General features: G+C 34.6%; 5 protein-coding genes and 1 non-coding gene across 16 annotated transcripts; 5 read left to right on the forward strand and 1 right to left on the reverse strand.

Annotated features, from left to right (window-relative positions):
- Positions 1-12,418: 12,418 nt before the first annotated feature.
- LOC111058504 lies at positions 12,419-31,234 on the reverse strand. Its single transcript, XM_022346040.2, has 6 exons — positions 29,968-31,234; positions 29,428-29,579; positions 28,480-28,616; positions 15,382-15,487; positions 14,595-14,791; positions 12,419-13,158 (listed from the first exon to the last, which is right to left on the reverse strand). Exons 1-6 carry the CDS (start codon positions 30,473-30,475, stop codon positions 12,639-12,641), a joined length of 1,620 nt encoding a protein of 539 aa, XP_022201732.2. The 5' UTR covers positions 30,476-31,234; the 3' UTR covers positions 12,419-12,638.
- Positions 31,235-36,407: 5,173 nt separating this feature from the next.
- LOC111058505 (negative elongation factor D) lies at positions 36,408-84,423 on the forward strand. The gene is made up of 10 exons (XM_039430737.1): positions 36,408-36,615; positions 37,045-37,127; positions 40,885-41,000; positions 41,899-42,008; positions 51,785-52,152; positions 53,952-54,200; positions 56,392-56,696; positions 80,295-80,505; positions 81,431-81,571; positions 82,394-84,423. Exons 2-10 carry the CDS (start codon positions 37,071-37,073, stop codon positions 82,556-82,558), a joined length of 1,722 nt encoding a protein of 573 aa, XP_039286671.1. The 5' UTR covers positions 36,408-36,615; positions 37,045-37,070; the 3' UTR covers positions 82,559-84,423.
- Positions 66,677-74,779, forward strand: LOC111058507 (beta-1,3-galactosyltransferase 5-like). Its single transcript, XM_022346043.2, has 2 exons — positions 66,677-67,135; positions 73,572-74,779. The coding sequence occupies exons 1-2, from the start codon at positions 67,102-67,104 to the stop codon at positions 74,501-74,503; spliced, it is 966 nt and encodes a 321-aa protein (XP_022201735.2). The 5' UTR covers positions 66,677-67,101; the 3' UTR covers positions 74,504-74,779.
- A 60,136-nt stretch (positions 84,424-144,559) lies between the features above and the next one.
- LOC111043535 (WD repeat-containing protein 47) lies at positions 144,560-393,048 on the forward strand. 7 transcript variants are annotated; one of them, XM_039430732.1, is made up of 8 exons: positions 144,560-144,636; positions 165,302-166,825; positions 215,832-215,946; positions 379,178-379,383; positions 381,531-381,871; positions 384,422-384,558; positions 387,915-388,134; positions 389,388-393,048. In XM_039430732.1, exons 1-8 carry the CDS (start codon positions 144,575-144,577, stop codon positions 389,531-389,533), a joined length of 2,751 nt encoding a protein of 916 aa, XP_039286666.1. In that variant the 5' UTR covers positions 144,560-144,574; the 3' UTR covers positions 389,534-393,048. The 7 variants fall into 7 exon arrangements, with proteins under 7 accessions (XP_039286666.1, XP_039286667.1, XP_039286670.1 ...); XM_039430733.1 differs by lacking the exon at positions 144,560-144,636 and adding an exon at positions 151,559-151,879; XM_039430736.1 differs by lacking the exons at positions 144,560-144,636; positions 165,302-166,825 and adding exons at positions 201,837-202,129; positions 213,137-213,365.
- Positions 305,909-305,990, forward strand: Trnal-aag. Its single transcript has one exon. It is a non-coding gene; the product is annotated as a tRNA-Leu (tRNA).
- Positions 393,049-398,736: 5,688 nt separating the features above from the next.
- LOC111043538 (virulence factor-related M protein) lies at positions 398,737-425,317 on the forward strand. Of its 5 annotated transcripts, none has more exons than XM_039430751.1 (6): positions 398,737-399,038; positions 410,947-411,121; positions 412,952-413,205; positions 415,273-415,412; positions 417,531-417,635; positions 424,395-425,317. In XM_039430751.1, the coding sequence occupies exons 2-6, from the start codon at positions 410,961-410,963 to the stop codon at positions 424,695-424,697; spliced, it is 963 nt and encodes a 320-aa protein (XP_039286685.1). In that variant the 5' UTR covers positions 398,737-399,038; positions 410,947-410,960; the 3' UTR covers positions 424,698-425,317. The 5 variants fall into 5 exon arrangements, with proteins under 5 accessions (XP_039286685.1, XP_039286686.1, XP_039286683.1 ...); XM_039430749.1 differs by lacking the exon at positions 398,737-399,038 and adding an exon at positions 402,485-402,684; XM_039430753.1 differs by lacking the exons at positions 398,737-399,038; positions 424,395-425,317 and adding exons at positions 402,485-402,684; positions 421,643-421,946.
- The last annotated feature ends 311 nt before the right edge of the window (positions 425,318-425,628 follow it).

Genomic DNA, 425,628 nt, shown 5'->3' on the forward strand with positions numbered 1-425,628 from the left:
CCAAGTTGTATAGGGTGAAAGTGGTGAGTTTGCATAATTTTGAAAACCCCTTAAAAAATACATTTTTTTTAAATTCGTAGCTCCGGAACCAAAAACGGTAGAGTTCTGAACGAGCACTCAATCTATTAGAAATTCTATTTTCTTTAATTTTGTCGAGAATTATTTTTCTTGAGAAACAAGGTTTTCGAGATTGAATGAGAAATTCGAAAAAAGTCCGAAATTTTGGTGGTTTTGGGGGTGAAGCCGCCCTCTGGCGTGTCAGAAAATTTCGGATTCGAATTCAGCGCCCCAAAATACATATAGAATTGTCGTGAAAAATTCTTTCGGGGCTGTTTCCTGAAAAACGACTGTTTGACTGGACTATTCCGCTCCTTCATTGGGAGCAGAATTATTGGAAACCATTCATCTATAATCTATAATATTGTAAAGGGAAGAATCTTCTTATACATGTACGGGATAGGAAATAAACAAATGACGCATCATCACGTCTGAACTACTGAACTGATTGAAATTTTGAGTAAAGATTCTTAATTTACCGAGGATGGTTATAGGCCTATTTTCAGTTCGTCAAGCTTCCAGTTTGTTATACTTTGCTTGAGAGTGGTCAAAGCCTACAATAGTGTATTTAACGGTTTTATCTTCTATTTTTATCGTTTTCTTCTTCTTTTATATTTACACTATATTATATAGAGGAAGGAATTGGCTTATACAGAGTGATTCTTAATTGTGGTAAAATAATTTAATACGTGATAGTAGAGGTAAAAATAAGAAAAAAAGTTCTTGGTCAAAGTGTCTTCCGTTGTTCTGAATGCATATGTTCAGACGTCTTCTCCGATACTCCGATTGATACCATTGAAGAACTCTGATTAAGGATTTTGAACGGAATAGGAATGATAAAGCAGACTCCTGGAATATTTGAACGGATCCAAGAATCGATGAGAAGACGTCTGAACATATGCATTCAGAACAACGGAAGTCACTTTGACCATCGTCTTTAGTCTTTTGGTATAAGTTTAATGTCATTTAGATATGTTACTTTCATATAAAAATAAAACTTTTCATAAAAAAACGAATATTTTATTTGCAATCAACTACAACCTATAAGTTATTAGTTCTCTCCTCATAAAACAACAAATTTTTGTGGTGTAATGTACTACATAAGAATACATTTTATTCAACTTTTATTCAAATTTAGTTTACACAGCTTACATAATTCTTTTCAGAATTAAATTCTCTACAATTTTTATTGCGAAAAATTATTTTTTCACTGGTCATTAAAGAAAGTTATTGAGCATCAAACGTAGAAGTCTATGTTTTTCTACTTGGATTTTTTGCATATTTCAACTTTTTTTCAAAAACTACTCACACTACAGCTTCCAGACTAGTTTTATTCAATTTTTCAGATATTTTTCTATATGAATCCAGCATAAGGTTTTCAAAAACTAGTCCCCAAACAATTCAGCATCGGTGTATTTCACCAGAGGAAACGGAATATGGGCTATTGGAATATGGGTATTGGAATATAGGCTTTAGTACACTCAACAATAAATTTTTCACTTTTCGACCGAATTTACTTATGATGCATGATTTTGGACCGCCTTGACGAGCAGAGAAGAATGAAATGTAGTACGATGAAATCTGAGCATTGTGTCAGAAGTTATAAGTGTTTGAAATTTTGATCCTTGAGGTGTCCTTAAGCGCGCCTCTCCACTAGGAAATACTGAAATGAAGTGCATTTAATGGGTGATTCTCATAGAACATAATCTTATGAACTTATGTCATTGTGCGAAATATCAATGTGAAGACTATGTAGGTAGTTGGTGATGATGGTTGAAGCTGAAAATTAGGTGTTTTTCACAATATAAGGAGCATTGTTGTCAGGTGTACCCGGAAATCTATATGAGATAGAGCGCTCTACCTGATCTCTGATTGTAGAGCACAAAAATACGCCCAGAAGAATGGTAACAATCGGAAGATATTGTTGATCAAAATCTAAAATTCATCAAAAATTGATTTTCTCTTCAAATTTCACTCATTTTTGAAAAATCATAACTCAGTACTCATTGGAGATAGAGAGTTCCGAATGACCTCATTTTATTTAGAATTTCATATTCTAGAAAAAAGGCGAGAGCAAATTTTCTGACCGATTACGAGATTTGGCAGAAATAGCTGAAAACTGGAAAATGAGTCGAAAATACGAGGTTTTTGGGCCACCCTGTATCTAGCACAAGGAAATTTTGCATGAAGAAATTGGTTCTGGACTTCTCTTACATACCCAAATATTATTAAAAAATCAGAACTACAATATAAATTGCAAGCACACCCCCTTTTTTATGTCTATATTGACTGGACTATTTATATAATCACGACAAAAACACTAATTTCATTCAAGCCCCAGGGGGCTTTTAGCATACAAATGATGCTCTTTATTCATTTATTTATTCCATAAAACTTAGTAAGGCTCACAGACAAAGTACGAGCCTTAATGACATATTTGATAGCATAACATTAGCCCACTTTAATTGTGAAAACAAAATATAATAGTATCGCACTTCATTAAATATTCACAGCGATTCAGTAAATGAATAATCTCTTGAAGAATCTTGATCTTCCAGAACTCTTGTTTACTAGCTTTCAAGTTTTTAGCTAAGGTACAGTACGGAACTTCATGGGCATTTTTGTTTCCGGTTTTTGCTTGTAATTTCTGTACCTCAGAGCTAGAGTCCATTTTTGACAATATGATGTTTTTAGTGAGTCTTGTTCAGTTTCTCGAAATCTATAGATTCATGATAACGAAAGTCCTCTGCAGTTGATTGTTTTGAAGATAGCCAGAGCTGAAAGAGCGTAAGTCCAGTAAGCATTAAAACTGAAACAACAGGAGTCCAATAATTCACAAGTAAGTGTAATGCTGATTCGACGCTCTTTTAGCCTCGGCTGGGAGTATAATACTTTTTGGGCTCTCCTGTAAAATCAGCAGTTTGAGACTTACGCCCCTCTAACTCTGAGGTACAGATTTGAGAATTTATAATTTGTGTAATTTATTATCATAATAATAATATTATATATATATATATATATATATATATATATATATATATATAAATTAAAACAGGAGACACGATATAAATAGATTGAAAACACTTAAAAACTTACATTAGAAATGGGGGGAAATTTTCGGAGACTGTGTCTCCTTTCTCAACCGAGAAGACTGCAGTTTTGAATCCAACGGTCGTGTGACCACAGAGTATGCACGGAGACTTAATTGTAGCAGCAGAGTCCACAGATTACGCGGTGCAGACGGATGGAGAGAAAAAAGGATACAGAATCAGGGGACATTATGGGGTATTTAGGGGGCGGTTACAAACGGGATATTTAAGATTTGAGTGAGTTATGAATAAGGAAAGGTGTAGCTTATAAATTGATAGAAAAGAGGAGATTTAAAATTAGAAATCAAAAAAGAATTAGACTAAAATTGGAGGAAGGAATTGTAGAATTGAACTTGAATGGAATTTATTCTCCATTTTTATTGAACATTTAATATATATATATATATATATATATATATATATATATATATATATATATATATATATATTTGATAGCTGTGACATTTATTATGATGAAATTTATTTCAATTTAATTAAACAGTTGGTAGCTATGGTACTATTGCTGTCTGTTGAGACTAGGACTGGAAGCAGCTCCAAGCACCCAAATAAAAGCCAATTCTTTCGTCTTGACATCTATGGAGGGGGCTGTGGGAGGGAGGGTGGCAAGGACTTTGACTTTGAAGCATTGGTCAAAGTTCTTGTTGTGCTCAGAGCCATGGGTAGGGATGGGTAGGGAAGTATTATTTTTGAAGGAAGCCCTGTGATTGTTGATCCGGAGGTTTAGGGCAGTGGTGGTTTCATCTATGTAGAAGGCAGGACAGAAGTTGCAGGAAAGGAGGTAGCTGCAATTTTTGGATTGATGGATTTGGTGGGTGTAGTTGGTGATAGGACTATTTGGGTGCTTGGAGCTGCTTCGAGTCCTGGTCTCAACAGACAGCAATAGTACAATAGCTACCAACTGTTTAATTAAATTGAAATAAATTTCATCATAATAAATTTCACAGCTATCAAATATAAGTTAAGATTGCGATTAATCAAATAGTCTTTTTAAAAAATGAATTTATTTGTTAACCACATATTACAATAATTTTATATCTCGCGATAGAGCTCCGTCCGCTATGTCCGCTAGCTTGGAACTGACTACTAAATACAATGTTACCTTCCACTACAACTATGCTACATCAACAATAATGGAATGAGGAGTGCTGACTATATAATTAATTAGCTATATAACTCCTCCATCCCTAAAAAGAACTTCGGGGGTAGGGTTGTTAACAATGTTTACATTGGGTGAAACTTTTCTACTTAGATAACGATACAATAGAACAATTGACATTAGAATAAAAATTACATACAAAATAATTGTCCAAAAACTTATGTTTGTAGTGAAAATACTTTCTTCCCTTATGGGGGTGTACTTGTTAACAGCAATCGGATTAAAATTAAGATGTTCTAAATTAATTGTAAATTCTGGTTCTTGGTCTTCATTCATACTATTGATAACGTTGTCTAGGTTCAATAACTTAGGTCGATATTTCGATTCAGACAAATGATTAAGTATTTTACCATTATAATAATATGTATTGTTGTTGCTATTAATTAAATAAACTCCTTTTACAGATTTTGTTATCGTTTCTGCTTGCTTGTCAATTTTTATGTTTTCTCCATTTGGAAAGATACACAAATAGCTATTCAATTCTGGAATCCATTTTACAATACTATTACCTATTTTCATCTTACTATATTTACAGTTTGATGTAGTTCCTGATTCAATAATTTCTTTTTCACATTTCAATTTGTCATTACATAAACTTTCTACAGAACAAATAAAATTTGAACTTGTTTTTCTAGAGTATTCACTAGTTAGACCTTCAATTGATATTTCTTTCTTATTATAATTATCGTTTGACTTGAGTAAGTATCTGACCTTAGGAATAATAGTTACATATCCATTTTGAAACATACTAGGTACAGAAAACAACTTGTATAAGTTATAATTTGATTCATCTACGATTGGTAAGTTCAAAAAGTAAATGATTTCTTTAGACGTTAGTTTACAGTTTACATTTATCAAATTTTCGAATTCCCACATATTTTTCAATTCAGGTTTCAATGGTAATTTATTCTGATAGTAACCAGCAATCTTGGTTATCTGATAAAACAATTCTTTAGTTGAAATAATGCTAGGATGTAAAACTTTCAATTTGCAAAATGTTAAAGAGTTTTCAATGTCTTGGATCAAACTTAATACAATGTTATATAAAATATTCAACTGGTTCAGCAAATCTCTAAATTTCTCTAGTTCTACATAGTCGCTAAGTTTATCATTTACAAATTTAAATTTATTCTCCAACTCATTAAAATTATAATTAACAATGTTCAACGTCTGATTAAATACAGCAATAAGTTCTGAACTCAATGAATATTGGGCTGATATTTGATCAAACTGTTTTGATTAGTTTTCAAATGTTCAAGTAAATAATCGTATCTTTCACCATCATACGAGTCCAAATTTCCAGTAATAAATTTTATTGCGGCTCCTATGCCATTCAGTAGTCCTCTCTTAGATATCTTATCATTAGTCACACTTATGATATCTAACTTATCTTCTATTACATTCCTAGTATGATTAATAAATTTCAAATAGTTTACTATGTCTCTTGCTTTACTACCATTATCAGTTATATATTCTACATTTTCCATTATTGGAATCTTATTTCTAATATTTTCAAATACCTTATCATAATACATATTCAAATTATCAACATGATCAAAAATACTTTCTAGTTCATAATAGTGGATGAAAGTGTGTTTTGAAATCTCTAACTTTGCAGAGCCTAAATCTGCTGCAATTATTCCTAGATTACTACTTATATTCCTGAATTCTTCAGCTTTAGAAGAATGATTCGCCATACTCATTAGGCAGAGGAGGAACCTGGAAGAACAGGATTTGAATTAGGATCGGTTGTTACTTGTTCAGTTCTCTCATTAGTTTGATCTTTGTTCAGTTTCTTAAACTTTCTAGGTCTTTTTATCTTGGATAAATGAGTTTTCTCTCTAGTGTTATGATGTCGGGGATTTATTTTGGCAGTTTTAAGTTCTCGATTCACTGATAGGAGAGTTTCTTTGTTGAATTTATTTTTAGTTTTACTTTGTTTTTGTACATTCCTCACATAAACTTCTTTTGGAATTTCTGGTAGTTCTTCTCGATCTTTGTTCCTTTCGTTGATGACATGTTCTTTTCTATTTCGGTTTATTTCCTGTATATGGTCAAATAGTCGTTTAGTTTTTTCTTTGTGATTATTAACATATTCGTTAATAAATCTGTTCTGAATGTCAATTTCGAGAATGGGATTAGATTCTATGTGTCCGTATAAAACTTCCAAAGGTGTCAGTTTTGTTACCGAGTGAATGCTATTGTTATAAGCAATTACGGCGTACTTTACTTTACTTTCAATTGTTTCTGTTTTGAACTCGTCGCGATTATTGAATATTCTGATGTGCTCAATTATCGTAGAATGAAAACGTTCGGCTAAGCCATTTAAAGGCGGATGTTGAGTACTTATCCAGTGCATTTTGATTTTGTGCAATTCTGTCAATTCCTTTACTAAGACATTCACATCCATTGTCGGCAACTATAGTTTGAGGGATACCATGGTGGGAAAAGAAACTAAGCAGTTTGTCTGCTACCTCAACACTGTTACAACTTGTTATTGGATAGCATTGTGCGTATCTTGAAAAACTATCAATGATCGTGAGAAATTTCTTTTTCTCAAATGTTATACTGTCCATGTGAATGATTTGAAACGGCCTTGTAGCTGTCGGTGTCAAGTTCATTTCTAAATTAAGTGGATTTCGTTTGTACTTTGTTTTGAGACATATCTCACATTTGTTAATAAAATTTTGAATATAATTTTTCATGTTGGGCCAATAGTATTTTCTTCTTATCTTATCGTACGTTTCTTGTATACCTCTGTGATTCGTTTTTCCAATATGATAATTATCAATAGTTTCTATTCTGTCATCTTCATGTGTTACATCAAGTACTTTAACTTTACATCGTACAAGTATGAGTTTTGAAAATTTAAAATTTTTGGCAATCACTGAAGCAAATCTTTCATAGAATTCATTTTCAAAATACAAGCTATATCTAACATTAGGCACTAAATATTCTTTCACGAAGTCAATCACATTTTTATCGAAATTATTCTCAGATATCTCTACTATCATTCTTGTTTTACTATCAAATATTTTATGAATAGTGACTTTCTTTGGGTTATTGCTCAAAAGCTTCAATATGACTTGGTTTTTAGCATAGTTAACTGGGTCATCTGAAACTGGTATTTCTACTGATGTGTTACTTTCGTAATTAGAATGTTGCGTATGAGAATTATTTTCTATGAACTCATCTTCAGCAGGACCTATGAAATCTGGTTCATCATTTTCGAATCCTTGAAAAAGGGTTTCGTTTTCGAATCCTCGAAAAGGGGTTTCGTTTTCAAATCCTCTAAATGGAGCTTCATTTTCTAATCTTTGAAATAACGTTTCGTTATCATCCACGTTAGCTATCATAGATTGTGCATCCTCGTTAGGTATGATATTCACTACATTTTCAATGGCTTCATTTATAATCGCATCAATATCACTGAATAATCTGGGTGAGTTATGGTTGTGTGTGTTATTATTATTCAACTGAATTCGGGAAAGGCATCTGCGTTTTGATTTGCTGTTCCTTTTTTATAACATATGTCATAATCAAATTCTTCTAATTTCAGTCTCCATCTTAATAATTTTGAATTCGGTTCTTTCATAGAAAATAACCATTGTAGGGATTTGTGGTCAGTGAATATTTTGAATTTTCTACCATAGAGATAGGGGCGGAAGTACTTGGTAGCCCAAACTATCGCTAAAAGTTCTTTTTCAATAGTTGAATAGTTCATTTCAGTTTTGTTGAGGGTTCTACTTGCATATGCACAAGGCAAATCAGCACTGTCTTTGTTCTGACTAAGAACTGCCCCAATAGCTATATTGCTAGCATCTGTTGTAAGGTTGAATTGTTTTTCAAAATCAGGATACTGAAGGATTGGTTCGTTAGTAAGGATATTCTTACAAGTTTCAAAACACTTAATGTACTCTGGGTCCTGTATATCTATTTTAGCATTTCTTTTCAAACATTTAATTAGAGGTTTTGTTAAATGAGCAAAGTTGTTAATGAATTTTCGATAGTATCCTAGAAGTCCAAGAAATCCTTTTATCTCTTCCGTTGTTTTAGGGATAGGATATCTTTTTATCGCTTCGACTTTGTCAGGATTTGGTTTAACTCCGTTTGGTGTCACTAAGTGTCCGAGAAAACTAACTTCTTTACGTAAAAATTCTGTTTTATCAAGTTGTACTTTGAAGTTGGATTGTCTTAACCTTTCAAATACTTGTCTTAGTCGATCAATGTGTTCTTCTAAACTAGTTGAATAAATAATAATGTCATCTAAATATACTAAACACAATTCATTTTGGAGTCCTCTTAGTATGCTATTCATAGCTTTTTGGAAAGTGGGTGGACCGTTTTTGAGACCGAAGGGCATTCGTAAAAATTCGTAATGACCCGTGTCTGTAGAGAATGCAGTTTTTTCAATACTGATAGGATCCATTTCTATCTGATGGAAACCATAGAATAAGTCTAGGGTAGTGAAATACTGTGCTCTTCCTAATTTATCTAGAATATCCGTTATATTAGGAAGTGGGAATTTATCGTCTACAGTCTTAGAATTCAAACCGCGATAATCAATTACAACTCTTTTTACCAGAAGCATCTTGTTTCTTTGGAATGACCCATATTGGTGAATTCCAAGGTGAATTGGAGGGTTGAATTATTTTTTGTTCCAACATTTCATCAATCTGTCGATTTACTTCAGTTCTATAGATTTCAGGGTAGCGATAACTTCTTGTATAGACCGGGATTTCGTCGGTGGTTCTTATGATATGCTTTATTTCATTTGTGAAAGTCAAAGGATTTCCATCAATGTGAAATATATCTGAGTAATCTTTAATCACCTGTAGAATAGCTTGCTCTTCTTCGGCATTCATATGATTGGTTCTAATTTTTGATAGATCGATTTTGTTAGTTTTGTGATTGAGTAGATTCAAATTATTGCATGCATTATGATTACGTAACTCACTTGGATTAATACAATTATAGTTTTCAAGCGATTCGACTGACATTGGTTTGTGAATGGTAAATTTCTTGTCTGACGTAGTGGGGTTCAAAATAGAACAATAGGCTTTGTTTTCTTTCACTTTCACTAGACACTGAGGAATTCCAAGTCCGGAAATGTTTTTGTATGATACTATAGCTTCACCTTCATTCATATTTTCAATTGGAATTTCTATAATGGATTGAGTTCTAGCTTGTATCAGAAATGATTTTATTAGTGTCATTTGATTTTTGGTAGGGTTCGTTGACTTCACTTTTGAATAATTTTCTTCAGCGTTAAAATAATAAATAGGTAGTTTCATTCCATAGAAATCAATACTGTCATTAATAAAATCCAAATTTATTTTGAGTTTTTTCATATTGTCAAGTCCGAGAAGAAGGTCAAAGTTTTTATGAAAATCAAAAAGATAGAACGTGTGTTTCGAATTCCCTAATAAATAAATCTTTGTACTGTATTTCTCTTGTGAAATACCATGCGCTGTTGCTACTTCAAAAGGGTCTTCTATCAAGTTTTCTTTGTAACATTCCATACCTATGAAGTTATTCACGAATGACCTAGTGCTTCCTGTGTCCATTAGAACTCTAAATCTTGTTTTAGGATCAATGAAGTAGGGAAGTTCATTTTTGTCATCTTGTAAGTTCATAATTTAAAATTTCTTTCGAGGATCGTATCCTATAAAAAACACTCTGATTCGGTTTGTTCGGCTGGCTGGAAATACGTTTCATTTTCGTTTTCAACGGAGAGCTGTTTGAATTCGTCTGATAATTCTTTCTGAGCGGTTTCTCCGAAATTATTATCAAACTCATCATTTTGCATTTCGTCAATTGGTCGACCTGTCATTTGAAACAGTCTTGGTCTTTTTTGGGGACGATTGTTGATTGAGGAAATGCTCATTGGCGTTGGTTGATACGAATTTTTGGGTCTTGGTTGGTTGTAGTTTGGATTTTGAGCTCTTGGCTGAATTTGTGTTGAAATACTGTGGTTTGGGTTGATTGTTTTGAAAATGTTGTTGAGGTCTGTTCATGTGTTGATTTTTGTTTTGAAAGAATTGACCTTTCTGATTTTGAGTGTGATAGAACTGTTGTCTCTGAGGATAGTTTTGCATTTGATAGCTGGGATTACTTTTGTGTTGGATTTGAGTGTTAGGCTTTTTCAAATTAGAGTGGTCTTGAAAGAAACCAAATTTGAACTGAAAGTCGTTGTTTAGAGCACTGTCCAACGAACTGGGATTTTTGGTTCTCATGAGAGACCCGAGAGGCTCTCTTAATCCTCTTAGCAATACTCTTAAGTGCTAATCCATTTACATACTGACACATGACTTCTGATATTGTAGGTTGTTTGTTTCGGAAATACGAGATCTGTAAATTCAGAGGTTTTTGGATTCGTTCATAGAATGAAAAGGGTGATTCACCTGATTCTTGTTTTAGTTCAGCCATTTCAAGATTGAGAGTAAAGCAATCTCTCTTGTCCATGTAACTATTGATCAAAACTTTTCTTACGTCAGGCCATGCATAAGTGTTAGAACTTGTAACAATGTGAAGGGCTGGGCTTTTAATACGGGCAAGAATAGTAGAATACAAGTATTCGTTTTGGAAATCATCTGGATTGGCAGTTACGTAAAATTTTGCTACAAGTTTGTCACAAATTGAAATAAAACGATTTAGCATAGTAGGCTCTCCTGAATAATCAGGGATCATGTCCAAGAATTCTTTCTTAAGGGTAGGTACAGTTTGGGGATTGGTTGCTTTATCATTGTTGGAATTCATGGCCCTTAGTTATAGATAAAATTACAAGAAAAAGAAATACGAAAATAGTAAGTAAAATTAATATTATCCAAGTTTGTAAATCACAAAAGTTTGTTACTCACAATACTAAAATCGAGTTCATCTTGTCACAGTCCCGGGTTGAAAGTCTCCAAAGATGGAAGTCCTTAGAAGTTGAAGTCCGTAGTAGTCCTTAGAAGTTGAAGTCCGTAGTAGTCCTTAGAAGTTGAAGTCCGTGGTAGTCCTTAGAAGTTGAAAGTCTGTTGCTTTTTCTTGATTCAATTTGTAGATGAAATACGGTATTGTTAACACTTTACTATACTGTTCACTTATTTTATAACTTTTCACACTTGTCCCGATATTAGGTGACTGAGTAGGAATATAATTTTGCAAATAACACTCACGAATTTTAATAATATAATAGTTCACCAACTTATTCAATTTGATACGAAGTTATTTTGATGATTGTTCACTTATTTAAGTCCCGATGTTAGGTGACTGATACAACTTTTTTGTAAGTTCATGAACACTTCATTAACGGTTAAAACCGAAAAACCAAATTCTCGTTTTTGAAGTGTCCTACCGACTGCGCCAGTTAAGATTGCGATTAATCAAATAGTCTTTTTAAAAAATGAATTTATTTGTTAACCACATATTACAATAATTTTATATCTCGCGATAGAGCTCCATCCGCTATGGCCGCTAGCTTGGAACTGACTACTAAATACAATGTTACCTTCCACTACAACTATGCTACATCAACAATAATGGAATGAGGAGTGCTGACTATATAAGTAATCAGCTATATAACTTATATATATATATTAAATGTTCAATAAAAATGGAGAATAAATTCCATTCAAGTTCAATTCTACAATTCCTTTCTCCAATTTTAGTCTAATTCTTTTTTGATTTCTAATTTTAAATCTCCTCTTTTCTATCAATTTATAAGCTACACCTTTCCTTATTCATAACTCACTCAAATCTTGAATATCCCGTTTGTAACCGCCCCCTAAATACCCCATAATGTCCCCTGATTCTGTATCCTTTTTTCTCTCCATCCGTCTGCACCGCGTAATCTGTGGTCTCTGCTGCTACAATTAAGTCTCCTTGCATACTCTGTGGTCACACGACCGTTGGATTCAAATCTGCAGTCTTCTCGGTTGAGAAAGGAGACACAGTCTCCGAAAATTTTCCCCATTTCTAATGTAAGTTTTCAAGTGTTTTCAATCTATTTATATTGTGTCTCCTGTTTTAATTTATATTACAAACTTTAAAGTGTATTCTGTTATGTGCTATATATTATATATTATATATAATTATAATAAAAATCAAAGCATTCTATTACAAACATACAATTTTAATCAGAATTATCAAAAATATACATAAATAATAACCAATAAAATTTTCAGGTACAAATTTCACGTTCAACGATTATATATCACATTATGTAAGGCCACATGCTAATACGTTCACCTTTCAATTTTGTTCAAAAATGTTATTAGATTATTAGAGATTTGTTTCAACATATAAGGCTGCTATTATCATAGACATTTTTACTAATTTGATTCAGTGTCCGTGAGTGTAAGCATATTCGAAGAATTGATATCAAAGTTGATCTTATCAAACCAATTGTTGGCAGACTTATCATCGGCTACAGGTAAGTTGATCCAATTGTTAGCACACTTATCATCGGTTGTGGGTAGGTTTTGCGTGGACAGCGACAAACGCAATTTGCTCTGTTTACGCATCTCTTCGAAAAGGTTTTTGACACTTTTCTTGATGCCGTCGGTTTTGACGTCGACCGGATGTAGATGGCTGATTCGCCGCCAGGATTCGTCGTCTTCGGCGGCTGGAGAGATGCTGGTCACGGGCGAAGAACACCTGGCCACTTTCTTGAGGTCACGATTCGCGCGATCCGCCACCAGGCAACCCTCGTCACTCCACGTCAACACTGAAATATCGTTGAGCATGTCAACCGGTTTCAGGGTCTTGTTTTGGTCAACAGCTATGCACACGTCATTCATTTCCTCGCGTTGGAAAGTCCTCAGTTGGCTTTTGATCAGGGTTTTGATTTCTCTGAAAAACATAGAAAGCAAGAAGCATTACTTCTAATTTCTATGCTATAGTGAAACTGATATCACGTAATGTGGAGCTCTACACTTCATACTGAAATTAAGGTTTCTTGACTTCATTATGCATCATATAAAATCATCGATAACTCATTTATTCCCTTAATTCACAATAACCCTACTGTAAAATCATTGTTTCCATAAGGATTTACTTCAAATCAACGAATCTCCATTGTTCTGTAATTAAAGTAAACTTGAGAATTGATGTTGAGAGTAGTTACAGAAATTTCATTTTTATTATTCAAGTGTCGGTAGTATTGAATTCATCATAGAGAAGGTTTATTTCATAACATTGAAATAGTAAAAGTGAGTATGATAATACGGTTGGGGAATAATCTCACCTTGCAGCAGGTCACACCAATACAAAAAATCAATTATGCATTTTCCCAAATACCACTTACACATTCTAATATCAACGAAATATGATCAAAACTTGGAAAATAAAAGTCATATAACTTAACTACAATACTACACTGGATCGACTAGGACCTGCTATTCAGTAAAATAAAAAAGCCAAATATTTGTTTTTCCAAATACTGGAGAATACAAACTTTTCATTAAAATTAAACCTTCATTGTAATTTCTTGAGCGGGGTTCATACCGGCGCGTTATTTTCCCAGGCGATATGTTGCCGACGAAATATCGACAACAAGATAAAACGCACGTGGGTTCATACAGCAAGCAATAAAAATTAGGAATGTGGAGGGAGCAGTGAGTCATTAGTTTTGAATTCTGAACATGTTTGCGACTTCAGTCACAAGTATGAACTCAAGTCAGCATTCGCTTAATGAGGAGCATGGATGTTATTAATAGAGCATGCTAACAGTTTATATTAACCTCAAAAAATCGCAAGGACAAAATCACTAGGACCGACGGCAAGCAGCACTCGACGCGATTTATCCTGTTCGTTCTGAGAAACTTAAAATCGCGCCGGTGTGAACCATTTTTATCGCCATCATTTACATTTCAAGTATTTGTCTGTGCATATCACGCGGGTGATATCGCCTGAGAAAATATTGTGCCGGTTTGAACCCCGTCTTATAATTCAGTTTAAAACTAGTAATTAGATGTCTAAGAACTTGTCAATAGAAATCTTATAACTTGAATTAGAAGCGATAGCAAGAACTGAGAAGGGACGGTGAATATTTTAATTCATTATTGTTAAAATAATTCATGCAACCCAACAAAATTATTTGCGAATAATGGTTGCGATCTAAAAAGAATGTATAGTTCATCACCTATTTTTATTTTTATTGATAGAAAAATATTGTTGAACGCTTTCATTAATAAACTTGAGAAGCCTGCCACAATTCAAATAATCAATCTATATGTTTTACAATACTAATCCAACCAAGTAATACTGTGATAGGAATATTTACTCACTCTAAGCTGGCTCTCAATTTGTCAATTTCCTTGTCCTTAACCTTCATTAGCACACTATTCTTTTCTTTTTCAAGAAACAAGTACTTCACTTCTTTCTGCAATTTCTTGTTCTCGTCTTTAACTTCCAGTAGTTGCTCGTTCAGTACTGTATTCAATGAGGAGAATTTGACTTTCATGTCATGAATCTTGCGTTTGACCTACAAAATTGATATTTTCGATGGAAAATAATAACATTAAAAACAAAGTTTATCAGAAAATTAGCAATTTCAAAGAATATTTGCCTGGAGGATAAGAGAATGTAAATTGTACCAGAAAATTATTTTAGCTTGATACTGTTAAGATTCAAAGTAATTTTAAGAAATGTACTGTATATCAATCTAGAGCTTTAGAACAAACTAAACAACTACAGTATATTATACACCAGCATATGAATTTGAACGAAGATTTATTACGTACAATGAATTATTGGAATGTATATCGGTAAAATTTCATTACAAGACTATACTGCTCTGTTGATGACTCCAGGTGATGAATGGGTTATCTCAATAGAGTAATACATTTGTTAGTTTGTGAGTTGTTTGCAAAGGATTCTGACATTAAGCAAGGATTAATGACATTAAAATAAATTGATGGTTATGGAAGTTTATTAATTTTCAAACAAACAATACAGTACATTTACTCAAAAAATCAGATATAGTGGTATTGACAACATCAACGTCTTATTCTTTCAAAACAATTCTAGAAATTTACGATGGATGCTTTTTATTTTAAAGAAACTGTCTCTTACCTCTTCATTTTTCTGCTTCTCTTCTTTCAATTCGGCGTCAAGTTTTCCCAGCCTCTTAATTTCTTTTTCAGCTGCAGCTAGGCTTTCCTTAGTTTTGGCCAATTCACTGAATAAATTACATAATTTTTGTGATTTGAAAAAAATATTAATAATAATAGCTTACATTGAAATGTATTAAATAGTTGACTGGACAGTTTTTAAACATGTTAAGAAATTGTACAGGAGCTATAAGAAGGCAATAATAATCTAGAATTGTTTGCAATTTATTTTTCTCTAACCTTTGTAGAACTTATTCAGGTTACTCCTTGGCTCAAGTGCAAGAAAAGTATTTACTTTTAGGTGTTTAGGTGAATAAAATTTCAATATTTTGTATTCCTATCACTTGTTCAGTATTTACTTGACCTGATCAGTATATACTGATAACTCAACTAATTTACTATACTCGTATTTCTCAAGTATTTACTGAAAATTAGGTACATAACATTTCCTTTTACTGAACGTTTTAAGTAAATACTGACGTTTTTCAAGTTTGTTCGGACCAGACTTGATAAAGAATTACTACTTATCATGGCAGCCTTCATGAATGTTCGAGAATTAAAAAACTACTCAGAAAGACGCAGTATCAGCCCTTGTAGATATAGATAACGTCTTTGATTTGAAGAAATACTACCATCCCCCCCAAAGAAGAAATAATATTTTTTAAACGTGATAATTTTTCCTGGAATTAATTTCCTTTGCCATATGCAAGTCAGTAAATGCATCAAATTGGTAAGACTTTGAATAAAATATTTATTTTATAACATAAAAAGTTACATTTTCTATTCTGATTGTAGAGGGAGCTCGAAAACCGAATACATTGGCTATATTGATTATTATTTTCAATTTCAATTTATTATTCACAATACAAGATATAGCCTACTAAAAACAAATTTGTGAATATTTTCCCCACATAGACGAATCTGTGTGTGTGGGGTTGATATTATCATACCTATTCGGGAAGTCTTAACCTGTATTTATCTGATGTAGATAATTCAAGTTTGATCATTTTTAACATCATTTCGATAAAGCTGAAAAGCCAGCGAATTAGAAGAAAAATTTCAAATTTATGGCAAGATTTGAGGAAAAATTTAAAATTTTCATAAAACAGTCTCGTAGATCTTTATTTGAACTTGTCATTCTAGAACAAAAGAAAACGCGACAAAAAATGAATCTTACAAATCACCCGTCTTACTCTTTCAAATTTTCCCCAAAATCTGAAAATTTATGAGCGTATATATATAAAAATGAAATACGTTTTTAATTTTTACAAATTAGTAGACAAGCCATGTTTAGTAATTCCATTGCAACTAGTAAGTCGATTGAACATTCAATGTTTCTCCTCAAGAGTTCATTCTAGTAAAGCATATAAAATCATAAACAATCGTTAATTATGTGTCTTGTATAGTCCAGTCAAGGAAAGATTATAGAGGGAAAAGTTGGGAAGACAATTTTTGACCCCGCAGTTCTGCTAAGGTAGTAAGGAGGTAAACATATCAAAAGTCCCAACCTCTACCCACTGTGCTAAGGAGGTAGGGGTGGTTTAAAGGTACCATTCTTTGGTTTCTCGCATAAAACTAAAACTATGTATCCTAAGGACTAGACTGTCATTTAACAAATTGAAGCTTACATAATTTCCTACAATATTCATTTGACAACTTTCTCATATCTCTTCTAGTTTTCGAGATATCCGCTCTTGAAGGTATGACATTTTTGAAAAAAACACGTTTGCCACCAATTTTTTTCTATTTTTGTTCTTATAACTTTTTGAAAATCGATGGGAAAAATCCATGTTGATTATGAGCTTATAGAACATTAAATTCTCTTCAATTTGATGTATAATTTTACACTTACGAATTTCCCTACACCTTTTGCAGCAGCTTTAGTGTTGAGTGTGAAATGTCCATTTTCACAACAATAGACCAATTGACAAAGGAATTTTGAGAGAATGTTTTAAACATAATTTTTGACTTTGCAACTTTGTTGAGACTAGTTAGGAGGAGAACATATCAAGAGTCCCCATTCCTAACTCATGTGCTAAGGGGATGAAGGTGGTTTAAATATTGAATTTTTCAGCGTTATGCTTCCACGCTCATATCTTGAAAACAATGCGTTCAACCGACATAACTAACTATTTAAAAATGAAGCATGATAAATTCTCTACACTTTTTGTTTAGTATAATTTTGTGATATTATCAACAGTTCTCGAGATATTCGCTCTTGAAGGTGTGTAATTGTTAAAATAACAGGTTTTCATCCAATGTTTTGTTCTTTCAGTGCTTATAACTCTCCAACAATGCATCATGTAAACTGATGCTTATCGTAGGTTTGTAGAGCATTGAATTCTCTTTGAAATGGTGTAATTATTTCACTTTCACAAGTTTTCCTTTCATTGTTATAGCAGCTTCAATGTAGGGGGTGAATGTTTCATTGCTGCAACAAGTGTCAACTCAGCGGTTCCACACCTTCAACAGAGGGGCTCACTTTCGCTATGTTCACCTACTAACTAGTCCAAATTAAGCTGCAAAGTCAAAAACTGGGTCACAGACACCTCCTTCAGATGTCATTGTCAAACGATCAATTGTTGCAGCAATGAAAATTTCTCCCCCTACATTGTAGCTGCTATAACAATGAAAGGAAAGTGAAATAATACATCATTTCAAATAGAATTCAATGCTCTACACACCTACGATGAGCATCAGTTTACATGGTGCATTGTTGGAGAGTTATAAGCACTGAAAGAGCAAAACATTGGATAAAAACCTGTTATTTTAACAATTACACACCTTCAAGACCGAATATCTCGAGAACTGTTTATAATATCACAAAATTATACTAAACAAAAAGTGTAGAGAATTTATCAAGCTTCATTTTTAAATAGTTAGTTATGTCGGTTGAACGCATTGTTTTCAAGATATGAGCGTGGAAGCATAACGCTGGAAAATTCAATATTTAAACCACCTTCATCACCTGAGCACATGAGTTAGGAATGGGGACTTTTGATATGTTCTCCACCTAACTAATCTCAACAAAGCTGCAAAGTCAAAAATTATGTTTAAAACATTCTCTCAAAATTCCTTTGTCAATTGGTCTATTGTTGTGAAAATGGACATTTCACACTCAACACTAAAGCTGCTGCAAAAGGTGTAGGGAAATTCGTAAGTGTGAAATTATACATCAAATTGAAGAGAATTTAATGTTCTATAAGCTCCCAATTAACGGAATGACTTGAAATTTGGAACTTAAGGTCCTTCCCCTATAAGGAACCGACACGAACAATTTCGATCAAATTCAATTAAAGATGGCGGCTAAAATGCCAAAAACAGGGTTTTTCGCGATTTTCTCAAAAACGGCTCCAACGATTTTGATCAAATTTATACCTAAAATAGTCATTGATAAGCTCTATCAACTCCCACAAGTCTCATATCGTTAAAAATTCCAAGAGCTTCGCCTCATCTATGCAAAGTTTGATTTTAGATTTTCAATTATCAGGCTTCAGATAAAATTTAATCAAAAAATTCTAAGTGGAGAAGATTAAGCATGAAAATCTCTACAATTAATGTTCAGTAACATTTTCATCTACAATTTAAAATAAGCTCGAAATTCGAGAAAATGTTATTATTTCAATTGCAAACTGTTGGCAACTGTGGATTCTATTGAATCATTCACTATGAAGAGATAGCAGACTTCGTGTGTCTCCAGTGTTATTGTCTTGTCACCAGCTGTCTTGGATCTTTGAATAGTAGAGTTGAGATGCGCGTGAACACTAGCGTCAGGTGATAAATTTTCATAACGGCAAGGAAAGTTGTGTGAGTGTGCCACACCAGATTTTTATTTTAGAAGAATAAGTGTAAAGTATCATATACTGTACATTATATCATTTCCACTTTATACTAATAAAAATCTATTCATCCATCGTTTCTGACATGTCTTTTGAGTATTTATTCATTCAAAATTATTTTATCATTCTTATCATCCATTAAAAAAGTAATATTATTAGTTCAACTTCATTCTCTTCACAAAATTTGGACAAAAGAAGAATACCGTCTTAATTTATTTTATACTAAACAAAAATATTCAAATCTATTAAACAATATTTTAGAACATTGGATTTTTTTTATATTCGATTAAATATCAATCTCCGTTGCTAAACGTCAAGTCTGATTACCTACAACTATAAACAATTTATAAACTTTCAGTTTGGCTGCTGCTAATCAATAATAATCCTTTATTGTTAACTACTTTTCAACAGCTCTGTCACTTTCTTTAAAATGTACATAAAAAAGGAAACTGATTTCACTATCTGAGTTACTCTAAAGGTGCGTACAGATATACGCGCCGCGAACATAAGCAATTCACTTTTAATCAGCTGATGCCAAGCTTTTTATAATATAATAATAATAAATTCATTTATTCTTCCAATTTATACATTACACATAATCAGAAATTATGAATAGTACAGTTGATATATCACAACAACAATCTTGCACATTATAAAAATAAAGATAATAAAATAATACAATTACACATTGTACGAAGAAATCACAATAACTCATTTACATCAAAAGAAGAATAAATAATTTCAAGTACCCCGAGGACTAAAAGTCCTGTTTGGGGCACCATCATATTTTTAATTAAGAAAAAAAAGCAATGAATTATTTTGCCGAGTCGGAACTTGCATAATATCACAGGGTGAGGAATTTTAGTTTAGATAATACATGTATATTACTATTTTAATCTACTTTCCCTTCATTTGGAAAGAATAACCAACAATCAATGCACATTCCAAGCAATTAGCAGACTCATAAATTTTATTTTATAAATTTCCGTCCATAATAAATTATCAACATTATAGGAAAATAACTCATGTAGCTTGAATATTATCTTCACACAATTTCCAAGAGAGAAAGAAGACATTCATCCAATGAAACCCGCAAATTCATATCTATTCTACTCTTGAAAATAAACTCTCCACATAATTTTGTAATAGAAGCCAAGCTTTTACTTCATTTTAAAAATGTTTTTTATTATTGATTTGCTTCCAATTCAAACATTACACATAATCAGAAATTATGAATAGTACAGTTGATATATCACAACAACAATCTTCTTTTCTGTAAAATCTTCGTTTCTGTAAAAATACAGATATAGTCAGCTGATTAAAAGTGAATTGCTCATGTTCGCGGCGCGTATATCTGTACGCACCATAAGGATATAATAGTCTTCGTAGTATCATCCGTAAAATGTACGGTGATGCATCGATGTTTACCTTTACCGTTCGATGTTTTTCACTTATCGATGTTAAGGTGAAAAAAACATCGATGTTTTGTCTTTCGATACCCATACCTAATATAATATACTATGATAAATAAATACAATTTTAATAGCTGTAATAGAAAAAAATGGATGAAATACCCCTACAAAGACTATAAATCTGTGTGAAGGGGTCAGTTCCGATCAGCCTATCGAGGCCTATAGTTTGTGTAAAATAAGTTGAGACTTGGCCCTCCATCCGAAAAAATTACAGGGTTGCCAAATCGTGTAAAATTGCAACTTTCTAAAATTTTCAATTAAACGTCAGAATTGGATGTAGAATATCATCCCCGATATCCTAGTAGTCCCAAAAAAGTTTCAGGGTTGAAGGATTAAAAGGAAATTTTACTTTTATGATTAAATCGGAAACATCGCGAAGATTTGTTTTTCTTTTGAATATTACTTCTCTCAGAATCATAGGGCGTCGTAATGCATAATAATTTCATATCAAAATAGCGGGGAGAATGTCTCCTTTCTTTTGATGTCTGGATCATTTTTATCCGACTTATAGTTATTTTTTAATTAATGATTATGTTCGTCAATGTCGAGACATTTCGAGCAGAAAATATGAAATTTTCGAAATGCTAGAAACCTTTTTGTTTCAAAAGATAAGTAGGTGGTGGAAGCGAGAAAGTTTCTCACAAATAATTGAAATTATTTTTCCAATAGTCAAAAGTAGTTGGAAGATCGTATATTGGTCTCCAAGGAATTTTAAAGTTAGGAGAGCGGCTGCATGGTATGCATTGTGTACCAAATTGTATGCTGAAGGCTGGCAATTTACTAGATATTTGACTGAATTATTTCAAACGCAAGCAGCTGATTGCCTCTAGAAGGGCTGCAATGAAACACTGCTTGGATTATTCGAGGCGAGGTTGTCATTTTTACTTTCCTTGCCCTATTACCATAGGTAAGGAAAGTATTGCTTTCCGAAAAAAATTAGGTACCCAAATTTCTATACGTTTCAAGGTCCCCTGAGTCCAAAAAAGTGTTTTTTGGGTATTGGTCTGTATATATATATATATATATAATATATATATATATATATATATATAATATATATATATATATATGTGTGTGTGTGTGTGTGTGTGTGTGTGTGTGTGTATATGAGTGTATGTGCGTCTTTGTACACGATATCTCATCTCCCAATTAACGGAATGACTTGAAATTTGGAACGTAAGGTCCTTACAATATAAGGATCTGACACGAACAATTTTCGATCAAATGCGATACAAGATGGCGGCTAAAATGGCGAAAATGTTGTAAAAACAGGGGTTTTCGGGATTTTCTCGAAAACGGCTCCAACGATTTTGATTAAAGTTATACCTGAAATAGTCATTGATAATTTCTATCAACTGCCACCAATCCCATATCTGTAAAAATTTCAGGAGCTCCGCCCCATCTATGCAAAGTTTGATTTTAGATTCTCAATTATCAGGCTTCAGATACAATTTAAACAGGACATTTCGAGTGGAATAGATTGAGCATGAGAATCTCTACAATTAATGTTCAGTAACATTTTCACCTAAAATTGAGAATAAGCTCGAAATTCGAGAAAATGTGATTATCCAATTGCAAACTGTTGGCAACTGTTGATTCTATTAAATGATTCACTATGAAGAGATTGCAGACCTCGTGGGTCTCCAGCGTTATTGCCCTGTCATCAGCTGGATCAAATCTTTGAACAGTAGACTTAAGCGTAAGTAGACACTAGCGTAAGGTGATCAATTTTCATAACGGCAAGGAAAGTTGTGTGAGTGCGCCACACCAGATTTTTACTATTTATAATCATGTATGTGGCTTGCAGTTGCTGAATTTTTCAATCGTTCTGTATTTTTTTGTTTTTGTTGATCCCAGCTATTGATAGCATATGGTGGCACACCATTCAGCCGCTATCCTTTACTTTGAAACTCCTGAGAGGCCAAAATAGTAGAGGCGCTCTTCCGACTACTTTTGACTATTGGAAAAATAATTTCAATTATTTGTGACAAACTTTCTCGCTTTCACCACATACTTATCTTTTGAAACAAAAAAGTTTCTAGCATGTCGAGAATTTTACGTTTTCTGCTCAAAATGTCTCGACATTGACGAACATAATCATTAATTAAAAAATAACTTTATGTCGGATGAAAATGATCCAGACACCAAAAGAAAGGAGACATTCTCCCCGTTAATTTGATATAAAATTATAACGCATTACGACGCCCCATGATTCTGAGAGAAGTGATATTTAAAATAAAAACAAATCTTCGCGATGTTTCCTATTTTATCATAAAAGTTAAATTTCCTTTTAATCCTTTAACCCTGAAACTTTTTTAGTACTACCAGGATATCGGGGATGATATTCTACATCCAATTCTGACGTTGAATTGGAAATTTTAGAGAGTTGCAATTTTACACGATTTGTCAACCCTGTAATTTCTTCGGATGGAGGGCCAAGTCTCAACTTATTTTACACAAGCTATAAATATTTTTACAGAATAAGCAATACAGATCAACTAAACGCTACTAGCTATACCGGTACTCTAAATAAAGATCTACGCATAACAAACTAAAATAAATAAAATTTTGGAATTAGCTTAAACTAGTATAGGTTCTAACTAGAATAGCATTTTAATGCAGAGAGTTTATGCAGAAACAATAAATGCCACTCAGTTGAAAAATCCAACATTCAAGTTTGGGAACATGTTGTTCCCTCATCCATACATCACTATTTTATTGAGTATCTTTTTAAACAGCTACAAACATACTCAACAAGAATTTATAGCTCAGTCAATAAAGGTTTATTCGATCCGAAAATTAAATAAAAGCTGAATCTCTCACCATCGATAGAACCCTCCCAGAGGGTCATTCTCCGAAAAGTCCCAAGAAATCCCCCTGGAGCTTTCACCCCTAACCACCCTCAAAGTTGAAAAATGCAGGTAATCACGGAAAATCAATTATCTCTGTAACCATTGATCGGAAACAGTTCTATTATACGTCATTCGATTTCTTACATTATGGACTACAATATTATTTATATTCATTTTTTTTTTTCAATAAAATTAACAGTTTTCTTGATAAAATAATATATATATATGAAAATTCAGGGAGTTTGCGATTTGATTTTTCTGTTTTCTTCGATTAACTTCGAAGAAAGTAATTTTAAAGAAAAATGAGCCAAATAATAAATGTAGCCACTCTCATTTCGAACCCATTGACGTATATTGTTATGTATTTGCGATTCGATTTGACGCCGTGGAAGGGGAAACAGCCGACGCGGTACGGCGCCGCTGACTCTCTTCGCCATAGTAAACAGTGAACAGGAAATCAATTATCTCTGTAACCATTGATCGAAAAAAAATCTATCATACGTCATTCGATTCGTTACTTAATGGACTACAATACTATTTGTATTCATTTTCTCGATAAAACAAACAGTTTTCTTAATAAAATAGCATATATGTAAAAATTTAGGGATTTTTCGATTTGATTTTTTTTTTGTTTTCTCCGATTAACTTCGAAGCAAGTAATCTTAAAGAAAATGAGGCAGATAATTAATGTAGCTACTTCCATTGCAAATCCATTGATGTATATTGCTATTCATTTGCGATTCAATTTGACGCTATGGAAGGGGAAACAGCCGACGTGGCTGACTCCCTTCACCATAGTAAACAGAATAGTAATGCTTTCTACATTGCATCTCATTTACACTATGGCGCTCGAAACAATTAATTTTATCTATTTTTTTGACATGCGCTGAATCTAGATTCTCACTTTTCAATACTCAAAATTATCATAATTTTCTCGATTTAACCACGCTGATGATAAAAACCAGGATTTCGTTGTCCGCTCACAGAATTTATTATATTAATTTGAAGTGTGCCTTGTCAATACGAGTCAGAGGTATCACAATATTATTTGATAACTCTTGTTTCGGATATTTATGTTTTTCAATGAAGTTTGATGATATATTACCGTATGTGTCCAACTCCTTCATCTTATCCTTATTTTGCGAAAAAAATTTAAACACTTGATAATGAATGGAATAAATATCATCAGATCATGTGAGCAAAGAAAATAAAAGGGTAGGCCTACCTGTGATACTATATGATAACACTGTATTCCTGATAAGTTGAAAATTTTCAAGCTGAAAGTTGATTAATTTTCTGCTCATTTGGTTTAAATATTAACAAATGTTACCAATATTATCACATACAGTGTGAACAAATTATTCTGAAGCTTTCTATTCTCACTGAACATGAAGAGGCAATACCAAGCCAGAATTCCAGTTCCGTTCACAATCATTATTATCAGAGCATTCAAATTGATGCTATTTAAATTCAACTATGGGATTATCCTCATCTCACAATTTCCCTATTTATCCTTATCATGATTTAGAATAAAGTAGTTTATGTCTATAATCACAAAAATGAATGTACAGTACCTATAATAAATATTACAAATAACAAAATTTCTAGTAATAAAGCAACTTTTTCTAGGTACGAATTTCAAGGCTCTCAAAATGACTTTTTCTCAATCAAAGGCAGAAATTCCAATGATTATCATAATAGTAATTCAATGAAAATTGATTATATTGTACATTGTTCAACTTAAGGTAAACTACATCCTTAAGGTAATCAACTAATTTAGGATTATCATGTTTATGAATTAAAGCGAGACTGAGATAAGAGATTAATCAAAATGAAATATAAAAATTATATGCAATGCATATTTCTGATCTACTCAAATTAAAAATGATAGTATCAAGCCGAAATGAATTGAGTAACTGAATCCCAAAGTGACTATCCACTGTTCAAATTGCACTGAGATTTCCTTTTGCTTCCAAATGGATTAAATTGCTCGACTCTTCAATGTAACAATTATTGTTAAAGACCAATGGAATGTGAACGTTATCCAGATAGCATTTAAATTTGAATTGTCAGATCATGAAATTCATAACAAACTAATTCTTGAGAGAATAGTGATGAATTGCAAACAGTGGTGCATGTAACATTGATACAAAGCGATACAATGAAAAACAACATCGATTAATTAATACTGGACTTATCCAATTCATATTACCGTACCTTTAAAGCTTATAAAATGTAAAACCGAAATTAATTTTCTCTACTGTAGCAAAACATCGATAGAAAATAAAGAAGAGCCCATTATAACCACAAAATACTTGTAATAGAATTCACCTGAACTAACTCACTTCAACCCTTCAACGATCACAATGAACTAGAATGGTATAAAACTATAAAATTGATTATCAGGTACATTTTTCAAATAACTTCACCCAACTTGATCTATGAATGCCAAGTCATGAGAAATAATGTTCAATACTTCAATAGATTTAATTTGAATGCTTCAACATATAAATAGAAATTGATATATTCGTTTGTGCCCGAATCAAAATTAATATCAATCACCATTAATCGACATCAAGAAAAGCTTCTGCCAACCTTGTAACTCCAGTATGATTCTGCTCATGCTTCATTTCGATTTATAAAGTTCTCATTAAGGCCCTTAATGCGAGTGGAGTTGAAGAATCGATGTGTTAACAAATGATAGAAGATGATGAATCATCTTTCAATTCATCTTATACGGTAGGATACTTTGTACTTGGTTCATGATTATTTACGAATTTTCCATCTCCAATGGACCGTACATCTGGTTTTCAATATTGAATATTCAATATTTTCTATCCTACTTGATCAACTTGTGATTACGAGGGCAGAATGTAAAACACTTTCATGATTTCCCTACTTTTTATGCGTGCTTACTCTTCCTTAATTTGTATGATTGCATGGCTTTCATCTTTAGAATCTACTGAATTTTCATATTGGACTGTTTAGATAATGTACATTCAACTAGTAAGAACGGAAGATGAGCTACTTTACCGAGAGAATCATAGAAAGTTTCAACTCAACAAGCCCAATGTATAATTTTTTGATGCCTCAGCCGTCATATATATTTTCCTTAACTGTAGGTATATCATCAACTTGGATGGAGAATATTAACTGTGTAAAACAGCAAACACTGCACGCTATGATTTTTCAGGAAATTATCAGTGTTAACATTATTGTAATCTATGATTCATCTCAGTTTTTGCCGTTCATAACTTATGATAAATTATAGCATAGAATTATGATCATAAACATATATACATTTATTATATTGTGTATAAGTATGAATATCTTATCGGTTGCAAACAATATCTCTGTCATAGAATGCATGATTAAGCACATATATAACAACAAAATGATGAGTTTATCATCACATTTCATTCAAAACATAGAGAGCAAGATGATGACGACCGTATTGTAATAATGGCTTTATAATTAATTCACGTAGAAAAATATTGATTTCCTGAACTGGCAATGAAAGCTGAATAAATTTGCTGTTATCTAATTGGTAAATCTCAAACATTTTAATATATAAAATTTAGATAACTAAAAAGTGTAAATTTAGTTTCAGCGCAGGTCAAAACAATAGACAAAATTGATTGTTTCGAGCGCAAATTGTGAATAAGTTGCTACTTAGAAAGCAGTACTATTTTACTGTTTACTATGGTGAAGAAGTCAGCCGCGCCGTACCGCTTCGGCTGTTTCCCCCCTTCCACAGCGTCAAATCGAATCGCAAATACATAACATGATACATCAATGGATTCGCAATGAAAGTGGCTACATTAATATTATTTGACTCATTCTTTAAAATTACTCTTAATTTATTACTTTATTGATTAAGTTAATCGGAGAAAACAAAAAAAAATCAAATCGAAAAAACCCCTAAATTTTTACATATAATATATTATTTTATCAAGGAAACTGTTTGTTTTATCGAGAAAATGAATACGACTAATATTTTAGTCCATAATGTAACGAATCGAATGACATATGAAAGATTTTTTCCGATTAATGGTTACAGAGATAATTGATTTCCAGTTTGCTGTTTACTATGGCTAAGAGTCAGCCGCGCCGTTCCGCGTCGACTGTTTCCCCTTCCACAGCGTCAAATCGAGTCGCAAATACATAACAATATACATCAATGGATTTGCAATAACAGTGGCTACATGAATTATTTGGCTCATTTTCCTTTAAAACTAGTTGTTTCGGAGTTAATCGAAGAAAACAAAAAAATCAAATCACAAACCCCCTAAATTTTTACATATATATTATTTTATCAAGAAAACTGATCATTTTATTAAAAAATGAATAGGACTAATATTGTAGTCCATAATTTAAGGGGAATTGAATGACGTATAATAGAACTGTTTTCCGATCGATGGTTACAGAGATAATTGATTTACCGTGATTACCTGCATTTTTCATGTTTTAAGTGGCTGGGGGGGGGGGAAGCTCCAAGGGGATTTCTTGGGACTTTTGGGAGAATGACCCTCTCGGAGGGTTCTATCAATGGTGGGAAATTCAGCTTTTATTTTATTTTCGGATCGAAACTGCTTTTTTGGGAAATTCAGCTTTTATTTTATTTTCGGATCGAAACTGCTTTTTTGACCTTCATTGACTGGGCTATTACTTGAAATAAACTATAAAGTGTACTTTTTAGAAACACTTTTTAAAGCTTAATCTAGCTTAACTCAAATACTGATTCCCATCAATATTTAATAAGTAAAAGTAAAAGGTTCTGTACGCATTTTCTAGTACCTTACTTGACTTATAAAACATTTACTGTATAAATGTTCATTTTACTTATAAACTGAATCAGTATTTACTTATCAGTAATCATCACAGTTGATGCATTTACCTCAATAAATTTTGTTTTTCTTCTTTCTGCTTCGTAATAGCAGTTTTCTCCATCACTCGGCACATGTCTTCTAGTTTATTACAAGCTTCTTCCAGTTTCTTCTGCAGTTCCTGACTTCCCTTATCAATGTCCATGTCCTGATAAAAAAAACATAATTGAATAAAATTGAGAACACAGTCATAATGAATAACAAAAATTTCATTGGATGCAGCAGGTCTTGACAAATTTGGCACCATAAAATAAAGCAAAATAAAGAAACAGTAGGTTATGCTTTTGCTCTTATATCTTATTCTTCATCCATTACCCACACTTGTGGGATCGATGGCGTCATTTCACAATAAAAGTCAAAAACACTCATTTATCAACTCTAATTTCTCTATGTTTGGACAACCCGAGATCAACTTTTTGATAGCAATACAGTATTAGTTCCAGTTGATGGAATCCCAACAGAACTGAATTCTTTGGTTCAGAGCCATACGCCTATATAATTGTCGAAATGATTAAACAGTATTAGTGTCAACAAGTGTCGGCCAGGTTGGTCCAGTGGTGAGGAGCGTCACAAACTTCGGTCTGCTAGCACCGCCTGGTTTGTGGGTTCGAATCCCGCCGATGGCATGGACGTTTGATAATCTCATCAATTCACCAACGCACTTTCCATTACCCACGCACAAAAAAAGCTAATGCGGGCATAATTCGCAATAGAGAAGAAATTTTTCAAATTACGTAAAACAATTAATCCCAGAGAAGTATTTATTATTGCTCTAATTTATGGCTGAAAGTTGACTTTGAAATAATTTTTCTTTTTTATGGTACTAAGAATAAGAACTCTTATATTGACTAATTTTAGAGTCTAGATTTTTTATTCATGATATCAAAGATGCTAAGAAAAATAATTCTTATGAACTTTGATGGTAATGCATTAGTGTGAGATGTAATGAATTAAATTACCTTTTCAGTTCGCTGCAGGATATTAAGGAAGAATTTCAAATCCTCCTTGCTTATTAAAGAATTGGAAGTATCTTTAGTGCCATTACTTTTAGATAATCGCCCAGCGGTATTTTCCATGTCACTGATAATTCTGGCCAAGTTTTCATCTTGAGCTGTAAAAAAAGGTGAAACCTTTTAAAAGATGAGTTTTTTACTTGAACTTTTGTCACAATATAAGTTATTTCTATCTTTGGAAAATTTGATTTAAACAAAGAGATCGTCTAATGAAACTATTCTCTATTTTTTTTTTTTAATAAGTTTTGTCTATAGAATGTTTCTATAGGCATAGACAAAAGGCAGACATATTAGTCTTGAGGTATTGCAATAAAACAAATTTTATTAAAAAGTGCTATTGGGAATAATAAAAACTAAATTATTTCAGATCAAATAAAACGAGTCAAGAAAGTCTTTCAAGATTTTAATATTTCCATTGTTGATTAACTAATTTTAATAAGTAAGTTAATAATATGGAAATGTTCCGAATTATTAAGGTCTACTTACTTGACTCAGATATTTTTCCTCTTAACTCTCTGATCAGAAAGTTGAGAGTTCTGACAGGATTCAAAAAAGCTAATCCATTTTCTCCTCCATTATTAATTTCATCCATAGTTAGAGGGTCCAGATTCTCCAAGTTGGTTGTAGAGTATTGCACACCACGTTCAACGAGTTCTATGGATTCACCACCAACTGACAAATCTGAGTTGGAAGATAAATATTCTTTCTTTTTACTAACTGCGAAAGAATGACCTGAATTGGTTTTTCTAACATCTCTGGCATCTCTTGTTACTGGTTTATTTGTCATCGGTCTGATATTTCTGCTCTGTTGGACACTTTTTGTTTGAGATAGCATTTGTGGAGGGTGTGCTCTGTTTGGAGTTGTCTGAGTCTTTTGTTTTGGGGTGCTCAATGGTAGTCTTCTCTGCTCTGGTTTAGGAAGATTCTGATCTTTCAAAATTTTACCCCAATTCTGCTCAGATTTTACGGAGGTAGGAGGCTTGGATCTTTTCATTTTGAAAACTGTATTTGGTACAGATTATGCCTCTATTTTCTTAAAAAATTTTCAAATTACACCAAAATTTTTCAATTCGATATAATTAAATTGTAGGTATATTTGTAGATATTAGTTAATGAAGTATTTTACTAGGTTACAGATTCTACTTTCTGAAATGGTCAAGCAGTCTTTGGTAAGTTACTTAATCTAATTTAGTTAGTCTAGTTCAATTGTAGTATTTCGTAGTTATTACTTAATTTTAACAGTTTAATTTACAACAAATCTATGCTATTTGATTATTCATAAAACGCAATAAATAATTGAAATTCAATCAGAAATATGAACCAGCATAACCTAAAAAGTTACACCTTGATATTGGCTCTTTATCCAGTTATCAACAAATGAGCAAATAATATAAAAATTAATTATGATGAGCCGGTTACTAGGTTTTAAAAACCATTTTGAAACTAACAATTTTACAGAAAATAAATATTTTACACAAATCAATTTTCTGCATTCCAACAATGATGATCTTGTTTACAATTTGAAAACACACACTTTGTCCACCGCCAACAAGATAACATTATTTTTTAGGAACGTTAATTATATTTATCAAAATTGAATGATTGAAGCTATAAATCACCTCCAAAAAATTTGAATTTTCTACTAAAAACGTGAAAATTATCAAATATTTATAAAGTATGAAAAATTATTTCAATTACGTCGGACGTCGGATTGATTGATTGATTGAGGTTAATTTTCGTCTGTGTCTATCAGTGAACTCTAATTTAACTGGAATGGACTAGCAACACAAAAAAAGTGAGGCAGCTGGTAAAGATAGGCAACCCGCATTGCTGTGGGATTCGTTCATTTTGTTACGCATTTGCTCTTATGGGAGAATGCATTGCACAGTCTCAATTTCTATTTTATTTCTATATTGTATGTCTTATTCCACGGAAGCATTATTTTTCCTTTATTAAGCAGTTCATTGTTAACTTTTTGAGAGCAAAAATAATGAAATAGGTTGAATATTAATAAAGAAAAGAATTTTTTTATTTGTGACTGCAGTAGTTTTAGTATTGTCAACTTTTCACAAGCATGGGAATGACTTTGGGCCAGATTTAAGAGAAGCGTATTATTTATTTATTTTTATTTATTTAACAAGGACAAATATAAACTGTCATGAAATGATTGGGAATAAAAAAACAGGCTCATAGTCCAATCTCATATTTTTCACAATAAAAATAGGTAAATAAAATAAATTATGATGATTCAATAACACAGGATTATTAAATTATGTAATGATAGCAATATACTAGGTATTCTGATAACATTTCAAATCAGTGTGGGAGTTTCAGAAATGATGCAAAGAAATCTATGAAGAAACATTATATCAATTGTATTATAATTATGACCATATGATAAGCAAACAGTAAAATATGCTAAATAATAATTATTTTATAATTATAAATTATATAAACAATAATACACATATAATAATAATAATAATAATAATAATGAGTTTCTGTTCATGGCGTAGTCATAAGTATGGCCACAAGTGAACAAGTCAAGAACATAAAAAACTGTCATAAGACAGGTCAAGAACAAAAATACACATCAAACACAAAAAGCAGCAAGCAGAAGTGGCAGCAAGACTAATGCAAGAAGTATCTACTTACAGTCTGAGGATCACAATCATAGAACTCCCTCATAGAATAGAAGGGGTTCTCCTGAAGGAAAGCCCTCAGTCTCCTCTTCAAGACTGTCTCTGGCAGAGTCCTGGCTGAAACTGGCAGCTTGTTCAAAATTTTAGCTGGCTGGTAGATGAGGCTGCTCTGGGTCCTCCCCAATCTACAATATGGCAGGTCCAGCCTCAGCCTGCCTCTGGTGCCATGATCATGCACATCACCCCTGGTAGGCAAAGTACGGACACTGTGGAATGCCTTTATAGCTGACCTGTAAATGTAAAAATTGAATACAGTGAGAATCTTTTCACTCACAAAAAGAGGCTTACAATGTGCTAAAAATTCTGCTCCACAAAAAATCCGGATGGCCTTCTTCTGCACCAGCAGTACATCTTTTACCTCAGAGGCACCGCCCCACAAGGTGATGCCATAGGCCATCACACTCTGAAAGAAGGCAAAGTAACACATGCGGAGATGGGCCTCTGGTACACATCTTCTCAGGCTCATGAGCAAAAACAGCACCCTGCTCAACCTGCCACAGACTACCTGAATGTGCCCGCCCCAGGAAAGCTTGCGGTCCAGAGTGAAGCCAAGGATCTTCACTGGAGGGAAATCATAATGTACTCCATTCCTGAGGCCAAACACAATTCTCTGGGTCTTCTCACTATTGAGAAGGAAGAGATTTGCCCGAAACCAGTCTGCAACAGCCCTCTCAGAAGCACACATCCTTCTGCCCAGGTCAGTCATGTCACCACTGATATCCAGCATTGAGGTGTCATCAGCATATAATTATACACATAAAATTATTTTATAATTGTAAATTGAACGATTATTAAATTTATTTGAAATGGGAAGATTTCAAAAATTAATTACAATTCAGCTGATAGCAATATCATATTTTTCAAAATAAAAGTAGGTACCTAAAATAAATTATGTCATCTCATGATGATAACACAGAATTATTAATCATTATTGTAAAGCTGTGTTCATTACAAACAAAATTCATTAAATGTTCATTTTTTCGTACTTATAGATTCTATTAGATTATAGTATTATACTATCAGATTCTATTAGTATTATATGCTGCTACTTACACTAAATTTATATAATACATTATACATAAAATGTATGATACGCCTACTGTACCTACATAATATACTGTATACAAATATTATGATAAATATACTATATTTATTATATGCTGATGCTTAACACCAAATTTATATCCATAAATTACATCATACATAGAATGTGTGATAGAATGAATGATAGTCTTTGTAGGGAAACATTCACAATTTCTGCATCAGATATTATTTATTCTTTTTTTGAATAAGGATTAATTTGTTCTTCAACTATGTTTTTCATTCTAGATGCTATAAAATAGGCCGAAATTTTCAATAAACATAGAAACTATCACAGTACGGTATAACTTACTAGGAATATAACCAAATTTGTTGTTTTATTTTTGGTCAAATAAACTGATCAATATAGAAAGAAGTATTGGAAATGTATGTAAAACAAAAAGATTTCTTCAAATCAATTAACAGAATAAAAATGTTTGACTTACCTGTGAAATGGTATTTCATTTCCTTTAACATGCCCATTCTTGCATCCAAATGCAATATTTTTATTCAATTCTACGCATTTCACTACAAATACATCACAATATTTAAGAGAAAAGGTTGTGATCTAATACTAATAGCCCTAATACTCATTCATATCCGTTTTTAAACTTTAAAAATGAAAAATCATACTCAAGAGCTGCAACAGCCTGCTTGAATGTATGAGTACGAGTGAGAAGGGAATCCCACACGGTAAGCCTGTCTCACTCACTCCGCCTTACACACTTTTGGTTGTAGCTAAGCATTGGACAGCCCGTTCCAGTTAGAGTTCACTGGTGTCAGTACTGTAGGCACTGAACTCCAAAGACCTTAAAGAGATATGCATCTTTAAGGTCTTTGCTGAACTCTGAACTCTCTAACTGGAATGGACGGCATAGCGCCAAACTGGGTCGACGTTAAAGTGGGTCATTTTTCCGACCGCATTTGTCGCCTCATGAAACGACAAATGCGGTCACCTCAGGAATGTGACCCACTCTGTCGCTGACCGCATTTGTTGGGAGGTGCAAAAATGAAAATTGACCGTATTTGTCGCCTTATGACACGACAATTGCGGTCAGCTCAGGAATGTGACCCACTCTGTCGCTGACCGCATTTGTCGGGAGGTGCAGGAATGAAAATCGACCGCATTTGTCGCCTCTTGACACGACAAATGCGGTCACCTCAGGAATGTGACCCACTCTGTCGCTGACCGCATTTGTCGTTTGCCCAGTTTGTCATCGGTCTCAAATGTGTATCGACCCACTTTTGTAGGATCCCGGACTAGCAACACAAAGAAAGTGAGGCAGCTGGTAAAGATAGGTTACCCGCATTGCTGTGGGATTCGTCATTTTGTAACACATTGGCTCTTATGGGAAAATGCATTGCACAGTTTCAATTTCTATTTTATTTCTATATTGTTGTCTTATTCCATGGAAGCGTTATTTTTCCTCTATTAAGCAGTTCATTGTTAACTTTTTGAGAGCAAAAATAATGAAATAGGTTGAATATGAATAAAAGATTTTTTTCATTTGTGACTGCAGTAGTTTTAGTATTGTCAACATTTCACAAGCAAGGGAATAACTTTGGGCCAGATTTCAGAGAAGCGTATCATTTATTAATTTTTATTTATTTAACAAGGACAAATATAAACTGTCATGATATGATTGGGAATGAAAAAACAGGCTCATAGTCCTTATTAATCCAATCCCGAATTTTGTTCATACACAGTCCAAAGGAGGGCTGTATTTAATTGAAACTAATAAACACAGTCTTATGTTTATTTTGATAGAATATACTATTGTTTTTTGGATTATATGATTTATTGTTATTGTTAAAGGAAAGATTTATGATTTATTGTTTAAGGAAATATCTCAATTTAATAATATAGGCCTACTTACAGCAGACTATGAATGTAGAATATTATGTAGGTGTGCATTGGTGTAATTTCAAATCATATAAGAGTGGGAGTTTCAGAAATGAAGCAAATAACGAAGAAACATTTTATTATATTATATGACTATGATAAGCAAACAGTAAAATATGCTACATAATTACCAGAGTAAAATGAACAATTTGAAATTAGAAGGTTTCAAAAATAATTACAATTCAGCTGATAACAATCTCATATTTTATACAATAAAAGTAGGCAAATAAAATGAATTATGTAGACTCATGATGATTCAATAACACAGGATTATTGAATATGTAATGATAGCAATATACTAGGTATTCTGATAACATTTCAAATCATGTGAGTGTGGGAGTTACAGACATGATGCAAAGAAATCTATGAAGAAACATTTATATTAATAATTAATTAATTAATTATTATTAATTAATTAATATTATTATTAACAATTATTGTATTATAATTATGACCATATGATAAGCAAACAGTAAAATATGCTAAATAATTATTATAATATTGTAAATTGAACAATTATTCATTTGAAATGGAAAGGTTTCAAAAATTAATCACAATTCAGCTGATAGCAATATCATTTCTCAAAATAAAAGTAGATACCTAAAATAAATTATGTCATCTCTTGATGATAACACAGAATTATTAATCATTTTTTTTTTGAATAAGGATTAATTTGTTCTTCAACCATGTTTTTTATTTTAGATGCTATAAAGTAGGTCTAAATTTTCAATTAGCAAAGAAACTATCACCGTATACTAGGAATATATAACCAAATTTGTTGTTTTATTTTTGGTCAAATAAACTGATCAATATAGAAAAAAGTATTGGAAATGTATTTAGAACAAAAAGGTTCCTTCAAATTGATTAATAGACTAAAAATGTTTGACTTAGGCCTACCTGTGAAATGGTATTTCATTTTCTATAACATGCTCATTCTTGCATCCAAATGCAACACAATACATCACCATTTCTCGGTCGTATTTTTATTCAATTCTACGAATTTTACGACAAATACATCACAATATTCAAGAGAAGAGATTGTGATCTAATACTGATAGTCTTAATACTCATTCAAATCCTTTTTTTAACTTTAAAAATGAAAAATCGTACTCAAGAGCTGCAACAACCTGCTTAAATGTATGAGTACGAGAGAGAAGGAGATCCCACACGGTAGGCCTGTCTCACTCACTCCGCCTTACACACTTTTGGCTGTAGCTTAGCATTGGAAAGCCCGTTCCAGTTAGTATAGAGTTCACTGACTGTAGGTAAACAAAAGTGAAACAAAACACAAAACAAAGTTTTTGTAAACAAAGTAAAAATAATTATTTATTTTCTTACTTAATTTGCAGTTTCGTAATCTAAGTTAGTTATTTTATTTTTTTCAAACTCACAAGAATATTCCATAATTATTTCGATTAATATCAATTATATTGATAAGTAAACCTTTTGGTAAGTTTTCAAACTCTACTATTGTTACAATGTAGACTATACATTGTTTATTGAATAGCTAATAATAACAAGCTAAAATATATTTGATAGTATTACTTTGTTACAATAATGTGTTCTAATTCACATATAATATTTTTCTAAGAAATATTTCAAATTCATTACTTCCTAACCTAACAAATGCCAATGGCTACCGTCTTGACTTTTAGATACAAATACCTAATTTCAATAAAATTTTCATAGTAACGCAAGTGAAAATTTATTTATGTTTTTCAAATAGGTTTTTATTATATTTGAGTCTAGTTAAATTTTTCCAATATTTTAGGATTTATTAAAACGACTAGTAGGCTACCTGTTAACAATCTTTTAAATTTACAAATGCATTTTTAAATCGTAGAATTTTCTAATATATAACATTAATCTTATTTCCAGATAAGGGTGTTTTCCAGATCTCAGTCATGGATGACGATCATGACGATGAAATGGGCTGGGATCCCGAAATGGCAGATGGTGATGTAAGATAATATCATAATACGTAATATTTCAAATCGTGTATTCACACTTATACTCCCATTTTTATCAATAGAAAATTACTTTTAAATTGTATCATATAAAAGTATAATATAATCTGTAAATATAAAAAGACACCATTACACAGTCATATGGATCCAATATTGTCCATTTTTCTCAATAGAAAATTTCTTCCAAATTGAATCATATAAAAATATAATATAATTTGTAAATATAAAAAGACATTGTTACACAGTCATATGGATCCAATATTGTCTGTAAACGACCATTTAACAACGTCTTGGAAATTTGGCCAACTTCTATCAAAGATGTCATTGATTCCCTATTAACCTGAGTCAAGTTGGGCGTATAGCTAAGGGGGAAGATGCGGGGAAAGAAATGGGTGAAGGTATGAAGAAAATGTCTGTATCACCTAACTAGAAATTTAAATCTCGATACATTTTTCCCTGACACTCCAGAGCACAGACTAGAGACAATGGCTGTAATAATTAGTGTGACTGTCGCATCCAGGGCAGTGTCTTGAGTGTAAGTCAGTGGGTGCGGGTGTGTGTGTGTGAGTGAAGTGTCCTTGAATGTGGCAATGAGGGAATAGTCTTGAGTAGTCATCCAGCAATATCAAACATTTTGATTTTTAAAAGCAGCTTTTCAGTAGCTGTCTAATCACCCATACCCACACCTTCTAGTCATACGCTTCCTGATAAGAGACAACGAATTTGAGTCTGTTTGTTTTCTTATTAACCCACATCTTCCCCCACACCTCTTTGACATACAAGCACCTTTAAGGAGCAACTCCTTATGGGGCGTTTACATTAGTCAAGCTTATTTGAATTCGATATTTGTATAAGATTGATGTATTTTGCAAACTTGAAGTCAAGAACAGAAACTTGAATCCACTAAACCAATACAGACCCTTCTTCAAGTTCTATTAATTCAATTAATTCTATTAATTTTGAACATGTTTGACTTTTCGATTCAACTTGAATCTTTTAAGGTAGCCTACAATTCAATCTAAAAGGGGCAAAATAAGACGAAAGCAGTTGTCAGTCAATCCAAAAATATCCAATATCATGATCAAAGACTAGGCTTCCCCTATATTAAGTAAAATATTTAAAAACAATTCACATATCGATGGCGTCATCACAGACCAGCAAAGTCATAATAAAAAATCTTCTAAACAATAGAAGCTCCTCCCAATGAGCTTGAACACCTTGATAGGGTGTTTCTGAATAAGGTGAGCGCCCTCTCACTGAGTGTGGCAGGCAGGCAGTTGAACATCCTGATTACCAGCACTGAAGAACAATCCTTGACCCTAGGCAAACGACGGCGTGGCACATCCAAGTTGATTCTCCCTCAAGTGTCATGAGTGTGCACTTCCTCTCTTCTTGAAAACTGAGACAAGTGTTTTTTGACAAGGAGTAGTGATGCTAATATGTACAGTCCGTACACAGTATGAATGCCCAACCGTTAGAATATGGGCTGGCAATGAGCATCAAACTTGCTAAACGTCATCACATGGAGTGCTTCCTTTTGGAGTAGGAGAATGTCCTTTGATTGAGTCGAATGTCCCACACTAGTATTCTATACTGGATGTGACAGTTGAACACCGTGTGAAACAGCATCAACAGTCGTTGGGCACTCAGAAGTCCTCTCATTTTAAGAAGTAAACAGATTACTCGTGACAGCTTTTTGCAAACTCCAACAATGTGAGGCTCCCAAGACAATTTGGTGTCCACGCTGAATCCAAGTGAAGAGAAAGGAGCTGCACTAACATCGGCTGATCTGGAAAAATATATTATCTGGCAATATAATATCTCCTGATTTTTGCTCTCATTCAATTCCCTCTCACTTATTTGCGCAGAACCAACTCTTGGCTTCTTCGAAAATGTCATGGGCGTCTGCTTGGCTGCCTGGGTTCCTTGCCCTGTCCCATGATGGTGGTGTCGTCGGCATAAAGCAGGCAGGAGTTGTTCAGATGCAGGGTTTTAATCATTATCAAGAATAACAATGATCCAAGCACCGAGCCCTGGGGTACTCCATGTGGTACACATGCCTTACAAGAGGTAGCACCCATGATGGATACAACCTGCTGTCTGCCTCTGAGGTAATCAGCAACCATGCCCCATGCTCTGCCTGGAAACCCGTATCTGCCCAACTTCCTAAGCAAGATATCAATGTTGAATGTATAAAAACAACTAAATAGAAAAGTCTAATGCAAGAAAAGTTAGAAGAAAACTTTCGTCTTTCAACTTTAATATTGGTGAATTATGATCGTAGCGAAAAAACTGATGATAAAATTGTTCTAAAACCGAGATAGTATCCACCTAAATGGTTTTTAGTAACTTTTAGGTAACGACAATACTTCGATCATATAATATAAAAAACGTTATTGAATACTTCATAAAATATGAATCCCATTTTCCTCGCACTTCAAACTCAATATTGTCAATAATGATAATTTGAGACCCACTACAGATATATTACATAATAGTAATCAATGTTCAAGTTAGGCAGTTGATAAGTACTAAAATAATAAACCTTACCCCGGACCACTTCTTCACAGACTCTGCAATTAGTAGAAAAATTAAACTAGTTATAAAAAAAACTGGAACTACAGTAACTTTTTCTTCCATATCGACGTATGAGGCTCAATTTTTCTGCTCAAACTACTGAATGCAAGGTAATTTCCTTGGCCTATATTTGTTAGAAGTTAACTCGCTTACAAATTCTGCTTGTCTTCTCTCTCTTTTTCTAATTCTTCATTCCTTAATTTTATACTCTTTGGTCATAATCACTGTTCGTCAGCGTAGCTATTTAGTAATTATATATTCATTTTTCACAAATGAAAAGAACTTTATCCACTGTGAATACTTATGTAGGTACTTAATTGTTACTTGTAGTTTTCCTCCCATCAGGCTGATGGCTGAGTCGACAAATTTCTTCCTTATCGATAAGGGTCACGTCCTATGTCTATATGTATTATTTTTCAATTCGGATGATACCTACATGAGCTTTTAGCTTGTGCTTGGGTAATGGAGAGTGTGTGCGTGATTTGATGATATGATCAAAGTCCATGCCTTCCGTCGGGATTCGAACCCACGACATGGTAGCGCTCGCAGACTGAAGACTGAAGGGTGCAACGTCTTAGTCGTCTAGGCTAACCTGGCTAGCTGGTTCTAATAATGTGTAATACGAATTGACTGTTGAGTATTTTTTTAGGTCCCTAGCAAAGCAAATACCACATGATCTGGCATGTCCTTGAGGCTGCCTGGCAGCAGGTTAAACAGGCAAAATCTGCATCTGTTGACGAGCAGCTGAATTATTTCAGTCTGTGTTGAGGAAGGACTACATTTTTATATTCTTGTTGTTTCTTAAGCTCTATTCATACTTTTCACATCTGACATTTCATGATGGGCCGGGTCTATCTGACTATAATTATGATGTACAATTCGATCACTAAGGATTTTACTGGGATTTTCACCCACCCACTGTGATGCCGAGCTTCAGGCAACAATACTACTATTATATAGTGTATATCTCACTGCAAAGAGTAAGTGGTATACAATTAACAAAATGTTTTTCCCTTAGCTGAATCTATCCTGGGGGAAGCACATCGAGCTACTGTGCAAAAATATTTACTGTAGTAGGCTATGGTTTCAGTTATCATTCATATAGATTATTTTAATCATGTTGATTTGATAATGAATTAATTGCCTGTTTATTACATTCATCTATTTTTTTCAGTCCGATGGAGGGGAGGAAAGTATGGAAAATCCCCAAGAAGTTTTGAAGGAATGTTTGGAAAAATTTAGTACACCCGATTACATTATGGAGCCTGGAATCTTCTCTCAATTGAAAAAGTAATGCGGTTTTCTTGATAATTGCAATTTTATCAAAACTTGAATTGAATTGATTTGGAAAAATTATTAATGCTTTTTTCGTTTTTATATATATCTATATTTTATATGTTTCGAAATGTGCTAATTGCCAAGTCCGACACTAATTTTCTTGAAAACAAGACTAGACTTTGGTGATCTGGTTTTAATGGCGCGTATCATTGAATAATTCATTTTATTGTAAGAAATATATTAATTTGCTTGTTATCTAGTATCAAACATGCTTTGTATGTGTAAAAGAAAACTCATTTAATAGTCCCTGTAAAAGTCTTGAAAAGCAAATGCTTTATTATGTTTATTTAGTCCAGTCAATGAAGGGTTATAGAGGGAAAAGTTTGGAAGGCAATTTTTAAGCCAGCAGTTCTGTTTTCTAACCTCTGTGCTAAGGATGTGGGGACTTTTGGTATGTTTACCTCCTTACTACCCTAAAAAGAACTGCGGGGTCAAAAATTGTCTTTCAAACTTTTTCTTCCATACCCTTTTTTGAGCATTCATTGCCTGGACTAATTAGCAAATGTTTACTATGGAGAACAGGATATTATAACAGCATGAAAAGATTGTCATCAAGATACATTGATGATGGGGGGGGCGGAGTGCCCCATCGTATCCACAATTTACAATATTTTATTACTTTTAGAAAAGACGAAATTTGATTCTATACATTGGATTATTAACTAATAGCAAGAGAAGGACTAAGCATGATAGTCCCTTGAATTGATGATCATATTCTCCGAAAAAATATAAAATCTAATATTCAACCCATTAATTATCACGTTCCCATAAATATAATTTAAAGAGTATTCTATTATTCATTTAAATATTATTAAGTCTTGTTCTAATAATTGTTATGATCTTTTTCCAGATATTTCCAAGCTGGAGGAAACCCAGAACAGGTTATAGAACTGCTGTCTGACAACTACAAAGCTGTAGCACAGATGGCTAATCTGGTTGCCGAATGGTTAATTCTTGGTGGTGAGTAGAATTTACTGTCAAATGAGGGTTTTTCATAAACAAGTTACACTTTTTACTTCAAGTCTTTCAATTTAAAATGGATAAATGATTATTTATTGCTTATGAACTCCAATGTAATTGTAACCGCCCTTGATGGGGGTTGAAGATATCTTATTACTACTTCAAGGGAGTCATTGGAACTGGATAGACAACAACATTGTATTACCTAAAGAATTTCTCATTTATTAGGCTATGTCAATTACTTGAAATTTAAAGAATGAAATATGCAGTACATTTTATCCAAATATTATTCCTACAAAAACTACCTTCCAATAAGATTCTGGTAACTAGAAATTTACTACAACAATGATTTTATTAATTAGGGTCTCGGCCGGGTGAAAATGTTTTATAAGGAGCTAGAAATTTTGGCACTTACCCACAGCTATCACTCCCACCGTAATCCCAAACCACAGGACACTCACGTATATCATAATGCCGGAAAAATAACTTAAGTTTTTGCAATACGGTTTGGATTTTTATCCGCTCGATACCTCGGTTGTTTAACGATTGGAGGTTTTCCGTCCGGAAAACTTCCCCCTCTCCACGTCAGTGTGCCAGAAGGCCTAACTGCTGCTATTGGAAGAGTCGGTTCTCACGAGATTCGGCAAGCGGGTACTTGCCAGGTCTGCAGTATTCCTCTGTGAAAATATCTACAGGCTACCAAACATCCGCCTTGTCCTTGCCTCATGGAGCCGCCTCATCCGTGAGAACTAGCAAATATCCCTGAATTTGCTGGTTCCCAGAGTCGTTTAGACATAAGTTAGCAGAATCTTATTGTCGCTGCAAAAATACTACTTACTCACTAAATTATATATTTTCTCACTAAAGTCCAACTACGGAAATTATTATTCTAATATCAGAGTCTTTTCTCCTGAAAAAAATCTTAAATCTAAAACACGAAAAAAAACAATCAATAAATAAGTAATCAAATACTACCCATGTCACACTACCCCCTTCTTCGCAAAAGGGTGACTATCCCTCCCGATTGCTTCTCACTTCATACTTTTGATTGCTTTTCACTTCACACTTGCCACAATAACACTTTGCTGTACTGCACTGGTTGAGCGGTGTCGACCAAAGGGATGGAGTTGCTTGCTGGTGGAATCGCAGTTGGGGGCGCTGAGTTGAGCGGCTTGGCTACTACAGGTACTGTTGCCGGTTCCGGGCGTGCTGGACAGAGCACGCGCTTCCATCGTAGTAGTGAAGTTGGCGTGCGACCACACACCTGGAAGTAGCACCTCTCGTACAAGCAGTAGGCTCCCAACAGCCCCAGAAAAAGTCAGTCCTCCACAGATGAACTTCATGGTGTTGTCCTCGGCCGACGTCGGTTGCAGCTTCTTAGTCTGCTGCACAGCATACATGAGATTGGAGATAGCTATCTCATCTACGCCGATCGGTCCAGGGGAGAGTTGGCCTCCTTGTTATCGCTCTTATATGCTCGTTGTCGTTTCCTTGTAACTCTGGTGTTCGCCGAAGAGTAGAAAGCTGAGACACGATGTCTGTGGCTGATCGGGCACAGAGTGATTGTCCCCGGCTCACATCTCTGTAGCATCTCGGAAGAGAAGGTAGCGTAGCGGTTTCGATCCTGGAAGATGAGTAGCAAAAGATGACTCAGCTCATAACGCACTGAAGAATGGCTGCTTTAGTCTCGCACTGGTAGTGTAGTGAGTGGTCTGGTACACTTTTTACCCTCACCTAAAAGTCTGGTGTAACAGTCAGTAAAGTTCTATCTCAACAGTCACAGTTATCACACAGACACGGGAAGTGCCAGTCCCAGATAATTGTTCGTTTCTAGCTCTCTGGGGGAAAGGATAACCGACCGAGCCCTTCACAATTTTTACTGATCTAACATTAACAAATCTATACCTAATCATTTATCCAATTAAACTCAAATATAAACTCAAACTCCAATATAAGCTCAATCCTAGAATAATTATCATTTCAAACAAAATCTATATTTAAGTACTAATAGCCTAATTCATTTCCAAAGTCCTATTCAACCTTTATGTAATAGCAATATCATTTTCAACTCCAATACTTAAGTTCTATAAAAATTTCTCTCAAGTACTTCTGCACCTAATTAACAATAAGAACACATAATTATCTATTAACTATCATCTATAATAAATTCCATTCAATCAAGTAAATAACGTCAATATTTTTCTTCTTACAGTATCAAACAATAGTATCAAAGCATCTTACTCATAATTCATTCAAACTATTTTACAAGAACAATAGTCTAATTTTTGTACACATCTGCTTTTTAACATCTCATCGATTATACAGTTAATAGCTTCATCTTCATCATACTGGGCTGAATCATAACAATAACGTAGAACGGTCATCACCCTTCACCGGGTCAACTTTGTTTACAATCTGGGTTACTACTGTTTATATTATTTTCTTCTTTCTATTCTTCTTCTTTGTCAATAGTTGTGGTAGGTAGAGTCTTTCCATACAATTTCTGTAAATCCAAAGTCCATTGTCATTCATCCTATAAGTTCGTCACAGATGTTTTTCTGATGACGAAGGATTGCATTGTCTCGCGGCAAGTAGCAACGTTTTACTTCTCTCTCTATCTCTTTTGAAGGCTGATCTTCCGTCCTTGTCGAAAATCTTTTCATTCATCTAATATAATATAACTACATAATTCTATTCTAATTCATCATCTGGCCAATGCCTAAAGGTTATTTCATCACTCTCATTCAACTCATTTATAAAATAACACATAATTATCACACAATTATTCCACTGATATTTCTCTTATACTCAATTACTCAGATCACTCTTTCTCCATTTCACTTTTCTTCACATTCAGCTAGCTGAATTCTTAAATTAAAGCAGTTTAGAGTCTCGCTGCAGACAATTTCCTTTCATGTTTTATCAATTCAAATCAATAGTTCATTTCTGAAATCTATTTCATTATGATGATGAGCAGTTTAACGCCTTACTCGGGGCATTTTTTTGTTTACTAATTATCCTGACTCCGCAATAATAAGAACAGTCTACTCGATCCAACTGTCCAATAATTATCAAGCTGTCATAACATAATTAGTTTGAACTTCTAATGCAAATTTCTACGTCCATCGAAAGCATTACTCCTAGCTTGACTTCTAGTGAAATAAGGACCTGGAGGGTAGAGTGGGTCTTCTCTCTCATCCAACACGGGGCTAGCGAGATTTTCTTCTTCTTCCTCCTCGACATTTTCTTCAATATTTTCTACCACCTCTTCTCGTTCAATCTCTTCGGCTTCAACAAGTTCGTCATCCTCATCCTTGGGTGCACGATAATCGATGAACTCCTCATTCCTCCTATGATCGAGATCCTCATCATTCCCAGCTATGTCTTTATCTGACAACGGTTCATTTTCTTGTTCAAAAACCTCCATTTTCTTATAACATGGTTTCATCCTATTAATATGTACTATTACTCTTTTTCCATCCGATAAATTTATCATATAAATTACATCGGATAGCTTCTTACTAACAAACCTCCCAAGGAAGGTGGAATTTCGCTGAGTTTCCTGGTTTAACAGCTGGCTCTAACAGATACACTAAATCTCCTTCCTCAAAACTCCGAAGTTTTCTACTGAGATTGGCTTGCTTCATTCGTTTTTGCGCCGCTTGCATAGATCGTTCATTTGCTATTTTGTATGCTTCTGAGAATCTTTCCTTCAACTCTTTCAGATGAAACTCAGTAGTTTTTCCGCGAACCTCATCTGGTATGACACACGATCCTGGAAGTACTATTTCTCGTCCATATAGCATGAAATGAGGAGAATGACCGATAGATGCATGAGGTGTGGATCTGTATGCTATCAGGGCATATGGCAACCAGGTGTCCCAATCAGTACCGCCTCTTTTTACGAAATGTGCTATGGACTCGTTCAGGGTACGATGTAATCGCTCAATTCTACCATTACATTCCGGATGATACGCTGTCGTTCTGATTTTGTCAATACCCAGCATTTTACAAGTTTCCACAAATAAGCTGGATAAAAAGTTTCGGCCTTGATCACTCAGTAGACGGTTGGGTACACCGTGTCGAGTTATAATGTTGGTGATGAAGACTTTAGCTATTGTTTCGGCTGTTTGATTGACGATGGGAATGACCTCCGCATAACGCGTAAAATGATCGATAAAACTAACATAGTATTTGTTTCCATTCCTTGTTGTTGGAAGTGGGCCGACTACGTCCATCGATACAAGGTCAAAAGGATAACTCGGCTCTTCAGCGGGTTGGACAGGGGCTTTCAAAGACACGGGAGTTTTTCGACGAGCACATTCATGACATTCTGCTACAAACTTTCTCACATCTTCTCCTAGTGCGGGCCAATAGTATCTCTGTTTCACACGACTAGTGGTTCTCTCTTGTCCTGAGTGTCCCGCCCAAGGGGTGCTGTGATTCAGTTTCAACACAGTTGTTCTTAGTGTTTTAGGGACAGCTAATTTCCAGTGAGACGGATCGTCGTTTATGTTGGTCCACCATACTAATCCATTCTCTATTTGACCCAAATTTGATTCCAACAATTTATTGCACCAATCATCATGCAGCTGTTCGGCTGCAACACAATCTTATACATAATCCTTCTATTTGTACTCCATTTACGGCGCGACTGAGAGCATCTGCATTGGAGTGTCTTTTACCCGGCTTATGAACCACGTCGTACTGAAACTCAGCCAATCTCAGAGCCCACCTGGTTAGTCTGGATGAAGGGTCGCGCAGACTTAGCATCCATTTCAGAGCTGCATGGTCGGTGACTAGCGTGAACTTCCTTCCTAAAAGATAGCATCGAAACTGTTTTGTTGCATACATAACAGCCAGCAGCTCACGTTCTGTAGTACTATAATTTTTCTCGGCGTCATTCAATTGTCGACTGGCGAATGCTACAGGCCTCTCTCCGTTATCCGTTTGCTGTGAAAGTATCGCGCCAATCGATGTGCTCGACGCGTCTGTTGCAACAATAAATTCGCGATTAAAGTCAGGGAATATAAGAACATTCTCCGAACACAATAATTTCTTCAATTTTTCGAATGATTCCATCTGTTGTGGCCCCCATACAAAGTCTCCTCCTTTCTTTGTTAATTGTGTTAGGGGTTGAGCTATTAAGGCAAATCCATCGATAAAACGTCGATAATAGCCAAACAAAGCCAACTCCTGACTTCTCGCACGTTCTTCGGCTCAGGGTATTGTTTAACCGCCGATGTCACCAGGTGAACCAGATAACGAACACAACTTTTCACAAAATTGTAATTTTCGAGATTTACTTTCAAATTAGCATTCTCGAATATCGCTAACACGTGAGCTAGACGTTCTGCATGTTGGTTGATTGTTTGACTGTGAACTATTACATCGTCTAAATAAACAAAACACTCTGTTCCTAAAATTTCGGCCAGGAGGGAGTCCATCAATTTTTGGAATGTATGAGGGGCACCTGTCAATCCAAAAGCCATTCTCTTATACTCAAAATGCCCACCGACGGTTGTGAAAGCAGTCTTTTCTTGGTCCTCTTCTGCTATTTTTATTTGGTGGTACCCACTTTGCAAATCCAAAGTTGAGAAATATTTACTATTGCCTAGTCCTTCAAGTGTCTCATTTATAAGCGGTAATGGATATGCATTTGCTTTAGTAACTGAATTTAAAAGCCTGAAATCTGAACAGAAACTATATTTGAGGCTTCCATCGGTTGTTTTCTTTCTTACAAGTACAATCGGTGCACTCCAAGGACTGTTTGACGGTACAATTATACCTTTATTCAGCATTTCGGCTATATGCTCTTCCACTACTGGGCGCATGTGGTAAGGTACTCTATAGGGTCTTTTCGCAATCGGTCATTCTTCAAATGTGGGGATATGATGTTCAACGGGTACATTACATCCCTCTAATCCTGGCTCTTCAAATGTTGTGATATAGCGCTTTAATACTTTACTTATTAACGCAGCTTCTTCAGTCTTTAGATGTGATAAAGTCTCATCAATTTGTTTTTCTAATTTTGAATTATTTTCATCCATTGATACAGATGCTATCTGTAAAGAGGGTTCAGTAAACCTCACAGGCTCTGCAATACCCATACATTTATTTTTTAAAAGCTGTACTGGATACGGATTAAGGTTTATAACTTTAACAAATGAGATTGAATTGTTGACATGCTGAACACTACGAGCAACCCTTATTCCAGGCAGTGGATCTAATGGGGGTTCAATGAATATAAGCCCTTCCTTGATTACATCTCTCAGAGTAACATCGATCAAAATTTCAGAATGAGCAGGGATAAAAGTGCTTTGTGCGGTATATACTGTAGCCGGTCTCACTTGATCATTTAAACAATGGGTCTTTCTTGGCATTCCGCGATCTTTGAACTCAGACCTCCTCCAGTCATGGAGTGGATGGGTGGGGTCGGACGGGGCATTACAGCTTATAGTTTTCCTACTTTCATTTTCACTAACACAATCACAAAAATATGACGTTTCAATATTATTGTATGACTCATTTTGAACTTCACCTATTTTCTCACCTCCAAATGTTATTGAATTATTACCTACATCGATAACTGCGTACAATTTGGATAACAAATCCCAACCAAGCAAACCATCCTCTTTAATCTCAACATTGGCGATAAGAAATCTATGTTCAAACTTGAACTTTAAGACATTTATTTGTAAAACTTGTGCTCCTATCACTGCTAAATTCATGCCGGTCACACCCTTAGCAACAGCTTTCTCCTCTATTAGTTTTACACCTGAAATAGCCTCTTTCAAAATAGATATCTGCGCGCCGGTGTCAACTGAAAATGTTTTGCACTGACCTTCAATCTCGATGGTAACGTGACTTCCTCTACCGCGAGTTGATACTCTTGGAACTATATTGCAATGCCCCTCTCCATGATTAGGCTGAGTAGTTGGGCGACTCCCAGCCAATCTTAGTTTTCCGAGTGCTGTGGTTTTTGGGCACTAATGTTTTCATTTTTCACAGGAGCAGCGCGTTTAGCGCAATTATACGCTGTATGAGACGATTCTCCACAAACAAAACAGTATCTCACAAATTTATTGTAGAATTTACGCGGTTGTGACTCAGAAAAATTTCTCTGCTGATTTGGGGAATGGTCTGTTCCCGTGTTGGTACATTCCCTAGCAAAGTGACCCATCCTACCACATGCAAAGCAAGGTCCCTTCTTATCAGACTGTCTGAACTGTGTATTTGGATTGCTCTTAAAATATCCTTATGATTTCACATTCTGATCCTTCTTAAATGAAAGAGCGAACACGTTGTCTTGATTTGCTGCGGCTACGACTACCGCCTCTTCCAAGGTTTTTGGGGGATGAACTTGTAGGGTTATGGACGCGGAACCAAATAATCTTCGAATGAAAGCTGTCAAAACCGTTCTATCTAGTTGGAGGCGAGCGTATTTAGCTTCTGCAGGATGATCGTTGGGGATTGGTATTGCCTTTAAGCCTAATTCTCGACAGCGATCCGCATACGCGCGTATTGGCTCATTCCGGTGTTGTTCAATCGCACTCAACGCGAATAAATGACTTTCAGGTTCTCGTAACTCTTTGAATCTTTCTAGAAGAACTTTTTCATACTTGACAAAAGTTGCTCCCTCGGATAATAATTCGGGATGAGTGTTCAAACAGACAGACGCAGCCCCAGATGTTTTTAATTTACATATGAGCTTTTTATCGTTATTAGACCAATTACCAGACTGTGCTACAAATTTTAAATTTTGAATAAACTCCTCTACTTTTTGTCCACCTTCTTCACCTGAAAATGTTCTTACAAGTGATTGTAAACCTAAATCCTTACGTACAAAGGTTGTTGGTCGAACCTGTTGACTGTTTGAAGCATTAACAGTGTCTAACTCTTGCTGTAATCTAGCTTTTTCTAAGTGTTCACGTTCCGATTGTGCCCTAAGTTGTCTCAATTGCTCTTGTAAACACTCTATTTCTGATCTATCTACATTCTGAACTGGTAGATCAGGTTGTACTTCATTCATCTTGAAGGGTTGACTTGAAATCTTAAATTTTGAATGGTTTCTCTGAAAAATCTTATTTCTATTAATCTAACAATTCTATTTCCATCTAAGATCTGATTATAATAAAGTAATCAACATTCACTTTCTCAATTAAATCTATTTTTCAATTCAAATTTTCTATTATTTTCTCGTTTCTAACAGTGAATTTTCTGTCCCATGACTCCGAACTGGTTCGATAGACATTTTTGCAGTCTATCCCACCGCACGCCACCAGTTTTGTAACCGCCCTTGATGGGGGTTGAAGATATCTTATTACTACTTCAAGGGAGTCATGGGAACTGGATAGACAACAACATTGTATTACCTAAAGAATTTCTCATTTATTAGGCTATGTCAATTACTTGAAATTTAAAGAATGAAATATGCAGTACATTTTATCCAAATATTATTCCTACAAAAACTACCTTCCAATAAGATTCTGGTAACTAGAAATTTACTACAACAATGATTTTATTAATTAGGGTCTCGGCCGGGTGAAAATGTTTTATAAGGAGCTAGAAATTTTGGCACTTACCCACAGCTATCACTCCCACCGTAATCCCAAACCACAGGACACTCACGTATATCATAATGCCGGAAAAATAACTTAAGTTTTTGCAATACGGTTTGGATTTTTATCCGCTCGATACCTCGGTTGTTTAACGATTGGAGGTTTTCCGTCCGGAAAACTTCCCCCTCTCCACGTCAGTGTGCCAGAAGGCCTAACTGCTGCTATTGGAAGAGTCGGTTCTCACGAGATTCGGCAAGCGAGTACTTGCCAGGTCTGCAGTATTCCTCTGTGAAAATATCTACAGGCTACCAAACATCCGCCTTGTCCTTGCCTCGTGGAGCCGCCTCATCCGTGAGAACTAGCAAATATCCCTGAATTTGCTGGTTCCCAGAGTCGTTTAGACATAAGTTAGCAGAATCTTATTGTCGCTGCAAAAATACTACTTACTCACTAAATTATATATTTTCTCACTAAAGTCCAACTACGGAAATTATTATTCTAATATCAGAGTCTTTTCTCCTGAAAAAAATCTTAAATCTAAAACACGAAAAAAACAATCAATAAATAAGTAATCAAATACTACCCATGTCACATAATAAATACGGTAAAGTTCACTAAAGATTGATGATGATAATAATGGGGCAACAACCAAAACTAATTTCTCGTTCCACTAGTATACGAGTGGTTCAAAGATAAATAATATTTTTATTAAATATCGACTCACTCTGCCACAATAATTAATAGATAATTAATCCACCATAATTATTATATAAATATTTTTTCGTCACACTCAATGGTATACAACCGATATTATTTAATAGTTTTTTTTTAAATAAAAACGAATTGGATAATTATTTATTCGGAATTACACAGAAAATATTTATTTAAGTAATCCAGAATTACACAACTTTCAGTACTGCAGGCTCATACCCAAAATGGTTCCAATTCTAATATGTAGTTTCTTTATTCAATATCTTCGGTCCACTATAATCAACCTCTAGTAAACGAATGTTTTAATAGAACGTCACTAGTTTCGTATTACGGTAATATAATAAACAAGTTGTTTTGACGGTTTCATCAAACTTATAGCATTATAAAAATATCCAATGAACTCAGTGTTGTAATAACAGTAAGTAGCTATTGTCATCCGATTGAATGAAAATTTAATTATTGAAATTGAAAATGATTAATTAATTGGGGCAATCTATTGTTCAGGTGTGAAAGTAGCAGACGTGCAAGCGATGGTAGAAAACCATCTCAAGGACATGATCCTCAAAACGTTTGATCCGAAAAAAGCCGACACAATTTTCAGCGAGGAAGGAGAGACGCCCGCCTGGCTGACGGAGATGATCGAACATCCAACATGGCGGTCGCTGATCTACAGACTGGCTGAGGAGTATCCCGACTGCCTCATGCTGAACTTCACCATCAAACTGATCTCCGACGCCGGATTCCAGGGCGAAATCACCAGCATATCGACGGCTGCTCAGCAGATCGAGGTGTTCTCAAGGGTGCTCAAGACGGCCATTTCCGGATTCCTTCAGTGCACTGACGACTGGCAGCAAAGTATTGATGAGTGTGCGGTCAGTGTTCGCATCGCCTAATTAATAACAATTTTCAATCAATCGCATTATATTAATCAACCTATTATATCAAGCGAGCAATTTCTATATATATTTATGTATGTCCAACGGATCTCGAAAATGGCTCAAACGATTTCCACGATATTTGGAACATTTTAGGTCTATGATATAAAAAATCGATTGCACTAGGTCTCATCCCTGGGAAAACTCGCTGAAGGACAATAGTTATCCATCCTTGGAAAAACAGCGGATAATTTCGTCGTTTGGAAGTGGAAGCAAATCAATAAAAGAGAAAAAAATCAAGACAACAAAAAACTCAAACTCCCAGGAGTATACAAGCTAAAATGCTCTGAATGTGATAAATTCTATATCGGACAGACAGGCCGTTCTTTCAATCAAAGATACAAGGAACTAAGGAACTATTCAGGGACTAAAAACAACAACAGAATCTGCATTCGCCGACCACCTAATTCAAGAAAATCACAAACACACAAACATAAATACTGATCTACAAATCATACACATAAAAAACAAAGGACCAGAATTAGACACAATAGAACAATTTGAAATATACACCCAATTTAAAAGCAATAGACAATGTATATTAAATGAACAAACCAACTTCAAATCCCACATCCTCTTTGATTACCTTCTTAGCCACAACAAACCCAATAGACACCAATAGACACCAACAGCACCAACAGACACTAATCCAATAGACACCAACAGCACACTAAAAATTGCCATCCTATCCTTCTACTTGTCTATGAGTACAACCAAGAAGATGGCGGAACTGCCGAAAGATCTCGTTGTCCAGTGAGTGATTTATTCATTTATTGTAAAATATTTGACTGCTATTCGTTTTTCCAAAAGCAAAAAGTGATTTAATAATAAGCAGTTCGTGATGGAAAACAACATTGAAGAATAGAATATGCCATGACGAAGGTCAGGCTGTTATCAATCATCTCAACACAATGAATAGATTCTATCTTAGAAACTCAATGATATTCTTTAGATGTTTGAAATAATATTTGTAGTTTTTCTAACTAAACTTTTTCTAAAAAAATAGAAACGCAAGTCTTGATTTGAATGAAATAATCCAGAGGTTATTGACTTCTTATGATATTGAGAATGTCTCTTCCAATTTATTGAGTTAATATTGGGGAGAACCACATAGGTTTGAATTCATATTGAAACTTATATTAGAATCAAATTGCAATATTTAAATTGAAGTTTATATAGATGAAAATGAATAAGAAATTGCTAATGAATATGAAATAATTATTAAACGAAGTTCCCAATTAAATTCTTTTAACCACCCCGAAGACTTCTGCTACTTCAAATATTACTGACAGTGTGTATTGACTGGTTCTGAAAATATTACTAATACTACTGCAAATATATTGACAACTTGGTGAACAGCTGGAAGGAAGTTCGTTAGATACTATCAAAAAATTGGTCAGTTTTCAATATTTGCAATAGCAGAGGTTTTCCGGTTGACAGCATTTAATTTAGAACGAGATTTAATAATAATTTAATATTCCTTAGCATTTGAACAAATTCAATTGCTCATTTATTTGCATGTGTAGACTGGCTGGCAGTTATGAAATAAGCGCTGCTATCCAGAGATTGTGAGTTTGGTTGAATTGGCAAATTTATTTATTCGTATGGCTTTTATTGGAGAGAGATCCTTTAAAATGTTCTGCATTGCAGTATTGCCAATGTTATTTCCTATTCACATTCAAGTTTTATCAGTAAAATGTTACACTTTGACTTCCTTTTGGTTGTTGCATGAACAGAAGATGGTGTGTCACGGACAGCACACGTACGTGTTCGGCCTGGTGCTGCTGCAGGTGCTGTCGCTGGAGCCGAAGGGCGGCTCCTGCATGAAGCGGCTGGCGCAGGAGATCACACGATGCGCCCAGCGCAGTCGGCATGACGTCACACCCATCACCATGGCGCTCAACGGCGCCGCCAAGTACCCGCACGCCTGTCAGGCGCTGCTCAGCATGATGGCCCGCAACTCGCTCAATCCTGCCGATATTTCCGTCAGTACACCTTCTTTTAAACACCGTTAGTTTTTTTTTAAATGGTAGAATTTTCTTAGAACTGTCAGAATTGGTTGAATGGAAAGTCTTATGTTCCCAATTGATTAGTCTACTGGACAGTTTAAATTGAAACTTATATCATACGAGGGTAGGCTGATACATAATGCACACATGCTTGTAGAGCAGAAGCCAAATAACCCCCAGAATCGAGCCTGATGGCATGTGGAAGTTCTATTGATCCTCTAAACGGCTATGTAGTTTGAAGGCGTTGTGTTCATCAAGTTTGGTTTGGCTATTGGAAGAATGTTCTGGTGTTATGTATTCTTTCCCTGACTAAACCAAACTGGATGAAAGAAACGCCTTCAAACTACGCAGCCGTGTAGAGAATAAATAAAACTTGCACATGCCACCAGGCTCGCTTCTGAGGGTTATTGGGTTTGTGCTCTACAAGCATGTGTGTCTTACTTATCAGCCTACCCTCGTACATGACATGATCTATGTATTTTTTCAATACTATAGGTTGTATGACGCCCGGAGTAAAATCATAATATTGTCTTTATTCTCAGCTAATGAACATGATAAAACACGATCATAACTTACTTGTTCAAAATTAATTTCGTCCTTTTAAATGATATGTGATTTTTCATCATTACTCTATAACACTCCATGTTGTATAAGTTGTATAGAGTGAAAGTAGTGAGTTTCCAGAATTTTCAAAAAACCTTGAAAAATACCCCTTTTTTCAAAATCTGTAGCTCCAAAACCACAAATCGTAGAATCCTACGCGTCCTCTCAAATCATTGGAAATTTACTGTCTATAATTTTGTAGTGAATGCTTTTTTCGAAAAACACGAGATTTTCGAAATAAAATGGAAATATTGAAAAAGGTCCAAAATTTGTGGTTTTTTGGGGGTTTTTAGGGGTAAAGCCGCACTCTGGCGTGTCAGCAAATTTCAGGTTCGAATTCAGCGCCCCAAATTACATATGAAGCCGACGAGAAAAATTCTTTCAGGGCTGTTGTCCTGAAAAATTACCATTTGACTGGACTATAGGCCTATTATAACAAGTCATATACAAGTCCTATCTTTTTCACTAATATTATAACTTAACCTCACTATAGAAGAATTAACTGATGTTGAATAGATTTATCAATTTATGAGAAAAATAAATCGCATAGATTATCAAGATAAACAAATCTCATACCAAATTACTAACAAATGACCTAGAGGTGAAGAACAAGAAGGATGAGTTCTCTTCTCTCATCTTGTAATACAATACACTCTTCTTTTTTCTTTATGTTTCTCTCTGTTCAACTTGAATGCTGCTATTATTATTTGGCACATTTATTTCGTCTTTCATTCGTCTTCATTTACTTATTTACTTATTCATGTTCTTACTTATAATTGTTGAATTTTTTTTTCTCAGTATATAATTATTATATTAAGCTCTCTTTATTTTCTTTAGCGATTAGAGTACTATTCAGCTGTAAGTCTACTTCCCTCCACACAAGAACAAATCATTCAAGCAAGGATTCTATTCATATCAGATGTATTAATGTACTTTTGTTCTTTATTGAGTGATGAAAATAATTTGAATTTGATTGGGAGTAATGGGTGAAAAAGGAAGGAGGAAACTTATTTTTAAACAGAATAAGATTCTGTTCCTCTTGTTCTTCCTTCTCCCTTACATTTAACATAACACACAACCTAGCTACATTTGGACTGTCGTATATATTATTAATGCATTTTTAAGTGTAAGTTATCATTGTTTCGTCTTTCTGATCAACTCAGATACAAAATGTTCACTTTAATGTATATTTGAAATGTAAATTTTTGTGATTATTATAAGAAGAGTTTACAAAACCTTATTCAGATTATTTTTATAAAAAATTGGGAGAGATCAACAGTTTTTGCTTTATCCTGTTGATTTTCTCCCAATCATTACTTTGATGTTGTAATTGTAAAATGAAATTTATAAATTAGAATTGGAACTGTTTTGGGCTGAAGCCTGTAGTAATTTTTTAGAAGTTGTATCATGTTAAACTATTGATTTACATTTCAGTAATGGGGGACAAATTACAATGTTTAATTCAAATTCGATTAAACTAATTAGTTCTACATGCATTATTGTTATGGTTTTAATGCAATAAATAAATGAATGATGTGAAGAGAAGAGGTGGTATGGTTTGTAGGTGTTGTATCGAAACTACAACGCGATGGAGCCACCTCCCATTGACCTGATTCGCACGCCACAACTGCTGGAGCTGCTGGTTGACTCGCTGTTTAAGCCAGGCGTCAAGCTGAACCCCGAGCACAAGTCCAAGTACATCTACCTGCTGGCCTACGCTGCCTCGGTCAGCGAGCTGGGCCGCAACATCAACAAGGACGAGCTGAAGGTCACTGTGCAGGCTGTCGAGAAGGTGCACACCATCTGCACCACCATCAAGGGCTCCTCCGAACTCATTGCCGAGCTGTCGGCGCTCTATCACTGTATAAGGTCCGTCCAATGTCATCTTGTCCACTTTAACCTTTCTTGTTCTGAACTCTGCTACACTCGAAAATCAGTCCACTGTGCGACCTTATGTTTGAAATACTATAAGGCTGGCCTCTAACGGTTGAACATGCATGATAAACACTCCACTATGCGATCCTATAAATAAATAACATTGTATTGCCATGGAACAATCAAGTTATAAGCAAACGTCAATACGTTGATATTAATCACAGAGTAGTCCTAAAACATACAATAAACAAAAATCATGCAGTAAATTAATACATCCAATATGTTTTAGAGTTCAATTGTCGGTAAATTCACTTAAGCAATAATATGGCCTTAGAACTAGCCAGTCATATAATTCTTTTTTCCATATTTGAAAGACTATAAGGCTGGCCTCTAACGGTTGAACATGCATGATAAACACTCCAAAATCTGTCGACTGTGCAACCCTATGTTTGAAATACTATAAGACTGGCCACTAACGGTTTAATATGCATGCTACACATTCGTCTTACATGGTTGTGTCATCACAGCTGTGACCACAGCGGAACGCTTCGAACAAAATTTTTGAGGTTAGGTTTTCGTCTCCAATTTTTGTTGTTTATTCTTCGCTGCTCTATTTGAGGTTAAATTATTTTTCTATCATCATAATATTTGAAATTTTCCAGTGATTTATTTATTGTTATTGGTTGTTTATTTTATGTTGGAATCCTCTCACGGATGATGAACATGTGTATGTATGTATATGTAAACATGACATGCATGTTTTACCGTCAATAATAATTATTATTAACTCCACTTGCACGAGTGACAGGTTGGATTCAAAATAATCTTCAAGTATTCAATAATTGAGTTTGTGCTGTTTAATGTTTTTTTTTTCTTTCACTAATCGAATCTGATTTTATAATAGTGTATATCTTGGTGTTCGTGTATCACATTAAAAGCAGAGATCAAAGCTGTTGAATTTTCTCATTTTGTGAAAAAGTTTTGAGTTGCTCCGACTGTAAACAACACAGTTTGTGAAAGACATAAATAGATTGAATTATAGTTTTTACTTTCCTTGCCCTATTACCATAGGTAAGGAAAGTATTGCTTTCCGAAAAAATCTGGTGTGGTACACTCACACAACTTTCCTTGCTCATTAAACTACAAACCTCATTCTTAAACGAGAATAATTTAGGGGAATAACAGAATGACGATTGGCGGCAACATATTTGAAACTACGATCAGACTACTGTATATCTTCTTCTATTCTTATAAAATTCTTATCTCACTGACTCACTGATCACGATTTCTGGAAAACTACTGGACGGATTGCAACAAAACTTGAAATATAGCTCCCTTATAAGTCCTAGGTGCTCACTAAGAAATCTTTTGGCAATATTTTAACTCTAAGGGTGGTTTTTAAGGGTTTAAAGTTCGTCTTTTAGCATGTATATTCTTCTTTTTCCAATCTCTTAATTATAATTGAAATGTCCATACCATAATGTTAATATAGAACTATAATCTAAAGAGAGTACCACTTCGAAACAGTTGTTAACTGGTAACCAAATTAATAATTTTGTCAGGGTGGCATTAAGTTGAGTTAACTTTGTTAGTTTGGCACCAATTGAAGATTAAAATAATGCATTATTTATCGCGGAAAAATTGATTGGGCACTGCTACTTCAATCAGAGCTATTCCTGAGAATATTATATTATTTATTTTCAAATCACTTGATAATGACATTATTTATAGCCGAAACATGTCGTGTTGAATAATTTTAAAAAGTATCATTAGATTTATGAATATTAGGATATAAATAAGAATGAATATTTTTATTTCTATTCCTGGGTGTATAGATAATTTTTATGTTTCATAAACAAACTTTTATGACGGGAGTTCTATCAATTGATCCTATTCTATCAAGACTAATTTTGTTTGTATATCTGACAGATCGCGTGAACAGCTTAAACAATTTTGATGAAATTTTAATTATTCAGTACGATGAATGGAGGGTATTTTTGAAACTTCAGAAAGTGTCCGTTGTGGAATCTGTGTGCAAAGAATGAGGAAATTCGGCCAGAATTTAACTTGACGGAAGAAAGGGGTTATTTATTAAAACGGCCAAATAGCTGTTGTTGCTTTTCCTAATGTAAAAATATCTTTCATAGAAGTAAGGTGCTTTTCCCATGAATCAATTATTCCCAAACATTAGTTGTGTTACCAAAGAAAATAGAAGGTAGCTTTCAATAAAAATATTGGAGAATATGCATAACAGTTCGTTGATATTCACTTGAAACTGTCAGTATACCTCATTAATAGCATCAATGCTCCCCATTCAAATAATGCTAACACAATGATGTGAATCTTACTATAATTTGTTTACATTAGATCAGATGGAGATAAGATGATAGATACTGTTTCGATTTCAAAATTATGATTGCCATTTTATCTTTTTATGCCAGCTGTTATTAGTTACGATTTCAATTATGTTTGACATTTCCGCTTTTTATACCCGTTGTTATTATTGTGTGAAATAAGCTCTCATTAAATGAAATCATAATCATTGAAGCCAATTATACTAAGCGAACAATTTCTGTGTTTGCGGATATGTATGTATGTATGTCTGACGGATCTCGAAAACGCCTCTAACATTTTTTTATTAAATCAGGAATAGAGTACGTTTGCGATAAAAAAATATTTTGGAACAGGTCTCAACTCTGGGAAAAGTCGCTGAAGAAGCTCTTTCAGAAAGTATTATTAATCTATCAAGTAGCAGCTGATCAAAAAAAGTTTCCATACTCTGTTGAAAACGTGAGAAAGAAAGTGTGAGCAAGTGAAAAAGATTATAATAGCTGATCTTATTTTAAAACATTGCAGTATTCATGGAACATCTGGAAGAATAGGTACAGAAAGTGACCGGATGATAGCAAAATAAATTTAAAATCGATCTCTTGAAACATAATATGGTAGTTGAATTGAAATTTATTGTGAGGTGAAAGAAATGCGACTAATTTCTTCAGCTTATGTTGTATTGGTTCCTCTGTTGCTCTATGTTTCTACGCAGCCATGGCCTAGAGAGAGCCAGTTGTCCTGTCTGTTAATTCCTAATCCGGACTGAATACCACGAGAACCAATCAGAGAAGCCTTCTATTGAAAAAACCTCTGCTCTGCTTAGTTCTCATGGAATTTAATCATGATTGAAATTGAACAGGCTTTTGAGCTACTGGACCTGATATTTCCATGTTCCAAAATCAGCTAAAAACTATATTGAAAAAAGCATAATATTCCATCAGCTGGTCCTATTTCCGTTCATCCCATACTATTTCTGTTTATATGTTTAGATGTTTGGATGTTAAGATATTTAGATGTTTGTATTTCACCGGATCTTGAAAACGGCTCTAACGATTCTCACGAAGTTCAAAACATAGTAGGTTTATAATATAAAAATTCGATTGCACTAGGTCTCATCCCTGGGAAAACTCGCTGAAGGACATTAAAAGGATAATTATTATTCATCCTTGGAAAAACAGCTGATAATAATTATTTCGTTGTCTGTTGATGATGGTAGTGAGTGAGCGAGTTCATGTGTGTGGGACTGTGTCAAAATTATGACTCAGCTGTTGAACTTTTGTAATCATTCAATCAGGTACTCAGTGCTGGTTGCAAAAAAGCCGGATTATCTTCAATCCTTATAAATTCCAGTAGATCCATCTTTTTGAAATGGTCTTCACTGATTTGGTTCACGTGAAATTAATCAGGATTAAAATTCAACCGGCTTTTGTGCAACCGGGCCTTTGTGAGGGAAATTTTTGCATTCCTCTGGGAATTAATCTCAATTTACTGTGATAGAACATTCCTGTATGAACTATGAATGATATTATAATTTCTTCTTTCGTAATAAATTTTTTATGCTTTTGTACTCCAGAGCGAAGCTCGGTCCCCGATATTGATGTCATTACATGACACAAGACAAACCTATTGATATTTATAATTATGAATCACAAGTAAATACTAAAGTTCTCAATTTAGATAGAAATTAAATTAAGTTACATGTTAATTTACTTTCAAATTTTCATCCCTAAGCTTTTGGTTTCAAGCTAAGATTAAAGAAAGAAACCATTATAATAGTAGTCAATAATCAAAGTGATTGAATAAACTCCATTCAGAATTATTCAAATTAACATTAAAAAGTCCACTTAGAAATTCCCACTTTAATATTTATGGTAGTAAAGTTTAGGACATGAGAAAGCAGTCACATTAAATGTTAGACTAATCATTATGAATGGACTCTTATTTATTATATTTATTATGGATTCTTATTATTATATTTATATGGACTCTTATATATAAATGGATTTCCATGGAAGAAAGAATCAGTGGATTGGCTGCTTTTAGACTTTTGAATAAGTGAAACTAAGAGTAAAGCTGCGTTTACACCAAAGTTATTAACAAAATGTAAAAATTTGATGAACATATGTGTTAGTCAAGTTCCGTTCAATCCAATAGAATCCATAAGGATTAAGTTATAAACATTTTGTCAATAACTTCGGTGTAAACCAGCTTAAGCGATAGGCTATGCCAGGAATTCCAGAGTAAGCAAGAGATCCATGGATACCAGAGTCAACCAATTCCAAATAAACTTAATTTGGAATTCTATTTTTAATTGCATCAAGCAAAAGCAAAAATAACATGATCACTGCTAATTTGATAACTGTCAACGAGATAATAATTGCCAATTGATAAAGTCGAGGTCGACTCTTAAGCCCCGCCCAATATTCCACAAAATTCGTTGCAATTAGTCTACTATTCTACAGAGCACTTCCAACAATTCAAATGATTAGACTCAATAATTTTTATGCCAAGCTGTGGCCTAATTTCTTTATTTGTTACCGATAGAGGGCAGATCATAAGATGCTCCTAGCAAATAGTAGGTCCGTGATACACAAAAATTTGAGCTGAGTCTCATCTCTGAGATAACTTGAGAGGAAAAATTTATCATCCAAGTGGCAGCTTATTGAAACATAAATTTCCATCGTTTGTTGAAAACTAAAGAGAGGAAGAGAGAAAATTAACAGCTGTGGTTATAACATTTAGCAATATAATTTGAAAACATTGCATGATTCAATAAAAATATTCCCTGATGTCAAGATGAGTGCATAAGAGCAACTGGGTGACACCATAAGGCATCGCTAACTTTTGATTGCTTTTTAAAATACGCAGTTGAATGTTTATTTCAACAGAGTTGAATATGTTGTTCAAACTAAGGTGATAGCAACGCAACTAATCATCACACTTATTGACAACGATTTTTGGGTAACTAAGTATTATAGAAATGTATTTGAATGAAACTTGAAACGGTCCTATATATAATAACATTTTCATCAAGGGAGAGCACCTTCTCGGATACAAAATACTATGACAGTGACGAGACTATATTAATTTATTATTCAAGTTATATTCAGCAAGCAATTTTTGTTTGTATGATGGATCTCAAAAAAGATTATAACGGCTTTGGTAGAATTCAGGTTATAAATATTTTACAAAAATAATCTGATCATTCAATTCCCGTAGCGAAACACGGGTACCCTGCTAGTGTGTATATATAATAATTGTTTTCAGAGTACTTTTTTCTTTGTGTAAATAATTATTGTGAAATTCGATGAGTTTTTAAAAGTCGTCAAAACAGCTGTCCTACAGATGAAATATCTCGACTATGACTATTGTGTTCTTTTTATAAACTGCTCTACCTAACTACCTCATGCACGAGAGGGAGTTTACAAAGTCCATTTCTCAAGGATGGGGTGGACTCCATCAGTTTCCCAGAAAAACGACTCATGCCAGTTGATAGAGCTGATAAATAAGTATAGAGGGTACGAATTTGAAATAAATCGTTAGTGCCGTTTTCGAGAAAACCGTGAAAAACATGTTTTTTTAGAAATTATCCGCCATTTTTCTCAAGAATATTATGGAGCTCCTGCAATTTCCCCAGAAATGAGACTCATGTCAGTTGATAGGGCTTATAAATAGCTATCCATGCTATAAATTTGAAGAAAATCGTTAGAGCAGTTTTTGAGAAAATCGTGAAAAACATGGTTTTTTAGTAATTATCCGCCATTTTTTCCGCCATCTTGAATTTAATTTTATTGAATTTCTTATTGTCGGGTCCTCATGGTATAAGGACCTTAAGTTCAAAATTTCAAGTCAATCGGTCAATTAGGAATGGAGTTATCGTGTTCACAGACATACAGAGACACACAGAGACCAACACCCAAAAATCATGTTTTTGGACTCAGGGGACCTTGAAACGTGTAGAAAACTTGAAATTGGGGTACCTTAATTTTTTTTGGAAATCAATACTTTCCTTACATATGGTAGTAGGGCAAGGAAAGTAAAAATTAAGGTACCCCAATTTCTAAATTTCTATACGTTTCAAGGTCCCCTGAGTCCAAAAAGTGGTTTTTGGGTAGTGGTCTGTATTTGTGTCTGTATACTATAAGGATTCGACACGAACAATTTCGATCAAATGCGATTCAAGATGGCGACTAAAATGGCGAAAATTATTTCAAAAACAGGTTTTTTCGCGATTTTCTCAAAAACGGCACCAACGATTTTGATCAAACTCATACCCAAAACAGTCATTGATAAGCTCTATAAACTGCCACAAGTCCCATATCTGTGAAAATTTCAGGAGCTTTGCCCCATCTATGCAAAGTTTGATTTTAGATTTTCAATTATCAGGCTTCAGATACAATTTAAACGAAAAATTTCAAGTGTAAAAGATTGAGCATGAAAATCTCTACAATTAATGTACAGTAACATTTCCACCTAAAATTGAAAATAAGCTCGATATTCGTGAAAATGTGATTATTCAATCGCAAACTGTTGGCAAGTGTTGATTCTAGTAAAACATTCACAATAAAGAGTTAGCAGACCTCGTGTGTCTTCAGCGTTATTGTCCTATTACCAGCTGGCTTAGATCTTTGAATAGTAGACTTTTCATGTTTTCTCGCTTCGCTCGCCATTTCCGTCTAGACAGGGGGCTCCGCCCCCTGGACCCCCGACTGGATCGTCCGAAAATGAGATCAGCGGGCTCGCTTCGCTCGCCTGCATGTAGACCTCAGCGGGACCTCTGTACCTTATTTGAACGTATTATGTCAATTTGATCTCGAAAAATACCTGTTACTATATCGGCGTATCTTTGGCGAACAAAATTCTTCCACCTCAGCTAAACCTGTGTACTGAATTTTTTAAATATATTCCTATCAATTATTGAAAAAGCAGAGAAGCTGGGAAACGCTAATTTTGGCTAACTGGATAAATTGGTATTTAGGAGGTCCTGGATAAATGCATTTCAATCTTCAACTTGGTGCCAACCTAACAAAGTCAACTCAACTTAATGCCAAACTGACAAAATTTTTAATTTAGTTACAAGAACAACTGTTTCGAAGAGTTACTCTCTCTAGATTATAGTTCTATATTAACATATGGTATGGACATTTCAATTATAATTGTAAGATATTGGAATAAGAAGAATATACATGCTAAAAAACGAACTTCAAACCCTTAAAAACCACCCTTAGAGTTAAAATATCGCCAAAAGATTTCTTAGTGCGCCTCTAAAGGGCCAACTGAAAATACCTACCAAATTTGAACGTTTTTGGTCCGGTCGATTTTTAGTTCTGCGAGTGAGTCAGTCAGTCAGTGAGTGAGTGCCATTTCGATTTTATATAATATAGATTCACAATGAAGAGTTAGCAGACCTCGTGTGTCTCCAGCGTTATTGTCCTATTACCAGCTGGCTTAGATCTTTGAATAGTAGACTTGAGATGCGCGTGAACACTAGCGTCAGGTGATCAATTTTTATAACGGCAAGTTGTGTGAGTGCGCCACACCAGATTTTTTATTCCCATGATACAATTAAAAGTATTATCTTGTGAATTTTACTAGACAACAATAGAAAAATTATTTAAAAATAGAGTAACTATTTATTATTCTGTTAAAATTACGTGGATTTTCTTCATTGAAGTTGAAGATAAAAATTTTCAGTAAAAAAAATATTTCTAGACCAGAACCCGCAACCTTTCATTCATAAGTCTGACGAGCTACCATTTGTTTTTATTCACTTGTATTATTTAGGCCTAGTTATCTTTTGGTTATTTGACATCCTGTGGACCGGACTGCCCAAATGCTCCCTTTGCTTTTGCAATTTGCTCCACTAATGTACTCGGATTAGGGGCATGTTTGGTTTTTATCATTAGGTAGAGTTTGAATTACAAATTGAAGAAAATGTTATTAATTATTGAATATTTAAAATTAATTGATCATTAAAAATGAAAATATGCCTATAACCATCCTTTGGAAATTCAGAATCTTAAAGCAGAATTTCAAGTTAATCAGTCCAGTCATTATTGTCAATACATAGTATTGTATTGTACGTCTTCACATTTATCGCGTGTTCCCTCCCCTTTCGAACAATGGAACCCTTCAACAGTTACAGGTAGGCAGTCTCGCAGTGGACGACATCATTCCAACATGTAATCATATTTTGGGGCGGTTATTCTTTCTCATTTACTCCTCGTGTACAACTTGAAAATATATAAACTTATAATACCGGATATTTCAGAACGAATAACCTGAATTTAATCAGTTTATTATAGGAAAAAAACTAGAATAATACAAACTATGCATAAAATACTTATAATTTTTTTACAACTGGAATAAAACAAACTTTAAATAGAAATACAAAAGTACCGTGTGATTCAAAAAGGACTTTACAACTTTGAAAATGCATATAAGTCTTATTAAACAAGGTACAGAGCTGGTTTTGGTGTTATTTTAAAGGAAAACACTTCAAGTTCTTTTACCTTAAACTAAAGTCTTTCTATATGACTTCCGTTGGTTATCCTGCAGACATCCCATAGATAGTCGATTTCTTCCCAGACTCGCACTAGCATTTCAGGTGCAACTTGCTCAATAGCAGTGCAAATCCTTGCTCTGTTCAGGTAGAGTGGCTGGCAAAGGAGGTTCATACACCATATTTTTCATGAAACCTCACAAGAAAAAATCCAGTGGTGTTAGTCTGGGGAACGAGGGGGCCATGCAATTGGCGCATTACTGCCAATACACTGATTTGGAAAGCGGCCAAAGCGGAAAATCCCGGACGTCAGTCAGATAGTGTAATGGTGCGCCATCTTGCATAAAGAAAAAATTTCGTTCTCGGATCCTGATTAGATCCTCATCGATTTGTAATATTAAAAAAATTGCAACAAGGTACACTATGCCGACTTTCAAACCAATACACACAGCTAGCACGCTCGGGTCCAGTGAAGGCAGCCATCTTTGACATAATTGCCGCTAGCGCCTGTGCTGCGCGACCAGGCACTAGCGGACTACGCGAGTCAAAACTTGGAGTAATTTACTTTAAAACAACACCAAAACCAGCTCTGTACCTTGTTTAATAAGATTTATATGAATTTTCAAAGTTGTTAAGTCCTTTTTGAATCACTCGGTATAGGTAAACCAGTATGGTACTTACACAGTTAGCTTCACTGATCTCAAGAATCAAAACTATACCTATAGCGCTGTACTAGAACTCAATGTGAAAGCATAGTGTTTCAATAAATGTTTTCACCCGCCAATAACCCACAATGTTTTCAGCAGCCACTTATAGTCAGCGATTGACCGAACTCAACAATAGCCACAATGCGCTATCCTTTTCCAGCTTTGCAGTGTTGCCAGATCGTTTTTACAATGTAAAAATATTAATGATTAACAAAATATTTTATAAATATTTTATATCAATAATGAATGTTTATTATTTAAACATTGAAGAGTATATTTTTTCAACTAATAGAATATAATTGATTATTTTAAACAAGAGTGAACAGTTTATATCACACCAGATTATACTAGTACTAACTATTATAGAAGGCAGTGGCAAGGCAGAGAATCGGCAACACTGGTCTCCTATGTTTCTCCACTGCCATTATAACGTGAACCTCACTATAGCCATGATTCATTCTGATACCATCTTGTTGTAAGCTTACTTTTCTAGAAAATATTGAATGGATATGAGAGACGTATTACTGCATCTTATCTGATATTTTTTCGTTTACAAAAATTGGAAAATCCCATTTCCTGTTATCAATATTCATCTCTTATCTCTTTTCCACTGTTTAGTTGCTCACTTTTGTATGGCGTATGTTTTTACTCACTTTTGTATGGTTCAGCTGTTTTACAAAACTTGATAAATGAAAACAGTTCATTTCGCCTTCCATTTAACTCAATATTTTAAATGAGTATAACCAGGCTAACTAGTTATACTTATAAAACGGGTTCATTACTTAAAAATTGCTAATTATTTTAAATTCCATTTTGACCCAAAAAAGTATTTTTATCAAAAAGATTGTGGAGACTTACAATGATTAAGACAGATGAGTCTCAACCTTTTGGAGGTTAGTATACAAATTGCTTAGTTTATATTGAATTTAGACTCTACATAATTTTTCTCTCAAACAACATTTAAAAAATAATTTTGTAAATTTAATTTTTAATTTGCTGGCTAAGCTCTAGCCGGTGTGCTCCCCCTGTTATCTCAGTTATTATTGAAGATATCGACTCAAATTTTTTTTAAATGAAAGAGGAAGACAAAACAAAGCGCGCTAGCCTATTTTTATACAATTTAGTTAGATTTTAATATTAGAAATAGCTGTTTCAAAACTAACCTTATTTTGAAGAAAGGATGATTCTAAATATATTATAATCTCAACTATTTTTGAAGGTATCAACTCAATTTTTTTTATGAAAGAAGAAGGAAAATAGGTGTTGCTTCTATGAATTTTATTTTGAAAAACTAATTAAAACATTAAAAAAAACAGTTTGAATTTCTGAAGTTAGACTGAAGTTAGATTCAAGAGTTAAGATAAAGAGATTTTTCAAAAGTAGAGACTCTTGGAGTATGGAAAGAACTTTAATGTTAAGAACTAGGAGTTGAAGAAGTGGTGAACAATGTACAAACCTTTACTTTTGATCACATTTTTTTATGACAATGATAAATTTTAATTGAATGAACTTGTTATATATATATTTGAACTACCGCCTATACAGAGTAGTCAACATAAAATATTGCACAGAAATGAAGAAAACACTGATTCAATTTATTACCAACAACATTTATTATAAATGAATATGATATGAATATTACAAACATATGCATTATAATATAAATTATTATCTATTGTACATTTCTACACTACAACATTCAAAAAGATCAGACAGGCATTGAGTTTGAAACACAAAGACAAAGACATTCATAAGGCGCTGTTCACCTGTTCTAGTATTTTCTATTCTGTATCGTATTCGATTTAACAATATAAAGTGTTCAATAAAGATCATTGAAATAATTCTACTGAGAGTTCTTATTCTTTCAAAAATACACAACAGAACTCTTAAATCAAGTCAAATATTTACTAACCTGAACAAGTATGACCAAAGCTTACTGAGCCTGGGCCAAGACCAAATCTCTCCTAAACTAAGCTTTTTCTAATCTGAGTTTTTCCTAACCTAAGCTTTTCCTAAAATTAGCTTCACCTAACTTGAGTTTTTCCTAACATAAAGCTTTTCCTAACCTGAGCTTTCACTAACCAAAGCTTTCCCTAACCAAAGCTTTTCCTAACATAAGCTTTACCTAACCTTAGCTTCTCCTAACCTTTGCTTCTCCTAACCTCAGTTTCTCCCAACTCAAAGCTTTCCCTAACCTAAAGCTTTTCCTAACCTAAGCTTTCACTAACCAAAGCTTTCCCTAACCCAAGCTTTTCCTAACCTAAGCTTTACCTAACGTTAGCTTCTCCTAACCTAAGTTTTACCTAACCCAAGCTTTAACTAACCTTAACTTTTCCCAACCAAAGCTTTTCCCAACCTGAGCTTTTCCCAACCTAAGCTTTTCCTAACCTTAGCTTCTCCTAACCTAAGTTTCTCCTAACTTAAAGGTTTTCCTCAACTAAGCCTTCACTAACCAAAGCTTTTTCCCTAACCAAAGCTTTTCCCAACCTAAGCTTCTACAAACCAAAGCTTTCCCTAACAAAAGCTTTTCCTAACCTAAGCTTTCTCTAACCTAATCTTTTCCTAACCCAACAGTTTCTTAACCTAAGTTTCTCCTAACCCAAGCTTATCCTAACCTAAGTTTCTCCTAACTCAAAGCTTTTCATAACCTAAGCTTTCACTAACCAAAGCTTTCCCTAATCAAAGCTTTTCCTAACCTAAAGCTTTTCCTAACCTGAGCTTTCACTAACCAAAGCTTTTTCTAACCTAAGCTTTACCTAACCTTAGATTCTCCTAACCTAAGCTTCTCCTAACCTAAGCTTTCCATAATTTTAACTTTTCCTAACCAAAGCTTTTCCTAACCCATGCTTTTCCCAACCTAAGCTTTTCCTAACCTAAGCTTTTCCTAACCTTAGCTTCACCTAACCCAAGTTTCTCCTAACTAAAAGCTTTTCCTCACCTAAGCTTTCACCAACCAAAGCTTTTCCTAACCTAAGCTTTACTCAACCTTAGATTCTCCCAACCTTAGCTTCTCCTAACCTAAACTTCCCTAACCAAAGCTTTTCCCAACCAAAGCTTATTCCTCACCCAAGCTTTTCTCAACCTAAGCTTTTCCTAACCAAAGCTTTTCCTAACCTTAGCTTCTCCTAACCTGAGCTTTTCCTAACCTTATCTTTTCCTAACATAGGCTTTCCCTAACCTTAGATTTTCCCAACATAGGCTTTCCCTAACCTTAGATTTTCTCCAACCTAAGCTTTTCCTAACTTGTGCTTTTTTTAACCTAAGCATTTCCTAATCGAAGCTTTCCCCAACCAAAGCTTTTCCTAACCTAAGCTTTCACAAACCAAAGCTTTCCCTAACCAAAGCTTTTTCTAACCTAATTTTCTCCCAACCCAACAGTTTCCTAACCTAAGTTTCTCCTAACCTAAGATTTTCCCAACCTAAGATTTTCTCAACCTAAGTGTTTCTATGCTAAGACTTCCTAACCAAATCCTTCTATGCAAAATCTTTCCAACCTAACCTCCCCTAACCAAAACTCTCCTAACCTAACCTTTTTCAACCCAAACCTTTGTAACCTGATTTTTTTATTATCCCCAACCCAACAAAGTCCAACTCAAACTAACAAATGCAGTCCAGCCCAATCATTGAGCTCCCCTCTAACCAAGCATTTTCCAACCTAATATAACAAAGCCTTACCAGATAAAGACTGAGCAACCCTCAGTCTTCATCACTTAAGGTTTGATAGTCACATCAAACTTTGGTAGGTAGGGTTTCATCAATATCGTTAGATACAGGAGAAAATGTGGTCAGCAGTAATGGTTAGCTCCATTTAAAAAAATTCTCAACATTTTTCAGGCAAACAACCAGCACATTTTTGATATTTTCCAGATTTCCTATCAACTTCATCAATAGCATTAAATACAGGAGAAAATGTGGTCAGCAGTAATGGTTAGCTCTTTGATGAAATTAGAATAATTTTTTTCAAATTTGATACATTTAAGTTCTAATTCAAAATGATTTTTTTCCCAAAATTGGATTTTTTTTTAAATAATCGAAGATAGTGAAAATAACTGGAACCGTTTTAAGCATAAGTTAGCCTGTGGTACTTTTCTGTTAGTTGTAAAATTCTGAATGATTGAATAAATAAATAAACTTTAATTATTAATACCTAAATGAGACTTCACAAATTTAGTACCCATTGGGGTTAACAATTTTTTCAAAAAAAGTATTCCAATTATGGGAAAAAATGTAAATCAAATTATAATTTAAATATATCAAATTGAAGTTTGTAAAACAATAAAATAAATATTGAACTCTTGAATCATTAATCGAACAAGTTGAAATCGGAATCTTTCTTATCGAGCAATTTCAAAAACCGATGCCAACTCTATTTAGCATGCTTCAAGTTTGTGACCTTTAGAGAATAGAGCAGCAACTCTATAACTCTACAACTCTATGGTGCTAGTAAAAACATGATAGGATTATTAATAGGTTGGACAAAATTCAAAATGTGCTGTTAATATTAATAACATTAAATTTCATTGATTAGAATTGTTATTCAGTTACTGACACGTATTTTTTCTTCTTCTTTCATTAAAAAAATTGAGTCCCATAATATCTTTAATAATAGTTGATACAAATTATTATAATTTAGAATCGTCCTTTCTTAAAAATAAGGTTAGTATTGAAACAGCTATTTCTAATATTAAAATTGAATCAAATAGTATAAAAATATGCTAGCGCGCTTTGTTTTGTCTTCCTCTTTCATTAAAAAAAAAATTGAGTCGATATCTTCAATAATAACTGAGATAACAGGGGGAGCACACCGGCTAAAGCTTGGCCAATTTGCTTTTGTATAAATTTTATAAATTAAATTAATTTTTAACTTATAAACTGCAAAAAAAAAGTTGGTTTCAAACAAAAAAAAAATCATCTTTCAAATGAGATACTATCAAAAATACATCAGCTCATAATATTATTATAAATATATATAAGCTATTATAATTATTTCAACTTATTATCAAAAATACATCAGCTCATAATTATTATAAATATATATAAGCTATTATAATTATTATTTCAACTTCCAAAATGTCAATCTAAAAATTGTCTAAGGAGTGCAGTTACACTTTATATTTTTATTTTATGTGAGAGAGGTTATAAAATAAGATTATTTGTGGGCTCCAAGTATATATAAGCCACGGATTCCAGCATTTAGACCTACATAATTATTATATTGATTGAGGAGTTTAATACAAGTTCAACCATGTATTACATTGTAATTAATTTCAAAGTATTTGCAGAACATAATATGGCAAACAATTTTTTTTTTCAATTTGTTTTACTAGCATATAACCCGTGCTTTGCACTTGTGTAAAATATTGGTGTTGTAAAATGTAATTATTTATTATTATGGCGTAACTCTTGTTCCAGTGCCATAATACCTGTCATCAATTTTTTTGTTGGGATTGATTTATTATGTTATTTTGATTACAAAACCCCTTAACCTACCTTTCACCTTCAAACATAACTCAACCTGATCCCTAACCGGCGTAATTCTAGGTCCATAGGTGTGTGAAAAGAAGTGTGCGTAATTAGAGGTGTGTGAAAAGTCTTGAACAAAGTGAGGTTAGTAGGTACTACTAAATTTTTTTTTAGTATATATGATGAGTGCCCGCCGTTCAATTTATGTGTTTTTGTAATGAAAATAACATACTAAATCGATCTCAACCAAACATTTGATGACAGGTATAACAGCTGTGGACCTGGACTTTAGCTATTATGTGTATCTATATATATAAATGCGAAATGGCACTCACTCACTGACTGACTGACTGACTGACTCACTCACTCACTCACTCACTCACTCACTCACTCGCATAACTAAAAATCTACCGGACCAAAAACGTTCAAATTTGGTAGGTATATTCAGTTGGCCCTTTAGAGGCGCACTAAGGAATCTTTTGGCAATATTTTAACTCTAAGGGTTGTTTTTAAGGGTTCAAAGATCGTCTTTTAGCATTTATATTCTTCTTCTTCCAATCACTTAATTTTAATTGAAATTTCCATATCATATGTTACTATAGAACTATAATCTAGATAGAGTACCTCTTCGAAACAGTTGTTAACTGGCAACTAAATTAATAATTTTGTCAGGTTGGCATTAAGTTGAGTTGACTTTGTTAGGTTGGCACCAAGTTGAAGATTTAAATGCATTTATCGCGGAAAAATTGATTGGGCACTGCTACTTCAATCCTGGGAATATATATTACTAGCCGTCAGGCTCGCTTCGCTCGCCATATCCGTTTAGCCAGACGTTTAGTCTGGACCCCCGACTGGATTGTCCTAACATATGATAAAAATGCTCAAATGAAAAATGCAGGCGAGCGAAGCGAGCCTGCTGATATCATTTTATGACGATCCAGTCGGGGGTCCAGGGGGCGGAGCCCCCTGGCTAGACGGATATGGCGAGCGAAGCGAGCCTGACGGCTAGTTATTTTTATAAGATTTGATAATCTCCAGCAAGAAAATAGGTTTGATATTTCTCGAACCCGCAATTATTTATTTATTAACCGGGTAAGGACTTTTAATTCATGTTTCCCTTCTAGCTAGTCAGTTCAAAGCTGCAAAGTCAAAAATTGTGTTCAAAACACTCCCTTTAAATTATTTTGTCAATTGGTCTATTGTTGCAAAGCTGCTGACTTCACACTTAACACTAAATCTGCTGCAACAATCGTAGGGGAAAGCGTAAAAGTGGAAAATTATACATCAAATTATAGAAAATTCAATGCTCTGTAAGCTCATAATTAGCATCGATTTTTTGATCCATATTCCCATCAATTTTTTAAAAGTTACAAGAGCAAAAATAGCAGACATTGGTGGCAAACGTGTGTTTTTAAAAATGTCACACATTCAAGAGCGGATATCTCGAAATCTATAGAAGATATGGAAAAAGTTGTGGGATGAATATTGTAGAAAATTATGTAAGCTTTGATCAAGCTCGTATAATGCATAGTTATTTATTTATATACGAGAACACATAAACTTAAACCTTTGAACCACCCTCACCCCCTTTGCACAGGGGGTAGGGAGGGGGCTTTTTATATGTTTACCTCCTCACTACACAAAATAGAACTGCGGGGTCAAGAATTGTCTTTCAAACTTTTCCCTCTATAACCTTTTTCGAGCATTCATTGCATGGACTATATAATAAGTATTAAAATAACTATCGATATATTCATGAAAAATTTGGTTCAAGTTATGAACATCAATATTCATTGAAAGTGAAAAGAATCGTAAAAGATTTTTGATGAACTATCCTTTAACAACTGAATTTATATTTTTCCACAGGGTTTGCTATTCCAAAGAGGTACAAGCAAAATTTTGCTCTATGTGTGATATCCTTATGGTTTCTTGGAAAATCTTGGCAAATAATCTACTCATTATTGGCTGAGAGAGAGTGGCATTACCTTGACGCACCAATGGTGGGCTCTTATTATCATCCAATGAATGAGTTGGATTTAAACTCAACCTATTACATGGGATCTGTCAGTGAAATTGGCGACCGAAATCAGTTGATTGATCTGATGGATTTTGATTTTCTAATCAACGATGCTGCTACAAAATTGAATTCCAGTGACATATTTTTGTTGGCTATGGTTCATTCTTCACCAAACCATGTAAATCAACGAATAATGATCAGAAATTCATGGGGAGAACACATAAAAGTTATTTTTCTTGTTGGACTAACTAATGAGGAGTGCCAAACTCAGTTAGAGAATGAAAACTTACTATTCCAGGACATAGTACAAGGGAGATTTATAGATTCCTACGAGAATTTGACCTACAAGAATGTAATGGGCTTAAAATGGATCACTTACTACCGTCCACCATCTCTAAAATACGTGTTGAAAACGGATGACGATGTAATGGTTAATACCAAGAACCTATTCGACTTTATGGACGTGAGATTATCAAAATTTGGTACCCAACGTCTGGTGGTGTGCAGTCTCAACTTGCATCCTTCTGTGAAACGGACTTACCGATCCAAGTGGAGAATTTCACCCAAACTTTATTCAAAACGATATTTTCCTAACTATTGTAAAGGATATGCAGTCCTGTATTCAATTGATGTTGTCATTCTACTGTACCGTAAGGCTCAGTCTTCTTTTTACTTATGGATTGATGATGTGCTTGTGACAGGAATATTACTTGAAAAACTCAATATAACTCAAGTAGATTTCCTAGCCCATAAATCCCTTTGGGAACTGTTAACACCTTGATTATACCTGTACTTTATCTATCTAATAATAAAATAAAACATTTCTCACATTTTAAATGAATTGAAATTCCATTTAAATGCATTGTAAAATTTTTCAAATTAAAGTATGGCAAACAAATTGGATTGGTGCATGGCCTTATATGCACATCTAATCTAACTTGTAAATCACTAGTTCTAAAACTTATAAATGCGTTATTTCAATTGAATCTTCTGATCAAATATATGCAATATCCCTTCAAAAAAAGCTAGTTTTGATAGTTATTCGCACAAAATAGAATATTAATTAATAATCCCAAACAATTTATAGTTGATAAAATTCAAAATTTTCTTCAGTTAAAAGTTAAATAAGAAAACATGAAATCATAATTGCGTCTCCCACATTTGATTAAAGAACTTGTTATATTATCAGACAATTCACTTGAATATTTCATAAAAAATTGTTGAGTAAACTGGATATTTATAATATTGTAAATTATAAATTCTCAACATTTGATTCATTTGTGGACTGTTTTGTACTGTTAGAAACTCTATAATCACTCTTTGAAACTGTCCATTTCACTCATCTATAGATGAGTTTTCTAGAGTTAAAAACATACAAACTTTCCATACGGTATACATTTTTCAATGGCATCATACTATTTTACAACATTATCCTTGGATTTTAACCATTTCAATTTTCAAGTTGGAAATTTTTCCTAGTGTTCGTATCGATATTTAAGCCAACTTTACCATTTGCTTCGTTATTGGTGGATGATGTTCTATTCTTCTTCTAATTTGTTTTCTCTATTATTTTATTTTTTCTTAGTTTTAGAAGGCTCCTCGGCCGGTCGGCCTGACTGAAGGCTGATCTCTAAATCATGCTGGTCTCCAATAAAGGTGGACCAAATCATGAGATAACACAGAAATAGCCTATAATAGCAAATTATATTTAGCCTTGAAATCGGTCTTCAGTCTGGTATATATGACAGCCGGCAATAAGCTGGACCGGAGCCCGAAAATGTGAAATGTGTTATTATATATTTGTCTCATCGTTTGGTGCACACGTGACACGTGAGACCGGTCAGACCGTAGGTCGATTTCTACGTGTAGAGTAGTCTTTACTTTTTCACTTCATGTCTTGAGTCATCTTAAAATAATTATGTATTCATTTATTTACGAATTTTAAAAGTTCTGTGTGTGTCTTATTATAGTTGAAAGAATAAGGGCCGTCTTCTTCTTCTTCACGTGCCTGCTCCGTTTCGGATGTTGGCGATCATAATGGCCATCCTGATTTTGTCGATGGCGCTACGGAACAGCTCTGCAGATGACTGGTGAAACCATAGCCTCAGATTTGCCAGCCATGAAATTCTCCTTCTGCCAGGTCCCCTTTTTCCGTTGATTTTTCCTTGAAGGATCTCTTGCAGAAGTCTGTATCTTGAGCTATTCCTCATAATGTGGCCGAGGTATTGGAGTTTTCTACTTTCAATGGTATTCAGGTGCTCCGGTTCTTTATTCATTCTCCTGAGAACCTCTTGATTAGTAACTTTTTGCGTCCAGGATATTTTCAGCATTCTTCTGTACAACCAGAGTTCAAAAGCTTCAATCTTTACCATTGTTTCTTTTGTGAGGGTCCATGCTTCTACCCCATACAACAGAACGGAGAACACATAGCAACGCAATAGTCTCAATTTAGTTAATAGAGTAAGGTCGTGACTCTTGTACACCTTACTCAATTTATTGAAGACAACTCTTGCTTTTTCTATGCGGCATCTTTTTTCTTGTGTGTTATTCCATTTCTTATTGATGATGGTACCCAGGTAGTTATAGTGTGAGACTCTTCCTATTGCATTTTGATTAATAAACAATTGTACTCCACCTACATTCTCCTTGCTTATTAACATGAGCTTTGTCTTATTAGTGTTGATTTCTAAACCATATTGCGAACTCTTTTCCACCACTCTGCCATCAACTGTTGCAGACCTTCAATGGAGTCAGCAAACACAATAGTGTCATCTGCATACCGTATGTTGTTCAATCTTTTGCCATTCACTGATATTCCTTCATCTTGATCTTCCAGTGCCTCTCCAAATATACGCTCCGAATACAGATTGAAAGGATGGGTGACAAGATACAATAAGGGCCATATGCACCATCAACGTTGACGGCTAACCACAGCACTTGTAGATGTAAGCGGTGGAGGTATTTTTAACCCTACCCCACACCTGACACCATTATGTAATCGGTGATGGTATTTTTAACCCTACACCACTCCTGACATCATTTCTGTAACCGGTGACATATTTGTCTCTATTTAGTTAATCTTCTAAAATATGAAATATATAAGAATACATGTGGTTTGATAGACATTCTTGCAGTCTATACCACCGCTGCGCACCAATGTAAACGGAGGGGGGGGGTTGTTTCTTCTCTTCTATAATATTTACCAAAATTATGCTATCAAATCTCTATTTGAATCCTTGATTGGTTGGGAGCTTTTAGTGGATACGTTCATTCAAATGCACAGATTATCATCATTAATTAATTGTCACCTATTCTAGCAGCTAGCAACTACGAGTCAGGAACTTCAATGAAAAATACTAGTAAAATTTAACTTCAGGTTTATTGAACTCTAAGTAAATAGAACGAATCAATAAGAGTCAGGTAACATGTCGAATTTTCAAACAGAACAAAGTGATTCAGCAATTGATTCACAAAAAAAAATATATTCAAAACCAATCTACACTTTTTGGGAACCTGCTAACTTGCTGCATTTAAATTTGGGCCTCGGTCATTCTATGTTACTAAATTTTGAGCTATAATACGAAAACAACAAATGTTTGGCACTCACCATTTTTAAAATTAAAATTTCGACTCTTCAGAATCACACACATAAGATTAAGAAAACTCACTATACTGGAACTCACACGCACAAATAATTTCCTGATTCTACTCCCACTAACTCTATTAAATTTGGTTTCCTATTCAACTAGATAAAAATTACTGATAACTGAAAACATAACAATTTGTCCCTCTGAATGGGAAATGGGTCCATTCAGAGGACCGAGGCTCGCAAACCGTTACATGTTTTTCCGTTCACGTCTCAATACGAACTGTCGCATTTTCACTGAAAATTGTTCCCCCTCCACGAGCATTGAGCATAAATTCCAGTGGAAAAGCCAAAGCTGCAAAAAGGTCAATGCTCATACAATTTTCAAATACAGTGGCTTTTTCGACATGAAATTGAAACTGCACTTGGAAAATGCACGAAAATTGCTTTAATTTTGACAACTAAGCAACAAGTTAGCAAATTGAAACAAGACAGAGTCAATTCTCACACTAAAACCGCAGGGTTCAACAAACAGTAAAATCAAAGTTCATTCCAGTTCAAAAACCTGAAAAACAATATAAGAAACACAAAAACAACTACAATAATACCCTCTCAATATCACACTATTACATAGATATCATTAGATATGCTTGCATTTATCATAATGTGTTTCATAAGGGGTTTAAACGAACAGCTGGCATTTTCCCGCTTAATCCGAGTATTTGCATACTGGCCTAAGACAATGGTTGAGTTCAAAGCCACTGATCAATTCCATCGGGTTTTTTTACGTTCAGTAAAAAATCTGATCACAGATGAACCACAGAATGGAAAGTCGGCTAGTATCCTGACGCCATGATCCGCCATCTTGAAAGAAAGTGTAGCATTGTAATACAGCAGTAGTTTTAATTTCTAACAAGATGATGCAGTCATGTGTCGTGGTCTTGGTGCACTCAATCTTGGTTAGATTGATACCTTCCATTTTGTGTGTATTCTGTGGCTGAACGGTTGCTCATGAGTCATGACTGACAGATGTTTCCTCTGTTGATCATATTTTGTAAACAAAACTAGAATTTAACCTATTTCATTGTAATCAATTAAAATGGAAAACCATCAGGTGATTGGAAATGCTTTGTAAAATATTTTAAATGTTATTGAATTTATGTAATCATACATTTCTCTGCTCCCAAGTACATTATAATGGAGTCCATTATTTGTAAACAACCTAGTATTCAGCCATGTCTGTTTACGTTCAGCTCCTCTATTTACGTTCTTTTCCATCGTTGGAAAAGTACGATTAACTGATCAGTGAACGAACCGGATATGACGTATTTTTTTCTTATCAGTTAGACCAAAGACCTTGAAGAGGTATAAACGCACAATATCTATGCCTTCCCAATGAAATTAAAGGTTCCATTGAGGTATTTTGGCGCGAGATATTATATAATATATATTTTTTTATAATATTATAATCACAAAAATCTTCAAGATCTTTAGTATGTAATAATCTTCCAGGCTGTCCCCTTAATGGCCGATTCCAATTCCAAATAATCTAGCGCTGCATGTGAGTCTATGCATCTTTCAACGACAAAACAGTACTTCGTTCAGAGCCACGTTCACTCACCGATCAGTGGCTTTGAACTCAACCAATGATCTTGTCAATACCACTGATATGATAATCATATGTCATAAAACAGTTGTTTGAATTATTCTAAATCATCAGAAAGTTTGTCATCATCAACTAGAAATAAGTACATCCTCACTATTGTGGATGAATATTCGAGATTTCCCTTTGCCTATCCCTGTCGAGACATGTCATCAGAAACAGTAATTCAAAATCTCAATGATTTATTCACCACATACGGCTATCCTTCATACATACACACTGATAGAGGGACCAGTTTTCTATCAAAATATGTCAAAGATTACTTAATGTCCAAGGGTGTAGCTACCAGTTCCACAATACCTTACAACCCTCAAGGTAATGGACAAGTGGAACGCTACAATGGAATAATTTGGAAGACAATCCGTTTAGCCCTACGGTCCAGGAACATGGATACTTCTCACTGGGAAAAGGTACTCTTAGAATCACTAAGCAGCATTCGCTTGCTTCTCTGCACGACCATCAATTGCACACCTCACGAGCGAATGTTCATTCATCCTCGTAATCCCACATCTATGACAAACTTGCCATCCTGGCTGATCAACGCCAAGGAGGCATGGATGAAGACCTTTGTAAGACGCAGTAAGCATGATCCTGAAGTTGAAAAGGTAAAAATTATTCATTTGAACCCTCATGTCCCTCAAGTAAGACTTTCTGATGGAAGACAAGTTTCTGTCAACATTCGTAGATTGGCCCCGGTAAGTTCCACTACTGGGAGGGAAGAATAATATGATAATCATATGTCATAAATCAGTTGTTTGAATTATTCTAAATCATCAGAAAGTTTGTTATTTTATCTCAGTTTATTTTAGTCAATAAAAGCCATTATTCTAGCTCTTCAATGGTCTCTATTTACTACAACCACTAAATTTTATTAGTTGGCTTATAGTCAAAGTCGCGGACTTTAAGTTTCTAACCTAAAAAAATATACAGTGAAAATCCGTAGTATACGGCTCCCGTGCTCGAGGCTTACAAAGAATTTATTTTTTTGAATGTTATTTTTAGAGGTGAATGAATGTATATTATAACATGTCTAAGGCTATGCAATTTCCTGTGAATTTCTTGCTTTAAAAAGCTGATTTGTAAATAGTAAGTGGATAGTGGATCTGCTTTATTTTATGATTTCATTTAACAATGTTATTGAAATGTTCTGGTATATATGACAACATTATTCATGTAGTTACCGTATACTGAATAATGGAACCTGATTCCCAACTTCCTAGTGACCACAAAAAAGTGTTAACTCATGTGACGTTTCTGTAGTGACTATTTCAATCAAAAATAGGTAGTGTCCCACTTGTAGCTGACCGATTGTGACTTGCACAGGTACCCAGTGGTGTCAGTGGGCGTGGTGCGATGGGTGGAGTGCACGGTGACTGAGCCGAGCTACTTTAAGCTGTGCACCGAACACACTCCCATCCACTTGGCCGTGCTCGACGAGGTTGTCACCTGCCACCACCTCCTCCATCACAGGGTCCTCCAGCTCTTCATCAACCTCTTCGAATCCAAGCAGGACGAGCTGGAGATTCTGGTTCAGGTAAGTCACACTTTCACCTGCTTAGTCAATTAGAACTACCACCGATTTATCGAAACAAGAGATTGATAAGGGTGTAACAACCAAAACTAGTATCTAAATTGGTTTAATAACTCAATGGTATTGACAATGTATGTAGTGGGGCCCACGTTATAATGGCAGTGGAGAAAGATAGGACAACATGTGCCGATTTTCACTGCCTTCTTTAGAGGATAGCACTGATAGCGGGCAATTCATTCTTGTTTAAAATAATCGATTATATCTTATGCGTTAAAATATTTTTTCATTCTTGTTTAAAATAATCGATTATATCTTATGCGTTAAAATATATTTTTCAATAATTAAATAATACATTTTTATGCTTGAGATTAAATATGTTAATTAATTATATTTCTACATAGTTAAAACACGATTTGGCAACGTTGCAGAGCTAGAAGGATAGCGTTACTTTTTGATAGAATGTTGTTTTCATCAAAATATTGATAAATAAATAATTGATTGAAGCTGTGAGAATGATGACAAGAGTTGAATGCTAGATAATTAAAAAATGCTTACAATTAGATTAGACTTATTGATTGATGCAGAATACGATAGTAGAGCAGTAGAGGTAAGCAGTACAGCAGTAAGCAGTAGAGGTTCGTTTGAAGAAAATCAGTCGCTAAAATTTCAAGATCAAATTATGCTGATAGTTTTTTCTAATATCAAATTAGTGCAACTCAAAGCCCGATTTTTATCTCTTCTAAACTAATAAATCATTGAAAAAAATGTGGTTTTGCAGTTGATTTTACAAAGAAAGCACTGAAGTATTAAAAATTAAACGTTAAATTTTGGGACCTCTCTATGAACCGAAAACCCGTATACAGCACAAGATAAATTCTCTATTGAATCTGACTTTACAAATAATTTTTGTATTATTTATCTGCTGCAGCTTGAAATGCGAAAAATGCTGCTGGATCGTATGGTGAACCTTCTGAGCAGAGGCTGTGTTGTTCCTGTAGTGAAATACATCAAGCAGTGCTGGGATCGAGGCGACACTGACATATCTCTAATAAGATATTTCGTCACCGAGGTAATAGCTTTAATTTTGATCATTTAGCAGTCAAATTTGTATACAATATCATAGAGAAACAATAGCCCAAGTAGATATCCCATGGTATAGGGCGTTTATGTTGCAACTTTTACTGTTATCTCAAGCCGATAGTCCATGTAGTTCTTTCCCGTGAAGCTTTATGATGCTGGTATTCTCTCATATTGTGCCGTTCATACACTCTTACCCGGTCAAAACAGTAAAAATCGACAATAATCGATAGTAATCGGCTTGAGATAACAGTAAAAGTTGCGACATAAACGCCCTATACCATGGGATATCTATTTATGCTATTGTTTCTCCATGATAATATCTACTAAATACGATTTGGCAAAAGCGCGGAGCTAGGAAAGTAATAGGAACGATTACTCTCGTAGTGAGCCTTACATTAGGTTATTAAGTAATATCTGTGTCTAGTCTTATATATGTATGCACATTGTCATTCATCATAAACTTATTTATATTATTTCTCACTTATAAATTATGATAAATAAAGAGACATGCCACTGTTTAGTCTTGGGAATTAAATTGTACATGATACATCATTATCTATATTACAGAGTATTCTCACATCTCTGTTCTACAAAATAAAAACTTTTTTCGTCGTGCTAGAGTTACCCCATACTCGAACACCGAATCACAGATGAACATGGAAGAAACCAAATTACTGTATGTAGTACAGTAATACCTCATTATTTAAACTATATTTCAATTTTCTTAAAATGAAAATAACCCTAGACAGCCCTGATAACCCTGGAGTATCTAATCGCATTAATAACCATTTTCATTTGTAATATTCTTCAGGTACTAGAAGCAATTGCTCCACCTTATACTCCTGAATTTGTGCAGCTGTTTCTGCCGATTGTGGAGAACGAAGAGATCACCGGAACCATGCGAGGAGATGGAGAGAACGACCCAGTCTCCGAGTTCATAGTTCACTGCAAGGCTCACTACATGGTCATACATTGATAAATGCCGCCATACTAGGTCTAACTAGAGCTGTCAGTGTACATCAAAAAACTAATGCTATCAATAATATTTATGTTTAAACTCATTCATACTGAATGTTTGAAAAAATGTGAAACCTAGCTACATTTGGACTGTCGTATAAATTAGAATTGGACCCGTTATAGCCTTAGGCCTTTGGAACTTCTCTGGAAGTTGTATTGCTAAATGATTGCTTGTTTGAATACATACTGAAAACATCCACTTCCTATTAAAATTATAGTGTTTTTGTGTTACAAAAAGAACTGATTATCAATAATTTTATATATATATATAATCTTCTTAGTATTCATCAAGCATGAATTATAGGTGTAAATTATTGCGTTTAGTTTTATAAAATTGTTTTTAATGTTCGCTGGAACTATTTTTGATGCTCTTTTGCTGTTGTTATAAACGGCCACTGACATTTCTTTAATTTTTAAGATGTTTTATAAATACTTTGAGTTTCTTGCTCTGCAATAATTGAACAAGATTTCAAGGAAAATTATTATATTATGACATATTAATTTGATTTGGATAGATTATTAGAAATTAAACTATCCATTTTCAAAAATCTATCAATAATTTCAGTTTAAACTCATTCATACTGAATGTTTGAAAAAATGTGAAACCTAGCTACATTTGGACTGTCCTATAAATTAGAATTGGAACCGTTATAGCCTTAGGCCTTTGGAACTTTTCTGGAAGTTGTAATGCTAAATGATTGCTTGTTTGAATACATACTGAAAACATCCACTTCCTATTAAAATGATAGTGTTTTGTATTACAAAAAGAACTGGTTATCAATAATTTGATATATATATATATAATCTTCTTACTATTCATCAAGAATGAATTATAGATGTAAATTATTGCGTTTAGTTTTATAATAGTTATTTGTATATCTAGAGTGAAAAGTACAGTTTGTACTTTTCCCTGAGGGAAAAGTTTGAAGCCCGAGGCGAAGCCGAGGGCAACAATTTTCCTGAGGGAGAAAAAACATTTTTTACTCGTGATGTACACAACATTTTTCCTCCACCTACATTTTTTTAAAAACTGCAAATAAAATAATTTTTGAAAACTTTCGTGACCAGTAAAATGTGTTACAACATAACTTAAAAATTAAACAGCTGGCTTGTAATCACACAGTTTACCGCCGACAGCGCTATCTTGTAACAACAATGGCCGCCGACTCGACTACAACACTATGATGAAGTTCCCGTTTCAAATTTGATTAGTTAATGAAGAATATTCGTTGGTTGGTATTCTGAATAACATGGAATATAAAAAAATATTTATACATTTTTATAGTATACTGATATGAAGTTTGTAATAATTTTAGCATGAAACATATATTTCATATATTGATCAAATGTTTGGTTGAGGTAATGACTACTTAAAATTTAGTTGGTTTAATGACTACTCTAAGTGCTTCCTCATCTGAGCTTAGACCTTCTAACCTATTTCAAATGAAAGTTTTAAAAATAGAGATGCTTCCCATGCTATTTAAATGGAGTCACTTTTACGCTCTAGGGAGTTTCTCTGTTTTTCCTCCCGAGAGCGAAAAAGTGACACTTTAGTATTATGTTTCAGGGAGTAAAGTAGGCTCTTCAGACAGTAGGTAGAGGAAAAATTGATTTTAATGTTCGCTGGAACTATTGTTGATGCTGTTTTGCTGTTGTTATAAACGACCACTGACATTTCTTCAATTTTTAAGATGTTTTATAAATACTTTGAGTTTCTTGCTCTGCAATAATAATTGAACAAGATTTCAAGGAAAATTATTATATTATGACATATTAATTTGATTTGGATAGATTATTAGAAATTAAACTATCCATTTTCAAAAATCTTGTGTTTTATTTAAAGGATTTTATTACCCATATTTCGTTAATCATAACACAGAAATAATATTATACTCATCACTCAGAACTACTTGATCAATTCGGGGTTAAAAGAGTCTTCGAGGATCGGCGTGTGCACATTAGAGGTTTTAACATGAAAACGAAAAATCTGTTCACCAATTTCATTTGGTGCGATCGCGCTGAGGTCACTTCTGATTTTGGACGATCCGATGGTAGAGCAGCATTCACAAATGAATGAATTAATGGCTGGTGAGCAGGGGTCCGGATCCCTAGAGGAAAATACTTGAAGTAAGTCACAACCTGATTATAATCACCAACTACTGGATGTATCAATTACTGTTCTTACCATATATTTATTAGTTAAAAGCACTGAGAATGAACATCATTTTTCGAAACGTGCTTACATAGTAATTGATTACAATATAATAGAATTTATTAATTCAGTATGAAGTTACAAACGTTACAATATTGGGATGCAACAGCAGGCGATTGTCCAAACCAAAGTATTACAAATATTATAAAATGATTTTCAAATGACTTTATAAAATATTTTGTTTACTTATGCTTTTCCATATTCATAATAAAGTTTGCGAGCGTTGATAAAAATAATATTAAGTAATGTAGGGATATTTTGATACTTGTATCGCCTTCAAAAATTAATTTTTTTTTTTAATATTAACGTTTGTTCTAAAATTAAACCTATAAGACAAATTTTGCGTCAATAATTTTCTAGGTGAATTTTAGATAAATTAATAATTTGTTTGAATAATGAGTTTAAAATAATTTAAAACTTGAAAAAATATTTTTAGCTAATGGAGACCTGTGCAGAAAAAAAATTCTAATAATTATGCATTTATTTGAATCCATTGATGGGTGTTGATGAGAATTTATCGATAGATTGAGTTTGAGATTACTTCCACTATTACTTATTACTTCCGGTGTCTTCCTCATGGTCCTAGGATCAGGGAATCGTCAAAAGTTTTAATCTCCTCTATTGGGGTCGTCATCAGGTCTATAGAGTATTCTATACTGGTATTCTATATTGGTATGTGTGGTCATCAGTAAACTCTCTTGTCGTGTAGTATGGTCTTGCAACTTGATATTTCTTGAGCTTTTGTGCGAAGATGCCAAAATTGGTCTTAAATTTCTTTTAATTCTTTTGGTTACAAGTTGAAGAGGCGGGCTCCTGAGTATGCCGGTGAATCACTGTACTTCTTGAGCCTGTGGTCTATGCTGTTGCTGTTTCTTGTGTTGTACTCGTGTCGCTCACCTCTCCGGGTCGGGCTTGTCTTTTTAGCCAGGGTTAATACCTCGAGGACATACAATGAGATGACAGATGCTCCATTAATTACTTTCCTTGCCCTATTACCATAGGTAAGGAAAGTATTGCTTTCCGAAAAAATTAAGGTACCCCAATTTTTAAATTTCTATACGTTTCAAGGTCCCCTGAGTCCAAAAAAGTGGTTTTTGGGTATTGGTCTGTATGTGTGTGTGTGTGAGTGTATGTGCGTCTGTGTACACGATATCTCATCTCCCAATTAACGGAATGACTTGAAATTTGGAACTTAAGATCCTTACAATATAAAGATCCGACACGAACAATTTCGACCAAATGCAATTCAAGATGGCGGCTAAAATTTTGTCAAACGGCTCCAACGATTTTGATAAAATTCATGCCTAAAAAGGTCATTGATAAGCTCTATCAACTGCCACAAGTCCCATATCTGTAAAAATGTCAGGAGCTCCGCCCCATCTATGCAAAGTTTGATTTTAGATTCCCAATATTATCAGGCTTCAGATACAATTTAAACAAGAAATTTCAAGTGGAAAAGATTGAGCATAAATTCTCTACATATTAATGTTCACTATCATTTCCACCTAAAATTGAAAATAAGCTCGAAGTTCGAGAAAATAAGATTATTCAATTTGCAAACTTTGGCAAGTGTTAATTCTATTAAATCACTAGCCGTCAGGCTCGCTTCGCTCACCATATCCGTCTAGCCAGGGGGCTACGCCCCCTGGACCGCGACTGGATCGTCCAAGAATAAGATCAGCAGGCTCGCTTAAAATATAATGAACCTTTTAAAATATAAAAACATTTCAATTATAATAAGAGATTGGGAGAAGAAGAATATACATACTAAAAGACAAACTTTAAACCCTTAAAAACAACCCTTAGAGTTAAAATATTGCCAAAAGATTTCTTAGTGCGCCTCTGGCCAACTGAACATACCTACCAAATTTGAACGTTTTGGTCCGGGAGATTTTTAGTTCTGCGAGTGAGTGAGTGAGTGAGTCAGTCAGTCAGTGAATGAGTGAGTGCCATTTCGTTTTACATTTATATAGATTCACTATGAAGAGATAGCAGACTTCATGTGTCTCCAGCGTTATTGTTCTGTCACCAGCGACACCAGCTGGCTTTGGATAGCGTCAGTTGATCAATTTTCATAACGGCAAGGAAAGTTGTGTGAGTGCGCCCAATACCTACTATTACTTCAGGCAATACCTTCTATTACTTCAGGCCCCACAACTAATTAATGACGTTATAACATGTAGATTAATTCTTACTAGATCATAGTAGTTTCTACTAGCTTATCAATGTAACTTTTGTTACTGTATCGATTTTTTATTGGATGGAATACTATCTAAATTTCAGATTGAAGACATTTGTATTGAATGAATAGAAATTCTATTGAAATAAAAACACTTTATTCCACAAGTGAAATAATTTATCCATACTTTCAGCTTGATAGACATAGGCCTACTCGATTCAGTGATAGAGCTATTGATAAATTCATCTCAACCAAAAATACTTTATCGTAGCCTGTATCATAATCGAAGAAGTGAATCAAAGATAAACCAAATTTGATGTAACTCTTTTTTAAGAAAAAGGCTCCCACCCTCCCACAAACTTGATCACAATAAATCTGTGGTACAAAGAAACCCATCAGGATACTGTTTCTCAGTTAGGTAAAACCTTTAATATTATGATGTCATGGACAGTTCCAACACTTTGCATTTACTTCTTAATTTATTAATTCAAAAGTTCTTTCACACACTTTATTTACACTGTTATTCTACACTCTAATTACACTACTGTTATTTCATATTTTATTTACAATGTTCTTTCACACTTTAATTAAATTTTCCACTCACACTTTATATTTACACTGTTCTTCTACACTTCATGTAAACTGTTGTTTTGTAGAATTGAAGTTCTTTGAAGAATTTGTAATTCCAATTTTGTTGATTACCATATCAGATGTTATAACAAGCATCAGCAGTCTTATTTTGCTTGCTTACCGCCAGTAGATCATCGATCTACATGTGATGACGTCATAGTTTATTAGAGATCAGTTGTGACTCTTTCTTAAAATAGAGTTACATCTAATTTGGTTTATTTTTTTTTACCTCTCCTTCGATTCTGATACAGGCTATTATTACGTATTTTTGGTTGAGATGAATTTATTAATAGCTCTATCAATGAATCGAGTAGACCTATGTATATAAAGCTGAAAGTATGGATAAATTATTGCATTTGTGGAATAAAGTGTTTTTATTTCAATAAAATTTCTATTTAATAAAATACAAATGTATCTAATCTGAAATTTAGATAGTATTCAATTCAATTAAAAATTGATACAGTAACAAAAGTTATTGATGAGCTAGTAGAAACTAGGTACTATGATCTAGGAAGAATCAATCTACATGTTATGATGTCATTAATATTAGAGTGGGGCCTGAAGTAATAGTAGGTATTGCCTGAAGTAATAATAGGTATTTGTGCGCCACACCAGATTTTCTCAATTGTAAAGATTTGGAAATGTGTCAGGTCTGAACTGTTAACTATCACTTCAAACGTTTCCTATTTATTTGGGCTAAAGTGCACGTCCAGTGCCAACATACCTGTCATCAAATTTTTGGTTGGGATCAATTTAGTATGTTATTTTGAGCACAAAAATTTAACGACGCTCACTACTGTTTTTAAAATAAACTATGTTCAAAGTAGCAGAACTTTACATGCATTTAACCTATAAGTAGCAACCATAAGTAGCTAAGGTTAGGAAAAGCTGTAGGTTAGGAAAAGCTTTAGGTTAGGAAAAGCTTAGGTTAGGTTAGGAAAAGCTTTGGGTTAGGAAAACTCAGATTAGGAATATCATAATTTGATGATTTCAATAATCAAAATGGCTGCTACTCATAGGTTAAATGCATGTAAAATTGTGCTACTTTGAACTTAGTTTATTTAAAAAACAATAGTGAGCGCCGTTTAATTTTTGTGATTTTGTGCTCAAAATAACATACTAAATCGATCCCAACCAAAACTTTGATAATAGGTATATTGGCACTGGACGTGCACTTACACCATTATTTGTATTATTTATTTAATTTAAAACGAAATATTATGTAACTTGACGTAGAATTCCAGTTTTAGAACGTATCAATCATATTAACGCAACAGAGCATGAGAGCAATGCGTGGCAATGTTTTCCGTTCAGCGCAGCTTCCTTTCTATAATCATGAGCGAGACGCGTGAGCACTCTTGCTGTTATTTTTTGTATACTGTAACTGAATAGTTCGTGTTGTCGTTGCTTGTAGGCTGGACGTCGCTAGTATCGCAATCCGTTTTGATATCGTTCGTGAATTATTTACTGTTTTGTTATTTGGTTAAGTCCGGTTGTTTTGTGTTTGATTATTTAAAAATTGTAATTAGACTAGGAATAACTGTTAATGTGATTGTGCGTCAATTGCTCAAGTTATTTGTGATTAGTGATATGGATGGTTAGAATACCATGCCGTTCTGTTATTAGTTGTTTTATCAATCCTGACTGAGAGGTAAGTTACTAATCTTCAAAAACAATTTAATTAATATAATCATGTAAAATATTTCTGTAATAGATCCTCTTATACTTTTTTAGCACAATAGTATTTTACCTAGGTACGGTACTATTTTTTGATCAATTAGCATTTGTTTCTCTGTTGGGTAACATAATGTTTATGCTATATTGTTCAATTATTATTTTTAAATATATTAAAGTTTCAATAAAAAGTTTGTTTTTTAAATATACTTCAACAAAATATTGCTACATGACTAATCAATTCCGTAATTTGAAAAATTAATGGTTATGATTCCCTTAACCTCTGTAATGGGCGTTGATAAATAATTGATTTACATGAACCAATAATATGTTATTTAAATAAATTTTAGTTCAAATCAATCTGTTGAAAAGCTAGTCTAGTTTATTCAACAAGAGGTATTTAAAATACATAACATTTAGATAGATTTAGAATTTTTAAGTTTGTCAAGGTAGTTATTGTGGTGAAAGTGAAATTTTAGGTTATGTTTATTATATCTTTTACTGTTAGGGCTTCAACTTACCCTAATCTACACCGCTACCCGGTCAATTAATTGCTAATTTATTTTATTTCTAGTTGCTGATTAGTACTATATTTGTAAAAATATTAGTAGGCCTACAACAGTAGAAGTATTATTGCAACTTATGCAAAATTGGGTGTTTATAAATTCATTGTTTTCTCTTTAATAAAATTCAATTCTTGGGTGCGACTATAAGTTGATTAAATTACAAATGGAGTCTGTGTTTTTAATTGTTTTACAATACTACAGCGTATAGACTGTTATATTTTTTCTTCATCTTTTAAACCCTAATAAAGAGGAATCCTAAATTACAACCTAAATTTTGTCTATATCATTACCTCTGCAAAACAATGGCTTGTGAGAAAGTTAAATTGTAGGCTTGCAGCTTGCAAGGTTGATGTAATGCCAGTTTAGCTGATTAAATTCAAATTCTATAAAAGCAGACACAAATAATAATTTACTCTATGAAAGAAGAAACTACTTATTGTTATACAGCTATTTGTTAGAATTGTTATATACAGTTATATAATCGTTATTTATTGTTACAACTTATACAGCTACACATCAGAAACAAGTAATATCTTTACTTAGTGATGGAATCTAATTTTATTGCTATTAACTTACATTATTTAGTATCAATTTATATTGTAAAGACAAACCCGTAATTATACCAGGCTATATTGATTATGTCAAGGCTATATTGATTATTCTTATTTGTTGAGTAGACATTGATTATGCTATTCAAAATTTTTTGTTGCATTCCAACATAAAGTGTAAAGTCTAGGTAATCATAGAATATTTTTCTCTTCGCTTAAGATTATGAAAAAATCTAACTAAATAATTTAATAACTTGAAGACTACCGTAGGCTATTCTTTTCTGCAATTTAAAATTTTCCCAGAACTTAGCCAGAATTTATGTTTGGGGTGGGGTGGGGGAAGTCAAGAAGTAAAATATTGAATATTCAAATAGCAGCTATGATAAGCAACAATACATCGAGCCTGATAAATAGTATTCACCAAATTCAGTAGATATTACTGATAGAAACTAATTTAGAAAACGTCATTTCTTCCATTCAGCGGCGTAACATTTCCCTACTGGCAAAATTTCCCGTGCGGTAAAAGCTCTGGATCTCTCTCGCTCTCTCTCTCTCCAGCCACCCCCTTATACTCCCATAAAATTTTCAACATGCTTGAAGCTTTTTTTAAGAAGATGAGTAAGTGGTGAGAGCAATTAAGTTTCTCAGAAATCAATTTCCAATAACTGTCAAATGTGGTCGGAAGACCGTATTTTGGTCTCTCAGGAGTTTCAAAGTCAAGGAGAACAACTGAATCGAGTGGCACTATTATGGTATCAATAGCTGGGACCAACAAAAACGTGAGTAAGAACGCTTGAAAAATTCAGCATACCATATAATTTCGTTCACAATGCTTAGCATGCAGATGCTCTCCTAACTTTAAAATTTCTTACAGACCAAAGTATGATCTTCCGACAACTTTTGGCTATTGGAAAAATTTCAACTATTTCTGAGAAACTTTCTCGCTACCCAGTTTTTAGCATGTCGAAAATGTCATGTTTTCTGCTGGAAATGTATGGATATCGACAAACATAATCATTAGCCTAATTGAAAAATAACTATAGCTAGGTCGGATAAAGTTGATTTAGATACCAATAGAAAGCGGTCATTCTCCCCGTTATTTTGATATAAAATTCTTACTAATATTATTAGAGGCTGTAAATTATAATCAATATTTTTGTATTATGAGAAAAAATTATTGCAATTATGAACTTTTTAATGTAATGGTGACTGACATTATTGTCAACTTTATTACATTTGATCAATAATCAATTTGATTGAAGGGTATCAAATTCTGCACAATCGACTTTGACGAAAAATATAAAAAAAATATTATAGTTCACAGGTAAACTAGAGTATCAAATGAATCAATATTGCACATTGTGTGCAATTCATTCAACCAGATTTGATAAAAAATAGTATAGTTTCATTTCTAGTATGCTTCAAACTGAGCATAAGGATGAAACCAGTAAAAATGAGAGAGAATCATACTATCATTTAACTTGAGTTGTCAATATTACATGAAATGCTATATAATTGTAGTACATAATTTCTTCAGATAACATACTGAGTAAAAATTGACGTTCTCTTTAATAATACTGATCACTCTATGTTTGATAAAGTAGTATTGTCTTTATCCTGTGATTATAATAGAATTTCCCTGCTAGTAATTGTCGCCGTAAATTTATGAGTCAAAACGCTGCTATCAAACATGATATAGTGGAAGTGCATACAATAGCGGTAACATTCTATTGTATATTTGAAATTTGCATAAATTGTTAGAGGTCGTCTGTTTGCTGTTGGAGCGGTCAAGGAAAATATCTATGGCACGCGTTCAAAGACCTTTTTCTCGAGTAATCTCTCTCGGACAGTATATTTATCTCTTATTATTTTCCTGCGAGATGTTGATCATATAGTTGGTTATACACCAACCGGAATTGATTACTCTTAACACGGTGCGCTGCGCGTTCAGTGCCTGTGCCTGTAAACAAGTTCTTGGTCTGTCAGGGTTTAGTTAACCTTGCCTTCACTCTTCTTATTCTTGTTATGACAGCAGAGTGTTTAACCTTTGGAATACACATTGATTTAGGGTAGGTCAGAACATAGTAAAATGTAAATGTTAAGGTACACTAACTTTGTAGCCTGTCTTTGGGGTAATATTTGAATGGGAATAATAGTGATGCTTGAGATATCAACTTTCTTTATGAGTAGGTTGAGCTCGATACTTACTATTGAATACCGCCCCCTCTTAAATCATGCTAAATACACTTAATGGAGACCGGCTTGTTATATCTTCTATTTTATCATGGTTATTTTCAAGATAAATTTCTCCTGTAATCTCTGAACTTCGTATCACTTGTCCATATAATAATATTTCAAATTTAAACTCAAATTCAATGCTTCAATGGATTTGTTCATTCTCAGTATGCTGCTTTCTCATCTCACTGATTATAAATAAATTACCTCATTTTCAGATTAAAAAAAACTTGTATACATTGCAATTATTGGGGTTTATAATCTTGAAATCCCAATTTAGAAATATCCACTACTACTTCAGCCTATTTTCATTGAATAAATTGAAATTGGTTCCATATTTTTATATTTTAAAAGGTTCATTATATTTTATAATTGCTCCGAATAACTCAATAAATTAATAGTATTAATAGGCCTGAGGTATGACATGTGGTGGTGGTGGAATATGCAAGAAAAATTTGGCAATATATATTATATATATATATATATATATATATATACAGGGTGTTTCAGAAGTAGTGTCGAGAATTTTAGGGTATTGTACCTGGATGCTAGGAGACTACAAATGTCATATTTGAAGTGTCCAAAACTCAGCGGTTATCCTTATAGCTGCCATTTTGTTTTTTTCACTTAAAAATTTTTATCTCAAGAACGAAATGTTGTATTGATCTGAAATTTGGCATGAATATTTATGCTATAAAGACTCAACTATAAAAAATAAAAAAAAAAATTTTTGTTGAAATTTTTCAAAATGGCGGCCATTTTAAATTTTTGATGGCGAATATCTCGAAAACCGTCCATTTTACAGAAAATTTACAAGAGACAAAAAAGTTAGCAAATTTTTTCACGATTCCAATGATACCTAATTTATTAAGATTGGTCGAAGAATAACAGAGAAATTAATTTTTTTCGTACTGCATGCATGACCACTTTTCACCATTTAAAGATCAATATTAATTTTTTTTATAATTTCATGAAAACCGTTCTTATTACAGAAATATACAAGAATAACTTTCCTCCAAATTTTATTTTACATTGAAAAATATTAATTTCACTCAAATCGGTTCACTGATACTAATGCAGCAATTGCTCAAAATGCCGTCCTTCAACTTGATTACACAGTCTGCACCTTTCAATCATGGACCGTCGAACTGCTATAAAAGCATTTTCATCATCTTGAATGGCACCTGCTGCAGCAACCACTCTTGCCACAAGGTCTTCTTCGTTTTCTACTGGCGTGCTGTAAACAAGGTCTTTCATATGGCCCCAGAAAAAAAAATCTAAAGGGTTGAGGTCAGGTGAACGTGCGGGCCACGGTACTGGTCCACCCCGCCCAATCCACCGCTGACGATAGGTCATGTTCAGAAAGTCCGTAACAACATTTCCGAAATGAGCAGGGGCACCATCATGTTGAAACCAAATATTATATCTGTTTGCAAGAGGCACATCTTCCAAAAGTTCTGGTAGTATGTCTCTTAAAAAAGTAATGTACGTGGGAGAATTCAGACGATTAGGAAGAATGTATGGTCCAATCACGCGATTACCTAAGATACCCGCCCAAACATTCAGCGAAAATCTATGCTGATAACCACGCACTTTGACCTCATGAGGATTGTCTAAGGCCCAGACGTGACTGTTGCGAGAGTTGAAGATTCCTTCTCTTGTAAAGCTGGACTCATCGGTAAATAACACATTTTCTAGAAAATTTGGTTGGATAATGTCTTGCTGAAGAAACCAACGGGCACAGTTTACTCTTGGCTCATAGTCGCGTTCAACCAATGAGTGAACTTTTTGAAAGCGGAAGGGGTGAAGTCTTTCCTTGTTTAGTACACGCCACACAGAAGAAGCACTTGAATTGATTTGCTTTGCAACTGCTCTCGTACTCGTTCTAGGATTGAAATCGAATTTCTGCAATACTTCCTCTTCAAAAGCAACATTTCGAACTGCTCGAGGCCTACCAGCAATTACCCTGTTCCGTTCAAATGAACCAACTTCTCTCAGCCGATTGTGAGTTCTTGTGAACACCTTGTCGGAAGGGAGACGGCGGTTTGGAAATGCAGCTGCATACATTCTTCTTGCTTCGGTCGCATTGCCAAGAGCTGCTCCATACATGAAGTGAATATCGGTGTACTCCAGCGAACTAAATTCCATTACAATAATTAATATTTGTGTAGAAGCAACGTAAGAAAATATTGAAACTGGAAATTTAAGATAGAAATAAGACCTAGGAAACGTGAGACTAAGAAATAGGAAGCACTACATCTGGTTCTTTACTTTTAATGAAACAACAATACTTTTACAAGACAAACATTATCATCTGAAAACCATTGTAAAATCATCTGTTTGCCCATATGGAGCCATACCGAGTTTCAAAGCTTCATCTTAAATACATCTGGAATTAAAAAATTAATATTGATCTTTAAATGGTGAAAAGTGGTCATGCATGCAGTACGAAAAAAATTAATTTCTCTGTTATTCTTCGACCAATCTTAATAAATTAGGTATCATTGGAATCGTGAAAAAATTTGCTAACTTTTTTGTCTCTTGTAAATTTTCTGTAAAATGGACGGTTTTCGAGATATTCGCCATCAAAAATTTAAAATGGCCGCCATTTTGAAAAATTTCAACGAAAATTTTTTTTTTATTTTTTATAGTTGAGTCTTTATAGCATAAATATTCATGCCAAATTTCAGATCAATACAACATTTCGTTCTTGAGATAAAAATTTTTAAGTGAAAAAAACAAAATGGCAGCTATAAGGATAACCGCTGAGTTTTGGACACTTCAAATATGACATTTGTAGTCTCCTAGCATCCAGGTACAATACCCTAAAATTCTCGACACTACTTCTGAAACACCCTGTATATATATATATATATATATATATATATTATATATATATATATATACAGGGTGTTTCAGAAGTAGTGTCGAGAATTTTAGGGTATTGTACCTGGATGCTAGGAGACTACAAATGTCATATTTGAAGTGTCCAAAACTCAGCGGTTATCCTTATAGCTGCCATTTTGTTTTTTTCACTTAAAATTTTTATCTCAAGAACGAAATGTTGTATTGATCTGAAATTTGGCATGAATATTTATGCTATAAAGACTCAACTATAAAAAATAAAAAAAAATTTTTTCGTTGAAATTTTTCAAAATGGCGGCCATTTTAAATTTTTGATGGCGAATATCTCGAAAACCGTCCATTTTACAGAAAATTTACAAGAGACAAAAAAGTTAGCAAATTTTTTCACGATTCCAATGATACCTAATTTATTAAGATTGGTCGAAGAATAACAGAGAAATTAATTTTTTTCGTACTGCATGCATGACCACTTTTCACCATTTAAAGATCAATATTAATTTTTTAATTCCAGATGTATTTAAGATGAAGCTTTGAAACTCGGTATGGCTCCATATGGGCAAACAGATGATTTTACAATGGTTTTCAGATGATAATGTTTGTCTTGTAAAAGTATTGTTGTTTCATTAAAAGTAAAGAACCAGATGTAGTGCTTCCTATTTCTTAGTCTCACGTTTCCTAGGTCTTATTTCTATCTTTAATTTCCAGTTTCAATATTTTCTTACGTTGCTTCTACACAAATATTTAATTATTGTAATGGAATTTAGTTCGCTGGAGTACACCGATATTCACTTCATGTATGGAGCAGCTCTTGGCAATGCGACCGAAGCAAGAAGAATGTATGCAGCTGCATTTCCAAACCGCCGTCTCCCTTCCGACAAGGTGTTCACAAGAACTCACAATCGGCTGAGAGAAGTTGGTTCATTTGAACGGAACAGGGTAATTGCTGGTAGGCCTCGAGCAGTTCGAAATGTTGCTTTTGAAGAGGAAGTATTGCAGAAATTCGATTTCAATCCTAGAACGAGTACGAGAGCAGTTGCAAAGCAAATCAATTCAAGTGCTTCTTCTGTGTGGCGTGTACTAAACAAGGAAAGACTTCACCCCTTCCGCTTTCAAAAAGTTCACTCATTGGTTGAACGCGACTATGAGCCAAGAGTAAACTGTGCCCGTTGGTTTCTTCAGCAAGACATTATCCAACCAAATTTTCTAGAAAATGTGTTATTTACCGATGAGTCCAGCTTTACAAGAGAAGGAATCTTCAACTCTCGCAACAGTCACGTCTGGGCCTTAGACAATCCTCATGAGGTCAAAGTGCGTGGTTATCAGCATAGATTTTCGCTGAATGTTTGGACGGGTATCTTAGGTAATCGCGTGATTGGACCATACATTCTTCCTAATCGTCTGAATTCTCCCACGTACATTACTTTTTTAAGAGACATACTACCAGAACTTTTGGAAGATGTGCCTCTTGCAAACAGATATAATATTTGGTTTCAACATGATGGTGCCCCTGCTCATTTCGGAAATGTTGTTACGGACTTTCTGAACATGACCTATCGTCAGCGGTGGATTGGGCGGGGTGGACCAGTACCGTGGCCCGCACGTTCACCTGACCTCAACCCTTTAGATTTTTTTTCTGGGGCCATATGAAAGACCTTGTTTACAGCACGCCAGTAGAAAACGAAGAAGACCTTGTGGCAAGAGTGGTTGCTGCAGCAGGTGCCATTCAAGATGATGAAAATGCTTTTATAGCAGTTCGACGGTCCATGATTGAAAGGTGCAGACTGTGTAATCAAGTTGAAGGACGGCATTTTGAGCAATTGCTGCATTAGTATCAGTGAACCGATTTGAGTGAAATTAATATTTTTCAATGTAAAATAAAATTTGGAGGAAAGTTATTCTTGTATATTTCTGTAATAAGAACGGTTTTCATGAAATTATAAAAAAAATTAATATTGATCTTTAAATGGTGAAAAGTGGTCATGCATGCAGTACGAAAAAAATAATTTCTCTGTTATTCTTCGACCAATCTTAATAAATTAGGTATCATTGGAATCGTGAAAAAATTTGCTAACTTTTTTGTCTCTTGTAAATTTTCTGTAAAATGGACGGTTTTCGAGATATTCGCCATCAAAAATTTAAAATGGCCGCCATTTTGAAAAATTTCAACGAAAAAATTTTTTTTATTTTTTATAGTTGAGTCTTTATAGCATAAATATTCATGCCAAATTTCAGATCAATACAACATTTCGTTCTTGAGATAAAAATTTTTAAGTGAAAAAAACAAGATGTCAAACATAAACCTACATTTATTTGTAGCACGGCCAGAAAAAGACAAACTTGAGTAGGTACTAGCCGTGAGTTCATTGAATATAACTCATATTTTCGTGTTAATATTCTGTGAACAAAAAGTACGAGTGGATGAGAGATGTGAGTAATTTCTTATATTTGATCTAAATGGTTATTCATATTGTAGTAGTCGGGGTTACTTCAATCAAAGTTTTTTATTCTGTAGCTAATAAATTTCATACGTATTGATTGTCCATAATGTATCCAGTGTCTATAATGTAAGTGATTGAACTACTCAAAATTAATGGCTTACTAGTCCTACATAGAATTTATAGTATTCCTGGTGATTGAGCCGTCTTTTTTCAGCATTGACTATTAATTTTAAAGCTTTATTTACAACTAGCTTACCTTGCGAACTTCATACCGCCAAAAAGTCAATGTATCTCATGTCACACTTTACTTTATTAGGTGAATCATGAAATTTATCTGACAATCAATATTTTCATTTACATCTAAATACGGAATTCCCATGTGCTTAGTCATGCAGCATTCATTATTCCCAAAACATATTCTTCTCAATCAATTGGTAATAATATCTAACAGTAAAGTGTGAATTGAAAAAAAATAGATAGGATAAATCAGTGTTTGAAGATGAATTCAATGTTTTCATAGTTGTTGATTGTCAATAGATGGTCCAGGAAATATGTGATGTACGATGAATCATCAGGAACTACATATTCTTTCCATCTTCCATTTTAGGATGAATATAAGCTAAGCTAAATTCAAAAACATTGTAAATTATTCTGACATTCTTCAGTACGGTAATAATAAATGCAATATGAACAACTCTCTTCCATGAGGTGAATAATTTTTTCCAACATTTTCCGGTTACTCAATGATAGGGGAATGATAATTATTTGTATAGGTCTTCTAAGGAACCATTATCTACAGCTGGTACCAATCAACTACACTTAACACTACATGATCATCTTTCTGTTCTTCGGTAGCCGCTAGGCCGACAATTTCGAAAACATAGGTCTGTAAAATGGATTAATAAATAATCATTATTAGCCACCCTATTAAAATTTCTGGTCAGAAACCATCCCCAATATTCACACAACATATTCCCAAAGTTTCATGCCGTTATGTCAAGTAATATTTTTCAAGTCATAGGGAACAAACACAAAAGCAGACATTCATTTTTATATATATAGAAGATAGAAGATTTCATTTGTCTCAAACAAAAGCCTCTCTCTAAATGGAGGTAGAATGATAAGGTTGACAACTTTCAGTTCTGTGTTTTAACTTTTTTTTCAAATCACTTTCAAAAAGTTTATGTTGTGTTTGAGCCACTTCTGGCGCTATCATAGTTTCACAACTATTCTGTTCCACACTCCTATCTCTTGCAGTCGTTAACCGTATCTATAAAAAAAGGAAAATTATGTTTGAAGCATCATCACGTCTGAACTACTGGACTGATTAACTTGAAATTTTGCATATAGGCTAGATTCTTAATTAACCAAGGATAGTTATAGGCCTATTTTAAATTCTTCAAAATTTCATTACGTCAAGTTTTCAGATTATCAAGTTTGAAAATAGATCCTTGCGAAGCACGGGCTCCTGCTAGTATATATATATATATTATATATATATATTATATATATATATATATATATATATATATATTATATATATATATATAGGGTCATTCAAATAGAGCGCCGGTTTTTAAACGGCTGGTAAATTTTCGTTTATCGGTTGGCAACAATGCGTGACCTCGATTCTATTTCTGGTAACATTCCGATTGTCAATTCTGATCGTATTTCTTTAGATCTTGCAGTCTGTGTCTAACCATGGAGAAGTTACTTGTGCGCAACGAGTGTTAATCGTCAAAACGTTCTATCAGAATGGAGAGAGTTATGCGGCTACTGTCAGGCTACTTCGCGGTACTCTAGGACGAAATGAAGCACCGAATGAATCAACAGTTTGCAGACTCATGAAAAAGTTCTTTGAGACGGGCTCAACAGTCGACCTTAAAAGTCCTGGACGTCGTCGTTCTGTCCGAACTGAGCAGAACATTGCGTTAGTTCGTGACAGTGTTGCTGTTAGCCCAGCGAAATCAATTCGTCGCCGTGCTCAGCAATTGAGATTGAAATGTTCTTCTGTACGGAGAATTCTTCGGTACGATCTCCAATGTCACCCCTACAAAATACAGTTGACGCAACATTTGAAAGTGACAGATCACCAGAAAAGACGACAGTTTGTCGACTGGGTATTGGGAAAACTGCAGGAGGATGACAGCTTCGCAAACAAAATCATCTTCAGTGATGAAGCGCACTTCCACTTGAACGGTTTCATTAATAAACAGAACTGCCGTATTTGGGGTTCAGAAAACCCTCGCATCATTTCAGAAAGAGAAATGCATGCACAGTGAGTGACAGTTTGGTGCGGCTTTTGGTCAGGTGGCGTCATCGGCCCTTATTTTTTCGAAGACCAGGAAGGTAAGCAGTGACAGTGAATGGAGACCGATACCGTTCGATGATTAGGGAGTTTTTATGGCCTCATTTGGATGGAATAGACATTGACGAGTTGTGGTTTCAGCAGGATGGTGCCACATGCCACGCTGCCCGCGAAACAATTGTGTTGCTCAATGAACGGTTTCAGGATCGCGTCATTTCTCGTAATTCCGATCATCATTGGCCACCAAGGTCGTGTGACTTGACGCCTTGTGACTTTTATCTTTGGGGTCATCTGAAGTCATTGGTGTATGCTAATAAACCCCGAAACATCAATGACTTGAAGGAGGAAATTCGACGGGTTATCGGCGAAATGGAAGTGGAAACTTGTCGTGCAGTAATAGGGAATTTCATGGACAGAGTTGATGCGTGCCAGCGCAGTAGAGGAGGACACATTCATGACATAATTTTTCATACATGAAATCGGAAGGTGAGATGAACATGTTGATGTATTTATTTTCAATTTTTCGTTTAAATTAACCTCTTAATTTGATATATTAAAACCGGCGCTCTTTTAGAATCACCCTATATATATACAGGGTGATTCGTAATTATGGTAAAATAATGCCAATAAAGTGAGTGACGAGATAAGACAGAGATTGATAGCTGGAAATCGTGCCTACTTTTCGAATATTAAATTGATTACCTCTCGTTCACTATCTAGAGCAACCAAGCTCAAAATTTACAAGACACTGGTAAGACCAATAATCACATACGGTTCAGAAACCTGGAATTTAACTGCAGTTGATACCACCAAACTGAGAGTTTTCGAAAGGAAGATTATTAGGCGCATATATGGAGGCATCAATGACAATGGAGTCTGGAGGAGACGGTCAAATGATGAAATAAATGGAATCCTAAAGGGTGAGGATGTGGTACGATTCATCAAATCGCAAAGATTGCGCTGGGCTGGTCATGTTGAGAGAATGGCGCACCAACGAATGCCAAAAGCAATGTATAAGGCCAGGATGGAGGGTAGAAGAAGACAAGGGAGGCCACGCAATCGATGGAGTGATGAAGTGGAGGATGATCTCCGGAGAATGGGAGTTGTGGCATGGAGACGAAAGGCATGTGACCGTGATTTGTGGAGGGCTCTAGTGCGAGAGGCTAAAGCTCACATCGAGCTGTAATGCCAGAAGAAGAAGAAGAATTTGATACGTGATAGTAGAGGTAAAAATAAGAAAAAAAGAGTTCTTATAAACATATATCCATAAAAGCTTCATTAGCGAGCTATACAGGATGAAAGATTTCGCCCGGAATTCAGTTCCTCTGGTGAAATACACTGATGCTGAATTGTTTGGGGACTAGTTTTTGAAAATCTTATGCTGGATCCATATGGAAAAATATCTGAAAAATTGAATAAAACTAGTCTGGAAGCTGTAGTGTGAGTAGTTTTTGATAAAAAAGTTGAAATATGCAAAAAATCTAAGTAGAAAAACACAGACTTCTACGTTTGATGCCCAATAACTTTCTTCAATGACCAATAAACAAATAATTTTTCGCAATAAAAATTGTAGAAAATTTAATTCTGAAAAGAATGATGTAAGCTGTGTAAACTAAATTCAAATAAAAGTTGAATAAAATGTATTCTTATGTAGTACATTACATCACAAAAATTTGCTGTTTTATGAGGAGAGAACTAATAACTCATAGGTTGTAGCTGATTGCAAATAGAACATGGATTTTAATAACAGCTGTTCCATAACAGCTGATTTATTTTGTTTTAATTAAGAAAATATTTAAAAGAAATCATCAGCTGGAAATTATTTTCAGAAATATTTTAGCTCACTGTTGAACAAAAAAACAAACTGTAAGTTAGGCCTACTGTAACCGCGCTGTGTTTTTTGTTTAATCTATTAACCAGCTATTTGTAACCATTTCACTTTGCTCTTGTGTTAAGTGTTAACTTTTTAAAAAATAGCAGGTAATTTTAGACATTATTCATACTCCAAATTAGCTGACATGCATTTAATGTATGGAATGGGACACTACTGTAATAGTACTGAAGATGTACTGAGACGTTTGTATGAAGAGAACTTTCCTAACCGAGTATGTCCAAGTTCAAGGTTTTTTGCCACTATTCATCAACTTCTGTCTGAAACAGATTGTTTGATATCCAAAGGGCACATTTATGCAGGCAGACCCCGATCTACCATGACTGTTGAGTTAGAAGAACAAGTTCTTAATGACATCTATGAACATCCAGAGAAGAGCACAAGAGAATTGTCCGTTAATATAGATAAGACCAAATACATGCCCATCACAACCCGTAACCAGCAAGATCCAGAGCCAAGAGACTTAATACTTCATTTGTGCAGAGATCCAACATCAACTGTCTGTAATTGCTCAAAACTAGAAAGAGTAAATAAGTACAAGTACTTAGGTATTATAGTTGATAGTGGTTTGAGTTGGGGTCCGCATATCCAGTATATATATATATATATATTATAAAATTCTTATCTCACTGATCACAATTTCTGGAAAACTACTGGATGGATTGCAACAAAACTTGGAATATAGCTTCCTCATACGTCCTAGGTGCTCACTAAGAAATCTTTTGGTGATATTTCAACTCTAAGGGTGGTTTTTAAGGGTGTAAAGTTCGTCTTTTAGCATGTATATTCTTCTTCTCCCAATCTCTTAATTATAATTGAAATGTCCATATCATAATGTTACTATAGAACTATAATCTAGAGAGAGTACCTCTTCAAAACAGTTGTTGACTACTGGCAACTAAATTAATAATTTTGTCAGGTTGGCATTAAGTTGAGATGACTTCATTAGGTTGGCACCGAGTTGAAGAACTAATTAAAATGCATTTATCGAGAACAAATTGATCGGGCACTGCTGCTTCAATCGGAGCTATAACCTATTCCTGGGAGTATAGATAATTTTAATTTTTCATAAAACAAACTTTTATGACTGGAGTTGCTTCAATCAATTCATCCTATTCTATCAAGACTAATTCTGTTTGTATATCTGACATCACAAAAACTGCTTGAACAGTTTTGATTAAATTTTAATAATACAGTATGATATATGGAGGGTATTTTTAAAACTTCAGAAGTGTCCGTTGTGGAATCTATTTGCAAAGAATGAGGGAATTTGGCCAAAATATAACTTGGGTGAAAGAAAGGGGTTATTTATTAGAACGGCCTAATAGCTGTTGTTGCTTTTCCTAATGTAAAAATATCTTTCATAGAAGTAAGGCGCTTTTCTCATGAATCAATTATTCCCAAACATTGATTGTTTGTTCTAAAAATATTAGAGAATATGCATAATAGTTCATTGACTGTCAGTATTCCTCATTAATAGCATCAATGCTCCCCTTTCAAACAATGCTGACTGTTTCAACATTGATGTGAATCTTACTATAATTTGGTTAATTTAGATCAGATGAAGATAATAATGTTGATGATTGCTACTGTTTCAATTTCAATCATGTTTGCTTTTGATGCCAGCTGTTATTATTATGTGAAATAAGCTCTCATTGAATGAAATCATAATCATTGAATATAATAAATATATTATCTTCTTTTCAAAAATAATAAAATAATCAACTGATAAATCATAAATCCTAAATAGCCTATAATAATATGTATAGATCTCAGTATATTTCTCAATATATATCTCTCAGGGCTTAAGGTTCAGCCTCTGGTGGAAGTAGATAAATTAATTTATCCAGTGAACAAGAGCTACATTTATATCTTTACAATTTGCTAATAAGATTAATGATTGAGTGAGCATTTATTCATTATATTATTAAATTTAAATATTTCTTCAATCTGTGTATCCTTAGACATATGCATTTGATATAATTCATTTAACTAGTAATATATGTTTCTTGTACCTTTTAAGACTTGCGCAAGTTTTATAATAATTTTCAATATTTATAACCTTTTGACAAGCTAGCTTTTTATATTTTTGTTTCACTCAAAGCACTGAGGGTGCCCTAAATTTATATTTTTCGATAATTTATCACTCACGTGCTGAATTTCACAAGATGTTGGTGGCGATCCGAATTTCCTGGTCGTCCTGGATTTTTTGGTGGCCGAAGTCATCTTCTCCAAGGGAATAAATAAATATCTAATGACTTACACTTTAATACAGCATCACTAAGTCTTATACAAATAAATTAATGAATTTAAACTTTAAGTCTTTCAAATGTACAATTCAACAAAAAGGACTTGTGCTCTATAAAATTTAGTGGCGGTCCATGGCAGCGTCTGGCAGGCAAGTGGGCAAGTCCTACCCTTATTTTCTACAATCCTACTTCCGACTTACAAATTTGCATACATTTAAATATTCAGTTACTATGCCAATAAAAAGATCAAATAGTCCGTGCCAATCTGCTTAATTATTACCTATATCTTAGGTATTATATTTTATAATTACTTGGACCATATCTGATACATAAACTGAGTAGTGATAACTTATCTTATCATTTATAAAAATATTTATAGATAAATTTGAATCAGCTTGCTATTGCCGCCCATCGATTACTGTAATTTGATTGGTTCATGCAAAATTCACAAATGTATCCATGTGCCTACTGAATATCCTTCTTCCTTAATATTTTTATTTATTTTTTGGTGTTTTATATATGTTCATTACAAATAATAAATATTTTTGAAATTTATAAGTTGTTTTTTTCCCTCTACAACAAGTTGCCATGTGCTTACCAAATCCTCTAGTTGAATACTATTTGTTTACAACAAAATTTGCCAAGGTGTCTGGCTAGATTTCAAATTACACGGCTTGGTCGATTATTAGGTTGCCGACCAGTAGGTATTATAGTCTAACCTCAAATTTCCAATATTCTATATAATATAATAAATAGCAAATAAAATTATTTTCTATTCGGCTGTTCTAATTTTAGCCATGGTACCCGTTATTATCTAATCTTTCACTTGTTGCTATCACACTTGGCGATAATAGAGTAGCTGTTTGCTCAAGACCTATAAAAATTCTTTCCATTAGCGATTTTGCTTGCTTATCAAATTTTAATATGTTACATACTTTATTAGATATTCATTAGAATTAGAGTAGCCATTCAAACTCCTTATTTACCATAATGTTCTAAAAGCTTATCAATTTTAATCAAAACCTTGGAAATATAGCCTAGAAGGTAGAATTAAAAGTAATTATATTTGATGTGGCTTGGAACATAATATTTTCAACTTTTGCTTGAGCTATTTTTCAAATTCAAAGAATTATTACCCCTTCAATGCAGTACATAAGTACTATTACTTAATTCTTAATGGAATACATAATAATTGTGATAGCCTACCCTATTTTATATCCTATTCAAGTCTATTATTTAACTACATGAGTTACCTATAGCATTTGCCAGTCAGCAATGTTAAATAATTTGATTATTTCCAAAAAAAAAACAGAAGCTATACAGAACCAATAAAATTGTTTATAAAGAGTTCGATGCTGTTGGGTTGAATATAGTTTTAAAATCCCTCAAGTATAAACCATCAAAACTAATTTTATTAGCTTCATGTCACTTGCAGTTTTCTTCAAAACTACCTGAATTGAAGCAGTTAGCAGGAGTGATCGCCCCCCCCCCCAAGAGGATATTATTATGAATAACATGAAATAAACACATCAAGATTTACTGAAAAAAAATATATATTTCTTAGATTAGTCCATCTCTTTCTTTTGTAGGCTACTACATCATACATGAATCATATCCATGGAATATTACTCATAGTTGATTTTCTTTGTCATCCTCTACTTCTGGCTGGAGTAGTACACCACTAGGCCTGAAATCAAAAAGTTATTGATAATTATTTATTATTCATTATAGAAAAAACTTTGCAAAGTGAATTCTGTTTGTAATCTGTATAAGTTTTCAATTATATTTCTTGGCAAGGAACCCCCCCCCCAAATAATGGAAAAGTAATTTTATATGAGAAATTCCAACAATCAGTTGAATTATTATTGGCATCAATCTCCATGCACGAATTGGGATTAATCAGTGTGCCCCAAGGTCAAAAGAACTTGTTGGTGAACAACATATTTTTGGATACCATAAACAATTCATTCATTTCTGTGGTCAGTAGGCCTACTTCTCGACCGTTTGGTTTACTTAACTCTTCCAAAATGCTGCATAAAGTAATTATTGGTTCTATATTTAGAGAAACAAGTTTAATGAAACAGATGGAAATATAATCAATTAATTGCTTAATCAGAAATTATGATTATCTACAACATTATAAGTAGAACTAAGTGATTTGGAAATAAATACGAAACTGTAAATACATGAATCTCAAAGTAATGCAGGTATTTCATCCATGAATTCAATCATAAATTTTAAAAGGTGGAATCTCTGTCATTTAAGCTATTATTAATTGTTTTCTACCAGCACTTGCTGAGTGCATTTTTGAAGACATCTATTCATAGTTCTAATGTATGGTCATTCATAAAGTTCAACATTCACTCAAGATCAAGATGGACAGTTGAGAAGATTGTTTTAAAAACAATGTATTCACTTATCATTCAGGGAATAGAGATGTTCATAATATCTGGGATTCCTTCCATAAAGAAATAATTTATGTAACAAAATCTAATAATGTGATAACATTTTAACATCTTATCACATTATTAGATTCTGTTACATTAATTATTTCTTTATGGAAGGAATCCCAAATATTATGATAAGTGAATACATTGTTTTTTAAACACTCTTCTCAACTGTCCATCTTGATCTCATGTGGTTTCACGTAGTTTCGAAATATTGTACTGTATACTGTAAGCTATTAATGATTTCAAAATTCAGTCAGTTTTTCAAATATTTTATTCACATAACATAGTCTTACTATTTGAATATCCAACATCAAATCGATAATAAAACATCGAAGTGGATGAACTTTTTGAAAAATGGGAAACTGTATAAAAAGACATCGCATATATAAAGTTTAAAAAATGAGTGGAATTTTATCTTACCTAACTAACTTATTCTAACTATGGGTTCCAAAGAATTTTTCCATCCTGGTCAACAAAAATAATTCATATGCATTTCCTTTGAGCACATTTTCTTCAGTATTTTGTTTGTGAATGGTACCTGAAAAAAGAAACATAATCTTTCAACATATCCATTTTGGAGATAAAGTGAAGTTAATCATCAATGATAAGACATAGTTGAGACTTTGAATGAAATAGAAGTGAACTGGGCCTCAATAAACTATTTACATTAGATATACATACTATAAGTATATACTTACATTTGTAGCACATAACAGAAAACACTAAAGTTTAATAATATAAATTAAAACAGGAGACACATGACATAGATAGATTAAAAACAATGAAAAACTTACATTACACTCTCTGCTCGGTCGAGAAAGGGGACACAGTTCCTCAAAAATTTCCGATTATAATGTAAGTTTTTCTGTGTTTTTAATTTAATCTATCTATGTTGTGTGTGTCTCCTGTTTTAATTTATACTATCTTCATTGATATACCTGGCATCACGCAATATATCGATCAATAGAGCATGAATAAGTTTTTCAAATACATTACTATTGTAGTTTTGAATGAGTTTGGTAGCAATGGTCAACCAGAAAAATAGTACCTATTCTATCTTTTTTCAATGGTAGTCTTTCAATATTCAATTACACTGACTGATCAAGTTATTACTATAACAATCTATGTGATTTTGTTTGCAAGTGAATATAAATTATAAATTAAAAGAAGATTAATTCATAGATAGGTACCAAAGACAAAGTAAATGTTCTAATAGTCAGGTTAGTTTTGTTATTGTATTGATAAACTATGGGTTTACAATATTTTGAGTTGAAACAAGGATAATTGAAGTTTAGGACTTGGAATGTAATGAAATACTTCAAAGTCAAATGATGATGTTATTCTCAATAAATCTGTTTGTGAAAACTACTAGCTGCATTATAAAAAATGTATTTTGTGATTAGGCCAACTCAATGAAAGTGTAAAAGATTGTTAGCATGAAATGCTGTCTTATCTTATCTTGAAATGCCAAATTTTATCTTGGTTGAATAATGTTTCGAATCTGATCATTTAATGTTAATCTAATCAATCAAGCTTGAATGAGTTTAAATCTAATTAGTTGATTAGATTTCTCTCTTTCTTGTGATAATTCTCCACCATACACAAACTAGCTAGTCTAGGCTTTACATTATTATTTATTTTATTATTTACTCTTATGGCTTTTATCGGCAGAGAGATCCTTTCGGATGTTCTGCCTTGCCATATTACCCAATGTCATTTCCTATCAACACTCAAGTTTATAGGTTATGTCTTGAGTTCTTCATTATTAAATATTAGAGATTATTATTATTCATTATTATTAAATACTAGAGATTAAACTTTAAATAAATAAATAAACTTTCATCAACTTCTAACTTTTTGAAAAATTAAAAAGACAGCAATTTAGACCTAGAGACTTGGTTATTAAAGGCCTACTACAGTAGGCTACCTGAATAATAATAATAAAAAGGATGCCGTAGTAACTCGAAAGAATGTAAGGAACAGTTAATAATTGATGCAGAAATCACCTCAAATGCTAAAAGAAAACACAGGAACTTATCATATGCCTACATAGACTATAAAAAAGCTTATGACAGCGTCCCGCACTCCTGGTTGCTACATGTACTGCAGGTGTACCGAGTGAGCCCACAAATTATAAAGTTTCTAAAAACTGTTATGGCAAAATGGACCACAATACTTAGCATGAATAAAAATAAAACGAAACCAATCAGAATAACACGAGGAATCTTCCAAGGAGATTCATTGAGCCCCCTATGGTTCTGTTTAGCCCTAAACCCTCTCTCCAATATGCTAAACAGAACGAAATATGGCTACAAATTGGAAGGAAACCAGCAAAATACTTACACCCTTTCCCACCTCTTCTATGTCGACGACCTCAAACTCTTTGCACCCAACAGACAGCAACTAGATTACCTCCTTAAAACTACAGAAAACTTCAGCCATGACATATGTATGCAGTTTGGATTAGAGAAATGCAAAATTAACAGCATCAGAAAAGGAAGGCAGGTCACGGAGCTACCCTACACAACAAACAGCAATGAGAAAATTGAACATATGGCCGAAGGGGACACTTACAAATACCTGGGATATCACCAAGGAATAGGCACAACACAAACCGAAATTAAATTGACTCTGAAGAGTAGATATATGAAACGCCTAAAAACTATTCTTAACACGCATCTATCAGCAAGAAATAAGGTTAAAGCAGTAAACACCTATGCCATCCCTATACTAACATACTCTTTTGGAATAATAGACTGGACCGAGACAGATCTAGAAGCCCTCAACACTCTAACTAGAACGAGTTTCAACAAATCTTGTGCTCACCACCTCCATTCGGCCACAGAAAGGTTCACACTCCCTAGAAGCAAAGGAGGAAGAGGAGTTATAGATATAAAGAATATGTGTAATGAACAAATCGATAGCCTCTGAAAATACTTCTATGCCAAAGCACAATCCCCTCCACAATACCCCTCCATTCAGCAATAACTCACCTACCAACATCCGGCACCCCATTGAAATTGAACAATCCAGATTTACAACCGCAAATCAACAACAATACAATAGAGAAAAAGAAAACTAGTTGGAAACAGAAAACCCTACATGGTAAGCACATCAATCACCTATTACAACCCCACATCGACCAAAAAGCATCAAACACCTGGCTCACAAAAGGTAACATTTTCATTGAGACAGAAGGATTCATGACAGCTATACAGGACCAAATAATCAACACTAGGAATTACAAAAAATATATTTTGAAGGACCCAACAACTCAGACCGACACATGTAGACTCTGCAATAGAACAACAGAAACAATAGACCATATCACAAGTGGATGTCCAGTACTAGCGCCAACTGATTACACAAGGAGACATGACAACGTGTGTAAAATACTACATCAGGAGCTGGCACTGAAGTACAAACTGGTCAACAATCATACCCCCTACTACAAATACCAGCCGAGCAATGTCCTTGAGAACAGTGAATTCAAAATCTACTGGAACAGAGATATAATCACCGATAGAACTGTCCCACACAATAGACCAGACATCACAGTAATAGACAAAGAAATGAAACACACCTACCTAATTGATGCCACAATTCCCAACACCGGCAACATCCAAAAGAAAACAACCGAGAAAATAGCAAAATATCAACTTCTGTGTGACGAAATAAAGCAGATGTGGCATCAGGAGCGAGTCTACATAGTTCCCATTGTAATATCATCAACAGCCGTAATTCCAAAATCACTTCACAAATCCATAGAGCAACTGAATCTTTCACCTGACCTGTACACTCAACTACCGAAGTCAGTTGTTTTAGACACCTGTTCAATAACAAGAAGGGTCCTGAACATCACAGAAAACAACAGTGAGGAAAACTAGTGACTATTACACAACACCATCATACCAACAAAGTGAAAAATAGTGGGACAAACAACTGCAACTAATACTTGTATAATATGAACTTTAATAATACATTAATATTGTCAATAGTCAACAAATTAGTCAACTGTAGGTATGTTATTGTTACATGTATACTACGAACTATATTCATCAGTCAACAAACTCAATAGTAAAGTGTGCTTACTTGACTTGGATCCGTAAGCACTCTAAAGACCAACCATCTGGTTGTGAAGAAGCATACCAGCAGAATAATAATAATAATGGTTTTTGTTCATAGCACAGACATGCCACCAGGGCATTTCCATAAGGAAACCCGTCAAGATAATAATAAAAACAAGTCCTTAGATGGACAGTCAGAATATAAAAATGTTACAGAAAGTGAAAAGAAAACAACCAAGCAGCGGGCAGATGCGCTATTGCAAGAAGTAGCTACTTACAGTTGCCGTGTCACATTCAAAAAATTCCCTTGAGGAGTAAAAGGGATTTTCATGCAGGAACGTCCTCAGTCTCCTCCTCAAGACCACCTCAGGCAAACCTCTGGCGGAAATGGGCAGCTTGTTGAGGATCCTCACCGGCTTGGGTAGGCCAAGCTGTTTTGAGTCCTCCCCAATCTACAGTAAGGGAGGTTCAGCCTGTGCCTGTTCCTGGTGTCATGCCGATGAAAGTCACCTCTGGTAGGCAAGGCAACAAGTCCCCGAAAAGCTGCAATGGCAGACCTGAAAATGTAGAGGTTGAAGACTGTCATTATGCGCTCCCTTACAAACATTGGCTTGCAATTTGCCAGATAATCAGCCCCACATAAAATTCGTATAGCTTTCTTCTACTCCAGCAATATCCTTTTTACCTCGGTGGCACCACCCCACAGTGTAATACCATAAGTCACCACACTATGAAAGAAGGCGAAGTAGCACATTCAATGATGGGCCCCCAGGATGCAACCTCTCAGACTCCTTAGCAGGAACAGCACTCTATTGAGCCTGCAACAGACACCCTGAATGTGATCTCCCCAAGCAAGCTTATGATCCATTGTAAAGCCCAAGAGCTTCACTGAGGGGAATTTGTACTGATCACCATTCCTGAGGCTGAACACAATGGACTGGGTCTTCTTGCTGTTAAGCAAAAATCTATTTGCTCGGAACCAGTCAGCCACGGTCCCCTCTGATATCTGCATCAGTTCACACAGGTCAGCCAAGTCCCCATTGATGTCCAATAATGAGGTATCATCAGCGTAGCATACCACTGTTCTGTGTCTGGAGAGAGCAATATCGTTTATCATGATCAGGAACAATAAGGGCCCCAGCACAGAGCCCCAGGGCACCCCACAGGTCACCAATCTCACCTGCGACCTCACACCATTTGCAGACAGCCTGCTGACGACCCTCCAGGTAGGAGCAGAGAAGCACCAGGGGACTGCCAACTATGCCATAGGCAGAGAGCCTAGACATTAAGATGTCATGGTCTAGGGTATCAAGAGCCTTGCTGAGATCACAGAGAGTCAACCCAGCAAGACCTCTCCCCTCCAAACTCTCAATTACTTTCAAGATTAGATATCCCACAGCCTCAACAGTGGACCTCCCCGCTCTGAATCCAAACTGTGTACCTGCAAATAAGCCATTAACTTCACAAAATTCATATAGCTGCTCTGCTATTACCATCTCAAATATCTTTGAGAGTATAGGTAATATAGATATTGGCCTGTAATTGTTGGGGTCACATCCATCACCCTTTTTAAAAACCGGAATCGTTTTTGCCAATTTAAGCTGGCTAGGAAAAGCAGACTGAGCTAAACATAGGTTTATACAGTATGTCATGGGAACGACAACCAGCTTAATAATACTTTTTACAAACCTACTAGACATATAATAAAAGTCTTTACTAGCAGAGCTCTTCATACTGGATGTGATCCTCAAGATGTCCTCTGGTGTGACACTGCGCCAAGTCAGGGTAGCCGCTAGTGGTTGCCTGGATTCTCTCAGCAGTTGTGTTGGTGATGCTGATGCCACTGGAGAAGCAGCAATCCTTTCCCTGATGTGATGGATAGAGTCGATCCAGTAGTTGTTCAGCTCCTCCAAAGAAAGTGGGACACTTGTTGGGGCAGATGCTTTTGTCTCCCTTTGGATCACATTCCAGGCTGCCAGACACTTATTTGAGGCCCCATTGATAATGGCAGCATTGTAGGAGAGCCTAGCCTGCCTGGTTTCAAGATGGTATCTGACCTTCAGTCTTTGATACATTGACTTCAATTCAGCTGAGGCATCCTGTCGAAACTTTTCATAGGCCATCAGGACCAAGTCTCTCAGATTAATAAGATCTTGGCTTATCCAAGGAGATGTTCGTCCTCTCCCAGCTTGCTTCAGCACTATGAGTGGGAAGGCTGAGTTGAACTCACCCAACAGCCGATTGAAGAATTCTGTAAATGTGGACTGAGCATCCAGAGAGTGCTGAAGCAGTAGAATCCAATCCACATGACCAATCAAACAGCAGAACCGCTCAAAAGAACTCCTAGAGATAATTCTAGTCACCATTGGTTGAAGTGGCAGGTTGTCTCCTGGTCGGAGATTAGAAGTTGAGGAGGGTACCACCCTACACCTTATCGCATCATGATCACCAAGAGCATAGTGCATAACCTCACACCAAATATTCACATCCACTTTCAGGTTAGTGGCAACATTATCTAGGCAAGCAGCCAGCCTAGTATGCTGATGTATTGTCAAGTATAAGCTCCTTGATCTCAATAAGTTTTCAAAATCAGTTGTTTTTTTTTGTCCTCAACAAGCACATTGATGTTAAAATCACCTCCCATCACAATGTCAAAGCCAGGAAAACGATGTTCAAGATGCCCAATCAAAGACTCCAATACATTAGAAAAGCTGTCAATATTTCCAGATGGTGGCCGGTGCACCATCTTGCTTCACAATACACAGTTTATCATTCAGTAATGCTATGCATGCAAATTCATGCTTACCCTCCATGCAGAAGCGATCTAGATCTACTGAGCATGCTTTTACACTCTTAGCAGCAAAAATTGCTACTCCACCATTGTGAAGCACTCTACGTGAGAAATCAGACATCAGTTCAAGGTCTCTTATTTTAATATGCTGCAAATCACACCCCCTCAGCCAGTGCTCAGAGAAGCATAAAATATCATATTCATCAAATTGATCAATTGCTTCAACTTGATAAACTTTATTACTCAAACACTGTATATTACAGAAAAGTATTTGTAGACTTGAATCCATTAGTCTTTCTCGCAAGCAGCCTGCTTTGGTTTGCCTAAAAAATCTTTTGGTTGATTTTTGTTTTTTACACTGGTTGGAGTAAATTTTTTAACTAAAGTACCCTCTGTCCAAAAATCAGCACTTAAGACAAGGTTATAAAACTTTTCAGCAAGCTTGAAAGAAGAGCATGTATCATACCTTGATTTCAGTTTGCAACAGTCAAATTCGGAGCTGGCTATACCAGACTGAGTCAAATATGTTTCAATATCCGAAACTTCCACCTCAGGTTGAAGCCTTGATATAAAAATAGAACTTCTCTTGTCCACGGTCTTCAGGGGTTGTACACTACCTGCAGTAGGCACTGGAACCACTTGTCACATATTCCATCACATTTTACACCTAAGTCATCATATTTAACAATTTCGGTACACTTGGAGCAAATATTAACGTCACATTCAGCCACTGCCATCATAATCCAATATAAATAAAAATAGTAAACATGCTGGTAGGCTACTTATAAATTTATATCAAATTGTGTATGGTAGATCTAGCCTACTTTATTATGAGAAATTTAAGTCTACTTACTTGAATCCTCTAACACATCAGCAATTTTCAACCATATTATATTTTTACTTTCCTTGCCCTATTACCATAGGTAAGGAAAGTATTGCTTTCCAAAAAAAATTAAGGTACCCCCATTTCTAAATTTCTATACGTTTCAAGGTCCCCTGAGTCCAAAAAAGTGGTCTTTGGGTATTGGTCTGTATATGTGTGTGTGTGTGTGTATGAGTGTATGTGTGTCTGTGTACACGATATCTCATCTCCCAATTAACAGAATGACTTGAAATTTGGAACGTAAGGTCCTTACAATATAAGGATCCGACACAAACAATTTCAATCAAATGTGATTCAAGATGGCGGCTAAAATGGCAAAAATGTTGTCAAAAATAGAGTTTTTTGCGATTGTCTCGAAAATGGCTCCAACAATTTTGATTAAAGTTATACCTAAAATAGTCATCGATAAGCTCTATCAGCTGCCACAAGTTCCATATCTGTGAAAATTTCAGGAGCTCCGCCCCATCTATGCAAAATTTGATTTAAGATTCTTAATTATCAGGCTTCAGATACAATTTGAACAAAAAATTTCGAGTGGAAAAGATTAAGCATGAGAATCTCTACAATTAATGTTCAGTAACATTTTCACCTAAAATTAAAAATAAGCTCGATATTCGAGTAAATGTAATTATCCAATTGCAAACTGTTGGCAACTGTTGATTCTATTAAATGATTCACTATGAAGAGAAAGCAGACCTCGTGTGCCTCCAGCGTTATTGCCCTGTCACCATCTGGCTCAAATCTTTGAATAGTAGACTAGAGATGTGTGGGAACACTAGCATCACGTGATCAATTTCCATAATGGCAATGAAAGTTGTGTGAGTGCGCCACACCAGATTTTTCAAATAGGTAATTCGTTGTGCAGGTCTGGAAAGTACAAAACTTTGAACTCAAATCAAATTTATAATAAATTTCATGCCTTTCTGTTGTAAATCCATTTTCAATGTCTCTTGTAAAAATTATAAGAATAGAGAAACCAATAGAAATATTTTATACCTCAATTTTCCACTGCAAATTAATTTCACAGTATAATAGTAGCAATCCAAAATCTGACAACCAACAGCAAAATAATATCAAAACAAACCATCCAACAATTAAAGATTGAGGTTAAAAAGAAGATGGCATCCGATCCAGAGAACAATTATTCTGCCGGTGTCACGTGATCAGAGCAGAAAAATAATTTGAAGCTGTCTGTTCCCATCGACAGAATCCCGAAATTAGTTCTTTTTCTACAAAACGGTTCACGAGCAGTGATCGGTCGAAGCAAAATAGCATTGTGTTGATAGGCCTTAAAAAGAAAGGCAAAATGAACGACAGTTCGTCTCTGATTTGAACAGTTCTTTTTTCTGCTCAACTTTCTGCCGATGGGTGAACACTCCCATAAGAACCAATGTTAATTTAAAGTGAATTCTGTCATCTGCCCATTACAAAAACACGGCTTTATAAATAGTTATCCATGGTATAAATTTGGAGAAAATCGTTAGAGCTGTTTTTGAGAAAACCATGAAAAACATGGTTTTCCAGTCATTATCCGCCATTTTTCTCAAGATTATTACGGAGCTCCTGCAATTTTCCCAGAAATGAGACTCATGTCAGTTGATAAGGCTTTTAAATAGCTATCTGTGGTATAAATTTGAAGAAAATCGTTAGAGCCGTTTTTGAGGAAAACGTGAAAAACATGGTTTTTTAGTAATTATCCGCCATCTTGAATTTAATTTTATTGAATTTCTCAGTGTCAGATCCTCGTCGTATAAGGACTATTAGTTTAAAATTTCTAGTCTATCGGTTAATTAGGAATGGAGTTATCACACACACACATACACACACAGACCAACACCAAAAAATCATGTTTTTTGGACTCAGGGGACCTTGAAATGCGTAGAAAACTTGAACTAAGGGTACCTTAGTTTTTTTGGGAAAGCAATACTTTACTTACCTATGGTAATAGGGCAAGGAAAGTAAAAATAGTGATTTTTTTGTAATTAATTGTTGTCAATTAATTAATGAATAAATAACCTAATTTGTACTTATGTAGGCCTATCAATAAACATTTATCAAAATTTCAATATTTTTGGAATGCACTAAGATAATCTTTACTCACCCAAAGCTATTATTAGATTTGCTGCTGGATCTCAATATCATTAGATATTTAGAAATCTGTATATCAATATCATTCATAATATGAAAAAAAGGAGGCTTCTTGTTTGCTCCACACCCTTTTAAGGCTGTTCGGTACACTTTTTTATATTCAAATTGGATAATCTTTCTCAATATATTTAAGATAATTATAAGAGTGAGAAAAAGTGGCCACTGAAATTTTTAAGTGGTCTAATAAGCCAATAATGGGTTGTTGAAGTTTTAACTTTCCAGATTCCGTTTTCTTTCCAGATCTTAAACGGTTTCGACTATATTAACAGAACTTCTCTTAAAAATTCAAAAAATATATCTTTCCAAACTAAAACATTTTATTCCCCATATCATTCATGAATAGGAAAGTAACATTTTTTCAAATTCAATAACTTGTTTATTTTGGCATTAATCACGAAAAATGTATATTAGAACAAAGTCAATGATATACTGAATGTATTTAAAAAAAACTCCAATGAAAAATTCGAAACCGTTTATGATCTAGAAAGAAAACAGAGTTAGCACTTTCAACATCCCATAACTCGCTTATTAGACCACTTAAAAATTTCAGTTAATTTCTTAAAAATTTTCACTCTTTATCACTCTTATAATAATCTTAACAATTATCAATTGTCATTTAGCCATTTACCATTGGAAAAACAGCACACCAGTCCAAGGATCCTGGAAAAGACAAAATTACACATAAAATTAACACAAATTGAAACAGTTTCAGAGCTGGCTCATTCTAGCTGTTATTAGATGTTTGACATACAGACTAGTAATTTTCCATTCCACTTCTCTCTTGATATTCTCTCTAAGATCCAATCTGGAACCAAAACGGCATAAATATCTTTCTGTTGTTCTTCTGTCCTCCACATGCATGCCACACCGATAGAGAGCATGGGCCACATTATCTTCCTGCCTCAAACACTGCTCACAACGAGAATCCTGCAGAGCATGAAACTTCTGCAAGTACACACCGAATTTCCCATGTCCAGTCAGCACCTGGGTTGAGTAATGATCCGTTTGCAACCAGTACCAATCTCTTCTTTCAATAACACCAAAGTGATACCAAACTTCAAACAGTGATCTTCAGACTGCCGAGTTTCGCCATCGTTCCTCCCAGGCCAGCCAAGTTGCATCCTCAATCTCCCTCTTCCTTCTTGATGTTAATCTGCCTTCTGCTTTTAACTCATACATTGTCTTCAACTCAATTGCCCTAAGGTCGGCTGGTAGGACTCCACACAATACACACAGTGCCTCTTGTGACACTCCTATAGCCCTCAGTAAACACCAGTAAAGCTAGTCTCTGGTATCTGTTCAATAACTTACCATATGTTGACAATCTCACTCTGTGCGCTCATGTTGAGGACGCATAGAAAAGAATTCCCTGAAAGATGCCTTATACATTAGGAGTCTATCTTTAAAAGCTAGATCCCAACTTGCTCTTGTTATTTGCTTTATTTTGGCAAAAGTTTCCACCACTTTCCTTCCAGTGCGCATTATGTGTCCTTTGAAACTCAGCTTCTCATCCAAGCAAAGTCCCAGGTACTGGGATAGGAAATCAGTTCTCCCTGTAAATGTATCCTCGGACCTCGGCCGCCGATATCTATTGAAATGTCCTTTAAGCATTAGTGCCTGTGTTTTGGCCACACTGATATTTATTTTGTGCATTCTACACCAATTTTCAATCAACTTCATTGACGCTCCTCCCCTTTCTTCTATCTGTACTCGTGATGATGCTCTGACAACCACAACCAAATCATCAGCATATGCCAGCACACAACACCCTTCTGGCATTCTTATCCTTAATAAAGAATCAAACTCAACTATCCACATAGTAGGCCCCAAAATACTCCCCTGTGGGCAACCACAAGTTAGATACTTTCGACCTTCCACAGCTCCAACTTTATTCACTACTTCTCTTTGGTCAAAATAACTTTTAATTGCAAGGTATTCCTGTTTATTTACCTCCCTCTCCTTCAGCTGATACGGGACTGAAGGCCACCACAATCTGTCAAATGCTCCAGCGATGTCAATGAAGATGACATATACATACTAGTCTGTCTCCTCTGCTTCTTCTGTTATTGACAAGAGCTTGTTTATAGTCATCTCTGTGCTTTTACCACTTCGAAATCCATATTGAGTATTCTGCAAGTTACCCTCAATTTTTGATGTTATTCTCTTGTTAAGCACTCTTTTGTACCACTTCCCAACAACAGACAATAATGTTAGTGGCCTATATGATGATGGACTGTCAAAGGGCTTACCCTGTCCCTCATGTATCAGCCTCAGATTTCCTTTCTTACATTCGGTCGGGAAATATCACGAGAAGTACAAACGGTTGAACAAACACAACACAACATCTTTAGTTTTTGAATAAACACTCTGTACAATCTCAACAGTGAGAACATCTTCACCTGGTGCCTTCTTTCTTGCCATACCATACAGGGCTGTTTTCACCTTGTCTTCCTCAATAGCCAAACCATCTTCTAGGTTTTCAAATATATCAACCTGTTCTCTCATTCTTCTGTGAAACCAATCTTCGTTACCAATCTCATCATCAGGCAGAAGATGATTAAACAGCCTGGAAACTACAAATCTTGGTTCTATCTCGATACCATTCTCAAACCTCATCGCTCTCAATGGTACATTGTCTTGATCTTTCCCATAACAACCCTATATGCCAGGCCCCAGGGGTCCTCATTCGACTCCTGGACAATAGATCTCCATGATGCTCTTTTACTTTCTCTTATTTTGGAAAAATATTCTTGCTCAAGAGCTTTATATTCAACCAGGATGAACTCTCTTCTCTCCAGATCAGGAATTGACTGTAACAGTCTCCTCTTCCTTCTTACAGTTCTTTTTAAGTTGGTTAATTCGTTGTTCCACCACCTTGTAGATTTATGCTTTAATCCTCTCTTTCCCAGCACTTGCTCACACACCGAGGTCAGACAATTCATGAAATTTGTCACAGCAGCATCTATTTCAACATCCAATTGCAATTCTCCAATCTGATGGGCAATCTCTCTCAATAGATGAGTCCAAGCAGCATTTCTTGTGTTAAACCGTTTTTCAGGTCTAACTCCATTCTGAGGTCTCTCTCCATCCATCTTCATACCAATTACGATCAACCAGTGATCACTGCTGCTTTCCTCAGTGACATTCCAATTCATGTCAAACTCCTCCAGGATTTTAGTCAAAGTGAGATCAATATTTGTTCCTTCAAACTGTCTTCTGAGATCAACATTTCCCCTATAGGTACTGAGTTGTCCGGGTTTATTTAAAATTTCCAGTTCTTTTACAATAATAAATGTTTCAACCTCCATACCTCTCGGGTCCACGACCGAACCAAACCACAGTGGTGACTTTGCAATTGAAGTCCCCTTCTATCAGGATCTTACCATTTCCAAGTATATCTACCACTCTCTCGAGCCTTATCAGATACATATCCACTGGGCCCCGAAACTGACAATACAAGCTTACAAAAGTAACATTCACATTATATTCTGATGACATCTCTCTAATCAATATTGAATCCATTTCTTCTGCCACCAAGATTGCAGTCTTCGGATCTTCCCCAAATGTATACTTCTTCCAGCCATGGAATCCTCTCATTTGTCCTTCAATTGTATAAATCTCTTGCAAAAGTAAAATTTTGAACCGGCTTTCTTCCACTAACCTCTCCAATTCTGATTGACAAACATAGGAACCCTGCAAGTTAAGTTGACACACATCAATCATTGTCAAGATTGATTCTCCTTCTTTCCATGTCCACTGCTCTCAGATAAACCGGGCATCTTCTAGCATTAACACTATGATTACCCGGTTTCTTTTCTCTCAGACAATTTACACAAGATACTTCCTTAGCACTCTTCTAACAATCTTTCACCAGATAATCCTGAACAATAATCTTGAACAATGAGTCCTGTCTTCTGAGCAGGACTTGGCCATGTGCCCATATCTTAGGCATTTATTACACCTCAATGGTCTTATGAAATCAGCAACTTGGTGTGATTCGTATACTCTGTAAAGCTGACCTTTGGTGAGGAACAGCTTTCTCACCGAAGGTGCGACCTCCACAACATAGTGTCTTCTTTCCTTATCCCTCTGTCCAGTCTTGAAAAGAACTCTCACATTCTCTTTAAAGTTCTCCTTCGAGAGTCTCGTATTCTGAGCTCTGAAGTCCTCCAGAACTACCTCTTCTCCTCTTTCTCCTTCCTTGCACCTTCTGTCAGGACATCCAAGGAGTTGCCCAGTTTCACAACATTCATTTTCATCTCTCTGATCCTCTTTGAGAGGTAATCAGATGATGTTTTAGACACATTTCGATTTCCAACCCTTGTGTAATTTGCCATTTCTCCTAGCAGCCTTTCAATGTCCAAGAAGCCTTTCAATGTCCAAGCAGCCTTTCAATGTCCAAGCAGCCTTTCAATGTCCAAGCTATCCATGGTATAAATTTGAAGAAAATCGTTGGAGCCGTTTTTGAGAAAACCGTGAAAAACATGGCTTTTTAGTAATTATCCATCATTTTTTCCGCCATCTTGAATTGAATTTCTTATTGTCGGATCCTCATGGTATAAGAACCTTAACTTTAAAATTTCAAGTCAATCGGTTAATTAGGAATGGAGTTATCGTGTTCACAGACATACACACATACACACACAGACCAACACCCAAAAATTATGTTTTTGGACTCAGGGGACCTTGAAACGTATAGAAAACTTGGAATTAGGGTACCTTAATTTTTTTTGGAAAGCAATACTTTCCTTACCTATGGTAATAATAGGGCAAGGAAAGTAATAATATTGAAAAGTTATTTCAGAATTAATCTATTGAAATTACTTATTTTTAAATGGGATTTCTATTTTTCTATTATTTTCAAAAGAAATTGGAATAGAATACCTACCAAATAACTTGATTTCTGTTGTTTTGAAATTCAAATTGTTGTATCACAGCTTTTTAAATTAGCCGCCATTTCAGGTTTGTATAAAAATAGAAATCTGTTCTCAGCTATGAGAGCAAATTTTTTAATCAAATTATGAAAAAATATATTTACTTGATCAATTTGACATTAAATTGATTATTTTATCAAGAAAATGATAATTATTATTAGATTAAATTTAATGGGATGAATTGAGTAACAGCTGTGTACAGTCAGTGGCAGAATGGAGAGACTTGGCAACGTTTTTCTCCTATCTTTCTTCACTGCTATTATAACGTGGACCTCACTGTAGCAATTACGTTTATGAATTGTCAATATTATACTATCAGAGTGTAGATTGTTGTATTATATTTTTCCTACAGTACCTTGAAAAGTGGCCATTCCTGGACTGATTACAGAACGCAAAGAACACTTTTCCGCTCTAGTGCAGGAAAAAATTTTTCTGCACTCCAGATTTGCAACATGGCAACACAAAATAGTTGGTGGGTTATATGGAGGATTAGTACACGAAAACAAAAATTAAGTTGGTAACAATGACTGTGGTTAGATTTAGATAAGAATCATTTCAATGGCTACCTTACCCTATATTTATGATAAAATCCCAATCTAGAAATCCAAAACAAGAATAATGTTTATCTAAATCATAATTAAATAATAACTTCTCATCATTTAATAATAAATAATGTTTTTTCTATTGACAGTAATAATTATTTCAACTTTAAGCAATGAGAAATGTAGCAAACACACATTTTGAAATTCAAATTTTCAGGTTAAATAATTACCGTTCGAAATCAATAAAATTAATAAAATAGCATTAGAATATACTACAATAAAATATTTTCTGTTGTCATTGTTATTTTATAAATATTTTTCAGTATACTTATGGTATTTTTCGGTAATTCTAGTTAATCAAAATTCTAAATATCTGAATACTGTTTTTAGCTGGATGAAACGAAGTTAGGTACGATTCTTCCCGCTAGGTCGCGCGCTTTTCGGTTCAGCCATTTTGCAGTCCAGCTGCTTGGCGTGTAGCCTATTATAAATGCGAATTTTTTGTTTTATCTGTATTTTTTCTGATTCTTGAATGAATAAAAATGAGAACTTTGGCTGAGAATTTCCAACTTCAATTGGATTATTAATTTTTAAATGAATTAAGGTTGTATATTAATACTGATAATGTTATTAAGTTGTTATTAATAACAGCATCACACACACAAACATTTGATGGACTTCAGCCATCATTTTATCCATAATTGCGGTAAACGTTATAATTGCTGTATTTGATTAACATTGGTGTTGCTATCCTTGTCCATCATTCAACAAGCAGATAGCACTATCCTCTTCTAGCTCCGCGACGTTTCCGTATCGTTTTCAACAATGTAAACATAATTTTAGTAATTGAGAAATATACTTTCTTGACGGATAAAATATAATTGATTATTTTTAATTATATAGAATATTCAATATACCGGTATCAGCTATATTTTATACAAGGCAGTGGCAAGGCAGAGAATTTGCAACGCTGTTCTTTTTTATCTTTCTTCACTGCCATTATAACGTGTGGACCTCACAATATAATAGAAATTTAACACCATCTACCTTACAATAGTCAGTCTATTTATTTACAATATTATATTTTGTAAAACAATATTGAAACTTGAAGTACCCTTTATTATTTAAAATAAGACAACTAGTTTCCAATAATAATAATAATAATAATAATAACGAATAATATTTTAAATAATAAAGGGTACTTCAAGTTTCAATAATGTTTTATTAATTTATAAAAGTAGCCCATTCAAGTGAAGTGTTTTTATTATATTTTGTGTTGTATGCTACTACCCAACTCTTAGTAAACTCCAAATCTTTCATCCGGCGGCTACATTTTTAACAAACATGAATATTCAATACCAACTACTATTTTCTAGTTGCTCTATGCTACTACTATTCCTCAAGAGTATCATTGGCAATCTACACAATTAGGTGGTTGGGGCGGTTACCAACTGGCAAATCACAACACATTATGACAGCCCCTTGGGTGACTACTTTCCACATTGATTTCCGTAGTGCTCAATTACAAATCTGCTGATATAAAAACTATCCGCTGATTCAGAGCCCTTATGAAACTCTTGGTCACCAACACCATCATCACCTCATCACCCTCGCACAAGTTTCAGGTCTGGTTGTCATTTCTCTGCAACAAAAACGCTCTCAACTACGGATCAATGTTGGTCTGAAAACTGAGATGAAATGAAGATTTATTGTTTGTGAAGTTGCAGATGAATGATGCGTGTTACGCTTCTCGTGTTCGAGTTGTTTTCATAACTTATGTCAGTTTCAGTGTGATCAGGAAAATTCCTACAAGCTGTTACGTGTGATTCCATTCAGACTATTATCGTTGTGAAAAATTATTCTGGAAACAAATTCCCATGTGGTGAATCTTATCATTTTCATCATGAAGAGATGGATAGATTTTATTCTACTAATTATTGAAAATATCTAACATGAGCTGATTTTAGAGTAGGTATTCGTGTCCCTACCTGCGGTAGGTATTTCCCTATCTGCGTTGATCGCATACTGATGCAGCAGTGTGCGGGAAGGAAGTCTTTGATCTGCAATCACACATCTAGTCTCAGTTACTCAGTCGTATGATCTTCTACAAATATTTTCTCAACTCTATTCCTTTAAAATCATACGGTCTCTAAAACTATAATATAAATAGATAAATAATATATGAACTAAATCGGCAAAATCGACCGTTAGTCCAGTCACTATAAACATTGGTGCAAGCAATTTATATTGTAGTTCTGATTCTTTAATATATTATTTGGGTACATTAGAGAAGTCCAGAACCAATTTCATCCTGCAAAATTTCCTTGTGCTAGATACAGGGTGGCCCAAAAACCTCGTATTTTCGGCTCATTTTCCAGTTTTCAGCTATTTCTGTCAAATCTCGTAATCGGACAGAAAACTTTACTCATAATTTTTTTCTAGATTATAAAATTCTGGATCAAATGAGATCATTTGGAACTCTCTATCTCCAATGAGTAGTGAGTTATGATTTTTCAAAAATGAGTGAAATTTGAAGAAAAAATCAATTTTGTTGAATTTTAGTTTTTGATCAACAATATCTTCCGATTGTTACCATTTTGATGTATAATTCAAAATCCCTCTGGGCGTATTTTTGTGTTCTACAATCTGAGATCAGGTAGAGCGCTCTATCTCATATAGATTTCCAGGTACACCTGACAACATTGCTCCTTGTATTGTGAAAAACACCTAATTTTCAGCTTGAACCATCATCATCAACTACATTGCCCTCACATTGATATTTCGCACAATGATATGAGTTCATGAGATTATTTTCTACAAGAGTCACCCGTTAGATACACTTCATTTCAGTATTTCCTAGTGAAGAGGCGCGCTTAAGGACACCTCAAGGATCAAAATTTCAAACCCTTTTATCTTTTGACAAAATGCTCAGATTTCATCGTTCTACACCTCATTCTTCTCGGCTCGTCAGGGCGGTTCAAAATCATGTATCATAAGTCAAATTCGGTCGAAAAATGGAAAATTTATTTTTGAGTGTACTTAAGCCCATATTCCAATACATAAAAAATGGTCAATTTCTATATCCAAAGCTATGTATCTCGGTCACCCCTTTTTATAAAAATCATAACTTGATCTTGAAAAGTACAATAGAATTTATTCTATCATCTGCAATGAATAATACTTTCGATTCCAATACGATTCAAAAGTTACATAAGATTTAAAAAATGGCGATTTCAGTTTTTACATATTTTTCGTGATTTTACTGTTGATCAAGAATTTCTAAAACGAGTCTGATACATCAATGAAACTCACGATCGATTCCAAATTGTAGATAAATTCATACTCTACGAGTTCAGTTGTCTAAAATCCATCTTGAATCACTTCTCGTTATCATAGAACTGCCAAAATCGTTGATATGAGAGAAATATCAACAATTTCCGGATTTTTTCAACAATCAAATCTCACTTTACAAACATATTATTCCATAAATCGTTTACAGCAGATGAACAAGTAAATTCTATTGTACATTTCAATATCAAGTTATGATTTTTATAATAAGGAGTACCGAGATACATAGCTTTGAATATAGAAATTGACCATTTTTTATGTATGGGCTTAAGTACACTCAAAAATAAATTTTCCATTTTTCGACCGAATTTGACTTATGATGCATGATTTTTTGGACCGCCTTGACGAGCCAAGAAGAATGAAGTGTAGTACGATGGAATCTAAGCATTGTGTCAAAATTATAAAATTCTGGATCAAATGAGATCATTTGGAACTCTCTATCTCCAATGAGTAGTGAGTTATGATTTTTCAAAAATGAGTGAAATTTGAAGAAAAAATCAATTTTGTTGAATTTTAGTTTTTGATCAACAATATCTTCCGATTGTTACCATTTTGATGTATAATTCAAAATCCCTCTGGGCGTATTTTTGTGTTCTACAATCTGAGATCAGGTAGAGCGCTCTATCTCATATAGATTTCCAGGTACACCTGACAACATTGCTCCTGTATTGTGAAAAACACCTAATTTTCAGCTTCAACCATCATCATCAACTACATTGCCCTCACATTGATATTTCGCACAATGATATGAGTTCATGAGATTATTTTCTACAAGAGTCACCCGTTGGATACACTTCATTTCAGTATTTCCCAGTGAAGAGGCGCGCTTAAGGACATCTCAAGGATCAAAATTTCAAACCCTTTTATCTTTTGACAAAATGCTCAGATTTCATCGTTCTACACCTCATTCTTCTCGGCTCGTCAGGGCGGTTCAAAATCATGTATCATAAGTCAAATTCGGTCGAAAAATGGAAAATTTTTTTTGAGTGTACTTTATCAACATTTTATCAACAATCTTATAATCTAAAAAAAAGGCGAGAGCAAATTTTTCTGTCCGATTACGAGATTTGACAGAAATAGCTGAAAACTGGAAAATGAGCCGAAAACACGAGGTTTTTGGGCCACTCTGTATCTAGCACAAGGTTATTTTGCATGAAGAAATTGGTTCTGGACTTCTCTTATGTACCCAAATAATATACTATTAAAAAATCAGAACTACAATATAAATTGCAAGCACACCCCCTCTTTTTATGTCTATATTGACTGGACTACTTGTAGAATTTCATTCCGTATGTTCAAATCTTTCTTTCTTCTATATTCTCTTATCTTTCACGTTTTTCTTCCTCACCAATGTTGATTAGTTTTGATAAAGATGTGAATAATATCATACAAGAATGATATTTTAATACAATAGAAATGTGTTTAATATATGAATGATAAGAGATCAATGTGTGAAGCAATCTATGAAAAATCCATGCTCCATTGCGGTCATGTCAGTGATGTCACAGCACTCTGCAACAAAGCAGCGGTGTTCAGTATTTTTTTCGCTCTGCGCCAAGTATTCACATATTATTAATTGCGGCAGATCTTAGTGTTCTCTTCTTATTGCTTTCAGCCACTTCCGCTATTATACGGTGACGGACACTGTCAAGAGAATCAGGTTCTCAAGAGAGAATGAAGACCTCTTTCTCTTTTGTTTCTTTCCCTTTCCCTTTTTCATCTTTCTACTCTTCTTATGTGATACAATATCTATCTGCTCCAACTTCTTCCTCATCTTTTTCTTTTCTCATTCTCGTTCTTTGGTACTGAATTTTCTCATTTTCATGCTCTTTCCTCATTCTCTTCCTTCATATAATTTGTTTTATTTTATTTAGCAAATTACACTTCTAAAGCTCCTCCTTGACAACTTTTTTCCTCTCTCCTTTTTTATGTCCTCTTATTCTCATTCACGTTCTGAAAAATTCTCATTTCCATCCTTCCGCTTACTCTCCTTCTTATACTTCTCTTTTGTTTCCTAGTCTTTCTTTTTTACCTCTTTTTCACTTCTCAGTTGCCTTCTCTGTCATAAGAATCTGTTTTCCATCTTTTTCTTCATCCCAGTCTCCTGTTTCTTTTCACTTCTTGTTTCCCTTTTTCCGTCATATTCCCCATCACTTCCTCCTTTGTGTGTCTCTATCTTCTTCTCCTTCTTCCGCTTTTTCTTTTTTTCACTTAACTATTTTACAATCTTTCTCCCTTTCCCTTCCATTCTCTTAGTCTACAAATTCTCCTCGGCTAAGTTTTGTAATCAACAAGACCATCTCTCCACGCTTTAGCGGATCAGAAACCTAACTCCATTCACCTCCCCTACCCTTTACTCTCTCTCCTACCATCGGTCAATACTTCTGCAAAAACAGTACTTATTCCCCCCCTCAAGGATTATTTGCCCTCTCATGCATCTATTTTATATCAGACATCTCTCCTCACTACTAGTCCTTTCTCCCTCCCCTTCTTCTTATACTTCTTCTTCTTCTTCGTCTTCTTCTTGTAGTTAACTCTCTACCTCATCCTACTTCCACGTATAGTGTTACTCTTCTTATCTTGCTATCCTCCCCTCCTCTCCCTCCTGTACCGCCACCTGTTACTGAGTTATCATACTCGCGAGATGTACTCCTGCCTTTCTCTTGCTCTTCTTCATCTTTTCCTCTTTCTGCTTCTTCGTCTTGTCCGGCAACCGTTCTCGCATTAACTTTATCATTTTTTTCATTCTTGTCCAGTTGGTAATGAGTCTGACCAGTTTCTTCCTGATCCGGAATACTCAAATGATGTGCGGCAGAGCGAGCGACTTGTTGCATGTTGCTGTTCTGTCGGTGTCTGTGTTCTGTTCACTGTTCAATGTGTTCCTCTACACAATTCGTTTCTGCAGTGAGTCTTTCGCGTGTTTTCCCATTAGGAATGTGAATTAGTGTGTGTTCAATTAGTGATATATTAGAAGAGAATAGTTGCGATTGATGCGTGAAAGTGGGTGGACTTTTTCAGTCATTACAAGCATATTTTCCTCCTTGAAACCATGTTAATCCAAATGTTTCCCAAATTATTGTGTATCGGATTATTATTTTTTCTTATTCTGAATTTGTATTTTGGTGAAATGAGACGTACAATCAACTGACCTGCTTGAAATACAAGCTATTAGATAGATAGATTTAATTAATTCTTGAGATTTAATTTATTAACTACCATATCTCAATAGAATTTTGGTGGGGGTCATGATTTCAACTGCTGAGAGAAAACTCTGTTCGGAAGCATTGTTGCAAATAATTTCATTTCGTTGGAGAACTGAACTAAAAATTAATTCAATTTCTTTCAATTGGCCTACTTTTCGGATCTTGTTAAGGAAAGTGGCAAAATACATATAATTCAATGATGAATCATATTACCATTCTTTACATTGATTAGTATGAAAAAGGAACAAAAGTTTTCTGAGTCTCCCTTTTCAGAGTTCCAATTAGATTAAATAGGTTATACTTGTACTTACAGTTTTTTTATAAATTTTTATCAGTGTATTTCTCAAATTCAAAAATAGCTGATCAATCAAATTTAAATACTTTATATTATCCAGATTGGATTCTTCAATATCGATGAATTAAAATTTCATTGACAAAATATTAGAATTACAGAAATTACATTCATAATATATTTTTACATTCAATTTTTGTTCATTAATAACTCGTATGAATTATTACGAGCTATGAAATACCAAGATAATGCTATGTATTGTTCATTTTCCATATTTATTGAGTGTTTTTTCAAGTTCAATATCATTCTTGAATGGGATCAAAATGTAGTCTCTGCTGTGGTAAATATCTTCCCAAATTTATGAGCTGCGTCTGTTCTCGATTTCTGTAGATAAGGGCTTCATCTTGTCTAGACACCGTTGTTTTATGACCTGACGAATTGAGTTAAAAATAATCCTGTCTCAACCAAATCCAAGTTGAGATCGAAATAACATGTGTATCTTTATGGCTTATTAGTGCAGTGTGTGGGAGAGTAGGTTTGAAGTGTTTCGAATCAGTTCCTGCGTTGATATTTTGGAAAGAAAGTTGTCTTTCTTTGAACTAGGATGATTTTATGGTGGCGTCAACCCATAGGTGGAAGTTCCAGTTATACCACGAATGAAGATGACTGATTTCTACTATCGGTTTCATGGGGAAATATTGGTTACTTGTGGTTTGATAGAACGCCTTCTTCGTATTTTATGTTCAGTTTTTAATAGTCTGTAATTCAAATATTCGAAAAAGTTTTAAAACATATTTTTTACCTGCTAGATAATATAGTTTTGTATAAGTTTGCTGCCCTCTTCGTTAGCCTCCCACTTGGCATTTATTCTTCTTGGAAGCTAGTTAAGTTGGTTCATTTATTTGAATCAATCTTCAAAAATTGTTCAAACTTGTTCGCCTACATTCTCATTTCTATAAAGGCATTAAGATTTTTAAATTTTCATCATTTTTTGGATAAATTACCTGATAAACATTTTCCACTAGGATGTATGAACTTGTATATGCATGAATATATTATGTATATTAGTTAAAATGGAATAGGTCCAATTTAAAGGATAATCATTTGTAGAATGAAATAATTATCTATAAAACTTCACTTTAAAGAAAGGTTTTTTAATATAACCTTTGCAATCCAAGCGATACTTAAATTATAGCTCAATTGTTAAATTACATGTATGTATTTATGTAGAAATATTGATCGGGTTTCCCTATTTTGCTCCTTTTGCTGAGTTTTATAGCCAGAAAATGTATTTTCCAATTGTCGAACTTTCATGAAGTTTGACAGTTCGTCAAACTCAAACATTTATCAGTACAAGATTATTGATGTTGATTCTTAATTAAATTGTTCTCGAAAACAAATACAATTATTTCATGCTATTTATGAGAGTATCTCCTCCAATACTACATAATAGTATTCTACGATTACTACAGTTGAATAGAATTCAAATGTAAATAGTTTAATGTGGGGAGTCATAAATAAATTATTTCCTTGTGAAACACAACTTTATAGATCGCTTGATCTGTTCGTTCAACTTTGTAGGAAATGTTTGCTTCCCTAATGATTTTTTATTCAATTTTTTTTTAGATTTATTGATTCCCAGTTGAATTTCAGATTTATTGTAGTTTATTGATTCCCCATTAAATTTTAGATTTATTGAAAGTAATGATTTCTAATTGAATTTCAAAAGTGTCCTATTGATTATTGAAAACTTGTTGTCATCAATTGAGTTTTAGATTTTATGTCGGAAAATGCGGAAAATGCAGTTAGTCTGTTGAGTCCTGTTACTAAGCCCGCGTACAGTAGAGTTGACACATAAAGAATTAGCTGTATAACTGTGTTTGCACTGATCAATTGCAGATATTACTGTACTGCACTGTACTGTGCTCAACTTGGTCTTTGCAATTTGCAGTAAGTACGGTAATGGGCCTCAAACGCAGTAAATTATCCGAGTGAAGCTTTTTACCGTTAAAGCGCGCCTTTTACTGACACAATATCTAGAGAAATTTATTGTCATTATCAACAGATTTGTATCTTCTGGCAGTTGTTCGAGGTATTTGCTGAAAAAATTGTCGGCAATATAATCGGTTATAGGAAGAGATGAGTTATTTGTAAAAAATCTAGAGATTCACATGTATTGTATTCAGTAATGTAATCGGTTGCAGGGAAAAAATGAATTTATTAATAAAAGATTTTCCATTACTTGAATGTGGATCGCTCGTGCAATTCATTTTTCAATGAACGAAAAAAATTCTATGTTGAAATATTGGGATAGTATTTTTTTTCAAATTTGAAAACGAAATTGCGATGTTCCATTGAAATTATAATTATCTAATCTGCTGAAGTTCTGTTTTTATTATTCGAATAGGATTCCCAATCATACCTATCTTCTGATTTCCCTTTTAAAATAAATTTAATGTTCAGCTGCTTCCATACAATAACTGGAAGCATGACAAATTGAAAACTTGACAAACTAGTTAATCAGTTAATCAGTCCAGTACTTCAGACGTGATGATGCGTCCAACATAATTTTCCTATACTTTACACGTGTATACGTGTATTATAGTATAGAAGATAATAGACGGATGGATGATCATTGTTATTTTACTAAAAGATAGAATAAGTTGAATAGTTTCCCTTTCAGAGGCAATTTTGACAACCCACAAAATTCATTTTTCATTTGAAGATATAACAAGAAGGTGCATTATGACCTTTTTTTTGCTCAGCTTGCCAAAATACCCCTCATTCCAATATTAAAATTTTCGACTGACTGTACAGTGAGTCAGTCATTCTATCAGGGCTTGAATAATTTTGAAATTTTAATTAAATAAAAATGGAAGAGAATAATTTATTTACATAAATAATATGTACATAATTATAATTATGTAACATATAATTATATCAACACCTTTATTCAAAGACATATTTACTGCATGTGTTTTCATATTGCCGATACAGCATTAATGAAACTGTAGACGTTTATTAAGCACTTTGTCTCAAAAAACTGTTCTAGCTCAAAAATTAATAATTCATGACACGTGTAGGCCTAAAGGTGCGTACAAGTATATGCGCCGCGAACATGAGCAATTCACTTTCAATCAGCTGATTATATCTGTTTTTTACAGAAACGGTAAGAAGCTTGGCATCACCTGATTAAAAGTGAATATTGCTCATGTTCGCGGCGCGTAAATCTGTACGTACCTTAAACATTGCATCAGGAAAACGAAGTTTCAAAACTATGTTTTTTTCTAAACAGATGTTTTTGAGATAATTTCTTTTCACATTCACCATATTATTATGTAGAGTTGGTGGAAATGAAAATTTTCATTAATTATCAAAACAATAATATTATTATTTATAATAAAAATATTATCATAATTATTGAAAATATTTATCAATTATCAAAACAATATTATTGAGGTTAAGTGGTATCAGGTGGAAAGCAATAATAGAAACAGATGTTCCTTTTTTAATTTCGACCATATGATCTGGTGATTTTTTATGAAATCGTATGTACCATTGATGAAATTTCAACATTGATTCAGAAAAATCTAGAAGGAAAATTGAAATTTGGGCTTCCAGGTGCACGAGATTGATATTTTTAGAATCTATGTGCAAAATTTGGAGATCTAAATCATTCCGGTTTTACCGGTATGCAATCCACAAGTTGACATGTTTTAATGCGAACAAACGAACAAACACAACCCTACTCTCTCTTATTATATAGATATTGAAAAAGTAATCAAGTCATTCCTCAACAAGAGTGAGTAATTTCACTTGAGGGGACATTTTTCTGTAAATTTATAGTTGATTTAAATTCTACTCAGAATATTTAATTTTACTTAGGTAGAGTTATTGCTCATAGTTACATAGCATAGCTCTGCACAAGATTTTCTTTGCAACATTCGTAATCAATTGATCAAATAACTCAAAAAATTTATTCCTCCAATATATAAGTTATTGGATGTGTGCTATCGACAATATATTCATTCACATCTCATATTTGAGTTGATTTTATTGCAACATGGAAAATAATGGGTTAATTATTGGTACAAGACTCCTCGGCCAGGAATTCAAGTTATAGTTCTGAATTGAGGTTTTAGTTGAAAAATAATCAATAATAGGAGTTAGACTTGGACTTCTAACCTTAAAAATTGAAACTAAATTTCAAAAAAGGATAAGTTGTTTTTTGTAGATATGCATTTGTTTTAAATAGGATAATGTATATCATCATGACCGGATTCAAAATTTCATTATAACTTTCATAATCCTTTATTTGTTCAAATAATTATTGTAGGCCTAAATACTAAATAATGTCAGCTATTAAATTTGCTGCATCTGCCCTCAATCGTAGGCCTATATTGTTTACTAAAAATATATCAAAATTCAAGTATCACTGATGCATTTTGCAAGGTTTATCATGATGCTCATTCATAATGTGTGTATATAATTTCCAGGCTTATAGCCATAAATAATACTGATAATTTGTCCAGTCCTATCAGCGTAGCATTGGCCATAAAGTACAATATTATGAAAGTTGTAAGAAGCTTTTGAGTTTCTAATCTGTTTCTAGCACTTCACTTTCCTTGATATCAAGAAGATTAGTCTGGATTAAATTTCAGTTTCTCACACAGTGAAAGTCAACAACTGAAATTTTGTTGTGTGTGTTTTATGAAAGTAGTTTTCAACCGTGTGCCAGTGTTACTTGATTCCAAAATAGATGCAAGTGTCTCTAGAAGTTTGGACGAATAAATCAGACTACTAATTAAGCTTTCCTATCCCATTGATTCGTTCCAAATATTCTGAATCGTTATTATGCATTTCATTGGATGCTTCTTGTTGATACATTTAGAAGTAGAAAGGCAATTTAGGATTGGTTGCGTGTTTGAGAGATATTATAGCACCTTGCCGAGTAGTCGATCTCCTGAAGACCAAGTAGATAAATCTATGTAAGCATATAATTGAAGTAAGCATTTATTGAAGCTGGTTTGTTCCATACAGAAATTACAGTATTAAGGATAATTTAGTTCACCCAACTTCTGGAAGATGTCTCAAACAGAACTTTTATTCAGTGAACATGCTTGAAATAGTTGGAGAAAATTCATGTTATTTTGAATGAGAATTTGAATCTTTTGATCAAATCCTTGGAATTAATTAGCCTTCTCAGTTCTGTAATTTACATTTTAATAAACCAGGGATACATTCTTATCAGGCTTTGTTATATATTTAAAAAAATGATAAATCAAATAAAGATCATCTTAACTACCAAGGGAATTCAAGCTTCTGAATTAATGCCTTTCTCACTCCTTTATTTCTATTCTAGATTTAGATTTGGGACTTCCTTCAGGAAGTTTTTCTTCTCTATTTAGTAAGTAATTCACATTCCTTTCTCCCAATCTATTCCCGTATCTTTTCTTGACTAATGTTTTCCGGAATACCTTACTGTCATTTTGGCTTTCCATTATGTAGCACTTGGACCACCTTGTTGATTGCAATCATTAATACACATCCATCACGTTTACGATCATGATTATCCAGAATGACTCATAACAATTTCAATCATCTCGTCTGCGACCTACTCTACTGTCCGATAATTTCAATGCGCTACCCGTAAAATAATTTTAATTCCATAAAGTGTTCCTGCCGAATACTTAGAATTCCCATTTCGTCGATGATGGGATATTATAAATATCAATCCTGTCTCGAAGCTTCTAACTTCTATAGAAGTCTGTTTTGTGCCTTTCATAAAATGATAGCAATTAGAACGTAAAGGAACCAGTTCTCTTCAGGATCCTTCCTTCCATCCTTCCTGTATATCTGTATAACTCATCCATCTATTTTTGTTGAGTTTTTTCTGCGTTTATATGTGTAGCAAGTGGGTCGTTCAATTATTTCTCTCTTCCACTCATTTTCTTATTCATTTTACCCTGTATTCTTACTGCTGTTTATCTTTTCAATTCGTGATAAATCCTGAATGCCAGTTGGCCAATTTATTTTGGTTAGTGCTTCGTTTTTCACTGGTTCTTGAATCCGGTATGGTCAAACCGCCTCATTGATTGATTGATTGAGATGTTTATCTCATAACGATCAGCACTTTGTTAGCAATCATACTAAAAAGTCAGAGTGGGTCTTCTACCCTCAATTATCAAAATATGATGACTTATATTTTTTATAAGTACTGTATTTCAATGAATTGTAATGAGTGCTTGAATTGTAATTGTAATGAGTGCTTTTGACTATTCAAAAATAATATATTTCTACTATAGCGGAAAGAATGCTTATAAATACTTACAAATACTGTAGGAATGTTTTTTTATCTCTGATCCTACATACTGTTGCATGAAAGTAAACATTAAGGGCCGGTTTCCGAGCTCGGCATTTAGCTAACTTCTAGACTTTAACTGGCTTTAAACTCTGGAGTCAGAAAACTGGCTTTCCGAGTCAGAGCGTTAACGTAGTTGAGGACTTAAATAGACTCTGGAGTTTAGAGATCATGTTAGACCCTGGAGTTTATAATTTCGCTTTCTGAGTAAATAAGGGCTTATAAGTCCAGGACTTAAAACAGCGTGATTTTAAACCCTCGACTGGGGTAGGGTTTAAATTCAAGTTCTGGACTTAACTGAGCAAACACAATTCAGTTATTGTTTTGAAGTAGATAAAAAGCCAAATAGATGTCATGGAATACCTCAATTATTTGGATTAGTCTATCTAAATTCATATTTTATAGTTTGCAAGTTCATTTTGGAATAAAATTGTATCAGAATTATGCGTAAAAAACTAACCTCATTTTACGACTGTGACATAACCTAAAAATGTTCAAGCAATATAATACAAGGATTGCCTTGGAATTTATATTCCAATCTGAATGTTATTAATCAATGTCATATTCAACATAATTAATAATAATAATAACAATAATAAATTATTATTCCAGTTTTTTTAAATAAATACGTTTTCAAACTCAATAGCCTAATTCAATTTTTATTCCAAAATCACTGGTTAGGATCAATGATCAATAATAGCATAACGTAAAATGAAATGTTTATTCATTCACCTTTCAAAGGTTTTGCTTTGAATAAGCCTACAAAGAAATCGAAAAGTATTTTTACAAAATAGTTTTTAGAGCATGCTCATTTGAATTGTACCGCTGTAATCAGTTGTTTCCGTTTTGCTATAATGCCAACAATACAGCTTTGAGTTTGTAACAGCTGTGCCTAGTTGAAAGTTGTGTGTATATTTTTGGCTTCAAAATTTTCTGAAATAACTTAATTTATTCAAAGTGCGGTGATATTAAGTGCAAAATTTGACTATAATTTGGTATTTTAATCATTCTAAATTCAAAATTTCTAGCTAATATATATTCTTGGACAGAACTTTGAACTTTAAATTTCCTCAGTAACCTATTTTTTCGGACATTTCATTATTTATAAAAATTTGGGAACAGAATAGTTTTGGGCTATGCCTGTTGTTCTATCCCGATCATATTCATATGATTTGTATATTATATCAACGAATAAATAAATAAATACAACAGCAAAATATTGTGAATTTCCCTCATGTTTACTGCGTTAAAGTCCTGGACTCAAATAAGTCGAGAACTTGATAGACTCCAGAGTTTAGAAGATAAAATCGTGAATCAGAAAGCCAATTTAAACCCGAGAGCTTATTTTAGCCGTGGACTCTTGAGGTCCAGAACTTATAGATGCCGAGCTCGGAAACCGGGCTTTAGTCTTTCTCAGCCAAAACATTGTGTTTATCTTCCTATCATTGCCATGCTTTTTGAATAAACAAATCGAACATGAATAAATTGGAGTAATTATAGAGAATATTACTTAATTCATATTGGATTAAAGTGATTTATTATTTTTAAAAATGTGTTATTCAATTATTACTATTATCGTTGATCAGTTCCTGCTACATTATTGAGTGGAAACACATTTTTGTTCTATGCGGATCGGTTGTCCCACATTTTTTTTCGTGTATTATTGAAAGTGATTAGTGATTTGTTAATTGTTGACAGCATAAATTTCAATTTTGATAGTGGACGGTTTTCATCATTCGATGACCATAATTTGTAAAGAATTATTATGCTGTAGGTCGACGATTTAATGGGATGCATTGGTGGCTGAATAGCCCGGGGCTTTGAGTGAGCCTAAACCACCTGGCCAGTCTTGTTCTGTCATAGCCTAAATCGTCACTTCCATTTCACGTTCCAAATATTGGTCTGCTAAAAATGCTTCATGTCCGTTATTTTGACTTAATAAGCAGAGCCCTCATTTGTTTTATTTTTAGCTCCAGTACAGTTTTGTAAATCGCTTGATTTTTAGGGATGGGCATCAAAAGACCAAACATCGATGTTTTTTTCACCTTAACATCGATAAGTGAAAAACATCAAACGGTAAACATTGATGCTTTTAAACATCGGTGTATCTGCCTACGTTTTTACGGATGATACCAAGGTACCTAGAATACAGGTATTCTAGGTGCATTGGATGAAGACTATAAGACTATTTATTTTCCACCTTAGAGTGACTCAGAAAGTGAAAATCATTTTCCTTCTTTATGTATATGTAAAAGAAAGGGACAAAACTTTTGAAAAGTAGTTAACAGTGAAGAAATATTATTTATTGGCAGCAGCCAAGCTGAAATTTTGTTTGTAGGTAATCAGACTAGACGTTTAGCAACAGAGATTGATATTTAATCAAATTTAAAAAAGAAAATATCATATTCTAAAAATGGTGATTTATGGATTTGAATAAAACAAATGGAGGTATTTTTTGTCCAAATTTTGTAAAGAGAATAAATTTGAACTAATAATATTACTTTTTCTATTAAATGGATGTTAAGAATGATCAAATAATTTTTAATGAATAAATACTCAAAAACATGTCGAAAACGATGGATTAATAGACTTTTATTAGTTTTAATATTGATCCAGTGAAAATGATATAATGTACAGTATATGATACTTTACACTTATTCTTTTAAAAATGATAGAACAGGGTGAAATCACTACTGTTAATAAGCTAATAGAGTGGGAAAAAATTTTTATTTTTGTATAGATTGGAACTCAATTATTTTGGAAGTTGATTGAGTTATTGGTATATATTTTTCATAAATTTGGAAATAGGTACTTGAACGTACAAAAAGAGCTTCTAAAGTGACTACAATGTATCTGGAGCTGTTGTTCCAATATTTTAACAGTCACTAACTGGAATTTCAGCAATTTTGGACTTGTGGTATTCAAGTAACAGTCTTTAGAATAATTGAAGTCAGGTTGTGACTAGAAAGATACATCAACTCTAGTTCACAATATTTGTCATCTTCATAGTTTAGTCAGAAAACTCTCGGGATATCCTCGAAGATTCTGTCTTGAAATTTCACCCTAAGCTAATTTTAGCAATCATTGATACTCATATCGTATTCATTCAATACCTGATCGATTTTTTTAGGAGATGAAAATGGATTAAGTTTTTTTTTAATAGGATATCTGCACTCTTACAATACGAGGACCTCTTTTCCAGAGCTAGATTAATTAGTGTTAAACGCATGTTGAGGAAATATATAATTGTAATAAGAAAAAACTCTTTCTTCCTAAGAAACGAAGAATCCAACCTCTTATTCAATTCTAAATAAGTATCTAACCTTGACACAGACCACAGAAGTAATGTGGACTACTTCAAGAGTATCCAACAGTCTCACATAAAAAAACAGAGAGCGTGATTGAAAAAAACAATCAGCAGGAAGTCAAAACTTATGCGAGATCTTTCACAAGAGTGATCTATACTCACGAAAAACACTAAGCAGAATACTACACTAAATATGACAAAGATAATGATTATATTCTGTTATTATTGCTCTATATTGTTACTATAAGATCTCAAGATAATCCTCTTCAAAAAAAAAAAACTCGAATCAAATTGAAAAATTAGAATTGTTTTTACTTTTTAGTTGGGAAAAACATCGGATGACCGATGTCTAGGTAAAACCATCGAACAGTAATCATCGATGTTTGATGTTGAAACATCGATGTATCGATACCCATCCCTACTTGATTTCTGGCTAGGCCAATTACTCTCACCTTTCTGACAAATAGTGTCAAATTAAGAAGAAGCATTCTTTCCATTTATGTAAAAAGACAAATATGCATATTGTGTTTCAGATGTGTTCATAAGTAGGCCCAAAGTCGATATAATTATACTTTGGACTTGGGATGACCAATTAAAAAGTAATTGTTGAAAAACGTTCAATTAAGTACTACTAAATTCACTCAAACTTTTCAACTATAAGAATAACTAATAACTATAACCTATACTGTCATTGTCTTCAACTGAGTAACATTTACACACCCCATATACTTTTTCATGGCATCGTAAATAATAATTGTAGGCTACTTAAGTGCTATCCCAAGTGGCACAATATATTAGCTCTACTTGAACCGTTAAAACAAATCTTCTTTACTGGAATACAGTACAAAAATATTACAGAAATTGCAATTATTAGGCATGAATAAAATTTCATCACAGATTCACTGTCAGACCGTTTCGCAATTATCCTTTTCGGAAAAACGAAGACTTCCAATAATTGACACTCTGATTTACTGCAGAAGCTATAAATCTTCACTATTTCAAGGAAACTGCAGATACCTAATAAAATACGAGTAGACTTAGTTACCTACCTTGATGAGCAGGAGAAGAATGCACGTTTCTTATCCAGTACGATTTTTCGTCCATCCTGTCCACATCTATTCAATTAAACAAAAATATCAAATATTATATTATGTTACATAAAACTGTATTCTATACAACATACCACCAACAGTGAAGTATTTCTACGATTCTGCCACTAGAGCAAAGCAGAGTAAATTAAAGCCCTCTGCAGAATTACTCTACTGAAGAGTAAAGAGACTGTATTGAATGCTTTGTGATTCATCAAGACAGCTCTAATAACATATCTCTTAAACTTCTCTAGGGTCTGCACTTAGAACAAATTAACAACAATACATTTATAGAACACTACTTATTTTACTGCTCTACTTCTATCTATATTTATTCTAGTAAAGAAGACTTGAAATTCATCTTATTTAGCTTTAATAACACACTTCTTCAGTTCCTTAATGTGCCTGTTTATTGTACAAATTCCTGCAGCGCTATTACAGGTGTTCATGAATTGATGTAACTAGCTTATTGTCGGACAAGATCGTCACTTATTGTTTGTTGAAATTGCTTTCTGTAGATCGTCTCATTAGAGTTACAAAGCATGAAGGCTTTCAGCTTCTCAATTGAGAATTGCTCAACTGTGCTCATAGCCACTTACATTCATGACTCATTTGAGAGGCGAGCAAAATACAAGCCTAATGATACAAACCCTTATTACAGTGTGTCGTAAATTAGTCGCTCACGATTCTATGATTGTTTACACGCCACAGACATACGGAAGGCGGCGGAAATTATTATGCTGGGCGTATAAGATTGCAGGTGATAATAGCGATTGCCCGCATGTTTCGGGTGCCGGGATATTTGTCAGAGATGGGATCGTGTTCGTGAAGCTGTGGACAATTGTTGGCAGCTGGGAGGAAAGCTGGAGGGTAGCAGCTAATTGAATTTTGGTGATTAGGTGAGGCTGTTTGGATCCTTCGTAGAGCCAAGGAAGCAAGGAGAGGATAAAAGGATGGTAGGTTGGAGAAATGATGAATATAAAGGAATAGTAAATAAGAACAAAGTTATAAGGAGGAAGGAAATGGAAGGGAGAACAGGGATAGAGTAAATGAATTGAAGTTAGGCAGCTTGTGTCATTATTATGTTTGGTTTTTTAGAGATTTCCAACAAATATGTTCCCTTGAAAATGACAGCTATAAATATTTTCTTGTTATTGAAAACATTGAAATAATTTCCTTCGATTGAGAATGGATATTATATCTATTGATTAACAAAAAAATTTCATTTGAAACTTCAATTTTGAACTCTCTAATTTTAACTTCTTGAAAGACTTGCTCCTATAACAATGTATAAATTCTTAATTCTCCCAAATACTTATTTCCAAGTATAATATTGAAAATATGAAACAATTCTAAAAATTTCAGAAATAAAAGTGAACTTTAACATTCTACTAATCCATTTTTATATGTCTACATCATTCTCAACGACATTCGATTTCCTCTAATTCAAATTCAAATTCATGTATTGCCAAAAATAATCACACAAACGTTTGGTATACTTCATGACATAGTGAGGTACGATTCGACCATTCAATATAATCTGAGCTAGGCCTACGTGATGGAAAATGATTTTATATTCGGAAGTTGACTCCGGACTGGCAGATTGGATTTTTTATTATGTAGAAACCTTTTCAAGTATTAATCTTGAATTTATTAGCATTACTAGTAAATGGCAACTAATCAATAAAATTTCTTCCTGAATTAATCAATTACAAGATTTGTCCCCTGCCCGCTGCCCCGCATGTAAGTGCATGTTTAAAGCGTGGAAGCACACTTTCATTATAATTACATGCAAGTTCATGGTTTTTATAATTTTCTCCATGCAATTTCTCTTTGAATCTAGTGAGCAATAGGTCATATGTGAGATTAATATTTTATGCTTTGGTACTAGAAACTGGTTTTCCAGTATTTGTATGATGCTATCGCCGGATATGTTAAACACTCTTTATCAGGTGTCCCTTTTATTTATCTTAATGGTATCTAGTGAATTCATTTGAAATGATTTAATTAAGTCGTATTCAGTTGGTTTTTGTTGGCGATTCCAACTCACCGTAATGATTTACCTTTTCACTTCCTGTTTGTGAACTTGACTACAATTATCAGAGTTTAAGTTTCAGAGCAATATAGATTTCCTCTTTCACACTACTTCATCCATTGTGGAGGATTAGGATTAGGACTAATCAGAACGTACTCGCAATTAATTGAAATGTTTCAGAATCTAGTTATAAAGTTTGAAATTGTTTTTATAATCATAGATATCATCTTCCATTTTGCTGTTTTTATATTATTACATATTTTTCCTATTCTTTCCCTCATTTTCTCAGTTTTTCACAATATTCTCTTTCATCTATAAAAAATAATAAGAGAGAGTAGGGTTGTGTTTGTTCGTTTGTTCGCATCAAAACATGTCAACTTGTGGATTGCATACCGGAAAAACGGAAATGATTTAGATCTCCAAATTTTTCACATAGATTCTAAAATATCAATCTCGTGTACCTCGAAGTCCAAATTTCAATTTTCCTTCTAGATTTTTCATAATGCAGCAGTTTTCATGCAGCAGTTTCTCACATTCACCATATTATTATACAGAGTTTGTGAAAATAAAAATATAATTATCAAAACTATACTATTATAATCTTAATAATAATAAAAATATTATTATTAAAAATATTTATCAATACAATTATCAAAACAATATTATTGAGGTTAAGTTGAATCAGGTAGAAAGCAATAATAGAACAGCAGTTTCTTTTTAATTTTATCATATGATTTGAATGTGAAATCGCCGTATGAAATCGTATGTCTCATAATTTGAACAAATTTGAACATTAATTATTAATTGAGAAATATTAATTGTTTCCTTGAGAAATGGACTTTGTAACCTCCTTATCGTGCATGAGGTAGGTAGAGCAATAAAAAGAACACATAGTCGAGATATTTCATCTGTAGAACAGCTGTTTCGACGACTTTGAAAAAAATCATCGAATTTCCCAATTTACACAAAGGAAAAATGACTCTGAAAACAATTATTATTATATACACATATACAGTAGTCTGATCGTAATTTCAAATTTGTTGACGCCAATCGTCATTATGTTATTCCCCCAAATTATTCTCCCCTTTAAGAATGAGGCTTACAGTTCAGTGAGCAAGGAAAGTTGTGTGAGTGTACCACACCAGATTTTTCTTATAAGAATTCCATTCTGAACCTTCCCCCTTCATCTCTTCCTCATTGATTATTCCCTTTATCTAATAAAGCTATTTCAATTTTCAACTTTAAATATTTTGTAGTGTCTATGATCTTTTTTTTACTTTTTAGTATGAGTAATTCAAGTTATAGCCATCGTAGTGGCCAAAAGCAGTTAAATATGTCTTTTACGCATTGCACCGTGCAATATACTCTTCTTATTTGTGTTGTCCATCCATTCTTATAGTTTTTATTACAATTCATTCTTTACTAAAGACCTGATATCTGTAAGTGGACGTTTTCTCCCATCCCTTGTTTGCCTATTACTCTCGCCGGTAGGGCTATTCACATATAGTTGTATAGTCTTCTCTTACTTTAAAATTGAGTTTAATTATTTTTCTGTCTTCTAAAACATTGAAAATATAATTTGAATAAAATAAATATGCGTTTTTCCTCACAAGGAACAAAATTAATGATCAGTTGGAAAAATTCGTTCTCTCGAGGAAAACCTACATGGAAGTTACCTTTGAAAAACTGTATCAGTGAAATGTAATGCCGCTTGAAGAAGATGTCCATTGATTAAAAAATACATTTTTAACATAGTGAACTGTTACTAGAGAATTAATGATGAAAATCTGAGGGCTAAATTGAGAATTAAACATTGAATTGAACAGAAATTGATTAGAAATACTGGATGAAATCCTTGCAATGTGTTTCTGATTTTAGAAGATTTCAGTACTTCAAATCTAAAAGTATATTTGCAACAATGATCAAAAACCTAGAACTACAGGAAATTCCAATATCATATTCTTATTTCCAATCTCAGTTCTCCAATCACTAATCCACTGTTATCAGATAATGATTTTCTAGCTTTTCAGTGAATATCTTATGATCAATAAAAAACGTTCTAGAGATTGAATTGTACAAGCTCCTAAAAACTTTTCAATAGTGTTCTGCTCGTTACACTGCACATAGATGCCTTTCTATTCGGAGCCTGACCGACTTTTAATTTCTTTTTACCCACATTCAGGTAACTGAAGCTACATCCCATCAATAAGTTATTACCCACTTATCTGATTATCTATTGTGCTCCAATAGCACTGCAACTTTCACCAAATCTACTAAAGTCTTTCAATTAACAAACGACAGACTGAGAGGAATATTGTAGTTTGTTAACAGTCTATCATGGCTCAAGACTGAATTATTGAAGTTTAAAAACGAACTCTAATCGTGAACGAAGTATTGATGTTTGCGAATGATTTATTGAAGTTTTAGAACAGTATATTGAAGTTTGTTAACGTATTATGAGATTCGTAAACAGATCTCACAGTTAGTGAAGTTTCCTAAGTTATCAACTATCAACGATTTTCTCAAGTTTATCAATGTTTTTCATGTATTTGTTAGTAATTTGAACTGACACTAAAAGTTTTGGATTATTTCGTATACTGTGTGGAGTTTCTTTGAAGTGAAAAGTGTACTTATAAGTTTCTATTTTGGTAAAGTTTGAATTGTTTTGGATCGAACATTAACATTCAAATGAAATGGACTGGATTTAGTTGTGAACTTATGGCACTGAGAAATGGTAGTTATTACCTGCCATAGGCATCTAGTTTCTGGAAAGGAAAAATTCACAATAAACAGGTTCGTAGCTTATTGTAATTTTTAATATTCATTGTTAGGTATTGTTAGATTTTATTGAATTTTTCCAATGGTGACTGTGACTATGGTTTGGGTTCAATAATATTATTATTAATCAATAGTGATTTCATTTATTATATTATTTTGATATGATATATTGTTGTATTCTTCTTTTGCTTGTATTTTTTTATAATTTATAATTTTATTTTTATTTTGAAACCGTTGATCCAGTTCAGGAGTAGTGAATCACTCGGATAGCTCAAGTGTGATGGGAGGGGAATAGTCAGAGGCTACCAATTGCTACGTTTGTGTGACGTATCACATCTTGTATCACATTAAGCATTTCTCTGAACTTCGGCATTAAAAATTCATCCTGCTTCTCTATCATCGGATTTTATGTATAATGTAGGGTATTAATATAAATAGGACTTGAGGTAAAATAAGATTCTTATCTGTGGTAGAATAATATTATAAAAAGACTATTTCTTATTACTTCACTCCAATTGATTCTCAACAGATACATCAAAACTAATCACTTATGAAAATTATCAAATCTCTACCTAAGGGAAATGTTAATAAAAATTATCAAATCTCTACCCACGGGAAATGTTAATAAAAATGATCAAATCGACCTAAAATGTTTATAAGAATTAAGAAAATTCAACCAAAAAACATTTTTGCGGTCAAGCCTTTTAAATTTCCATTTTAATCAACATTTAAGGTTAGGTTAATTTCTTTTTTTTTTTGTTTTAGGTTCAAATGTTTAATCAATTTTTGTCTCTATCTTCTCATGTCTGTCATTAGCAATTAGCACCCGATTGAAATTTGATACAAAGTCAGTTGAAATGGTATCTTGTTTTGTAACGGTATTGCACGTCCGGGCCAATTAAACGGGAAAAGGTTAATTGGCGAAACTGGGCTTGGTGAGTGTGTTGGTGTGAGTGCGCCCTGCTTATTACAAGGAGCGGATTATGAATTTGGTGAAGAGTAACGCCAAATTAGAGCTACAGCTTAGCGGTTATGTCTTCGTAACGAACGTTTGCTCGCTTGTTACTCTACCCACCACGTTGAATACTCACTGACCAGTCGATTTTATTTGAAAGGAAGGATTAAGGAAGCTTCTACTTCCCGCGACGTCCATTCATCTGGAAAGGTAGAATCTCAGATGTTTTCTTGTTATAGAATGGATAATAGATTTCAATATTGTAGTATTTCAATTAATTTCACTACTTAAGCCGGCTCCAGACATGCATCATTCGGCAAACACTGAGCAGCAACTCGCCGAATCGCTAGTAGTGTGGATGGATGTTTATCTATTCAGCAAGCAGCGAAAATTTGTGCTCGTTGTTTCACCCGGCACCAGACATGCGGCATTCGTCGAACACCTAGCATACTCGCCGAATCACGAGTAGTGTAGATGGATGTTTGGTATTCGGCAAGCAGTGAACATTCGTGCTCGTTGTTTTCCCGGTCGGTGTGGGACTTTTCAACACATCAAAGTGGACGAATGTTCATGTGAAATGTACATATCATATAAGTTGATATAGAACTATAATCTAGAGATACTACCTCTCGGAAACAGATGGTTAAAATTGGTAACTAAATTAATACCCAGTCCAATTTTGTCAGGTTGGCATTAAGTTGAGGAAGGCTTCCAAAGATTTGAGTTCTGTCACTCTATTATCATGGGCGTACAAGGAAAATGCACTAAGTGCAATTTTTCGAAACTTTGATTTTTCATTATTTTTTAATTAATTCTATAAATTATGAATATTAAATCATATCAAATCAAATGAAGAATATTTCATTTTTTGCTGTATTATTTTGTGAAAAATCACTATAAGGAAATTATGATTGATGTTAGAAATTGGAAATTGATTTCCTGAAAAATTTACTTTTATGGACTTAGTGGATTCTCCTTATATGCCCACGTATGTTAGTACCAAGTTGAAGAACTTATCTATATTATAATAAAGAAAAAAAGTGGCTTGTACACGTACGGGGGTAGGAAAATTATGTTTCATGCATCATCATGCCTAAACTAGTGGACTGAAATTAACTTGAAATTTTGCATATAATAAACCGAAGATGATTTCAGGCCTACTTTAAGCTCTTCAAGATTCTACTCGCACATGTTTTTAGTCAACTTTTAAAATAGACCCTTGCTGAGCACGGGTTACCTTCTAGTTAATGAATAATTTGAATCTTGATGAAAACTAGATAATAACCAGTCCCGTCCAGGTTACTGAATTATTTAAATATTTCTACAAATATTTTTTTTCAATTGAAGTTAAAATTCTAGGGCTTTTCATGTCCTATACAGGACCCGGGTACATAGGGTTAGTTTGGTTTATTTATAAAAGCAGAATAAGCATGAAGAGCATCTTCAATATCGAGATCCATGTTTATTTATTCATTTGGTTAGCACAAACAATACAATGATCGAGAAAGAAAAAACAGGCTATTGCCTAAAACTTTTCCAATTTCCCAATTTAGTTTCAAATTGTCCAAATCAGCGACCTAAAAGAGATCTTTGGTCCAAATATTATAAATAGGTTATGTCCATTTCAATTTCTACACCAAATCACAATCTGAGAATATAGATTTGAATAAAACAAACAATTTTAAATTTGGATAGATTGATAGTAAAACTTTTGTAAAAACATGAAACAAACTTTAAATTCACAAAAAAAATAAAACCACTTAAATTTTTAGCTCGAAAATATCACGTTCACCTTAGCTACATAACAGCTGTTTCATGTTGACGGTAGATGACATTCAGTTGACGAGTATTTGCTATTCCCAAAACGAGCAACTGCTCGGCAAACCACGCATGTGTGTAGATGTGTGCTCGTTAATCGTCAAATATCTAGACGAATAGTTCGCCGAACGCCGAACATTCTGCTTGCCGAATGACACATGTCTGGAGCCGGCTTAAGATGTTATAGAGTTATGCTATAGAATGAGAGGTTTCCTGTATTTTAATAGCTCAATCAATTTAACACAGTAATGAGATGTTGTAGAATCGTTCCACAATAAAATAAAAACTATCTACTTCTATCTAAAACTCTTCTTCTTCTTCTTCTTCTTCTTCTTCTTCTTCTCTTCTTCTCTTCTTCTTCTTCTTCTTTTTCTCCTTTTCCTTCTCCTTCTCCTTCTCCTTCTCGTTCTTCTTCTTCTTCTCCTTCTTCTCCTTCTCCTTCTACTTCTTCTTCTTCTTCTTCTTCTTCTCCTTCTTCGTCTTCTTCTCCTCCTCCTCCTCCTCCTCCTCCTCCTCATCTTTCTCCTTCTTCGTCTTCTTCTTCTTCTCCTCCTCCCCCTTTTTCTCCTTCTTCTTCTTCTGCTTTTCTTCTCCTTCATGTTCATCTTCTTCCTCCACCTCTCCTTCTTATTCTTCTATACTTTGTCTTTAGTATAATTTGCTTATCCCAAAACTCATGTTTTGAAATTCACGTTTTGTGGGAAAAGAATCATCCTATTAGAAAAAGACAAAATATCCTATTTTCATTTAATTCCATAATATTTATCTATTTTACCTCTATCAAAGTACTATAATGTAACTCTATAAAGTATTATAGTGTCATAGGGATTGGATTGCTGAAGAACTCATCATGACTATTCATATGATTACTATCTATACTATTTTTACAACAATTGGAACCTATCTTGTAATTGATAATTAATAATTTTATTAGTGAGTTTGGTTCCATACTTCATCTCCTATTGCACTTGGTAACAACAATGCATATTTGATGAGAGTTTGATCATTTTAGTCCCACTCCCACTCACAAGCATAACTTGGTTCTGAATCCTCCCGTCATCACGCCACTTCATCGCGCCACATCCTGGCGCATCTCATCTAGTCCAATATCTATGCAACATAACACCAACTCCCCGAAATTTCAATATAAGGTCTCTTATAACTGCAATGACATGTTCTGCAGTTACTCATGATTGGTTTTTGTCAGAGGATGGGTTATGATTTACATCAATCAAATTCACTTATTAATATTCAATAAACAAAAAACGACATTATTTTAGAATTTTCGATGTAGGATTTATGTAAAAAATTCATCCTCTTGTAAAAGATAATCGATTCTGATACACTTTCATAGTCATAAAATATCTTTTCTAGATATTATCAAGGTGGTTAGCTTTGGTTGCTAACCTATCTATTTTTATTTTGAATGATCATTTTAATATTTCGTAATGTTTTGGAAAGATTCTTACTTGTATGCAGCACCAGTAGACTCACAATAACAAATGCGTCTGTTCGGTGTTCTCATCCTCTACAGTCTACAACTCACCCTTCCCAACATACTCGTTCAATTGAGATATTATCTATGAATTTTCATTGACTCGATTTAAAGCCAAGAAAACCTTGTACATGTACTCTTAGCCTCTTTATGTCACTGTAAGGCGGTGCAACCGGCCTTAACGAACGGTTTTTATAATTCTTTACTCATGTCCTTACTTTGCAAATTCTTGATGCAACTTCTCTATCCACTTGTCTTTATCAATTTTCATCCTGTCCTTCCAGTTGTGAAAAGTCTATTTTCAAGTGACGTACTAACCAAATTATGAGTAGAATCAATATAAGCACGATAATACAACAATATTAACAAACAATTGAATGTGGCATGCAATGGTACTTGCCACATGCGACTTGACGCATGCCCGATGGTTTAGTTGAGAGTTGAACGTTCCAGTAAACAGAGTTGTGGGCTAAAACGGGCAATTCTCTCGTTGGAGCTTTCACTAGTGGGTTGTTCATCATGTCGACTGCAATAATTTCCACTTTTCGCCCACATTTTTCAGTCACTTATTGGCGGTCGTTTGACACCTTCTAAGTACAAATCTTGATCAAGGCCTAGCTAATTTTCAAGTTACTGTCTGATCCACTTTTACTACTGAATTCAACTCTCGATTGTGGAGTAGGCTATAAACATTCTTTTAATCATCTTTATGCCACTTCCCTTTAGAATTGTTATAGAATATACTAGAGTCTATGAAATTGCTACAGAATTATGGAACAGACTACTTCCTTTTCCCCCCTCCTCCTCCTTTTCGTCATTTATCTTTCCCCTCACCCTAACAATCCCCCATATCAATTTTTTGGCTCATTTGAGAAGTAAACACTTTTATTCTTTGTATATCTTATATTACAGGCACCTGTAGAAAAACCTTGCTTTTTTAGAGGGGTCATTTTATACTGGGTTTTTGTTATCAATGAATTTTAATTTGAATTTATATAAAAACAAAGGAATACCTTTGCGAACAGGTACATACTGGTAATATATATTGTATTGTATCTACATAAAGCAGCGCAGTTTAAGCAGATTTTTGGGAAAGGATACTTCTTAATTACTTCCGAATCACCTACTCTACTAAAATGGGGCAGAAAAGTCATTCAATTCATTTATGATCTAAAAAACTAGTTGAGTTTGACCAATTATTGTAATTATTGTGTATAGTGCCAAGTAAGTAAATCATCAACTACAGTGACAAGGAATACTTGGAAAATCTAGATATTATCAGCTAGAGTGCTTAATTTATCAGAGTTGCAGAATTTTCTTAGAGACGAGGTAGGCCCAAGTGCAGTCGATTATAATTTATAAGCTGTGATGGTCCGTAATACATCAAGACGGAGAAAGCTTTTTGGCAAATGAAAAGTTCCCCCCGGAACGATCACAAATAAATGACTGTTATTAATGACTAGTGAAATAAGTAGGGAGACCCTTGGGCCTACGCTCAAAACCCACATACTACAAAATAGTGGCTGCCGGCCGGCCGGCCTTCCTTATTTGCCAACAAAATGTGCGACGAGCTCCATCACTAGTACCAAACACAACTAATGCTATTAGTACCATTTAAGACTAGTACCATTGAGAGTATTAAGTGCTCCAGTTAAACATTCTGTGTCAATTCCCGTTCGATATTTTTGTGATTCTGGTTTGCAAATTTCAATTACTTTGACAGAGATGAAATAAACAGATTTCCTCTGATGTTCTCATCCTCATTTTTGAAGAGTTGCAATGTACAAGTCTCTGGGTCCATCTTGAGGGCATACCTACAAACACTGATATTGGCTACACTTCATATTCAGCTTAAAATACGAATTTACAATACATCAAATTACTGTTGTGAAGGTGAAAATTAGTCTGACAAAAAACAGTCCGAATAGGATATGGAAACTGTGAATTTTATCAATACATTCACATCGTACAGTAATTTATTTCTTGTCAATTACAGGTTTAAGATTAAGAAAATATCTTCACTACAACATTCTAGTATATTTTCCAATTTTATCGATTGTTGTTGATGAGATGTATTGAGAAAGTTCTCATGGAAAATTCTTTCCAAAGAAACTAATCTTACAAAACTAAAATTTTACAAGTGCTGTTCCAATTCCTCAGTCAGTTCCCGTGAATTTGTATACCAATTAGGTACTGAAAACTGCTCCTTGGAAGAAAGTAATGCCAGGTAATCGTCTCCCAAGTTTTTCTCACACCAACTGTATATAGCCTAACGAAAGCAAGGTATTCTGATATGCTAAACAGTATTCACCTGTTAATTGCCTATTTTCTCTGCATTAAATTGTTCTTCTTATCATCTAACGACCTTCCTTTGATTCTTTCCTTAGCATTTCCCACAATTCTCTTTTTATCAAGAATATCTCCACTTTCGTCTGTCTATTAAAAGATAGATAAGTGCCTACCTAATAGGTGCTATCGTTAAATTAAACACAGTATTAATAAGTTCTATGAACGTCCAAAAACTGTAACAATACTGTAGTTAGTATTCATTAGCTCATCAAAATAATGGCCAATGGGATGTTGGAGGGAACTTTTTAAAGGATGAGGGAAATTTGTTCTTCCCTGCCGGCGTACCAACACTGGCTTCGGATTTAGTATTTCAGTAGGCGGTTGAATGAGAGTGTGTTTCAAATACCCTTCATGTTGTTGCCAATGTGCGCGAATTATTGTGTTGATGTCACAGACAGAATATTATAAATTTTATGTTTTCTTCCTTGTGTGCTGTTGAAAAATCTATATATTTTTTTAAAAAATATGTTGAAAAATAATTTTTATTTAATCAGTGATAGTGACTCACTCGAACATAATCACAAAGTTTGGTGGTTTTGTTCTACAGAAAAAAAAGGTTGAAATGTATGTGTGAACTTCCCTAATTAACAGTTTAATATGAAATGTAAATAATTGGCCATTGGAATTTCCTTAAAAAACAGGTAAATGATCCTTGAATCATTTCTTTATTCTTCCTTTTGAGTATTTCAATTAATTTGTCATTATGAGCTCTAAATTTATTGAGAGGTTGTTTACTCATCAAAATTAATGATTCTCATGTTCATAATTCTACTAGTGTTCATTTTTAAATCACACATTAAATTACTGATAATACGTTACTTTGAGACAAATATATCAGGCTTCAATGGAATGGTAATTTTCAATTTCAGTATCTTGTTATTTCATTAAATTGCAAAACAAATTTTCAAAATCAGAATCTTGAAATTATTGCAATTTTCTGCCAGTTCCTCAAAGTTTCTGACTGATTCTGGGAATTGATTTTTGATCGAGCGAAGTGAGGTCTAAGACTCAAGTCGACGGTTTTGCATTCCTCTTTATGTTTAAATGTTTATATGTTGCGCATTTACGGCGAAACGCAGCAATAGATTTTCATGAAATTTGACAGGTATGTATCTCTTTTCTGTATAGGGCTACTTGTAATATAAATATAAAGAAATAAAAATCTCAGTACCCTTTTTTGAAATATTTTATCACAACATGTTTCGGACATTTATGCCATTCTCAAGTCAATTTTATGTCATCTTATTTCTTTATATTTTGACAGGTATGCTCCTTTTTAAATTGCGCGTCGACGTATATACACGGTTTTTTTTGGAAATTTTGAATTTCAATGATAATATAAAAGGAAAAGGAGCCTCCTTGATACGCCAATATTAGAGTAAAAATCAAACTATAGAATTATTCATCATAAATCAGCTGTCGAGTGGATTATCAATCGCATGCCATGACGCCTGCAATTCAATATCTCAATGTAACTTGGTGAAAAATCAGCTGCTGTGTGGACTATTAATTGCATGCCTCATTGAATGCAATTTTTATGCACTATTGATTGCATGCAATAACGCATGCAATTAATAACTAAAATAACATAGTATTGTCTCTCGACCTTTCTCTGCTTTGAACTCGGTCTGACCTGTTGCCAGTATGTCTTGAAGGAGATTAGCTTTTGATGTTTGCATTTTTGATACACCAACCCCAACAGCCATTAGCCGTTGACTACGACTGACTACTACGTTGACTACTACGTTGACTATTACGTTGACTACTACGTTGACTACTTCGTTGACAACGACTAGATGACTAGTAGTTCTGTGAACAGTAAACCTCGCACAGTTACACAGCCTCCTCTTATACTGTCCATCAGAGTAAATCCTGTCTGTATATCGTGTCGGCGTGATATCGGTGTGAAAACAGCTAATGGCTGTTGGGGTTGGTGTATCAAAAATGCAAACATCAAAAGCTAATCTCCTTCAAGACTTACTGGCAACAGGTCAGACCGAGTTCAAAGCAGAGAAAGGTCGAGAGACAATACTATGTTATTTTAGTTATTAATTGCATGCGTTATTGCATGCAATCAATAGTGCATAAAAATTGCATTCAATGAGGCATGCAATTAATAGTCCACACATCAGCTGATTTTTCACCAAGTTACACTAGTGATAGTGTTATGGTAGGGTTAATAAGAGAGTGTATATGAGGTCTGAAAAACTATCTTCAATCCGAAATGACATATGGAAGATTAGTTCTCCACCCCACCTAGGGATGAGTAATCTGCTAGATTTCCAGAGAAATTGCAAAGTAAAAAAATGCAATTAATACAATTCAATGTCCAATAATTGCCGAGTTTTGGGTTTTAGTAATTAGTATTCCAGGAAAAGAGAATCTGGGATGTATGTTAGAAACGCGTTTTGGAGAATGAATACCCAACTGATTAGAAACACACACGATTCTTATTGTAGACATTAATTATTTTCACCTCCTAATCGCCGAATATCCGCTACAAGAATTTCAGAACTGCTTTTTTAAAAGGGGATTTAAAAGCATCAATTTTATCGCATGACTACGAAACGTTTGTCATGTGAATGAGGAGTGAGATTGTTGTTGTTGTTGTTTGCTTTCTTTCAAGTTGGGATGGAATTTTCGACTAATAAGAAGTCTTCTAGTTTTGTTTTGGAGGAACTGTGTGGATGTTTGCTGTTGCTTTTTTCATCAGTGTCACTTCTCGTATGTAGGTTAGTTGTTGTAGGCGGTTAATTTTCAAGTTTTCACACACACACACACACACACACACACACCACACACACACACACACCACACACACACACACACACACCACACACACACACAATTACCAAAAACCTCTTTTTGGACTCAGGGGACCTTGAAACGTATAGAAATTTAGAAATTGGGGTACCTCAATTTTTTTCGGAAAGCAATACTTTCTTTACCTATGGTAATAGGGCAAGGAAAGTAAAAATTAATTATCATTCTATATTCAACTCTAATCTAATGCAACTAATGTAACTCACAAATTTAGTTTTTTTTTATAAAACTTTAATGAAGTCTTTCGTTTTTTACAACAGAAATATATTCATTTTTCCAATGTATTTAATCTGTCAGGTCATTTTCAATTGATGTTGCAAACAACCGTAGAATCCGCATTCACATACTGTGCAGTAGCACACACTCGAGTTGAGTGTAACGTACAGTTACAAGAAATGGCAGCAATAAGCAGGACAGGTCTCCAGTCCACTTAACATCAGCATTTTATATATTCACTTCAAATTGTCAGCATGATTTGAATGTGAAGCATTGCTATGCTGACAGGTAAAAGTGAATCTCACTATAGCCGCGGAGCCTGGAGGCAGTAATTTGTGTCCTACCGACCGGGTCGCAAATCTCCTATCATCTACATAATAATAAATAATTTGCATCACGGAAATTATGGATGGATTCCATGGATAGACATGGTGATGCATATGGATGATTCGTATAAGTCCTGTGCCTTGATCTACTTGTACATTCACCCGAAACAAATACTTCAGTATTCTTGGATTTGAGTTATTTGCCTGCAGTTCTTTTTGCGTTATCAGTGGTAATTCATTCTCCATGGTAACAGTTGTTAAAATAATTAGTTAGTTTCCAAGATAAGTAATCTTAACATTGTTTTGTTCTAAGTAATAGTCATCAGAAATTAGACTATTCATTTTTAGTTTACTCACAAATCACAAATGTGTACTATTTCAGTATTGCAGATCGATATAATCTGATTATAGCTGTATTCGTTTTTCTGTATAAACCCAATCTTTGTTATCCATTTAAATCTCGAAACAAATTCAAATATTTGATTCAACCAATAATTAATTCGCATACCAGGGCTCTATTTATTAAGATTCCAATAATACATCCTTGATTTAGTTGCACATGGGAATAAATGAGAGGAAATATGATATTTAAAGACTTAGTGGCCATGTTTTAAGGAATTGGAACATGCTATTTTAGGATTGAATATTTGCTAGAGGGAAGTTTTTACAACGGATGCATGATGTATCCTTATTAATTGTATTGGGGGAGCATGTATTCGAAGCAATGCATAAATAACTCTTCTGTTCAGAGATACAGTTCTCTTTCACTTTCAATTAGAGGAAAATATCGACTGAAAATATTAAATAACCATCATGCAAATAAAATGCTTGCAATCAAAGTGGCCAAAGTTCAAATCGTTCAGCGATGATAAATAAACTGAATGTGGTGCCGTTATCTGTTGAAAGAAACTCGAAAATGAATTTTCCTATTTCGTTTTGCATTTTAACATACGACAACAACTTCTAATCTGGCACAAAATTAGCATAAAGTCTACTGTGGGGATTCGTGATGAGTTACGGAAAAGTTTCCAGCATTTGATTCACGGACAGGTTTTAGCGAATAAAAAATAATATTAAAATAACAGAGAATGAAGGCTAACTAGGAGTAGTCAAACAAACCAGACACTTTCTCGTACAAAAGAGACAACCTGTTGGATCATTATGACTATGGGGTGTCATAAAAGGACAGGGCCGTTATTATAGAAGCATGATGGGCGATGGGCGATTTTGAGAAGCCGGAAAGTTGACACACATTCTGATAAGGCAGTGAGGTAGGAGAGGGGGGAGTTGCAACCTGCAGACAACTTTCGCTGTTTGATAGCAGTGGATCCAGCCAGAGCAAGCAAGCACCTTGACCTCTGATGAGCGTCGCGTGACCTTCGATCTCAGCTGTTAGCAAGGTCCCATGTGACTTTGTTCGATCGTGCGATCGTTCAACTCAAACGTTCACTTTTCATAATGTGTTATCACGAAAGTTGATTGTTGACAATATTAACAGTTGGAGATTTCATAAAAGAAATAATATCTAAATAGATAATGTATAAGTTTTCTCAATTTTTCATTACCAAAGAATCTATTGTTGGCAATGGTATAAATAAGAATTTGAAATTTATAAATTATTGATTCATTTCTAATATTGTTAGAAATGATGACATAATGTCAAGTTGAGTTACTTTACTTACCAATTCAATTCAATACCTCATCTATCTATGCAGTTCATACAAGTTTTGCTTTTCAATTTTTATTATTGTCATAGAATATTATAGATTTCGTTTACTCGGTTGAATGAATTAGTATTCGGTTGTATCAAAGAGAATACAACTGTAAATTCTGTAGATTAGTTATTTGTTCTCTAGTATTAGTGAATTATAGATTAAGTTTTTCTGTTGTTAAATCCTGATTATTTCTATTTTCAACGAATCTGTCGCCTTGATTCTATTCTCAATATAGATTTTATGGTTATTGTCATTGTAGTTATTTATTTTTACAAAATAGCACAGATCGGGAGAAAACTAAGAATGTCTTGTATCTTTTTTCCCCAAATTCAGAAACATTAAAAAGTCCGAAATAGGGTTATTGCTTCTTATATAGTTCAAGCTATTGCTGAAGTCTACCGATAGTTTATTGTCATCTAGGTCAAACTGCTGGAGATTGTCGTTTAGTTACTACTGGAGATTCAAGATATTGTTGTAAATTCAGTTGCATTCCTGCTATTATTGTTCTGGGAGACATTTTGCTCCATTTTTTTAAACAACTGGTTCTGATACTGATGAAAGATATGTTCAGTCTTTTTGTTGGTAGATTGTACTATTGAGTAGTGTAATGACATATTGAAAGAGAAAGCCACCTCAACGAATTAAATCTTCACTTTTCGGTTGTTCAACAGCCAGCTACCGTGAAAAAAATTTGCTGCTGCTCTTACGTTGTGATTTCAAAGTGCAATCTTGCGTTTCGTATCTAGTGTCATCTTCCGTCATCTATAAAATGGGGTTATAGGCTAGGAGTGCTGTCTTTTCTGTAGTTTTCAGTTGCAACAGTATTTTAAGATTGTGATCAAATTAAAAATATATATTAAAAGTGATTTTAGTTCAGGCAATGAATGCTCAAAAAAGGGTATAGGGGGAAAAGTTGGGAAGACAATTGTTGACCCCGTAGTTCTGTTTAGGGTAGTTAGGAGGTAAACATATCAAAAGTCCCACCCCCACCCCCCGTGCTAAGGGGGTGGGGGTGGTTTAAAGGTACCATTTTTTGGTTTCTCGCATAAAACTCAAAAAATATGTACAAAAGGTGTGTAATTGTCAAATAAATAACAAAATTGTAAATTGTTAATAAATAACAGGTTATTATCCAATGCTTTGCTCTTTCAGGTCTTATACCTCTCCAACAATGCATCATAAAATCTGATGCTTATCGTAGGTTTGTCGAGCATTGAATTCTCTTTGTAATGATGTATTATTTCACTATTCCAAGTTTTCCTCTCATTGTTATAGCAGCTTCAATGTAGAGGGTGAAATTTCCATTGCTGCAATAAGTGTTAACTCAGCGGCTCCACACCTTCAAAGAGGAGATAAAGATGCGCACTTTTAGTCCAAATTGAGCTGCAAAGTCAAAAATTGTGTCACTGACTCCCCCTTCAAAAGTCATGGTCAAACGATCAATTTTTTGCAGCAATTAATATTTCACCCCCTACATTGAAGCTGCTATAACAATGAGAGGAAAACTTGGAATAGTGAAATAATACATCATTACAAAGAGAATTCAATGCTCGACAAACCTACGATAAGCATCAGATTTTATGATGCATTGTTGGAGAGGTATAAGACCTGAAAGAGCAAAGCATTGGATAATAACCTGTTATTTATTAACAATTTACAATTTTGTTATTTATTTGACAATTACACACCTTCAAGAGCGAATATCTCGGGAACTGTTGCGCGGGAATATCACAGAATTCCACTCAACAAAAAGTATAGAGAATTTATCACGCTTCATTTTTGAATAGTTATTTCAGTCGGTTGAACGCATTGTTCTCTAGATATGAGCGTGGAAGCAAAACGCTGCAAAATGCAACTTTTAAACCACCCTTCATCCTCTTAGCACATGAGTTGGGAATGGGGACTTTTGATATGTTCTCCTCCTAACTAGTCTCAACAAAGCTGCAAAGTCAAAAATTTCGTTTAAAAGATTCCCACCAAATTCCTTTGTCAATTGGTCTATTGTTGCAAAAATTGAGATTTCACACTCAACACTAAAAATGCTATAAAAGGTGTAGGGAAATTCGTAAAAGCGTGAAATCATACATCAAATTGAAGAGAATTTAATGCCATATAAGCTTATAATCAGTATGGATTTTTTCCGTCGATTTTTAAAAAGTTATAACAGCAAAAATAGAAAAAAAATGGTGGCAAACGTGGTTTTTCTAAATAATGTCACACCTTCAAGAGCGGATATCTCGAAAACTAGTAGAGATATGAAAAAAGTTGTAGAATGAATATTGTGGGAAATTATGTAAGCTTTAATTTGTTATATGACAGTCAAGTTCCCGTTAGGAGACATATTTTTTGAGTTTTATGCGAGAAACAAAAAAATGGTACCTTTAAACCACCCCCACCCCCTTAGCACAATGGGTAGGGGAGGGAACTTTTGATATGTTTACCTCCTAACTACCCTAAACAGAACTGCGGGGTCAAAAAGTGTCTTCCCAACTTTTCTTTCTATAATCTTTCCTTGACTGGACTATTTCTACATTATGTTATTACTTTTTTAGTTCTGGAGTTCCTGTCATGAGAATTTGAAAGCATTGGTAAACGACAGCTGACAATAGAATATGCACACACTACACAATCATAGAACGGCGATCTCAAAGTGAAAATAATGCTAGAATTTTATTTATTTTCAATGTTAAATAGATTGCTCAGGTTGACTTTTATTTCAATAATTCACAAAGGTACTTTTTGAAAATTCATGGCATTTCTTGATGTGAATTTTAAAATTAGGTTTGAAAAAAAATTCGTGCTCTTGTAAAGTAGTTTCTACTGCTGCTTCCTAATTCAGCTGTGTGATCATTTAAAATCTGATAATTCCTGCTTCTCAATCTCTCATCTTCTATTGAATTCCCAAATCAGATGTTGGAGATTTGTTCAGAATAGTTCAACCAAAGTTGGTACAAAATTTTGGTTTTTGAGGTTAAATTAATTATTTACTCTTTATTGTGAATGAGAATTGGCATAACTTTGAATATTAAGAAAAAAGTCTAGTTAGTTTCTCAGTGTGCCTAATAATTCTAATTTCCGTTAACCAATTTGAGCTCAACATAGAAAACATGAAGTTGTCTGAGTTGCTTTTAAAGAAACGTGACGATTCTGGTAAAAATAAAAACAAGAAAATGTATGTAGACGATAGCGATGATGAGGTCTACGATCACTCAAAACCTAAAACAGTACCTAAAGAAGATACAGCTTCAAAAACCATTATTCCTGAAGATTCTAAAAAACTTCCTGAGGAAAATACAAATGTAAATCTTATGACATCAACTACTGAAGGAGATGAACATTCAAAAGTGTGTAAACCGTGTAGTGGAGCTGTTAGTGAGATTCCTGCTACAGAAGAGATTCAAGGTACTAGTGGAATTGAAGATAAAGAAGGTATTCAAGGTCCAAATGTGCCCCAGGATGATGGTATGCGGAAAATTTCGGAAAAGGTGGCCAATTACTGCTCGATGGTGATTCAACAGAAGCCAACTAGGATGCAAATGCGTGCTGCCGAGTCTCACTACTACTACCAACGTCCCTGTGGGGAGAATCCCATTCCCCGTCTTCCGGTCATTGACGGAGTCGCTAGCAAGTTGGGTCTGGGTCGAGGAAGCATTGCTAGACTCCGATACTCGTTGCCTTCGATTGCCGGTTGGTCGGCGGTAGCATTTGTCACTGGTGCCTACTTTTCTTTGCAGTTGATTGAAAACGGTTTACCCAAACATTAGACAATTATCCAAAACAACCGAAATATGTTTTATTCTTGACTATTGGTGTTTTGTGTGTTGGTTTATTTTCTTTTATGTTCTATTGTTGATTTACCTGAAATAATAATTCTGATTTAATGTAGTCATGTATTTTGTAATTTCAAAAACACTTATTTTCAAAGTACTAACTGAATCAATTTCAGTACCAATTGCTTGATTCATATTGACCACCACCAATCAAAATCAATTGTAGAATGGTTAGCATTCCTTGTATTAAACTCTATATAATCACCTTAATCAATATAATATTATTGTTCAAATAAATCCAGTTTTATAGTTTATTGAGGAATTGCAAGTTGAAGAATGAGATCAAAGACGACACAGTGTTATACATTTCCTTGCTAAAGGCTCAAGGTGGTCAGAGATCAAAATAATTAGAGTAGAGCACCGATTATCCGGACTGATGCATGTCATCGCAGTGTCCAGGTAACTGATAATCCGGATAATAGATTTTAGCTCTCAAGTGTAGATTTAATTAAAACTTTGAATTGTGGCCTACACTACTGAGTAGTATGTTATGCATGTAATATGACCTGTACACCCTTATCTTCAATTCACATTCTATTTAAAATAGAATAGTTATGTAATTTAATAAGGCACAGTAACATAAAGTCTTTCATTCATTAAAATATTATACTGAACTTTGATTGCGGTGAACCAATCAGCCGCTTAAAATACTGAATAAATTCTTTTTTTAGAAAATTCTAATTTTTATATCACTCAGTGGGCGTCCGGATAATCGGTGCTTACTGTATTGCAAATTGTCTCTATTTCTGTTGTACTGTACTTCAAATGACAATGAAATAGAATTTTGATTGAAACCTAAAAAAATCCACTTTCTAAAATTAGATTTCATCTCATGCAAATTAATTAGACACTATTTCATTCAATCATTTTGTATTTCAATTTTCAGTAATATTAGCTTTCCAATCAATATGATTGATTTCAAAAATAATATCTACAATGATACCAATATTTAGAAAGTCTAACTGAAACTGATCTAGAAGTTGGAACACATATTTATTTATTTCAAATTGTCACACTTCATCAAAGTTATACTCAATTCAATGGTGATACAACAACTTATAATTATTATCACACTTTACATTATATGGTTATTTATGTTTGGTGTAAACATTTTAGGAACTGCGGATCAACAAATTCAAGTAGGCTAAGATGTTCATATGATGGATATGCATGATACATGCTATCGATGCATGTTTGTCCACTTTCGATTTTCGTCCAACAATTGGGGGATTTTCCTCCTTCTGGGATCAGCAGTCTTCCTTTGCTAGGCTGTAGTTTCACTTTCACTAGACTTCTCTTCAAATACGCTCTTCACCAATTTTATTCTAATCACATGTCTTGTAGCCGGTTACTTCAAGTTGAGTTTAATGAACGTTGAGAGGCGTTGTTACAGTAGGAAACTACATGATTGCTTCGTTCATTACCGCCTTGATTTGTGCTGTAATTTAGTACTTTGAGACAAGTAATCCTCATTACAGTTTGCCTCTAGGATAACTAGAGTCTGTAATTTTTATTTGCTGTTTATTTCATCTCGAGTTTTGTTTGATGTTTTCAAAATCGGTATTAAAATTGGCGAAAAACCAAGGAAGGCTTCTCTGCCCATATTGAATGTATTTTCTCTTCTGTTCTTAGTATTTATGTAACACTATCTTATCATTCTAGTTTGCCATTTGAATGAATGGGGGAATATTATTGATCGAGAATTCTATTGATAAAGTTACACCAAAGTTATTTATTTCAATTTATTACTATTTGCCAATTTTGTTGAACCAATTTTTCAGACTGTTTTTAATTTTATCATATCTTTGACGTTTGTTTCAACACTTTGTGTTTTATGACAGTAAAGGATTATTGATTAATATATATATAAAAGCGAAATGGCACTCACTCACTGACTGACTCACTCCTCACTCGCAGAACTAAAAATCTACTGGACCAAAAACGTTCAAATTTGGTAGGTATGTTCAGTTGGCCCTTTAGAGGCGCACTAAGAAATCTTTTGGCGATATTTTAACTCTAAGAGTGGTTTTTAAGGGTTTAAAGTTCGTCTTTTAGCATGTATATTCTTCTTATTCCAATATCTTAAAATTATAATTGAAATGTCCATACCATATGTTAATATAGAACTATAATCTAGAGAGAGTACCTCTTCGGAACAGTTGTTCCGCTAACTAAATTAAAAATTTTGTCAGGTTGGCACTAAGTTGAGTTGACTTTGTTAGGTTGGCACCAAGTTGAAGATTGAAATGCATTTATCGCGGAAAAATTGATTGGGCACTGCTACTTCAATCAGAGCTATTCCTGGGAATATTATATTACTAGCCGTCAGGCTTGCTTCGCTCGCCATATCCGTTTAACCAGACGTTTAGTCTGGGCCCCCGACTGGATCGTCCTAACATATGATGAAAATGCTAGGCGAAAAATGTAGGCGAGCGAAGCGAGCCTGCTGATTTCATTCTTGGACGATCCAGTCGGGGGTCCAGGGGGCGTAGCCCCCTGGCTAGACGGATATGGCGAGCGAAGCGAGCCTGACGGCTAGTTGATTGATATAAATTTAATAATCTGAGATCATCTTAGATGCTAGGAAGTATTATTTAAGATAGTTGGTGCAGCTCAATAAAATAGTCTAGAAGAGGTTATGACCCTGTAATCCATCCTTACTGATGATTTTCAATTTAATTTTATTATTGAATTTAATATTCACAATAATTGTTCCTTTATTAAAAATATATTATTCAATGATATTCTATCAGTTATTTCCGAAGTTGTTGAAGATTCTAGTTGAAACTGATTTTGCTGATTCCAGTGATTATTGAAATAATATTGTAAATAAACTTTTACCCTTTGTGGTTTTATGATTGATCAAAGAATTTCCAATTAACAATATGTAATTTTATTCATAAGCACTACAATAATGTAACATTCACATAATTTTTCCTTTCTAAATATGGAGTGTATCAGTACGAATAAAATACATTTATTATCTCCCTCAGCATGTCATTCAACAGCATTCTTAAGCAAACAGTATTGTATTCAATGATCTGTAATATCACTTGTGTAACTGAATTTGTTATTTAAGTGTTGTCATTGAATAAAACTTGATTTTATTTGAGTTGTTAACAAATAAAGCTTTAAATAAAACTTGAAAGAAAGAAAACAGGAACTATCGATGATAAGATCACAAACCATATGACAATAAATTGTTATAATCCTTTCTGGAAGGTCTATTGCCCTTCAGAAATGTCACATCAAGTTTAGCAGAGCATTTTTAGTATCACGACCCCTCTGGAAAACGATTATTTTCAGTTGAAGTGGGAGAGTCTCTGAAAATAGCTTGCTACATACTGCACTTCCGTTACCTCTTGATCCCCTTGTCACTGGACCCCCAGTAGACGTATCTCAGTTGCTTGTCTATTTGGAGAGGTGTATTTCAGTTCCCACTCAAACGAACGCCACATCAAAAATAATCCTTCATTTGTGGCAGTCGTTCAAAGTGTCAACATTGATTATCTACCGGCACAGGAAAATACTAAAGTCAATATGTCTGCTACAGACAGCCAGAAAATTCTCTCTCCTTCATTCTTGTTTTGATCGGAAACCCTTTTTGTTTCGTGTTATTCCTTCTCGTACCGTATATTCTCTCCCTTCATTCTACAGTTTTACATATGGAAAAAAACATTGTATAGAACCAACTTTTTGCTCCATCTTTGAGTCTTATCGTTAGTGAGTACCCATCCTCCATCACTTAATTGGGCCGTAAATATATCTCAGAGACTTTTTTCCAGTTTATCACAAACTTGGGCAGTCACTCGACTAAAATGCAGGTCTTGATTCAAGTTCCAGATACATAACAATTAACAAGCGCTTTATCTTGTTTTCCAGAAAAACGCAATTAGTTTTTTTCGGAATGAGTGAATTCTTATTGAAGGCAACGAGTGAAGTTTATTTACATGCTTAGCAGAGCAAAACTTTTTGCATTCGAATAACGATTGGCGTAGGGTGATTTGTGTCTCTAGCCAGCCTTTTCACTCCCTTCCTCCTCCTCCTCCTCCTAATCCTATTCCATTTCGTCCACCTCTTACTACTTTTAGTTCATGCCACGTGTGCGCTCACGTGCTTATTTCACTGGAAAAGGCGTATCCTTCTGAAACCCTGAAACTCTCTCTGAATAGTATGGCTCAGACTTGTTGCTTCCATTGTTTTTCAGCTTCGATTTTCTATTATCCTTTTTTAATGGCAGTTTGAGTTTATTCATTGAGAAGGGGTGCTTTGAGAAAATTTATAAAATTTCCATACAATGCTGCACCATCATAATACCTGTCAACTCAAAAATATCTCAACTGTAGATTTCGTATTCCAAATTCTCTGTGTAATTCTACGAACGATTAACCTCTTACCTTCATATCACCGATATAAATTCACCAAATTTCACCTTCAATATGATCAAACTCTTCAATTTAATCCAATTCACCGCGGTATTTTTAAATAACAAAAATATTTTCTAATCTCATAGAAAAATATAGGTACTTCTTATTCTATAGCTATCCTCACTTGGACGTCCAAAATGATTGGTTTCTTGTACAGATGTGATGAGAGGCTGATGCCAAGTCGAATTATCATTTCCAGGAATTATTTCACCGTCATACTTGTTTAATTGGTGATAGTTAAAGATGAATGGACCTGAACCATCAGGGAGTGATTTTGCAGCTAATAACTATTCTTTAATCTGCTACTTTGTTCATAACTGAATATCTTCATTGCTCTGATTCATTAATTATTTATCTTTGTTTCTGAATTAATCTAACCTCATTCAATGAATCATACTGCAAAAAAGAAGAAAATAGTGTCAGTGTGACTCACACGGCTTTTTATTGTTCATCTGTGGATCCTCATATCTGATGTTCATTTTAACAATTTATAATTTCAAAATTTGTTCATTTACTTGTTTGTTATGTGAATCGTGTAACTCAAATTATAGCTTGAGGTAAATTTTAGACTGAGTTGTGTAAATTGGAATGGGAACAGTTTTGGGCTGCATCCTTCCTCTTTCTTTCCGCAAGTGTTGTGATTGCTCTCAACGTAAATAACACTCTAGTAATCAAATTGATTGTCACTGATCAACTAATGGGATGTGTATGTTTTGTGTGTCTTAGACTGCGCGTGAGTCAGGCAATGCCGTCGGCACACCTGACTCTACGTGAGGAGGACGTGGTGCGACTGGCGCTCGAGTTCCTGCACAATAGAGAGCTGCACATATCGCAGCTGTCCCTCGAGCGGGAGACTGGCGTCATCAATGGTGCCTATTCGGACGACATCCTGTTCCTGCGGCAGCTGGTGCTCGACGGCCAGTGGGACGACGTGCTCGAGTTCATCCAACCACTGGAGACCCTGGCCGCCTTCGACATGCGGCGGTTCAAGTACACCGTGTTGCGACACAAGTACATCGAGTTGTTGTGCATCAAGTCTGAAGCCAACCTCAGTGGAGGGGGTGTCGATAGTGCTGTCGAAGAAGTTGTCAAAGTGTTAGGGGAGCTGGAAAAAGTGGCACCCACCAAAGAAGACTACTCTAACTTCTGTCTGCTGCTGACCCTCCCCCGCCTTACCGACCACCTCCACTACAAGGACTGGAACCCGAGCAATGCCCGCGTCCAGTGTTTCCGCGATGTTTTCCCTCTAGTCGAAAAGTTCCTACCTGGAGACCGCAAGACGGACAAGGGTGTCACCATACCCATCAACCACACAGCCAAAAACGATCGGCTCGTTCAGCTCATCATCAAGGGCGTTCTGTATGAGTCGTGTGTCAACTACTGTCAAGCCAAAGCGACCGGTTCCAAAGAATCACACAACACTGAAATGAATTTTTCGCGTCTGCTGGATGGGTCGGCGGGGTTCAGTGATTCGGATTTAAGTTTACTATCGTGGTTGCAGAGCATACCTCCCGATACGTTCAGTGTGCCGTTCGAGCAGCGGACGCTGAACGTGGATGTGGAGAGGCTGGAGAGACCCAGTCTGGAGACATCGTGGACCGAGCATATGCTGGTGACTCCTATCAAACCAAAGACATTCCCTCACTCGGCAATGCCGTTCACGAGACCGCGATCAGCAGCTGATATAATGTCGAGATCGTTGTTGCCCACACTGGAAGGCAGTTCGTCGGCGCGTGTGTCGAAAGCCGCGCTGATGGCATTGTCCACCGGCGATATTCTACCAGATTCGGTCATGTCTCGGTCATCGTTCGCTAGTTTCCATCTTACGGGACACAAAAGTAACAAACTGATGAATACGTCGGTGGATAGGTTGTTTGATAACGATAACGATGTGTTTCTGAGCAGCAGTTTCACTGAGTTTCAACTTCCCTCAATTTCGGAAACACCGCCGACTAATGACAACCGGCCCAAAACACCTGACAAAAAACCTCCTCCTGTAGCTCACTCCACCCCTGTCGCTGCACCCCTGCCCTCGAACGCCTCCACCCCCGAACATCGGTCGGCCTCGGCGTCAAATTCGACAACGGCCCGTTCGTCGCGACGCGATTCACTATCGGAAAAGACGTCGGTTGTTTCGGCGTGTCCCACTCTGCTGCTCACTGATAACAGCTTTGATGGCGATCTGCTGAAGGAGTACCAGCGCCACAAGCAGCGGTTCAACGACAGTGCCGGTACAGACGACACCCACAGGTCAGTCACTCTTCTTTATAGCTACAGTAGTCAACTTTGCATCTTAAGTTTCCCTTTTCTCCAATTTTCAATTGTAGAACTTTGCAGCACAAGTAAGTTTTCACTTAATCATTCAAATACCTAGTTGATAATTTTTTTTGAAGGATAACTCTCACTTATTCTACTCTCATGCTTACTCTATTAACATAGAGTAACTCTATTAACAGATGGAATTAAATAGAGAATGAATTTATTCAAATGCTAATTGATATTATAATTATTATTTAACGAAAATCCCAAATAATTGCTGCAAATCACCCCGAAGACCTCTGCTACTGCAGACATTGACAACAGGGTTATCAGCTAGATGGAAATTCGATGAGAACTACTATCCAAAAATTAGTTGCCAGCCCGGGAATCGAACCCGGTACCTCCCAATTGCCAGTCAGGAATGCTTACCCTTACACCAAACTGACAATACCCTGCCACCAAACTGGCAGAGGTCTTCGGGGTGATTTGCAGCATTTATTTGGGATTTTCGTTTAATAATAATTATATATTAATTAGCATTTGAATAAATGCATTCTCTATTTAATTCCATCTGTAACTGGTCGGCCGCTGTGGCTTCGTATAAAATGAGCGCTGCTATCCAAGGATTGTCAGTTTGGTGTAAGGTAAGCATTCCTGACTGGCAATTGGGAGGTACCGGGTTCGATTCCCGGGCCTGGCAACTAATTTTTGGATAGTAGTTCTCATCGAATTTCCATCCAGCTGTTAACCCTGTTGTCAATGTCTGCAGTTTCAGAGGTCTTCGGGGTGATTTGCAGCATTTATTTGGGATTTTCGTTAAATAATAATTATAACTCTATTAACATTACTCATAGGCAAAACAGCAAGCATACCGTAATTATTTAACAACAAAGTTGTTATTTTGATGAATTTACATTGGATAGTACCACCACTTTAAAATGGAAAGGCATTATCATTATCATCGTGATAATATTATATTACATATTAATTACATTGATTAATACGGCCACGTTATGAATCTCTGCAAAATAGTAGTGGATAGATTTCAAACAAGTAAAATAGGAAAACACCCTAAAATTTATTTTTCAATAAAATTTATTAAATTTCTTTTCTCCATAGAGTGTAGGAAAGAACAACCATACATTGTGATTGGATCCTTCAATTCGGCATTAAATTGTCCAATACTCCAAAAAATATTGTTTAATTTTGAAACTACTCTCTGCGCTCTGATTACATTCAGCTTTATGCATTATTAATGATTTCCTGTGAAAGAAATCGGTTTTTAAATGTAAACTAAAACAATTAAAAGTCTTGTGTGGTTCTAGAATTCAATTTATTAAATAAAATATGATTCGATTAAATGAACTCGATTCATTCAGTCTGAAAATAACCTCATATTCTTGGACAAATTATTACATATTGAAGAACTAGAGTACATATAGTAATCAAGTTCATAAATTAGCACGAACTACCAATTTCGATCACAGAAGCATCAATATGCAAACATGCAAATTGGCTCTCATGAAAGGAAGCTTATTTTGTATCCTGAATGCATTTTCCAGAGCATTACAGGCTCTGTAGGCCGCTAATAATGAGTAAATAATGTTAGGATTTACCTCCAACTGTCACATCTCGCTGAAGATGCACTGTGCTCGTCATGCATAATGCAGGAAAAGTAGAGAGGAAAGCGAACAAGAAGAGGAAAACTAATAATAATGGCAAATTGGAAGTAGCAGACGATGGAATGAGTGAGGCAGAAGAGATGTAGAGACGAAAAAAGAAGAAGATGATGAAGAATAAGACGAGTCGAGAAGAGAAGAAAAGAAGAAAAAGTCGTTGACTCTGAAAAATAAAAGAATTGCGCACCTTTGAGGCTGGCTGCTTGATTATTTGTGTAGGTGTTTGGAAAAGAAGGTAAAGAGATTGAGTGGAGAGTTCGTTACAGAGAAAATATTGCAGTGGTGGGCGGTACATCACGTTGTACAAAACTTAGGCATGTATAAGAGAGCTGGTTAGTGAAGAGGCATCAGCTGTATGAGGAAAGGCGTTTAGTGACATATGGCTCTATGATAAAATAGTACTCATGCTCTATATGTGTGAAATATCGTGAACAATGTATGAATATACATTATACACATATACATAACAATGTTATGCACAATTTAAATTATGGTTCTAAATTTAATTTTATCAACATTTATATATTTGCAAATTCTTATTCCAGTTGGATACAAGTAGGAGGTTTTCGTCGAGTTCTGTTTAAAACTGTTTTATCAATATTTAAAAAATGTATTTTAAAAGTTCAAAAATTTAAAAAGCACTGCGTTCGGTCAATAATTACTATCAATTCGCAGCAAGTAGCTCATGTTGTTGAACTTGTCAAGAACTGAATTAAGAATTCAATCTTCCTCTTCCTAAATATTTACTGCCGTTACTTGAATATACTTCTGAACTTCCCAGTTCAATATAGACTTGAACCTACTCTGTTTATCCTGCTGTTAGGTGTGTGCCATACCATCTAATTAGTATTGACGTTGGCCAGGGAGTATCAGAGCATTAGATGCAGGCCAATTAAGGTAGCAATTAATGCAAGTTCGAACCAGAGCGAATCCACATGACGCATGCGCATGTCCCACTCACACACGCATGTGGTCAGTAATCAGGATTCAACTAAGAATTTCTACCACACTTATAACGTTATAACTATAGAATTGTTCGTGAGTGCTTATTCCTTGCCACTTGAACAGGCATGTGGGATGTACACTAGCTATATCTATAGCTAATAAGCCTGTATAGTTTCAGTAAGCAATAACTATTTTCAAGTTACTCACAGTATACTTGCTATAACTGTAGATATTTTTGACCATAAACTTGACAGAGATCTTGAGTGGGTGTAAAGTAGGGCAAACATTGATGTGGAACCTTACCGTGCAGAAGCTGTTGGATTTAAATTAGTTTTCTTAGATTAGGATATTTTTTTGGTGAAAAACAGTTTCACCAGTTTGTTAAGAGCTGGTTGTTCCGTTCTATTTCTAGGAATACCGGTTTTCCAGTTTGAAAATCAATTGAAATAACATTTTGGAAAATACAGTATTTTTGTTGATCAAATTACGAGTACTGCAGTGTATGTCTTACTCTGACATAAACATTCATTTCTCAAGAGAAGTAATCTATTTCTCAAGACAAGAGGGAAAATGTATTCCCGCTACACTGCATAGAAAACTTACAATTCCCGGTCAGTTTCAAGGTTGGAATGATACATTTTTACGAACAGTGCAGATAAAAAGAACTGATCTCAATATTTAATCCCGGAAAAGTCAAGGTCAGTCGCGATTCCCGTTCTGAAAGTGGTAATTTTATGATCACTTCCAATTTCCGAATATTTCAAATGGGACTAATAATTATGTAGATTTAGTGGGACTTTGGTCCAGTTTCAGTTTTCTCGCCTTGCGCTACCTAGAGATCACAGATAAAACAAGTAATATTTACTTCCTTTATGCTACAGATGAAGATGTCCGTCTGAAGTCAATTAATAATAAGTCTGTCTATCCACAGCATTTTGATTAATTCAGTCATTTGTTGATCATTTACATTTTAGTCCGGGCGCAAATGTCATGAATAAGGCACATCGTGGTCATTTTTGAGTAACAGCCGTGGAAGATGTCTCAATTTCTTCGTTAGGTCTAGCATAATAAGGATCGTGATGATGATAAGTCGAAATCACAGGCAAACACCTCGGAAACAAGATGGCCGCCAAAATTTTCAGGGTTTTGCTATATCGCTTGTATTTCAATAACCGTTCAAGATATTGGACCGTTTTCTCAGACTAAAATATTTTTAAAATCTTCCTCCACTATTTTTGTTTGATAAAATTTTCCTCTAAAACGCATAATTTTTTAGTTATAACCTTCAAAAGCCCAAAAAACTTTTTTTCTGATTTTTTAAAAATTTCATTCCATTATAACTTTTCTTGTGCAAGGGATACAGAGAAATTTTAAATTATGAAATTTAGTGCGTTTTTTCAACTTTGGAACGATGTATCCTCATGCACTGTACGTCAAAAAATGAGGTCTCCAGCGCCCTCCAAAGAAAAATCTGCATGATTTCTGAGGCGTTTTTACTTTCCTTGCCCTATTACCATAGGTAAGGAAAGTATAGCTTTCCAAAAAAATTATGGTACCCTAATTTCATGTTTTCTATACGTTTCAAGATCCCCTGAGTCCAAAAACATGATTTTTGGGTGTTGGTGTGTGTGTGTGTGTGTGTGTCTGTGAACGCGATAACTCCATTCCTAATTAACCGATTGACTTGAAATTTCAACTTTAAGGTCCTTATACCATGAGGATCCGACAATAAGAAATTCAATGAAATGCAATTCAAAATGGCGGATAATGGCTAAAAAACCATGTTTTTCACGGTCTTCTCGAAAACGGCTCTAACGATTTTCTTCAAATTTATACCCTAAATAGCTTATAAATTTATAAGCCCTATCAACTGACATGAGTCTCATTTCTGGGATAATTGCAGGAGCTCCGTAATATTCCTGAGAAGAATGAATTTTGTTAAATTCAATCATGATTTTCTCAAAAATGACTGGACAGATTTTTTTCAAATTCATACCCTGTATAGTTATATATCAGCTCTATTAACTGGCATGAGTCTCCTCCCTGAGAAACTAACAGGGGGTCCACCCCATCCTTGAGAAATTTACTTTGTAACCTCCTTCTCGTACGTGAGGTAGGTAGGTAGAGCAGTTTATTCAAAAGAACACATGTCGATATTTTATTTGTAGAACAGCTGTTTTGACAACTTTTGAAAAATCCTCAAATTTCATAATTCAAACAAAGGAAAATGTACTCTGAAAACAATAACAATAGTATAATCGTAGTTTTAATTATTTAGCCGCCAATCGGCATAATGTTATTCCCCTAAATTATCCTCGTTTAAGAATGAGGCTTATAGATTAATGAGCAAGGAAAGTTGTGTACCACACCAGATTTTTCCATATGCATGAGGTAACAATCGAGAACTATAAAATCGATTTTTTCATGACTAATTTAAAATAGAGACTAATGAAAATGACTAATTTAAATGAGAGAATCATCTCATTGCGACAACTCTTTCCATTATTTATTCAACTTGAAACATACATTTTTCGGGGTCAATATTTTACTTTCCGCTCTGTATATGTATTCGCAGTGGACAAATACTAGTATTATTGGCACAGTGTTGTAGAATATTTCCAAAGCTTCAAAATGACATCTGGTTGGGAGCTGCAAGTCCATATTTAATGGCTGGAGCGTCATCGGAAAAAGAGTGAAATGTACTGTTTGCAGCGGAAAACACGCTTTTTCCACCAAATGCCAATCCCAACAATTAGAAGACCGTGTAACTCATGACTCCTTGAAGGTACAGACTTGGGAATGGTATCAATCTCTTTGTAATGATGTGTAGAAAGAGAATATCCATGATGGCAATCTCAAAAATGTTTGTCATGAAAAAAACAAGATGGCGGAAAAAATATATCGATATATATATATTATCGATATATATTCAAAAAATCGTCTGTAATTCTAATAATGTCGAGGATATCGGATCAATTCAGCCTCTGGAAGCTCCAAAATAATCATAATACAATATCCGAAAGATTTATCCAATTCCACCAACTTTTACTAGCGCCACCGGCGCCGTGCCTAATCTCCTCTATCAATAGCTGAGAAATGTAGTTACGAGTCTTCTCATATATTACTTGCTCATATCTTGAGAAAAATGCTTTCAAGCGACATGACTAACTATTCAGAAATGAAGCTTGATAAATTCTCTACAATATCTGTTCTGTGGTGATATATCCAACAGTTTTCGAGATATACGCTCTTAAAAGTGTAAAATTGTGAAAATAACAGCTTTCAATCCATTTTTTTGATGTTTCAGGGCCTACAACTCTCCAACAATGCATCGTAAAAATGAATGCTCACCGTAGAGCTTTGTAGAGCTTTGTTTCCTCTTCAATTTTATGTATTATTTCACTACTCAATGTTTTCCTTCTAATGTTATAGCAATTCAATGTCGGGGGTGAAATTTTGATTTTGTAACAATTGATCAATGAAATTTGAGTCTGGAACATCTGGTACACAATTCTTGACTTTGTAGCTTATGAAGACTAGTAGTTGGGAGGTGAACATAGCAAAAATACGCATCTCTAGCCTGTCTATTGAGAGTGTGGAACTGCCAAGTTGACACTTGTTGCAGAGTTGAAAATTTCACCCCCCACATTGAATCTGCTATAGAAGGAAAACATTGAGTAGTGAAATAATACATCAAGTTTTTTTTTCTCATAAGATTGATTTCCACTAAATTGATAAATATCTGTATTGATGAGGTCTTAATAGTCTTGGAGAGTTTGAAGGTAAAATTTGATCTCATCGCCTTGACTAAGGCATGGATTGACAATAATAAAAATTTAAATCAATTAGAGGGTTATGATGTGTACAGTACTAATGCTGGGTGGAATAGGAGTGACGGTGTCGTTGTTTATGTTAACTCAGAATTGAATGGTAAAACAAATTGGGCGAGGCGACAGGCCTGAAAACTGAGTTCAAACTGAACAATAGAAACTACACTATCATTTCAATATATCGTAGTCCAGCTATGAACTGTGAAATTTTTCTCGATGATTTACAAGCACTCTATCAAGATACTAATAATAGAAACACATATTTGTTTTTAACCTGATAATAGAGTACGAAATGACAAAGACAGCTACTTAGATATTATGTACGCAGCTGGATTCACTGAAGGCATCTACTTACCAACACGAGTTACCGATTATTCTCAGACATGCATAGATCACATTTTTATAAAGCATTCAAACTATAATGCAGTCAGCGCGGGGGTTTTAAAATCTGATGTGACTGACCACTGGCCAGTCCTTTGCAAAATAGTCCAACCACAAGTTGAAATCAGGCCATTGCGTACCTTCCAAACCTACTTCAATAAGGTTTTATTTCGATCGATGCTTAGGGTACAGTCATGGGATCGGATCACAATGCAGCAGGACGTTAACGCATGTTGTGCACAGTTTTTAAAAGTAATTACTCAACTGAAGGAAAAATCTGAAAAGCCTGCTAAGCCAAGCACCTGCCATCGAAAACTCAAGTCTTGGATCACTATCGACTTGATTATGGAAATTAGAAATCGGGATAAAATGAGTAGACTTGTTAGAAACAACCCCCACGATCAGCAATTGCTTAATAACTTCCGCTCATTTAGGAATACTGTGACTCAGAAACTGAAATAGGCTAAAATTAATTATTACAAAAAAGAAATAACTGATAACGCAAATAACCCAAAAGCCTTTTGGAAAATAATAAACGAGTGCAATGGAAGTAAAGCTAAAAAACAAAAATTTCCCGTAAACCTTTTTCTTAATAATCCTGAAGATAACGGAGAGGAAAGAGTAGGAGAGGTGGCGGATGCTTTTAATGAATATTTTGCCAATGTTGGAAGTAAGTTGCCTCCCCCGTCATATGAACAACTCAATCAGGGTGAAAGTTTGGGTACAAATTTACAGTTTCAACTGCAGCCTGTCACAGAGGATCAACTCATAAAAATTGTTAAAGATATGCGCGGTGGCTCAGCCCCAGGTATTGACAACATCAATGCTAGCTTAATCAAAGACAATATAGATATTCTCTTGATCCCATTAACTCACCTTATAAATCTGAGCCTGACAACAGGGGTGTTTCCTGAGGATTTAAAAATTGCTAAGGTTATACCAATCCACAAGTCTAGCAGTAAAAGTGATATGAATAACTACAGGCCCATTTCCTTGTTATGTGTTGTATCAAAGATATTGAAGAAGTGTGTCAAATTGCAATTTCAGAGGTATTTGGAAGAAAACAACTTGCTTTCAAATCGTCAATTCGGCTTCCGGAAAAGCAAGAATACCTCGGATGCACTGTTTGCGATTAATAAGGCATTCATGGAGGCAATCAATCTAGACCAGAAGGTATTATCAGTTTTTGTTGACCTGGTCAAGGCTTTCGATTCGTTAGACAGAGACATACTCTTTGCTAAACTGGAGTTTATGGGGGTGAGAGGCTTGGCCTTGGCCTGGTTCAAGAGCTATCTTGGTAATAGAAGACAGGTGGTTTCCATCGGACCAAAAATGAGTGAAGTCAGTGAGGTGGAATATGGTGTGGTTCAGGGCAATACCCTTGGGCCAGTTTTATTCCTTGTTTACATTAATAACATTGATAAGCTGAACATTGAAGGCGAGCTCTTCCTATTTGCGGATGATACTGCTGTGATATTTAGGGGTGCAAGCTGGAATGAAACATTTTTGAAGGCTGAAATGGGAATGAAGAAGCTGAAGGCATGGTTTGATCAGAACATCATCACCATGAATGTAGGTAAGACAAAATGGCTGCCCATTGCACTCAGACCTTGTAGTGGGCCTCCAGATAATATAGTTTTGAAATTGCACTCCTGTGATGATACCTATGGCACTGTCTGCAACTGTCAGATCATGATAGGGTTAAGAGTTACAACTATCTGGGAGTTATAATAGATTCTAACCTTAGATATGAGAATCACATAATTAGTTTGCAACGTAAGCTTAGAAAAATGATTTATATTTTTCATCAGCTAAGCTTCATCCTGAACAGGAAATTAAGACAGTTTATTTTGCTCATGTTCAGTCGATCTTAAGTTATGGTGTTATTGCATGGAGAGGAGCAGTTAGAACTGCACTGGAGCCTTATTTATATGTAATACAGAAGCTTATAATCAAGGCCGGCTTGAAACTGGAGAGACAATATCCCACCGAGGCACTCTTTGAATATTCTCAATTATTGACGGTCAGGCAGATATATATGAAGAATGTACTTGTATTCACGTACAAAAACAGGGATTTTATGGTAACCGAGGTAGCACATAACTATAATACTAGAAGCTCTGCAAATGTAGGGCTACAGGTTCCCAGAATTGTCAAATCAATAAATGGCACTAACCCATTCTACGTCTCCAACATTTTATTGAGGAAAGCACCATCCAGAGAAATAATAGAGCCCACGGTAGGTTTGCTTGCTTACAAAAGAATCATCGATGGTTGGCTGCGTGCAACTGGTGCCAATAACTCAGAGAATTTGCTCGAACCCTTATACAGGTAGTTTACAATAATAATAAAAACATTAAAAAAATTAAAATGAAATAAAAGCTCTAGTATGGAATCCTAACTAACTCACTAATTCCTCAACTAACCCAAGGCCCTACATAAATCTTTCTCTTCTTATCTTGTATTGCCGTTTGTTCTTTGCTCTTCTTTCTAAATCTGTAAAGGTTATATTAATTTATTTCTCTAAACTTCTACTCAACTATTTTAGTCACAAAATATCACAGTATAATGATACTCGTCCCACACACAAGTATAAGACTCATGTGGGACTATTTCCTTTGTTGTGTCGGTGCAAGTTATATTTCGTACAGGCTAATGGGCTAGTTGTTTTGGGCCATCGGTTGGTGGCTGTGTCGTGGTTGTTTGTTATTGAATAATATACAGTATAGTGGGCATGTTTGCGATGCAGTCGTCGACCGATGGCTCGGAATTTTGAATAACAGAATTGCAAGTTTTGTTAATTTTTTTCAAGACTTGCAAACTTTTTATGGCTTAGCAATAATATCCAGGTCAATAATGCAATACATCTTTGTGAATTGATATTTATTCCTTTATATATCTATGTATTCTTGTGCACTGTATATGACAATAAAGAATAATTGAATTGAATTGAAATTGAAGGGGAAACAAAGCTCTACAAATCTACGGTGAGCATTCATTTTTACGATGCATTGTTGGAGAGTTGTAGGCCCTGAAACATAAAAAAATTGGATTGAAAGCTGTTATTTTCACAATTTTACACTTTTAAGAGCGTATATCTCGAAAACTGTTGGATATATCACAAATCACCACAGAACAGATATTGTAGAGAATTTATCAAGCTTCATTTCTGAATAGTTAGTCATGTCGGTTGAACGCATTTTTCTCAAGATATGAACAAGTAATCAAAACATTGAAAAATGCAACTTTTAAACCACCCTCATCCCTTAGCACAAGGGGTAGGGATGGGGACTTTTGATATGTTCAACCCCTAACTGGTCCCAACAAAACTGCGGAGTCGAAAATTGTGTTCAAACCATGCTCTCCAAATTCCTTTGTCAATCGGTCTATTTTTGCATAATTGAAGATCTCACACTCAACACTGAAGCTGCTGCAGCACTCGTGGGGATGTGCGTAAACTTGTGAAATTATACATTAAATTGAAGAGAATTTGATGCTCTATAAGCTCATGATCAGCATGGATTTTTCCTATCGATATTCAAAAAGTTATAAGAGCATAAATAGCAAAAAATTGAAGGAAAATGTGTTTTTTCAAAAATGTCACATCTTTTAGAGCGGATATCTCGAAAAGTGAAAGAGATATAGAAAATGTTATGGGATCAATATTTTATAGAATAGTCATGTCTGTACAATGCATAATTTTCGAGTTATATGCGAGAAACCAAAAAATGGTACCTTTGAACCACCACAACCCCTTAGAACAGGGGGTAGGGGTGGGGACTTTTGATATGTTTACCTCCTCACTACCCTAAACAGAATTGCGGGGTCAAAAATTGTCTTCCAAACTTTTCCCTCTATACTCTTTTTTGAGCATTCATTGCCTGGACTAGTACAGCGCACGAAGATAGATATATCGTTCAAAAGTTGAAAAAACGCTCTAAATTCCATAGATTCCAAATTTCTCCGTATCTCTTGCACAAAAAAAATTATAATCGAACAAAATTTGAAAAAAAAATTATAAAAAATTTAAAATTAAAAAAAATTTTTTTGGGCTTTTGAAGGTTATAACTAAGAAAATATGCAGTTTAGAGCAAAATTTTATCAAACAAACATTGTAGAGGAAGATTTTAAAAATATTTTCGTTCAAAAAAACGTTTGAATATCTTGAAATGTTATTGAAATACAGCGATATAGCAAAACCATGAAAACTTTGTCGGCCATCTTGTTTCCGAGGTGTTTGCCTGTGATTTCGACTTATCATCATCATCACGGTCCTTATTATGCTAGACCTAACAAGTAAATTGAGAAATCTTCCACGGCTGTTACCCAAAAATGACCACGGAGTGCCTTATTCATGACATTTGCGCCCGGACTATTAGGATAAGGCTGGAATGATTCCTGGCATGCACTAGTTGAACAAGTTTTAACAAGAATCCATGACTATAGTAAGTTTCAGAAGTAATAACTTTCAAGGTTCACAATTAATTGAAGATGTATCGAAAAGCCATAGTTTTTTTCAAGTTTACTGTTCCTTGCCGTTTCTTTTTATTGCCAGGGGTGATATTGTCCGACCTCATTGCCTGGTTTGACGTTGCATGCCGCAATACCCTAGAATTTTCCCCTTTCCTTTCCTCAAATCTGGGCAATGGTTTGTTGGCGGTGGTTTGAGGAGCAATGGAGTGGTGGGTGGTTTACATGACTCACCAGCGTCAGCGTCATGCTAACTGGCAGGCTGAACCCAGTTTCTGTTTGTTCTGTTTCTTTTGTCCAAGGCAGGGCAGAGCAATGCAGTGCAGTGCATGTTGTGCAACTGATGTTGTATTGTCGCAAAAAGTGGCCGCATTTTGGAACAACCTTTTCCTTCTCTTCCTCATGCTCTTCCTCCTCATTCTCAACCTCCTCTTGCTCCTTATCCTCTTCCTCCTCATCCTCATCCGCCTTCTGGACCTTATCCTCCTCTTCCTCATTCTCCTCCCACTCCTCCTCCGCCTCCTCCTCCGCCTCCTCCTCCTCCTCCTCCTTCTCCTCCTCCTCCTCCTCCTCCTCCTCCTCCTCCTTCACTTAATCAACCTCAGCTACCTCCTCTTCCACCACCTCATATTTTCCTCCTCCTCCTTTTTTCAATTTTTCCTGCTCTCCCTCATCCTCTTTCATATTATATCTATTCACAGTAGGCTATAGAGCTACCCCCTTCCCATCCTTCAAGTTCTCTTTATTCTGTCTGGCAGCGATTCTATTCCATTATCCTTATTTCTCATTCATATTATTCTTCTACGCCCGTTCTTTCTTATCACCTTGCACTTTATCGAACTTCTTCTTCTTCTTCTTCTTCTTCTTCTTCTTCTTCTTCTTCTTCTTCTTCTCCCTCTCCTTCTTCTTCTCCTTCCTTGCTCTTCTTATTCCTTCTTTCTTCTCTTCCCACTTCTCCTCTAACCTAACCTAACCTAACCTAACCATTTACATCCTTTTCAGTCTTCCGCCTCTTCTTCATTTTCCTTATCGCCCTATACATAATCTTCTTTCTCTGTCCAACCCTTCTTTGATCGATAACCTCTTTTTGGCTGTGGGTCTCATTCATATGCCCTGCTTCTGTAATACGAAAAAATGTCATGGTCACACAGTGCATTTTGTCGCGCGCGGTCCTTTCCCATTTTATAGTTTCGGAGCCTTATGTATTGACACGGCATATTTTTCTATAAAATGTATTCCGCCGTTAAAAACAAACTCTAACAACTAATAATGAGAGATGACCTAATGCTATTTCAAATTGACGCGCCGCTCTAGCCGTTCTGTAGCCGTTCTAGTAGGCCTATCCGCAAATTGAAACCTCGTGATTGCATTGATTCGTCTTCAACAACACAAAATATTCAGCATTACTATTGAAAAATCCTTATTAACTATCAATTCCCCATAATTACTCGAATTGATGTTTGATAAACATAATTATCCAGCGAGGTGCAACCGAAGTGGGTGGGGCTTCTACTGCAATGAAAGCAATCGGCATCAATACAGATGGAGGCTTGGAGTAAACATGTATTTAAAACTTGTTATTTACAACAAAAATATGCAGAGGCTAAGCTCTACAAAAGTTGGAGTGAGGCTCACGCGAGCGTTTGATTGTCCACAAACTTCTACAATTTTATTGTGTTTGAAATTGAGGGCCTCATCTTTCCGTTTAATAATTTGATTGGTGCGTGGAAGGTTGGTTCTCTACAGCATGATAATGATGCATTCACGATATGATGATGCTGTTGTCATGCTATCACTTGGTTATCACGAGAGCTGTAGTCCATGTTCTATTATTAGCATGCGATGATGAGTTTTCATTAACTTTTATCCTATTTTCAGAGGTAGAATGCAGTTCTCCTTTGAATTTCGGTTGAGATTGCATGTTTTTGGTTAGAATTTTCCGGAGAGAATAGGTGTAATCAAAAAAGACCTGAAACTGGAAGTACGTTTTTTTTAGTAATGATAAAATCTTACTTTTCATTTTCTAGTTTCAGTTGGAAAGCCACATTCAGAAAATGTTTGACAAACATTTCTATTGTAACATTTTGAGCCAATGATATTGTGTTTGGATATACAGTTGACACCATTTATCAACTTAGAGAGCAACATTTTGAATCGTTATTCCTTGAGTCCCCTTAATATGCTTGTCAAGTGTAAAATCAGCTTCAACATGTTGTTCGTTACCGCAAACCAACATTCTATATTTTTGTTCAATATGATTCAATCCATTGAAGATTTTAAAATATTGAATTCTTCATTTCAAACGATTAAATAGTTGAGTCAGTAACAATATTTGATAAGAAATTAAATCCATACTCCCCACTCTTTCAAAATTTGTTGAAAGGCTGTTGCTATTTTCAAGTAATAGTAGTTTGAATCTCTCGTTCAAAGCTAATAAAAAATAAATTATTGAATCTTTTTTCTCAGTTTGAAATAAATCCTTATATAAAAACCAAAATGTGTGTTATTTATGGAACAAATCAAATCTAACGAAGTATTCTTTATTGCTGTTATTAGGATGGCTGAAAGTTTTTCATTCTCTAGACCGCTAGAGGGGAAATCGTCCTGCATTTTTCCGATTGTTTTCTTTCCCTTTCAAAGTGTTGTCTCTACAAATTCATTTATCCAATTGTTTTGGCGCCGTTGCTGTAGTAGAAAAAGGACTGCCAATTTTAGTTCAAAAATCCGATCACATTGATTTTCCATTTTCTTCGAGATTCATCTCTCTTCTTTCTGTTATTTATCTTTCCTCATATCTAACCTACTGCAACAGAACAATTTTTATGTAAAAAGAATTACGAAGTTTGGAAAATCCAATGCTACTTTGAAATCTCCTTCTATTTTCAATTCTCCAACATATTATTTATCAAATAATGGAATATTTTTTTGTGTTTACTTTCTAATACAATGTAAACCAGATTCTACTCATCATGATTCGTAGCTTTTACTTGAGTTTTTATTAAAAAAAAAACAGGGTAGATTCATTCTAGTATTCCTATTCATACCATTCTAAGACTTGATCATTGATAAATACAGTAGTTGATACGATTTATAATTAAAAAATGTATTTATTGGTGAATAGTTTTTTTAGTGTAATTTTACGGTCAATTTGGACGATAATTCACTTTTAAAATCCAGGGATAAATATATTGTGGGCGATTGCCTTTTTCTCTTTTATGGTGTTTTTTTATACTAGACTTGTAAATATAAACAACTGTTCCTAATTTGTATTGCTATGCGGCATAATTATCATTTTATCAGATATTATCATACTGCTACGTTACAATTTAACTGAGATATTTTTTCACGTTTTAGTGTACTGTTGGATGGAGTTTTCGTACAGAATTTACAACACCTCTCTTATGGCAATTTCCCTGAAAGAGATATTTGACACGTAAATAGGGCAGCTGATGATAGTCTAGTCTCCACAATCCTCTTTTTTTGCAGAAAAACTTGCAGAACATGTAATGAACACCGAGAAGAATGACGTGAAGTATCTTAATTATTCTTTAAAACTCCATTCCAGCTTCTCTTGTGACCATGGAGCTCACATTCCAAAGTTTTATTACTTGAACTGGTGGTTTCCTATAGAGATTCCGGTAATATTGTAGTTTCCTTACTATTTGTACTTGACAATATTAGTTGAGTACTTTTCTTTGTCCTTTGTACCGACTAGATTTGGTACTATATAGTTTGATAGTTATACTAGTTTTACTATGAGTTTGGATTTTATTTGAACTTTCTTAAAAACATATCCAGTACATGATTATGTTGAAGAGTGTTTTTATTCAAGATTGCAACAGAACTCAGGATTATAGTAAAGACAACATAAAGAATAGAACTAAATTCTCATTCTATTCACTCTCAGTATCCAGAACATTATAGGATCTCCCAATGTATGGTTGTTTTGAAACGGTGTCAATATTGTGCCTAAGGGAGTAGATTTCTTAAGAAAGTCTAAAATGGTGTGTTATCACTCATGATTTTAGGCTCTCAGTACTCGTTCAAATGTCATTATTTACATTAATTTCTTACATATTCTCTTCTTTCATTTTATCAATTTAATCTGTCTCTCTCCAAAAGTGAATCCCCTTCCTTTTCTCATTCTGCAACACTCACAACACAACTGCTCTGCGGGTAGCATATTGGATCATTGAAGGCGTTCACTACTGCTGCTGTATCTGGGTGGCTGTCGCCATCTACCGTCAGTTTAGTGAAACTCGTGAACAGCTGAAGATTGTGAAGTGGAGTATGCCACAGCCTACTATAGATAGATCTATCTAAAGTAAGCCATGAGTATGCTCAATGTTGATCGATCTCTACATAAATACTGGGAAAAATTCCTTCTCCACATAAATTTACACTGGGAAAAACTCTTCTTAAAACCTTGCTTTATCATGCGACTCGGTGATTATTCACAATAGTAGATTATTTTTCTCTTGTATTGAGTCTTCCCTATTTTGTTGAAGCTATATTTTAGGTGTCAATGTATTCCACAATTTCATACAGCGTATTCAGAGTTAATTCTATATTCCCATGTAGAGGAGCTCAGCGTAGTCATCATAATTATTCTCATAGAATTAAATCGTATTTTGGAATCAATGTAGAAAGTGTGCCTATCAATGCTACTTAACATGAAGAGAAGATATTGTCGATTACCGGTTTTTATTGGTTTCCTTTCAGGAACCTTTAATTGTATTATTGTACAAAATACTGTTATTTTTAAGATGAAAATTATTCAGGAAAATCTATATGTTAAAGAGATGGCAAAAGAATTCATCGAAAAACAATACAAAAAATGATAATTTTTTCTTGTGAAGCATGATGAATAGTAATTTAATGAAAGCCTATAATTACATTCACGTTACTGTAACTCTAGCTTATGTCGTAATAATTTTGGTGACAATGCGTGACATGGTAAATATTTTTTTACCACATCCAGACATTGTTTCATGTTATTTCATTAAATAAGTATGCAATTCCTCATTCAACTTTGACCTTGTCCGATATACACACACCACTTGAAAAATGCAATCTCTCACTGTGCATTGGTGACATTTTGGAAGAAATTGAGATTGATGTCTGTTTAACCTTGACATTCGCTCGTTGGGTGTTGTATGGCAGAGGCAGCGAATCGATTGCAATCTCTACCATCAAATTGTTAGTAGGAAGGTAACCTGAATGGGGTGTGCCTTTATTCTGGGGTGTTGATGGACCCGCAGCTCAATGTTCAATGTTTCATCTTCATTTTCCTTATACCCATTTTTACCCGGTCCTTTATTACTATACTCTTACTTCCCTTCGTTCTACATTCATTGAATTCATCATCCCCTCTCTTCCTTCTTCATTCGTTGTATTTCATCATTTCCTTTCCTTTTCCTTGATCTTCATTCATTGTTCACTTTTTCATTTATTCAATGTTCTAATTGCATGTTTTCTTATTTTGCTTGATAATTTCATATTTATGATTCTTCCATTTGTTGCCCAATTATTATCTCGATAACCAGAATCCCGAATGCAAATTGTTAGTTCATATCATAACTGCATGAACGTTATCGGACAAAAGTCTTATTACTTTCATTTCCAGTAAATAATGTATCCATTATAGACTCTGCACTGCAAATTTCTTTGAAAATATCCTCGACTTTCATGCTATGATAATGGTGTGCAATGAAGTTTCTACTAAAAGACTTTAAATTCGAAATCAAATACTGCACTAACGTGTTGCTGGGCTATTTGCCCCGTGCTTCATGCATAAAATAACAGGGCAATGGCTACCCCCGTTTACGAAATGAGCTAACAATCGATCGATGGTCCACTTCTTTCATTGAGATGTGGTGCTCTACTATCCAAGTCCACTGTTACCTGCTTTCAGCTGGTCCATCACTATATACATTGTTTCATATAGTGTGTCAACACAATACATATGGTATTTTTATGTATTATATAGTCCCAAAAGTTTAAATATCTACTTCTAGTGTTTTGGTATATACAGAATTCCCTACCAATATTCTAGGGCTAGGGCATTGTTCCTGGATGAGAAACATATCTAAATATCACGTTCAAACTGTCCGATAGCTCGGACACTATCCGCGGACTCACACAGCCGCTATTTATATCAATTTATATTTTTTTCTTGACAAATAACCAAAATACCGCTGATTTAAAAACAATACTGGAATAACGTTTTTCAGTAAATTCAATTACAAGTCGATTGAAACCTCATTTTTCAAGATTGAACAGATATTAAGTGAGATGTGAGATATGGGATATGGCATTGATAGGTGACCACTGAATGAGAAGAACAGGTGGGTTATGTAACGTTTTATAATTTTTTAAATAATCTAAAATCGCTTACGAATAACATGCAAAGCAGAAGAAGATTTTTGAATTATTGAGGCAGACTTTTAAGCAGCATGGCTAATTTAATAGTAAGTACTCTTCAATCCTCCAGCAGTCACCTAGTAGTAAAGTTGCCATATCTGACCTTATATTCGTTCAATCTTGAAAAATGATGTGTCAATTGATTTGTGATTGAATTTACTAAAAAACATCACCTCTTTTTTATAGCAACGGTTTTTTGGTTATTTGAGAACTAACATTTTAATGAACGGCCGTCATTTTGTTTTATGAATTTGAAAATTTGTTATATTTTTCTGCTTTGTCTAGTTGTCATAAATGTTTCATTAAAGTTTCACTTGACGGTTTGAAAATAATATTCGGATATGTTTCATACCCAGGAACAATGACCTAGAAATTGTTGGGGAGTTCAGAAACACTCTGTATATAGATTGTTGACCGAACGTAGTGAGGTCTATGTTTTAAATCGGATTTTCTTCTGTCTGTCTGTATGTAACGTGATTATGGCCAAATGCGTTGATAGAATTCGATGAGTGTTGGCAGGAATATTCCTTCTTCAACTGCGCGTCGATGTATACACAAGGTTTTTTGAAATTTTGCATTTTAAGGATAATATGAAAAGAAAAGGAATTCCTTCATACTCTGATATCACCATGTCATCTACTCTGAAGATAGGATTAATCTATATCTATAGAAGGCTAAGCCCCGACAGACTGAAATCACACCACAGCCCAAACTACTGAGCCTCAAAACATCCACTAAGAAAGGATTTTCAGAAATTTCCCCCCTGAGGGAGCTGGGGCCCCCCAAAAATTTTGTACTTTTCAACCGCTCATTGCACAGCAAAGTTATGAGGAACTTTTTTGTTCAGCTACAAAAAAATAGATCTATGCAGTCTGAGTAGAATTTGGTCCACACCTCAGTTGGTCCAGACTCAGTCGGTGTCTGGGGTGGGCCGCAGCAGGGGGCGGGAGGCTTGGTGTGGTGTCCGTCAACCACCCTCGTTCGAGTCGGGGGTTGGAACAGGGCCTTGAATACCTTGTTGAAGTGACTCCCTCTTTCAGGAAAGAGGGGCCGTGCTTTTGCACTGCCTAACAGGGTTGGGCAGGGAGAGATAGGAGTAGGAACAATCTGGCGTCTTCTGTGAGTATGGTCTCTGGAATGGGGAAGCGTTCCAAATCGTCACTGGATGTCCTCTTGCTATTCCCGATGGAATTAGCTAGGTAGAAGAGCCCTGGAACCGGGCATAGCAGCTGGTCACCGGGTCCCTCACCCTGGGCACCGGCTGTTCCTGGCTATCAGGATTGGTGTCTCGGGGTCGAGAAAGGCCTTCTCAAGCCTTACTCGAGATCCTCTTTCTATTCCAGTTGGAACTAGCAAGATAGAAGAGCCCTAGAACCGGGCGTCACTGGCGGTCACAGAGTCCCACAGCTCGGTCACCAGCTGTCTCCTGCGGTCAGGATCGATGTCTCGGGGTCGAGAAAGGCCTTCCCAAGCCATACTCGAGGTCCTCTTGCTATTCCTGGTCCTCTTCGTGATGTTCCTGGGTCCAGTCAGGTTTTAGCCCAAAACCCAACTTGTTGCCACTGGTCAAATCAGGCAGGCTGGCTGCTAGAAGTCACAGAAGTTGTCTTACCAGACTTGCCTTCTTGCAAGTGTTGTATCTTGAAGCTTCCAGCGTCTTCTATTAACTCCAGTTAATAGAACGCACAATTTGAAGTAGTCAAAGGAGTAAGAGTAGATTCTGGTCACGAGCTGCACTCACACTCTGGCTGCGTCCTGCTTCCTTCAATAGTTCTCGACTGATTGTCTGTACTAGACTGGCTCTCCCTTCTACTCGGTGAGCCTCCCTTGGCAGCCGAGTGGGAGAAGATAAGGGTGCGCGGCATAGTTGAGCAGTAGCCCAGTGCCTGCACTGCTCGTTGTACAACAAGATCTTATAACAAGATTACCGAGTGTCGACAAAACTAGCTCTAAAATCAATTTCCCTCATTAGTTACGATATAAATTGTGACATACTTTTCCTACTAATGGAAGGGGGGGGGAAAGAAATGGGAAGGAAAGGGGGGTGGTGAGGATGAGAAGGATGCGCAATGGACATATGTCCCCAGGCACAGGGTACATACTGTTGCATCTCTGATGGTCATGTGATACCATACAATAGTCTGGGTGCCAGGTTGGGTCCTCACCAACAGGTGACAATGCAGCTGCATCGTCAAGGAGAATAGCAGTAGGATGTCCGGCCACGTTCCTGGCAACGTCCGCCGTGGCTCGATCCTATTAGAGTGGAACTGCTGAGTTGCGCTGTGCTCCTGCACTGTGTAAGTACACCATGCTTCCGCACTGCTAGGCACGAGGGTTTTTGCCTCACTCGGGAGCGCCGTGCTTTTGCACTGCTTAAGAACGCCGTGCTCTCGCACTGCTAGGTGCTAGGATTTTCACCCTGCTTGGGAGCGCCATGCTTCTGCACCACATAGGAATGCCTTGCTTCCGCACTGCTAGGTGTGAGGATTTTCGCCCCGAAACAAAAAAGGTGAAAAACACCTCTGACTGAGTTCTCACTCAAGCCATTGCAGTGTGTCCACAACCACTGATTAGCAGGAAACTAGCCCCTACTTAGACCTTAGGAAGCAGAACTTGCACTCTGCTGGTGGGCTGTGTTTGCACACAGCAAGGCGCAGGGATTTTCGCCCCACCCAGAAAAGATGTGCTCACGCACTGCAGAATATACAACATCAATTACACAAAATATTAGATAAATTACAATATTACATACAATAGTTAGTTACAAAAAAATTCTTATAATGTGTCCTCTACTTGTTTAGTTTTTTGTGTGTGGAAATTGACCTACTCCACTATGGCGTACCATGTTCTAGAGTAGGTTTTGTTGTTTTTTTGTGCGTATTATTAATTAGTTAGTGTTTAGTAAGTCATTAGGTGGTTAGTTGTTATTTGAAATAATGTTTTCTATGTTCTGTCTTCCTTTGCTCATCAACCAATTGTGTACTATTGTTTTGAACTTTCTAGGATGATTAATCTGCTTAAAGTTTGCAGGAAGTAGATTATATAATTTTGGTGCTAAATGATTGAAATGTCTCTGGTATAGTGCCTTCCTTGCAACACTAGTGATGAGAAGATTCCTGTATCTGGTGTTGTGGTTGTGGTTTCTGGTTTGAAATGTTGTTGGGTTCTTGTGTAATCTGCATAGTATCTCCTTGGAGTAAAGCTGTCTTGGATCCATCACGTCAAACTCATTGAATAGCTGGTCTGATGAATAGCGTGGAGGCTTCTGGTTGATGACCCTCATGATCAGCTTCTGTACCCTGAGGAGCGGTTCGATGTGCAAGAAGCTTGCACCTCCCCATCCCACAATCCCATACAGCATGAGGGACTGAGCTAGAGAGAAGTAGATAACTCTTAGACATCCCTTGTCGACCAGTGTCCTCAGAATCCTGAATCTGCAGATAGTCTTCCTCAGTCTCCCGCATAATTCATTGAGATGATGATCCCAGCGCAGAAAAGAGTCCATTGTAACTCCCAGGTATTTCTGTGACTGTTTCCTGCGAACTGTATATGAAGTGTTATTCCGTTGATTCTTGATTACTATCTCATCTCCTGTTGGCTGTCCATGTTGAGTCGCCGAAAAGGTCAGAAAGAAGGTTTTCTCGTGGTTCAATGTTAGCAGATTTTCACTCAACCAGCGAGACACCCTCTGAAGTCCAGTCTCGGCTTCTCTCCAGGTCATCTCCCAGGTCGGTTCAGAGAACAGTAGAACAGTATCATCTGCAAAGGTGGTGATTGATCCATTAATTTCCATGTTGCATAATGGGTTTATGTAGAGAAGAAAAAGAATTGGTCCTAGTACTGTTCCTTGTGGCACTCCAAACTTTACAGTCAGCTTGTTGCTTATACATCCATTGACTCTGACACATTGTGTTCGGTTTGATAGGTAGCTCTTGAAAAGATTCCATGCGACTCCTCTTATTCCATAGTTATCAAGCCTTGAAAGAAGAATGTCATGTGACACCGTATCAAAAGCCTTCTTTAAATCTAAGAATACTGCCAATGGTTTCTCTTCAGTGTTTATTTTATCGGCAATCTGAGTGGTCACATAGTGGATAGCATCATTTGTACTGCGACTAGATCTAAAACCATATTGGTTTGGCGATAGAAGATTATTTTTTTCAAGAAAGCTGATCAGTCTTGTTTTGATACTCTTTTCAAAAATTTTTGATAATGTACTTAGTAATGATATGGGTCTGTAGCAATTCATATCTTTCTTATCTCCTGTTTTGAAGATTGGACAAATGACAGCTTCCTTAAGACACTGTGGAAAAACACCTTCCTCAAAAATTTTGTTTGCAATATGTGTTAAAGGCTTGGCAAGTATCGTATTATTCTGTTTGAAAGTTTATCAGAATATGATCTATACATGAAGCGCTATTATTTCCAATACGAGTTGCCTGCTTTATACAATGTAGGAATCCATATTCACTGAGTAGATTATCATAGTCTTCCAGTTGCCTGTGCTGATTTGGTTCTTTTGTGTTGATGTTCAAATCTCCTAGAACGATGTGAAAATACTTTCCATTATCATTCAAAATCTGCCTCAGATCAATGAGAAATTCTGTTAAGTCCAAGTGTGATGGAGATCTATATAACGCTGTTATAACAAAAGTATCTTTCCCAATTTTTAAATGCATATTAAACAGTTGGCTTGCCTAACTGCAATTTCTTTTATTTCGACAAAATAGTCGGATTTGACATAAATTATTACTCCATCATTCTGTAGAATATTGTTTTCTGTTTTGTGGCAGGTATAATTATTAATTGATTTCAAGGAAACACCACCAGCAATCCAGCATTCCGTTAAGACTATCACGTCGAAATCCACGTTCAGGTCTTCCAGTTGAATAAGAAATTCTTCAAAATTTTTATTGTAGCTTCTGATGTTGAAATTGATGATTTTCAAGTTGAAAGGTTGGATATTATTGTTGACATCTTGTGAATTTGGAATCGAAAAGTCTTCAATGTCTAATAAATCCAAATCCTCCATCAAATCAGCCATTTTTGTTTTTGTGTTTATAATTATTTGTGTGCCAATTGTAGATATCCTTGTCCTCAACTGATTGTATTTTTTGAGTTAATGACAGCATGAGATCTTGCTCTCCAACTGTTAAATATCTGAATGAGTTGGTATGCCTACTAAGTGCTACTATTATGTGCTGAATGCTATTGTAAATCTTGAGTGGTTTAGTATTCTTCCTCACTAGGATAACATCTCTAAACGTTAAACCCTGAGCTTCATGTATAGTTAGTATTGTTAATGAGCCAGCGGGAGCCTTGTTTTTAACAGCTTCCAGTACCATTTGTTTTTCTGATTGCGTGAATGTGAGGATTAAAGTTTGTGGTTGTAGGTTGTGAGGTTCTCCGTTAGTTATTGTTGGTTCAATTGATCGAATAATTTTATTTGTAGTGCAGATATCATTGTAGTAGTTAGACAACAGACAGCACACATCCATTGGACACCTGTTGGTTACTGATTGGTAAGAATCCGGATCCGCGAAAACAGAAATATTTTTCCAGACTGCTGGTAAACCACTTCTCTCGATGTGAGATATTTGTTTTGAGTCTCCAACCAGTACTATCTCGTCTGCGCCTGTCAGCTCAGAGACGAATCCCACGAAGCCGGCGTGCATAAGGACAGCTTCATCGATGAATACGCGCTTATATTTTTTGTGGCAGCCATTAATTAGAAACGACGTCACGGTTCTGTAATTTGAATTGATGATTGAGTTGAATTCATTTCCGTGTTTCTCCTGTATAGTTGATCTTATTCCTTTGATTGCGGCTCTTGTTTGAGTTAGTATGAGGTCTTCCATTGGTCGATGTTTATCAACAATTAGATGTGTTTTTCCGCTCCCTGGAACTCCATCAATCCATCTGATTCTCGGTATCTTGCATCGAGATATATCAATTTTCGAAACAGCATCCAACAGTTCCTCATTAAGCATCACTTGAGTGTCTCGACTAACCATAATATATTTTTCATTGGTTCTAAATCTGCGAGAACTGTTGTCAAATGATATGTAAGCTCCGCCTCCCTCCATACTGAATCCCATTCTATATTTTGAAGTAGTTGGTAGAAGGAACATTTTTAATTCATTATCGTAAACATTCATACTCCTCAATTCAATTCTCTGAAGACCGATGATGAAGCATGAAGATTTTCGGTTCGAAGTGTTGAAAGAGCTTCTTTGAAAATATCTGCGTTTATTTTATCATATTGCTGTAAAAGATTTTTCAATTCAATCATGCAATTTAGAAAGTTATGATGCTTGCTATCTTCTGGTAGATAACCTCTTGGGCATACTTTTTCTTCTGGCCGATCTGGTTCTGGAATATTGAGAAAATTCATGCTGTTAGAGCCCCTATGATAAAATATATATTTCAAATGATTAGTTGATAAGATAAAACTGAGTAAATCAATTGAGGATAAATCTGCTAGCTGGCTGAATTCATCTATGCCTACGACAAGTGGATAATTCATTGATGCCCATTCATTTATTTCCAATAGCACTTTTTTAATTTCTTCTAGAGCATTATAATCATTTACGGGCAACAAGTAATTCCGAATTAATTGTTTACTGTCAGGCGTGTTGATTGTTTTCAGTAAGATCGCCGAGCATTTATTTTGTAGACTAATTGGCTCAAGGCTACCCCACTCCTCTAGCGTCAGCGATTTTGACTTTAGTACGTGCGAGAATCCATCTGAGACTCGAATCTTATTTTCTCCTACGTAAGCAAACGCTAAATTAATATCGGAATATTCACCGTAATTCTGAATTAATGATACTCTACTTTTTGACGTTTGTTTATTTACATGTAGCTTATTTATCTTTTTTAGAGATTTTTCAATAGTCGACGGCTCTCTTTTATTGATGCTAGGCTTAATTAGAGTTTCTTTTTTCAATATCCTATTTTTCATTTTTTTAAGCAATCCCATAGTTTGTTCTATCAATAACTTGTTGCAGTGCTCTTCTATAACATGGGCATTTTGCGTCATTGGCTTTATGATTAGCTGGCTTATTATTCTTTTTACAATTAACACAAGTTGGAATTTCCTTTTCGGAAGGGCAGTTTTTAGAATTATGTCCTATAACTGAACAGTGCCCGCAGACATCCTGTTCTTTTTTACAATGCTTCATCACGTGATTGAACCCATGGCACCGGAAGCATCTCTGAGCTACAGTATAGTCGCTTGCTTTGCAGCATGTAAAGTCGATAAACAGCTTTACCTTGTTAATTATTAGTTTCCTTATTTCAGGATCGCATTCAAACACCCAATGAAGGGTATCTTTATCTCTTGGGCCTAACTTGAATGATGGGACGCAGCCTTTGACAAAGTCTTCTTTTTGGATTCCCGAGTTATAGAAATTCTTTTCATAAATGATCTCTGACAGCTCCTCTTTATTTACATCTGATGGGACATCGTACAAGATTATCCTTGGCTTCTTGTTTGCAGGCTCCGTGATTTTTATCCCTCCTTTTTGTAAGCTTTTGTTTGTTAGTATTTTTTTCTTATCATCCAATGTATCCAGAACAATAAGAAGGCCGCCGCCTCGAACATTAACAGTTTTCTTTACTCTTATATTTTCTTTCTTTGGAATGTTTTCCTTCAGACTTTTCCTTATTTTTTCACTACTCTGCTTCTCATTATCTCCTACCAATTCCAATTTTGTTGGTTTTAGAAGAAGTACATGCTAAAGTGTTCAAGGCTTCACTCATTTGCAATGTCTGTCTTGCAAATGACTGATGGGTCACTTTCTTCACCATCAGCCTATCCCCAATATTATCCAGGGCAAGGCCCCAACCACTGTCGGTGGCTGTCAAGCAGATGGGCAGGGACAGAGGCACTTCCTCTTCCTCCTCCCTGGAAGAGACTAACATCACCTCCTGTGCCTCTGAAAGAGTCAAAGCTGGTCTGTTGACAAGCGGTTGAGGTGCATCACTGATGTTGGTGGAGTCGGCCGGGACCTCGGTGGCACCGCGTGTCTCTGCAGGAGCAGCTCCCCAAGCCTCAGTGAGACCCCTCTCTTGCACCCAAAGAGGGGTAGGACGAGCCGACAGAGATCGCTGCGGTGCAGTCAAAGATGGCACTGGGTGCTCCGCGACCTCCTCTGATGTCCCATATGCTGGTGAGATAGAGAAACCGCCTCCACCTTCCTCCAGGAGGACATCTTCATCCTCGGTCAGGACCTCTGGAATTTCCATCCTGGTAACTGACACAGCGGAGTTCGAGGGCATTGGCTCCTCTGCCCTGGTGGTGCTGGCTGGGGATCCAGGTGCTGTGAGGTTAGCTGTGGGCACCAGATCTCGGTCTCGGGCTGTCTTTAGGTTGGGGAACAAAGTGAAGAGTTCTCGTGAGGCCGCCTCCTCCATTGTGTCATCAGGTGGGGTCCGCTGTTGCAGCAACTGGAGCAGTTGATCGCCAATCAGTCTCTCACATTGCCAACACTTAAACCCCTCGCGGACGTGTCGGTAGTACCTCACTTCTCCCGCCAGGACGTAGTGCAGCCTTTTTACCTTACAATACTTCAAAGTCACTGCGTGGATGGCATCTACATCCTCGGGCATGGTCAGCTGCCCCGGGTCGAGGATGGTCGTCATACCCTCCTTCCAGTTGACTACTGCCAGAGCAATACCCCCTCGTCTCACTAGGGGTTTGCCTAGGAGGGTATCCCTCTTCATGTTCCTCAGGACGTCGCAGAGCTTCTCTGGGGTTCGTACCGCATGTCGAGTCCAGAGCGCTTGAAAGGGTAGGAACCTCCCCTTGTCGCTAAGGGAGAGGTGTTCCATCTTTCGAAGGACCTCGTCCGTGAATGAGGTTCTGTAGGCTGAGATCTAACAACAGACTGACTGAAGTGGGCTAGAAAAGTTTCAATAACCTGAAGGAAACAGGAATAATCTGGAATCTATCAACCTGAATATAATGAGCTGAAATGGTTGAGTTGCCACTCAGCTTAACTATAACTCTCTTTGATAAGAAAAATTACATGGAATGTGCTATTAGCTTCACTACCTTTATATAGGCCTATTATTGATGAATTTCTTTGGACAAGAAATAATTATTTCCATCTCCTAATATTTCCATTAATTTCGACTAGTGCCAATGCGAACAATTTACTCAAACCCCATAAATAAATGTCAGCTATAATTCCAAATAAATTCACTACAACTTCGAAACCCCACAAACAAATCTGAGCTATTAATTCCAAATAAATTCTCTTCAAATTTGATCTTATTTACCCCTTCTAACCTCTCATCTTATCAGTTATGGTAGACTCCCTTTCCTCGGTACTCCATCAGCCGAGTGGGCAGCATCACCCTGTTTACGTGATTCATCCTCCAATCTCCATCTTCCGCGGCACCAGCTCCTCCATCGTCGCCGACTCCTCCATCGTCGCCTTCCTCGTCCTCAGGAAAAGGTGGCAAAATCTTGATATCTTTCACGTGAACTGTCAGCTTCTTACCGGCAGCTCCCTTCAACATCACTACGGAAGCACTCAACATTTTCTCTACCTCATAGGGCCCAGAAAATTTTGGAGCTAACTTAGCCGCAAACTGGTTAACTCCGGATGAAAGGTGATAATCAGCCATTGCCTTGGGAGAGCCAGTTGCACTGTCTGTTAATTCATAATCCGGACTAAGTACCACGGGAACCAATCAGAGAAGCCTTATATTGAAAAAAACCCTGCTCTGATTAATTCTCATGAAATTTAATCCTGATTGAAATTGAACAGGCTTTTGTGCTACTGGGCCTGTTATTTTTATGTTTCAAAATCAGCTAAAAACTAAATCGAAAAAAAACATAATACTCCATCAGCTGCTCCTATTTCCTTTCGTGATGTCATTACATGACACAAGACAAACCTATTGATATTGATAGATCACAAGTAAATACTGAATTTGTCAATTTAGATAGAAATTAAATTGAATTACATGTTAGTTTACATCCATATTTTCATCCCTAAGCTTTTGGTTTCAAGCTAAGATCAAAGAAAGAAATCATATAATGGTAGTCAATAATCAAAGTGATTGAATAAACTCTATTCAGATTTATGAAATTCACATTAAAATGATCCCACTTTATTCTTTATGATAGTAAAGTTTAGGACATCAGAAATCAGCCACAATAGATAATATTATACTAACTATTATGAATGGACTCTTATGTATGAATGGAGTTCCATAGAAGAAAGAATCAGTGGATTGGCTGCTTTTACACTTTTGGATAAGTGAAACAAAAAGTAAGCGACATGCTATGCAAAAAAACCATAATAAGCAAGAGATCCATGGATACCAGAGTCATCAAATTCCGAATCAACCTTATTTGGAATTTAATCTTCAATTGCATGAAGCAAAAACAAAAATAACATGATCACTGCTAATTTGATAACTGTCAACGGAAAATATAAATTGCCAATGAATGAAGTCGAGGTCGACTCTTGAGCCCCGCCCAATATTCTACAAAATTCGCTGCAATTAGACTACTATTCTACAGAGCACTTTTAACACATCAATTAATTATTCGAATGATTTGAATCAATAATTTTCATGCCAAGTTGTGGCCTAATCTCACAAACGATTAAAACAATTTTGGTAGGATTTAGATTATAAATGTTTCACAAAAATAATTTTATCTTTTAATTCCCCTAGCGAAGCACGGGTGCCCTGCTAGTCAGACTATAGAATTATTCATAATCAATCAGCTGACAAGTGGATTACACAGATGTTCTGGAGAAGCCGTGTCTATTTCTATAAGGTTTATAGTTTCAATCAAAGACCTTGAAGAGTTATGCATCTTTAAGGTCTTCGGTTTCAATATTTTGTTTTGCAGTCATGGTATTATTATGCATACCCATCAGTATCAATATTCTCGCATTTGAAAAAGCTATTTTGATAGGTGATTAAAAATAATCAAATGAACTAAATAATGCTGAAAAAATTATAGTATTTTTTATTGTAAAAAAATTAATTTTCATCAGATGAAAAGATTATCACGGAACTGGATGAATTATCGTATGTAATACAAATTCAAACGTGAACTGAGTTTGTTAACATTTCAAACAGGTGACATCAGATACTTGTGGATGAGAAAACTGCGTGAGGTCTACTGTTCACAGAACTACTAGTATGTACTGTATATGTATTTAGAGCGCATTGTTGATAGCTTACAGTCAGCTGCTAGCTCCCTGCATCATTATGGCCCGGTCAACTATCTGCGACATGACGTTTTTCCCGACAGTAAAATTCATCGTCACCATGGATACGGTGCTCACCGTTCAACCTATTCTTTTATTCAACCCTGTACAACTTGTTATTCTCCTCCATCTTCACTACTTTTCATCTATTCTAATTTTTCTGGTTCTTGAACTTCTCAACGATTATTAGGTGTAACTTTTTCTTCTTATTCTGAGGCTCCTCATATTATTTATAAATTTTGTTCTAAGTATTTTTCTTCTCATATGTTGTATACATCTTCTGCTTTCTCTTTCACTACTTGTTTCTATTATGTATATATATTTTTGAAGATTTTTCGTATCTTTCTTTTCAGTTCTCTATTGTCACTTCATCGTGTTGGGTGCTCTGTGCGTTTCCATTTTCCGTTTTTATTCGTCTTATATACCCATATTCTATATCATTGGATTATCGAATCTATATTCTTTGCTCTTTCTTGTTTTATTGCAAGATTTGCATGAACATCATCAATTTGTTTCATTCTTCTTCATATTCTACTGAATTTGATAGATTTTCATCGTCGCTATTTCTTTCCCTGTCATTCACTCATTTTTATTCTCCAGACATCGGATTTTTTTAACTCTTTCCTCATCCTTTCTCGTTTTTTTCCCTTTATTTTATTTATCTATTTATTTATTTATTGTATAGAGTAAGCAATAAAGTAGTCCTTTCTTCATCTTCTACTATTTTTGATCTGCTTGAACATGCTCTTATGAGTTTCTCTTCTCTTCTCATTTTGTTTTGCTGCTCAAACTCACGACTAGCTTTTCGGTTGTAAATTTTGGGTCGTATAAGTAATTGAGATGTCTGAATTGATTTCCCTTCAAAGTTAACCGATAAAACAGACTGTAATCGTCTTCCACAGGCATTAATCTACGATTTGGTTTCTTTTCTTCGAAACTGGTTGTCACTCTTATTCCGTTCAAGTCTGCCGTTTAGGCCACTTTCTATTTTATTGGGAATTTGTCAATGTGTTCCGGTAAAGAGCTTTTTCTTCCAAGGATGAAACAAGGTTAAAATTTTTGATTTTATCGTACTTCTTAAAGTTGTTTGTTTTTACAAGAACATCTTGTTATTTGGGAAATGGTTATGTAGTAGGTTTTGCTATCAATATGTCGAAACTCAAAATCAAGTTTTAAATCATTCCTGCTTCATCCAATCCTTTCAATGACTTTCTTGAGAAAAAATACTTTCATTAAGTTGACAAGCATCCAATTCTTCAATGAATCCCTTCACATAATTCTTCATCAAGTTGCCAATCATTGAATGCTTGATCCGATTCAATTTTCTAGCTGTTTGAATATTCCCTATCATATTGTTGTATTTTTGCAATATTGTCAAATCATCATAGCATAACTTGATTATTACGGTTACTGCATAGTCTAAAACTAATAATCATTCATTTTCTTGATGAAATTCCCATAGATAGCACATATTCTAGCTCTTCTTTTTCTGAAAGTACTTTTAAATTATTCTTGGACACGAGTTTGTTCCTTGAACAAAAAAACCTCTATTCAAGAACTGTAGAGTGAGTTTTTCATATTCTTCCGAAGATTTGAATCTGGTCACTGAGATTCTTGTTAGATTAAAAAAAGGAAGCAGAGGTTTTTCAATTAAAAGGAAGTCAGAAGGTTGAGAGGAAATGAAATGTCTGACTAATGAAAATGCGGAGAAATAATGAACACAGATGAGTATTTCAATGAATGTTTTTCTCTTTTAGATTTACTTAAATTTTATACAAATTTCTCCCAAAACTCCAGTTATTTCTCCAATTCCATTTTATAGTATCATTAATCATTGAGTTGGCAATAAACAGTATTTGAATTGACAAAACAATAATAAAATGAGCTATGCATCTAGACCTACTGAATATTATTTTAGTGTTTTCTATTGCTAGAAATAATATTTGCGTTCAAGTTGGGCGTCATCGATCGTAGTCATTTATTTAACACTGTGTTTACATCTATGGTGTTATGCTAGTGGCTCACTTGATCAAACACAAGTACTGAAGAATTCAAGGCTGAATAACTAATGTTTGCACTGGTTGAATATGAATCTTGAAAGAATGTTAGCCTTGAAAGCATATGAATCTTCAAAGAAAGATATGAGGAATGATAAATATTGAAGTAAATATACAGAATAGAAAATGTTCCACTTTGCTTGATCTTAAACCTATATTCAGTCAGAAATTCCGAAGTGATATAAGCATTATTATTATTAATTATATTTATTTATTCATTTGTGGATAGAATAACAGATTATATTATTCATATGATTGGGATTGAACAACAGGCTTGGCCCAAAGCTATTCCACTCCCAAATTTTTATAACATGACAAAAAAAGGTTATGTTTTTACAACTGAAAGTTCAAGTCGAAATATTGTCCAACAATATTTATGAGCTAGAAATTTTGAATTATTAGTTTTGAAATTAATTGATTGATAAAAATGAAAATTGGCATATCAACAGCCTTGGTGAATAAAGAATCTTCATGCAAAGATTTTAAGTTGATCAGTTCGATAGTTCAGATGTGATGATGATCAAACAACTAATACTTATCTTTCCTGTACTAAATCCAGTCATTCTTCTATGTAGTAGAAACGAGAGTGGCTTTTTGTATTGCTCATAAAATTACCAGCTCTTTCCTCTTCAATTTTTTCTTTCAATTTTATAATACGAAAATTGATGCTTATTCGGTGTCCTGTTCAAAATTATGTGGAATAATGTAAATTGTCTTTTGTCTTGCCTCTACAACACACTCGCCATTATTCTTCGGTGCAATAATGATGAACAATAAAGTAGGAGAAGAATAGAATTTACTATCCAATTTCAAAAGATGGCAGTAGTGGTGTCGAAAGCGGCCTTTCTAGATGCTCTTGTCCATCAGCCAGACACAGGCAACTGTACCACAGCTAATCATAGGATTGAAGAGTTTGTAGGAGGTGATATTGCGATGTAGAGAGAAAGCGAAGTAGTAATTGAAGTAGAGAACTAGTAGAAGGATAAGATGAAGGAAGGAACAGTGGAAGAGGTTGCATAAAATGGAAAAAACGACAGTATAAGATGGGTTTAAAGGTGAAATGCGAAGTCTTAAGAGAAATATGTAAATTGTCAACGTGATGAACATAACCCACTTTAGATAATTTAATAAACTAAATTTAGAAAGAAGAGAAGACGTTTTTGTCTAGTGCAGCTTTTTCCAATATGTATCAGTTAGTAAAAATGTTTTTGACCTAACGAAAGAATATGAATTAGAATGAAGAATGATACGTACTCGGAGAAGAAATATCGATAAAGTGATGTGATGGAGTGGAGGAGTAGATGAAATATCTATTCTAGAATATGGAGGACCAAGAAGCTGAGACGAGAAGACAAGATTATACTAGGAAAAGAAAATCAAAATACACTTGTGGTGCTAAGAGGGAGTAGTTGGATTATTCATTCTCAAAGAAGCTGGACCAAGAAGAAGAAAATCGAATAGGATATGAAGTGAGTGATGGTGCATTATAAACGACAGACGTTATTTGTGCAGAGTGACCGTGTTGTGAACAATGCTCGTCTATAGCAGTGGCCGGTGCGGAGACTAGATTATAGTGGCATAGCGGTAATATAACAACAGATGGCTGTCGCAACATGAGAGATGGATGTGATTGCCTGAGGCGATTCAATGCTGACTGCTGAATCAATCTGGACAACCTCATTGTCGGTGGTGCGGAGAGAAGTTCACATCTCGGATGAATTTTTGTGATGGTACAGTAATTGTAAGTTTTTATTGAAATGAAGAGATAACATTATGCTTAGAAGAAGTCAATATGACACGTCCATTCATTCCTACTTCTGTATATTATCTCAGATCCAACATGCTTAGTTGGTCTGTGATCTATATATATATATATATATATATATATATTATATATATATATATATTATATATATATATATATATATATAAAAGCGAAATGGCACTCACTCACTGACTGACTGACTGACTCACTCACTCACTTGCAGAACTAAAAATCTACCGGACCAAAAACGTTCTAATTTGGTAGGTATGTTCAGTTGGCCCTTTAGAGGCGCACTAAGAACAAAATTTGAACATTTTCTGTTAATTTGTTCTCGATAAAGTTGAGAAAACGCTGGAAAAACGCAGATTTTGGTCGTATCTTTGAAAATTTTTCCAAATCCGCTCTTAGTGCGCCTCTTAAGGGCCAACTGAACGAACATACCTACCAAATTTGAAAATTTTTGTCCATTAGGTTTTTAGTTCTGCGAGTGAGTGAGTGAGTCAGTCAGTGAGTGCCATTTCGCTTTTATATATTATATAGATCACAGACCAACTAAGCATGTTAGATCTACATGATCTGTGGTCTGTGATCTATATATATATAGATTTCCAAAGATACGCCCAAAATCTGCGTTTTTCCAGCGTTTTTTAGCGTTTTCTCAGCTTAATCGAGAACAAATGAACAGAAAATGTTCAAATTTAGTAAAGAAGCTCAGCTAGGGTGTAATAATGTTGTGTTAGAAGGATTTGAAATAACGCCAAAGATACGCCCAAAATTAGCGTTTTTCCAATGTTTCCAACGCAGTTTTTCTGCGTCTTCTTACCTTTTTCAATAATTGATGGAAATATATTGAAATAAATCAGTACACAGGTTTAGCTGAGGTGGAAGAATTATTTTGTTCGCCAAAGATACGCAGATATAGTAACAGGTGTTTCTACCAGCGTTTTTCTATGTTTTCTCAAATTTTCGAGATCAATTTGACATAAAACGTTCAAATTCGGTACAGAGGTTCCACTGAGCTCTACATGGAGGCGAGCGAAGCGAGCCCGGTGATCTCATTTTTGGACTATCCAGTTGGGGGTCCAGGGGGTGCAGCCCCCTGGCTAGACGGATATGGTGAGCGAAGCGAGCCTGACGGCTAGTATCATATGAAAATGACTGTATTAAATTTAGTACACGAGAGATAGGGATATGCTGTTTTCAGATAGGAATAGTATATTTCACACCTAGGGTCGAAAATGTACGTTTTCCGGCTCGAGATCGCGGTTTTCAAGTTTGAGACGAAGTCGAGAACTTGAAGCGTTCAAGAGCCGGAAAAACATTTTTGCCCATGTTGCGAATGCTATTTTTCGCCACACCAAAAAACAATTTTCAGCATGTACTGAAAAACACTCATCATAGCGAGTTGATAATTGGCGGGGGAGCATGGCCAATATTGCGAGTAACTATCTCGTTAGTGCTCACTGGCAGGGTGATAATTAAAATTCCTTTTAATAAATAAAATTATGATTCTGATTGGTGCAATGTTATGATAATTGGAAACCAGAAATATCGAATGTCACAGTAGTGATTAGTATTCCAAGTCATGAGTTAATGAGTTTTGTGTTCCTTTGTGGGTACCAATGATTTCTATTATATTCTCTAAATTGGTCAGCTCCCTGTATCAGCCCGTTAACCTCATTTCAGGAAATAAAACTGGAACAATTTCTTATCATTCTTAGGCCCGGTCGCACAAAAGCCGGTTAAATTTTAACCATGATCAATTTCATGAGAACCAATCAGAGAAGGCTTTTCTGGTAAAGACGGCTTCGCTGATTGGTTCTCGTGGAATTGATCACGGTTAAAATTTAACAGGCTTTTGTTCAACCGACACTAAATAATTTTCTTGTTACTTTTCTTCTTTTTCTTCTTATAAAATTATCTCCTCTCCTATCTCATATTCCCCCCCCTCAATTATTCCAATTCCACCTCCAATAAAATATGAGTAATCTATTCATTGTTGATGACAAAATTTCCTCAAAAGCTCACTCCTACCACTCAACATGATCCATCCTGCCGGGCTGAAATGGATGCGAAATAGCTGTGACCTGGTGGCTGGCTAGTAGCGAGTAGAGGCGCCACTTCTCTCCACTAGGTCCGCTCTCCGCCCGCTGCTATCACTATCAGCAACCGACGTTGCCTTGCTCGCTCTTGCTCAGTTTCCTGTCAGTCTTCGATGCGGTTGCAATCGTGTCCTAACTTTGTCACCTTTCGGCTTCGTCAGTCGCGGCCCAAATTATTACGCAGTGTCCGCTAGTTTTTGTTTTATTTTCGATGCCGGTTTTCTGTGTTTTAGTGCGTGACTCCTGTTTGACACCTAGTTGTACTTTAGTTCATCTCCAGTTTAGTGTCTGTGTGTGTGTATTGGGTCGCGGAGTGTGTTGGAGATAGTACGTTTTTGTTGAATTTGTGTGGGAAATTGTAGTTTGCAAACATTTTATCAGGCTGGAGAAATTAGTTTTTTTGGTCGGATTAGAGTGTAAAATTACATTCATTTTAGATTTTAATAAGAGTGGATTGGGAATTTCTTTTTAAATTTATGTTAGCCCAAGCTTTCGTAGCTTTTGTAGAGAATTGTTTTATTTTAGTTGAACTAGTGTGAAAAATATTATCAGCGCTTTTAATTCTCTTAGTTTCATTAGTGAGACAAACGCATGATTTTTTATGACTTGGTATAAGAAATTTAGGCCATATTTCCTTAGTTTGATCAGGAACACATTATTTATGTTTTTGAATTAGTGTGTGATATTGAATTCAGATTCATTTTTCCATAAGAGTTCATTAATCATTATATTATTCAATTTCTAAATATGTTAAATAGTTTAATTCAGCAGTAGAGAAAATGCTCAATAGTTAGTAAAAATATGAAGGTGTTAATAATTGAGTTTGATCTGAATAATCTATTAATTTTAGCTTCTTCAAGTTTTCATTATAATAAAGATTGATTCAAAGTCGCGCAGTAGGCTATTACATTTTCTAATAAGAATATCAACTTCAAATATTAGTATATAATACAATTTAATATTTGTTTATATACAATCTATTCGCGGACAAAGTCCAGTAACATACTGTACTTTTTGTGAGTAGTATCTTGTTCACTTCTAACTTATCTTGTTATACGTTTGTTAATATTTTGTATGAATTTCGAGTGAATAAAATTTGATTTGAATACGACCACACGACGTACATAGTTTTGTTAAAATCTGGGTAAGAAATTCATGATTGCCCTTCCCACTAATATTTCATGGCGTTTATAAGTTCCAGTTATTCTGGGTCACCCGGTATATGAGATATCGTGGTATTGACATTCCACGTTTGATTCCTATTATTATTAATTTGAAGTGATAAAGATATTGTTTTTCTCATTAAATATACATTATGGCACGAACTAAACAATCTAATCTAGGCTCATTGCGTTCCGGTGCCAGAATCTAGAAGTGCTATCATAAACTGAGTCACTAACAAAGGAGCGTGAATTCCTTTAATCTCCTCAACCTATTATTTTTATATCCTTTATTGAGATCTCTATAGCCTGTAATCCTATATTCAAATCATATTTTACATATTCCTCTGTCGAAGTTACAGGACTTTGAAAATTTGTTTGTGTGACTATTGGATCAATCTTTATTCTTTTATAAGAATACTGATTGTAATTCTCCGATTCCAATTGCTCAGAAGCAACTCTGCAAAATAGTAGAAGATTATGTATACCGCTTGCCTTATGCTACACGTAAAGCCTCTCCAGCACCTCGAACCATGTTGGTAGAGTCACGATTGTTGCACTTTCATCAAAGTCCACTATTAAATTGCACTATTGTAAATCCCGCCAAGGCTAGCCACTGTCTATTTGGCTTTATTAGTAGGATTGGCTCACGATAGTCATCACTTATCCCCTTAAATGAGCATTCTAAAGTCACCAGTAACTCATCAGTTACCTAGCTAAAAGGTTGGACGTTTATTTTCTTGTGCAGGCATTGGTCGCGTCATGTCATAACGAGCCCAACCAACTAATGAAGTTAGGAGTTAAGAGTTGAGTACTTACTCTGTAATGAAGCATCGCGTTAGGAGTAGGCCTACTCAGCTTCTAATAAAGCATCGTTGTGCACTGCTTAAATTTTTCAGGGTAATGTAGTTCCTTGTTAAGGCTGTTCGCTACACTTTTTTCTATTCAAATTAGATAATATTTTTCAATATAATTGTTAAGATCATTATAAGAGTGAGAAAAAGTGGCAACTGAAATTTTTAAGTGGTCTAATAAGCGAGTTATGGGTCGTTAAAGTGCTAATTCCGTTTTCTTTTCAGATCATAAACGGTTTCGACTATATTATTAGAACTTCTATTAAGAATTCAAAAAACGTTTTTTTCCAAACTGAAACATTTTTTCCCCATAGGCCTTTGGTTCATAAATAAAAAAGTAACATTTTTTGTAATTTTGATAACTTGTTTATTTCGGCATGAATCGCGAGAAAAACGCATATTAGAACAAAGCCGATGATATACTAAAATGTATTAAAAAAAACTCAAATGGGAAATTCTAAACCGTTTATGATCTGGAAAGAAAACGGAATTAGCACTTTCAACATCCATAACTCGCTTATTAGATCACTTAAAAATTTCAGTTGCAATTTTTTCTCACTCTTATCTTAACAATTATATTGAAAACGATTATCCAATTAAAAAAAAGAAAAGTGTACGGAACAGCCTTAAGGCTGTGCAAAGGCTAGAAATAAACTTTCTACTCGTGTTATTTTTCTAAGTTTTTCGATTTGTATATCATCAAGCTATCAACATGATAAAGTTTTCTCAGGAAAACATTTTTTCCGATCATTACTTTTTACTTTCCTTGCCCTAATTACCATAGGTAAGGAAAGTATTGCTTTCCGAAAAAAATTAAGGTACCCCAATTTCTAAATTTCCATACGTTTCAAGGTCCCCTGGGTCCAAAACAGTGGTTTTTGGGTATTGGTCTGTGTGTGTGTGTGTGTGTGTGTGTGTGTGTGTGTTGTGTGTGTGTGTGTGTGTGTGTGTGTGTGTGTATGAGTGTATGTGCGTCTGTGTACACGATATCTCATCTCCCAATTAACGGAATGACTTGAAATTTGGAACTTAAGGTCCTTACACTATAAGGATCCGACACGAACATTTTCGATCAAATGCAATTCAAGATGGCGGCTAAAATGGCGAAAATGTTGTCGTGATTTTCTCGAAAACGGCTCCAACGATTTTGATCAAATTTATACCTAGAAAAGTCATTGATAAGCTCTATCAACTGCCACAAGTCTCATATCTGTAAAAATCTAGAAAAACCAAAATTCTCTGAAAATATCAATTTTTGAAAAAGTTATTCAATTTACCAAAAATAACTCAACTAAAAGTTATTTTTGGTTATTTTTAGTAAATTGAATAACTATCTTAGAAATTGTTATTTTCAGAAAATTTTTGTTCTACTAGATCAAAAATACCATGAAGGATCTATCCTCTAAATCTCATGGATTTATCTTTTACAGAATTTGAAATGTTCTGTCCCGAAAATTTAAATTCTAGGCGTTCATATCTCAAAAAGGAATGATCAGAAATGCTTTCCTGAGATAACCTTTTCATTTTGATAGCTTGATGATATACAAATCGAAAAATTTTGAAAAATATCACGAGTACAATAGTTATTTGTGCAACTAGTGCGCAAAGTGCCACTTTGCTGCACCAAAAGAAACGTTTACGCACGAGCCGTAGGCGAGTGCGGAATGACGGTTTCTTGAGTGCAGCAAAGAAACTTTGCACACGTATTGTACATTGAATTTTTCCCACAGTTACCATAAAATGTGAAAAGTCAGTAATAGATGGTGAACATGTCCTATACCAAATAAAATATTTGTTTGTGCAAATCTTTAGTATTTTTAATGCTGATAATAAATATTGCAACCATTCCACAACAGAATTATTCCAAATTCAGTCTAAATGACAATAGAATGAATATTATAAAGTTATATGAGATTCAATTATAATAATATTACTATTTAATTTTATTATGTCAATTTTTGTAAATGTTATCATAGGCAAGAGCCTAGTAACAATTGTCAATAAATATCTTATCTTATCTTAATAATACTTCATCTACAAGAAGTCATCAGCAAGTGTAGAAATGGCCATATCACTTGTCTGGATATGTTTTTGAGCCATCAATGAGCCTCACAAACGTTATACTTCACCCGTGACTAACAGTTTAATATTCTCCTATCCAAAAACACAAAAGTTTTGCAGCAAAACTTTGCTTATACTTATACGGTGCCCATTAATATGTTTTATTGATTAATTTGTCTATGCGATCAAAGCTGTAAGCTTATGTTTAATGTTTCTATTAATGTAAATAAATAAATAAGTTAATATGCCCAGGACTGATCAAGGATTAGGCTAGTGATCAGCCCTCAGGACAGACTTAAGTCTAACCTGACCATTCTATGAAATTTTCATAGAATTTATTCTAGTTCCAAACATCCTCAAGTTTGAGTCTGAATGATATATTATACACAATTAGTGTAAAAATATAGTTTTAGCTTGTTTTTTCTTGTAAATACATTAGTAAACGTGTCAATTTGGCCTTTCTGGCCAAGCGACCAGTAGCAGCGTGAAACGTAGGCTATAATTAAGATTATACTGCATTATTTAAAACGTGATTAAATTATATTATATAGACATTACATTCTCCTGAAATGATGAAATTCAATCATTCAAGTCACTGTTGAGTAAACGGGATGTAAATCCAGTGTTTTTGATTACGGTATTCAATAACATCCATTCTGTATTCTGTTTCTAATTCATAAACCGGCATTCATTAAAGTTGTTCTACGAAAATGTGAGTAGAGATGTTTCGGGGAGTTGAAGAACTGAATAACTTTTTTGAAGTGTAAATATTTATGTTTCAAACCTAATGGATGCATTATTGTTTTGAAAATATAACAATCACAGCCTTAGTATCAGAAACAAGAGTAACCTAACCACAAAAGTGAATAAAGATATAAAAGTACTTGATTCCTTGATCATAAAAATGGTCGATAAATGTTTTGGCCAATGTATTCTAGTTAAAAATATAGGCATCTCACACATAAAAAATCGTTCATGATAACGTGAATAGAAATTAAATACTGATATTGAATACTATTAAAACTTCTTGTTTATTTACTATTTGTTATTCAATATCTGGCAGTAATAATCAGCTGTTTTACAAAAATTTCCAGCCATTAACATTTTCAGGTTTACCAACATTTCTTTTACTTAGCCGCACTCTACTGTCATAAAGCATGTTAACTATTTTTCCTACAGCTACCTCGGAAAGTTGCTGTTCCTGTTCTGATTACAATACCCAAAGATTCACTTTTCTGCTCTAGTGCGGGAATAGTTATTTGTGCAACTAGTGCGTAAAGTGACACTTTGCTGCACCGAAAGAAACATTTAAGCATGAGCCGTAGGCGAGTGCAGAATAATGGTTTCTTGAGTGCAGCAAAGGAACTTTGCACACATATTTCACATTAAATTTTTTCTACAGTTACCATTGAATGTAAAAAATAGGTAATTAAAGGTAAAAATGTCTCATAATTTATCAACTTTTTTTGAGTGTTATATTGTGGCACTTGAATTGCTGATAATGAAGTATTGCAATCATTACATACAGAAATGTTCAGAAGTTAATGGAAATGACAATAGACATGTTATTTCAGAGTTATCCAGGAGTCAATTATTTGTATCTCATCTACAAAAAATCTTAAAATAGTACTATAATGAAGATTATAATAACAAAATAATATGATTGATGTTAGAAAATAATTCCTTTCTACATAGGTATGAAATAATATAGTTTTACTCATTTCGCTTTAGATCTAGTATTTACAGGGTTTTCTAACCTACCTTTTCCGGAGAGTAAAAGTGGAATTCAAATATTCTTCTTTCTTGTATGTTCATTGTTTTTCTTCAATTATTAGTCAATTTTATGAGCTACAGCTGCTGCCTACTGTGTCTCACTTCAACAATCACATTCAACACTATCCACATCCATTTTTTACACAAATTATTACGAAAATCAAATAAGAAACAACAAATTTGCATTCAAAATACGCGCCAATGGCTGATTTGAATGATGGAAGTATGAAGAACCGACAGGTGCGCGACCTAGCGGAAAAATTGTAACTACGTTCAATCCATCTTTCCAACTTTCTAAAAACAGTTTCCAGAAATTATTTTAGATTTACGATCTCAAATTACGAAAAAATGCTCAAAGTAGCCTAAAAATAACATGGACACCAGAGAATTTTGATTGTAGTTTTTTTATTCACATGGATATCAATGAACAGTAATTATTTAACCTCAAAATTCAAATTTCATAATGTTTATTTGCTAGAGTACATTTCTCATTGCTTGCAGCTGCAATAATAATTATCAATAGAAAAGAAACATTATTTATTATGAAATGATGAGAAGTAATAATTATTTAATTATGATTTACATGAACATTATTCTTATTTTGGATTTCTAGAATGAGATGTTATCATAAATGTAGCCATTGAAATGATTCTTATCCAAACACAGTCATTCTAACCAACTTAATTTTGGCTTTTGCGCACCATTCATCCTTATAACCCACTAACTATTTTGTGTTGCCATGTTGCAAATCTGGAGTACGCAAAGTAATCACTTCATGCACTATTGCGGGAAAGTGATTCTTTGCATTCTGTAAACAGTGCAGGAATGGTCACTTTTCAAGGTAACTGTAGGAAAAAATTTTTTCTGCACTCCAGATTTGCAACATGGCAACACAAAATAGTTGGTGGGTTATATGGAGGATTAGTGCATGAAAACAAAAATTAAGCTGGTAACAATGACTGTGGTTAGATTTAGATAAGAATCATTTCAATGGCTACCCTACATTTTTTTATGATGAAATCCCAATGTAGAAATCCAAAACAAGAATAATGTTCATCTAAATCATAATTAAATAATCATCATTTACGAATTCTCATAATTTAATAATAAATAATAGTTCTTTTCTATTGATAATTATTATTTCAACTGCAAGAAATGAGAAAAGTAGCAAATATACATTATAAAATTCGAATTTTGAGGTTAAATGATTACTGTTCGATATTCATATAAATAAAAATAATAAAAAACAAAACAATACTACAATACTACAATAAATATTCTCTGTTGTCTATGTTATTTTTATAAATATGTTTCAGTTTACTTTGGGCATTTTTCTCGGTAATTTAAGCAAAAGTCTAAATTTCTGAATTCTGTTTCAGTATTTTTTAGCTAGATGAAACAAACTTAGGTACGATTCTTCCCGCTAGGTCGCGCGCTTGTCGGTTCAGCCATCTTGCAGCCATCCCAATCAGCTGTTGGCAAGTATTTTGAATGTAAATTTTTTGTTCTATCAGTATTTTTTCCGCCATTTTGATTTCCCAGAATTTCAATATAAAAATTACATCTCTTTACAAATCACAAAATTACTATTGGGAAAATTACATTTTTCCACATTGTGTGTGTAGCATACTTCTCAAGAAAGTTTCTTCAATAGAACATATTGAAAACGCAACCTTTCATGAAGCTCGTGATTATCAAACCTTCCTTACAAAACCTAAACATTATCCAGGTAAATGGTTATTCATAGTAAATGACTACTAGCTTTTGAAAGACTGAAATAGCTGGGTGGCATCTGAATGAAGCTCTTTTGAAAGTAGAGATCTATTACACTGAACAATATGGTAAAGACGTCTGGCTCATTCATCTCAGATCTCTTCAAAACGGTTCATTTTCTAGATTCATCTATAATTTAGCAATCATTACCATGCGCACGTTCGGTTTTCTGGAGTCAATTTCCACTTTCTCCACATGAGTGGATATTAGATGTTTTCTTGTAGCTGCAACCATTGTATCTCATTTTTGTGATAAATTTTGTCTGGTACGCAATCTCACCATTTTTCATTCACTAATTAACCCAATAGAAATATGAATTTTGAAATGAGACACCAATCATTGATTACATTTTATAATTCATAGCTATAGACTTTATTCAATAACTTGATACCGCAAGATTCATCTACACTCTACAACAACTTGATAAGTGGTTGGTGAAATCCAGTCACTCAAGTCCAAGTGACAACTAGTCCTGCGGTGTCCTTTAGCTGCCTCAAAACTATTTTGTAGCTCTGCAGTCCTTGGAGGGTTGCTGCTGACTCATCCCTATGCTGTGCGTTGCACACGTAGCAATCAATGGGTCCCTCTGACTCACTCGTTGATCAATGAGTTCCTCTGACTCACTTTGACTCGTTGATCTAGTGTACTTAGATAAGCATTACAAGTGCTCACTTTATTCAATTCAATCTAGTTGATGGAATACCTAAGATGGCCATCAATACTGAGGTACACGTTATATTAGCAGTATTTGATTAACATTGGTGTTGCTATCCGTGTATATCATTCGACAAAGCAGATCCTTTTCAAAGTTGCCAGATCGTTTTTTAACAATGTAGAAATATACGTATTTAATAAAATATTTCATCTCAATTATAAAAATCTATTATTAAAAATATGTTTGATTAACATTTAATTGGTATTGCTATCCTTTTATATCATTTGACAAATCAGATAGTCATCCTTTTCAAAGTTGCCTGATCGGTTTTCAACAATGTAGAAATGTACAATATAAAATAAAATATTTTTCATCTCAATTATAAAAATCCTTTATTAAAAACATATTTTCTTGACGAAAATATGTTTCTAATAAAAAAACATATGTTTTTAATAAAAAACATTCTTGTTAATTTTTAACAAGAATGAACATTTAATATTCTATCAGATATCATCATTTTCATCTGGTGCCTACCCGTTACCGAATGTTGGCAATCATTCTGGCAATTATAACCTTGTTGACAGCCGCTCTAAAAAGTTCCGGGGTGGACACTGCAAACCATGTTTTCATGTTCTTCAACCAGGAAATTCGTCTCCTACCAACACCTCTCCTGCCAAGAACTTTACCCTGTAGTACACATTTCAACAACTGATATTTAGTTCCATTCCTCTTAATGTGTCCCAGATACTCCAATTTTCGTCTCTTGATTTTTCATTATTTCCGTCTTCTTATTGAGTTGTTGAAGAACCCTGTTGTTGGAAATATTGTCCATCTATGATATTTTCAGGATTCGTCTATAGGTCCACATCTCGGACGCTCCTAGTTTCTTTGTTGTAGTTTCAGTCAGGTCCAAGACTCAACTCCATATAACAAAATGGAAAATATATAACAACGGAGGAGTCTAATTTTCAGTTCAAGGGTCAAATTATGCGACTTGAATACTCTTGACATGATTTTGAATGCCGCTCTCGCCTTTTCAATCCGAGCCCTCACCTCCTGAGAATGGTCCCACTGCTCATTCAAAACTGTACCCAGGTAAATATAAGTTGGCACTCTCTCCACTACCCTACCATCAATAGTAAAATGCACATTGTCAACTTTTTCTTTACTAATTATCATTGTCTTTGTTTGTTAACCTATCAGATATACTGGTATCAATTAAATTCTATAGTAAACAGTGGCAAGGCAGAAAAATGGCAACTCTGTTATCCTATTTTTCTCGACTTACATTATAACGTGGACCTCACTATAGATATGTCATCTTTTCATGTAATTTGTGGAATCAAAAATAACATTTTTTTCGTTGAACTTCACTCTGATAGTTACGAATGCTAAAACCGAGTCTGTGCTCGGTTGAGAAAGGAGACACAGTCTCCGAAAATTTCCCCATTTCTAATGTAATTTTTTAAGAGTGTTTTCAATCTATTTATATCATGATCATGTCTCCTGTTTTAATTTATATTACAAACTTTAAAGTGTCTTCTGTTACGTGCTATATATATATATATATATATATATATATATATATATATATATATATATATATTCCAAACAGTGGCAAGAAATTATTCAGAAATAAGCTATAGTAAGGAAGGTACCATGGCATTGTGACTTGTCTGCAGATTCTATAGGCCTGCTGCAGTAAACCTCTTTATTTTGTGAAGTTGTATTGCACTTAATGCACCTTTAAAAGGTCACAATTTATTCTCCAGTGAAAGTAAGGCGTGCTATTCTCCCTCTATATTGTATAACTTCTATGCAGGAGAATGCCTTGAGCTCAGAACCTACAAATGCTTACAATCTTCGAGTCCTGTAGTCTTTATGAGTATTTATAATGTTCCAGTCTAAGATGTTGTATGTTAAAATCGTGAGTCATAAGTTTAAGTGCCAGAGCTAATTTTTATAAGTCATTCTGTAACATTAATTTTTGTGTGACAGAGCACATTCTATGAGTTATAAGATCAAAAAATCGATTTTTAATGAATAAATTTACTAAAAAAATTATTCTTTCATTATCAATGGTTGTTTTGATTATAGCATTTTAAGCGGCCGATATTTTGTTTCATAAATTTGAAAAAAAAATGTTTGTGTCTGTCTAGTTGTCATGAATGTTTGAGCAAAGTTTCACTTCTGCATGTTCAACCATTATTTAGGGAAAAAAACAAAATTGCTGCTAACAGATGAAAATAATTGGGATTTTCGTTTAATAATAGTTAAAATTGCGGCTGTGTAAATATAATTAAGTACTTTCGGACATTTTTAAAATGATATTTAGATAACTTTCGTTGTTAGGAACAATGTCATAGAATATTGGTAGGGGAGTTGGGAAATATCCTGTTTAATTTGCTTCATTGCACCCACATCCACAACGAATCCTACAAACTTTCCACCACAATTACTATACATTCTCATTTAAATTCCAAGTTTCAAAATAAGATATTCTAAAATCATTTTGAAATGTTCAACACTAATATAAAATAGAAAAATTTCATCTGTACACAATTTTTATTTATTTTATCCTTTATGTTATCTAATGAATTTTCAAAGATCAGTTGCGGTTCAGCTTATCATGCATTACTCAAAGAACTCTCATTCTGTTTCCTTTTAAATCATTTCACTTTCTAATAATCACATTTCAAATACTGAATTTTGTATGATTCATCACAGTCCATCAATTTTTGATAGAATCCAACGTGTTGCAGAATATGAAGGTAATTTTAAAACATGATAGAAATAGCCCTTTTTTCCTAAAATATGCCTCTGATTTCTCGTAGATTAAAAACATAAATCATGTCATTCAACAAAATGTAGACGTTAAAATTCAAAGTAGCACTCTACCTTGACCTAACAACATTGGCTTCATAAAATCTGAGTTTGTATTTGGTCAAAACAGGTCCATTTAGAATTCGGAGACTTGTAGCGTTAAAATAGTAATCTCCGACAACCTTGGAAGGGGTTCTAGCATCATCTAGTGTCAGCAAATACGAATACTCACTTGCCTCAGAATGGATCAGTTTACTTTCTACTCAGTTATGTGATGGTCTTAGACTGAATAGGTTTCTATTTTTTATCAGTGAGATTATTCAGGTGGAATACATTTAACAATATCCGATGAAATATTTGTGAGGAAGTTGTAGATAATAAATCTTGGATCACTAGAACTATGTTAAAAGTGTTTGACTAGAGAGTAGTTTTGTGAAAAGTGTATGATTCTATCGAAACAATGCCAAGAGACTTGTTGGCCAGTAGAAAAGTGACTTTGGCAGCTTGTTGTAAATGTGGTGGTCCATCCTCTGCTTCAGGGTGAGTTGTTTATAGTTGTTAGTTGTCAACTTTGGCATGAAAAAGTGGGTGTGCTTGCGAAATTTGTTCTGATTTTTAATATGTAGTTTAGATTCATGGAAGAAGTCCAGAACCATTATTTTCATGCTAAATGTCCTTGTACTTTTATACAGAGTGCCTCAAAAACCTCAAATTTTCTCATCCTTTCATAGTTTCAAAAATGTTTTCCACCAAAACCAGCCATCGGACAGAAAAGATCATTCTCACCTTTCTCTTGGATAATAACATTTTGAATGAAATGAGATTATTCCAAACTTTCTATCTTCAATGAGTCAACTGAGTTACATGCTTTTTTTTTAATGAGTGAAATTTTACGAAAAATAAATTTCAATGAATTTTTATTTTTAATCAACAAAATATTTAGATTGTTACAATTTAAATTTATAATTCAAAATCCCTCTGGGCGTAAAAATTGAAAAAAATTTCTTAAGTGTATTTAATCCTCATGTGAAATTGGAAATTCATTATTGAGTGGACTTAAACCGTATTTCTATACACAAAAAATGGCATATTTTCATATTCAAAGCTGTGTAACTCGGTATCCTGATAAGATAAATTCTCTTCGTCTTGAATTGTAAAACATAATCTTCTCTTTGATTTGCAGCGAATTCATGAGAAATAATGTTTATTTAGTTCGATTCGCTCGTTTCAATAAATTCAAGATATTGGCGATGCTTACCTCATTTTCACTGTCTTGGGCTTGGCAGTTTTCCATTGAAAAACACGCAATGCAAGATGAATTTGAGGCAACTGAGTTTCTGGAGCATGATATACTCTACAGGGGCCAATAGCAAGTTCCTATTGTGTAATCGTATAATCAACAAATTTTATAATTACTAGTAGTTCTGTGAACAGTAGACGTCGCGTAGTTATAAACCGCAGCCTCCTCTTATATTGTCCATCAGAGTAAATCCTGTCTGTATGTCGTGTCGGCGAGATATCGGTGTGAAAACGGCTAATGGCTGTTGGGGTTAGTGTATCAAAAATGCTAACATCAAAAGCTAATCTCCTCCAAGACATACTGGCAACAGGACAGCCCATGTTCAAAGCAGAGAAAGTTCGAGAGACAATACTGTTATTTTAGTTATTAATTGCATGCGTTATTGCACGCAATCAACAGTTCATTTATTCACAATGGAGACAACGGGTTCCCCCAAATATGTCTCCTCAACAATAAAAATTGTACAGAAAAAAGAATAATAATGATAAAAATAATACGAACTTATGCAATAATACAACAAAAAAAAAACAAAATACCAAACAACAAAAATACCACCTAATACAAACATGAAAAATACAAAGATTTCAAATACTTATGAAAAAAGTAAAAATAAAACAAATTGGGAATTCAAAATTTATAAAAATTAAAGAATATAATAACAAATAACTGAACGACGTCTCAAACCATAATTATGCACATCCACACTGATACACCAACTATTTATTTTATCAGATCATGCTTACACAAGATTTAATTATCATATAACCCTTCCGGTCAATAAACTACAGTAATTGTACAGAAACAACAGTCTTACTGGCCAAAACCTTTTCCCCGATGTTCAAAACTCTAGAGTAGAGCGATTCATTATTCTGAATTGAAAAGTGAACAGTAACAAACTAACAAGTATAGAGAGTTAATATAAAATATAATTTATGTCATTTCAAGTCGTTTTTTTATTATTTTATTTGAGTTTATATCCCATTTTAAGTATGATTCAATATCAAGAAAAGCAATGAAATGCTCATAAATTCCATTTACCCATAAAACTTGAGGAATGTGGAGTGGTTTCCGCGTTCCCCCAAATATAGTCTGCATCCAAAGTCAGGGTCATAGTATTTGAACCGTCATTTTCCAGCTTGCAAGAGGAGGGCAAAGCGAAGATTTGAATAGAGTTCATGCCCTAAAGAATGGCTCCCTTTTCCCTCATTTTACACTTAACTGTCCCTTTCACTTGACTTCTTCCTCTTATCTTCCCTCTTCTTCACATTGTCCTGTAATGTATTCAGTCTCACGTCAGAAGTTCTCACGTCAGTTCTCCCTCTTTTGTAGAACCAAGCTTCTACTTTATCCGAAAGCTGAGAATCGTTTTTTAATATAATGTCTCTTCAGAAGTCGATTATCTAGTAGCTTCCTCAATTTTTATCACCTTCCTTTTCTAAATGCCAGTGAATTATGTTTGTTTACTGGTTTCCTGGTCATGCAATCCAAGAAGGAGGAAATTGCAGGGTAGATTTCCAAATTTACAATTTGCTCTGTATACATTTGATAAAAAAGCCACTTCACATTGAGAATAATAATTGTGGAATAAAAATTAATTATACAATATTTTGAGACTAGCACTTTCCACATATAAGATTCAGTGTTTGATGATGTTACTGTATATTGTAGCCTTCATATAATTAACCGTTTCTTTATTTGTTTTTCAGTGTGAGAGGTGTGCAAATGGCTGTGAAGGCGGATGCTCCAAGGCATGCACTCACCAACGGATCGGCACCACCCATTGCTCCAGCAGTCGACACCTCACACTACGACACTGTCAAGGTAACAACTCTACATTAGTCATCGAAAGTGCTTCAATTTCAACCCTTTCTCAAAAAATCATTTGAACATATCACAGTAAAGTCGGGTTGATTACAATGAAATGGTTATTTGAAAAAATATTGACATTTTTATTGAGTTTTTCTCTATGGCAACTATTTAGGCAATTATTATCATTCGAATCATTAGACCTCTGTTAATGTACATGGATGTATAATGAGGTTTGTTGATTTTTGTTTTATTAACACTGTTAAATGGAGTAGAATTATTGAATGATTTACCTTGAGTTCGTTCTCTTTTCGATGAAATGTACAATTTTTAAAATTTCATATTCCATAAGAGTGCATAAAATCAAAATCAGCGTACTACAATCAGAGAGTATAGAATATATAATGTCAACATTCTATATAGGGTAGGCCTAGGCAATGTATAGCCTATATTCTCTGATCACATTAAGCCCGATCCAGACGCTCAAGTTTCGCTTCAGTCTTTTGCTCAAGTAAAAGTCGGAGCATGTAAGTCGTTGCGTCTGGACGGTAAAACGGATGCGTCTTCAAGCTAAGTCGTCAAACCTAAAATGTATCGGCCGGGAATCTTTTTCCATCAAACCGTCCGTCTTTCGCCTATCCACCAAAACCTAAATCGCGTAAAAATGGAAATAGAGAAATTGTGATTTCAGATTCGGATTCAGCGCCCTCAAATTAATAAAATGCCTCGCGAGTACTTGAAAATGAGCAAGTTTTTTTATCGATTATATAACGCCATTTAACCATTTTTTCTTCCTTGATTCTCATGATGCTCTCAGAATTTGATGTTGATATTATGATTTACTATAATGATATATTAAGATGTACTATATTGCTAATAAGAATACTATCTACAAAATTTCAAACCATTTACAATCACTGTGCCTCGAGATATGACGTGTAAACAAAGCCATTTAGCGATTAAGAGTAATATTTTTGTCATTATGTTGTTAAATATAGCATTATCCAGTTGAATCAGCGAAAAAATACGATAATTATAATAATTATTACTCATCTACCGGATATATGTCAACCGTGTACAATTCAGACTCAATGAACCATATCACAATTCATATTGATGTGACACATAACCTCTAGCTACTTTGGACTAACGGATTCACTAAAATTGAACTTCGAATGTTCAGTTTGAAAATAATTTTGAAAGATTGATGTATCAGTGGAACAATCGATGCCCCTCTCAAAATTGGCAACTGGTTCAAGTACTCTGGAAGTGAGTGATGAATTTAAGGACTTACATGCTAGTCTAGGTACTTTTCATGTTTTGCAACTGAGAAAAATGGTTTTTGAAGTCCTCTTATTAATAAAACAGACATGATAACTTCTAAAAAAAAAAAACAGACTGTTGTAAAAATTAGAATTGGAACCGTTTTGAGCGTAAGTTAGCCTGTGGTACTTTTCTGTAAGTTGTATGATTGAATAAATAAATAAATAAACATATCAAGAACTGAGCTTGTGAGCACAAAAATAGGAAAACGGACGACATAAGACGGATGCGTGTGGACGCTATTTTACATCATTCTTTTGCTTGATCCAAACGATCCATCTTTTGCTTGAGCAACTTGAGCGTCTGGACCCGGCTTAACATCATAGAGAAAGGATAAGCGTAAGGTTTGTCTCTGATAACATTTACAACAGATTTGTCTATAACTTGATTGGTTATGATAAAAACAATATGTAATTCAGTTAGAAACTATTATTCAAAGTTGATTCTCAAATACATCACATGTTGATTATTGAAAACAATATTATTATTGCCCCATCTCTTGAATGGAGCAATCAGTTTACTGCTTTTACTGCATCTGCTTCTACTAGCTGGTAGTAGTTTCGCTACTCCCTTGTAGATGGCGTATGGTACCTTTACAGTGACTTCGACTATAATACCTCCTGTAGTTTCCTTCACAGTGACTGCAGCCACAAAGAAAAGATAGCGTCTACTTCTTGATAGATACTGTCTCCTGCGGAGTGCCCGATGGCGTACCAGTAGTATTTACTAGTGTAATAATTATTTCAAAGTCTTTTGGAGTTCTGTTCTCATGAACAAACATGAATGAATTGTTCATATTATTTTCTGATATTTAATTTTTTTTCTGGAGAGACGTAAATACATATTATTTTGTGCGGTATCTTAATAAATTAAAATAAAATACAGTGTTTATTTCAACCATTCCGATAATTACTCACATACGGTACAAAAAGTATTTATTTTGCTTAGAAACTTCAAACTTATACATGATTTTGCTTATTGTTTCTCAGCATAAATTGAATTCTGCATTCAGTATTTGCATTGTGATAACTCACAATAATAAATAACCAGATAATTTCAGTATCTATGCGCCTCATCTTCCCTGAATATTAAAAATAATTATTTTCTCCATCAAGCCATCATTAAAATAACCATTGAAGTTGGGTGTATTCTCTCACTAAACTTTATAACGCTTGGACAGATTTTAATAACATTGGTGAATTTCATTCAGCTCAATCTAGGTGTGGACAATGGAAGCAAGAGACTAATATTTCTACTAGAATTTTAAAAAGTGTATATTATGAGATTAAAACTAGTCTAAATTTCATTCTAATAATAAATTGAAATGAAAACTAGTCTAAATTCTATTCTAATAATAAATTGAAATAAAATAGAATGTTCATTTATCAATTCCGATAATTGGTTGCAATAAATGATAACAATACTTTTTATTTTCTTTTTTCTATTTTAAAATCAATAGATAATTCAGCAATTCACTGTAATTCACTGATTCATTCAGCACTGTAATACAATTCAATCAAATAAAATAGCACAGGTTACCTTCAAAATCTCCCAAATATCAAAATATGATGGTAAGTATTTACACAGTGCATCAACGATTCAAACATGCATTTGGCGTTACATAAGCTATTGTATTATCTATCTCTATTGAGGCTTCAATCGTCTCACCATTGTCCCTAGATGTACAACCCTAAAAATGCATGGAAGATTATCAAATTATATTTGAGTCATGATGGAGAGCATGAAATAATTCAAGATTACATTTCGTGTAGTGTAGAAGTAGAAAAAACAATTCGAAGATGAAAATTGATGCTTTTTTTCAATAAAATAGATGTTTAATTCTATTCAAAAATGTGAAACTTTGAATGAATTTACCAGCGACCGCATGCATTTTTAATTGGCAACAGTTGACCTTGTCTTGTTTGTCTTCGCAGGTGATGATTTATTGTTTTCTTCATCATGATATCAATTTTTAACAACTGTCTATCATGTCGTGTTCCACAAGTTCTTAGAAGTTAGAAGTTGTCCATTGTTAGGGTTATCTCTATTGTTGTATTGCTCTGCTTCATTTTAAATTGCCGAGCTTGTTGCTGATTGGTTCTGGTTTAGAAAAATTGTACCATACGTTTGAAACTGCAATTTGAGTACATTGTTCTAGGATGATTTTAGATAATATTATTGACACTTTGAAGTCTCTCCGACTTGCATTGATGTCAAATTTTCTCATATTGTTCTTCATGGCTTGAAGCCGTATGTCATGATCTACTTTTCGAATAATTATAATTTCACTTGTAAATGTTGTCCTTGAATTTCTGCATGCACTCTTACTCATCGCGGGGAGAGTAAAATGGAATTCATCGGTAAATTCTATCGACCACATAATACAAATTTGTACTACAATGTGGTGGTCGCTGGTAAATTCAAAAAAAAAATTCTTATTTTTGAATAGAATTAAACATCTATTTTATTGAAAAATAGCATCAATTTTCATCTTCGAATTGTTTTTTCTACTTCTACACTACACGAAATGTAATCTTGAATTATTTCATGCTCTCCATCATGACTCAAATTTAATTTGGTAAACTTCCATGCATTTTTATGTTACTGGTACACATGCATAATCTCGTTTAATCATTACGAATTTCAATTACAAAATGAAAAGCTTTCGTAGTGATGTATACATCCAAGTTTTCCAATTCGCTTCTACTTTACCGAGAATCATTCGAGAGATAAGAAGAGTCTTCATAGATTCATGATGATGATGATCCATCTAACCATTCAACGTTGTTAGAAGTACATCACAAAATTTATAGAAAAAGATGAATAAGTTGTGTTGCAACCTTGAAGCCCTGATTAGCACTGTCTGTAACCATTGATCTAATTAGCCTAACTCCAATATTGCTGTACTTCCTATGCAACAACACTTACAAGTAATGCTACCCCTCTGCTCTCGTATCTCAGGTAGATAATACCAGCGGTGAATGTATGTAATGTTTGCAGGAAGATTTCATGAAAAAGAGATGAACAAGTACTTGAGATAGATGAGCCAGCTGCTAGTTGAAAAACAGGGACTTGACGTTGCTGCTTACTGCTAGGTGCTTGAGGCCATTTCTCTTGTTTCTGGGCTCTATTTCTCTTCAATCCTCAACGTGTGCTTGCTGCTGGCTAAATTATTCACCAACCTTTACTGTGGGCAATGTCTCAAGAGTCAGGTACTTTTTCTCATTCATCCTTATCCATTCTCCTTGTCAGTTTCTCATTTTCCTTCTCCTTTTATACTTTCTTTATCAGTTTCTTATTATTCTACCGTTAAACATGTTCTGGATGTATTTCAGTGTTTTATCAATTCATCTCAAGCATCAAGCTTCTCATCATTCCTCCAAGTTTTTCCTACACTATTCTATAAATTCCTTCTTATTAAATCTCTCCCCCAAAATCCGTTTATTCGTTCTGTAATGTCACTTTCATTAAATCTATTTTCTACATTTTTTTCACTCAATTCTTCAACATTTCCTCCATTTTTCTATTTTCTTATCATTCTCTCTCTCTTTCTCTACTGCTCGAGCTTTATTATTGGCATTCGACGGCCTTGTAGAATATTGTGTCATATATCATAGTGTCATATATAACATACTGTGCCATAGTGTCATATATAACATATTGTGCCATAGTGTCATATCTCAACATGATCATTACGATCAACTCAGAAGTTCATTCAATTTGTTCTAGGTGCTTCCTTCATGTTCTTGTGTCTATCTTCTGATAGCCACTCGTATTTCTCCATCTCTTCTAATCATTGATACACTGTATTTGTCTTCCCTTTTGTTTCCTCCATTGTACGCACACTCTCTCCTGTTCCTTTCCTTTCCTACCCCTTTTCTTCCACTAAATCCTTTCATCTGTCTCCCAATTATTGCTACAAGCTACCTCCAACTCCTTTCTTCTTTCAATCGATCCATATCCTAGTAACAAACAACACTGATGTAAAAAATTTATGGATAAAATACTAAGGCAGTCCTTGTGTTATTTTTTCTTCCAAATTCTTATTCAATCTTGTTTTAATTTCTCACTCCTATTCACCATTCTGCTACTTCTACTTCTCTGCTACCTGTGCTCTGTTCACCTTCTATGTGCTATTCCTTTTTCTCATTAAATAAAAAGACTAAGAAATTGTCAAAAACCACAGATTTTATTGTTTAAGAGATTTAAACCTGTTTTATCAGAGATTGACAATGGTGTAAAAACCGAAACCGGTCTTTCCAACTTTCAATAAAATCTGTGGTTTTTGACTATTTTTCAGTCTTTTTATTCAATACGAATAATTTCCACAATATCAACTTCTCAACTACACAAAAAGATTCCTTTTTCTCATTCTTCCCTCGTTCTTCGTTTCCACCATTCTTCTGCCATTCTGCTAGCCGCACCTCTCTCTCATGGGAGCTCTGTATTTGGAATGCTTGTGGGAGAGGAAGATAATTCGTTCGCTAGGTACATACTATACTAAGACATCTACAGTTATTGCATCGCGAAGTGGAAAGGAGAAAGATTGAAAAGAAATGGCTCACAAGCGCATGAGGAAGGAGAAAAAGATAGTTTGCTATCAAGCTATCAAGCTCAACAAAGGTAGACTGCATATTAATAGGGCTCAAATGGCGTAGGTATGAGGCGGTACCCAACTGGTTTTATATTAGGGTAGGGTAATGTTACTTTTCTCCCCCTTTATAACTGAAATACACTGAACTCATTATTGAATCTGATTTTATAGCACTGTTTCTCCTGCTCAGAGATTCCTTCTATTAATTCTATTAAATCGCAATTTTATAGTGTTACAATAAAATTGTGTTACTTGATACACTACTATACTTCTTTTATTCCATCATACTCCATCACAGGATGTACCACGGATAAAAGGATTATACTTCATTTTGAAAAAGCACTTAGTATTTGGTTACTTTGAGAATTTATGAAGATGTATCTCTGTATAGTTTTTCCCAAAATACATTATCTAGTCGACATTCTTCAGGTCTCAAACTCCCCTTAACTAGTCTGAACATTGTAAAACTTTTATGAAGATTTTTTCAAAATCCATGAATAATAATAGAATAAACCTAATAAATAGAACATTTTTTCTGGTAATGATTTGTTGGTGATTTGGATGATTTCCAGATGATTTGTTGGTATTTTCATGAATAAGTAAAAAATCTCCGTCCTGGAAGACTTCAAATCACTCCAAAAAATATTTTCCGGAGGGTAAATTGTAAGAAAACTGTTGGGACTCTGAGATTTGTTGCAGAAACGTGTCATTCACAAAATTGATTTCATAATTCATCGTATCACACCCAATCTAGAAGTTGCTTCACAACATGTCAAACTCAATCCACGCTCAAAGGCCATACTTTGGATGAAATATTCGTAATTCGTACTATAATACCCATACATTTAACGCTATAACATTTTCACAAAACAAAATCTGTTCTCTCTGTTGATGTATCATCATTCTCAAGTATGCAATTTCGATAATCTCTCCAAAAATAATTGCTATTTTTGTAAGCAGAGGATGAAGCGGTTTCTTTTTTGCATAGTTTGGGACAAGTAAGCGGGCGTGTTGTTGTGTTTTCAAGCTACTTTTTTCCTTCCTTCCTCTTATTTTCCTTACTCATTCATCTCTCAATATTTCTTCCACTCATTTCCTTCTCTATCAATAACAACTTCTTTTATTTATTTTCCTACTTATTCCCTCTTATTCTTCATTCTCGTTGAATTAATAATTAAATTTGGTTTCTGGAACACTTTCTCGTAATTTTTACATCTTTGTTATTTTTTCTTTCTATTGTCCTGCTTTTTCTCCTTTTGTCCTGCTCCTTATTCATCGCGAACGTTTCAGCAACGTTCCTCTTTCCTATTCTGTATCTTCTTATTTTTACTTATATTTTCTGAATTATGTTGTCTTGATGTCCACTTCAGTCTTTTTTCAATTCTAAATTCCAAATTTATTTGTGATTTTTCATAGTAACAACACTAAATATTGACAATAGTCATACATATAACAATATAACATACTTATTATAATGCATTCCTCTCTTCACTTATTCTATCGCTTTCTCAATATCTTGTATCGTGGCTTCTCCTTGTCTTATGCACTTGTGTCTTCAATTTTCTATTGAAAGAAGTGGAAATTTCATTTCTCTTTTTCATTGTCTTGTTTTTTGTAATCTTATTATTTTATTTTATCTTTCATTAGACGATGATAATTAATAATTAACAATTGGACAGTATAAGAATAATAAATAATTTGTTCCAAATTTTTTTACTAAGTTTCCGTTTCGGCTCTCTTCTCTCATTTATTCCGTCCCCCTCCTTGTTCTCTTCCTCCTCCTCCACCTCCTCCTCTTCATCATCATCCTCCACCACCTTCACTTCCTCCTCGTCTTCCTTCTTCTCTCATTCCGCCAATCAGTTTTCTTATTTTGTATCGTTTTCCATGAACACATCCAGTTTTGGATGAAGCTCCTACGCCCGAAAATCGAGTTGCCAAAATACCACAAGTGTTTTGCTAGCTGAACTCATATCAGGTCCCATGTTATGCACGCCTTTTGCATGTAATTTATGCTACACCTCCGTGCTCAGTGCTCAGTCGGGTCAACAATCATAACAACTCGTCATGGAAGAAAAATAAGGGGGAAACGAAGTAGAAGCAGGGGAATAATCTTTTAATAAAGAAAATAAAAAGTGAAGCTCTCGATTCTTCTGGCTCATGACTATGTATAGTGTGTGATGTGGATATCAAGTGCTCAAATTACTAATGAATCAAGACATCCGCCATTTAGGAATTTCACTTCAATGTCATTCGCTTCCATATCTCTAATAATGAGATGCTGAGCTTTTGGTGAATGCGATTCTTCATCGTAATGAGATACAATCTTTGCTGAAGTTTCGACGCTGTGAGCTCTGAGCTCTGAATATGAAAGTGGGCTTCATATTTGAAAGAGATTTGACAGTAATTATTGATTACAATGTTGGGGAAATCAATTCTAAATTTGCATCGAATAGGAGTATTCAATGTATCTTGTATCGATTGAGCCGATTCAATCGATTCCAATTGTATCAATAATGCGATATTATATTAATGTCAATGCGTACAGTTCATTGACACTGAATATAGAAATGAAATACATTGATGATCATATTAATAGAATATTATAAAAATATATATTTTGAAATTTAATCATGTTGATAGAAATCCATTCATATTATTAACAATATTTGCTCCAGCATAGACATATTAAAAAACAATCAATTTTGATAATCGATCATTGATAATATTTTGGCCAATTGAATTGGAATTGTTTATGCTATTATTGGAAGAAGCTGTATCAATTTTTTCTTGTTGAAAAATATAACGGAAAAAATACTTTGAAATCGTTATAATTAAAACAAAATGCTTATTAAAGGTTTAGATGAGATGATCTATTTATCTAATGATCTATTTAAGGATTGACTGATTCGAAACATGAATGTACCGAACCTATTATATTACGAATTCTGTAGAGTGTAAATTCTGTCTAATGATTGCTCATACACTCAATTTATACTTATTGAAATGAAATTGAATGAAAATACTCTTTATTAAGTGGGGCTTTAGACTTAAACGTCTTCCCTAGCATTCAACATTATCCACTCACTTTCCACTTTGAATCTCTTTTATTCATGAATGTTGAATACAATTGGGAAAGAATCAACAGGCATATTCCCGGAACTGGAGATACTATTTATAACTAGCTGACCTGGCGAACTTCGTACCGCCAAATAGTTAATGCGTCTCATGACAAACTTTAGCTGGATGCACACCTGAGGAGGCGCGATGCAGCATTCGACATGCAGGTGCTTCTTGCTTATTGGTTTGAATGAAAGAACACACACTGAATCGGGCATGGCGTGGAACGGTGTGATAAGGCAATCTCCATAAGATCAACACTCTGTATCACCAAGCCGCACCTCCTCGGGTGTGCTTAACCTTAGCTTAATTATGCACTATATTTCTATGAAAATTTTCCAACAATCAGTATTCACTTTTATATCTCAATATGGACTTCCTATGTGCTTAGTTAGTTGTGCAGCAGTTTGTATTATTAGTCATAGATGAATGCAGCTTGCTGGGAATTGAATGGTGTATCTCCTTGCTGCTGATTTTCCCGTGCATATTCTAAATTTACAGCATTTCGAGTTCTTCAATTCGTTCATTTCAATTCGTTTATTCCCACTTGGCATACAATACATGTACATATTTATATTTGAAATTCAACAAAATAAGAATCACATTTTTACAAAAACAGTACAAAGAACATATTGATTGAGTGGAATTCCCCCAGTAAGACTATGCGTCTGAGATTGGGGTACAGTTTCTGCAAGCAGTATTATTCAGTAGTTATATGGTATTATATTTACTATAAATTACAATATGTGTGATTAAAATTACAAAACTAAGATTCAGATAACAGTAGGTGAATAATAAGTTATAACATAATATAGAGTGTTGGGTAGCTTGATATCTAGAGTGGGAGAGCAAGAGGACCCAAAAACCGGAGGTAATTTATTGTTTTATAAGCCTCTATCATGTTTTGAAACTCTAAATACTTGAACGTGAGGTATGAGTGTATAAATGAATTTAGCATTTCGAAATATTAATGTATAAAGTTATTCCCCAATGCATATTCCCCGATAGACTATTGTGGTCAAACCAATTTTTAATTTTTGATAGGTCAGAACAGGCATTCTCATAGGCTTCTTCCCACTCTCTACCTGCTGAAATAACAATTGTATCATCAGCAAATAGGAGTACTTTGCTTCTTGTGTTCAGTTGGGAAATGTTGTTAATGTAAATCAGGAACAATATTGGGCCCAGGGTGCTGCCCTGAATGACATCGTATTCAACACTATCCCTCTCACTAAATTCCCCTTCAATCTGCACAAATTGTAAACGCTTGTCAAAGTAACTAATGAACCAATGGAGTGCAGAGTTTTTAATTCCCACAGCTTCAAGTTTTTTTCAATAGCTTTCCCCTATCGACCGAATCAAATGCTTTAGCCAAGTCAAGGAAAGAAATAATTACTTTATTTTTCGATTTTATTGATTATATTACGTATCTAGTTACCTCAAAAAGGGCTTCATTAGTATTTTTAGAATTTTGAAAGCCATATTGGTTCTTTGCTAGAATATCATTACTTGTCAAGTATTCCATCAATTGTACTTTGACACACTCCTCAATAATTTTTGAAACAGAAGCTAGAAGGGAAATCGGTCTGTAATTTGTGAGTTCGTTTTTGGGTCCGGATTTGTGGATTGGTATGATTTTTGCAATTTTCAGGTTCTCTGGAAACTGGCCCAAATGAAGGCTCAAATTAACAATGTGATGGATGGGATATATTAATGAATTTACGTTATCTTTAATGATTTTAGTTGGGATTAGGTAGTACCCAGGTGCACTCCTGCCTTTAAGACTATTTATTACATTTGCAACTTCTTCAAGTGTTACAATCTTTAACTCAAATACTGAATCAACTCCACAATCATTATAATTAATTTCCGGTTCTCCAATTGGGTTCAATGATGTGGCTAGTGAGGATCCAACTGAGGTAAAATATTTATTGAAATTTTTACAAATAACATTGATATTTTGGTGTAGGGTCGTTTCACTATCTCTGGGAAATGCATTGATTGGAAATGATTTCGCGCCTTTGTGACATTTAAAACATTACAATTCATATCACCAGCAAGAATTGTTATACACTTATCATTATTCGTATTCCTCTGATTGTTATAATACGAATCAATTGAGTCAATGAAAATGCCAAGCCTAGAATTGGGACTACGATAGCAGGCTAATAGTTCACATTGCACCCCGGCCCAGTCGAAGGTAAGGGAGAGACAAGTTGCAATACCGCCTAATTGAAGCTCGCGACAAGCAGCAGATATTTCACTATCTATATATATACTACTACTCCATCGCTTTGATTGATATTATTGAATGATCTGAACAAACTATAACCTGGGATTTCCATCAAATCACTCTCATCACCTAACCAAGCTTCAGTTAGAATTATACATGTAAAACGATAATTGAGGCTTTGTAATAATATGCTAAATTCATCAATATTTTTCTTATAACTCCTAATATTTTGTTGGATAACTGTAAACTTTTGATGGGTTGCACTCCCGGGTCCCCCGCTCTCAAGAAATTTACAATGGAAATTTTGAATATCTGTACACTACACAATCTATAGGTGCTGTATCTAATAATTCTACTGCATCTCTTATCATAATAAGAGAAAAAGAAGAAATAATAAAACGAACGACGTCAAGCCGTCCGACCAGCAGTGACAAGTAATTGACCGCATAAAGGAATATTCATATGAACATAGTGAGTACCTTTCAAATATGTAAGATAAATGAAAAACAAGAAAGGAAAGATAAATATTGAAACAAAGTTGACTTTGATACTATATTCCTTTGCTTTCACGCAGATTATGAACGTTTGCAATTGATTAGCGATAAGCTGCATGGGACTAGGTTTTAACGCTGAAGGCCTGTTTATCAAATTCCAACGATAAGAATTTGACCACCTTTTGTAGGCCTCTTTTTTAGTAAACCTTACCAGTGGAAGAGTAGGCTATATAAAAGTATATTATTTGCTCTCTGAGCAACAATCTTCTTCTTTCCTCACTCCATTCCTCAAATGCGTATAGTAGAAGCTGTTATTGAATGTTTTTAAGAATAGTATAAACTGCTTGAATTTTGTACACAAAAGAAAAGGCTAAATCTGATAGAATTAACAACAATACAGTGGCCTTTTATAGAAATTAAGAAGGATACATAATATTAGTCTCCATTCAGTAAGTTGGTACGGTATTGTAGATATGATAAGTTGATTCGAATATGAAATGGCATAATTATCTTTAGAGATTAATAATACTTGAATAAATGTAAAGAATGGGCTAGAATGTACTATGGAACAATGTAACTTTGTTTGATCTAGTTTATAATGATCATTATTGAAGATAATCAATTGTAGGTGTAAGGTGAGAATTTCATATCTATTTATTGTATAAAATAAATAGGCTTAACATAAAATTTCAAGTAATAGAAGGATAAACGAAATATCAACTTTTCATTTCATCAAAAATAATGAAGTAGAAATAGGACAATATTCACCGAGGCTAACTCTCCAAAACTTCTTACTCATCTACTATGTCAACAATAATTGGAAGCAGCCTTCAATAATAATGTACTCTTATGATTCAATAGAATAAGATCACAAATTCCTTGAATAATTAGACAGGAATGGAGTAGCGCAATAGTGATGGTAGATGTGGCAATTGAACAGTATAGAATGGGTTACTTTCTTGAAAGATAGAGTATTATCTAAGTGCCTCATCCTCTAGGGCTAGAACGTTGAGTCAGTGCTTCATTATCAGCATAGAATATTTTAAGTTAAAAGATATGCTAATTTTAATGCAGAGTGATCTTTCGACATATTTTATTCTTATCATTTCTATCTGAATACTACTTTTTTCTGTTGGTGATTTAATTGTAAGTAATCGCGCATTATTAACCATCAACTTGAGTTCTCAAACAGATTACCACATCCATCTTATTATGTGAGGCTCTAATGCCTAAATAGAATATATATATATATATATATATATATATATATATATATATATATACTAGCCGTCAGGCTCGCTTCGCTCGCCTTATCCGTCTAGCAAGGGGGCTCCGCCCCCTGGACCCCCGACTGAGACCCCCTCGACCAAGAATGAAATCAGCAGGCTCGCTTCGCTCGCCTGCATTTTTCATTTGAGCATTTTTATCATATGTTAGTCGAGGGCCAGACTGAACGTCTGGCTAAACGGATATGGCGAGCGAAGCGAGCCTGACGGCTAGTAATATAATATTCCCAGGATTGAAGTAGCAGTGCCCAATCAATTTTTCCGCGATAAATGCATTTAAATCTTCAACTTGGTGCCAACCTAACAATGTCAACTCAACTTAATGCCAACCTGACAAGATTATTAATTTAGTTGCCAGTTAACAACTGTTTCGAAGAGGTACTCTATCTAGATTATAGTTCTATAGTAACATATGATATGGAAATTTCAATTATAATTAAGAGATTGGGAGAAGAAGAATATACATGCTAAAAGACGAACTTTAAACCCTCAAAAACAACCCTTAGAGTTAAAATATTGCCAAAAGATTTCTTAGTGCGCCTCTAAAGGGCCAACTGAACATAGGTACCTACCAAATTTGAACGTTTTTGGTCCGGTAGATTTTTAGTACTGCGAGTGAGTGAGTGAGTGAGTGAGTGAGTGAGTGAGTCAGTCAGTCAGTCAGTGAGTGAGTGCCATTTCGCTTATATATATATATATATATATATATATATATATATATATATATATATATAATATATATATATATATATATATATATATATATATATATATATAGATATATACTACTGGAGTATATTTAAACAAAATACTATATTAATCGAATAAACTTCTACGAGTACAAAAAGAAAAGAATTACACCGAGAAAAAATAAATGAAATCATGAGCACAAGTCCGTACCAAGCTTTGTACCTTCGACCCAAATTTGGACGTCTTTCGCACCGTGGCATTAGTAAGAACTAGAACTTTGTGAATCATTAGAAATAAAATTGAAAAACAGATCTATCGACGGCTGTTGGATGACGCAAATGATTACAACAGCTGATTTTTATTTCTGTGTGTGGCGAGCTCACAAATCATATCCCATAAGGATTACATGTAAACTTTGAAGGACCGTAGGAAAGAGTCCTGAATTCTGATCATAAATTTGATAGGCTATAAACCTGCTCCTGAACATAACAAACACAACTAAAGAAAAATCATTCGGTGCACACATAAAAAAGTTATTGAATGTCAAAATTTGAGGCTCGATTTTTATTTATATAGATAATCAGTTCATCTATTGATAATATCAAATACAAAATTAATATTGGGGAAGAATCAACATGCATTTTCCCCAAAACTTTTTCGATCCGCTATTTGAAATGAATAGTTCAGAATGCATGATCTTATTCACTGATAATTTTAATTCATAAATAATTACAAATTTGTTTAATATTTGAGAGGCAGTGTAATTCGTTATTGATTAACAGATATATTCTTAAATTCATTTCATTTTAATCTTATTGATAAATTTATTCTATCTTTATAATTAATCTTATTATCATCTGTACAAAAAGATGATCATTTTGTACTCAAAATCATTTTTCTTCCAATTCTATTACCTTTCTATATTTTTAGGAAAATAAATAAATATTTTTGATTATGAAATGTCTCCAAGTCATGATCTCAAAGTCATAAACTATGAGAATCTATTATTTGGTAAAATTCAATATTATCCAATATTCGGTAAAATTTATGAATATATCATTTCCATTCAACTCTATGAATACTTTGAGAGCAACGGCCTGCTTACCACTGCACAGTTCGGTTTCAGAGCGGGTAGATCAACCATAGATGCAGTTGGCTCGATTGTAGACGACATATTAGACTGCTTCAATTCAAAGAACTATGCAGGTTTAGTCCTGTATGACCTGAGTCGAGCGTTCGATGTTGTCCAACATGAAATTTTATTGAAAAAATTGTATTATTTAGGTGTGCAAGGGAAAGCTCTTAAACTGTTGCAATCGTACCTGAGTGATCGTAGGCAGACTGTAAATGTTAATAACGAATTCTCCAAGTGTTGCATTGTACGTCATGGTGTACCACAAGGATCAATACTAGGACCCTTGCTATTTCTGATAATGATGAATGATATTGATTATTGTACCAAATCTAAAGTAGTTTGTTATGCTGACGACACATCTATGTTTTCTGTAGATACTGATATCCTGGCTCTAAAAGAAAAAATGTCCAACTGTCTGGATGAAATGAGCATATGGTTCAGGGCAAATAATCTACTTCTCAATAGCAATAAAACGCAACAAATAATTCTAGGGTTGAGGCAAATTGATAAAGATAATTTAAAATGTGTGAAGATTTTGGGGATATATCTAGATCAAGGATTGACATGGGGCGCACATATTGATCACGTTTGTTCCAAGCTGAGCCGAGTGTTATATCTTTTTCGCCACACTTGGATGTAATGAGCTGGTTTACGTGCGTCATATGGAGGCCGAAAGTGATTGTTTTCCGACCAGGCCGGTAAAACTTTACGGCCCTAGGGCTGTAAAATGACCTTGAATAACAGCTGATCGTGTCCGATCTCACAAAAATCATAGAGATAATCTCACAACGACTGTAATAATCTATATAGTTATGTATCGTGAATCGCGGTATCATGTCTATAATATATTTTATGAATTACTGTTTCATAATTTAATATTTATTATTGTGTTTTTGATATCAAACAATAGAATACGATGATATCTCCATAGCCTCAACAATATAATGTTGGCTGCATTGTCCATTGTCAGAAAGGTACGTATCGCAAGTATTTAAAAGTGAAGAATCGAATTTGAAATCAAAGTACAATAATTGTATCAATATTTAAAAGTGAGGTAGAGTAATAATTGTTTCTTTTTTATTATCGAATTCCACTTCTTAATGCAATACAATCAACAATAATAATAGGAAAATACAGCAGAGATCTAAAGTTTAAGGTAAGCCTACTGGTGAAACTCAGCCTTGACTGAAAAATTCCTAGTAATTTTTCCATAATTCATTATTAAAACTTTTAGATAATTTTTCTTCAATATCAAACCATATAGAGAAAACATTAGGCCCACTCAAGATTGAATCTTCGAATGTTTTCTCTATGATTTAACTATTTTCAGAGCAATATTTTGTTGTGAAAATGCCGGCAAACCGGCTTCAAGTTTGCCGCAATACACTATTACGAAGATTGAAAGAATATGTACCTCAACATTACCTCAAAATGACCTATTTTGCCTTCTTTCAAGGTACATTTGCATATGGTTTATCATTGTGGGGTTGTGCTACTGATGTACAAAAAATCTTGCTCCTCCAGAAGAAGGCTTGTTGGTAATGCAGACTACTTAGAACCTTGTAGGCCAATTTTTGTAGAACAGAAAATAATGACAATTTATAGCTTATTTGTCAACTAGCTATGGAAGTGAAAATGAATTTTAACTCTTTCCTACGTAGGGAGAATTTTCACCAGCATAATACAAGGTACAGACAGTGTATTGAAGTATCATATGCCAGGCTGAGGAGAACTCAGATCAGTTCAAGAGTAATTTCTATAAAAATATTCAATAAGCTTCCGTTTTTTGTAAGAGAAATATCTGTTGCTCAGTTTAAACGTCAAATAAGAACACTTTTGACAGAAAATCCGCTTTACTCATTGACTGAATTCCTCAACATGAGTAATGTAACTATTAGTAGCTACTTCTGATCAAATTTGAATTTAGAGTGAATCTTAAATAAGTGTGAACTATTATATAAACTTTCATGACTTGTATATTTTGATTGCCTATTATGTGATTATTATTGAATGTCTGTTAGATTTATTATCATTGTAAGATTATCATTGTAATGCATATAAGATTATGACGTTTCCGATTGTATAGTTTTTATACTTAAAGGAATAAAAATCTATTCTATTCTTTTCTATTCTATTAGATTATTCTATTTTTATTTGTAAATAATCTTAAAAAGGGAGTTTATTGGCAACGAGCCCTAGAGAACTAGCATGTCATTGCTTTCGTGTCAGTTGATTATTGTCAAGTTACCAATAAAAATCGATTACACACTATGAATACTAAAAAGCTTCTTCTATGGCCTGAATCATCGGATCACAATAATTAAAATGATTTTCCTCTTCCATTTCCTTTTGAATCGATGTTTGTTTTGTGTGAATTTTCTAATTTGCTTTGAATAACAAAATACTGGGTGCAGTTGAAAGTGGGATGCTGCAGCCGATTATAAGTGAAATCTTGACACCCACCAATCTCTTATTATAGTAATTTTCCGCGGCAATTTTCTTTTGCATCGCCTAGTCAACTGCGTTTCAATATCTTTTCATCTCACTAGTTATACTCTGGTTGAATAACATAAGCATTTTATATTGAGTGTTACAAAAAAATAGGATTCAATTACGTTTCTTAAGAAGACAATATGCAATAAAAACATTTTCTAGAATATGAAGGGGGCATACAGTAAAAATATATTGTAAAATAAATGAAGAGTGTGAGTAATGTGAAATTGCGCATTATGTTAAGATTGGTACTGATTTCGGATTGAAAAAAAAGATGGGATCCATTTTAATACAGATGATAATAAGATTAATTATTAAGATAGAATAAATTTATCAATAAGATTAAAATGAAATGAATTTAAGAACATATCTGTTAATCAATAACGAATTACACTGCCTCTCAAATATTAAACAAATTTGTAATTATTTATGAATTAAAATTATCAGTGAATAAGATCATGCATTCTGAAATATTCATTTTAAATGGCGGATCGAAAAAGTTTTGGGGAAAATGCCTGTTGATTCTTCCCCAATATTAATTTTGTATTTGATATTATCAATAGATGAACTGATCTTCTTCTCTATACTTATAAAAGGCTAAGCCCCGACAGACTGAAATCACACCACAGCCCAAACTACTGAGCCTAAAAACTTGAAATTTTGCACGATTGTTTATGGTAGCCTGAAAACATCCACTAAGTAAGGATTTTCAGAAATTTTCCCCCTGAGGGAGCAGGGGCCCCCCCAAAATTGTATACTTTTTAACCGCTCATTGCACAGCAAAGTCATGAGGAACTTTTTTGTTCAGCGACGAAAAGAAATTAGATCTATGCAGAAAAATTTCGATCAGGAGCACAGGGGAGTCCAGGAGAGGGCATTTTTCGAAAATTTTGATATAAAATCACACTACAGCTCAAACTAATTGTCCTACAGACTTGAAACTTTGCACAAATATTCTTCAAACATGCTAGACGCGCACTAAGAACGGATTTTGAGGTATTTTGCCTCTAAGGGTTTCAAAGGATGAAAAAGGATCCTATTAAGTAAGGTTATGAACATGGTAAGGTGAGTGCCATTTATGGAAATGAGATAATTTATTTATTGACATGTGATATTCTAACATATGTTCTAATCATTGGAAATAACAAAATAATATGATAGAAATTCAAAAAAGAACATCTGTTCTGTTATTGCTTTCTACCTGATTCCACTCAACCTCAATAATATTGTTCTGATAATTGATAAATATGTTTAATAATATTATTATTAATATAATAAAAGTATTGTTTTGATAATTGATTATTATCATTAATATAATAATAGTATTGTTTTGATAATCAATAAATATTTTTATTTTCTCAAACTCTGTATAATTTATAATGGTGGATGTGAAACAGCTGCATCAAAGAAATTATCTCAAAAACATATGTTTAGGAAAACCATAGTTTTGAACTTCGTTTTCCTGATGCAATGTATAAGCCTACACGTGGCATGTATTATTAATTTTTCAGCTAGAACAGTTTTTTGAGACTGCTAAATAAACGTCTACAGTTTTATCAATGCTGTATCGGCAATATGAAAACGCATGCAGTTTATATGTCTTTAAATAAAGGTGTTGATATCTACATGATAATTATTCTCTACCATTTTCATTTAATTAAAATTTCAAAATTATTCAAGCCTTGATAGAATGATTGACTCACTGTACAGTCAGTCGAAAATTTTAATATTGAAATGAGGGGTATTTTGGCAAGCTGAACAAAAAAGTAAGGTCCTATGCACCTTATTGATATTATTTCTTCAAATGAAAAATGAGTTTTGTGGGTTGTCAAAACTCCCCCTGAAAGAGAACTATTCATTTTATCCTATCTTTTAGTAAAATAACAATGATTTCTGCGTTGAATAACATCTTTCTTTCCAACAAGAATCGAACTTTTGTGAATTTAGATATGACCTACACTGGAGATTTATATAATTCTATTAATAAATTCATGGAAATTGAAGTATTTTTTTCAGTTAGTGATGAAATTGATTATCAATAGAGAAAATGATTATAATTTTATCAATACAGAAGTAGTTGAATGAATTGTCGATGTACTGAGTTCTTGGTCAACAATAATTCAATATTGGTATTTATCCAATCATTATTTTTTTCAGAAGTTATTTCATTTGAATTAGAGAATATTTATAAGCTCCTATCAATCTATCATTCGTAACAATGAATTCTTCAAAACATGAATTTAATGAAATAAAAAATTGCCCATACTTCTGTATTCATGTTCGCATGTTTTCCACTTGTGATGGATAGCCAAAATATTGAGGAGCGAGCTGCAAAGCGAATTGTAATCGAGGGCTCTGATTGGCTGAAAAGTTCAGCGTTCGGAGTGAGGTGAGGCGAGCAGTTATAACAGAGGCAAGCGGCACGGCGAATGGTTCGGAGTACGGTACGGTGAATGATTAACAGCTGATTTTTAACATTATGAAAAATATGCTCATGTTCTTTGAAAGGCAAGATGTTCGGAGGAATGCACGGTTTGCTGCGCGGTTCGAGGTTCGGTTCGGCATGTGTGGACGCACCTTTAGTTGTTACAGGACATTTATACAGATCACAGGCCAAAGCAACATAATAATCTTCTTCTTCTTATACTTCTACCTATATCTAGAAGGCTAAGCCCCGACAAACTGAAATCACACCACAGCCCAAACTACTTAGCCTAGAAACTTGAAATCTCGCACAATTGTTTATTGTAGCCTCAAAACATTCACTACTAAAGGATTTTCAGAAATCTGCCCCCCCCCCCCTGAGGGAGCTGGGCCCCCAAAATTTTCACTTTTTAACCGTTCATTGCACAGCAAAGTCATGAGGAACTTTTTCGTTCAGGTACGAAAAAAATCAGATCTATGCAGAAAAATTCCAATCAGGAGCACAGTGGGGTTCAGGAGAGGGCACTTTTCGAAAATTTTGATGTAAAATCACACTACAGCTCAAACTAATTGGCCTACAGACTTAAAACTCTGCACAAATATTCTTCAAACATGCTAGATGCGCACTAGGAACGGATTTTGAGATAGGATTTCAAAGGATGAAAAAGGATCCTATTAAGTAAGCATGTGGTAAGGTGAACTCCATATGAAACTGAGATAATTGACACATTATATTCTAACATATGTTGTGAAATTCAAATTTTATTGCCATCAAAAACCACATTGAAAACTTTTTTAATAGACAACAAGATTACAGAAACAAAATGTCAAACATATACCTACATTTATTTGTAGCACGGCCAGAAAAAGACAAAATTGAGTATTAGCCGTGAGTTTATTAAATATAACTTAATATATATATATTTTTTCGTTAATATTTTGTGAATAAAAATTACGAGTCTATGAGAGATGCGAGTAATTCCTTATATTTGATCCGAATGGTTATTCATAATACAGTAGTCGGGGTCACTGCAATCAAATTTTTTATTCTGTACGGTAGCTAATAAATTTCATACGTATTGATTGTCCATAATGGAAGTAATTGAACTACTCAAAATTAATGGCTTACTGGTCCCTCATAGATTTATAGTATTCCTGGTGATTGAGCCTGTCTTTTTCAGCGTTGTCTATCAATAATAAAGCTTAATTTACAACTAGCTTACCCAGCGAACTTCGTACCGCCAATGTATCTCAGCTGGTAACTTTAGATGCTAAATCATATTATCTCAATATGATCTTGAATCATGATCATCTTTTCGTTCTTCAGTAGCCGCTCGGCCGAAAATTTCGAAAACATATGTCTGTAAAATGGATTAATAAATAATTATTATCAGCCCCCCTATTAAAATTTCTGTTCAGAAACCATCCCCAATATTCACACAACATATTCCCAAAGTTTCATGCCGTTATGTCAAGTAGTTTTCAAGTCTACAGGGAACAAACAAACCCACAGACATTCATTTTTTTATAAATAGATTTCCATTCGGCTCAAACAAAAGCCTCTCTAAATGAAGGTAGAATGATAAGGATTCAGTTCTGTTGTTTTAACATTTTTTCAAATCACTTTCAAAAAGTTCATGTAGTACCTACTATTGTGTTTGAGACACTTCTGGCGCTATCATAGTTTCACCACTATTCTGTTCCACAGTCCTATCTCTTGCAGTCGTTAACTATTATCTATAATAATCATATAAAGTAAAGAGCTGGCTTATGCACGTACGGGATAGGAAAATAATGTTTGACGCATCATCACGTCTGAACTACTGAACTAATTAACTTGAAATTTTGCTTATAGATTCTTAATTAACCAAGGATGGTTATAGGCCTATTTTCAATTCTTCAAAATTTCATCACGTCAAGTTTTCATTTTGTCAAGTTTTAAAATAGATCCTTGCGAAGCATGGGTTCTTGCTAGTTATCTATATAAATAAAAATCGAGCCTCAAATTTTGACATTCAATAACTTTTTTATGTGTGCACCGAATGATTTTTCTTTAGTTGTGTTTGTTATGTTCAGGAGCAGGTTTATAGCCTATCAAATTTATGATCAGAATTCAGGACTCTTTCCTACGGTCCTTCAAAGTTTACATGTAATCCTTATGGGATATGATTTGTGAGCTCGCCACACACAGAAATAAAATCAGCTGTTGTAATCATTTGCGTCATTCAACAGCCGTCGATAGATCTGTTTTTCAATTTTATTTCTACTGATTCACAAAGTTCTAGTTCTTACTAATGCCACGGTGCGAATTACGTCCAAATTTGGGTCGAAGGTACAAAGCTTGGTACGGACTTGTGCTCATGATTTCATTTATTTTTTCTCGGTGTAATTCTTTTCTTTTTGTACTCAGATGATCTTTTGCATTTACATTTGATGGTATTACCATTGTATTCTCATTGAAGAAATTTAAAGAAGTGCAGTATTTAGTTGATAACTTATTTGTTATTGCAATAATTTGCAACATTATTATTTCCAATTCATGATATTGAAATATTTTAATGTAATTTCCAATGTCAACTGAGATACAGTGCAATATTAATATTATTTGTATACTATGAAAGATTTGGAATAGGTGTATAGAATATTGACAATGGTTTAAATGTAATTCTAAAAATTCTATTCATTATAATTATGGCTCTTAACTGCAATGCAAGGAAATGCTCAAAGAGAGCACTTTTCGCGTCTCAGTTTTTATCAGTCAATGAAGTTCCTATAAACTTATTCAACTTCTCAAAAAATGTTTTTTGTCAAGTGTGAAATTTCCAAATATAAATTCTCTAGCTGAACTAATCCCCAACTGATAACAGCTAAAATTCCATATTTTTAAACAATTTCTTACTCGAAATATTTTTTCCCACACCTCCTGTCTAAAGTGCTCACTTTACTCCCTGGAACATAATACTAAAGTGTCACTTTTTCGCTCTCGGGAGGAAAAAACAGGAAAACTCCCTAGAGCGTAAAAGTAACTCCATTTAAATAACATCGGAAGCATCTCTATTTTAAAAACTTACATTTGAAATAGGTTAGAAGGTCTAAGCTCAGATGAGGAAGCATATAGAGTAGTCATTAAACCAACTTAACTCAATACCTCAACCAGACATTTGATCAATAAATGAAATTTATGTTTGTTTGCTAAAATTATCACAAACTTCATATCACTATCCTAAAAAATTGTATAATTTTTTTTTCTATTCCATGTTATTCAAAATACCAGCCAACGAATATTCCTCATCAACTAATCAAATTTGAAACGGGAACTTCATCATAGCTGTAGTTGTGGCGGTCATTGTTGTTACAACTTTTGCCAACAGATAGCGCATTGCGCTGTCGGCGGAGAACTGTGATTACAAGCCTGCTGTTTCTGTTTACTTTTTAGATTATGTTGTAACACATTGTTTGGTCAAGTACGTTTTTAAAAATTATTTTATTTGCAGTTTTTATAAAAATGTAGGTGGAGGAAAAATGTTGTGTATATCATGAGTGAAAAATTATTTTTCTCCCTCAGGAAAATTGTTGCCCTCGGCTTCGCCTCCTGCTTCAAACTATTCCCTCAGGAAGAAAAATCAGTACTTTTCGCTCTAGATATACAAATAACTATTTAAAGTTTGATATTCTTTTTATAGTCCAGTCAAGGAAAGGTTACAGAGGGAAATGTTTGGAAGATAATTTTTGACCCCGCAGTTCTGTGTAGGGTATTAAGGAGGTAAACATATCAAAATTCCCCACTCCTACCCCCTGTGCTAAGGGTGTGGGGGTGATTTAAATGTACCATTTTTTGGTTTCTCGCATAAAACTCAAAAACTATGTATCCTAAGGACTAGACTTGCATATAACAAATTAAAGCTTACATAATTTCCTACAATATTCATTCTACAACTTTTTTCATATTTACTCTAGTTTTCGAGATATCCGCTCTTGAAGGTGTGACATTTTTGAAAAAAAAACACGTCTGCCACCAATTTTTTTCTATTTTTGCTCTTATAACTTTTTAAAAATCGATGGGAAAATCCAAGCTGATTATGAGTTTATAGAGCATTATATTCTCTTCAATTTGATGTATAATTTGACACCTTTACGAATTTCCCTAGACCTTTTGCAACAGCTTTAGTGTTGAGTGTGAAATCTCCATTTTTGCAACAATAGACCAATTGACAAAGGAACTTGGAGCGAATGTTTTAAACAAAATTTTTGACTATGCAGCTTTGTTGAGACTAGTTAGGAGGACAATATATCAAAAGTCACCATTTCCAACTCATGTGCTAAGGGGATGAGGGTGAATTAAAAGTTACATTTTCAGCGTTTTGCTTCCACGCTCATATCTTGAGAACAATGCGTTCAACCGACATAACTAACTATTCAAAAAAAAAGAGCTTGATAAGTTCTCTACTCTTTTTGTTCAGTGGAATTTTGTGATATTCCCAACAGTTCCCCAGATATTCGCTCTTGAAGGTGTGTAATTGTTAAAATAACATGTTTTTATGCAATGTTTTGCTCTTTCAGGGCTTATAAATCTCCAGCAATGCATCATAAAAACGTATGCTTATCGTAATTTTGTAGAGCATTGAATTCTCTTTGAAAATATGTATGATTTCAGTATTCCAAGTTTTCCTTCCATTGTTATACCAGCTTCAATGTAGGGGGTGAAATCTTCGTTGCTGCAACAAGTGTCAACTGAGCGGTTACACACCTTCAACAGAGGGGATAAAGATGTTCACCTACTAACTAGTCCAAATCAAGCTGCAGAGTCAAAAATTGTGTCACAGACACCCCCTTCAAATAAATGTCATTGTCAAACGTTCAATTGGTGCAGCAATGAAAATTTCACCCCCTACATTGAAGCTGCTATAACAATGGAAGGAAAACTTGGAATAGTGAAATAATATATCATTTCAAACAGAATTCAATGCTCTACAAACTTACGATAAGCATACGTTCTTATGATGCATTGTTGGAGAGATATAAGCCCTGAAAGAGCAAAACATTGGATAAAAACATGTTATTTTTACAATTACACACCTTCAAGAGTGAATATTGTATAGGGTGAAAATGGAGAGTTTGCATAATTTTGAAAAATCCTTAAAAAATACCCCTTTTTTGAAAATTCGTAGCTTCAGAATCAGAAACGGTAGAGTCCTGCGCGACCACTCAATTTATTGGAAATTCTATTTTATTTTATTTTGTCGAGAATGATTTCTCTTGAGAATCTCAAGGTTTTCGAGATTGAATGAGAAATTCGAAAAAAAGTCCGAAATTTTGGGGGTTTTGGGGGTGAAGCCGCCCTCTTGCGTGTCAGCAAATTTCGGATTTGAATTCAGCGCCCCAAAATACATATAGAACCGTCGAGAAAAATTCTTTCGGGGCTGTTTCCTGAAAAACGACCATTTGACTGGACTATCATTATCAAATCGTTTCCAGGTTATTTAGTTTATTGATATTAACCAATTCTCACATTTGAACTTCTACGATTTTGCATGATGCAGTAAGTATTTTGGCAATTCTTATCGACTTGTTCACATAATTTTGACAGTCTAACAACAACTTTACGCTAATTGTATCTACTTTTTGCGTATTTTCAAATCAGGTAGGTTTATCTGTCCATCCCACATGTATTTTCTTCCTTTTCATCATCTGTTGCTTTTAGTCATAGTTACGTTTCGAAGAAACAGATTGAATAATTTTGTCCTCGGCATAGTAATTGGTCACTCTATCAGTGGAATGTTTTTCTGTCCGTTATGGTATGGTGATGTTGGTGGTGGTCATAAGTTGTAGTGGGTGACGAAGGTTGTCAAGATTGTGCTTTACATATGTTTCTTCCTTCTGTCACTTTTCTCTGTCTTCCATTCCTTCTCTTGTTGAAGAGCCTACTCACTAGGCACTAGGGAGTGCCAGGTAGTCATCGTGTGTATCTTACTACGTTTTTCTCGTACTGTGTAATTTATTGACGCTTACTACCATAAACAACTGTAGGTCATTTTATTATGATATCCATCATTCCTGTTTATTTCCTATTCAAGCCTAGATAAAAATGTACAATAACTTTTACCTACTATTGTTATACCATTCATTTATAAAAAATCACGGAAACTTCTACTTGACATGAATTTGAAACATGACTTTCTGTTCAGTCTTTGACAATTGATTAGATTATACAAAATATATAAATGAAATCATTTTTCCAATGCATAAACATGTGAAACAGGATTGCTACCATTGTTTTATACAATATGCTTATTCATTTACTTGATTTTCAACGATTACAACAATTTTCAACTCAAGTACAATTCATTTTTTCAGTCGTACAATTATTTTCACAGTTATACGAGGAGGCACAACAGGCTTATGCCCAAAATAGAATAATGTGAAATGATACATAAAATAATAACGATACAATGATAAATATAAAAGTATGAGTGTTTGAAATTTTGATCCTTGAGGTGTACTTATGCCCGCCTCTCCACTAGGAAATACTGAAGTGAAGTGCACCCAATAGTTTATTCTGATAGAACATTGTTTCATGAACTTATATCATTGTGCGAGATCTCAATGTGAGGACAATGGAAGGTAGTGATGATGCTAAAAAATGGGTGTTTACGAAATACAAGGAGCATTTTTACTTTCCTTGCCCTATTACCATAGGTAAGGAAAGTATTGCTTTCCGAAAAAAATTAAGGTACCCCAATTTCTAAATTTCTATACGTTTCAAGGTCCCCTGAGTGGACCCCAAAAAAGTGGTTTTTGGGTATTGGTCTGTGTGTGTGTGTGTGTGTGTGTGTGTGTGGTGTGTGTGTGTGTGTGTGTGTGTATGAATCTCCTAATCAACGGAATGATTTGAAATTTGGAACTTAAGGTCCTTCCCCTATAAGGATCCGACACGAACAATTTCGATCAAATGCAATTCAAGATGGCGGCTAAAATGGCAAAAATGTTGTCAAAAACAGGGTTTTTCGCGATTTTCTCGAAAACAGCTCCAACGATTTTGATCAAATTTATACCTAGAATAGTCATTGATAAGCTCTATCAACTGTCACAAGTCTCATATCTGTAAAAATTTCAGGAGCTCCGCCCCATTTATGCAAAGTTTGATTTTAGATTCCCTATTATCAGGCTTCAGATACAACATAAACAAAAAATTTCAAGTGTATAAGATTGAGTATGAAAATCTCTACAATTAATGTTCAGTAACATTTTCACCTAAAATTGGAAATAAGCTCGAAATTTGATAAAATGTTATTATTCAATTGCAAACTGTTGGCAACTGTTGATTCTATTAAATCGTTCACTATGAAGAGATAGCAGACCACGTGTGTCTCCAGCGTTATTGTCCTGTCACCAGCTGGCTCAGATATTCGAATAGTAGACTTGAGATGCGCGGGAACACTAGCGTCAGGTGATAAATTTTCATAACGGCAAGGAAAGTTGTGTGAGTGCGCCACACCAGATTTTTTAAAAGCAGACTTTTCTCGAAAAACATTCTACCATTTGTAACATTGTTGAACGATTACTATGAAAGGTGTTGGTTTGTGCCGCTGCCGCCTAGCCGCCTGCCTGCTAGCCGTGTGTGAGGAAGGTTACGTCTGTTGTCAGGACCCGTGGTTGCGCGTGAGAGTGACGCGTTGGAAGTGTGTTGGTGCTACCAGCTCACAGTCAACCAACTCGCCGCCATGCCGCCAAGTCAGTCTTCAGTTCTGCTCCAACCGGTGCGGCTAGTTGTTGTGTACTTTCTGCTCCCATAGTATTTGAGACGGTTGTGGAATAGTATTCACGTGTTTATTTCATCCGTAATTAGTATTCGTGTATTAGTTACATTCTCAACAGAAGGCAATTTGACAGTTAAATTAATTCCATAGTCTACTTTCCACTATTTTAGACAGTGAAGGAGTGTTTTTTAAATCTACACTTGACTCTAGACGGTAGAAGAGCATTATCGATGAAATTTCATCCATGAAACCTATAATTATAACCTATAGTATTCTCAATTATTAAATTATTCTACAGTGAAATAAATGCCACTCTATACATTCTCAAATCTGGACAGTGGAAAAGTGTTGTTTCGATCATTTATCTAAATCCAATTCAAGAGGAGACTCAATTTACTAGCCATCAATATTATTCATCTTGACACAGTAAGGGAATACTGTTTGTCATTCATCCTAGACAGATTTACTGTTGTGAACAGTTGCACTAGTTGCTCTATACTGTCATTCAGTTGACAATTTGTGTAATCTAATGCTAAATCCAATTCCATATCCTGTAGAACAGTATATTGTTATTACTTGCGTACCTATTTGAATTTGAATTGTTGTGAGAGTGTGTGAGTAATGTCAGGCAGCGCGGCAGCCGTGCGTCGGTTGGAGGCATTATTCCGTGACGTCAGCCTCCAGCCGTCGCCGCCTCCGGGGGCGGCAGTTGACCGCAAGAACTCAATTGTTAAAACTGTTAAAATCGACAAGAAGTGCGAGGTTCATGGGGATAAGACTACGACGACGACAACGTTCCGTCGAGGATCGGTTGGTGACGTGATCCGTAACCGGCGCAACTCCTCGTCCGTAGGCCCTCGTCGGGAGTCGATGCCGGCTCTGCATCTCGTTCCACCGCCGTCGGCCTCACTCCGACGCCGGGACTCTCTGGTGCTCGGCTCTCCCTCGCGCACCTTGCATCACCCGTCGGGGTTCCCGTCCACGCTGCGCCGGGACTCGCTGGGTGCTTCTTTGGGCAATGTGAACGTGGCCCCCAGGAAGGACTCGCTGCGTCGTGATTCGCGACGCTTCTCGACGGATTCGCTGGATGGCAACCGACGCAACTCGTGGGATCCGTCCCGCAGGGGATCCTCCAGCTCGTCGGGCGGGTGGGATGACCCCATTTGGGAGGAGGGTGGTGCTACTAGGACTGTGCCCAACAATAAGGTACGCATCCTTCAATGTCCTCCAATTTACTAACCCCACTCTACTGAATTTCAAATCAGATTTACTGGATTCATTAGATGAGAAACTCAGAGCATTAGACTTCTCCAAGAATTCGTTCGATGACTCATTAACTCATAATAATCAACAAAGGGTCCCTTAAAATATTACTCATCAATTTGCATAAAGAATTACCTTTTTTTAAGTATCAAGCTACTTATTACCCCTAGAATATACAGTATCATAATAATTTATCCTCTACTGAACTGAATGTGCATCATCATTTTACACTGTACTTAATGATCGACTTCATTATGCAAGACTGATGTTGCATTTTCCCCCACCACATGAAATACTGTTGTTGGTTGTAGGTCACTGGTGGTTGATGGATTTGATCTTGATTCATCCGGCAGGCAATATATGCTACTATTAGCTGGGGATAAATTAGCTGCTGTGATATGGATACTAACTGATTATAATGTTTCAATTCCAAATTATTCGGACGCATGAATTAGGCTGTACTAGATATTACTTGAGACAGTTTTTATCTACTGTATCTTCATGCTAGATCTCGGCTACGGTACTGGTTAAAATTTTGAAAACCATTTTTTTAGTCAGTCTTGGAGACTTCTAGTCCTTATTCCACCAGAACGTGGTCAGTTCTGATTTCGCTTACTCAAGTAATAAAGATAATCAGAATTTTAAATCAGTCTATCTTAATCATCACTGTCTTGGTTTCACAATCTATATGAAATTGTGCCAAAGCTAAACCAGGAAACATAGCAAAGAATAGGTGCGACATCATCTTGCTATGTTGTAATGTAATAATACACTATAATGTTATGTGAAACTAAAACTACACAATTTATGAATGCTCATGTACAAATTTCGAACATATCTGAGAAATCGGTGGAGGATGATGTACTTTAACATATTCAGCTCTTTCAATAATAGACTTGTTTCAAATGATGGAGCTATCAATAATGATTATCCTCACAAATTGTGATTTAGCAATCATTTTTTTCATACAGTATTACCTGTATATCCTTATTCCAAGGAAACTCTTTCGAAGTACTAATTCAATCTCGCTAAAAATTGTCCATTCCACTCAGTGATGAGATCTAAATTCTCAATGTGTTCACTATTTATAGTTCCAATATCATATCGTACTCTGATACCTTCATCTCTGTTTTCCTCGTTAGTTGCCGTACGAAAAACGAATAATATATCTGTGATTGGTGAATAATAGCGTGCCTGTACATATTGCGTGCAATACGCGACTAGTGAAAGCTCAAGATATAGGATGATGCAGAATTGAACTTAGTAGCCTGCTTTATCAATGCAAATGTTTTCGCAATCTCATCTGTGCTTGTTGACTGTAGTAATCCTTCATGATTATCAGCATGACTTATTGTTTGGTTATGTTCTACTTCTCGTGTAGCTAATTGTAACATTGTTTGGATCTTCAGACAGCTAGAAACGTACACAGAGGGGGGAGTTCTGTAGATACCATAAGATTTATAAATAAGCGTCAACTAAGTTTTGAATCGGTCATAATTTTGATCCCTTTCTTCAAAATTGTTAAGGTTTTACTGTTGTTTGCTTTGATTTTTGTATGAAAAATTTAGAACAATTATGTCTGGCGATGTCAACCTTCAACCAGGTCCATTGACATTCAGTTCAAACCAGTTCATCTTGTTTCGGCCGTTTGTCTCTGTTTATAGGTCTGTAGGTAGATAAATCTTGCTCTTTTTTGGGTTTAATATTCTTCTCGTGTGCTCTCAGTTTCTCTCGATCATGTATTCTGGGGAAAGTAAACGACTTTTTATAGAATTTGATTTGGCGCACGCATTTGGTGTGTCGTTTTGTTTTTGATATGCTTGCTTTTGTCTATACCGATGATGTATGATGAATAATATGGATTTTTTATCAATTACCAACTGCAACAGCTTCTTAAGAAAGTATATGAAGTCGTATATGGACTTCTGATAAGATAGCATAGGAGGAAGTCATTAATACTTGCTACTTACCAGTTCCCGTTATCAGAACATTTACTCAATATCTACTTACTTAGTTCCAAGAATTCATTTAATTGTCGGTGTGTTTCATCACCACTTCATCTCGTTGAATGATGTGTCCTACACTCCTCTACTTGTCTCTATTATCATCATTTATGTCAGCTCATTGTCTCATCTTATTTGAATGGAAATTTAGGCTTTCACCTTCCATACACAATACAAATTACAATCTACTTTTATTGTTGACTTCGCGTTGTAAAAGAAGTGTAATTACCAGCTATAAACTCAGTTCTTGTCATTTGGAATAATTGAATCTCTGGTCCTATTATGAAAACAATTTCATGTTGTCTACATCACATTAACCATAATCAATATCAATATTCATTATTCAAATTCTCTATTAAAAAAAATGAATAACAATCAAATACATTCCAAAAAGCAAATACAATATTGTTTCCTAATTTCTAATGTGTTCCCTATAGGCTACCCTATGTGGGGACACTTGAATATATATAATAAAATATTAATATACAAATTTAAATATTATAACATGAAGAACATAATAATTGAATATGATATTATATTGAAATAATCAATATGTCAATTATAATCATTCTCGCACACACATTCACACATGCACACACACACATACATACACAAAACTTAAAATTATGTACGGAGTGGTTGCTGTTTCTTTTTCATATTTAGTTCAATTTAATTAATAGTTAACGTTTCGTTTTTTCAAAGTGCTGATGTAATTAGACCATAAATGAATACGCGTTTTTGAAGAAAGAGACAGTGATTGAAATTTAATACTGTCTTACTGTTTACGCATACCGGACGGGATTTGTGAGTTCAATGATCTTTAATTGTTGCAATGTTCATGTCGTGTAATGTGTAAATTATACTCAATTTATACCTATATTAATTTAGTGAAAAAATCATTCGCGTTGTCTACTTGTAATATGAATTTCTTGATTTCTTTTCTAAATAACTGACGTGACGTTATTTTCCTTGTTGTTACTGGAAGTGAATTGAATATTTTTATAGCTATGTATTTGAAGTGTCGTCTGGAATGTTCTAATCTTGGTTTTGGGAGGTTAATGTCCTGTGAATTCCTGAGTTTTATTCTTTCTTTCATTTATTGGATATCAAAATTATTTTCAGCTAAATCCAGCATTGCTTTGAATATGATAATATTCTACGATCAATACTGACATCTTAGATATTTATAATAGTCGAATGCAATTTATCCTTTAAATTAAACATAACAAAAATCTAACTTATTCATCATCATCATCATCATCATCATCATCATCATTATCTGACTTCCACGGTGTAGTCATGACTGTTCGTTCCGGTCTTTGAAATAGTTTTTTTTATATTGAGAATTGTCTTATCATCTCAATACCATGATTTATAGCATGCTCTTAGCATAAATAAACAAACATTCAAATGCAAGCTCTGTGATGGTTTTACAACCATCAATTGGCTTCCGTAGGATTCTTATGAAACCTACGTAAGGCAGTTTGGACAAAGTTTACTGAAGAAGTGGAAAAAACAGTATCCAGAATCCCTATCAACATACCAAACTATGGAAGGTTCAGTAGACTGCTTTTCATGGCTGCAAAGAGATCTATCTCAAGAGGCCATAGAAATAATTATATCCCATGTTGGAATGCAGAATGTGATGGTTTACTGGCTGAATATAGAGTTTCACCAGCTTGCCAATAGCCTGATAAAAAACTTGGATGAAGGAAGACGCAATCGTTGGATGGAAGCCATGCATAGTCTTGATTTCACTCACTCCAGCAGAAAATCATGGAGTTTACTCCGAAAGCTGAGTGGGGACACAAGATCCATAAAAAGAGCGGATGTGACTCCTGATCAAATAGCTGACATCTTTCAGGAAAATGGTGATATAGATGTGCCCCCAAAGCTGAAAGCTCAAATGAAGCGGAAACTACAGAAGGAGCTGAAAAACTTCATGCAACAATCCTTTTTGACTGAGTTGGTAAGTTCTGTAGAGATTACAGCTGCCATTAAAAAGATGAAAGGCAATAGAGCACCAGGAGTTGATGGAGTTCTGCCTGAGTTTATCAAGAATTTGGGACCAAAAGCTATAACGTGGCTCTTAAAGTATTTTTCTGAAGTAATGGTTAAAGCCAAGCCCCCCAAATCCTGGAAACAAACAAAGGTCGTAGCAGTATTGAAGCCAGGAAAAGATCAAAGAGACCCAAAAAGTTATAGACCAATAGCCCTGTTGTCAGTTGTGTACAAACTTTTTGAACGAGTCCTGCTGACAATAGTCGGGAGCAGAATGGATGAATGTTTGCCAGAGGAGCAGGCTGGTTTCAGGGAGGGTAGGAGTTGTGAGGAACAAGTATTGGGGCTCACAACTTACATTGAGCATGAGTTTGAGAGAAACCTCAAATCAGGAGCCGTATTTCTGGACCTTAGTGCAGCATATGACACAGTGTGGAGATCTGGTCTTCTTCTGAAGTTAGCAAGAATCCTGTCAATCCGTCAATCTCTTTGGAGCTATATTGAGAGACCGTACATGCAGAGTGTCTCTTTATGGTAAACTTAGCCTTATAAGAAGATTACAAAATGGTTTACCTCAAGGATCGGCTCTTTCACCAATTTTGTTCAATGTTTACACTGCAGACCTGCCTGTTACTCAATCACGCAAGTTTATTTATGCCGATGACATTGGGCTTGTTTCTCAAGGACGAAATTTTGAACAGCTCCAAATTGTGTTGAATGAGGGTTTAGAGATAATGGCAGAATACTTCCAGCAGTGGTTCTTGAAGCCTAACCCGTCCAAAATTGTCTCAACAATATTCCATCTCAGTAACCAGCAGGCAAAAAAGACAATTGATCTCAGGTTATGTGGCAAAAGAATATCTCATCAGGAAGCTCCCCGTTACCTAGGAGTCAGACTTGATAGATCCCTCACATATCGACAACATCTGCAGGGGTTGAGAGATAAACTGAAGACAAGGCTAAATATCATCAGCAAACTTGCGGGAACAACCTGAGGTTGTGGCATGAATGCCCTTCGAACATCAAGTCTTGCACCTCTGTACAGTACAGGGGAGTACTGCTCTTCTGTCTGGGCTCGCAGCAGACATGTTGAGAAAATTGATACAGTTTTCAATAAAACTATGAGGAAGATTAGTGGGACATTGAGACCAACAGAGACTGAGTGGTTGCCTGTGCTTAGTAACATCATGCCTCCAGATCTCAGAAGGTTGGAGAAGAAGAGTTCATTTTCCAGTTGCAACACATTCATGAGGATCTCCCAGTCTCTAGAGATTTGGCTAACCCTCCACCAAGGCGCCTCAAGTCAAGAAGATACTTGAGACTTGACGAGCAGGAGGAAATAAGAAGTGCGAGGGAGTTATGGAGACTGAGATGGTTGCAAGGAGAGGTCAGGAACAAAGGCCTTGTGGATGACCCTAATGACATTGTCCCTGGCACCCAGCTGAGACGTAGAGAGTGGTGTGGCCTCAACCGGTTCAGGACGCAGGTGGGAAGGTGTGCTGAGCTGATGACAGCATGGGGATACACCTCTGATCCTCTGAGCCAATGTGGATAAATTCAATCAATGAATCACCTAATATCTGAGTGTCCACAACACTCCTATCATGGAGGGCTGACAGAAGTTCATGATGCTGGAGAAGAGGCATGTCAGTGACTACAGAACTTACTAGATTCTATTAGTATTTAACATATTAAGTGTAAAATTACGTTTTTTCTAACTTTGGCCTATGAATGCATATATAATATAAATATAAACAGGATATACACGACACGGGATATACATTTAAACAGGAAGTTTGATTGACAAAGGGGACCCAGCTCCCGAAAATTCTCGTTTAAATGTACGTTTTTAAGTGTTTTTAATCTTTCCGTGTCGTGTGTATCCTGTTTATATTTATATTATAAAACTTTAAAGTGTTTTCTGCCAAGTGCTATATATATATATATATTATATATATATATATATATATATATATATATTATGAACCAATTTTTATTCTTGCGAGATTTGTGTTTGGACTTGTTTACACTGTGCTAATATTGTGTGAAATCATTACTCAAGGTGTAAGTATATGAGAAATAGATCGTATAAATAAGGCTTTCAACATAGTGAGGCTAGAGCAATACTGGATCTATTGTTGGTTACATTCTCCAAGCGTATTCTTCTGTATGTGTTTTTGTACAAACCGTCCAATTCCATGAGTGATGCTAGAAGATCGGCTTACAAGTGCTTTCTTACGCCAAATTAGTCCGGCTTATAGTGGTTTACTGTTTCAAGTATCGTCCCTAATCGCTCAGACCTAGACTATCCTCAACAATTATGGCATTTTAAAGGCTAGACCAGTTGTTTCCTGAAGTATAGAGTCTGACATGCATTGGAATAGTAGAGACAACATCACAGCCTAATGACCGAGTGCTCCTTGCTCTATGACTCTTCTTCCACCTTAGTTCAATTACTATACTATAACACACCACACCATGCTATAACTTACTATTCTATACTCTGAGCTTATATAGTGTTACACCGTTATTTCGTAATTGTTACCATGCGTTTTTTCTGGCATTTCAACTGTAGCGGTTTAAGGTTCAAATGACAATCCAGTCTCTATCTAAATTGCATCCAGTGAGTAACAGCTAGGTCGTAGAATGACAGGACGTGCGTGCAACTAGGATATAATCGTGTAATTCTGTCAAATTAGTGACATTTACGTCTCGGTTACTCTACAATTCATGTGTGATGGGCCCAAATAACTGGATTGATTACTGAACGTTTTTTCAGTACTAATATCCAATTGTTTTAATCGCGTCAACTTTCCGAAATGTATGGAATTGAATTCTGTAGATTATTATTCTCATTCAATATCAATAGATTGATTTGTTTGCATAATGAATTGTTGTGAGAATAAATCATTCGCCGGCCGGGCTGGTCTAGTGCAGTGGTCGCCAAACAGTCGATCGCGTGCTACCGGTAGCTCGTGGGCTGGTTTTTGGTAGCTCACAGAAATGCTTGGGTTGTCAACCATGCATTGAGAAACATGGCTACAAAATTTTGCATTTCTCACAGATATAACTCAGAAGTTGAATGATTCAAATTTGTAGTTTCAAGGAAAGATAAGGAGATGTAGGAAAAGAATGTCATCCAGTTAGAATATAAACACTTTTCCAGTCTGAAGAAAATCAATGACGAGAAAAATCCTTCACAGCACCTCAGCAATAACCAAGAATACGTTACAATTCAGACTTGAGACAACAGTTTGATCAACGATTTCAATATTTTAAAAGCATATCGAATATGGTACAATTCGTCAACTCTCCTTTTGTAGAGATCAATGCAGAAGATTTTGCAGCTTGTGTTGTAAAACATTTTGGTGGAGATCAGGCTTCAGTTGAAATGGAATTTGTGGATTTTTAAAATGATCTTGTCTCTCAGATCACTTGCTACAACTGGAAATATTTGGCCTCAAGTCCCCAAAGAAAAATATCTAATTATTATTCAAGTTGCATTGAGGTTGAAAGCTATGCTCAGCTCTACCTACTTGTGGAAATCATCTTTTTCAAGTATGAAATTCATAAAAAATCTATATAGGGACATGTTTAGGACAACTGCATCAGAATGGCGGCTACAAAGTCAGAAAAATACTTGATCGCCAAAAAGAGTTTCCACTGCTCTCATTAAAATGTAAATTTCAACTTTTGTTATACTTATTGCTATGAGATAAGTAGATTTCAACACTAGAAATTAATGTATCTTTATAGGCGATAAAAGATACTTTTTTTATTCTAATATTCCTTGGTAGCTCACTAGAAGATTTATAAATGCTATTCTAGCTCACGCCTCACAGGCTCATAAGTTTGGCGACCACTGGTCTAGTGTCTAGTGGTCAGGAGCGTTACAAACTTCGGTCTGCTAGTACCGTCTGGTTCGTGAGTTCAAATCCCTCCGATGGCATGGACGTTTGATCATCTCATCAATTCACAAATACACTTTCCATTACTCACGCATAAGCAATCATCCATGATGTGGGCATCATCCGCAATAAGAAAGTTTTGCAAATATTTTGTTACGCCGTATTAGTTTCAGACATACATTTGACATAATATGAGGAGGAGCTGTTTCTTGGATATCCAACAGCCTTCACTTTTAGGGCAAAAACGATATAAGTTACTCTAGACGTCTAGGTTATCAAGACTTGCGTAACTTATCAAATTCTATAACTGATATTTAAGTCACGAGTAAGAGCTCTGTTTCCATAAGGTGGCTGCAATCTCTGACTTCTTCCATAACTGAACCATCTATACATTGATCACCTTACAAATGCATGTCTTGTGTGAGGGAGCATCACAGGACTTAATTTTCATTCAACATCCCGCCCATACTGAAATTTATAATATCCAATTCTCTGAATACCATAAACGAGATGGTATCTATTGTTGAAATTGCCGTAAAAATAAGGCGCAAAGAGTAGGCATTCCGCTGGGCAATGCTTACTGTGGTATTCTACCCGATAGGGGTTGGTGCAGTTTGCATAACCTGCCCCTTCTTGTAGAAAGAGCGACATCTAGTTATCACTGTACTATATTGTTTCCTTGTCATGTAACTATGCATGATAGAATTTAATATGCAGACGTATAACACCTATTTCATAGAACTGCAAATTGTCTTCTCACATTCATTTTTATTCCTGTTCTCTTCATTTGTTTGTTCCATTTTAATAGTAATACTCGACCATTTTTATAATTATTACTATTTTGTTCAATGAAAGCACTGGAATGACGTTAATATGTTAACGATATTTGACAAATTGTATTGAAGTTATTTATATTCTATAATTCATAATACTGTAATTTATGCAACTTCCCAATAGCATTTGTGTTTCTTTTCAGCTAATAAACATTCAATTGAATAATGGATGAATTGATGAAGAATTTAGAATAAATTATTAAATACCAATACTATGTAATAACATATGGTTTTTTATCCGAAATAACGCTTTCTCACATTCTTATTGAATCAAAAGAACCCAATTTCTATCTTGAAACACTGTTCCGTTGTACAAGAATCAAATCAGTATCATCCTCAGCTTTATGATTCATTTACCAATTTCGGATAGCATTAATAACCAGAGGAATATGCACCTTTCGCTTCAGATCGGTTTCTTTGAAGTTGAAACTCTTCTTTCAACTTCCAACTGGAGGATTAAGTTCATTAAATTCACTAGAAACGTCCAATCAATCTCTGAGTTGCTGAGCAGTGACCAGAATACACCACTAAGCACTAACCCACATTTACATTCTGAAGACAGAGTGTATTCAAAAATAAAAGAATAAACTGTTGATTACATTATTGATATTGATACAGGTGAAGGTCGAATTCTTGACTTGAAGTGCAGTCGCCTGCTCAGTTGGCATTCAATGAAGTCGAAATTTATTGCCATTTACGGCAAAGCCGTATGACTGGTATTGCTCGTGCTTGTGCGTGGCTATGTGAGAAGGAACAGATGAGAAGATGAATAAGTTGTAGAAGAAGAAGAGAAGAATGAGAGGGCATTGATATCGACGAGTTCAACTTCTGCTCCAGACTGTTAGTATTCACCGAGCTGAGTCACTCGCCATTTCTTGTACAGACTACAATTTAGATAGCTAAGTACGGACTTATTAAAGCGCACATGTTTTGAGTTCATAAGTCTCTCTCTCTCTGACTATGGTAATCTGCTGTGGGTTTTAGGATTGCTGGTGAAACCCTCACTTTCCATTTTGGGATTGGAGAGCTTGAATATTGATGTTGCTGAATTTCTATTGATTAGATGGCTGTGATTTCTGAGAAGTGGAAATTCAAATATGAGGATATTATAATATTATTTGTTATGAATATTTCATTCCGTCGTATTAAATTCACATGATAGTTTTGATAAAAGTTCATATGGCATTTTTATGTGAGTATGCTCCAATCTATCTCAATACAAGTAAACTACAGTACATTGAAGTTGATTCTATTAATTTTTTTATTAGAAATTCAAAGAATTATATTGCTTATTATTATCTTCAACATTCATAAAATTGCGATTATTCTCATCACAAAATAATGTACACGTAAAATGTTCCAATAATTCTAAAATTCCTTTATTATCAAGCTATTTTCCTATCTGATTATAATTTGTTTATTCAAACTTCAAAGTAATGCATTTTGTGAAGATATTGTTGCTCTTTCCAGCCTTCCAACTTGATTCTTATTATCTCATTTCACTTGAAATAATATTTAATATGAATTTTCCTACAAATTATTTTCAACGAAAGTGTGTTGTATTTTCCCGATATGTCCAACGAGAGCCCACATTCTCTTGATGAGTGCATGATCATATTATATGCGAATTACAATTGAATTTATGGAGTTAATGAAGAAATCATATTGAAGCTATCATTTTATGGCCAAATTGACAGTAATTCACAAAACAGGGTTTTGTTAGATGTATGTACTTATTCAATAATTTAAAATTAGAAAAGACAACTCTCACATTGTTACAAACTAAGTTATTTGTGTAATGTAGTTTCACATGGGAAGTGAAAAATGCTCCATTGTGTTGAATGGTGTCATAACTGGTACGTATAGGTCATCCATTTTCTCTGTTTGAGGAAATTTTTTCCTATGTTACTCAACGAGTCCACACATTAAAAACAGCACAAAGAATTTTCTCATCTTCGCTCTTGCTTCTTATCATTGATGACTTAGTTAAAAACCAATGTTCCTCTGTCATCAAAGACTTGATCTCATTTCTGAATCACACATGATTTGGTCAAATAATAACAACTTTAGATCCTAAACTATCCCAATAATTATTTAGTTGATTCTTTGAAACTAAGGTCAGACCTGAGATAACCAGGGGGGCTCTACAACTTATTCTACTGCCTCCACTGAGCTTATTATTTCAGTGAATTTTAATTGTAATTTTTCCGGGTTATAGACTTATTATTTCCTTGAAGTAAGGCCCAGGTTCAGCAATTTTTCATGGAAATGTCGATTCTGTATATTCTAATAGTCATGGTTACCATTTGTCAGTCCTATTCGTTCATCATTAATCTTCATCAAATGATCGTGCGCTATTTTATTTGGAATGCATTGTTGATACAAGCAGCACATGTGCAACTGTGTGGTTGAACAGGACATGTCGTTGGTTAGCCGCGGGTATAAATTATTAATAATTTGCAATTAATGTTGCAATCATCAGGCCTTGCCTTGATGCTTTTTTAGCTGTTCTCGCTTTCTGGATAAATTTACATACATTTGCACTTTCCATCGGCGGTGGCTAGTGGTTATTAAGTAATTTAAATTTGGCGCTCATTTAAATTCTCATTTCAGGTCGTTCTTGGTTGGTCAACAGGATTTGCCATTTAAGTCTTGTGTGAGTTATTTTGCAAAATCAATCTTGCACTATGATTTTGTTTATCAAGTTTTCAATGAAAGTGAAATTTAATGGCTTATTGTGGGTGTTGAATTTATTGATGTTCTATAATTTAATTTGTATTTCGCTCCTTATTTGCCGGTAGAACGTAGTTCATAAAGCTCTTAGTCACAACCATACTCGATCATCCACTATTAAAGTAACTTGAATTTTCATAATTCACAGGCCAGTTGAAATCAACTAGTTTGCTCCATCCAAGCAAAGAAAATAGGAGTACAAAATACCTACCTCCCATTCTCTTTGGTCCAAGTTACTTGAACCCTAGAACCAGGAAATATAAGTTGTAAAGTGAATCTGTTAGTGGTGGCTCTTCACAACTTATATATATATATATATATTTAAAGTTTTATAAATTTCATCTAGTCAGTTCTTGACTAGTAGTTGAGTTTGAATCATATATTCGAGAATGATTTTGTTGATAACTGTTGAGTCTGTAGACGTGTACAGTGTGTTAGGGTGGTCACATAGTGGAGCGGCGAAGGTGTCTGCATGATTGAGAGTGTAATTAAATCAAAGAAAAGATAGAATAAGCTTATGCTTATACTAATGCTATCTTTTCTCGATGGTTGAATGCAATGTATTTAAATGGTGGCACACATGGTACGCCATTATTCGCCACCATCAAATTATTTGCATTTAAATGCAACATTCTTAATCTTGAAGCTACCTTCAACGTTCCATCATGTTTCTACCCTTTGACATGACGATTTAATTAATTAACTGATTAATTAATGACGATTAACTGAAAGTGATTCAATCATTAAGATTTAATAACACTTACAAAAGATTCTCAATATAAACTCATTTTAGAAGAATTAAGGCTTGTCTGATGAATAGAAAATTGTATTTTATTTAATGCATTACATTTCTGCAACTCACCAGCCCTCTTTCTTGAATCAACTGAACTTAAAACTTCCAAACACTTCAGATAAAGTCATCACATTAAGCACCACCAATTATCTCGTACGATTTAATTACACGTCGCATTGTCTCCGAATGTAAACAAATCGAATTAATTTAGTCGTTTGTTATTTGTTTGTTAGACTGCGCAACTGCTCACACACGGAAGCAGCACAGGCCTGCCTTTAACTATGCTAATTTAGGAACTATTCTATAACTATTTTATCGAACATGATTCAAGTCCTTCTCATCAATTAGATGACAAATTCAAGGTCGACTTGAGGCGCAGCAACTCTGTAATAGAACACTAATCGCCTTGACAGTGACAGTGACGCAACGCAACGCAACGCAGGGCGGGTCCATGCCCACTGACTGTAGCCACAATCACTTCACACTGGCAGCATTCTTTGAAAATAGCATCAATTCTCCCCATCCAATCAATGCTGACAGTTTAAAGTGAAATTTTGCTGTAGCTGACTCCATGCTGTAGGCTGCAAGCACATATTAGACTTGTGGCAGAAATAAATCTGTTGTGGTTTTGCAAGACAGACTGGTTGGAGCAGGAACTAGGCACTAGTGCACTAGTGTGATGGGCTCACTTCGTCACTATTTCTATTGTTGCTGATTCGATCTGGGTGACAGATCTGGTTGATTGGGAATTGTGTAAATATTGCAAGAAAATGTGGGCTGCGTTTGAAATTGGCATGTGAATTATGCAGTGATGATGGATCTAATGATTTTTAGGTGTATTGAGCTCATATTTCCAATATACGTTTCATTAATACATAAATACGTTTTCCTATGATAAGCCTATCCTACATGAGTCCAAGTCCTGTGCGTGGTAATTTGTGGAATGATGAGAAGAAATGTATAGGCCGACAGTTTTAGGTGATTTCGAATCTGTCGTTTGAAGCTGTTAAAATTTAAATTCCAGATTAAAATTCTTGTAAGTGTAGCCGGTCATAAGCATTATTGGTTGTCGTCTTTTTCAACGAGAATATTGAGAGAGTAATCTGAGAGATTAGTACTCTGGACAATTTTAATCATTGAGACAATCACAGTTTATAGAATCATACACAATTCCACTTTTTTACTTTCCTTGCCCTATTACCATAGGTAAGGAAAGTATTGCTTTCCAAAAAAATTAAGGTACCCTAATTTCAAGTTTTCTATACGTTTCAAGGTCCCCTGAGTCCAAAAACATGATTTTTGGGTGTTGGTCTGTGTGTGTGTATGTCTGTGAACACGATAACTCCATTCCTAATCAACCGATTGACTTGAAATTTTAAACTTAAGGTCCTTATACCATGAGGATCGGACAGTAAGAAATTCATTAAAATTTAATTCAAGATGGCTGAAAAAATGGCGGATAATTACTAAAAAACCATGTTTTTCACGGTTTTCTCGAAAACGGCTCGAACGATTTCCTTCAAATTTATACCATGGATAGCTATTTATGAGCCCTATCAACTGACATGAGTCTCATTTCTGGGAAAATTGCAGGAGCTCCGTAATATTCTTGAGAAAAATGGCGGATAATCACTAAAAAACCATGCTTTTCACGGTTTTCTCGAAAACGGCTCTAACGATTTTCTTCAAATTTATACCTTGGATAGCTATTTATGAGCCCTATCAACTGACATGAGTCTCATTTCTGGGAAAATTGCAGGAGCTCCGTAATATTCTTGAGAAAAATGGCGGATAATCACTAAAAAACCAGGTTTTTCACGATTTTCTCAAAAATGACTTGACCAATTTTTTTTCAAATTCATACCCTTTATTTATCAGCTCTATTGAGCTCTCCTTTCTGAGTCTCCTTTCTGGGAAACTAATGGGCGGTACACCCCATCCTTGAGAAATGGACTTTGTAACCTCCTTCTCGTGCATGGGGTAGGTAGGTAGAGCAGTTCATAAAAATAACACATAGTCGAGATATTTTATCTGTAGAAAGGCTGTTTTGACGACTCTTAAAAAGAATCATCGAATTACACAATTTACACAAAGGAAAAAAGTACTCTGAAAACAATTATATCTTCTCTATAAATAAATGTAGGTATATGTTCGACATTTTTTTTTTTTTTTTTGTAATCTTGTTGTCTATTGAGAAAGTTTTCAATGTGATTTTTGATGGCAATAGAATTTGAATTTAAAAAAAGAATTATCAACAAACTCCTAACCAAAGAAAACCTTATAGTGTCTTTTGAGAACCTAAATTCTCAGACAACTATAATTAAGTTTGGAAATCATGCTAGACCCCGATGGTGGAGGGGTTAGTGAAATTTCTAGTACTATTCTAGTGGTGAGGAATTCGAAATAAAAATCATTTGACGATTGATTGCCTCTATATTAAATATTTAAACTCAAACAACAGTTTACAATAAATACTTTCTTCAATTAAAGATTATCTTTGTCTTTAAGAGACCAAATTTAATTATTTTTACGTCTTTAAGAGACCAAAATCTAAGGGACACATTGAATTCTGGTGGGGAAAGATCAAGTACTCATCTTGTAGTTGTCGTCGCGATGTCCGGAGTCCCTGGCGGAGATGGATGAAGGGTGAAGATGATCAGTCGTCCTCCAGGAATGTTCAGGCGTCGCGGCGACAGATCCAAAAGGGAGTTAGTCTTGTTCTCTCCTCATCAGCGTTCAATGACGTACGATTCCATCCATGGTTGGAAGAAGTCGCCGGCCCTTTTACAATGGAAATTCTCAGCCCGATACAGAAACCTGATGACAAATTTACAACAGAATTAGAAACATAATAATTACCAATATCTAATAGGATTGTATTCAATTGATGATCTAGGTAGATCATCAAATAAATACAATTCACCGCTTCCTATGAGGAAATAAATAATATTATTAACATACATAAATCAAACACTTATAAATCACAATAATTGATAAATTATATTCAATGACAATAATAAAAATACTCACCCAAATGGGTATTGAAGATGCGAAGTATAGAGGGAATCAATCGTCATCCTAATTCATCCCATTAGTATATTCTATAAGGGGGACTTTACCTCTAAATATTATTCTTACATTAAATGTCCGATTTACTTGGACAATCAATTATTAAATTCTCCTGGAGAGAATGAGAATGTACCCCCAAACGAAAACATATTACTGGAAATTGTAAGAAAATCTCAAGAAACAGTCAACACTCTGACAGCTGGGATTAGAATGATTGCTCTCCTAGTTTTCAGAGGCTTCCAGACTGGTCAGTTCTACCATAAAACTTTAAAATATTTACCCGATCGCCTGTGAATTTCTCTTCGCCCACTCTCTTTCTCCTCAGTAAACAAGGAAGGTGATACGTTCAAGCAAGAAGGAAACTAGGCGAGAAAAGTTATTTCCCTTTTGCAAGTTTAGAACTATGGGATTGATTCAGCATACTTCTGGCGTCTAGATCGTCGTGAGAACAGATAATTCCAAGTGGGATCGTGGGAACCAAGGACTTTAATAAGATTCTGGTCATAATTATAACGATTTTAGAAATGCTGGCTAAGTTGCCAATGAACAAGAATAAATTTACTATCTTCATGGGAACTGAAAACTACTTACTTAAGATAGAATAAATTCCATTTAATAACTCAAAATTTTGGTACAGATTCTCCCCCCGTTAAAGGAAAGTTGGACGCCAATGAAAAAAAACTACCAAAATTTTGAATAGGTGAGCGCGTCAATTGAAAGGGTGTGGGGAGAATCCACAGCATTCGGAGTCAGTCGAAACGAAGAAAAGCGCGGGCCCAGCGCAATCTAGCGTCGTTGACTGGTTTTCCGAGCAAACACTTACTACTACCGCTACAAGTCATGAAGGTTGTGAGAGAGAGTGTGCGAGAGTAACTTACGTCGAATGCAGTCAGAGAAAATAGGATTGACTCTGTCTGGATCCTATTCTCTCTGAACGGAGCTAGCCGCTCGATGTCAACATTACACAAATTACTCATTTAACGATATCATAATATCAACAAAATTATCATGAAACCTTACTAGAACAATGAACTAGCCTACTCTGAAAATTATTGATATATCAAGCTTTTCATTCAATACTTAATTTAGTTACACATTAACACTACTAACCTATTTCTATATTGCCAATGAATACTATAGTACGTGAATAAAATACTACAACCTAACTGAATAATCCTACTTGAGTACACAATAATAAACTGATTATGCCTTATTCACAACGATATAGTTTAATTGATTATATATAAAAATTGATATTATATAAGATTATACTCCAATTACGATTATTATAATAATTCTACTTATTTATCCTATTTTACTCATATCTTCCTAATATTCTTATTACTATAATCATGGCCATGAACTTATATTACTACCTAGGAAATTTCTCTCTTGTTTATAGTCGACTTTCAATTATTACAACTTCAAAGACATGATACAACAGTCACGAAATTCAGATGCGTCCACCTGATTTCTTATGTGTCTCCTGTATTAATGCTCTTATCTAATTTCAATTGTGATACATGTGCACGTCGTATGAATGTATTTCCATCCATGGAAAATAACTTTACAGATACAGGTGAAATCCATTCTTTTATTATGAATGGGCCAGACCACCTTTGTGCTAACTTTGCCGAAATTTTATCAGCAGCTCTACTAATTGGATTAGCTTTTAGGAAAACTCTATCATTAGTTTTGAAAGGGATTCTACTTCTTTGTAAGTCAAATCTTTCCTTCGCTTTACTCTGCGATTTCAAGAGGTTTTCATGAGCTTGTTTCCACAATTTTCTCGTATTTTCACTGAATTTCTGGGGCAGTATTTCATCTATTACCCATATATTCGTGAGTGGGTGAGTTGGTTTATGCCTGAATATCAACTCATAAGGAGTATACTTACTACTTTCATGGAAGCTGCAATTAAATGCTAGAGGTAACCAACTGAGTGGTACATCCCATTTTGTGTGGTCATGAGAAGAGAATGCAATAAGTGCAGATTTCAAATTCCTATGTACTCTTTCAACAGCGTTGGATTGAGGGTGGTATGGAGTACACGTGACATGTAAAATGCCTCTTTGAAAACAGAACTTATTGAATATATTAGATTTGAATTGTGGTCCATTGTCTGACACTATTATTTTAGGTACACCGAAATTAGTGAAAATCCTTTGTAGTTCATTGCAAACGGTATTAGCATTGGCTTCTCTGACTGCAATCAGCCAGCAATACTTACTAAAAGCGTCGAGACAGCTAAAAATCATGCAATTACCTTTAGAAGATCTTGGGAGTTTTCCTACAAAATCTATAAATAATTTCTCCATTGGGTAAGAAGCAACACTGGAAGCCATATAGCCATAATTAGCCTTCTGTGCTGGTTTAGATAATGCACATATTTTACAGTTCTTAATAAATACTCCTACATCTTTAGATATTCCTTTCCAAGTGAAAACCTGTTTAATTTTATTCAAAGTTTTTGTATATCCTAGATGAGCGCCAAACAAAGATTCGTGGTAATACTTGCAAACCATGGGTTTTAGAACTTGGGGAAGTACTATTTTTGGTTCAGTTGAATTTCGAACATTGCATACTAGAATTCCCTTTTTTATTTGATACGGAAAAATATCATTACCAGCACTCGCTGATTGCATTATCTCCTTCACAAATTCGTCCTGCTTCTGATAGGTTGAAATATCAGTGAAACTGAGTGGGAAATCTACTAAATTTATACTACATAAATTCTGTTCTATTACTTCGGGAGGAGAGTCTTCAAACATACGGCTTAAGCAATCGGCGACCTTATTGTCAACGCCTTTCACATGCTCTGTAGTAAACTGAAAGGCAGATAACCTTAGAACCCATCTCCCTATCCTACCAAGTTGCTTTGGGTGGTTCAAGACAAATTGCAGTGCATTACAATCAGTTCTCAGAATGAATTTTGTATGTTCAAGGAAATATTTGAATTTCTCAACTCCATAAAGTGCAGCTAAAGTTTCCTTTTCATAGGTGGAATATTTTCGTTCTAATGGTGATAGGGTGCGTGATGCATAAGCGATTGGGGCAAAAGCTCCATCTTGCATCTGACCCAACACACATCCTATTGCAATTGAAGAAGCATCAGTGCTCAAAATAAACTTCTCATTGAAATCAGCCATTTTTAGAAGCGGAGGCTGTGACAGAATCTGTTTTAGTTTATCAAACGATTTTTGACATTCATCATTCCATATGAATTTCGCATTTTTCTTCCTCAATGCATTCAATGGGGCTGAAATCTGTGCTAAGTTGGGGATAAACTTAGAGAAAAACTGCACCATTCCCAAGAATCGTTCAATTCCTTTTACTTTAGTTGGAACAGGAAAATTAACAATTGGTTTTGTTCTTTCTGGGTCGATCGAAATACTATTATGAGAAACCAAATGACCTAGGAAATTGATTTTGTTAGCAGCAAAGTTACATTTCTGAGGGTTCACTGTCAGGTTTGATCGTTTTAATCTACAGAAAACTTCATCTAATAATTTCCAATGATTTTCGAGAGTGTCAGTATATATAATCAAATCATCCAAATAAAAAAATAGTCCCTTGAAACGCAAGTCACCAAACAATTTCTGCATTAAGTTGGTCAAAACAGCTGATCCACAACTGATTCCATATGGCAAACGCTTGAATTGATACAAGTTAAATGGTGTTATGAACGCTGTTAGATGCTTCGAATTTTCAGTCAAATGGATTTGGTTATAAGCGCTAGTCAAATCAATGCACGAAAACCACTTAGCATTTGAAAAATAATGAAAACATTCGTGAAGATTTCCTAATGGAGCTGACTGTAACTCTATTACCTTATTGAGGCGACGATAATCAATGCACAATCGATAAGAATTTGGAGTTGGTTTGGGCACCAATAAACAAGGTGACGAGTACTGCGATGTTGAGGGCTCAATTATATCTTCATCTAGTAGCTGTTGAATCTTTTTTCTTAGATATTCTAACTTGATTGGATTCATAGAATACGGTTGAGATCTGACAACCTTGTTGGATGTTAATTTAATATCATATTTTATTAGATCGGTTGATCCAATTTTCTCAGTCAGAACATCTGCGTGTTTACTGATCAATTTCTCTAGACTACTCCTATCAAAATAACTCAAATGCGATAAGTCCATTGGGGCCAGTCTCTCCATGATATTATGAACTTGAATTTCGGAATTGTTAGAAAAATCTTTATTGATTAAAGGAAATTTCAAGTGAGGACTGAAGTCAAAGAAAAAGTTTCTTCTTATTAAATTCACAAGGATCTGAGAGTGCTCTATGAAGTCACATCCCAAAATTATTTCAACTGGCAAGTTATCAGCAATTAAAAATCGGAATTTCCATGAGAATATTTCTATTTTAATTTTCAAAATGCACGACGTATTCATAACTAATTTAGAAGAGTTTGCAGTCGAACAAATAACTTGATCTTCAATGATCTCAATTTCTTTAAGTTTATTACTGCTAATTATTTCCTGAAGTGTGGAGGCTTTTATTATTGAAAACGCTGAACCAGAGTCAACTAGACATTGGAATGTAGTTTCACCATTATTGAAATTCGCTGGTACAAAGGGAAGAGCTTTGTTAGAATAAATCATCCCACACACTTTATTTTCAGATTTTCTTTGCAAATTTTGAATGAAACGTTTCTTAGAATTAGAAATTTTATTTTTCAATGATTTCAATTTTGATTGTTTTTCTACTTTATTTACTTTTGACACTAAGTTTTTTTTGTTGATGAGGCTAGGTTGAAGTTTAAATTCTTAGTGCAATTTCTTGCAATGTGATTGGGTCCATTGCATTTATAGCATACAAATCCCTGCCTGTATCCTCTGTTGGGATAGTTATTTATGGGTCTCTTTTCAAATTGAGGTGTATTGTTATTATCCTTATTAGTCCTATAGAAAGCATCTCTCTCGATGTCTGCAAAATGTAAATTTTGTGCCTGGATACAGATTTCATCTAATTGGGCTAGAGTTGTAGGTTTGTTCATGAAAATTAACCTTGACCTTTCGTGAGGACTCAGACCACTTAATATTGTAGATACGACTTCAGCTTCTGATTTTTCCAATCTCAATAGCAAAGCACTCTCTTTTATCGACACCACGTAAGCTGATATAGGCTCAACCGGCGCTTGCAGTCGATAAAATCGATCTTTGACTATTGTTGACATAAGTCTCTGTGGTACAAAATAGTTCAGAACCTCCTGGTGGAATTTATCAAAAGAGTGACTTGAATTGATCGCCATAGTGATTTTATCGCATAGAGGCCCAACTGTGAATGGCACTAATAGTTTTAGCATCTGGCCGTCATCTATTTGAGAAAATGACTGAATTTTTAGTGCAATAGTTAGAAACGATAACAAATCATGAATGTTCAGACCATCAGTAGGTTTCAAATTTTTAGTCAAAGATTCAATGGGGTTATGTATTTTTGAATACATTGAATGTTGTACCTGATTTTGATTTTGACTCAAAATTATATTATTGTCAGGGCCTGCAGCTGCATTCACCTCTCCAGTTGGCGAATTTATTATGTTCACAGAAGGTATATTCAATAGTTTACTTGTACCTGGTTGATTTGAAACTACAACATTTGATGTACTGGGAAATGAGAATGCACTAGGCGATTTCATATTAGCTGGAGAAGGAGGCCTACTCTTAACTTGTTTACTTTGCAAATCTACAGTACGAGCAATGATAGAAGGCAACATATTTATCATTTCATACAACAAGGTCAATGATTTTCCTTGTTTATCTGGTGTTATTGTTGGAAAGGCTTTCAAAGATTGTTCAATCACTGAAATGAAATGAAGAGTCTTCGATTCTAATTTCACAATTTCTTTCCTAGTCAGTTCCGACATGGATTCAAGTTCTTCCAATAAATATAGAATTCGAGAGCTAATTTCTTTTATTGTGCTATGAGATCTTAACGTTTCATAGGACACTTGTCTACGTTCAGTGAGGTCAGCGATCTTTTGTCTAAACAAAGTTCTCAGACAATCAACTGTCTGACTTTGCATTTCCGATCTATCTAAACCTAGGATTTCCAATTCGAACAGAAGTTCATCTTTTACTAATACATCTGGGTTAATTTTATGAGACAAAAATGAATTAATTACACGGTTACTTGTAAATGCCGTTTTCACTATCTCCAGTGTAACCGCCATGTTATCCTATTATAATCAAATCTACTAATTATTAATACTTATTACTTCTACACAATTGAAAAGCTTGATAATTCAATATCACTAAAATTTTTCCTACTTTAGATAAATTAATGGAACCTGATAGTCTGGAAACCGCTACTCATTAAATCACTTAAAAATTTCATTAATTTAATAATATTCCATCAGAATTCAATTTTCCCATTTCAAATTTAAATTTCCAATTCCAACACAAAATAGTACCAGAAAATTCACCAATTAACCGTACGTTCTGCTACCAATTTTATAGTGTCTTTTGAGAACCTAAATTCTCAGACAACTATAATTAAGTTTGGAAATCATGCTAGACCCCGATGGTGGAGGGGTTAGTGAAATTTCTAGTACTATTCTAGTGGTGAGGAATTCGAAATAAAAATCATTTGACGATTGATTGCCTCTATATTAAATATTTAAACTCAAACAACACTTTACAATAAATACTTTCTTCAATTAAAGATTATCTTTGTCTTTAAGAGACCAAATTTAATTATTTTTACGTCTTTAAGAGACCAAAATCTAAGGGACACATTGAATTCTGGTGGGGAAAGATCAAGTACTCATCTTGTAGTTGTCGTCGCGATGTCCGGAGTCCCTGGCGGAGATGGATGAAGGGTGAAGATGATCAGTCGTCCTCCAGGAATGTTCAGGCGTCGCGGCGACAGATCCAAAAGGGAGTTAGTCTTGTTCTCTCCTCATCAGCGTTCAATGACGTACGATTCCATCCATGGTTGGAAGAAGTCGCCGGCCCTTTTACAATGGAAATTCTCAGCCCGATACAGAAACCTGATGACAAATTTACAACAGAATTAGAAACATAATAATTACCAATATCTAATAGGATTGTATTCAATTGATGATCTAGGTAGATCATCAAATAAATACAATTCACCGCTTCCTATGAGGAAATAAATAATATTATTAACATACATAAATCAAACACTTATAAATCACAATAATTGATAAATTATATTCAATGACAATAATAAAAATACTCACCCAAAATGGGTATTGAAGATGCGCAGTATAGAGGGAATCAATCGTCATCCTAATTCATCCCATTAGTATATTCTATAAGGGGGACCTTACCTCTAAATATTATTCTTACATTAAATGTCCGATTTACTTGGACAATCAATTATTAAATTCTCCTGGAGAGAATGAGAATGTACCCCCAAACGAAAACATATTACTGGAAATTGTAAGAAAATCTCAAGAAACAGTCAACACTCTGACAGCTGGGATTAGAATGATTGCTCTCCTAGTTTTCAGAGGCTTCCAGACTGGTCAGTTCTACCATAAAACTTTAAAATATTTACCCGATCGCCTGTGAATTTCTCTTCGCCCACTCTCTTTCTCCTCAGTAAACAAGGAAGGTGATACGTTCAAGCAAGAAGGAAACTAGGCGAGAAAAGTTATTTCCCTTTTGCAAGTTTAGAACTATGGGATTGATTCAGCATACTTCTGGCGTCTAGATCGTCGTGAGAACAGATAATTCCAAGTGGGATCGTGGGAACCAAGGACTTTAATAAGATTCTGGTCGTAATTATAACGATTTTAGAAATGCTGGCTAAGTTGCCAATGAACAAGAATAAATTTACTATCTTCATGGGAACTGAAAACTACTTACTTAAGATAGAATAAATTCCATTTAATAACTCAAAATTTTGGTACAACCTCTGTGCTCTGTTCTTATCGGAATGTATGAGCACAGAATAGATATGTATACTGTGTTTAATAACATGTATATGTAATAATAATATGTATATTTAATATAATAATATGTATACTGTGGTATGAGTCTCCATATACAGCTGATAGAAGGCGCAAACCGAACTAGCCAAGAATACAACAATGAAACACACACGTGGCAATAAGCTCGCGCTCTCGATATACGAAAAATTAATTCGATCAGCTGATTAATAAGATTATTTTAAGCTTTCCAATGATTACAATATATGTTAGAATATGATGTGTCAATTATGTCAGTTTCATATGGCGTTGGAACACACACACACACACACACACACACACACACACACACACACACACACACACACACACACACACACATACATACATACATACATACATACATACAGACCAATACCCAAAAACCACTTTTTTGGACTCAGGGGACCTTGAAACGTATAGAAATTTGGAAATTGAGGTATCTTAATTTTTTTCGGAAAGCAATACTTTCCTTACGTAGTTGGATGCTGAATAGCAATTTATTTGCCGGATATGATGTTTGACACCGTATCATATCAAGTAATGTACTCACGGGACATATCAAACGGGAAGCCACACACAGAACGTATTTCAGAACAGATACATTTGAAAACTAGTTTCTGACGCTATGTGGTTACTCTGAAAAGGGCTTGACATCCCTAGATCTATTTAGGACAATATTTTACATTGTGTATATCTATGTACATTGTATACATTCTATTCAGTTTGTGGATTTGCATTGTAACATTGTAACTGTACAAATCAGTAGTCAAATCTGTGTATCGTAGTTGGAAAACAATGGGTCGTATCTCCACTTCCTGAACATAAATGTCAAGCAAATTCCGAAATGGGAATGACGACTTGGCTTGGATTCTAGTATCTGGAATATTGAGAAGAGTCAACTTGCACGTGTAGGGAATCATATATTCTCTGAAAATAATATGTTGAACTTTCGATGTAGCTTGAAATGAGTTAGTAGGCCTACCTAGTGGGTGGTCGACAGTTGTTATAATTTTTAATTAGGTATCAGGAAGTATATTCAGAACAGTTGATGATCTAGTTTGAATAAAATGTTGTATTATAGTTTCTCATTCCTAACTGCATTTAGTAGATGTCAGAGGTTGACACTAGACGCCATTCTCAGGATGTTATTCTCACGAGAGATTTATATCATTTTTTAATTATTTCTGCAATGTTGAATAGTTTTATATCTTTAGAATTTCTTCCAGGGTGTTTGAATTTGAAGTCATTACAAAACTAAAAAGCATTTCTTAATAGAAGGTACTGTATATTTTATTGTAAGATCTATAGTATTTTTACGAATATTCTTTGCTTATCGTTGGTGATTTTCATTATCAAATGAAAATCACAAGGAGTTTTAGTGTTTTTCAATGACACTACGAGTTTTTATCGGTTTTGCAGTTCATGGATTTCACGTGTTGCATAGAATTAATTGGCTTCTTTCTTTAGTCTTCTCTACTTTTAATTATTTTTTTTACAAACGCGTACAATCACGTACAAAATGTTATTACATTATTCTACCATTGTTCAATTACTTTGTAATTTTTATACTACATTGTCATCTGATTCTGACTGAAATCTTTCAATTTTTTCTTGTTTCAAGATTTTTATGGTAGGTTCTCTTATTAAAGATTTTTTCATAAATTCGCTCGTGCGAAATGAAAGGATTAGCAACGATGCAACTGAAAGTATAGAAAGAGAACGAATTTTGAAAAGAGATAGATGATAATCCAGAGATAAGATACGTTTGCAGTCGAACACCTTTCTCTAACCTCATTTTGTTTTCAACCTGCCGCTTCAGCCTCCTCTGTAGTTGTCTACAGTTGCCTACTTCCTCCTTCTCTGAGTTGTTCAGTACAGTCGTTGTTCTGTACTTGACTATTATGTTAACAACTTATTTATACAATAGCTATTGAGCTTGGAGCTATTGTATAATCGATTATAAAATAAGGGTATGATCACATTGGATGCATGTATGTGCAAGTGCATATCATCAGATCATGCTTGAGCCGAAAAATAAAATCTGGAAAGTCTATGTAAGACTGTGATTGTCTGTAGCTGCTTACACTGAACGCAACCAGCAAGTGCACGCGTTCAGTGTGAGTGTTCCCATTGCTCTTTCTAGATTTTGTTTCTCATCTGCGCACTTGGTCATGGATGACCACGCGTGCACTTGCACTTGCACCTATACGCATCGATGTGATCATACCCTAACTCTGACAATTGGAAACATAATTTCAATTATTTCTGAGAAACTTTCTCGCTTTTACCACCTACTTATCTATTGAATCAAAAAGTTTCCATAATGTCGAAAATTTCATGTTTTATGCTTGAAATGTCTCGACATTGACGAACATAATCATTAATTAAAAAATAACTATAGGTCGGATAAAAATTATCCAGACACCAATAGAAAGGAGACATTCTCCCCGCTAATTTGATATAAAATTATTACGCATTACGACGCCCCATGCTTCTGAGAGAAGTGATATTCAAAAGAAAAACAAATTCTCACGATGTTTCCAATTTTATTATAAATGTTAAATTCCCTTTTAATCCTTCAACCCTGAAACTTTTATAGCACCAGTAAGATATCGGGGATGATTTTCTACATCCGATTCTGACTGAATTGGGAATTTGAGAAATTTGCAATTTTACACGAATTGCCAACCTTGTAATTTCTCCGGATGGAGGGCCAAGTCTCAACTTATTTTACACAAACTATAGTATTGGATTCAACTTGTTGAAATTTATGTACATTTATTTACACTTATATAGCTTTTGTTCACCACAATATATATCAACATCTTATCTATCAAAAGTTTTGATACTGTAATCTTGCACTTGAAAAATTATCATCTTCACTTAGGTTCTATAATTTCGATGAAATTCTACTTTTATGAAAAGTTATTCGGTAGTAGATTCGATACATTACATAGATGACCTGTTATGCCTCATCCTAGTGGATAGTCCACAATAGATAAGGTCTTAGAAGTTACTAGAAATAATCTCAATCTATTTTTAATGCAAATTGCATTTGAAAGTTTTGTCTTGTGCCTTCTCTGTTTCTACTCATCATGCCATCAGGGTTGGTTTTCTCTAATCCTGGTTGTTTTGTCAGAGATTGTTGCAGTATCACTCATACATGTGCGGGCGCCAATGCATCCTCATTGGTCACCTGTAGGTCATGACCTTGACAGTGGAGCTGCCTGCCACTTTCCAATTACCAGCAGGTCAATGTCTGTGTTTGTGATTCGATGATTTACGAGATGATAAGTTACTAAGTATGAAGGATTAAGCTTTTACACCGTCTCCAGTATGTGCTAGAGTGGGAAATTGTTGACTGCATCCTAAACATTTATCATATGCATTTTGGCATAGGTTTACCGTACTCGAGAAGGTAGAATTTCTCTCTTACGTCCTGTTCGTTCCAGATTCAATGTTGTTGGGAAATGAGCGAATTTTGTGATGCTTCTTAAAATAGCCTGGTCGGTCGAGATGAGCTGATGTGAGCGGTCATGGGTCCTCCCTCGCATCATGTTTGCTCCAGATTATCTAATCATTTTTTTTGGACGATTTGTGAATCATTGATTTTGTATCATCAAGTATCTCAAGAAATGCTTTGTGACTGTGATTAGTGATGCATGTTATGCTTTGGTATTATGTTCATTAAGCTAATATGAGCATCTTTGATTAGCTTAAATTATCTGTATAGTTCATTGCATTCAATATGAGATCACAAAGTACCTCATAATCATATTGTGTTTTCTTATATGTTCGATCTTCTTCTATGACGTTTTAAGCCTTATTAATAAATTCATTAAAAAATTAATCATTTTTTATTAATCAATGAAATGGTCGATTTTAGCAATGGCTTGTGCAATTTGTAGAAAAATGGAATCTGTTTTTCTTTTTAATTTGATGGAAAAGATCACAATTAAGGCTCACGTATATTATAGGCAGTCAACAAAAATTGTATGCGAATCAGGCTTCAATTCTGTAGAAGAAGTACTGAAGTTGTAAGTTTTATAAATTGGATCCCGGACATACTATATAATTGTTATTTCCAACATTCTTTGCTACTCGCTATGCTAGTCGGTAACTATGGTTTGCAACATTAGTAATTGGTTTTTTGGCAATTTGAGGTGTGAAACACTCATATGTGTCGTGTGAAAAAGACATTCCGTGCCCATTCCTTTTAAATGTCTGCTCAATTATTGTTCTTAGCAGCCCATTTGCCCAAATTTGGCCTTGAAATGGCATCAACTGAACAGCAAATGTGGTTACTACCTGCAATTCCATTCCTTGAGAGAAAAAAAGAGGAGAAAGGAGCAAGAGAAATAAGGTATAAGAAATTGATATAATGAAAGGTGTAGGAAGAAGGAAGATTAGGAGCAGAAACAGGGAGGATGGAAACGAAAGATAGTTTCGTGAGAGGAATGAAGGCGGATTGTGATGAAAGCCAAGGTTCACCCCGGACTAGAGAGCTTAGAGAGGAGGAAACAGGAGACCAGGAAAGAAAGTGAGAAGGGGAAAAATAAGGATATAACATAGAAAAGAGAACGCATAAGATAGAAGAGAGATGAAGTAGGAGAAAAAATTGATAGATTATGAAGGAAGAAGGATATCCTTCTTGGATAACGTCCAAGAAGGGCGAAGACAAGAAAAGAATTAGTATGAGAAAAAGAGTACGGATAATTAAGAGAATAAAAAGATTGGAAGAAAGAGGATGGAGGATTAAAAAAAGAAAGATCAAGGAAATAAAGAATTTAAAAAAGGAGGGATAACAAATGAAGGTTAAGGACTAGGAAAAGGAGAGAAACAAGTTCGACAAAAAGAGGAAAGAAGAACAAGTACAAGAAGAAGAACCGGTGAAAGATGAACTATCATGTTCCAAATAATGTAACATGTAGCATGGTTTGTCCTATAACTGTCGATTACTGTAACCGTAACGTTTCGATGATTACCGCAGACGATTACTGAAGAACCTGTCAAGCGTGGCATCATTTCAGAAATGATCGAGGATCACTAATTGGCGTCGAAACAGACTTCGATCAAATCAATCAAATCTAAATTTCGACCATCAAAACTATTCGTACCTGTCTTGACTCGATTCGAATCTAGTTTCGGATGATTCAGCTTCCTGATCCTCACTAAAATAATTACTGGGCAGTTTTTTTTTCATCCGTGACTTGAATCCTGATGTGAACTTTGCAGTCCCTCAATCTGACATGTATTCTGTGAATATTCCGTCTTGTATCTGGAGGCTTAGATTGCTAGTTAGTTGTGGGGTGTATCAATTATTATGATGTTCTGAATTTTGATAGATGCTGATCATCATGCCATATTAGTTTGGAATGTTATGTTGTATCTACGTGTTATCTACGTAGCTCGATTTCATTTTTTTCGTGAAGGAGTTTATAATTTTCTGATGGGAGTTCATTGAGTACTGTCGTGCATGGGTGGTATTTTGATCAAGATATTGTGTTTATGGTGCTATTTTCTTTTTAATATTGATGTCTACCCATCCACACAGAATAATATATTCAACGGCAGTGCATGGAATATGTATTATATACCATAACATAATTATGTTTCAGTTGATTTATAATAGTTTGATACATTCAAGAAACTCGTTCGTTTTATGAGATTATTTCAGTTGAGGAATCATACACCTTCTGTAACTGGTTTTTGGCCACGTTATTTAATCAACTCACATTTGGCCTTGTATCATACTGAGACTTACATCTCATTCCATGACTTGATAAAGCTTAATTTTGAAATATTTGACACTGTAATTATATAGCAATAATGAAAGCTCGTAAAATACCTTGACATCTTACCTGGATTGAAGATGTCCCTGGTTCCATCTTATCTTCAGTGCAGGTATATTCTGCGTTGATAATTTGCAACAGAATGTGACACTTCCACCTTCCTTAAATGGAGTCGACATTGGGTCTATTGAGTTAATCTTGTTAGGCATTTACAGACAGGCCTCCACACAATCTAGTAGGTCTATTTTTGTGGTATTCTGTTACTGGTGGGCGATTATAATAGCTGCCGTGTTGTTCTTAAGGTAGAACCTCTATGTTCGGTACTACCTTCAAATTTACATTATATATTGAACAACTGAACAGGTCGGTTTTTATTGTTGTCTATTCTTAGAAAATAGTTTCATATAACTTCCTAGATAAACAGCGATTTTGTTTTGATCCTTGGTCTATTTTTAGTCCTCCAAAAATGTCCATTTTCAGTACCTATTGTAGATTTTGTTTTCGTATGTGTTTTGTCGCTTGTATGTCAATGTAACTGCCCACTTAATTCCCTCTATTTTCGAAATACTGTACTGTTCTCAATTCATGATTTCAACAGATCTGGAAAAAACTCTTTGAAAACTATCCCTGGTAATAATAAATTATATAAAAAATTTAATAAATTTGTCCAATCACTTCCACTATTTCAATGGGCTCCTCAGATTTTAATTTGGGTAAAATTTGAAAGTATACTTCTATCGTATGAGAGTCTACTCTATGTTATCGTTCTCTATTCGAGTGAGTATTCATTTTATTCTCATAAAGTAAATAAATATACAGGCCTATTGGTAGTTACTACTTATTATTGTTGGTAGCTTTATAGCTTATACATTCTGGCTTGGTGATTATTATTGGTTGATTGGAAACCTATTTCAAAAATAATTCCATTTCTAAATCTTATTGGACCGTCAAATAATTCATGTCTTCCATTGCAATGCAGTGACCAGACACCCTGGTTTCTCTTGGAGCTACTTACCGATTCGATTTCATTGAAGCGTTGAGCATATGAGGAACCATATGTGGCGAGTGACTAAGTGCAGAAGAAACCTCGTGTGTGTATCATGACAGTTGGCAAGATTACTTTCTCCTGCTAAGTAAGTGCATGCATGATGCCAACATGGTTTCCATTCTGATCAGCATATTATCGGTCCTATCGCTCACGGTGACCCCGTTCCCATGGCATCTAATACAGAATAACACTTAATAACACTACATAGAAGATAGAACTCTGTGTAATACAGTAATCTATGAAGCTTATCCGTGGGGCATCATAATTAGAGCTTAAAATACGAGGTGAGAGTTTCGATTGTCCATTTCGATCCTTTCCAATGCCGAGTTTCATTTTTCTGCGTGTAGCATATATGATATATAGACTATGCATTCATCTCTCAAGATGGTATTGAGATCATAGAATTGAATGTTCCGAATTGCAGGCAAAATGATTCAAATTCTTCGTGTTCCACAGTTGATCTTTTATTTTGCATCAGATTTGTGGTTTTTACGTTGTATCATTATAAACTTCAAGGTTTTTTTTCAATTTTCCTCTAAAATTAAGGTGAATTAAATCGTGGCTTCAATGTATTATGTTCTTCTTCGAACGTTGAAAACCTCAAAATCAATTTGAAAAGCACAAATCAATCAAATCATATTTCTGTTTTACAAAGTTCCTATAAAATCTCTGATTAAATTTCAATCCTAGTTTGAATGTATCTCTCCAATGTAGAAGCTTGAGGGGGGGGAAACCATGAATGGGGCCACCACTCAGTGGCGTTTAACGCTGTTTGGTACACTTTTTCCCAAATTGGATAATATTTTTCAATATTATTTTTAAGATCACTATAAGAGTGAGAAAAGTGGCAATTGAAATTTTTAAGTGATCTGATAAGCGAGTTATGGGTTGTTGAAAGTGCTAACTCAGTTTTCTTTCCAGATCATAAACGGTTTCGAATTTTCCATCCAAGTTTTTTTTAATACATTCAGTACATCATTGTCTTTGTTCTAATATGCGTTTTTTCGTGATTTATGCCAAAATAAACAAGTTATCGAATTTACAAAAAATGTTACTTTTTCATTTATGAACGATATGGGGAATAAAATGTTTTAGTTTGTGAATCAAGATAATTGTAACTCTAAATGTATAGATAAGTAATTTCTTATTAGTTTCAAGTGATATCGATTCTTATTTCTTCGGCTGAGTGAAAATGCACATCAATACAGAATACAAGTAACTTATTACTAAAATAACAATGTCGTATTTATTCGATTTTCTCAGTTTGTATGTGTACGCCAGAGTAGCCGGGGCAATGCAAATATGTTGAAACGAAAATCGATATCCACCACAATCAAGCTGAATACAACTGATATATATATACTCTTGGGCTAGTCTTCGGTTCAGCTATGTAATGTTATGGCAAAGTCGAATGTGGTTTGTATTTGCGTTGGTGTTGGATCTAGCAGCCTAGCCTTACCTTACCTTACCTTACCTTACCTTACCTCACCTTAGCTGTCCATAACCACAGACGCGTTCCAAATATGCACTCGCCTCACGCAAACTTCTCTTCCCCTCTGTCTTTATCATGCTTCCTTCTTGCCTTTCTCTCTTTTCATATCCATTACCATTTTTCACCAACACTAGTATATGACCATCTTAATTCTTAATTGCCTATATTCATGCTAAGAGATTTTCTTTCCTCATTCTTCATATCTTCAATATCACCACTTATTAATCAATCTCATCTCTTATATCACAATTTCGTATCTCTTATTTGTTAATATTGTTTTTATGCTCAATTACACCGTCGTATCAGTTTCCTTCTTTAACTTATTCTCTACCTTGTCTTCTCTTTTGTTCTCCTTTTCTCGAATTTTATCAACTTTCTCTATTCACTCCTTTTTATTTATCTTCATCGATGATTCATTTAGTCGATTGATTATTATCATTCTTCTTCTATTGACCACCATACAATTCCAAAACCTTAATTTCATTAAAGGTTCTCATTTCCTCTTTTCAACTTTATTACAATATTCTTTGTTTCAAAAGTATTTAAATTGATAATTTATTGCAAGCTTTTTCTCCAGGAAGATTCCAGAATTAATGCTTGCAAAATTCAACAAACTCATCAATTCCCAAGGACAGCAAATCATTTTATGAATAGTACCGTTCAAATTCTTTGTGGTTGATTGATCCCATCTTGATTGATTCTGTAGGAAAATGAAGTGGAAATCAAATTATCAATTATTTATGTCTTGAAACAATTTCAAAAAAATTAAAACAATTTTAAACAATTCAAAAAATTTAAAACAATTTTTTAAAAAAATTAAAAAATTGATCGTCTTGAACTGCTATGAACTTTCGGTTGATACGGCGTAAACACAATTCCTGGCTCGTACATTCTGTTGAACACCCCTTACTTCCCTCAATACCTCTACTTTTGTTTATACACATTTTTCATGTGTGTGTTCATGACTAAATCACATTTACCACATTTACCAACTCAATTTTCACTAGTTTCCTAACTTACTTCTCCTATCTACATCTCATCTTTCGATCATTTTGTCTTCTACTGCACCTTATCATCCGATCTGTTCCATCAGTGCATGGTTTTGCACTTTACAGTCATTAGATGTGTTTCGTTGATCCCATTATGAATGTGCAAGGCCAAATTGGTCGTTGAGTGTGAAAAGTGTGTATAAACTCGGATTGGCCGATCATCTGATGAACGATCCAATCACGGAACTGAACTCGGTGGCCAACTGCTTGCTCGGTTGCTCCGATTCAATTTCAGATCTTCATCAAATTTGGCGCGCAATATTTCGCGCCACTCCCTGTTAAACGGCAACACTGTGTTTATTGTTTTCTGCTGCTCCTTCCCATATCAAACTGTCAGCGTTGTTATGATAAGAAGCATCGATGTTAATTCTAAGGAATGCTGTCAGATTGAAGTGAATCCCAGTATGTGAATGTTTGCTCCTAATGTCTGCACAAATGAATGTAGGCTGGGCTGGGCTCTAATTGAAATTCTGTCGGGTGTTGTTGGAGTGATTGTATTGTGTGAAAAATTGGTTCATAATTTGTTCTGGTTGAGATTGTAGTTCAGCTACTGAATGAAAAATTAGCTCATAATATTGAAATCACTTAATTCTTCTCTCCAAATTTGTTTGTAGTTGTGGGTTTGTTCCACCAGCAAAAATAGAAAGATATTACGTTATTGACTACATTAATATTATAAATCGTAAGTTTATTTTGGTTCTCTGTAGGATTAATAATTAGCCATTGCAAGAATAATTTATTCCAAATTTCTTTATTGATGCTTATTCTACAATTATGGTATTTCGTAGAATTGGTATAATTAATATGAGTAGTTCATGAGAAATTAGTCTTAAATCTCGTAGCATAATGTATTAATTAATGTAGTACCAATTTTTTTTGGGGGCAATTATTTATTTCTTTGGGCTACTTTGTTGAATTTCTTGTTGGTTCTGTTGATCCCAATAATAAATTATGTACTGTGGAGATGTTTGGGAGTTGTAAAAGGGTTGTTGTAGAAACTTTTTAATATTTTGTTGGCCGCTATGATTCAAACAGCAAAGGATAAGCACTACATCTTGCTTTGTAGAGTAAAATATAGTGTAGAATGTGAAGATCTCCTGATGTGGACTGTATAGGCCACGATCACACCAACCGTAGGCCTACATGGTTTTAACAAAACATGAAATTTGTTACGGTGTAAAGACGCTCCTGGTCTGTCGAACAGATACTCACCTCCACTATAGAAGCCATGACTGTTGAACTATTGATGAGGCATAGTGACTTCCCAAAGCACTAGAAGAAGATTAGAGCATTCAATAAATTATACTAAATTATATGTTAGTAAAAAGCTGTTCGGGGTGATATACAAAATAAATGTATTATTATGGAATACAACTCTCGGTTTCTTATTCATTTCAAATTTGATACATTATATGGAATAGTTATTGATTAAATTATCCCAATACCGTACTATATTTATTTCAATTGGGGTTTTCTGGATTCTCTGTATTAAGATAATCTGGATTGATGCTTCAGATGATTTGTTATTCGCTATTTCATTCAAATGTGATTGAACAACATTCTAATCTCAATTAGCTAATATTACTTCACTTGAATTACCATCTAATATAATTAATCACTAGTGAATAATATCGGACGGTTATTATTATTATTATGTGTCTAATTTGCTGAAAGTTTTTCATCTATACTATTTTAATTGCAATTTAACTCAATTAATTATAAGTATATAGAATTCCTTTTACAGATTATTAATGTACGATTATTTTCTCTGTTGCAGGTATGACGATTTCTACTCAACATTTTACAAAACCTAAGAATCGATCGGTGAGTTACCTCTGGTTCCAAGTTCGCAGGATATTATATTTACAATATTTTGAATTCTACGTTTGTTTTTTCTAATCATGTTTTTGTATAATCTATGACTGTCGACAGGAAATATAGTCTATAAAAATGTGGAACGGGTTCGAAAATGTTGTCGATAAAAGCATTGGCCATCACCCATAACCAACCGATGAAAACAAAACGAGTTGAACCGTACACTCCTAATAGGGTGCAAACACCTAGGCCCAAGCCTCTAAGGTCAGCTTGGAGGTCATATCATACTCTATTATCATTGGGAGGCCTATTTTGGCGGCTTATTTGAAGTTGCATGTAGTATCGTTTGTGAAATGAGAACAGATTTAACCTGGTTGGATGTTGGCTGTTGGTTGTTGGTTTGCTGCGATCTGATGCATTGAACTCAACTACCTGTTGATGGAATGATCAGTATGTCAATCCTGCTCACATTGAACAGGGTTGGAGATTGGTATGATTCCCCTTAGCAGTTTTCTCTTCAATTGATAGAATTATTGAATGTTATAGGATTGCAGTTTTCCTTGATTTTATCATGTTATACACTATAAAGGATTGCAGGGTATTGTATGAATTGCATCCATTTGTTGAAACAAAGAAAAGCCGATTCTATTCTATATCAATTATCCCCTGATTGTGCACTCGAGTTTATTTTTTGCAGCACATAAGGCGAGGGAAACATAAACTTATTTATTTCGCTATTTTTCTGAAGATTACCTTTTGGCAAACCAATTCTTCATTAGTCCATGGATAAAAATTTTAGTTTAAAATAGAGAAGATATCTTGGTTGGTCTATGAAAGATTTTGGTTTTTTTAAATATAGCTTCAAATTCGCAAATTTATGGACTAAATTATCTAATACTATCGCCTTCTAGGTTTATATAATTACCATTTCTCCTTCAATGTCTCACAATTTTTCAAATTACTTCTTATTGTAATCTCAACAATATTGATATGTGTTTATGTCTCAAATTATTACTGCAAAATTAAATGAGAAATTTAATTTTGCTCATTTGCAGAGTTATAGAAGTCTCATTACTATCCTGCAACTCTTGTAAATTAATAAGTAATTCAAAAAATTTAATCAAAAATCTCATTTCATTCGATTTTTTCAAGAAATGATGAATATCATTACTAAAGAATGGTTGATTTGTAGACGGTAATTATTCAATTAATAGATGACTGAGAAAAATGTTGTTATTAATTTTTTTATTATTCAATCCAAGTTGAGACCCGAAAAAAGACTGTACCCCTATTCTCAGCTATAGATAGAAATAATATCTGGAATCTAGATGGAAATAAATAGATGGTTCTTGTAGAACTTCAAAATTGTATAATCAATGAGGTTAGCTAAGCTTGCAGTTTTGGTAATTGTTACTGATACAGTAGATAGTAGAACATCGATGAGGAAGCCTTTAGGAATGGCATTTATTGTACTAGAAATCGTGATGAGTGGCGGGGGGTGGATGGTCTGAGGATATTGCAAATAGGATTATGTAAGCCGTGGTTGCTGGGTGCTGGGTGTTGTGTTGGAAAGCAAATGCAATTCCGTGAGAGGCTGAACCGTGGCCAAGCTGAACAGTGAACACGCTCTCTGGCAGACGCAAGCCGGTCTAGTCACTGGTTATTTACTGTTCTGCTTTTGCAAAGTCTTTGAAATAAGTTATTTTCATTTTTTGTTCAATATGTATTTGTGCTTTACGTTGAGTCAGTGAAACCAGTGCTGTAAGTTTTTCTATAATTGGTTTCAGTCATGCTCGAGTTTTGTTTTGATATTTGTTAACTTGTGCTTTTCTTTGAGTCATGTGCCTATCAGAATGTGTTTGCAGTCTCAATGTCAGGAAGTTTAAGGTACGTCTATTATTGAGTTCATATTTCCCGGGCTGACAAATAATTTTTGAGTAGTAGCATTCATCGAATTTCCATCTAGCTGTTTACCCTGTTGTCGATATTTGCACTATCAGAAGTCTTCGGGGTGATTTACAGCATTTAATTTGGATTTCCGTTTAATAATAATTATTGTTGTCTTGTTTGCTATGAAATCACAGTAGAGATGTTTGGAGAAATCCATTAGAATATATCGTTTGCTCTATCCAATAAATAAATGATTATATCTGAGATTTATATATAGAGACATTTTATTACAGAGATAGGTAGAATTGGTTGGGCTGATGCAACCAAACTTGCAAATCTAGAGGTTGGTTTTTAAGTTTGAAATCAAACATTTGAGGGCATAATTTTCCACAAACACACTATTTGTTAGAACCTATGCTACTGTAATAATGCCTCATTGAAGAACATCTTTTTATCTCAAGTAGTAATACTAATTACGTTACTAACATTACTAATGATAGTTATGTCAGTTATAAAAAATATGAGAAATGAAAATTTACTCAAATATTGATCTCGTTAATCAATTTGAAAGCTAAACCATGCAATTAATAATATTGAAATTCTTATTGAACATTTCCAAGGTGTTGTTTCTTCATACTTTATATCATAACATGATATAAAGATAATATTTTATCATCTATAAAACGAGATAAATAGATGAATTTGAAGTGATTTTGAACTATTTGAATCAATGTATTTCTGATCGAATATAATGTAGCTATAGGAGAGAATGTTTTCTTTAGAAGAGAAAATAACATGAAACATTTCTGAAGAGTGTGATTCTTAACATTTGTCTTTTGTTATTCGCTTGTAGTTTACTCAAAGTGCATAAATAGAGATAGGTAGGCTATATCATTTCCATATTTCATTCTGAAGTTTACCAATTAGGCTTCTCATTAGGATACCAAAATAACTTCTTGAAAATGTTTCCCAAGTACATACCTATTATATCCAGTTTGAAGTTTATCGTATTCACAAATCTATCTTCAGAAAAATCAGTTGCTTCAAGTACAGTAATAAATACAATAAATATTGCTGTGAAACAGGAACAGAGTTATCAGTATCATACAAGTGTAATATCAAATTATTTTAATTGCTTGTTTGCAAAACCTGTATATACCTTACCTGTATAAAACCTGTATATCGTTTGATACAAATTCTTAATTCATGTAATCCAAAAGTGGAAGGTAAATAGAGTCCTAATATTTATAATACCATTAATATTGTGATTTCTCCATCATTTAGGCTCGAGTAAAATCAAACTCTTCTCAAACATTTCATTATAAAGTGAACATAATTTGAAGATTAATATCTCCATAGAACCACACGATTCCCAAGGACGACTTATTTTTGAACCAAGATGCTTCATTAATCAAAACTAATTTATTTTTTCTATATTGCCCTCTGTACAAGTACAAATCAGAAATGAATGAAATACTGTCTTGCTCTCCCCATGCTTTTTTAATCTTGAAGCCACAGTAAAACACAGTCTATTTATGAAATTCGTGACTCAATACTGATGCTTATAGTTTTTATCGTGCTGGAGCTTCTCCCTGGTCTTAACTACTATTAATGAAACACTAATGAAAACTGCTCTGTTTTGTTTCCCTTTCATCGTTACGCTCTGTTGTTTTCTTTGTGTTCTGTTCACACTTTGTCCTTAATTTATTGCCTCTGAACGTCTCTATTCTGTTCTGCTCCACTATTATCATGGAATTTATAATTTTCATCTATTCTTCCTGAATCAATTTTACTTTTACGTGTTGGAATTTGTTAAAAGCGTGATAAGTAAGGTGTCACGAATTCTAAAGCAATTTCTATTCTTTAATATTTGCTCAGATTATTGTTTCCCGATTTCTCAATGGTACACCATATTTATTTGAGAAAGTTTTTGTGATTATTATCCGATTTAAAACTGTGTAATTATAGGCTATTTTTATCGAAATTTCAATGGTTTATAATAAGGAATTTTATCGAGACTACTGTACCTATAAGGAATTTGACTACATATCCTACAAATTTTAACGATTTCACGTTTATCTCCTTGCCAGTCTCCTTGCCAGTCTCATTACCCATGCACAAGTCTAGAGCTCAAGTGGGCATCACCCTCAGAAAAAAAAATGTTGAAGTCAGGTTAGGGAAAGGTTTTGAATTATATTTAAGCTTTTAAACGGCACTATGCTAGTAGGATATTATAAAGAAGTCTTTATAATTTTTCAATTTCGAATTGGGAACTTTGTCATTGTAGTTGATAAAAAACACACTTGAAGCACTGATGTATGGAGTCAGCTTGCGATTCGGGTCGCGCTAGTGTGAGTTCATTGTTCATGAAACTATAAGTAGTATAATTCTGGGGAGTAATGGGTAATGGGAGTAATTCTGGGACAAAATGTGCTAGACTTCCCATGGGGGTCAAGGTCAAAGGTCAACATGTGCCAGACTTCTCATAGGGTCAAAGGTCAAAGTAAAAAAATCAATATTTTAATACTTTATCCAATTAATCACAGAAAAGATACTCATAAGATTGTACAACATGCATACAGTTACTATACAGAGTGAGTCGTATATATAGGAATTCGCATTCTTGATTTAAAAAGGCCTTTGAAATGATGTACCACACAATGGGTGTTTACATTTGAATATTCGAGTTATAACCCCTAAGTCCCTTAATCCCTTAAGAGGGATTGAAATTCAGTTGTACCTCAAAAGGTAGAATATTTGACCCATAACTTATCCTGAAAGTGACGGTATTATATATCTACAACAGTCTCCAATTAATTGAAGGGTTCCCATACATAAGACTCACTCTGTATTGTCTGACCAATGTATGTCAGTTATGATTCATCAATATTTTTTTTGGATGCTTAAAAGTAGTCCAGATCTATCTTTGCATCCAAAATTGGCGGTTCCAAGATGGCAGACAAAAATTTTGAAGAGACAGAAAAGTATTTTTTTACAAATAGGATTCCCAATGAAACATCAATCTTCTATACACATATAAAAGCGAAATGGCACTCACTCATTGACTAACTGACTCACTCACTCGCAGAACTAATAATCTACCAGACCGAAAACGTTCAAATTTGGTAGTTATGTTCAGTTGGCCCTTTAGAGACGCACTAAGAACGGATTTGGAAAAATTTCCCAAGATACGCCCAAAATCTGCATTTTTCCAGCGTTCTTTTGCTTTTTCTCAGATTTATCGAGAACAAATGAACAAAAAATGTTCAAATTCAGTACAGAAGCTCAGCTAGGGTGTAATAATGTCGTGTTAGAAGGAATTTGCAATAATATCAAAGATACGCACAAAATTAGCGTTTTTCCAGCGGTTTTTTGCTTTTTCTCAGATTTATCGAGAACAAATGAACAGAAATTGTTCAAATTTAGTACAGAAGCTCAGTTAGGGTGTAATAATGTTGTGTTAGAAGGAATTTGCAATAATGTCAATGATATGCCCAAAATTAGCGTTTTTCCAGCGTTTTTTTGCTTTTTCTCAGATTTATCGAGAACAAATGAACAGAAATTGTTCAAATTTAGTACAAAAGCTAAGCTAGGGTGTAATAATGTTGTGTTGGAGGGGATTTGAAATAATGCCAAAGATACGCCCAAAATCTGCGGTTTTCCACCGTTTTTTTGTGCTTTCTCAGCGTTATCAAGAACAAATGAACAGAAAATGTTCAAATTTACTACAGAAGCTCAGCAAATTTGACCGGTAGTAATATATATTGTCAAATTATCCTTTTAACAGAAATATTAAGCTATTTCCATACTTTTCACCAAATCTGTATAAAGGAAGGAATTAGCTCATACATGCACGGGATGTCAAATACATGTTTGACGCATCATCTCCTCTAAAATACAGAACTGATAAATTTTAAATTTTGCATAAATATTCTTAATTTGCCTAGGATTGATATAGGCCTTTCTGTCAATCAAATAATAATTAAAATATATTTATTCAATTTGAGATACAAAGTTTATGTAAGATAAAAGCAATCAAATCGTTTCTCCATTGTAAATTACAGTTACAGATGGAATTAAATAGAGAATGCATTTATTCAAATGCTAATTAATATATAATTATTATTTAACGAAAATCCTAAATAAATGCTGTAAATCACCCCGAAGACTTCTGCTACTGCAGACATTGACAACTAACAGGGTTAACAGCTAGATGGAAATTTGATGAGAACTACTATCCAAAAATTAGTTGCCAGTTTTAAATTTAGTTCGATTCCCGGGCTGGCAACTAATTTTTGGATAGTAGTTCTCATCGAATTTCCATCTAGCTGTTAACCCTGTTGTCAATGTCTGCAGTAGCAGAAGTCTTCGGGGTGATTTACAGCATTTATTTAGGATTTTCGTTAAATAATAATTATAAATTACAGTTGTTAACACTTTTAATATCAGCATGGAACTATAAAACTTAATTCAATCTATTTGAGATCTAATCAGACTCTTGCGGAGCGCATGTGGTATCTCGAAGTAAATGATGACATTTCGAATAAGATGAGATCAAAAAAATAATACAACTTTTCATCTTTTATGAGTACTGAGTAACAATTTTTCTACCAGTACAATTTTTGTACATCTACAGTATTATTGTGGAAGACGGCTCTTTGTGCACTACGTAATTCTCCAGTGAGGAGGATTGAGGTTATAAAGTGGGTGCAATTGATAGGAAGGCATTTATCCTTTTCCACCACTGTCTTCTGTAGTAGAATCATTAAGCTATTCTGATTTTATATTAATAGTTAATACTTGTTTATTATAATCAATTCTTATTAATCTCAAATATATTAATTTATACCCAAGAATATGTATTTTTTCATGATTCGATAATAAATTTTGAGATGGATTTCTTTTTATATATCTTTGGTAGTTCACATAGTCTAAAAATAATTTTCCAACAGTTAGTCCAGTCACTATATACATTGGTGCATGCAATTTATATTGTAGTTCTGATTCTTTAATATATTATTTAGGTACATAAGAGAAGTCCAGAACCAATTTCTTCATGCAAAATCTCCTTGTGCTAGATACAGAGTGGCCCAAAAACCTCGTATTTTCGGCTCATTTTCAAGTTTTCAAATATTTCTGCCAAATCTCGTGATCGGACAGGAAAATTTGCTCTCGCCTTTTTTCTAGTATATGAAATTCTGAATAAAATGAGATCATTCGGAACTCCGTATCTCCAATGAGTACTGTGTTATGATTTTTCAAAAATGAGTGAAATTTGAAGAAAAAATCAATTTTGATGAATTTTAGTTTTTGATCAACAATATCTTCGGATTGTTACCATTTAGATGTATAATTCAAAATCCCTCTGGGCGAATTTTTGTGCTCTACAATCTGAGATCAGGTAGAGCGCTCTATCTAATATAGATTTCCAGGTACACCTGACAACAATGCTCCTTGTATTGTGAAAAACACCTAATTTTCAGCTTCAACCATCTTCACCAACTACATAGTCTTCACATTGATATTTCACGCAATGACATAAGTTCATGAGATCATGTTCTATGAGGATCACCCGCTAGATGCACTTCATTTCAGTATTTCCTAGTGGAGAGGCGCGCTTAAGGACACCTCAAGGATCAAAATTTCAAACACTTATAACTTATGACAAAATGCTCAGATTCCATCGTGCTACACTTCATTCTTCTCGACTCGTCAAGGCAGTCCAAAATCATGCATCATAAGTCAAATTCGGTCGAAAAGTGGAAAATTTATTGTTGAGTGTACTAAAGCCCATATTCCAATACACAAAAAATGACCAATTTCTATATTCAAAGCTATGTATCTTGGTAACCCCTTATTTTAAAAATCATTTCTTGATTTTGAAATGTACAATATAATTTCCTCTTTCACCTGCTGTAAACGATGTATGGAAAAAGTATTTGGAGTGGAAATATCTCCTTTTTATATAAAAGGAGATTTGATTGTTGAAAAAAATCCGGAAATTGTAGATATTTTTCTTATATTAACGGTTTTGGCAGTACTACGATGAGGAAAAGTGACTCAAGATGGATTTTAGACATCTGAGCTCGTAGAGGATGAATTTATCTACAATTTGAAATCAATCGAGAGTTTCTATGATCTATCAGACTCGTTTTAGAAACTCTTGATCAACAGTAAAATCACGGAAAAAATGTAAAAACTGAAATCGCCATTTTTAAAATCTTCTGTAACTTTCGAATGGTATTGGAATTGAAAGTATTATTTATTGGAGTGGGTAGAGGAGGACAATTTTCACATCCTGACTGGATTTGGAAATTTTATCAGAAGTATTTCAAAAGACATGCAGTTTTGAATATAGAAATTGGCCATTTTTTGTGTATTGGAATATGTACACTCAACAATAAATCTTCCACTTTTCGACCGAATTTGACTTATGATGCATGATTTTGGACCGCCTTGACGTGACGAGCCGAGAAGAATGAAGTGTAGTACGATGAAATCTGAACATTGTGTCAGAAGTTATAAGTGTTTGAAATTTTGATCCTTGAGGTTTCCTTGAGCTTGCCTCTCCACTAGGAAATACTTATGAAGTGCATCTAACGGGTGATTCTCATAGAACATAATCTTATGAACTTATGTCATTGTGTGAAACATCAATGTGAAGACTATGCAGTTGGTGATGATGGTTGAAGCTGAAAATTAGGTGTTTTTCACAATACAAGGAGCATTGTTGGCAGGTGTACCTGGAAATCTATATTAGATAGAGCGCTCTACCTGATCTCAGATTGTAGAGCACAAAAATTCGCCCAGAGGGATTTTGAATTATACATCTAAATGGTAACAATCCGAAGATATTGTTTATCAAAAACCACTCATTTTTGAAAAATCATAACACAGTACTCATTGGAGATAGAGAGTTCCGAATGATCTCATTTCATTCAGAATCTCATATTCTAGAAAAAAGGCGAGAGCAAATTTTTCTGTCCGATTACAAGATTTGGCAGAAATATTTGAAAACTGGAAAATGAGCTGAAAATACGAGTTTTTTGGGCCACTCTGTATCTAGCACAAGGAAATTTTGCATGAAGAAATTGGTTCTGGACTTCTCTTATGTACCCAAATAATATATTAAAAATCAGAACGACAATATAAATTGCAAGCACACCCCCTTTTTATGTCTATATTGACTGGACTAAGTGCGGTGTTGGAAAAAGTTGGAACCATCGTCTATTCTGACTGATAGTTTAGCAAACCAATGCTGATGAGATTCTGAGTTGACTTTATATCCTGTAGCTCACTGTATTCTTTGTTCACATGCAAGTCTATAGGGAAACAGAAGTTGGCTGAAGCAACGTCTGTAAATACAGGCCATGACACGATCCCGTGATGCATTGCAAAATCACCATTTTGAGGGGTTCTAGTTCAACAATTTTCAAATTTATTTTCAGCTGTTATCATTGTAGATGGAACATAACATGATGTGTTATCAGTAATTGGAATTGTAAAAAAAAAACAGAATTATAGTAGGCCTATTATTTAGGAAAATACTAGAAACTGAATTCTTTCGACACACTAATAGTATTCAGATTCAAACTAGGAATAGAACTAAATTGATGATTTATTGATTTAATTGATTGGGAACTTTGAACTCTTCTTGAAGTTAGCCTCGCATTTTTCTGTTTTGTCCCAATGCCTTTTCAATCATAATCCATAGGTTACAAGAATGAGAACAATTTTTCAATAATAAATACTTGAATTATTGAACAATTTATTATTGAAATTTCATAAATAAAACAAAAATAAAACCTGAATTTACATATTATCTGAACCAGGATATTGTTTTTAAAATGCATGATTTTATGACGAGTGAGATGAATTAGATTGGATTTTCAAATGTACCACCATAAATCATCACCATCATCATCCACGGCTCTACAATCCAAAACGGATCTTGGCCTCCTCCAGCAATCGCCTCCATTCTATTCTGTCCATGACAGCTCGTCTCCAATTTCTTACACCAAGCCTCCTTGCATCTTCAGTTACTGATTCTATCCATCTCAGGCTTGGTCGACCAGGGCGTCTTCTTCCTTCCATGATGTAATTCATGATTCTTTTAGCTGGATATGAGTCATCAGCTCTTTCAACATGGCCTGCCCACCTGAGTCTCCCTACTATGATAATAGCCAGTGCATTGGTGTGGCCGTACATATATCATACAGATCGTAGAATCTTTCGTTCGAAAATGTTGATCATATTCACATCCTGTTTTGTTAGGGTCCATGCCTCACTCACCATCCAGTGATTGGACACATGCTCCCCAACAATCATATCCTTAATTCTCCTCCATTCCCAGCCTCAGTTGTGCACTCACTTTTTCCTGGAACTGTTGTACTGTGTTAGGATTATTAAGTAGTGCTACATCATATTAAGTAGTTGGAGACCCCTTTATTGTCCTTACTCTTGATATGCGTGCTCTCACTACTTCTCCAACAAGATAGTGGTCAGAATCAATGTTTGCTCCCCTGTAGGTACTTACATTGATTAAGCTGGAAAGGTGTCGCCCATCAATTAAGACATGATCGATCTGATTGAAAGTCTCTCCATTGGGAGAGACCCATGTAGCCTTGTAGATGTTTTTGCGAGGATGAAGTGTACTTCCTATAACCATCCTTCAAGATGCAGCAAAATTGATCAACCTTGTGCCATTCTCATTACTCTCTGTTATTAGAATGACCTATTCCACCCTCTAGGTTTTCTAATAATTGCGAAGTATTGCTACGACGCGGACTAGCTACAGCCGGGTATGGGTCGGGGTCGGTGACCGTATTGACTGGTGGAGATACTGGACCTACACTTCTCCCCCTGTCCTGATTCTTTACCCTCTGTCTTTGGCGGGAGGTATTTAATTTGAAGGGAAGTGTGTGTGCCCGTGCCGTTGTTGGCCGATTCGGCCCTCGGCTCTTGGAATTCAGGTTGGGTGTTAGGGAGAATTGAGGTAACCTTAACCAAGGATACGGATCCGGATATCAGATCCCCACAAATAATTATATTTGTAAAGGTAGTACGCAATCTGAACCAACTGCGAGTTGACGGCGAGCAAAGCTGTACCTGCAAGCCCGGAATAAAGGTTGTAGGTGGAGGAACTCGGGATGGAGTTTAACAAGGAATGATATAGAATTTTTGTTACGGTTTTCGCAATCTGAGACTGCGGGCTGTCGGTGTGCAGACTGAATCTGCGCGCCCGGTATTAGACCAATATGATTGGAGGGGCGTAAGAGGTATAAGGTACAGGATATGGTATACCGAGTTTGAGATATAGGGAATATTTTATCGGGCTTGGGAAATGGAGATTCGTTGATAGGATTGTTCCTTCCTGTAACTAATGGGGTTTTGTTCAATAACTCGCGATCTGTGAATCGCGATAAAGTTCTCAGCAAGCTGAACCTGCTAGCTAAATACAGTATATCAATTACAATTTTATGATAACTAAAGCTCAATGGATGAGGTTTCGGGTGTCGGATTTCTGAATCGCGAGCCTGCAGCTGCGAAAGGATTTTCAGCAATTCTGAAACTGCTAAACAGGATTTCCGCGCTGATCTGATGACAGCGCGCCGGTTATTAAGGGCCAATCTGTAACTGCCCTTAAGGGTATGGGAATCACTCTCAATCGTCCGAAACGCTTTTAAATTAATAGTCAGTATGTCGACTATTATGAGAGGATAGGGAAGGGCTTGCAAGGATTCTCCTAAGCTTCTCGCTGGTCTGAGGACCGCGACGGGAACGATCTCTAGTCTGGAACTGAGATCCTGCTCTACATAAGGTTTCCTACACCTCTCGCTGGTCTGAGGACCGCGACGGGAACGATCTCGAGTCTGGAACTGAGATCTCGCACTATACAGGGTAGGAAAAATTAAGAGGAAGGAAGAGAGAGGATGCCGCAGTCTGGGAACTTCGGCAAGGACGTTCTCAAACTGTACCTGAGAGCTAGAAGGATTATAGAATAGGGAAGGTGAAGAGAGAGTAAGAGGAAGGATGCCGCAGTCTGGGGACTTCGGCGAGGACGTTCTCAAGCTGTACCTGAGAGCGGGAAGCGTTGCAGTCTGTGACTTCAACAAGGACGTTCTCAAGCTGCACCTGAGAGCAGGAAGCGTCGCAGTCTGTGACTTCGACAAGGACGTTCTCAAGCTGCACCTGAGAGCAGGAGGCGTTGCAGTCTGTGACTTCAACAAGGACGTTCTCAAGCTGCACCTGAGAGCAGGAAGCGTCGCAGTCTGTGACTTCGACAAGGACGTTCTCAAGTTGTACCTGAGAGCGGGAGGCGTCGCAGTCTGTGACTTCGACAAGGACGTTCTCAAGCTGTACCTGAGAGCAGGAAGCGTCGCAGTCTGTGACTTCGACAAGGACGTTCTCAAGTTGTACCTGAGAGCGGGAGGAGTCGCAGTCTGTGACTTCGACAAGGACGTTCTCAAGCTGTACCTGAGAGCAGGAAGCGTCGCAGTCTGTGACTTCGACAAGGACGTTCTCAAGTTGTACCTGAGAGCGGGAAGCGTCGCAGTCTGTGACTTCGACAAGGACGTTCTCAAGCTGCACCTGAGAGCGGGAAGCGTCGCAGTCTGTGACTTCGACAAGGACGTTCTCAAGCTGCACCTGAGAGTGGGAAGCGTCGCAGTCTGTGACTTCGACAAGGACGTTCTCAAGTTGTACCTGAGAGCAGGAAGCGTTGCAGTCTGTGACTTCAACAAGGACGTTCTCAAGCTGCACCTGAGAGCGGGAAGCGTCGCAGTCTGTGACTTCGACAAGGACGTTCTCAAGCTGTACCTGAGAGCAGGAGGCGTCGCAGTCTGTGACTTCGACAAGGACGTTCTCAAGCTGTACCTGAGAGCAGGAAGCGTCGCAGTCTGTGACTTCGACAAGGACGTTCTCAAGCTGTACCTGAGAGCAGGAAGGATTTTAGAATAGGGAAAGTGAAGAGAAAGTAAGAGAAAGGATGCCGCAGTCTGGGGACTTCGGCGAGGACGTTCTCAAGCTGTACCTGAGAGCTAGAAGGACTATAGAATAGGGAAAGTGAAGAGAAAGTAAGAGAAAGGATGCCGCAGTCTGGGGACTTCGGCGAGGACGTTCTCAAGCTGTACCTGAGAGCTAGAAGGATTATAGAATAGGAAAAGTTAAGAGAGAGAAAGAGAAAGGTTGCCGCAGTCTAGAAACTTCGGCGAGGAAGTCCTCAAGCTGTACCTGAGAGCTAGAAGGATTAATGAATAGGAAAAGTTAAGAGAGAGAAAGAGAAAGGATGTCGCAGTCTAGAAACTTCGACGAGGACGAGCTCAAGCTGCACCTGAGTTCTCTAGGAAAAGGATTGGGCTTTTCCTACTTGGAATTACAGCAAGTCAGAAACTGCTAAGCGAATTTAAAATACAGGGCCACTCTATAGTATGAAAATTAATAAGGAAAATACACCCCTAAAAACTGAGATTACCTTATTACAGAAGAGGAAATGCACACAAGTGACCAGTCCTAACATACAGTTACCTGAATCACTGCAGAATTAAATACGGAGAATAGCAAACAAATTCCCGCACTAAACTTAAACGTCGTGAAGCGACAGAGTCGAGACTTAAGAATTAAGCCCTCAAAAATAATTTGCTTAAGAGCCTAGCTAAATTTCCCCACTCAACTGTTTGTAGCTCAAACTTGAGATCCCTTACAGGTTTCAAAACCAAGAATAACTCGTTCACCCCCAGTGATACGAATTCGGGAAAAAATAGCTGACAAGAAAGAAAAACCCACAAGGGAATTCTAACTCCGAGTTGTTCGGAACTCGACCTACAATATTCTACGTTAACACAAGATAGAATAATAATTAGTGTCGGTAACGTCGTAAGGAGAGGAGATTCGCGACCCGATCTCACGCTCAACCACCGAACAACTGACTCTCTCCCAGGTCTCCTTGAAGCCACACCGGGTCGCTGAAAGTTAGGAGGCCGGGGGAAAAGGGGCTTGCTGACCAATGGGAGTCTGAAAAGACGATCACGCCACTAGTCATGTGACAGGGTTTGAATCCACTAGTGCTGATGATAAGGGTGCAGCTAATGACGACACTGATACTAATTACTACACTAATTCAGGCCGGTAAACAATATTTCTATTCCAGAAATTTCATGAAGAGCGATACTGACCCGACTCGGTAGCCGCTTATCGTTTAGATGATACGAATGCTGCTAATTTAAAGGGGTTGACGGCGATAGTGATAATGTATACACAACTACAAATCTAACAAAATATATCTGGCAGACGATCCTATTCCTATTCTAAAATAGAATAATTTCGCTAATTTTATGCTGGACGACGGCTCTCTATCCGTCACAAAAATTCACTTTGTGACACCCCACTCCTACTAAGGAGGGGGGGGGATTGGCGTTGAACGTACAAGGCGACGTCGGGAATACCGGCTACAACCACACCACATCCTCCCTACTTTTCACATTACGTGAACACATTTCAGCGATGGATAAAAAGCGATCAAGTAGACCAAGACGAGGCGCCATACTGCTAAGAGAGTCGAAGCACTACTGAAGCAATAGAAAGACGACTAGATGGGCTTATACAAAAATATTCAGGTAACGACAGTGTAGAAAGACAAGATTATCATTATCGGGAACGCGATAAAAGCAACCCTACAATAAACAGATAACAAAAATATCCTGAAAGAAAAGGTTCGAACGTCTTATGCGATGCGACAACGAGAGAAGGAGCAAGAAACCAGTGAATCAACCCTGTCGCGGCATCTAACGGGAAACGTAATAACTAGTTGAATAAAGTGCTTCTCCCGTACCTTGCGCCGTCTAAGGCTAGTATAGGCAACCCGCACTTCACTCCACCAACGCAATTTGCGTTCGCCTGTTCTTCGGAGCTAGATTCCTCCTCCTCCTCCTCTACACATGGGGGCAACAACTTAATGTCTTTCACATGAACAGTCACTAATTTATTCTCTGCTACTTTAACCTTCACTACTGTAGGACTCAATATCTCAACTACCTTCCAGGGGCCTGAGAACTTTGGAGCGAGTTTCGCGGCAAACTGGTCAACTCCCGAAGATAAATAATGTTCTCTCTTATATATCAACTGACCTGGGGATAACTTAACATCTCGCCTCCGAAGATTATAATAACGGCTAGCATCCCTATATGCTTTATCCAAATTATCCACTACAATTTTCCTGGTTTGAATTAATACCTTAATATTTTTCTGTAGCGTGGCCTGACTACTTTCAAAACCCTGCGTACGTGGATCGTCTTGAGACTCGAATGCGGACTCACCTGGAGCCCTCAATTCCCTACCGAAGTTGAGATAAGCTGGAGTATATTGGGTGCCTTGATGAATAGTTGTATTCATCGCAAAACAAAATTCTCTTAAATATCGGTCCCAATCCGAGTGGTTCTCTCCTACAAAGATTTGTATCATAGTTTTGAGTACACGGTTCACTCTTTCAGTAGGATTACAACTAGGAGAATATGGGGGGGTGAAAAACACATTCACGCCATTATCCTCACAATACGAGCGAAAATACTTGCTAGTGTATTGGGTTCCATTGTCACAAATGAGCATCCTAGGTGCTCCATACCGTGTGACAATCAATTCACGGAAAGCTTTCGTGACTCCTGCGCTATCTGCCTTAGATAGGGCGGCCACTTCCGTCCACTTAGTGAACTGATCTTGAAACACGACTATGTAACGGTGTCCTAACTTGGAACGGGGTAACGGGCCGACTAAGTCAGTACTGACAGTCTCCCAAGGGTGAAACAATTTACGGGGATTTTTCATGCGACCATATGGGGTCCTCTGTTCTACCTTAATCTTAATGCAGTCATCACACCTCCGTACATAGTTGGCAACATCATTAAACAATCCAGGCCAATAATATAGGCGCGCTATCTTGTCATATGTACGATATATGCCAAAGTGACCCGCGGTTGGAGCATTATGATTTTGTTGTAAAACTTCAGAGCGACAGCTCACTGGGACACAAAGCTTCCACCCCTCAGCACTCTGCTCTTCCTGGAGCCGCCTCCTAGGCCAAATGTGTCTATACAACAACCCATCTCTAACTGTATAGTCGGGGAATTTCTCGGGGTCTGCAATCAGTAATGATTTAATTTTCTTTACCCAGCTATCGTCGTTCTCTCGACCAATAGCGATAGGGGCCACCCCACCCTCGGAGTTCGTTTCTCCCGAAGTGAGCTCCTCCTTACAGGGGGTGCGTGAGAGTACATCTGGAACTATGTTGAACTTCCCTTTCCTATATTTTATTTTCAAATTATATTGTTGCATTTCCATTACCCATCGTGCTAAACGACCAGTGGGATGGGGAATGGCATGCAACCACTTCAAGGACTGATGGTCGGTAATCACAGTAATTTCGTAACCTTCCACATATGACTTAAATTTTCTCAGGGCATATATCACAGCTAGACACTCTTTCTCGGTTGTGGTATATCGGACTTCGGGACCTCTTAAACCCCTACTCGCATAAGCAATAACTTTCTCCTCACCATTAATCTCCTGAGTCAAGACAGCTCCCAACCCTTCGTCGGAGGCATCGGTCTGAATCACAAAGGGCAACTCAAAATGAGGGTAGGTTAATACTGGGGCACAGGTTAAAGCATCTTTGATTTTCTGAAATGCCGTTTCCTCCTCTTCTCCCCACTGCCAATTCACCTTCAATTTTAACAAACGATGTAACGGATTTGCTAGCTCTGAAAAATTAGGGACGAACCTACGGTACCAGGAGGCTAACCCTAGGAAGCTCCTGAGAGATTTAACACGCTGCGGGGTAGGGAAATCTCTAACAGCCCTAATCGTTTCCGGGTCGGTACGGAGGCCTTGCTCTGTCACAATATGACCTAAGTATTTCAGCTCAGATTTCAGAAAATTGCACTTATCTTTATTTATAATTAGACCTGCGTCTCTCAACCTCTGGAAAACCTCTGCGAGATGTTCTCTATGGGATTCAAGAGTCTCCCCTAATACTACCACATCGTCTAAGTACGCGAACGCATACGGTTCGAGTTTAGGCCCTATCACCTGATCTAGCAAACGTTGAAAGGTAGCTCCAGCTGAGTGTAAGCCGAAAGGCATCACTTTAAATTGAAATAGACCTCTGCCCGGCACTATGAAAGCAGTCAATTCTTTACTCTCCTCATCTAACGGAACTTGCCAATAACCACTCTTCAGATCAATAGTAGATATATACTTAGCATCGCGAAGCCTGTCTAAAATACCAGTCATATTTGGGAGGGGGTAAGCATCTCTATGAGTCACAGAATTAAGTTTACGAAAATCAATACAGAACCTTATTTTCCCATTCGATTTTTTTACTAATACGATAGGAGAACTCCACGAGCTACAGCTGGGTTCTATGACTCCCTGTTCAAGCATTGTATCGACTTCCTCATCGATCACTTTTTGCATGATAGGGTTCCTGGGATAGGGACGAAGTCTGAAGGGTTCAACTCCTTCCTGGAGTTTTATTTTGTGTTTCAAGATATGGGTCCGTCCTGGGAGTGAAGAGAATTTCCGGATTTCTTCTTCCAGAAAATTATCGAATTTCTCCTGCTCAGAGACAACTGATAACCTACCTTCCCCTTCCCTACTCCGTAATCGGACTCCCTGGGGTTGCATTTCTAATACAGCTCCCATCTTACGCAGATTTTCCACTCCTAAAATCATACGAGGTTCAATATCTGGGACAACTGACACTTGCCACTTATACTCCTTGCCACATACAGTGACCGGTAAAGTGGTCTCTCCTTCTATCTTAAGACGTTTCGCGATCTCACTAGAAACGTATGACTTTTGAGATGAGGTATCTATAGCGGCATTCAGGTCCACCCCCTCTACTCCTACGTACATGTACACCCCGTTATCTCCGACCTCCCTACTTGGTCTAACGGCAGCTACAGTCGACACCTTAGAAGTATTCGCTGAACTCTTACTACCACGTATAGCTCCCACTATCTCTGGTTCCCATTCTACTCTATTATGCCTCATATTGATAGTTAAATTATGCTGAATCATAAATGACACTCCTAGCAACACGTCAGGCTTAAGGCCTTCCATCACTACAGCCTGGAAAGAAACAGAAATATTTTCTATTTTCAATTGGGTAACAACTTTTATCGAGAGGAGAGCAGACTTCCCATCAGCGAGTATCGCTTTATGTGTGCAGTTTTCTTTCCTTACTGACCCCTCACGTTCTAATGCTCTCAGAACTTGTGTACTGATGTAGGATTTTTCCGATCCTGTATCAATCAAAGCGACAAATTTCTGGTTCGCCAAACTCACATCAATGAAAGTCCGTGTATCTCCTGACACGGTTCTGGGGCTTAAAATCTTTGTTGAATGAATTACTGAATTTCCCGACGATCTTTTACTCTGGGACTTACAGTTACACTGATCATGATTTTTCCCACATTCCTTACACTTAGAAAGCTCGGGGCAAGTTGACCTCCAATGTCCTGTCTTTTTACAATTCCAGCACACAGGACCCTGACTAGTACTACTCTCTTCTATCACTTTAGTCTCCCGTGGTTTAGTAGTTGCCTTAGCTGAATTTTCTCCCCGTTTATTGTCCTCGATTTTAGTATTCCGTGAGGACAACCTAGAGTGTTTTTCCTCAGCACGGATTGCCTCATATTCCCTAGTTATATCTAACAGTTGGTCTATGTTTTGGGCTCCTACACTTCGGACATGTAACTTATATCTGGGTAATAAATTCTGATACACCCTCTGATATATCCTATCCCCGTCGTAACTTCCTAATCTCCTCATTAAAGTGAGTAGGGCTTCGGCATACTCATCAGCCGGTTCGCCCTCCCTCTGCTTCCTTGCAATGATTTGACTTTCAAGATCGTCACTATAAGTATGGGGATAGTATCGGAGTTTAAACGCCTCTACAAAGTCAGCCCACGTCCTCCACTGGGAGCGACGATTCCGCATCCAGAGTAGGGCCCCTCTCTCCATCAGCTCTGGTAGGGCTATAAGAGATTGTTCCCCGATATCCCATATGCGCTCTGAAGTTCAGTGAGCCTCTCGATAAAACTGGGAGCATCTGATACACCATCAAAACGTAAATTCCAACTTCTTACCTTATCACATACAGCGCCCTGACTATACGTGCCTGAAGAGCGGTGTGGTGCCGGCTCTATACCTGTTGGTCGATTCACTCTGTTGTGGAGGGACGGCTCGGAGTAGACACGGCTTGTGCCTGGGATAGCATCGTCCCGGCGAGTCTGAGAGGTCGCAGCGGTCCGGGACCGATGGTGTTCAACCATCCTCCTCCTCAGCTCCGTCAGAGTCCCCACTGCCGACAGGCCAAGACTCTCCAGGTAGCTGACCGCTTCCTCCTTACTCAGCCGGTACACCCACGACACTCGAGGGTCGGTTTCTCGCTCCGTGGTGTCTGTCTCGTGATCTCCCTGGTCCTCCTCGTACTCTTGGAGTGTAGACTCCTCTCCCCGTTCCGACATCGTGCACTGGGGTTTACTTAACCTTTGCTCACGATCTACTTGGGCGCCAGACGTCTTAGCCCCACGTTGGGAGACGTCAGTTTTATTAGAATGTCCTATTCCACCCTCTAGGTTTTCTAATAATTGCGAAGTATTGCTACGACGCGGACTAGCTACAGCCGGGTATGGGTCGGGGTCGGTGACCGTATTGACTGGTGGAGATACTGGACCTACACTTCTCCCCCTGTCCTGATTCTTTACCCTCTGTCTTTGGCGGGAGGTATTTAATTTGAAGGGAAGAGTGTGTGCCCGTGCCGTTGTTGGCCGATTCGGCCCTCGGCTCTTGGAATTCAGGTTGGGTGTTAGGGAGAATTGAGGTAACCTTAACCAAGGATACGGATCCGGATATCAGATCCCCACAAATAATTATATTTGTAAAGGTAGTACGCAATCTGAACCAACTGCGAGTTGACGGCGAGCAAAGCTGTACCTGCAAGCCCGGAATAAAGGTTGTAGGTGGAGGAACTCGGGATGGAGTTTAACAAGGAATGATATAGAATTTTTGTTACGGTTTTCGCAATCTGAGACTGCGGGCTGTCGGTGTGCAGACTGAATCTGCGCACCCGGTATTAGATCAATATGATTGGAGGGGCGTAAGAGGTATAAGGTACAGGATATGGTATACCGAGTTTGAGGTATAGGGAATATTTTATCGGGCTTGGGAAATGGAGATTCGTTAATAGGATTGTTCCTTCCTGTAACTAATGGGGTTTTGTTCAATAACTCGCGATCTGTGAATCGCGATATAGTTCTCAGCAAGCTGAACCTGCTAGCTAAATACAGTATATCAATTACAATTTTATGATAACTAAAGCTCAATGGATGAGGTTTCGGGTGTCGGATTTCTGAATCGCGAGCCTGCAGCTGCGAAAGGATTTTCAGCAATTCTGAAACTGCTAAACAGGATTTCCGCGCTGATCTGATGACAGCGCGCCGGTTATTAAGGGCCAATCTGTAACTGCCCTTAAGGGTATGGGAATCACTCTCAATCGTCCGAAACGCTTTTAAATTAATAGTCAGTATGTCGACTATTATGAGAGGATAGGGAAGGGCTTACAAGGATTCTCCTAAGCTTCTCGCTGGTCTGAGGACCGCGACGGGAACGATCTCGAGTCTGGAACTGAGATCCTGCTCTACATAAGGTTTCCTACACCTCTCGCTGGTCTGAGGACCGCGACGGGAACGATCTCTAGTCTGGAACTGAGATCCTGCTCTACATAAGGTTTCCTACACCTCTCGCTGGTCTGAGGACCGCGACGGGAACGATCTCGAGTCTGGAACTGAGATCCTGCTCTACATAAGGTTTCCTACACCTCTCGCTGGTCTGAGGACCGCGACGGGAACGATCTCTAGTCTGGAACTGAGATCCTGCTCTACATAAGGTTTCCTACACCTCTCGCTGGTCTGAGGACCGCGACGGGAACGATCTCGAGTCTGGAACTGAGATCCTGCTCTACATAAGGTTTCCTACACCTCTCGCTGGTCTGAGGACCGCGACGGGAACGATCTCGAGTCTGGAACTGAGATCCTGCTCTACATAAGGTTTCCTACACCTCTCGCTGGTCTGAGGACCGCGACGGGAACGATCTCGAGTCTGGAACTGAGATCCTGCTCTACATAAGGTTTCCTACACCTCTCGCTGGTCTGAGGACCGCGACGGGAACGATCTCTAGTCTGGAACTGAGATCCTGCTCTACATAAGGTTTCCTACACCTCTCGCTGGTCTGAGGACCGCGACGGGAACGATCTCTAGTCTGGAACTGAGATCTCGCACTATACAGGGTAGGAAAAATTAAGAGGAAGGAAGAGAGAGGATGCCGCAGTCTGGGAACTTCGGCAAGGACGTTCTCAAGCTGTACCTGAGAGCGGAAGCGTCGCAGTCTGTGACTTCGACAGGACGTTCTCAAGCTGCACCTGAGAGCGGGAAGCGTTGCAGTCTGTGACTTCGACAGGACGTTCTCAAGCTGCACCTGAGAGCAGGAAGCGTTGCAGTCTGTGACTTCGACAGGACGTTCTCAAGCTGTACCTGAGAGCGGAAGCGTCGCAGTCTGTGACTTCGACAAGGACGTTCTCAAACTGTACCTGAGAGCTAGAAGGATTATAGAATAGGGAAGGTGAAGAGAGAGTAAGAGGAAGGATGCCGCAGTCTGGGAACTTCGGCAAGGACGTTCTCAAACTGTACCTGAGAGCTAGAAGGATTATAGAATAGGGAAGGTGAAGAGAGAGTAAGAGGAAGGATGCCGCAGTCTGGGGACTTCGGCGAGGACGTTCTCAAGCTGTACCTGAGAGCTAGAAGGATTATAGAATAGGGAAGTGAAGAGAAAGTAAGAGAAAGGATGCCGCAGTCTGGGGACTTCGGCGAGGACGTTCTCAAGCTGTACCTGAGAGCTAGAAGGATTATAGAATAGGAAAGTTAAGAGAGAGAAAGAGAAAGGTTGCCGCAGTCTAGAAACTTCGGCGAGGAAGTCCTCAAGCTGTACCTGAGAGCTAGAAGGATTATAGAATAGGAAAGTTAAGAGAGAGAAAGAGAAAGGATGTCGCAGTCTAGAAACTTCGACGAGGACGAGCTCAAGCTGCACCTGAGTTCTCTAGGAAAAGGATTGGGCTTTTCCTACTTGGAATTACAGCAAGTCAGAAACTGCTAAGCGAATTTAAAATACAGGGCCACTCTATAGTATGAAAATTAATAAGGAAAATACACCCCTAAAAACTGAGATTACCTTATTACAGAAGAGGAAATGCACACAAGTGACCAGTCCTAACATACAGTTACCTGAATCACTGCAGAATTAAATACGGAGAATAGCAAACAAATTCCCGCACTAAACTTAAACGTCGTGAAGCGACAGAGTCGAGACTTAAGAATTAAGCCCTCAAAAATAATTTGCTTAAGAGCCTAGCTAAATTTCCCCACTCAACTGTTTGTAGCTCAAACTTGAGATCCCTTACAGGTTTCAAAACCAAGAATAACTCGTTCACCCCCAGTGATACGAATTCGGGAAAAAATAGCTGACAAGAAAGAAAAACCCACAAGGGAATTCTAACTCCGAGTTGTTCGGAACTCGACCTACAATATTCTACGTTAACACAAGATAGAATAATAATTAGTGTCGGTAACGTCGTAAGGAGAGGAGATTCGCGACCCGATCTCACGCTCAACCACCGAACAACTGACTCTCTCCCAGGTCTCCTTGAAGCCACACCGGGTCGCTGAAAGTTAGGAGGCCGGGGGAAAAGGGGCTTGCTGACCAATGGGAGTCTGAAAAGACGATCACGCCACTAGTCATGTGACAGGGTTTGAATCCACTAGTGCTGATGATAAGGGTGCAGCTAATGACGACACTGATACTAATTACTACACTAATTCAGGCCGGTAAACAATATTTCTATTCCAGAAATTTCATGAAGAGCGATACTGACCCGACTCGGTAGCCGCTTATCGTTTAGATGATACGAATGCTGCTAATTTAAAGGGGTTGACGGCGATAGTGATAATGTATACACAACTACAAATCTAACAAAATATATCTGGCAGACGATCCTATTCCTATTCTAAAATAGAATAATTTCGCTAATTTTATGCTGGACGACGGCTCTCTATCCGTCACAAAAATTCACTTTGTGACACTGTATGAAGACTGTTTTCTCCAGCTATTCTACTATAGACCTCCTACTTACCAACTTTGGCATTCATGTCCCCAGTTATAATTTTCATATCATATCTTGGACATTCATCATAGGTTCTCTCCAGCAAGTCATAAAAATCCTCCTTTTCATCTTCTGTTTTATCTTCTGTTGGTGCATGTACATTGATAACACTCATGTTGAAAAACTTCCCTATGAGTCTTATCACACATAGCTTACTACTGACAGCTTTAAAGTTCAATTCCAAATTCTTGAGTCTCTTTCCAACAAGAAAACCTACTCCAAAGGTATGATCTCTCTCTTTACAACTATAATACAGATCATAATTACCTTTCATTCCATCATTCCTTGCCCTGTCCATCTCATTTCCTGAATAGCTATCAAATCTGCTGTATAATCATTCATTATGTCCATCAATTGTTTCATTGCACCAGCCCGGTAGAGAGTTCGTACATTCCATGTGAATATTCTCAAATCCTTTCCCATTCTTTTCCTTTTTTGTCAGCCAGGCTCTATGTTCCGTAAATCCAGTCCATTCCGAGGCTCATTGTGAGGTTCTGAAACTGTGTTTTTCTTTAATGGGAGGGGTTGTTGGCCCCTCGCCCACCCCCAACATGGAGGACCAGGTAGTTTTTTCGGGTTTCCTTCCCTAGCCATTGACAATCCAATGCCGAGCTACAAGGCAGCAGCCAATTTCCTTTCAGGGTTTTGTTCCCTTAGCCTTTGAGTATCCACTGATACCCGTCTGCAAGGCAGCAGTTGTGTTTGCTGGTTTTGGTCCGCCCCGGGTATTTCATTTCCCCGAGGAGGCATCCCCATATCCGCCACCTGGGGAGGCGCCCGTTAGGAGACCAGCAACTCCCACCAGGTGAGTTGAATTAGATTGGATTTTCAAATGTACCAACATAAAAACCCCCACAAAATGCCCGCTCTGTAAGGAACACAGGTGTCTTGACCTGGTTCTTATAGATCTAGCTCCTGTTCCCCTCTATAAACCAGGTCAAGACACCTGTGTTCCTTATGGGGCAGCCATTTTGTGTTATTCTTATGGCGGAACATTGCAAAATCCAATCCAATTCAACATAAAACAAATCAATATCATAATCATGCATTATGCATTTTAAATACAATATTCTGGATCAGATAATATATGTAAATTCAGGTTTTCAATTTTTAATAGTAAATTGTTCAATAATTTATTTATTCATTATATAAAAATGAATCTTATTATTTTAACATGAATATGGATGTTATGATTTATAAGACAGAAATATGCGAGGATAACCTGAAAAATAGTTTTAAGTTTCCGATCAATTAAATTTAAAAATATACAATTTAGTTCCTAGTTTGAATCTAAGTACTATTAGTGTGTCAGAAGAATTTATTTTACAATTCCAAGCCAAGCAATTCCCATTTTAAAAAAATTACCAATAACACATCATGCTATTTTTAATCTACAATGATAACAGCTGATAAACAAATTTGAAAATTGATGAACTAGAATAACACAAAATGGCGATTTTGCAATGCATCACAGGATCAAGTCGTGACCTGTATTTATAGATTTTGTTTCTATAGATAGATTGTTTCTATAGTATTGTTATTGATGTGTTTCTATAGACCTTGTTCACGTGCAAGGTCCATAAAAATACTGGTCATGACACAATCCCGTGATGTATTGCAAAATCGCAATTTTGTGGGGTTCTAGTTCGCCATTTTGTGGGGTTATAGTTCACAAATTTTAAAATTTATTTTTAGCTGTTATCATTGTAGATTGAACATAATATGATGTGTTATTAGTAATTGGAATTGTAAAAATAATTATTCCTACAGAAGTATAGTATCTAGCAAAATAGTAGAAACTGAATTGTTGATTTTTAAATTTAGCCTAATTGATCGGGAACTTTGAACTCTTTTTGCTGTTGGCCTCGCATATTTCTGTCTTGTCTCAATGCTTTATGTATCATAATCCTTATTCCTTAGGTTACAAAAATAAGAACAATTTTCAATAATAAATGAATGAATAATTGTAGCCTTTATTATTGAAATTTCTTTTTCAAGAAATTGAAAACCTGAATTCACATATTGTCTGAACTAGAATATTGTTTTTAAAATGAATAATATATAATTTTGTTACAAGAAAATTGAATTAGATTGGATCTTCAAATGCACCACCATAAAGACCCCATAAAATGGCCGCTCCATAAGGAACACGAGTGTCATGACCTGTACTTGACCTTGTACACGTGTAGTACACACAGCGAATTCTAGCGGTGAAAGGATAAACTAGTAGCGTTGTAGTTTCACTAGACGCCGCTAGAGTCCGTTGGCGTTCACTTTTTTCCATACCAAGATACTTCATTCCCCACGATCTTTCACAGATATCGTTACAGTCCGACAAAATAATGGAATTTGACTTTCAATATTCAATTTCAAGCAATTATTTTGAAGTACACGTCCACGGAGATTGAGATATCCACGATTTCAAGTTAGCTGTGAAACTTGGCAGTCGATTGTTGATTTGAAATCAGACTTTTTGGGCCCTATTAGGCCATCGGTAGCGTGGCCGAGCGGTCTAAGGATAGATTTTGTTTCTATAGATAGATTGTTTCTATAGTATTGTTATTGATGTGTTTCTATAGACCTTGTTCACGTGCAAGGTCCATAAAAATACAGGCCATGACACAATCCCGTGATGTATTGCAAAATCGCCATTTTGTGGGGTTCTAGTTCGCCATTTTGTGGGGTTATAGTTCACCAATTTTAAAATTTATATTTAGCTGTTATCATTGTAGATTGAACATAATATGATGTGTTATTAGTAATTGGAATTGTAAAATAATTATTCCTACAGAAGTATAGTATCTAGCAAAATAGTAGAAACTGAATTGTTGATTTTTAATTTTAGCCTAATTGATCGGGAACTTTGAACTTTTTTTGCTGTTGGCCTCGCATATTTCTGTCTTGTCTCAATGCTTTATGTATCATAATCCTTAGGTTACAAAAATAAGAACACTTTTTAATAATAAATGAATGAATAATTGTAGCCTTTATTATTGAAATTTCTTTTTCAAGAAATTGAAAACCTGAATTCACATATTGTCTGAACTAGAATATTGTTTTTAAAATGAATAATATATAATTTTGTTACAAGAAAATTGAATTAGATTGGATCTTCAAATGCACCACCATAAAGACCCCATAAAATGGCCGCTCCATAAGGAACACGAGTGTCATGACCTGTATTTTTATAGACCTTGTACACGTGTAGTACACACAGCGAATTCTAGCGGTGAAAGGATAAACTAGTAGCGTTGTAGTTTCACTAGACGCCGCTAGAGTCCGTTGGCGTTCACTTTTTTCCCATACCAAGATACTTCATTCCCCACGATCTTTCACAGATATCGTTACAGTCCGACAAAATAATGGAATTTGACTTTCAATATTCAATTTCAAGCAATTATTTTGAAGTACACGTCCACGGAGATTGAGATATCCACGATTTCAAGTTAGCTGTGAAACTTGGCAGTCGATTGTTGATTTGAAATCAGACTTTTTGGGCCCTATTAGGCCATCGGTAGCGTGGCCGAGCGGTCTAAGGCGCTGGTTTAAGGCACCAGTCTCTTCGGAGGCGTGGGTTCGAATCCCACCGCTGCCAGGAATTTTTTTTCTGTGAATTTGGAAGTTTTGTTGGTATTTTATCAGCAATGTTGAGAATTTTTGATTTGGTATTGGATTTTCAAGTATTTTAAGGAGGATTACTTGAATTTGGCCACACAATAGATATTAATTTGAGTAATAAGCATTTCTGATTCTAATTTATTCCCAAGAACGTGCTCATCTAATCACGCCAATCAGAATCGTTACACCAGCTTATAGAATAATTGTTTTGATTGGTTTATTTGTGTATATCGTATTATTAGTATTAGGTCCTGTTATTGATTGCTAGGCGAACAATAGCCCAGTCAATTTAGTATTTTGGTCCGAAAACTAGATAAAACCTGAATTTCTCACCATCGATAGAACCCTTCAAGTGGCTCATTTTCCCGAAAGTCTCAAGTAATCCCCGTGGAGCTTTTCCGCTCAACCCCTCTCATTCTCTCTATAACCATTCATCTGAATATATAAGTTCTATCTTATGTCATTCGATTCGTTACATTCTGGGCGACAATATTGGTCTTATTCATTTTCCCGATAAAACCAACAGTTTTCTTGATAAAAAAATATATAATGTAGAGTTTTTTCATTTGACTTTTCGGTTTCCTGTAATTAACTTTTCAGCAAGTGATTTTATAGAAAAATGTACGAACTAATAGACCCGGCTCATATCCTGGAGCTCAAAAACCGAGTCCATTAATTTGAATAGTTATGTCATACAGTCACTATATAGTCAACTACAGTTCTGCTTTCAACATTTTATTTTATTCACGCTATGGCGACAATTATTATGTTTTGACATGCCCTAAATCCAAATTTACACTATAAAGATACTATTATTTTCCAGATTCAACCACACTGATTGTAAAAATCGTGCTTCCATTACCGACTTATAGAATTCAATAGTTTTATAAGAGTGCCTTTTCAATACACGTCTCACAATAATAATGTTGATTTCCAATATATTTTTTTCAATAGAATTTCATAATGTATTCAGTAACCAACTTCATCAGTATCTCTCATTGAATGCAATAGTGTCAAAATCTCCAAAAATTCATTTTTTAATGAATTAAGATTTAAAATTTCTACATTGGTTTTTTGCGGTTTTCTCTCATTAAAAGCTATTATCTCATCGAAGTCTTCTCCCTAATAGGTTGAAAGTTATCACGTTCAAAGCAGAATTATTTGTTCTTTATAATTATGGTATCAATATTAGAGAGAACATATCATTTTGAAGCTTTCAATTCTCACTTGAACATGAATACACATGCTGTGTCAGAATAGTTCACAAACATTATCTGAGCTTATAGAATGCAATGCAAATTTTAACATAGATGATTGTATTCTCATCTCACTAACAATTTATAATACAACTTTTCCTGATATGAATTTCAAGTCTTTCAAAATAATATCTGAAGATGTAATTTAGATGAAAAACCTTTTTGTTATGCATTTCCGTAGGACTGTTGCAGTAGTTCATTATTGAGTCCGAAAACCTTAGTTTGTTAACAATAGATAATTTGACAAAGTCGTTATAATGAATTGTGAGAATAAATCATTCGCCGGCCGGGTTGGTCTAGTATCTACTGGCACGGAATAAGCATAAAGTGTTTCTTTCCTCTGTGCTACTGGTAAGGAGCTTTACAAACTTCGGTCTGCTATAGTGTGGTCCACGTTATAATGGCAGTGGATAAAGATAGAAGAATAGCGATGCCGATTCTCTGCATTAATTAATTATATTTCTACACTGTCAAAAACATTATTGTAATCGTTGTGGACCTCGAAAAGGATAGTACCACCGACTTTGTCGGTTGATAGATAAGGATAGCAATACCAAAGTTGATCAAATACTGTCATTATAACGTGGACCTCACTATAGTACCGCCTGGTTCGTGGGTTCGAATCCCACCGATTGCATGGACGTTTGATCATCTCATGAATTCAACAAGGCACATTCGATTACCCACGCACAAGCGAAAAAATTATGTGGGCATCTTAGCACCCCTGTGCTAAAGGTGGAGATGAATATTATTTTCCCACTATATATTTCAAAATTTAAAATTTTGAGAATGTTCAACAATTTCAGTACCGGTAATTGAAAAGACGCATCTCTTATTAATTTTCTAAGAGTGTTCCTATGCATAAAAAATTAACTTGCAATAATAAATTTAGGTTTATTAATCACTAGCAGGTAACACGTGCTACGCAAGGGTCTATTTTAAAACTTGACAAACTAAAATCTTGACGTAATGAAATCTAGAAGAATTGAAAATAGGACTATAAGAATCCTCGGTTGATTAAGAATTTATATGCAACATTTCAAGTAAATCAGTCCAGTAGTTCAGATGTGATGATGCGTCAAACATAATTTTCCTAACCTTTCTACACGTGCATACATGTTTAATCCAGTTCTATGATATAATAAAGGAAATGAATGAGAATAAATTTTGAAAGGTTTGAGATATCGATGTGCGGTTTTCACCATACTTTTTCTCTAGATTTCCTGCATCGGAATCATGTATCATATGCCCACCTTTCAATTAAAAAAATCTGGTGTGGCGCACTCACACAACTTTCCTTGCCGTTATGAGAATTGATCACCTGACACTAGTGTTGTCGCACATCTCAAGTCTACTCTTATAAACAAAGATCTGAGCCAGCTGGTGACAGGACAATAACGGTGGAGACATACGAGGTCTGCTATCTCTTCGTAGTGAATCATTTAATAGAATCAACAGTTAACAACAGTTTTCAATTGGATAATCACATTTTCTGGAATTTCGAGCTTATTTTCAATTTTAGGTGAAAATGTTACTGAACATCAATTGTAGAGATTTTCATGCTCAATCTTTTCCACTCGAATTTTTTGTTTAAATTGTATTTGTAGCCTGATAATTGGGAATCTAAAATCAAACTTTGCATAGATGGGGCGGAGCTCCTGAAATTTCTACAGATATAGGACTTGTGACAGTTGATAGAGCTTATCAAATCCTACACACAAAAAATGGCCAATTTCTATATTCAAAGCTGCATGTCTTTTGAAATACTTCTGATAAAATTTCCAAATCGAGTCAGGATGTGAAATTTGTCCTCCTCTACCCACTCCAATAAATAATACTTTCAATTCCAATACTATTCGAAAGTTACAGAAGATTTCAAAAATGGCGATTTCAGTTTTTACATTTTTTCCGTGATTTTACTGTTGATCAAGAATTTCTAAAACGAGTCTGATACATCATAGAAACTCTTGATTGATTCCAAATGTAGATAAATTCATCCTCTACGAGCTCAGTTGTCTAAAATCCATCTTGAATAACTTTTCCCTATCATAGTACTGCCAAAATCGTTGATATGATAAAAATATCTACAATTTCGGGATTTTTTTCAACAATCAAATCTCACTCTACAAAAATATTTTTCATTAATCGTTTACAGCAGGTGAAAGAGGAAATTATATTGTACATTTCAAGATCAAGTAATGATTTTTATAATAAGGGGTTACCGAGATACATAGCTTTGAATATAGAAATTGGCCATTTTTTGTGTATTGGAATATGGGCTTAAGTACACTCAACAATAAATTTTCCACTTTTCGTCCGAATTTGACTTGAATTTGAAGTAAGTGTTTGAAAGTTTTATCCTTGAGGTGTCCCTAAGCGCGCCTCTCCACTAGGAAACACTGAAATGAAGTGCATCTAACGGGTGATTCTCATAGAACATAATCTTATGAACTCGTGTCATTGTGCGAAATATCAATGTGTGAAGACTATGTAGTTGGTGATGATGGTTGAATCTGAAAATTAGGTGTTTTTCACAATACAAGGAGCATTGTTGTCAGGTGTACCTGGAAATCTATATTAGAGCGCTCTACCTGATCTCAGATTGTAGAGCACAAAAATACGCTCAGAGAAATTTTGAATTATACATCTAAATGGTAACAATCGGAAGATATTGTTAATCAAAATCTAAAATTCATCAAAAATTTATTTTCTCTTCAAATTTCACTTATTTTTGAAAAATCATAACTCAGTACTCATTGGAGATAGAAAGCTCCGAATGATTTATTTTTATTCAGAATTCTATATTCTAGAAAAAAGGCAAGAGCAAATTTTTCTGTCCGATTACGAGATTTGGCAGAAATAGCTGCAAACTGGAAAATGAGCCGAAATTACGAGGATTTTGGGCCACTCTGTATCTAGCACAAGGAAATTTTGCATGAAGAAAATGGTTCTGGACTTCTCTTATGTACCCAAATAATATATCAGAAAATCAGAACTACAATATAAATTGCAAGCACACCCCTTTTTTATGTATATATTGACTGGACTATGATATTAGCATTCAAAATTAGATTATAATTTTTGAGGTTAGCTTCCGATCTGGTTCGTCTGCAGATAGCAGGACACTGGCGACAGACAGAACATTTTCATGGTGCATGTGTAATGAATAGTCACCAATTCAATAACATAACCTCACTTTTGTGCCATTTGTTCAGAACTTGCACCAGTTATAGAAAAATAATATAAAATATAGAATAATAGAATAAGTTATAGAATAATAGTATAAAATATAGAATAATAATTCTATAACTGGTCTAAGGTTCAGAATAATAACATCTGTTATTATTAAATTACAACCATTAATCTACAGTTTTGCCGGATTGTGAAACCGTTAAAATCTTGCTTGGTTAGTTAACCGGAAAACTCAATCGAGATTAAAAACTAACCGATCTTTGTGGAACAGAAATGAATCCGTAAAACTAACGCTGATTTGTAAATGGGCATTAATGTCCACATTTAACAGGCCTACGTGCAACTGGCCGGCCATATGTTTTTTCCAAACAGATGTTTTTGAGATAATTTCTTTGATGCAGCTGTTTCACATTCACCATATTATTATACAGAGTTTGTGAAAATGAAAATATTTATTAATTATCAAAACAATACTATTATCATATTTATAATAAAAATATTATCATTATTATTAAAAATATTTATCAATTATCAAAACAATATTATTGAGGTTAAGGGGTATCAGGTAAAAAACAACAATAGAACAGATGTTCCTTTTTTAATTTCGATCATATGATTTGCTGATTTTTTATGAAATCGTATGTACCATTAATGAAATTTGAACAATAATTCTGAAAAATCTAGAAGGAAAATTGAAATTTGGGCTCCGAGGTGCACGAGATTGATATTTTTAGAATCTATGTGCAAAATTTGGAGATCTAAATCATTCCCGTTTCTCCAGTATGCAATCCACAAGTTGACATGTCCACAAACGAACACACGAACAAACACAACCCTACTCTTTCTTATTATATAGATGAAATAATTATATTTCCAACATTCACAATGGATTGCTAACTGTTATTTACAGTATCAGTGTAGTAGACCTACATTAATTTGGATAATTTTGTTCGATTCGTTGAAAAAAATATTATATTTGTTATGCATTTTCTCGATTCATTCAACTCTATCAAAGATAAAAGATACCTTTGACTTATTCGTTTTTGACTCTTACTTTCCTACTTTCAGCATTCTACTTGAATAGAGAAATTACCATTATATATAAAATTATACCACAAATAATAAACCATGCTCTTACTATAAAGTTCACCAGAAAGTCAAATTGGGAGTTTTCAAGCTATCAATTACAGAGTTCCCGATTTTTCGTGCCCCAACTTTTCAAATTTATTTTATTTATTGCTCAACTCGGATACAAGTGAAAGGATTTGTTAGCTTCGTATTCTCTAATACTTTAATAATAGTTCAAGTGTAATCATAGTTTACATTTTACTGTTCAATTTATTATGAACTTGACGGGAAAAACCAATAATAGAACAGAAAAATTAAGAGCTGTTCGTTGAAGAGTTTGCTTGTTAGCATTTTTTACAAATTTATGTTGTGATGACTGTTTTCACGCTATAGTCCCATTTTGCACAATTGGAAAAAATCATTCGGAAAAACTATTCTTTCGTGAAGTGTACTTTTACTTTCGTTTATTGAGCAGTAGGAAAGTGAAGGTCAGTTACGCTTCGATAAAAAGCGTAATGTCTCGGTTCGTTCAAATTGTAGGGAAATTTTTACGATCAGTCAAGTGAAAGCCTCTGTGTTAAGATTGCAATAGTAAATATAATTTCGTTGGTTTCTTCTGTATTTAACGAGCGTGTAGCCAGTGATTCACTAAAAATAATTCGTGATAATTGTTAGGAAGATCGCTTCTGGTTGAGAACTCTCTCAGATTGTATGCTGAGTCATATTTGCATCATTTTTACTCTATTGTGCATCTTGTTCGTTTTCTTCTAGATCTAGACTAAAAAAAATTTATTGTTAATGTTTGTAGGTGGATGATACTGTTGATGCTTTTGGAATCGTCCAAAATCTATTAGATAAGAATATAGAAATTAATTAGGATTTTCTGAAAAGTGTATTAATTTATCAAGTCTATTAGAAAATAAATAGTAATCTTATTCAAGCTTTGACACAGCAAACCAAACATAAATTAATGTTCAATGGAATGGAATTATGAAATAATATCTGGTGTCAGAGTTTTCAGGTCGCAACTGATCAATTTCAGGGTCTCTGACATGATCTAACGAATACTTTTTAGGCAGTCAAATAATATAACCAAAGTAATACCGAGGCCCTTAGGCACCACCACCTTCGTTTGAACTGATATTGATATGTTCGTTTAAACTTGGAATGTAGCCTATAATAATAGAAGCCGACATATCTACTAGTAAACCCAGATTAGCAATGATGGTGCTAAATGTAGATGATGCATATGGCACTTATACAGGCCCTTCTATGACCCTTTTAACCCTCTAGAGGGATACATTCGTAATTTTTCTGCATGGGATAATTTTTCATTTCTACAAGGACAAATATGACACATAGCACTTTTGCCAACACTTACAACTTGCAGTCAATGATATTGTACAGTTTTGTGAAAATATTCAAATTATCAAAAAAAAATATCCCATTTCATTGGGATATTTTAAAGATAGATTGTAGCTCATTCATTGATGATACTGTTCTGCAATACATACTATTCTACCTACATGATTTCCCTTTACAAGATAAAAATTCTTTAGATTTAGTATTTAATAACTTTTAAAATAATTTTTTTAGATTTAGTAAATACTAGCCGTCAGGCTCGCTTCGCTCGCTATATCCGTCTAGCCAGGGGGCTCTGCCCCCTGGACCCCTGACTGGAACGTCCAAAAATGAGATCAGCGGGCTCGCTTCGCTCGCCTGTATGTAGACCTCACCGGAACCTCTGTACCGAATTCTGGACCCCCGACTGGATTGTTCAAAAATGATATCAGCGGGCTCGCTTCGCTCGCCTGCATGTAGACCTCAGCGGAAGCTCTGTACCGAATTTGAACGTATTATATCAATTTGATCTCGAAAAACACCTGTTACTATATCGGCGTATCTTTGGCGAACAAAATTCTTCCACCTCAGCTAAACCTGTGTACTGATTTTTTCAAAATATATTTCCATAAATTATTGAAAAAGGTGAGGAAACGCAGAAAAGCTGAGAAAACGCTAATTTTGGGCGTATCTTTGGCGTTGTTTCAAATTCCTTCTAACAGAACATTATTGCACCCAGCTGAGCTTCTGTAGTAAATTTGAACATTTCTGTTTATTTGTTCTTGATAAAGCTGAGAAAACGCTAAAAACGCAGATTTTGGGCGTATCTTTGGATTTTTTTCCAAATCCGTTCTTATTGCGCCTCTAAAGGGCCAATTGAACACACCTACCAAATTTGAAATGTTATGTCATATTTTTATCATATGTTAGGACGATCCAGTCGGGGGTCCAGAAGTCTGGCTAAACGGATATGGCGAGCGAAGCGAGCCTGACGGCTAGTAATATAATATTCCCGGGAATAGCTCTGTTTGAAGTAGCAGTACCCAATCAATTTTTCCGCGATAAATCACGACCTCCTAAATAGGTATTTAGGAGGTACTGGATAAATTGGTATTTAGGAGGTCCTGGATAAATGCATTTCAATCTTAAACTTGGTGCCAACCTAACAAAGTCAACTCAACTTAATGCCAACCTAACAACATTTTTAATTTAGTTACCAGAACAACTGTTTCGAAGAGGTACTCTCTCTAGATTATAGTTCTATATTAACAAAATTATGGTATGGACATTTCAATTATAATTTTAAGATATTGGAATAAGAAGAATATACATGCTAAAAGACGAACTTTAAACCCTTAAAAACCACCCTTAGAGGTAAAATATCGCCAAAAGATCTCTTAGTGCGCCTCTAAAGGGCCAACTGAACATACCTACCAAATTTGAACGTTTTTGGTACGGTAGATTTTTAGTTCTGCGAGTGAGTGAGTGAGTCAGTCAGTCAGTCAGTGAGTGCCATTTCGATTTTATATATATATATATAGAAGATAACTTTTATTATTCTTGATTTAAGTAATCAGATGTGACAAATACGTTTATGCTGTTAGAAAACATAGATAGCCTAATGAGCATTTGCAAAGCTATCTCATATTGAGCACTTTCAAAGCTATTGACCACTTTGTTGTTCAGGGCAACTTGTATTTACATCAAAATCAAAGTAGCTACCAGCCCAATAATAGGCTAACCTCAATAATAAAAATATAAATGTTAAAAAAAGAGTACTTCAATTTTTGATTTCCATCCATCTCATATTATAATAACAAAGTAAATAACATACTGATATTTTTTTAAGAGCAAACTGGAGTCTTCTGGAACCCTTCTGTGCAAATCGTTCAATGACCTTTCCAATATCCAAAATAAGTGTTCCTGCTTTTAATACAATTTCCCTAGTATCCGTCTTGTACTCTTTGATTCATGATTAATGGACATTAATATATTAAATAACTTGCTGATAAGTTGCCGATAAGGGTAATCCCTTTCTGACATTATATTTATAATAAAATTAGGCCTATTTATAATATGAGACCATTATCTCATATTATAAATTTTATATTTATATTAAGTCTCGTAAAATTATTTATTGGTAATCTTGAATATAGTATCACCCATGGAATTATAGATTATAATACAATATTGTATTTGCTTTTTTGGATGCATTTGTTTGTTTATCTATTTGAATAAATGATAAATATATAAATAATATTTGTATGAGAGCATTTAGTATTCAAAATATTAGTGACTTTATGCCTCTTTAAAACGTTGACGATCTCTATTGATTAAAATAGAAATAGAATTCAATATTGAAGTATAATATTGTACTACTCAGTAATATAGATTGAAAATTAGTTTAATCTTGAGATAAAGTTGCTTAAATGAGGATTCTTATGAATGTGAAGAAATCAATGTCTAAATGCTCAATACCACTAAATCATATCATTTTAAACCGTTGAATTCAGTCGAGTTTTAAGGAACCGGATGGAAGCTAGTATGCAAACACATTTTTATAATATGGTGCTCTATTGATGAATTATACTATCAATTTCATAAATACTTCCAGTTTTAGAAGGAACATAAAAGCGCATCAGATATTAAGTAACATCTTTGGTTGACCTTTGCAAATGCCGGAAACCTCATCTGGTCCAATCATCATCCATGCTTGAAAAGCAACAGCAACTGCATTACAACACATTGAGACGATAGAGAAGTGTTGACATTTCTACGATAAAACCCGACAAAGATGGACGGTGAGATGAGAAAGAGAACTTACGTAATACTGTATTTGGAAAGTTGAACGAAGAGTCAGTTGTCGTAGGTTACAATGTTAGGCAGAGCAGTTTCTGTTGTTGTTTCCTGAAATTTTGTCTGACTTCAAAAGTTTATCGGCAGCGGAAGTCGAGATGGGTGTCATGAATAAAAAATGATGACAACTACTTGATCATTCATCCGTCTGTGATGAGATTAGGGGTTTCCTGAATATTATTCCACCAATTATGTAACTTGAACCTCGTGTGTTTCATTTTTCACTCCACTCTAGTGGTCACACATTTTAGGGACCCAATTGCAATTCCATTCTCATGACATCATGTTATTCGTTAAAAAACCCTCGAATTCGAGTTTGATATAATCAGGGACCATTTTATAACAGTAATTTACATACTGATAATGACATTACCTACTTGAGATACTGTTGCTGGTGGGATGCTGTGAGATGCCTGTTAGTAGTTGTTCTTTCCTCATCATATTCATATGATTTGTAATTATATTAACAAAAATATATTATATATATCCATAGTGAAAACACTGGGTTGTTGTCAAGAATATGTCACTGAAGATGACACCATTGATGGTGAAACATTTTTGTAATTTTTACAATGAATGAGTGATATTTTTGACATCAACCCAGTGTTTTCAACATTACCTACTGTTGAAACATGTTGTGAGTGGAAAATTGAAAAAAGTTCTTTTCAGTACAGATGTGTTGGTTTCAACACGAAACTGCAGTCTAATAAATGTGGATGTTACAAAAATAAAACTGTGTTTTTTCAATTATAGAAAAATTTCACGATATCAATTCTAATTGAACAAATTTTATCAAAAACAATTGATACATGCTGACCACTCGATTCAAATACTGTTATCATGTTCATGTAATAGATCATGATAGATCAAAGTAATCATTAATTAACTTTCTCACTATTAATCTTTCTCACTTGTACAACAAAACATAATTTCACATTTTTAGGTCTAAATAAATTAAAATTGCTAGTTTACTTAGAACGAATATACCGAATATAACGAATATACGGTATTGATAGAGAAGATATAGACTTGGAAGATATTGTGAATTGAATGTTGAAAGTGAATACACTATTTAGTTTCTCAATGAAATATTTTAATGAAACTATTTTAGAATGAAGTAAACTATAATTTTTAATTTATTTAGACCTAAAATGTGAAATTATGTTATTTACATAGCCTGAGCTTGAAACCGAATAGTGTGTCATGGTGGTTCTTATCTAAAGCTGAATAAAGAGCTACTGTAATATCCAGAAAAACATAGATGTGAGGTAAATTATTGAAAATTGAAAAGTATCCCGTTCCTTCAAATATTGCTGGAGGACATTCCAAGACTATACTAAGGAACAAAATAATCCGTTATACCAATCTGTATCTTTTTCTGCAGTTGAATGATTTTTGACTTTGATAACAGTAATATGATGTATTGTGCTTTTTTATCACAATACATTTTCTTCTTGAACATTATTCAATAGAATTACGCTATTAGCATCGATGCAAGTTGAAGGACACGGATTCAATTTTTTCTTTTCAATTCAATTTCAAACTACTGTCCAACGTTAATCGAATGTTACGAAATTTAGTGATCTTTTTTATTCGATTTATTGTTCCACATTGAGTGGAACAATTGCATCATTGTTTCCAGCTTAGATTATTTTTGTGCCTCATTCTCTGAGTTGGGATGGAACTCCGCTGTAGGTTGCAGTCAGAGAGAATAGAAGTCATGGAAGCCTACTTTCATACTGTCGCAGGATAGAATAGCCTACGGACAAAATATCTGGATGTTGTCATTCTTCATTCACTACGGTTATTGAATATGTGATTTGAGTAGCTGAATATGATTTGTGATTCAATTCAAAATTCAGATATGGTATCGCTTTGTCTGAGATCGTTATTACTTGACCACCATGACACACACTAATGGTTTCAAGCTCAGGCTTCTCAAAACTTTTGTGCGTGAAAATTTACTTCATGCTGCTTTGTACGTAGTAATTTGGTCATTACATTTTTTCAATTTTCGATTAGTCGTGAATCAATAGTTTTAAATCCTTTAAAATATTTTTACTTGATACTATCATAGAGAAAATATGGTTTATGCTATGTTTTTTCTATGATACTATTGGCATTATATTTTATTTCAATTGTTCATGCATAAAAAAAAAAAAAATTATTATATTCTTCATGAGTTTCCTGATGTTATACTGATTCCACAGCAAGAATAAGAAGGAACATGCAATTCTGGGTGTCGACTCCGATCATAAGATAATGTACATATTCGAGATGTATATGTTTATCTATCTTATACCTCAGTATCATCTTTTCATTTCACATGTACGTAATCTCCAAAAGATATACATGCTTCATCTAAAGGCTAATAACATAATGACATTCATGAAAACTTGAAATAGGAAGTACGATAATGATGAATTCATTAATTAATAAAAAATTAAATGAAGGAAAAGTAAATCTGTTCCTCCAATACTCAGTTATTCATCTTTATTTATTACCATGTTCTTAATTTCAAACCACTTTTCAAAGATCTTACATCATAATAGAAGCTCACTTGCATACTTGTTCTGGTTTAACCACAACTATCGTACACATTCAATCGCAATATAATCTTCAGGATAGTGCCGTAAGTAAAACAGAATTATCGCTTTCCTTTTAAGGTAATTTTAGTAACTAGTTTGCGTCTTCTATAACGATTATTTTTCTTTACTTTCCGGAATGAGGTATCCCACCATGACACCTGTTTTTTCAAGTATTATCTGCAAGGAAATGGGAGATATGGCAGGATTAATAGTAGTGTGATAGATGATCATTTTAGAACTGAGAAAAAATGAGTAAGATTGATTGATTGATTGATTAAGTACTTTATTTATGTAGATTACAATATATGTATAATTATTGTTATACTGTATTTATTTTGTTATATTATTATTATCTATTCCATTATTATTATATATATGTATCACAATTATACTGAGAGAGAGAGAGAAGAGAGAGGAGATGATTGATAGTGTAATAATAACATGTGAAAGAAATTTATAGAGAGTATAAATCAAAGATATTGAAGAATACTTTGGAGAAAAGAGATAGCTGGAGAATGTTGGAGTTTTGAGGTAAGCGAAAAGAGAGTGAAAAATATTGTGAGTGAAAGAGGAGAGAAAAGTGATAGAGAGAGAGAGAGAGAAGAGAGAGAGAGAGAGAGAGAGGAGAGAGAGAGAGAGAGAGAGAGAGAGAGAGAGAGAGAGAGAGAGAGAGAATGAGAGAGAATGTGATTGAGAGTGTGGTGATGTTCTTTGAATGAAATTGATAGAGCATTGTACGGACATCCTGATCTTCAATGTTGTAGTTGTCGTGTACCTCCCGGGAGTAGGAGTTAGTCTCCTATTGTCTAGGCATAGATAGAGTATGTGACTTCGAAGGTGTCTCTACGCCTATAGCTATAATATTATAGTGTAGAGCTTGCAGACTCAGCCTGTTAAACTAATCTTTGATTTTTTCCGCCACATCCACAATATGCTATCTGATTGGGAAACGTATTTGTCATTGGTGTATCACGTGTGTCATTTTGATGATACATGTTACACAATAACTGGTGATTGGATCTTCAGGAAATCATTTTTCTTATTGTTTGGATATCAATTCATGTGAATCTACTTTCATCCTATTTTTTTTATTCTGTATTTTGGTTCTTAGGTCTTTTGATCCTTTGGTATGATTGAATTAGAATATATATATCATCTAGATATTACATGAGCTGAACATAGAATGCTCTTTGAATTGAATTGAAATTGAAATGGAATAGATTCTATGTCTTCAGATTAAAGCTTGATATTTGCAAACGTTATTTTATCAAAAAGATCTAAACTCTTTAAAATCATTATTCACATTATCCTCTATATTCTATTGGAACATATAAATTATAAATATTGATTAATTTAGTAGATTTGAAATTTTAATAACTTATCAGCTTCGTGATTAGTTAGTAGATGATATTCTGTTGTTAGATTGCTCGAAAGCATTGGTTCTCTTCTATCCTCTCTCTTCTATCTTTAGATCTGTATTTGCATTTTTGACCACTAGATTTGCTTTCAATTCCACTCATATTAATCTACTTTTAAACTTCAATCTTTTTTACAAAATTAAAGTTAGTTTTCATTGTATATCTCCTCTCATTCCATTCTTCAAATCTATTTCTTCCTGACCCTGTCTCACCCTCTCTCTAACTAATCCATATCTCACATCTCATTGTAATGCAGGTGCAAGCTGCACCTCGTGCTCCAGCACCCTCTATTCATCCTTTTAAACTCAGTCTTCTGTAAGCCTTCTATCTTTTGTATTGTTATGGTGAAAGTGCTTTATGCTATAGATGGCTCCTTCCTGTGATAATAGTCGCTGCCTACTGTAAATTGAGTCAGGTGTCATTTGTTCCAAACGGTTCCTGCTACCGAAATCTTTGTCATAAATAGAAAGTGAATTGTTTTCACTAAGATATATTTAATTTTTCCAGATTAATATTTTCGGAATATCAATGAATAATTTTATAACAATAATGAATTCTATAAAATAATTGAAAAAATAAATAGTTTTTTTATATATGCATAAGATTATATTACAGTAACTATATTACCACTGCATGGCCATTGACTGTCACGTGGTACAAATCCGCCATTAAGATTCCAAACAAACTCTATAGTCCTATCTTATTACATTGGAAATTTGGAATTTATCACTTCTCTTACCGATTGGAAACATATTTTGAACTTCCAATGGGTTTGGTATAACATTTTCGAAGGGAAATCGATTATAATTGTTGTGAAAGTCTGCTCCAAGGAGGGCATGAACCATGAACCACACAAAAAATGGATAATTATAAACTTGGAGTCATTAAACAAAAAATCAAAATTATAATCATGAACCATGAGTACTGTTTCTCAGCGTTTAATGCCCCACGTTGTGTCGGCATGTGTGACAGCCTGCTCCAGGGAGAGCATGGACAACACAAAAATTGGATAAACGTATGAAGGTTCTCACTTTTATGGGTAGATGAATATATGTCCCATCCGTGTGATATTAGAACTGAGAATTTATTTATTTGGTCAGAATCAACGGCGGTATACTGATAAACACACCTTGATCTCTTATATGAACCGAGAAATTTGTAGGTTATCCCAGATTTGGGATTGGAATATATCAATAATTGTAATGAGATTAAATAAAGCAATCTTAAAACTATTACCTGTTTGTTGTTCTGATAAAGAGCCAATGCAAACTGAACTATGATATAGATCACAAATCCATGTATGATTGTGTCTCTCACCGCTATCAGAATTAATAATGAGCACTTTATTAAATAAATATAATTTCTGAAAAGAGGTTCGAGTACAGAATCTAATCCCATCAGTGTTGGGTTACATTGACTTAAATCCTGCAAAATGCCACATACACTTTAGTCCGGAAATTATGAGCTAGGCTACCGACAGCGACCAATGTAAGAGCCAATGTAAGCAAAATTATATTGATTAATTTTGCAGTGATCAACTGATACATTAGCAACCATCTACAACCTTCCACTTAATTATTAATTTCCTGACTTGTTTCACTGACCATATGAGGTCTACCAAAATACCAATGGTAATGTGTCAAAGACGATATTAAGGTTTTAGAAAGGAAACGAACTGGAATAGTGGTGATCAGTATAATGTATTCTGGTTCAACAATACCAGACATGTACAATATATAGTTTAATAATTATTTATAAATCAAAAGAAAATAATATAATGAAATGATAATTACAGGGTTGTGAGTTCTGCTTTGGAATAGCTTGATCGGTAAACAGATTATAAAGTAATTCAATTTAATGAAGATTATTATAATGTAGATTAACGTTGAATTTTCCCTGATTGCAATCTGGTCATGACCATTAATTTTCTTGAGAATTTATATCGCTTATGAATTGTAGATGGGGCCCCAATTTATTTACTAAAAGAATAACTCACGCGACTCTGTTTTCCTTTTTCCTTGGTTCGCAAATAATTATTCTTCTGCCATGTGCTGGATTTTCTGGCCTCCAAGTAGAACGTGTTGCTGGTATATTATTCGGCGATTCATATAGATTCAATCGGGTATTTTACTTTAATGATTAATTTTACAGACAAAAGGAACTTTACAATTAACATTAAATTATCAAACAAATAATTAAAAAACAATTTACGTAAAATTTTTCAACAAAATGCAAGTTTACTAGGAACGTGTGACTAGGGCAAGGTCAGTGCTAGAGAAGAAGTCTTCTTCCACGAATTGAGCTTACAATTCTTTGAATCTCTCTTTTTCTAATTTGCTATTGGTTGTAGCTGAGTGACGTAGTGCACACGTCATATTTTTATGAAAAATAGTTCCTTTGTTTACATTCAATTCCCTGACTTACAGCACAAATAAATACATTAAAAATAAATATAATTCTATTCCAACAGTGTAGGTGAATTACAATAATAAATAGAGTTATAACAATATAGATTTCGACATTCTGTATTGCATCTCAACAATTCTAATTTTGGTATCCCTTTCTTCATCCACTGATTGGTTGTTCATGCAAAGAGGAATAAATCTAGCAAGATCGCTTCTATTTAATATTTATTTGTTAATAATCTAAACAATAAATGTAATTAAATTAAATAATACCGTTCGTCAATGTAGACTTACATACAAAGAGTATTTGTAACTTTTTTGTTGTTACTGTACATCAGCATGATATATCCTTTTTATAATTTGTTTTTCAAGAATAAACTCATTTATTGTGCTAATAATTTCGATTAACTTATTATTATAGATTCCTTTTTCTTTTTCTACACAAAAACGGTCCGCGAAAGCTCTGGAAGTGGTCCGCGAGGAGCAGGAGGGAAGAAAAATGATATTTTAAGCGTTATTAGTGTTATTTAAATTGAATTTTTTGGTCTATATTCAAGTATAATCAATTTCCCTTCGAAAATGTTATACCAAACCCATTGGAAGTTCAAAATATGTTTCCAATCAGTAAAAGAAGTGATGAGTTAAACACAATGCTCATTATCAATGAACAAGAGTAAATTAAACAGATACAATTTGGTATTGTAATCATTAAATATGTTTTCTTAATCATTCAATTTATTATCATAAATGTGTCCCAAAAATCATATCCAGGTATTATATGTTGGGATATTTCAGTTTTCAAGGAATGTTCACTTTTGAAACTCTAGCTATAGTTCTGCCGGTATTTGGATTAAGGTATCAATCATCCAAAAATGACATTTTGTAAACGTCCCCTATGGTAGCCCATACACTAAATTCATTTCCTGTCACCCATCACTTGCATGTCAGTTCCCTACCAGTAGGCCTATAGTGTCAGAATGTCAGCAGACTGCAGAGGTCATCATCTGACCGGTGTCATCCTTGTTTGTTTACTTTCTATTTCGATTTGAGCAATTGGCAACCACCAGAAGAGGAACTGGGAGAAAAAGAAGAATAACAACACGGAAGCCAAGTTATTGACTGTCAATCTGACACAACGCAACTCATAACATTCACAGTCACTTGTAACAATCATTAATATAAGTAGCTTGTTGAAGGTTGAAAGTTCGTCGGCTAAAGTTTTTGTAGCTTGAACTCATTTTGGAACATGCAATTCAAGCCCTCATGAATTTAGGTATTCCGAGTGATATTGGTTTTGACGTTGATTGATGAAATGATGAAAGTCAATGGAGAATTCCATATTGTTTATTAAAACAAATAAAAATTGATAAGTTTTTTGAATAGCATAGTTTTGCATTGTACCAGGTTGACAGACAATAACTTGGCTTCCGTTTTATTATTCTTCTTTTTCTCTCAGTCCCTTTTCTTTAAGTTGCCAAGCTCAAATCGAAATAGAAAGTAAACATTGATCGACAGTTGTCGAGCATCAAGAAATAAAAATCTAAGTACCCTTTTTTATTTTTTTTTTAGTTTTTACACACGACATGCTTAAGCAATTGATATTGCTTGAAGCAGTATCAATAATAGTGAACATAGATTAAATTGGAATTTTAAATAATTGTCATGGTTCATTTAGAGTATCCCATGCGCATTATGTTTTCTGAATATTTAAGGACCACCTGTGTAGATTTTTCTTTTGAATAAGGTTGCTAAATAAACAAATTCGTAGTGAATGTAATAGGTTTATTATACTCTTTTTGATGACTCACTCGTAGAAGAAGGATTTAAATAACTCAATTTCATGAGTGTGATATAGGCTGCTGAAAGTGATATGTACAATATTATTTGTGATAATGGCCACAAGGTACCTGATATCAGTAGGTCTAGCAGTTGCTGCGTTGGTAGGCAGGTCTCTATAGTATCCGCTGTGGCACTTTCAATAAGAATAATAACATCCGCCAAGTATCATTAGCCGAACCTTTCACCATTCTACAGCCACAGCCACAGCCTCCAGACCACCAGACCATTAGAATGTCCTTGTTCTACAGTATTATCATTTTTGTCTTCTCATAGATTGTGAGTTTGTCAGCGAGAAAGTTGAACCAAGTACTTATTTATCGAGGCCTCAGGTCCGATTTTTTCCCACTTTATTCATTGACGTAAACGGTGAATGTCCACTAAAAGTTCTCCATCGCATCCTGTGTTCCTGTAATCACTCAATTTGTGGCAGTGGCGCAGTGCCGAATGCGCATTTCATAATATTTTGAAAGTCACCGGCGACCTGTTTATTGCAGCTTTTTAGTTTCTAATGTGATAAATTCCAAGCAGTTCTACCAAGTTAGAGAGGATATTCTTAGATTTACTGCCTATGAATAATTACTGGATTTTTCTAGGATTTATTTTATATCCATCAGTACTCAATTTGAAACACGACATGTTTTATTGTCTTTTATGGAAGTAACTAGAGCTTTGTTTAAAGCCGCTCTCCATAGAATACAATGTGAAGAGCATTATAACAAAACATATCATATCTCAAATAGAAAATTCAGGTTTTTGTTATTGAATTTTGATATTTAAGTGATCTCTGTTTTTAATTATTTGAAGAACAGAAAATACTTACTTGAAGAACAAATATTTGAGGTTGAAAGAATTTTTCCTGTTTGAGGGACAAGACATAACACTGAATCATACTGCTTTTACTAATCAACCCTTCAATGTACCCTATTTTTGCAAATTTTCTAATTTGCAAGGTTACCTAAATAACAAACAGGGGTTTACAGCATTTGTTGATCTGTTCGAGCCGATGAATGAAAGAAAACTTCAACCTCTAGTAGTGTTGTAGAAATACTGAATATGAAAAGCAGCATCCTCATGATTTAATTGATCACGAAAACCAGATTTTTCCAGTTGTGGCGTGATGTGATCATTTTAAATACCCTTGTGTCAAGAATAACTTGCGTTCTCATCTACTCCAGCTTGGATCATATCCTTGCAACTCGAGTTCGATCATCTTCGTGCTTATGAGCTTCTGTACTTACTATACTGATAGTATATCATAGTATGATGTGCTATAAATAGATATAAGAATATAGTCCAGTCAACGAAAGATTATAGAGGGAACGGTATAACTTATAACTTTTCAACAATTGATTTGAGTGTCAAATCATTTGCAACAAGTGAATTTTTCCGAATATTACGCTATTCTGTCATCATAAATTGGCAGTGCGCTTCGGTACGAACATTCATATTGAGCACCTATTGGAACGTCTGCCGGACTAAACACAGGGGTTGTTTCTAAACTTCCTACCAAACAAAGACACTCAAAACTGAAACTGGTGGAGCAGTCGTATGGGAATGCGTGAAATAGTCAAATTATACATGATAATTGCTAATTAAATGCTCTACAATCTCGTATTCAGCACATTCTTGTCCCATCAATTGTTGAAAAGTTATGTCTTGAAAGAGCGAAAAAATGGAAGAAAAACTGGTTTTTCGAAAATGCATCACTTTAGAACATAAATATCTCGAAAAGTATAGGATTTATCGAAAACCTCTATCAGACAAAACTTGTAGGACATTAATTAAGCTTCATTTTTATGTAGTTGATTATGTCAATATAACCCATTGTTTCCAAGATATAAGCATGTAAGTAATAAGTGGAAAATGCAACTTTCAAACCACCCTCATCCCTTCAGCACATGATGTAAGGATTGGGATTTTTGATATGCTCACCTTCAAACTAGTATCAACAAAGCTGCAAAGTCGAAAATTGTGTTCCAAACATTCCCTTCAAATTTCATTGTCAACTGATCTATTGTTGCTGAACAGAAAATTTCACTCTCTACACTAAAATTGCTGCAATAGTCGTAGGGAAATGCGTAAAATAGTGAGAATATACATCAAATTGAAGATAATTCAGCTCAAAGATCTATCAGCTCATAATCAGCACGGATTTTTTTCAATCGTTTAAAAATTATGAGGCCGAAAAGATGAAAAACTTGAAGACAGAAGTGTTTTTTCAAAAAATGTCTCACCTTCAAGGGCGTATATCTCAGAAACTATGAGAGATATGGAAAAAATGTAAAGGACAAAACTTGTTGGTAATTGTGTAAGCTTCAATTTTGCAGAAGATATAAATGTTCATAAGATGCATAGTTTCCGAGATATGTGCGAAAAATGAAAAAAATGGTACTTTCAAACCACCCTCACCCCTTTAGCACAGGGGGTAGAGGTGAGGACCTTTGATATGTTAATCCTCTAACTATCTTTAAAAGAGCTGTGGAGTTGAAAATTGTGTTCCAAACTTTTCCCTCTATACCTTTATTGGAGCATTCGTTGCCTGGACTTATAGGAAGAAACGTCTAGAAAATGATGGAAATATAGCAACAGTAGCCTACAAGTGTTAAGAGCTGTCCATATCCAGAGCCTAGAGCACTTTTCTCACGCTACCTGGATATTATTTATTAGCGCTGTAAATAATAGACATCTTGACGTTTGTCTGACATTTTCCGTCTTCCTTTTCCTCCTCAACTTCGTCTTTAGGAAGCTGTTCCTGCATCTTCTCCTTCCTATCCGGTTCTTTCTACTTGGTTTATCTATCTCTTCATCATCTCGTTTCATCTTTAGAATTTTTTTCACTATTGTTTCCTTTTAGGGTTCATTGTTGTTCCACTCCTTCGTTCGTAATCTCTTTTTCTTTTTCTCTAACCTTTTCGTCTTTTCTAATCTTCTCAACTTCTTTTTCCATTTTTATTATTATTTTCTTTCTCCTGTTTGTTTATCCGATTTTGTATCTTTGTATCACCTATTTCTATTATTGCTGTACCACTTCTACAACTTCGGTATGCATGCGACATCATTTGATTATTTTAATTTCTTCATCATTCCATTCTTCTTCTATTCCTCCTTCTCCTTCTCCTGTTTCTCCTCCTGTTCTCATTATCCTCCTCATCCACTCCCGACTCACTTCCTTCCCCATTCTTTTAGTTCTTCGTATCTTCGTTCATCATTTTCGTGTGTTTTTTGTAGCAAAGCCATTTACTTGTGCTTGTCATTACTTTTATCTGTAATCTTCACTTAAATCATGTCTCTGCTGTTTCTTATTCATTTTACCGTTTATCCTTTTTTTAACCTCTGTTCGGTTTTTGCTGTTTTTTTATTATTTGTAATTAACTCTCACTACTGGGTTTCCTCTTGGAAATTATTTCAATTTTCTACTCCTATTTCACTTATTCTACTTCATTCTTACATCATTTGATTTTCATCCATATACTCCCTATTTTCTTTCTATCGTTCATTGTACTTTCTTTTCATTCTTTACGAGAGAACAATAGCATTACTCTTCATAGCATTCTTGCTACCCCCACATTCCACTCATTTTTACCGTTCTTCTTCCTTTTAATCAATTCATATCTAAAACGCGTGTTTGAGCTGTTTCTTTGATCGATTTTATTATAAGGAAAGAACGTTATTCTCTGGAGTTTGAGTTAGTTTACGCTTTTGGCGACTCTGAATACAGAAATAAGATTTATTTTCTTGTTTTATGAGTAGTATTTTATGTCAGATTTGAAATTTTCAACTTTCAAAGTGACGGACAGGCACTAAAAATTATGATTTATGATTTTCAATACGAGTATAACTTTGCGGGAAAATTGAAATCTGGAATTTCACTGAATTTTCAAAGCTTGTATCTAATTCCTCCACCACGTGGGTAGTAAAGGCTTTTTTAATAACTCAACTGTTACCATATTGGCACACTTTTTTACTTTCCTCAGGGTCGTAAACTGAATGATAGATAATCACATTCTCTTTCAGATGCCTTCTATAGCACCAGATTACTGTAGCTATTAGTGCAAATCAAATTATTACATGTACACACTAAACAGTACAATAATAATTAAATGTGTATTTCACAGTAACTTATCAATATACTCGTAAATAATGTAAACTTATCAATACACTCGTAAATCAGATCAAATTTGATCACAGTAGTGCTGAATATGTTATATTCTTCTTTCTATTTATAATATTCTCGATTCAATAATATTTTTGTCGTTCAAAGTAATTCCTGCAAAGTAAATAAGTTCAATTCTCAATCGTATTGACGGAAGGATATTGGTGTTTGTAATTTCATTTTAATTTTGTTCTGTTTTTCATCTACATCGAAGTTGCATTCCTGTCTGTTGAGTTCAATTATTCACTTGCTTTGCTAGTTCTAAATAGGATGTTTACTCACTCAGTTGTTGATTGAAAAATCATCCTGATCAACATGCTTTTCAATTTGATTCTGAATGTCTCCTCGTTACTCTAAAATCTCTCCTCTCCATCAATGTCAACACCTGAAAACGACTGTGTAAAAAAGTAGGTTCACCCAAGTACAATTTAGTTATAAATTTTAATTCAAATCAAATGAGAAACGGTAGCAACTTAACGATATTATAGCTTTACTACCTCAGTTATACTAAGTTAATTCGAAAATTAACATTTTATTTGCGTTTTTCTTGGTGTCATTTTGAAATCTAGATGCCAAGAAGTCCGAGAATCGAATAAAAGTAAGGATAATGATAACGAGGTGGCTGCCGCTTGCCGCTCCTACCGAATAACTTTGGAGGCAATTTATTGACTTGATCTTTTGCACGGATCGCCCATCGCCCACTCCACCACACAAATGCTATTCTTTATTCAGTGGTCAATTTATGGTGACCTTGCGACTAACTGCATTTGCTCGCAATCATGTAACAATTGAATTAGATAAACGAAAATAATTTATCAATTGATGAAAATATTTTAAAACTATTCCAATAAAAATTCTTTACTAAATGCGTAAAATTCAACGAACTTTTTTAATGGTAATGTTATTCAAATCAATCTATCATTTCTCTCATTTTTCTAGATATAAGCATATAGAAAAGATATCCCTTGGTGTAGGTCGTTTATATACCAAATTTCAAGCTGATTTTTCTGTTCTCAAGCCTTTACTGTTACTATTTTGCCAGGGTGAGAGTGTAAGAACGGTTTAGGATGAGAGACTACCAGCGTCACATAGTTTCACGAAAAAGAACTACTTGGACTATCAGTTTGTGCTAGCTGTGAAATTTGGAACATAAACGACCTATACCATGCAGGGGCGGACTTACAATAGTTGTAAGGGGGGACGGTAGTCCAACAGCAGGGGGGTTCCAGGGGGCTACTCCCACCCTACGTACCCCCTACGTGAGGGGAATTATTTTTTTATTAAAACTCACGTTTCAAGCATTTTGAGCACTAAAATTCACTGTTATTTAAGGCCTTTCAACACCGGCGTCGCAGACGCAGGTTGAGTAGTTTTGCCGTTTTGTATGGTGTCTAATATTTTATTAATTAGTTTGGCATTTAATACAATTTTAGACAGTGGCGACATGACGACAACCACCACTGCCACCCCACTGCCCAGTTGCCGGCCGCTTCCATTCCGTTGCCTCCATCAGCACAATAACACGTACCTACTTAACTTAATTTATCAATTTAAGCCATCTAAATTCAAAATTTATAGTTTTAATGTTTATTTTGACCCAAATTTAATAAAAATTGTACACGTAAAATTTTAACCTTATCTTGGACTTTGTCATTTATAAATTTGGAAGAAAAATAGCACAAGGACTACCTTATTATTTTATCTTTCAATGTTATTGCATTAGTGTTATTTGCATTGTAAATAAATAAATAAATAAAAATAAAAGACCTGTGCGGTTTTTGCTACAAATCTACAAATTGTAATTACAACATATATATTATGAATGGTATAAAAATATTTTGTAGTTGATAATAATTAAGCTGTTCATATCACATAGTCTGTAGTTTTACAATGCGAGTTTTTCAAAAGATTTAGGTATAAATTACACTAGCAAATGTGTTTAAACGGCCCCATAAAATAATTCCCTGGTCAAGGGGGGGCGGCCATCATTTCTATTTAAAATAGTCACTTGATTCAACCATTTATTTTGTACTGTTACTTTTTTAACATTTCTAAATGTAAGATGCTTACGCTCATGCTTATGCTATGCTGTAAGATGCTCAATGCTTACGCTTTCCATAAGAGCAGCCAGTGTTTTACTTCTTAAATTAGAAAAAAATCAGAATTATTCCATGTAAATACAAAATAAATAATTCCTTCTGATGATGACTATACATATTCAAATGCATTTTTATCAGTTGAAGACGCGACACTGTACACATCGCAGGACGGGAAGACTAGGAAGAAGATGCTCCTGTTCATAATGAACATGGGGATAAAAAGAACAAGACCATATTGATGAGGATGAAGAGTTGATGGCTTACAGCTGGGTAGGAGGAGGAGGAGGAGGAGAGGAGGAGGAGGAGTAGAAGGATGGATGAGGAAGAGGAGTGAGTAGCAAGAAGTGGGCCGATGAGAGTTTGGACGCTCTCCACTCTCCAGTCTGCAGTCTGCAGTAGTCGTTGAACGCTTGGCCAATGCTGTTCGCTCGAGTTTAGTGCTGTGTTCTTCGCTTTTTGCGCGTCTGTTCTGATTACAACTTATCGATAATATCTATTAATATTATTATAGACACATTCCCGGATAAATGTTGTAACTAACGCAGTTAGTTTTCGACTTTTTGAATAATCTGTTATTATAAATAAATGTCACAATTTGTTGTGTTCAGATGATTTTCAATTATTGTAGGTAGTTTTAGTGAGTTCTGTGTCGGGTACTCCATGGATTATGAACAATTGCGCTTAGATTTTCTTAATATTTGCAACCAATAACATACGTCTAGCATCTAGATTTGTTAGTGTTTTGAGAAGTAGGGCCTATCAAGTTTGTGAAGCATGCTCCGTGGTCGACCTTGGCCGCCTCTCTACAGACCGCCTCCACAGGTGCCGCCTCCACCCCCTGATTGGCGCGAATACTTCTGTATGTACCGTGACGCTCTGCCGCCCCCTGTCCCGCCACCACCACCCCTCGCACTGCCACCACGCCGCCAACTCTTACCCTGTGCCTGTCTGCATGCCCCCAGTGCTCAGCAACACCCCCGTTCGAGGTCTCTGGATAATGTTAGGGAAGAGGACGAAGCAATGCTACTGGAATACCACAGACATGAGCCAGTTGCCAGACAGCGCAAGATCACCCATCACCATAGTGGCAGTGGCAGTAACCATGTCGCCAACAAGGAGAACGTCAAACGACGCTCCATGGAGAATCTGTTGGAGCACAGGCCCACTAGGAGAAAACCGGTACGGCGTTTTTAATTTTATACGTTTATCAAATAACTAGCAGGCAACCCGTGCTCTGCACTGGGGAAAATTTTGTGTTGTGAAATCCATCTCCTTATGTCCAGGAATCATTTAAAAATAGAATAATTATTTATTATTTTGTCAAGATTACGTGGATAATACTCATCAGAGTTGAAAATGTCTAGAAAAAAAAGAGTTTGATTGGTCTCTAACCCGCAATCTTTCATTCACGTGCTACCAATTATTACTACGACAGTAATCAAATTTTTTTTGGAGGTGAAGAACTACTGGCATAAGTGAAACACTTCTTCGCCAGTAGGAGTAGAGACTTAACTGTTTCTAAATCTCAATCTAATAATTTAAAATGGAATCTTTTTATTCAAACAATGGTAAGTATATTTAAAATAAATAATGCTATCAATTGTGAATTAATCCTGACAATAATGAATAGTTTTAAAAGCTGAAAAAATTTTGAAATCATAAAATATCAAGATGGAAGTAATAGTTGTGAAGTATCCAGTTTTTAACATTTATTGGAACAAACTTAATAGGCACACCGATGAGCTCGTTCGGGATGCAGTTTACAATCTTTGAAGCGATGTATACCAGATGCTTACGAATGACCGTTAAATTAGAAGCTATGGAATCACTTGTTGAATATTCTGTTTGGTTGCTCTTTTATATTTAAGTGAAGTTTGAGTCACATATTCGTTTTAATCTATTAAATTCGAATTAATTGGTTAATAACAATGAAAATGAGCCTATGTCCATAGTCGGTAAATTCAGAATTTTTAAGTGAAATTGCAAGTTAATCAATGTATTAGTTCATAAGTGATTATCCGTCATTCTTGTATTTCTTATCCAGTGCATGTCTCAGCCAATTCTTTCCTTGATGATATTATAGATTAATTCAATAGTTCGCGAAAGTATGGGTTACAGATGAAAATATACAGTGAACAACTATTTAGATATGAGATCCTTATCAGATTTTGATAATCATCTGCATACATAATATTTCGAGTTGAACAGAGAGATTAGAGGTTAGTAGATTATAGGTTACATATTTCAGAAAGAGGATATATCTTGAGTAAAATCTCTATGATACATATTAAACCTTCACAAACTTCTCTGAACTGAATACAAGCTGATCAAAATTTATCAAGTGTTATAGTTCTTCAATAACATAAAACCGATTTTTTTAAGTGGATTTAAATACTTATATTTTGATTTGATGGACGTCAGTATTAATATTGCATGCTTTCATGCGTAGCACCATTTACTGTCTTTTGGAATAGATTGATTCATATTTTCCAATTTTTGACTGATCGACTCTTATTTAGTTACTAACAATAGATTCGCATTATAGTAATATTATTGACAGGAATAAATAGTATTGATTACTTAATTTATCATAGAAACCAGAATAGTGATTGATTTCGAAAGGAATTTGTCTGCCAATGAATCGTAGTAGAATAAAATCTAAACAATTTTATTCTCTTTGCTTGAACTCACCACAATAGGGAAATATCCTTATAAACTTGGAATATTAAGAAACCGTATATATATAATTAATTCCGCAAAATCTCCACTCATTTTACTGAAAATATTGAAGAACATAAATTATTGATTGATTAATAAACATTAAAAGTGTAGGAGAATGATTGCTTTGGCTCTATTCATGATTCTCATTAGATACGTAAATGTAGGGAAGTTAACAATTTTCTTATTTGAATTGAGGTACTGTATTTCAAACTCGAACGTTTAGTTTGACATTTCATCGTCCGTATTAAATTTCTTGAACACTTATTGAAATAGTTATGAAATAGCATTTGCGAAAATGTTCCGAGTTCAGGATGATGAAATTTTTCTGTGAAATGTATATTAATTTACGATGGAGAAATGAGTTTCAATATATCACAATATTTTTTATTTGCAATGATTGAAGGTCAAAAATGGACAATATCAACTACCGTAAGCAATGTGTTACCATTTTTGTACATTGTTTGAAGAAGTTGCCTGCCCTGTGTTGGCACAGGCAACATTTCACCTGCAACATTATTGTCGTCTGTATATTTACAAGTGTTGATTTCGCTGACCATCACATAATTGTGCTGCTGTATGCTTTTATCAACAATCATACAGCATTATCAGAAAAACTGCATTGTCTTTGAACTGAAATGTAAGAACATTATAAATTACGTTTCTAACTGTAACTTATGACCAAAATTGTTTTTTTTTCATAAATTTCACAAAAATCACTTTATTTTCAACTGTTTATTCATGTAAAAATTTGTTTCCATTACTGTATTTTGATTTTGTATTTTTTAAACTATTATCGTCATTTTCTCCTAGTAATCTTCTACACATCTACAGTATTTTGTATGATATGTGTGGTGGATATATAATTTGTGAAATTTCTTTCCTGTTCTATTATTTTTAATAACTCCCGCAAATTGTACTGTTTATAACATAAAATCAATTGATAATTATTTAATAATACTCATTTGATGTCACAATCCATTTCATAACGTTGAAACACAAAAAGTTTCATTGCATTGAGTTATGTTTGATGAATTTTTGTATCACTATAACATCAATTAATTATTTTTATTTCTTTTCAGGTATGTCACTTCTCTGGCTTTCAGTTACTAATCAGACGTTTATGTGAGTATTACAACCATGACTGGTTGAAATTGACTTATCTAAGTAGGCTAGTAGAATTTAGGATAAAAACAAATAGGCCTGAATAATAAACATTGAAAAAATTACCTACTACTAACAACACTGAAAATCAAATGACATAGACACACTTGATTCAAAAAAGTAGGCTACAAATAGACTAAAATGCTTTTGAAACTGCTATCAAGTAAAAATGGATAAAATGTTGAAATTTTAAAAACTTTTTTAACATAAAATAATATAGATAAAATAGTGCCGTTCTTGCCAGTAGCACAGTTACATCAGTAGCCTCTCACCGTTCCCTCTTTTATGTATCTATACCATTTACTGTTTATACTATGATACAGAATTGCCTGCGAATGACAAATGGCAGTAATGCAATGTAGGTTATGAGTAGCATTGCATGGATATGCTCCATTTGATCACGGCTTGCTCATGTACATCTTTGCCCTGCATAAGTTGTGTTAGGTTAGTTATCAGTTTTATTTATGACCCTGGTATGTAGTCTATTTGTTGCCTACCAGATTATCATGCGTAGAATGTCTAGCAAGCCTATCTCTACCAATACTATGCTACTTTCCCTATGCCATGCTCCTGCCCAGTTTCATTCGCAATCAGCGTGTAATGAAACAATTACTTAGTTACTTTCATATTTGTCTAAGTTCAGAATTATTTACAATCATTACTCGATTGTAAAATTGAACATTTCGTTGAAAATACATTCTACACTTCAACCACTGGCAGAGGGGCCAGTTGGGTTGTGTGGCAGAGCGGACCTAGAGTCCCAACCCCGCCCTAATGAAGCCAATTATTCAATACAATTCAATCATTTCTTCTGTTTAATATTTTTGTGCATATTGATATGATGTAATTCCATTCTTTTAAAAAACTCATGGCTTTTTTATATTGTATAATATCAACCTATTGATTGAATTTTTTCAATCATTTCTGACGGCACGTGACAGGCAATGAATACAAAGAAATCATTCATTCAAATATTCCCTCATCAATTTTAGATCACTCATAAATCCTTATTACCTGAGAAGCTAACTAGTAACAGAAGTAAATTGCAGTCTCACATTGTCAAAACTCAATAGTACATTACTTCTCTAGAATAGTAACAATTGACCATTCGACGCAATGCACTCGGATAAATCCGTGCGGAATTATAATATAATTATTTCCAAACAGGAAATCGATTCAAATATTTAGTATCTTTGTAGGATGTAGAATGTGTTGTTCAACTTACACAGTGTGGCAAGCCACTGTTCATGAAATAACTCATATCAACTCATAAAATAACTCATGACAAAACTGGAGATTAAGAAGCGTTTTATTCAAGTTACGAGCGAAAGTTAACGACCAGCCCAATGTTTATTCACAAAAACCTGGTTGGCAAGTGAAGCTTAAACAGTGTTCAATTAGATTTCATAATGCACAGACATTGTTTAGTATTTTATCGGAGTTTAACGGCCGTTTAAGCGAACTCAGGTTTTAGGTTTTAGGTTTTTATTAAATCGCCGGTAAAAGGTGTATAGTTGGGCAATTGACAAATTTTTGAAGCGTTAACATTGTTTCCGGTCTGTAGTGAAAGTGAACCAATAATTACGTACAACAATGGTTAGGTGTAATTGCTAGTATTGATGAAGGATTTGTCGCTTTTTCTGAACAAGACTATAATTATTAATATCGGGGACCGAGCTTCGCTCTGGAGGACAAAAGCATAAGAAATTTATTACGAAAGAAGAAATTATAATAACATTCATACAGAAATTTTCTATCTAATCACAGTAAATTGAGATGAATTCCCAGAGGAATGCGAAAATTTCCCTCACAAAGGCCCAGTTGTACAAAAGCTGGTTAAATTTTAATCCTGATTAACTTCACGTGAACTAAAACACAGAAGACCATTTCAAAAAGATGGATCTACTGGAACTAATCAGGATTAAAAATAACCCGGCTTTTTTGCAACCGACACTAAGCACCTGATTGAATGATTACAAAAGATCAACAGCTGAGTCATAATTTTGACACAGTCCCACACACATGAACTCGCTCACTCACTTCCATCACCAACAGACGACGAAATAATTATTTTCAGCTGTTTTCCAAGGATGAATAATAATTATCCTTTTGATGTCTTTCATCGAGTTTTCCCAGGGATGAGACCTAGTGCAATCTAATCTTTATATTATAAACCTACTATGTTCTGAATTTCGTGAGAATCGTTAGAGCCGTTTTCGAGATCCCGTGAAATACAAACATCCAAACATCTAAACATATAAACAGAAGTTGCTCGTTTAATAGTATAGGATTACACTGTAATAGTTATTGGAAGGTTCAGATTGGGAGATGTTTTAATTTCATTCAAACTCATTAGATTTCGAAGAAATTATTCTTTTGAAAGTTTAATAGAAATTGAGAGAATTGCTACTCTCTTGATCAATAATACGTTTCTCTTTCCTCCTAAAATGTATTGAAGACTTGCTGCATTGTCAATAATATATTATATAATATAGTCCAGTCACTATATACATTAGTGCTTGCAATTTTTATTGTAGTTCTGATTTTCTAATATAATATATTGTTTGAATACATAAGAGAAGTCCAGAACCAATTTTTTTATGCAAAATTATGTTGTGCTAAATACAGAATGACCCAAAAACCTCGTATTTTCGGGTAGTTTTCCAGTTTTCAACTATTCCCGCCAAATCCTGTGATCGGACAGAAAAATTCGCCCTCGTCTTTTTTGTAGATTATGAAATTCTGAATAAAATGGGATCATTCGGAAATCACTTCACTAAGTACTAAGTTGAAATTTTTCAAAAATGATTGAAATTTTAGGAAAAAATAAATTTTTTTCCACAGTTACCTTGAAAAGTGGCCATTCCTGCACTGATTACAGAACGCAAAGAATCACTTTTCCGCTCTAGTGCGGGAATAGTTATTTGTGCAACTAGTGCGCAAAGTGACAGTTTGCTGCATCGAAAGAAACGTTTACGCCCGAGCCGTAGGCGAGGGCGGAATGGTTTCTTGAGTGCAGCAAACGAACTTTGCGCACGTATTTCACATTAAATTTTTCCTACAGTTACCATTGAATATGAAAAGTGGGTAATTATGGGTAAAATTGCCTGAATAATGTATGTGTGTTTGAATGGCGGGGGGCAGCTGTGTGGTGTGTGCTGTGGTGGCACTGTGCTGTCGTTGTCCTTGGTTATAATATCTACTTAATAATTAGCGCGTTGTGCTTCGTTGCACCTCTGCTCACTATAGCAGCCACAGCAGTCACTGTTACCAACTTCATTTTGATTTTGCTGCACTGGTGCTCCATATAACCTACTAACTATTTTGCGTTGTCATGCTGCAAATCTGGAGTACGCAAAGTACTCACTTTGCGCACTAGTTGCACAAATAACTATTGTGAATTTCAGTTTTTGATCAACTTTATATCTTCGCATTCTTACCATTGTAATCAAAATCTCTCTTGGCATAATTTTGTACTCTACATTCTGAGACCAGGTAGAGCGCTTTATCTCATATAGATTTTCAGGTAAACCTGAAAACAATGCTTGTTGTATTCCGAAAAACACCTCATTTTCAGCTTCAATCATCATCACCAACTCCATTGTCATCACATTGAGATTACGCACAATGATATAAGTTCATAAGATCTTGTTCTTATGAATCAGCCGTTAGATGCACTTAATCTAGTGGAGAGGCGCGCATAAGGAAACCTCAAGTATCAACGTTTCAGACACTTGTAATTTTTGACTCAATGATCGGATATCATCGTACTACAGCTCATTCTTCTCGGCTCGTCAAGGCGGTTCAAAATCATGCATCATTAAGTCAAATTCGGTTGGAAAATGGAAAATTCATCCTTGACTGTACTTTAACCAGTATTTCAATACATAAAAAAGATCATTAAAAGCAGATAAAATTTCAAAATTTGGTACTGATGTGAAAAAGTATTTTTTATTTTCACTCCAATGAGTAATACTTTCGATTTCAATACCATCAGAAAGTTACAGGTGATTTAAAAAATGGCGATTTTAGTATTGAAAAAGCGTTTGTGTCGATCTTATGGTATGGTCATAGGTATGGGATGGGATAGGAAAGCACATTGAGCTGAGAGAATAAATGCCACGAGCGTATAATCCGGCACATTGATATGAGGGACTCATGATTCTCACTATCGGTTTATCATTCGAAAATCAGTAGCTTACAGTTATGCTTGATAATGATTATGGAAAATAATTTCTGTAATGTTACGTCACCGATTCGATCATCAGTTACACAATTACATTATTTGCGTATGAATTTACAGAAGGCTACTGGTTTCAACATTATTGCCAATAAATAGTGGTTATGGGCTCAAAACCCAAATCGGCCCGTTACACTACTTTTTAGGCGCGAAATACTCCTGTTGCGGTTTGATACCAGCATCTGGTTGTCATGGCAACCAAATGCGACACCTGTTATACGAATGCGCGTTAAGATCCAATTCAACAACAATATAATTAACTTTCGCCGCTCCAATAGTAACTAGTTACTTTCACTGTCGGTTCCACTTCAAACTGGAAAATGAATAATACTGATCGATTTTCAGCTATAAAAAATGTTCTATAATTATCTCTGTTGCATATTGTGCTTCTAGAAATTGACCACATATTTATATACTACTATATTTATGTATCGCTCGTTATAAACTACCAGAGTTATTTCTATATACTACTATTATATTTGTTGTGTTCAAGCTTATTAGTATGCTTACCTTCTTTTACTGAAGCGCCACAGCTTGTAGGCTTAGTTAGACTTAAGCCTATCAATATGTTAAATAGTTTGTGTCAGTCCTTCCCAGCTACCTAGCTTGACACTGATTAATATCTTTATCTACAAGGTATATAAGTAATTCATATAAGTATATAATGTATATAAGTACTGCAGTAAATTGGCAACTGGATGACTACATCAGGTTGACGTATCTAGCGATCTACAAATTGCATTTGAATTGATCTTATTGGTCGGATTGAGTTTAAAAGTGTCTTGGGAGTCAAGAATTGTGTTGAAATAAGTGTTTGTCAAGTAAGTAAGAGTCATTGAGTGATCAAGTGTCAGCTAGATCACTTCTGCACTCGTGCGGTTCTATTAATTGTGTGATTGAACAACAAGAATAAAAATAACTTTCAAAGGATGATTTATCAAATAAGATGTAGGTGTTATGGTGAAAAGCAGTCAAGAAACTTGATTGATAATTACATGTTCTGTTAATAAAGTGAATACTAAATTAACCAACACTTTAACCAATTACTTGGAATACCACCATGTGGTTGACATAAGTTTGAGTCGTTCCATCAAGTATGAATATCTTTCCACAATATCATCTTAACTACTAAACAGAAATTGATTCGGCAATATCAGACTTCTTGCTACCCTTAAAGCCTTGCAGAACAGATGAACCTCAACTAATTACTAAAACTCAGCTGAATCAACAGTATTTTAGAATAATATACATCTTTCATATATAGGCTTGATATCCAATCATCGATATATTAGTATTTGAGAGTCACTCCCCAACATCTTCCTAAAAATTAATCAAACTTTTTTCATTATAATTTTACAGCTTTCAGTTCCGCATGAGAGTTTAATTGATTTCAAGTTACTCATCACTCGTCTAAAAAAACATCAATCACCACTCTTTTCTGGATAAGATTTCTGGGGTTTACATTCTCTTATCTCATTTTAATCATTTCCAAATTCTATTTCCGCGAAGAATTTGACACCTCGATCCACTATGTCTGTGGACCAGTATGATAATGACTAACGATACTGGAGACATCTCGGATGGGATTATCAGCTTTCACTGTCATCAAACATGTATTTCAAATCTTCACATGTTGCAAAGATATGCTATTCGTAGTATATTCCTATAATTATAGTTCATGCGTTTATGTTATCTATGGTATCTACAACATGGCTATCACCTACATCCAGATTAAGCTGACATTCACTGTTATAAGGTACTCGGTAAGGGACTTTGATCCTGAAAATGTGTTCCTTAGAGGTGTGACATTTATCAATACTGGTATTATTGCCGCCCGATTCTATACTTTTAGTCATCCCATCTTTGGGTGAATTATTTGCTACGAATGCGCGTGCAAATCCTGTTTCTGTGTGCAGGAAACTGTTGTTTGAGTAATAAAATGCTTGCTCGTTAATCGGAAACTCATGTTCGTCCAGTTACGAAAACCAGCGACTTGAATATTAATGCGCAATTTATTGTCGCGCATGTTCGCATAGATTTATAACCTCATTTGGCGGCCGACACCCGAGCATAACTGTCGATCAAACGTGTATTATGCTGCGAATTATGTTAATTTGCTTGTTTTGTGTGATGGATTTAGGGGCGGAAATAGGGATTAAGCGCTCAGGAAAGTAGTTTGGTTGTAAGGATTGTAGTCCTGTTTGCATGCAGTTGTAGGTCCCCTTTATGACTGCAATTATTTCATTCCTAAAAGAAAATCATCTCTACTTTACTTTACTTCCTTGAACGTTTCGAAGTACAGTAAAGTAAAATGTATTTGAAACCATTCATTTACTTAACAAATAATAATGTATTTTCAATTTTTCATTCATTCAACTCTTCAACAGGTGAATGAAAATTTTTAAACTATCCAGTTCACTGATTCTGATTTCTGATAATCTGACGCAGTGAATGGAAACTGCCATCTTCAAGTTGCTCAAGCATGCATCTCTATCTAAACAATTAGTGATGGGAATTATATTATTTCATGGTATTTTGATAGGATTATATCAGCTCTCCGTCTCATAAAACCTTTATAAAAAATCGTAGAATCTTAGAGTTGAATTTATGCTCAAGGCAGTGAAAATCACAGATTCTATATAAATAAAAATGAAGCCTCAACTTTTGACGTTCAATAACTTTTTTACTTGTACACCGAATTTGATGATTTTTTTTAGTTGTGTTCGTTATGTTCAGGATCAGGTTTATGGCCTATCAAATTTATAATCCGACTTCAGGACTCTTTTCTACGGTCCTTCAAAGTTTACATGTAATCCTTATGGGAGAAGATTTGTGAGCTGGCCACATCTATATGAATAAAAAAACATAACTATTTAAAAATCTATGGAAAAAATCAATATCGATTATGAGCTTATAGAGCATTGAATTCTTTTCAATTTGATATATAATTTCAAACCTTTACGAATTTCCCTACACCTTTTGCAGCAGCTTCAGTGTTGAGTGTGAAATCTCCATTATTGCAACAATAGACCAATTGACAAAGGAATTTGGAGGGAATGTTTTAAACCAAATTTTTGACTTTGCAGCTTTGTTGAGACTAGTTGGGAGGAGAACATATCAAAAGTCCCTATTCCTAACTCATGTGCTAAGGGGATGAGGGTGGTATAAAAGTTTCATTTTTCAGCGTTTTGCTTCCACGCTCATATCTTGAGATCAATGTGTTCAACCGAGATAACTAACAATTCAAGAATGAAGCTTGATGAATTCTCTACTCTTTTTGTTAAGTAGAATTTGGTGATATTCGCAATAGTTCCCGAGATATTCGCTCTTGAAGGTGTGTAATTGTTAAAATAACAGGTTTTTATACAATGTTTTGCTCTTTCAGGGCTTATAACTCTCCAACAATGCATCGTAGAAATAATTACTCATCGTAGGTTTGTAGAGCATTAAATTCTCTTTGAAATGATGTATTATTCCACTATTCCAAGTTTTCCTTTCATTGTTATAGAAGCTTCAATGCAGGGGGTGAAATTTTCATTGCTGCAACAATTGATCGTTTGACAATGACATTTGAATGGGGTGTATGTAACACAATTTTTAACTTAGCAGGTAGATTTGGACTAGTTAGTAGTTGAACATAGAAAAAATGCGCATCTTTATCCCCTCTGTTGAAGGTGTGGAACCGCTGAGTTGACACTTGTTGCAGCAATGAAAATTTCACCCCCTGCATTGAAGCAGGAATTTTATCACAAAATTTTACTCAACAAAAAGTGTAGAGAATTTATCACGCTTCATTTTTGAATTGTTAGTTATCTTGGTAGAACGCATTATTCTCAAGATATGAGCGTGGAAGCAAACGCTGAAAAATGAAACTTTTAAACCACCCTCATCCCCTTAGCACATGAGTTAGGAATAGGGACTTTTGATATGTTCTCCTCCAAACTAGTCTCAACAAAGCTGCAAAGTCAAAAATTTGGTTTAAAACATTCCCTCCAAATTCCTTTGTCAATTGGTCTATTGTTGCAATAATGGAGATTTCACACTCAACACTGAAGCTGCTGCAAAAGGTGTAGGGAGACTCGTAAAGGTGTGAAATTATACATAAAATTGAAGATAATTCAATGCTCTATGAGTTCATAATCAATATTGATTTTTCCCATCGATTTTAAAAAAGTTATGAGATTTATGTGATTTATGCAAAAAGATAGCATAGCTTAAACTACACGTCGATTAATGATAAATGCGTGATCAATTAATCTGTCAGTTATGATTTTATCGTACACGCACATGAAAGAGTATGCTGAACTGATTATTTGGTCAATAAAAAATAATAGGATGGTCTGGATTTGAGAATTGTTAGTATGGGTTATAGATTTTGAGGTGTGCATCCAGCTAACGTTTGTCATGTGATGCATCAACTATTTGGCGGTACGAAGTTCGCCGGATCTGTAATAAATATTCAATTTTTCTCTATTCATGTATCAAATACTTCTTATTATCGAACCAAACAGCTAACAATTATACTAACCCTTCTCAACTCAACTAAAAAAGCCATTTGATCTACCTGAAACTATTAACACACTGAACTACTTCCGCTGTATGTGGATCTAATGCTCTATTTCTGTTCTATAATTTCAGCACCGCATAACATGTCCCGATTTGGACGCAGCAGCAGTACTAGGTACCGTCACTGATTACAGTGGTTTCAGGAAGCACGTTTTAATGTGACGGGATTTTGTCGGTGTGTTCTCATCCAGATTTTTTCGAAAAGAATCCATTACATTGACATCGTTCTTTTGATTCTGAAATCGGTGATCATCTCTTCTTGACCTCTGATTATTTTATCCCGGGATTTCCTCGGTTGAACAGTGAGTTTCTTCGCTATTATCTGACAATAATTGACGGGATTGGGATTTAATGGAGGAGTTGGTGACTGAAGTCGAAGCGGTCATAGTTAATCATTAGCCAGCAAGCGATGCTTAGCCAAATTGGTGATTGCATGCTTGCAGATATTAGACACCTGAATATCAAGTGGTGTTGCCACTGCCACTTGCTTCACAACTTGCCCAGTGATGCATTCCCCGTTCAACTCCAACCTGTGTTGATTTCTAGTCTTGATTGCTTTTTAATGAGAATCGTGTGCGGTTTCCTACGTGAAATATTTCAGTATTTCGCTTTCTGTTAATGAAATACGGATTCTTTTTTATTCAGTTTTGATAAAACCAGAGACAACTGATGCTTGTCCTATCTTTTCTCTGTGATGAAACTGAGCGAATTCGCTCCATCGAGGCATTTCAAATTCAAGTCGGCCTTGGGACAAATTTATCGGTTTTTCATATTCCATCGTTTGATCTGAAAAGCTTTATCAAGATGTTTGCTCATTCATATTGATTCTGGCCCAAATCTATGATAATATTAAATTTCATTGTTTAATTGTAGCCATTTCACGAAGAATTTCTATTATTCATTTCTCTTTACCCAAATCTCTCACATTTATTGTTTGGAATGTTTGATTGTGTTATCCTTGTTATGTTTTATTTACTTACCATTTGATTTTTCCCTCTTATTAATTGATTTTATCTCACTTCAATTATATCGATACCTCAATGAATTTAGATAGTCAAATAATCTAACATTATTATAATTATTCTCATATTCAACAAGTTCTCACAGAATAAATGAATACCACTGTAGCATATTATTATGTTTAGAACCTTTTTTATGAATTACTCTTTAGGTCGTTCTTAGTCAAGTAATGTCAGCTAATATCATCTTCCTGTTTGGTTGCTGCTAGTGGTTGCCAGACAACCAAAGCGTACTAGCATGGACTAACTAACAGATCTGTGGTACTAGGCTAACAACGTTCTACGAATCGTTTTTATGGGTACGGTTCTCACCTGTGTGAGCCGAGTTTCCAGATTGTACTTTAAGGTCTCTATGACAAGCCCTTCGAAATATTGCTGCCAGGGGTTCCTTGACGTTTTGACACTGCGGCTGAATGTGAGTGTACCATATCACTGCTAACTTAGTTTAATTGCTAGAAAGAGAGCGAACGGTAAATCAACTTCTAGCGTATGCATAATAATTACTATCGAACCTGCAAGCGTATCATTTGAATATTGAGGAGAACCTGCTGGTCCATGTCCATCCATTCGGTCACCACTGTGACCTTGATTTCGTCGTCCCTCCTCTCTCTCTATCCTTGGCATCTTCTTCACTTTTTTCTACAAGTTTGGCACTGATTGCAGCCTCTTATCAGAATGTTGCCAACAGAGGGAACCGGCCCATTATTAGGCTATTAGTAGGCCTAATCACAGTTGTTCAATAATGCTCTGTTTTTGTACATATTCACTTTTCCTCCTCTTCATCATCGTCCTCCTCCTCCTCCTCCACCTCCTCTTCCTCATCCTCCTCCCTCTGATCCTCCTCCTTGCCGGATTTTATTGTGGCTTGTTTCGTTTCATATTCCTGTTCCACTTGACGCCGAGAGTTTTCTATCTGTATCAGTTGCTGAGGTGATAACTAAAATGCGAGAGATTTCGCTTTTACTAGGCTAGACTCCTTCTTGTTCTTTCTCGGCTCTTCTCTTGTTTCTATAAATATACTAGCAGGGCACCCGTGCTTCGCTTCCGGATTTGAAAGATAAGATTATTTTTGTGAACCATTTATAATCTAAATTCTACCTACATTGTTATAATCGCTTTTGAAATTAGGCCACAACTTGGCATGAAAACTATTGAGTCAAATCATTCGATTAATCATTGATGTGTTGGAAGTGCTCTGTAGAATAGTAGTCCAATTGCAGCGAATTTTGTAGAATATTGGGAAAAGGAACAACAGCTATTTGGCCGTTTTAATAAATGAACCCTTTCTTCCGCCCAAGTTAAATTTTGGCCGAATTTCTTCATTCTTTGCAAACAGATTCCACAACGGACACTTTTGAAGTTTTGAAAATACCCTCCATATATCATACTGAATTATTATAATTTCATCGAAATTGTTTAAGCAGTTATCGCGACCGGATATAGAAACGAAATTAAATTAGTCTTGATAGAATAGGGTCACTTGATAGAAGCAACTCCCGTCATAAAAGTTTGTTTTATGAAAAATAAAAACTATCTCCCAGGAATAGCTCTGATTGAAGCAGCAGTGCCCAATCAATTTGTTCTCGATAAATGCATTTTGATCCTTTCTTCAACTTGGTGCCAACCTAATGAAGTCATCTCAACTTAATGTCAACCTGACAAAATTATTAATTAAGTTACCAGTTAACAACTGTTTCGAAGAGGTACTCTCTCTAGATTATAGATCTATAATAACATATGATATGGACATTTCTATTATAATAAGGAGATTGGGAGAAAAAGAATATACATGCTAAAAGACGAACTTTAAACCATTAAAAACCACCCTTAGAGTTGAAATATCGCCAAAAGATTTCTTAGTGAGCACCTAGGACGTTTAAGGAAGCTATATTCCAAGTTTTGTTGCAATCCATCCAGTAGTTTTCCAGAAATCGTGATCAGTGAGTCAGTGAGATAAGAATTTTATAAGTATAGATTAATGAAGTTTGAACACTAATTCTGAAAAATCTAGAAGGAAAATTGAAATTTGGGCTTCCAGGTGCACGAGATTGATATTTTTAGAATCTATGTTCAAAATTTGGAGATCTAAATCATTCCCGTTTTTCCGGTATGCAATCCACAATTTGACATGTTTTGATGCGAACAAACGAACACACGAACAAACACAACCCTACTCTCTCTTATTATATAGATGCTCAGAGAATACAAGTTGCCTAGTGAATTTGCTGTGATCATATCAGAATGAACCTAGAGAACTGGAGTTATCCAGTATCGTTGGTTTAATCTGTTGGAAAAACTCGCAAAATAAGAAAAAATCAAGTTTTGAAATTTTCCACCGAGGTGTGTGTGTGTGTGTTTTTTTTTAATTCTTTGCATTCATGGATTCATATAATTAACGAGTGATTATTTCACTAATACGATTATTTTTCGTATTCATAACTAACTCAATGAGTATTCAGTCTTTTTCATTACTGTTCTTAGTTTACTTGGACTGTATATTTTTTCTCTAAAGATTTATGGAACAACGAGGATAAGTTTCTATCAATCATGATCTCTTCTATTCTCGTATTCTCCAGTTTCACAAACATTCCGGTGTTTTCCAGCCTCATTTTCTCACTTTCCTTGTGTCTTGAAAACTGAAAATACATATTTCCGGCGATTAAGCGAGGCTTCACTAATTTTGCTCGATGTGATGTTTCAGTTCAGCCTGATTGCACTCAAAGTATCGCGGATCGAGATCCGACTTGAAAGGAGCGCTCTGTTCTGCTCTTCTTTGCTCTCCCTCTGTCGATTTGCTCTCTTGTCTCTTCCGACCAGATTATGCTTTCTCTGTAATTACCACTAATTTCCCCCATTTATAGGACAGTTTCCCTTTCTTTGAGTTTGTTCTCATAGACTGGTGCTCTATGCTTTTCCTACTCCATAAAATTATTGTGCTATGAATTAGGCTTTGTGAGAAAAGTGAATTTGCTATTAGTTAATTATGGATATTGTAGAGAATCCTTGACGGAAATGTTGTTGGTTATTGCGTTCAATACATATCTCTAGAAATGGTATTGCTTTCATAATTTGTTCCATTGTTTTCATGATTTTGTGAGAAAATTTATCTTTGTAAATGATTCTGATAGAGTTTCATATTGAAATTCATGATCTTTATTCGAATAAGTTGATAGAATATTTGAAGGCAGATCCTATCCAAAAATAAACACTTAGAAAATTATTGTAATGATAATTTATTATTTTTTTAGTAGAAAAAAGGTTCGCCAAACATTGATCAGAACTAGAAATTCATCGTTCTTCGTTGAATTGAAAATGGCAAGAGAATTTGAAGAAACATTTGAAGATGCTAAACAAAGAGAAGTAGGTTTCAGATAGAATGGGAACCACTATGGTGAACCACACGAAATTGGGAGCAACGTTGCTGAATCGTTGATCAGAATATTGTCCACAGTTGATTAATTATGAGGCTTAATTCATATTTGTACAATACACCTGGTATATTCGCCAACGTCTATTGGTGCGGGGGTTGATGGGGGACTCATCTGTTCCAATTACCATAGGACTATTTTCGTGCAGTTGACTATAGTTCCTGTTTGTCCATTCATCTCTGATCATTATCATTACCATAAAACATCCAGTGTACAAGTCAAAGACTTATATGAACATCACCCTCAGCAAAATCAAAGCAATTGTGTATCTGTGGCAAGTTCACTGTCAAAATATTGTTATGAACAACACAGTATAACATACAAATCCTTTTATCCGATCTCTAAATTTATTGTAAAGAAACTGTCAGCTACCAGCACAAGTGATAACAGGTTTACAGTCATAAGTCTGATGGCAGAAAAGTTTTTAACAGAGGCATCAGTGAGTGGAAGCAAAATAATGCAAAGGACTCCAGCCACCGACATCTTAATTTAATTGCTAGTGTCAAGCTACAGTAGCGGTCAGCTGGAGGAACCAGTCTGCTACTAATTAAACCACCTATTGGCTGCTGGCTTTCTTCTTTATTTAACTATCGGTTGACCCCAATGACCTTCCAGCCAATATTTCCTGAGGCTATTTGCTTGCGTAGTTTGTTGGTTAGTAATTGTTCAATTAGCAATAAACATTTTTGGGGAGGTGCTCTGAACCGCCTCAATGTCAGCTTGGTAGCAAGCATGTTATTAGTTTTATAGTGATGAGTGAAGTTTGTATTAAGGATGAAAATATCGCACAATTATTGGTGAATTTTATTGAATTGTTGGGAAGGGCAGGGGCAGGCAGGACTCCTGAAATAATTGCAGTGTACGGAGCGTGCTTTCATAGAATTTATTGCAATCGTAACTGAAGTGCTCATTATTTCATGGATGCTATATCGTAGATGTAGTTTGTATACTGCTGTCTATTTGTTGAACAGAAATTCCCCTTAGAATTCTTTACCGACAGACGAATATAATATATTTGGTGAAATTCACTTTTTTCGGTTCTTATCTATAATTACATTGTTGAAAAATATTTATTGAGATATAATTTAAAAAATAAGTATATTTCTCCAGTTGAATAGTTCTCTTTCAGTACTCCTCCAAATCTATACATTACAGAATCGTGATTTTCTTCTCACAAAATTTATTCTATGTCAACTATATATAATGGTGTGTATTCTAAACAGAATACCCTACGACCAACTAGAGATAATTTTTTGTTTTCAATTGAATCCAGTGGGGTTCTCAATACTCGGGGACTTGAAACTGAGTATGAACGTTTTTTGAAGAGCAGTGCTTTCCATAACCTTCGGTTGTGTAGCGAGTGAAAAAATCACATGAAGACAACTGATCGTTTGACAACTTAATGGATGTGTTTTCCTTCAACATTACTGTCATTTTTTTAATAACCGTAATTTTCACTGTTGATATTATTTTTTGTTGAATGATATACTTAATTCTCAATAGAGAACATATCTTGAAAGAGATTGTTTCAAAATTTCAGATAATTATTATTCTTCATCCAACATTATTCTTGTTCCAAATGAGAAATATTTTGTAATGAACTTTTTCGTAATATTTCAACTTCAAATAACTGCTTCAGCTATCTGCGATTGAGATACAATCTATGTTACTATTGTAAACACAGAGTAATGCTTGAACATTACATTGGTATCCTCATACTAAGTTGCAGCTTTTAAACAAGTTCAAGTCATTTTTGCAACCCAAAACAAGTTTCAAGTATTTTTGTTGTTTAAAACCGGTTTGATTTTAATTTTAATCGCTATTTAACGATTCAAAAAGCTGTTACTATCCATTCTCCACACTAGGGCATGCATGTAATGCAAGAAGATAATATGCATCGTGGGTAATGATTTTCACAGTGGGCTATTTTTGGATACTTCAGTTCGTAAATAAGTTTTATTTATTAGCTTGATGAAACCTATTCTCGAAAATAACACTCTCATTAGTACCCAATGGCTCTCATTAAGATTAGTTAGAATTGATAGCAACTATCAAGCATTTGAAAATAATTTGATAGCAAAGGATTATCAGAATAATATGTGTATCTTGTTTCATCTTCCATTTATATTCTTCCTTAAATACGTATCTTCACTTATTTTATGAGTCCTGTATCAGAAATTATTGGAATAGTGATTGCGCTAAATTATTTTCGTTCAAAGTATAGTTTCCAACCACAAGGCCATCTCTCCATTGAGACATAACAGAAATTATGTACCATTAATATCCAAAGTGGAGCGAAGAATTTGTAGGGAAAGTGTGCATTAAATATTCCATGTTTGGGCGTGATACACAGCTTACTGTTCTCCTTGTATTTGAGATATCTACCTGGCATCAGATGTTATCTCTTTTATGCGCTGCTGTGAGATCATAATTTGGAATCGCCAGGATTCCTAATTCGATGCACATCTCTGTTTTATGGTTAGATAGAGTACAGTTACACACTACGGTAAAGGCTTTAAGTCAGTGGTCGATTTTTAATATCTAGGTATTAAAAGTGCAAAACTACTAGAAGCTTCCAGAACTAAATGTGCATATGTGCTTTGTGAAATGATAGGTGTACTTGAACGTTTACAGGTGAAGCACTTAAATAAGTGATTATCTTTTTATATCTCTTTTTACTGCAAAGAAAATCAAGAAGGTGTCCAGGTGCCAGGTGAAATCTGTAGTGAAATGCTGTGATAGTTGATTCATATTTCAGACAGTGTTCTAAAACATCACGAGTTAATCCATATTCCAAGACCCACCTAAGAAAAGGTTAAACCTTATAAACTGGATAAGATAATCCTACATATTGGATAAATTATTACAGTCTTGGAAAAATATGAGGTGTGACATAATATAGTCTCATTCATTTTTCATTGTACTGTTCTTAAATGGTTACAGTTCTTGAGGCTCACCTACTTCTTTATGAAATAACTCTCATCTAGCTGATGTTTCTGAAAAATAATATTTCTAGACTGTAATCCTCCCAATCACAAATTATTGCTCAACAGAGATTACTTTTCTTTCATAAAATTCATTCCACTCAAAATTCAAATCATCTCTATGCAAAATTCAAATCTGAAACCTTAGTCCTGAATCTTCAGTGTCTGAAATACTTTTGATTTAGTCCAATGGTGGAATGAAATGTCAATTTCAACTATCAATATCACATTCAATTGATGACATCCTTAAATGTTGAATTCAGTATTCAATACAATAATATAGAAATACTTGTGAAATTATTCACATTCCAAGCTGTTATTTTTTAAAGTAATTGTGCTTTTATAACAGTTTTTTTATTTTATTGCAATATTGCAATAAGAAAAATGTTTACAAACAGTATTCAATAAATTGATGAAGTATCTTCATCTCTTCATTCTGATTGTAATTCTCTTTTATTCTCAAGAATTCGTGATTTTCAAATTTACATTTTTTTCTGGTAATTAAGCAATGTAAACAATAAATTTTGAATGTTATCAGAGACAATAATTATCATATCAACTTATTCGGCAATCGAATGATGTGATTCACTTGCTTATCAATAAACTTGAAACTTATTGAAATATTGTATTGAATTAGAAACTTGATTTTTGAATCGAATTCTCTCAAGGTTCATGTTTATTTAATGAATGGGAATGGAAAATGTCACTCAGATCCTACAATCTTGGCATCAGGCAAACTTAGAATTTTAAGAGTTTTTAGATGTTATTGAGATTCTGGCTGATTTAATAACATATTAGATCAGCTCGATTTCCGATTTGAATTCAATTTATGTAAGTGATCACTTTACTCCCAGAGACATAAACATATAAATAATTCATTAGGAATAAAATGAAAGTGTCTGCTTGGTGTTAACATATGTGCTCGTGCCAAGGTGTCACTTCATTTATCAAATTGTTGCCTCTTGGAACATCAGATTCTATCCTGTTGGTACGAAGTGGCTGAATTTCTCAAATAAAATGAATGAAGCCAAGTCTATGAATCAAGTCTATGACAGTGGTGATTATTCATCCAGTGTAGTGGCTACTTGCTAATAGTTCAGTCTGGACCAGGAGAGATTGTGTATGTAGATACGAATCTAGGTATACATTTATTGATAATATTAGACGTTGACTCCACTACTTCACAGTTGATTTATCTCCTCATTTCTGCCAGGTTATCTATCACTGGCGCCCGAGTAAATAACCAAGTCTACTCCAACAACAGGTTGTCGCTTACTTCATGTTTAAGAAGAGATGGAATTGCTGTAGCTAAATAGGAGTTAGGTCTAGTCTCCAGTGTCGTAGTGTTGAGTGATGGTTAATTCCGGATCAGATAATTTTTTCTATCAACTTTTCTATTCAACTCTAATTAGAAGTACAACGTTTTCAGATTTTTTAGTAATGTTGTGTTTGTGTAGCTCTGCAATAACAAAAATAGTATACCATGAAAAATTATACTACTTGACGTTTTAAAAGTAGTATAGCAAACACTTCTAGACATTTTAGAGAATACAATAAGTTAAAAATTACTACTGGTTCAGGAGTATGGTCCATTCTTTCAATATACTGTAGGCCTATAATCCTCTAGTCACTGAAATTTTTATGCTTCAATGTGTCATTATTTTTCTATTTCCATCCATACGATCACATGTATTGATATCTAGCTGGCCTGGCGAACATCGTACCGCCAAACAGTTAATGCATCTCATGACAAACTTTAGCTGGATGCACTCCTGAGGAGGCGCGATGCGGCATTTTGCATCCAGGTGCTTCTTGCTTATTGGTTTTAATGGAAGAACTCACACACACACACACTGAATCGGGCATGGCGTGGTATGGTATGCTGTTGGATGACGCAATGAACAGGATAACAGCTGATTTTATTTTTGTGTGTGGTCAGCTCAAAAATCTTCTGCTATAATGATTACATGTAAACTTTGAAGGACCGTAGTCGGACAATAAGTTTTATAGGCCATAAACCTGCTCCTGAGCATAACAAACACAACTAAAAAAAATCATCAAATTCGGTGTACAAATAAAAAAGTTATTAAATGTCAAAATTTGAGGCTCGATTTTTATTTATATAGATATGAATTCAATTCACAAGCTGGATAAATAACAAACACATCGGAAGGCTGGAACGTGAATGAACTTATTGTTCTCGATTTTCTGGTTATTTGATATTATATATAATCTATTAGAAAAGTGAGACATTTTGTGTTCCTACAACTAATGCTCACTATTCAGATCACTGTTACTTTCTCCTTTGAGCTCCTCCCTTTACTGTGAAAGGGGGTGACAGGTTTCAGTAGGAATCCAATCACATTAAAGTACTTCCAGCCAATCAGAACACTCCATGTCAAAGGCTTCCATTTTGTTCCCATACTAGTTGAATAAAAATTGAATTATTATTAATCTCCACTGATCCAATACTACATCACTAGATTTATTGAGCATTCACTCTTTGCTAGAGTGTACTGGAAATTAATAAATCAACCTATTGATTCAACTGAATTAAAACATCAACAAACATTAATAGGCTAATTATATGAATACTTTTATAAGAAAGTTTCTAAATTTATGTCAGTCCCTATCTGGATTAAATATCACCAACTTATTATTGTTGAATTGAATGAGGTTATCAAAATTTCGCTAGTTGTCGGTTGTTCGAGAGTTGAAGATTGGAATGTAAAGAGGGAGATAGCAGATAAATGTAATATTAGAGTAGACATAATCAATAGGGCAATCGCATTTGTAAGGTTTGAGTACATAGAAGGCACATCTGCGTTTTCTAATAGGTTTTGGTCGACTGTTTAGTGTTCAGTGCAGAGCAGAAAGCCCAGTTTGAGGGCGATCGACCGGCAGCCTTCTAGAGTTCTAGCTCACCTAAACTCCAATCTGCACATTTCTGTATGTCTTTTCCTTATGCAACTCCTCCTCTTCCCCTTCCTCATAATTCTCATCTTACTCCTCTACTTTTCTTCCTCCTTTCTTCCTTTCCCCTTCTCTTTACCCTTTCCCTTCTTCTCCTACTTTTCCCGCACCGCCTCTACAATATTTTCGCCTCCCTGTCTCTCTCCTTCCTCCTATCTATCCGCGCCCTCCATTCCTTTTCTCATTTGTTTTTTTCCTATTCCTCAACTTTATATTCTCTTCCCTTCATATTAATCTACTTTTCCCTCCTCTCTTTCTCCCAATTCTACTATTACCATCCCTCTTTCTCCTTATCAATGTCTTCTTCTTTTTTAACCCTCTCTAATTTTTCCTTACTTTTTCACAAACTCTTTTGCCCTATCTACTTTCTTCATATTGTTTCCCCTCCTTTATCTCTTTCTCCTCTCTTCTATTATCATGCTCTCCTTCCTCCTTTCTCCCTCTCTTCATTCTTCTCGTTTCTCGGCTTCCTTCTAACTCTTCTGCCCCTACATCCGTCATCCTATCCTTTCTGTTCTCCTCGGTTTCTCTACTGTCTTCAATCTTCCACTTCAACTCTTTCTTCAATTTTCTTTTCTATGCCTCTCTTCACATACATTATAATCTTCTTAATCTTCCAATTCCGTAGTCTTTCACATTCTTCGCTCATAAAGTACCATTTTTTCCATAACCATACTTTCAAATCATTGTCTACATCATTTCCTTATCTTTCTTTATTTTTCCTGATCTTTTTCCTCCTTCTTCCTCTGCTCCATCTCCATCTTCACATAATTGCTCTTCTTATTCTTCAAATGTCTTTTCTTAATATTGCTCTTCATTCCATTCCAATGTCTCCGTCTCCTTCTCATTCTTATCTATTTCCACCTTTTTCATCTTGTCTTCGACTCTCTCCTTTCTTCTTCAATTACTCTTCATTATTTCTCCTCTTTCACTCCCTACCCCATCTCCTTCCTCTGAATCTTTTAGCTTTGTTCAAGTTGCAAGAAGCAACCGGAACTCTGACATCGATTTTGCTTTTGAGATTCCGCGATTATTAATTCTTTCGGTCCAGGCTGGAACCAGTTACCGCGTTTTAGTTTTATTTTTCTGTCCGTCTCTCTCTCTCTCTCTCTCTCTCTCTCTCTCTCTCTCTCTCTCTCTCTCTCTCTCTCTCATACACTCAAAGCCCAACCAACACCGAAACGATTGCGTCCTATCTAGATTATCAATCTACGTGTTTAATAGCGACTATTTACTTAATCAAAGCCCTTGCGTATTGCTAGATTACTGGTTTGTCAATTGTGGTATCACCCCAGCCATATATTAGTAGTTGTCGAGTGGAATATGTCTCACTCACGAAGTCCAACAAATCATGGCTTGCACGTTGTAATTTTTTGCCGTTTATCGTAGAAAGAACCCCCACTTTGATCATAAACTAGAATTAAAATCTCGTACTCTGGTTCAGGGATTTGTTTATTTGTGAAGCTTTGGTTCATATAAGTGCCATATCCATTCAGCCAAATTATACCTATGTGAAGTATTCAACTGTTGTATGCAAGGTTATGGAATTGTAGGGTATTGGATATGTGATTAGAATAATGTGGTAACGGAAAAATTAAATTTGTTCCAATTGAAGTCTCTTCTGAAATACGTTTTGTTGATTTTTTAGTGTAAAATATTTTCATTCAAATTACGTTAGTAAATAGTACAGAATATTTTCATTCAAGTTGCAGTAAGTAAAAACTTATCATCCTGCGAAGGTAGGACTGAAAATGGAATAATATGATTGCACTCATAACATTCAAAACTTGATTGGAATTCAAACAGCAGTTCATTGTCTTGTTGTCTTGTTATTATCCTCACTTGACCTCATGTAATATACTCTGCAACCTATTTACAAATTGTGTGATTACTATACTGTGATTAGTTCACAAAATTGTATCTTGGTTGAACTTGACGTATCGTCCACTAATCTGTACGAGGTACGATCAACTCTCAGTGGCTTTTGTGTTTCCAATGTAATTTGCACTTCTCAGCCGAGAGCAAAATTTCCAGTTTGTAGGCTCAGTAGTTTGGGCTGAGGTGTGATTTCAGTTAGTCGGGACTTAGATATAGAAGAGGTGGCAGCACATTTAAACAAAGCAATGTACAGGTTTCACCCTCGTTTTATTTATTCATATTAATTTATAAAGCACAGTTTAACAAACTTCAATAATTAAAACATAAATTCAAATCTAAAAATTATAGTTCATGCCTGAATTGTTGTGAAGTAGTGAAATCTATTGATCAGAACAACTTATTCAAATCACCCATTCAAATTCATACGATGAAGTTATAAATATTCACGTCATCTCCACCAGCATAGCCCACAGCCAATGTTCACAGGTTTGTTTTTTGTGGAGAGCAACTCAGGTGTTGAATGCTGTCACTATCAAAGAGAGACCGCTGCCAATGCCAATGCCGCCCAATGCCAATGCCGCCCATGCCCATGATACCATCGCCGTTCAGTCAAAAAGTAGACAACAGAATGATAAGAATGTGGCCACTTAGCTGCTGTTAATCGGACTCATCATTAGGAAGAGATTGATCTGGTCCGGTGGTGAGGGGTTCACCACAATCACCATTATCTTTATCTTCTTCTTCTTCTTCTTCTTCTTCTTCTTCTTCTTCTTCTTCTTCTTCTTCTTCTTCTTTTTCTTCTATATTAGCAGTTTCGTTTCCTCATATCACTTCTAGTTCTAGTAGTTGACACCACATAAGTTTCCCACTTCTCACGTTCCGTCTTCTACTCCTTCCTCTTCTTGTTCCTCTTTTCCTGCTTTTGATTTCCATCCTCAAGTTTTTTCTGCTTCTTTATCAAGACTTCTATAGCATTGTATTCTCCTACACTCTTCATTACTTTTTTTGAACCAACATTTCCTCATGCATTCTCCCACCCTTCAACTGTTGGCCCCTTGTTATTACTTTCCTCCTTATTTTCTTCGTCCGTTTCTTCTCTTCTCTCACCTCTCTTTCTTCTTTCGCTGATTCTATCTCCATGATCCTTTTTCATCTTCAACGATGCAACTTTTTCAATTTTTGTAAGGCTCCTTGAAAGCGGTTTACCCTCCTCCTTCTGGCTTTGGCATCCTTCTTCCGTTACCTCCTCTCTCTACGTATCCTACTTCTTTTTTGTCTATTCCCATATTATTTTCCTCATAAATGTTTATTTATTTTTTTCAATTTTGCTTGGGCTGTCTTGTCCTTTCTATCCTCTACTGTCTACTCTTTCTTCTTCTCCTCATCCGACAAAATCCTTCTTTCCTCCTTTTCCTAATTCACTCCTTCATCCCTCCTCTCCCGTACCTTGTTCCTCTTCATCTACTAAATGGTTTACATTTTTCTTTCACCATTCTCTGTTTTTTCGAGCTTCATCTTCTTTTCATTCTTCCAATCCTCCTCCTTTTTTATACCTACATTCTCTGTTATCCAGAAAAGAACAGGAAATAGTTGATGCTGCCGACGATAATAAGAAGGAGAAACAGAGGTAGACAGACAGTCAGAGAGTAGTAGAATCGCTTTCACTATTTACGGAAATATGCCCTGTCCGTCAGAAATCGATACTGTCCACTAAGAGATGGATTTGCTGAGTTTTCGGCCGCAAGAAAATAGCCATGATATCCACTCGATTATGGTGATAACCCATTACTGACCCATTAACAGGATACTGGTTTATGAAGGAGATCCTTTTCAAAAGAAGAATGAATGAGAGGAGTGGAAGATGAAAGGAGAGGAAGGAGTACGAAATAGAAGAGATGAAGAAGATAAGTGATTTTCAGTCATAGCAAAGCTGAATCCAATACTGGTTTTCAGTAGTTTATTAATAGATATGTGGAAATATAATTGAAAGTATTTCAATACCTATTTTATAAGTTAATTCAAGTTATGGTGCAATGGACAAAACAGAACAATCAGTTACAAAAAAATGAAGAAATATTATCAAGTAAATTAAGAAATATAACTATTGTTATTGATTGTTTTTATTGTATGTAAAGGATTAATTTTATATATCCCTCAAATAGCTTACAGCTAGAGGGATACTATCGCACTTTTGTAATTTGTAATATTCAAATAAATAAAATTAACGTATCTTGTAAATGTGAAAAAGAGAATATTTCAATTTATTGTTTTCTTTTGCTCTATGGATGCTCTTGAGGCTAATCATACAATCATGATTCATCATTTTGGTCTCCACCATTGCCACTTTTAATCCAATTCAACATTTTATCGCGTGAAAATGTTACGGTATTCCTCCAATTCCTGATTCATTAAAGCAATGGAGTTTCTATTTTTAAAATTTAGAAAGATTCATGATACTGGTTCGAATTGTGTAATTCTGTACAGTGAGCGTATTACTTAGACTGAATAACTCTTGAGATAATAATTGTACGGCTTCGGATGTGGTTGCAGTAGTAGCAGTGGTTGCAGTAGTAGCAGTGGTTGCAGTAGTAGCAGTGGTGCAGTAGTAGCAGTGGTTGCAGTAGTAGCAGTGGTTGCAGTAGTAGCAGTGGTTGCAGTAGTAGCAGTGGTTGCAGTAGTAGCAGTGGTTGCAGTAGTAGCAGTGGTTGCAGTAGTAGCAGTGGTTGCAGTAGTAGCAGTGGTTGCAGTAGTAGCAGTGGTTGCAGTAGTAGCAGTGGTTGCAGTAGTAGCAAATATTTCCTGCACAAACTGAAATCAAGAAGTGATCAATGTGTCTGATGTGACCAGACTCAACTGCTCACTTGATTAGTTGAATCATTGATAGTTAGGACCTGTTTCTTTCTTAAATTTTTCTTTTTGTTATTGAGAACCTGATACAGGTGCCGACGAGCTTCTGTGGCAATACGGCTTTGTTGTATGCTAGTTTCTCTCAGATTGAAAAGTATTTAATTATAAAAGTAATTACTAAGTATTTGATTAAAATATATATTTTCAATTTTTTTCCAATTGATATTTTTGCTCATTTGAGTTATTTTTGTTGCAGGTACGATTATCATCATCATCATCATCATTACTCAACAATTCCATTAATCAGATCCCAGTAAGTACCCATGTAAAAATGCTATTAAACAGGCTGTTTCTTACCTGATTCATTTGAACGTGAATTTCGCAATATTAAATTGAGTTTTCAAGTGTTAAGCCAGATACACACTCTTCGATTTTTCGACGTACGATTTTTTGACGTCCTCATAAATCCTATTATATTAAACAGATGATTTTTGCCAAGTTCCGTTTAATCTGGTAGCTTTCATAAGGACGGAAAAAATCGAACGTCCAGAAATCGTTGTGTCAAGCCAGTTATTCACACCTCGATTTTTGGAAGTAAAATTTTTAGCCGTCTTTATGAATTCTACCTGATTGAATGGAACTTGACATACACATGATCTCCTAAAGGAGCGTATAGACTTCGCTCTGCTCCGCAATCGAACGTCACACGAGCAGATCGATTGATGATCACAGGTAGAGCAAGAGTGAAACACCAACAGAGCGAGTATGAGTTCGAGCTTGGCAAGTTCCTAGGTCGAACTAACCAATAGTTGCACATGCGCGGTTAACGTTTTTGTTGGATCAGTTACGATCTCTGTGTTAGCATATAAAATTATCAAAATTAATAGTTAATATTATCAAATCATTAAAATTAAATAATGTAAAATTATAAAACATTTTTAATAATAGGTACCAGCATATTAGAAATTAGAAGAAAGAAGCCAAACACCCAACCACGCCATTCACCATTCAAAACATTGACAGACATCACCTTTTTTGTAATAAAACATCAACATCAATGCAACAAACATAATAATTATCATAAATCTATAATATAAACATAATTAATAAGCAATATCGGGGACCGAGCTTCGCTCTGGAGTACAAAAGCATAAAAAATTTATTACGAAAGAAGAAATTATAATAACATTCATAACATTCATACAGAAATGTTCTATCTAATCACCGTAAATTGATATTAATTTTCAGAGGAATGCAAAAATTTCCCTCACAAAGGCCCAGTTGCACAAAAGCTGGTTAAATTTTAATCCTGATTAACTTCACGTGAACCAAATCAGAGAAGACCATTTCAAAAATATGGATCTACTGGAACTAATCAGGATTAAAAATAACCCGGCTTTTTTGCAACCGACACTAAGCACCTGATTGAATGATTACAAAAGTTCAACATATGAGTCATAGTTTTGACACAGTCTCACACACATGAACTCGCTCACTCACTAACTTCCATCACCAACAGACGACGAAATAATTATTATCAGCTGTTTTTCCAAGGATGAATAATAATTATCCTTCTAATATCCTCCAGCGCGTTTTCCCAGTGATGAGACCTAGTGCAATCGAATCTTTTTATTAAAAACCAACTATGTTCTGAATTTCGTGAGAATCGTTAGAGCCGTCTTCGAGATCCGGTGAAATACAAACATATAAACATCTAAACATCCAAACATCTAAACATATGAACATAAGTTGCTCGTTTAATAATATAGGATAATGTATTTTATGCTACCCAGGAATCCCCCTGGTCAGAATATTTTATTTAGTTTTGTCACCCGATCAGCTGGATTGAACGTTCCACATTTTTGAGGTTAGGTTGTAGCGAAGTCAACCGATCATCTTCGAACATAATATATTGCGAACCTCTAGCGATCCCTTGCGTCGTAACATCTCGCGTAACTTTCATGATCGGAGCGAGTGCGGAGCGTGTTCGAGCAATGAAAATTTCACCCCCTACATTGAAGCTGCTATAACAATGAAAGGAATACTTGGAATAGTGAAATAATACATCATTTCAAAGAAAATTAAATGTTCTACAAACCTAAGATAAGCATCAGTTCTTATTATGCATTGTTGGAGAGTTATAAGCCCTGAAAGAGCAAAACAAATGGATAAAAACCATTTTTTCAACAATTAGACACTTTCAAGAGCGAATATCTCGGGAACTGTTGGGAATATCACAAAATTTCACTGAACAAAAAGTGTAGAGAATTTATCAAACTTCTTTTTTGAATAGTTAGTTATGACGGTTGAACGCATTGTTCTCAAGATATGAGCGTGGAAGCAAAACGCTGAAAAATGCTACTTTTAATCCACCCTCATCCCCTTAGCACACGAGTTAGGATAGGGACTTTTGAAATGTTCTCCTCCCAACTAGTCTCAACAAAGCTGCAAAGTCAAAAATTGTGTTTAAAACATTCCCTCCAAATTCCTTTGTCAATTGGTCTATTGTTGCAAAAAGGAGATTTCACACTAAAAACTAAAACTGCTGAAAAAGGTGTAGGGAAATTCGTAAAAGTGTGAAATTATACATCAAATTGAAGAGAATTTGATGCTCTATTTTCTTGAAAAGTTCTAAGAGCAAAAATAGAAAAAAATTGGTGGCAAACGTGTTTTTTCAAAAATGTCACACCTTCAAGAGTGGATATCTTGAAAATTATAGGAGATATGAAAAAAGTTGTGGGATGAATATTGTAGGAAATTATGTAAGCTTTAATTTGTTATATGACAGTCAAGTCCTTAAGATACATAGGTTTTGAGTTTTATGCGAGAAACCAAAAAAATTGTCCTTTTAAACCACCCCCACCCCCTTAGCACAGGGGGTAGGGGTGGGGACGGACTTTTGATATGTTTACCTCCTTACTACCCTAAACAGAACTTCGGGGTCAAAAATTGTCTTCCCAACTTTTCCCTCTATAATCTTTCCTTGACTGGACTAAATAGAATTTATAAAGACGGCAAAACTCGTACGTCCAAAAATCGGTATAGGCCTACTGTATTATACACAATTGTAACGTAATTTTTTTCAGAGTTTTTATCATGAGTTTTAGAGATTGTATGCACTATAGGCGAAATTCATGTGCTGCATGTCACGTGATTACTTGTACACACTTCTTACAATACTGGACTTCAACTTAGTGGGCTTTTTGAGGTCTAGATTTCAGAGTGGATAGCTAAGATATTGTATATGAATACCGGAAGCAATATTAGAGTTTTAACCCCACCAGCTCAAGTGCGCTAGAGCTCACTAATTTTTTTTCTAGTTTCATACTGGCTCTAATATTATTAATTGCATTTGAATGGATGATAATACGTTGAAAAATATCTAAAAAATTATGTAATGTTTTCTCCCTCACAGATCAGTTCACTCGTGGAATTCGGTTATGAATACACAGTAAATAATTGCATTCACGCATCTATTTCAATTTGCCCACTTCAATTTCATTTTTGTTTCGGCGACCTCAACAAGAATAAGTGTGGTTCAAATATAATTGAAGGAGATTAAACTCGTATTAATAATAAATTCTTGCGGTATTTCGTGAGGATAATGAAAATGTGAGTGGATTGAATAGTTTTGATAATTGAATTAGGAAGAAAATGTACAGTTTTTACTATTCAGGCTTTCAAGAGAAAGTGAAAAGAAATGAGGCAGAAAGAGAGATGGATGCAGAACTGATCAAATTGTGGCAAGAGACGATGTCTGAGAGGATGCGTTGCCATTTCGCACTCCATTGAAAATCGACCGCAATCTCAAACCAAGAGGAAGAAAGGACAGAGGAGAAGTAGAAGAAGAGGAGAAAAAGAAGAAGAAGAAGAGTAAGAGGATGAAGACGTTAGTTGGTTGAGCAAAGCAAATTATGAAAGCGTAAAGTATAACAGTTCAGTAGGTCTGTCTCTGGAGCAATACCATGCAGCTGGACCGAGATTACTGTACAAAATTCGACTGTATTCCTTTCATCCAATCCTCAGTTTCGTAATGGAAATCTTCATATCCCAACGATGAAAGTTCAAATGTGATTCATTCATTCATTACTTCCCAGATCTCATTCAATGAATTTCTACCAATCCATCCTATTTGAGAATCGCTTATCATCGTCTAGATGATTTTAGAAATTGAAACTAGATTCGCTTTTGTAATGTACATCACTAAATTATTCAATCAATGCTCTAAAGACATCCCAAATAATGTAATAATAATGAATTAATAGTTTTACACTAAATGAAACTTGCATTTCACAAACATTGATAGAAAAATAAAACGCCATTACTTTGGTTAAATTCATGTATCATTATTACAAATTGTCGCGAAGACATCTTGTTACAGATTCTATGTTTTAGATTCATCCTTAATTCTTCTCGTAATTCAAATTCTTTGTTTCTATATCGATTTATACCAATAATTGGAAAACTGAGCCGTTGAAATCGACATGGTATTTAAAAGTGGTCCTGGTGAACCCGATCAATAAGAGTTCTTACTGATTCAAATGATTTAGAAAAAATTTAATTCGTAAAAATATTTAATTGACTATTTTTTCACCAAAACATCAATCCTAGCTTTCAATTCTAAATTTAAAAATAAATGATTGTGATGTGTTATTGGTGTAGTATGTAGCACGTGGATAATCCATTCCCATTTGTCAAGAAGAAAAATGTGAAAACCTAATGGATTCCATTCGATTCACTCCTATCTCAACAGCGTTGAACAATAAAATTGGATTTTACAGCAATCGAATTTGAGATTGAAATTTTAAACGAACTTCGCTGTACACTCGACGTACAATCATAATAAATTCAGTCCTGTAAGAATATTTACAACTTGAGATTAAATTGTAAACCGGTCTAGGCATGTGGTGTTCCTGCTTGTATCGTGCAAATGATGGATTTTGCGCTAATAAAGATGAATAAAATGAATCTGCTACTGTATATTAAAAGCGCATGCTATTGCTTTTTACAATCCTGCTATCTTCAATTGAAATTGGTCGGTAGTTTATAAAAATTTATGACCATTGCCGTTTCCCGGCAGTTATTTGGCTTGTCCAACGCAATCGTTTTTAATGTTATTTTTAGAGACTGATATGTATCAGTCAGTAAAAGGACTATTCTGCACATGTTGGATGATAACATTTTATTTTGTGCAAAATTCCCATGAATAGGCTGGCTAAATATTTCTATTGGACTTCATACCTCAAGGATGAGAGAAGTTTACAAGTAAATTGAGTTGGTGAGTTAGGAATAGTTTTTTGTGATTCTCAGTCTTAAATAAGCTCATTTCTTATTTTCAGTAAGCATTTTTTTCTGGTAAATTCTATTATTTATTCTGAAACTACATTTAACGGTGCCAATTAACTGAAAAATTATAAATTGAAAAAATTGATCGTTTTCAGGATCTAAAATATGCTAGCTTTATTTCACAAAGGACGGTAGAATGCTAGCTGGGAATGATTGGTTGGTTTATAAGATGTTAGATCCGTGTTGTTTCATATAAAACTCAATTATTGTACTTCGTTTTATGTTTCCCATCGAAATCTTTTTCGTGTTTGACTCGATGAATAAAATTTATCCAATTTTTCATTTGATTTTGTAATGACTCATCCTTTAGGATCTTCAATAATTCATTGAATCCATATCACAATGGAACATCTGTGAACATTTAGGAGAATATGAATACTAGTAGACTGAAGCAAAATAAATTAACCTTAATACAGAACTTAAACTTTTGTTCCACCTAAAGAAATTTGATCAAAGTGGTCATCTTTCTAGCCAATGGTGTCACGAAAATGTTCTTTATAAACTCCTCTCTTTTCAACGTTAATAATTTATGTGTCCTCTCATGTTCAACTTGCTTTTGCTGTGGTGTTGCCGGAACTAAATATCCGGTATTGTTTGGAAGTACTTTTGGAAGTCCTTACTTGACTGAAGACGCTACTCGATTGCATTTTGCAGTAGTTCGCCTTAGCCTTGCAGGATAGAATTAACACTACTTCCTCTGCAACACTTTCAGTTTGAAACTGTTAACTTAGAAAAACCACCGACTTTTAACTTTTCACCGTGAAAAGTTTGTCAGTTTGTAGGTTAATTGTTTCTGTCTGGATTAGAGTATCCTAGCCTTTTGTTCATTCAAAAAACAATCCATCTATCTATTTGTTTATTCAAATTCTATTGAAAAGATAGATGAATTATGAATTATTTATATTATAAATAATATATTAGTAATAATCACACACTTTCAATCTACTTATAAATTCTTAACCTTAGAATGACACGTTTTCAATTTGACAAGGTCAGTAAAAGATAGGTTTGTGCACTGGCATTCTGATTACCAAACTGATAGAGTTTATAAAGAAAATGGGGAAATTTGTTTATGATTTCAAAAGGGAAAAATCACGTGAGAGAGAAAAAGAAGAAAAGATGAAGGGGAACGAGAAAGAAATAAAATTTGAAATGATATATTGTTTTAAATTACACTATTCTCGAAGTTGACTCCGAGATACTGTTTATGAGAAAATTTTCCTGAATACAATCAGAGAGTATAAAATGTTACATTCTATACACTCTGAATACAATCGATTAATTTATGGCATATACCGTATAATCGAATTGTCTCCTACACACATTAGGTCTGTAGGCGAACGATGGATTGCGGTATTTTTTTCTTATGACAAGAAAACCTGACGAATTATTGTTAAAATTTTTAAAATTCTCCAAACATATTTTTAATTTTATACGATGGAAGTATAAAAGCTATTGCTCAAACCTAATCCCGCAAACAAAAACCAAAGCGACTCCAACATACAGTAAAAATTTGAGGAAAGATTATATATATTCCAAACCAAAGTTAAAAAGAATTGGTATTCAATATACTAATAATTCCTTGATTCACTTTTATGATTTTTACTTTTCCCTCTCCTAGTACAAAGAATTCATTGAAAATAGTATAGTTTTATTATTCTAGAAGAAATAAAGAAAATATTCTTTCAAGAAATAAAATTGTCATACTGTATCATGCAGTAGGTGGCAGATTATCTCTTTTTGTCAATCTTATTTCTCACTTATCTTCACCACCAGATGATAATTTTATATTATTTGCTTCTTTCTTTACTTGAATATTCTTCCTTCTCCCTTAATCCATTTTAAATTTTTACACTCATCTCTCTTCTTTTCTATTTTAATTTCGAAATTATTCAATTCAAATTACACTGGTTTTAATTGATTTAGTAATTGATAAGAGATCTTATTTGATTCAATTTTTTTGATGATAATTTATTGAAAATCGCTATGACTGACATCAAGTGAAATTTTCAACTTGTTTTTATTGTTGATGAAGATAGCTGATACATCCAAAAAGTAGTATTGGGAATTCAGAAGATCATTTAGATAAATGATACTAATAATCCAGGAATATGAATGAAATTCCATAACATCTTGATTATCTTGGAGTTTGGTAATCAGCTTCCATGATACCTTGAACCCAGTCTCGAAAGCCCAATACTGATTATATCCATCAAAAAGAGCTTGCATCTTGCCAGCTTCTTAACTTCATCACAAATCAAATTCCTTCGCACCCGTCAACTATAATTTTCTTATCGATTTGAATGTGTAATTTTTAAACTGGCGGCCGAAAATGAGTTATGTTGACAGTTGGGTTGTGGTCCAGCTGCGGAAGATTCTATTAGGCCTGCTTCGGATGATAGTGAAAGCTGTTCATAGTTCATTAAGTCTCTCTCCTAAGCAATTAGCTGACACTTTAGACGCCATAAAGTCATTTTGAACAACTCAATCATGCTTGCTGAATATTTATTATACTTGGAAGCATTTTGTGGTTGATTATATTGTTTGTTACCTCTTTCACGCTTCCAGGTATTGTGTCTTGGTTCGCATTGGATCAGACTTTTACTGTAAATATGCTTAATTGATATATTCATGTACAATTAACTTACTACCGCAAAATTTATCATACCACTTTCAAATACGGTGCTTTCTATTATGAGCTTTAGCAGTTGTGTCCTTTCCTGATTTATGATTGTTTGGAATTTCCAATGTGAGACAGTATATGAGATTCGTAAAAAAATAGTGATACTGAATTTAATGAACGTAGATAATTTACCCTTTCTAGTAGGTGAATGTTGTTATCAGCTTATAACTTGTATCTTTTTCGTTTTTGCTCGAATATCTTTATTGTATATTTTCCTCCATTGAAATTCATTGTTGTAATGTATATTAATTTTTTTTATTTGGTTTGATAATAATATCTAGAAGCATGATCTTCTTTCTCCAGTTGGACGATTTTTTTCAAGTTTTAAATTGATTTTTAACTTACAATTCGGGTACTTTCAATTGGAAAAAAACTAATATGAGAATTTCATTATCAATTCCAAATCGTACACTTGTATATACAGTTGTCGATAAATTAAAAACTTTATAACACTCGAGATTATTTGGTTGCTTTATTTGGTACCTCAGGCACTTAGTTTTTATTAATAAAAATTTACTGGTTCACCATATCAATCCTGATTTGTTAAATACATCCTCAAATTGATTCTCTAAAAATTGATTCTACACTTTTAGACAAATAGAGAAAGTATACCTTTTCCCGTGTATGCTTATACGTACTATAAATACTATATACTACTATAAGTACTATAAATACTCTGTATAGGCCTACTTATACGTACTATATTCTTTATCTCAGTGAAAAGTGTTTCCAGATTCTTGTTCCAGGAACTAATACATGAGGAGCTATGTATTCTTCTATCTTTAGTCAAGGAAATCCTAATCATCTCATAAAATCCTGCAAAAAATGCAATATGAATTAGATCCTTATCATCTTTCCCCTCTCAGTGAGAATACTTTTTCTAGAATTCTTAGAACAAATTTTATTCATCATTCTCAGAGAGTTGAGTACCTATTTAGAAGACATTTCTTAGAGACTAATAAACTGAATATATTTTTTATTCATATAATTATAATTTTGAGATTTAAAATTATAATAATACTGCAATAAATAGACTTGAGAAGAAACCAACTAGTCTAGAGTCCAGAGAAAAACATCAACCATTCATTGGTAATGACTCTTGTGACTTCATTGATCGCCGGATCTGTTACTCCGGTTCGCACCTGAACAATTTCGCTTTCTTCTCCTCATCCTCGTTCTCTATTTTTCCTACTCGTCTGCTTCTTCTGTGCTCTTCTATTATTTTTTCCATCCTTGTCTCTTAGGCGCGCATCCATCATTTGCGCGCGTTTAATTATATACTTTTAACGTCGACCCGAAGTCAGTCCCTGTAGTGCGATAGTCACACGTGTATTTTTTAGCTCGGGGCTTATAATCGGTCATCTGTTATAGTTTGCAGTGTGTTCTTCCTGTGCAAGTATTTACTTCTCTATTCATTTTCACCTTGATTTCCTCCACTTTCTCCGCGTTTCTTTGTAGTTGTAACTCAGTTCTCCGTTTTGAATCAATTCTGGTCTTACACATTATTTTCTCCTCTGTGACCATACATAGGTTGTGATAAAAGCAACAGATTAGCTACACATTACAGAGTTGGTAGTCTGTGAAATAGAGTCCTCTAGATTAGCACTCACTATTTCAGTTTAAAAGATAACTTAGTTTTTGTGAACACATACCGTTATCCCGATACGTAGTTTTCTTCTGAATTTGCTCACCAAAGACCACATCAATTTACTGAACCATTTATAATTATCACCATAAAATATAATCTATTCACCTTTATAAGCAGTAATTACCTGTATTATATAGTTTTTGTTTTCTATTTACTTTGACTGCTAAGAATAATTTTTCTTGATCATTTTAGCTTCATCTGATTAATATAATATTTATATTATAATATATAATATGAAATATCATTCTTGAAAAATCTTGTAATTCACCAATTTTGACTGTTATATCTGTACTTTGCAGTTCAAATCTCTCTGCAATACTCATCCAATCGCCCTTTGCACTAATTACACTAGTATAGAACATCATTATAACTACTCAATTATTTCTTCTTCTGGATCACCACCTGGCCTGGATGGACCATTTTAAATTTGAATTATCACGTTTGAGCTATGGAATAATAATGGATTGGATGTATGTACTGTTAACTACAGTATTAACAATTTCTTTACTTAGAAATTTTTGGAAGAATCAGTATTCAGCCATCAATGAATTACGAGTTGATCGTTGTAAAAAGCTCAGTAATTACTTACGAGCTATTTTCAGCTTTACTTGCAAGTTGCAATGCGGCAGCAATTATTGCAAGACCATTGAGAGATAATTTGATCATGAATTTATGTAACCGATATTGTGAAAGTGAGCCGTAGAGTAGTACTAGTTGGAGGAAGCTAGCCGTTTGAAAATAACCTTGAGCATTTATCTAATTATTTACAGGAAGTATTCTCAGCCTACTGTCACATTCTTTTCAGAATGAAAAACGTATTTCTAGTAAAAAAGTGTTTACTTGCATTGGTATCGATAGTGTTGCGGATAACGTAACTGGACCAGAAAACATGTTATTCTGGCGATATTGGAAGAGTAGATGGGGGTCGGTTGCTACCAGCTAAACCAGATTGCGTTTTTGTCGATTATCTTGTTGCTTTTTACTCCTCAGCAGCAGTATTTTGTGTGACTTTTCCTCATTTTGAGAGACCTCACTCAATCGATTTCGGAGCCCACTTTTCGACGATCATTCCGCTTTTCTAATAGAAATTTCTGCATTTTAATCGCGCCGAATTAGCCATGTTTTCAATTTGATTATATCTTGCGATAATAATCGCTCGATTGATCGCAGTTCCTTGTTTAGTAGAGCTGATTTTCATTTCTAGTTCGGTACTAGATTGATGTTCAGGTAGACAAAGGTAAAGGTTTGTGGACGGTTGGTTATCATACTATACTCATCCGTAATAAGAATAGAGCTACTTGTGATTTTCACAGTATATGAAGAAACAATATTTACAAGTGGCAAAGAGATGTTTTACATTGATTTAATGTAATTTTTCTTTCCAAATCCTTCGAGAAGTTAATAGAATTAATCGTTAAAAAAGTTAATAGAAACGATCTAGAAAAATAAAATGACTGGTTCCACAAATCGGCTTTCAAAAAACTTGGTCCGCTATAACTAAATTGTATTGTTCTCTTGAAACTTATTAAATCAGTTTTTATATTAATACTTGTTATATTAATAATAACAATACTTGTTATATTAATATATTCCTTGCAACTAAGTTTCTTAAATGATCAAACAAATAATAATCTTTAAATTGAATTAAATTTTTCAAAACTCAACAATTTTGTAAATTAAATTCTGCATTTGATCAGTATTAGCACAAATAAAACAAATCCAAAATCATCAAGAGAAGCCCAGTTTTAGGATTCTATATTATTTGTAAGTAGAACATTTTGTGCAATGAAGTTTTAAATAGCTACTCGAATCAGCATGCAGGTAATAATTTGTTTCTTGAATATTCTGAGATATTAGCTGCATTTATTATTGATGATTTTCATACATTTGTATAAAAGTCATATATTCATATTTGTATAACTGATAACTAGAAATCTATTTCTTATTACTGTCACCCTTCATAAAGAAATTCGGTTTTAGAAGTGTGGGCCACTTTTCGCTTATCCTATTCCTTTGCAAAACAAATACGCCTGCTATCAGATTTTCACAATCCTGTCGAAAAGGATGCCCATCAAGCTACAGACAACAATTATTATCTTTTCGACTCTCGAGTTACGCAATTTCCTATTTTCAATGCACAATAATTAACGTAATTAATGTTCTTTTAAGAAGTTACGTGTGAGTTGAGCTTCCTTTGAAGTGCTCCAATTTATTTGTTATTGCGTTGGATTCGGCCAAGTCTTCTCATGCGGGACTATTGGACTTAATTAGCCGGCGATAATTTCCTATCGGCATCATAGGTGGGTACTCATCATTAAAGTCGGGCACACACTCAACAATCTGTCGAAAATGTAACAGTTACACACACTCTTACATCAGCATTGATTCCCATACATCCTCGGTGATTATTCTGCATAACTGCATAGTGCTTCTGCATAATTATCATAAATATGATATGCCATCTTATCTACATCATCCGATTATGCTATTTTTAAATCATTCCTTTCATTCTTGATTCACATAGAGATTTTATACCATTATGTAAAACATAAACCAACAATGAATGCTTGAGACGTATGAAAAGCAATCTCATGATATTTGTGAGAATTGAGCTGGTGTTTTTAGTGTCTTGAACCTTATTCAATTATTATCATCAGCATCACATTTTTGTGGGATTTGAGCCTGTAGTCTATTTGTTTGAATTTGTTCTACTCAAATTAAATCTCGCCTGCAAATCTTTGTATTTTCCCAAAGATTCTCAATGTTATTGACTTGTAAGTTTTGTTGAATAGTATTTAATTCCCGAAGTATTACAGTACTCCAAGAAAGTTCATGATTGCGTGAGAATTATTTATTGATATAAAGCCTAGGCTAGTACTGTTTCTTTTCCGAGCTCCGATAAGATTAGAATGTCCAAAAGAAGGTTATATTATATCACTATAAGATTCCTAAAATGTTTTTAAAAAATTTGAAATCATAGTGACTAGATCACAAATAAATAATCAATACATTCAACAAAATTACATGAACTTTCACCATATTGAGATATGTAGAAAAATTTCATATTGATACTGACTCTGACATATTTTTAGTGAAATGCAACTTCTAGCTTTTTATTCCATGTCTTTACCGTAATATGGAGTTTAAATTTGTTAAGTCTCTACTCTACTATACTATTGTAAAAGTGAGTCAGTTAATGTTTAGTAAATTCAAAGACATTGCACCAGCTACTAGCCTAGCATTCATGTAACATTCATGTAAACCAGACTCGAATATCATCGTCAGCTTGGTTTGCAGTTGATATTCATTGATAATAACAATAATCAATAATATTTCAGTTTTAAAAAATGAAAAGTTAATGTGATGTGAATTCCGTTTCAAGCAAGTAGCAATAGATCATGAATTTAGCAATCCCATTGAAAATGGTCAAATCCACGTTGTGAGCCGTGAATTTAGCTTCAAGCAACTAGCACTAGCAGTTAATCCAGTCCTTAGCAATCCTATTAAAAAAATGTAAAATGCAAGTTGTGAGCCAGTTTCCATTGTTTTGTACGCATGCGCCGATCGAAAAGTGGTACACAATGCCGTCCGATAATGGTAAAGATGACCACGCCTACCCTCCAGCTTCATACTCTTACTAAACTCGGCGTGACTTGAATGCGATGTCTAATTAATTGCAGGTGAAAATTCACTTTCAATTGATAGTGGATAGTGATTGTGAGATTAAAAGTGCAACACGTTTGCAACATTGTTTTGCACTTGCTTTTAACCTTCTATTCAATTTGGAATTGATTCGTATGTAATAGAATTTGTATGGGAAAGTAGGGAAGAATCGAGTTGGGCTAGTGAATGTAGTTTGAGAAGTCTTATTATAGTGTGTTGATTATTTTCTAGATCTACTTTGCCTTATATTAGTCTTTTTTGAAGCTAACCGCTCAATGACATGAGATATTTCTCATGATTTCTAGGCAACAAGGCTTGAATCTGTGGTAGTAGTCTAAAATCTAGATTGTAGTATAATCAGTAGGCTAGTATTAATAGTATTTGAGGATAGAAAATATTAATTTTTTTCTGTCAAAAGATTTTTTGCTTAACCAAGGAGAAGGATTATTAAGTGTGAATGAAACCAGCCTCAACCAGCTGGGTCCAATCCTTCCAACTTGAAAACTGAAAACGAGGCGCTTGTCTAATCCGTTGGTTCTGACTGAGATGAGATGGTTCTGAGATGGTTCTGACTGCAAGCACTGCTCAACATCTTACAAGTCTAATAATTCTCAGATAACTGGCTAGCTTTGTATAATTGAGTATTTCGGCTCAATTTGATAACTCCTATCCGTGTCGTTTAATATTATAGTAAATTCGGCCTATATATTTATATTCTTGTAAATAAGTTGTATTATTTCGTTATACGTGAAAAGCTACTCACGTTTTGTAATAGTTATTGAATGTGAATGCCAGAACGCTAGTTTAGTTTTGTTTCTATCAATATTCAAATCCTATATAGTGTTAAATATCCAGACAGCAAACTCCAACTTGGAACCGGGAAACAGCAAGGAACCAACTTTAACAACAACATTTAGGATAAATCTGTTTGCATAATTTTACCTATCTCTTCATCTCATCTATCCTATCCAACTGTTCACCTTTCACCTCAAATAAGTAGGCAAACAAATCGATTCATGACATATTGGATTTAGGATTTGGTGAGTACCATTTCTGATTTTCTATGTTCTATGTATGTAGTTTTTCTGAATGGATATATTATTCAACTCAAAGATTTGACTCGTTTTATAGAGTCCACATCAGAGCATTTGAAGCTTGTATTTCGAGCTATTTAAATCTTAAGAACCAGTATTTACGTTCCATTCTGGTCGAACCGACTATTTAACAGAGTTTTATGCGACCGGGGGACCGGGCCATAGTGAACTAGAACTGCATTCTATATTATTATAAATTATCATAGAAATTATAAATTATCATCGATTCTAAGTTATCATCGAACTATGATCCATAGCGTATGACTCGTATTACCTTGTTATCATATGTGCAATTTGAATTGAGCATTGAATTTCAATGTAGATGGTACCGGTAGATGGAGCAGAATAAGCAGCAGAACTGATGATTGCGATCTGCCTCAAGTGATAAACGATGTAATTCCTGCTGTGAGAATATTATTTGTCTGGTTGCATTCCTTCATCCCAGGATAACCTGTCGTTACCGTTATCACTTAATGAGGTGTATGAAATCTAATTTTAGTATAACATAATATTATGATATTTTTCTAATGAAAGAGTGATTGCTCTGCAGTGCCAACAATTTCTCCGCATCAACCATGATACTGAACACAAAGTAATATTATAGTACATACGGTACTTGATATATAGTATATAATTATTTATATAGTGTACATCGTAGATAATAATAGAATAAGATTTATGGAGTGCACTGAGCCGAACGAGTCAACGGCATTATAAATCAAAGAATCGCTGCATCCTGGCATCCTGCAATCCTGTGCTAAGTGGTTATCGATGTGTTTATTTATTGCGGTGGTCGCAGATATGAATCAGTAGGACATGACGTGTCTTGGTGGAGCAGACATGAATAAATCAGTGACAAACGATGGAGACGTAGAAGGAGATGGAGAATAGGGCGAAGAAGCAGGAAAGGTAGAGGATAGGTAGAAAACATTGAAGACTGAGAAGAGGAAGAAGAAAAAGAAGAAAAAGAAGAAGAAGAAGAAGAAGAAGAAGAAGAAGAAGAAGAAGAATAAGATGAAGATGAAGATGAAGATGATGATGATGATGATGGGGGAGAAAGAAAACATGACGGGAGGAAGGAGGAAAATCAAAGAAGAACACAGATCGCCAAAAAACTTTATATATGAGGATGAGGATGGACGGACTTTTGCGGGAGAAAAATAAGTAGTAATAGAGGGAGAAGAATAGAATAGAATCGCTGCCTTCATGTTTTACCTAGGAGGGCGGAGTTAGGGCGCAGCCAGCACTCTCTTACACTTAACCCTCCAATACAACGCTAAGTTTCATATTTACATAAGTTAATACATTATCTCAAATGATGAGAAGGAGAGTGATATGAAAAAGTGGTGGAGTAAAAGACGAAATGAAAGAAGGAAAATAAGGATAAGAAGAAAGAGGCATGGCAATAATGATTTGCAGACCCAGTACGAAGTTTGAAATTAAAGATGCTGGAGAAAAAGTGGAAGCTTATTACAATGATAATGAATGGATTAGGAGGAGCAAAACACAGAGAATAAAAAAGTACAAAATAAGATGGAGTGGAAAAGAGAAGAGCAATGAGTAAGGAGACTGGAGAAGGGAGAGTCTGAACGGAGGTGAGCTAAAGGAAAATAAGAAAAAATAGGAAGAAGACCAGAATAATAGAATGAAATTGATAAGAGGATAAGGGAGTAGAAGAAGGAGAGAGGAGAAAAAGGGAAATGAAGAGAAGAGGAACTTTGACAAGAAAAAAACAATCTGGAACGAGAAAATTTGTAGTTATGGACATGCTTGGCCAAGTATGAGACGTTTAGCACTCATGGGATGTGCACTGCCCTGCACTGCACTGCACAACAAGGGGCCTGTTTCACAAAGGTACAAGTAGGTTACAAGTCTTGTTGCCAACCATGGTTTTGGAGAACAGCTGATTACAAGCGTTTCACAAAAGCAGTGTTGTAAACTTGTAGTTACAATGAATTTATAGAAGTGATTTGCTTGTTACGAACAAGTGTTTCACAAAGATTATCATTGTAGCCAACAATTTTTGTCGAAATTACTTGTTCGTAACTACGAAATTTCTACCGAAGTGGAAAGCTATGTGAAGGATTTACAAGTGATCATTAAAATGATTTTAAATATTCAATAAATATTTCTAATAATTAAAAATGCTCTATATTCCTTTATAATTCATTATTTTGGAAATATATGCATCAGGAAATTGAATTTAATAAATTTCCAAAATGGTTATTAATGTGTTACCTCATAGGTTATGTGTACTAAAGTATATATACACAGTATATAATACAGCAGTATACATTATATATCGAAATTAATATATCGAATTTAATTTATATTAAATTAATTTCCTAACATATACTTTTCAGGTTTCAAATTCAGCAATAAATGAAGTAGACTGTACAAAAAACATTGTATTGCTTTTAAATATTTTCAAAGTAATTATTGAAAAGTACAAGTAACCTTTATAAAGGATGAGAAAAGTAAATTATCAAGAAAATAGGTTGTTTACTATTATTGTAGTACTTGTAGACTTGTAAAATTGTAAACTTGTAGATCATAATTTTTTGTGAAACGTGAGTACTTGTAAACTTGTAACTTGTAAACAAGTACTTGTTCGTAACCATGGTTGGGAACAATACTTGTACCTTTGTGAAATAGGCCCAAGATGTCGCATATAAATCAAGGTGTTACTTGCCACACTAGAGGCATGCCATACATCCAAACGTTTTCCCATCTTGGATATGAGCAAGAAGACAACATTGATAGTTCAAGGGAAGTTGCACAATAAATGGCAAATTTTGCAAATAGAGTATAAGTGCTCTTAGAGAAAGTATAGAGAATAAGAGTATAGAATCATATCCCATACTTTCTGGTTACAAGCTCCATTAAAAAGATGAAACGTTGCAATTATAATCTAGTCATCGTATATTAGGCTTCAAGCTTTTATTTATTTATTTATTTACATTACAATATGAGGGCACCAGGAAGAAATACTTCCCATAATAGCCCTCTTGACACTAAAGAAATTACAATTCTAATATATTAATAGTATAATATAATATAGTATAAGTCTAATCTAATATAGAAAATTCACTAAATTAAAGAGAGATAGAAACTACAATATTTGTTTAACTAAAATAGAAGATGAAAAAGAGGAATATGAATATTTTAGGTTGTATGTTAGAAATGAAGAGCAATGTTACATGTTGCAACAGAAGCTGCTCATAAAATAATGAGAAATACATGTCGATAATATATGTCCCAGCTATTGGCTGCTAGAGTCACATTCTGAACCTGCATGAAGCATGATACATTCTCCAAATTGCGCCATATTTTATTAGGCTCGTACCTGATGAGTAGGGAAGCGTAATTGCTCAGTTTTACTGGCCACATGTTGGGAAATGAGGTCATTGGCTTGCATTGGTTTCAGGATTGAATGTAAACTTAATGCGAGTAATGGTAATCTTCCGAGTGACGGGTTGACGATTTTGGTGTTGTGTTGAGGTAAAATGACTTACGAAGTGGAACACAACTATAAATGACAGAAATATAATAAATCATTCTTAATAAAAATTGTGAGAAAGTGTACTTGCATTACCGAATCATTAACGTACCATTGTTACAATTGATGTAATATTGACATAGTTGATGACATACTACTAACATCATGGATGTTACCATGTTCTGATAACGACAAGATCTAGTTAGAGTATTTCTGATTTGAGTATGGATTCAATAAGTTGATTAATAAGCTACTCATTATATTACTGAAAAGTGAATGCGGTCGAAATCTGATGATGTAGAATGAGAATAAAATATCATTAGAATGTGTTTCAATTGTAGATTGGTACGTTATGACATTTTGAAAGTGTGATACTATTGTTTGGTGTAGAGTACTCGGGAAGAACGATGTATGGAATCCTGTTACGTACAGTGGACAACAGAAAGTAGGTGAACATAATATCAGTGTGTAACTTCCTTCGTTTATAACCTGGTTGCTACGGCGTTGTAGAGCCAAGGGGCACCCGGACATCTCGCCATGGGGATTTTCCGCTTTCCACTGTTCTGTGAAAATTCATTTTCCACCGCTGTCTCCGGTCACTGTACCACTTGTTATAAAAGTAGAATTGTTTAAATTTATGAAGCTAAGAAGACTGAATGCTGTGGAGGAAATATGTAACTACCAAAATTGAAGGATGATCTTATGTAAGAACTCTGTTATGTTTCCGCAAAGAAAAGATGAATTTTAGCAATCATAAACATAAATATTTCTTATAAAATATAATTTCAATTCATTCTAGTTTTGTATAGTAACTTTTAAAAACCCTACAATTGAAAAGTAAAATTCAATAAAAAATAATCTTTCTGTGAAGAAATGTTGTAGAACGTACAGCACTTTATCACTTCTTGATTCTGTGCCACTCACAAGATTGATTTGAACTATCCAATTTCTCATCTAGTCCATATTCCCTTCTAGATTATTTACAGGATTAATGGCGATGAACTATAATAATTGGACAGTTGCTTCACTTATTTTTACCTGACTGTTTGCTCCTAGAGAAAGATTAGTTGCGTAAACTCTTTCAGTTTCGTAAGAATTGCAGTAAATATCAGACAGGAGCCATTACAAGTAGAGGCAGGGAGGGAATTGATGGATCCAGAAAGAAAGTGGATGGATGTACACCAGTTGTCGAAAAAACTGAACGTAAACAGGAGATCCAGAGACTGGGTGATTGCAGATCTAGCGTAACTGGTGAATTACGATCGGTTACGTTACTTCTGCGAAACATCCTTCTGTTGCATTAGTTGTGGCAGTTTGTTGTCTTCCTTGATGTGTTGCGCCCACATCTTGAATGACATCAGTTGAATCTCAGCATTCTGTGTGTGTATTGGTTTCTTCGTAGACACTGTACAATTTTTATAACGTACCCGTATTTTTTAATTCTGGATCGGATTACTTCAGTTGAGATTATTGAGCTTGAGATACGCGTTTGTTTCGAACACTAGTTGTACCATAATATTATTAGATACACTGTACAACAAATACATGGAAAGATTTGTACAACACTTTGTTAGTACATCTACCAAGCTTTGTTAGTACCTACTCTTGCCACTCTTCAGAGCAGAAACATCAATCTTATCAGTGAAGCAACCATAGTAACCAACTTTTGGCTTCCATAGTACTGAAAATGTGGTTATGAAATCATAGAGTTTTATAGAAGATGCTGGTCATGATCAATTTAGATGTATGATATTTGAGGATTATATGCAGTGGTGGCAGGATTGGGAGGATTGTAAATCTGGAGTGAAAATTGTTGAATAGTACTTGATCAGTATAATAAATTATGTTCATCAAATGTCACTTGTTCCCATTCTACTCCTCCTACTCCCTCATTCCCCTATGGTTCAATCAGTAAGTTTGAATTTGATAGACATCCAGTTGTGATTTTGTTCCATATAGTATTTAGCAGTCCATTGATTAATAAATGAACAATTATTTGAAAGCGATGAATATAGAGACAAAGAGTCTGATGATAGAGCTGAAGCTTGAAAAGTGTATGAATCATTGCTAATAATATTAGACTGTACTCAAATAATTTTGAAGTGTTAGATATCTGAGGTTTACTGGTTTCCTGAGATTTCCAATAATTGATCAATAAATCTTTCAATCCTTTGAAATATTTTTATTTTAAAATAATTCCTTTTATAATAAATTAATTTTCCCAAAGATTTTCTCGCATGAAACACATAGAGGTTCACTGTTTATTTAGATCTCAGATTGATCAAGATCTTTGATTTATGGAAAGAATTTTGACAGTACGTACAAATGGTACCGTTGGTCGATGGCAAGGTCACGGGATCCGCTAGGGCGACCTTGGTCTAGTAACTAGTTAGTCACCTGTTGATTCTACTCATCGTACTACAATGAACTCCCCCACCCCCACCATTAAACAGGAAGCATTCATTTATTTCTGCTTCCTCCCACATATTTACACGTTTTCATGTTTCCACTGTGATTAATTGTGTCCACAATACTAGTTCTTAAGGAATAATGTTGGTGCACGTATAAGAATTTCCACGGAATTTATTTACACACAGTTTTCAAAACATAGAATACACTCACTGTCCAATGAAAACATTGTAGTTTGGTTACTTGAACATTTTAGAACATTAGGAGTAGGATGTTTCACATTGTTCATTTTCATATTGTGTTTTTGTTTCATGGCAAAAAAATTATGATTTTGACAATGATTATCCTTCTATATTAAGTGTTTATCTTTTGAACTAAATTTTGAGGGAAAGAAAAATTCTGTATGAAGACGTCTCAAATTAATTTGTTTTACTTTTATTTGTAGCTTAGTAATCCAAGTATGGTATTATTTCTTTCTTTATTTGGCGAGGAGCCTCATTCATTACTTGAATTTAATTCATGCGTTATGTACTGAATTTTATTTTTTTAATCGAAATTATATTGATTGTATTTCATGATTGCAGTGTAATATTTTAGCTTCATTAAATTTTTGTGCTACTTACTTATTGCAAATTAAGTCAATCAATTCAATTTACCAGTATTGTTTCTCAACTGAATTTGAGCTCTATTCAACTTTTGTGCTACTAACTTATTGCGAATTTTCTCAATCAATTCCCCTTATTTATAATGATTGTCAACTGAAATGCAATATTTTGTGTGTTACTTTTAGGTTGGCGGCGGGGGTCCAGTGGGAGGGGGGCTGAATGGGAGCGTGGGGGGTGGAGCCGGTCGACCCAGGTTCCTGGCGGTCACCAGTCTGGAGGATGTACAGGCGGTGCGTTGCGCCGAGTTCCACCCGACTGGACCCTACTATGCAGTTGGATCCAACTCAAAAACACTGCGCATTTGCGCTTACCCTAAACTTACCGACCTCAGGTAAGTGCAAGTGCAAGTGCAAGTGCAAGTGCAAGTGCATGTGCAAGTGCAAGTGCATGTGCAAGTGCAAGTGCAAGCTTATTCAGATCAACCTACTAAATTATTTTGGCTGTGATTCATTTCAAGCTTTTAGCATTGCCTATAAATAACATCATTGCTTCCCATTTAATCAATGATGCCAGTTTGGAGTGAATTTCACTATAGCCTACTTTTCTTTTAAAATAATTTGAATTTTCACCTCAGGTTTCTGCAGGCCAAGTGATATACTTCTATCTCCTAAAATAAAATATAATGGCTTAATATAAAATAAAATATAATAGTGTGATATACTTCAAACTGTGAGCCTATAAATAACTTCAATCTTCAATGCTTCTCATTCTCTCTCACTATAGATTCGTTTGAAAATTATTTACATTCCCACCAGTATTCTCAAAGAAGAATCCTGGATACGGTAGCTTTATTTTGTTACATTCATTAGAAAATAGAGTAGGGGGAAGCATATACAGTATAGAGTTAAGCAATCGCCAAAGTTGAATAACGCAGATACTATAATAGTATAACTTCTTGATAGCTCAACTTCCTAGTAACTTCTTCTAATGCTATAGCTTCTTAATAACAGTAACTCTCACTATAGAATTGTTTGAACATAATTTACATTCCCACCAGCCTTCTCAAAGCGGATAGCTCCATTTTATTACTTTTATTGCATTCATTACAAAACGGTTTAGAGGGAAACATGTTCAGTTGAGCTATTGCTATAGATGAATAACGCAGATGAAATTGAAGAGAGCATTCATTAATTCATGCTTCTTATTTCTCTTACATTCTCCTGCCAAAATCAACTAATTAATCTAGGACTTCTATTTGTAAAGCACAAAAAATAGTTGTGCTTCAAAATAGGGCTTTTGAATACATTTATCATCTTTGTTGTAGAGTAGAAATCAGTGAAGTCTTAATCACATTGAACATTCGAAAGTAGAGTGTGTTCACTGACTTTCATAAGTGACAGTTGATTAGAATATTGAAATAGCTAATATTCAACAAAATCGCTTTCACTGGCAGAATTCTCTTTCCAATTGCTATTTGAATATGTAGCAAATGTTATTCAATGAAACTGAATCACTTGAAAGTCTACAGTCGAGCTGAATCTTTAAAATGTAATAACTATTCTAACTCTAACTATTTCAATAATAATAGAATAAATCAACTCTTACATTCATTTCTGCAATCATACTCATATCATGACATTTCCGTTTTTGATTTGGAATATACTGTTACTCCACTAATGAGTTCATGAAAAAAATAATTCATGCTTTACATTTTTTAATTGGTATGATTTGATTAATATACAACTAAAAAGAACTATTAATGATCGCTGCTCTATTCATTATAACAATATTTAATGCTGTTGAATACTAATCCAATTGAATTCTAATATCTTGAACATTCAATGCAAGTGGTTCAAACAACTTACTTCTGAAGTGTGATGCATCAATCCAAAACGCAAAACTACGTCCTATTGTCAATTTTTCCTCTGAGTTCATCCCACTGAGCAACCAAAGGTGCTGTCTAACACCAATTTCTCTGAATGAAATGAAATCAATTCCTGAAGAATCTCGTCTAAAAGAGAAGTCATTTGAACCATTTTATTTCTGTTAAGTGAACTATGAATCCAAAACACAAAACAATATTAAATGAAAAAGACTAAGAAATTGTCAAAAAACCACAGATCTATTGATACTTGGAAAGTATCACTTGTTTCAAAGTATCACTTGAAACAAGATACACTTGTTTCTAAGTATCAATAAATCTGTGTTTTTTTTGACAATTTCTCAGTCTTTCTCATTTAATATGAATAATTACCACAATATCAACTTCTCAACTACACAAAAAGACAAAACAATATCCTCTTATTCGTTCGGTTTTTCAGAGAGGACTCTTTGATAGCAAACGCTGCAATCACAATTATAGTAATTCACAGAATATAGAATTCAAATACAAATTTCGAGCCCGTAAATAGCACGTGCACTATCTGTTCATTCCATACTCGATTTTGGACTTTTGACTTTGAGGAGCACAAATCAGTTCTTTTCAATTGTGAAATTGTTATTGCGATTGTCTAGTTTGTCTGTATGTGTTTTGTGCAGAGAGGAGCACACAACAGTGCAGCCGACGGTGCTGTCGAAGCGCACGCGACACCACAAGGGCTCGATCTATTGCATGGCATGGACGCCGGTCGGCGACCTGATGGCGACTGGCAGCAACGACAAGACAGTCAAGCTGATGCGGTTCAACGCGGAGACGGCGACGCTGGAGGGCGCTGAGACGGAGCTCACCATGCACGACGGCACAGTGCGCGACGTCTGCTTCCTCGAGGACACCTCCAACAAGTCGAGTCTGCTCATCAGTGGCGGCGCTGGCGACTGCAAGATCTATGTTACCGACTGTGCCACCGGCCAACCCTACCAGGCCCTCTCTGGACATTCCGGTTAGTCACTCTACTTACATCATATTGTTTATAGAGAAAAAAGAGAATAAGAAGATATCCCATGATATAGTGGCGCAACTTATTATATTTTCAATAGAGAATCCATAAGAAGATATCCCGTGGTATAGAGGTGCAACTTATCATATTGTCTGTAGACGAAAGATAGCATAAGAAGATATATTTTCCCGTCAGACGCACCGTTTACGAGTAAATTGAGCCTAATGCAGGGACAGTCAAAGTTTCATTCATCAGTGATGGCATATGAAGATGGCCACATATGGCAGAGATGGCAAATGATATGGCAGATGAAGCTATCAGTCTGGTTATCAACTGAGGTATTACATGGAGTCTGGTAATTAATATGAGGATAAATAATTATTTATACACACTTGCGCTCAGATTGCAATCAGACCATAAGAAGGCCAATTAGAATCTTCAAGTTGTGTCTGTGTCTTCTACACTCACAGACACTGTTCAAACAAATTTTATGAGTATGATTATTAAGAAGAGTAGCGTTTAAAGATTTTTCATATAAAAATGAAACCGTTTTAAAGTTTATTGATTACTCAAGATTACAAATAACTTGTCACTAATGCTAGACAAATATTTTGAGGCTCTTTCAACATCCAGTCTGTTTCTATACTTATTCTTGATTGCACCATGGTTGCATAACCATAAAGAGCCAGCCGGAATGGTGATTTCTTGTGGAGTGGAGTCGAGGGGATAGGTTGTCGTGACCGTAGGCGACTACTTGTACCCTCGTAAAAATATGCCACTGCCGTCAAGTTGTCCCCCCGACTACTTGACACCTACTGGACCGGAGGTGTCAACTAGTCCCGACCGTAAACGACAACTTGACACCTCGCACCCTTACGACAGGGTGTCCCCCCGACTAGTTGTCACCTCATCAGAAAGGAGACAACTAGACGGGTATGGCTCACGTCAACTTGTCCCCTAAAAACCGGTTTTAAAAGGGGTGTCAAGTAGTCGGGGTGGCACCTAGTCGCGTACCCAACTTATCGTATTATTTTCTATAGAGAAAAGATAGCATAAGAAGATATCTTATGGTATCCACTCTCACCCGTCCAAAACAGTAATAATAGACAGTATTCAACAGTAATCGGCTTGAGTTAACAAAAAATTGGGTTGGAATTTGGAACATGGACGACCATGGGATATCTTCTTATGCTATCTTTTCTCTAAGCATTCACGTTGTAAACCTCACTCTCACTTGTATGATACGTTATGCGGAGTCCAGACTAAAATATTGCCTGGTGATGATAATGTGCTTAGTCTTGACTAATTTTCTCAAAATCGTCTCGAGTAAATTATTGAATCATGACACTGAAGTTGATTCATATTGATCTAGGTTGGCACATGATTTGATTCATAATTATTGTTTGAATCAAACCCTCAGTGATTGATATTAATATTTGCTCAAGATTCGTAGTTGTATAGTTCTTTAGACTATTTTTGTTCAACCAATTGCTATGTATCCACTGGCAATTGAATGAATCCAATCCTCAAGATTCTTCTCATATACCGGGTGTTTCAAAAAGAATAACCCAATTTCAAACAGTTATATTTATTTTAAAAAATCGTGCACACAACCATTTATATTTCTCAATCAGCAGATACTTGTTTTACTTGAACATCTTAATAAATTCAATGATGACGTTGAATTATTTAACCTTCTGCAAATAAGAACATTATATATAGAGTGTTTCAAAAAGAATGACCAAATTTTAAAAAGGTATATTTATTTGAAAAAATGGTGCTCACAAACCAATTTTATATCAAATTACTCACAGATGTATCAAGTTTATGATGATGTATTATAAGTGTTATATGTGCCCTCCTTTTGGATGACACAAGGATGTACATCCTTTCCTCAACACCAACTTGCCTCAACGTTGGATTCGGCGCACAGGACCGCAAGACTTGGCTATGCATTCCTGGCCTCCACGGTCACCTGACATAACACCGTATGATTTTCTCCTGTGGGATACGTTAAGGATCGTGTTTATGATCCTCCCTTAGCACTTGATATTTAGGAACTAAGAACCAGGGTAACTGATTCAGTAGCTACAGTCCGAGAAGACATCTTGCGAACAGTCTGGAATGAATCAGTGACGGTTTCTACCGTCTAGATGTCGTCCGAGCCTCAGAAGGAGGGCACATGGAACACTTATAATAAACCATCATAAACTTGATGCTTCTGTGAGTAATTTGATGTAAAATTGGTTTGTGAGCACCATTTTTTTTAATGAATATAACTGTTTAAAATTAGGTCATTCTTTTTGAAACACTATATCATGTTCTTATTTGCAGAAGGTTAAATAATTCAACGTTATCATTGAATTTATTAAGATGTTCAAGTATCTGCTGATTGAGAAATTTTGTATTAGTTCTCTATTTCAATGAATTTATAACCATAGAATAACTAAGCATTTTAGTCTGTGGTTAGGACTGTTTAGGTAAGATCTGTGCTATAACTTTCAGTTTTCCAATTGGCATTTTATTGATTGGTGTGTGGTTGTTGCGTTGCAGGGCATGTATTAACGCTGTATAACTGGGGAGGCGCCATGTTCGTGAGTGGATCGCAGGATCGGACGATTCGCTTCTGGGACCTGCGGGCGAGGGGCTGCATCAACGTCGTCACACCGCTCACATCCCCCGCCACAAGGGTCAGCACCACATTTCACTAATATTCACATTAATTTAATGTACTGCATCATTCTACAAACTATTCACTGCTCCAGTCTCACATTCCTGAAACAACTGACGTTGTTCAATTGAAATATTTCATTGTTGATGGAAATATGAATAATTTGTCAATTCAAACATGAATTAAATTATAGTTTACTCACAAACACATACTGAAATTTGGATTTGTTGCAATATTGATAGGACTTGAAAGAGCTTCATTGATCGTTGCTTACTCATTTTCAGGTTGTTTTACTCATTTTACTCAGGTTCATGAATTGCAAATATAATTCAAGTTGAGGATTCATCTATCATGAAAAACAGCCACCATTGTTGTAAAATAATCACATACAATTATTTAATTGAATATTTTTCATTCCATTTACTCGAATATGCAAGTCAGAACATGTGAAACAATTCGTAAAACTATCATAATCACAAATAAGTAGTTAGAAAGGATAGAGTATTTTCATTCTAACTGTTCAAAAACACAATACAGAACAGGTAGAAATAAAAAAACACAAATTGTAAAACAAAAACATGTAAATGAACTATAATATTCAAATTCAAATTCATTTTATTTCCAGAAAGTACATTTACAATATATTCCCTGAAACTCCCTCTAATATGGAGCAAGTCTGTGCTTAGAGGAGGAGTACAATAATACAACAATACAACAATACAACAATAGGTACAATACAAGAAAGAAAAAGTTGACTTTCTATTGCTGTAGTTTACAAGCATAAGCTATTCAAACATATTCACATACAATAATACTAACACATAAAACAATTGAAAGGAATATAATCTCAAATTCTTAGCCAATAATAATAGAAATAGATTAAATAAACAAAAACTGATTGCTTCCTTTTTTTGTCATAGTTCTGGAAACATTACCGATGTAGGCCTACTCAATGCACTCACACATTTAAAAACAAAATGATTTCTACTATACATAATTATTAACATGAATAGGAGAATAATAATCACTTCTCATAACATATGTCTCTATGGTACTTATATATTATAATATAAGATCTACTCATATATAATATTGATCCTTAATCAGGATCAATACTAAACTGCATTCAAAAGCAATGCCAATTCTGAGTTAATATCAGTAGAGAAAAGGAACTTTGCAGCTGTAACTAGAAGCATTTCTGATTGATTTTTACTTTCCTTGCCCTATTACCATAGGTAAGGAAAGTATTGATTTCCAAAAAAAATTAAGGTAACCTAATTTCAAGATTTCTATACGTTTCAAGGTCCCCTGAGTCCAAAAACATGATTTTTGGGTGTGTGTGTGTGTGTGTGTGTGTGTGTGTGTATGTCTGTGAACACGATAACTCCATTCCTAATCAACCGATTTTTTGAGATTCAGAATAGATATTGGAAACCAACAAATGAATTGCCTAATTGTGATAACTATCTTCAATGATGGAATGACGCCATTGTTGTCATGTTGTGGAAAATCTACATCTACCATGTCTTCGTGTCGTCTGCAAATCAGATAGCTTTTTGAATGCCGAGGCATACGTGGATCGCGTCCACAAGGACGTACAGTGAATGTTGAGGCATATGTACATACGATTGTTCGCGCGAATCTGTACGGACGTGTGTACAAGGCTTAAGAAATTCAATAAAATTGAATTCGCAATGGCGGAAAAAATGGCGGATAATTACTAAAAAACCATGTTTTTCACGGTTTTCTCGAAAACGGCTCTAACGATTTTCTTCAAATCTATACTATGGATAGCTATTTATAAGCCCTATCAACTGACATGAGTCTCATTTCTGGGAAAATTGCAGGAGCTGCGTAATATTCTTGTGAAAAATGGCGGATAATGACTAAAGAACCATGCTATGCACGGTTTTCTCGAAAACGGCTCTAACGATTTTCTTCAAATTCATACCATGGATAGCTATTTATAAGCCCTATCAACTGACATGAGTCTCATTCCTGGGAAAATTGCAGGAGCTCCGTAATATTATTGAGAAAAATGGCGGATAATTACTAAAAAAACATGTTTTTCACGATTTTCTCAAAATGACTTGACCGATTTTTTTTTCAAATTCATACTCTGTATAGTTATTCATCAGCTCTATCAACTGGCATGAGTCTCCTTACTGGGAAACTAATGGGGGTCCACCCCATCCTTGAGAAATGGACTTAGTAACCTCCTTCTTGTGTATGAGGTAGGTAGGTAGCGCAGTTCATAAAAAGAACACATAGTCGAGATATTTCATCTGTAGAACAGCTGTTTTGACGACTTTAAAAAAATGACGACTAAAAAAAAATCATTTCACAATAATTTACACAAAGGAAAAAGTACTCTGAAAACAATTATATATACACATATACAAAAGTCTGATCGTAGTTTCAAATATGAGCAAGGAAAGTTGTGTGAGTGTACCACACCAGATTTTTTCTCTTAATTCTGGCGGCAATTTATTTAATAATCTTGGGGCCAGATAGTAGAAATGTTGAATGAAAAAGACTAAGAAATTGTCTAAAACCTCAGATTTATTGATACTTAGAAAGACCGTTTTCGGTTATTACACCATTGTCAATCTCTATGAGTTTGACCATATGACTGATCATAGTTTGACCATTATGAGTTTAAACATATGTTATGAGTTTATCAGAGATTGACAATGGTGTAATAACCGAAACCGGTCTTTCTAAATATCAATAAATCTGTGGTTTTTGACAATTTCTTAGTCTTTTTCATTCAATATGAATAATTACCACAATATCAACTTCTCAACTACACAAAAAGTAATAGAAATGTCGCTGCTCTGTAGTGGTTTCCCTTCTTGTCTCCTCTACCATTGCTGACACCATCCTTCTAGTTTGATGTGCATGAGGCAACATTGTAAAACTATCCTTTCTACACATGAATAGAATCGACCCCTTGATGTACAGCTTTTTTATGCTAAAAACCCTTGCTGTGACAAATAGTTCCTTTGATGAATAATATGGATCCTTTTTCAACAGTATTCTTAGAACTATTCTATGCGCCCTATTAAGTGATTCAACAGTTGTAGGAAAGGCTGCACCCCATGCCACAATACCATACTGTGAACCATAATAGAGCCTTTATTGGTTCCCAACACTTTACAATAATAAAAAAAACATGAAAAATTAAATTGGATAAATGAACTATAAAATTATGCTGATAGCGTGAAGTGAATGTGAGTGATTTGATTGTATGTGAGGAGATGCTGTGGTATTTCTCCATTGATTTTGAACAAATATAGTTGTCAATTATTGGCAACATCAACCTGTCTTATTATTTCAAGAATATCAGTGTATTTATGGTTATATTAATGGCAGGGCTCGCCAGTGGCAGCAGTGTGCGTGGAGCCATCCGGCCGTCTGCTGGTGTCAGGCCACGAGGACGCCAGCTGTGTGCTGTTCGATGTGCGAGGCGGCCGCACTCTGCAGACGTTCAAGCCGCATACGGCCGACGTCCGCTCCATCCGCTTCTCACCCAGCGCATACTACCTGCTCACCGCTGGCTACGACAATCGACTTGTGCTCACTGATCTACAAGGTAACTCAAATATATTCTACATCAGGGATACTTGATAATTCTATTATAAATACATAATCTCTGTAGTGTGTGCAAACCGTAGGCTAGCCACTAATAGTGAAGCATACACGATCAAAATTCATGACGTCATACATTATTATGTCATCACAGGATAAGGCTTCTAGCGAAATTTATTGAGGTTAGGTTTTTGTATTTCCGATTTATTGTTTTTTTCTTCGCTAAACCTAACTTTATAAACATTTTGCTCGATGCCTTCGCCTGTGAGGATAGAACTATGTATGACGTCATGCATGTTCAACCGTTAGTGGTCAACCTTAATTTACAGCATTATGGAGTGACAGTGCTGCCAGATTTCACATAATCCAAAAAGCGGAGTTTGAACAGTTTGTTGACACTCTACTGTTGTTATACATATACATAAAAATGAAACCTCCACAACATATTAACTCAATAAAATAGATCACTAAGCATAATAATATCATCAAGTTCGAAAGGAATGATTTTGGAAATAAATAGATTAGGTACTAGTGAATTTTCCATCTATTGTATTGATTCAATCGATAGCCTATACATATATTCAATTTTCGGTTTTTATTCATCATTTCAATAAAATAGAAAGAAAAATAAAAATCAGTACCCTTTTTGTATTATTTTAACACAACTTTTAATTTTAATTTTCTTTCTATTTATATTACAAGAAAAGCCCTATACAGAAAAGACATCTAAATCAATTACAATACTTACATGAAAATAAATACTTACAATACTTCATTCACAACTACAACCAAACATTTCAGAAAATAGAAAATCTTAAAAGACACTGTGTCTTTCCCCTTATTCAAACAGTCTGTGTCTGTGGTAATATCTACACCAAGAAGTAGTTCAGAAAAGTGGTTCATTTTTAAAAACTTAAAAATGGATTGAACATCCGAAACTAGTTGTTTTTGTATTTTATATTAAAAGTTCAAAAAAATTGTATTATTTTTCAACTAATAAATCAAGTAAGCCCTGAAGAAATACGTTACTAGAAAATATAGAACAGAGAAATTTGAAGAACAAGCAATTTCAATTTATTTTATGAAAAACGTACATGGCTCTTCGCAGTTATTAGATGTAAAACTGAATTATGTGGATTTATTGATTTATTTAATAATGTAAAATGATTATACTTTTATGTAAAGGCAAAACAGGCTTACGCCCAAAATTGTCCCCTTTTAAATGTATATTTTATGAGATTTATTGTTATTTTGCAGGAGATCTGACAACACCGCTACCAAGCGTGGTGGTAGCCCAACACCAGGACAAGGTGATCTCGGGCCGCTGGCATCCGGTCGACTTTTCCTTCCTGAGCACCAGCGCAGACAGGACGGCCACACTCTGGGCCCTGCCGCCTGTCTAAACTCATCACCACATCACCACAGGATCAACCGAGAGAGGAACGAATAGGCTGTTCAGAGTAAACCAATTTCAAGGTCATCCTAGCCTCATCAATGAATGTTTGTAGTTGAACCAAATATTGAGGCAACATTATCAATAGAATGTTTGAGGCCTGTATAAACATTTATTTTCTTCTGGTAAAGAAATTTATTACATTGCACATTTAGAGCCGCTTGCGCAGTGAGAGATTTAACTGAATTAAATCAGTTGGTGGTTTAATCTGAAAATGGAACACGTTATAACAAGCGAGACATAATATGGACTTGATCCAGTTTCAACTGAGAATCCGTTTAAATTGATAGTGTGCAAACCACACATGCACTTAGGTTCAGTTGCACAAAAGCATGTTGAATTTTAACCGTGATTAAATGCCACGAGAATCAATATTGCAGAAGCCTGTTTTTAAAAGAAACCTTTAAAAAAAGACATCTCTGATTGGTACTCGTGGCATTTAATCATTTTTATTTAACATGCTTTTCTGTAAACGAGCCATAGTGTGTAAGTTATCTACTTTTCCTAAATCACAGTACGGTACTCCTTTGCTTTATAAAACAGAAAATGAGTCAATGTATTAGACTATTGAGTCGATTATGTGGCTCATCGTTTGCTTCACATTTAGAGAGCGCTTAGTGTGATCCTTGGCTCAATATTATAACATTTTCAAATTCCTATAAAACATGTCTCTGGTCTAAAATTATAAATTCAATTTTTCATATCAGTCTAAATTGTTTTTGTGGACAGTGATTAGAAAATCAATAAATCTCAAAAAATTCTCATAAAATAATTTTTTCAAACATTAAATCACCATTAAATTGTTGTGATATGTGAATAGAAGGCTGCCCACCATAGCCGATTCCAATTTATTGCCGTTTTCGTAGACAGCCTTAAGAATGATTCAATGCTCTCTCTATTGTCTGTGGGCTCTACCCAAAAATGTGTTATTTTATGATTAGGCAAGACGTTTGTTACACAGCATGATAAGAATTTAATGTAGATATGGAATAATTATTTGACATCTAATAAGCTGCTAATAGTATTATTTGTATTCGACTAAATTGATGGTAATATCTAATTATTATATTTTAATGTTGAATCACAATCAAATGACGATCATGTATTATACTTTATTGATGATTGAAGTATTGTTTATTAAATATATCGATCAATAACTAATTCAAAATTATGATAAAATTAATTCAACATAGCGTTTTTATTAATAATGATGATGATTATTGCAGACTCTGAGAGAAAGTCAGTTTCTGTCTTGTTATTGATTGTCAAGATGATATTGATTGCCAAGATATATTTGTGAAATTTCATTAATTTTTGTAAATTTTTGAAATTAAAAATTAATTTAATCTGATATACGCGTAATTCACTGCTCAGAGTAGTCTAACTATATATATTTTTTAATTCATTTGAAATTATCCTGTGAAATTGTTATTATAATATATTTTAGTAATATTTCTTTGAATGAATTTTCGTTTAATATGACACAAATTTGTTACGGTGTCTTATATTGAAATGATAATTGTAAACATCTTGGTCCATCGTTTGAAGATATTACAAGATTGTTATTACATTACTATGACGTAAAAAATAGAATAGTATTGTTTATAATCATTTTTTTCAAAATACCATTAAAATGTAATTAGTTAACATCTGAACCAATATTACTAATTAATCATTGATAGTTTTTGCTTACTGGTATACTTCTTATTTCTGTATTTGGAATTGTATTGTTTTTCATTTCCTCTTACTAAGTTGTTTCCTGTTAGTCTTCTAGTTATGTTATTCAGCATCGAATTTTCTTCTCTTCGTAATATTATTTTTCTCACTTTTTTAGACAGTTTTATATTGTCAAATCTACTTTAGTATTATTCCTGAAAATTGTGTCAATTCAATTTTTCGTTAATTCATTACAACGACTTTACTATTAATTTTGAAGAACTGTATATTGGTTATTTCCCCATTCACTGTACATTTTGTCACAGTATTTTTTAGGAATTTTGTGAGAACATTTTTTTTACCTTTTTCGTTACATACATTGATTTTTTTGTGCAATTGTACTCGTTGAGAAGCTCTCTTTTTCTTTTTACAGCGAACCTTTATGAAACGATACCAAAAATTTAGTTGTAGTATGTTTATATAGTTAGTTTTGTAAATTGAATCAATCGAGCTTTTCCCTCATCATCAAAACTTGTGGATGTACTCTTTACAAGGCTGAAGTTGGGATCAACAAGGTTCTCATTTTTACACTTTTTATATGAAATGCAATCTAAAATATTCCATTGTCCTATTTTACAAACCGGGTGCAATATTTTTTTGGCAAGAATTTCTTTTTGGGGAAAAATTCTGTTTTGAAATCATATTATTAGTCCTATAAGTGACCAATTTGTTGTATTCAACAGTTTTTCATAAATATTCACTAGTAACTAAGTGACTGAGCAATGTTTCACTAGTAACTAGTTTACTGAATTTATCAAATTTCAAATCAGTTGAAAGTTCAATATGCTTCCTTTTCTAATCGGTTTTTCAAAGTTATAAGACCAAGGTACAAAATCGCCTAAATAGATCAAAAGTATCCTGATGAATTGAATTTCAGTTTCTTCTGAATTGAATTTTGTTTTCGAGATGTATTAACTTTGACAGCTATAATTTAATATTTTGCGAGAATTTGTTTTTTTTTGTTGAATAAAAACTACATTTACATTGATAACATTATTTGTTAATAAGATAGTTAATAATGTTTCAAAATAGTCATCTAATGCATGAATAAATATGCAATTAACATGGATTTATTCATAAATAACAAATCGTTGATACAATTTTTTATACTCCTATACATTTGGATTATAATTCTTAATAATTTGAAAATACGATTAAAATATTTTCTACTATAATACAATAGTATAATATTGTTTTTGCCTCTATAGATTTTTCATATATTATGATAAAATAATAATGTGTTGCATCTGATTTATAATTATAAAATAAAATAGCATCAACTTTCCAAATGTGTACCATATTGTTGATGAAAATTCCCATTCGCATTTCCATAATTGGGACGTTGACGATCATAATCAGATGCATTAATATAAAGCTATTTTTGTAAGAAAACACCATTAATATAATAATAATCACTCAAACACCTCATCATGCTATCTATTGAAATATTATCAATTGTAACAATGCATAACGTATATTTTTTCAATATCTGTATTACTTAATAATATTAAAGAAATGTTTATTCATGTCTGTTATGTTACTGTTATTGTTGGCGTATTCAATGTAAACATGTATTCTTAGCATGTACCTGAGGAAACTATTAAGTTTGAAATTGAAGTTTAACAAACAAACCGCTGTAATATTTTATCTCAATAGATGATTATATGTATTATGGCTTGTATAGTGATTGTTTTATAAAATATGAATAATTTAATAATATCTAAAGTAAAAATAACTTTGACAACTTAATTGTGTTTCTCTGTTTCCTTGCATGCATATTTCAAATCACGAATCAATCTCATTCATTGTTTCATTATTATTTCTAATTAATTCACCCTCCTTGGGAGCCTGACTAGTCTATTCTAAATATTAGTCAGTAACTCTCTGCATTAGGAGGAACAGCTTTATTTGAAAACATCTCACTTCATATTTCAACATTGTAATGTTTTCATCAGTAGATTCATCAGTTTTTTCATTCATTATGATTCGTGAAATCATGAAAGTAGTAACAGTTTCATAAGTTTGTTGCTCATCCAAAAACAAAGATAATTGCTCTTCCTCCTATAACACAAATTCAATCCAATCATTTACTATTTATTTACATTTTACATCATCAGATTTCACGAATTCACATTTCATTGTGTTAGATTTCAGTGGCGTATTAAAATAAATTCATTTTAAATATATATTCATATACCGTGTCAAAATGTTCTATTAATTAGTCAATGTCGTTCATATCACCTCCGTAAATATAAAAGCTAGATCTCCTAACAACTCCAAGTATTTTTCATTCACCAAGCTATGTATTTATTTAAGACTGCCATATTATTTATCTAAACATACTACATCTAAATACTATCTAAACGTACTACAAACAGTAATTTCTCTGTTTATTAAGAAGTGTTTCATGAAATTTCGTTTAATGTTGGAAAAAGTTTTTGAAATTCTCTGCTCAAGAAGCTTTAGATGAGTTGGAAGTTGGAACTATTCATCAAAGATACAATGAATAAACTACATGCTTCAAAAACGTGTGTCACTCCCCTGGATAATATTGATATGTCTACTAGACTGATCGATTGAATGAATGCATTCAAAATTATTGCATACGACAGTCAGTAATGAATACTCTCACGGTTGTAGCCTATAAAAAATATATAGCTCAATTATTGCTACTGATGGTCGGGTATACTACAATTCAGACCATTATCTTCTAATATGCATTTTCACCACTTGTAGACCATAACTAAACGGGCGAAATAGACGCACTGAATGTATTTTGCACATCTTCAAGAATAAAATGCATGTGCATGGCCTCATATTTCGCTCATATATTTACCCCATAAGTGGCAATGCATCCTGTCAAAGAGCTGAAATAATCAGCGCATCTAAGACACCCGTATAGTTGGGGCCGTTGTACTAATACAGGTGGAAGATGATATCGGTTAAAAGTTATGTTGTGAGCCTATGAAGTGTTTATTATTGACTATTGAGATGCTCTCGTCTCAAACTATATCTCTATATAGAGATATAGATATATCAATTATTATATCTCTACACTCAACTGAAGAAAGGTATGCTTGTGTTTATCTAATATTTTTCTTTTTTCTCGCTTATGTTTAAAAGTCACGAACAAAAGGAATTATTAGACCTACGTTTATTTTTTTTTAATTCTTCGTAGATTTTCTATTTGTTCACTAACAAATTATTTACCCAAAATCATCAGACTCATATTATTTCATTGAATTTTAGAATTCAATCGTAATAACATTCTTTGTATGTTTGCTGTACATCTAGTCTATATCATAAGTATTTTACAATATCACGATATTTGATATTGTGGAACATTGCATTTTTAGCATTTTTAATTAGTGGCTCCCAAAAATACTAAATACAGTAATACATTTAAAATAAATAATTGAATTGCATGCAAATGTATGCATTCAAATATTCAATTCTTTTTGTTGATTATTGTTCTTATAATATATTTACATTATATTACACTTTCATTTAATAATTTTCTCAACCTTCATCTTATCAAACCGAATAATCCATTCAATTGTTACAACTTTGCAGCAACTGAACAAGGAATGGAAGGACAAGTTTGGAAAAGTCAAGATGAAATTAAAAGCATTCCACAAGCTTTAGTTTATGATTTAACGAGTAGGAGTATTTTTGACGAATTTTACTTGGAAAAGTCATTTGCCAAAATTATCTCTCACTACCACGTTTAAACTCTCCGATATCAGGTAAGAGTTTTTACCATGCCATACATTTTCACATCGTTAACATTTGATCAATCTATTGATATTCACAATAAAAATAAATACATGTAATTGGACTACTCACGTCCACTATCAATCAAGAACAGTTCCCAACCTCAGAAATATGTTCCCAAGTTAACAACTAGTAAATGAATCATTCTCGAAAAATTTCTTCAATTTGGATGAGCTATTAGAAATAAGTTAGCAATGCAGCAGTATGACACTAGCAGACGTATTTGTTTCTCTATACACATGCCAAAATTTGGCTAGAAGGCAACACACATCTCTAAATAGCCAACACTGTAAAAAACACGAGACAATTAGCTAAAACTGGCACAAAGATGACTCATGTTACGGCTTCATTGTTACTCACAAGTTAATGATTCACTTTATTAAAATTTGATCATAATTTGGTTAAGATAGTTGAATATTTATTGTAGTATGATAGCCATTGCTTAGGAGATTCATGAATGTTTTTCTTTTGCAATTTTTGCAAAGACTTTCAAAAAAGCTCAAACACATTTGACTTGATATGAAGAACATCATTAAGTTCAGAACGGAAACAGTACCTATAGTCCAGTCAATATAGACATAAAAAAGGGGGTGTGCTTGCAATTCATATTGTAGTTCTGATTTTATAATATATTATTTGGGTACATAAGAGAAGTCCAGAACCAATATCTTCATGCAAAATTTCCTTGTGCTAGATACAGAGTGGCCCAAAAACCTCGTATTTTCGGCTCATTTTCCAGTTTTCAGCCATTTCTGCCAAATCTTGTAATCGGACAGGAAAATTTGCTCTTGCCTTTTTTTTAGATTATAAAATCCTGAATAAAATGAGATCATTTGGAACTCTCTATCCCCAATGTGTACTGGGTTATGATTTTTCAAAAATGAGTAAAATTTGAGGAGAAAATCAATTTTGATCAATTTTAGTTTCCGATCAACAATAACTTCCGATTGTTACCATTTAGATGAATAGTTCAAAATTCCTCTGGGCATATTTTTGTGCTCTACAATCTGAAATCAGGTAGAGCGCTCTATCTCATATAGATTTCCAGGTACACCTGACAACAATGCTCCTTGTATTGTGAAAAACACCTAATTTTCAGCTTCAACCATCATCACCAACTACATTGTCCTCACATTGATATTTCGCACAATGACATAAGTTCATGAGATTATGTTCTAAAAGAATCACCCTTTAGATGCACTTCATTTTAGTATTTCCTAGTGGAGAGGCGCGCTTAAGGACACCGCAAGGATCAACATTTCAAACATTAATAATTTTTGACACAATGATCAGATTTCATCGTACTATACTTCATTCTTCTTGGCTCGTCAAGGCGGTTCAAAATCATGCATCATAAGTCGAGTTCGGTCGAAAAATGGAAAAACTATTGTTGAGTGTACCTTAATCACATATTCCAATACACAAAAAATGGCCAGTTTCTATATTCAAATCGGTATCTCGGTAACCCCTCATTATAAAAATCATTATTTGATCTTGAAATGTTCAATAGAATTTTCTCTTTCATCTGTTGTAAATCATTAATGAAAAAGACTGTTCGTAAAGTGAGATTTGATTGTTGAAAAAAATCTGGAAATTGTGGATATTTTTCTCATATTAACGGTTTTGGCAGTTCTATGATAGGAAAAAGTGATTCAAGATGGGTTTTAGGAAACTGTGATCGTAGAGGAAAGAGAAGTGTTTGAAATTTTGATCCTTGAGGTTTCCTTAAGCGCGCCTCTCCACTAGGAAATACTGAAATGAAGTGCATCTAACGGGTGATTCTCATAGAACATAATCTCATGAACTTATGTCATTGTGCGAAATATCAATGTGAGGACAATGTAGTTTGTGATGATGGTTGAAGCTGTAAATTAAGTGTTTTTCACAATACAAGGAGCATTGTTGTCAGGTGCACCTGGAAATCTATATGAGATATAATCTGGGTGAAATTTTCATTGCTGCAACAAGTGTCAACTCAGCTGTTCCACACCTTCAACAGAGGGGATAAAGATTCGCACTTTTGCTATGTTCACCTTATAACTAGTCCAAATCAAGCTACAAAGTCAAAAAATTGTGTAACACACACCCCCTTCAAATGTCATTGTCAAACGATCAATTGTTGCAGCAATGAAAATTTCACCCCCTAGATTGAAGCTGCTATAAGAATGAAAGGAAAACTTGGAATAGTGAAATAATACTTGATTTCAAAGAGAATTCAATGCTCTACAAACCTACGATAAGCATCAGTTTTTATGATGCATTGTTGGAGAGTTATAAGCCCTGAAAGAGCAAAACATTGGATAAAAACCTGTTATTTCAACAATTACACACATTCAAGAGCGAATATCTCGAGAACTGTTGGGAATATTTCACTGAACAAAAAGTATAGAGAATTTATCAAGCTTCATTTTCGAATAGTTAGTTATGTCGGTTGAACGTATTGTTCTCGAGATGTTTAAAACATTCCCTCCAAATTCCTTTGTCAATTGGTCTATTGTTGCAAAAATGGAGATTTCACACTCAACACTAAAGCTGTTGCAAAAGGTGTAGGGAAATTCGTAAAAGCGTGAAATTATACATCAAATTGAAGAGAATTTAATGCCTTATAAGCACATAATCAGCATGGCTTTTTGGCGTCAATTTTTAAAAAGTTTTAAGAGCAGAAATAGAAAGATATTGGTGGCAAATGTGGTTTTTTAAAAAATGTCACACCTTCAAGAGCGGATATTTCGAAAACTAAAGGGGATAGAAATAAAGTTATTAAATGAATATTGTAGGAAATTATATGAGCTTTAATTTGTTATCTGATAGTAAAGTCCTTAGGATACATAGTTTTTGAGTTTTATGCGAGAAACCAAAAAATTGTACCTTTAAACCACCCCCACCCCTTTAGCACAGGGGGTGCTAAGTGTAAGGGGGTGTGGACTTTTGATATGTTTACCTCTTCACTACCCTAAACAGAACTGCGGGGTCAAAAATTGTCTTCCCAACTTTTCCCTCTATAACCATTCCTTGACTGGACTATATTTCAATATATGTCAAATGGCCTACAATGCATTTAGAACTTGATAAGTTGATTTTGGGAAGTGGAACATCATAATAATAATTCTGAAAAAGGTTGTGATAGCAAGTCTTTCATTTTTTTATCCACCTTATATTTACCGCGAATTCTTCAAATTAGTCATTCCAATTAATAAGTTTGTGGCAACATTAAATCCTCCCCAATTGATAATATTTAATTTTTCATAGATCATTTCAATTAATTAGTTTGTGACAACATTGAATCCTCCCCCAATTGATAATATTGAATATTTTAAATAGAAGTTTGAATTTTAACTATATTGCAAATCATAAGGCATCAGAAAATCCATGAAACTAAGAAAGCATGTTATCATTATAAAGCTGGACTTGCACCTATCAGAATCAGTGTCCATGTCTGGTTCTGGTTCAGTGAAAGTACCTTTTCTTCCCATGAGTTCCTATGGGACTGTTAATAGGCCTACTTGCTCGGCTGGGTTGAGTGAGAATAGACTCATCTCATGGAAAGCATATTTTCACTGAACCTGACACGGAGTCTGATACTGATATGTGGGAATCCTATGCTTACTTAACTAGCTTATTACAGTTTACCAACAATTATAGGCAGTGGGTACAATTTGAAAATAATATGACAACTTTCACACTTGAATGTTTGCAACCTTGCAATGTGCACGCATGTGGGTGAATTGCTAATAGTGAAACTTTGTGTGTGTTGGCTGGACCCAGTGTGTGAGTGAGAGAGAGCGAGAGGAGGAAGGCAGATCTATTTGTGGATTGGAGAGCATTTTGTGTCGCTGCCCGGAGATTCTCTGACCAAGGCAACTGAAAGAAAGAAATTCCCAGTTGCCATCCAAGCTGTGCCACGACTTGCATCCAGTGAGCGAGTAGTGCGAGTTTCGAATTTTCCTCACTTTCCAGAAAACAAGGTAAGTCCGAAACATGTACTTCACCTTCACATTTTCTTCCTCTAGTTACTATCGTAATCCCTAACGCAAATTGTATTTAGTTGATTTCATCTAAAGCATTGCCAAATTGATGACATTCTTATGCCAACTGCAGAGTGTAGCAGTATGCTTGCCAAGTGGATTCCTTCAATGTGGAGTCGTTTAACATTTACATTGGGCGAAGAGAGATAAGGTCTTGAAATTGGAATAGGTGTCCACTAGACTGTGTAGATAAAAATAGAATTATCGGACTAGAATACGGTAATGACATGAGTACGGTAAGCACTTTGGTTAGAGCGGGCTAAAAAATGTTTTCATTAAGATTGAGTCAATCACTTATTTTGGAAATCGTTCGTTTGTTACTATGTGCAGGTCAGACCAAAAATGAAATAATTAAAACAAATAATATATCATCTACATAATGGAAGTCCTCAAGAGACTAGAAAAGCCTCAATAAACATTTTTGAGCAATGCCCTCATTTTGACAATGAACGAGGCAATTTGGTTGAAATATACACTATAGAAATTAGGAATGTAATGTAAATAGAAACTAATGAAAAGAAATGATGCAATATAGTTTATAAGATTTATATCAGTATAAACCAAGATAAGATACTTTCTCCTAAATTACTGGTACAATTGGTTGGAAGAAAAAGAACTGTAATGCCTATTTTCGAAGTTTTTCAGAGAGGCTACTAACAGAAATGAGAATCATTTCCAGTGTTATTCAAATGAAGTAGTTGCTGAAACATTTTCAATATAAATGTAACAAGTTTGTTTATTCCCTGCAATGACTTATTGTAGGACTCATATGCGGGGTTGCACCTATCACAATCAACTATAATATCTTGAATTACCTGAAACTTGGATTCAAGTATTTTGTAGGCTATTATAACATATTGCATTTGCATTCCAAATCAAAATCAAAATTTTTATTCACAATACAAATAATTGAGGGTCCTGCCAAACCCTTGCAATAGTTGTATTTTTATTATGATATCAAAATTTAATTATCTCATTCGTTTTGGATATGATCAGTCAAATAATTGCCACCACTGTGTATAAAAGAAATTAAAAATATAAAGAATAATGGTTTATAATAATAAGCATTTCAGAATTGCATGGAAATACACGTTTTGGACAGAATATTACCCTGAAAATAGATATATGACTTGTTAGATAGCTAAGCTACAATAATTGTGGCGGGTTTTGAAAGCTTGATGAAAAGAATCAACCCACGTTTTACTAACAGAAATGGGTATTTATCAAATCACATTTTTATCTCGCCATAATTATAAAAATAATTATATTCAATCCTCAATGTTTTGCAATATAATAATCTAATCAATTCTTATAAATACATGTATTTGAGTCACATTCTGACTTGCAATGAAATTTGGGACTGGTAAATGTCATTGAAAAGCTTTACCCGAAGACGGTGAAAGCTTTACTGACGTGAAGTATTCTTAATAAAAATTCGTATTGTATGAGTACCCGTAGTCTGTCATCTGTGAGCTGTCAGTTAGAAGGATTACTATTGCTAAGGGTATTAATAGTTTTTTTCAATTTCAATTACATTTTTTCCAAATCAATGCTTCTTATTTTTATTTTATCTAGAAGCGCATCACAGAAAACAATTAGTTATTACTATTAACAGAATTTTCTTTCAAAATGGGTAAAAAAGTCTAGAGAATTTTCTGAACATGTATATTATTGTTTTTGTGACAAAAGTAAACAATTCTAGTATAAAAGAGGAAAAGCCATAATTAGATTCTTTGCAATTGATATTCTAACTTTAAAAAAGTCATTAGGAAATTTTATCTACATCCTGGTCAATTCTGAGAATTTTTATTTTATGTTATTTATCGATAAGTAAATACAGTAATTTGAGTGCCTATAGAGGAAGCATTGTCTTCTAATTTAGTAGACTCAAAATTCAGCCTACATAAAAGCCTCTCCAGTAAGTGGTACTGGTACTTACACTTGACGACTCGTGGACTTGTTACAACAATAATGATGTTCACCCTGAGCACTTGGAGGTAGGACCCATTTGCTCAAATACAATGTCTAGAATTCGGGTAAACGGCCACTTTAAAACTTTTCAGTGATATAAGATTTCTTACTGATTACTGTTCGACATTATTGGTTTGATGGTCCTAAATTTGTGTAATCTGGTAGAGAACACTTGTTTGCAACAAGAAATCGTTATTTTGTTGACAGAGATGTAAATTTTCATCGGCGATAAGTTGTTTGTTGTGCCAATACAGGCAGCTGCCAGCCACTGAAATCAGGTCCTTAACATTTTCTGAGCTAAAAATACTTATTAAGATAGCACTGACTGAATTCTATCTCACCGTTCGTTGATTTACAACGCATCGTTCGATTGAATCTCATTCGATTTTTCTACTTTTCGAAATGGATTGATAATATGGAACCTCAGTAGGGAGGCAAATGAATATCTTGTCCTTACTTCTCACATAAAATATGACTTGGAATCTAGTATAATAAACTTGAACTGAAAAATTTTCTAAAGTAGACGCATAAATAAAATGTATTACTAATAACACTATTAGTAGGCCTATATTTAACAATATTAAAACAATAAACACTGTTTCTAGCAAGCACATATTATGTTGTATGCTTTACATTCCTATATAATACATTCCTGCTTTGAAGATAAATTATGACTCTCTATTGATTACCGTAGCTGCTATTAGAATTAGATAATTCTTGAGTAGCATGTACGTTGTTTTCTAAAAAACTTCAGTTCAATCAAGATTGTTCCGAAAGAATTCTTCCTATTGTCAATTGCTGTCTATCTATTTTCAGCCACGAATCAATCGTATCATGACATGCTTCTTTATAATAATTCATTTTTTATTGGTTTAGCTTGTCATTAATCTATGTTTTCTCTCAATGCACTGCGTCAAATCAATTCATCTTCATTCTTATTCACTTTATGATTATTGTTTGAAAGATACAACGTGCTTTCTCAGTAAAGTTGTGTATTGTTGAACTTTTTTCAGAAGAAATATTTTAGTGCTCGGAAATGACAAATAGAATACATACGTTTCGAACTGTATTGATTCAAGAAATTTTGAATTGGTGATTCTGTTCATTCTTTTTTAGTAGTAGCATATTTATGCAAATACTAGGCATGGATAGAACGGCATGCATTTAATGGAAAAATGCTACTCTTATCCTAGTGGGTGCACTTATTATCACTGTCAGTTGTTGCCGATTGCCGTACACAATATCTGCAAATTTCAGCGATGCGAACATCAGTTGTATATTGCACGAATAGCCTACTGGAGTCATTACACGCAGTGAATGTGAACAATGCGATCAGCTGCTTCAGTAAAGCACCGCTTGCCAAGCTGCGTTGAGAGCGCTTCGGCTATTGGCCAGAAAATGATAGAATTCAGTGATCGGTGTTGATTCATTGCAGGCCTAACTCATCCGGCCTATCAGCTCATCTGGATTAAGCTCTCGGTTGTGTTCTTCAATAATACCGTAATCAATATTGTAATGAGAGATCAAGTGGTTAAGAAAAAGCCGGTGAAGGCGCCGATTGTCGATTATGCTGAAGTGAGGCGCGAAAGTTTGAAAAAGGATAAGGATGTGAGAGGTAAATGTAATGTTAGATCACTAAACCTCATTTTAATATTGCCTCACTTCTGGTACCAGGTTGAGAAATATTCTTTCCCTAACCAAATATTTCAACTTGCATATATGTTAGTAGGAGCTTAGAGAAACGGAATACTAATATTGTTTTATTCGTTTGGATATTTGTTTGTCTCTGGTAGGAGGTACCTACATGCGAAAAATGTCTCATGTGAATATGACTGCTAGCATTAGTAGGCTATACACCGCCATCAAGCTGCTCATATTATACAGAGGTCTACTGGTATGGTGGTATGGGTATTGACTGTGTAACGACAACTGCAGTTGCTCTTCCACCACATACAACTTGTTCATAGTTGTTTGATAGCAACGCGATTAGCGAAAGACGGGAAAATTATGGAGTTGCTAAAGTTTCCGTCACGTTGCTGTCATCTGTTTTCTCTCTATACGTAGGTCAACTATTATACCTAATGTTAGTGTGAACTGTTATATGTGAAGTAATGTGTAGTATGTAGCCTATTATCCTGTTTTCGCGATCATGTTATAACTCATGTAGGTCTACATACACTGCAGCAGTAGCCTATTAATTTACTGCAGCTAGGACAAAACGCCTGTAATATGGATATGCTCTAAAAGAGATCCTACTGAATGCTTCCAATTCTGTAATAAATCATGATACCTTAGACAAAGAATGACACTAATAGAATATTACCTATGCTAGCAATATAATACCAACAATTAGGCTAAAGGTGTGTTAGGTTCATGATGATGATAGTGAACAGAATTTGAGAAAATTCAATTCAGGCAATTTCATATTCTTTATTTTTGTTGAAGAACCTTGACTGAGATCACCTGTAAGAGTGTCAGTAACTGATGATTGGGGCGGTATTCATTATTCATTTATTTATTTATTTGTTCATACAATTACAAATCATAATGAATATGATCGGGATAGAACAACAGGCATAGCCCAAAACTATTCTGTTCCCAAATTTTGATAAATAATAAAATGTCCGAAAAAATAGGTTATGTTTTATAGGTTTGTTACTGAGGAAAGTTAAAGTTCAATTTCTGTCCAAAAATATATATGAGCTAGAAATTTTGAATTTATAATGATTAAAATACCAAAATTATAGTCAAATATTGCACTTAATATCACCGCACTTTGAATAAATTAAGTTATTTCAGTTATTAAGTTATTATTCATTTATTTACTCATTCAGAATTACACACTTACAGAAAAGTACCACAGGCTTAGAAGCCCAAAATGGTTCCAATTCTAATTTATACAACAGTCCAAATGTAGCTAGGTTATGTGTCACTTAACATTCATCAATTACACACTCAATTTACAATTCAAAACACACAAAAATCATTTTTAAATTAAAAAATACTAAAATATATTATGCGAGAATCTGAAATATTGTGTTCCATTTCTGTTTTAATTTTAGTTTGCACTACTATCCACTAACACCATACCCAAACCAGAATTTCAAGAGCATCGAATTTCTACATTTGGTCCCCATCCAACTCGATCACTTACATTTCTTCACACTTGATAGCTTTGTCCTCTAGTTTCAAATTCATGTTGGTTTGATCAATATAGACAGATACAATAATTATTATTGTCGTTGGGTGGTTCGTGGATTGTCATATCAGAATGTTTTATTAAGCGTTACTTGTACACGAATATTATTATTGGAAATGTTATGTCTTGAAAATATTGCCTCCTTTAATCTTGGAACACAATAATTCACAATGGCATTTATTTTGCTTCATCTTTCCCACATAAGCTTCTACTTGTGCGTTGGTAAATGGAAGAGATGATCGAATCTTCAACTTGAAAAAAAAATTGCTTTCGACTTTGACATGTCAGATGTCAATTGACTCTAAATAAAGATCTGAATTGCAATAAATTAATAATTTTATTAGCAATTTTTTCTCTTCACTCAATTCTAGACTAATTAATGTCCCTCTTCATCAACTCACAGCAAATATAATAATATTTCACTAATCAAATTCATGAGAACTTAGCTCATCAAAACTTAGAACTTAGAACTTAGAACATCAAAAGTATGTGCACATAAAAACAAAGTAAAGTAAAAACCATGAAACAACCCATAAAAAAGAATCTGGTCTCCAATGAAATGAATTACTATTACTTGATTCAAAATCCAATCATTATCTTACAAAGGGCTCAAATACTAGGTCCTCTCGAATACCCAGTCTTTGTATTAATGAAAGCTCCTATCTTGAATCGATGTTATTGGTGGAGAGTATTCGATTACGGTGTAAACTACCGGAACTATTGTGTAAGCATACGGTATTGCACTTTGATAGTAGTGTATTTAATAATATATATGTCGATTCTTGAAGTTATTGCAATAGATTCTCATTATTGTTATTAAGGTTATAATTAAATATCTTGAAACTTGACTAAATTATGTTTCAAACCTTCTGTGAAACCATTTGAGCCCTTCTAGAGTTGTAGGCCCAGTGCAGCTGTCTCTAAACCTTTTTTTGTTATTATTTAGTGCTTAGGCCTCAGACAATCCGTGCATTTTAGTGTGGGCTGTTTGTTTGAAATGTTGTGTAAGTAGTGTTTATTTCTATTCTTGTCTGACGACGATGGCTTCACCAGATCAAGTTGGTGGTGCTTGAGCTAAAACCGGACGCGTGCTGTATGTGTGTAGTACGTCATGCCCACAAACGCGCAATTCAAATCTGCTTGAGTAGGTAGTCTTCCAACACTTATTTCCGGTACCTGTAATCCAAATGAGAGGGAAATGCGACTGAATGAAAGGACCAAGGACATTGTCTGTTGAAAAATGTTGTTTATGTGTTCAACCAAACTATTAATAGGTTGGAACTATATGGAATGGAGATTTGTTAAATATAATAATATCGGGGCACCGAGCTTCGCTCGTTATTATTTATTTATTGATAAACAGAACGCAATTCTTTAAAATGATTGGGGAAGGACTAACAGGCACAGTCCAAAAAGTAGGTTATGTTCCATACACTTGAATTCAGGTCCAATTTTCAGTCCAAACATTTGAAAACAGAAAAGTTCTAATTTAGATTGTCTACAAACCAAATTAAATAACACTCACTAATCACTTAAAACTGTAAAATAATGATTAACTTTGAAAATTATGATATACTCCAATTTAGAATTGTATACCATGTCATGTCCACAAATCAGATTATTTCGATCAAGTCGATTAAAATTTCTAGAAAATATTTCTCGTGAGATAAGCTGATTGATTCAACTGCTAAACATAATTCTGTCTCTCTCCCTCACAGGCACTCGCATCTTCCGTTATCGACAGACGACGAAATTATCATCTGTTTATCCAAGAATGAATAACTATTATCCTTTTCATGTCCTTCAGCGAATTTTCCCAGGGATGAGACCTAGTGCAATCGAATTTTTATATCATAAACCTACTATGTTCCAAATTTCGTGAAAATCATTAGAGCCGTTTTCGAGATCCGTTGGACATAAATAAATAAATAACCATATAACTCTATAAATAATCAATTATATAAATATATACAGAAATTGCTCGCTTAATATAATAGGATGAACTACATATAATTAATAAGCTTCTCGAAAAATGTTAACATTCAACATTATTTCATTCCACCTGTATAACTTCCAAAATATTACAATTTGAGGAATTTACTCTTTGACTGTGTAAACTCATGTGAAACTGATTCAACTTTTCATATTCTAATAGTAGGTACCTTTACTCCATTAAAAAATTCATCTGCTCAACATTAAAAGGAATTTACAAAGGTTGAATAAGCTCTATAGTTTGATTATAGATTATATTTTTTCGCTTATACATTTCACTGCTATAAAAATCCGTCACAAGTGATTGACTTTGATCTTGTTTCACAGTGTAGATCATTCCATTTGACTAATAGTTGAAAATTATTTCACCAAGATTTACCGTATTCATCCTGTTAATGATATATGCATCTCAACTTTAACTGAATGCACTTTTGCATAAATTTACTGTACATTTTTTACTGTACTGTACATGGGTTCTCTCAATGAACAGAATCACTAGATCAACATTTCGAATTTGGCGCCAAATTTCACAATATGTAATAGATTTTTATACTTTTGGTTATACAATGTCCATGTAGGGGGTTTTAATTGATTTAATCATTAACAATTTGTATGCAGGTCTACTTTAAGTAAATTACAGACCTGATAATATGTTGTTTGTAGTCATATCTTGCCATTCCTGCTTTTTCGAACGTGATTCTTGAGAGGAAAATAATATTAAAACTAAACTCCAGAAGACAAATTATTTCCTACTTACTATTTACTTCATATGAAGCTGATTGTTTGATATTACAGTTGTAACTAAAGATCTCATATAACATCTCTTATAAAAATGAAATTGGGATAAAAATTAATTACTCTCTTTTACAAGCCAAACTCTCTGTCATCAGCTATCAAAAGTGAATTATTTATTTATTCAACTGTGAGTTATGCGAGTAAATAATAGTAACTTTTTAAGCTAATGTATTATCGTAATAGAAGAAAAATGATAAAATACGTTTTTTTTCAGTCTGATAATCGTGGGGACGAATGGGTGTATATAGGTCTAATGGATAAGGAAGTCATAAATATTTTTTCTGCCTGCTGCTGCTGAATACAGAAATAGGTTGACCGTAAATCCAATGAACTCCAGTTGCAAATAGAGCTGACAAATTAATTTATATTTACGATATTTTGAAAAATGTAGAATTACGTCTCAATTTTCTCCAGAATACATGATGAATTTAATATTTCAGATGATGCCCAGAATCTAAAATACTTATAACTTTGATGTTTTCTTCCATAATTATTATTAATGATAATGATATATTATTATTATAATTTTCCATAATTATTATAAAGTGATCAAAGTTTTATTTTCACCAATTAATCTAAATGGGACTTTTGGATTGATATGTTGTAATAGTATCACACCCAATGTGTGTTACAGACAGTATAACTTCTATAAAAAAAAGAACTAGACCATAATGATAGGTGTTCATACATACCAACTGCAACTTCTAAGCTTAATAGTTTTAAATTATTGCCCACTTCCTAAAATTTTGGTTGAAACAACTATTTTATCTCGCTTGCTATATTTAAACCATAACTGATTTTCCTCTTGCTGTTTGCTACTTCCAACATCTTATTCCACTTTAGCTGGGCTAATGTTTGTACTGATACACTGTTTGATACCTGTTACTAGTGTAGTGCCGTGCCTATTACAAGCTTCTTGTAACGTAATAGAAACTTGCAAATTTTTAATTATCCCTTCCATCGAACAGTCTAACAATAATAGATATTTAAAAAAAAGTTAATAGGGCTGATGCGTCGGTTCAAGCCCAGCATTACTCTCATGCTCGGATGATAATTAGTCTTTGAATAGAAAGCGAGGGTTACCAATATATTTTTGAAATTAGTAGCCTATTCTCAAATGTGAATTCATTAAACTCTTATTACTTTCATTTGATGAGTATGATTGATAATTTCCTCATTAGTCCTAGAATGTTGCATGAGTAATTAGAAGGATCATAATCATAATCATAAGAGATGATTGCACCTACAGTTCTACATAGAATTTGAGGCACTGGCAGTTATGCGATTTTGAATCTCATAATTGTCTGTTAGTTGTTCCGGAGTTCAATAAGCAAACCCTACGGAAAAAAATTAAGAAATTATTAAAACTAAAAGAACTCCAATATGAGTTTAAGAGAATTCATATAAGTTATTGAGTTTTATTTTCATTTGATGAACGTTTAAAATTTTTTGAGTACCGTAACTAATATACAAGGATCTTTATAAAAAATGATAAATTATTATAGTATAGAGGACTAACATGTCTTGTTTATTTCCACTAAGATCTTTAATTTAACATTTTAATTCTATTTTCGCATAAACAATTATTTTGTGTTTATTTGGGCTGCGCTAGACATTTGAGTCATACATTTAAGAGAAAGACATTTCCTATCAGATCTGTCTGTGTTTATGAGTGATATCTAGTAGGCTATGGTGGGGGGAAGTAGGTCTATAGCAGTCATCTGGCCAGATTTTGGATGGCCCAGAAAAACTGTGAGTCTAATTATAGAGGGGATTCAAGGAGACTTGTGACTGGTCTCGTTTACTAGGAGGCGTCTAGTTGTAAAAATAATTCAGAATGTAAACTCCCCGTGGCCTCTTAGCAAGGGGGGGGCGGCAGTTGGATAAAGAGAGCGATAATTTAATAAATTTTCTATTAGGGCGTCATACTAGAACTCATTAGAGGTGATTTATGGAGTATTCAACAAGTGTTAAGGGAAATTGTACAAGAAACTCAACAAATAATTCAATGAAAGATGGTCCCGAGTCAAATAAATAATGTAAATTTATTATTATGAAAACTTATTTTCCCATTGTAACTGCAAATTTTTTAAAAGTGAACTTAAACACATGTGTGTACAATTTAATTAGTAATTCAGTCAACAAAAGGAATAAGAATAGACAGATTTTTTAATTTTCACAATACTCCAAGTTTAGCGTAGTAACAATGGTTGTACAGTGGTTTATCAATTGAAACACTTCATATCCCAAAATAGTCATGAATTAAATTGAACTCAGGCCCATATCTGGAGAATTATTGAATCAAAATATCAAAATCCAAGCCCTTTTTCTATATTTATTTTCAAATCGAATGTGAATTATGAAAAAAACATCAACTATTGAAATGCATTGTTCTTATTCATTTCACAGATAACGCAATAGACTAAAAACAGGTCAGGTGATTGAACATTTGTTTATATTGTTCAAAATATTTAATAACCTGGCATGAAATAGGTAAAATTTTTGAACATTTTAAAATTTTCAAAATGTTTATATTATTGAATAGATTATTCAATTCTAAATAACCAACTGAAGCTAATAATAATTGATGTTGTAAGTAGTACCAATATTGGTAATGTAAACATTCTAGTGATATATTCATGTAATGAGTATAACTGAGAATAGTTCGATATGAGCAATACGATGCATTGTAAAACTATTTAATTTCCATTAACTATTAAACCTTCCAGAAAGGAAGGATACTCGGTTATCGGGCTATGTAAAGCAACCTTTGATTCTCTCCTCAAAACACGATTGGGAAAAATTAAATGTTTACAATTAGGGTTTCAAGAGAAAGTTCTCTTGAGAGGCATGTGCAAACTGCGAATACTGCTGAGCTGTTCTAGTTTGAAAGCGATTTTCAAACAACCGTTACTAACATGCAGAAGAGAAATACCGGTACTGCTTTCTGCTTCATCAATGCGCTCAATAATTTTTGGCACACTCCAGCATTTATTGTGTTGACATCACCAGCTAACCCGAAATAAATGTAGAGTGACCCCTAAAATGATTTCAACTGCATTTGTTGCACAATGTCTGTGATATGTCTCAATTTTATGTTTTACACAGTAATAATATTTTCAATGAGTTGTGAACTTCGAATAAGAAATCTTTTTAGTTGCTTGAATAACTTCCTCACATTTTATTTCTCCATGCTAATTTCTCACTTACCATATTATACAGATATAGATTTTGTATAATTCTTATTGTAATATTGTAAGCTATGGATTTTGGAGATTCTGAAGTCTAAATATAGGTTGTATATTGTAGCCAGACCACAACGGTAAATTTTGACTGCTGGGCGACTGATTGATAGGTTTCTTGCATTCCACTATTTATTTATTCATTTATCATTCAATGAAAAATGAAATAATCCGAAGTGAGTGCAATGTGCAACCTCTAGCAGAAATAATAAAGCAATACAGATTGAAGTGTACAAATCACCTGTGTCATATGCCACCAACGCGTCTTTCACTACAAGCTTGGTAGTTGCAGTTGGATGGGAAACGAGACATCGGAAGATCGAGAAAGCGGTGGACACCAAGCCTAGTCCAAGATGGATGAATGATGATGATGATGATTTATTAATTAATTACAGTATATAGAGCAAAAAATGCAATAGTCAGAAAAGATAGAACAATAAATACAAAAGTCAGAAAAGAAAAAAACAGGCTATTCCCCAAAACTTATTATATTTCTTCATTTCGTCTCAAATCGTCCAAATATTATAAATAAACTATTGTATAATTTTTCAAGCTTTTCAGTTTTGTCTGAATGAAGCTTGATGGTTTCCCTGTTCTATTGTACTGTTATTGTTTTACTTGCAATATGAAAGTGTTGATTGTGTTGCAGAGATAATCGACAAGATGTCGGACACGCGGCGATGGAGCCGACCCCGCACCCGGGTCTACGACTGCAACTACAACCTCGGCGAGCAGTACTACAAGCCAGTCGTCGACAGCCTCGACAGGAAGTATGGCGGTGGCATTGCTGAGAGGCTCGCAGCCGACGAACCACTCTCCAGGAGGTAATTCAACAAACTTTTATTTCAATGAAACCACAACAAACATATAGTCAAATATCACATTTGAACCCCTCTCCAGCAAACATTATTTCAATGGAACTAGTCAAATACCGTTTATTTATTTATGTGTAACCATAGTTGAAAGACCTAACAATTGCCCCCTATTTTGCACCACAGATCCACAATCAGTAACTTTTATGTGTGTGTGTAATTTAGAAAATTCACTGTAAAGAATCTTAATTATTATTTCATATTCAGATTCATTTATTTGCCATAAATAATTACATACAAACCAATAAAATAAATATTCTCAATTACAAAAAGGCACTACCGGCAAATAACACTTTGTGAGTTAACGCAGTGAGTGAAATAGGTATGATTAGCATGTCAAAGGAAAAAATAGAGCTTATTTGTTGCTTGCTGCTGGGAATTGATAAAGTGTCAAAAATTTCTCTTACTCTCTTCGATTCAATATTGTTGTTATTTTTACTTTAACAAATAATTAAACTAAACATAAAATTGATACAAAACATGATTCGATTTAATAATCATTATTTGAATAAATGCAGTACCTCAGTAATTTCCATCTATCGAGGATTTGTTGATTTGCTGCAAGATGGTGGATAACTTACAAAATTTAAAAGTATATTTCTATGTTTGCATTAATTTAAAGATTCCATGATATGCTGTGCATATACCTCCTGATTCAAAAATATCTTATTTATTAAAGTAAATATGCGTTGAAAATGTGTTATATGCTGTAGAGCCTTTCTTTTCCTTGTCCTTTATAGTGTCAAATGGACACTTATTATTATTGCTGATCATTCAACTCTGCTGAATTGATTTTTTTCCATTCAAACTGGCAATCTTCCAACTGGCAGGTGATAAGCTTAGGCAGAACTTGCAAAAAATTGATTATGTGTCTGGTTGGCAAAGTAACAGTTTGTATTGTTTTGCCTATGATGATAGGTATAGTGAGTTTCAGCTCAATTTTAACTCTATTTCAGAATTTTGAATTTGAAATCGAACAATATGTACACTAATAAACCACCAAAACGTCAAGTAATACGTCAAAAAATAAAAAAGCCATTCTATTATTAATATTACAGTATTATATTTTTGGCTCGAGTACGGTACATAGTGTTAGAACCTTGGTGACAATTGAAATCACTGTATTAGTGTACCATACATCACTGACTGAATTGTGCTAGATTTTCACCCCGTTGTCTAATTTCCATACAACTCTTATAGGGTTGATTTCTTAATCCGTACGTACTCTAACGCGTTCATTAAGGAACGACTTTAATTTAATTAATTCCACGTCTGCTTGCGCAAGAGTTTGGGATGGGCCAGGGAAATCATGAATTCATTCAAGTAGTATCCCTAATTTCCAAGAAAAATCTAAAGACAACCGAACCAAATACAGAACTAGTTGGATAAGAATTTTAGGCTAGAAAGTTTATTTTAGCATCGTGTAGTAAGTTGAATGCCGCATTGCAATACTGTAGTTTGGTTTAAAGTTCTACACAACTCTGCAATCTAGGAAAATGATTTTTGGAAAACATTGAAAAAAATTCAATTTAGATAAAAACAATATAAAAACTTTCAATGCCTTTTATTAAAAACTTGAAAAAATATGAAACGAAAGATGAATTTGTTTATTTTTCACATTTGAAAATGACCTATGGTCGAAAGTAGTCGTTAAAATATTTCAAAGTTTTTAATAGAAGGGTGCTAAAAGTTTTTATATTGTTTTTATTTGAATAAAGTAGCCCATATAAGCGAAGTGATTTCAATTTAGATGTTTGATTAGTGATGTTGCTTTTATGTGAGATCGCCGTTTGGTGCGGAGAGCAGCGGTGGCGGAGGCGGAGGCGGGCGATCGTCACTGATGGAGGCGGCTGATGAGGAGTTTGACGTGGGAGCCAGTCTGCAGCGGCTGAAGGCGTCGCGCGCTGCCCGCCAAGAGCTCGAGGATGAGTTGGAGTCCATGTCCACAGAGCGCATGCTCAAGAAGAAAGCAGCAACAGCGGCGGCCGCACGCGAGTCCCTGCTAGAGGGCGAACTCGAGTCGGCGCTCACTGGAGGTCAGCATCCCATTCCTATGATGTACCAGTATAAGGGAGACTTCTTCCTCGCCAGCTGGCTGTTTATGCCATTCATTTTAATAGTAACAGTGCTGTGATAGAAAGTGATAACATGAGATTCTCTATGTGTTTTGAAGCACTAGCTGAAATAGAAATAGAAATTGCTTTATTGAAAAGGCCATTTTCAACAATACATGGTCAACGTCGTGAACAAAATATCAAAGTCACAATACAAAACGTCTAGATTTGACTAATATCATAGAATCAAGTTAATAAAATATCATTTGAACAGAGACAGAAATAATACAGTACATACATTAATTTTGATACTGTATTTATGTATAATTTTTCCAATTTATAGAGAAATAGTCAGTTACTTTATATGGTGTATCATTTATAAATTTTTTTTCACTTTCATTTTAAAATATGTCTTGCTCAAAGTCTTAATAAAAACAGGCAGATAATTATAGAGTTTCACAGCCATATAAGGATAGAGTTTCTGAGAGCTCTCAGACTGTATCGGTTTTTTGTGTCATAAACATGGTGATCCCTATTCACATCAAATATTTCAATATTGGAATGTACAAATACAATCGAAAAATGCACATAAAGAGCTGGGAAGGTCATTACTGTCATTTTCTTGAATAAAGGTGCACAGCTTTCTCGATACGATGTTGTATTGCATCTGCATAGAAGCCTCAGCATCTTATTTTGTAGGAGAAGAATTTTAATATCCAATTTGGTTCAAACCTGGTCGCTCAATGTTAGTTGCCCACCCTCATGACCAACTGAGATTCTCTCTTAGTTTTTAAACACTAGCTGATCTGATTCGATTTAAACTTGGTCACTCAACGTTAATTGCTCATCTATTTGACCAACAATAATGTTGCACAAACCTGTATAAACGAGATAATTTGATCTGATGTAACTTAGCTCTATGCTAATCGTGTATTATGTTTAATTGCTCTTGTTGCAACCCAACATAAGAGTGGGAACTGTTGAGATTCTGATAATTGAAAACATTTTCAAATGCTGTGCAAACTAGATAAATAAATTTCATGTCATTGTCAATTGACTATTGTCATCTTGACTACCAATCATTGACTATTTTCTCATTAACTTTCTATTTTGCTCCCCTGAGAAATGTTGTGGAATGAAGTTCGTTGATCAGTTCTCTGGAAATCACTCACAGAAATATGTGTAGCCTAATAGTTTCGTATATTTTTAATACGGTATATTACTTTAATTTTTATGTATTCTCTATACTCATACTATTCTCTATTCTCATATGCCATCTGATGATGCTGAAAGCAAGTTTCGGCTCCATATGAAATAATGATGCACATTGGAGATACTTAATCAGAAAGTACCGGTATCGTGGTTTAACAAAGTAATACCATAGAGGAAAGGTAGCATAAAAAGATAGCCCATGGCATAGGTTGTTGATGTTCCAAATTACAAGCTAATTTTTTGTCAACTGGTTCCGATTACTGTCGACTACTGTTTATTAATTTGTTTCTATTTTTTATTATCTCTGTACATTTTGCATTGTATTTGTATTTTCTGCTAACAACGTGGTTAAGTGGTAGAGTGGACATCACTGTCCAAACTTTGCCATTACTGTCCAAAAGTCATTCTATTCTATTATATTATTACTGTTTTGTTGAGGTGAGAGTATAAGAACGGCACATTATGAGAAGACTAACAGCGTCACTTATAGCTTCACAAAAAATAATTACTAGGAATATCGGCTCAAGTTAACATTGAACATTGGAGCATAATAGCCCTATACCATGGAATATATTATTGTGCTATATTTTTTTTTATGGTAATACATACTAGTGTGACAATGCTATTTAAATGCTTCCCCGCTTTTCTAAAGATGTATAGATGCAACTGGTGTTGCTAATAAAATGTATGTCTCTCAATGTTTTGTTCATTCTCGGATCATTTGAACGCCATTTCTTGCTTCCAAACCTAGATATGATGTAATTTTGATCAATATACTTCAAGTTTTTGTACATAATGCTATAAATAAATGAATGAATAATGATGATATTGTGTTAGGACGCAGACGTAAGGCGAACTACTCGGAGCAGCTGCTGGACACAGTGGGCGTGAATGGCAAGATGCACGAGAAGCTGGTCGACGAAGTGAGCACATTCAGGAGGAAGGCGCAGTCGGCCATTGATGACTTCAACGAGGAGGTCAGTAGTTGCATGTCAAATCAAACTCTTATTTACCTGGGTAATCACTAAAATTATTCCAATAATGAATCACTGATTGCTGGTTTTAATCTTCGGCTGAAAAACATCAATATATACAGTTTTGATAATTAATTACTCATTAAATCAATCAGATCATGCATAATAATTGTTAGACTGCACCAATAACCGGTATTCAACTTGAATCACGGATCAGTTGCTGATCAGCTGACTACCGGTTATTGGTGTGACTGTGCAGTATGCAGTGTGCAACCCATCCTTGCAGTCTAAATAATAATAATAATAATAATAATAATAATAATAATAATAATAATAATAATAATAATAATAATAATAATAATAATAATAATAATCGGTTCCGGCTCTAGATATCATCTTGGATATTCTTGTCTTTTAGCTATTGAATGTGCGTTTTGAGTTTTTTGTGCTTGCGATATTTTTGAGTTCCAAGTACAGTACTAACTTGGCACTAGTAGGCACGAAACTTAGAAATGCATAATGGAGAAAATTTACCCTATTAATAACGGATTTTATTGGCGAGGAGTCCCTGACTTAAGCTCCTCCTCTTTTGAGTATATAATTTAAGCAGTCAATGGGCCTCACGACTGTTATATATCGGCCGGGATCGACAGTTTAACGTACCAATCCGATAACACTAATGAAAGTGTGCCTCATCATAATATAAAGAGAGATGAATTTACAATTATTATATTCACTTGTTAACCCTGTTATGTTTTGCGAGGCTCTGTATCTTGTCCATTAACGTATGCATGAGTGTTATAGAAAACTATTAGTCATGAAATATCTTTCCCGGTCAATTTCATTATTAAAGCGAAGCATCAATGAGAGCTGAAGTCCAGTTCGTTTTCATTAATAATTCTTCGGCTTATCAAGTTGAATTGCTCTTCTGTGTACATAAAGCACATTGTAAATAAATCATTAAGCTTTATAAACTTTTATTATAACAACTTCAATGAATAACGTATGTGTACAACACCAAGATTAACAAAATGCTAATCAATAATAGCCTCCTCCCTTACTTTACTCAAATTCCATAAGAATTGCAGTCATAATCTCATATGTGTATCTCTTGGTTATGAAGGGTTTGATTACTTGTATGTTTGAAACGTCATTCATTGAATATATCTGGCAAGCCTCACATAATCTTATGGTAATCGGTATATTTACGCCAAACAAATTAGTTTCCTGGTTACAAGTCTTGTCCTATTCTTTTTCGTTTATTTAGCTTTAATTTTTAACATAATTTCGTTCAAATAGTACATGCCATTTTTTTCTTACAACCATACAACCATAGTTTCCTTATCCAACTGCTTCAATTTCATGTTGTCGGCTGACTCTATTCCACACAGTTTTACTGAAGAGCAAACAAATAAATAAAAAACTTGTAGTTTAGAAAAAACCGGGTTACCTAAAATTTCTGACTTTGAATATTTTTTATAGTTTATGTAGAGCTCAGAAATGCACTTAAATCAGATAAAAATCTTATACTGGCCAAAAGTGCTTCTATTAGTATAAATTCTTGAATAGGTTCTCTATATTACTAGACAAAATTTATTTGGTCGGTTAACACTCTCAGTCCAGGATTTTATTAAAACCACTGTTTTAACTTATTGATTATCTTCAAACGTACCTTACAATATAATATGCAATACAATTTTCTTTGCAACAGTCAATCCAAAATATTGACTTTTTGAAATCATGTTGTTTTCAAGATAGGTACTTACCAAACCAATTTGGATATCCACTATTTCCCCCTCGTCAATATATTACTCATTTTGAATGTTTGTCTGCCACCTACCACATTTAAAATAATTATTCAGCCATACAATAAGTAGAATAAAACGCTTCAAACCTGAAAACAGGGTCATTTCATCATCAGCCCTTTTAGGCTATCAGCCACATAAGAGCCACAAAATATGCTTCACAAAAAAGGAATTTTTAAATGTCCTATGAGTGCAGGTAGCTCAAAGATGCTTGACGTTTCTGACATTCATGTATTGAGACCCTGGTCGTTTGTTGAGTTGAAAGCATAGATGGTTGAGTGTTGACTGTAGAGCTGTTGGCGAATTGTTTTGACAGCTTTCTGGTCGCACGGAGAACAGTCGCAGGTTGGTAAACCTGGCTCGGCAGCGCGCCGACCTGTTGGGCGAAGAGCATTCAGTGGTAACAGTGCGCGTTAAAAAGGTTCGTGGTGATCAATCACGCCTCTGTTGGTAGGATTGCTTTTGCGTGACACTGTTGTTGCCACCTGGGTGTCCTGTACTGTTCTAGAACCTTCTTCCTACTTGTTGGACAGTCCTTGTACACGACATTTGATAGGCACAATGATCGTTTGTCTCTTGTATTCTTTTCAATAACTTAATATTATTTTTTGGACATTCTTGTACAAGACATTTGATGAGTACAATGATCGTTTCTCAGTTTTACTGTTTTTTATGACTTCTTTCAATTTTTTGACAGGCCTTGTAAGCGCGAAAACATGTTAAAGAACAATTGATGGAAGAAATATAGATTAAATTTATACAAGAAATAGATTGAAATCGTATCTGATGGAGGATACTTTTATTATATGCCTTTTGAATCAGATAATCCAATTACAGTTTGAATTATCATTATTTCTCTTTAATTAAGATGTTGATTTTCATCAGTCACTTGTATTGTATTCTCATATTTTACTTGCGATTCATGACAAACGTGAGGATATTTGTTGAAGAGTCAAATTTTGTCTTTGATGGAATAAATTATTTGGTACTAAATATGCTGATAGTGCTATTGGTAGGTGTAAACTATTTTTCTTCCAGAGATACTGACATGAAAAGTAGTCTGGGAAAAGAATCATATAAAAAGCGTTCTATTTCTACTTTCCTTGAAAGAAATATAAATACTGTATACCAAATAGTTGATAAAACTATAATAAATAAATAATAAAAATATTTTCTTCAATAAAATTTCCCGCCCATTCTTCATCATAAATCATTATACTGAATTATATTATTTTGTCGTGTACGAGGTACTTAAAAAAAACCTCGAAGTGACGAAGTAATAAAAATTGCTGATACCTTTGATGTTTCTAGATGAACTTTATCATTGTGTACATTTTTATTCAGTGAATGCTTGTCCAGTTTTTTCAACTATAAAGATATCTTACAGTTATTCTTTTGTTGGATGTAATGTGACATTTTTGAACACTTATTTTTAAAATTTTCTAATTTTCACATTTTGTAGGTTGAATATTTTAAAGTGAATACTTTCTTTCTATGTATTCTGTTTTGTAGAACTACGCTATTCTTGATTCATCTATTCATATTCAAATCAAATGCCATCCTAAAACTCTTCACTTGTTGAAGAAGCTTCACTAGTTACTTCTATAAACAACTACCTCTTCACTCAATTCTCACCACTTATAATCGAAAACGTCTCCAATATCACTTGCGCCTAATATTCATTCATTGAATCATGCATATACAGTACGTTAAGCAGATATAGTCCAGTCACTATATTCATTATTGCTTGCAGTTTATATTGTAGTTCTGATTTTTTGATATATTATTTGGATACACGAGAGAAGTCCAGGACTAATTTCTTCATGCAAAATTTCCTTGTGCTAGATACAGAGTGGCCCAAAAACCTTGTATAGAGAGTGGCGTATTTTAAGGCGTATTTAGTTTTTGGGCCACTCTGTATCTAGCACAAGGAAATTTTGCATGAAGAAATTGGTCCTGGACTTCTATCTTGTATCCAAATAATATATTAAAAAATCGGAACTACAATATAAATTGCAAGCACACCCTTTTTTATGTCTATATACACTGGACTAATAAGGAACCATAATCAAACTCCTAAATTACGCTACAGGACTCTCGAATGGATTGTTGAGTTTATTTTAAAGTCACATTCTGTGAATATTTGAATCATATCTAGGTTGTTCACATAAATCAAGTGAGGCTTTAAAAAAGAATTATGTGTTTGTAAAATAAATGTAATTGTCTGTTTGTAACCCTCCGACAGTTAACTTACAGTTTCATTTGCAGATTCCTGCTGAATTTTCATTTCAACTCAAACTTTTAACTGGCGCTCACCTTACACATAATCAGTAACTGTTGGTTTTATATTATTTAAATATGAGTTTTTATATTAATATACAAATGAGTTAAATTATAAATTATTAGTTAACTCACCGCATCTTAATATGCATACTCAATCCATTTATTGCCGTACCATGACGAATTTTTAGTTTTGTTTTATTCACACAAAATCATGACAAATATTTATGTAAATTAATTTATGATCACCTTTCCAAAATATGAATATTTTCAATGGAATTTTCTGAGTAATCTATGTTTTTGTTCAGTGTCCAGTAATAATTTGAATGCTTGTACTGTTACTACAATTTTATTCTCTCCATTTGACCTTTCTAAAGAGTAGTGTACGCTTGTAGCATGTTTAGAAATGCATTTTTTAATAGTTATTTTTTCAATTTAATAAGCTTTATTTCTTTTAATTTGTATTTTCGCTAACATACAAACCATACAAAATATTACAAAAAAATAAGGAGTAGATCATCATGAACAAATATACCAATGCAATTACAAGTTATAACACGACTAGGTATAAATGTTGGAATTTGGTTTAAATTACTCATCACACTAAGCATGTACTATAAACTAAGCATATTCACCACTTTTTAAAGATTACAAGTTGATATTTTGCAAATGAAAAATACATTTGTCGCCTTGAAATTTACTTTCAATTGCTACTATATTCTGAAAATTATTTAGAAGTACTGTAGCTCTATCTACGTACTGTATTTTTCAATCTTTTCAGATTTGCCAGTTTCATTTGATTTGGATTGTTTTGATATCCTACTCTCAGTGTACCCACTGACTACTGGCATTAAATCAATGAAGCAATGATTTATATTCTACAGTTTATTCGAATATGTAACTTATTCAATGACACAAGTTCATATCAATGAAATATATCCATTTGGTCAGTACGAATTTGACCTAATTAAAATTGTGGCCCGGTCACCGCGCTCTAATAGAATCATCAACCTCAAATTTGTCGTGCCAACTAAAATTAGCCTGATAGCGAATTTGAATGTTCAAGTACTACTTGTAATTTCGCCAAAAACCATCAACCTCTTAGTGCTCCAACATTTTTATTAACAACTACTCCCAGATATTTTTATTGCATCTCTTTGACCCAGATTGAAAGAGCTGATTGATATTCATGGTCATCCTGAACTCGCAATTGAAAGAATATTAAACTGTTAATTTGAATTGGCCTAACAGTCGTTAGAATATTTCAGAGACCCTGAAATTGATCAGGTGCAACCTTAAAACTCTGACATCGGACCTGAGCCATATATATATATATATATATATATATATATATATATATATATATATTATATATATATATATATATATATATATTATAAATGCATACAGTATTATGAAAATATATCATATAAATAGACTTGGTACAACATTTAACTTACATATATTACAATATACATACAGTAAGAGGAAATTGTAAATAAATATACTTGGTAGAACACACAATTCAATCACGGTACCGTATTAGTTGTTGTTCTAGTTTTCAATTAGTTGATTTGTGTTGTGCTGTCTAAACCATTCCCTTGATTATGCTTTTTTTGTTTATTAGTTGTGATCGTGGCAAGTTTTATTGAATACCTTAATTATTTTCAAATTATTTATTCCCAAATTTGCATTTATTGTGATGTTTGTCTATTATTATTTACTTGACTAATTTGAGAGGAGATTATTTTTAAACAAAAATTATTGATCTCAATCTAGTTAAACTACTCAAATGATGAATATTAGTTCTCGATTATACCATCAAAGAATACACTGTCATGTAATTCATTTACGTGATAGGACTTCTTACAATATTGTTCCTTCTAATGTATTAGTAGCCTATTTGTTTGTATTGTAAGACCTGAAAATATTCTCATTTTTCACTATGAAACACTAATCATGTATAAACATTGTATGTGTTAAAAAATAATTATTATAGGGTTTAGTAGTAAAAAGGGTTTAGTTGACCTGAGTGCAGAACATGAGGACAATAACTCAATCGAGTCTTTGGAAAATACTTGTGTTTGAAGAAAAGCAATAAAAAGGTGGATGGTATTGTTGATTTGTTTGTTGTTCTTAATGTTCCAGGTCCACTTCTAAAATCAGCTGAACTGCATCATCAATATTATTCTATACTCGCACGCTTTCCCTTGAATAGTAGTTGAACATCTAAAGGGTTTCAACAAATAATAATAATAATGATACAATGGGTTTACAAAAATTGAATTAACAAGAAAAGTTTGAAACTTGATCAAAACATTTGGAACTTCTATTTTATACTTTGTTAGTCGATAATAATATTTTTTCAATCATTAATGTTATATTTTTCTAGGATAATTAATATTTTGGTAAGGTTTCTTATTGGAAATAAAACTTCTGTTGCTTGAGAGTCGTCAGGGTTTTTAATCATTTTTAATTTTGTTTTTGATAAATTTTCTATCATTTTCACACGATCTCTGACAATATTTTCAATATACCGTATCACTTCTCTTTGAACTTTATATCAAGACCTCTTTATAATGGGACCGCTTCCAGTAACAAAATTCATAACAAATCGAAAAACTTGGATTTTGATACTTCATGATTCAGTTGAAGCTTAAACTAGGTATCACCAGTAGTTGATGTAGGTGAGCAGCTTAAAATATGGATGCTAATAGCTTGCTGAATACATTACGAATTAACCAAATAAAATCTCAAAAATCAATTCTAAACTCATTTTAATGTTCACTTGAAGGAAAATTTCTTCCGATTCATTTAAAAATGACATTTTCTATAAAGGCCGGCAAAATGCAATTAATAATAATAAAATATGATTCGTCTTGTCTCCTTATTTTGTTATAAAATTGCCATTACTTGAATAAAAATTATCATTACAATTTTCTCTTTCTAATGTAATCTTTGGTAATGTTCGCACACTGATACATTACTCACAGTGAAATCCAAAGTTCCCAGAACAGAACTATTCGTTATTCAATTTAAATCCACATAAGACCACATAGAAGTAGCCTAATCATTTTAAATCTAAAGAAACTTTTTGGTACGGTAAGCTTCTCAAGATCTCAACGCCTATCAAGGTCAGTAGAGGATCAATTTTTGGAGATAGAAGGAGAATTTTCAAGGTTAGTGAAATGAATTGAGGATTTTTTCATGGCTAACCAGCTTCAAATTAAATGCCTCTTCTGATCCTAATGTTGGCTTAGTAGTCATCTTCACACTCTGTAGTCTGTAGTCATCACTCTAATCTGCTGCTGCTATTAATTAAGGCGTTTTTCTCAAAGGAATCTATATATTAATTTTTGACTTTTCTATTTCGTTCAAGAACTCTCAATCTTAAACTAATAATTTGTATTTTGCCCCAAATCGAAATGGATATTCAATTATTATCAAAATTACAAATGAAATATTATTTATGATTTGCCCAAGCCTCTAATAATAGCAATTAATATTTTTCAACAGTTGTTGAATTGTTGTAGTGCATAGGAAGACGCCTCAGCACTGCTTAATTGAAACTTTTACATAAGTCTAATGCGAATCTCTAAAACCATTCATAATTTTAATAATAATTGTTATTTCACATTACCGTAGATCATGATTAACGTATATGGTGTTTGAGTAGCCTATAAATGTTTTATGAAAGTTAATTTAATAATAATGCAATTTTATAGTATCTGCTACTGCATCATTAATAAAAATTATAACCTTTTCATTTATTTCTGAAGCATTTTGTCCTTGTCCACATTGCAACATAAAGCTTAGTTTATGGTTGGATTTGTCTTTCCCAATTCAATTGGCTCTCAATCGTTATCAATAATTGTTATCTCCTCATATTTTATCTCTACTTCTATTTTCTCTACTCTATTAGCTTCCAAATGGTCTTCAATGTCATGACTTTTTGAATCAAGTAAGATACGGTAGCATTATTATATCTATTTTCGTGCGAAAACTCAAAATTGACTTTCTGAAATATTATAACTCTGTTGATAGTGATCACGTCCAATTTCAATGTTAACAATAAACAGTTTTCATTCTTTGCTTCATACAAATAATAGAATTATAAATATTTATCAATAGGAACTATTGATAGCAGTTCAGCTGGTCAGATCCTACTGTAAAGTTGTATTTCCACACATCAGTGTTAGAGTCCGTGTCTGCTTAGGAGAAAATGTTCTTCCCAATCAGTTCCAATGGTATAGGTATAGGTATAAGTGTATACTCCCACTCAGCCCGGCCAAGTGAGTATGCACAGTCCGTTAGAACTAATGAGAAGAATCTTTTCACTGAACCTGGACGACTCTTGATACTAATATGTGGGAATCCAGTCTTAATCCTTCAGGCCTAACATACATCAGAGAAACACTTTTTTTCGGATTTATACCATAAAGCTTTTTTTAAGATATTGGGAGGACACGGGGTCTGTGTTGTTTATTTTTACAAAAATGCCACTGATGTAAATAACATTTGTATATAAAATAATAAGGGCATCCTTGAGCAACTTTTCTCCTGTATATAAGTGAGGATACTTAAATTCAAGATAAGATATGTAGGCTGGAAATTAAAAATCCAAATACCTTTTTTTTAAAACTTCTATTCACAATATGTTTGGACATGTCTATGCCATTTTCAAATTGAGTCCATTCACTCACTTGAAAATGTTGAAACATGTTATGAATTGAAGTTTTTAAAACAAGGTACTTAGATTTTTTATTCCCAGATAAATTAATAAGAGTAGCCCTCACCAAGAAGTTGATATGTAGGCTGTATCAAAAACCTTAACGAAAAACGTTTCAAGCTGTTTTCAAGTCTAATTTATTTATTTTAATCGAATAACCTAATTTGTTAGGTGCCGCGCCTGACCAAATGGACAGCTCTGAATGCGACATCGATGACGGAAAGCCTGGAGGAATCAGCAGCTGAGAAGGCAGCGCGTGCGCGTGCGAGAGCCTCAAAGGCGCGGCTGGCCGACCTCGACGCCGAAATGGAGGCGCTCACTGAGCGAGGCCAGCAACGCGAGATGCGCGTCAAGGGACTCAGATCGCTGCTGGCCGAAACTGCATCGTCAGCCACTATTGAGTCGTCAACGACGCAGGTTTCTAGCAGCAGTGTGAGCTCCGCCTCAAAACGCGAACGCAAGGTCAACTTTTAGGTTAGGTTAGGTCGGACGGGTGCGAATGGAGCTGGCCTTAAGTTAGCAATTGGTTAGGAGATGGAAAATGTTGAATATTGTTTATTTTTGGGTCAGCTTCATAGGTTAGGAATATGTAAAAATAAACAACATGGAAAAGTATGAATATCTTTTATTTTAAGGTCAAAACTATTATGAAGAAACATTTCTTACGAATGAACTATTATTAAAAAGGAACAGGATAGAAAATTATAGATATTGTTTCTTCTAATGTCAAATTTATTATAAAGGAACAGTTATTATTATTAAAATGGAATTGTAGGGTCAAACTGATTAAATTTGTAAATTGTTTTTTGGCATTGAAGGAGTGCAGGTTAGAAAATTACTATGAATATTGTACATTCGAATTTTCTATATTTGGAGTGGTTTGTGGAGAAAATAGTGAACAGATAATGTTAATTCAGAAAACAGTTGAGGCTGTGAAAGAACAGGATTGTAAAATATAGTACCTATATAACTCAGAAACACTGCTGAAATGATCGACATTACCGTTCTCCATCAGATGCTCTATGAGAGTCTACATCTTAGTTAGAGATTGAGTTTGTGAAAAATATATTCTATCATATTATAATATAAAAACTGTCTGTCTACATATTCTAGTCATATCAATGCTTATGTTTTGGAATATTTATCATTATTGGAATGGTTCTAATGCGGTAGTATAATGTTATTTTTATATTGATTGCATCATTCATCATATTTATTAGATAATCACAAAACTGTATTTAAAAAAGCATTAACTTCTTTCTAAAAAGAAGTTACTGCTCCAGTATGTACAGCTTTTTCTTCATTCACTAGAAATAAGAATAAGTACAGTTAAATTACCGGCACTGTTTTGCTGTATTGTTTCATGTTTTTATGTAAATAAAATTGATAAAATGTGAGTTGTTGG

Source organism: Nilaparvata lugens, chromosome 6, assembly GCF_014356525.2.
Source record: "Nilaparvata lugens isolate BPH chromosome 6, ASM1435652v1, whole genome shotgun sequence".
NCBI lineage: Eukaryota > Metazoa > Arthropoda > Insecta > Hemiptera > Delphacidae > Nilaparvata > Nilaparvata lugens.

Excerpts from the sequence above, each read along its gene's own strand:
- LOC111058507 (XM_022346043.2), top strand. The coding sequence starts at position 67,102 with ATGATTAAGACAGATGAGTCTCAACCTTTTGGAG. Across the intron at positions 67,136-73,571 it reads TGAGTCTCAACCTTTTGGAG|GGTTTGCTATTCCAAAGAGG; the intron begins GTTAGTATACAA and ends ATTTTTCCACAG.
- LOC111058504 (XM_022346040.2), bottom strand. The coding sequence starts at position 30,475 with ATGAAAAGATCCAAGCCTCCTACCTCCGTAAAATCTGAGCAGAATTGG. Across the intron at positions 28,617-29,427 it reads TCCTGCAGCGAACTGAAAAG|GACATGGACATTGATAAGGG; the intron begins GTAATTTAATTC and ends TTTTTTTATCAG. Across the intron at positions 15,488-28,479 it reads GAAAAACAAAATTTATTGAG|TGAATTGGCCAAAACTAAGG; the intron begins GTAAATGCATCA and ends TAATTTATTCAG.
- LOC111043538 (XM_039430749.1), top strand. The coding sequence starts at position 402,585 with ATGAGAGATCAAGTGGTTAAGAAAAAGCCGGTGAAGGCGCCGATTGTC. Across the intron at positions 402,685-410,946 it reads AAAGGATAAGGATGTGAGAG|AGATAATCGACAAGATGTCG; the intron begins GTAAATGTAATG and ends ATTGTGTTGCAG. Across the intron at positions 417,636-424,394 it reads TAACAGTGCGCGTTAAAAAG|GTGCCGCGCCTGACCAAATG; the intron begins GTTCGTGGTGAT and ends CTAATTTGTTAG.
- LOC111043535 (XM_039430732.1), top strand. The coding sequence starts at position 144,575 with ATGGTAGTTATTACCTGCCATAGGCATCTAGTTTCTGGAAAGGAAAAA. Across the intron at positions 215,947-379,177 it reads CACACTACGACACTGTCAAG|GTTGGCGGCGGGGGTCCAGT; the intron begins GTAACAACTCTA and ends TGTTACTTTTAG. Across the intron at positions 381,872-384,421 it reads GGCCCTCTCTGGACATTCCG|GGCATGTATTAACGCTGTAT; the intron begins GTTAGTCACTCT and ends GTTGCGTTGCAG.
- LOC111058505 (XM_039430737.1), top strand. The coding sequence starts at position 37,071 with ATGGATGACGATCATGACGATGAAATGGGCTGGGATCCCGAAATGGCA. Across the intron at positions 41,001-41,898 it reads ATCTTCTCTCAATTGAAAAA|ATATTTCCAAGCTGGAGGAA; the intron begins GTAATGCGGTTT and ends ATCTTTTTCCAG. Across the intron at positions 54,201-56,391 it reads TCAATCCTGCCGATATTTCC|GTGTTGTATCGAAACTACAA; the intron begins GTCAGTACACCT and ends TATGGTTTGTAG.